The sequence below is a fragment of the Macaca mulatta genome, chromosome 8 (genome assembly GCF_049350105.2).
Source record: "Macaca mulatta isolate MMU2019108-1 chromosome 8, T2T-MMU8v2.0, whole genome shotgun sequence".
Taxonomy (NCBI): domain Eukaryota; kingdom Metazoa; phylum Chordata; class Mammalia; order Primates; family Cercopithecidae; genus Macaca; species Macaca mulatta.
The window spans coordinates 150,982,528-151,462,826 of NC_133413.1; the positions used below are offsets into that span (position 1 = coordinate 150,982,528).

General features: G+C 42.8%; 2 protein-coding genes, 7 long non-coding RNA genes and 1 other non-coding gene across 59 annotated transcripts; 4 read left to right on the plus strand and 6 right to left on the minus strand.

Annotated features, from left to right (window-relative positions):
• Window positions 1–1,647: 1,647 nt before the first annotated feature.
• PTK2 (protein tyrosine kinase 2) lies at window positions 1,648–358,966 on the minus strand. 50 transcript variants are annotated; one of them, XM_077944088.1, is made up of 35 exons: window positions 358,927–358,966; window positions 321,810–321,900; window positions 317,334–317,425; window positions 312,113–312,170; window positions 287,057–287,145; window positions 247,686–247,912; window positions 236,705–236,871; window positions 220,390–220,477; window positions 203,136–203,215; window positions 202,791–202,853; window positions 187,833–187,887; window positions 176,406–176,546; window positions 175,803–175,880; window positions 160,775–160,882; window positions 157,785–157,902; window positions 146,959–146,989; window positions 143,113–143,165; window positions 116,505–116,561; window positions 113,445–113,542; window positions 104,239–104,323; window positions 98,578–98,678; window positions 86,828–86,943; window positions 85,730–85,830; window positions 81,549–81,638; window positions 77,792–77,996; window positions 59,820–59,931; window positions 49,168–49,254; window positions 45,201–45,338; window positions 43,524–43,655; window positions 28,983–29,045; window positions 18,332–18,371; window positions 16,827–16,933; window positions 11,458–11,613; window positions 8,158–8,238; window positions 1,648–2,929 (listed from the first exon to the last, which is right to left on the minus strand). In XM_077944088.1, exons 6-35 carry the CDS (start codon window positions 247,878–247,880, stop codon window positions 2,717–2,719), a joined length of 3,159 nt encoding a protein of 1,052 aa, XP_077800214.1. In that variant the 5' UTR covers window positions 247,881–247,912; window positions 287,057–287,145; window positions 312,113–312,170; window positions 317,334–317,425; window positions 321,810–321,900; window positions 358,927–358,966; the 3' UTR covers window positions 1,648–2,716. The 50 variants fall into 50 exon arrangements, 48 of the variants coding, with proteins under 48 accessions (XP_077800214.1, XP_077800208.1, XP_077800209.1 ...); XM_077944082.1 differs by lacking the exon at window positions 321,810–321,900; XM_077944083.1 differs by lacking the exon at window positions 312,113–312,170.
• LOC144330872 (uncharacterized) lies at window positions 37,734–40,262 on the plus strand. The gene is made up of 2 exons (XR_013397462.1): window positions 37,734–38,107; window positions 39,366–40,262. It is a non-coding gene; the product is annotated as an uncharacterized LOC144330872 (long non-coding RNA).
• LOC144330866 (uncharacterized) lies at window positions 38,145–39,372 on the minus strand. Its single transcript, XR_013397456.1, has 2 exons — window positions 38,517–39,372; window positions 38,145–38,187 (listed from the first exon to the last, which is right to left on the minus strand). It is a non-coding gene; the product is annotated as an uncharacterized LOC144330866 (long non-coding RNA).
• On the plus strand, window positions 44,840–51,865 carry LOC144330862 (uncharacterized). Its single transcript, XR_013397452.1, has 4 exons — window positions 44,840–45,030; window positions 46,506–47,048; window positions 47,369–50,322; window positions 50,772–51,865. It is a non-coding gene; the product is annotated as an uncharacterized LOC144330862 (long non-coding RNA).
• On the minus strand, window positions 62,990–68,640 carry LOC144330868 (uncharacterized). Its single transcript, XR_013397458.1, has 2 exons — window positions 65,837–68,640; window positions 62,990–63,295 (listed from the first exon to the last, which is right to left on the minus strand). It is a non-coding gene; the product is annotated as an uncharacterized LOC144330868 (long non-coding RNA).
• MIR151 (microRNA mir-151) lies at window positions 75,112–75,201 on the minus strand. The gene has a single exon (NR_032423.1). It is a non-coding gene; the product is annotated as a microRNA mir-151 (primary transcript).
• Window positions 88,909–92,676, minus strand: LOC144330863 (uncharacterized). Its single transcript, XR_013397453.1, has 2 exons — window positions 90,217–92,676; window positions 88,909–89,886 (listed from the first exon to the last, which is right to left on the minus strand). It is a non-coding gene; the product is annotated as an uncharacterized LOC144330863 (long non-coding RNA).
• On the plus strand, window positions 230,723–236,109 carry LOC144330870 (uncharacterized). The gene is made up of 2 exons (XR_013397460.1): window positions 230,723–234,558; window positions 235,779–236,109. It is a non-coding gene; the product is annotated as an uncharacterized LOC144330870 (long non-coding RNA).
• LOC144330858 (uncharacterized) lies at window positions 342,921–361,343 on the plus strand. The gene is made up of 3 exons (XM_077944126.1): window positions 342,921–343,007; window positions 356,033–359,257; window positions 361,110–361,343. Exons 2-3 carry the CDS (start codon window positions 358,560–358,562, stop codon window positions 361,117–361,119), a joined length of 708 nt encoding a protein of 235 aa, XP_077800252.1. The 5' UTR covers window positions 342,921–343,007; window positions 356,033–358,559; the 3' UTR covers window positions 361,120–361,343.
• Window positions 361,344–464,205: 102,862 nt separating this feature from the next.
• Window positions 464,206–466,786, minus strand: LOC144330877 (uncharacterized). The gene is made up of 3 exons (XR_013397472.1): window positions 466,540–466,786; window positions 465,710–465,825; window positions 464,206–465,350 (listed from the first exon to the last, which is right to left on the minus strand). It is a non-coding gene; the product is annotated as an uncharacterized LOC144330877 (long non-coding RNA).
• Window positions 466,787–480,299: the final 13,513 nt, after the last annotated feature.

The window sequence follows — 480,299 nt, forward strand, 5'->3', positions numbered from 1 at the left end:
CTTGTCACTAACTGGACGTATACATTTGAAAAAAATTGAGCTGTTTATTCAATGGCTCTTATTGTATGCAAGTTAAATCCTACTCAAGTTGATAAAAGCAAAGCAGGGTGGTAACTGCCCTTCTAGGGGAGCAGTGCGGGAGGGAGCCAGGACCTCCGGGGTGATGTTACTATTCTCTGACCCTGCGTGTAGTTACAAGAGGGCACTCGTTTGGGAAAAGTTCAGTAAGCTCTACATTTATGCACCCTTTTCTCTATCTACTTATTAATAATGTAAAATAAAAAAATAGGAGAAAAATGATGAGATTGTGAACACTTCTCCCAGCTAACTTGGACAGGTTTTCAGGTGCTGCCATGTATGGTTTGTCTCATTAGGCAGCTGTTATTGAGGTAGTATACTGAAGCTGAGTAATTTGAACACTTTCACTTTCAAATGAACTTTTCTCTGGGTCTTTATAATTGAAATTCTCCATTTTGTTTTGTAATGGAAGTCACCTCATGGTCCTGATAGCCCTTCAGGCCACTAAGTTCACAGGATGTGAACTGCCTCTGCTCAACTCTGGTGGCTGTGCTTGACCTCTGACCTCTGGCCCATGCGCTGATGTTGAGAGATGTGGAGAGATGTTGATCTCTCCACCTGCTCTAAAAACCAAAATTTTCTTTGGTTTATAGGAAGATGTGAAACTTACCGACAATTCTAGGTGTTCCTAAGTGAGACCATGAGGCAAAATGTATTAATGTATTAACTGCAGGTAAACTCTTATCTGAAACAGTGGTTCTCAACTTGGAGTGGTTCTGTCCCTCCTTCCCCTGGGAACCTTTGGCAATGTCTGCGGACAGTTTGGTTGTCACGGCTTGGTGGGAGTGCTACTGGTTTCTAGTGGGTGAAGGCCACAGATGCTCCTAAACCTCTGAGAGTATAGACTGGACAGGTCAAACATCGATGTCCCTGACAAGGTATGTAGAGCACTTTACCATTTACACCGGACTTAGCTCACTCTCATAATCACCACTTTAAACATGAGGAAATGGAAATGTAAGAGACCCAAGAATGCCAAAAATTAGAAAAAACTCACAAGGATGACATTCCCTTGACATTTGCTTCAGATGAAGTTAACTGTCACAGATCCAAAGATGAAGCTGCTTTTGCACCCAAGAGTATTTACCCGGACAAAATTCTCTCAAATCCCTCCCTTTGGAGTCTCTGAGTCCCTAGTACTGGAGATCCCAGTTCTATTTGCTCCCTGCTCTGTGGCTCACGGAGATTCTAGCAAGACTAGGGTGGGCCTGGGAGATGCTAACAATTTCCTTGACAAGTGAATTATGCTTTGAGTCCGAGTTATGGAATACTGAGACCCTGCAAAGGAGAAGGTTCTTTCATTGAAGACCATTGCTACTTCCATCCTGAGCTCTGCATTTAATAGGTGACAATGGAATGAAAAGGTTAACTTATGCCAGGCTACCCTTCTGTGGTAACATCTTTGACTTGTTTAGAATATTAAACAAAAAAAAAAGGGGGAAACTAATTAGTGAGAGGCTTCCTGATAATTATTGGGAGCTCTCTTGTATGTTATCTTATCTGACTAGTCACCTGAAAATAAAGCCATCTGAAGAAATAGAACCAAAAGAAAGGATATTACAACAAGACTTTACTGGTAACACCTTTTTAATAGGTCAAAGTAACTGTACAGTTCATTATATTCTTCCTGAGAATAATTTATATCCCCCAACAAACTAAAGGGAGGGTATATTTTTTTCAAAATTAACAGAATGGATGGTGTAACTGGACATCAAAAGAAAACCAAATTCCTGTTTTGCTTCATTCTCTCCTGGGAAGACAGATACAAGGAAGGGTTAGTTAACTCCAGTGGCTGTAAAATAGTCAACATGGCTTTAATCTTTCTTTATAAATTATATAAAAATGGAAAAAGGGGATGGTTCTGGAACTTCTCCTCAATGCAGTTTGGAGGTGCTCTGGTACAAAGCATTTCTGCTTCCAAGAGAAATAACATTGCTACAAAAAACTGGCACATTATTCTGTGAAAAAAGACAAGAGTTTTTAGTTGTGTTCTACAGCTAGTTCCCGACCCAATGCTTCACATATCCACACGAAAGTAAAAGGCAGGTAAGACAAAAAGGGCTGTAGTTTTTTCTGAAATAACTCAAGTCTTCAAAATATAGCTTTTATATTCTTTCTTTGTAAAGTGGGATTAGCATATTGCAACTGAAGGGTGTTCTAACAAACAAAAATTCCAGTCTGGATAATAATTCTATGGTAGACAAAAGAATTCTCAGCCTCTTGGGTTTCCCGGAATTCTTTGCTTCATGCTCTCCTCTTCCACTATGCAGCTAAGGTAGTTTAGGAATTAAGATGTCACCCCCTGGCCATCCCCATTAGAACGTATCTTAATGTGAACATAAACTGTTCTTCATGATGCTTAAAAGCTCATGTACAATTTTCATTCCTAGAAAAATGCCACATTTTGGATCCTGGACATTTCTGAATATCATGATTGAAAAAAAACAAAACAAAAAATGAACCCAAATCAAAGTGTGACTAAACTTATATGAGAAAGATTTTCAACCAGATGGTCATTCAAAAAAGTTGGAGCTGTTAAGTGCTGGCGACCGAGGACAGAGGGTTAATTCCTCGCTGCTGGTGGAAGGCTAGAGAACATCTTCAAAAGAGGGTAGCAAGACGTGCTCCCAGGGGAGGCTCAGTGTGGTCTCGTCTGCCCAAGCATTTTCAGTCTTGCTTGGTCAATGACATCGAGTAAGTTTTTGGCATCCACAGCCAGGGCGTGAGCAGCAGTCAGCATTTGCTTTTTGTACTCTTGCTGGAGACTGGTCATGACATACTGCTGGGCCAGTTTCATCTTGTTGATGAGCTCACCCAGGTCAGAGTTCAATAGTTTCTGTGCCATCTCAATCTGAAAGACAAGAGATAGTTCAGGAGAACTGTTTCCAGTGATCTTTTTTTTCTTTTTTAGAGAGATGTTCTTACTATGTTGTCCAAGCTTGCCTCAAACTCCTGGGCTCAAGCAATCTTCCTGCCTCAGCCTTTCCATTAACTGGGAACACAGGCACATGCCACCGAGCCCTGCACCAATGAACTTTTCAGGGAATTTTTATGAGCCTTTCTTTCAGTGCCTCCATGAGAAGAAAACTTTATTTCCTGCAAATAAATCTTTCTTAGAAGCAATAGGACGTAAAAATCAATCTTTAAAATTTTTTTTTCTTATTTTAACTTCCCACACTACATTTATGCATTTTAAAAAATTTTTTACTTAATTTAGAAATTCAGCTATTATAGTGTGCCTGTGTGTGCATGCCCATTCACACATGCAGATCCAGCATCTTGTTCCTTCCATTCAAAGCCTTCCCTGACACCATGACTAACTTAGTCTCCATTTGTGCTCACTGTTTAGACTTTATTAATCTCAATGACTGGCCGGGCTTTTGTTTCATAATAGAACCACAGAATCTGACAGAACCTCAGAGATCATCTATTCCAAACACTCTGACATCAGAGAGTGGACAACTGAGATACAGAAAGATGTGCTGAAGGCCACACAGCTCGTTAGTCTCCAAGCCAGCATAAAACCCTCTGTCCTGACTTCCGGTCTTGTGCTTTCTACTATGCCAACTCTATCTCAAGACGTTCCTTGGCTATACAAAAAATGGTTTAAGGATGGTGGCAGGGCACAGTGGCTCACTCCTATAAAATCTCAGCACTTTGGGCGGCTGAGGTGGGCAGATGGCTTGAGCTCAAAAGTTTGAGGCCAGCCTGGGCAACATGGTGACACCCCATCTCTACAAAAAAATACAAAAAGTTAGCTGAGTATGGTGGTGTGCACCTGTATTCCCAGCTACTCAAGAGGCTGAGATGGGAGGACGGCTTGAGCCTGGAAGACGGAGGTTGCAGTGAGCCAAGATGGTGCCATTGCACTCCAGCCTGGGTGACAGAGCCAAACCGTTATGTGCACATGCATACACACACACACACACACACACACACACACACACACACACAATGCTGTCCTACAGGGTTAGAATGCTTTGCATGGGAAAGTCTAATGATCCTTCTTATCTGTTTCTTCAACCAATGGTGATTTATCCATTTGCTCTTTTATCAATTATGGAGCACCTATTATGTACAAGACACTTGGTGTTGTGGTCACAAGAAGGAAGACCTGTTTTTACTTGCAGTCTAGAGTGGGAAAAGCATACACAGGACCCTATAAAACACTGGAATAAATCACATAGTAGAAAAGCACGCAGATAAGAAGCAACGCATTCTGCATCAGAGAGGGTCAGAAAGACTTCACAGAGAGAATTTGTCTGAATTTGGCCTATACTGTAAAAGCAGGCTGGCTTCAACTGTGAAAGCCACACCAAGTTGATCTTTATTTGGCAGGACTTGGCAAGAGGGTAAGAGATTTTTAGGAAGGAGAATGACAAAATCTAGAGAGAGATTCTAGAAAGATGGCTCTTGGCAGCAATGTGGAGGCTGAATGGAAGGGAAGGGGAAGAGACAAGAGGCAGATAAACCATCTAAGGGGCCATCTTCGGAGGAGAGGTGATGGATGTGCGGGTGAAGGGACCAACCTGAGACCTGATGAGAGATGGAAGGTGTGTGGTCACTTGCATGTGTGTAGGGGATGGGGAACTGCTGGGAGCAGATGTGCAAAAGCATGGTGTTGTCACTTGACTGTGGAAGCAAACAACGAAAGCAGACCATTCTTGCCAATGGCAGACAGTTGGAGATCAAAGCTCAGGGAGGGGTTCCACAAAATCAACACAGATTTGGGAGACGTCAAATATTTTAATCTATGAGAATGAGAAGAACTACCAAAGTGAAAAAGTATTTTTTAATAAAACAAGTGGTAGCACTTTGGGAGATGATCACACTCAAGGGTGGCAGGGAACAAAAGCCTGAGCAGAGGTCTTAGCAGGAGAGAAGTAAGGAAGCTCTGGGCCAGAGCAGGGAGTCTCAAGGGGGAGTTAGGACTGAGGGGAAAGCAGGGGCTCTGGCAATTAGGAGACCTTGAAGGGCCGTTACAGCAGAGAGATTTCCAAACAGCTGGAGCACTGGAATGCTCTGAGCGGGCGCTGAGTGCAGCTGCCACGTGAGGAGCTGGCCCCATTAGGGATGGGCTGCTCTTTCAGGAAATACAATGGGGACAGGAGGAGGCATGAGGACATGGAAAGGCAGATGCAGGATCAAAGACAGGTTCCTCTTCTTTTCAAAAATAATTTAAGGCCAGGTGTGGTGGCTCACGCCTGTAACACCAGCACTTTGGGAGGCTGAGGTAGGAGGATAGCTTGAAGCAGGAATTTGAGATCAGCTTGGGCAACACAGTAACACTCTGTTTCTACAAAAAAATAAAGAATCAGCTGGGCGTGGTGGTATACAACTGTAATCCCAGCTACTTGGGAGGCTGAGGCAGGAAGATCACTTGAGCTCAGGAGTTGGAGGTTATAGTGAGCTGTGATGGAGTCATTGCATTACAGCCTGGGTGACAGAGTGAGACCCTGTCTAAAAAAAAAATTAATAATTAAAAAAATAATGTATACAGGAAAGCAATCTGTGTATTGGAATCACGGGAGATGGAAAGATTACTTTTGACTTTATCAACTAGAGTAGGTGTTGACAAATAGTCCTGCTAAAACATCCACTTGGTAGGACACCATTTTCTTGCCTCTGGTATATGGAACTTCTCCGCTTTGGGGCAAAATTGAGGCTTGTCATGGAAAGCCAGAGGCCCGGTGAAGCAGATAAGACAGAGAACACCACTTGGTTGGGATGTGAAGGCACCAGTCAGAGGCCTTTTCAGAAACATGTTAAAGGGTTTATGCATATAAATCGATGCCATTTACAAAGGAATCACCAACAGGAGTTGTGTCCAACCATCCTTCAGAAGTCTATGTCCAGTTCGTCAACTGGAACATCCCCTGGACATCGTATGTCTCTGGGTATGATGTTGAGAAGAATTCAGCATTATTTATGTTGTATTCCTGATTGGAGATGCAAAACCTCAATCTCACTAGGAAGAAACAAATGTTTACAGAATATCCCTCAATCCAACTTTAAGAATACTCTATAAAATAACTGAGCCTATATTTGTCAAAAATGTCAATGTCATGAAAGATAAAAAAAAAAAGGCTGAGGAGCCATTTCAGATGACAGGCTGATGAAGAAAGCAACACGAGCCAAATGTGATCCTGGCCTGGCTCTCGCAGGTGAGGGGAAAGTGCTACAGAGACAACCGACGACCCTGGAACATGCCCTGCAGAGTGGCACAGTGCATTGCATCATGTTAAAGTTCCAGAATGTGGTGATTGTGTGGTGGTTATGTAGGACAATGGCGTTGTTACGACAAATATAAATGGAAATCTTAAAGGGGAAGAGGGCATTAGATACACAGCCATTCTCAAGCTGCTGGACAGCAGGAAGTGATGTGTGTACACACACAGACAATGGAGCAGGGATGACAATGTGCTGACACGTTAAAAGGCTGTGAAACTAAAAGGAAAGTTGGGAATTCTCTGTATTAATCTTTTAACTTTCTTATAAATCTGAAATGGTTTCAAAATAAAAAGGACAAACAAAAAGTGTGTGCTGTGCTGAAGGACTGCCTATGCTGCCCTAGAAACGAGAACAACAGGCAGCTGGAGTCAGCAGGAGCAAGGCTGAAGCCTGCAGATCCTGGACTCTGTAGTGGGGATGCATCCCACCTGCGTTTGTCAATCCCAACCACAGAGTGTACATCCTAGGCTCAAAGACACTACAACAAATGCAGGTGCTTCCTTTCATTTGTTAGTCATATAATTGAAACAAAATTGCCAAAAGGTAGCAAAAATGATAATTGTTGCTGGGCTACGGTATTTTGGATCAACTTTTATTCCTTAAAACATTTTCTTTTTGAGACAGGGTTTTATTCTGTCACCCTGGATGGAGTATGATGGCTTGATCCTAGCTTACTGCAGTCTGAAACTCCTGGGCTCAAGCGATCATCCCGCTTCAGCCTCCTGAGTAGTTACTGCACAGAGCTAATTTAAAAAAATTTTTTGTAGAGACAGTCTCACTTTGTTGCCCAGGCTGGTCATAAACTGGCTTTCAGCCATCCTCGTCTTGGCCACCCAAAGTGTTGGGATTATAGGGGTGGGCCACCACACTCAGGCCTTAAGAAGCTTCTTAAAGACATTTATTAATTTAAAAGGATTTTTTTTTTTTTTTTTGTCAGATGGAATCTCACTCTGTTGCCAGGCTGGAGTGCAGTGGCACGATCGTGGCTCACTGCAACCTCTGCCTCCCGGGTTCAAGTGATTCTCCTGTCTCAGCCTCCAGAGTAGCTGGGACTACAGGCGTGTGCCACCATGCCCAGCTACCTTTTGTATTTTTAGTAGAGATGGAGTTTCATCATATTGGCCAGAATGGTCTCGATCTCTTGACTTCGTGATCTGCCTGCCTCAGCCTCCCAAAGTGCTGAGATTATAGGCGTGAGCCACTGAGCCTGGCCTGGAATTTTTTAAGACAATAATTTTATTTATTAATTTTTTGGTAGAGATAGGGTCTCACTATGTTGTCTTGAAATCCAGGCCTCAAGCCATCCTCCTGCCTTGGCCTTCCAAAGTGCTGGGATTACAGCCGTGAGCTACCATGCCTGGCCTAAAATAAATTTTTTATATTACTACTTGAAATGGAAAACCAGGATCATTTGCAAGCTCAACTATTTTTACGGAGAATTCGAGGAGGCAGACCATGCACAATACCTGCCCCATTCATATCAGCATTCCTCTACCTCTGAGGTTAACGGCACCAGCAGCAGTTTCCCATGTGCCTTCCTCGTCCACTGCTCAGAGCCACTTGTATCTCGGGTGAGGACCGCGCACAGTGGCTCTGCAGTGGACTAGCAGCAGGAAGACCCAGAATCTGGAACTTGAGCGGCCACTGCTCCACACCACCCCTATGCCCTAGAATGAACAGCCCAGTCCTGGCTGGGGCCAGTGTTAGAGGGAAGGTCATCGCTTGTAGGGCAGTCGATGTATCTGTCGGCCACAGACTGAGGAGCTGCCTTCAGCACCACAGACATCCCTGAATGTGTCCCTACCCAGTGCTGTCACAGAGGGCTGCAAGGGAAAGATTGTGCCCTACCTCTCGGTGGGTGCTGGCTGGTAGGAGGGGAATGGTCTCATCCACAGTGGCCAATAACGTCCTCAGGGCCAAGCCGACTTCCTAACAGACAAGAATCACAACCAATATTAGAACACACACAAAGGATTTTTATGCCTTTCAGTTATATATATTTTAATTTGCTTTCCACAAGTTTCAAGGCAAATTTCTGTATTTCTTTTTCTCAGTGCTAAGCCCTATCTTGTAAGTTATGAAGCTCCTTTTTCTCCCAAAAGATTTAGATCTGACTATTCATTGCTCTAATACCCTAACGAGCGGGTTGAAGAACAGAAGTTCATGTAAGAAAAGTCACACAGATGCTGAGGGTGGAAAGCAGGATTTTTTTTTCTCATCTACTGCTTCCAAGCAGATTATACCACCCTCCTGGCTCCAACATGCCAACCCTGCCAACACAGGTTAGGATAAATAGTAACACCTTTCCCCAAGTGTGTTCACTGAATGTGTTCTCACCCAGGTACATTCAAACACTTCATGAGGCTGGCAAGAGATGACACTACTGCCCCGGATGCAAGGGGGCAGCCTTGCTTTGGACCCCATTCTGAATCTCAGGCTTCATCTATTATGTACACTGGGCAGAAACACTGCTCCCTGCCACTTCCGAGTTGTAGCAAAAACAGTCTAACTATGATTTAAAACAAATAATTTTAAACTCCAAATTTTTATTACCGTCATCCTTATGGGGATCAAATAATATAATGACTAAGACATCAAATTACATGTAATATGAATAAAACCAGCAAGAAAATGACAGTTACTTATAATTGGATCAACATACAAAAACAATGTCATTTGGCTGAAGGAATATGGTTAAAAAAGTAGTGTCTATAAAATCACCATATAAAATCTTAAAATGTACAAAATTCTGAATGGTTTCATCTACTGCTGAGTTGTTTAAACTTGGCTGTGGGTTCATGCAAGTTCATCCTTAAGAACTTTGGTTAAAACTATTATGTGATACACTTCAGAAAAATGAACCAGAATGGATTAACTGTGCTTTCCATGAAACATTACAACTTTCAAGCAGCTTTTTCCATATTGATGGTTTATAAGAAGCTGTTGCAAAGATTGCTAATAGGTATACTAAAAAACAGTTGTAGCGGCCAGGCACAGTGGCTCATGCCTGTAATCCCAGCACTTTGGGAGGCCAAGGCAGGCAGATCACCTGAGGTCTGGAGTTTGAGACCAGCTTGGCCAACGGGGTGAAATCCCGTCTCTACTAAAAATATAAAAATAAGCCAGGTGTGGTGGCACATGCCTGTAGTCCCAGCTACTCGGGAGGCTGAGGCAGGAGAATCGCTTGAACCTCGGAGGCAGGGGTTGCAGTGAACCGAGATCGTGCCACTGCACTCCAGCCTGGAAGCCTGGGTGACAGAATGAGACTCCATCTCAAACAAAACAAAAAACCCAAAAACAACAGGATTCTATAACTCAACAGCAAAATACAGTATGATTTAAAAAACAGGCCAAAAAAAGAAAAAACTTGACATTTTTCCGAAAAAGATACACAAATGCTCAAAAAGCAAACAGATGTTCAAGACCTGTATGCAAATCAAAGCCACACTTAAATACACTTCACATCCATTAGGATGACAATTAGTTTTTAAAACACACACACAAAACCCCAAGCTTCAAAATAACCTTCCAGAAAATAACAAGTTTTGGTGAGAATATGGAGAAACTGGAACCCTTGTGCACTGTTGGTGGGAATGTAAGATGGTGCAGCTGCTGTGAAAAACAGAATGGTGGCTCCTCAAAAAATTACAAATAGAATTATCAGTGATCCAGCAATTCTGAGTATACACTCAAAAGAAGTGAAAGCAGGGTCTCAAAAAGATATCTGTACATCCATGTTCACAGCAGCACTCTTCATGGCAACTGAAAGGTGGAAGCAACCCCAGTACCCTGTGAGGCTGAGTAAATAAACCACATGTGGCGTGAACACACAGTGGAGTATTACTCTGCCTTAAAAAGGAAGAAAATTCTGACACATGCTACAACACAGAAGAACTCTGAGATACTACGCTGAGTGAAATAAATCAGTCACAAAAAGACAAAGACAGTATGATTCCACTTACAAGCGGTACCTAGGGTAGTCAATTCATTGAGACAGAAAGTAGGACAGCGGTTGCCAGGGGCTGGGGGAGGGAAAAGAGGAGTGTTCTTTCAAGTGTACAGAGTTTCGGTTTTGCAAGGAAAGGGTTATAGAAGTGGATGGTGCTGAGGGTGGCACAACATTGTGAATGTACCTAATGCCTCTGAAATGTACACTTAAAAATGGTTAAGATGGTAGTTTATGTTATGTGTATTTTACTAGAATGAAAAAAAGTATGTTCGAGTATGTTTCAGAAATACTGGCTTACAGCAAAGTTTGACCACACTCTCTGAACTGGAGGACACACCTCTGTGCACCCAACATGCCAGTCTGTACTCCTTAATAGGAGCCATTGCTGACCTTCCTTGAACCCACTGTCCTTTTTTTTTTTTTTTAAAGATGGGGTTTCACCATGTTGGCCAGGCTGGTCTTGAACTCCTGACCTCAAGTGATCTGCCTGCCTCGGCCTCCCAAAGCGCTGGGATTAAGGGCATGAGCCACTGCACCCAGTCTTTTTCACGGAACACCTGCCACTGTCTCCTAGGATCCCACTCCATTGAACACAATTTGGAAAACATTAGTTTACTGGCATGGTATTTTTATTTATTTTTACTCTTTTTAAAAGAAAATTCAATGAACACCCACATACCCAACCCTCAGCTTAAGAAGAAGAACACAGATAAATCCTCCCAATGTACCTTTCTTCAGTTGGCTCCTCCTTAGAGGTGTGGGATCTGAATTTGATAATGATCATTCCTCTACTTGTCTTTCATTCTAACAACGTAACCACATCTCCCTAAGTCTTACACAGGATTATTTTGCATGTTTTTCAAGTTTACATAAATGGCATCATACTGTAAGCATACTTTTGCAGCTTTCTCTTTCACTGCAGACTTTATGTATGAGCAATAATTATTAAAAGAGTGTACTGCTTCAAGACACTCCCATCCTAGTGTTTACTGACAGACGAAAATAAGATAGGAACAGCATTCCAGAATAACTGCGGTTCTCACTGACATTGTCTCTGTGTGGAGCCTTCGTGAAGACCTTCTAAAGCATCCATTCTGACTTTGGTGGGGTGGAGGTCCCTAGAGACATCTATCAGCTGGCACCACAGCTTCCAGGAAACAAGAACATTTTTGCCAGTACACAATGTGACTGTGTTTTACCTTCACCATAGGGACATACTCCTCTGGTGGGGCTGGCTGGATTTTACTGGACATCTCGATGACAGCTTTCACCAGGCCCGTCACATTCTCGTACACCTTATCATTTGACCGGTCCAGGTTGGCAGTAGGAGGGGGGCTGATTTCCTGGGGCTGAAGCTGACAACACAGAAGCCAGTCATTTTTCTGCTCTCCAGCAGATGGCGTGAGATCACCACAATCAAGCTAGAGAGGGTCTTTACAAGAGATGAAAACAGATTGCAGAAGGTCATTGATTTTCTTGTGTGTACGGGATATAGTTCAGATTGAGAATGACAGTAAAGTAATTCCTCCAAGTGATAAATTAGGCAATATTTTTTTCTAACTTTGAGCTCAGTTAAAGGAAATGAGATGGAATCATATATATTATACTAAAAACCCCAGATTCTTTCAGAGACGTGATTCAACGTCCCCTCACCCCAAAATCATTTACCACAAGATAATAATCCATCTGAGGATTTACTGAATTTTAGACAAAATTACTTCTTTGGCTAAAGAGTTAAATATTCTACATGAAGACTGTAAGGATTTCCACTTAGTTTGAATTCTGCAGTGAAAACGGTATGGCTCAGCTTAGCTGCCCTCAGCGGCCTAAAGGAAACATGTTCTTTCTACAATTATAAAAAGCTGACACATGAATGCACTTTAAGGGGATAGCATCTGTTTGCAGGTCATGACTGAAGTCAAAGCAGTAGTAGTGTCACTAGGAGCCTCCCTGTCAGAGACCCTGGTTTCAGCCAGCTCTGTGCTGACTGCTGGAAAGCACCTGGGCCTACGCTTATAAAGCCTCAGCTCTCTCACCTGGGCAATTGTGATGAGGAAAGATGAGGCCAAAGATGTAACAATGTCCACCTAGGGCCTGGGCACAGAAGAGACATCAAGAAATGTTACTGAGATAACTTGAGCACTGATGGTGGAATAACATGAGGGCCTTTGGGAAATCCTCAGCAGTATTTAAAAATTCCAACTGGTTAGAATTATAGCAGGAATAAAATGGTATATATATACACTTTTTAAAGGAGACTAACTTGTAGCATATATAGTTCAATCATGAACCTGCTGCCAGTGCTCAGTCTAAATATAAGTTCCCATTTCTAAACCTTTGGGTGCTTTTGCCCAAGTAATCTGGAACAGATTAATTCTTGGTTGTTCCAAAGTCTGGGTATGAGATAGAAAAGCACAAGAATAATTCATTTACTGCAAAGATGTGCATGTCTCATTCTTTAGCATATATAAACACTGCTTTTGGCATCTGTCAGTCATGAGAGGTGACAAACCAGGCCGAAGTGCCCTCCTACTTGGGCTTCCTGCTTTCCAGTCCAAAGTTACATGCAGAGCCAGGTGTGATAGAGAGAGCTGGACAGACACACAAAGACACAATGTGCTTACCCTCCATGGCTATTGTCGAACGGAAGGTGAGGAAAAGTTAAAGGAATTTATCAGAGAAAGGGAAAAAAGAAAAACAATATTAATAAAGGCATCAGACAAATCCCCCATAAAAACACATGAGCAGAACAAAAAGGAGCTAGTTTCCAAGCCTGCCCACCAGCTCTCACTCACTGTTGCCAGGGTGTGGCTACTGTGCCACCTGCTCACTGCCCCAGCACACTGCACAGAGAGGTCTGCCATGCACCATGCTCAGTTACAAAACAAATGCAGGGAACATGCAAAGCCTGAGGAACAATCCAGCAGCAGTGCAAGATCAACAGAATGAGGGCTCTTCAAAAAGAAAGGAGGAGGAGGACATATGGTTTTAATTACTGAAAACTGCCCATCTGAATTCTCAGAGATTCAGGAGAAACTAAAGCAGCCTCAATTCCTGAGCCCAGCCCCCCAATATCCGTGAGATCCACTTCATCATCTAGCCATAATGCTATCATAAAGATTCCTGACTTGGGGCTGCATTTAAAGATATCAGGCCCAGCCTGGCCAGTGTGCATGCACTACCATGACTGTTCTTTTAGGATGGATTCAATGACCTCTACCAAGCAGACAATGAAGAAACAGGTGTATATTTCACATTGTTTAAAAATCTACTTAGGCTGGGTGCGGTGGCTCACGCCTGTAATCCCAGCACTTTGGGAGGCCAAGGCGGGCAGATCACAAGGTCAGGAGATCGAGACCATCCTGGCTAACACGGTGAAACCCTGTCTCTACTAAAAATACAAAAAAAAAAAAAAAAAAAAAAATTAGCCGGGCGTGGTGGTGGGTGCCTGTAGTCCCAGCTACTTGGGAGGCTGAGGCAGGAGAATGGCGTGAACCTGGGAGGTGGAGCTTGCAGTGAGCCGAGATTGCACCACTGCACTCTAGCCTGGGTGACAAAGCAAGACTCTGTCTCGGTGGGGGGGGAGGGGGGGAAATCTTTACTTAATATATTTTAAGTACACATTATTTTCAAGATTTCAATTTGCTTCATACCCTACATTAAGGGTATTCCTAATTATATTCATTATGTTATTCCAGCTATGAAACATAAGCATATGTCAGAATTCTAAGGTGGTACCTGATCTACCTCTAAAGTTGATTTTTCATTGTAATACAAGCCATTTTGAAAGTCTGTTCTTTTGGCTTATGAAAATAAGAAGTAATTCATTAATCTCATTTTGTCCCCTTTTCTTTTTTTAAAGAGATAGGGTCTCACTATGCTGCGCATGCCAGATTCAAACTCCTGGGCTGAAGTGATCCTCCTTCCTCAGCTTCCCGAGTAGTTGGGACTATAGGGGTCTGCCATCATGTCTGGCACCTTTTTTGAAATTTACTGAAAGAAGCCAATATTGGGAAGGGTGTGTCCTTCCTCAATTTTCCCTGGAGAAGACAGTGTGTCTTTAACAGAACTGTCAGGAGGCATCCTAGGGATTGGAGGCCTGGTGAACTGGGGAAGTTCCTGATTCCCAGGTACTTACAAGCCCCTGGCATGAACTCTGAGCACCAACCCTAAGGGCAGAGGCATCCCTAGCCCAGCTGGTACTTTCACTATGGCCACAGAGAGCAGGCTAGTTTGTGCCAGTGGCTGCCCATTCACCCTCTGGTCACCTCCTCAATGAACACTGGCAAACGTGTGCCCTCTAAGCTGCAGGCTATCACTCTGGGCCTGGAGATGACATTTTCTCTTACCCTGGACTAACTTTCTGATGACTCTGAGAAGACAACAATGTATCCACATCTAACTAAGCTTAGCTTTGGAGGCCAGTGCCTTTGAGTCAAGTACGTGCTCAGCCAAGCCTGCGGCCAAGCACAGCTCAGCTATGTGGAGGCTGTGTAACCTTGAACAAACTGCTTAATCTCTGTGAGCCTTGGTCATTTGAGAAATGATACCACTACCAATCCTGTGAGGTTGACATGAGAACTGATAATACATGAAAAAGGACTGCCACAGAACTTGGTGAAGGGAAGCCATTCAATAAACGGTGGTTACTGGTAAAGCAAAGTTTATCTTAACCTGATGTGATATTTTTCAGATTTTAAGATGTCTTCCGCTATAAGATGAATTTTTTTTTTTTTTTGAGACGGAGTCTCGCTCTGCCGCCCAGGCTGGAGTGCAGAGGCGTGATCTTGGCTCACTGCAAGCTCCGCCTCCCGGGTTCACGCCATTCTCCTGCCTCAGCCTCCCGAGTAGCTGGGACTACAGGTGCCCGCCACCTCGCCCGGCTAGTTTTTTTGTATTTTTTAGTAGAGACGGGGTTTCACTGTGTCAGCCAGGATGGTCTCGATCTCCTGACCTCGTGATCCGCCCGTCTCGGTCTCCCAAAGTGCTGGGATTACAGGCTTGAGCCACCGCGCCCGGCCTTTTTTTTTTTTTTTTTTTTTTTTTTTAACCTCGAGATGGAGTCTTGCTCTGTCGCCCAGGCTGGAGTGCAATGGCATGATCTCGGCTCACTGTAACCTCCGCCTCCTGGGTTCAAGTGATTCTCCTGCCTCAGCCACCTGAGTAGCTGGGATTACAGGCGTGCGCCACCACACCCAGCTAATTTTTTTGTATTTTTAGTAGAGACGGGGTTTCACCATGTTGGCCAGGCTGGTCTCGAACTCCTGACCTCGTGATCTGCCACCTGTCTTGGCCTCCCAAAATGCTGGGATTACAGGCGTGAGCCACTGTGCCCAGCCCAAGATGCAACATTTTTTAATGAACCACTAAGAAAGAAAAAAAAAATCCTGCCAATTAAACCAAAACACCATCCCAATTTTAGAGATATTAAAATGTGAATAAAAGGTATATAAGAATTGAGGAATAGGGTCTGTTTTGAGAGGTAATTTGTTTTTTTTTTTTTTTTTTTTTGAGACGGAGTCTCGCTCTGTCGCCCAGGCTGGAGTGCAGTGGCGCGATCTCGGCTCACTGCAAGCTCCACCTCCCGGGTTCACGCCATTCTCCTGCCTCAGCCTCCCGAGTAGCTGGGACTACAGGCGCCCACAACCGCGCCCGGCTAATTTTTTGTATTTTTAGTAGAGACGGGGTTTCACCGTGGTCTCGATCTCCTGACCTTGTGATCCGCCCGCCTCGGCCTCCCAAAGTGCTGGGATTACAGGCGTGAGCCACCGCGCCCGGCCAAGAATTGAGGAATAGGGTCTGTTTTGAGAGGTAATTTGTTATCTTAAGTGGAAAGTAAGAAGAACCCATCTCCTTACAGGACCCAGGTTAGAAAAGAAGAGCCTCCTCCGTCAGATCTCTCAGGGAGGAGGGCTGCTGCTCTAATGGCTCCAGCACTCGGTGAGGGCTGGTGGGGACCCAGGAGAGTCACAGGCACCAACAGCCCCAGCTGGCACCCCTTGGGGCAGGCTGCACCTGACTTCTGACTGCCAAACTCAGAAGCTTATGGTTGTTTGTGCGTGAGTCAAACACTCCCCTTGGTTTGAGGATGGCTCTACTCAGCATACACTGCTTTTACAAATCCAATTCTAACTCTAAATGGAAAATAAGTAAGTCTTCCATGAAGCCACACTTACAAATTTGGAGCCTACGAAAGTCCTCACTTACCCCAAGCATCCTGGTTTAATTAATTTTTAAAACCAGAAACAATCTCGGCACTTTACTCTAAAGAAAACATTCTGTCTGATTAGAGGAAGATGTATGTAGAAAATCAGAATCTGACTGAGTTCCTAAAATCTATTACACTGAGAGGAAAATGGAAAAGAAAATATTTGCATAAAGCTTTTCCCTGACTCTCAGAGGGGTTCAGAACCAGACCAATTGAGTACTGCGTCTCACTGCAGTTCCACTCTGCACTGTTCTATTTTCAGCACCAACTCCATTCTATGACATGAACACCGTCAACTGAAAACTAGGGGACACCACAAATCCTGCAAGCAGAAGGTGCTGCACAGGCTCAGATGCCCACCTTGACACCCTCGTTGTAGCTGTCAGCAGGGCTGCTGAGGCTGGCAAGGCTTCCCAGGTGACCGGGAGCTCCAGGGCGAGGCGGTTTCTTTGGTGGAGCTGCAGGATCTGGTGAGAGAGAACAATTGCCATTAAGTCATGTGTGTTAAGAAAGAGTAACTGCTGGGGGCAGTGGCTCACGCCTGTAATCTCAGCACTTTGAGAGGCCGAAGCGGGCAGATCACCTGAGGTCGGGAGTTTGAGATCAGCCTGACCAACACGGAGAAACCCCATCTCTAGTAAAAATACAAAATTAGCCAGGTGTGGTGGTGCATGCCTGTAACCCCAGCTATTCAGGAGGTTGAGGCAGGAGAATCACTTGAACCTGGGAGGTGGAGGTTGCGGTGAGCCAACATAGCACCACTGTACTCCAGCCTAGGCAACAAGAGCAAAGCTCTGTCTCAAAAAAATAAAAAACAGGCCGGGCGCGGTGGCTCAAGCCTGTAATCCCAGCACTTTGGGAGGCCGAGACAGGCGGATCACGAGGTCAGGAGATCAAGACCATCCTGGCTAACATGGTGAAACCCCATCTCTACTAAAAAATACAAAAAACTAGCCGGGCGAGGTGGCGGGCGCCTGTAGTCCCAGCTACTCGGGAGGCTGAGGCAGGAGAATGGCGAAAACCCGGGAGGCGGAGCTTGCAGTGAGCTGAGATCCGGCCACTGCACTCCAGCCTGGGCGACAAAGCCAGACTCTGTCTCAAAAAAAAAAAAAAAAAAAAAAAAAAATAAATAAATAAAAAACAGAGAAAGAAGGTTGGGCACTGTGGCTCACATCTGTAATCCTAGTACTTTGGGAGGCTGAGGTGGTCGGATGCCTGACCTCAGGAGTTCAAGACCAGCCTGGGCAACACAGTGAAACCCCATCTCTACAAAAAATTAAAAAAAAAAAAAAAAAGAAAAGAAAAGAAAAGAAAATTTAGCCAGGCATGGTGGTGTGCACCACACCTCAGCTACTTGGGAGGCTGAGGCAGGAGAATTGCTTGAACCCAGGAGGTGGAGGTTGCAGTGAGCTGAGATTGCACCCGCCACCATACTGCAGCCTGGGTGACAGAGTAAGACTCTGTCTCCAAAAAAAAAAAAAAAAGGAAAGAGAAAGAAACCACTCCTAAATAAATGCCTACTGCTGTTCTTACAAAATACTCTAATCTTGCATTCTAAGGAGGCATTTCTTTTCTTTTTTCTTTTTTTTGAGACCAAGTGTTGCTCTGTCACCCAGGCTGGAGTGCAGTGGCATGAGCTCGGCTCACTGCAACCCTAAGGAGGTATTTCTGATGCATTATACCAACAAATTCTTTTTCCCAATACTCTAGTAATGAGCTGAATGTGGTAAACATCGTACTTGCTGTGGTCTGTAGAGGCAAAATTAATCATGAGGGTATTCCAAAGCTACGACACCATATACATTCAAAACCTGCTTTCATCAAATTAAACTAACTTCTTTCCGCCCAATTCTTTTCTTCTTTACCTGGTTTACCCACAGGCTGATATATATGTTGGTTTCCAATCTGTGGGAAAAGAAAAGTTCAGTCAATGCACTGGTATATACAATTGGGTAATGACCTTTCTCTCCCACCCTGTCTATCTACCTCCTTGAACTTCTAGGCTAGATTCTGGGGTATCAAAATGAACAAGACAGGGTGCTGCATAAGATCTCAGTTGGGGTGGGGGATCAGGCAAATAAGCAAATGATGCCAGTAGGATGTGCGGAAAGGGCTGTGAGAGAAGCAAGCATGGGACACTCTGGAACCACAAATACGGTGGTCATAACCCATTTAAAATGTTCTTACACGGCTGAGAATGTAAATTAGTGCAAATTCTATGGAAAATGAACTGGAAGAACTCAAAATAGAACTACTTATCAAGTAACTCAAAATAGAACTACTATTCGATCCAGCAATCCCATGACTGCGTATACGCCAAAGGAAAACAAATCATTGTATCAAAAAGATACCTGCACTGCTATATTTATCACTGCACCACTCCCAATATCCAAGATACGGAATCAACCTAAGTATCCATCAATGAATGTCTGGATAAAAAAAAATGTGGTATATGTATACAATAGAATACTATTTAGCCATAAAAAAGAATACAATCGGCTCAGCACAGTGGCTCATGCCTGTAATCCCAGCACTTTGGGAGGTCAAAACAGGCAATAACCTTAGGTCAGGAGTTCAAGACCAGCCTGGACGACATGGCAAAACCCTGTCTCTATTAAAAACAGAAAAATTAGCTGGGCATGGTGGTACATGCGTGTAATCTCAGTTACCTGGGAGGCTGAGGCAGGAGAATTGCTTGAACCCAGGAGGCAGAGGTTGCAGTGAGCCGAGATCACGCCACTGCACTCCAGCCTAGGCAACAGAGCAAGACTCTGTCTCAAAATAAGTAAATAAATAAATAAATTCCTGTCTTTTGCAGCAGTGGGGATGGATGCAGTAATGTGTAGGCCATTATCTTAGGTGAAACAACTTACAAACAGAAAATCAAATCAGGCATGTTCTCATAAGTGGGAGCTAAATACTGCGTACACATGTACCTAAGAATGTGGAATAGTCACTGGGGACTTGGAAGAGTTGTGGGCAGGGGGGGACAGCGTTAAGACATTACTTAATGGGGCCAGGCGCGGTGGCTCATGCCTATAATCCCAGCACTTTGGGAGGCCGAGGCGGACGGATCATGAGGTCAGGAGATCGAGACCATCCTGGCTAACATGGTGAAACCCCGTCTCTACTAAGAAAAAAAAAAAAAAAAAAAATTCGGGCAGCATGGTGATATGCCTGTAATCCTAACTACTTGGGAGGCTGAGGCAGGAGAATTGCTTGAACCTTGGGGGGGTGGAAGTTGCAGTGAGCCGAGATTGCGCCAGTGTACTCCAGCCTGGGCAACAGAGGGAGACTCCATCTCAAAAAAAAAAAAAAAAAAAAAAAAAGAAATTACTTAATGGGTATAATGTACACTATTTGGGTGATGGTTATACAAAAAGCCCAGACTTCACCACTATGCAATATATCCATGACAAAAAACTGCACTTATACCCCTTAAATTTATACAAATAAAAAAATTTTGAAATGTTCTTATATGGATGTCTCCAGTTTACCTCTATAGGGTTTAAAATCCCAGGACTTCCCAGTGTCTGCATCTTCTCCTGCCTGGCCTCCCAACTATGCTTATCACAAAAACGGGTACAACCAGAACAATGATGGAAAGGGGCTTGGTAGCACTGGGTGTGTAGATTCCCATGGGCCTACACTGTCATCATCCCCAAAGCACTGTGTGTGTCAGGACCTGTTGCTATACCTCCATCAGTTCCAGGCCAAGCCAGAGAAGCCAAACCACAGCCCAGAACTTCTGTTCCAGGCACACGATAAAGTTTCACTTAACACCAGTTCTCCTTCAAGTTGTCATACCTGAAACTGCACTTGAAATAGTCTTTCTGAGGCTAACTACCTGGAAAGAAATCTTTTTGGAATTATGTTCTACTTCTGAAAAGAAAGACTTTTCTCGCTTACTTTAGAATAATGAACTGGCTAATAGATCTAACTCAAGGTGCTTTACTTTCTACTGAAAAGAGATCCACTTCTTCACAATACAAGGGCTATAAAAATAGCACACAAAATTAAAATTGTTCCTCCCTCACACGATCAAGTTGTTTTCAACATGTCATTTAACACCTCTGATTTTAAAGACTTGGAAAAAGTCTCGGAGCGTGAAGGTATGAAGAATGATACCATATCAACTTATTTTTGTGTAGCACTTTCTCCTTTACAGATCATTTTCATATCATTCACTTGTTCAATGAACAGTTATTGAACACCTGCTTTGTTCGAGGCACTGTTCGAGGTATAAAACAAAGATCCTGCCTGGGAAGCAAACAGCTAACAATGCAGTGGAGGGAGACAGATAATAAACAATGAATATGTATTAGTATATTCTGTGTTCTGTTAGGAGAAGCTGTATCCCACAAAGAAAGGAGATGGCTGGGATAGAAGGAGAGGAGCTACAAGTTTTTTGGTATTTATTTACTGATTGACTGAGTGAGTGACGGAGTCTTACTGTCGCCCAGGCTGGAGTGCAGTGGCACAATCTTGGCTCACTGCAACCTCTGCCTCCCAGGTTCAAGTGATTCTCCTGCCTTAGCCTCCCAAGTAGCTGGGATTACAAACGCCCACCATAATGCCTGGCTAATTTTTTGCATTTTTGGTAAAAATGGGGTTTCACCATGTTGGCCAGGCTGGTCTTGAACTCCTGAGCTCAAGTGATCCGCCCACCTGGGCCTCCCAAAGTGTTGAGATTACGGGCGTGAGCCACTGCTCCTGGCCCTTTTGTTTTTCTGAGACAGGGTATTACTCTGTCACCTAGGTTGCAGTGCTGTGATCTCAGTTCACTGCAGACTCAACTTCCTGAGCTCAAGTGATCCTCCTGCCTCAGCCTCTTGAGTAGCTGACAGCTGGGACCACAGGTGCACGCCACCACACCTGGCTAGTTTTTATATTTTTTGTAGAGACAAAGTTTTGCCATGTTACCCAGGCTGGTCTCAAGCTCTTGAGCTCAAGCGATCCACCCACCTTGGCCTCCCCAAGTACTGGGATTACAGGCCTGAGCCACTACCCCAGACCAAAGCTGCAGTTTTAAGTAGGAAGGTCAGGCCTTCTAAGAAAGTGATCCCTGAAAGGGAACACTTGTAGCAACCTGGGAGAAGAGTAGCTTGGAGACAGAGGAGTCCCAGCAGGGCACATCGAATGTGTGATGAACAGCGAGGTGGTCAGGGTAGATAGAGAGGCGTGAGGTCAGGGAATGGTGGAAACGGGTCAATACTTAACAAGAGATAGTGTCTATTGGCTGTGTTGTACTCACCGCTTCAGGCAATAAAACCCATGCCCTTTTAAATTTAAAAAAATTTTAAATTTATGTGGCGCCTGTCCCCAGCCAGCAAGCTCACGGCCAGCTGAGTGCTCTCCATGTTTTTTTTGTTTATTTGTTTGAGCTAGAGTCTTGCTCTGTTGCCCAGGCTGGAGTGCAGTGGTACAATCTTGGCTCACTGCAACCTCTGCCTCCCAGGTTCAAGTGATTCTCCTGCCTCAGCCTCCCAAGTAGCTGGGATTATAGGTGTGTGCCACCATGCATGGCTAATTTTTTGTATTTTTAGTAGAGACAGGGCTTCACTATGTGGGCCAGGCTGGTCTTGAACTCCTGACCTCAGGTGGTCTGCTCGCCTCGGCCTCCCAAAGTATTGTGATTATAGGTGTGAGCTACCGCGTCTGGCCCCATGCTCATTTTAAAAGGTTTAAAAATACAAAGAACTTTCTGGTTGATACTTGGGTAACAAGAAAGTTTGATGAACTAGAAAATCCTATTCTCAGAACATCCTGGAGTAATCTAGCCAATGTGTGGTCACGTACAACCTGCTCGGGTACTCAGGTACAGTAAAGGAGAGACCCTGCTTCAGAAGTCTGACAGGATGAGTGTGTGGAGCTAGGCCTCGTGCAAGGTTCTGTGTGGACCCAGCTGTTTACTTTGGAAAAGTTGCAGAGCTGCTAGGGGCTTTGGTTTTTCCATTTGTAAACTGAGGCTAATAACACTTACCTAATAAGACAACTAGGCTGTCATCACAAAATGAACATGCTGTCAACCTGTGTGTTAAAGTCTAAATAAATTTTTACTTTTTATGCACACTGATGGGATCAATTTTCCACTAGTCAGTTATTAATGTTTACTAACTAGTTCACATCCATTTACAGTCTACATGGCTTTCTAGTCAAAGGGTTCTCCCTGAAGCCGTGGCACATTTCTAAAAGTGTTAAAAGCTGGAGCATTTCACAAATAGGGCCAAAACCAAATTATCATCTTTAGGAAAGCACAAAAGGGGAAAAAAACCAGAAATGGTCATAGCATGTTAACAGTCCCCAGGAAGGCAGTCAGTGAAGTCTGTTGAGAAAGGCTGGCTATATGTGCATAAATGGGGGCACTTAGGCAAGTTTTCTTTGAGTCCTGGTCTACTCATTTGTGAAATGTGGATGACGACAGTACCCGATGTGTCAAGAGTGATGCAACACAGCACCTCGCAGTACTAAGCCAGGTCGTCAGTTAGCACTAAGCACTCTTACTATTACCTCCACCTGGCACAAAGCAAACTGAGATCTTAGGTGGGCCCACCGTGTGTCATCTGATTGTCTTAGAAGTTCTTTTTTTCTTTTTTAAAGACAGAGTTTTGCTCTTCTGGCTCAGGCTGGAGTGCAATGGCACAATCTTGGCTCACTGCAACCTACGCCTCCCGGGTTCAAGCGATTCTCCTGCCGCAGTCTTCTGAGTAGCTGAGATTACAGGTACCTGCTACCAAGCCTGAATAATTTTTTTGTATTTTTAGTACAGATGGGGTTTCACCATGTTGGTCAGGCTAGTCTCGAACTCCTGACCTCAGGTGATCCACCTGCCTCGGCCTTCCAAAGTGCTGGGATTACAGGCGTGAGCCATTGCTCCTGGCCACAAGTTCTTATTAATAAAGCATTTCTGCATAGTCCTTCTATCCAGGTTTGATTAATTAACAAATTCACATTTTTTTCTGAGTACCTTCTATGGGCCACACACTGGAACACAAAGAATTTTCCTTATCTAACAAATTTCCTATTAGCAATGTTCTAAATAGCTAGTATCTTGAATAGGACTTATTTTCACACCAAGACCAACTGCTTGTTATGCATCTGTCTCTTCAACACAAGGAAGGAGCTCAGTGTATGGGAATGTTAAATGGCTGATAATGAAACCTCCTTGCTCATGAACTAAAGAATGTCGGCCAGTGCGCCCGACTGGGTGCTATTTTATATAGAAAAAATGTTTGCAAGATGTTAAGGTAAGTGTTGACAGTTGCATACACACACATGTGACTAGAAGTCAACTCAGTAGTTTCACCCTTATTAGGGTAAAACTTTAACTCCATAACTCTGCTACCTCACAGGCACAGCAAATGTTTAAGGAAATCTGCATTTAACTTAGACATTTGCTGATGGAAATTTGGCGTTGGTTTGTTCAAATTAGTAAGGTTAAGAAGACTAGGTTAAATATAATTGGAATAATCATAAGCTAGCTCTTTAAAGAGAATTTCAGGCATTCTCCCCCTGCAACATCCAGAAGAAAAAAAATCTTGCTTGAACAAGTTTTCTGTGACTCCGGAGACTTTTATAACCATATAGTAAAAGTATAAAAATTTAGCAAATGGGCCAGGTGGATCACTTGAAGTCAGGAGTTTGAGAACAGCTGGCCAACATTGTGAAACCCTGTCTCTACTAAAAATTCAAAAATTAGCTGGGCGTGGTGGTGCATGCCTGTAGTTCCAGCTACTCGGGAGGCTGAGGTACAAGAATCACTTGAACCTGGGAGTCGGAGGTTATGGTGAGTCAAGACCACCCTACTGCACTCCAGCTCTGGGTGACAGAGCGAGACTCCGTCTCAAAACAAAAACGAAAACAACAACAACAAGAAATTTAGCAAATGACAGCTTGTGTTAACAACAGCTAATATGTGTATATATTTCTTCACTCGATCTTAGCCAAAAGGCTGAGAAATGACGTACATATTTCTTTAGGTCACAGAGAGTCTGGCTTATTACTAAAAGGTGCTCCTCTCTAACTCATTCTAGGAGGCCAGAATCATTCTGAGTCCCAAACCTGGCAGAAACAACAAAAGAAGAACACTTTAGGTTAACGTCCCTGATGATTAAACAACAGAATACGCATTCTTCTCATCTGCACATGATACATACTCTAAAATAAACCACACAATTGGTTATAAAACAACTATAGGCCGGGCGCGGTGGCTCACGCCTGTAATCCCAGCACTTTGGGAGGCCGAGGCGGGCGGATCACAAGGTCAGGAGATCGAGACCACGGTGAAACCCCGTCTCTACTAAAAAAAAAATACAAAAAATTAGCCGGGCGCGGTTGTGGGCGCCTGTAGTCCCAGCTACTCGGGAGGCTGAGGCAGGAGAATGGCGTGAACCCGGGAGGCGGAGCTTGCAGTGAGCTGAGATCCGGCCACTGCACTCCAGCCTGGGCGACAGAGCGAGACTCCGTCTCAAAAAAAAAAACAAAAAAAACAAAAAAAAACCCAAAAAAAACAACTGTATAGCAAATTAAAAACAAACCCAAAATCACACCAACCACACTCTAGGACCACAGCACAATAAAAATAGAAATCAGTACTAAGAAGATTGTTCAAAACCATTCGATTACATGGAAATTAAACAACCTGCTCCTGAATGACTTCCGGGTAAGGCAGAAATCAAGCAATTCTTTGAAACTAATAAGTACAAAGATACAACATACTAGAATCTCTTGAACAAAGCTAAGGCAGTGTTAAGAGGAAGGTTTATCGTGCTAAACATCTACACCAAAAAGTTAGAAAGATCTCAAATTAATAACCTGACATTGCACCTTGAGGAACTAGAAAAACAAGAGCAAAACAACCCCAAAGCTAGCAGAAAACAAGAAATACCCAAAATCAGAGCTGAACTAAATGAAACTGAGACATGAAAAAACATACAAAAGATAAATGAAACCAGAAATTGGTTACTTGAAAGAATATATAAGAATGACAGACCACTAGCTAGACTAATTAAAAAAAGAGAGAAGATCCAAATAAATACAATCAGAAATGACAAAGGGGACATTACCACCAACCCCACAGAAAAATACATATAACTATCATAGAACATTATGAACACCTCTATGCACATAAACTAGAAAATGTAGAAGATATGGATGAATTCCTGGACACATACACATTCCTAAGACTGAGCCAGGAAGAAATCAAATCCCTGAACAGACCAATAATGAGCTCTGAAATTGAATCAGTAATAGACAGCCTACCAACCACCAAAAGCCCAGGACCAGACAGTTTCACAGTTGAATTCTAACAGATGTACAAAGATGAGCTAGTAGCACTCTCACTAAAACCATTCCAAAAAATTGAGGAGGAGGTACTCCTCTCTAACTCATTCTAGGAGGCCAGTATCATTTTGAGTCCCAAACCTGGCAGAAACAACAAAAAAAGAAAATTTCAGGCCAATATCCCTGATGAACATAGATACAAAATTCCTCAACATAATACTGGCAAAACGAATCCAGCAGCAGCACAACAAAAAGCTAATTCACCACAAACAAGTAGGCTTTACCCCTGGGATGCAAGGTTGGTTCAACATATGAAAATCAATTAAACGTGATTCATCACATAAACAGAACTAAAAACAAAAACCACAGGATTATTTCAATAGATGCAAAAAAAAAAAGCTTCCAATAAAATTCAACCTCATTTTATGTTAAAAACCCTCAAAAAACTAGGTAATGAAGGAACACAACCCAACATAACTCAAAATAATAAGAGCCATCTACGACAAACTCACAGCCAACATCTTATTGAATGAATGGGCAAAGGCTGGAAGCATTCCCCTGGAGAACTGAAATAAGACCAGGATGCCCACTCTCATCATATCTATTCAACATTAGTACCGGAAGTCCTAGGCAGAGCAATCAGGCAAGACAAAGAAATAAAAGGGATCCAAATAGGAAAAGAAGAGGTCAAACTTCTGTGTGTGCAGATGATATGATTTTATATACAGAAAACTCCATAGTCTTGGCCCAAAAGCTCTTAGATCTGATAAACCAGCAGTCCCCCATCATTTCGGCACCAGGGACAGGTTTCGTGGAAGACAATTTTTCCACGGATTCAGGGGATGGGGTGGGGGATGGTTTTGGGATGAAACTGTTTCATCTCAGATCATCAGGCATTAGAGTCTCATAAGGAGTGTGCAATCTAGATCTCTCGCAAGCGCAGTTCACAATTGGGTTCACATGCCCATAAGAATCTAATGCTGTCACTAACCTGACAGGAGGAAGAGCTCAGGCATTAATGCTGGCTAGCCCACCACTCACCTCCTGCTGTGTGGCCCAATTCCTAACAGAATATGGACCAATACCGGTCTGTGACCCAGGAAGATGGGGACCCCTGTGATAAACAACTTCAGCAAAGTTTCAGGGTACAAAATCAATGTACAAAAATCAGTAGCATTTCTCTACACCAACAACATCAGTTGAGTGCTAAATCAAGAATGCAATCCCATTTACAACAGCCACACACACAAAATACCCAGGAATATAGCTAACCAGGGAGGTGAAAGATCTCTACAATAAAGAATTAAAAACACTGCTGAAAGAAATCAGACATGACACAAACAAATGGAAAAACAATCCATGCTCATGGATAGGAAGAATAGATACCATTATAATGGTCATACCGCCTAAAGTGCTTTACAGATTCAATGTTGTGCCTATCAAACTACCAATGACATGCTTTACAGAATTAGAAAAAGCTATTCTAAAATTCATATGGAACCAAAAAAAAAAAAAAAAAAAAAAGCCTGAAGAGCCAAAGCAATCCTAAGCAAAAAGAACAAAGCTGAAGACATCACATTACATTACATGACTTCAAACTATACTACAAGGCTATAGTAATCAAAACATCATAGTTCTGGTACAAAAACAGACATACAGACCAACAGAACAAAATAGCCTAGAAATAAAGCTTCATACCTACAACCATCTGATCCTTGACAATGCTGGCAAAGACAAGCAATGGGGAAAGGACTCCCTATTCAATAAATGGTGCTGGGACAAGAAGCTAGCCATATGCCAAAGAATAAAACTGGGTCCCTTCCTTACACCATATACAAAAATCAACTCAAGATGAATTAAAGACTTAAATGTAAAACCTAAAACTATAAAAACCCTCGAAGAAAACCTAGGAAATACCATTCTGGACATAGGCCCTTGCAAAGATTTCATGATGAGGACAGCAAAAGCAATCATAACAAACAAAAAATTACAAATAGGACCTAATTAAACTAAAGAGCCTCTTTACAGCAAAAGGAACTATCAACAGAATAAACAACCCACAGAATGGGAGAAAATATTTGCAAGCTATGCATCTGACAAAGGTCTAACATCAAGCATCTATAAGGAACTTAAAGCAAATTAACAAGAAAACCAAACAACCCCATTAAAAAGTGGGCAAAGGACATGAACACACACTTTTCAAAAGACGACATAAACATGGCCAACAAGCATATGAAAAAATGCCCAATATCACTAATCGTTAGAGAAATGCAAATCAAAACCACAATGAGATGCCATCTGACGCCAGTCAGAATGTCTATTATTAAAAAGTCAAAAAATTAATAGTTGCGAGGTTGTGGAGAAACAGGAACACTTAGACACCGCTGGTGGGAATGTAAATTACTTCAGTCACTGTGGAAAGCAGTTTGGCGATGTCTCAGAACTTGAAACATAAGTAGCATTTGACCCAGCAATCTCTGTACTGGGTACACACCCAAAGGAATATAAATCTTTCTACCATAAAGACACATGCATGCTTATATTCATCACAGTACTGTTCACAATAACAAGGTCACAGAATCAACCTAAATATCCATCAATGATAGACTGGATAAAGAAAACGTGGTATGTATACACTATGGAATACTATGTAGCCACAAAAAGAATGAGATCATTTCATCTGCAGCAACATGGGTGGAAGCTAGAGGTAATTATCATTATCTTAAGTGAACTAACACAGGAACAGAAAACCAATACCACACGTTCTCATTTATAAATGGGAGCTAAACACTCAGTACACATGGACACAATGAAGGGAACAACAGACTCCGGGGCCTACTTGAGGGTGGAGGGTGGGAGGAGGGTGAGGATCAAAACACCACCTATGAGGTATTATGCTTATCACCTGGGTGCCAAATGATCTGTATACCAAGCCCTTGCACCAGCAACATGCGATCTACTTATATAACAAATCTGTACATGTACCCCTGAAATGAAAATAAAAGTTAAATGAAAAAGCCTTTATCAATAATAGTGCAGACAACTTCTGTATCTGAATAAAAATTCTAGGCTGTACATCACAGATTTTCAGAATCTTAAAATGTTAACTTTATTTATAGAATATTCTGTTCCCTATTACAACTATTAGTCAATTTGGAAATCTTATGACATAAACATTGATGGTCCACGCACAGGAGAACTGGAAATCAAATCCTGCTGAAAACTCAGGCTTACCGGACCCTGAAGACTTCCATCCTCCCTGTCAATACTGCCTCGAGAGAGTCTCACATCAGGTTTCTGAAGAAATTAAAACAAAATCAAAACAATTTCATTTTTGATTTGAAAATTATTGACAGATTCTGTATTAAATTCCTTCCTTTATAACACAATTGTTCTCATAGTGGAAAGTTCCCCAATTTCAAAAGAATTCCAGTGATGATGAATGAAGGCTGGCTGCCTTGGGAAGAACCGCATTCCTCTCCACACACGCACACCTTACAGACTGGCACCTGCACTGGCCCACCCAGTGCTGGAGAACCTACACTTCACTTCTACTCCAAGTAGCACAGCAGGCTTTCTTCTTCACTGAGACCTGCAACCCCAGGATAAAAATACCAGGCATTACTTGCGGCTTTCTGACAGAATATGGCTCATACGGATTTGGCTGTCTTGCCAAAGCAGCAAATGAATTCAATTACAAGACTGCTTTCCCACACTGCATCTAGAATATAGCAACCAAACAGATAAATCTAGATTTCATGTAAATAATAGTACAGAAATTTCACCAGTATCAGAATAAACGAAGTAGGCTACATGTCTTTATGGTGAAGGAACAGGGCAGAAAGGCTTTTCCTCAAAACAACCCCGTGCCCTGCAGCATGGGTTCCGTTGAGCCTTCAGCCACAGTGGCCACATACTTCTGCCTGGAACACTTCTGTTTACTCTTCAAGGCTCAGCCAGATACCCTTTCTGGGCAGCATGTTTCCTAATTCAAGCAGAGCTGGTCGCTTCTTAGCCTGTGCCTTACAGATATCTCTCTACATTGGCACATATCATGCACAATTACTTCCCTCATTAGAGATGGAGCATCTTGATGTCTTACTTGTCTGTGTATCTCCTATTCCCTACACCTGAACCTGTCACTGAGCACACCATCTGCAACCACTTGTTGGGTAGGGGATCGAGACATAAGCTTCACCTTTCCCTTCTTTTCCAATTCCAGTGCTGTAGCCCAAACCCCTTTCATTGTACCAGTTCCTCCTAGGCTTTCTGCCTGTCTTAACTATCTCTAATGAAAGCAGGGGTCAGTGGTGGGTGCCAGGGTGTAGTAGGAAGTTGGTAAAGGACACAGCCACCATTAAGATAAGAGTGATCCTCTGATGGCTCAGAGGTAAACAGACTTTCCAGGACAGGGGCCCTGCAGTGTCCTTTGCCTTCTTCCTCCCTTCCCCCTTTCTTTCCCTCTCAGGCACAGTGCCTGCAGGTAGTTGGCTAAGGTCTGAGAACAGCTCCTACCAGGAAGTGGGTAAAGGAGCTCCTGATGGCTAATCACTAAAAGGGGGCTCTGGCTGATTGCTGTTAACAGTCCTCAGGGATTCCATGTGGGAAAAGGTGAAACTTGCGTGTTGTCCCTGAATTTAGGGCAGACTTTGGCTCACTTATGGAAAAACATTCTAATAATCAGAGGCATCCTGAAACAGAATAGACAGACTTGACAACAGTAGCAGAGAGTAAGCAAAGAGGGCAAAAGTCACAACTTACTTGTTACCTGTTCATTCAACAGAATTACAAAACAGCTCATGTATATCAGCCCCATATCCCTAGTGCCCGGCACAGTTTCCAGCTGGTGCGCACTCAACACATCAATGTTGACTGAATTAACCTCTATGCTAATATATAAAAAAAAGATGTTCTCTTTAATGTAAAAATATTCATTTAAAAACAATAGCTAAATATAGGTGGAAAATGACCTAAATCCTCAAATGCAGTGTTGGGTGTGGTGGTGTGTGCCTGCAATTTCACCTATTTGGGAGGCTGAGGTGGGAGGACCCCTTGAGGCCAGGATATCAAGACCTGCCTGGGTGACATAGTGAGAACTCGTCTCTACAAAGAAAAAAATTTTAAAAATTAGCTGGGCATGATGGTGTGTGCCTGAGTCCCAGCTACTGGAGAGGCTGAGGTGGGGGGATGGTTTCAGCCCAGGAGTCTGAGGCTGTAGTGAGCTACCATTGTGCCATGGCACTACACCCTGGGTGACTAAGCAAGACTTCGCTCTGTTAGAACTCTGTCAATGAGTAAACCAGAAAAGTTTAGAATAAGTATTTCCAAACTCTGACAAGCATAACTTAAAACATTGTACGGTGTTTATATGTACTATAATATCAAGGAACAATAATTTAAAAAATGAATTCTTACTGCAGATGTGATATATATAACTAATGCCCACACAGGGGAAGTCAAACCCAGAGGCATGCAGTTGGCGACTATGGCAGAAAGTATGCTGTGTCTTACCAGAGAGGCCTATCCCATTAGTTGTGGACAGCTGTGGTTGGGTGTGAAAGAGCTCCAGAGAAAACTGAGAGGTAGGTAGTTCCTGACTTCCAGCATAGAATCTTCTCTGACAGGTAAGATAGACATGAATAGACAGAAAGGAAACCAGGCAAACACACGTAATATTTCAACCATTGATTCCAACTGGCAACTGAAGGGGAACTCGCTGGGGCGGTCCTATTCCATGGAGTAGAACTCACAGATTCTATTCCATGGAATGTTGAGGTTCTGCTACTGTCTGAATGAAGAGGCAGCTTTCTGGGGCCTAAACATCCCAGATATACTTAAGAAAAATATTCCAAAACACAATGGACTTTGAGAAAAAGTACCTGAGAAGACGAGACTTCAGGTTGACAATTCACAGAACATTACTCAACGTAAATATCAAGGTCAGGAAAGATTTCGGGAAGACCAAGGAACTGTTCAAGCTTAAAGGAAACTCAAGAGATATGATAACTAAATACATCTCACGATCCACGACTTTTTTCTAGAAAGGACATTCTGTGGACAACTGGTAAAACATGAAGAGTCTGTTGATTAGCTAACAGTATTGTATTATTGCTAATTTCCCAACATTGGTAACTCGGCTGTGGTTATTTAAGAGAACATCCTTACTTTTAGGAAATTCACATTGAACTATTTTAAAAAGTAGGATATCTGGTATTTACTTCCAAATGGTTCAGAAAAAATGGTATGTACAAATATGCAAAGCAAATGAGGTCAAATGTTAACAACTGGAGACTCCAGGTAAAGGGAATGTGAGAATTCTTTGTACCATTCTTGCAACTTTTAAAATGTCTGAAACTATCCTTTCCTCTTTTGCCCATTTACTTGAGGGACAAGCTGGGAGCTGGGTCTGCTTAGGGGTTTTGTTGAAGGGCTCTAAACAGAGAGTGGAGGTGATTAGGTTTGACTCTCTTGTAGCAGGAAGGACAACAATTTTTATTTTATTTTATTATTTATTTTATTTTATTTTATTTTTTGAGACAGAGTCTCGTTCTGTCGCCCAGCCTGGAGTGCAGTGGCCGGATCTCAGCTCACTGCAAGCTCCGCCTCCCGGGTTCACGCCATTCTCCTGCCTCAGCCTCCCAAGTAGCTGGGACTACAGGCGCCCCCAACCTTGCCTGGCTAGTTTTTTGTATTTTTTAGTAGAGACAGGGTTTCACCGTGTTAGCCAGGATGGTCTCGATCTCCTGACCTCATGATCCACCCGTCTCGGCCTCCCAAAGTGCTGGGATTACAGGCTTGAGCCACTGCGCCCGGCCTATTTATTCATTTTTTTGAGTCTCCCTCTGTCGCCCAGGCTGGAGTGCAGTGGCACGATCTCAGCTCACTGAAAGCTCCGCCTCCCAGGTTCATGCCATTCTCCTGCCTCAGCCTCCCGAGTAGCTGGGACTACAGGTGCCCGCCACCACGCCCGGCTAATTTTTTGTATTTTTAGTAGAGACAGGGTTTCACCGTGTTAGCCAGGATGGTCTCGATCACCTGACCTCATGATCCACCCGCCTTGGCCTCCCAAAGTGCTAGGATTACAGATGTGAGCCACCATGCCCGGCCAACAGTTTCTATTTTTAAGAGACAGGGCCTTGATCTGCTGCCCAGGTCAGAGTGCAGTGGCTATTCACAGGCACAATCATAGTGCATTACAGCCTCGAACTCCTGGCCTCAAGCAATCATCCACCTCAGTTTCTGGAGTAGCTGGGACTACAAATGCATGCCACCATGCCCAGTTAGAGCTACAGTCTAAGAAAACAAAAGACCCACCAGGCCCAAGTTATGATGTGGTCATTTAATAGTTACAGGATTTTGGTTATTTTAAAATATCGTATATACCCTCATTTGTCAATAATCTAACGAAACATGCACTTACTGTAGAAAAATTAAGATACTGCGAAAATAGATGAAAAAATTACAAATCACTCAACCTTACCATTTGGAAATAATTGTCATTAGTTATTATGGAGTAATTAAAATGTAAAAGTAATTATCATTAGTTAATACTGTGGTGTAAATGTATGTTTACAAACATGGAACCACATTATATGATTCTGCAGCCTTCACATAACATTTACACAGGGCAAGCTGACAAAACAATGCTTAAGGCTGCACAATGTTCCACTGCATGACTATCATCATAAAATAGACAATGGTAGTAAAGGGTGTGGGCTGTGGCACCAGGTGGCCTGGGTTCAAATCAGGCTCCAGTATTTACAAGCTGTGTGACCTGGGCCTCAATTTCTTCATCTCTAAAATGGAACAGTAACTGTAACCAACACATAGGATTGTTAGGAGGATGAAATGAGTTAACATTTGCAAAGTACTAAGTTGGTGCCACATAAGAGTTAAAATAAACAGTTCTTTTATTGTTGGACATTAGGGTCATTTTCAAAATCCTTTATAAATAGGTTGTAGATGAACACCTTTGTATACAAATCTTTGACTAAGTCCCTGATTGTTTCCCTGGGACAGATTTTTTTCCTTTTTCTTTTAGAGATGGGGGGGCGTCTCACTATGTTATCCAGGCTGGTCTTAAACTCCTGTGCTCAAGTGATCTTCCTGTCTCGGCCACTGTGCCTGGCTCTGGAGCAGATTTCTAAGAAAGGAATTCCTAAGTCAAAGAGTTGGAACATTTGAAAAATCTTGGTATAAGTTTCCAAATTGCTCAAGGCTGTCCTGATTCTCATCTACGTCAGTAATGTGTGATGGCATTTCTCTCACTGCGCCCTAGCACCACTGTGCTGTCATCTTAGAACTCTCAACCAATTCATAAAGAAGATACTCAAATATATTGTTGTGACTTGTTCCTCTCCTCCTCCCTTTCCCCAAATAGTTGAACATTTCTGTTTCTTATTATGAGATGCAAAGTTCCATGAAGACAGAGGCTATGAAGCTGTCTGCTTCACCGCTGCATCTCTGTTACCTGGTAGAACACGCGACAAACAGGTGGAGGAAATGAACGCTCTGTGCATTTTTCTAGCGAACTGATTGTCCATGCCCCTTTGGACAAGGCATATAACCTGTCTAGGCCCAGTTCCTCACCTGTAAAATAGGTAGAATAATACCTACCTCAATCAGTCATTATCAGAACTGAAGAAGTGCCTGGCAGCATTGTGCACATAGATGTGTAGTAACTATTTGCTGAAGGAATGCTTCAATTAATATCCAAGGCACATGAGATATGTTATAGACGAGGAACTTGACTTAGAAAGATTTAGTTGCTTGGGGTAACACAGCTCTTCAACAGTGGAGGTGGGCTTCAATCAGTCAACAGATGTAAGTACCTTCTATAGGCAGGAAATATTTACTGTTTTACTTAAACAAAAAATGCAACTCATTTATATTTTTGCCTATAGAGTAAGCTATTATGTTTCATGTGTTTACATGAATTAATCTGTTTTTATTTCTATATAAATTTCATGAAATGACTTTCTTTAATGTGTAATTCCCTAATGTGGTATTTTCCTGAAGACAGGATTTTAATTTTAAAATGAGAAAGGCTTATCCATTTAAAATCAAATCTACTTGTGTTCTGTGAATGAAATAAATACTTGAGCTTTTTTTTTCATACAGCACACATGGCCTCCTGAATGAAAGATGAGGGCCCACTGGGAACTGAAGAGCGATACAGCCAGAGACAGTCAATCAGAAAGAATGGATTCTCAGCCAGGTGCGGTGCCTCATGCCTGTAATCCCAGCACTATGGGAGGCTGAGGTGGGCAGATCACCTGAGGTCAGGAGTTCAAGACCAGCCTGGCCAACATGGTGAAACCCCGTCTCTACTCAAAATACAAAAATTAGCTGGACATGGTGGTGCACACCTGTAGTCCCAGCTACTCGGCTGGCTGAGGCAGGAGAATTGCTTGAACCCGGGAGGCGGAGGTTGCAGTGTGCCAAGATCACGCCATCACACTCCAGCCTGGGGGACAAGAGCGAGACTTCATCTCAAAACAAACAAACAAAAACAAACCAAAAAAACACTTCCGTTTAGCTACAGTCTCTACTCTCATGTGGGTGGGTATGGCTCTGGAAAACTTCAAATTTAAGGTTTATAGCTCAGTCTTTTCTCTTTTCACTATACTGTATTGCTTTCAAATCTGGAATCTGGTATGAGGGCAAAAATAGGAGAGCTGTGGCCCTGCTGCATAGCACATGCAGGGACAGCAGCCTGGCTTCAGAGAGACAGCCTTGTGCCACTGCTTTCTAGTTCCCTGTCTTGGCATTCATCTTTCATTCAGACTGACTGGATCTGCTATGTGAGGGAAAAATGCTCACATATTTCTTTCTCAAAACACAAAGTAGGCTTTATATAGACAGGGCTTTCTCATTTAAAATTAAAATCCTGTTTTAAGCATAGTACCACATTAGAAAATTATTGTGCACACAGTAATAAAAAGAAGCAAGTTGCAAAGTTACTCTATTTTTAAGCAATGCCCAATAGGAAAGAAAGCTCTGTCAACCAACTGAGGTTCTAACTAAGGTTGCCAGCACTCTCTGGCACTCACTTTGTAAGACAGCTTTTAGAGTATATTTGCAGGCACAGAACTATTTCAGAAAGGACAGTATCTGACGTGGGAACAAGAGAAGGGAGTGTGGGACCAGCCGTGGTGACTCATGCCTGTAATCCCAACATTTTGTGAAGCCACGGTGGGAGAATCGCTTGAGCCCAGAAGTTTGAGACCAGCACGGACAACAAAGTGAGACCCTATCTCTATAAAAAAAACTAACAAAATTAGCCAGGCTTGGTGGCGTATGCCTGTAGTCGCAGCTACTCTGGAAGGAGGCTGAGGCAGGAGGATGACTTGAGCCCAGGAGGTTAGGGATGCAGTGAACTAGGATTGTGCCACTGCACTCCAGTCAGGGCCACAGAGTGAGACTTTGTCTCAATTAAAAAAAAAAAAAAAAAAAGGAGAGCTAGGTATAGCACAGAGTATCTTCTGTGGGGCCACCTGACCTTGAGCAAGAGCATCTGGGCTGCTACGATAAAACACATTCTGTGCAGAGTTGTTGAGATAATGCAGAGATCCAGAGGAGGGACTCCTGACCCACTGAAGTACTCAAAAAGTAAGAGATGTGACTAGCAGTAGCAACCATAAAAAATGATGTGATGATGTGATCTCTGAAAGCAGAAGGAATTCAAAAGACATCGGTTTTGATCTAAAATTTGGGTAATACTAAAGCAAGTTAATTTTTTAAATAAGAACAGAACTTATCTAACACGGTGCAGAGCTGACCTTACTGAAGTAAATGGCAGGACCAGAGCAGTAGGTCTGGGTGGGTCTGGGAATGAACCAGTTTATGAAGATGAAAACAGCAGGTAAGCATCTTTTTTTTTTTTTTTTAAGGCGGAGTCTCGCTCTGTCACCCAGGCTGGAGTGCAGTGGCGTGATCTCGTCTTACTGCAAGCTCCGTCTCCTGGGTTCATGCCATTCTCCTGCCTCAGCCTCCCAAGTAGCTGGGACTACAGGCGCCTGCCACCATGCCTGGCTAATTTTTTGTATTTTTTAGTAGAGACAGGGTTTCACCATGTTAGCCAGAATGGTCTCCATCTCCTGACCTCGTGATCCGCCCGCCTGGGCCTCCCTAAGTGCTAGGATTACAGGCGTGAGCCACCGTGCCCGGCCCGGTAAGCATCTTTAGACATTTTTATAGCAATCTGAAACAGTAATTTTTGGGCCGTCAAAAAAGTCTGGCTTATATTTTTATGTCTTTCTAGTCAATGATTTTGAAATTTTATTTTACAAGAGTATTGGTCTGCAACGGTTTAGAAAGATACAAACTGGCCCTTCCATGCAGTTTGAGAAGCCCTGTACTGGAAGCTTCCTTGGCCTAAGAGGACAGAAAGACTTATGACACACAGCTTCAACAATGACCTGATTAACCTAAAAGTAGGTGCAGTGGTCTGGCCTGGTGGCTACAAGGACACAGACCAATAGCTCTGGGTCTAGCTCATGCCAAAGGCCAAGGCACAGAATCAAGCTTGTAAATAGCAGATACCATGGAAACCAACAGTAATTTTTACACATACACAGCATAAAAAGGACCACAATGAGATACAATTATCATTGTTAGAGTCCCTTCACCAAATGAAGGACCATAAAGCATGTGTGTGCATACCTAGACACCTAGCTGCCACCATCACCACTCGACAGTGTCACAAGCGCTTCTACATCCGACACACACTACCTTCCAACTGACAGATGGTCAGGGTAGTCCTCACACTACACCTGCACCAGGCGTTATTCCCAGTTTGCCAAGCTTTCCATGCGGCTGTCTAAAAATCTGAATCTCTAGCCCAGACCACCTCCTGGGGGCTCTATGCCTGATATCCAGCCACCTCCTCTGCATTCCCATTTGCATATCCCAAATGTCCAAACCTGGCATCATCATGTTTCCCTGACATGGACTCCTCATTCTGAATTTTATTTCATTTTGTAGCACAATGTTACTTTTGGTGACACTAATGCTATGATTTCTGTCCTGGATTCTTCCTTCCTCTTGACCTCCTATACCAATTCACCAATCTTGTCCCTTTTAAGTCTGTTTTCTCTGCTCCTTCCCACTTTGCCTCTTCCAGCTTAGATCCTGCTGTCATTTATTTGAATGACCACTCAACTTCCTAATGGATCTCTGCATTTCCTATCTTGCCCTCTGAGCCATCAGTCACCAAGGCAAGGCTAAAGTGGTTTTTTTTTTTTTTGAGACAGAGTCTCACTCTGTCACCCAGGCTGGAGTGTAGTGGAACAATCTCAGCTCACTGCAACCTCTGCCTCTTGGGTTCAAGCAATTCTCCTGCTGCAGGCTCCTGAGTAGCTGGGATTACAGGACAGCACCACCACACCTGGCTAATTTTTGTATTTTTAGTACAGATGGGGTTTGGTCATGTTGGTCTCTAACTCCTGACCTCAGATGATCCACCCGCCTCGGCCTCCCAAAGTGCTGGGACTACAGGCACGAGCCACGGTGCCCGACCCTAAGGTGATCTTTCTGAGATGACATCTGCTTCAAATCTTAAAAAACACTGCCAGGCCTAACATCAGAGAGTGACCTTGGGACCACGTCTCAAAAATCAACTGGGGTGCTTCTTATCACTCTAGGTCCTTGGCCTTTCCAGATCCACTGCAATTCTCTAGTCCTGGGGAACTGAACTTTAAAAGGTCCCCCATGACTTTTATGTCTATTACATTTTAATTTATTCATTTGTAAAATAATTATATCTACTTCCCCAGGGTTCATGCATTACTTGTTTTTAGATGAAAAATAGTGACACAAACGCTATGATTCCTGCCCCAGATTCTTCCTTCCTCCCTCTTGACCTCTAACATTTAGATGCTTAACACTGTATGGCGGTACATTCATTCGCTTAATAAATACTGCTTGAGCCTTATTACTGCTGAACAAACGGTACTATAGGAGCTGGGGGAGAGTGCTGAATAAATAAAGTTCTCATTTTTGTGATGCTTACACTTTAGTGGAGGAGACAGGAAAACAAGTGAGACATTGTCACACAGTGAGAAACATTAGGAGAAAAATGAAGCAGGATGAAGACAGTTAAGTCACAGCTGCTGCCATTAAGGAACTTATGTTTTATTAGAGAAAGGGTGAGAGTGAGCATGTGTGAGAGTACAGGGGGTTGGGGGAGAGAACGCAGGACTGCACATCATAATACAGAAGTTCATTCAAGCTTCACGCTTGGCACTCAGTAAGGTTCTCTGGCACCTTGTGGGTAGAGGCCAGAGATGTTGCTAAGAACTCCTACTATTCATAGGACAGTCTCCTACAACAAAGAATTACCCAGTCCCAAATGTCAACAATGCCCAGGCTGAGAAACCCTGGTGTAGGTAATGTGTCATCCTTGAGGTGACACAAAAAGAAGACATGGTCCATGGTCTCTGCACTCATGAGGTGCTCAGTCTAGTAAGGAAAACAAGCAAAGATAAAAATACAATACCAACTTACGAGCATTAAGAAAGATGCTTGTTCTAGCCTGGCTAACATGATAAAATTCTACCAAAAACAAAAATTAGCTGGGCGTGGTGGTGCGTGACTGTAGTCCCAGCTACTTGGGAGGCTGAGGTGGGAGGACAGATTAAGCCCAGGAGGTCAAGGTTGGAATGAGCCGTGATTGTGCCACTGCACTGCACTCTACCCTGGGTGACAGTGTGAGACCCTGTTTTGGGGAAAAAAAAAAAAGGAAAGGTACTTGAGTGGGAAATTGCCTCGATGCCATCATGGCCTCCAAGTTTAGCACCAGGCAAGCTATCTCAGAAGTTACCCAACAGACAGGTTTAGGACCAAATGAAGATGCTCCAATTACATGGTTATTAAGGTAAAAATAAAACCCAAAACACATAGTAAGAAATATTTTCCATTTCCCCACAAACATGCTCTGCTTTGGTCACATCCAGATACAGGAAGTTCTTATAATACAGTTTGTGTGTGTGCATTTTTTTTTTTTTTTTAAACAGAGTCTCACTCTGTTGCCCAGGTTAGAGTGCAGTGGCATGATCTTGGCTTACTGCAACCTCCGCCTCCCGGGTTCAAACGATTCTCCTGCCTCAGCCTCCCAAGTAGGCGGGATTATAGGCATGCCAATTTTGTATTTTTAGTACAGACGGGGTTTCACCATGTCGGCCAGGCCAGTCTTGAACTCCTGACCTCAGATGATCCACCTGCCTCAGCCTCCCAAAGTGCTGGAGTTACAGGCGTGAATCACTGTGCCCAGCCACAACAGTCTTTTTTTCTTTTGTGTATCATTCATATATATTTCTGTTCCTTTGTATGTCTTGTAATTTTTTGTTAGAGATTAGACATTTTATATAATATACTGTAGGAATTCTGGGTACTTGATCCTCCTCCCTTTAGGGCTTTTTTTTTTTTTTTTTTTTTTTTTTTTTTTTTTTTTTTTTTTTTTTTTTGCCACAGGGTCTTGCTAAGCCCAGGCTACTCTCAAACTCCTAGACTCAAGCGATCTCCCTGCCTCAACCTGTCGAGCAGCTGAGATTATTCACTGTGCCTGGCTGGAATATAGCCTTTTGACCCCATGTCATTACCCACACTCTTCACTCTTCCTGGAATGTATTTCCCTAGCCTGTCTGCCCTAAAAATTCCAATTTCTCCTTTAAGCCTTGGCTCAAATGCTATCCACACTCTGCTGCCTCCCCCAATACCCCTAGTGATACACAGGGTCCTCTTCTGCTCTTCCTGATGTTCTTCTTTGTCAGAGCAATAGAACAGCAGTAGCATTTCACAACATTTGGTAGCAAACCCTTTGTCCAAATGCAGTCATATATGGGACTGAAATACAAGAACTCTAGCTCGGAGAATTTATAACATCTACCTTTAAAAATACAAATCAATGCTGCCTGGTAAAAGAGGCTATCTGGACAAAAAATAGTTTTGAAATGTAGGGCTAGAGAACATATGTTCTTAGAATAGATATAATATCCAAATTAATTCACTCAGATTAGTGGTAGTAAATAATAACATTTTTTTTTTCCCTTTTTTCCAGAGTCTTACTCTGTCACCCAGGCTGGAGTGCAGCGGTACAATCTCAGCTCACTGCAACCACTTCTTCCTGGGTTCAAGCAATTCTCATGCCTCAACCTCCTGAATAGCTGGGACTACAGGTGTGTACCACCATGCCTGGCTAATTTTTGTTTTTTTGAGTTTTGCTCTGTCACCCAGGCTGGAGTGCCATCTTGGCTCACTGCAGCCTCTGCCTCCTAGGTTCAAGCAATTCTTCTGCCTCAGCCTCCTGAGTAGCTGGGATTACAGGCACGCATCACCACACCTGGCTAATTTTTGTATTTTTAGTAGAGACGGGGTTTTGCCATGTTGGCCAGGCTGGTCTCGAACTTCTGACCTCAAGTAGTCAGCCCGCCTCAGCCTCCCGAAGTGCTGGGATTACAGGCATGAGTCACTGCACCTTTTTTTCTTTTTTTTTTCAGTAGAGACAGGGTTTCACCATATTGGCTAGGCTGATCTCGAACTCCCGGCCTCAAGTGATCTGTCCACCTTGGCCTCCCAAAGTGCTGGGATGAATTACAGGTGTGATCCACCGTGCCAGGCTAAAAATAACAATTTTTTTTCCCATCTGCCTTACAATCTCAAGATTTGCTTTAATTCAGAAGGAAAGTTTTATCCTATGCTTTCAAAATTCTAAATTGGTTAAATTTAACACAAAGTTAGTGTCAGTGAATGTTTAATGATGCAAAGCATGAGAGACCAGGTAAAGTTACTGGCTCTAAATTATGAATCCTGGCTTCTTTCGGCCACAATATGATTGAGGCAACTACAGGAAGACTGAAATAGCTATTCCGGGTTCAAGGAGAGTGGGGAATAGGTTCTCACAGTCCTTAGTTCTGAGGCTGAGGGCACAGAATTGCTTGGCAGCAGGGACCATGAGTCTAAAAGGACCTTTGTGTCAAGTAACATACAGAGATTGCTCTGTCCCACCACTTCCTCTCTGTCCCCAAGGGACTTCTGAAGTGGTTTTCAATAAGGGTTGCCTGAAGGAAGACATTTCCCATGCATATGTCCAGACACATCCGGAAGGAGGTTCACATCAGCCATAAATGCCAGGAAGGCAAATCTTAGCTGTCTTGTTACACAGCCTGCAGTAGCAAGATGCAATAGTTTATATGTAAGCTGACATGGAAGCAGGAGTTGTTTCTGGGTAAACAATGCGGTAATGAAAAACCAAACAAATGCTCATAGCTCTGAGCCCAAAATGACACTACTAAAATTTTAGAGAAATTTATCCCTAAAAGATAATTATAAAAGCAAATAATCCATTATCGCAAGCTTTTTCTTTCTTTTTTCTTTTCCTGTAAGAGACCGTCTTGCTCTGTGGCACAGAGGCTCTCTAGGTCTCTCTCTCCTGTTCTGTTAAAATGAAGATAATAAAAGGACAAGTCCACATTCCTCTATCCTCATTTCTAAAACCTAAAAAGTTCTGAAAATGTTAAGTGTGCTTTTCTATGTTTGAAACAAACTAATATGGTAGTAAAACCTGAACAGATGAAGCATCTTATAATCTTTATTTAACTGTTAATGTGATTATTTGCATTTTGCTATAGAAATACTGGTGGTTTTAACTCTGGCATGTTGTTAGAGTCTTAAATAATGTATAATGTTCAGCATATTACACTAACTTTTTAGTATTTAAAAAATACTGAATTATGAAACACACATGGCCCTTATGGGTTTTGGATACAGGGATTTTGGATCTGTTAGAGGGCAGTGCCACAATCATAGCTTACTGCAATCTAGAACTCCTGGACTCAGTCTTAGCCTCTCAAGTATCTGGGACCATAGGTGTAAGCCACAATGCCCGGCTAATTTTTTTTATTTTTTGTAGAGACAGGGTCTTGCTGTGTTGCCTAGGCTGGTCTTGAACCCCTGGGCTCAAGTGATCCTCTTGCCTTGGTCTCCCAAAGCACTGGGATTATAGGCATTAACCACCACATCCAGCCATATTAATGCAAGTAGGTTTTTTTTTTTTTTTTTTTTGAGATGGAGTTTCGCTTGTTGCCCAGGCTGGAATACAATGGCATGATCTCGGCTCACTGAAACCTCTGCCTACTGGTTCAAGCAATTCTTCTGCCTCAGCCTCCCAAGTAGCTGGGATTACAGGCATGCGCCTGGCTACTTTTTGTATTTTTAGTAGAGACTGGGTTTCACCATGTTGGCCAGGCTGGTCTCGAGCTCCTGACCTCAGGTGATCTGCTTGCCTCAGCCTCCCAAATAGGCCACCGTGCCCGGCCCATTGCAAGTTTTTTTTTTTTTTTTTTTTTTTTTTTGAGACGGAGTCTCGCTCTGTCGCCCAGGCTGGAGTGCAGTGGCTGGATCTCGGCTCACTGCAAGCTCCGCCCCCTGGGTTTACGCCATTCTCCTGCCTCAGCCTCCCGAGTAGCTGGGACTACAGGCGCCCGCCACCTTGCCCGGCTGGTTTTTTGTATTTTTTTTTAGTAGAGATGGGGTTTTACTGTGTTAGCCAGGATGGTCTTGATCTCCTGACCTCGTGATCCGCCCGTCTCGGCCTCCCAAAATGCTGGGATTACAGGCTTGAGCCACTGTGCCCGGCCCCGGCCTATTGCAAGTTTTAAGGAGTAGTTGTAAAACTAACTCTCCTGCTTTGAAACATAACATTTTGCAATAATTTGCAATATAGTAGACTCTAACATGGCTTAAAAAGTCAAAGAAGCCTTTCAGAAACACAATTACCAGAAATCTTTCCTCTTTTTCCAGCCAGCGCTGATCTTCTTCCATTTCCTGTTGCTGTCGGATTAGCCGCTCTTCCATCAGGTGGGTTGGCAACACTTGCCCAATCCCTCGCAGGTCCAATGCTGTAGAGTCCTGGAAGAAGGGTTGAAAACAGCATGTCCAGTCTCTTAAGTCTATTCCTATGTTCTTATATTGTTTTATGCGTCTTTCAAGAAAAGATAAGCAGAACAGCAAGTATGGTAGAAACAGGATCTCTCATACCGTGCTTGTGGGAGTAACTTTTCTGCAGGGTGCAATTTAATGTGCATCAAGCATCTTTAACAAGTATACAACCCTTTAGCTCACAGATTCACTTGTAGGGGTCTATTTTAAAGAAATAACACAAAATATGTGCAAAGAATACATTGTTACTTATAGTAAAAAAGTAGAAACAATCTAGAATAGAAGGCTGAAATATGATACATATTATAGAGTATTAAATATTAAATAAAAGAACATAAGTAGCAGACAACTATAGATGCTCTTTTATTCAAATAAGTAATTTTTTTTTCTTTTTAATGAGATGGGGTCTTGCTATGTTGCCCAGGCTGGCATTGAACTCCTAGGCTCAAGTTATCTTACCACCTCAGCCCCTTGAGTAGATGCAACTATGGGTGTGTGTCACTGTACCCAGCTCAAATAAATTTTTAAACTGTAAGAGTAGTTCTTGGTTTTACCAGGAAAATTCAGTAAAAATTAACATGATCCAAAGAACTGAATGCTCTGTCTTCCTGTTTCTTCGTTGGCCTCATGCATATGCTGATTATATTCCACTGAGGGCTTTGCCTTTCAAATATATGGACTAAAGATTTTAGTATTTCTCCCTGGGTTCTTTTAGTTAAAAAAGTTCATGAAACCAGAAAGTATTTGAGTAGATGGAGTATCCTGATCTTTGAATTAAGTCATTAAAATATGGCCGGGCATGGTGGCTCAAGCCTGCAATCCCAGCACTTTGGGAGGCTGAGGCGGGTGGATCACTTGAAGTCAGGGGTTCAAGACCAGCCTGGCCAACATGGTGAAACTCTGCCTCTACTAAAAAATACAAAAATGAGCTGGGCGTGGTGGCTTGCGCTTGTAATCCAAGCTGCTCGGGAGGCTGAGGCAGAATTGTTTGAATCTGCCTCAAACAACTGGGAGGCAGAGGTTGCAGTAAGCCGAGATCGTACAATGCATTCCAGCCTGGGAGACAGAGTGAGCCTCTATCTCAAAAAAAAAAAAAAAAGTCATTAAAATCAATAAATCTTAGGATTTAGAAATAAAAGGTGTCTTAGGCCATGCTTTGTTACTTTTTTTTTTTTTTTTTTTTGAGACAGGTTCTTGTTCTGTTGCCCAGGCTGGAGTGCAGTGGCACGATCTCAGCTCACTGCAGTCTCAACTTCCTAGGCTCAAATGATCCTCTCACCCCAGCATCCCGAGTAGCTAGGACTGCAGGCATATACCACCATACGTGACTAATTTTCTATTTTTTGTAGAGACAGGGTCTCGTTATGTTGCCCAGACTGGTTTCAAACTCTTGGGCTCAAGCAATCCTCCTACTTTAGCCTCCCAAAAGTGCTGGGATTACAGGTGTAAGCCACCATGCCCAGCTTTGCCATCCTTTATAAGTTAACAAACTGAAGCCCAAGACACCCGATTTACCTCCACATTGGGCTGCCACATTGCTATCTCCTGAGGTCTATGATTCCATGAATCTGTTTGGTCCAAAAGAGATGCCTGACCTGGATAGATGCTGCCAGCCATGGCTGTGATTCCATGTGAACCAGGGTAGCCAGAAACCTGTGAATGAGTAAGGAGGCAAGGTAATGTTCAACTATAACATCTGCACAGTTCTGCTTCATACACAAAGGAAACTAAAATTACAGAGAATATTGTGGTAGGCATAATTATGGCCCCTCAAAGATACCCATGTTCTAATCCCTTGAACATGTGAATATGTTTCCTTACATGGTGAAAGAGACTTTGCAAATGTGGTTGTAAGTCAAGGACCTTGGGATGGGAGGGTATCCAGGATATCTGAGTGAGTCCAGTGTAATTACAAGGGTCCTTAAAAGTGCAAGAGGGAAGTGTAAGAGGAGGGAGGGACATGGGACCACTGAAGAAGGGTCAGAGTTAGTTAATACTGCTGGCTCTGGGCCGGGCACAGTGGCTCAAGTCTATAATCCCAGCACTTTGGGAGGCCGAGGTGGACGGATCACAAGGTCAGGAGATGAGACCATCCTGGCTAACACGGTGAACCCCATCTCTACTAAAAAATACAAAAAATTAGCCGGGCGCGGTGGCGGGCGCCTGTAGTCCCAGCTAATCGGGAGGCTGAGGCAGGAGAATGGTGTGAACCCGGGGGGAGGAGCTTGCAGTGAGCCGAGATCGCGCCACTGCACTCCAGCCTGGGTGACAGAGCGAGACTCTTGTCTCAAAAAAACAAAAAAACGAAACAAAACAAAAAAACCCAAAAAACTTCTGGCTTCAGAACACGGAGTAAGGGGACCGTGAGCCAAGGCATGTGGGTGGCCTATAGAAGCTGATAAGGCAAGGAAATGGACTCTCAGCTAAAGTCTCAAGAAAGGACATTTGTTATGGCTGCATTAGAGAGCTAGTGCAAGTATATACTAGAAAATAAGAAATTGTTTCTTTGGAATTTCACATTTACTAAAATAATGAGGGCAGGCCATCCTTGGATGCAAAAGCAACAGGAAGCCACAAAAATGGCTGTGCCACACTCTGCTCTAGAAACCCCCTTTCCTGCCCAACCAACCACTATCCCCTAACAATAACAACAACAAAACACACACACACAAAACCCCTCAACTGTTTGTCCTCTAATGACCTGAGAGCTGATGGTAGGATAAGTCGTACCTTTAAATTCTAACAATGATGACTAAGGCAGAGAGAAGACATTCGGTTGGACATAGAGAAAAATTTCAAGGCAGAGGGAAAATAAGACAGGTTTCTTTATATGGTTCCTTCTCTCAATCAAGAGAAAGACAGAGAACAGAATCAGTATTGGTCTCCACACCTCATTAGGCTAGTGCTGCATGGTGGGTGTTGTCAGTTAATTTTTTAGTGAGATAAAGCACAGCCAAAACTGTATTTCCAAATATCAACACACCCTTCAACAAAGGTTTTGTGCATTTATTTGGTCTCTAGGCATTAATTTATACCAAAACTCCATATGGACAATATAAAATTAATGAATTTTCAAGTGAGACATATAGTTAGTTCTCACAGTTTATTTGAATGAAAATATCTTAATAATAAAAACTGCTACTAAATGCAAAATGCTATATCAAGATTTTTGGTGAAAAGGGACATATTATTGCCAGACAACATTTAGGAATTTTCACAAGGAGGTTTAAAATAGTCTAAGGCAGTTTTCTACATAATAGTAACCATGTAGAAGGATCACTTTAGGCTAAAAATGAAGTAACTTCAGGAAATGTCTCATAGTTGGTCTCATTTACAAGAGAGGAAAATTTAGGCTTGGGAAAGGTTTTTTTTTTTTTTTTTTTTTTTTTTTTGAGACAGAGTCTCGCTCTGTCGCCCAGGCTGGAGTGCAGTGGCCGGATCTCAGCTCACTGCAAGCTCCGCCTCCCGGGTTTACGCCATTCTCCTGCCTCAGCCTCCCGAGTAGCTGGGACTACAGGCGCCCGCCACCTCGCCCGGCTAGTTTTTTGTATTTTTTTAGTAGAGACGAGGTTTCACCGTGTTAACCAGGATGGTCTCGATCTTCTGACCTCGTGATCCGCCCGTCTCGGCCTCCCAAAGTGCTGGGATTACAGGCTTGAGCCACCGCGCCCGGCCCGGGAAAGGTTAATCACACATTAGTTCAATGAAAAAAATCAATGTTTTACTTAATTCTCTATTTACTCACTTTTACACGCTGTTCTAAGCCCTTAAAATAGAGACAAGTCCTCACTCTCAGGGGCTTCCACTGCACTGGTGACAGACAGCCACTAACAAACACATATGAGAGTTTCAAATCTTGACAGTGCCACAGACCAGGCCTGCTGGGACACAAAGAGAACTGTCTCTCTGCTAACAGCTTGTCTCATTAAGCAGGTGCTGTCATGTTTTCTCAAAACAATGCTCGTATTCAATTCCCACTCAGGGCCAGTTCACTTTCCATACCAGCCAGGCACAGACTCTGGGGCCCATCTGCTTGTTTGCCAGAGCTCAGGGTCTCTCAGCAATCATAGAGGTGGGGTTTCTTTCTTTAGGCCACCTGTGTACTTCCCATTGCTCTGACCCTTGTGCTGGGTCAGGGTTTTGGCTTCTTCACTTATGGAACTGGTAGTAATCTAAACTGACAAAGGGCCCTGTGAGCTCCTTCCATGAGAAAAAAGAGTACTTTATTTGTCTTCATATTCCCAGTGCCTAGAATAGTGCCAGGCAGAGTAGATGAACATTCAGTGCAACCCTGCTGAACGAACAGACAGGTGCCCAAGAAAAATGATTCACTCCTCTTCTGCCAGGCAAGCGGCCATCTCAGAACAGTGTCTCCCAAAACATAGGTCTGACTGAGTCATCTACCTCAGAACCTACTGAGGTTGCTTGCTAACGATAAGCTATTCTTGGGCTCCAGAATTAATACATTAGAATCTGGAGGCTAAAGAGGCTGAAATTTGCTGTTCTAAACTACCACTGACCTATCTTTTCTAATAAGAAAGTGCTTACATTCTCCCTTATTACTGACAGTTAAGTACCAAAGTTAAGATTTTTTGCCCATTTTGACCCAAGAGGCCTTAATTTAAACCATGCTTTCAACAACTCTGTGAAGGAGGTAGGAAAGGTTAAGTACCGACACCCTCAATAGGACTCTGACTTCTACAGACATTACAATGAGTTAAAAAAAGATAAGGCCTAAAAAGCACACTCTATATGATCTATTTATATAAAATTCTAGAACAAGCAGAAATCTCTGATACTAGAAGTGAGAAGAGTGGTTGCTCCTGGGGCAGGAGTTGCCTGATGGGAAGGTGCACAAAGGAACTGCCGGGGTCACAGACACGCTCTATATCCTGAAGTGAGGATGGGATGCACTGGGGTATGCATCTGTCGGAACAAAGACCTGTGCGCATTGTAAGGTATACCTCAGTAAAAGTTAATAACTTTTTCTCGAAACAAATGAATTGTTTACTTTGTTTCAGGCCCTTTTCATTCAAGGATAATTTTTTCTAATTTGCACAGGGTATCTGTCTATAAATCTAACACTTTTCACACTTGTCCATATGGTATTTCATCTGGGTTCTGTTAATTTTGAATTTTATTCTTGCCTTCCATAAAAACTGTCCAGTTCAGTACTCCCTCTGCAGAGTGTGTGCCCACTGGCTTCACCTTGCCTTTTACCATAGCGAGTGGATGAAAACGTGCCTAAGAATGGCAGCAGGTCCTGGCCCTGTCCACTTGAAGAAGGCGTGAAAAGCAAACGCCCTCTGTGTGGGGTATTGAGACAACATCAGTCAATGATTAGGGTAACCACTTTCCCAGCTTTCTATCGGCCAAATCATACTCATAAGTACACAAATAAAAACATGCACAATGTACCTCTCTATCCCAAAAGTGCTAAATAATCAAGTAACACAGTTTATACCCGTAATGACTGGCATACCTGGTAATGATTGGTTTGTACCATGTGCTGTGGGCTGGGATAAAATCCTTCGCTGGACCTCGGACTAGGATAACCCGGTCTGCTGGGCTGTAAAATCAACAGAGCATCATATGAATGAACCTCTGGATTTTGACAAACCTGTACTTTATGAATAGAGAAAGACATTTTCCTAATAGAGCTTAGTTGAGAAGAATGATAAAAAGATGCTAAGACATTTCAATGCGGAAAGAACACTCTTTTCAACAAATGATCCTGTGGCAAGTGGACAGCTACCCGTGAAAAAGTTTGACCTCTTCCTCCCAATACACACAAAAATTAACTCGAAATGGATTACATGTCTAAATGTAAAAGTTAAAAACTCTAAGATTCTTAGAAGAAAACTTAAATCTTGGGCAGGGCACGGTAGCTTACGCCTGTCATCCTAGCACTTTGGGAGGCCAAGGTGGGCAGATTGTTTGAGGTCAGGAGTTGAAAACCAATCAGGCCAGTCTGATGGGAATGTAAAATGGTGTAGTCACTATGGAAGACAGTATGGCTATTCCTGAAAAACTAAATAGAGAACTAGCATATGATCCAGCAATTCTACTTTCAGGTATATGTAACAGAGAAATGAAAGTATATATCCACAAAAAAACATGTGCATCAGCTACTCAGGAGGCTGAAGTGGGAGGGTCGCTTGAGCCGAGGAATTAAGAGGCCAGCCTGGGCAACATAGCAAGACTGTATCTTTGAAAAAAACAAATAAGTAAACACAAACATGTATATGAATGTTCTTAACAGTATTATTCACAGTAGCTAAAAATGGGGAACAGTCCATGTCCGTCAACTGATATAAATGGATAAACAAAATGCTGTATACCTATGAAAGGGATATTATTTGTAATTAAAGGGAATAAAGTACTGACACGTGCTACGACTTAGATGAACTTTCGAAACATTCTAAGTGAAAAAAGTCAGTCACAAAGAACATACGATTTCTTTAATGAAATACCTAGACTAGGAAAGATTAATACAGACAGCAAGTATATAAGTGATTGCCAGCGGTCGGAAGGAGGAGGAAATGGGGGATGACTGCTAATGGGTGCAGGATTTCATTTTAGAACATTTCATAAAAATGTTCTAGGCTGGGCGCTATGGCTCACGCCTGTAATCCCAGCACTTTGGGAGGCCGAGGTGGGATGATCACTTGAGCCCAGGAGTTTGAGACCAGCCTGGGCAACACAGTAAGACCCCGTCTCTACTAAAAACAGTAGTCCTAAAACTGGTTGTGGTGATGGTTGCACAACTCTGAATATACTAAAAAACACTGAATTGTACAATTTATTTATTTAGAGTCTCACTCTACCATACAGGCTGGAGTGCAGTGTACAATCCCGGCTTACTGCAACCACTGCCTCCCGAGTTTGAGCAATTCTCATGCCCCAGCTTCTCAAGTAGCTGGGATTACAGGCATGCGGCACCTCACCAGGCTAATTTTTGTATTTACAGTAGAGACAGGGTTTTGCCATGTTGGCCAGGCTGGTCTTGAACTCCTGGCCTTAAGTGATCTGCTTGCCTCAGCCTCCCAAAGTGCTGGGATTACAGGAGTGAGCCACTGTGCCCAGCCGAACTGTACACTTTCAGTGGATAAACCGTATGGTATGTAAATTGTATCTTAATAAAGCTATTGAAGTATCATTAATAACAAAACGGGATACTGAATATTCTGAGCCCGAGGGAACCAAATGCTCTCTGTCCAGCAGTCCAGGACCTGGAGAGAAGGCACTTGTGTTCTATTGTTTGCCTACTTCCTGGTTGTGTTACTATGGTCAAGTGATGAAACTGACTGGCTTCTAGATCCTCATCCATAAGATGGGGGTGAGCTAGAGGATCTCTAAAGTCACTTCCAGGTCTTAAATTCTCACTTTGTTTCTGGGATAAATGAATTCAAAGTTCATAGTGAAAGAACAATTTAGTCTGAAACAGAAGTCTCGAAGAAATCAATAAAGTCTTTTAAAACTTGGAGGATTTAACAAGGTGGAAACCCATTACTGTCTAGCCAAATTAAGTCCAGAATAAAATGAAATGGATTTAAGTCCCATCACTTTTAGGAAAGAAAACTCTTTAGTGCCTGTCTCTCTCCCACAGTGCTGGGTGAACACGTGCTTTGCTCTAGTTAGGTCCAGAGTATGTTTTGGTCTCTAAATCAGTCTCACGTTCCCCTCAGTTTTGCTTATACTGTCCCCTCTGCCTGGAATGTCTCCTCCCTCCATCTGTAGAATACTTCTGATCCTTTCAGTCTTTTAGATGTTACTTTTTTCACAGAACAGCTCCTGCTTTTGCCAGCCTAACATAAACATATGTCCTCTGTTCTCCTAAGGAGGCCTTTTTCAAACTCTACCCTGGGTCGCAGGTACTTTGCACTTGCTCTACCCCTGCTATTATGAGCTGCTAAATTCCTGAGGGCGAAAAATCCTTCCTTTTCGCTTAGCCCTGTCATGTTTCAAGCAGTGTTCCAGATAGAGTCTGCTCTAAACTTAACTAAATAACAACATGAATTCCCCCAAAGACACCCCAAACAGGAAAAGGGTATAAAGAGAGCATTCTAGGCTTTTCTCTACTCTGTGTGCTATGGTGGCAATTTCCAAAGGGTGTTCTACGACATGGTTGTGTTGAATTAAAAGAGGCAAAAAAAAAAAAAAAAAAAAAAAAAAGAGTTTGGCTACCTTTGTACTTGTTTTAAAGATATGTGTTAATATACAAGCATTAATAATGGTTGCAGGGGAAAGGGTTTCCTGAATCAAATGCTCTTGGAGTCCAAGAACGGAATGAGGCAGAGCCGGGGACTGGAACAATAAACAGAGCTGACAGCTGCACAGTGATGCACTCTTGATAAATTCAGGCAAAAAAAAAAAAAAAAAAAAAGGTGCAATTTACTGTGTATTCTGTGTGTACTGAACTACCTACTTTACATACAATTTGATAATCTTGATCACGACATTGCTATGAAGCAATATTATAATCCCTATTTTACAGAGTCTCAGATAAATTGGGCAATCTAAATAGGGGCATATAGGTGGTAGTGGTAGAACTGCGTGACTCCAAAATCTGCTGTGCCATGATGCTATTCTAAAAGCGTACTTCTGACTCACCAAATAAAAAGGAATATACAAAATAAATAGATCAGAGAATGGCAAAACCAATGTAAACTATCTCACAGTGATGCAAAGACTTAACTGGGTAGCAAATGATAACACAAGGTTCCATTTCAAAATAAAAATAAAAGGTAAAAAGTTGAAAATATGTTTTATGATAGACAAAATATTTGCACAAAGGACACCACAAAATCAAATGTTGCTAACCAACAGCCATGGAGAGCACAACTGTATTGGTAAAACAGCTCTACTTCTGTTCTCTACAAATTGGAGGTTAGCATGGTGGTCAAGAGGGCAGGCTTTGAGCCAGACTGTCAGTGTTCACAGTAGGGTGCTTCAGCTCTCTATGCCTCCCTACTGTCAATGACAAAAGGAGTACAATAACCAGCTCCCGTGGTGGGCGGATTACCTGAGGTCAGGAGTTTGAGACCAGCCTGGTCAACATGGTGAAACCTTGTCTTTACTAAAAATACAAAAACATTAGCCAGGTGTTGTGGCGCACGCCTGTAATCCCAGCTACTTGGGAGGCTGAGGCGTGAGAATAGCTTGAACCCGGGAGGCAGAGGTTGCAGTGAGCTGAGATCACACCATGGCACTCCAGCCTGGAGAGTGAGAGTCTCCATCTCAAAAAACAGAACAAGCCAACAACAACAACAAAAATAAGTATACTGGAAGAGGTATGTAGGTTATATGCAATACTGTGCTATCTTATATAAGGAATTTATGCATCTGTGGATTTTAATCTCCATCCCTTGCAGATATCAAGGGAGAACTGTATTAGTGAGGGTGCTTTCCATGATCGCACAATTGGCATTAAGGTAGAGGTCAGCAAGTGAGATTTCTGGCAGTGAGGGGACAGGCCTGAACAACAGGATTTGTTTCATATCCCACAGGACTTCTTTTTCTGTTTTGAGACAGTCATGCTCTGTTGCCTAGGCTGGAGAGCAGTGGCATGATCTCGGCTCACTGCAACCTCTGCCTCCTGAGTTTGAGTGATTCTCATGCCTCAGATTCCCAAGTAGCTGGGATTACATGCATGCGCAATCACACCCAGCTAATTTTTGTATTTTTATTTTTTGAGATGGAGTCTCGTTCTGTCACCCAGGCTACAGTGCAGTGGTGTGATCTCGGCTCGCTGCAACTTCTGCCTCCTGAGTTTAAGCAATTCTCGTGCCTTAGCCTCCTGAATAGCTGGGATTACATGTGCACACCACCACGCCTGGATAATTTTTGTATTTTTAGTAGAGATGGTGTTTCGCCATGTTGCCCAGGCTGGTCTCAAATTACTGGCCTCAAGTGATCAGCTCATCTTGGCTGCCCAAAGTGCTGGGGTTACAGGCATGAGCCACCATGCCTGGTCCCCGCAGGACTTTCTGCTGTTTCTCTCAACTTTATGTAAGTAAAACAACAGCAACAATAAAATCCCTGTTGCTTGAATACAGAATGAATTCTGCTTTATATATTTTGTATAGTTTGTATAGATATTCTGTATAGTTTATGAGGAACTGAACTTTCCAGAACAGCAACTACCGTGTATACTGATGGGCAATTTTATTATGTTTCATTTAAAATTTACCAAGATTTTCTTACCATTCTAGAAAATGACATCACCAAGACTAATGCAATTCCTATCAGTTATAGCTGTGGGGGTCTGCTCTGTCACTGCTGTATTCATGGTGAGTCCACAAACAGGTGTAAGGATCTGGCTATGCCACCATGTCTCCCAATGTCATTCGACCTGAGTGCTTTATACATGCATGCATAACGTTATAAAAAATGACTTTCTTTTTAATTTCTCCTGTATAGTTGGGTCTCCAAACACTAGTATTCTTCCACTGATATTCTGAAATTGGTAAGTCATTCTATTACCTATGTATTTTATTTCAGGATTAGTAAATGGGACATTATAAAATCATTTTTTATATAAATGCTGTGCTGGGTTTGATTAGGGTTGAGAACAATGTTCTGAGGCAGTTATTCTCAAACATTTCATCATTTTCAGGACCCCTATACAGTCTCAAAAATTACTGAGGACTCTAAAGAGTTTTTATTTGGAATATAACTACCAACACTCATACTGTTAGAAATTAAAACAGATACTAAAAAGTATTTATTAATTCACTTAAGAATAAGCTCATCACATACTAAAAAAACCACCTTTTCAAAACCAAACAAACCAAACTGAGAAGAACACATGTACATCTACATTTACGTAAATTCGCTTTAATGTTAGGCTTAACAGAAGGCAGCAGGTTCTCATATGTTTCTGCAGTCTTACGATACTCTCTTTTGTTGCAATACATGAGGGGGAAAAAGTAAACTCATAGAGCTGTACAACTGGAAAAGGGAGGAGTATTTCCGTAGATTTTGAGCACAATTGTGGTACTGTTTTTTGATTTGACACCAAAATGCAAGTGACAGCTTCTTAAAGGTGAGTTGCAATGTGGAATTTACAATGGTATCATCTGTTACATTAAAATCCATAGAATTAAGGGAGAAAAAAAAGGGAAAAAAAATCCATTACTTTTTCTTGTAGTTTCAATGGAACTTATACTCATGTGTGATTTTTAACATCCTGTGTAGGTCATTTGAAAGATACTGATTTACTGAGCTGCACAGATCCTCCCAATGTTAACACATTTCAGTAAACAACATACATTTTTAAAATAACACATGTTAATATCATCCTGAGCTTACTATAACAGTCTAAGAATTTAGAAAGCTGTCAAGATCACAGTGTAAGTTTTTCAAAACTCTAATTTTTGCTTGAAAACAAAAATTTTATCACTGGTAACAAATAGTTGTTTTCCTCAATGTCACAGCCTCACTTCTTTCTCTTTTGAGAAAATGTCTACCAAATATCCAACTCTGAACAGTATGTCTGCCAGCTGTTCTTTCAAGTAAAGCTGGCCTTCCATGAAAAAAAAGTGTTTAGTCCAGCTTGCAACTCAACTGTATAGTGCTTTTCTCAAGACAAGACATCGTGTCTAGGTGTGCAGCAGCAGGGCTAACATGCCCCTCCTGGGTCTTCATGTCAGATATTTTTCACAGATTCATCAAGGCCTTTCTTCTGTAAAATGGCATTTTTTTTGTGTGTGAGCACAGGGGTGAAGAACACAGTGATGTCTAGTACAACTTCATGCCACTGTCCTGATTTGTGCTAAGGTGTCAGCAGTTCTATTAGTGGAAAAGGCAAATAACATTTTGTTTTTTTTTTTGAGACAGTCTCGCTCTGTTTCCCAGGCTGGAGTGCAGTGGCGCGATCTCAGCTCAGTGCAACCTCTGCCTCCTGGGTTCAAGTGATTCTTGTGCCTCAGCCTCCTGGGTATCTGGGACTACAAGTGCGGGCACCACCATGCTTGGCTAATTTTTGTATTTTTAGTTGAAACCGGGTGTCGCCATGTTGGCCAGGCTGGTCTCGAACTCTTGGCCTCAAGCGATCCACCCGCCTCAGGCAAATAACAAAACATTATCAGATGAGTTCTGATGTCACGGACCTTTGAAATGGTCATGGGGACCTACAGAGGTCCAAGAACTACACTTTGAGAATGGCTGTTCTAAGATACCTTCATCCTGAGGCTCTCCATTGATCCAGTGGGAATCTGCAGGAAAGCAACAGGCACAGATGAAAATGAGCATTTAATGCGCTACTCCCATGCAGGGCTTGTCTCAGGGAAAGTTCTCTAAAGATGATTATTATATGAAAAAATTGGTATTAAGCATGATGAAGCGATCCATACATATTCTTAATAATTGGCTTTGTGGTTATAATGCTCTTACTATTAACCAAGTATAAGTAAGCTTTAAAAAAAAATTGAAAAATTTTTAATTTTTTTTTGAGACAAGGCCTTGCTCTGTTGCCCAGGCTAGAATGCAGAGGGGCAAACATGGCTCTCCACGCAGCCTAGACCTCCTGGGCTCAAGTGATCCTCCTGCCTCAGCCCACTGAGTAGCTAGGATCACAGGCACATGCCACTAAATTTGGCTAATTTTTAAATTTTTTTGTAAAGATAAGAGTCTCATCCTGTTGCCCAGGCTGGTCTCAAATTCCTGGGCTCAACTGATCCTCCTACCTCAGTCTCCCAAAGCACTGCAATTATAGGTGTGAGTCACCACACCCGGCCTGTATGTAAGTAAACTTAATTTTGAATCTTGATTGGGAAAGAGAAAGACTTTTCACCTATAAAACTTATACAAGTTTTCACTTATAAAACTAATTAAGCTACATTAAAATTTTTCTATATTAGTATTAACAACAGAAAATTTATCTACAGAAGCCTGAGATCCTATCTAAATTTCAGAAATCTAAGTGGCTCTAGAGGCTGAGGCAAGGGATTGTTTAAGCCCAGCAGCTCAAGAGAGCTTGGGCAACATAGTGAGACCCCATCTTATTTTAAAAAAAGAAAGGAAGGTAGAAATAAAAAAAAAATCTAAGTAAGACAGCTGGGCGTGGTGGCTCACACCTGAAACTCCAGCACTTTGGGAGGCTGAGGTGGGCGGATCACCTGAGGTCAGGAGTTTGAGACCAGCCTGGCTAACATGGTGAAACCCTGACTGCACTAAAAACACAAAAATTAGCCAAGCATGGTGGCAGGTGCCTATAATCCCAGCTACTCAGGAGCCTGAGGCAGGAGAATTGCTTGAACCCAGGAGGCATAGGTTGCAATGAGCCGAGATAGCACCCCTGAACTCTAGCCTGGGCGATAGAGCAAGGCTCTGTCTCCAAAAAAATAAAAATAAAAATAAAAAAATAAATCTAAGACTTACTTATTCTAATATATTACAAGCAGAATTATGAAAACTCACCAGAATCTAACGAATTCTCACTTTACAAAGTACAGGAAGTGAGGAAATAGTGGCCTACCAAATTGGAAATCACAGACTCATATCAGATGTGCCAAATACTGTGACCATAAAAGCAGAATTTGATTCTAAAGATGAACACTGAGAAGGTAAAAACTGCATACAGGACTTGATTCTGACTGGCATGAAAGTTCAACAATTAACATACTAGTATTTGTTAATAATCATCAAGCATCTGTGTATCTATGCTATTTTAGATGATTTTCTAGCCATTAAAAGTTTTTTTTTTTTTTTTTTTTTTTTGAGACAGAGTCTGACTTTATCGGCCAAACTGGAGTGCAATGGCGTGATCTTGGCTCACTGCAACTTCTGTCTCCCCGTTTCAAGCAATTATCTTGCCTCAGTCTCCTGAGTAGCTGGGATTATAGGTGCCCGCCACCACGGCTGGCTGATTTTTGGATATTAATAGAGACGGGGTTTCACCATGTTGGCCAGGCTGGTCTTAAATTCTTGACCTCAGGTGACCCGCCCGCCTCGGCCTCCCAAAGTGCTGGGATTACAGGGGTGAGCCACCATGCCCGGTCACCATTAAAACTTTTAATCTGGGGGTTGCCAAATATTTTCTTTAAAGGTCAAAGAGTAAATATTTTAAATTGTGTAGGCTATACTGTCTCTGTCACAACTGCTCATTTACACCTGTGTAGGGTGAAAGCAGCTGTGTATAATACACAAATAAATGGGTGTGTTCCAATAAAACTGTGTTTCAATAAAACTTTAATTAACAAAAACACAGCGGGCTATAGTTTCCTTATCTGTTTAACAAATAAACCTTTGTGTAGAGTGCAACAATGTGCTTATAGAAAAGAATCTCAAAATATGTATTTTGAAAATACCTTAAAAAAAAAGAAGTGTTAAGGATATTTAAATATTTAAGCCAAACTAGTCTTTGTACTCTAAAACCAAAAAAGAAGTTGAGAAGCCTCATCACCGCTGCCCATGAACCTAATTTAGAAAATCAGTCATATTAAGCTCATTAAAAATCCAGCAGATTGGGATATAGACATATGTGTAGCTGAAGAGTTGATTTAATCCTGTGAGTTTTAGGGAAGTGTTGCATTCTTTGGTGCTCATTACCAAATACTTATGTTCCTTTGCACTTGTGTACTAAATAAAGTGCTGGACAGTGAATTATCTTCTAACATCCCCACCCAAGAGGTAGGGAATACAAATAGTCATTTTGCAAATGAGGAATGTGAGATCTGGAGTAGGTAGGTGACCTGCTCAGTCATCAGACTGTAAATAGCAGACCCCTATGTGAATGAATCCACTTGACTTCAAGGCCTGAGAAGTTAATGATAAGATTCTCCCAACTCTCAGTACTGGACTATTCTGCAGTAGTAAACAAATTTAAAAATAGGCAAACTTGTAAACAGAACATGGAGGGCCTCAGATGCTGGGATGTGGGGTACATGTTTGTTTTTTCCTGTGGGTAACTAAGGATTTCCTGTTGTTGTTAAGCTGGGAATGACAGAGAAACATCAGGTGTTCCCACTGCCTCGTTCAATGTAACACCCATCAGACAGGTATGTGTTTCTTCTCTGGGCCTCGGTCCTTCTCTCTGTAGAAGGGGCTGGTCTGAGGCACCCTCTGTCTCTAAACATCTGCATAATTGTGTTAATCACATTTTCACTTTCAATGTATGTTTAATGTTACAGAGTTCAAAATGACGACCAAGAAAATAAAAGTTTTCAGCCTTCAAGATAAAAAAAATTGGTATATTTAAACAGTACTTTGTCTTATCAAATTTCTGAATACTTTTCATAAAAAAAAATGAATTATCAAAGTTTCTTAATATATTTTTTAACTAATCAAATATCAAATGGTGGTAGTTAATAACTACTAACTACAAAAAATCCTATTATCTATTAACTTTCGAGAAAAAGAACAGAATTGGAGTATTCATGGCAAGTAACCCAGTGTGTGAAAATAGCATCCTATCAAAAGCCAATGGTATATAAAGACTTATTAATCTAGGGAAAGTGTCACTCTGTCTAAAACCCCCAGCCATGGCATGGCCCAGCAGCTGTAAAAGGGCCGGGCTGACCTCTCTGAGGCAGGAGAGGGCACCAGTAAAGGATATGAACATAAGTGGGCAAGTAGGGTCTAAGGATGCTGCTGGAAGATCTTATTAAGGAAACAAAAGCAACTGCAATGTGCTCTCTTTCCCAACAAACAACCCAGCCACCAGCTACGAAAAGAAAAAGGCAAAAAATGTGCAGAGTTCTCAACAAAACCAAACAAAGGAATATGGTCAGGTGGAAACAGACTCATTTTTAAATAAAGCAAAATGCAAAGCATCTGTGACCTAGTTTAGTATTTTAATCCAGACTTGATCATTAGGGAGATCTCTGACAACCAACAAAGGAAAAACCTCCTCCAAGTTAGGGCAGCATAGGAAAAGCATTTTAAGATGACATCTAATCCAACTGCTCATGGCTTCAAAGAACCCCTACTTGAAATACAAATGAGGAAAGTGAGTGCACATGAGGGTAATAAGAGAAGACAAGCAAAAAGGAAACAATTAGTTGGTGTTACAACTATTACTCTTAGAATAACCTGATATTTGATTTTCTCCTCATAGAAAACAGTTGCCTAATTGTAAATCTCAAAAGTTAGTAAAAGCAACCCCAGAGTTGGGGTGAGGACTGTAGCTACCTTGGGTGGCGCTTCATCAGACCCTCCGGAGTCCCAGGACACTGTGGCCTGTCTTCTGGACTCCATCCTCATGCGTTCTTCTTGCTGAGCCTTCTCTTCCTCCAGGATTGTGCTAGAGAGACAACACATTGTCTTAGGGGAGCTGACAACCCAGAGTTAGCACACACGAGACCCCACCCTGAGTTATCTAAGGAACACCAGTTGGCTAACAGTACATGATAACAATAAAGAAAGGATCCTAGACACAGGGGAAAGAAGGATCAGGTTTCTAAATCTTCACGAAATGATTCTAGAATAGCCTTGGTCCAAATGGGCAAGTCCATTTAAAGCACAGCCATAGGTAAGAAAAAGACAGCTGGTAAGAAAAAGAAGTTGCAGAAAATGAAGGACGGGCCAAGATGAAATGTTTGCAAGCCAAAGTTGATCTTGAGCAGAACAGAATTCCTCTGAGAAATCCCACGCAGCACTTTTATCAAGCATATACATGTCTGAGGACAGATTCTTTTCACACATAATGTGATCACACCAGCACTTACGTGATCAATTAGCAATCTGGCCAATAATCTCCCTAAATTGCTCAATACAATCTTCCTATCGTTCAGCTTAACCGGTGCTTTATCTGATCAGGAAAATAAGCAAAAACGCGACAGTATTTACAAGTGCTTCTGAAAATACTCCTTGCTTTAAGCTGGACACCCCATAGTTGGTAACACTGCTACTTACCACTGCTTGACTACTCAGAAGCTATCTGAAGTCCCATATAATGCTGCAGCCGCTGGAGCCTCTGCAGCGACTGCTAGGCAGCTTCTTCATCTTGGCTGTTTGCCATCACATAAACCCCTCAGAATGCAGCCAAAGCGAGACTTTGCTAGTTTCCCATTCCATGCAGATGCCCCAGGGCTCAGCAGGCAGCAGTTTGAAACCCTTGTCTTAACTGTGGCAAACAGCTCTTCCTACATTCCTACAACTCTAGAGTTCTAATAATGACACTCATTCAAAGTTTCTAGGCTCCTGGTAGATAGTATGCAGTAAACAACCACCCAGAAATTACTCAGGAAAGAGTGACATCAGTGCACCAGACTTTCTAATCTGGGAATTTGCTGTTTAAAAAGACATTCCTGCTTGGCTGGAGGCTAAGAGTGTGCTGTTTCTCACACAACTCAACTTACACAGTCACCTTCTGAGTCAGGAAAAGAGACAAAATTCATTTCATAACTGCCCCAAGTCAGCAAACCATCACTACAGATGGTAAGACTTTTTTCATCCCCCAAACAAAAGGGAATGTCTGCCTCAAGAAATGATCATATCAGGGCCACGTGTGGTGGCTCACGTCTGTAATCCCAGAACTTTGGGAGGCCGAGGTGGGCAGATCACGACGTCAGGAGTTCAAGACCAGCCTGGCCAAAATAGTGAAACACCGTCTCTACTAAAAATACAAAAATGAGCTGGGTGTGGTGGTGCATGCCTGTAGTTCCAGCCACTCAGGAGGCTGAGGCAGGAGAATCGCCTGAACCTGGGAGGCGGAGGTTGTGGTGAGCCGAGATCGCGCCACTGCACTCCAGCCTGGGCAACAGAATAAGACTCCACCTCAAAAAAAAAAAAAAAAAAAAAAAAAAAAAAAAAAAAATCACATAAGCATTTTACATAAAAAGCTTTTAGTCAAAAGTCCCACTCCATTCTCAAGATATGGTTTTGGTTTCTTTCTTGCTCCAGTTAGATGATCGTGGCTCAGCAAAACCACAAAACTTTTCACAGTATTTAAGAACTGTGCAGCAGCCTTGACAGGCAAGATGCTCATTGGGTGCCAGCACTGTTGGGAACCTGGTCCCATGTGCCAGGCCCAGGGGACTCCTGGTGAGTGGTGCAGGGAAGTTTGGGGACAGGTCTGGGGAAGGAGCACAGGGGTCCTGAGAGGGCCACTCTCTCTGCCCTGCCCCTCTGATCAGAAGAACGCTCCCCTCAGCTGCTGGGAGGATTAAGGGAGATCATGGCTGTGAGAGCATCTGCTATAAGCATTACTTGTCATCAGTGGGCATTTCTAATGGCATTTACTTGAGGGCTGCTCATTCAGCAAGTATTTGCTAACTTTGCTAATTTGCTCTGTGCAAGAGGCACGTGACAAGGTCTTTGAGGTGCTTTGTCTAAGAGAAAAGAAATACTCAAAACCTTGAAACAGGGTCAGGCAAGTTGGCTTATGCCTGTAATCCCAGCATTCTGGGAGGCTGAGGTGGGAGGATCATTTGAGTATGGGAGGTGGAGGCTGCAGTCAGTCAAAATAGCACCACTGCACTCCAGTCTGGGTGACAGAGCGAGACTTGTCTCCAAAATAAATAAATAAATGAATACATACATACATACAATAACAACAACAACAAAACACACTGAAACAGGACATGAGTGTTGTGACTGAGCAGTAGAGAAGAGCTTGGCCTGGTGCGTTCTAGCTGCAGAACTCAGTGGGAGAGGGCACTGCCCCAGGCACTGGGGGTGGTTAGGGAGGAAGAGTCCCAGCGTCTCAGCAGGTTACAGTTACAGACTCACACCAAGCACATAATGTTTGTGTACTTTTGGTCATGTAACGAGCATTACATGTCCAAAGTATAGCAATGGTTTCTGTCCATTTCTTATGTGAAAACAAACACCTTTATATTTCAATTTTCCTTATATATTTTAATTTATGACTTAAACACCTTTTGTTATACTTTGAATGAAACAGTGCCTGCACATAGCTGACACTTAAATATTTGCTAAATGAACAAATACTGTATATGGATAAAATACATGCATTATCATTACCTATTAGATGTTTAACTAAGCTGAGTAAATTCAGGGATCATTAGTGGTTAAAAAAAAAAAAACTGAATGGGAAAACAATAAGGCTCAATCAAACTCAAGGAGTTTGAGTCACACGGAGATCAGGTTTAAATTCTGCCACAGACAGACCATGGACAACTCTGTCCCTCCAAGCCTCATCCACAAAATGGGGTGCCTCCCTAACTACCTATCTTGAAGGGTTGTTGTGAAGAAGATCTAAATGAAAATTAGGCAGCTTATGTGACGAGCTCTGAAATGCAAGAGACTTTTAAAAATCGAAAGAACTATTAGAAATTCCCCATCAGATAATAACCTGTGTAGCTAATGGCTACCATTCCCACAAAGAGCTATGAGTCTTTTTCTTTTCTTTCTTTTTTGTTTTTGGGGCGGAGTCTTGCTCTGTTGAATGGGCTGAAGTGCAGTGGCGCGATTTCAGCTCACTGCAACCTCTACCTGCCAGGTTCAAGCAATTCTCCTGCCTCAGTCTCCCAAGTAGCTGGTACTACAGGTGCACGTGCCACCATGCCTGGCTAATTTTTTGTATTTTTAGTAGAGATGGGATTTTACCATGTTGGCCAGGCTGGTCTTGAACCCCTGACCTCAAGTGATCCGCCTGCCTTGGCCTTCCAAAGTGCTGGGATTACAGACATGAGCCACCACGCCTGGCCTCCTACCTTTATTTATTTATTTGTTTATTTTTTATTTTTTAAAAAAGAGATGGAGTGATACTATGTTGCTCAGGCTGGTCCTGAACTCCTGGGCTCCAGAGAAGCTGGGATTACAGGCTTACACTATACGCCTGTGCAAATATTTCAAATGAGTTAAAATCCAAGTTGAGCTTGAAATACAAAGGAGCAACCATGTCTTTTTATAAATTCATCAAATCACCTATGAAGTGTTAGCAATACAACTATTAAGACTGGCCATCAATCAAACCAACAGATCAACAATATGCCTGCTAAAGCAGTCACTGATATACAACGCCTTTGAACTTGACAAATGTAAAGACGTTACAACTATAAGGAATAGGAGTTGATACTTTGGTATGAGCTAATATAGCTTCACCCAGTCCTGAACATTTACCAATGAAAACGTGGGAAGCTATATCTTAACTTTCTAGATTGTAAAACACCAGTAAATCCATACCTCAAAAGGCTGCTAATGGAGTTAAAAATACGTATTTTTTTTCAGAGCTGGGGCACGTGCACACATGGTGGGAACTACCATTGCTTTTAAAAGTGAAGTGATTAATCTCGCTTCACTTCCCTTTTTCCTCACCTATAGCCCTTCTTCCTTTAAGTCCTGGCAAGTTCTCTGAACTCATTATGCTCTCCCATGCCTCTTTATGTTGTGTCTCTTGCCTGGAACACTTTTCTCTTCTTTCTCTGGCCAACTCTTACTTGTATTTCAAGTGTCAAATAGCAGTTCCTCCAGAAAAATCTTCCCTGAAGCTCCCTCCTCCCTTTAGGCTAAGTTACATTACTCTCCTTACTCTTTTCCAAAGAAACTAGTGCCTAACTTGCTCTTAACTCTTGCCAAAAGACATTGTAAATATCTGTTTGTTTGACTTTTGCTCCCATTAGGCCAAGAGTTGTTACCCGAAGGCCCACTTTCAAATGCTCAGAATTAGCACTGACCCTGAAGCATAATATGAATTAATAAATGACAGGTAAATGGATGAATAAAGCCCTATCAGTGGAGCAGGTCTACTGACTAGTCAAGAAGAGCACATTATCAAGCTTCCTGTTCTTTTCAAATTTAGTTTTATTTTTATAGAGACAGGGTTTCGCTATTATTGCCCAGGCTGGTCTCAAACTCCCGGGCTCAAGTGATCCTCCTGCCTCGGCCTCCCAAAGTGCTGGGATTATAGGTGTGAGCCACTGTGCCTGGCCAATTTCTTTTTTCTTTTTTTGAGACAGGGTCTAACTCTGTAGCCCAGACTGGAGTTCAGCGGCACGATCACTCCTGAACTCAAGTAATCCTCCCACCTCAGCTCTCTGAGTAGCTGGGACTACAGGTACATCACCAGGCCTGGCGGATTCTTTTTTATTTTTTGTAACAATTAAATAATAAATAAAAATCTCACTGTGTTGCCTAGGCTAGTCTTGAACTCCTGGACTGGAGTGATCTTCCCACCTCAGCCTCTCAAAGTATTGGGATTACAGATGTAAGCCACCATGCCTAGCCCCTGTTCTCTCAACTGGCCCCTGTTCTCTCAACAGGAAAGGACCTGCAGGCAGCTTTCCTCAAGATGGTCACTGGGAGCAGCGGACCAGAGACCAGGAACAAAGAACGCCTAGCTGGCCTGAGAGAGAAGCACATCTCTGGTTGGTGGTTTTACGGTGCCCTGCTCTCTGTCTCCTGACCCTTAAACATCACACCTTCAGTTAGAGTTCCTAAAAGTTTTAAACAGGTAAAAAGTCCGTAAAAATCAAGAAAAAAAAAAATTGGGAAAAACAAGTGTGTTTCTTCTACTCCTTCAAATAATTAAAATACAGGCAAGCTGAGAGAAGGGTAAGTGGGACATATTCTTTAAGGCAACGGGAACTCCGTTTTCAAAGGGTTCTCATCAGGCAATGTTATTTCACACAGATTGTTTTGTGAAATGGGCCACTCTGGTCTTAAGGCTACTTACTGTTTTCCCCAAGAATCTCTAAAAGGGTCCCGTGAAGTCCCTTGCCACAAGAAGACCCTCTCAGGCTCCATCTGCCCTGATATATCCTACCCACACACACTTCCCCTATTCTCTGACCCACTGAATTTATTGTCTGAATGTTTCATTTCAGCCCTTAATCACATATTGCCATGTTGTGGGATTTAGCTTGTAAGCTCCCTACAGTTGTCAGACATGAATCTAATTTCTTTTGTAAGCTAAGTATCACTTGCATATTACAGACACTTCTATATTCTTTTTTTTTTTTTTTTTGAGACGGAGTCTCGCTCTGTCGCCCAGGCTGGAGTGCAGTGGCCGGATCTCAGCTCACTGCAAGCTCCGCCTCCCGGGTTCGGGCCATTCTCCTGTCTCAGCCTCCTGAGTAGCTGGGACTACAGGCGCCCACCACCTCGCCCGGCTAGTGTTTTGTATTTTTTTTTTTTAGTAGAGACGGGGTTTCACCGTGTTAACCAGGATGGTCTCGATCTCCTGACCTAGTGATCCGCCCGTCTCGGCCTCCCAAAGTGCTGGGATTACAGGCTTGAGCCACCGCGCCCGGCCTATATTTCTTTAATTAAACATCCCAGACTTGTTCCTCAAAGAACATAATGACAACTGGGAAACAAGTTCCTTCAATCTCACTAGTTCATTCTCATACCCAAAATAGCATGTCAAAATGCTTCTGAGAAACCATAATTTGCTGCTCAGAGGAACCAAGAATATAAATAACTCATAAAAAATATCTGTTTTTACAATGGGAAGACTAGTCCATAGATGGAGTAAGAGGGCACAAGGAGACAGTACTGAACTTTTCTCTTTACAGCTGCTGAAGAATCCAGAGTAACAAACTAGAATGTGCAGAGTATCAAGGAGGTCAAATTGAAGCATATTTTCCCAAACTATAAATATTTTTAGTAGCAATACATTCCATCTGAAAGCTCTTAGCTGCCTAATGTGAACTGGCAACAAATGAGCCTTCATGTTTTTTCCCAGAATGGTGGTTTCCAAGTCTCAAACTTGCAAATAGATGGAACAATGAAAGCTGAGACTTGTCATTTAACAAACATTAGCACAACGATAATTACACTTTGTTGATCCACGTGCACCACTAAGGAACAGAATCCTGAAGAGGGGAAAGGAGTGCTTTATTTAGTGTTAGTTTTATTTTTTACTTCTCTTACTTTAAAATAAAATCATTGAAGTGATCAATTCACAGTAAAAGGACATAAAAACAGGTGGTCTGATTTTCTTCTTCTGGCCTGCAACACTCCCTATACAACTTGATGGTGAGCAAGAAAGCGGTCCTTCATTTCCAGTATGGAGCTAAGACACAAAAGTACAGCTCCAATAAAGACAATTTTCAGAAGTAGAAAAGGCCAATTGATTCTAAGTGTTTGAGTTCTTCAAGCTGTCCCAGAAGAAGCAACGGATAGATATCGAAGCTGCTTCTCTGGTGAGTTATGCAATCCCAGAGGAGATCTTGCCTACTTGAACCTGTTTTCTCATTTATAAGTAAAAATCACAGTCTACCCTATCTATTGTTAGAATGGAGAAATAACATATGTATTAATGAAAAATTAGTAAACTTCTAAGTAAATGTTAATTAGCTCTGTACTTTTACCTGCCTTATTTACCACTAGGAAAGAACTGTGCTTTTGTCTTCATTTCTGTACTATTTTCCCTGAGACTGACTGTACTACTAATTTTTCTCTTTGCAAATACAAAACATTTCTCCTTTTAAATGTAATAAATACTTTTTGCTTTATTAAATGCAGGAAGAAAAACTTATTTAAAAAGATTGAATTTTGATACTTAAACAAAGGAATCACGTAAAACAAAGGATCTGTTTTACGATCCTGATCATAAAATTTGCTTTGGACATAAAATCAGTCTGGGTTTGCAATTATTTAAGTTAATCTGGAAAACACCCAGAGAAAGAGCAGCAATAAATTTGAAGGAAAAAAAGTCAAGCGGGAACTGGCTTGTTTTGGCAAGTTCACGGGAATACCGGTTTTGAAACATGATCTCTTATAATTAGCCAAAGCTGCCTCACTACAAAGGAATGGAATTGACCTTTTAAAACCAAACCAAACCAAACCAAACCAAACTAAACCCTACCATCTTTGCAGAAAACAAGTCTGAGGCTTGAGATGAAGCTAGGGATGGTATACCTGGAAGTAGCTGACCTAGTGGCTAAAGGTCATGATCACAGCATTGCTGCTTATGCCTCTGCTCTTTTTCTCTTTTCTCATAAGCAGTAGTGCTGGAGATTATGGCCTTTAGTCACCAGTGGTAGACTGGAAATTCAGTTTCATGGATATATTGAAATCACATTTCTCTCTTATTGTTTCTCCAACTGCAGTAAATAAAGCCTTTGTTTGGTTATTGTGCTACATCGATCTCAAAATTATTTTTAAAAAACCCTGATATCCGCTAAGATTGTTTTATTTTTTTCTATTTTTTGAATTGGGATTGTGGTCTGTCACCCAGGCTGGAGTGCAGTGGCTCGATCATGGCTCACTGCAGCCTCGGCCTCTTGGACTCACGTGATCCTCCCATCTCAGTCTCCTGAGCTGCTGAGATTACAGGCATGAGCCTCCGCAAATGTTACTTTAAAATGCTGACATCTTTTTCTGTTTCTGCTATGTGTGAGTAGCTCTTATTTGACCAACCTTTTGCAGATAGGAACTATATACTCTGGATGTAAGAAACAACTATGACAGCATGGGAGAGCAACCACAGGCAGCCAGATTCTGGAGGGAGCTGTCATGAGAAGGAAGAGAATGGCACTGGGTGGGTCCCCACTTTCTAATGGCCGTTAGTGAGAAGGCAGGCGCCAGTGTTATTGGATTGAACAACCAGAGAAATGAGTTTGGAGCAACCACAGCTAGCATAAAGGTAACCGGAAAAAAGGGAAGGGAGAAATCCCAGAATGAAGACAGCCAGGGAAGAAGTGCTTCAAATTCTGAGTATATATTCTAAATAAATCTCTGCTGATCCTAGAAGCATGCACACACAGTGCAGACTCCAAGCTGCCTAGCTAAGGCTAAAATAATTGAACAGAGATTTGCACTGCTGCTCACAGTGGAAAGAAGTTCTGCTACCTACCCATCAGCCACAATGTCTAGGATATAATCTAACACTTCTTGATATACAAAAAAACATAAAAATGTGACCCATTCTCAAGAGAAAAAAAAATTTAAAGGAGACTGATTCTACAGATGACTCAGATGTTGAAATTAGCAAGGATTTAAAAGAAGCTATTATATTCAACAGCATAAAAGAAAATTTATTCATAATGAATTACAGGAAATGTCAGCAGAGAAATACAAAAAAAAAAAAAAAAAAAAAAGAGCCAGACAGAAATTCTATTACCAAAAAATACAGTATATGAAATAAAATCTCCATTGGATGAAGTGATCAGTAGATAGGGATGATAGAAAAGGAGTTAGGGTACCTGAAGGTGAGTGAATAAAAATGATCCAATCTGAAGCAGGGAAGGTCAGGAATGGGGAGAGGAGGAAGAGCAAGGGAAAGAGAAGGTGACAATGAGAGCTTCTGGGACTTGGCCTGAAGGACACCATCAGAAGTCTTAACACACATGCAACTGGAATCTCAGAAGAAGAGAAGGAAAACAGAACAGAAAAATATATCTGAAGAAATAATGATCTAAGTTTTTCTAAATTTTATAAAGGATATGTTTATAGATTCAACCTTTTGAATCAGCAAATCCTAAACACAATTGACATTAAGAAAACCACACCCAAGCACATCCTACTTAAACTGTTGAAAAATCAAAGAAAGAAAATCATGGAAGCTGCCAGAGAAAAATGACACACTGCATACAAAGTAACAATTGTATGACCAGTGACTTCTCATTAAACATAACAGGGCAGAAGACAGTAAAAGAACATCTTTAAGGTGCTGGGGAAAAAAAAAATTACAACTCTGTTAACCTGAAATTCCTATCAACAAAGTTAAGTTCAGCTCATTTTTAGATAATATGCAACTAATAGAATTCACCACCAACTGATGTGCACCATAAGAAATGCTAAAAAAATTCTTCATCTGATGGGAAACCAAATGGAAATAAGTTCTTCAAGAAGAATGGAGCACTGTACGAAGTTAAATATAGAAGAGTTTCCTTACTTTCTTTAAAATGGTATTCAAGACAAAAATCATAATCATTTGTGAGGTTAATGGCATATGTGAATGTAACATACATGACAACTTCAGCATAATGGACCAAGGTAGCGGTGGTAAATGGACATTCCTGCTGGCAAAGTTTCTACATTTTATATGAAGTACAATGATTAACTCTAAGTAAACTATGAAAAGTTAAGATGTATAGTGTAATTTCCAGAGCAAGCACTAAAAACATAATACAAAAGGTATTGCTAAAATGCAAGTCTGAGAAAAAATTAAGGCAGAGAAAGAGAGGTAGATGTTAAGTTATTGGTTTCAAAGTGCCAAATTGTGCACTTTGGCAAATTGTGCAAAGACAGTACTGCGATAGAGATGTGTGGGTGAGACCCAATGAGGGGTAAGAATTATTGTTAGATATGAAGCAGCTAAGATATAATTTTCAGTAGAAACAATTTACATTTTACATTAAATTCCTATTAAATTCAGATTTGCAGTTTGCTTTTTATCACTGGAAGGACTGAGGGCCAAAACAGAACACAAACTCCTAAAGTTCACACTTTGTGAGCATTTTAACTGTACATAGCTATAATCGTGAAACAGATTACTCTTCTAGATAATATCTAGACCCAACAGCATAGCAATGCAAAAAAAAAAAAAATACTGGTATAATGACTAAAGAGGAATTGAGACACCACCTTTGAAAGGAATTTTGGAAGCAAATACAAAATCACTTAAAAAAAACACACAGTAGTACAAGCAATTTCATGTCATTAATCAAACCTAGGACTTCTAATTTAAAATTCACGTTGTGGGATAAGTGAAGAATCCAAAACAGGTTAAACATGTTTAAGATGCTGTTCACAGATTAATACTTTAAAATTCATGTGTCTATAATACATCTATAAAACATCAAAAAGATGTGCTTGATATTTTGATACCAAGTATCTTGGTATTCTTATTATCTGAATAATAAGAATAGCTAACACTCACTCAAAACTCATAAGAACCCTAGAAAGTAGCTACTGAGTAGAAAGAGTACTACACTTTTTAGAAAAGTAGAGAAAGAAGGCTGGGCACGGTGGCTCATGCCTGTAATTCCAGCACTTTTGGAGGCCCAGGAGGGTGGATCACTTCAGGTCAGGAGTTCAGGACCAGCCTGGCCAACACGGCGAAACCCTGTCTCTACTAAAAATACAAAAAAAATTAGCCCAGCACAGTGGTGCACGCCTGTAATCTCAGCTACTTGGGAGGGTGAGGCAAGAGAATTGCTTGAACCAGGGGAAGCGGAGGTTGCAGTGAGCAGAGATTGCACCACAGCACTCCAGCCTGGATGATAGTGCGAGACTCCGTCTCAAAAAAAAAAAAAAAAAAAAAAAAGAAAAGCTAAAGATGTTTCCCAAGGACGGTAAAGTGGTGGGGTCAGGATTCAAAGTGAGATCTGTCATTCCAAAGCTCATAATTCTGCACAATTCTGTTACTGGTTACCTTAAAATTAAATACAAATAACTATATATTTTTAAGGATGTCTAATTATAACTGATAACTCTTCTGTACTCTAAGATTGCCAGGTCCCTTCTGGATTTTCAAGGAAAGCTTTGTTGTTACTACTACCTACTTCTAAATTAGCTAACACAGTGCGTGTGCTTACCATGAGCAATGGACATGGATTATTTATTTATTTATCTGTTTGTTTGAGACAGAGTCTCGCTTTTGTTGCCCAGGCTGGAGTGCAGTGGCACGATCTCGGCTCACTGCAACCTCTGCCTCCTGAGTTCATGCGATTCTCCTGCCTCAGCCTCCTGAGTAGCTGGGATTCACAGGCATCTGCCACCATGCCTGGCTATTTTTTTGTATTTTTAGTAGAGACGGGGTTTCACCATGTTGGCCAGGCTGGTCTTGAACTCCTGACCTCAGGCCTCGGCCTCCCAAAGTGCTGGGATTACAAGTGTGAGCCACTGAGACTGGCCAGATTATTTAATCTTGAGAATATGGGTAGTATATTTGTGATCTTGCTCTTACAAGGGAGGCTTAGTAACTTGCCAAAGGCCACACAATCTTTTAAACATTCTTTGAAAAATTTTACACGCACACATGCCCATTTACTCTCAAGGTGTTGCTATAATAGCTTGAACTGGCAGTCTCACAGATCAACTGAAATAGTTTGTGTTCCTTAGATGCCTTGCAACTTCACTTAGGTATGATACTGAGAAGTGATATGAAAAAAAAGTAAGAAAATCTGTCTGCACCCATGCTGAGCTAAGCTATAGCCCTGACCAAACATTCTCCCAAAGGCTGGTTTTGTTTGATAAAGTTAAGAAGCAAAACATGACAGCACATGGTTAAGACAAATAACTAGAAATCAAAAACCAAAAGAAACATACACACACAAAATCAAAAACAAAAACCCCCAAACAAAAACCTCCAACACCCCCCAGCTGGAGTGAAAGCTCTGTATATAAGCAGTTCCCAGCAGGCTCTCTGGATGACACTGTGCCATGGTTTGGCTCTGATCTACTTGAAGTCAACTCTAGGTGACTTGTTCAAAACTTCCAAACCTGCTCCCCAATGTATGTGAAATTATTGTGTTCCACAGCAGCAAAATACAACACACTCAAAATATGCCAATAAAACAAGTAACACCAGTAAGAAAATACTTTGAAAGTACACAAGGAAGCCCTGTCCCCCTCAAAGCCTGTGGGTAGGGCCTCTGTGCATCTGCTAATGATGCTGCCATTCCCTTTAAGGACTTCGGTTGATACTCAAACAATGTAAGAAAATCAGCTGCAGGAATTCTCTGTAATAGTATTTTTTTTTTCTTTTTCCTTTTTAACTAACCAATATTAACAACCTGCTCACCAGTCCAAATCATAAAATAGCAGGCACACTTAATGACTTCTAGCCAATAAACATCAAGGCAGTCAGTAAAGCATGACAGCTCATAGCTCAAGCTCTGGACTCAGGTGAATTCCAGCTCTGTGTCCTTCTGTCAGGTGCCTAACCACACAGTTTCAGTCTCCTCATCATCATAAACTGACGATGAAGATACTACCTCTATGTCCCAGGACTGTGAGGATTAAGGTGAAATAGTGTATAAAAGTTCATGGCACAATGCCTGCCAACAGAAATTGTTCTATAACTACTAGCTATTTCAATGTTATAACTAGAAGAGCTAACTGTAGAGGATGGAGACTTGCTATCAATGCACATGGTACTGGTTCTAAAAATATTCCTAAAGAGCTCAATGATGGAAGACCAGTTCAAAATCAGGGACTGTTTTCCAAGGTGATACTTACAAGACTGGTGTTCTTTAGAACATAAAGCATCAGGTAAATCTGTTTACGTACCACTTACTATATCATCTAATTTACAGAGCAATATTCTTGAGAGCCCCAAATTAGAAGTATACAAATTTTCACCAACAGTGGAATGAACTATAGTATATTCACAAATGGAACACTATACAACAATGAGAATTGAGTATAACTACATGAATAATATGGATTAATCCCACAAACTGTTGAGTAAAATAAATTATATATATATGAAGTAAGTACTGACTGATACCATTTACATCATGTTCAAAAACAAGCAGAACCAATCTATAGTCAAGATAGAGGTTACCCGTGGAGGGTGAACAGTGATTGGAAAGGGGCATGTGGAAGATTTCTGGGATGCTGGTAGTACTTTCATTTTGGATGCTGGTGACACACTGTATCCAACTGGTGGAAATCCAGTAAACTGTCACTTCTTGGTGTGTTTATTAAACACCAATAAAAAGTTTTAAAATATACAAAAATCATAACACAAAATTTTAAAGTGATAATTTTGTTTACTGCCCTAATTTGCCTAAAATATATTTAAGAATTTTAATATTAACCTAAAATATTTTTCTAATCTGAGATAAAGCTGATGTTCTTTTTTAAAATAGTGGTACCAACACCTTAGTCAAGAAGAGTACTGTTGGGACATATTATTTTTGAACATACCTGCAAAAAGGCAAATACTAAAGCTGTTTATTATGGTTTCCCTGTCATAGTACCTCACAAAGAATTAACTGAATTAATCAGCAGTTAAATGCCTTTTTTTTTTTTTTGAGACAAAGTCTAGCTCTTGTCTCCCAGGCTGGAGTGCAATGGCGCGATCTCAGCTCACTGCAACCTCCGCCTCCCAGGTTCAAGCGATTCTCTTGCCTCAGCCTCTTGAGTAGCTGGGATCACAGGTACCTGCCACCACGCCCGGCTAATTTTTGTATTTTTAGTAGAGACAGGGTTTCACCATGTTGGCCAGGCTTGTCTCCAACTCCTGACCTCAGGTGATCCGCCCGCCTTGGCCTCCCAAAGTGCTGGGATTACAGGAGTGAGCCACTGCGCCCAGGCAAAAAATACTTAGTGCGCTCACTCAAAAAATACTTAGTGCGCTCTTATAACCTGACAGTCATAAAGCACAAAAATGCTAAAGTATGCATTATAAGAAAATTTCAGTATTGATCAATTAAAGGTATTCCTATTGAGGAATTTTTTATACTTGATAACAGACCACTTGTAGGTTAATCTCATTCTACTTCTCAATGAATTAATACCTATGAATAAACAGGATGTAGGAAGGACAGGTTTCTTGAGTCATAGACATCACCTCATCAAAGTATGACCAAGGTGATTTTCCTATGAGTTTGCCCAAAAGGTTCCATACCAAAAATCACTTCTCAACTAATATAGTCAAAAACAAATATACAAGGCTGGGCATGGTGGCTCATGCCTGCAATCTCAGCACTTTGAAAGGCCAAGGTGGGCAGACTGCTTGAGCTCAGAAGTTTGAGACCAGCCTGGGCAACATGGCGAAACCCCATCTCTACCAAAAATACAGAAAATTAGCTGGGTGTGGTGGTGTGGTGTGCATGCCTGTAGTCTGAGCTACTCGGGAGCTAAGGTGGGGGAATCACTTGAGCATGGGAGGTGGAGGCTGCAGGCAGCGGAGATGGTGCCACTGCACTCCAGCCTGGACAACAGAGGAGATCCCGCCTCAACAAAATAAAATACACACACACACACTCCAGTTAAAGATAAGGGGAATCCCACAGTAATTTTAGTCTACTTGCAAATATTCTTTTGAGCTAGGGAAGGAGAATTCTTTCGAGGTCAAGAAGAAGAATGGGATTTGGGAAACATTTTTAACTACCATGGTTTTTAACTACCAAAGGGCTATCCAAACTTATTTTTTGTTAAAATCCTGGAAATAATAAAAATTTTGAAAAAATTAGTAACCTATTTAGTTATTGTGATATACTGTTATATGTAAATGTTCAAGTAAGCAATTATATTATATAGTTACATTTTATAATATAAAATGGTGGCCTATTTGGTAGCCCAATTATATATGTTCAAAATGCAAAGTTAAACACCATTTCTAAAACAGAACAACGCAGAATGAATGAATGCTGAATTACCTGTGCTAGTAGTATATAAGAAGATATCCATAAATTATACTACAGGTACATATTTAAAGTAATTATATGTAGTTCTAAAAATATGTATTAGATACTTTTTGGAGATAATTTACCTCAGTGGAGCATTCCTTAATGTTAAGAATCACTCATATGTTCTAAGCCTTGAACTCAGTGCCTGGGTGACCCTTTCTGTATCTAGCTAGCTAGGTTCCTGGCCTGGAGGTTCAGGCAACACCGAGGTGAGTATGACCATCCCTGTCCTCAAGGAGCTTCAGTCTAGTAGGGGATGAGACATACTAGACTGTGAGCTCCTCGAGGGCAGGAAAAGTGTTTTAGTCATCTTTGCCCCAGTGACTAGCACCAGGTTCAGCTACTGTAGGTGCTCAACAGTGTTTATCAAACTGAATTGAACACGGGTTGCAGCCATCTACGGCAGCATAGGGTAAGCCTGATAAGAACAAAGAGCTTTGGAGACTCAGAGGGTGGAGGCTAGTCAGCTGTGAAGTCACAGAAGACCCAGTGCATGAAAGAAGCCGAGAAAGATGGGTAGGATCTCCCCAAGTGAAGGAGGAGGCATTCTGGGCTGAGAGGAGGGTTAGTTTAGCTACCATGTGTGAAAGGGATGGGAAGACAATCTCAGGCCATAATGTAATGAGGCCTAAATGTTACCGTGGAAGCCTTTAACCAAACATGAAAGGTGACAAAACCCCACTGAAAGTTGTTTTGACCAGAGGAGTTATTTTTCCAGTGACAGTTCAGGAAGACTGACTAAGCTGGTCATGCCAGACAGATGGGAGAAGAGCGCGGGATGGAGGATGGGGGGTGTGCACAAGGAGTGAAGCATGACTCCAAGATGGTGACGAAGATAAAGGCACTATTCCAACCTGGAGGAAGTGAGGAGGAAGGGCTGGCTTAGAGGAGAATGTAACAGCTTTGCTTTCTGGATAAACATGATGCCCAGCCAGCAATTTAAAATGTAAGTTTGGGACTTGAGAAAAGGGCAGGACCAGAACTACAGACAGAGAGAGGTGAGAAGCAAAGCCGTGTGAATGGGTCAGACATCCAGGAAGAGTAATGAGAGAAAATGGGAGAAAGTAAGAGGCTGAGAACAGAGATTCAGTTAATACTCATAGTAATGGTGGAGAGATGGCAAGTCAGTGAGGTAGAAAGAGATGCCAGGAAGGTAGGGTGATAGAATTGGTATCAGAGAGGAACAATGTCAAGGATAGAAACTGTCAAATCCTGAGGAAGGATCAAGGAGGAACAAATAGGAGCAAAACATGCAATAAAGCATGTCCAAAAACCAGCTGTAAAAGTGAGAGAATAGGCAGTTAAGTTATATGAGAATTAATTAAGGAACTGAAGATTTTTGGCTAGAAGAAGCTAAGAGGAGGTAAGGAAGCTGTTTAGAATTACCCTGAAGGCCTATCGTGTGAAAGGCAGAGTAGGGTTGTTCTATGAGGCCTTGAAAAGTAGAACCAGGCCAGCGCGTGAGAGTTATGGGGACGGAGACCAAGAGTGTGGCTGGTCTTTCTGATGTGGTGCTCACTGTATTGTAATAACCGGTGATACCTCGGTCTCCTCCACCAGACTTTAAACTCTCTGGGGGCAGGGATTGGGTCTTGTTCACTGTTGAACCCAAAGAACCTAGCTTAGAATAACAAAGGTGCTTAGCAAACATTTTCAGACTGGATGAATCCTTTGTGCTTCTATCTATGGGTCTTAATTCTTCTTTGAAATATTCTCCTTAAAAGGAATCCTGTCTAGCAGGTTGAACAGCTTGAACATGTGGAGAGAAGGCTGGGCTAGATGGTGAAAGCCTGGACGCTGTAGTTGATGATTTTTAGGAAAAAGACTAAAATACAGCATGAAAAACAAACCCATAAACACTCACGTAAAATCGAGGAAGTCCCCAAGTATGAAAACAGGTAACACAGCACACATTGAACCATGGTATTGTTTATATAATAAAGCTTCTCATGCCTATGTGTTATATTACAATATCTTGTTTATTACAGTATTAAGTCTCATTCTAGACTCCAATTCAATTCAATTCAACAAATGTTTATTAAGCACTTATATGGTGCCAGATCCTATGCTTGGCACTGTGGCTACAGAAATCAGTAAGACACAATGATGCCCGTCAAGAGCTCTGAGTATAGCTGGGGACACAGACAAGCAAACAAGAACCTCTCCAGGCCAGGCAACAGGGTAGAGTATGCACATGCTTCTCTGAGGGATTCAGCACACTAATGTCCCTGCGTGCTTCCTCCAGGGGTTTAACAGTACCTGGCACAAAGTAGGAGCCACAAAATGGCACCTGAACAAGCAATGGATGTTTTAAATATAAAAACAGAAGTATTCAAAAGGTGCCAAAGGAATAACTATCTTTTTCGGGGCAAGGCTGATTAGGAAGGCCTCCTGAAGCAGGTAACATCTGAGCTGGGTTCTGAAAACTGAATAAAAGTTTACAGGTGGCAAAGGTCAGGAAAGGGATTTCTGGGAGTGAAGACAGCATGTGAAAAGGCAGTGAGCTGTGTTAGGAGAATTATAAGTAGGTATTGCTGGATCATAAAGTGTGAGGGAGATAGAGATAGAGGGTTGTGTTAGATGAGATGAGTGAGGTAACTAGGGACTATGTTATTATGGATCTTGCAAGCCATGCTAAGTCAGAAGCTAGGGGAGAGAGATTTGACCATAATTGGAGCTTTATTAAAATTTTAAAGATATAATTTACTTAAGACTCTAGCAAGGTAAAAAGAAATGCAAATCAATTTTAGAAGTAATTGCATTTGAATGAAAAATAGTTCGGCCTTAGACATACTGATATAATGACCTTAAAATGCTATTACTGCAAGGAGGAGAAGCAGCATAATCTGCCCCCACCCCCAGGCCCTCTCTCCCGCCAACTCCTACCTGAGCTGAGCTTTAAGTTCAGTAAACCTGGGCCGCCTGCTGGGGTCATAGGCCCAGCATTTCGTCATAAGGCTGTAGAGGGTAGGAGGACAATTTGGAGGCATTGGTAATCTTTCCCCATTTTCAATTCGACCGATTACATCATTGTTCTTCACTCCTTGAAAAGGCTTCACACCATGCATCAGTATCTCCCACATACACACACCTGTCAAGTGGGAATGAAAACACAACAGTGAGCTCAGTATGAAAAGTGTAACTCCCAGGTTCCAAGAAAATCATTTTTCTAGGCACTAGAGTACCAGCTGGGAGGTAATGGGCAAGTTATCTACCAAAGCAGCATTATATTCACTCTAGTATAAAATAAGAATAACCTAATGATTTAATATGATGTAAATAATGAAATGTTAAATTATTATCAAGGAAAATGCTATAATTTTTCTCAGTTTATTTCTCTAGAAAAACACTAGTAGAAAATTGCCCACTAGCTACAGTGGTACTTCGTGGCTTAATGAACTAGTTCAGGAAACGCTGAATTTTAATCTGCCCCACTTCAGTCTCACCTGTTTATAATTAGAGCAGCTGACCTGAGGTCCAATAAAGAAAATACTAGTGTAAGTCTTATGCTTTTGGAAAACTAAGATTCCTTAAAAAGTTTCCCTTAACAAGGTTGGCCTCTTCTTATCTAGAGTGCATAAAGGCGTCATTATCTGGTTGATTCATGGACTGGTCACTGTTTTCCCCCAGGAAAGATGTGAACTTCTTTGGGCTTCAAGTCATCTTGTCTATAAATGCCACAGTGTGACCGCAAAAAGTTTACTTGCATTCTACCCTTGGGAAATCCAATACTTTCTCAGTATCTTCTGAACAATCCTTAAAAATTCACCTTTAGGATGGGATAAAGAAAATGTAGTACATACATGCCATGTAATACTATGCAGACATAAAAGAATGAAACCATGGCCTTTGCAGCACCACAGAAACAACTGAAAGTCATGTATCCGAAGTGAATTAATACAGAAACAGAAAGCCAAACACTGCATGTTCTCACTTATAAGAGGGAGCTAAACACTGGATACATATGGACATGAAGATGGAAACAACAGACACCGGGGAATAAAAGAGCAGGGGGGGAACGAGGTGGGTAATGGTTGAAAAACTACCCATTGGGTACTATGTTCACTATTTGGGTGATAGGTTCCACTGAAGCCCAAACCTTAGGACTGTGCAACATATCCATGTAACAAACCTGCACATGGACCCTCTGAATCTAAAATTTTTAAAAAAAATTAAAAATTCACCTTTAAAACAAACAAGAAACCTAAAACTGGCAATGAACATACAATGCCAATGGAAAGCAAATGGAGAGAACTGGTGGTGTAAAGGGCGGATGTTTTCTCCTAGTGCCTTATCATCACTGCTCTGCACTTGGTTATTCTGGGCTTCTTGCTACCTGTGGAACACACCAAAAACATCCCTTTACCTTCCTCACAAGCTCTCTTCTTTATAGGTACATTTGTAATGTAGTTCTTTATAATGCTTTTCCACTGGGAAAAGTTTCTGTCATTTCAAATCTACTTCTATCACAAAACAATGTACAACTGATGCCTTGAAGAAAGGAACTGTGAGTTTATTTTTGCATCTTTAGAACCTAGAGTGAAATCTGCCTCAAAGGAAGCAAGGCATATTACCATCTTGATGTGAATTAGATTCTGAACTTAGCCAAGAATCCAAGAATTTCAATGTAAAGAGTACCTAACAAACATAATGCCTTAGTACTGCTTTTCTCACAAGAAGTTACAACAATATCATCAGTAGTAGCAACACTGGGTATCACTTCTGGAGAACTTAATGTGTTCCTGGCACACTTCTTAGACATTTTACAAATACATATATTTTTGAGACAAAGTCTCCATCACAGCTCACTGCAGCCTCCACTTTCCAGGTTCAAGTGATGCTCCCACCTCAGCCTCCTGAGTAGCTGAAACTATCGGCACACGCAACCCAAACCAGCTAATTTTTTTATTTTTTGTAGAGATGGGGTCTTGCTATGTTGCCTAGGCTGGTCTTGAACTCCTGGGTTAAAAGTGATCCTTCCTCCTTGGCCTCCCAAAGTACTAGAATTACAGGCATGAGCCACCACGCCCAGCCTCATATCTTACCTTTAATCCTCACAATAACCTTATGTTTCTTTAAATACTGCATTATATCACATTTGACAAAAATCACATCCACTGATTATAGGAAACATCATTAGTTTATATGACCAAAAAAGGGAGAATAATGTTGAAAACTAAAGTGTGATACAATTCTTTCTTCCCTCTTAGAATTTTTATTTTATTCTTACCAAAAGAGCTCTTTCAAAGTCATTCAGACACTACAGTAACAATATTAACAAAACAAAGTCCACATGAGTGAAAGCAAGTATAATTACATTAAAAAATGCCTCCAATTACTACCGACTGTAAAATGCCACTGATTTTAAGATACACTCCAGTTCTAGAAATGTTAACATGTAAAAAAACAGGCATCTTAGAAGTTTTGAAACATGAAATTTCTCTGAAAAGGTAAGTTACTTGCTCTGTGGATTACACAGCTAATAATCAAGGCCTTGGGATTTGAACCACATCAATTGGACTTCAGAGCTTTTTCTAATCATGTCATGCCATATCCTGTTCTATTTGAAAGTTCCTTCCTTCACCTAGTTATCTATTGGGACATTAAATGATGATTAAGAGTCAACAGTAAGTAAACAGAAGAAAAAAACATAAGAACACATACTTGATCAGTTATTTTTATTTATAAGAGGAAAAAAGTACATAATCTTAACAGGTCATCTCCTCCAAAGTAGTTTTTAATTTAGCAGAGATAACATGTCCACAAGTCTATTCACAGAATCAACATGAGTGTTATGACAAAGAGAGAAAGTGTAGGAAATGTACAGAAAGGAAGAGGAAGGCTTCAAGGACATTTAAGGTGGACCTTGAGGGTTAGGTAGGATTTCAACTGGAAGAAGAAGGTATAAGGATAAGGCATTCTGGGTAGAAGGAATAACACCAAGAAAAATGAAGAGTGGGGTCGAGGGAAGAGCCATTCATGTTAAAAATAGTGAGTAATTTTAAAATTTGGATAAAGTATTTTAAATAAGTAGCAAAGAATAAATGAGAGCCACACTTTTACACCAGCTAGAAGGAATTTCAATAACCACAGAGCAGGAGAATGATGACCTTACAGCAGGTGAGGAAGAACAAATGAGATTATCAAAAAAGCAGAAGCTACAGAAAACAAAGGATCAAATTTCCAAGTCTTGAGATAGGTTAGGAAGGAGCTTGGACCCCAGAATAAAGAGACAAGGTAGAATTTTAGATACTCAGGGTTGGAGGGGTCAGGTGTTTACTGTTTAATGTCATTCATATGAAAAGAATGAATTAGACGGCTAAGGGAGAGAGAGAAAAGAAAGAAGGAAATGAGCAAAATATCCCCCTGGGAGGAAAGAAGAGACAGCAAAGGGGAACAGAAAGGAAGAGTGATGGAAGGAGCTGGGCAATCAGAACTGTGGACCCTTATGGAAGCTGTGCCCAGAAGCTGATGCACAGTAGATGCCAGGCTATTTATTGTCAAATTAATCAAAAGAAGTCTGATGAGGAGATGATCAGGTTAGGGAAGGCAAATCAACCTACATATTTCAAAGAGAGATTTTTTTTTGTATAACATATGAAATATAATTTTTAAATAATAGAAAACTTTTAAGAATACTCACCAAACATCCATACGTCACTAGCTGAGGTAAAACGTCGAAAATTGATTGACTCTGGAGCCATCCATTTAATAGGCAATTTTCCTTTGGAAGCTAGAAGATTAATTTTAGAAAATAAATTTTCCTTGTTATCTGCTTAAGAATCTAACAGAGCAAGCTGAGATTTTCAGTATCAAAGGAAAAAGCTTTAACTATTTGACCCCTTGAATCTTCCATTTCTTTGGGAGAACTACTTTTCATTTCCTTTATGTTTTGAGGTCACTTAGGGGTGAGGAATGGTTAGATGGTAGATAAATAAAATACTAATGTCCTTTTCTCTATAGAGAGGCAAAGAATAGGGAGGGAGAGCAAACCCCAGTTTACCAGGGGTTTAGGTGCAGGTATTAGGTGCAACTCCATTATGTAAGATTCCACAATTTACAGAAGAGATACTTATCTGTAGCTTAGAATGCTTGCTATACACATATCCTGCTAATAATAAATAATATATAGTCGATCCTCACTGGTGGTAGTTAATGTTATATAAAGTTGTTGCAAACACAGAACCACTGCTCTCAGGAGAAATATGTACACATATATTCGTATCTCACATAGATTACAATCTTAACTCATCAAACAACTCATTCTGGTAGGTTATATTTCCTTTAGAAAAGGACGCTCAGATGTGTTAAGTGACTTGCCCAAGACTGCCCCACTAACAGGTACCAGAGTTGGGATTCAAACCTCTCCAAGCACCAGAGCCTGAGCTGCTGGCTCTGCCCTGTGCCATTCCCTCCCAGCCCTGACCCTGTCTTCCCACCTCTGGCTGCGACAGAAGGGAGAGACTGCGGCCTTGCTGAACCTCAGCTGCATATTTCGGTATTAGGGAATACTCAATTTTTTTGTTGCTCTGTGCATGTCCTCAAATGACTATGAAAGCACCTTGAGTATTGATTTTGGGAATTACAAACATATGTTAGCCACTAGGTGAATGCACCAACGCAGACTCCACAAATAATCAGGCATGTGAGGAGCAGGAAGGGGCAATGGGTTGAGAATGACTTCTCTAGGGAAGCCTGAAATCAGCTCCCTTTTCAGACCTAAACGTTTTCTTTGTGCCACAAAGGCAAGTCACTCAAAACCTTAGTAAACATTTCCTCAACTGCTGAGTTCTCAAGATGAACAATCCCGAGTCCTTTTCTTCAAAGAATTCTCATTCTAAAAGGCAGACAGAAGTATACTCAAATTTGGTACGAGGTGTAACAGAGATAGTGAATGCATGCCAAGTGTCCTGAAAGTGGAGACGAAACAGTGACTGAAAGGATGACCAGGGAAGGCTGCAGGGAGAGGAGTAAGAGCAGAAGGGGTTGGTTAAGGGAGCAGGGCACAGGAATACCACTCTGATTCAGAAAAGCATGGAGCATGAGCAGCTGGGCTCTGCCAGCATGTCAAGGGTCTGGACTTTCCTCTGTAAGCAATGAGTTGCCTCTGAAGACTATTAGAATTCCTAGAAAGAGGAGTATTTTGAAGAATCTCTATTTGGAGTTTGCACTTATTTCTATAGCCTAATGGAATGTATACTTATTAACCTTTCTGAGAAAATATTTGTGTGAATTTGTCAACTGCCTGTTCAAAATGCTGTTCGAATGATACGAAAATCTGGACATCATACTACTTGGAATTTAGCTCTTTATTGGAATTCTAGGACTTGGGACAGTTAAGATCAAAGCTGGATATAAAATGTATTTAAAAATAGTGAAAAGCTGACTTTGTCTTTTTTAAGTTAAATGACTAAATAACTATAATGAATAAACAACTGATCTTCTTTTCATATATCAAAGGATCATTTAAAAACAGTGACAGGTAGCTGGGCACAATGGCTCATGCCTGTAATCCCAGCACTTTGGGAGGCCAAGGTGGGAAGATCACTTGAGCCCATGAGTTCAAGACTAACCTAGGCAACAAAGTGAGACCATATCTCTACAAAAAAATAAAAAAATTGGCTGGGCATGGTGGCATGTGCCTGTGGTCCCAACTACTCAGGAGAATGACTTGAGCCCAGGAGGTTGAGGCTGCAGTGACTTGTGCTCATGCCACTGCACTCCAGCCTGGGTGACTGAACAAGACCCTGTCATAAAAAAATTTTAATTTAAAAAATTAATTTAAAAAATTAGGCCGGGTGCAGTGGCTCACGTCTGTAATTCCAGCACTTTGGGAGGCCAAGGTGGGCGGATCACGAGGTCAGGAGATCAAGACCATCCTAGCTAACACGGTGAACCCCCATCTCTACTAAAAATACAAAAAATTAGCCAGGTGTGGTGGTGGGCGTCTGTAGTCCCAGCTACTCGGGAGGCTGAGGCAGAAGAATGGCGTGAACCCAGGAGGTGGAGCTTGCAGTGAGCCCAGCCAGCGCCACTGCACTCCAGACTGGGCGACAGAGCGAGATTCTGTCTCAAAATAAAATAAAAATTTAAAATGAATTTTAAAAATCAAAGTGACAGGCAATAATATACAGACGATATATGGAAAGAAAATAGTTATGAGATTAAAATAAGAGACTAGCTTTGCATGTAAAAATCTGGGTTCATTTTGTTGCAATATAAAAATCAAATACCCTAAGAAACTGGCCTTTGTAAAATGGTAGTCATAATTAGCAGTATTAATAGCACAATATGGATTTATCTAAACCTTAAAGTTCTAGGAATATGAAAACATTATTCAGAAAAATATTATTTCAGTAATAATTTGAAGAACCAATTCAATGTGATTCCAAGATTGGCAAAATTAAAGACAACTGACATAAGCTAGATTTCAGTTAAAAAAACTAATGGAGGCTGGGCCTGATGGTTCATGCCTGTAATCCCAGCACTTTGTGAGGTGGAGGCAGGAGAATAGTTTCAGCCCAGGAGTTTGATCAAAGACCAGCCTAGGCAACATGGCAAAACCCCATCTCTACAAAAAATTAGCCAGGCATGGTGACGCATGCCTGCAGTACCAGCAATTTGGGAGGCTAAGGTGGGTGGGCTTCTTGAGCTCAGGAGGTCAAAGCTGTAGTGAGCAATGTTTGCGCCATCGCACTCCAGCCTGAGTAACAATGCGAGACCCTGTCTCAAAACAAGCAAACAAACAAAAATCCCACCAAACTAATGGATCCAAGGTGCTGAAGTTTGCAGCCTGCGTATCTTTAAGTCAGATCCCCTTCACTGAGGCAATCGATACAACCAGCTGCATCTGGTGTAAGATGATGGCGTGTCTACTGATTGAAAGACATTTGAGCTGATTTGAATTTCTGGCTATTACAGATACAACTGCAATGAACATTTGAGTATGGTTTTGTGTACAAATTTTCATTTCTTCAGAAGAAATGTCCAGACATGCAATTCCTGGGTCATATAATACTTGTATGCTTAATTTTTAAAGAATTTGCCAAACTCTCTTCCAGAATGCCTCTACCATTTTACATTCCCAGCAGCAATTTAGTTTCTCTGCATCTTCGCCAGCATATTCTTTAACAACTGACAGGTATGTACTGTAATCTCATTGTGTTCTGAATTTGCATTTTCCTAATGGACACAGATGTGGAACATCTACATCTTCACATGCTTATGTGCAATCCATATATCCTCTTCACTAAAATGTCCCTTCCTATTTTTTTGCCAATTTCTAAGTGCATTCTTTGTGTCATTTTTTTACTACGTTTTAAGAGTTCCTTTTATATTCTAGATAATAGTTTTGTCAGATATGTGGCTGGCACACATCTTCTCCTACTCTGCAGCTCCTCTTTTCATCCTTTTAACGGGGTCTTTGGCAGAACAAAAATTTATAATTTTTATGAGGTTCAGTTTATCAACTTTTTCCTTTTATGAATCCTTGTTTCTGGTGTCAAGTCTAAGGATCCCTGGCCTAGGCCTAGATGCCAAATATTTACTCTTATGTTTTTTTCTAAAAGTTTAATATTTTGTAATTGAGTCCATAATCCACTCTGAGTTAATCTGAAATGGGATTCAGAGGTTTAAATTGAGGTATATTTTTTGCCTAAGGATGTCCAACTGCTCCAGCACCATTACTGAGACGACTGTTGCTTCCTCCATTTAGTTAACTTTATATCTCTGTCAAAGATCAGGTGAACGTATTAGAACATACTGTTTTTAGAAATACATTAAAGATTCCAAGCCTATTTCTTAGGTACTGCCCTGATTTCTTACCTTTGTAGTAAGTACTATCTTCCATATATCGGGATAATCCAAAGTCTCCTAATTTTACACAATCATTTGAGGACACCAGAACATTCCGAGCAGCAATGTCCCTGATAAAGAATTTCAGACAGTAAGACTTAAAATAAGAAAAACAAACCTATAAGCTCGTAGATAAAGACATACCAATAGGCACTTTGAAAGACAGCTTATATACAATGCAAGCAGATTATATGATATTATAGGATATATACAATAATCTCATATATACCCACACACAAAATTTATTTCATATATATTCTTTTTGCCAGATATTTACCCATTAATAAATGATTATTTTGAATGATGGCAAAGTATATTCTAAAATAATGAAAATCCTTATTACTGTTCATAAAACCATATTACCAATTGCATTAACTGATAGACAGTGATATATAACTGGGGCCTATAACACTGCCATTCCTGAAGGGATATCATTAGATAAAAGTTGCCTTCTGAAAACTTTTAAATGATTTTGCTGATGGAGTTGATTTTTTCAGAGCCTTAGTTTTTGTTTTTTTTTTTTTTGGATGAAGTTTGTTTTAATGCCGGATAACAAAACACCAATTCTAATATGATACTTGGCAAACAAATTTTAAGGGTCTTTACTTGCATTCAAACAGAGACTCAGGCTATAAACAGAAATTCCACAGAATGCTAACAGATGTCACTCATAAGGCTGTGTTGTCCCAGGAAGTTCCAGGACAATATTCGTTTCAGAGACCACTTCCACATGTTCACTGCTCTGCTGCCAAGTACAGGTTCTCTATAGCGTTTGTGTAAGGAATAAGTGACCTGAAAGTATCACAATGTTTAAACTCCACGTGTGTAAAAATCCTGTAACTGTGTATTAACAAGCCCTGGCATCTCACTCTGACAGGACATAATGCAGCATGACTTGCTATTAATTGTGTACAATAGATTCCAATGATATACAGAATACAATTTTGTAGAATTGGTACAAAATGGTACCAAAGGGATCCCTGGGTCCAAAGACGGTCCAAATAGGTCCCTGTTTCTTGATCACTACTTTTCAGAAGGGAACTTAACAGATTTATGACTGTATCTTACCTGTGTACAAATCTTTTGCTCTCTAGATATGCAAGAGCTGTACTAAGCTGATAGGCATACAGGATCAAAGATGCTAGATCCAAACTGTATTTCCTTACTTGCAAAAACGACCTCAGCTTTTGGAACAATGGCCAAAAGAAAAAAGAAAGAAAGAATTAGTGACAGTGAATTGAAATCAAAAGCAAAAAGGTACATTCAACAATAATGCCGTTTTCAATGCATTTTTAATAATATTAGAATGGCTTCAAGTCTCTTCTAACAAAGCATAATAAGTGAAACATTTAAACTCTGGATTCAGATTATTTTTTACTTGAAATCCTATCATGAAATTAAAATCTTTTTGACTACAGACAAATTTCTTAAAAAATATAGAAAGATATGCTTCAAGGGAATGAATAAAAGCACAGTACAAATTATTGCTAAATAATAATAACTGGAAGAAAAACGATCTAGTTACTATCCAAACAAGGCTAATACAGTCAGTTATCTCCACTTCAAACTTTACTGTAGCTCTGGGAAGATACGAGGATAATGTAATGAGGAGAAAGCAGAGACAAGAAGGAATCTTCTCTCTTATTTCCTTCCCCATGAGGTCCTGGATGCAGAAGAGTCATGTTGGGTATTTATCACACTGCACTTACTTGTTTGTGCTACCACTGACACCATTAATAGAGGTAAATGCTAACATGGCAAAGAAAGGCATACACATTCAATACCTAATTCTAAATAATCGATGAGAGAAATATTTAGCCATATTTTTTGAGCCAGAAGAATTAGCAAACTCTCCAAAAGCAAAAGCAGAAAAATACTGTGAACAAGAAATTATAATCAGCACTCTATTTGATTTGGAAATGTAGGGTGGAGGAGGAAGAGATGTTCAGCTGATGAAATCACACGGTGCTTCCCCCGCCCCCCCTGCCCAGTGTTTGATTCAGCAGGCCTGGGGTGGGGCACAAGAACTTGTTTAATGAGTTTCCAAGTGTTGGTGATGCACTGATTTGTTTCTGTATTCTGGAGAAAGTGAGAGAGCTGTTCACTCGATTACTCACAGTTTTTTTTTAAATTACACTTTAAGTTCTAGGGTACACGTGCACAACATATGTATGTATATACATACTGTTACATATGTATACATGTGCCATGTTGGTGTGCTGCACCCATTAACTCGTCATTTACACTAGGTATATCTCCTAATGCTATCCCTCCCCCCAACCCCACCCAATGACAGGCCCCAGTGTGTGATGCTCCCCACCCTGTGTCCAAGTGTTCTCATTGTTCAATTCCCATCTATGAGTGAGAACATGTGGTGTTTGGTTTTCTGTTCTTGTGATAGTTTGCTGAGAATGATGGTTTCCAGCTGCATCCGTGTCTCTACAAAGGACATGAACTCGTCATTTTTTAGGGTTGCATAGTATTCCATGGCATATATGTGCCACATTTTCTTAATCCAGTCTGCCATTGATGGACATTTGGGTTGGTTCCAAGTCTTTGCTATTGTGAATAGTGCCACAATAAACATACGTGTGCATGTGTCTTTATAGCAGCATGATTTATAATCCTTTGGGTGTATACCCAGTAATGGGATGGCTGGGTCAAATGCTATTTCTAGTTCTAGATCCTTGAGGAATCGCCACACTGTCTTCCACGATGGTCGAACTAGTTTACAGTTCCACCAACAGTGCAAAAGTGTTCCTATTTCTCCACATCCTCTCCAGCACCTGTTGTTTCCTGACTTTTTAATGATCGCCATTTTAACTGGTATGAGATGGTATCTCACTGTGGTTTTGATCTGCATTTCTCTGATGGTGAGTGATGATGAGCATTTTTTCATGTGTCTGTTGGCTGCATAAATGTCTTCTTTTGAGAAGTGTCTGTTCATATCCTTTGTCCACTTTTTGATGGGGTTTTTTTTCTTGTAAATTTGTTTGAGTTCTTTGTAGGTTCTGGATATTAGCCCTTTGTCAGATGAGTAGATTGCAAAAATGTTCTCCCATTCTGTAGGATGCCTGCACTCTGATGGTAGTTTCTTCTGCTGTGCAGAAGCTCTTTAGTTTAATTAGATCCCATTTGTCTATTTTGGCTTTTGTTGCTGTTGCTTTTGGTGTTTTAGACATGAAGTCCTTGCCCATGCCTATGTCCTGAATGGTATTGCCTAGGTTTTCTTCTAGGGTTTTTATGATTTTAGGTCTAACATTTAAATCTCTAATCCATCTTGAATTAATTTTCGTATAAGGTATAAGGAAGGGATCCAGTTTTAGCTTTCTACATATGGCTAGCTAGTTTTCCCAGCACCATTTATTAAAAGTGAATCCTTTGCCCATTTCTTGTTTTTGTCAGGTTTGTCAAAGATCAGATGGTTGTAGATGTGTGGTGTTATTTTTGAGGGCTCTGTTCTGTTCCATTGGTCTTTATCTCTGTTTTGGTACCAGTACCATGCTGTTTTGGTTACTGTAGCCTTGTAGTATAGTTTGAAGTCAGGTAGCATGATGCCTCCAGCTTTCTTTTGGCTTAGGATTGTCTTGCCAGTGCGGGCTCTTTTTTGCTTCCATATGAACTTTAAAGCAGTTTTTTCCAATTCTATGAAGAAAGTCATTGGTAGCTTAATGGGGATGGCATTGAATCTATAAATTACCTTGGGTAGTATGGCCATTTTCACGATACTGATTCTTCCTATCCATAAGCATGGAATGTTCTTCCATTTGTTTGTTTCCTCTTTTATTTCACTGAGCAGTGGTTTGTAGTTCTCCTTGAAGAGGTCCTTCACATCCCTTGTAAGTTGGATTCCTACGTATTTTATTCTATTTGAAGCAACTGTGAATGGGAGTTCACTCATGATTTGGTTCTCTGTTATTGGTGTATAAGAATGCTTGTAATTTTGGCACATTGATTTTGTATTCTGAGACTTTGCTGAAGTTGCTTATCAGCTTAAGGATTTTTGGGCTGAGACGATGGGGTTTTCTAAATATACAATCATATCATCATTTTTAAAAGAGTACGGCTGGGTGCGGTGGCTCACATCTGTAATCCCAGCACTTTCGGAGGCCAAGGCAGGAGGATCACTGGAGGTCAGGGGTTCGAGACCAGCCTGGCCAACATGGTGAAACCCTGTCTCCACTAAAAATACAAAAGTTAGCTGGGCATGGTGGCACATGCCTGTAGTCCCAGATACTCAGGAGGCTAAGGCAAGAGAAGTGCTTGAACCTGGGAGGCGGAGGTTTTAATGGGCCAAGATCATGCCATTGCACTCCAGCCCGGGTGACAGAGCCAGACTCTGTCTCAAAATAAAAGAAAAAAAAGAAAAAAGAAATGGTGATTTAAATGAGTTGGTTTAAAAGGTATTACCAGCCAGGTAATCCCAACACTTTGTGAGGCCAAGGCAGGAGAATCACTTGAGCCTAGGAGCTCAAGACCAGCCTAGGCAACATAGTGAAACCCCATCTCTATAAATAATTAAAAAATTAGCCGGGCATGGTGGCATGCACCTGTAGTCCCAGCAACTCAGGAAGTTGAGGGGGGAGGATTGCTTGAGCCCAGGAGGTCAAGGCTGCAGTGAGCTGTGATTATGCTACTACACTCCAGCCTGGGCAACAGAAGGAGAACTTGTCTCTCAAAGAAAAGATGCTACAAAGTGAATTCCCAAAAAGATTAAGGAAATGTTTAGATTTACCTAAATTTAGCATTAATTTACCCAAACTCCATTAAGATTGCTTCATCCTCAGATCAATGGGCTAGTTTTGTAGGCAATGGCACCAGAGAGGAAACAAAATAAAACAAAAACATTTGGCCATCTGCTGCTACCAGTCCTGATAAAGTACTTGGCTGGGAAAGATATTGCTGCCAGTACTGCATAAGGGGATGCTTTGGGAATTTAATGATGAAGATATTTATACCCACATTCTTGGAACCAAAACCTAATGACATACATCCTGTCAGGCTTCTGAGCCCAAGCTAAGCCATCATGTCCCCAGTGACCTGCACATATACATCCAGATGGCCTGAAGCAACTGAAGATCCACAAAAGAAGTGAAAATAGCCTTAACTGATGACATTCCACCATTGTGATTTGTTTCTTCCCCACCCTAACTGATCAATGTACTTTGTAATCTCCTCCACCCTTAAAAAGGTTCTTCAAAATCTCCCCCACCCTTAAGAAGGTTCTTTGTAATTCTCCCCACCCTTGAGAATATACTTTGTGAGATCCACCCCCGGTCCCCAAAACATTGCTCTTAACTCCACCACCTATCCCAAAACCTGTAAGAACTAATGATAATCCCACCACTCTTTGCTGACTCTCTTTTTGGACTCAGCCCGCCTGCACCCAGGTGAAATAAACAGCCTTGTTGCTCACACAAAGCCTGTTTGGTGGTCTCTTCACACGTACATGTGAGACATTTGGTGCCGAAACCCAGGACAGCGGGACTCCTTCGGGAGACCAGTCCCCTGTCCTCACCCTCACTCCGTGAAAAGATCCACCTACAACCTCGGGTCCTCTGACCAACCAGCCCAAGGAACACTTCACTGATTTTAAACTGGGGAAAGCGGCCTCTTTTTACTCTCTTCTCCAACCTCTCTCACTATCCCTCAACCTCTTTCTCCTTTCAATCTTGGTGCTACCCTTCAATATCTCCCTTCTCTGAATTTCAATTCCTTTCATTTTCTGGTAGAGAGAAAGAAGACACATTTTATCTGTGGGCCCAAAAGTCCGGTGCCGATCACGAACTCGAGAAGGCACCCTTCCCTTGGTGTTTAATCATTGCGGGGATGCCTCTCTGATTATTCACTCACGTTCCATTGGTGTCTGATCTCCGTGGGGACGTTTGCCTTGGTCATTCACCCACATTCCCTTGGTGGCAAGTCAATTGCGGGGACCCCTGCTTTGGCTGCTCACCCACGTTGCAGCCCAGGGCTGCTCCCCACCCCTTCTCTCCGTGTCTCTACCCTTCTCTTTAAACTTGCCTCCTTCACTATGGGCAACCTTCTACCTTCCAGTCCCCCTTCTTCTCCCTTAACCTGTGTTCTCAAGAACTTAAAACCTTTTCAACTCTTGCCTGACCTAAAATCTAGTGTCTTATTTTCTTCTGCAACACCGCTTGGCCCCAGTACGAACTCAACAATTGTTATAAGTGGCCAGAAAATGGCACTTTTGATTTCTCCATCCCACGAGACCTAGATAACTTTTATCAAAAAATGGCAAATGGTCTGAGGTTCCTGACGTCCAGGCATTCTTTTACACTTTGGTCCCTCCCTAGTCTCTGCTCCCAATGCGACTTGTCCCAAATCTTTTTTCTCTCCTGTCTGTTCCTTTAGTCTCCACCCCAAGCTCTGAGTCCTATGAATCCTTTTCTACAGACTCATCTGACCTCTCCCCTCCTCCCCAGGCTGCTCCTCACCAGGCCAAGCCAGGCCCCAATTCTTCCTCAGCCTCTGCTCTCCCACCCTATAATCCTTCTATCACCTCCCCTCCTCACACCTGGTCCGGTTTACAGTTTCGTTCCGTGACTAGCCCTCCCCCACCTGCCCAACAATTTCCTCTTACAGAGGTGGCTGGAGCTGAAGGCACAGTTAGGGTACATGTGCTTTTCTATCGGACCTTTCCCTAATCAGCCAGTGTTTAGGCTCTTTCTCATCAGACCCCACTAAATATATACAGGAAATCCGATATCTAACTCTGTCCTACAATTTAACCTGGAGTGACTTAAATGTCATCCTAACTTCTACCCTCTCCCCAGATGAATGGGAAAGAGTTTTCTTCTCTAGCCAAATCTCACGCTGATAACCACTGACTTCATGAGCCAGACCTGCAGGAAGGCATTAGAACTATCTAATGGAACTATCAGGTCAATTCCCCAGGTATAGCTAGGTGAGATTATATGTTTTCCTGCCTACTTGAAGGGCTTAAAAAGGCAGCTTATAAAGCTGTTAATTATGACAAACTTAAAGAAACTATCCAAGGTAAAGAACCCAGCCCAGTTCATGGCCCGTTTAGCAGCAAGTCTTAGACGTTTCACTGCCCTAGACCCAGAGGGGCTAGAAGGCCACCTTATTCTTAATATGTATTTTATCACCCAGTGAACTCCCAACATTAGAAAAAGCTCCAAAACTTAAATTCTGGCCCTCAAACCCCACAACAGGACTTAATTAACCTCACCTTCAAGGTGTACAATAATAGAGAAAAGTTGCAATTACTTGCCTCTGCTGTGAGAGAAACCCCAGCCGTATCTCCAGCACACAAAAACTTCAAAACGCCTAAGCCACAGCAGTCAGGCGTTCCTTCAGGACTTCCTCCCCCAGGATCTTGCAAGTGCCGGAAATCTGGCCTCTGGGCCAAGGAATGCCCGCAGCCCGGGATTCCTCCTAAGCTGTGTCCCATCTGTGCGGGACGCCACTGGAGATTGGACTGTCCAACTGGCCCAAGGCTCTGTCTCCTTCTAAGATCTTCTCGCCTTAGTGGCTGAAGACTGACGCTTCCTGATAGCCTCAGAAGCCTCCTGGACCATCACTGACACGGAGCTTCTTCGGATAACTCTCACAGTGGGAGGTAAATCCGTCCCCTTCTTAATCAGTACAGAGGCTACCTACTCCACATTACCCTCTTTTCAAGGGTCTGTTTCCTTTGCCTCCATAACTGTTGTGGATACTAATGCCCAGGCTTCTAAACCCCTTAAAACTCCCCAACTCTGGTGCCAACTTGGACGATATTCTTTTATGCACGCCTTTTTAGTTATCCCCACCTGCCCAGCTCCCTTATTAGGTCGAGACATTTTTACTAAATTATCTGCTTCCCTGACTATTATTCCTGGGCTATAGACACACCTCGATGCCGCCTTTTGCCCCAGTTCAAAGCCTCCTTCACATCCTCTCCTTGTATCTTCCCACCTTAAACCACAAGTATAGGACGCCTCTACTCCCTCCTTGGCGACGGATCATGTACCCCTTACCATCCCATTAAAATCTAATCACCCTTACCCCACTCAATGCCAATATCCCATTCCACAGCAAGATTTAAAAGGATTAAAGCCTGTTATCACTCGCCTGTTACAGCACAGCCTTTTAAAGCCTGTAAACTTTCCTTATAATTCCCCCATTTTACCTGTCCAAAAACCAGACAAGCCTTACAGGTTAGTTCAGGATCTGCACCTTATCAAAAAAATTGTCTTGCCTATCCACCCTGTGGTGACAAAACCATATACTCTCCTATCCTCAATACCTCCCTCCACAACCCCTCCACAACCCAGTATTCTGTTCTGGATCTCAAACATGCTTTCTTTACTATTCCTTGCACTATTCTTTACTATTCTTTACTATTCCTTCATCCCAGCCTCTCTTTGCTTTCACTTGGACTGACCCTGACACCCATCAGGTTCAGCAAATTACCTGGGCTGTACTGCTGCAAGGCTTCAAGGACAGCCCCCAATACTTCAGTCAAGACCAAATTTCTTCCTCATCCATTACCTATCTCAACATAATTCTGCATGAAAATACACGTGTTCTCCCTGCTGATTGTGTCCGGCTAATCTCCCAAACCCCAACCCCTTCTAAAAACAACTACTCCTTTCCTTCCTGGGCACGGTAGGATACTTTTGCCTTTAGATACCTGCTTTTGCCATCCTAACAAAACCATTATATAAACTCACAAAACCAAACCTAGCTGACCCCACAGATCCTAAATCCTTTTGCTACTCCTCTTTCTGTTCCTTAAAAACAGCCCTAGAAGCTGCCCGCACACTAGCTCTCCCTAACTCATCCCAACCCTTTTCATTACACACAGCCAAAGTGCAGGGCTGTGTGGTCGGAGTTCTTACACAAGAGACAGGACCGCGCCCTGTAGGCTTTCTGTCTAAACGACTTGACCTTACTGTTTTAGCCTAGCCCTCATGTCTGTGTGTGGTGGCTGCTGCTGCCCTAATACTTTTAGAGGCCCTCAAAATCACAAACTATGCTCAACTCACTCTCTACAGTTCTTATAACCTGCAAAATCTATTTTCTTCCTCCCACCTGACACATATACTTTCTGCTCTCCAGCTCCTTCAGCTGTATTCACTCTTTGTTGAGTCTCCCACAGTTACCACTGTTTCTGGCCCGGACTTCAATCCAGCCTCCCACATTATTCCTGATACCACACCTGACCCCCACGACTGTATCTCTCTGATCCACCTGACATTCACTCCATTTCCTTCTTTCCTGTTCCTCCTTCTTTCCTGATCACACTTGGTTTATTTATGGCAGTTCCACCAGGCCTAATTGCCACATACCAGCAAAGGCAGGCTATGCTATAGTATCTTCCACATCTATCATTGAAATTACCTCTTTGCCCCACTCCACTACCTCTCAGCCCCGCTCCACTACCTCTCAGCAAGCTGAACTCATTGTCTTAACTTGAGCCCTCACTCTTGCAAAGGAATTACACGTCAATATTTATACTGACTCTAAACGTGTCTTCCATATCCTGCACCACCATGCTGTTATATGGGCTGAAAGAGGTTTCCTCACTACACAAGGGTCCTCCATCATTAATGCCTCTTTAATAAAAACTCTTCTCAAGGCCGCTTTACTTCCAAAGGAAGCTGGAGTCTTACACTGCAAGGGCCATCAAAAGGCATCAGATCCCATCGCTCAGGGCAACGCTTATGCTGATAAGGTAGCTAAAAAAGCAGCTGCATTCCAACTCCTATCCCTTACAGCAGTTTTTCTCCTCATCTGGTCACTCCCACCTACTCCACCACTGAAACTTCCACCTATCAATCTCATCCCACACAAGGCAAATGGTTCTTGGATCAAGGAAAATATCTCCTTCCAGCCTCACAGGCCCATTCTATTCTGTTGTCATTTCATAAGCTCTTCCATGTAGGTTATAAGCCGCTAGCCCATCTCTTAGCACCTCTCAATTCCTTGCAATCGTGGAAACTTATCCTCAAGGAAATCACTTCTCAGTGTTCCATCTGCTATTCTACTACCACCCCTCAGGGATTTTTCATGCCCCCTCCCTTTCCTACACACCAAGCTTGGGGATTTGCCCCTGCCCAGGACTGGCAAATTGACTTTACTCACATGCCCTGAGTCAGGAAACTAAAATACCTCTTGGTCTGGGTAGACACTTTCACTGGATAGGTAGAGGCCTTTCCCACAGGGTCTGAGAAGGCCACTGCGGTCATTTCCTCCCTTCTGACAGACATAATTCCTCGGTTTGGCCTTCCCACCTCAGTTTCTCAGGCTCTTGGTATTTAGTGGCTCCTGGTTTTACCTCAAATCACCACCCTTAAGTCTCTCTTGAAGTGGACAGAAAGAAGATCTTCAGTGGCAAGGGACCCTCCAATACTCCCACCCTGATGAAGTTCTATTCTTTACTTTTATACTCACTCTTATTCTCATTCCTATTCTTATGCCACTCTCTACCTCTCCCTAGTTACCTCCAACATACTATTAATCTCACCCACTCTCCTCACTGCCTCCAATCCTTCTCTAGCAAAGAATTGTTGGCTATGCGTTTCCCTTTCTTCCTGTTTTTACAGTCATCCCCACTCTACAGGCCGACTGGGCTACCTCTCCCGTCTCCCTGCACCTCAGAACCTCCTTTAAAAGTCCTCATCTTTACCCGCCTGAGGAACTTCTTTACTTTCTAGACAGTTTTGGTGAGAACTCCCCAGACATTTCACACCAACAAGCTGCCACACTTCTCTGCATCTACCTATGGCACCTTTCTCCTTATGTCAATTCCACGCCCCCCATATTTGGACCCCTAACCACACAAACAACTATCCCCGTTGCCACTCCTTTATGCATCTCCCGACAACAGCCTCCTGGAATCCCTTTAGGCAACCTTCCACTGTCCAAATGTTCCTTTTTATCTCCAGAACCCAGCCACACACATTACCAAACAGATGGGAGCGTTCCAACTTTGCATTACAGATAAGCCCTCTATCATTACTGACAAACTCAAAAACACTGGCAGTCACTATTGTTTAGGAAGACACTTACCCTGCATCTCACTCCATCCTTGGTTACCCTCCCCCTGCTCGTCTGAATCTCCTCCTAGCCCCTCCTCTTGCTTGCTTATCCCCAGCCCCATGAATGGCAGTGAAAGGTTACTTGTAGACACTATGCGCTTTCTTGTACACCATGAGAACTGAACCCCTCCCTCTACACAGTTGCACCATCAGTCCCCATTACAACCTCTAACGGCTGCTGCCCTTGCTGGAGCTCTAGGATTTTGAGTGCAGGACTCCTCTGTCAGGACACCCTCTCACCGTTTCACTTTACATTTCCAGTTCTGCCTGGCACAAGGTCTCTTCTCTTTATGTGGCTCTTCCACCTACATGTGCCTACCTGCCAACTGGACAGGCACATGTACTTTAGTCTTCCTTACCCCAAAATCCAGTTTGCAGAAGGGAACGAACAATTGCCTGTCCCCTCGTGATATCAACACAACAAAAAAGAGTCATCCCACTAATCCCTTTACTTGTGGGTCTAGGACTTTCTGCCTCCACTATTGCACTCGGAACTGGAATAGCAGGCATCTCAACCGCTGCCACAACATTCCACAGCCCCTCTAATGACTTCTCTGCTAGCGTTACAGATATCTCACAAACTTTGTTCTTCAAGCCCAGGTTGACTCTTTAGCTGCAGTTGTCCTCCAGAACCGCTGAGGCCTTGATTTACTCACTGCTGAAAAAGGAGGACTTTGTAAAATGAAGAGTGTTATTTTTACCTAAATCAATTTGGCCTTGCATATGACAACATAGAAAAACTCAAGGATAGAGCCCAAAAACTCGCCAATCAAGCAAACAATAACGTTGAACTCCCTTGGACACTCTCTAATTGGATGTCCTGGGTGCTCCGAATTCTTAGTCCTTTAATACCTATTTTTCTCCTTCTTTTATTCGGACCTTGTGTCTTTCGTTTAGTTTCTCAATTCATACAAAACCTCATCGAGGCCATCACCAATAATTCTACACGACAAACGCTCCTTCTAACAACCCCACAATGTCACCCCTTACCCCAAAATCTTTCTTCAGTTGAATCTCTCCCACTGTAGGTTCCCACGCTGCCCCTAATTCCACTCGAAGCAGCCCTGAGAAACATCGCCCATTATCTCTCCATACCACCCCCAAAAATTTTCACCGCCCCAACACTTTACCACTGTTCTATTTTCTTATTAATATATGAAAACAGGAATGTCAGGCCTCTGAGCCCAAGCTAAGCCATCATATCCCCAGTGACCTGCACATATATATCCAGATGGCCTGAAGCAACTGAAGATCCACAAAAGAAGTGAAAATAGCCTTAACTGATGACATTCCACCATTGTGATTTGTTTCTTCCCCACCCTAACTGATCAATGTACTTTGTAATCTCCTCCACCCTTAAGAAGGTTCTTTAAAATCTCCACCACCCTTAAGAAGGTTCTTTGTAATTCTCCCCACCCTTGAGAATGTACTTTGTGAGATCCACCCCCGGTCCCCAAAACATTGCTCTTAACTCCACCACCTATCCCCAAACCTGTAAGAACTAATGATAATCCCACCACCCTTTGCTGACTCTCTTTTTGGACTCAGCCCGCCTGCACCCAGGTGAAATAAACAGCCTTGTTGCTCACACAAAGCCTGTTTGGTGGTCTCTTCACACACACACGAGACACATCCTAAATCAGAACTCTCCTGAAAATCCAAGATATAAACTGTTTATATTTCCCTTTCTTAAGCAAAAGATATCAAACACTGAGTCCAGAAGGTAAGGTTTGGGGATCACAGTACCTCTCCAAGTGTGCACAGCTCCATGATTATCCAGACAGGATTCTCTGTGATGACTCCAATCAGCTTCACAATATGAGGATGGTCAAACTGACGCATTGTTACTAGGGAAAAAAGTTCTCCATAGTTATTCTTTTTTTTTTTAGATGGAGTCTCGCTCTGTCATCAGGCTGGAGTGCAGTGGCTCAATCTTGGCTCATTGCAACCTCTGCCTCCTGGGTTCAAGTGATTCTCCTGCCTCAGCCTCCTGAGTAGCTGGGACTACAGGCGCCCGCTACCATGCCCAGCTAATTTTTTGTATTTTTAGTAGAGATGGGGTTTCACCATGTTGGCCAGGATGGTCTCGATCTCTTGACCTCGTGATCCACCCACCTTGGCCTCCCAAAGTGCTGTGATTACAGGCATGAGCCACCGCGCCCGGCCTAGTTATACTTCTGAAAACTCTTTTCAGCTTTCCTGAATACTAATTCAATTAATACATAAGGCTGGCAATAGGGGAACTTTAAACTCAACTCCACAGGTCAGTTCAGCTCACAAATGGGCATAAATTGGCACAAAAAGGTATGTCCTACTATTGAGGTGTAAGATAACCACTGTTAAGAAAAACCCTTCTTTCCTTCTGCATATATGGCAGGGGGGAAGAAGAAGAATGAAGGAAGGGGAGGAGGAGGATGAGGAGGGGGAGGAGGAGGAGGAAGAGGAGGGGGAGAGGAGGAGGAGGAGGAATAGGAGGGGGAAGAGGAGGAATAGGAGGGGGAAGAGGAGGAATAGGAGGGGGAAGAGGAGGAGGAGGGGGAGGAGGAGGAGGAAGAGGAATAGGAGGGGGAAGAGGAGGAGGAGGAGGGGGAAGAGGAGAAGGAGGAAGAGGAGGGGGAAGAGGAGGAGGAAGAAGAAGAGGAGGAAGAGGGGGAAGAGGAGAAGGGGGAAGAGAAGGAGGAAGAGGAGGGGGAAAGGGAGGTGGAAGAGGTGGAGGAGGAAGAGGAGGGGGAAGAGGAGGAGGAGGAAGGGGAGGGGGAGGAAGAGAAGGGGAGGGGAAGAGAAGGAAGGGAAGGAGAAGGGAGGGAAGGAGGAGGAAGGGGAGGAGAAGGAAGGAGAAGAGAAAGAAGAGGGAAAGAAGGAAGGGGAGGAAGAGGAAAGGGAGGAAAAGGAAGGGGAGGAAAAGGAAGGGGAGGAGAAAGAAGGGGAGAAGAAGGAAGGGGAGAAGGAGGAAGGGGAGAAAGAGGAAGGGGAGGAGGATGATGGGGAGGAAGGAAGGAGGAGGAGGAAGAGGAGGAGAAGAAAGAAGAAGAGGACCATTTCTTTTTTCCTATGGACAGATCTGACCTTGGGCTAGATTCCTAGGTTTTCCTCTAGAAATCTGATAAGTAGGAGTGTGTAATTCATTTAGTAAGCAACCATCTTTACAGTAAAAATCACTCTTGACTGGTAAATTGCTGGGGGAGGAAGTGAAATGGGACTAAAAATACCTGGTGGAAAGCTGTAGCTAGAAGCTGCCCTGAGTGTGGAGACTATGGTAACTGGGTGTGTTCCTTGCAAGATCCTGGAAGCACAACCCATGGGGCACTCACGAAAGATTTCTATCTTGGACATAAATTGTTCCTGCATCCACCACTGTGGTCTTGTCCTCTTAAATTTAAATGGTTGCTTTCAGGGCCCTAAAAAAGATTTTCCGCTGGGCATGGTGGCTCACGCCTGTAATCCCAGCACTTTGGCAGGCCAAGGTGGGCGGATCACCTGAGGTCAGGAGTTTGAGACCGGCCTGGCCAACATGGTGAAACCCCATTTTTACTAAAAATACAAAATTAGCTGGGTGTGGTGGTGTGCGCCTGTAGCCCCAGCTACTCAGGAGGCTGAGGCAGGAGACTCACTTGAGCCTGGGAGGTAGATATTGCAGTGAGCCGGGATTGTGCCACTGCATTCCATCCAGCCTGGGCGATAGACTGAGACTCCGTCTTAAAAAAAAAAAAAAAGTTTCCAGGACAGCCGTGAGGACTTTCACATGAGAGAAATGCCAGCTGCTGCCTTTCTGGCATACTTTGTTTATGTAGTACTCTCAGGAGTGTCTGATGCCAAATGTGGCCTATGGCAGTAACATGAGTTTGACTGCCTAATTGAGCCAAGATGACCAAGAGGGCACTGCATAGAGACATACACATCTGTGTGTGGACATGTATGTTAAGGTGTATGCATTTATAATTTCTAATGTCAGGGCTAAGGTTACTTGCACAGTATCCTAGGATTAGTAAGACAGGACAGAATTCACAGAACTACAGGATCTCAAAACTGGAAGTGATTTTGAAGGTGACGTGGTCCAGTGGGTCCAAAAACACCTGATTTCACGACTATAAAAATGGGGAAAAATAATTCTGATGCCAAGCAAGGAAATTAGAATAACAGAAGTAATTTTAAAAATATGATCAACATGTAATATTGCCAACATGTTACAGAGCAGCTGGTATTGATCATTGTGAGGAATGATCAATTTGAAATGGGCAAAGACTTTGAAATGGGCAAAACAATATTAGTGGGTGTTCTATCTAGCTCACTTATGTGTTTTACAAGTTTTCCCTCATATTCCAAGAACAGGACCTGGCAGTTTTTTTCAACAAACACCACCAACAAAAACCCATATAATGTAAACACCCAGCATATAATCCAAAACATATAATTAAATCTCACCTTGACACATTCAGTTCATTGCTTATACCGTGATATTTCTGGATAAACATTCAGGCACCCAGCATATTTACTACAACTCTACTTTCAATTTAATATAAGTAACTATTTAACATTTGGTTTTACATTATTCTCACATATAATTATCAAGCCTTTCATATTTCCTCAGAAGTAATTATTAGAAATACAAACCAGCACAAGGCTAAGAGAGTCTTGTGGCCACTAGGAAACTCTATCCAAACTGAACTAAAAATCAACACATAGAATAGTTTACCTTATTATATACCAATCTGGGGCAGAAAGCTAAGGCCCAGGGGCTGCCATCTGCTTTTGTAAATAAAGTTTTACTGGAACATATTCTTGTTCATTCTTTTCTGTCCTGTCTATGGATGTACAATGACAGAGCTGAATACTTGGGACAGAGGCTGCATGATCTGCAGAACCTAAAATATGTACTACATGGCCCTTTAAAGAAAAAATTTAACTATTCCTGATCGAGGCCATATTTTATCTCTTATACATAGCCTGGTAAAGCCCTACAGAAGTTTAGATACAGTGCATCTATCATATTTCCCTGAAATAACTGCTGAGTAACCCTCTCGAAGACAAAAACATTAGCCCGACTTGATTACTCCTATAAAACGATGTAACTGATTTTTGTAATGACAATTCCAAAGTCCTACAAAATCACAACACAGTAATTGTTCAGAATTTTAGGAAGAGATAACCAATTTTTAAAATTTGCATTTTTGAAAATATAAAATGCACAAGAATACCAGCAAAGGTAAGGCAGACATGGTGTTGGGTGATGATGACTGATATGGTCTGTTTTCTTGGCCTAGGTGCTATGTAGAAATGAACTAGTCAAGACAGAAGTCACTGGCCAGGCCTTCTCTTGTATCTTAAGTCAAAGATTCAGGAATAGGATTAAGGATGTACTGAGACTTAATTAATGTAGTCACCACATGGCTTACTCTATGAATTACAATTTATTGGACTGTTAGGTGGTAAATATTTACAACAGAAAGCAGAAGGCATTCATTTGATGCACACATAATGAAGGACACCAGAATGACAAACATCTACCAGGTGTTCTCTAGGTGTCAAGCACTGTACAGGGCACTGAGTATGGAGTGGTGAGCAAAACAAACATGGTCTTTGTCCCCAGGGAGCTTAAGGCCTTAGAGGACGAGAGGAAGAGACAGACAATAATCATTTGTAAACAATGTAGCTTTAATTAGGAATCATTAGGAAGAAAAATATCGTAGTCTTGTGTGACAAAAAATACTAAGGGAAGACTTTAAATATGGTGGTCAGAAAAAGGTTCTCTATTGGAGGTAATGTTTAAGCTGGGGCCTGAAGCATGACAAGAGGCAAACCACAGGAAAGGAGGAAGAGGAAAATCACCGCTTGAGGGCAGTTAAGGAAGAGGTTGATGTGTACAAGATCCTTGCTCTTGAAGAGCTTACATTTGGGAAAGAAGACCTATTCATGCAGAGCTCACTCAAGCTAGCTTCTTCAGAGGAGGCACAAACCAAGAGTCAGAGGAATGGAGGTGGAGAAAATTATTTTTAAGGGCTGGGCACAGTGGCTCATGCCTGTAATCCCAGCTCCCTGGGAGGCTGATGCAGGCAGAGCCTAGAACTTTAGAACATCCTGGGAAACAGCAAAAACCCATCTCTCCAAAAAAAAAAAAAAAAAAAAAAAATTAGCTGGATATGGTGGCGTGCATCTGTAGTGCCAGGTATCTGCAGCCCTGAGATGAGAGGATCCCTTGAGTCCAGAAGGTGACACAGCGAGACCCGAGAGAGACCCTGCCTCAAAAAAAAAAGTTAACTGTTTCTAGCTAAAGTTACCTGGGAAGCCATCAGAAGAGTCCTTTGCTGAGGTCTCTTCTTGCATGAAGTTTTCTCTTGTTTTGTTTTTTGGAGACAGGGTCTCATTCAGTCACTTAGGCTGGAGTGCAATGGCGCGATCTTAGCTCACTGCGACACGGGTCTCCCAGGCTCAAGTGATCTTCCCATCTCAGCTTCCTAAGCAGCTGGGACTACAGGCATGTGCCAACATGCCCAGCTAATTTTTTTAATTTTTAAATTTTTTCATAGAGACGGGGTTTCACCATGTTGCCCAGGCTGGTCTCAAACTCCTGGGCTCAAGTAATCCTCTCACCTTGGCCTCCCAAAGTACTTATTACAGGCGTGAGCCACCGCACCTGGCCTCTTTTTGGGAGATTTGTTCTTTTTCTTTCTTTCTTTTTTTTTTTTTTTTGAGGCAGAGTTTGCTCTATTGCCCAAGCTGGAGTGCAGTGTCACTATCTCGCCTCACTGCAACCTCCCTCTCTGGGGTTCAAGCTATTCTCCTGCCTCAGTCTCCTGAGTAGCTGGGACTACAGGTGCATGCCACCACGCACGGCTAATTTTTTGTAATTTTAGTAAAGACCGTTTCACCATGTTGGCCAGGCTGGTCTCGAACTTCTAACCTCAGATGATCTTCCTGCCTTGGCCTCCCAAAGTGCTGGGATTACAGGCGTGAGCCACCGCACCTGGCCTGGGTGATTTGTTCTGATTTTGTAGCAGGACAAGGGGAATGGTCATAGAGCCCTATTCCTTCACTAGTCTATGAGCTCCATCAGGGCAGGGACTGCGTGTGTCATGCTCACCTCTACATTCCCAGAGTCTGGGCAGCATCAAGATTAGGATCGCTTATATATCTGCACCAATTCCAGTGCAAAGATGTGTAATGGCATAAGTACCAAAGTATAAAGGAAATGTACATCAATCTACCTTTATACATAAAACATGATGGTTTACCTGGAAAAATCTGTAGATAGGTGCTTATACAAATTTAGACATTAATTTGCAAGGCAAAATAATAAACATAGTTGTCTCCTAAAAGTCAAAACATCATTTTTCTTATTTCTTTAGACACAGTTTGGATTTCACAGATAGAAAATCAAATGGAGTTCCACAGAAATTTCTAGAAACTTACAGGCTTCTTGAAGAAATTTCTCTCTCACGCTGTCCGAAGTACAGTTTTTACATGTTTTAATTGCAACCGCCAAAGCTGGATTCTCCTGTGTTAGGGAAATTATAGAATCACACACACATGCAAAAAGGTTTGCTATATTAATCGATTCATGAAAAGCTGTCTGTTTTGCAACTATGTGGGTTATGGACCAGACAGAATCAGAAAGGCAAAATCTCAAGAATGAGAGGAATACTTAAAAACACTCAGTATAAAATCCCCTGAGAAAAACGGTCATGCATGTGAAACATTACAGCAATTCATTTATTCATTCATCTACAAACATGCATTGAAGATACACCATGTGGCTGGTACTATTATAAGTGCTTGGGATACACTGGTGAATAGCAGAGGCAGCAGTCCCTGTACCTGTCAAGCTTACACTCCAGTGAGGAACACAGAGAATAAATAAGGAATTAATTACATAGTATGTTAGAAGGTAACTGCGTTACAGAAAAGGGAGAGAGCAGATCAGGATATGGAGACAGGGATGGAGGCTGCTGTATGAGGTGCACCTCACTGAGCAGATGAGACAAGAGCAAAAAACTGAAGGAGGGAGGAGAGGGAGCTGGCTAAGGAACAGCAGGGAATAGTGCATAGTGTGCTTAAGGGACATGAGCAAGCCAGTGAGGCTGGCACAGAGGGTGGAAGGTAGGAGGGTGAAGATAACAGAGTCAGAGAGGAACAAAGGGGCCAGACCACACAGGGTCTTCAAGGCCAATAGAAAGATGTGGCTTTTACTCAAGTGAAATGGAGAGCGAAGGTAGGGTTTGGACATTGGAGTACCATGGCCTGACCCAAAATTTTGAAGGACCATTCTGCTGTGGTACTGAGAAATGGCTGCAGAGAGGCAAGTTCAGAGATACAGGGAGTTCTATGGGTGGCTACCAGAGTACCCCAGGTGACAGGTGATGGTGGCTTGGACAAACATGCTAGCAGTGGAGGTGGAGAGAAGGGCTGAGATTCTGGCTATACTCTGAAGCTAGGGCAAAGGTGGTTCATGATGCAGGTGTGAGAGAGTCAACTTCAGGTTTTTGACCAGAAAAACTGACAAGATGGAAGGGGAAGATCAGAAGCTCGGCTTGGGATGTAATAAGCTTGAGATGTCAGTAAGACAGCCAAGTCACACAGGTGAAGTGACCAGTAGGATACTGCCACTGGTGTTCAAGAGAGAAATCTGAACTGGACATAGAAATCCAGAAGTAGCCTAGCTCATCTGACTGGACGAAATCACCAAGAGAGATGAGAGAGGTCCAAGAACTGTGCTTTGAACCTCTTCAACATGAAGAGGTCAGGGAGAAGAGCGGAAAATGTCAAAGGAGACTGAGAAGGGATGACCAGGAAGGTAGGAGACAAACCAAGAAAATGTGTTGCTCTGAAAGCCAAAAAGTCATTATGTACATTTATTACTGTCTTTAACACCATTTTATATATTATAATTATACATAACACAGAGATAATATTGTCATTTACATAACTACTGTCTATTCTCCATCACTAAAATGTAAGTTTCAAGACAGCAAGTAACTTGCCTGTCCTCTGTGTCAAAAAATCCCCATTAGTATAGCTGATGCATATTATATGCTCAGTAAAGAATTGTAGAATTAATGTTATTAATATCTTTCTTTTAAATGCAGATGTTCATTAATATGTTAGATGTGTCATATTTTAAAAATACCTTAAATTGTGTTTTGTTTAACAAATTAGCTGTCGCATATTTTCAAAATACTTTAAGTACCTTTATTTATTTTAGACTTCACACTAGTTGTATACTATATGTTTCCAGGAAATAAAACATTTTCAAACAAGAGAAATTTGAATGGTAAGAGAACTGCCTCATCGGCTCAGGGACTGCAGTCCCTTTCTTCACCTCTGGAGGAGGCATGCCCATGTGCCAGATGCCTCAAGGAAGGGGTTCAGGTGGTAATGGTGACATGGCCCTTGGAGGACAGAGTAGTTGGCTCACACAGAATGTGAACAAGAGCTCAGAATATCTATCTACTAAATGTTTGAGTTTACAACCTTAGAATCAGTAACCATATCTGTGCTAAAATATAACCACTTTGCTTTGAATGAGTTAGTCTTGTCTTCCTTAATTAGACTATATACTTCTTTAGGACCATGACCATGAATTCTTTTTCCAGCTAAATATGGGGCTGGCGGCAAGTAACAGGTATACGAGAAAATCGTACGGTTGGTATACTGTATAATTGACAGAAAATGCCCATTCTATAGATGATCAGAGCAACAAAATCTTCCATAAGACCATAAAACCATCATCAATCCTGTCAACTAATCAAATACTCAGTAAATATGGTGCTTTATTAAGACAGTCTAAGGAAATGCAAACAAAATACTGCTCTTTAAAGACCTAGGGTTTCAAATGAATGCTAAGCATAAGATTTCATAGCTGGCAAATACACAAAATGCCACATACGAGCAGATCAAGAGGCTCAGCCATCAGTTTGGTGAATGGGACATGCGGCTAGCAGCCGCTAAAGCGGACAGCAGAGGTATGGGGAATGCTCAACTGTCAGAAGGGCCAGTTACAGAGATCAGACTGCTGGAGAACGGGTCAGTTCAAAGTAAGTAAGACCAGAACATGTGCAAAGGCTTTTTTCTAAAAACTAAAAAGTTACTAATCTGTAATTACTCGAAATAGATTTTTAAAATCTTCTGTAAAATACAGGCAATATTTAAGGAAGAGAGAAGTTTTTCATTGTTCAATGAAAATAGCACCCTGTGACCACTATGCCTAGACAAGAGATCCATGATTAGGCTCTGAATTAATAACAACTAGTAGACATTTAAAATATCTTAACAAATAAATCTAGAAAAAAGCTATTCTAGAATGAATTAAGAGAAAATTAGATTTAATAATGAATTTTAAGGCTGGGAATAATGATGAGAGAATGTGCAAGTGATCAGCAGGTGCCTGAAGAAAAGAAAATACAAGCCTGATAACCTTGCCTAATAAAGAAAAAAATATGTGCCAATCAGATAAACTTCATGTTTACTGACTCTCAGAATGAAGGTCAAAATTCTTACCCTCAAGGTTCACACAGCCCCACACATGCCCCCTGGTGGCTCTCCTAGCCTCCAAAAGGTTTCCTTTTGCCTTCCCCTTGTTTCCTATCCCTCTACTCTGCCGTCACACGGGCCTCCTGGTGGTGTCCTGTCCTGCCCTGCCTCATGGCCTTGGCACTGGCTGTTCCTTCTGCCTAGAACAGGCTTCCCCATGAGAATGCTCATGCTCCACTCTCTGTCTTACTGCAAAGCTCTGCTAACACATCTTGTCAGAATGTCTTTCTGACCATCCCATGTGGAACAGCATCTTGACCTCCCCTTGTCCATGCATTGTTTTTCTCAGACCCTCTTGGGATTTAGTGTATGTCTTTTTTGCCTGTCAACTTGTGCCTCAGGTAGAATTAAGTTATATCCCCCCTGCACCATCTAGAAACAGTAGCTGTCACAGAGCAGACAATGGTTACAAAATTGCTGAAATAATTAACTGAATCTTAAAGTACCCAATGGTAGGTCCTTGCCCATGAAATTTATGCCAAGTTACATTTTGACCAGTTATCAAGAATGCTTGATAAAATATTATTTGATTTTATAGAATACTAAAGAGTATGTTCTAGAAAAAGGATTTAAAATAGAAACTTACAGAAATGAACAGATTGCTTTGCACTATAAAATTAGACTCCCACATTAAAAACAAAACAAACATATACAATATACACAAGAAAGATATTTAACAGGCCGGGCATGGTGGCTCACATCTGTAATCCCAGCACACTGGGAGGCCGAGGCAGGTGGGTCACTTGAAGTCAGGAGTTCGAGACCAGCCTAGCAACATGGTGAAACCCCGTCTCTACTAAAAATACAAAAACTAGCTGGGTGTGATGGTGTGTGCCTGTAATACCAGCTACTCGGGAGGCTGAGGCAGGAGAATCACTTGAACCTGGGAGGCGGAGGTTGTAGTGATCAGAGATCACACCACTGCACTCCAGTCTGGGCAACAGCACAAGGCTCCGTCTCAAAAAAAAAAAAAAAAAAAGAAAAGAAAAAGAAAAAGATATTTAACAAAATGTGAATCCTCAGGGACTGGAATTCATTCAACAAACATTCAGTAAACATTAGATTATCGGCCGAGCGCGGTGGGTCACCTGAGGTCGGGAGTTCAAGACCAGCCTGAAGAACATGAAGAAACCCCATCTCTACTAAAAATACAAAACTAGCCCAGTGTGGTGGTGTATGCCTGTAATCCCAGCTACTTGGGAGGCTGAGGCAGGAGAATCGCTTGAACTCGGGAGGCAGAGGTTGCAGTGAGCTGAAATTGCACCACTGCACTCTAGCCTGGGCAACAAGAGCGAAACTCCGTCTCAAAACAAAACAAAACAAAACAAGGCTGGGCGTGGTAGCTCACGCCTGTAATCGCAGCACTTTGGGTGGATCACAAGGTCAAGAGATCGAGACCATCCTGGCTAACCTGTTGAAACCTCGTCTCTACTAAAAATACAAAAAATTAGCTGGGCGTGGTGGTGGGCACCTGTAGTCCCAGCTACTCAGGAGGCTGAGGCAGGAGAATGGCATGAACCTGGGAGGCAGAGCTTGCAGTGAGCCGTGATCGCGTCACTGCACTCCAGCCTGGGCGATAGAGCGAGACTCTGTCTCAAATAAATAAATAAATAAATAAATAAATAAATAAATAAATAAATAAATTTAGATTATGGCTATTTTAAAAAATCATCTTGTATTTTCACAACTAAAATGGATTACATATTTTAAAAGTGAATGAAATAAAGTCCACTTATCCTGCTATCAGCTGTGTGTAAGTCATGGTACTCTGGGAACTTTAGAATGCTTACCTATCAGGAATTGTAGAGATTATAGGAAGCTCAGAGATAATTTAGTTAAATTCCAGTAATGCAGTCACCTTATCTCCCCCCTTCTCAAACTGAGGCAGAGCCAGATCTAAATTTGTTTGTTGTTGTTTTTCCCACTAAATTTGGATCCATTGCTCCTTCTACTCCACTTTGCCTCTAAGTGCAGAGTTAAGAGAATGTGGAATATAGATAATACCCCATAGTTTAAAAAAATTGAAGGAGTAAAAACAGCTAAAATATATAATAAATCATACAATTTGATATAAGAACAAGAGTAAAGGCTTTCAAAACTGAACTTTAAAACACTGAACTAATTTGGTTAGTTTATTGGTGGCAATTATCTGTTACTTCTGATAAAAACCTTTTATAACTTTTGGGTTATAAAAGTAATGCTCAGAGCATCACTACTACACATGTAAAAGACACTTAAAAATGGGTAAACATGGAGTTACTGAGGAAAAAAATGGCGATTTGTAGTTTCCAAGCAGGAGTATAAAATGAGTTAATTTTCCCTGTTATTGTAACTTTATTAGAGCCATCTCTGTTCACCTGCTACTATTCTAGTTCAAAGACAGTTTCTTGAGCAAGCATGTCTGTCATGTGCCACAAAGTAACATTTTGGTCAATGATGGACCACATATACCACAGTGGTCTCATAAGAGTATAAAAAAGCTGAAAAATTCCTACTGCCTAGTGACATCATAGAAATCAAATTTCTTATGTGATCATGGTGATGCTGGTGTAAACAAACTTACTGTACTGCCAGTCATACAATAGTACATAAATTATGTATAGTGATTAATACATGATGATAATAAACGACTATGTTACAGGTTTGTGTATTTACTATACTTTTTCTTTTTCTCTAATATACTACACTTTTAATTGTTATCTTAGAGTGTACTCCTACTTATTTATTTTTTAGAGGCAGAGTCTCACTCTCTTGTCCAGGCTGGAGTGCAGTGGTGTGAACAAGACTTACTGCAGCCTTGACCTCCTGGACTCAAGTGATCTTCCCTCAGCCTCCCAAGTCGCTGAGACTACAGGTGTGAGCCACAAGGCCAGGTTAATTTTCAAATTTTTGTTTGAGACAGGGTCTTACTAAGTTGCCCAGGCTGGTCTTGAACTCCCGGGTTTGAGTCATCTTCCTGCCTCAGTCTTCAAAGTGCTGAGATTACAGTCATGAGCCACCACACCAGCCCCTTCTACTTATAAAACAAAACAAAACAAGAAGTAGTTAACTGTAAAACAGCCTCAAGCAGGGCCTTTTGCAGGTATCCAGAAGGAGGTGTTGCTACCCTAGGAGATGACATCTCCATGCACATTACTGCCGCTGAGGATCTTCTGGTGGGACAAGGTGTGGAGGCTGAAGACAGTGATGGGGATGATCTCGGCTCTGTGTAGGCCTAGCCTACTGTATGTGTTTGTATCTTAGTTAAGAAAAAAGTTTAAAAAATTTAAATAGAAAAAAGCTTAAAAGGTTCATGATGTAAAAAGGTTACAATAAGCTAAGGTTAATTTAATAAGAGTTTTTAAGATAAATTTAATGTAGCCAAAGTGTAGTGTTTATAGCCTATAGTAGTGTACAGTAATAATCTAGGCCTTCACATTCACTCACCAACTCACCCAGAGTAACTCCTAGTCCTGCAAGCTCCAATCATGGTAAGTGCCCTATATGAGTGTACCATTATTTTATACTTTATACCGTATTTTTACAGTATTTTCTATATTTAGATATACGAATACCACATGCTACAACTGCCCACAGTATTCAGTACAGTAACATGCCGTACAAGTTTGTAGCCTAGGAGCAACAGGCTATATTATATAGCCTAGACGTGTAGTAGGCTAGACCATCTAAGTGTGCATAAGTATACAATGTAATGTTTGCACAATCATGAAATCGCCTAAAGATGCATTTGTCAGAAAGTATCCCCATCATTACACATGGCACATGACTGTACTATTAGTCTAAAATGTTATTTAAAAAATCACCAATCTAATTTAAAAAGACATGCAATAACAAATGTTGGTGAAGATGTGGAGATTTGCACTCTTATACACTGCTGCTAGTAATATAAAATGGTACAGCTGTGTTGGAAATCATTTTGGCAGTTCATCGAAAAGTTAAACATTCCAGCCTGGGCAACATCATGGGACCCTGTCTCTAAAAAAAAATAAAATTAGCTGGGAATGATGGCACATACTTGTAGTCCCAGCTACTTGGTAGGTGGGAGGACCACTTGAGTCTGGGAGGTTGAGGCTGCAGAAAGCCATGCTTGTACCACTGTACTCCCTTGGTGACAGAGTAAGACCCTGTCCTAAAAAAAAAAAAAAGAAAGGAAGAAAAAGTTGGCTGGCTCAGTGGCTCATGCCTGCAATCCAGAAGTTGGAGACTAGCTTGGGAAATGTAGAGAGACGCTGTCTCTACAAAAAAAAATTAAATTAGCTATGTGTGGTGGCGCTTGCCTGTAGTCCTAGTTACAAGGGATGATAACTTGAGTCCAGAAACTTGAGGCCACGGTGAGCCATGATGGCGTCACTGCACTTCAGCCTGACTGACAGAGCAAGATCCTGTCTGTCTCTCTGTCTATCTCTCTCACACACACACATACACACACACAGAGAGTTAAACAATAGTTACCATATGATGAAGCAATTCCACTGACAGGCATATACAAAAGAGAACTAAAAACATATATCCAGGGCCAGGCACGATGGCTCACACCTGTAATCCCAGCACTTTGGGAGGCCGAGGCAGGCGGATCATGGGGCCAAGAGATCGAGACCATCCTGCCCAACATGGTGAAACCCCATCTCTACTAAAAATACAAAAATTAGCTGGGCGTGGTGGTGCATGCCTGTAGTCCCAACTGCTCAGGAGGCTGAGGCAGGAGAATCATTTGAACCCAGAAGGCGGAGGTTGCAGTGAGCCGAGAACACACCACTTCATTCAGCCTGGCGACAGAGCAAGACTCCGCCTCACCAAAAAAAAATATATATATATATTATATATATAATACATATAATATATTTTACATATATTATATATATTACATATATTATATATATATTTCCACGGAAAAACTCATATATGAATGTTCACAGAAACATTTCAATAGACAAAAAGTAGAAACAACCAAAATATTCATCAACTGATGAATGGATAAACAAAAGGTGGTATATATCTATACAAAAGAGTATTATTTGGCAATAAAAAGGAATGAAGTACTGACAAATACTGCAACACGGATGAACCTTAAAAACATTATGCTGAGTGAAAGAAGCCAATAATAAAAAACCCATAGTTTCATTTATACAAAATGTCCAGAATATACAAATCTATAGAGACAGAAAGTGGATGAGTGGCTGCCAGAGGCTGGGGAAGGGCGGAATGGGAATTAACTACTAACGGGTATAAAGTTTCTGAGGTGAAGAAAATGTTCCAATTGACTGTGGTGATAGCTGCACAACTTTGTGAATACACTGAAAAGCACTGAATTGTATACTTTAAAAGAGTGAACTTCATAGTAAGCAAATGATACCTCCATCAAGCTATTATTAAAGCAATCTTTTTTTTTCTTTTTTTTTGGGACGGAGTCTCGCTCCGTCACCCAGGCTGGAGTGCAGTGGCGCCATCTCCACTCACTGCAAGCTCCGCCACCTCCCGGGTTAATGCCATTCTCCTGCCTCAGCCTCCCTAGAAGCTGGGACTACAGGCGCCCGCCACTGCTCCCGGCTATTTTTTTTCTATTTTCAGTGGAGACTGGGTTTCACTGTGTTTGCCAGGATGGTCTCGATCTCCTGACCTCGTGATCCGCCCGCCTCAGCCTCCCAAAGTGCTGGGATTACAGGCATGAACCACCGCGTCCAGCCTAAAGCAATCTTTTTTAAAATTTATTGATCTCTTTTGGAGGGTAAACTGAGGCAAATCAACGTTCCTTTCTCAAAAATGCGGGTAAACTAGGTATACTGACTGTTTCTGACTCTCGTCTGATTTGCTAATTCCATCCAAAGAACAGTCACCTATAAAAACTATTACCAATGACAAAGGCTGAAAGAGTAAAATGAATAAAAAGCCCAGCCTTGTAGGAGCTATTGTTGCCACTTTTTGGTTTCTGACTATGCCAAGTATAAGTTGACATTTATGAAGAGCTTTATAAAAGACACCTGTAAATATTAATACCTAGAAGAACTAAGGACTCATAAAGACAAACAAAAGCAATTTAAACTTAAATAGTCAAAATTAATCTAGTTGTTTGGTAGTCTTAAAAGACTTACTGGACTCATATAAACGCCTTGATGTACATCTCCAAATTGGCCTTCTCCAATACATCGTCCAAGTTCTATTCTTTCTCTTTGAATCTCATAATCCCTGGCTGTAAAACAATTCACATATTAATACTTAAGTAAAATATTCCAAACGTAGAACTAACACTTGACATATTTCTTGATCATCCATAGTAAAAGTTTCATCTGTGGCACATCAATCTATGAAAATGCTTTAAACAGAGTGGAATTCTCTTAAACGATATTTTCACAGGAATTCACGTAATTAGTTATGGTATTAGAAACTACTGAAACAATGAGTTCTACTAAAGGTAGATATTTTTCATGTAGTTCCTAGGAGTTTTTAAATTTCTGATTTATTTTATATCTATTTGATAGTTTTCTAAATAATTGCTCCACTATTAAATTATATGCTTAATTATTAAGAACTATTAGTTTAGGTATTAATATATGAAGGCTATAAAAGCACAGTTATTTAAAGCAATTATTTTACAAATAACTACAGTTTGTAAATATGGAAGCAACATAAAATTATGTCATAAGTAAACTTTATGTTTTGAAAGTTTAAGAGTTTTCCACTTCATGATAATCCTAGCTCTATATTACTCATGGAGCTAAAAGAGTTTAAAGAGGTAGTTTCTTCAAACGAATTCAAAATTAGATGACTCAAAATCAAGGTAGGACATATCAACATTATAAATCATAAATACTTTATACTTTTGAGACAATGTGCCTCAAATTAATGTATTGTTATTGTAATTTATACCAAATAGATTATTCAGTAGGTTTTTGAGGCACATGGAAAGAAAATGCCCATTAGGAATGTAACAGATTCAATTATAACCCATTTAGCTACTTTGTATTTTGATTTATTTCAGGTAAGAAACTCATCTCTATAGGTTATCGCATATATGTTCCAGCAGTGTAATCACCAATGAAATACACCAAGAGCCAAATATTTTTACATGTTCTCCCTGGTTTATCAAATTATAAATACAGAACATTCAACCCAAAATTTAGATAGTTATTTCCCTCTTTAAAATCACTTTAGCTAGTAGTTCCATTGATTTAACAGTATGAGTAAACCAATGACAAATAGTTTAAAAATAAGTTAACCAAAAACTGAAACATCCCATATCACTCCATAGGTTGCAATTGCAAGCAAATGCAGTTAATTTAAAGGAATCCTGTTACCTTCATCTATTCCATAGCTTTCTGTATTGCAATTAAGAGAGAAAAAAATTGAAGACCTTGCTTAGAAATAACTAATAGCAATTAGGTTAACAACACAAACTTGAAGAGAATATTTCAATAATAATTTTAAAAATATTTTAAGCACAAATATGAATTTAAAAGAACTAAATACAAGTAAAAACTAAGTATCTTCAAGTTAACTCAATGTTAGTTAAACAATGCTTTAAAGTTCCTATAACTTATTTTTGTGGGGTATGGATGAAATCCATGTTGGACATTTACTGCTCAAGTATAAATAATAAATATAAAAATAAAAACTGGAGTACCTGCAGGAATGTACAAGTGACTATATGGCTAATCAAAAAAGTAAACAAGTGCTTTGATATTTTTTTTTCTTTCTTTTTTTTTTTTTTCTGAGACAGGGTCTCACTCTGTTGCTCAGGCCAAGTGCAGTGGTGCAATCAGGGCTCACTGCAGCCTCGACCTCACAGGCTCAAGCAATCCTCACACCTCAGCCTCCCGAGTAGCTGAAACAACAAGCACGTGCTACCACGTCCGCCTAATTTATTTTGTTTTTGGTAGAGACAGTATCTTGTTATGTTATCCAGGCTGGTAACGTACTCTTAGACTCAAATACTTCTCCTGCCTCTGTCTCCCAAAGTGCTGAGATTACAGATGTCAGTCACCATGCCAAAAAGTTAAACCTAAGTTTAAACAATTTTTCAAACTGATACTGGCAATCAAAATGTACACACAAGTTTCAGCTCTGGCCTCTTTCGAATAACTCTCTAGTCAAGAAGCTCTTGAAAGGGGACATGGGTCCACAGGGCACAATGCACACTTGAAAGGCAACACTGGGTTGTTTCTCTTCATTCTGGTAATGCTTCTTCAATGTATACAGAACACTCAAATAAGAATATTTACAAGAATATTTATACAACAGAATAAGGCACCTATAACATTTATTTTACAAATATATATAGCTCTACTAAAATCAGGACATTCAGATTTTGAATTAACTACTAAGACTTCTGAAGACTCTTTAAAAGGCAGGTTTAATTTTTTTTTTTAAACTCAAGCCAGTACTGTGTGGAACATTAAAAAAAAAAAAAAAGAAAAGAAAATTAAAAAATAATTTTTTTTATGCAAATGAAATTTCAAGAGCTTATCTAATTCAAGATCTGGAGACTACATACTCCAACATGAGACCTGGGGCTTCAAGACTTTCCTTAATCAACAAGTTGCATATCACAGAGAGAAGCAGAATCTTGACATTTCCAAGCTGTATGAAGGTCCTTTAAGAGTTCTGTTTCTCTCCCCACACTTCCCATCCCTGAGGTGTACAGACTGACGATGGTTAGAAGCTATTTGTATTGGTTAGTCAATGGCAACAAAGAATAAACAATTTCAAGGGGGAAACTGCAAATCTTTGAATATATGTGTGTAAATGTATGGGTATACGTGTGTGTATGTATGTGTATTATACATATATGTGTGTGTATATATATTGTGTGTGTATACATACACACATTCACATATATACTTAACCAATAATACTAATTTTCTACAGACAGAAAATACCCTAATCAATAAAGCTTCTATTACGATAGAGTCAGAAAACAAGATTACAAAAATCCTGTAACTAAAAATTATTACAGACATTTGAGTTTTAGGCTTCTGACCTTTGAGTGGGCATATGTAAGTAACATAGAATGGTAAAGGTTGAAAAGAATATTTCTGTTCAGCACCCAAGAAGTATTAAAAATGGCTCTAAAAAGAGAGTAAGTATCAGTAACTTTTAAATGCAAGGAGGTACCTGTCAAGTCTGAGCAAGAACAAAATCAGAAGTTTACTTACTTGAGGGCATGGTGTAAGTATCTTCTTCATCTATAATCTCAGCATAATCATCTGTTTCTGCAGGAAAAGAAACAAATATGTTGAAAGAGGATAAACAACTGACCTCCTGGTATTTCATATAATTAAAACAGGCAAAGTGATCTGCTTAAATCCTCCACCATGCTGAAATATTCTTAAAACACTATTACTCAAATTTTGCTCACACATGAGTCATTTATGGAAATAAAAGTGACATCATTGTCCAATACGTTATAATACACAGACTTGTTTATCGGAGAGCAAACAGGGCTAACACAGAAAGCCCTTGTAAAAAAAAGAAAGACATGAAACAACTATGTATATGCTTCAAATTAACCAAGCTACCAACCGCAAAGCTCTTCCTCAACTACACCAAATACATGTTTAAAACTACAGTTGTCTACTGGGCTTTCTCCAAGTAAGACCGGTATCTCCAAAACACAGTATCTGATTTTATTAACAATTAGACTTGACAGCATAATCTGAATGGAACCTTTAGAAAATAAATGGCAGCCTAATTTTTGAGATTAACTGTGCTAATTCATTCCATTTGCTCAGGGTTGAGAAATGCAACAGGAATTTGTTTCCTAACTTTCAAACTCAGATATTTTAGGCATTAATGTCAAAAGGGTAGATCTAAAAAGAAAAAAAGGAGAATAAGCAGCATATTAAAATGAAGTTTTCTGAGATCATGTCAAGAAGTTCCAAGGTATCTATCTACTCTTTTTGGGTAATACAACAACTTAAAAGTCCACCACTGTATTAATGGGAAATTTCAAAATACCCATCTGAAGAAAACAGTCATTCATGTGGGTAACAACTATACTGAAAAATCACTTCAGCCTTGTCTTTTTTCTTTTTCTGGAAAAAGGAAAATCTTTAGCTGCTCCATGTATAAGGATTTTAACTGCTGGGCCATTCTTGTGAGTCAGTAAAGCAGGGACAGTATTTTGTGATGCATCATTTCCAAGGAGCTCTATTTTGATATTTTGACCTAGCATCCTTGTTTAACACCAGAGAAACTAAAAGCTATAAGTTCTTTCTTCTGTGCTGCCTTATTACTGCATTCAGATATTAAAGGTATAGAATTCAAAGAAAATAGGCCGGGCGCGGTGGCTCAAGCCTGTAATCCCAGCACTTTGGGAGGCCGAGACGGGCGGATCACGAGGTCAGGAGATCGAGACCATCCTGGCTAACACGGTGAAACCCCGTCTCTACTAAAAAATACAAAAAACTAGCCGGGCGTGGTGGCGGGTGCCTGTAGTCCCAGCTACTCGGGAGGCTGAGGCAGGAGAATGGCGTCAACCCGGGAGGCGGAGCTTGCAGTGAGCTGAGATCCGGCCACTGCACTCCAGCCTGAACGGCAGAGCAAGACTCCGTCTCAAAAAAAAAAAAAAAAAAAAAAAAAAAAGAATTCAAAGAAAATAGAGAATATATATGGTTTACAGTCACTGGGAATCAATCATTCCACATCTATGGTAATGACTGAGATCAAATCTACAAGTGGAAGAATTCACTTCTTATTATATAATCATCATTAAAAGTGATTACAGCAAAAAAAAAGTTGGGGAAGCAGAATATAACACCAATAAATCAATTCTCTTTAAGACAGTTATTATTTGTAAACTATTCCTAAGTCCTATATGACAGGCAGACAATCTATATTATTCTTTTACATTTATAAGAATACTCAAAGTTTTAATAGACTCCAAATCATACATTCTTTTATTTCTGTATTTCTCCCTCTTAATCTGTTTTCAGCAAACACTAAGAACAGTAAATTGGCATCTGTAGGCCTATAGCTCTGCTTCTGTGTAAGATGGCTTATCAAAAGACCCTGTGAAAGAAAATTTGGGGATGGAAGGAAGCTGCTAACATACTTGCAACAAAAAGGACTAAGCGAGGGAGGAATCTACTCTAACAGCTAAGGCAACAGAAGCCACACAAATGGCCATTCACAATCATTTCTCTTTTGATTCCACAGTTTAACATGCTCAATTTTGTGATGCTCTCCTCAGAAAATGAATGAAACTAAAGCTGCCTTTCTACACAACAGCCCTGGCACCCTCACTGCTTCCTTTCATATAAAGCATGTGCTTTTAGAAGTAAAGCACATGAGTTGGCTCTGCTGCAGCAGGATTTTGGGAGAAAGAGCCACTCAAACTCTGCACCTCTGCTTCCCTTCCCAAGGCTGCCCTGTAACCCAAACTGCTGAAGAGTCTCTACAACTCTGCACGTAGCTCATGGCGTTACTAAGCAAATGTTTTGCACTTGTCACCACAAGTACCACAGCTTCATATGGCTGAAAAGGTTCATTAAAAGCCTGTTCAGAAACCCAAGTCTCTCAGGTGACAGGTTGTAAAATGCCTTAATGAAGAAGGGTATAAAGCTGCTGCTAACACCAGTGGCAGTGACCTCCAACTGAGGGCTTTACCATGCACCAAAGCTTATGTTGGCCTAGAGCCAATTCTGGGTTTAGCCACCTATTCAGAGATCTCTCCTCAAACTAATTTGCCCCCATCTCATTGTTCTTAATCATGTTCCCTGGCTCATTTTCCTCATTACCTAAAACAAACTGATATAATTTTGTTTCCTGTGAATTGTATGCCCACCTCTCCAGAATGGAACAGACACCAGAGTGGAACCTTCATGTATCTTGCTCAACACTGTGTCCTCAGCAGCTAAAGCAGTGCCTAGCACAGAGAAGGTCTCTCAAGAAACACATGCTAAACCAAAAGAATGAATGCAGTGCAGCAATCAGTAAAGGAACACTGTACCTCTAGGAAACTGAGGCAAAGGATTTAATCTGTGTGAGGCAGCACAGAAGTGAATGGCAGAGCTGCAAAACATGTGACAAAATACACAAGCCCATTTGGGGAAAAATGCTTGCGCTTTGGAAAGTCACTTCACCTGGCAATACTTCAGCTGTGCCCTCGTGGGTAAAACAGCATCATCCACCTTGTAGGGTTGTTATGAGGATTACAGGAGACACAACAGAAAGTGGAGATGTGCCCTGCACATAACAGATCATCAAGCAACAGTAGCTCTTCTTCTTGTTTTGCTGCTTCTGAAGGCTGTCTGAAAAGGACCTGGCAGTTGAGGATCTAGGATTCCCATGTGCTGATACTCTCAGCCAGTCTTTTTGGTTTGACAGCAGTCCTTCAGGGACTGTCTCATTTTATAAAATCCTCAGTAGAGATACCAACCTCTAAAATAATTGTGAAGGAGTAAAAATAAATAGGCTAATATGTATCAGGCGAGCACACATTGTTGAAAATATCATGTTGCATATATTTCAGTTAATTCATACAATCACAACAGAAAATCTGTAAATTTCGTTTTTTTTTTTGTTTGTTTGTTTTTTAGTTGTATGAATTGTATATAAAATCTTTGTGGATGTATCAAAGCTGTCTGGGAATTACTTATATTTGGGGTGCAGGTGTGTGTACTATGAGGTAATGTGAATAGAGAATTCATGGAGTAAAATCAGCAATGTTGCAGGTACATGATCTGCAAAAGTTTATAACCTTCTATATATGAGTTTTCAAATTGTAATACCTGGTGTATATTTCTAAGAATTCTTTTTTTGTTGTTTTTGAAGACAGGGTCTTGCTCTGTCGCCTAGGGTGGAGTACAGTGGTGCAATCTTGACTCACTGCAGCCTTTACCTCCTGGGCTCAAGTGATCCTCCCAAATAGCTGGGACTACAGGCATGCACCGCCATGCCTGCTAATTTTTTATATGTTTTGTAGAGATGGGGTTTGTCATGTTGCCCATGCTGGTCTCGAACTCCTGGGTTCAAGTGTAATCCCAGAATGCTGAGAATATAGGCAGGAGCACTTCACCCAGCCTTCCCAAGAATTCTTGACATTGATGTGGTTGTATTTTGCTTTTCTTTCCTGGCTTTTAGGATTGTGAGATAGTATTACATTGATATAATAGGTATTTTTACATACTCAAGGGCCCTAAAAAATTGGAGTCCAGCCTGAAACTTCTGGGCCCTCCACATGTTAGTGTAACATAGTTTAAGGAAAGTAGAAAAATTACCCCCCAAGGTTTAATTCAAAAAGTAAGGAAAATAAGAAGAAAAAAGGAAACAGGTTCAAAGGCCTGGGCACAAATGAAGCTAGATCTGCATTCTATATTTAATAATGACATTGACTACTAATCATATTATTGGGAGCTTACCATATACTAGATTCTGTTGTAAATAATTACATATATTGTCATTTAATCCTCAGCAAAATTCTTTGAGGTTGTACTATGATCACCATCCCTATTTCACAGGCAAAAAACTGTAGCATACAAAAACAGTTGGGCCACATTTGGTCCATGGGCCTTACTGACCAAGAATAAGTGACTAGCCTTACAGCTCAGCTTATTCACCTGTAAAATGGGTTAAATACACTTGCCCTGGCTAATTCATACTATTGAGAAATTCATAGGTGGGGAAAATACACGAAAATGTTTGCAGACATTTATCTAAAATTTGATGCTTACAGAGTAATCCTCACAACAACCACTTGAGACCTTTCCCAGATGAAGACCACCCAAGAGATAAAGCAATTTGCTCGTAATCCCTTAGCTAGTCAGTTGCTGACTGGATGGGGCAGTGGAAAAAGGGCAAGGCTGGAGCCTAAGACCTGACCACTTGCCTCTAGCAGCCTTAGAGTCCCTCTTAATCCTTTGATTATCACTTTCCTCACCTGCAAAACAGTGAGGACAATACCCAGTGATACTCTGAATGACTGCTGTGAGAATGAGAAATCAAGTCAGTAAAGTGTCATGTGCAGAAAGCTCTTGATGAATTGCAGCTGCTAATTTATTATCACAGAATCAGTCTAAAAATGAAGCTCAAATCTCTGACTTCAAATCCTGTAAAGAACATGCACTTTTAAGACCTTTTACTGAAATTGCTTAGCTCGTTATACTCAAGTTATCAATATCTCTATCCTATTACAAAAATGAACATAGGTGAAATCATCAGTAAAAGCATTCTTTCATTTAATCAGGAGGAAAAAAACACAATTCCTTCTTTTCTTTCTTTTTCTTCTTTTTTTTTTTTTTGAGACAGAGTCTTGCTCTGTCGCCCAGGCTGGGGTGCAGTGGCACGATCTTGGCTCACTGCAAGCTCCACCTCCTGGGTTCACGCCATTCTCCTGCCTCAGTCTCCTGAGTAGCTGGGACTACAGGCACTTCCCACCACGCCCGGCTAATTTTTTGTGTTTGTAGCAGAGACGGGGTTTCACCATGTTGGTCAGGCTGGTCTCGAACTCCTGACCTCAGGTGATCTGCCCACCTCGGCCTCCCAAAGTGCTGGGATTACAGGCATGAGCCACCACACCCGGCCACAATTCCTTCTTAATTTTACTTTATAAAATCTTACTCTTTTAGTATAAAGGAGTTTAGTTTCATGCAAGCAGTATATCAAGTAGATGGGAAACGTAAGACATAGTATGTGATTTTAAACTTTTAAATTTCTACCTTAAGTGCTATCAACCGTTTGAAAAACCAGTTATCATTATTGCTGTTATTTCCCTAATTCTGTTAGTTTCTGTGAGTCTTTAAAATCATTTTTCATTCTTTCCTTTCTACTATCTCATTCTCAAACTAAGAATTATCATGTAGATACTATACTTGTGAAACAGAGTGTATGGGCCTCTACCATTTATGGCTTTCAAGTGTTACTAATTTTGCTTTTGACATTTTTTAAGAACTCTCAGAAAAGTTTTAATAATGAAATCTAGAAAATTTACTAGGAATACATACAACTCAAATTTACCACTAAAATGTGATTAAGAAATTGATAGTTATCCTTTCCATGCCAAAGCCCTAAGCAATTTTTAAAATATCATTTTTGCATACCATTTTGTACTTGGTTCTGTTTGATCAAAAGCACATTTTGCCTTTCATTAAATACTAAACTATATTTATTTCCATAAATAATTATCATCGCAATAACACAAATGTGAAAATAAATATTACCGTCCCCACTAATTTCATCTGCAGATCCAGGTGGCATGCAAAGAAAGGGAAGTAGGGAACAGAGGGAGGGAGACATAGGAAGGAGAAGAGGGAAGAGAGGGAAAAACACTATTAAAATGACAAGTAAACCAAAGTGTAAGAAAAATAAAAAAAATTACCCCCCAGGGTTTAATTGAAAAGATAAAGAAGGATTGTAGTGGTAGTATGTTTACTTGAATCTGAGGGCATAATGCCAAGTTTAAAGCTGTCAATGTATTACACGAAGTTACACAGCTAAAGTATTAGAGTGTAAACTGGATTCTGCCACACTAAGCAAAGTTAATTTGACTGCCTCTTACAATTAAATTTTAAAAATGGTTTCTACCTTCCTCAAAGGGAACTTGTGTCCCCTCAGATAAAAATGCAAATAAGCTAGTTATTAATCTGTATGTTTAGTTATAAGAAGGGAATAACCCCTTAGCAAGCCCATTCCAATGAGCCAGTGGGATTTAAATATTACAAGGTAGGCCGGGCGCGGTGGCTCAAGCCTGTAATCCCAGCACTTTGGGAGGCCGAGACGGGCGGATCACGAGGTCAGGAGATCGAGACCATCCTGGCTAACACGGTGAAACCCCGTCTCTACTAAAAAATACAAAAAAAACTAGCCAGGCGAGGTGGCGGGCGCCTGTAGTCCCAGCTACTCGGGAGGCTGAGGCAGGAGAATGGCGTCAACCCAGGAGGCGGAGCTTGCAGTGAGCCGAGATCGGGCCACTGCACTCCAGTATGGGCAAGAAGTGCCAGACTCCGCCTCAAAAAAAAAAAAAAAAAAAAAAAAAAATTACAAGGTAGACACAGGCCAAGCCCACTACTATAAACTGTGGGGAGTGCGGTACTTGAAGCTCTGCTGACAACAAAGGTTACCATTTAAGTTTGCACGGAAGAAATTTTGTTTTGAATAGTTTGGAGAAATTACTGTTTCAATTATTGTAAACAATCTTTGCTTTTCTAGAAAATGCTCCAAATGGTATAGCTGTCTCTACTATGCAGCAGCCCTAAGTATCTGTCCCCAAAGCATGAAAAGCAGACAACTAGGGAGTCACTATGACCATTCTCCTTCATTCAGTTGCATGCTATATTAGGAAATCCATAATGCAAAAAGTGTGATCCTGCTGACCTCTGTGGGAAAACACTCAAACAGCACAAATGAAACTGAGAAACAACTTCTTGCCCTGTCATGCATTTAAAAACCAGCAAACAGGCAAACAAAAAATCTTCTCTTCACGAGAGTAACCCAAAGATGGTCAGACATAAAACCTTGCCCCCACCCCAACCCCGTTATTGCTTCTGAACAATGAACAGCACATACACTAATATTCGATAAAGCTACGATCTGTTCAGGATAATCTATAAGCATCAAGTTAGAGTTAGTTTCTCTGGAGTGCTCTGGTTAATAGGAGAGCCTGTGCAAATATGAGTGCAGTACCCGTAGAAGGAGGATCATGGGAACAGAAGACCAAAGGGAGAAAGCGCCTAGCTTTCTTAACTTTATGTTGGCAGTGACTGACTCCTTTATAAAGAGGCAAGAGGGGAAAGAGAAAAATAGAAACAAATTATTTCAATACAAAAGACAACTTTTGTTACATTTAAAGGCTTATCTATAAAAACAGATACAAAATTGCAATGCTTTTATTTTGACCATTGGCATGCCTTATTTCCTACTATGATTGACTTGAGTTTTAAAAAACATACTAATATTTTAAAATTTAATTTCCTGTAGATTAGCACTTGATACAGAAACAAGACTTAAGACTCTCCCAGCTCTGTAGAGCCAGCCAATTGAACATTCAGATATTTTTCCAAATGACAACATTTAAAGGAAAAAACAAAGATCAATAAATAATTCAAGACTCTTGTGAATACATTCAACCATAAAGAAAAAAAATAGCAGAAAAATAGCAGTTCTTCATTTGTGAAAGTTTTATGAACAACTTTCCCCAAATTATTATCAAAGACACTCACAGCTCTTGAGTTATATACTTTACATAAATTACCTTAACATAAAAACCAGTGATGAGGATCTTTGAAAACATAAATTGCAAAACCTCTACTAGCAATATTGATTCATTTGCTCACTCATTCACGTACTCAAAGCTCATTTTAGAGTCAAAAAGCTGGATCAATAAGACACATCTCAGCTCTCCAGAAGCATATAGCAAAATGAGAAAACAAGCAGCAATTGCAGTATGGTAATAGCAATAGTGGACAAGTGTGAAAGTGAAGTCAAAGCCAGGGACGCAGGAATGTAGCCCTTTAAGACTCAGCAGTCATTAACATATGACAGACACAGGTAACATCAACATTTAACTGCATACTCACAGGGTATCATAAAGAAAGATCAGAAGTATGGACCCAAGAATAAGGGTCAGGACTGTTTGCCCCACCAAGATGGTAACAATCTTATTGACATTGCCAACATATTAGGAACAGAAATGAGAACAGAAATGTACGCTTCAGTAATATTTTTCAAACGGCATGCTTTGATCCTATTAACATTTTTTGTTTGTTTGTTTGTTTTTGAGAAGAAGTCTCGCTCTTGTCCCCCAAGCTGGAGTGGAATGGCACAATCTCAGCTCACTACAACCTCTGCCTCCGGGTTCAAGGGATTCTCCTGCCTCAGCCTCCCGAGTAGCTGGGATTACAGGCACCTGCCACCACGCCCAGCTAATTTTTTTTTTTTTTTAGTAGAGTTGGAGTTTCACCATGTTGGCCAGGCTGGATTCAAACTCCTGACCTCAGGTGATCTGCCCACCTTGGCCTCCCAAAGTATTGTGATTACAGGCATGAGCCACTGCACCCGGCTGATCCCATTAACATTTACTGACAATTTCATCTTATTGCTTGATTTGAAAAGCTACATTTACACACACTAAATTTCTGGAGTTTGTATATGATGGCCCTAGAGTAAAGTATAAACTGGTCTCTCAGTTAAGAAGATGGGCCTGCCAGCCTGTGTAACATAGCAAGACCCTGTCTCTACAAAAAAATTCAAAAATTAGCCAGGTGTGGTGTTGTGCACCTGTGGCCCCAGCTATTGAGGAGGCTGAGTTGGCAGGATTGCTGGAGCTAGGAGGTAGAGCCTGGACCACAGATGCAGAGCCTCTGAACTCCAGCCTGGCAACAGAGGGAGACCTTGTCTCGCCAAAATGGGCCTGACAACTGGATACACTGTTTGATGCGGGATGGGATTTTGGACTAGAGGCTGGGAAAGGGAAAGATCAGGAAGCAATAGCGATACGGGACATTATTGGGATGAAATAATTTGGACTGTGGATAAGAGCATTTCTTCAGTATTAAATTTCCTGATTTTGATAATTATACTCTGATCATATAAGATGACATCTTTGGTCTTAAACACACACTGAAATGTTTATAAGGGGCACCATGTCTGTAACTTGCTTTCACATGATTCAAGGAAAAAAACTAACAACAACAAAAAAACCTATAGAGTGATAAAGCAAGTGAGCCAAAACATAAACATAGTGAACTGGAGGAAAGAACATAAGAGACATCACATTACTATTCTTACAACCATTCTCAAGGGTAAAGTTACAGAAAAATAAAAGATACATGGAACGCTAGCTCTGGAGCCAGACAGTTTGGATTCAAATACTGGCTCAATTACTCATTCTGACCTTGGATACATTGCTCAACTTCTGTTCCTTGGTTCTCTCATTTGTAGAATGGGGTCATAATGGAAGCTACCTCCAGTAAGGAGGTTGGGAAAGGATTCCATGGGATTCTCTGGGCACCTAGAACAGAGTAATCACTCCACAAGTGTTGGCTCTTCTTATTTTCCTACTGTTCATTTCTAAACTGGACTGAATATTCTTTATACTAACTGAAAAAGTGAATTTTCTAAAAAAGTACAACTCTTTTTGAGTAATACCAAGAATATTACCACACATCATAAAAACAAAAACAAAAAGGATTAGGACTTTTATTGTATTCAAGATAATCCCTTTAATTATTGAATACCTGCCATAAACTAGGCATACCATGTAGGTGCTGGAGCTAGAGGAGTGAACAAAACAGACACCTAAACTTACGTCCTAGTAAGGGAGAAGGAAGATAAAATAAGTAAATTATATGGGATGTCAACATGTAAGTGCTAGTGAAAAACCAGCAGAAGAAGGAGTATTTTCAGGTGGGGCTATCATTTTAAATATGGTGATTACGGAGGAAGTCATCTGCAAAGACTTCAGGAGGAGAGGGAAAGGACCATGCACACATCAGGGGAGGCCAGTGCAGCAGACACACAGGCCTTGGCTCTGCAGAGGTCAGTGTGAGCACATGCTGAGGAGCAGCAGGGAAGTCAGGTGAGGCGGATGAAGAGTTGGGAGTGGGAAGGGGGAGGTGGCACTGAGACACACTCAGTGAGGTATCAGAGTGTCTAAGACCTCTTAGCTCATGGTAAGGGCACTGGCTTTTATTCTGAATGATGTCAAGAGTCATTCAGAATATTAATATTTCCCTTTAAAGGAAAAGAGAGAGTTCCTACATTGTTTCGCAAATTCCAGGAATGTGAAGATAATGGGTAAGGCCGCTAGTCAAGAAAAAAATGCTTTTCAACAATTGCTCCGGGCCTGGGTGCAGGATAGGGGTGAGGAGGGCATGACTGAAGTCCTGCACTCCTGCCTCTCTGGGCCTGATAAATTTTGCAGACCTCACATACCTCAGGCTGCTCTGAGCAACTTTTCCTTTCTCACCAGTCCAACTTTTTTTTTTTTTTTTTTTTTTTTGAGACGGAGTCTCGCTCTGTCTCCCAGGCTGGAGTGCAGTGGCGTGATCTCGGCTCACTGCAAGCTCCGCCTCCCGGGTTCACGCCATTCTCCCGCCTCAGCCTCTCAAGTAGCTGGGACTACAGGTGCCCGCCACCACGCCCAGCTAGTTTTTTGTATTTTTAGTAGAGACGGGGTTTCATCATGTTAGCCAGGACAGTCTCGATCTCCTGACCTCGTGATCCACCCGCCTCGGCCTCCCAAAGTGCTGGGATTACAGGCTTGAGCCACCGCGCCCGGCCTACCAGTCCAACTTTCTATGTGATTACGCTGGTTCATATTTACCTCAGTCTCAACTAGCTTACTGCAATCCTACCTATTCCCTTTTAGAAGGCTCACAGGAAGCCTTTGAAAAATGACAGACGATGTCACTCTTCTCATTCTCTGTTCTTTTTTGTACTGAGTTACTTGTTCTCTTTGGCTTTTGGGGTACAGGGATTACTCCATACTGTGAGGGAGAACTTGACCTTTGTATGTGTGGCAACATGTGATCAATTGGCAAGTCACCAGCAAAAGCGGCAGTTTTGGAGTGGCTAACAGTGGTCACAGTGAATGGTTATAACTGCAGAGGGCTACTTATTTCTCTACACATTTAGATAAGAAAAGCAAAATTTGAACACTTGGAGGCTAAGGAAACACTCACCACCAAGGGGTAAGACTCCTATGGCAGATGGCAGAATGGGCTGATTGGTGTTGGGTCACCCATTAGCATCGCAGGAATGTCTCTGCAGCATGGAACACTGTGGAACATTATGTAGCCTGGTCCTAATGTCAGAGGCATCTGAACCAGAGCAACTCCATCTTGAATAGGGGCTGCTCGGTAAAATAAGACTGAGACCTACCGGGCTGCGTTCTCAGGAGGTCAGGAATTCTAAGTCACAGGATAAGACAGGAGGTTGATAGAAGATACAAGTCATAATAAAGACCTTGCTGATAAAACAGCTTGTGGTAAAGATGCTGGCCAAAACCCACCAAAACCAAGATGGTGACAAAAGTGACCTCTGGTCATCCTCACTGCTTACAATATGCTAATTATAATGCATTAGCATGCTAAAGACACTCCTACCAGTGCCATGACAGTTTACAAATGCCATGGCAAGGTCAGGAAGTTACTCTGTATGGTCTAAAAAGGGAAGGAACCCTCAGTGTTGGGAATTGCCCACCTCTTTCCCAGAAAACTCATGAATAATCCACCCCATGTTTAGCATATAATCAAGAAGTAACTATAAGTATCCTTAGTCCAGCAGCCCACACTGCTGCTCTGCTTACGGAGTAGCCATTCTTTTATTCCTTTGCTTTCTTAATAAACTTGCTTTCATTTTATCCTATGGATTTGCCTCAAATTCTTTCTTGAGCCAGATCCAAGAACCCTCTCTTGGGGTCTGCATAGGAACCCCTCTCAGTAAACACCATGGTATTTCCCTCTTTTGGGGGAACCAGGATTCAATGTAAAAGTGGGAACCAGGCATGGTGGCTCATGCCTGTAATCCCAGCACTTGGGGAGGCAGAGGTGGGCAGATCACCTGAGCTCTGGAGTTGGAGACCAGCCTGGGAAACACGGCAAAATACTGTCTTTACAAACAATACAAAAGCTAGTCAAGTGTGGTGGTGTGTGCTTGTAGTTCGCAGCTACTTGGGAGGGTGAGGTGTGAGGTATGTTTGACCCCGGGATATGGAGGTTGCAGTGAGCCAAGATCATGCCACTGCGCTCCAGTATGGACAACAGAGCAAGACCCTGCCTTAAAACAGGGCACAAATATACATATGTAACAAACCTGCACGTTATGCACATGTACCCTAGAACTTAAAGTATAATAATAATAATAAATAAAAAAGTAAAAAAAAAAAAAAAAAAAAAGACCATTAGAAAAAAAAAAAAGGGGGGGGGGTCCTTGATTTTTTTTTAAGACAAGGTTTTGCTATGTTGCCCATGCTAGTCTCTAACTCCTGGGCTTAAGGAATCCGACTGCCTCAGCTTCCCAAAGTGCTGGGATTATAGGTGTGAGTCACCATACTAGGCCCTTGATTTTTACGCTGGGCCTTCCAGTTATGCCTGCTTTTCAAATATTTAAATATTAGGCCCTGAAAACTGCAAATGCTTTATTTGCCCAATTCATTAAAGGGCTCCAACTTGAAGTCAGTAATCTAATTAAAAACAAGCTAAGTTGAAAAGAACACCTATCAAAATAAATCAGTCTCCAAAATACAACTTTCTGACATTTAGCTGCCTGTTTTGAAATCCTCTGTCAAAGAAATTTACACCTATAAAGGAAATTACTGTTTTTAAGGGCATCTTCCCCACTGCACCTAAACCACTAAAACATTATCTTCATGTTCCTGGAATCTGTGATATAAAGAACAATGGACAATCAATAGTTTATTATTATTATCATTGAGAGTCTTGCTGTGTCCATCCAGGCTGGAGTGCAGTGGCGTGATCTTGGCTTCCAGGTTCAAGCAAATCTTGAACCTTGAACCTTGAACCTCCGCCTTCCAGGTTCAAGCAAATCTTGTGCCTAAGTCTCCTGAGTACCTGGGATTACAGGCATTCGCCACCACACCCGGCTAATTTTTGTATTTTTAATAGAGACAGGTTTCACCATGTTGGCCAGGCTGGTCTGGAACCTCCGACCTCAGGCGATCCGCCTGCCTCAGCCTCCCAAAGAGCTGGCAATACAGGTGTAAGCCACCACACCTGGCCAATACTTATATTATTTTAATGCAAATTCTTGGTAAACAATTTAAGAACTGTCTGTTCTTTTTTCCTTTATAAATCCACTTGTAATTGCCACTAATCAGAGTACATATACAGGGCAACTTCAATCTATGACTCGGTCTTCTAAATATATTCCCAGTGTAAACCTTAAAGGAAAAAGCTTATGCAAAATTAATATAAGTACAGAGTTTATTTCCAGGAACAATTTGGATTTGTCAATAGATTGGATACGGGAGAAGAAAACAGAGAATAGCATCAAGAATAACCCCAAGGATGATCTGATCGGCCAGAAGGAAAGTAGTGCCATTTAGTGAGTGGAGAAGGGGAGAGAAGCAGGCTTGGTGTGAATATCAGTTCATTTCGAGTATATTAACTCTGAAATGCTTATGAGACACCAGATTCCACACTGGTGAGAACGTAGTGGCCACAGGGGTCTGGAGTTCAAGAAAGAAGTCTGAAAAACTAAGATAACAATCTGAGAGTCACCAGCATAATTAAGTCATGAAACACAATGAGATCCCCAAAGGGGTGACTGTGGCTGACACAAAGTGTCAGAAGAACTGAGTCCTGGGATCCTCAGGCGTGAAGTGTTGAATAACAAGGAGTGAGGCAGGAAGAATATGGTATTCTGGAAGCAAAAGCACAGCAATTTCAATAAGGAGCAACACTGAATCACAATAACTCACATAAAGAGTTCTTCTATCATAAGGGGACCAGTGATGTCAGAAGGGGGCTACTAAGGTGGGGAAATCAGAGTGGGTGATGTGCAAATGAAACCAGAGCTAACCTGATTAAGCCTGCCAAACTTAACCTACCTTGTTTGCTGTATGAGGCCGTTATTGTATTGCTATGAAGAAATACTGGAGACTGGGTAATTTATAAAGAAAAAAGGTTTTCATCGGCTCACAGTTCTGCCAGCTTTATGTAAAGCATGGTGCTGACATCTTTTCGGTTTCTGGGGAGGCCTCAGGAAGCTTACAATCATGGCAGAAGGTGAAGAGGGAGCAGGCACATCACACAGCAAAAGCAAGAGCAAGGGGTGGGGTGGGGAAGAGCCACATACTTTAAAGGACCAGTTCTAATGTGAACTCAGAACCAGAGATCACGCATCACCAAAGGAATGGCCCAAGCCATTCATAAGGGATCTGCCTCATGATTCAAGCACCATCCACCAGGCCCCACCTCCAAAACTGGAGATTACATTTCAACATGAGATTTGGGCAGGAATAAATATCCAAATAATATCAGTTGCTTTTAGTCACTTAAGATTTAGAAACTCCCACTAGCAAGTCAAATAGCCAGACAATCCATAACTAAACTCCCACTAGCTTCCTGTAGGTCACTGCAGTAATGGGTGCTTTAAGTTGTTTTTCAGAAAGCAGAGGGCAGCTCTTGCCCAGCTCAAGCAGCTTGAGGCCACTGATCCTTCAAACGGGCTTATGCCAATGCAGGAGAGATGACCATATGACATCAGAGCTGCAAACTCTTCCCTCAGATCATGGTAATGCTACCATTTTCTGAACATGCCTTCTATGAAGAGTCAGGAAGCCTATGTGTGTGCAGATCACTTATTAACTCACTTTTCCTTATACCCACTCACTTTTTCCCATGCCTTCAACTGCCCTGCTCCTTTATCCCATAAATATCCCTAAAACTTCATCTTTGGGGAGGCATATTTGACATCTGTTCTCTCATCTCTCACATGGCATTGCAGCCTTGGGAATAAGATCTTTTCCCTTTGGCAAAACCTGTTGCCACAATGATTGGCTTGCTGCACATAGGGAAAAAATCTAACAGTAGTAGAGCAGGGAAAATTCCTGACCAGGTAACAAGTGATAGAAGGTAGACTGGTAACAAGTTAGACTTAATTGGGCTGGGCCTGGTGGCTCATGCCTGTAATCCCAGCACTTTGGGAGGTTGAGGCACACAGACCACTTGAGGCCAGGAGTTTGACACCAGCTAACATGGAGAAATACTGTCTCTACCAAAAATACAAAAATTAACCAAGTGTCTGTAGTTTTAGCTACTCAGAGCTAAGGCACAAGAATTGCTTGAACCCAGGAAGCGGAGATTGCAGTAAGCCAAGATCGTAGATCGTACCACTGCACTCCAGCCTGGGTGACAGAGAGAGGTTCTGTCTCCAAAAAAAAAAAAAAAGTAGTAGATCTAATTGTGCTATTCACTTTAAGGTTCAGTTGTGCTACAGCAGACATGGGACAGAACAAGCTGGCTTTATTGGCAGTGTTTCTGCCAAGTGGGTTAAAAACAAACAAAACAGTAGGGCAGAGATGATGAGGACGTATGCCAGGGAAGGATACAATTATCAATCAGGGGTTTTAGGCTTGTTAAGAAACCAGAGAAGACACAAAAGTGTGATGTAGACAGCAGAATGGGGATGGGATCAAGGAACAAGCTAGAAAAATTGGAGGTGGTGGTCAGAGAGGGCTTTCTTAAAATTGAAATTATAGGAAAGTCATAGTTGTAGATAAAGTGTAGGCCCTACAGGAACGAGAATAGCATACAGCACCATTGGAAGAATGGAGAGAAGAGGTGCTGGGGATAGACACAGTGGGTCACACCTGTAATCCCAGCACTTTGGGAGGCCAAGGCAGGGAGATCACCTGAGGTCAGGAGTTTGAGACCAGCCTGGCCAACACTGTGAAACACCGTCTCTACTAAAAATACAAAAAATTAGCTGAGTGTGGTGGCGCACACCTGCAATCCCAGCTACTCGGAGGGCTGAGGCAGGAGAATCGCTCGAAACCCGGAGGCAGAGGTTGCAGTGAGCCAAGATTATGCCACTGCACTCCAGCCTGGGCGACGGAGTGAGACTTCATCTCCAAAAAAAAAAAAAAAAAAAAAGACAACATGCTGGAAGAACTGCCTACCATGATTACTGAAATCCTTCCAAACTACGATGGGGGAATGCTGGAGAAGTGACAGTGAACTGGGTGCTCAGAACTTTGAGGAACATAGGATAGCCTTGTTCTGATATGTGAGATTCAAAGCTGGTGTTTTTGAGGGAGAAGAGTCTGAAAGGGGCAATGAAAATCAAGGGATATTTACCTCATCTCCAGTGCTAGTGCTACCATGGTTCTCAGACATCATCAGTAGGGCTACAGAGGCACCAAGGGTATCAGTGACCTCCAGAGTTTTAGTTAGAGGAAGGTGACAAAGAAGAATATATAGAGAAGCCCCAGAAGACACAGGTGTAGTGTTTTAGAAGTTGGGGGAAATCAAGCAATGAAGACAAAACAGGGGGTATGCAGAGGGTATGTGAGCAACAAGGGAGTCTGGGGCTTCCGGAGGAACAGGTACGAATGGGATAAAGAGCACAATGAGAATAGTTCAACTGGATTAGCATTTTCCTTTTTATTTCTAGTTACATAAGTAAGGCGATATTCTCCTTTGACCATACCTCTCAATTCTGTTCTTCTCCTTGGGCATGAGGGTGTGGTGCTGACAAAGCTGCACACTACCTGAGCTCTGCGTTCCAGGAAACAGGTTTCCCAGTAATCATCCAACCTGGGGTGGTCACGGGGGAACCTCCTATCCCAACACGTGAAAAACACACAAATTCATACTGACATTTTAAAAAGAAAATCTCAAAGAATGACATCTGACTAGCAAGGTAAAATTTATTACTTTAAAAACTGGTAAATAAAGGAAAAGAAAAAGGCAGTTTTCCTGTCTTCCCAGAAGAAGCCTGTTACCGAGCGTAATGAAGCAGCTGGTGAGGGAAAGCTGTCTCTAGAAGCATTCCAGCTAAACAAAGGGAGAAGAAATGGCAGGATTCACAGGGTGCCATTTTGTGGCCTCTGATGAAACCTAAGCATTAATGTCAATAGCTGCTAAAACTATTAGGTGAAATGCTCATGGGGACGTTCCCATGTATGGATCAGAGAATGATGGGACCTAAACCCATTGATTAGTCTTCACATCACAAAGAACAACCAGATGTACATCACCTATGAAGTTTTCTTGGCGGTGGGGTGGGGGAGCAGGGCGGGGCGGAAATCAAGCCCAAGCTGGATCAAACTTCTCTAGATTCTAACAAGCAGCTTATGGGAAATAAAGGGGCCAGAAAAGAATAGGTTAAACAAAACAGCATCATAGAGATGTAATCAGCCTAATCCAGAACGAGACTAGGAAAACGGACACAATTTCTTCAACAGATTAATTGCAACTAGTTAACAAACAATCAACAAGGTCTAGCTGACACATACAGGAGATGCTGCAAGCAAATTCACAAAGTACTTCTTGTCTGACTCTTGTTTAGATGAAACCACATATGAAAATGGGACAATAAGGGACATTTGAACACTGACTGGATAGCTGATAATGTTTTGTAAAAAAAAAAAGAGTCTCATCTTTTAGGAATAGTTATAGGTGAAATATGCCTTAGATTCGTTTTAGAATAACCAGTAGGGATTATGTGTGTATGTAAGCGGATGGAGGCAGAGGTGAAATAAAATTGGCCAGAAGATTTTAGTTGCTGAATCTGGGTGATGATGATATGAAAAATCATGATACAATTCTATTCTCTCTTTTCTGTATATGTTTGAAATTTTCCATAAAAAGTTTTAAAAACTCAAAATTCAAAAGCACAGTAGGCACTTAATATTTGTTCATTTCCATGGTCTCCTCTTTGTAAAGGTATCAAAAATATTTTGTCTTGACTCATGCAGTTTGATTTTAATCCACAATTATTGTATAGCTATAAGCTACAAACTGGGTGGGGGAAGACTTGAGGTCAAATTCTAGAATTTATATTTTAAACTTTCAAGCATTCCCTTTAAAATTATTTTCTTCAAAGAAAAAAAAACTAGGCCTTTTGATGATAGCAATATTTATTTTATATTTGGTAAGATGATGATACTTGGGCTTCTTGTGTTTTAGTAACACATTTTTTAAAAAAGACTGAGAAGCTTAATTATTGTTAATAAGTTTCGCCAGAGGATCAAGATGGTTCATGAGCCAAGTATACCCAACACTGCCAACTGTGAAGCATTTATTTTATAAAGACAAAAATACATTTTTGTTTATAATACTCTCATATATTTCTTTCTCCTTTATAGTGTGGAGGCTGCTTGGGAGAAGATGGGAATAATCTCTTCTGGAAACAAAATTTTAAGACTGAGCTGGATTTCTGTGGGCTGGAACAAGTTTATAAAAACAAAAATCCACTTTAGATTTTTGTTGTACTCATTATTGCTCAGCTTTTCATTTAGCCTTTTTAAAAATTTGAAAGTGCCTCAGGCTACCCCTTGCCAGGGAGGTCTGTGAGTTTCTGTCTGCACTGTCTGCACTGACTGCAGCTGAGACAAGAAGTTCAACTCAAGGGTGAAGGAGTGGTTCTGGGTCCTTTTTCAAGATACTACTTAACAACATACGATGTTGATATTTCAAAACCTACATGACTTCCAAGTATTCTTCTCAACTGCTTTAGAACCCATAGAAGAAAGGGTATGACTAAGAAGAACACCCAAATCTCAGTAGTGGCATAGGGAGTTCAAATGATGTAATGGTGGGAGAGGGAAGGCTATAGGAAAGAAGGTAGCACAGCTGGGCTATTTTGATTATTCACTTCCTTATTCATGCACAACACAATCAGCCAGTCTGTCTGTATGAAGTCAGTGACAACTGTACACTTCTCAATGGTTTGGAGTCTCTCCTAATACCAGACTGACTACAAAACACTATTCATGACTGTTGAAACTAGAATAATTTCCAGTGAGCCAGGTACTAGGAATAGGTCAATAACATTCAACACCTAGTACTTTGTGCACATAAAAATTATTAGAAGAATTAATTTGATTACATTATGTCACAAATCATATAATTCACAAAAATGAATTTATCTTTTAAAATTTAGTTGTTTTTTTTGGGGGGGAGGGGGCAGGGTCTCTCTTTGTCACCCAGGATGGAGTACAGTGGGGTGATCTTAGCTCAATGCAACCTCCAAATCCCAGGGTCAAGGGATCCTCCTACCTCAGTCTTCTGAGTAGCTTGGACTATGGGCACACGCCACCACGCCTGGCTACATTTCTTGCAGAGACAGGGTTTCACCATGTTGCCCAGGCTGGTCTCAAACTCTTGGGCTCTGCCTGCCTTGGCCTCCCAAAGTGCTAGGACTACAGGCGTGAGGCACTGTGCCTGGCCTAAATTTAGTTTTACTTTTTAATTTTTTCAGTGTCCCTTGGATTTGGTGGGGAAAAAAATGAACTACTTATATAACAGGTGATAGTGCTCTAAAATTAAGGCAAAGTTTTTTTTTCTTTTCTTTCCCCTTTTAATTCCTAAAGGCTAGCATTTAAATCAAGCTTTCAGCAACAGAGGCTACCTTGGTAACCCACAGCATTATCAAAATTGAAACTAGAGTGTAAAACTAGACAGAAGAACCTTTTTCAAACTTGAATACAGGGCACATTTCTGAATTTTAATGAAAGAGTTGGAACTGAGTCAGTACTATCCTATTCCTAATAAATGGGGGGAAAAGAACCTTAATCAAATCACACTCAAACTCTTCCAAAGTATTATTCCCTTCCACACATTTATATCATCAAGCTTTAGAAATGAGCCAACATAGGCTAGGTGCGGTGGCTCACACCTGTAATTCCAGTATTTTCAGAGGCAGAGGCAGGCGGATCGCTTGAGCCCAGCCCAGGCAACATAGGGACACCCTGTCTCTACAAAAAAATATATAAAAATTCACCAGGCATGGTGGTGCACACCGGTAGTCCCAGCTACTTGGGAAGCCAAGGCAGGAGGATTGCTTGAGCCCGGGAGGTTGAGGCTGCAGTGAGCTGAGATCAAGCCACTGCATTCCAGCCTAGGTGACAGAGGGAGACCGTGTCTCCAAAAAAAAAAAAAAAAAAAAGAAATAAAAAAAAGAAATAAATGAGTCAATATGGTCTAATGTAAAGAGAACAAACCTTGTAGTCCAAGATCAAGATTTCCAGCAGGCTATTACTCACTAGGTGTGTGAACTTGGCCAAACCACTTCGGCTCTGAGTGTCTTAATTTCATGTGTAAGGTGAAAATATTACGAAGACTCTCATGAGGTTTAAACAAAATGACACTTGTGGATGGGCCAGGCATGATCTCTAAGCCACATGCATATGTAAATAACTACCTGTATTTATAAGTGGCATAGTCATGAATAGGTAACAAACCTAGTATATCAGAGACCACACAGAAAGATAAAATGCAGTAATTATTATAGATGATACCACCTTACATTTTATAGAACTTTACAGTTTACAAACCACCTTTGCATATACAAGTGAGCTGTTTTAGAATCTGTAATGAAGCAGCTTAATACAAAATACAAATAACATTTATTTCATTAGATGTTTTAATAGTTCAGAATAATTTCCAGTCACTAACCTGGAAAACCTAAAAGTAATCTTAAATAAAGGAAATTATGCTGCATGATAAACAACTGAACCAAAATAATCTGTTAGAAAATTAAAAATTTATTTAAATTGCAACAAATACTGAAAAAGTATCACAAAGGGCCAGGCGTGGTGGCTCAAGACTGTAATTTTAATTCTAGCACTTTGGGAGGCTGAGGTGGGTGGATCACCTGAGGTCAAGAGTTCAAGACCAGCCTGGCCAACATGGTGAAACCCTATCTCTACTAAAAATACAAAAACTGGCTGGGCATGGTGGTGCACAACTGTAGTCCCAGCTACCTGAGAGGCTGAGGCAGAAGAATTGCTTGAACGTGGGAGGCGGAGGTTGCAGTGAGCCAAGATCATGCCACTGCATTCCAGCCTGGGCAACAGAATGGGGGAAAAAAAAAGTATCACAAAGTAGTATAATTGTCCTTTAGCATGAAGGGTTTAGAGACAATCAAATCAAGCATTTGAAAAAGATCACTACATTGGTTTACATGACAGAGATACAGATGAGAAAACGTGTATTATCTCCAGTCCCACACGTGTAATCCAAATACGTAACAAGAGCCATGTGCATAATGCAATGGTACTACCATCATGTGTTATCTTGTACTTCTGGTCATAATTAAGGTTTTACTGCTTGATCAAGGGCTTGGTTATTTTAGAAAAGAAAAAAAAAAAACCCAAACACAATAATCAACCAAACAAAAACCCCAAGTTTATATCTTCAAAATATTTAAAATACAGCTTTACTCACTGATTTGGAACTATCTGATTTCCAGGGTAATTTTAACCCACACTACCACTGTTTAAGCACCCCCTCCCCGTAGATGCCACATCTCCTCTTTCAGCATACTTTATGAAAGACTGCAGCACTCGAATTTCAGATATGTTCTAAGTTGTACCTGAGCTCCACAATAAGCACAAGTTTCTTTATAACTTAATAATTAGGCTAAAAAAAAAGACCTCTTTAGGTTCTCAGAAGAATATAGGCAGGAAAACATGTTGTTCTGTTCGATATTTTTGTAAATCTCTGTTAATCTTACACTTATTTTTATAGAGAAATACTGTGTGAATTTCAAAGATACACTGTTCATATATTCAACATCAACTGTCATTGCAATCTTACTGAAGGTGATCCAATAACTACCTTTATTTTGCAATGAATAATGAAAAAGTACCTGGTATCTTCTCTCTGGAATGTAAGGATATTACTTTATTTGCCATCAAGAGAGATCCACTAAGAGCTGCAAACCGTCCTAAAGTTATCTAGACTCTCACTTTTTCTGTTGGTTATCCTCTCCTCCCTTGCCCAACATCTCCTAGGAAAGAATCTAGAACTATTTACAATGATTCCTAGGAAAAAAATCTAGAACAATTTACAGTGACAAGCTTACAGGTAACCCCTTGAGAGCCCCAGTGACATTGCTCCAAACATTCCTGCCTTTCTGCTGTCTGTTCCCACTACCCAGAATGCATTCCTCTAAGTCCCAGCATACCTCCATACCTTATGGAGTTAATGGATTTATTTAAAAACAATTATAAAACTAATATCCCAGACAATAAAGAGATAAACAGAACATGTCTTTACATGCAATGGGTTCATGGTTTTATGGACAAGATGGTTTCTAAAACACAATGACATCCATTTTAGGACTATGCATGAGAGAGAAATGTATAGTGCTCTGAGGAGGAAGAGTCCAGATCTTCTTAAAGTAGTCAGGAAAGGTTTCTATGAGGTACTGACATGTGAACTCAGGCTTGGGTCAGGTAAGAACTCTTTGGTTGTGAAGAAAAACGGGAGAGCCAGACAAATCCCACAAAGACTCTCCACCTTCATCGACACTTGGGAGTGTAACAGTAGTTCATCAGTACAGGGGAGTACACTCTCAAATTGCTCATGACAGGCAGTAGAGCCTAGAGGGTAATAATGACCTGAGTTCCAATCCTAGTGCCATCATTTTCAAGCTGTGTGACACTGAACAAGTTTGCTTACCTTTCTGAATTTAATTCTTTGTATCTGTGAAATGGAGAGACAATAAAGACCTTGCAAGGCCACTGTGGGATTAAATAATATTTAGCATTTATGAAGGGCTTTACAATCCCACAAGAGTTAATACATATACAGGTTTATTGTCACACAGATCACAATTTTAAACAGCTTTCCTGTTGCTCTCAATTTACCTGCTTTATTTTAATTTACTATCTATGGCTTGACTCTTTCACAAGAACGTAAACTCCATAAAGGGAGGGACGTGGCTTTGTGTTCTAGTAAACTCCAGTATCTAGAATTCTGTGCCTGGCATGCTGCAGGCACTCAAGAACTACCTGTTGGCTCGATTAATGTAAAAGTGAGGTCTCATCAATCCCTTAGGGCTTGTTAGGGGTTAAATGAGCTATCGTATGACAGAAAAACAAGTAATTGTAGCTGGCATATAGTTGATTGCAGCCTCACCCTACTATCCTAGACACTGAACAGGCTCACTGTGGAGAAGCACATGCAGAATATCACAAGGATCCAGGAGCAGTAGGGCCTCTGCCATGGTGTGTCAGCACTACATCCCACATAGTACAGTGTTTCCAGGTAGGCAGGTAAGAAATAACCCTGGGATTTAGTAATATTACTGTTTTTCTAGGTATTGGCTTAACAAAGATGTCCCTAGAAATGTCAATTACCAGCTTTGGGGCTAAATGCAATGCACTGGTTCCTGGCCAGCTAGGCTGGTCAGTTTTTACATTTTATAGTTTTTGTGGAAGATAGAAACATAACACACCATTGAATGTCAGGATGATGGAAGGAAAGAAGGAAGGGAGAAAGGAAGGGAGGGAGGGCCGGAATACAAGAAAAGAAATATGCCACACTTGTTTGGTTTCCACGTAAGTGAGCAAGTAGTAGGTAGAATGACTAAGGACAAACGAGAGACTGAACAATTAATGCTATGTCATTAAATATCCACTGGACACCAATTATTCTTTGCTTGGATTTTAAATCACCTAAGTGACAGTCATATATAGAAGTATTACTAACTCTGAAAGTGAAAATATTTTTACATGTAATGATGAAAAGAGCAAGTCTGGATGGAATAGTTCAAGCAGAACAACAGAGATAAGGAGGTTGGGAGAGGCACAGCCACCAACTTTTTTTGGCTAAAGAACAATGTAGATGAGGAGGCGAGGGAGGACTGGAAAGGTGGGTGGTGGGCAGATAATGAAAGGTCTTGGAGGGCTAAGCTGAGGAGCCCAAACTTCATCTGATGGATACTAAATTATTACTAAAAGTTTCTGACCAGAGAACTGCCTATTTAAATCAACATGGTAGCAATCTAAGAACTAACATGGAGAAGGTACTGAAGTATGAACTCCTAGTTAAGGAATACCTAGGAAGAAACAATGAAAGCAGGATCACAAGTAATTCAGGTGGGTGTTAAAGCCAGACATTAGAGTTTGAATAATGACTCCAGATTTTAGCAACTGTGTAACCTTGGGCAAATTATTTAACCTCTCTGGGACATAGTCTCCTCAGCTATACAATAAGAAAAACTATCTTATAGATTTGTTGTAAGGACTAATGAGATGATACATATACAAGAACACAGAACATAAACCTGAGCCTGGAACACAGTATCTACAAAAGTACTCATAAAATGCCAGCTAACTTTATTCTTAATGGGGTTCTGAAATAGGATGAAAACACTGAGATCATAAAGTGGGGGTTGGCTGGAAGAAGTAAAATCCAAAAGTTTGGTGGTGACCAGCTGCTAAAAGACACATCTGAGGTTTAAACCTTGAAAGGAGAGTATTGATTAAAAGAGATTAGTAAAATAGGAGGGAAAAGATTTGAAGGTACTGCTGGGGCCTATTTTATTACATTTCATTACTTTGTTACCCAAAGACAGATGCCAGAAATAGTCCTTATTAACATAATGGGACATTTCCCTTCTCTCTTGATCAAGTCTGGGGAGACTGTGGAGACAGTGTGTGGCAAGCACCAAAAGGGAAGTCCCCAGGGCTCATCCCAAAAGCTGCTTTACAGTTTGGCAAGAAGATGGACCAAAGGGCCTGTGAGTTATTCAAAGCCCTGCTCAAATCTCACCTACTCTACAGAACATCCTGCAGAACATCCTTTGACGCCCAGCAGCTGCTCCCTCCTATGACTGTAGCATGTGTGGTGGTCTCTCTCTCTCCAACTAGATTACAAACTCCATGAGGGCCTGGCAAGTTCGCCAACTCTCTGTACCCACCACAGACTCAACAAATGCAAACACTGAGTGTTGTTTAGTGCCCCAGTGTTACTACTGGAAACTAGGGCTACTCCATGAAGTCACAACTAGGCTTATAAGGATGATTAACTGTTACCTGAGAACATACTGGCAACCCCGAAGCTGTCCCTAAGACCAGCTCTAGCACTCCAACCTTCTACTTAATGAGGAAGTGAGCAATGATTTCTCAAGCAGTAGGACTTCGGCAGTATCACACATCATTCACCTTTATTGAGTATCTTTGCCAAGTGTGCAAATACAAGCAAGAATACTTCTTGAGGAAGGGCTTATGGGACATTTGTGCACAATTAAAAAGAAAAACAAACAAGGAAGCCAGGCCCAGTGGCTCACACCTATAATTCCAGCACTTTGGGAGGCCAAGGCAGGTGCATCATCTGAGATCAGGAGTTTGAGACCAGCCTGGCCAATATGGTGAAACCCTGTGTCTACTAAAAATACAAAAGTTAGCAGGGTGTGGTGGTGGGTGCCTGTAATCCCAGTTACTTGGGAGGCTGAGGCAGGGGAATTGCTTGAACCTGGGAGGCGGAGGTTGCAGTGAGCTGAGATCGCGTCACTGCACTCCAGCCTGGGCGACAGAGTGAGACTCTGTCTCAAAAAAAACTGATTCAAAATAAACAGGAATTGGGTCTTTTCTAAGTGAGATGCTAAAGTTAAAAGGAAACTATTATTTCAGAAATGTAACATATATGTATGCACATACATAAGAACAAATTATATATGTGCGTATACGGTTATGTATGTATATATGTGCATATACAGATGTATATATTTGCATATGTATTTTAAGATATCAAATGGGCCCACAGAAGATGCTTTCTCATCCTCCCCCTTTCCTTTATTTCCCACATTTTTAAATGGGGAAAAAGGCATATCTATTTTGAAACATACCAAGGAAAGTACAACACAATCGCACCAGCAAATAGTTAAGATAATGCTCATGCCAGTATCTTAACTATATTTTTAAAAAAGCAATATTCAAACAGCATATTAATTGTGAAATACAAAAATTGTTTTAAAATATCTCATATTTCCTGAACTTCAAAAAATAAATATGCAAAGTATATTCTACTGAATTGCAAAGATAAATTATAATGGCAACTTCATTCTGGATATGATTAACATGATATTATTAAAACCCAAAAATAATTTGGAATTCTATATAACTTGCTGAGTGATCTGGTATTTTACCTATGTCCCATCTAAAAAAATAAAATCTATGAGCCATACTGAAAACTATTTAATGATGGTAAAATTATGCAAATTTAGATAGCCAGAATGCTTATTTTCATAAGCTATTCTAGAATGAAGCAATTATACCAAAAATAGACATCTATGATCATCTTACTCCATGACAGTGCTTTTCGAGGTCTGCTACCTAGAGCCCCTTACCTGACACAGAGACGGCGTGTGTCCGCATGCCTTGCTTTTCGCTGTTGGCCAACCTGTGACAGACAAGAGCAAAGCTGTAAGCCCTGCAATTTCCCCAGGACCCCACCACTCGGCCTCATCAAGTAGGGAACTGCCTTGGATGAGGAAGACAAAATTTAGACAGGTGATTTCTTTAAAAATTGGATTCTATTAAAATAGCCAGGCTGCTTTAATGCTTTAAAGATCAGAAATTAAAATACACAACTGAAGGAATGTTGAACTGTTGTGAGAAAGATACTCTTGACAATAATTTAAAACAATGCAATACAATTTAATCTGGTATGAATAGGTTAAATAAAAATGTAAATGTAAATGCTACACAGTAAAGGATTGCCCCAAAGTTATAAGAGAAAAACCATACACCTGGAAGTGAATTTTGCTCTCTAAAACATAACATGAAATACTATAGTATGACTGGTCCTTCTTAAACTTACGGCATGTAAAAAATTATCAAGAAATATATTAATATGTACTATTACTTACATACTTAAAAAAGTAATCTCACTGTATCTTGCTACTTGCTTCATGAAATGGTTTAATGCTAGTTTTACATATTTACCCACAAAAAATAAAATTTTGGCCAAAAGTCTTTCTGCCATTTAAAAAATGCAAGTACAGTTAGTAAAACACAAAACACAGGGAAAAAAGGAACCACACAGTCTTTAGATGTCAAAGTTACCTGGTCTTTTTATAAAAGCAAACCTTTTCCAGATGAAATACTGACACTTAAAACAATATAGGTTGAATATCTCTTATTCAAAATGCTTGGAACTAGATAGAGTGTTTCAAATTTCAGATGTTTTGGATTTTGGAATGTCTGCATATACATAATGAGGAACCTAGGGGATAGGACCCAAGTCTAAACATGAAATCTGTTTATGTTTCATATACACCTTATACATGTAACCTGAAAGTAATTCCATACAATATTTTAAATAACTTTGTGCACAAAACAAAGATTTGACTGCAACCTGTTACACATGAGGTCAGGTGAGGAAGTTTCAACTTGCTGCAACATGTTGGTCTCAAAAAGTTTCAAATTTTGGAGCATTTTGAACTTTGAAGTTCCAGATTAGAAATGCTCAACTTGTACATCGTTTTGAAGCACTATAACTATTTAATGTGAAACTGTATAATCTCTATAATAATCACGGCAAACAGCCATAGACTTGTGTTCGTTTTACAGAATTCTCCAAATATTTGAAATTTTATATCTTTAGTATAAAAATTTAATCAAAATTGTTTTCTAACAACTCATTACTTTCTCTTCCATTGCAGCTACATGATTTATCACAACTTACCTTTGAACTATATTGGGCAGTCAGAGGACACACATTTTAAATCAACAAATTACATCATTTCCTTCCTTGTTCTGTTGCCAAAACACTGGGGTTTTCCTTTGTCCGCATCACAATCATGTATGCTGTCGCTAAGCAACTTTATCACGACAGCTTGGATTTCAGCACTTATCTGATCAATAGCAATAATGGTGTCCTGATGCTTTAAGATTTGTGGAAATTCCACTCTTGTAAAGTTTGCTTCATTTATTTAGTTTCCTGTATCTGTTAACACTTCTAATGTACTACCTTCCTCACTCACTTTCATACCTATGTTCATGATTCCTCTATATGTGTGTGTGTCTGTAAGAAATGGGGTGGAGTTTTATGAAGTCACCCAGACTAAAATGTGGTTGCTATTCACAGGCATGATCACAGTACACCACAGCCTCAAATTCCCGGGCTTCAGTGATCCTCCTGCCTCAGCCTCAGAACCACAGGAACACACCACATTGACCAGCTTTGATTTTAATCCCAAAATTATCCCTTAACTTCCCACAACTAAAGGTACACTAAATAAACATTAGTTCCTGCCCTGGTATGACCCCAAATGAACCTCTATCAGACACTGCTGATGCTGTAGAGTGCACTGTCCAAAGCTAGAGGTGCACCAGCCACTTGCAGACCCTGCCTGCGCGAGGCCCATAGTACTGCATATGACCTTGGCTGTCAGCAACTTGCCAGGTTGCCCGGGGAGGGCAGACAGGTTAAAAGGCCATGTTTAGGACTCTGGCAATTAATAACTAGAAACGATCATAGGAAAACATGATGGGGATGCTCTCCTGGCTTGTGGGTGGGTCAATGAGGTTTCTACAGGAAGTGATGTAGAATGAGACTTAGAAGATGAGTAGGGCTTAGCAAGGAAAAGCGGGTTGGAAGAAGAGTGAATCATGCAAAGACAAAATACTGGCAAAGACCTTCAGGGAAAAGAAAGGATGTTTGCTCCTGGAATTAAAAAAAAAGTTCAGTGTACCTGAGGAATAGTATGAGGAGTAACAAAAACCAAGGCTAAAGTGAGCAGGGAACAATCACACGGGCTCCTGAAAGCTAGGTTAAGAATACTGCAAAGTATCCTAAGAGCGAGAGTAGGTCATCTAAGATATTTAATTAGGAAAGCTTCCTCAAGCTGTAGCACAGAGCACGGATAGGCTAAGGAGCAACACTGGACAGAGACTGATTTAGCAGAAGTACACAGAAAAGAGTTAATGTAGCAGGACTGTGACTGACTTTACACGATTGTCCCTTGCCTGGTATCTGGGAACTCGGATTTTCACGGAGTTGCCACCATCCCCTGACAGGTATGGTACACTATGCCTAAAATGTTTGTACAAAAAATGTGGTTTATGCTGAACTCTTGCTTTCCCTCTGGGAGTCTGGAGTTTGGATGCATGCCAGGCAGAGTGTGCACGTATAAAGAACCCCCAGTAAAAACCCTGGGCACCAAGTCTCTATCGAGCTTTCTCAGTAGGCAACATTTCACACAGGTCGTCATAATCCATTGCTGGGGAATTCAGAGTGTCCTTTGGCCTCCATTGGGAAGGGACCCTTGGAAGCTTGTGTCTGGTTTTCCCTGGACTTCACCCCATGCGCCTTCATCCTTTGCTGATTCTGCTTTGTATCTATCTGCTGTAATACATCATAGCTGAGTCTTGTGACTCCTAGATCTTGGGGACCCCCAACACAGGAGTGTACTTGGGTAGCCCAGATAGCTAAACACAGGGGAGACACAGTGGGAAGGTGGTGAAGCAGATGGATCCATTTAGAACATGGAACTGGAGGAAATAGTAATGGACTGGCTACGGAGAACAAGGAGAGGGACAGAACAAAGCTCAGGCCTTACCCTCTCTATTCCAGTGGTCTCTTAGGCTCACTGTTCCTCTTTAGTGTCTTGGAAAGTGCAAACATCTCTGCAAGCACTTACCACACAGCTATAACTGTGTGTTTACCTGTGTATCTGATTGCCTAGATTTTAGCACTCATATCTTAGTCCCCAGTTCCTAGCAAATTGGCTGAGAATATAAAATTATATAAGTTATTTTGGTATTACTATTTGATTCTTTTAATTTTGTAGATCAACACACCTACTATGAAATTCAGGAAATAAACAAGAAAATTAACATAAATCATTTCTTTTAATTTTCATACTTGTAAAATAGCCAGAATGCCACATATTTTCAGGTTCTTGTAAAGATTAGCAATAACATATGAAGCAAATGTTTAACAACAGGCTCTCGACATTATGATTATTCTTTAGCTCTCCCATAGAACTTAAAGGAAAAATTGAAACTTTTTGATTAAGCCTAAATACTTAATAAAATTTAAAACTGACTTGATTTCTTTCTAGAATTGTTTCCTAGTTCCTTGATCATGTATATTGAATTTAATTTTTTTAGGAAAATGAATAAAGCATGGAAATTTCCTTAAACTTCCCAACAAAACAAAATAACAGTAAAAAAAAAGCAGTACTTACTTTGGTATTGATGGCAAAGCCCGTTCACCTTCTGCGGGGAAAAAGACAAGAGATGTATAAGGCTCTTTTCACTCCTTTTGAAAAGATGGTGCCTAGATTCAGGGAAGAAGGATGAGGCCTATGTTGGTATTCCAGCAATGACCCTTTAAAGAAAGTTGCTACACTGTCTACCTTAGGTTCTCATGGTTTTATTTTCAATATTTATAACAAACATACACTGACTATTAGATACAATTGTTTAAAGGGTACTTGTTGCAGGAAGTCAGGGACCCCGAACGGAGGGACCAGCTGAAGCCGCGGCAGAAGAACATAAATTGTGAAGATTTCACGGACATTTATTAGTTCCCCAAATTAATACTTTTATAATTTCTTATGCCTGTATTTACTGCAGTCTCTGAACATAAATTGTGAAGATTTTGTGGACACTTATCACTTCCCCAATCAATACCCTTATGATTTCCTATGCCTATCTTTACTTTAATCTCTTAATCCCTTCAGTCATCTTCTTCGTAAGCTGAGGAGGATGAATGTAGCCTCAGGACCCTGTGAGGATTGTGTCAACTGCACAAATTGTTTGTAGAGCATGTGCGTTTGAACAATATGAAATCTGGGCATCTTAAAAAAAGAACAGGTTAACAGCGATGTTCAGGGAACAAGAGAGGTAACTTTGAACTGGCCGGAACACAGCCATATTTCTCCTCTTTCAAAAGCAAATAGGAGAAATATCGCTGAATTCTTTTTCTCAGCAAGGAACATCCCTGAGAAACAGAATGTGCCCTGAGGGTAGGCCTATGAACGACCCCCTAAAGGCGTGCCATCTTTTATGGTCGAAGCTAAAGGGATGAAATAAGCCCCCATCTCCTGTAGCTGAAGGGATGAAACAAGCCCCGGTCTCCTGTACCACTCCCAGGCTTATTAGGACAAGGAAAATTCCCACCTAATAAATTTTGGTCAGGCAGGTTGTCTGCTCTCAAACCCTGTTTCCTGATAAGAGAAACTATTCCAATCAATAGAAAAAGAGGGAATCCTCCCTAACTCATTTTATGAGGCCAACATCATCCTGATACCAAAGCCTGGCAGAGACACAACAAAAAAAGAGAATTTTAGACCAATATCCCTGATGAACATCGATGCAAAAATCCTCAATAAAATACTGGCAAACTGGATCCAGCAGCACATCAAAAAGCTTATCCACCATGATCAAGTGGGCTTCATCCCTGGGACGCAAGGCTGGTTCAACATACGCAAATCAATAAACGTAATCCAGCATATAAACAGAACCAAAGACAAAAACCACATGATTATCTCAATAGATGCAGAAAAGGCCTTTGACAAAATTCAACAGCCCTTCATGCTAAAAACGCTCAATAAATTCGGTATTGATGGAACGTATCTCAAAATCATAAGAGCTATTTATGACAAACCCACAGCCAATATCATACTGAATGGGCAAAAACTGGAAGCATTCCCTTTGAAAACTGGCACAAGACAGGGATGCCCTCTCTCACCACTCCTATTCAACATAGTGTTGGAAGTTCTGGCTAGGGCAATCAGGCAAGAGAAAGAAATAAAGAGTATTCAGTTAGGAAAAGAAGTCGTCAAATTGTCCCTGTTTGCAGATGACATGATTGTATATTTAGAAAACCCCATTGTCTCAGCCCAAAATCTCCTTAAGCTGATAAGAAACTTCAGCAGGATACAAAATAAATGTGCAAAAAGTCTCAGGATACAAAATAAATGTGCAAAAATCACAAGCATTCTTATACACCAGTAACAGACAAACAGAGAGCCAAATCATGAATGAACTTCCATTCACAATTGCTTCAAAGAGAATAAAATGCCAAGGAATCCAACTTACAAGGGATGTGAAGGACCTCTTCAAGGAGAACTACAAACCACTGCTCAGTGAAATAAAAGAGGACACAAACAAATGGAAGAACATACCATGCTCATGGATAGGAAGAATCAATATCGTGAAAATGGCCATACTGCCCAAGGTAATTTATAGATTCAATGCCATCCCCATCAAGCTACCAATGAGTTTCTTCACAGAATTGGAAAAAACTGCTTTAAAGTTCATATGGAAGCAAAAAAGAGCCCGCATTGCCAAGACAATCCTAAGTCAAAAGAACAAAGCTGGAGGTATCACACTACCTGACTTCAAACTATGCTACAAGGCTACAGTAACCAAAACAGCATGGTACTAGTACCAAAACAGAGATATAGACCAATGGAACAGAACAGAGCCCTCAGAAATAATACCACACATCTACAGCCACCTGATCTTTGACAAACCTGACAAAAACAAGAAATGGGGAAAGGATTCCCTATTTAATAAATGGTGCTGGGAAAATTGGCTAGCCATAAGTAGAAAGTTGAAACTGGATCCTTTCCTTACTCCTTATATGAAAATTAATTCAAGACAGATTAGAGATTTAAATGTTAGACCTAATACCATAAAAACCCTAGAAGAAAACCTAGGTAATATCATTCAGGACACAGGCATGGACAAAGACTTCATGTCTAAAACACCAAAAGCAATGGCAACAAAAGCCAAAATTGACAAACAGGATCTAATTAAACTAAAGAGCTTCTGCACAGCAAAAGAAACTACCATCAGAGCAAACAGGCAACTACAGAATGGGAGAAAATTTTTGCAATCTACTCATCTGACAAAGGGCTAATATCTAGAACCTACAAAGAACTCAAACAAATTTACAAGAAAAAAACAAACAACCCCATCAAAAAGTGGGCAAAGGATATGAACAGACATTTCTCAAAAGAAGTCATTCATACAGCCAACAGACACATGAAAAAATGCTCATCATCACTGGCCATCAGAGAAATGCCAATCAAAACCACAATGAGATACCATCTCACACCAGTTAGAATGGCAATCATTAAACAGGAAACAACAGGTGCTGGAGAGGATGTGGAGAAATAGGAACACTTTTACACTGTTGGTGGGATTGTAAACTAGTTCAACCATTGTGGAAAACAGTATGGCGATTCCTCAAGGATCTAGAACTAGAAGTACCATATGACCCAGCCATCCCATTACTGGGTATATACCCAAAGGATTATAAATCATGCTGCTATAAAGACACATGCACACGTATGTTTATTGCGGCACTATTCACAATAGCAAAGACTTGGAATCAACCCAAATGTCCATCAGTGACAGACTGGATTAAGAAAACGTGCACATATACACCATGGAATACTCTGCAGCCATAAAAAAGGATGAATTTGTGTCCTTTGTAGGGACATGGATGTAGCTGGAAACCATCATTCTCAGCAAACTATCGCAAGAACAGAAAACCAAACACCGCATGTTCTCACTCATAGGTGGGAACTGAACAATGAGATCACTTGGACTCGGGAAGGGAAACATCACACACCGGGGCCTATCACGGGGAGGGGGGAGGGGGGAGGGATGGCATTGGGAGTTATATCTGATGTAAATGACGAGTTGATGGGTGCAGCACACCAACATGGCACAAGTATACATATGTAACAAACCTGCATGTTATGCACATGTACCCTAGAACTTAAAGTATAATAATAATTAAAAAAAAGATGTTATCAATGACATTGTGTGCCCGAAACTTCATTAGCAATTTTAATTTCGCCCCATCCTGTGGTCCTGTGATCTCGCCCTGCCTCCATTTGCTTTGTGATATTTTATTACCTTGTGAAGTATGTGATCTCTGTGACCCACATCCTATTCGTGCACTCCCTCCCCTTTTGAAAATCGCTAATAAAAAGTTGCTGGTTTTATGCTCAGGGAACATCACAGAATCTGCCGACATGTGACATCCAGCTTTAAATTTCTCTCTCTTGTGCTCTTTCCCTTTATTTCTCAAACTAGCCAAGACACTTAGGAAATAGAAAAGAACCCAGGTTAACCATCGGGAGTGGGTTCTCCCGATACATACGGCCTAATCCTAATAAAGAACTAAGATGCTAAGTTGGTAAAAGACTTCGTTCGCAGGAAACTAAAAGATGAAGGGTTTCTTAAGATTAGTCAACACTCCTTGTCAAAGGACCAGGCATTTTGCATTTTGATAAAACTACTCACTAGTAACAACAGACAAACCTGTGCAGGAAGCACAGAGAAACAGAAGGAAAACAATTCCACAGGTGTGTGTGGCTGTCAATGGAATGAATGTATAAAAGAAGTCAAGTCTCGGAGCTGTCACCCAAAGGAGCCGTGCACGTGGCTGGCTGGAAGGTGAGCCAGGCAGCTATCTACAGAGTTCAGGGTGAGCTCCCTTTTTGCTGAGCAGGACACAGTGACTGGCTCATGCTGGCCTGACCACAGTGAAGCTGAGGACTTTGTTCAATGGTGAGGGAGACTCTTTCTTTCCTGCAGCCTTAATTTGGCAAACCAGGAAACATGGAGCCCTCCCTGGTTTAACCTCTTTAATTTGAATTAATGTAACAGCCCCCTAACCGGTCCTCTCTTCCAATCCATCTGAGCTAAATGATTTCAGAATAAACTTCCCAAATTACAAATTCATCAACCAAGCAAGTTATTATGCTTAACATTTTAGTGTCTCTCAAAAACTTTCAGGATGAGATTTAAACACCCCAGCTTAATTTACGAGGCACTGCTTCACTTCTCTCAGCACACAAACATTGCTCTGCCTGTCATCTTTGCCTTGTGTCTGTAGAGTGGCATGGGAGGCTGAGGAGGCACCCACCTACCACTCACCACTCTCGTGCCCTTCTAGGCAGCTCCTTGGTGACACCTCTTGTGTAGTCACACTTGCTGTCCACAGTTCCTCTCCTTGCATTTGCCCTTGAATTCATTCTAATCAGTTCCCTCCACCCCCATACACGGAAAATACTCTTTCAGCATCTCCAATGACATCTGCCTTGCTAAATCCAATTGTTCACTTACAGTTAGCAATTAACACAGCTCATCACTCTGTCCTTCTGAGAGCTTCCCACCCTGGGCCTCCTGAACCTTGTACTATATTCTCATGGTTTTCTTCTGTCCTCTCAGGGCACCTCTTCTTCGTCTTCTTTATTGGTTCCTCCTTATCTCCCTGGCCTGAAGATTACCCAGTGCTCACACCTGTACCTCTTAACCTCACTTCCTTGGTAACCTCATCCAGTTTCAAAGCGTCAAATACCACCCACACTTTGCAGCCCCCAAACGCATACCTCTAGCTTGGACCTCTCGCCTGACCTGAACTTCTCCATCTGGTTGTCTACCTGACACCTCCCTCTGGATGTCTGAAGGTTGCTGGGACTTGCCGATATTCAGAACTGAGTCCTGGTGGGTGCACCTGCATACTACCCATTGTTCACGTGGAGCCAGCAGTCATCACAGGGCCTCGCTGCTCCCCAATCCATACCCAGTGTAGCAAATGCGAGGCTTTACTATCCAACTCTATCCAAAGTCCTCTTACTTGTCACTGTCATTCCAGAACCCCTGACCCAAATATCACTTGCCTACATCATGGTAATAGGCTCCTGATTGGTCCCTCTACTTTATCTGTACCCAGGCCGACCTACCATGGTCTATTCTCAGCACGGCAGCCAGAGTACTTATTCTAGAACATAAACCAGATCACATTAACTCCTCTCTTCACACCCTCCAATGGCTTCCCAAATCACTGCGTACAAGCCAAAGCCCTTACAATGCCTTTACATCCTGACCAACCACCAGCCCTGGGATCACCCCCCTAGGCATTCTAGTGACCTGGGTCTCTGCTGTTCCAGGTATGCTTCCTAGCACTCCCCAGCCTTTAATAGGGAATAGCCAGATATCCTTGTAGGTTCTGTTTTCCATCCCTTCAGGTGCGACTCTCTCAGTGGGACCTTCCCTGACAACCTTATTTAAAATTGTATCCCTTACGTTCTTCCCTGTCTTATTTTTCTCGATACAGCTCAACACCATTTGATATATTATATGCTACAGTATTTATTTTCTCTATTAATTTACTCTGTTTATTGCATGTACGTCCTCACCTACAAAAAATTTCCATGCATGCAAAACCTTGTCTATTTTGTTTGCTGCTACAACCTCTATCCTAGAACTGTGCCTGGAAAATGGGAGGAGCTCAACAACTACATGTTGAAAGCATGCAGTGTTTGGTCTGGCCAATCTGGCTTTTCGGTATTACTCGTCACTATTCCCTGATTCTATACTGCTGCACATTGTATTCCCCTGAACATACCACACATGCCTTGAAAGGTGCTCTTCCTTCATTCGGGTAGAAACATTCCTCAATATTTCAAAGCTCAATTCAAGTTCTATTTCCTGCAGGGAGCCCTTCCTGGAATACCTCAGTCTGCACTGAGTGGCATCCTCTATGTTTCTGCTGCATCCACAGAGTATTTGCCACATATCATACTTCTCCACAGACTATTCAACCTGCCTAAGGTTACGGTAAGACTTAAGCTGCCCAATGGCATCCCTAATACCTAGCGGAGTATCTGGCACTTGGGAGACTCTCCAACCACTGTTTGGTAAAGAAAGAAAAAAATCAGCCTAGGACCCCATGTTACTCTTTCTGAAAAACTGTTTAATTCTTCTAATTTGCAGAGATGGTTGTGAGGCTTAATGCTGTATATATACACAACTCACTGCACATCATAGGAATTCAAGCCAAACTGCAAGCCATCACTTGTTGACATTTTGAACATCTATTTCAAGCAAAATAACCAAGTCACACCAGGAAGACCAAATTCAGAGTAACTGAAAAGACCTGATAAGTTTATTATCCCATGAACATGACCACCACTCACCACCAGCACCACCACCTTACTCATACCCAAACTGTTAATAATATAGCCTTTCAAATGACACATTAGTGTGATTTCTGTTTGCACGCTGTTGAAATTTCTATTTCCTGAAAGAAAAAAGAATCCATTATTATATTTTTGGCTAATAGGAGACTTCCTAAGTAGCCGGGCGTGGGTAGAAAGGCAGGTATAAAGAAGGAGATAAGCAACAGAAGGATTCTGAGAGAATATTTTTATAAAGAGAATAATGGAATACAGAAAAATGGCAACAGACACCATCAGTAGAAGCAGCATTTAAGAAAACCCTAAGGACTCACTACCTAAAATGTCTAATTCTGGGAGTTAATGTTTTTGTTCAAATGTACTTCCATTCTTCTTAGAAGTCTTCATTAACTGAAACTGGTGACTTAACTTACCAGACTTTTTAATGCTTATAAATACAAAAGTTTGGAGACATACACACACATTTACATGTAGGTTTTTAATACATTAATAGAGCTATTTTTTAAACAGCTGCGTAGTATTACAACATGTATGCATACTCCCTCATTTATTAATTTTTGCTCATTTTTTGCTATTATAAACAATGCAATAGTGAATATCCTCCTCAGGTCAGTGGTTTGCATGACTGATTTCCAAGAGGCAGACAAATGGGCAGAGTACTCCTAAACTGTCTTCTGAAAATGTACCAATTTACAATGACACAGGCATGAGAGTGTATTCTCCAGAAGTCTTGCCAGTGGTGGTTATCAGGTTTCTTTAGTCAACGTAGTAAATATAAAATGAAATATATCACTGTATCCATATATTCACTGAACATTTGTGTGTCCATTCCTCTAAAAGGTAACCCATTTTTATACTAGCTTGTCTTTTACTGAATGACCTGGAAGAATACTTGAAAATGAGAAATTTTAATTACTTGTTATATGTGTCATAGATATCTTCCCCTGTCATCATAGCTTTAAAAATGTTACCTTGTACTAAACGAATTGTTTTAATTATGTAATTGTGCTCACTTCAGCAGCACATAAGTGTTTTAATTATGTAATTAAATATAACAATTTTATTTTTATATCTTTCAGAATTTGTCATGCTTAGAAGCATTCACTCCCTCCCTTGAAATGTACAGTATTCACCATCATTCTATACATAGAAAACCTACTTAAAATTATGTAATTACAACTCTATATTACACAATTCACTTTCCTCTGAAAAAATATTACTACAGAATTTTACTAACACTGCAAAATTGATTGTAAACTTTCTTTCAGGTAAGGTGTAGATTAGATAATGTCCTACAGTAAGGGCCAAGGTTATGCAGACTGTGGTGGAATGTAGTCCAGGACAATTTGGCTTGTGGCTCTTACTATGGTCTCCCCAGTAAAATCACCTTTTATTTTTATTTTTTTTTAATTAACTTATTTTTTTTTAGATACAGTGTGCCCAGGATGGTCTCAGATACCTGGCCTCAGGGATTCTCCTGTGCAGCTGGAATTACAGACATGAGCCACTATGACAAGGTAACATCCCTTTTAAAAAGCACTTTATAAATCCAAAGTAACTACGGTAGATCAAAGAACTAACAAAATGCATCTGGGCACACCCAGTTCACATGTAGAATGTACTGATCACTTATTACTGTCATGCTATGTTATGCATATACACGTATACATGTATAAGTAGTTTATGATCTAGAGAAGACAGATGGGCATATATAATTATTATGTAAAGCATGTTTCCAGGAAAATGGTACATTAGAGTTGTAGAAACATGTTTAACATTTGAATTCTTAAAAAATCTCAATTAAAAGATGCACATGTGCTGTGTCAACATGTATTTCTAACTACAACCCACTAAAGATGTTTGATGTTTGCCTTTAATATTATTTTAACTAGGCAATATATCTTCACCTTAGGGATCTACGATGAAATAGTTATATAATACATAAACATGCTATGATTGAGAATAAGAAAATTATCAAGTTTAATAATTCATTTTATAAAGACAATATAAAATTGGAAACAACCAATACCCTATCTAGTTTTTCATGACAAGTATTTTCATTAATGCTCTTTTCATATGAACAAATAGCTTAAAAAGCATCACATTTCATGTTTTGAAATCAAAATGTTTCTCCCTAGAGATCAAAAAAAGCTAGCTAATAGCGAAATCAATATAGGAAGATGTTTACGTTTTAAACATGGAAGGCTCATTTAATGCCTGACATACCAATGTTATTTTTAAATGTGTATTTCAAGGACCTTTTGGTAAACTGAAGATAAAAGATAAAAAATTATTTACTAAAAAGGAAATGGTCAATCTATCACATTTAACATTTTTCCTAAATTGCTATCTTTATGTAAAGAAATTATCTGAAAACATTTAAATAATATTTATAAGGCATATACTCCTGTTTAAAGTATAAAGTGTGACACTGGAAGAAGAAAATGTCAAAAATAAAAATAAAAAATAAAGCACAAAGTGAAAAATCAAGACCTATAGCTGCAAAGGCTTTAACTGAGAGTAACTTTAGAGATTTCTGAAAGCAACTTCATTCCTCTGTTTTATACAAAGAAAAGTTAGGAAAAATATACGAATAGGCCTTACTGGTGCGATCACTGTGGGAAAAACACTTTTTTCTCTAGAAAAAGCCACGTCCTGGAATCACACAGATTTATGTTTACTCAGCGAAGGCTCATGGCTTCAGCTGCTGTTTTCAGGGCACAGCGCCATCACTTACGTCTTTTGAGATATATAAATAAAGGGTCCAATGACTCCTCTCTACAAAACACACAACACACACATATACCTCCCATGCAAACACCATCCCTTTCTCAAACTGCTTTGTAAACAGAGTACTTCCCTGCTGGGCAAGGCTGGATCCTCTGCATTTCTATCTGCTTCACTTGGGCTTTGGCCTTTTCTCTATCCTCATCACTGTTTAATACAATTCCGCTGACTTGAACACACACCACACTGCACTTCAGGATTTTTTTTTCCCTCTACAATCATCCTAGTCACTGAGGTGAGTGCTAGAAAGGGTCTTGGCAATAAGGACAAAACCCACATTCAGAGTCCCCACTTCCACAGTGTGAGCTCCTTTACAGTTACTCTTTGGGATGTGTCTAACAACCCTACAAAGTAGGTATCATTCTTTTACAGATGAGGTATCTCAAAGTCTAGGTTAATACAGTGTCAAGATCAGACTAAACTAGTAGCAACAACAGGAACAACAATATAACTAAAATCTATGAGCATCAAGTGTGCTAGGCATAGTTCCAAGCCTATAAACAAATAAGTCCTTTATCCTCCTAATACCATAGAAGACAGTTACTGTTCTTCATGTTTGACAGATAACAGAACTGAGGCACAGAAAAGTAATTTATAGATGGTGTCACAGAGGACTCATGATTTGAACTTAAGTCCCATAATTTCCAAATTCAGTCTTTTCCTGCTTCACATTATGTATGCTATTATCCTGCTGGGAATATTTTCATTTGATTCTTTCAGAAATCCAAATCCTCAAAAGCATTCCTCATTATATGCTTGCAGAAACTCCGCACCGTTTTCATAGTGATGTTTCTAGGATATTTATTCATTCTAATCTTTGATTTTTTAAAGATTCATGACTTAGAATGTATTTTATTCTTCAAATGGTCTAAGCTTTTGAGATATATAAGAAAAAATAGAGAGGATACTTTATTTACAGTGAGTTACAAGGGATTCCTTTTTTTAAAACCAGAATTTTATTTAAACCCAAAAGTTTAAAAATACTAATGTATTTAAAAATAGTAATGGTAATTTAGAAAATCCTCTAAGTAGGTAGCTCAAAACACATACAATGTTTTTTTTTAAGGCTCTATTCAAACCCAGCTCCCAGCTTGTGGAAGGTGTGAAATGGATCACCATCCCTAGAAAAGTAAGTACTCAGATTATACTGAGTTGAATTATTCATTTGGTTTTCATTTTTACAGTTACCTAAAAGAGGATAAACAGGCTGTTAGAGGCAAGCTCAGCTAAATATTTGGTAGAAATGTAATTGGGAATGCTCAGAAACAGCACCTCACCTTTCTGGGGTCTGATGATAAATGACTGCGAGGCTCCATTCACCAGCCGGCAATACCCATCTATCAGGTCAGCCATATTCTCCGCAATGGTTAGGGATGGTGCCGTCACTGTCAGAGGCTAAAGGAGAATAGACCAAGAAAACAGACTTTATTGTTCTTCCCTGTAAGCAAAGGGCAGCTGTGCTATGACATCAGACATCTCTATACACTTGAAAACAGAGAAGAGTGGGAATGAAACAAGATTTGTCATAAGATTTGAGAAAGGAAATCTGATATTTAAGGACATTATTCCTAGAATATGTGACAAACGCAAACCCAGATGAAAACAGAAAAATCTTTTAAACTGGGGCTCTAGAATAAATATAGATGAAAAAATATTTTCCTTCAGAATGTCTGGCCCCTCTGGCATACTCCAGTTAAGGGAAGAATTTAGACAATCAGCAAGTTAAAGTATGACTTCTATCAGAAACTCATGTGGACTAAATTTTTTATCAACCATCCATCATAATTTCTAATGTAAAAGAAAATTAGTATTTGTTTAATCTCCAGAATCAACAAGAGTTCCTAGAGCCCCTCAGATGTCACCAAACTCACAGAAACACAGGGCAGAAGAGTGATGAGGCATCCGCCTAAGTGAGGAGTGCTGCAAATAAAGCCACCCAGAGAACTGGCCATAACAGACCAAAGAATCCTGGTGTGCTGATGGAAAGAGCTGAGCTTCAAAAAACATGCTTTACACACCAGCACAACCATGTGTGCCACCAGACTGTCCAGATCCTTTCACACATGAGTGTATTTTCTCCATCTTGCAGAAAGAACCACATTAGGCAGCATTTGCCAAATGGCTCTTTCTCATGCCACTTGTTTTAAATCACTGTTGCCTGTTAAGAATATAGGCTTTGGATCCAGACTGTTTGGGTATGAACCCCATCTCTGTCAATTACTTGATGTGACCAACCTCTTATGCCCCAGTTTCCTCAACTACAGAATGGGGTTAACCAAAGTATACCAAAGTATCTACTTCCTTGGTTGTGAGAATGACACAGCTTCTCTTGGCTTCTGCATAAAGAACCACGGGTAGCATGTGCCCAGTATCAGGTACTGCTGCTGTTATAATTATTATAATCATATAATAATTATTATTATAATCACGTAATAATTATTTCTACCCAGAGAATACCATGGACAACACAGTGTGGAAATTAACTCAGTTTACAGTATATATACAGTCAATGCACCACATAACAACGTTCTGGTCAATGATGGTCCACATATACAATGGTGGTTCCATAAGATTTATATAATGGAGCTAAGAATTCCTGTTGCCGGGTATGCCATAGCCATCCTGAAGTTGTAATGCTCATGTTTGTGGTGAAGCTGCTGTAAAAAAAATCTACTGTGCTGCCAGTCTTATAAAAGTACAGCACATACAACTATGGACAGCACATAATACTGGATAATGACTATGTTACTGGTTTATGTATTTACTGTTTTTTTTTTTAAATAGAGTGTATTTTTACTTATTTTTTTTTAAAAAAGTTAATTGTAAAACAGTCTCGCGCAGGGCTTCTAGGCAGTATTCCAGAAGGCAGCACTGATCTCATAGGAGGTGACAGCTTCATGGGTTACTGCCCTTGAAGACCTCCCAGTGGGACAAGATGTGGAGGTAGAAGATGGTGATATAGATATTCCTGACCTTATGTAGGCTTAGGCTAGTGTGTATGTTTGTGTCTTACTTTTTAACAAAAATTTTAAAAAGTAAAAAATACAGAAAATCATTTTAAAACTAGAAAAAAGCTTACACAATAAGTATGTAAAAAAAGAAAATATTTTTGTACAGCTGTACAATATATTTAAAACTAATTGTTGTAGTCAAAAAAGCTGAAAAAAATCAGTTTATAAAATATAAAAGTTACAGTAAGCTAATATTTACTACTAAAGAAAAAGGTTTTAAAAATAAATTGAAGTATATGGTGTATACTTCATATATAGTATGTAAAGTGTTTATAGTCTACAGTAGTGCACAGTAATGTCGTAGATCTTCACATTCACCCTCCATTCACTCACTGACTCACCCACAGCAGCTTCCAATCCTGCAAGCACACTCATGGTAAGGGCTCTATACAGGTATACCATTTTTTATCTTTTATACTGTATTTTTACTGTGCCTTTTCTATGTTTACATATATTTAGAGATACAAATACCACTGTGTTACAATTCCCTGAATTATTCAGTATAATAATATGCTATACAGGTTTGTAGCTTAGGGGCAACAGGCTATATTGTATAGCCTAGGTGTATAGCAGGCTACAACCATCTTAGGTTTGTGTAAGAACAGTCTCTGATGTTTGCATAACAAAGAAATCAGGGAATTAGGTATTTCTCTGAATGTATCTGTTGTTAAGCAAAACATGACTGTACATATAATTTCAAGAAGTTAATTTCCTTGGTACTTGATGATAATCCTTTTTTTTTTTTTGAGACACAGTCTTGCTCTGTCACCCAGGGTGGAGTGCAGTTGTGCCATCTTGGCTCACTGCAACCTCTGCCTCCAGGGTTCAAGAGATTCTTGTGCCTCAGCCTCGCAAGTAGCTGGGATTACACGTGTGCACCACCATGCCTGGTTTATCTTTGTATTTTTAATAGAGACAGGGTTTCACCATGTGTCCCCTCGCCTCTAGTGAACAGCCCTCCCTAGCCTCCCAAAGTGCTGGGATTACAGGTGTGGGCCATGGTACCTGGCCTGATTATAATCTTTAATCATCATTATCTTTACAATAATGTTCTTGAATGATTTTTAAATCTGTCTCCTGTCCTATTCTTGGGGATATTTAATCATTATTATTTGTAATGTAACCCTTTCAATATGTAAGAAAGTTGTGATTCTGATGATCCATGAAAACTTCATCCTTTTCATAAAGAAGTCAATAGTTCTAAAACACCACTATGTTACCATTTTCCCTTAATGATGAATGTAACAGTTCCTTACCTCGGGTGCACCTGCTATTTTTAGTTGTAGCATTCCTTTTCTGTCCTTATCTTCACTGTTTGAATACTGAATGGTCTGCACTTGAGTGAAGTCAGCAAGATGTGTGGGCTATAAAAAGGAAAGGTAAAATCTTTAGACTACGGATAAAAAACTCATTTCACGGAGTCTGTAAATGTTCTGTGAAATCCTTGTTGTCCTGAAAACATCCTCCCTAAGACTGAAGGTCTGGGGAAAAAACCAGATTCTCCATGCTGCCCCAGGGGAGCAGCCATGAGACTGTCTCCTGCACTTCAAGGTCAGGTCCAGGTCTGCTCTCTGTGATGTGCTGAGGAGACCCATATGTGAGTCAGATGAGTGAGAGTGCAGTTACCACCGAGAGAGAACAGAAGATAAAGGAAGGAGGGAAGCTGAAGCAACCTTTGGCCTGACTCGTTTGCCAGCCTGGGAGGAAACATACGAAATTCTTAGAGAGAACATTCTGCTCCCATTCCCAAAGAAAGAGGATCTGGGATTACTCTCCATGCACCCTGGGCTACAGTAAGTTCTAAAACTTGCTGGAGTTCTGTAGCTAGGGAGACAGTAGGTATCTAAAGGGCCCTTCCCAATACAGAATAACCTCTTAAGACATGCCAGGAGAGTCTATGGTCATTTTCCTAAATAGTATAAACTTTTGCTTCTTTTTTTTTCTTTTCCTTCTATTACTGCTGCACAAATTAATAAACACTCTCCTTCTTAAAAAGAAAAAAAATAAAGTTGGGAGCAATGGCTCACATCTATAATCCCAGTACTTTGAGGGGCTGAGGTGGGATGATCCCTTGAGGCCAGGAGTTCAAGCAGCCTGGGCAAAATAGTGAGACCCTTTCTCTACCAGAAAAAAAAAAAAATTAGCTAGGCATGGTGGTCTGTGCCTGTAGACCCAGCTACTTAGGAGGCTGAGTCTGCACCAGTGCACTCTAGCTTGGACAACTCAGTGAGACCCTTCCTCAAAAAAATACATATAGAAGATACATGTATCTTCCACCCTTCTAGCATCTCATGAGGATGATCATTTTGCATGTGAAGATTTCTATACATTTCTTCAAAACAGTTTGCTTGCTTAAGGCCACTCTGACAGCTAATACCCCTTCTCATTTCATGGAGAACAGACGATGCCACTACAACTGAGTTGGAATTGTTCAAAAAAAGATTCACACTGAGCTGCCCTTCCCAGCAAAGCATCTTCCTGCACTGTTTGTAGGGACGTATGTTTTGCGGGGCTCCTGTCTTCCCCCAGGAGGCCACAGGCAGTACTCCATTCTCTGGGCCTAGGCTTCTCCACAGCATGTCCCACAGTCCCTCTGCATATTCTTCCCGCTTATCCTCTGGGACATCCTGCCCTTTTGGGGTTTCTTCCATCTCATTGGTCTCTCTTTCCCAGTTCTTTTTATTGGCTTCTCTCCTACTCAATCTATAAATGTGAAAGGGCTGCACAGCTCTGTGCTGGGTGGGCCCTGTTATTCCCCCTAGTTGTGCCATGGCAAACGAATACCATACAGTCCTGGCGCATTAAGTACCATCTCCAGCCCTGACATCTCCCTGGAACTCAGACTCACGCATCCAACTCCCTATGTCATATTACCACATGGGTGTCTGCGAGAGATTACTAACAACATAGTCAAAAGGGTACTCTCTCAAAACATGTTCTTCCTCCAGGCTTCCTGACTTCAATAAAAAGCATCACATTTGGCCGGGCGCAGTGGCTCACGCCTGTAATCCCAGCACTTTGGTAGGATGAGGCGAGCGGATCATGAGGTCGGGAGATTGAGACCATCCTGGTCAACACGGTGAAACCCCGTCTCTACTAAAAATACAAAAATTAGCTGGGCGTGGTGGCATGTGCCTGTAATCACAGCTACTCGGCAGGCTGAGGCAGGAGAAACACTTGAACCACGGAGTTGGAGACTGCAGTGAGCCGAGATCATGCCACTACACTCCAGCCTGGATAAAGCAAAACTGTGTCTCAAAAAAAATAAATTAAAAAAAAAAAAAAAAGGATCATATTCAACCAGATCCTGAGCCAAAAAATAAAAACAAAAATAAAGGCATTCTCACTGATTCTTCTCCCTTTCCCCATTATCCAATCTCTCCACAAGTCCCTGGCAACTTCAGCTCCAAACATCCAGAATCCATGTGTTTATTATTTCCCATCTTCACAGTTGTCACTATGGTCCAGGCCACCATATGATATTCTGCTTAGAGTCCTGCCATTTTTCCTAACTGGTTTCCCTTCATCCATGCTACAATATAATGTCCCTACCTGGAAGCCAGATCATATCACTCCCCTGCTTAAAAAGGTACAATACAAAGCATCATAACTTACATGATTTACACAGCATGACTTCTATCAGCAAACTGTCTACATGATTTGACCCCTGCCTGCCTCTCTGACCTAACTTACTGTTATGATCTTGTCTTGATGATATGTGCTCTAGTTTCGTTGGGGTAGAACCATTTCAGGGGTGGACTGTTTTTAGTTGACCAAATAATAAGGAATATGAAAGATAACCAAGGGTGCTAGATGTCACGTGAAGCATGGGTAATTCCTGCACAATAAAAAATTGTACTGTATCCTCAATGGCTTTCAAATATCCTGGTGTGTATTTATGTCAGTGCAAAATTTGACTCTAGAAACAAAGTCTGTTTAAAACCACAAAGTATGCTCTGCATTGAATTTTCCAGCAACGCAAGTTACGTGTAACGCAAGGGAATCCTATATTATGCTGTTTTTGAAGTTTTATTAAGAGTCGCTCACCGTTTTGGAGAATGACACCACCAAGGGTAAGACTTGCTATAGTTATTTTGGTCAGTGACACAATGCACCTGTATCAGTTTGCATCTGTAGCTACTGCATGCACGTATGTAACAGAAGATGTCAGAGGCTCCTTCCAACAGACTGAGAGCTGAACATCATTATGTTGGTGGTGACACATGAAATGAGGAATACTATCTCAATTAGTCCTTGTTATTGCTATCACATAATTTAAGAAAAAATTCGAAGGCATAGTAAGACATCTAGATTATGGAAATTACATTTTTTAAAATTGTTTTTCTGCCTCATTCTGGCATTATTCCCCAAGGTCAGCCACATTAATTTTCCCTATCACTTTCCTATCCCACTTGTATGGAGTGACTTCTGATTGCCCTCCCTCAAATTAAAAGTCATTACTAAGTGGGTGCATCTGACTATAGTGCCTTCCAATGTATTGTGCTGAACTTTTAGATACTGATAAAGAGATTTTAAAAAATTATTTGAGTAGGGGAATAACATGCTCTGTAATTTTAATTTCAGGATAGCAAAAGATAATTTAAAACATGTTATAAAGAGAACAGGGTTAACAGGGGCTGGCAGTGCCCACCTACTCTAAATCAAACACTCAGATACTCTCTCTCATACCACCCTACTATAGCCCTTTAGCACATCACATTATTTATATTGCTTATTTTCTTTCTTATATCCTATTTTATAACTAGAAGGAAAGCCCCATGAGGATGGGAGTATCATGTCCACCTTGTCCACCACCAGATTACACGGAAGCAGGGCCATGCCTGGCATGTAAGTGAATGAAGTATGAGAAGTTATTAGGTGCGAGACTGTGTTCCAAATATCAGAAATACGGCAGCAAACAATGATAACTTGAATCCAGACTTGAAACAAATATTGCACAAGTAAACCATTACAACTGTGATAAGGACTATAACAAAGCAATACACGGTGCTGTATAAAAATATCTAATTTTTTTTTTTTTTTTGAGACGGAGTCTCGCTGTGTCTCCCAGGCTGGAGTGCAGTGGCGTAATCTCGGCTCACTGCAAGCTCCGCCTCCCGGGTTCACGCCATTCTCCCGCCTCAGCCTCCCAAGTAGCTGAGACTACAGGCGCCCGCCACCACGCCCGGCTAGTTTTTTGTATTTTTAGTAGAGACGGGGTTTCACCATGCTAGCCAGGATAGTCTCGATCTCCTGACCTCGTGATCCACCCGCCTCGGCCTCCCAAAGTGCTGGGATTACAGGCTTGAGCCACCGCGCCCGGCCAAAAAATATCTAATTTACTGGGAAGGAGAGAAGGGAGGAAATAGAGCCTCAGAAAAAGTTTCACTGCAAAAAAGAGAATAAGACTTGGGCAACACAAGCTTAAGACCAGGTATATTACATAAAGGTACAACACTGCACCACCAGAATCTAGCCTACCACTTAGCACAAGGCAGCTGTACACAATATATATGCAAAATGACTAAGGTAACACTCAAGATAGGCATGTAAATGGTCATTACAAGGGCAAAAAGAGAGGGAAAGGGCACTTGAGGATGTGCTGTTCAATTGGTGGCAGGAAGCCACACACAGCTATGGAGTACCCAGTGGTATGTGGCTCCTCCAGGCTGAGATACGCTGGCAGGGTACAATGCATGCCAGATTTCAAAAACTTGGAATGATAAAAATAAGATAAAGTCTCGGGAATTCTTATACTGATTATATGTTGAAATAATGATATATTGGATATACTGGATCAAATAAAATATATTAAAATTAATTTCACCTGTCTTTTTACCTTTTTAAATGTGGTTACTAGAAAAATTTAAATTACCTATGAGGCTTGCATCATGCTGCTGTTAGACAGCACTGAGAAGTCAAGTAAAGTAGATAAGGACTCAGAAGTACCCAGTGGGTTTATCTACAGGAGGATCACTGTTATCCTTGGCAAGGCATTGGTGGATGGATGATGGTGGAATAATGGCAGTAGGCAGGAAAGGTCTGGTTGAAGCAGGTTGAAGAGATAGTGGGAAGAATTGTAGGCAATGCAGTTAGATAATCTGTCAAGAAGTTTTGCAATAAATGACAGGAGACCAGGGAGAGAGAGGGACACAGGGCTAAAAGAGGGCATTTTAGGACAAGAGAAACTATACATTTTTCTATGCTGACAGAAATGTCTGCTGCTACAGGAAAGAGTGGGCAGAATTGAAGAATTACCATGAACAGGTAAGATGGGATAGAAGCCATTACCTAGCAAAGGGTTGGTCTCATTCAGGAACATGAAGTTCACCCATGGGAGGCAGAAAAAAACGAGGAGGAGGAGGAGTATGGCAGGGAAATGTGAGAAGTGCAGTGTATGGAATCTTCTGGGGGATCTATCCTGATTGCTCCAATCTTGCTTTCTTCTACTTTATGTAACAAATACTTCTTATTTCATAGGCACAGAGGTCCTGATAAACTCAAATGGAAAACATATATATTTTCAAGGAACATTTACAAAAATCATACGCTTGGCCATAAAGAAGATCTTAACAAATGTGAAACAGTTAACATTTAAAAATCATATTACCTGCTTATAAGCCAATATGAAATTTTTGGCTCATAATATGCTCATAGAAATAAAAATGAGATAAAACCCCAGGGCTACTTGAAAATTAATATTCTTCTAAATAATGCTATAATGAAAAAGAGAAATAAAAATAAAATTTTTGTTGTTGTTTTTTTTTTGAGATGGAGTCTCGCTCTGTCATCCAGCCTGGAGAGAAGCAGTGAGTGCAGTCTCTGCTCACTGCAGCCTTCGCCTCGCACGTTCAAGCGATTCTCCTGCCTCAGTGTCCTGAAGTAGCTGGGACTATAGGCGCCACCACGCCTGGCTAATTTTTGTATTTTTAGTAGAGACGGGGTTTCACCATGTTGGCCAGGCTGGTCTCAGACTTCTGACCTCAAGTGATATGACTGCCTCGGCTTCCCAAAGTGCTGGGATTACAGGTGTGAGCCACTGTGCCTGGCCAAAGATAAAATTTCAAATACAGTGAAAAGAAGAATACCACATACCTAGAAAGGTAAGACACATTCAAAGTTGTGCAAGAAGAAAATGGCCTCCAATGTAAACAAGAATACATTTTAAAGATGCACTTAAAGGGAAGAGCACAATAAAAGGACAAAAATAATGAAGATACTATAAAAACATAATTAATGAAGAAAAATACTGAAATCAATGAAAATGAATAGTACTGCTGCAATAAATCACTAAACTTGTCCTTCAAAAATCAATTAGAGAACAGATATAGACCTTTACAAGTCTGAAAAAGAGCCAAATCAAAAGAGCTTAGGCATGAAACAGGAATATAGAGACAAAGTTACTGGAAAGATTTTAAGAGAACTATGAGAGGCAACTCTATGGCAGCGAGATGAAAATGTAGAGAAATGGATAATATGCTAAATTACCAAAGCTGACACAAGTGGAAAATCTGGATAGATCTATTACTATTAGGCCAGGCACAGTGGTTCACGCGTCATCTCAGCACTTTGGGAGAATGGGGTGGGCAGATTACTTGAGCCCACCAGCTTGGGCAACATGGCAAAACTCCCTCTCTACAAAAAAATACAAAAATTAGCCGGGTGTGATGGTGTGTACCTGTAGTCCCAGCTACTTGGGAGACTGAGGCAGGAGAACTGCTTGAGCCCAGGAGGCAGAGGTTGCAGTAACCCATGATCGTGTCACTGCATTCCAGCCTGGGTGACAAGGTGAGACCCTGTCTCAAAAAAGATCTATTACTATTGAAGTGATTAAAAAGATAAACACCTACCATTTAAAAAGGCATCATGTTGTTACATAGATCAATTCTACCTAATCTTTAAAAAACATGCAATTCCAATTTGAATTAAAATATTTCAGGCCATTAAAAACCACCAGAGAGAGGGAAGGCACCGAGAGTGGATGAAGGAAAGACACAGATGCTTGGCTGAAGGGGAGGAAGCTGGGAACCCTGCAAGAGGCTACGGTGCACCAAGACTCATTTCTGGCCCACAATTACCCTGGGGGAATGGGTGAGTGGAACTGGCAAGGAGCAACCTGCTGTCACTACGGGCCTCTTAAATCCCAGCATGGGGCCCCTCAACTACTACGGACACTTGAGGTCGCTGGGAGAGCTGCTTAGAGAAGTGGTAGGGATAGCAGCCAGCTGAGGTGGAGACCAGAGGGTTTGGTGCAGGAGCGTCTGTAGTGGAACACGGCCAGGGAAGCCCTGACTTGCTCTCATAAGAGACTTTAGTCCTAGGGGAACTGTTGGACCTGAACTCTGCAAGGTGAGCTTACCTATCAGAAGAGGGTTAGTCCGACCTGAGCACCCTTGGGCTTCTGGCTTCTCTTAGGGCCCCAGCCTGAACATGCCGGCTTGCAGGGTAGTCTTGGGTGCCCTGGGGGCCCACATCATAGCTCCTGCAGTGGCTGACCAGCAGAGGGCTCCAGCGGGGCAGCCCCCATTGCCACACACCAGCCCACCCGCTCCCTCCCTACACTGCAAATTCCTCTAGCCCACAGCAATCCCTAACAGAGTTTTGCTGGCACCTGTGTGTGTAGGCAGGTATTGCCTGCCATGCCTCACCAGTATATGTGTGCACGCAACCCCCAAACTTACCTATGCCTGATTGCCACCTCAGTTGGAGCCTTGGCAGGCACAGAGCAAAAGAGCCCTGTCCCCACTGCCAGCACCCCACGTTTATGTCAACATTACCCCAAGAGTGAAAGCAGGCACAGAGAACAGCAGATTCTCCTCTACCCTGAGCAAACGCCCATGCTTACAGCACACAGAGTGCACACACAGACCTGGACCTGCCAGCAACCCAACCCTGTGCTATCACCACCACCAGCACCAATGCTGCACAGTTGCCAACAGGCACCCCCCTACCCAAACCATGCTGCTACTGCCACTGTAGTGAATGCCCGAATGGAGACAGGAACCCCAGTACCCACTAGCAACCTGCCTGGCTGATGAGCGTGGACCCCACTGTGCTGCCACTACTGCTGGCACATGGGAACAAGGACGGATCCTATGCCACCACACTGTGAAATGCTTTGGCTGACACCACCCATTGGAGTGTAGTGACCAGTGGTCTGGGAGCACCCCCACCACCCTGCAAGCACAGTGGATTCCTAACCTCCGGGAGCCAGAGAACAAAGTTGGAGCCCAATACCAGTCTCCTAGAATTAGAGCACACAGTCCAGGAGTTGGGAGCTGCGCATTGGCCCTCCAAAATATTCCAAAAATGAAGCCAGTCAGCTGAGTCTACCTTACCACAATCAAACCCTCAAGGTCATCAAATAGGATAAACAAACAAAGAAACAAACAAAATCCAAAGGTCAGCAACTTCAAAGGTTGAAGAAACATCAGGCCACAGGATGGAAAGAACCACTGCAAGAACTCTAACAACTCAAAAAGCCAGAGTGCCTTCTTTTCTCTAAATGACCACACCACCTCTCGAGCAAGGGTTCTGAACTGGGCTAAGATGGCTGAAATGACAGAAATACACTTCAGAATATAGATAGGAATGAAGATCATTGACATGTAGGAGTACATTGAAACCCAATACAAGGAAGCTAAGAATCACAGTAAAACAATACGGGAGCTGAGAGAAAAAATAACCAGAATAGAAAAGAACATAATCAACCTGATGGACCTGAAAAGCACACCACAAAGATTTCATAATGCAACCATAAAGTATTAATAGCATAACAGACCAAGCTTAGGACAGAATTTCAGAGCTTGAAAACTGTCTTTCTAAAATAGGACAGTCAGAAAATAGAGCAAAAAGAATGAAAAGGAATGAAGAAAGCCTCTGTGAAATATGGGATTATGTAAAGAGACCAAATCTATGTCTCACTGGTGTCCTTGAAAGAGCTAGGCAGAGTGTAAGCAACTAAGAAAACATATATCAGGACATGATCCATGAAAACTTCCAACCTAGCGAGAGAGGTCAACATTCAAATTCAGGAAAGGCAGAGTAAGATATTCCAAGAGAAGATCATTCCCAAGACACATCATCATGAAATTCTTCAAGGTGAAAATGAAAGAAAAAATGTTAAAGGAAACTAGAAGGGCCAGGTCAGCTGCAAAGGAAGGCCCATCAGATAAACAGCAGACCTCTCAGTAGAAACTCTACAAGCCAGAAGAGACTGGGGGCCAACATTCAACATTCTGGAAGAAATTCCAACCCAAAATGTTGTAATTCCAGCCAAACTAGGCTTCATAAAGAAAGGAGATATAAGATCCTTTTCAGACAAGCAAATGCTGAAGAAATCTGTTACCATGAGACCTGCCTTACAAGAGCTCCTGAAAAGAGCACTAAATATGGAAAGGAAAGACCGTTACCAACCATTACAAAAACACACTGAAGTACACAGACCAGTGACACTATAAAGCAACCACACAAACAAGTCTGCCCAATAACCAGCTAATACCATGATGGCAGGATCAAATCCACACATATCAATACTAACCTTGAATGTTAATGGACTAAATGCCCCCATTAAAAGACACAGAACTGGATAAAGAACCAAGATTCATTGGTATGCTGTCTTCAAAATACCTATCTCACATGCAATGACACACACAGGCTCAAAATAAAGGAATGGAGAAAAATCTATCATTCAAATGGAAAGTAGAAAAAAACAGGGGTTACAATCTTAATTTCAGACAAAGCAGACTTTAAACCAACACAGATAAAAAAGACAAAGAAGGGCAGTACATAATGGTAAAGGGTTCAATTCAACAAGAAGACCTAACTATCCTAAATATATAAAAAACCAAACAGCAGCACTCATAATAATAAACCAAATTCTTAGAGACTTTCAAAGAGACTGAGACTCCTAGGCAATAATAGTGGGAGACTTCAACACCCCACTGACAATATTACGTAGATCACTGAGACAGGAAATTAACAAACATATTCATGATTTGAATTCAACATTGGATCAAATGGACCTGATAGACATCTACAGAACTCTCCACCCCAAAGCAATAAAATACGTATTCATCTCATCACCATATGGCACATACTCTAACATCAATTATATAATTGAACACGAAACACTGCTCAGCAAATGCAAAAGAACTGAAATCATAACAACCATTCTCTCAGAGCACAGCACAAATTAGAAATCAAGACTAAGAAATTTGCTCAAAACCACACCATTACGTGGAAATTGAATAACCTGCTCCCGAATGACTTTTGAGTAAATAATGACATTAAGGCAGAAATCAAGAAGTTCTTTGAAATGAATGAGAACCAAGACACAATGTACCAGAATCTCTGGGACACAGGTAAGGCAGTGTGAAGAGGTAAACTTGGAGTACTCAGCAAATGCAAAAGAACTGAAATCATAATAAACATTCTCTCAGAGCACAGCACAGCCAAATTAGAAATCAAGACTAAGAAATTTGCTCAAAACCACACAATTACACGGAGATTGAACAACCTGCTCCCAAATGACTTTTGGGTAAATAATAAAATTAAGGCAGAAATCAAGAAGTGACTTGAAATGAATGAGAACCAAGAGACAATGTACCAGAATCTCTGGGACACAGGTAAGGCAGTGTTAACAGGTAAATCTATAGCACTAAATGCTCACATCAAAAAGTTAGATCTCAGTTTAACAACATCACAAAAAAAGAACTAGAGAACCAAGAGCAAATCAAACCCAAAACTAGAAGAAGACAAGAACTAACCAAAATCAGGATGAACTGAAGGAGAGTGAGATGGGAAAAACCATTCCTGCCTGTTGCTAAACCAAAACGAGTCCAAGAGTTGTTTTTTTTTTAAAAAATTAACAAAATAGACTGCTACCTAGATTAATAGAGAAGACGTAAGTAAACACAACTAGAAATGATAAAGGGGATATTACCATCAATCCCACAGAAATACAAATAACTATCAGAGAATATCAGGAAGACCTCTAGGCACATAAACTAGAAAATCTAGAAGCTATGGATAAATTCCTGGACATATAAACCCTCCCAAGACTGAGCCAGGAAGAAACTGAATCCCTGAACAGATCAATAATGAGCTGTGAAGTCGAATCAATAATAAATAGCCTACCAACCCAGTAAAGCCCAGCACCACATGGATTCACAGCTGAATTCTAAAGATGAGCTGGTACCATTCTTACCAAAACTATTCCAATAAACCGAAAAGGAGGGACTCCTCTATAACTCATTCTATGAGGCCAGAATTATTCTGATACCAAAACCTGGCAGAGACACAACAAAAATAGAAAACGTCAGGCCAACATCACTGATGAACATAGATGCAAAAATCCTCAACAAAATACTAGCAAACCAAACCTAGCAGTGGCACATCAAAAAGCTAATCCACCATGATCAAGTAGGCTTTATTTCTGGGATGCAAGGTTGGGTCAACATACACAAATCAATAAATGTGATTCATCACATAAACAGAACTAAAAACAAAAACCACAGGATCATCTTGACTGATGCAGAAAAGGTTTTCAACAAAATTAAACATCCCTTCATGTTAAAATACCTCAATGAACTAGGCATTGAAGGAACGTACCTGACAATAATACATAAAATAATAAGACAGTGTGGCAATTCCTCAACACCTAAAAACAGAAGTATCATTCAACCCAGCAATCTCATTACTGGGTATATACCCAAAGGAATATACATTGTTCTTTTATAAAGACACATATATATGTATATTCAATGCAGCATTATTTACAAAAGCCAAGACACGGAATCAACCCAAATGCCCATCAATGGTAGACTGGATAAAGAAAATGTGGTACATGCACACCATGGAATATTATGCAGCCAAAAAAAAAAAAAAAAAAAGAATGAGATCATGTCCTTTGCAGGAACATGGATGGACCTGGAGGCCATTATCTTTAGCAAAATAACACAGGAATAGAAAACTAAATACTGCATCTTTTAGCTCCCACTTATAAGGGAAGCTAAAAGATGAGAACACAAGGACACACAGAGGGCACAACAGACACTGGGGCCTACCAGAGGGTGGAGGCTAAGAGGAGGGAGGGGATTGGGAAAAATAACTCATCGGTACTAGGATTAATACCTGGGTTTGGACAAAATAATCTGCACGATAAACTGTGTGACACGAGGTTACCTATATAACAAACCTGCACATGAACCCCTGAGCTTAAAAAGTTTAAAAAAAAATCACCAAAAGATTCCAATTCACCTAATGAAATTAATATAACTGTAACACCATGTCTTACAAAGCTAACATAAAAAAGTCTAGATTAATCTCACAAATAGTTGTAAAAATTCTACAAATATAACTCAATATTTTACAAGAATATTGTATATTATTAATTGGCTCAATATTACCATAACTATTAATATAATCTACTATAATAATAAATTAAAAGAGAAAAAAAGGATCATATCAATAGACGCTAAAAGGGTCTTCGATTAAATTCAGGAGCTACTCATGAAGAAAACTCTAAGCAAAAGATCAAAATATTAAAGACATGTTATTAAAACTCAACAACAAAAACAATCCCAAATAATGACACACTTTTTTTTTTTTTTTTTTTTTTTTTGAGACGGAGTCTCGCTGTGTCTCCCAGGCTGGAGTGCAGTGGCGTGATCTCGGCTCACTGCAAGCTCCGCCTCCCAGGTTCACGCCATTCTCCCGCCTCAGCCTCCCAAGTAGCTGAGACTACAGGCGCCCGCCACCACGCCCGGCTAGTTTTTTTTTTTTTGTATTTTTAGTAGAGACGGGGTTTCACCATGTTAGCCAGGATAGTCTCGATCTCCTGACCTCGTGATCCACCCGCCTCGGCCTCCCAAAGTGCTGGGATTACAGGCTTGAGCCACCGCGCCCGGCCAATGACACACTTTTAATTGATAAATTAAAATCTAAAACAAAATAGGAATATTGTCTACTTCCCTGTTATTAAACATGATCTTTGAGCTCCTTGTGACTAAGGAAAAAATTGTGTAAGGTGAAAGGTAAAATTATTCTTTTGTTGATTATATTATTATATACTTATAAAATCCAAAACTCTAATAAAAAACCTATTTAATTAATAATAAGGTTGCAGACTATATGACATACAATCACCAAGAATATCCTTCTATGCTCACAATATAAATTTTAAATTGTAAGTGGCAAAAAAACACCCAAAAAGTCATTCAAAATAAGGCCCTAAACTGTGAAATACTTATGAATTTGTTTAATATGGAAAACCTATATGAAAAAGATTGAGATCTTATTGAAGGGTATAAAAGAAGTCCTGAAACATAGTATCAAACAAACCTCACTTTCACAAAATTTCACAAAAATGTATTCTGTTTTCCTCTGTGAATATCCAGCTGACACAGCAGCATTTAATGAGATTTAATCAGTGATGGTAGAAGTCAGGACAGTGGTCATCCTTAGGGTGTGGGACAAAGCAGGCTGGTCTGTTTAAAGTCAACAGCCAACACAAGATTTGGGGGAAAAAAATCATAAAAAAAGATAACAGGAAAACACACTGACTTCCCTGATGTGTGAAGAGATTTACTAATTTAAAAGGACAATTGTGTTGGTAAAAAAGGCAAAGTATATGATATGAGCAGTTAATTCACAGAGGTGAGAAGAGAAATGGCCAAGACACGAAAACACGTTTAAAGTTAGTAGGTCCTTGCTTTACATCTAAGTGAGCAAAAAAGTTACAAGAAAAACTTTACACCTATTAAAATGGAAAAATTAAAAGAGCTATTAGAACTGCTATCCAATGAGTGTGAAAATAGTACTCCCATATACTGCCAGTGACAATATGAGGTTTTCTAGCTTTTCTGAAAAAGCAATCCAACAGCTTCTTTTAAAATTACAACTATTTGAATGAACCCTGCACTTCCATCCTCGGACATCTCTTCCATAAGGAGAAAAAGCAGCAGCACATAGATACATATAAACGAGTATTTATTATGTCATTGTCTTGGGGCAGAAATCTAAAAGCAAAGTAATTGCCCTTCACAGAATCCCAACTGGCCCCCAGAGAGGAAGGGGCAAAGAAAGGGGGGGGGGGTTTGAAAAATTTCTACCAGGTTCACAGAGTGAAATAACCAAGTAGGACAGTGTGCCTGATGATGACCCCCTTTCTGAATAACAAAACAGGAATATGGGGGAAAACATAGAAGATTACTAAGTCACTTACATGTTAAGCATGGGCAGGGGGTGGGGGGTTACAGAGAAGGCTGAAGAGAAAAGAAGAGAGAAATGGTAGAGGCAGGAGGTGAGCAGAGTGAGAATGGAAACCAGAGTACACTTGGAAAAAAGCAGGTGAGACATGGTTTGGCACAATTATATATGTATAGAAAATTATATGTACAGGTCAAGGTATGAATAAATTAAGTAAAAAGTTCAAATCACTAAACTATGTAAGTGGAAAAGAACTGTTACTAGTGCAAGGCCTGAGAACCCCCTAGAATCATGTTCCTTGAACACTCATCTAAATGGGAGTATGCCCTTCTCAGTACGCCCACCCTTACACTGTTCTACTTTTCATCTCAGTACTTATTGTTGTATGACACAGATGTATTCCATATTTATTTTGTGTACTCGACTATAAGCTATATAAGACAAAGGACTTCTCTCTGTTTTGCTCCTTATTGTATCTCAAACCTCTAGACTGCCTGGCACCAAGCAGGTTCTCAGTAATACTTGTTGGAAGAATGAGAAGGATCACACAGGAAATGGTCAGCCCTTCTGCTAGGAAAGTAACAAAAGAAGTGAGGTCTGGGGTAGAAGTGTGAGTTTCCATCTGATGGACATTTTTTCCTCAAGGTAAATAAGGCTAATAAGGCTTTCAAGAGAATTGTGAATGTATAATATTTTTTTCCTGGAAATAACCTGAAAAGGCTGTTTCAGAGGATAAGATGTCAGTACAAATATACCCAAATCATATACAGAACTTAATTTTAAAAATTAGCATTTAAAACTTCTCCAGATAAACAGTAACAACCCCATTCAGGTCTCACTAACACATGTAAGATTTGTATGATTCCTTTCCTTCCAAAACTAAGTAATTCCGAGGTATTTCAACAGCGTCTAGACTTTATCTTACTTGTGCTCCACTCTGTTGAATAATAAATGCAGTGCAATAGGAAAATTTAATTGTAAAATGATCTTTTCCAAAAGAATGCCCCATTTCCTTAATTTGATTCTTCTTTGTCTAAAGCCAAGTTCCCGAAAGGTCAGAGCAGACTTACTTACATTGCAGCCCTTGTCCGTTAGGTAACTGATCCCTTCTTCTGGGCCGATTGCCAATTCCACTGAAATAATCCAGCTTGACTTTTGAAGGTGAAGCAAGTGAGAACAGAGGTGGCAGAAGGAAAAAAGAAATACTTTAGATAAAGAGCCGTGGATATGTTAAAGGACCAAAGCAGGGGCTGGTTTGGTTTGCTATTAATCTATCTAACCAAATAAGATAAAATATTTAAGTATCTATAATTGACCCAGGATCTGTTAAGCCTATACAAAGATGTACTGTGCTTATTTCAACATGCCTGATGCCAAGAGTTTCTCTGGGATGATTATCTAAATAGGTAAACTAGCCCTTAGATAACAATTAACAAATCACAGGGATAAAATTTTAAAAATCTAATTATGAAAATAGGCATGCTGTTTTTAAAAAGGTGATTTTATTCTCACATTATTTTCTTTTTCTATTTTTCACATGGTAAAATGACAAAATATCATTTCATTGAAAAAATGGGACAAGTTAGCATTTTTTTCATCAGAAATTTAGATATACAGTAAGAGATAAGAAAAAGTAAAATCAAACTAGCCCACTATTTCCCACATTTCCATACTTACACCAAGAGCACACTTGAAGCATTCCTTATCAAATCTGTAGACTGGAGACAGGATCTCAAAGAATTTCAGAATACTTTCTTCTCTATTAAGGTTGGCGAATTGTCTAAATGTTTGTTGGATCAGTTTTCTTAGTGTTTTGGCCTGCATGACAAAATTACCAAAAATCTTGAAAAACTCAGCAATGAGTAAAGACCAAAACAACAATAGTAAGATTTCTCTCCTACCAACTACATACTAACACCTACAATCATATTACTGCCAAAAAGTATACTTGTCAAATAACCATAAATGTATTTATCAGAGCTTTATTTCTTTTAATTGTGGCAAAATGCATATAACACAAAATTTACCATTTTAACCATTTTTACCTGTAAAGTTCATGTACAGAGTTTTATTTCTTAAACAGAAGTTTGTCCTATATGTGCACATGACTCAGAAAAGACCAGGCAAAAGGTATAAAGGTACTCGCACATTCCACTGTTAGGAGGGAAAAAACTATATCTTTCTGAAGGACAGCACAAATCAAAAACTTTTAAAAAACCACAATGCTTGATCCAGAAAATAAAATTCCAGAACATTATTTTTGAGATACATGCAAAGATTCAGGAACAAAGAGATTCACTGCAGAACTGTTTACAGTAATATAGAGCCTGGTTACGTAAATTATGGTGTATCTATCTTCTCAACCAATATTCTATGCAGCCTCAAGAACTGTTTTGGAGAACTAATTTACTGGCATTAAAACTCATATCACATTGTTACATGAAAAAAGATGACAAAAAAGTCAGCGTAGAGTACAGATGCCTTTAAAAGGCAAGAGCACACGTGTGGGTCCTGGTGAGCACACAGCAATGTATCCACGAATGACTTAGAGCAACGATGCTTTCGCTTTTATCGTGAAGTAAGATGATAGGTGGTCTTCTGGTCCTTTTTTGCTTATTTGAGTTTTCTACTTATACACATGGAAATCTGCATAGTGGAGGAAAATGCTTTCCAAGCAGCAAGCCCCTAGTCCTTGGTGTGTGAAGCAGCCTGAGGAGGCCATGGATAAAGGGAACATGATGAGGTGTAAGGAAGAGGGGCAAGAGAATGCAGGTCATGGTAACAACTTGACTTTGACCCCGAGGAGTTGCCAAGTCCTCAGGAGACTTTGAGCAGAGGAGTGACATTATCTGACTTAGGTTTTTTTTTTTTGGATATAGGGTCTCACTCTGTCCCCCAGACTGGAGTGCAGTGGCGTGATCTCGGCTCACTGCAACCTCTGCCTCCCAGGCTCAAGCGATTCTCCTACCCCAGCCTCCTTGAGTAGCTGGGATTACAGGTATGCACCACCACACCCGGCTAATTTTTTATTTTTAGTAGAGACAGGGTTTCATCCGGTTGGTAAGGCTGGTCTTGAACTCCTGACCCCAAGTGATCCACCTGCCTTGGCCTCCCAAAGTGCTGGGATTACAGGCATGAGCCACCGCGCCCGGCCTGAATGAGGTTTTAACAGGGATACTCTGGCCACTGTGTTATGAACAGTATGAAAGGAGCAGGAGAAACCAAGTCGGAGCAGCCCAAATAATACAGGCAGGAGGAGACAGTTGGCACAAGTACAGAACCAGAAAGAGGGTGAGAAGTAGTCAGATCCTAGCTTTCTTTTTTTTTTTTTTTTTTTTTAAGAGTAACTAGACTCCAATGGATTTATTTTAAACACAGAACCAACAGGATATGCTGATAGTTAATAGCTGCCATTAAACTGAAATGACAAAAATTGTGAGAGGAACGGGTTGGTGGGTGAAGGTCAGAAAGAATGCCAGAAGAATACAAGAAATCTAAGTGGAGCTGTCAAGCACGCCAGTAAGGGCCCAGTGGAGTTCGAGGGGAGGTCCTGGCTGGCCTAGCAGACAGGGAAGATGGATTAGGTAACCTGCTAATCTCAGTGGGTCAGGGAGATGGGGAGCAGTCAGGGGTCCAGGTTGAAGTGTGGCTGCTAAGTCAGGTACACGGTGAACTAGGAGGGCATGGCGTACTTTGGTGGGTCATGGAGGTGACAGCCTGTCTGTAGTGGCTTGAAGGTCCTAGTGGGATCCAAGGATTACTGGATCTGGGATACTACAGAAAGCGAGCTGGAAAGACAGGAGCTGTGGTCAGAGAAGGATACACACAATTAGGGAGGGGGTTCGATTACTGGAAATGAGTAAGACCAGAGTGAGAGGCTGAGGTAAGGTAGTGGACAAGATTCCTGAAGACAGGAATTCAATGAGCCAAGAGAGTGGGACATGGGAGGATTACCTAAGGCATGTGACTTTTATTTTAAAAAGTTCGCTCTGCTCTTGCACACAGAGGGTTGGGGGAGTGTGCAGGAGTGAAAGCAGAAAGACCACTCAGGTCACTGTAACAGACCAAGAAGAACCACTAGTGGCATGGACCCCAACGTAGTGGTGAACGAGAGAAAAGGGCACTTCTGGGACATTTGGATATTATATGCAAGACAACCAGAAAGTGAAGAATACAGGAAAACTAGAGTTTTAGATAGAACAAATAGGCAAACATAAGAGGCAGGCGTGGTAAAAAAAATAAAGTCATGTTAATCCTGTACACGTGTTTGATCGTAAAGTCTTCCAACATGAACCATCAAGGAGACATTTGGATATAAGTTTGGAGCTCAGGAGAGGGCAGCACTGTTGGTAGAAATTTCAGAGCGACCAACTGAAGTATTTAAATACACAGGACGGATGTCACCTGCAAATAAAATGAAGACAAAAGAGAAGGCCAAAGCCAAGTAAGCTGACCAACAGTTGGTTTTAACCAGGGCTGAGGTTTTGACAGGTGAGTATGACAGAGTGGAATAAGAGAATTATAGCTGTTTTGAAAAGGATTAACGACAGCTTCACAGAACTTAAACTGAAGAGCAATAAAATGGGTTCAAGGTTAGCAAGGCTTGACTATAAAATGTATCACACAGAGAGTAAGTTGGTCAGCCTCAGGTGCTCTATAAACAAAAGTCTGAGAAGCATATTTTTGGTTTGACTCCAGGCTTTCCAAACATTCTCTGCTTATGATCACTTATGTAGGACAGACTCTACAGCAGAGCATGCAGATTGGACATGGAGATTTGAGTACTGCTTGTAGCTACCTATGAGATGTTTTTCTCCTTATAAACTAACAATATAGTAGCCTGGGAGTTTGCTGAATATAAAGCAGTCTCTAAGAAGCAGGCCCGCTACACTTTGGACCCAGAACAAATCCACTAAGGAAATTCTAGTCTGTGCTTGGCACTTGGCATACACTGCATAATCAGAACAGGTATTCAATAAATTCAGAGTGCAGCTGGAAAAAGAGCATTCTGGTCTTCATTCATGGCTACAGGAGGAACAGTATAATTCTGTGCATATAGTGCTATTAGGCACTGATTAAAACACACACACACCCCCCAAAAAAATGATGCCAGAAAAGACATCTGTAGGCCCTTCTGTGAAAATAAACAAAGTCTTCACAATGACCCTTGCAAGGAAGATACTATTTTTCATATATTACTGAGCAAACAGAGACTCTGAAACATTAGGTACCAACCAATGACGGGGTAGAAGAATCGTGATTCTAATCCAGAACTGCTTGATTTCTTTTTACTTGCTATGTGACCAATTCAAACACCTCCTTTTCTAAGATGCTCTGCTTGATAGAAGAAACCAGGAACAAACAACCACCACATCCCTATGGGTCTCATACTGTTTTGAATGTATTTTTAGACATGGCACTTATGTAAGATCCACATTGGTGAGAAGGGAGCATGCGCTGCCTTGTTACCCCAAAGAAAAGAGTGTAGCCCGCAGCTAAAACTCGATGTTGTGCTTTACAACGAATAATTATATGTCTCTGCCATAACAACTTGGATTCTGGCAAACTCTCAGATAATATGAATGAATAAAATCTGGTTCTATCCTGTGATAAATTAGATTTCACTTTCTAGTAAGTAAGTGGGAAGATAGTTCAGACTTCTTTAGTTTCAAACTTCTATCACAGAACATGCTGCCTCAATGTACAAATGCTCTGAGTGTAAGAAATGTCTCCTATCTACAAGTATTAATAGAAAATAAGTCCAGTAAAAGCCCTGGAATATCATAAATCTCTTTAAGTGTATGATACAATAAATTGGAATATGGTAGCGGTTGCAAGGAACAGTTGTCAACTGAGCACAGGGACCAGAACACAATGACAAAACATTTCTATTAACATTAACCAAATGTTGGTATATTCATTCATGACTCTAAGAGGAATATTTCAACTCAGGTAAATACTGAGATGCATTGATCAAAAACTATATAAAATAGATCCAGAAAAAAAGTCAATTCTCTGCTTTGGAACTAATTCTCAACCAGCTGCTGGTTTATATACAAACTATTGGCAATAATATTATATACTGACATCTGCTCATTTGTTCAATGCTTTTTAAAATTAACCTAAAATATTCTATGAAGCCGAGGAAATGGAATCTGCTCTTGAGCTTCAAATGCTCATATATATATGTATACATACTTGCCTACCTGACAGTTCCACAGGCATCTAAAACCTACCACTAAGAGCACTGAGATTCCAGCTGTGGTGGCTTATTGGCCCTACCTAATTGGACCCTAACATATACTACATCTGACTTAGTTCCAACTCTATCACTCTGAACTTACTCTTTCCTATACCCCTTCCCTTTGACCTCCATAGTCTCAAGGCACTTCTATTTCACCACTCACACAGCTGAATGCATCATTGGCAGTCTCACCCAATTCAGATTCTGCTTCAATATTCTGTCTCTTGACTAGTAGCAGTAGAGAGCACTTATGTGTACGGGGCAGAAATCTGAGGCCAGGCCCTGTACTTTCTTCTTCCTCCTCTCACATTAGACCAGTAGCTAAGTCCTGTTCGACTTTACACCCATAACATTCTTCAAATGTAACCCAACAACTCTCTACCCTCTGTCTCCTTTAAATTCAAGCCTTCCTTGTTTCTCTTGGCAACAGCATCTCCTGATGACTAAGAAACTTAAAAGAAGTTGTGTGTTGTTCTTCTACGACAGGGATTGAAGCCATCAACCCTATGCTAAATAAAGTGAGTCAATTTGGTTTGGTCCTCATTTTCTCATCCCAAACTCTTAGACATGCAATGTGTGTGGTGGTAAAGAACTCAACTGCTCTCTCCGATAATTTAACCTGCTGGAAAATTTGCAAGTAACTGGGGCAAATGTGTTTGAAAGTAATAACTATGCAATGTTAAGAGACAGACAGTCTGGACTCTAATTTTACTGTATTTGTCTCATTCAGCTGAATGTGGGAAAACGTGCTGCTTTTTCTGTAGGCAGTGTTACCTTGCTAATCCTACACATTAACAAGCTGGGAACCAAGAAGTGAGAGCAACATACAACACAACAAACCAATAAAGCTCAAGCAACTGGAGAAAGGAAAACGATATCATTCATAGTTAGTTTCCTATGGACACAGAAACAACTCTCTCGTTCTCCGCCAACAAAAATTGTTGGCACTTTTGGCAGGAATATACCCAAGTTCTTATGGTCTGTACTTAAATGTGACTGCCAAGGAGGACTATGAGTTCTAAACCTATAGCGTTCAGTGCTGGACAGAAACTAGAAAATCTTTGCTGTCTGAAAGAAACTCCAAAATTAGTTTTTATGAGAAGGATATCTTAGAACGCATTAGTTCCTTCCTAATTACTCAGTGAGGAAAAAAATTCCACAAAATCTAACTGCATAGAATCTCTGGATATTAATCAATACACTTGCAGAACCTGTATAAGTAAACAAGACTGTTCTGCATTTCATTTCAAGTTTCAACACATGCTTGTGTTACCTGGATTTTGGAAACAAGGCATCTATCTATGCACACTAGTTTATTTTAAACCAATTTATGTATAATGATAAATTTACTAAGAATGTGATACGTTTTCAAAATGAAGTGGTATTACTAGGATGAAACATAAGAAACTGCTGCTATTCATCCATGTTGAGCTATAAAAATAATTTCCTATTAGTCAACCTAATGATTATCAGATGCTGATAGATTCCTAGGGCTTCCCAGATGCCAAGGGTGTAAGGCAATGCCAAGGAAAATCTGCAATAAGGGAGTTTTTAAGGAATAACTTATCAACCCAAACACCAAATGCTAAGTGCATGAAGAGAGCTTCTTCTTACTCCTATCTACAGGGCCCACATCAGATGATAAGATCTGTAAGCAGGAGCCAGGTTTCACTCCCTCCCAGCATCCCCAACTCAGGTCCTGGCACACCGTAGATACCAGGAATTCACTGCTGAATACCGTACCAAGCTACGCATTTCTGTGCTTGGCGAAAATGTTAAGCTTAAAATAGTCACCTGCTCATCCTAGAAATGAAAATAATGACTATTTTCTCCAAGAATAAAATCATGTGTTCCTGGTAGTATTCTAGGAAACCACATTATTACTTGAGAATCAGATACTAAAAAAACTGATAACTATTGATCTCTTAACATTTCTAATTCTGAAATTAGGTTTCTACTGTGAATTACATTGCAATAAATTAAAATTTGCCTATTTTGACTTGCTGCCTAATTTAAGCTCAGAGTAGAGCTGCAATGCCAGAATGGGAAGCACCCTTGGTACCCACTGGTAGGACAACATTCGCTGAACTACAGAAGTGATTCCAATTTCACTAGTTTGTCCACTGATGTCCTTTCACTGCTCCACATTCCACACTGCATTTACATATCTTGTCTCCTCAGCCTCCTCCAGCTGTTACAGCTTCTGGGTCTTATCTTTCATGACATTGATATTTTTCAAGAGTAATCATCAGAATTCTGTAGAATGTCCCTTAATTTGGGTTTGACAGTTTTACTGGTACAGTGATTTTTCAAATGTGTCTTTAAAACTACTAACATCAATGAGATAGAAATTAAAATACTTGCAAATTATTCTTAGTAATTGAGGCACATATATCCCAGATTCCATTTTTGGCATAAAACACAGCTAATCCAAGTTTCACTAAAGATAATAAAGCAATCTTTCAACAATTCAATGTGAATGTTATTATAAATAATCCTCTACAAATATAAATAGAAAGGGGAAAAAAGCAGATAAAACAAAATAATTACCGGGGAAACAAATGTAGCCTGTGTATGGAAAAGCCAATGTTAACTGACCTAGCCATTCTATAGAGCTATTTCAGAAGAAACATGAAACTGGTGTGAATTTCTAGTTAGCTGAAGTTTCACTGGCAGTAGCTTTGAAGAAGGAACTATCTAGACACCATCTAATTTGTATTATAGTTGTTACCCCCATGGGCATATATTGGTACCATATTCCATAGAAGTTTCATGGCAATCAGTACAATGTTCAAAGAATTTATGTCAAATGTGAAAAAAATCTTGGGCTAAGGATATGAATTTCTAAGCCAAATACACATTTTTGGGTACACAAAATTACACTGATTCCCTTATTAAAAAGGGCATGTAAGAAACCAGTTCTAAGAACCTTATTTATGAGCCACTCCATGAATCTGATGAATCCCTAGCTAACAGTAGCTAAAAATTAATTCTATTTACATCAAAATCAGCAACAATTGAATTGCTCAAAAAGCACATCTGTTATTTTTCTGGCCTGGGTGTGATGGCTCACATTTGCAGTCCCAGCACTCTGGGAGGTGGAGATGGGTGGCTTAAGCTCAGGACTTCGAGACTGGCCAGGGCAACATGGTAAAACCATGTTTCTACAGAAAAAAAAAAAAAAATTAGCTGGGCATGGTGATCCATGCCTGTAATCCCAGCTACTCAGGTGGCTGAGGCAGGAGAATTGCTTGAACCTGAGTGGCTGAGGCTGCAGCGGGCCAAGATCGTGCCATTGCACTCCAGCCTGGGCAATGGAGTGAGACCCTGTCTCTTTAAAAAAAAAAAAAAGTTTTCTCAAGTCCCCCTAGTCATCCTTCCCTCCCATTCTTACAGAAGCCATTCCATCCAGGCCCTGATCACTGCACATCTCATCTTCCTTAATCACCTCTCAACTCTTTTCAGTTCTGGTCTTTTTGCTTTCAATCTGTGCTCCATGTTGCTGTCGGTTTTATATTCTAAAATCCAAAAAGAGATCATACTGCACACTCCACACACCCTGCAGTGAGTCCCCAATCCCCCTCAACTCCTATCTGAGCATTTAAACCCACATCAAGTGACAGCCCACAATCATCACATATTGACTCTACTCAGCCAAAACCCCGTCCTGTCTGACCTCTGTTTCCTAGAGAGCCTAGAAACAGAGAGGGCTCACTGTTTCTAGGGTGTTAGCCCTCTCTGGCTATCAGGGCTCACTGTTTCTAGGAAGTGAGCCCTCTCTGGCTACCAGGAGTCACCTGATAGCTAGACACAGCTCAAGATGGCAGAAAAAAAAAGCACCTGGGAGTCAGCAGCAAAGGCCAGGGCAATGGAAGCCTAAAGGAGAGCCTGGAAACATATTCTAAGATACCTGCACAAATCCCCTGCAGAGGAGGCGTTTTCTTTAGGAGGGTTAGGATGGAGAGCAGTAGAGAAGGCATACCCAAGGAAAGAAACTTTCTAGCTTTTCAATTCTACTATCTTCTACAGAGTCTTACTTAATCCTGTCTTCACGCCTTTTGTTCACATTGTACTCAGTGTCCAGAAAGGGTCTCCCTTGATTTTACTCATCATATTGCTGTTATTCATTCATTAAGTAGGATTTACCAAAAGTTACTACATGCCAGGCACTATGTCAAACAAAGGGTGTAGAGTGGAGATGGCAACAGATATTGTTTTTGCCCTCAAGAATCTTAAAATAGAGTGGAGGAAGGCAGATAAAATACAATCAAGTAACAAACGATATAATTAAAAATTGAGGCCAGGCACGGTGGCTCACGCCTGTAATCCCAGCAGTTTGGGAGGCCGAGGTGGGCTGATCACTTGAGATCAGGTGTTCGAGACCAGCCCAACCACCTCATCTCTACTAAAAACACAAAAATTAGCCAGGCATGGTGGCGGACACCTGTAGTCCCAGCTGCTTGGGAGACTGAGGCAGGAGAACTGCTTGAACCCGGGAAGAGGAGGTTGCAGCGAGTTGAGATCGCACGATTGCACTCCAGCCTGGGTGATGGAGGGAGACTCTGTCTCCAAAAAAAAAAAAAAAAAAAAAAAGGAGAGAGAAAAGTAGAATTAAAAGTTAAGATACTAAACTAAACAGGGTCCCAAGATAGAAGAGAGTATTTACCATGAAAAGAGCAGGAGAGGGACCACTGAAGCAGAGGTTCAGAAGGAGTAGTCATGGAGGAGACAGGGCCAGTCCTCTATCGAACCTCTCTGGGCATCTGTCTCACTCTGGCTACACTCACACCATGGCACTGGTCACCTGTGACCTGTACCTGTGGTTCCCTGTTTTGAGCATGGGGATCCTTTAAAAATCGAGAATGTACTGGACTCCTAAATGACAACAGTGAAACTTTTCCTAATTGTTTATACTCATACAAATTTAAGGAGACCTTGCAATAATTCTGAGGCCACCCAGTGCTTCGTAACTGAAAACCACTGACCAATACTACTAATGTGATATAACCATCAATAGCACTTTGGGTAGGGTACTCTTCTATCCAATAACAATGTAAATTCACTAAGACTGTAGCTTACACTTGTTTGAATGTCTCCACTATCCTCCTCACTGCAACACCCAGCAGGTTTATGCACAGCAGCATCCCTTCCACTTACGGGTCTTCTCATGCCTTCTCGGCTCCCACACCAAAAACATTCCAGGTCAAACTGAATCTCCCATTCTCCCAACTCCAACAGTATGGGTCACCCACACCTAGTAACTCTCCCAAAGGACATAATTCTGTCATTCTCCCTCATTCCCCTTCCACTGTGCCAAACTTCATTTAAAACTCTTTGTTCTCTTTCAAATCTGACTCAACCCACTCATGCCAATGGTCTGTGGGCTACCTGTAGACTGGGACAGTGTCTAGATCTGTAGTCCTAGCCTCAACCACACTAAATTGAGTGTGCTCTGTTCCCTAACAACTTACTGTAGTATTTCACTAATAGATCAGGAAACTTGAAGGAACACTGAAAAAGTTGAGTAGCGTCACTAGAAAAAGAGCCTGATATAAAGAGTATATTTTTCCTGTACTATTCTTAAATGCATGTCTTATTGCATTTGTAGAATGCTTTGTATTTTAAAGTCAACACTTTTATGTTTTTTCCTATGAGATTATCAAGAAGCTATGTGAGAGAGGAAGGGATACTGTTACTTTCTGGAGTCAGGGAACCAGTGACTAATCCTTACAGTCCTATTCTGGATGGGTTTGACAGAGAGCAAGACCCAGATATCTGAATACAGAGCTTTTGTCACAGATTGCATCTGATACATTATACCAACACTCTGACCCAACGATAATCAACATGACATTGACAGTTGTCTCTTTTGGTCTAAGATTTAATCTTCATATTAATCTCATGTGTTAGAAATGGATTTTATCCCCATTTTACAGATGTGTATACTGAAATACCAAAAAATGAAGCAATTTATCCAAAGTTAGCTATATTTTCTCATAACGTATGTCTTCTCCTGCTTGGGCTTCAGTTGATGGCATGCAGAATATGATCTCTGAAATAATAAAAAGTAAGAGCAGTAACATCCACTGTTGCTATGTGACAGGTACTGTGGTTAAGTAATATATTTACTAATCTGTTAAATATTCACATCAACCCTACAAAATACTATTTTCTTCACTGTAGAAATAAGAAACCAGACCCCAGACCCTGAGGCTAGAAAACGGCAGAGCTCATCTAAGCCAGACTCTGTCTTAACCCTAAAGTTTGTGTCCCCTGCTGCGCTTGAAAATCTTGATGTGTGCTCTGGATTAGCTGGGGAAATCACAGTTCAGAGTCCTCCCACCTCACTCCAAGGTGCTCTGCACGCTGGATATGGGAAGGACAAGAACCGAGGCTCTGCCAAAGCTACTAATATGGGGAAGCATCCAAAGAGTTAAAACAAAAGACACACCTTCAAAATGCACTAACACGCACGCATGTGCGTGCACATACACACACACACACACACACAATACTAATGATTCCACCATCACAATTATTTTACATATTGCTCATTTTCTTCTGCATGTCAAAATATTTGAACCTACAGAGACCTAGATGACAGGAATAACTGTGCACGTAACTTTTTTAGTTTTATGCTTAGCAGAGTATCAAATACAATCAAGAAGTAAAACCACGTTTTATGGGAGAAAGCTATACTAAAAACCTATGTGACTAGAATAAATGTCAGTTTTTTAAATCATATATTTTACATGGAAGGAAGGAAACTACACTTTACTTTCCCAAAAGCAATTTATCACTGTGGAGAAGGTCTTGGCACAATTTTGTTATTTTATTATGATAAAGGAGACTCTAATTACCTTGACAGAATCCAGTAAACTCTTAGGAAAAAATCGCTTTAAACCAACATCTTTTCTGAAATATAAAAATAAGCGTATTAACAAATAACACCACCAAATCAATTAATATAATGACAAACTTGCAAGAACATAAAAACACTGTAAATTATTTAACGTTCCATATATTATTTAGGAAGGAAACAAGTATAATAATGCTTTAATTTACCAGTATATTCACAGGAAGGATGGGACAAATCATTTTCTAGATATGTACAGAAAACACAAATACAAGTTGATTTAAATAGAAATCCTTTTGGTTTTTCCTTTTACCCTTATTATTGAAAACTCTTCTAAAATATTCCCTCTTTGTAAATCATAATGTATTTTAAAAACTGTCCTTTTTCAGATATTGCTTGAAGGTTATAAACATCAGTTCCAAATGGGTAATACTGTATTTGTAGAGAAAATAGCTAGACTGATTAGTAAATGATTCAGGATATACCTTACAAGTTACAGAAATAAATCCCTTAGGTTTATCCTAAAAGTTGACTATATTTAAAAATAGACTTTTTTGATCAAGGGACTCATTCGCTTATCTCAGTTTCACATTAGGGGGAGAAAAAAAAACAGATAAATTTACGTGATTTGCCCTAGGTAAAAAAGGTTAATTTATGGAAATCACAGCAATGTTCTTTAAGTCAGGCAACAAAATTAAATTATTATCAAGAACCACAACGCTCTGGCCAAGAAAATAGGTTAGAAAGAACAGCTGATTCTTTTCCTAGTACTTTGGTTACTAACTTACTCAGATGTTTTGGCCACTAGGTGTCACTCGTGTGCTAGTAATACAAAATAATGCCTCTGACGACATTAAGGAATGTCAGGAGACACATAAAAGGATCAAGGAGAAAAGGGAAATACAGGTTTCTTTTCAGAATCACATAATATATCACATATAACAAACTGAATATAAAGTACCAAGAAACAGGGATGACTTCCTCATCCATAACTGTAAGTTGGCTGGCGTTATAAACAAAACTATAGACATCATGTCATGATACTATAATTCAAACATTTTAAATCCCTTGTTCTATAATCCGACTGCTAGTAGTACCTAAACCAATGAATTCCTTCTCTGCTAAATCCAAAACTGGTCTCAGTTCTCATTCTTTCTTATTCTGCTATTACTATGTTCATTACATCCTAAAATTATCTCAGCTTCTATGATATACTACTTTCTGGTTTTACCCATCAGTTAATTCATACAACTACTGATTTTACATTTCTGTCTCTAGCCACTTTTGTTTGTAACTTCCCTTCCTTACCTTTACAGAACTATCATTATCTATTTTGACAGTTGGATATGAAGGGGGAAAAGTATCCACACAAGTTCTTCCTTTTCATTTTGCCTCCTAAAAACACAGCGTCTTTGCATTTTAAGGATTTTGATGCCAATCATTACTGGGAAGTAGCAAAATTAGTACACAAAAGACACACTCTGGAATCTACAAGGTGGTATTCTTGATCATTTCTGCCTCTATCTACATTTTCAAGCCACTATTCCATAACAGCAAGCACTGATTTTCATATCAAAGAGGTTTTCTTTTTTTGAGACCGAGTCTTGCTTTGTCACCCAGGCTAGAGTGCAGTGGCCCAATCTCAGCTCACTGCAACCTCTGCCTCCCAGGCTTCGAGCAATTCTCGTGCCTCAGTCTCCCAAGTAGCTGGGATTACAGGCCTGCACCACCACACCCGGCTATTTCTTGTAATTTTAGTAGATACAGGGTCTCACCATGTTGGCCAGGCTGGTCTCAAACTTCTGACCTCAAGTGATCTGCCTGCTTCAGCCTCCTAAAGCGCTGGGATTACAGGCATGAGCTACTGCGCCCGGCCTCAGAGAGTTCTTAATTTGAATCCTGGCTCTGCCATAGGATGGACTTGCTGTTAACACCTGTGAGCCTCCGGTTACTTGTAAAGTGGGGATGTGAACTACTACCACACAGTGGTGCTGAGGTTTAAGTAAACTGTTTATGAAGTTCCTGGAACGTGAAGGGGGTAGTTTCTGTTCTGCCATAGAAGAATGCCTTAGAAAGCACTGCTGTCTGGACAGCTTCTGGTCTACATGCCCTGTGTGCCTCACTGTTTAATGCAGAAGGAGGCATGGCCTGACCTGAGGTTTGTTGGTGGACAGTAGAGGTCGTGAGAAGTCGTGAGATTCAGGGGCTACTGTGGACAGAGGCAACAGGGATGAGTGACTGGACATGAGGTGTGAGGGAATGCTGAAGCTATGCACCGAGAACGGGAAGGTGGGTGGGCATCAACAGTTCTATTTTAGACATGTGAGGCTGGGCGAGGTATACATACATGCCCTTCTAGTAGGGATTTCAAGAAGGCAACTGGCCATGTCAGTATTTGGTTGAGGGAAAGACCAAGGCAGGGAATATCCTCTCCCCGACTGTGTGGCTGTCAACTGCTATTAGTCAACCCAGTTACACATCTATTTTTCTCAGAGCCAGGCAGAAATAAAAAACTTACCATATTCATTGCTGTCACAAATAAGAAAATTAAAGATAAACCAAAAAGTGTTGTATGATTCAAGAAAAATGAAAGGAAGCATATATTTTTTGAAAATAAAGACGAATACTAGGTATTGCTTTTACTTCAAAGGTGAAGACAACTCCATTTAAAAAAAAACACCTGAAGGCCAATAATTAGCATATATACAGTATAGATTTTCTTAAACTTATTTTGAGTAATAATGAATTTGTAACATTTGTCCATATGTTAGAACTTTATTGACACCTGGCAGTTGAGAAAATAAAAATGAGGCTCAAGCACACAAGGTCATGGTAAAAAGTCTGCAACACTGCCTTTAACACATTTTAATTTAATCTAGAAGTCAAACTACTTCAGGTTTTGTGATAGAGGACTCTGAGCACACCTAACGCACTATGTTAAAAGATTTTAGGGAAAGCCTATTATAGATATCTAAATTTAAAGCCTTAGGAAACCAAGCAGGGACTTGTAGGCTGTCCCATTTTTAATATGAGGTCGCCTCTCTCCACGATCTGTGTGTCTGGGACTGGTTTACAACGTGCACTCTAATAAGCAGTAGTTTTGCCTCAAGTGGCATAAAAACCTTCTTTGAGCCCAAACTCTATACAACTGTCCTGTATGTGAATAAAACAACAAATACAACTTATACATCATAAACAAAACATAATTACTAACCTTTATCATATAATAATTCCTGACTATATTAACTGTCAAAGGATATGTCCTAAATGCATTTAAACTCATGTAATAAAAAACTAGCTCACATGAAGCTTTTAGAATACTGCCAAACCCCAGTTCCCAAAGCCAAGCATCAGTTTATTAGATTCCCACATCAGTTCAGAGAAAACTCTTGAACCCATACACAGATGACAAGACACTAACATTAGGTTAGAACTGTGTTGCCCAATATGCAACCACTAGTGATATGTAGCTATTTATACTTAAATTAGTTGAATTAAATTAAAAATTATGTTCCCAACTGCAATGCTCAGCACATTTCAAGTGATGAGCAGTCCCATGGGGCTAGAGGCCACCAAACTCAGTGGGGCACCCACAGAACAGTTCCATTGTTGCAGAAAGCTGCAATGGGTGGGGCTGCGACAGAGCAATGAATCTAGGACTTCGGGCACCCTCATTCTCTAGGGCTTGCTGCTGTGGGCCCAAAGGCTCCTCAGTAAGGGCAGAGACGGGTGAAATGCATGAGTACTGGGGATAGGTGCAGAGCTACCACAGGCACAACCACACAAGGTTCCTGCCTTGCTCAGAAAGACTGGGGAAAGGAGGTATAGAGGGGTGAGGAGAGAGCTCTACCATGACAACGCAGAAGGCAGCAGATCTTACAGGAGACAGCTGTACGTTAAACAAGAAGCCTTTCATTGGGATTGCCTGTATATACATAGCAGAGGGCTTCTAAGTATTACCTTTCCTACTTCTCTCTCAGAACTAACAAAAACAGTTTCTATGATCTATTCACTAAGATTCAAATCATTTAGATTTGAAGCTACAAAGACTAGAGAGGCTGTATTTGTTTACTTCCTCACGGAGACTGTATGACATACTAGGCACCATAACAGATCATGGGGTAGAAAAATCACTAATATGTTTCCTTTTCTTAAGTGAGATAATTACATAAACAACTAACTACCACACAGTGTGAAAGGTACTATAAGAGTTTAAAACCAATGCACTTAGCCATCGAGATTTAAGGTTTTTGTGGCCAATTTTAACCAGAACTCTCTTCATGTTTAACTGACCTCTATCCTTTAAGTGAAAGATTTAGAACACTGCTGACTGATGTGGTCTTCGTTCTCTTTTGCTAAACCTCAAAATCCCATTCATTACTCCACTGATTCCTGTTGCCATTTAGCATTTTTGGAAAATCCCTAGAGAGCTCTGCCCTCCCACATCCCTGCATGATGACTGTACACCTCCTCGTATTCCTCCTTTCACACCATAGTGGCCATCCAGAATCGTTCAGGAAAAGAGGCTGTGTAGGAGGGCCCCTCCCCACCTGCACCAGCTGACTGCCATCAGCATTCCCCACTCACTGAGATGAATCCTCTACAGTGCCCGTCTAGTCCCAGCCTGTGGTCTTATCCTACACGTGTGTATTCACATCTACAAATTCGTAACACAGCTGGCTTTCAGAAGCCTCCGATGGGAATCAACTGTCTTTACATATTAAAAAGAAACTAACCTTATTATAAGCAAATTCTTATGTCAAAGATAAATTTCTCTTCTGGCAGTATTTCTGAGAAGATTCTTGTCTGGCGACCTTGTTTAATATTTTGTGAAAACAATTCCTCAAATACTTAAAACCTAGGCAAAAATGCAGCCAAAACTAACTTCAAATATAACTTAAACAGGCATTTCCATGTAGTAACTCTATCTTACCCTTTCTCCAAAACTGTCAGAATTGAGTATATTTAATTCAGAAATAGTATGGTGGTACTTTCACCTCTAAATTATACTCAAGCCTCTTAACAATAGACAAACGCTAAAATTATCTAACTGCAATGGAGATTGCTGTTTCTTAATGACATTCTTCCCTTCATCCTGGGGATGAAGTTGTCTTTTGGTCAGGTACAGTGCTGCCTTCCCCAGTCTCTTCTGTAGCAAGGTCTGGCTATGTGACTATGTTTTCTCCTATGTTCCTCTAAGGGAAAGTACTAAACAGCAGGTTCATAAATAATGTCACTATTATTTAATGTTGTTTCATTATAATGTAGATGAGAAAAAAAAATCGATTCCCAGCTGGGTCACTATATGGAGTGTGCATGTTCTCCCTGTGTCTGTGTGGGGTTTCTATGGTTACTCCAGTTTCCTCCCACATCCCAAAGATATGCATGTTAGGGGAACTGGTATCTGAACTGTCCTAGGATGAGTGAGTATAGGGAGGGAGGAGAGAGTATTCCCTGTGACAAGAATGGCATCCTGTTCAGGGCTGGCTTCTGCCCTGCATCCTGAGCTGCTGGGATAGACAGCCACCCATGACCTTGAACTGGAATAACTGGGTAAATAATTATGTCTTCTTTTTAATCAGACTTTTAAAAATGTATGCTTACATTTATTCCAATGTTTAATACTAGAAGTGTTTTGGATCTCTACTTAGAAGCTGGGGATGTTTTTGTGACCAGAAGGTAGCTGCTTTCTCTCCTCCTCACCTCTTATTTACAAAAGATGTAAATAAAAGTATTGTCTGTTTTACACTCCAGTTGTTCCCTGTTGTGTGAGCCCACAGGAAGTAACGTACCAGGGACAGGGGCTGGGGGACTTCACTGTCTTCTCCTTTGCCTACAAAAAAGGTACCTTGGTTCTTCCTAGATTGGAAAGACATGAAAAAGAAAGACTAATGAACTCTTTAGCTGGTTTAAAGAAAAAACCCTTAAGTTTCTAGATAGTATTTGTCTCACTCTCAGAAACTGTGCCTTAGCGGTAGCAGTACTAGTATAACTCAAAATAGTTATTTATGGCTGGGCATGGTGACTCACACCTGTAATCCCAGCACTTTGGGAGGTCAACGCGGGTGGATCACTAGAGGTCAGGCATTCGAGACCAGCCTGGCCAAAATGATGAAAGCCTATCTCTACTAAAAATATAAAAATAAGCTGGGGATGGTGGTGCACACCTGTAATCCCTGCTACTTGGGTGGCTGAGGCAGGAGAATCACTTGAACCTGGGAGTTGGAGGTTGCACTGAGCTGAGATCATGCCACTGCACTCTAGCCTGGGCAACAGAGCGAGAGACTCTGTCTCAAAACAAACAGAAACAAAAAAAGTTATTTATTAATACAGTAAAGCAGCCAGGCGTGGTGGCTCACGCCTATAATCCTAGCACTTTAAGGAGCCCGAGGTGGGCTGATCACTTGAGGTCAGGAGTTCAAAATCAGCCTGGCCAACATAGTAAAACCCCGTCTCTACTAAAAATACAAAAAAAAAATCAGCCAGGCATGATGGCGGGCACCTGTAATCCCAGTTATTTGGGAGGCTAAGGCAGGAGAATCGCGTGAACCTGGGAGGAGGTTGCAGCGAGCCGAGGTTGCACCACTGCACTCCAGTCTGGGCAATATAGCAAGGCTCCGTCTCAAAAAAAAAAAAAAAAAAATACAGTAAAGCTGAAAGGGTATTCTGCATTAGGCTGTAAACAACTGAGTTTGACTTTAAAATTCCTGCCGGAATCTAATAAATTATGTGGAACATTTCATGAGTTTTCTTATTAGAAAGGAAAAAGAGAACCATGAAAAGAACTAATAAGAAACAAGTAGTATTCTGCATTCATGTATACTTCCTTTCTGTACTGAAGAAATACATAAATTTCTAAATGGCTCCAAGTTACTAGCCAAAACCAATAGGAAAAAGCAATGCCAATGCTCTCCTTGAGGTATGGGGGCCGCTAGGGTCCCCAGTTGCTCCTGTGATAGAACAGCCATGGTGTATGCATGCAAGTCCCTGCACATCCTCTCAGCCAGGCCACTCCTAAAGCACTGGCATCAGCCTTTACAATGGCCGCAATGGAAGACAGGACCAAATGCAATGTTGTTAAGTATCTTTATTATATAAAATATAAATAGGTTAATGTTTTTGCTGGTATGCTATTATTGGGCCAGGTGTGGTGGCTCATACCTATAATCTCAGCACATTGGGAGGCCAAAGTAGGAAGACTGCTTGACCAGCATCCGTTAAGCTACTGTTCAAGAACAAGGGTGAAATTTTTAAGAGAGAGAGATTTAAAAACAGAATTTTATCATCAGAAACTACATATTAAAAATTTCTAGGCCGGGTGCGGTGGCTCACACTTGTAATCCCAGCACTTTGGGAGGCTGAGGCGGGCGGATCACAAGATCAGGAGATCGAGACCATCCTGGCTAACACAGTGAAACCCCGTCTTTACTAAAAACACAACAAATTAGCCAGGCATGGAGGTGGGCACCTGTAGTCCCAGCTACTCAGGAGGCTGAGGCAGAAGAATGGCATGAACCCAGAAGGCGGAGCTTGCAGTGAGCTGAGATCGTGCCACTGCACTCCAGCTTGGAAGACAGAGTGAGACTCCGTCTCAAAATACAAAATAAACAAACAAACAAAAAAACACTTCAAAGTAAAAGAAAAAGGGAAACTGATGTTGGAAAGATAGATTGAGCTACAATGAAGAATGTTTAGGCAATAGGGAGATAAACATGCAGGTTTCTAGGATGCCCCCAGTGCACGCGCGCACACACACACACACACACACACACACACACAGCACGACATGCAGAAGGGAAACTTTTTGGCTTTCTGGACCGACGGTACCTGCAAGGTGGGGACGATGAACCCGGCACTTGGGCACTGAGATTGGACCTGAGGGAGTCGGAAGTGGTATCATTTCCTGGCTCTTGTCAGAAGCCGCAACAGTGGAAATTAAGCCCCCTGGAATTCAGCTTGCTCAGTCTAGGGCCACTAGCCTCTGATTCAAACCACTTTGGTGGCCTGAGTGAGAGTCAGAGTAACAGCAGATTGAGACATCCCAGTACCTCAAGGTTATTGTCAAATACAGAACAGAAAACAGCTATGCATAAAAAACATGAAGAAATAAATGGTGCAAACACCACAGATGTGCATAGCAGAGGTTACCAAGCATGAAGATTACATCATATGAAATGGAACGTCTAGAAATGAAAAATGTAAGTGGTAGAATGAAATAAATGAACAACGTATGGCATAAAGATACTACTGAAGAGAATTAAAGAATTAGACGACAAATCCAAGGAAAAATCCCCCCCAAAAAAGAGGATCCAGAGAGACAGAGATAGAAAATACAAAAAATGTAAGAGATAGCAAAGATCAGAAATGCATCTATTGATTATTAAAGAGACAGTGGCATATATTTTCCAGATGAAAAATATGAATCTACAGAATTGAGAAGTATGCCTTATTCCAACTGGATTTATAAAAAGAAATCGAAGCACAAGACATGAATAAAACTAGAAAAGATGAAAAGTAGGAAAAGGACCTTAAAAGAAAAAGCAACCACAAAGAAATGTCAATAGACATTTCTAGTCATAACAGAATATCTTTACAGTGTTGAGGAAAAAAAACTCAATGATCTGAACAATATATTTGGAACAAAAGGAAAAGCATACCAGAAAGGTGGTCTGAGATACAAACATGGTTATTTTAAACAAGGTCTTGCTCTGTTGCCCAGGCTGGAGTGCAGTGGCATGATCACAGCTCACTGCAGCCACAACAACCTGAGCTCAAGCAATCCTCCAGCCTCAGCCTCCCAACTAGGTGGGACCACAGCTGCGTGCCACTGCACCTGGCTAGTTTTTAAAATTATTTGTAGAGATGAGGTCTTGCAACATTATGTTATCCATGCTGGTCAACACATCTTCCCACCTTGGCCTCCCAGTGTGCTGGGATTATAGGTATGAGCTACTGCACCTGGCCCAATAAAGGATGTTTAAGAAATAAAATAATACACATGCAGGGAAAGCCAAAAATAATAACTGTATAAAATAATAATAATGTCTAATATTTGGAGTTTCAATTTTGAAAAGATACAACTAAAATAACAGGAAAAAATGATGTGTAAGTTGGAAGAAGATGGGGAGACTTAAGGTGTTTCATGGTCCTTGCTTTAAGACAGGGTTAGATAAGTTTAAAATCTGGAGTTGGTTAATATAGAAGGTTAAATGTAAGGGTAACTAATGAAAGAGTAGAGATGTTTATAAATTTCAAAGTAATTACAGAAGAAAATGTGGACTAAGAATACCAACTAAGAAATAAACAGCACATGCAGTCACACACAATTCATTTCTAGGACACTGGAAACAGACAATAAAAGCGAGTCCAATATATCACGCATCCTAAGAAATACAAATGTACTTAACCTATCAGTTCAAAGACATACTTAGCAAACTGGATTTAAGAAATCCAGCACTATGACATTTTTAAAAGACACACCTAAAAAGTATAAGGACACACAAAAGTTGAAAGTGAAAAAATGGTAATGTATAAACCAGGTCAAGGCTAACCAAAGAAGGCAAAACAGATTTCAGAACAACAACAACAACAACAAAAAATTATCAGGCATAGAGAAGATCACTACATAATGATGCAAGATTCAATTTACCAAAAACGCATATTGTTTGGATGTTTAAATAAAAGAGCCTCAAAATACAAAGGAAAAATAAATAGACTTATAGGAAGAAACTGGCAAAGTCATTATCACAGATGGGTATGTTAACAAGCTTGAATAGGAAATGCATTTTTTAAGTCACACTAAAACATTTATAACAACTGATCACACAGAGCAAATACAACAAAATGTTAATAACTGTAGCATTCTGGTGCTAGACACATAGATGCTGACTGAACAAGTCTCTCAACTTTTTTGTATTTTTGAAACTTTTTCATGATAAAACACTAGGGGATCTTATTCTAGGGTCCACAAAGGAAGGCTCCACAAAAGCTGAGAGGCTCTTGTCACACAGACCATGCTATCTGAGCATAATGCCATTAAGTCAAAAGTTTATTTAAAAAGAAAATATTTTTAAAATCCACACATTTGAAAATATAAAAACAGAATGAATGCACAAAAGTTTCAAAACAAACATTTAACAATCTTAACTTCTGGAATGCCTTTGTAAAAATAGGATCTTAAAACTCAAAAACCAAAATGAAAATACCATTTTACTACATTAAAGAAAGACAAACTTCTGTATGATGAGAGCCATATACACATAGTTGAAAGAAAATGACGAGCTAGGAAAGAAAATACAGAACTAACATTACAAGATAGTGTTAACATGACAAAGACTGCTTAAGATCAATAAAGAAAAAATAAACATATTAGAAAAGCTTATTTAAAATACAGTTAATTTACAAAAAAACTTAAAAATGGCCATATATGCAAAGAGGTTTAATATTACCAGTAATCAAACTAATATAAAGCAAGTTATCATCTGTTGCCTATCATATAGGCAAAAATGAACAAAAAATGGCACCATGCCTTACACTATTATTAACCTGAACTGAATGTCAACTATTATGTGGCTGTTTAAATGTAGTATTGTATACTCATGGGTGGACTATATACTAATGTATATTTCTATTTAGTCACATGGAAAGATGTATTAAACAAAGTTGAATAAAAAGGCAAGATGCATATAGGATCATTCCACTTATATTAAAACTATGCATTGAATGCGCACACAATTGTCGAAACAGAGAGCTATAAGGATATTTACTAAAACTATGATGATGGTTATCAGTAAGAGGAGTTGAAAAAATTTTCTTATTTGACAGTGTAGTTTCAATGTTTCTCTAACTAGAATGTATTATTACCTTTGAAAACAAATAAATTAAAAATCATTTAAAAAGGGCTCAAAATTAAACCAACAGATGAACAATAACATTGTTTTCTATCATTTTTTTTTTCTTAATGCTCTTTAAAGAAACTCTACAGTTTGGTTTTCATCCTGACTGACAATCAGTATCTCCCATGGATAATAATCATAATTATAGTCCGCATTTATTCAGTGTTGGGTACAATATGTATTAAGCTCTTGACATAAATTATCTCACTCCTTACGACACTCCTATATATGTATCACCAATATCCCCATTTTACACGTTTGGAAACAGACACCAAGAGCTTACTAATAAAACCTGGCAAATAAAATAGTCAAGGTGTAATAAGGACTTGAACCCAGATATTCTGCATTAAGAAGTCACTCAACTAATCTACTTATAAGGAGACAGGGTGCTGAATTCACACAAGTTGTATAATTGCAAAGAATCACTAACATGGAACAAAAGCACAGGAATTTAGAAAGAGGGGAGAGCAAAATAAGCACAATAATATCCTAGAACTACAAGAAACTCAAGATTCCTCTTTCTTTTAACTGTCATATTTACTTACTTTAAATATCGCACATATAAATTAACTAAGATGAAACAGCCATATCAAAACAACAGATAATTCAACTTTCCATGCAGTCCTCTAAGAAGGATCTAATTTACAAACTCATGCTGTCTAGTTCTTCTGTTTCAAGCAATAATAATCACAAGCCCTTACTTATGTATAGCAATTCTCCCATCCAAGTACAAACCAGGCCCGACCCTGCTTAGCTTCCGAGATCAGATGAGATCGGGCACGTTCAGGGTGGTATGGCCGTAGACATGTATAGCAATTCTCATATTCTCCATTTCACTGACCCCTGACAAAAACTATGTAACGTTTTGAAAGCACTGGTTAAAGCCCTAATTTGTCCTCTTCTATTCGTCTCTTCTCTGATCATCTGAAGTTCTGTAATTTCTAGAAATAAGCCCAATTTACACCAACTTCAGTGCAAAATTTGACTTTCATTTCAAACAGATCTTGAACTTAAAATTCTTCTCTCCAAACGTACCACTCAGAAATTCACCTTGACAGATAATCTGCTTTTCTTTAACTGTTTTGGCAATTAAAAACATGTCAATGTATTATTCGTGGAAATTTCTTTCAAGTATCTCTCTTCCTGTATCCTTTTGACAGTATGTCTGGCTGTCTTCATTCCTTTGTACACCTCTGGTTCTCACACAGACTCTATCTCTCAGTTACTATTTCATTTTCCTGTCTTGGCCTCACATAGAGATAGGTAGAATACAAATCACATCATTCTTTTTCCCCGGTCACTACACTAGGGTAGGCTTCCACAGCGACCCTGAAAGATGATCACATGTGTTCCTGGAGTCCTCTCCCTATATGTAACTCAGTCAGGCCACTGAACTAGCACTCTTCTCTTGACTTCACATAACTATTTGCCATCTATTGTACCTTTTTAGATCATCTCTAACTACTTGCTTAATTCTCCCATCAGGATTTTCTTTTTAGATAGGCCTTTTATTTTACAATAGTTTTAGATTTACAAAAGAGTTACAAAGAGAGTATCCTGTATAGTCCACACCCAGGTCCCCCTACTATTGATATCTTGCATTACTTTGGTAAATTTGTCACAAATAATAAACCCAGTATGAATATATTATGATTAACAAACTCTGTACTCAGATTTCATCAGTTTTTTCCCTATCCTTTTTCTGTTCCAAGATCTTATTGAGGACACCACATTACATGTAATCATCATGTTTCTTTAGGCAACTCCTGGATATGTGAGTTTCTCTGACTTCCACTGTTTCCTTCATCACCTTGACAATTTTGAGGAGTACTGGTTAGGTACTTTGTAAAATGTGCCTAAAGAGGGATTTGTTTGATGTTTTTTCTCATGATTAGACTCAGGTTATGGGGTTTTGTTATGAGGAAGGCTACAGAGGTAAAGTGTCTTTCTCCACACATTACATCATGGTTGCACACTATCAACACTACTGATCACTGGTTATGCTGACTTTGACCACCTGGCTGAAGTCATGCCTGTCAGGTTTCTTCACTGTAAAGTTACTTTTTCCCCACACTTCCTTTCCTTATTATACTCTTTAGAAACAAGTCACTAAATGTAGCTCATACGTTAGAGATGAGTTTTATGCCCTACCTCCTTTGAGAGAGGGAATCTACATAAATTTTTTGGAATTTTTCTGTAGAGGAAATTTGTCACTGCTCCTTTAAATATTTATTGATTCAAGTATTTATATTACTATGGATTCATGGGTATTCATACTTTGGGTTATAATCTAATACTATGTAACTTAATTTGTTGCTCAAATTGTTCCAGCTTTTGTCACTGGGAACTTTTTCCACTGGCTCCTTCATCCTCTGACACGGCCCCATCGTTTTGCTTTTTGAGCACTTCCTTCTTTCTGGCACTACAAGCAGCTCTAGGGCTCACCCTTGTATTTTTTCTCCTCTCCCTCGAACTGCATTTTTCCAAGGAGCTCTGGTTCCTTCCACTGAAGAATGGTACTAGAAACCAAGATCTAAGCACAGAGTACCATAAGAGATGATTTTTAATGCTGCTGGTATTTGTGATTTCATAACAGTGAAATAAACGAACAGTGATCTTTCCTTTTTCATTTTAAAAAACATGAATGTTCCCTTAGAACTAAAAATCAATATGCTCCAAGTAACTTGTTTTCTTTCTCCTCAAGCACACTGCTTTTCTGTGACTGGTATCCATAGTGGCCCATGAGAGAAAACCAAGAGACTCCTTGGGTTCCTCCCTGTCCTTGATTCAAATATAATCAGGCTCCAGTCACACAGACTCTGCCTCTCCTAGCCCAGGTCTCCATGGCCACTGCTTCCTTCTGTCTCACAGCCTCATCATTCTCATATGGACAAGAAAGGTGCAGCAGCTTCCTGACTCACTGCTTCCATCTTTAAACTTCTTTAATAAAATTCTAATCTCACAAATATGGAATTCTAACTTGCGAATCTCATCATATAATTGTCCTGCTTGAAATGATGAGTTAGCGATGCTCAAAGGCTAAGTCCAGACTCTTTGAAGAATGTACTAGAGAGGTAACGACCTGGTCCCTGTATACACGTCCCTATCTCCCTCATAAGAATGCTATTCTATCTACTCACAACCAACTTAGAGTTTCCTAACCTTTGCCTGATGGTCCATGTTTCTATGCCTTTGCAAATGTTGATTTATCCTCTTGACTGGCTTCCTGGGTCCCATGCAACAAACCCCACATACCTACACTTTGTGAACCACTCATTCTTTAAGACTTAGGTTAAATAACATCTCCATGTGAAAACACCTCACACATCAAGCACCATTCTCCTGCAAACACCCAGCTGATACTTCCACTTTCATTTCTAGCACATTAGGTTATAATTTTGCTTACTTGTCTGAGAGTCTTCCTTTTAGTGAAATGCTTCCTGGGGGTTAAAATTTTGTTTAATTTCCGAATCTCCGGCACTTAGCTACAAAGGACTCAATGTTCAATTATCTTTTGCTGAATTAATTATGAAAAAGATGAAGTATAGGGCTTCTAGTCTCCCACAACGTAAACTCCAGATTGGGTTAATTTAATACAATCTAATATAACAGTCTAATGCACAAATTAATTTCATTATTGGAAAAATTTCTAGTTATTCTAGATTTTTCTGATACATGAGCAGTGAGTAACTTCCGTATCTCCGTTTGTGAAAAACAATCTGTAGTAACTTATACAGAGACTACAAACATTAATTTATAAGCAATTTATAGGCAGCTGTAGAATTCAATATAAATTAGAAAAAATATCACCTTGCTATGATTAACTCTACACAGACAAAATGTGTACGTTAACAGGCCATATACAATATTAGCTTTAAGACATCTATCAACAAATCTAAATGTTTACTAACACAATTAATGTCATCAAGGATTCTGTTCTTTTCCTCTTCCAGACATAAAATTTTAGAAATAGTAGTGTTTCAGAATCAGTATTTAATTTTAAGATAAACTACAAACTAATTTAGTTCCGCATATTTGCAGGTATAGCTTATAAGTATAATACTTACTCTAATACTTCATAGTTAGACTTCTTTTCTAGGGCATTGCCCCGCATCTCCCAGTATGATCGCCTAAAATCAGGGAAGAGGGAAGATATACATTTACATGTATATATAAGGAAAGGTTATGTTGTTAAATGATAAAAACTGGGGGAGAGGCAGCTGAATAATAAATAAAATCAATGGCAACAACTGCAATTATCTTTGCACCAAACCAACAGTTCATAATTTACTCAAATTTTATTCAGTATTTCACTGATAATCATTATGAAGAAAAGGAAAATACCTGCAAAATATTCAAAAATAATTTAAAAATTGATAAATAAAGGCCTCAATGTATAGTTACCATCTTACCGTATTTCTAGACAACCCAACTTCAAAGCAATTTCCTGGTCCACTTGATCAGCTATCTCTAACATATAATCGCTCTTCACCTACAACAAAAGGAATAGGATAAACAACACTGTTTTAAAAGAAAAATATTAGATATATGCATTCAATAAATGTTTCCTGAGTACCTTTCATATAGTTTACATTGTGTCAGTAATTATGCCTGATGTTAAAGATATAAACATGAGTTATACCAAAAAATATTAAAGAAATAAAACGGTCTCCTATTAAGAAAAGCTCATATAATCTATGACCACTTAAATGGGACATTAAGAAACAGTGAATAGAGTCTGAATCATAATAACCTTCAGCTGCTCCACACCCTTCCCATGCTGTCAAAAGTGAAAACCAGAAGGGAAATTTCCATTTCTACAAAAATTTGCAGATGTATTTTCTGACCTCAAACTACAGTTCCAGCAGCATATTTTGGACTCCAATGAAAAGGCAAAGGATTTACATACTTCAAATCCATTTAAATGTGCAGCTGAGGTGTTTCCATCTAACCATCAATTTTAAGTGATTAATCTGCAAAGTAATACAAGCTTAAAGTCTAAAGCAAAGACAAGAATCTAATGGAATTCTTGAAATGCCTTCTAAACAATGAATAAACTCAATTTTAAAAGCTGATAAGAGTGATATCAATACTTGCAAGTAATTGTCACTGTGAACACATTTTCAAAGATGAAATGTGTACCATTTCCTTGTAGATTAGCCTGAAGAGATTAAAATCTGCAATTTATTTTGATAAGCGCACCCATTTTGAACCTCACATGAAATGTTACCCCCCTTCCTCCAAGAAGCATCCCATTCTCTTCAGCAGCACACCTGTGTTACTAGAAAACTACACTCTATTATGAACTTTATCAACACAAAAATTTGTGCAAATTTGTCTTCTCTCTTGTTCTGTACTTTCATAATACCCTCCATTTTGCCTCGTTCCTCAAAGTCTAAAATATTTACTCTGACCCTTTACACAAAAAGTATCTTGACTTCTGCCCTAAAAAAATGTTCAAACATCCCTTTCTTCAACAACTGCCTACTAGCCTGCTAGCTCATTTGTTCAAAGAGTTCCATCCCCAGTTAACTCACCTCTCACTCCATACCAATCTTTGTCTACTTCATACTGGATGGTTCCTCATTATGACCGTCTCTTGCAAAGACAACCAGCTCCCCTGTCTCCTATTATCCCTCTGTTTGAATTGCTTGGTAAACCCAAGCCATGTTGAACCTACCCACTCATCCTCTTCAGGCTTAGATGAGCAGCTGGAGAAATCATAGTACAAACTCCACTTTCAACTCATGAAGACAAATCTCAAATGGCCAGTTAAAACTATCTGGAAATTGAACAATGCTTGCCTAGGAAGCTCTACAATTCACTGATTTCATACGTCCTCCAGTAAGCCTGCCATATCTCTGTTACAGAGAAGATAAAAGACATCAGATGGGCATACTCTCTGTAACCTACCAGGAATTCATAACTTAATATGCATTTAAAAAGTATGAACATTTACTCATTATTTTCTCTTAAAGTAGGAGAAACATTCCCTCAGCTAGCAGTAGACAACTATGTGCTATTACTGATTTAAGGAATATTCTGTCTCAAAACCTTCCTTTATTTTCTGCATTAGCATCTAAGTCTGTGTGCTCAATAAATATTTATTGAATGAATGAGTAAACAAATGAGTGAACAGTCATCAAACTGGAGGGTGGGTACATAAATGTTATTTTCCATATGTATTTTCCATCCTTTACAAGGAACAACAGTTTCTACTACTTCCACATAGCGGGCACTCAAGACTGATCAACTGCAACTGAATTAATCCAGTCAGTTAAGTAAAAAGCTTTAGGTCTAGAACGATTTGTTTAACTTCAATTGGCTCTTGTTTCTACAAAACAAAAAATAAGTCTCAATCTAAAGCCTGTTTTGCATCATAACTAGGTTTATTATCGAGCACAAAAATAAAGGCGCAAGAATTAAACCAAGACAGGTATTTAGATAGGCAGAAAAATACCACAGCTACTCTGATGGAAACATTCAGTGGCTTTTAGTTGTCCGATGCAGATTTCAGAGGAACTACTGCAGACCACCAATTACATGTTGAGGAAAATGCACCATTATGAAATTCAATTAATCTTGAAGATTAATTGCCACAATTTTTAAACACTATTCACAGGTAGGAAAAATAATCAAATGCTATATTTCATCATCAAAATGAAATTTGTATTGTAAAAATGAAAAAAGGGGAAATTATAATTTAATAATCTTCATTTTAAAAATCTCATTTATGAGAATGATTTCAAAGTTCTGAGACTTGTTTTCCTGTAGTTTTAATCTCGATTATCAGAACTGTATGATCACAGACTGAATCTATTTGTGGCCCGACGTGATCAAAGTATTCTGCAAAGAGTATAGATCTGAAATAGAATAAGGCATCACCACAGACCCGCATCCTCCCCTCAAGCCCCAAAGCAGCTTCCCCTCTGCCGCCGGAGAGAAAGCAAACTCTGTTCAGTGTCTCAATGCTCCCTGTTATCTAGGCTCTAGAGAGTGTTCTCTCAAGCCACTGAGCGAGGTCACATCCTGAGGCTGGGCTTCAAGACTCAGAATTATGTACACACTTGGTTCATTTCCCTTATAAAACACTTCTTGACTACCTCTCTTTCACTAACTCCCAGCAGAACTGCTATCATTTGTGAAACCAAATTTATCAAGCATTTAAGTTTCTATACAGTATATATACCTAGCACCATGTCAAGCAGATTTACATGTAATAACTCATTTAATCATCAGACCATCACTGTGAGATGGGTACTATTATCATCCCCATTTTACAGCCTCAGAAAAAGCCTGAAAGAATTATCAAAATGATAGCAGTAGATAATAATCCTACTTAAGGAGTATCCACCAGGGACCAGTTACTACGCTAAGCATTTTACATATATTTCTGATCTTTACAATAATTCTTCAAGGTAGAGTTTATTAGTCCTATTATATATAAAGATCAGAAAACTTAACTTTGTGTTAAGCAAGTATTAAAGTCAGGATTCAAAATCCAGATCTATCAACCCCTAAAACTCCAGCTTTAGTTTGTACCTACAACTTGTGAACCCTTCCACAGTGCAGTTATTCTCTATTAGAATGAAGATTAACAAGCAGGAACCACCTCTCATTTACCCTTGCATCCCGAGTATCAACCACAACAGATTCACATGCATCGCGCATCTCCTAAGATGCTGGAACACTGTCACTGTGTTGTATTCTCTTTTTCTATTGTGGATTATATCCAGGTCCAGGAAAATTTGCAAGATTCTTCCAAAAGAAGACTTCTGAAAGTTGATTTTTAAAAATCAATTTGTTGGCTGGGCGCAGTGGCTCACGCCTGCAATGCCAGCACTTTGGGAGGCCGAGACGGGCAAATCACCTGAGGTCAGGAGTTTGAGACCAGCCTGGCCAACATGGTGAAGCCCCGCCTCTACTAAAAATACAAAAAATCAGCTGGGCATGGTGACAGATGCCTATGATCCCAGCTACTCGGGAGGCTACGGCAGGAGAATCACTTGAACCCAGGAGGCAGAGGTTGCAGTGAGCTGAGATCGTGCCACTGCACTCCAGCCTGAGGGCCAAGAGCAAGACTTTGTCTCAAAAAAAAAAACAAACAAAAAAAAAACTAGGATGGGCCAGGCGCAGTGGCTCACGCCTGTAATCCTAGTATTTTGGGAGGATGAGGTGGGCGGATCATGAGGTCAGGAGATCGAGACCACCCTGGCTAACACAGTGAAATCACGTCTCTACTTTAAAAAAAAAAAAAAAAAAATATATATATATATATATATATATATATATATATATATATTTATTAGCTGGGCCTGGTGACAGGCGCCTCCCAGCTACTCAGGAGGCTGAGGCTGGAGAATGGTGTGAACCCGGGAGGCGGAGCTTGCAGTGAGCCTAGATCGCATCAAAAAAGAAAAAGAAGAAAAAAAAAAACTAGGATGGATTTGGACTTCTTTCTTTGTGCAAGTATTGTATGTGTATTAAGGAGTTCCTTCATCTCACTCTGTAATAGAATGAAGCACAGGTTTTAACATAAAAACTGTTCACATTTTCTAATAGAAAATATTGATGCTAAATTATTCCATAATGTATTGCATATGTCAACTCAATGCTTTGGCTACCACATGAGATTTTGTCTTATTTTGGTCTCTTTTGAATATTCTAACAGCTACACAAATTTATCAATTGGACTCAGAATTCCTTGGTAGCACCGAAAGAGGACAGGGCAGAGGGCAGACAAAGGTAAAACTGACTAGGCTTACTTACTAGCTGGGTGAACAAAAGCAAGTAATTTTACTCTCAGAGCCTAGTTGACTTGAGTTTTTGTCAGATTCGGTGAAGTATTTTATATACAGATGGAACTCAATGGCAGCTCCAAATTAATCCTAATTTAATTTTTCTTCTTTCATACCTAAGCTATAAAAAGATACAAATGAACAATTATGCTATCTTAATGAGTTATATACGTTTAAACAATTCAATGTCATTTAACATAGTATTTAACAGTTATGCATTCATTAATTTATCAAATGTTTACAAAATGACTATCATGTGCCAGGATATTGTAGTGAATAAAACATACATGGAACTTACACAAAGGTAATGGTAAATTTTAATTTAAAAATAATTACTTTGAATGTTCTATTGAGGATAGACCATAAAGTTATATGATAACAAGTGTTTCCATTATCTCTCTTTGTTGTCCATTTATAATGGTTAAGTAACCCCAAATTTTATCAGAAGTAAATGAAGGGGCCAGGCATGATGGCTCACACCTACAATCCCAGTACTTTGGGAGGCCAAGGCAGGTGGATCACCTGAGTTTAGGAGTTCGAGACCAGGCTGGTTAACATGGTGAAACCATCTCTCTACTACAAATACAAAAATTAGGCAGGCATGGTGGTGTGCACCTTTAGACCTAGCTACACAGGAGGCTGAGGAAGGAGAATCGTTTGAACCCAGGAGGCAGAGGTTGCAGTGAGCCGAGATCGTGCCACTGCTCTCCAGTATGGGCGACAGAGTGAGACCTTATCTCAAAAAAAAAAAAAAAAAAGTAGTAAATGAAGAATCCAATTGCACAGCAATCTTTTAAAAGAAAATTTGATGTTGAGTGTGTGTGTGCCCATGTGTACTTGGGTGGGAGCACATGCACAAATACAATCTGATTTCTCAAACTTCAAAAATTTCCTTTATTTCTTGGACTTTTTTCATGACATCTTCTAACAAATCTCATCTAAAAGTTTGGAATATCAGGGCATTAGGATTAAAAGTCAATTTTCAATATTAAATTACTGAAGATAATAAATTGAGTACCTAAAACCCATGCCCTACTGTGTTGTGGATACAGTGGTGAAGAAGACAGACTTCTTATTTGCTCTCACTGAATGCACACCCTGTTGGTAGGTACCACAGATTAACAACAGTTAAGTATAATGTATAAACAACAGATCAGTGGTTGCTAGAGTTAGGGATGGGATAGCATGTGACTAATAACGCAACAGGGATTTTGTGTTCACAGGATAGTTCTGCATTTTGATTATGATGATTACATACATTTGCACCTGTGATGAAACCGCACAGAATTACACACAAACACACACATTTGAGTGTGTGTAAACATCAGTGAAATCTAAATTAGGTTTGCGGTCTAGTTAACAGTATTCTGCCAATATCAATTTCCTTATTCCTATATTGGATTAGATCATGACTGAAGTGGTAATTACCGGACTGTATACAAATGTCAAAACTTACTAAACTGCATACTTAAATTGATTATTTTATTGTATGCAAATTATACCTCAATAAAACAAATTTTGTATTTTTAAATGTGTATTATGTTATATGAGAAATGTACGGGTACTATGCACAAGTAAATGGTGCTTTACACGGAAAGCACCATTTAAATTAAGAGCTGAAGACTGAGCAGAAGTAACTTAATTCCAGGAAAGAAAAGGCAAATTACGCAGGAAAATGTTAACTCAGCGGCAGGTCTGGGATGCTCAAATCCTGTTTATTCCCAAGAAAGGTATATTTTCAGGACTGGACCTTAGTCTCTTAAAAACTAAACCCCTGAAATGTTCTGTCTGATAAGAGCACTTTTGCATACCTGAAGACAGCCAAAATTTGACCACCAACTGGTGAAAAAACTGGCCACCAATTTGAACCAGATAATTTATGCACACAGTTTTGATGGTAAACACCTGTTTTCTCTCTAGGGTCTGGAATGTGAATAAATGAGGTCAGTCACGTAGGCGGTTGTATGCCTATGAGACTGACCTCCAACACACACCTTAAACACTCAAGTTCAGGCCAGAGTCTCTGCTTGGCAAACTTTTGCATATGACGTCACACTTTTTAAAAATTATTATTATACTTTAAGTTCTAGGGTACATGTGCACAACGTGCAGGTTTGTTACATATGTATACATCTGCCATTTTGGTGTGTTGCACCCATTAACTCATCATTTACATTAGGTATATCTCCTAATGCTATCCCTCCCCCCTCCCCCCATCCCATGACAGGCCCAGTGTGTGATGTTCCCCTTCCTGTGTCCAAGTGTTCTCACTGTTCAATTCCCACCTATGAGTGAGAACATGCGGAGTTTGGTTTTCTGTCCTTGCGATAGTTTGCTCAGGATGATGGTTTCCAGTTTCACAAAGGACATGAACTCGTCCTTTTTTATGGTTGCATAGTATTCCATGGTGTATATGTGCCACATTTTCTCAATCCAGTCTATCACTAATGAACATCCGGGTTGGTTCCAAGTCTTTGCTATTGTGAATAGTGCCACAATAAACACACGTGTGTATGAATGTTACACTCTTTATTAACCATGAGTGCTTCTCCTTCAATTACCAAAAATACACAAGAGTGAAAAGGGGAGAAGAAATGTACACAATTAAATCTTCAAAGTACAGAAAATAAACCTTCTAATAAGAGAGTTAGACCTATATTACATTTTAGCTTGTCTGGAAAAGGACAGCTGATAATTCCCATCCTGAGAATGCCAGGCTTAACTAAGGCTTAAACTAAGATTTCCCTCTTAGACCTGCAATTTCAAAATGTTTCTTAACTGACAGTTTTAAGGCCAAGAAAATAGAGAGAAGGAAGTCAATTTCTAATGATACAATTATCTGAAAACTTGTAAAAATAAAAAAGAAAACTGGAATAAAAATAAAAGGAAGTTGACCAATAAGAAGTAAGTACGCCCCGGCACCTCACAAGATTCTATAGTTAAGTTTAGATTCTATATTATAGAGTTAAGTTGCAGTTCTAGACTCAGTATTCTCTTCAACTTCCTACTGAAACTCCTTTTGTCAAGGAAACCACTGATTATTTAATGTCATTTAAAAGCTAATGGGTGGACATATTCATTCTAAGTCTTAAGTCCGGTAGGTGTAAACAATGACAAACTCACATCAAGCTCAGGCATCTGAAGAGCTGAACGTTTCAACAGTGCTAAAAGATTTCTATACAAGTTCAGCATCCTCAATGCAGACTAATATGACTTCTTGACTAAACATGGACACTGGTCTTCAAACTAACAGCCACCGCCATTTGCAAAAAGTTGCCAATGAAATACTTATAACTTTAACAAATCAAAGTTGAGAGAGAAAAAATAAATGTTATATGGCAAAGAAAAAATTTGATTCCAGGGTAAAACAAACTTTTCCTGCTTTCTCATGAGTCATTAGCTTTATTGTCAAACTCATTTTTATAAATTCCTGCTCTACAGTGAATAGTGTTAATAACAAGATTCTAGTTTATTTTTAGAGCATGCTGATTACTATATTTCAGAATATTCACAAATAGGTCAAAGTATTTAGTGAGTCATTGAAATTTCCACATTGGTAGTCACATTTAGGCCATCTTTTAATGCAACTATGTGCATCCTTAATAATTATGTCCAACCAGTAATATAACACTCAAACACTTGTCAGTGTTTTCCTCATGACCCCTCCCAAAATGGACTTGGATGAATTTTCAGAAAGAGAAATAATAAAATTAGGGTATTTTATTGTAATCTATCTATTTCCCTCCCTCTCTTCTTTTCATGGGATAGGAGTGGTGGTAGAAATAATTTAAACATAATAATTTTATTTCTGCCCTGGCTAAACCAAATATATACATATATGTATGTATTAAATATATGTATTTTTAGAAACTGAGTCTTGCTCTGTCACCCAGGCTGGAGTACAGTGGCACAACCATGGCTCACTGCAGCCCAAACTCAAGCACAAGTGGTTCTTCAGCCTCAGCTTCCCAAAGGGCTAAGATTACAGGCATGAGCCACCGTGTCTGGCCCCATTAAAAATATTGATTCATCTGCATAGAAATTAAAACAGAGAACACTAAGGAGTGTGTTCAGTATGTGCCAGACATTTCTAAGTGCTTTGATATGCTGTTTCACTGAAGATTCACAACAATCCCCTCTGCCCATTTTCCAGACTTTAAAAAAAAAAAAAAAAAGGGCCGGGTGCGGAGGCTCACACCTGTAATCCCAGCACTTTGGGAGGCCAAGGTGGGTGAAATCATGAGGTCAGGAGATCAAGACCATCCTGGCCAACATGGTGAAACCCTGTCTCTACGAAAAATACAAAAAATTAGCCAGACATGGTGGTGGGCGCCTGAAGTCCCAGCTACTCAGGAGGCTGAGGCAGGAGAATCACTGAACCCGTGAGGCAGAGGTTGCAGTGAGTGGAGATCGCACCACTGCACGCCAGACTGGGCAACAGAGCAAGACTTTGTCTCAAAAAAACAAAAAAAGAAAACCTAAGATCAGTTAAGAAAATGAACAGACAAGCTACAGACTCAGAGAAAATATTAGCAAAACATAACATTGTGACAAAGGGCTAGTATCCAAGGCATATGAAAAGTCCTACATTTTAAAATCATAGAGACAGAAAGTAGAATGGTGGTTGCTAGGGGCTGCAAGGAGGGCAAATGGGGAAATATTGTCTATAGACTTTCAGTTTTATAAAATGAAAAGAGTTACAGAGAAGGATGGTGGGGATGGTTGTGCTACATTATGAATGTATGTAGCACCGCTGAACTGCACACTTAAAAATGGTTAAGATGGAAAATTTTATGATGGTTAAGTACGTGTTCTACCACAATTTTAAAAAAATTGGGAAGAAAAAGTGCACAATTTAACAATACAAATTGGGCAAAAAGGTTTAACCATATTTTCAAAAAAGGAGACCTACTAACATTCAATATGCACATGGAAGAATAAACAACACAAACAACGATTAGCTGGTACTCAGAGAAGTGAATATAAAATCACCACATGATTCAACCACATACCCACCCAGTCAAAAGGCTAAAACAAAACACTGACAACATCAAACGCGGGATAGAATGTAGAGCAACCAGAACTCTCATACATTACTGGAGGGAATATAAAATCATACAACCGTGAAGGATCAAAGGGTAGATACAAATTTCATCTAACATTAAAGTCCCAGCCCATGTTCACAAAAATGCTTGCCAAAGAATGTTCCTAGTCATCTCATTAATAGTTTAAAAAAAAAAAAAAGGGAAACAGTCCAGATGTTCATCAACAGAAGAATGGATAAATACATTACAATATACTTACATAATAGAATACTACTCAACAATAAAAAAATTACTGAAATCTCAAAAACATCATGAGAAAACAAACTTCACATAAAAGAATGTGCACTATAAAATCTGTTTATAAGAAATTCTAAAACAGGCAAAACTAAACTACGGTGGGAAAAACAGAAGAGCAATGGTTGCTTCCCATGACTGCGGGCAAGGAATGACTGGGAAGGGTCAGTGGGAAACTTTCCGGGGTGATGGTCATATTCTACATTCCATAGGGATTCAGATTATTCTGGTGAATGTATCTGTGAAAACTCAGTAAATGTATACTTAATATTTATGTATTTAACTGTGTATAAATCAAAACAAAAACCGTAATTGAATACTGAATTCTAGGTTAATGATACTTATGTTGAAGTGTGCTGACACTTGAAACTTACTTCGAAATGTACGAAAATTTAAAATGGATTAATGGCTAAAGGGATGGAGAGATAAAAACCGTTATGTGATAAAAGACACATAACAAACATGAATAGTAGAATCTAAGTGGTTGGTATGCTGGTGTTCATTATAAAATTCTTTTAACACAGCAGTACATCTGAAGTTTCATAATACAATGTCGTAGAAAAAATAAAACTTTGAGGTACAGAGAAATAATTTCCCCACAGTTAAATGTAAGCAATTGATCAGAGTGATCACACTCAGTCATGAAGCTTGTTGACGCCAGTAAGTCTCCACATAGTAACCTTTACCTTCTTATATACTATTAGCAGAACAGTGAGAACGACGTTTTTTGCAACCTGGATCTGAACTCTGTCATCCCTTTGCACTTAACTTTCTCTGGCTTCTCAGTGTCTTCACTATCAAGGTCAGATGACTGAAAAGGGCATCTCAAGCCACCCCTTACTGTCTCATCTGTTACCCTGCCCTCCAGCCACACTGGCTTTTTATCAGCTCCTTGAATCTCCAAGCTCCCTTCTACAAGGGGCCTTTGTATGAATCCAAGTGTGATAAGGCCATTAAGCATCATAACAATTCAATGACTTAGGATTCCAACAGCATTGCTAAAGGGACCTGCTATATAAACCAGGATCAGATTCTGGATGCATTATAACAATTATTCTTACATTACTGAGGTCACAAGAAGGTAAAGGAAAATGGGGCAGAGTGATGAAATAGGAATAAATACAAGCTAAGATCCTGGTAGAAGCCATGGGCTGTAAGATATGGGAACAGTGGACTCTCAGCTGGCTGAGGACTGACCACTGCTCCTTACTTTCCCAAAGTGAGAGAGCTTATCTTAAGATTCATGTAGTAAGGCGACATCTTCAAAATCTACTCAAAGGGTCTCCATTTGGTAGTAACTTCTGTTTCCCAGCAAGCAAATACAAACCTTTAGAGGAAAGAATCTCCAAACTAGGCCCTAAAGATTTCCACATGTGAAGTTCAACAAAACAAGAGTTCAGAACTCACACACAAGGAAAAAAGTCACTGTGAAAGCCACCAACAACAAATGTGAAGAGCCCAAGGACTTCAAATGCTATAATTCATATTCAGAATAGACATTCATTATATATGGAATGGTAAAAGAAATATTAATAAAAGGCAGAGAGATTAGCAAATAATAAGGGCCATACAAAGTGGCCTGGCAATTTAAAAAAATTTTTTTAATCATAAGCAAAAAAATCAATAAATGCACCAAACACAAAACTGGTCACGGTTGAGGAAAGCTGGTAATCTGACAGACTAGACTGATCTGAATTATGTATCCTTTAGAAAGACAAGAAATTAAAAACATGAACAAGCAGCTAACACACATGGAGAGACTGAGGAGTTCTAACATAGATCTAAACCAAAATCCCAGAAGAAACAACAAAAACTGAGAAAAGGTCATATCGGAATAGACAACATCTAAGACATTTCCAGAATTGATGAAAACGACCCTAGAGGTACAGGTAGCATGACACAGATCAAGCAAGGGAAGAAAAATAAAAAAAGAAAAAAAAAAAAAGAAAGAAAATCCACGACTCGTTTGTAATGAAGCTGCAAAAACCAAAGAGAAATAAGGATCTTCAAGCCATCCAGAGAGAAAAGACAGGTCACCTACACAGAAAGACAAAATGAGAGCTGAGTTCTCAACAGCAAATAAACAATTAAAGACAGTAGGAAATAACCATCAAAATGCTGACAGAAAATGCCTACCCTGATTTGTGTACCCAGCAATACTATTTTTCAAGCAGGGAAAAAAAAAGAATATTAGAAAGATAGATCTAAACAGCACAATTTATAATCTTGAATGGCTATTTATTGAGCCTGTGCCAAACAATTAGAGAAGACACATTCCACTCAAGCAAAACTGGAACCTTAACAATATCTAAATATGTGTAAGATGATGAAACAAGTCCATACAGAACTTAAACAATTAGTATCAAATGAGCCACAGTCTCTAACTACAATGCAAAATTATTTTCAAAATGAGCTAAAGAGATAAATTATTAAATCCATGGATGATCACTTTTCCATTTATACCAACAAGGTATACTGAATGTCCTGACCAACCTCCTAGCTGAAAGCAACTAAAAATGCTGAACAAATTAATTTTTTTTAATCTTCTTGAATGCTTACATGAGCTAGGAAACAAAACAAAACAAAAGATACTCAAGTAATGACAGGAATACAGAAGTGTATGGGAGAACTTAAGGTCAGCTTTTACCTTAAGGGTAGAACTGAAGAATAAAAACATGTTGTAAAAGCATGACAACTGGCAAACAAAAGCAAGCATGGGAAGGATAAAAACAAAATTCAGGGTAACAGTACCCTGAGTGGAGTGAAAGGGCAGTGTGTACAGTGAGGTGGGCTACAGGAACATGGGACAGGGAAGTATCAGGATGTTCTTTTCATCTGAGCAGTAGGGTCACGGGTATTCACTATATCACCAATTATCACACCTTATAAAAAGAATATATATATATATATATTAGATATTATAGAATCTACAGAATTAAAAAGTATCAATATCATCAAATTCTGAGCCCCCAAAAAAGCATTGATTTAGCCTAGAATTCAGTGGAAGTATGTTATGTACATATGTAACCATCTTAAATGTTTGCATCAAATATTAAAGACTTTAAAGGTCAGAGAATGCATATCATCACATTTTGAGACCATTATAAAGTGATTAATTTATCTCATACTTCAGTGAAGGTTCTTACACACAATACTTACATAATGTTTCAGCTGCATTCTCAGATAAATATACTCTGGCTATAGAAAGCTGATGAGGACAATTACTGATTTATCTGCGCCCCATTTGCACGTGTGTTTAAATAGCAGAAAACTCTGGATTCCAAACTGATTTTGTAACTTTGGAATTAAACCCTTTCCCAAGTTTGGTGCTGCCTGTGTAGGACAATATATGGGTCACTCATAATAGTTCTGGAATTGCCAAGCATGTGGTAGGGCAGATTCTGCATTGAGGCTTTACCAGAAGTCAAATATTTAATTACTTACCAAACCAGCAATAAAAACTCATACTATATTCAGAACTTTCTTGCCAGATCAGGGTAAAACTTAAAAATATGCTTTTTTTCCACACAAATGAAAATTATACATGTTATACACATGGCCTGTTTTAAACAACAGCATTTAATGCTGTTAATACCTTCCACATCTATGAACAGTTGTACCTCCCTGTTAATGAGGGATACATAAATTTGAAACTCAGTACATTTAACCTGTTGAAAGACATCTGCAACACCTCTAATTTCTTTCTTGTTACTGTAATATGCCTATAAGCATCCTTGTATATGTACGCATACATGTGTAAATCTTACTATTTCTTTTGAATAAATTCATAAAAGTAGAATTATTAGGTCCAATCATAGGAAACTGCCAAGGTTTCAACTGTTTTTCACTTACAGTAAAGATGGCAGTCAATAGGGTCACCCAACAAACTGGAGGGCATGAACATATTCAAGGCTTTTGGTATACTGCCAATTCATTAATTTTGACAAATCATAGTATTTTGTTGTTGTTGCTGAGACAGGGTCTTGCGTGGGCCACCGCACCCAGTCAATCATAGTATTTTCTTTCTTCCTCCCTTCCCTTTTTATGATTTTGGTACCACCTTTAACTCCCTCCAATTACCATTACTTGAGCCTGAAACACTGGCATGGAAAAACGACGACATTGCCAGACACCAATGGGAAAGGAAAGTGACCATGACTATACTTTCTTTTAAAATTTATGTACTTGATAAACTATTATAAAAGGATACACAAAATGAAAGTGATTATTAGAATACAGAAAATTTAAGTAATGTTTTAGAAGTATTTTTTGAACTTTCTAAAAATGTGCCATGCCAAGCATGGTGGCTCATGCCTGTACTCCCAGCACTTTGGGAGGCCAGGGCAGAAGGACTGCTTGAGGACAGGAATTTGAGACCAGCTTGGGTAACATAGCAATACTCCCATCTCTACAAAAAATTTTTTAAAAATTAGCAAGGCATCATGGCATGCACCTATAGTCCCAACTACTCAGGAGGCTGAGGCAGGGGGATTGCTTGAGCCCAGAAGTTCAAGGCTGCAGTGAGGTATAATCATGCCACTGCACTCCAGACTGGGCAACAGAGCAAGACGCTGTCTCTATAAAAATAAAATAAAATTTAAAAACATATTAAAATGTACTCGATAACAGATTTTTAAAAATTAAAAAGACAAAAAGAGAAACTGTAGAAATGAATGACAGCAAAGAGTGGGGTGGAGGAGCTGAAAGGTTCTACAGAGTACACATAGGAAGGAAAAAGGAAAGCTATGTACCATCCCATAATGTGCAGCTCACACTTGTATGGTGACATGCAAATGGCAAATGCTGAATCCTCTAAGTCTGCTACTGTCTACAGACTGAAATTCAAAATGTCGCTGGGCAATTATATGGCAGACAATTTTATCTCATTTAATGAACATAATAGTCCTATAGGATAGTTATTCCATTTCTATATTTTAACATATAAAACAATTAAGCAGAAAGAGACTCAGAGGTACCTAAAATCACAGAGCTATTATACACAGAACAAGCACATGACTGCATATTCCTTTAAGCAAAATTTCATTAACACTTAACTATACTTAGTGAATGTCTTGATCAGAATTTTTTTTAGACCACTCTGACTGGATGGCAGTATCAAGGACAGACTGAATTTTTAAAAGGTTCATTACACTTAGCTTTCTCTTGGGTTTTATAAAAACCGCTGAACTGAATTCTATAGACTACCATAAGATATATCCTATTAGTAAAATAAAATCTGGGATACACTGGTATGTGCAGTACTCACTTTATCATATAGGAAAGTCTTCCAACAAAGAAAAAGTAGGACAACCTAGTAACAGTGTGAACAAGGAACAAAAAAGTTGCAGACTTTTAGGTTAGCCTAGAAATTATAAAAAGGAGTCACTTAGTCCTGTATTATGCATTCCAGAAATCAGTGTTACTAAAGTACCCATGTATGTCCTTGGTGGGTACAATTTTTTTCCAAGAAATAATACCAATAGTGACACAGATCACATACCAAAAGAAAAATGCTAAATAAATGAGAGTTATTTAAACTCTCATTATCTCCTTAGGCAAAATATGAAGTTCAACAGACTGCTAAAGGATGAGATGTAACAGTACATCAGAACCAGTCTGTAAGCTGAACATTATTTTTGCAATGAGTAGGCTTCCAATAAGCTCAGCTGGAATCTGAAAATGCCTTCTTAATCTTCCCATTTTACCAACTTAAATTCCTCTCTTATTCAACTCTGTATTATCGTAAACCTTCAAAACTTGTCACCAATCCCTTACCTCAGGGGTCCCCAAACCCTGGGCCATGGATCAGTACCAGTTAGTAGCTTATTAGGAACCAGGCCACACAGCAGGAGGTGAGCTGTGGGCAAGCAAGCATTACCGCCTGAGCTCTGCCTCCTGTCAGATCAGCAGTGGCATTAGATTTTCACAGGAGCACAAACCCTGTTGTGAACTGCACATGCGAGGGATCTAGGTTGCGCATTCCTTATGAGAACCTAATGCCTGATGATCTGAGGTCGAACAGTTTCATCCCAAAATCATTCCCCTACACTCCATCCCCCTACACTCCAACCCCCAACACCCTGTGGCTCTGGTCTGTAGAAAAACTGTCCTCAAAACTGGTCGCAGGTGCCAAAAAGGTGTTAGGTAAAGCAGCAGTCCCCAACCTATCTCCTATGTGACGACTTCTTCACAGACAAGATGAAAACAGACACAACCCTGCAAACAGCTGGAAACTTCCTTAGCTTCTACTCTCTCAGCTTGAACCTTTTAAGTGGTAACACCTATCATTACCTCACACAGAAAAATATAGAACAACTTACCTTCTTACCTCCTTCTTTTGAATCTAATTCACCATTGCTCTTTCACGGCAGTAAGTGCCTAGACTTACATAATAAGCCTTTTTCTTCCTTATTTTCACATCCTGTTTTAGTTCAATCTCTGGGTCCTATCAAATCCATCCACTAAATTTGCGTATTATAATATACTTTCACTTTTATCTAATTTCTTGCCAGAATGATTGAAGAGCCTCTAAACATGCTTGCAATCCTTTAAAAATTTAATATATCCCTGATACTGCCATCTAATCACAGTGGTCTCAAAAACAACTCTGGTTAAGGCATTCACTAACTAAGGTTTTTAAATGGCTCCCAATATCTGCAGGAGAAAACCTAAACCCCTGTTTACACGATGTTTGTGGTCCCTCTCTCACCAAAATGTTATGAACTATTTTAGCTAAGACTGCACCACATTCTCTCTCTCCCCTCCGTGTTCTTGTCTAGAAAACACAACTCTTCTTTATTCTACAAAGTCGGAGACTACTCAAATGATGCTTTTCAGTGGAGCCATCTCAATACCAAATCTATACTAGGTCAGCAGACTCTTCTATGCACAGTCACATCATTCGTGCTTACTAACAGCAAAGGATCAAACATAAAGTCACTGTTTACAGGAATCCTCCACTAGACAGAAGAATTTAAAGGTGTGGATTATGCGATTTATTTCTGCATTTCAGGTCCGGAATAGTTAGTTAATAAATATTTTTATTAAAGCAAAAAAAATTACCAAGTACATTTAATGACAAAATTATATGTACAAATGTCTTTTTGACGTTTATTAACATTTTTGGCCTTTTACCTTACATATATTTATTGTCTATCTGATGCCTTACGGGGTAAAAAGCAAAGCAAATCAATTTTATATGGGTATAGTCGGCTCTGCAACAATCTCTACCTATGACAAATTTGTTGATATTCAGGCATAATAATAGTATTTAAAGCTCAAGAAATGATTGTAGACTTACTGTCTCCATATAATAGAAGTTATCTTTTAAGATTTACTCAAGTATACAAAAGCTCACAAAGAACAAAAAAATTAATAAATCCATACTAGTTAAAATATTCTTATTGCCATTCAGCAACAAATTTCTATTCCTCCAAATGTTAGCTTTAATCAAATTTGAAAATAAAAATACGTAATAAATAGGATTCAAAGAAACAAACAAAAAAGTATATTAAAGCAGCCTCTAATACCTGTTGATAGAAGAAATTCAAAGTTGGCTTATCTTCAGTAAACTGGTTTAGAAATCCTTTTGGCAAATAACGAATTCTCAATTCATATCTAAAAATAATTCACAAAACAGAACAATTAGAAATTAGTCATTTTCTCAATTTATAGTCTACAATTACAATATTATTTTGAGTATAGCATTCCTAATTACTCTGAAAGATGATTTTAAATATACGCTATAATCAATTAATCTTTAAATGTAATTTTTAAACATTTTAGCACGAAAAAAGAGCACGTATCATAGATGTGCTACAGCTCAGTGATTCAAGGAAACAGAGCACAGGACTTCTGGGCCTTAAGAGGCCTCTTAAGGCCCAGAAGTCCTTCCAACCCCATGGGTCATTCTCCACCACTGCTCAGGGGAAGAACTGCCCTGACTTCTAACATCTTCCACGACTTCCCATGTCTAAATTTTTACCAGTGGATTGCACAGTATGTACTCTTACTTGCTCAGAAAGCTAAGCTTTAAGAATGGATAAAACAAACCAACATCACCAGAATGCTCTTTATCTTTCTCATTCTCTCTTTATGTGTATGTGTGGCTCTACCCATATGAACACTCTAAATGTCTTCTGGCAAACATATGTACACAATTCGGTTGCATATATACCTAGGAGCACTGGATAACAAATACATCCATTAGCTTTAGCAGATATTATCAAACAGCATGCCAAAGAGTTTGTAACAAGTCAAACTTCCACCAACACCATGGGGATGTTCCAGTTCCTCTATATCCTTTTCTCCACTTGGCATTTTCTAACTTTTTTGTTTTACTCACTCTGATTGGCATACTGTAATAGTACATGGTGATTTTAATTGGCATTTCTTTGGTAAAAGTAATGAAAGTGAGTATTTTCACATACTTTTTGGTCATTTTGAATATCCCCTTTTGTGAAGTACCTGTTGAGTTTTTTATTTTTTCTGCCCAGGCTGGTCTTGAACTCCTGGTCTCAAGGGATCCTTCCACCTTGGCCTCCCAAAGTGCTGGGATTACAGGCGTGAGCCTCCACCCTTGGCCATGTTCAAGTTTTTGTCCTTGTTTTCCTACTAAATGGCCTACCTTTTCTCCTTCACCACCTACTGATTTGTAAGTGTTCTTTATATAGTCTAGATTTGAAGCCTTTACCTCCTATTGATTTGCAGGTGTTCTTTATATATTTTAGATTTGAGGCCTTTGTTAGACACAGTGAATATCCTCTCCCATTCTGTAGCTTAATGGTATTGTTTTTTTAACCACTCAACAAAACTTCAATGCAATCTTTTGAGGAAGCAAAGTTTGCTACACATATACAAGTTCTGCTAAGACTTATAAATGTCCACTTTATTAAAATACAAAATTGCCAAACAATTCGGTTCCATTTCACTTTTACTCTCAGAAAGAGTTCAATAACTTACTGTAGATATTCTACACTGGGTTATTATACAAGTATAACAGATTTCATTTATTTTCAACTTAGGATTTACCAGGCACATAACTACTTTATGTGCACTATTTCTCTCTCTTTTTTTGAGACAGGGTCTGGCTCTGTTGACCAGGCTGCAGTGCAGTGGCACAATCTCAGCTCACTGCAACCTCTGCCTCCCCGGGCTCAAGTGATCCTCCCACCTCAACCTCCTGAGTAGCTGGGGCTACATGCACATGCCACCATGCCTGGCTAATTTTTGTATTTTTTGTAGAGCTGGGGTTTTGCCATGTTGCCCAGGCTGGTCTTGAACACCTGCGTTCAACAAATCCACCTGCCTCAGCCTCCCAAAGTGCTGGGATGACAAGCGTGTGAGCCACCACATCTGGCCTGTGCACTATTTCTCTTAATCAATTTAATAATCAGAGAAGAAAGGTATAATTATTCGCATTCTGCAGACTAAAAAAATGCTCAGCAAAAAATTATTAGTTCCAGGGTTATCAGTCATTGATTCAAACAGGTCCAAGGAGGCTCCCATTTTATTTATTTTTTTGGTGGCGGGAAGTTCCCATATTAAAGACAAGGAAACTGAGGTTCAAAATGAAACAATGGGCAGCCTGGCTCCAAATCCAGCATTCTGATGCTGCTGATGATTATCAACTAACATTTTCTGAATATTTAGGGTATGACAGGAATTGTGATAAGCATTTCACACAGAAGATTTCTTTTTAGAGAAGCACAAGGAACATAGGCTCTAGATAAAGATCACCTACGGGGGGCCATGTCACTTATTCACTGTCAGCTATCACTTCTCTGCGCCTCAATTTCCTTATAAGGATGTTACAAGTAAATGAGTCAGTAGACACAAAACACCCAGAACAGTCACTGGCATATCATAATAAATGGTTTCTAAGGTTTATCATTAGTAATAACTCGATAACTGTTTATTCCAGCACAGATCATGTCTCACATAGAGTTGGAGGTGCTGGAAATTCAACAGTGAATAACAGGCAAAGTGCTAGGTCTCAAAAAGTCTGCATTTTTGTGGCAGAAGTCAGACAGCAAATACACAAATATATGTGAGATGGCAGTCAACGTCATAAAAAATATCAAAGTAAGGGGAATAACAAATGATTAAGTATTTTTTTATAAAGGATAGTCAATGATGGACACTCTGATATGATATCTGAGCAAAGATCTAAACAAAGGAGATGAGGAAGGGCGTTATACAGTTATGTGCAGAGAAAAAGTGTTCTAATCAGGTGGAACAGACTATGTAAAGGCCCTGCTGCTGGAGGATGCTTGGGAAGACAAGTGTAGCTGGGACAGCCTGCATGAGGGCAGTGAGTAGAAATGAAGCTTCACACAGACCCTTACAAGTCATGATAGCAGGGTTCTTTCTCAATGAGAAAGGAAGTCAAGGGCATGCTGTGCACAGAGAAGTGACATCACAGGATTTTCATTTTTCATGATTAGGGTATATACCATGCAGAACAGACAATGGGGACCAAAGGAAGAAGTAGGGAGACTAGGAGGAGACAGCAAGATTCTGGGTGAGAAATAATAGCAGGTTAATATTCACCTTATGCTCACAGATTGGCAAGACAATTTTAGGGAATTACATAATCTTCCCTAGATCCCACAGCTATTTAGAGGTAGGCATGGGATTCCTCTCCAGCAAGAACATGAATATTTAAAGGCACAATGAAACGAGGAGAAGGCACCTATGTCTTAAAAACAGAAAGGAACTTAACTCAAGCCTGCTTATGTGAAGTTAGACAAGGCCTTTAGATCATGTTAAGAATTTTGATGGGAGCTAAACGACAAGAACACATCCACATAAAGCAGGAAATAAGACACTGGGGACTAACAAGAGTGGTAGATGGGGAGGAGGGAGAGGATCAGAAAAAATACCTGGTTGATGAAATAATCTGTAAACCAAACCCCTGTGACATGCAGTTTACCTATGTAACAAATCTGCCCATGTACCCTTGAACCTAAAATGAAAGTTAAAAAGAACTTTGTTCCCTGCTTCAACACACTACAGTCTAGCAAATTTCACACAAAACCCTACTGAAACTTTCCTCAGTCCTTAAACTGCAATGTCTGACACCATGTTCTCGTGCCCCACTAGAGCTGACATCCCTACTCTACTCTCTTACACAAAACTCATCATTTTCTTTACACGTCTGTTTGCCATTTTAAGAGTCTAGTTGCATCCTGACACATACTTCCACTTCTCTGCTATATGCCTCTCCATGGATTCCCAACAGCAGCTAAATACTATGCCCTAAATAAAATCATTCTTCTGTTCCTACTCTTAGGCAGTATGTTCTTATTCATGCCATTGTCATCTAGCTTCCTCAGTCTTACCACCAAATATGAGCACTAAGACACCCAAAAGTAACCAACTGAGGATAAGGAGGAAGACAGTATGTTTTTGAAAAGCTGAGTTAGATTAAGAATATGATAGTCCTGATACTGAGAAGGGTTAGCTAGCTAGTCTGTCTTTAGTGAAGTAAACAAAGCATTAACTTCACACAACACAGATGCCCTCATAAAAAAAACTGTGGTGTGAACAGTCTGTTCTTACAATAGACTTCCAATTTTTTTTAAAAAAGGGAAGAATGGAAAGAGAAATTTATCATTTAGCAACAATTATAGTAATAATCACTGCAAGACAGAATCATCAATGAATGCTAAGATTAGTGGGTGAAAATGAGAAACAGAATGTTGCAGTATCGACGTATCTTCCCAGAAGATATTTCTTAATTATAAAGGGGAAACAGTAACCTTGTAGTGGAGAAACCTGGCTTCCATTATATTAACCAAATGATCCAAGTTAGAACCACCTGTAAATTGAGTTGTGTCATCATTATGGACTTCCTGATACAATGCAACGAGAAAGGTAGGACATCTTGACTGTGGCAGTTTTGCCAAACACGCATAACCTTGATCATAAAAAACAATATCAAACTCAAATTGAAGAACACAATACAAATAACCAGTGAGTATTCTTCAAAAATGTAAAGGTCATAATGACACAAATTAAGGAATTGTCTCAGATTAGAGAAGACTTAAGGAGACATGACCATAATGTGGTGTTCTGAATTGGTCCTGAACCAGAAAAGGAACGGTAAGTGGAATAATTGGGAAATGTGAAAAAGTCATATAGATTTGTTACTAGGACTGCATCAATGTTAATCTCCTGGTTTTACTAGCTTTATTATATAAGATTTTAATATTTAAGGAAACTGGCTTAAGGGTACATAGGATTTCTGTGTACTATTTTGCAACTTTTGATATTATATTGAGAATTTTTAAATTCCCACAAATACAAGACTGACCCTTTTGTAGCTGTGGTGACAAACACCGCCCCCCCCAACACACACACACACACGCACACACACACACACACACACACACAAAACCAGTTTTAAATCAGCTTGGTCAATAAATTCCAGTTGTACAGCCACAGACCAACTCGAAACTAATTTTAAAGCACCTTTAATCAATCAACTGATAACTTGCCTCAACGAACATGCATCTACAGGTCAACTGATTGGCAGCTCCTTCTTTAATTCAGCCAAACAGGAACTAACTCTAAAGAACATGCTTCTAAAGATGAACAGTCTAACTTGTGTAACCATGTGTCTAAAATTGATGCCAACACATTCCCACCTCTGAAAGTTGGCCAGCTTCTCAATTTCATACTTCCAAAAACCTTGTATAGTATCAGTAGTGTGTTCTCCTCAGGGAGACTGACTGATCAGCACAGCTTTCCCTTAACAGCATAATGAAGCCACTTTTTTCCGATTTAGATAATGAATGATCATGATGTCAGATTTGGACAATACGTAAGTAGTAAAACTTTTTTTTAAAGCAAAAAAATGATTATGACAAAAATCAGGATATCAGTTACCTCCAGAAGCAAAGAATAGAGAATGAAATTGGGAATGGGCACACCTCTAATTTAATGGGCTACAATTCATTTCATACAAAGATAATAAGTATGTTGCTGATAGGAAACACATAAACAAAGAGGGGGCACTATGTACTGTTAACAGAAAGTATAGATGAATATATTATAATCATGAACTTACATGTACTTAACAACATAGCCTTAAAATCATAAAGAATCACAAGACAGAATTACTAAAAAAAAAAAAGTACATCAACAATTACAGTTGAATAGTTTCTTCTGAGATGAGCATGTAGCAAAATATATGTGTATAATATATACATTGAATACATTAAATGTCACTTTTCAAGCAAAGTATGAACAATATAATCTTCAAATAATATGACAATAAGCTTGAAAAAATGTACACAAACACACTCACCCTCTTTATAATAAGAGAACATACCTTTTTTTCAGAAGGAATGAAAATATCAACTAAGTACTAAGGCACAAAGAATCATCTCAACATAGTTAAAAAAGAGTCAACACCATAAAATTGTTATTCTTCCTATAATGCAACAAAATAAATCCATAACCAATAATCTTTTGTTTTATAAGCACATATGGTAGAAACCTAAACAACACACTTAATCCACCCCTTGGTTTCTTCCTAAAATCTTGAAACAAATATCAAAACACTGATTGATAATAAAACACTATCTAACAAAGTTGTGAGACACAGACAAAACTAAAATGACCATTTATAGTAAAATACATTTACTGGTAAACATGAATGAACGAAAACAAGTGAGCTAAGTGTTCAATTTAGAAATAAGTGGTAAACAGAAATAATAAAATATAACCTTCATAATAGGAATATATTATAGAGTAAGAATTAACTTAGTAAAGCTGACACAAAGGCTTTGCAGAGAAGACATTAGAAGGCATCCGAGACAAAGGACACAGATGTTACAGACAAAATCCAGATGAGGGGAACCTGTAGGACAAGTAACACAGCTTCCTTCACAAACTGCAAGTAAAGGGGAGAACTGAATGAAGATGCTATAGACTACAAAAGACTGAAAAGACAAAGGGCACAACTAATTTGGATCCTAATTCAAATAATTTATCTTTAAAAATTTTGTCATGATATTTAATAAACAACTCAAACTTTGAATACTGATGGGATAGTTTATGAAATTAAGAATAATTTTTGGAGATTTTTAAACAATTTTTGGTTATATTTTAGAGCAGTAGTTCTGAACCTTGAGATTCTGCCCCCTTCCTGTTTCCCCTAGGAGACAACTGGCAGTAACTGGACATACTTTTGCTTATTACAACTAAAGAGGGTGGGGTGGTGGGCTCCTATCATTTAGTGGGTAGAAGCCATACAACATATATATACAAAAGCTCCCCACAACATAGAATTATCTGGCCAAAATTTTAATCCATGATTAAAATTTAAAAAACAACAAAGAAAAGCATGTTGTCATGTTATGGACAGACCATTTTGAAGTCTAAACTATTTCCATGAATTTATAACTTTGTCACCAAAAAGGAGTGGATGCACTGCTCATAAAAAATCTGAAAACAAAAATTTCTAACATTTCAAGATTTCTCCACTAAATAAAAAAATCTGATGTTAAAATATGAAAATATGTTTCAAAATCAATTATATTGAAAGGAATGATCATGGAATATGGAAATTCACTGACCAAATTTCAACAAGGGTTTACATAATTGGTGACTGGTAATGAAAAATCAGTATCATGATAAAGCACACACAGACAGTGGTATCCCTTCTATTTAATTATGCATATCTTTGTCAAGAATACTTTTTGCTATGACAACCATTAAAAGCAATAACAAAATAAATAAAACCTGAAATAAGACCTTTGAATCAGAAGTGGGGCATGGTGGCTCATGCCTGTAATCTCAGCACTTTAGGAGACAAAGGCAGGAGGAGTGCTTGAGCCCAGGAGTTTGAGATCAGCCTGGGCAACATAACAAGACCTTGTCTCTACTAAAAATAACATAACATAACATAACATAACATAACATAACATAACATAACATAACATAACATAACATAAATAACATAACATCAGCCGACCGTGATGGCATGTGCCTATGATCCCAGCTACTTAGGAGGCTGGGGTGGGAGGATGGCTTGAGCCAACGAGGTTAAGGCTGCAGTGAGTCATGATTGCACCACTGCACTCCAGGTTGGATGACAAAGACAGACCCTGTCTCCCCTCTCCTCTGCCAAAAAAAGACCTTTGAATTAGTGTAGTCAAAACTATAAACACTGATCCCAGTGGCTAAGGCAGAAAGACCATATGAGGCCAGGAGTTGGAGTCCAGCCTGGGCAACACAATGAGACTTGTCTGTACAAAAAAATTATTTTAAAAATTAGTTGAGTGTGATGGCAAACACCTCTAGTCCTAGGTAACTGGGAGGCTGAGGAAGGAGGACTACTTGAACCCAGGAATTCAAGGCTACAGCGAGCTATGATGGTACCACTGCACTCCAGCCTGTGTAACAGGGCAAGACCTTGTCTCAAAACAACTATTTAACCAAGACTTTCTTTAAAAAATAAACCATACTAGGCCGAGGGCAGTGGCTCACACCTATCATCCCAGCACTTTGGGAGGCCAAGGCGGGCAGATCACGAGGTCAGGAGATCAAGACCATCCTGGCCAACATGGTGAAACCCCATCTCTACTAAAATACAAAAAAATTAGCCAGGTGTGGTGGTGTGAGGCTGTAGTCCCAGCTACTCAGTGATGCTATCTCAGATCACTGCAACTTCCACCTCCCAGGTTCAAGTGATTCTCCTGCCTCAGCCCCTCTAAGTAGCTGGGATTACAGGCGTGCACCACCACGCCTGGCTAATTTTTGTGTTTTTGGTACTGATGGGGTTTCACCATGTTGGCCAGGCTGGTCTTGAACTCCTGGTCTCAAGTGATCCACCTGCCTCAGCCTTCCAAAGTGCTGGGATTACAGGTGTGAGCCACCGCGCGTGGCCCACTGCATGCTTTTAAATTTTCTACTTTTATATATATTTTACAGCCTACATTATACAATCAATATGTTGACCATAAGTAAATAAATAAAAAATTGATTAAAGATGAGAGACAACATAAGGCTGATAGGGAGACTTAACAATGTAAAACATGCAATATCTCCCCATGTTATCTCAAAATTTTAACTCAATTCCATTTGCAGTACTTTCGAGGAGGAGAGAACTCTTGGAGAAATAATAATTCACTAAAAACTAGGAACTTGGGGAAAGAAAAGAATTCAGAGAGGAGCCTTGCCATGATGCTACAAAGCCATGAGAAGATGAAAACAGAGAGGAAGGTAAGTGGGAGAGAAGAGAATCAGAAAACAGGAAGACACTGGAGGAGACAGAACAGGGGAAGAATTCAACTGTATAACCCAGGATTAAATTGTAATACTGGTGGGCAGGGCTTCCTCTTTCATTTTCTTATATATTGCTATGGCAACCCAGTACTGTACCAAATGCAGGCGGAAGGGAGGGAGAGCGAGCGAGTTAAGGTGAAGAATGTAAGATTTCAAAGGAAAGCAGGCATGCTGAATCAGTTGTTTTCAAAGGAAAGTATTCACCTTGGTATTGTCAGTATCTGGCACAGAAGCATTCAGTAAATGTTTAATAATAAATCAGTAAATTTGGTTTCTCAAATGCCAAAAAAGGCTTCTCTTAGATTTGGTCCTCAAATCCCTGAATTCGACATCTGAAAGGAATAGTGATATCCAATTAACTCAGTCAGAAGCCAAAGAGATCACTCTATGTAGGTGATTTCAGACAATCAATATAATTTAAATTATAATTCACTTAATTATTTGAGTGAAAAACTTTACAGTTTAAATCTGTTGGAAATCTCCCAAAGTTTCATATCTTTTACTGTATTATAAACTAGATCTGGTAGCATAATTTAAACAGTTTTGCCTGACTCAAGCTCTTAACAAATACTACCTACTTAACTAGGCTCTCCCAGCATCCCAGAAATAGGTAAGCTCCCACCTGCCCCTGGACTGACTGGGAAAGCGCTGGGGACAGGCTGGGGCACACATGCACACTTCAGGAGTGATTTTCAAACGCAGCCTCAGACCCTAATGGTCAACACAAGTTCCCCTGGAGCCTGTGTGGGGATTGGGAAGAGCTGGCGGCTACCCCAGCCACGGCTCTGGGCCTTCCAGTGACTTCTGAAGGAATTTACCATTCCCTTATTTATATGTTCTATGTGGTCTTAACCAACATGTGTTCCCAACAATCTCGTTAGGTGTTTTCACTTTTACTTTATAAAAAGTGTGTCATGCTGTACGTCATATTCCAGGACTTTTTTAAATTGAGGTAAAACTCACATAAAATATTAACCATTTTAAGATGTGAAAGAAAATCAGTGGTATTTAGCGTACTCACAAAGTTGTGCTAGGACTTATTTTGTCACATGATGTTATACAGCTAAGCTTCATTCATATTGTTACTCGTACCTGTAGTTCATTAATTTTGACTTGTGTGACATTCTACTACCATGTGAATAATCCCCAAGTGACTTAACTGTCACTGCTTATGCCATGAACATTATTGCAGTTGTAGCCTAGTATAGAAAGTAGAGCTAGAGTCTCTGAAAGAACTTGAAGGAGAACTGCAGGATGGTTGGGCATGTAATCACTTGACATTCAAGAGGATGCCAAGCTGGATTCCCAGGTGGTTTCACCAATTTATTAAAACATTCTCCCTAGCAGTGCAGGTGAAAGACTGTCAGGTCCACAGCCTCTCCAGCTATAGAGAGTGTCAGACAGTTGACTTCTCGCCAACTGGAGGCAGAGTTTCACTGAGCTATTGATTTGAATTTCCCTGATCAATAATGAAGCTGACAGTGCCTTCTATGTTAACTGGCCAAACTTATTTTTTCTTTTATGAAAATACCTTCATGTCTCTTGCCTATCTATTATTGAGGTGTCTGTTTGTTTTTGTTTTTTTTTTTTGTTTGTTTGTTTGTTTTTGGAGATGGAGTCTTGCTCTGTCGCCCAGGCTGGAGTGCAGCGGCACGATCTTGGCTCACTGCAAGCTCTGCCTCCCAGGTTCAAGCAATTCTCCTGCCTCAGCTTCCCCAGTAGCTGGGATTACAGGCGTCTGCCATGATGCCCAGTAATTTTTGTATTTTTAGTAGAGACGGGGTTTCACCCTGTTAGTCAGGCTGATCTCGAACTCTTGACCTCAGGTGATTCACCCATCTTGGCCTCCCAAAGTGCTGGGATAACAGGCATGAGCCACAGGGCCCCGTCAGCAATTTTTTATTGATCAGAACTCTTTAACACCACCCTTTGTTGACTGCATGTGTTACAAATACCTTCTCCCACTTTGCAACTTGTTCTTGTACTTTGAAAATGTATCTTTTGCAGAATGTCTTAATCTTAGTACAGTAAAATTTGCCATTCTTTCTTTTTATAGTGAACATTTTGGAGCTCTTAAGAAAATCTTCCTAACCCAGGGCCAGAGACACATTCAATTACACTTCCCACAAAACATGTTTTTTTAAAGTTTTGCATGTGATGTTTGTACATCTCATAGATTTGTGTATTGAGGTAGGATCCAATTTTGTTGTTCTTCTTCCTACATGGATAGCCATTTATCAATCCAGCCCTTCCTTTCAACCAGTAACATGTCATGACAGAGCTCTCTAAGGTCATCCTGCCTGAGACAGTTATGACCAAATATGTGTGCAGCAAGCTAGTTTACCAAGCTGTTTAAAGAGTGAAGACCAAGTGAACAAGTCTATATTTCAGGTTTATTCAACAGTATGAATAGAATCTACAGCAGATAGCACAAAAGAAGAAGCTATGTCCAAAAATGTCATGGAAATCAAAATTTATACCCCATTATATTGCTGAGTCCTGGAACTTTCATTTGACTGTTGAGATCTTACTCCTCAGAAATAAAGCCAGAACTGCAGCTGCCTTCACATACCCACCTATGAACTTAGATGTCTGCAGGTGACAGAAAAAAAATTTGTCATGTTCAGCTTCTTGTACTTACGTATCTAATACAGGAGTAGAGAAGAAACAGCTAAGTGTTTGGATTCAATTTCTACTATACCACCCATTTAAGCCATATATCTCCAGGAAAAGTTATTAAGCCTTTCCAAACTAAGGCTTTCTCACAAGTAAAATGGCAAAAAGAGAGTACCTACATAAGACTATCATAACAGAAATTAATTCTGATGTACTACATCAAATGTCTGACACACAGTAAACAACATGTGTTAATATGGTAATACTGTTATTAACTTACGCTAATATTGTTTGGTTCCTAGTTGAAAACAAGTTTCTATACCATCACATTACTTTGCGTCTGGGCTTCTTTTACACATGCATTATCAGTATATTATTTATTCAGTTTTTATTCAAATATTGTTTATTGGGTGCCTATAGTATACCAGACATGACTAGAACCAGGAATAGAGGAGTGAAGAAAACAAAGTCCCTGAGAAAGAAAGATAGACAACACATATATAATATCAGTCTTCAGAAGTCTGTAAAAAATTAACACACTATATGAGCTGATGAAAAATCACAAGGAGCTTCAGGTAGGCAGTGGGCTCTTTAGGTAGCCAGTAGGAGACCACAGGGAAGCAGTGACATTCAGGCACATTCCTGGAATGAGGAGGTCCAAGCCATGCCTGGAAAAGGCAGAACATACTCAGCAGAGTCACATCAAGTTCAAAGGCCCCAATAAGAAATCCAGGGGGCTAGAGTTGAATACGTGAAAAGTTGTAAAAGATAAAGGAAAAAAGGGAGGTGAGACAAAGAAAGCCTTAATTAAGATGAAGGGCTATATTATTCAACAACTAAAAAGTCTGGCAATAGAGAAGAAACCATCACATCAGATCCCAACTTGAGTATTTATGGAAAGAACTCTAAAATATATTAAAGAATTTAATGGAAGGAAAACTGAAATAAAAGGGACCAATGTCACCAGAGTGGAGGAGGAAGAGGAAGAGCAGAAGGAGATAAGGACTGTGAGGTCATCAGAAACCCCAGAGTATGCTCTGAGTGTGATGAGAAACTACTGGAAGTTTCTGAGCCCAAATGATTTACAAATAGAATTGGATGGCTTACATTCTAAAAAATACATCAGCAAATCCCATCAGCTCCCACCTTAAAAACACAACCCTGTACAACTGTTTCTCACCACTTCTATTATTATTCCCCTACTGCACCATCTTTTAGGATTTTTGCCTGAGTTATTGCACTAATTTATCAGTTTCCCACCTCCATCCAATCAAATGTATGATATAATGCCCAAGGCAGGTGTAGGGAGAACAAAAGAGAAGAAAAGAGGTTACTGGAGCACCCCAACATTTAAAAGCCAAACAGTTCAGAAAGACTATGAATGGTCAATGAAGGAAAACCAAAGCAGTTTGGTATCCAGGAAGCTAAGTGAGGAATATTTATTAAATTTTTGGTGATAATAGCTTGTATTGTAATTGCCTTCTACATGCCTAATGATGCTTTAAAAGATGTTTACAATTTTTTTCACATGATATTAACAGGGTATAATCCTTTTCCCCCTGGTTACTATTTGTCTGATATACTTTGTTCCCTTTCTGCTTATATTTTATGTGTGAGTTCTTCAAATTCAGTTACTATTTTATTTCATGGAGCCAATGCATATTTAGATCTACCCAATTTTTTCCATCTCGCATCCGAGACCCTCCCCTTCAGAGATGACTTTCGTTTTTCCTAAAGTGTTTTTGTCAGAGGTTCCTTTGGTGGCAAATCCTCTGAGGAAAATGTCTGTATCTCACCCTGTTCTTGAATGGCAATTTAACTGGGCAAACAAATACAGGTTGCCAGCTACTTTCCCCACCACTTTGAACATATTATCCCACTATTTTCTTGGCATCTATTATTGTTGTTGAAAAGTCTGAATTTTTCTCTGGGTGTCATCCTGTTGTGTTCTCTGGTACAACAATATTTTACTATTAATACAATCTGCCAAAGCATCAGTTTAGTTTTATTGACTCTGTTTGGGATTTTATGTTAATCCTGTATTTGAAGGCTCATGTCATTCATTGATTATAAAATATTCTCAACCATTATCTCTTAGGATTATCTCCTCTCTTCCCCATTCTTTTTTATTCTTCTTGAGTTTCTATTAGGAATGGGTTGACCTTCTTACTCTTTATGTTACATCAACTTACATTCACATTTTCCATCTTTTCATCTCTGTGGTATGTTCTGGGAAATTTTTTGTCTTGTTTACTAATTTTTCAGCTATGTTTAATCTGCTATTTTATCTATCCTATGATTTCTGGAACTTCTATTTGGACTATCCAAATTCTCTTGGTTATTTTTGATAGTCTCCTGCTCCTTACTGACACTTAAATTCCTCCCCTTTGAAATATACAGAACCATCAGTATTAACCCTCATAACTCTTGAAAATACCTCATCAGTTTATCTGTCACATTTTCTTCTGTCATCATCTCTACCTACTATGCATGTAACTTTCACTAATTTTTTTTTTTTTTTTTGAGACGGAGTTTTACTCTGTCATCCAGACTGGAGTGCAATGGCATGATCTCAGCTCGCTGCAACCTCCACCTCCCAGGTTCAAGTGATTCTCCTGCCTCAGCCTCCAATGTAGCTGGGATTACAGGCACCCATCACCATCGCTGGCTAATCTGTGTATTTTTAGTAGAGACAGGGTTTCACCCATGTTGGCCAGGCTGGTCTTGAACTCCTGAACTCAAGTGATTTGCCTGCCTCGGCCTTTCAAAGTGCTGGGATTGCAGATGTGAGCCACCATGCCCGGCCAACTTTCACTAATCTTAAAAGCCTAGCTACATTTTCAGAGTGTTTAAGACAACATTTTTCCTATATTGAGATAGGCAATCTAATTTTAAAAACCTGTACTATGAATCCAGACAGCTAAATTCAAATCAAAAGCTGTGTCACAAACTACGTAACTAAAAGTTTATCAATTTTGTTTTCATGTGTAAAATAAGAACAACGATAGTCTCTAACTCATAGGGTTTGGGAACAGTAAAATGAAATGTATATTTAAGTTTTCTGGTGTAAGAAGCAGACAGATGGCAGAGTCCCTGGCTCAGCCACTCATGATGACAAGGCATCAATGTCATCATCATCATTAGTATTATTATGAGGAGCGATATCTTGATCATCCTTTAATCTAGTAGGGTCAATCTATGAGAACTTCTATATAACCCCATCTAAATTTTTCTTCCTTTTGAGGATTCAAGACCCAGTCAGTAAAGCAGTGCCTATTCAATTTTACTTGAAACAAAGTAAATAAATTGGCTTAAAAGAACAACAACAATCTACTAAGAGATTTAGATTCAATGGCCATTTTATTGAGCACTAAGGACTTCATTATGACAAAGTCGGCATCTGACATGTCCATATAAACCAAGATAATATAATTGTGTTAAATAAGTACCTTGACACAGGAGGATCACCTTAGTAAAGGAGTTCAAGACCAGCCCAAGCAACACAGCAAGATGCCCATCTCAAAAAACAAAACAAAACAAAAACCCTGCAGGTATTTTAATCTAACTTTTACATATCCTTTGTTTTGGAATGCTTACTTGCTTAAACAGACTAAATAGCTGGAGGTCAAATCTTCTCTAGCCATTGATGTGAACCAACCAAACTATATTCTCAAGGAGTATTTTGTTAACTCGGTACCAGCTATCTGACAAATTTGAAAATACAACTGTATTTCTTTGATGAACTCTGTAACTGGGGTAGGGTGTTATTCAACATAAGATTTATTCAGGCTGGGCATGGTGGCTCACACCTGTAATCCCAACACTTCGGGAGGCCAAGGTGGGCAGACTGTTTGAGCCCAGGAGTTTGAGACCTGTCTGGGCAACATGCTGAAACCCCATCTCTGCAAAAAATGCGAAAATTAGCTGGGCGTAGTGGTGTGTGCCTACAGTCCCACCTACCCAAGAAGCTGAAGTGGGAGAATCGCTTGAGCCCAAGAGGCTGCAGTGAGCCATGTTCATGTCACCGTACTGCAGACTGGGTGACAGGGCGAGACTCTGTCTCAAAAAACAAAAATTATTCACCTAAACATGCTTTTTCTTTTAAAATGTCTACCCTAATTAATCTAGATCCTTCAAAGTTACTGACCCTTTGAATGCACTCTTCAATCTACAATTGTCTTTATTTCTGTAGCATTACCTATAAAAATTAGAGCCCTAGTAAAAGAAGCCCATTTTTACAAGTTACACCTCTCTCAAATGTATTTTAGATGTACAATTTCCTACTAACAACTTGAGTTGCTTAATAGTAAAAAAAAAAAAAAAAAAAAAAAAAAAAAAAATTATTAGGGAGAACCAGAAAAAGAACAATTATAGGGAATTCTTTTAATTTGCCCTGAAATAATTTTATTTTCCTTAACATTTCAACAGGAGTCACTAAGACATTACTTCCTAATTTTAACATTGCATGTGAATATCAAATATACACTTACTCTTTGTAGGAGTGCTCTAGATTACACGGCATAGTGAAACAAGCTATGTAGCCCATTAATAAGGTATTTAGGTGTGATAGCAACTCCTGCTCCATAAAAGGATGACAAGGGATGAAAACATAAATATATATATATATATAGGATTTGAGTTTTACTGGGAGCAAAGGTTGAAACAAAGTAGCACTGTGAGAAATCAGCTAGCAAAAGACCATCACAGAAGCCTGAAATCGGATGGCTCAAAGTATAGTTAATAATATCCAAAAGCTAGACTAGAGGTCTAGAAGAGATCACTGGTTAATAATTACTAACCAATTTTATTTATACCAGAGATGTAATGACAAGCAGTGTGGAAATTAAACATATACATTTGTTATCTTGTGCATGTTTTTAAAAAGCAAAAGAAATCAAGTGTGCATCACACCAAAGCAGGTTTGTATCTTACTTCCACTCCTCTGGTGGGTGGGCAAGCTCATACTTCTCCCTCACACTGGAGACGCCCATATCCACGTGAAGCCAGTGAACCTCCTCTGACCGCAGGTGACTGAGGCGGAATCCATAGCAGGCCACATGCTTTACTTTGTGACTGTCCACTATCTTCTGAATGATGCCCTAAAACATACCCCCCACAAGAATGACTGTTATAAACTGAAAAAAAAAAAAAAAAAAAAAACAAACTATATGCTAAAAAGTAATGCAATATTCATTTCTTTTAGTCAATTATCAGAAATCTTTGGTATGAGAATATCAAGTTAAATGACTTAGGAATCTTTGTTTCTGAAATAGTATTTTCAAGAACAAGGAGAAGTTTTAGAAAAGAAAACATAAAGAGATTATCTCCTTTCGTCATTAATAAGGCATGTAAACTTAAAAATACATTTCTGCAATTCCACTATCATCATCCCCCAAACCTATCAAAGCACACCAGTTATCTTTCAGTTACTACTTTCTAAGGTCCAGACCCAAGGAAGGGGTTATACTTTCTAGAACAGGGAGATCATACTGTTCAAGACCAGGCTGCAACATTCATAATCATTTTTTTAAAAAACATACATTCAGGAACACACACTTAAGGCTATGTTTCTGGTGACACTGGAGATACATGAAAAGTTCTTTGAATTAGGGCTTAATCAGTTTATTACTTGCTCTTTAAAAATATTCCCAAATCTAATGCTTCTAACATGTGTTCCCTTGAGTTCAGAGGAGAAGGTCACCTTTGAATGAGGTCATCAGGGAATGTTCCTTAGAGATGGTGAAATTTCTCCTGGAGCAATGGACAGGTTAAGTGTTAGAACTGACTCTTGCCCTGTACCTACCTAGGTATGAGGGCCATGGGAGAATATGTTGTTAAGTGGGCAGCATGTATAGAAGACTCATTTGGGAACATGACAGAACCATCTGCTGCCCTTTACATGAGGGTATGCAAATCACAACCAACTGTGACCTCAATCTTTTAGGTGATAAGACAAGTATTTTTTTAAATGATGCTGATATTAAAATGAAAATGTCCATGAAAGAAAATAATCACTAGTTTTTAGAATTGCAATTAATTGAAGTTATAATAAAACTTGTAAGACATACATAAAAGTTCCTGCACTCACCAAGTATTGCTTTATTACAGCACAATGCTGCTGATCATAATAAAGGATATTATCCCCAGTCTTCTCCATAATCTAAGACAAATCGTAACATGTACCATATACAAAAACTGTCCAAAACCCAGTATATGCACACCGGGGACGTGTGCTGCTGTGCTGGGCTCCCGATACTGGCACCTGGTATGTGGCAGACCTCCCAGGGCACTGAGTGAATGAAGTGGTAGAGTCAATCTCTCTTTCAGACAACTCAATCCCAGGTACAAAGTTGTTTATCAAGCACAGGAAGTGGCAGAGAGAGGGACAAAGGAAGGGAGTAAACATGGTATCAAGAGAGAAAGCATGAACAACAGACCAGGCTGGAAGAGTCAAAGACAGGTTCATAAAGATGATTAATTCTCATCAGGACAGGAAGGATGCTTACAGCCTACATACTCCTATGTGGAACTGACAGAAGCATAAAATGTTCTTCCTGGCTTTTTGATCCAAGGCCCAGAATTCATGACAGGGCCACTGTAAATGATAGTACCCTACCTACACAAGGATGTCCAGCCGAGGGCAGAGAGTCCACATTCTAGTCTTTAAACCTTGTACTCTGGGGTGGGGAACTTGCCTAGAGAAAGGAGCACCTTTTAACAATTCTCTCAGAAGTGACTTCTGCAGCTTCTTGACAACACACAAATCCCTGAACTATAAAGGATGGAAGCTAGCACCTCTGCGAAATTCCCACAAAAGCTCCTGGTTCCCTGTCCAGCTCTGCCAGGTCAACACCTAGTACACACCAACACTAGTTACCCTTGGTAAAGCACAGGTCAGTAAGTCTCCTTGCTCCACAACTCACTACTACTACCAATTCAAGAGGCAGCTCTCTCTTGTTAGAGCTGCGATCAATGTCTACACTGGTCTCTAGACATCTGCCTCAGGTCACTTGGTCTATCATTCCATAAACTGATGTTGAATATAAGGCAGTGAGGAACACAAATCATTTCTTATAATTGTCACCATTCACATCCTAAGAAAAAGCCCAGCTTCTCTGGTTGCCTTCTGTAGTGACCCCATGAAAAAGTCACTTCATCTCCTCTGAACTCACAGCACACATATAGGAGACCTGCAGCAAACCAGTCTCAAAGAGGCTTAGCCCAGAACCGTGGTATTTGTTAGGGAAAGGCAGGTTTCTGTCTTGGAGTTTTATGGAACAGAGAGAATCTTATTACATTCACTTGATCATGCTGCCTGAAGAGACAGAGTGACTTCAAGTGTGGATTTGAGTAACACTGCCTTTGCATACAGTAGTACCTCATGAGTAAACCAGCTTTCAATTTTCACTCTCCATGGAATAGTGAAAAGCAATAAACACAGAGATATTACCTTCTGTTTCATTTTTTGCTTTCTCATTATGCATCCATATTGCACTCTGTACTACTGCTCATTCTCTAGCACGCTTATAAATTTCTCTGGGTAACGGCAAACATTACAAATATACAAAGTGCTTAAATATGTGGTGCTAAATGTATATACTCAGTAACTTAAGTAATTTTGAGAACTAAATATCTGGTCTGGATAACTCAACAAATAATTCTGAAAACTATGTATTTAGTGAGGAATGTATACTCAACCAACTCTACAGCGCTGCCATATGGAAGTGCCCCATTTTCACATCACACACGCATACATTTAGAATAAAAATGACTGTCTCTAAAAAGATAATAGGACACGGGTGTTTAAAATGCCACTAAAGGTACCAGAATTAAATTTAAATTTCTCATTGTGGCTTTGAAGACACATCTATATGGTCCTATGAAATACAAAACAACAGTTGGCTACTCTGAAACCTGTCTCTCATATCCCAAGTGTCAAAAATACACAACTTTTCTGATTAAATTCTCATATAGACATTCATGGTAAAAGGATTCTTTTTAAGGTTAAAATAAAAGAAGCCAGTGTTTACATCATGCCTGTATCTTATCAGAAACATAACATTAAATGTGCAAGGTCATTTTACTACTGATGAATAAAGATTTCCTTGTTCTGAGGGAGAAAGGAAGGTGTAAATGAAAATACTGCTATGAACATTCTTCTAGCTGTCATCAAAAGTATTTATGACCACTGCATAGAAACAGGCAAAATTTCCTTTAACTGAAACATTTTGATAAGTACAACCAAACTTCCTGCCCATCAACAAAACTATACCAATTATACTTGATGCATAATGTTACAAAGTATCATTTATCTCACATTAATAATGAGTAAAATTAATCTTAGGATGATCAATTTGATGACCAAAAAAACTCCCACAGGTATTTTACTGTTGTTATGATGGTTTAATTTCCCTGATTATTCACTAGTGAGATGAGGCCATAGTTTTGTTCATTTCTGAAAGTTTTTATTATTTTGCTTGGTTCCATTTAGCCACTTACCTTTGAGATAGTACTTTCAAACAAATGACCTTCACCACTGTTCGAAATAGGTTACATGACTCTTTCCTCCATGTTCATTCTTTCATGAATGTTCATTCATTTATTCATGAACACCTGAAGTGCCCACTACATGCATGATGCTAGTGACACAATAACGGTTAAGATGCAATCCTGACCCTCAGATGTCTTAGAGTCTCACAGGACAAAGACATGACAATGAATATGTGCAAATGAATATTAAGTGGTTTGTGGGGAAAAGGGGACAAAAAGGGATATTTTATATTTTTAGCTATAGCCTCACACTTAATTTTCAGATTTATTACTAGAAGAGATATTTGAAGCAACACACATTGATGACACTGTTCATCTCCTTACTGCTTCCTAAGAATTACCAAATATAATCATCATTACTGATTCTTCCATAGTATAGTGTTTCTTTTTCTCATTGTGTTTCTCTTTCAGATACTCTTCAGCTTTAGAAAACCAAGGGATTCCTATCATTCTTCTTGGAGGCTTTCATCACTGGGTTATCAAAAAACAAGATCCAGAAATTCAAATCCTGTTCTCCAACACCTAGTACATTTCCTCCTCTTGGTCCAGTACTAAACTAGGAGTCCTTCTAAAAGTCTTCTAAGACAAAGAATGCACTTTTTTATCTTGATGGTCCACGGTCACTGTATTAGTTCCCTATTACCTCCGTAATAAATCACCACAAATTTGGGGGCTTAAAACACAACAAGTGCATTACCTTTTAGTTTTGTAAATCACAAGCACGAAATGGGTCTCACTGGCCTAAAATAAGGATGTCAGCAGGGACGTGCTGTTTTCTGGAGGCTCTTAGCTTGCCTTTTCCAGCTTCTACAGGGCACCTGCACTCCTTGGCTCATGGTCTTCTCCTTCCATCAATGTTGCATCTGATCCTTCTTTCATATTCACCTCCCACTGACCACAGTAATAAAAGGCCCACTGCAGTGAAGGACTCATCATCTCCCCACCTTCAGGTCTGTAGCCTTAATCACGCCTACAAAGTACCTCTGGCCACGTAAGAGGACATCTGCACAGGTTCTGGGGATTAGGATGCAGGCATCTTTAGGAGCCAACATTCTACCTATGGGAAATCACTACCTCAATCACTATATCTAAGGATTTTGAAATCAAAATGTTTCTCTTTCTCATGCTCTATTAGCTTAGGTTCTTCTCCTTAACACAGCTTTTATGCTTTTTCTTAAAGCTTTCCTTTCTAGCTTTCTTCCTAGATGATACTTTCCATCCTGTAAAGGAAGAGTTTAATTTTCTAAGACCTTCATAGTCCTTTCTAGAATCAAAACTATTTGAATTCATAATAATCAATGTTTAACTGATTTTTATTAATAATCAATTAATTGTTTTTAAATGTTTTTAAATACACATTCACTGCTCCTCTATCAGAGAGAACAGCTTACACTTCTAAACATGAAGTGTGCAGTGACGACACCTAACAATAAACACTGAAGACCACTGGACTGCTCTGAAAAGTCCTCCAGGCACCTCCCTACGGCCGAACTCAGGGAAAATTCCCTGAAGAATTCCCTTCCCCTACAGATACCAGTTGTTTATAGCACAGTTTGTTCTTGCAGAATCCCAAATCACTGAAAATTTTCCCATTACCATCAGAATGATGATTTTAAATTGAACACAATGTTACTTCCCATTGCTAGTCTTCTCACTACCAGCTTGGTAACAGTAATTAGTATTAATCCAACCCAACACACCTATATTTTAGCAAACTACATGAACTGATTTTTTTCCATTTACAATTATTACAGATTCAGATTTACCAACCATTCCCTACTAGCTCATGAGTAGTACTGAAACCTGTGGCTATGCTATATATTTAGAAAAATTCGATGTACCAATCAGAAAAGTTTTAAGGGGTTTTGAATGTGATAAGAATACTGTCCAAGAACTCAATGGTGGTACAATCTTAAGCACCATCATATGGTATTTGCCCAATACTTGCCTGGTGTATGGGCATAAAATTATTTGTTCTCATCCCTGTAATGTCTTTTTAAAAAGTAAGCTAGGTACAAAGATTTGATAGAGATATCAGTAAAGTGGGGTTTCGCTTTGAATAGGCATAATCTTTGGCTATTAAATCAATATATTTGTGGTTGTCAATTAAGGCTTTCTACTTCTGCGGCCAATTCTCCTAACATATTTCTGTCAGAAATATTCCATTTCGCCTTGGATGCCATATAGTCATTCAACAAAAGTACCTATACCTACTGAGCACTTGGTGTTTGCCTGCTAGACATTGTTGAAGACGTTGGCAATAATACCATGAAGTACAAAGATCCCTGATGTCACAGAACTTGAGAAGTTGGGGAAGAAAACAGCTAATAAATGAGCAAACAAATCAAGTACAAGACAATGTCAATAATAATGATCTGAAGAAAATAAAACAATGACAGAAGAACAGAAATGGTGAGCCATAAAGGAGCATTCTTAGACTGGGATGTCCCTGGAGGCAGAATTAGTAAGGGCAGAGTGAGAACAAGCAAGCAGCCAGATCCTGTAGGTCCTTGTAGGCCACAAAAGGAATCTGGCTTTTAGTCTGGAAGAAATGGGGAGCTCTTGGGGGGTTTTAAGCAAATCACTGATTCAGTGATTGGCATGTTAGACAAACAGAAAACAAAGAAAAAGTGAGTGACTACGACAGAAGATGACAGGGCACGATGGGATGGGGTAGAGGAGATGGGTGAGACTCTCGAAGGATCATGTTGACTAAATGACACCAGGTTCTGAGTGGAGGAGTGAAGTACTCCGGCTTTTATCTCTCCAGGATCATTCTGGCTGCTGGGTTATCAACAGACTAAGGAGAGCAAGTAGGGAAACAAGATGTCAGTTAGGATACCATGCCATAATGTATGGAAGAGACATTTTAAGGCAGCTACTGGAGAGGAGCTCAAAGAAAGGGGTAGCAGTGGAGGCGATATGAAATGGGTAGGTTCTGGATATATTTGTGAAGATAATGTGGACAGGATTAGCTAATGTATTGGATATGGCTTGAGAGCAAAAGAGGAATAAAGGATGATTGCAAATGGATCTAAGTGACTAAAAGATGAGGTAACCCTTTGACAGGAGCACTGGGTGGTTATTTTGTAGCAAGAAGTTTAAAGACAGAGAAGTGAGGTACAAATGCTGGGGAAAGGGAAGACATAGAAATGTGTGGACTTATTCAAGTGCTGCAGTTCATGAAAGTGGAGGAGGTTTGAAATGGTTGTCTAGGAGAGAACAAGATGGAGGGATACAGCTTGACAGCTGGGTAGCACTAAGGTTGCAAATCTAGAATGAGACCAATCACAGGATGGCGACAGATGGAGAATAGGCAGAAAGTTGGATTAAATCATGGTGGTAGATTCAAGAGACTACGGGGACATTAAGAGAGGTACAAGACAGCATACAAGGCAGCAAGTATGACAATGGACCACTGTCTCTTGCATCCTGTTACAGTATCTTCTTCTGGGCTCACTTTTTTCCATGCAGAATTATATCATCTAATTGTTTCAAAGACAGCCCATGCTATTAGCTTTCTATGTCACTACTTCTCTGCAGATACCTTCATTTCACATTATCTTGATTCACAGTTTATCAGATATAGACTTCTAAGGTACACGTTATTTTCCCTGAGTCCTTTGAAGATACTGTTCCAATATCTTCTTGCATCCAGCACTGCTGATGAAAAGTCTGGTGTAAATGTCATTCTTTCTCCTAAATAGGCGATTTCTCCAGTAGAATTTGGAATTTTATGTCATTATTTTTCTGAATTATCACTGCCATGTTTCTAGATGACTGGTCTTATTCAACACTGTATAGCCTGGGTTTCTCTTGGCTGTTCTAGATTGACCCCACGCTTATCTCTAGGGCTGCCCGAAGCACGGTACTGACACTTGGCCAAAGCTATGGCCAAGATAAGTGATGTTTGTGATCATGGGATCCTGAGCTGTTTAAGGGGCAGAATATACCAGCTTGTCAGTGCGATTTTGTAATAATAACTGGACTGACAAGGTGCATCTGATTTTGGCAGCGCCTGGGGAGGTCCACAGGTTGAGCTTGGCTATGTAGATGGAGATGCTTGTGTGACCCTCTCACAGATCCCTACCACTTCCTCATACCAAGGTGCTTTACACATAAGCCAGTAATGGTTTCACATCTACAGAAAAATCATGTCCAAGGCCAAGAAGCCTGGACCCAAGATCTCCAGATCACTTCAATGAGTATCATTTTACTACTGTCGCTGTAATGGACATTGCCTATAAACAGTGAAATCTTGTGAATCTTTTCAACAACCAAACATTAATTAACATACAATTAGCACACACAACTGTAAAAGCACTAATACTTATTAAGTGAAGCACGAGAAAGCCTCTACAATGAAATGTTACAAAAATCCATTCTTGGTGAAAACAAATCTTTAAACTCCTCAAAAGGTTTTAGTTTTTCTGATCCAAGCAGTCTTTCTGAGAATTTGCTTTCTATAGAGCTCAACTATCCAGCAGAAATATAATGCAAGCCACATAAGTAATTTTAAAATGTCTAGTAGCCACAGTAAAAAATAAACAGGTGAATTCAATTTCAGTAATATAGTTAACCTACTATATCAAAAGTATTACCATTCAACATGTAATCATAACACATTGATGAGATATTTTATTCTGTTTTCTTACTCTTTGAAATGTGGTATATATTTTTATACTATAGCACATGTCAATTCAGACTAGCCACATTCAAGTGCTCAACAGCTGCACATGGCTACGATAATGGACAATGTAGCTATGAGTTTAAGACTGAATCGAATTATTCACTACCTGAATAACAAGAAGCTATATCATTTCAGAAAAGTTGTGTGGCATGCCCTTTGATGCTATTCAGTGGTCAGTTTCTTTCTGACAAGTAATTATACTTAGATTCTTTACTAATCTAATTCTTCAATCTAAATCCTACAATCCCCACTTCCTGTTCTAAGGTCATCAGGCCTTCAAATGCTGTCATGTTTCTTCCATTTTTCTCTTTCCTGACAATACTCTGTAACCACAATGTTCCTTTGTCTGATACCTCTTATGTTCTTCAGATGTGCAAATCCACTCATTAATTTACAATTACGATATTGCATTTTCAAATGTTATAGCATTAAAGCATTCAATGGAAGTGGGTTATGAATAACATCCAATCTTCCATTACAGTGACTCAGTATCATGAGAACCTCATGCTATCCCAGGAAAGGCTATGGTGAATTCAATGCCAACTGTGATTTTTCTGCCTCAATCTGAAAATCATTGACTGATGATTTGCCAATTACTGTGAAATAAAACACCTTGTTTGTGGTCACATACATTTGATCAGATTGATACTCACGAGTTTGATGAGTTCTGATAACTTACGCATTTGCATCTGATGTAAATTTTTCTTCACAATATGAATGTATGACTAGGAAGTTTTTAACACTGGCTACAGGCTGACATGCCTGCATTGACACTGGCTCTATGGTAGTAATCCCCTTACATGAAGAAAGTTTGATACTAAAACCATGGCACATTTGTTACACTCTTTCCTAGGTGAGTTTTCTGATGTAAGTCTTGAACATTTTTTCTAAATGTCTTGTCAAATTCATAATCTTCGAAAGGTTTGCCTCCTGTATGAATGCTCTGAAGTTTATTAGGGCTGATACAATGGTTTTATTGAAGAGTTTCCTCATTCATTGTATCTGAAATCTACAAAGACTAGAATATACACTAAAAGCCTTACATCAAGTTACATCAAGATTTCTTTCCAGTATGAATTATCTGAAAAACCTTACGGAAGGACCCTCATTTCAGGCCTTTCCACTAAATGACAGTGTTTATAAAGTTAAAAGTAAAACACAGAAGCAGAAAAAAACAGAAAAAGCAAAAAAGCTAACCAACTTCATAAAGAGTTTGTAAAAAAAGAGGCTATCATATTTTTAATAATCCATTTGAAATGGTTCGCTAATATTAAAATTTAGAGGTAACAAAAAATTATGTAAAATTTATAGATAAGACTTTAGCCTTAAATCCCTTTTCTTTTCTTTTCTTTTTTTTTTTTTTTTTTTTTTGAGACAGAGTCTCGCTTTGTTGCCCAGGCTAGAGTGCAGTGGCGCGATCTCAGCTCACTGCAACCTCTGCCTCCTGGGTTCAAGTGTTTCTCCTGTCTCAGCCTCCTGAGTAGTTGGGACTATAGGCATGTGCCACCACAACTGGCTAATTTTTGTATTTTTTGTAGAGATGGGGTTTCACCATGTTGGCCAGGCTGGTCTCGAACTCCTGACCTCAAGTGACCTGCCCACCTTGGCCTCCCAAAGTACTGGAATTACAGACATGGACCACTGTGCCCGACCTTTTAGCCTTAAATCTAAATTCTACCAATCCCTTTGCTTTGGTTAAAAATAATAAGGGCATGTAAGTTAGAGAGTAGTAAATTAATTAATTCAGCTACTGTAAAAAGAAAAAAGAAGAAAAAGAAAAAAGAAAGAAAGAAAATAAAAAAGACGTATCTAAACTTCCTTGTCACGGAAACTTCTACTCCTTAAAGATGAATAGAGACTAGGTGGAGAGGGGAAGAAAGAGGAGGTATTTAACACTTCACCTAAGCAAATACTGAACATTTAAATACTGAACTCAGCTTTCTGAAATCACAGTGCTACCTTCTCATTCCCCACTTTCAGGGAGATGTAGTTACCTTTGCCTAGCATGCTCTTCTCCCATAATTCTGTATCACTATCTTTACTCGCTTCCCAGACCCAAAGGCAATACTTTCCAGTACTAACTTCTACATTTAAAAGGTATTATTCCTCCCAGCTTCCACAACAGCTCCCGTGAGGCATTTCTGCCTGTACCATAGTCACATTCATGATGTCTCTCCCTCCACAGGCTCGAAGCTGTAAGATCAAGGACTTCACAGGGACCTTTCGCATCTTCAGAGCCTAGCACAGTGTCTGACACACAGCGTATGTTCAAGAGCTTTAAAAGAAATTATCCTATCTGAAATCATGCAAATACCTTCAAAATTACACTTTCTAGAAAAGTAGTTTGTTTCTTGAGTTATTAGAGGCTATTTTAGTTGCACTGTTTCCTAGTACTCACCCAAGAGTTAAAAAAAAGAAACCTACGAGGGAAAAACAAGTCAATGGCATTTTATGACTAAAATATGATTCAGTCACTATTTTTCTAAGAAACTTTACAACAATTAGAACTCTGGTCAGTCACATATTAACTAATAAATCTTAAAAATAACGTTTCTGTAATATGAAAAGTCCCTGATAAGTTAAATGAAAATTATTACACTATCTTTCTTCATACACGCCATTAAATTTTAACCTAAATAAACATTAAAGATGTCTCATGGAAAACGTACTTACCCTGACATCAGTAGCATCTCCATGCCTGATAATACTGGCCCAGGTGGTTGGCTCACTATTGCTTTCAAAATAATGAAAGACCTTTAATACTCGCTCCATCGCACCAGGAGAACGTTCCATACCAGTACCCAGGTGAGTCTTAGTACTCGAATTTGGTGTGTGATTCAAGTTGGGGTCAAGGTAAGCAGCTGCCATTATTTTGCTAGATGCTAGGTATCTGTCATATTCTGTTAAGAGAACAAAATAATTTTTGGTGTATAATACTTGAAATCTACCAATTACAATGTGATATGTTGATGTTTATACGAAATGTCCTATACTCTCTCAAGTTATATGCAGAAGGAGCCTGAGGAGAATAGAGACCTAACCCACTAAAATAATCGCTATCTCTCCCCACACCCAGAGTAGGACCTGATTTACAGAATAAATATTTGTTAAACAAATTATTAAAAGGCCAGGACTCCAATTTCAGCTGTGTCAAAAAGTATCTACAAACAATATAACACCCCCATCCCCACCCCTTTTATTATCATAGCCTTTATATTTGTTGGAAAATCTCATAGCAAAGCCAAATTTGTGAATTTGCTGCCTACTTTTGAAAACTTTTACCTAAGAGAAAAGTTCTTTCTTCGTATAATACAAATTCAATGAATGTCATTACATATACTACACACTGGTGATTAACAACACTATAATTAAAATAAGGTCCCTGGCTTAACCAACTCACTGTTAACAGGAGAATCAGACAGAGAGCAACTGAAAACAAAATGAAAAAAGCATGCACAATTACATTTTTTAAGTGTGATAAAGAGCTTCTATTTGAGTGTGAAGAAATAGCCTGCACAAGCCTGAACACCCACTGAGAAAAACGAAAATCCAGATTAAAAATCTTTTTAACCCAAACAATGTTTGAAGGGCTCAAGACGAAGACATTCTGAGGCAACCAAGACAATGAGTGACACAGATGAAGACGGGAAATGATACTTAACAACTGGCTGCTTTTTCCCACAGGGCATTTGCCAATTCTGAGCCCTTCAGAGCTTGAAGGGCCAGGAAAAGTCTACTAATGGGAGAGAAACCAGCAGAGCTTTTGGCAGCAAGAGATCAAATCTTGGATTCTGGTGAGAAGGAAGGGTGGAGACTGTGTCAAACACTCTGCGGGTTGTCTCCTGAAGACAGTTACTGAATCCTGAACCTGAGCTGAGAAGGAGCCTCTCAAAACAGTGAAAGCATTTAGAAAACAGGAGTAAGACCTCAGGAATAAACCAGAATAATATCAGGACATTCCCAGGCTTGCAATGAGAACAGCTGGGTGCAGAAGCAAAGGGAACTTTGTAAACCTGGAGTACAATACCTGCTCAGATCCATCATGGCAGGCCAGGTATGGCTGCTCATGCCTGTAATCCCAGCCCTTTGGAAGGCTGAGGCGGGAAGACTGCGTGAACCCAGGAGTTTGAGACCAGCCTGGGCAACATGACAAGACCTTGTCTCTACTAAAAAATACAAAAATTAGCTTGGGCATGGTAGTGTGTTCCTGTAGTCCCAGCTACTCAGGAGGCTAAGGTGGGAGGACAGCTTGAGCCCAGGAGGTTGAGGCTATAGTGAGCTCTGACTACATTGCTGCACGTCAGCCTGGACCACAGAGTAAGACTGTCTCAAAACAAACACACACACAAACACAAAACCACAGATCCAGCCAGGCACAGATGCTCATGCCTATAATCCCAACACTTTGGGAGGCTGAGGAAGGCAGACTGCTTGAGCTCAAAAGTTCAAGACCAACCTAGCCACCTTGGCAAAACCCCATCTCTACAAAAAAATACAATAAAGAGCCAGGAGTTGTGGCGCAAGCCTGGGTCCCAGCTACTTGGGAGGCTGAGGTGGGAGGATCACTTGAACCCAGTAGGGGAACGCTACAATGAGCCGAGATCGTGCCACTGCTCTCCAGCCTGGGGGACAGAGCCAGACCCTGTCAGCTCCCCACTATCTGCCCAGCAAAGAAAAGGGCCAACCCTCTGTTGGTATCAAACAAAGCACAAATAACATCTTTTCATCCAAATCACTTTCCAATTAGTTAAAAAAAAAAATGATATGACAGCACAGTAAAAGGAAAACCATAAACCAAGTCAAAAGATGCCAAAAACACAAAAGAAAAACACATGTACCATGTATCACAGAAATAAGCTAATACCCTATATATATACAGAAATTCTTTTAAAATGAGGGGAGAAATGATAGAAAAGAATGCAAAAGACAATCCAATTAATTAAAAAGATATACCAAGTGTAGGCAAGGATGTGAAGAAACTGGCACCTTCCTACATTGCTGGAAGAGTATAAAATGGTGCAACTGCTATGAAAATAGTTTGGCAGCTCCTCAAAAGGTTAAACACGGAGTTACCATGTGAACCTACCATTCCATTTCTAGGTAGACATACGCCCAAAAGAACTGAAAATGTATGTCCAAATAAAAACTCACGGCTGGGCATACTGGCTCATGCCTGTAATCCCAGCACTTTGGGAGACTCAGGCAGGTAGATTGCTTGAGCTCAGGAGTTCAAGACCAGCCTGGGCAACATGGCAAAACCCCATCTCTACAAAAACCACAAAAATTAACTGGGCATGGTGGCATGTGCCTGTAGTCCCAGCTACTTGGGAGGCCGAGGCTTGCTTGAGCCCAGGAGGTCGAGGCTGCAGTGAGCTGTAATCATGCCACTGCACTCCAGCTTAGGTGACAGAGAGAGACCCTGAGATAAAACAAAATGAAACACCCTCACATGTGAATGTTCACAGCAGCATTACCCACAACACTGAAAAGTGAAAATAACCCAAATATCCACATCTTTCACTGGATAAACAGATTAACAAAATGTGGTATACCCAACAATGAAATATTGTTCAGCAAAAAAAGAAATGAAGCACTGATACATGCTACAGCACGGAGCAACCTTGAGAACATTATACTACAAAGGAATCAGACATGAAAGATCACAAATTGTGATTCCACTTATATGAAGGAATACACAAATCTATAGAGAAGAAAGATTACCAGCTGCCAGTGGCTAGGGGTAGGGCAGAGTTGGGAATGACTGCTAATAGGTAAGGAGTTTCTTTTGGGGATGAGAGAAATGGTTTGAATTTTGATCATGGTGATGGTTGAATATACTAAAAAACACTCAATTGTACACTTTGAAGTTGTTAAAATGGTAAATTTTATGTTATGGGAATTTTACCTCTGTGAAAATACAAATACATAAACAACTGTCGATTTTTTAAAAAGGTCACAGCAGTACCCTGTCCGCTGGTAAGGATGCGGGGAAACAGGAACTCTCATACACTACTCATGGGAATGTGAATTTTCTATCATATGGATAAAGAGGAATTTGACAATAACAAAACTACATGTGCCTTCTGATCCAGCAATTCCACTTCTAGAAATTTATGAAAAGATACACTGTTACAAACTAAACATTTGTGTGCTCCCAAAATTAGTAAGTTGAGACCATACTCCCCAATGTGATGCTATTACAAGGTAGGGTCTTTTGGAGGCAATGTGGACTAGATGAGGTCATAATGGTGAGGCCCTCATGAATGGGATTAGTGTCCTTGTGAAAGTCCAAGAGCATGCTTCCTGTCTCTGCTCTCCAGAGATATGCCTGAGCATCTAAGTCCACAGTCTGAAACCCGAAAAAAAGGGCCCTCACCAGAACTCCACCATACTGTCACTCTTATCTAGGACTTCCAGCCTCTAGACCAGTGAGAAATAAGTTTCTGTTGTTTATAAGCCACCCAGTTTATGTATTTTGTTATAATCATCCCAAGTGAAGAGATATGTTTAACAACAACATGAAAATACATATGCATAAGGTTATTCACTGCAGCCTTGCAAAGTATTAGGGAACACCTAAATGCCCATTCATGGGAGACTAATGGAATAAACTATGGTACATTCCCATAATGGAGTACTATGAATCTGTTGGGGGCGGGGGGAAAGGAAAGAAGAGCCCTATAATTGACTAAGTATGATTTCCAGGATTTATTAAGTTAAAAACCCAAAGTGCAAATCACAGCCACAGCATACCTTTTGAATAAAATGGGGAAAATAGGAAAATACAAATGTGTCTGCTCATATGTGCAAAATAACTCCATAAAGTAGAAATGGGAGTCCAGTGAGATTGGTTACACATGGGAGAGGTGTGACCAAGATGGAAAGTGCAGGAATGGGGTGGCACTTCTGAGTATACATGAATACACCCTTATAACTTTTGGTACCCTATAGAAGATCTGAAGAGCACGATGAACAAATCTGATCTAACTGACACTATACCTAATAGGATAATACATAATCTTTGCAAGTACACAAGAAATATTTTCTAAAGTTGCCCATATGCTGAGTGAAAGAGCAAGATTCAATAAATATCAAGGGACTAAAATTATTCAAAGTATATTCTGTGTCTAGCATTAGGCTAGACAACAATTACAAAATAACTAGAAAATGTTCCATTGTCAGGAAATTAAGCAGTGTATTTCAAGTAACCCTTTAAGTCAAAAAGAGACTCAAAAGTATTTTGAATTAAATAATGCACTGAAAAGAAATATCAAAACTGTGAAAGTAGACAGAGCTATGCTTAGAGTAAAATCTATATGTTTGGCAGGACACAGGGAATCATGCCTGTAATCCCAGCACTTTTGGAGGCTGAGATGGGAGGACAGCTTGAGGCCAGAAGTTCAAGACCTGCCTGGGCAACACAGTGAGATCCCTACAAAATAATTTTAAAATTAGCTGGGCATGGTGGTGTGTGCCTATAGTCCCAGCTCCTTGGGAGGCTGAGGCAGGAGGACTGCTTAAGCCCCAGAGCTTAAGTTATGACTGTATCACTGCACTCCAGCCTGAGCAACAGAGCACAACCCTGTCTCCTTTAAAAAAAAAAAAAAAAATTACATATTTAAATTCATGTATTAGAAGTGATAGTTGAGTATCTCTAAGAATATACATCTGTGAAGGGAGGATGGTTAATTTACAGAAAAAGAGAATGCATAACATCTAGTATCTGGTAGCACAACTAGGGATTACAGCCAACAAAAATGTACATTTAAAAATAACTAAGAGTATAATTAGAATGTTTGTAACACCAAAAAAATGAGAAATGTTTGAGGTGATGGATACCCCATTTAGCCTGATGTGATTATGATGCACTGTATGCCTATATGAACACATCTCATGTACCCCATAAATTTATATATATACCCACTATGTACCAATGAAAATTTTTTAATTAAAAGAAGAATGCATATTTAAAAGGACAACTTAAAAGCAAAACAAAATCAAAAGTTACTCTTCTAAAAAACAAAACTGATACACCTCTCGAAAGACTGATCAAAGATAAAATGAGTCAGGAGAAACTAGCAACATCAATAATGGAGAAGATAATAAGAGGTAAGAGATAATGAGTAATACAATAAGGGATTATTAATAACTTTATGCCAATGAATTTGAAAATTTAGATAAGCACAATTCCTTGCAAAACACAACATAGCAAAATGAAACAATATAAAATGAAACTAGACTGTTCTATTTAAAATAGTCCATCTAAAATCCTCCCCACAAAGGAACATTTTAATTCTTTCAACAAATTAAGAAATGTTAATCTTACACAAATTCTTCCAGAAAACAGATACAGAACATTTCCCAACTTGTTTTATGACACCTGCAGAACAGTGATATCAAAACTTGACAGAACAGGATGAGAAATGATATAAGTCTACCTTTCTTATAAACACAGATGCAAAAATCTTAACAATTTGCATACTTAATCCAGCAATATTTTAAAGGAATAACATGTCATGACCAAAAGTTTACTCTAGGAATAAAAGAAAGGTATTCATTCAAAAAGCAATCAGTGTAATTTACCACATTTTCAGAAAGAACAGCCAGTTACCTTGATACATGCAGAAAACACATATGATAAAGTTTACCAACCACTCATGATAAAAACTCGTAGCAAACTAGAAATAGGATGAGATTTCGTACATCTGATGAAGAGTATCTATATGAAATGTAAATACTAGTGGGAAAAAATTTCCCCTCCTCAAACTGGAAATAAGACATGGATGCCCACTGTTACCACTTGCGTACAGCATTGTTCTAGTACGAAAAAAATTTCCCCTCCCCAAACTGGAAATAAGACATGGATGCCCACCATTACCACTTGCGTACAGCATTGTTTTAGAAGTCACTGCCAAGTACCATAGCTGCCCCACACCCCCAGAAAAAGGGTGGGGTAGTAAAACATAAAGGTTAGGAAAGAACAAATAAAACTATCATTTATCTTCAAAAACTAGGCCAAAACATTTTTTACAAGATAAACCTCTGTTGCAATGTTACCAGAATGAAGCAGTTTTCCACTATAGAATGTGATTTTGCTCCTATCCTTTCAGAACTTAGCAAAAGAAAAAATAAAAATAAAAAAAGAATGCTATTTTGTTTTACACTTTAATGTTTTATCTGCTTGTCAAAATCTGATCTGTGCTATAAATTCTCAAATAGGCAATATATTTGCCATCAGGCCTTCTTCAACTCTCTCCGGGAAGGTCTGTGCCTCATGCTGTTATCCTCCCAAGTACCCTGTTGGTGGCATTCACATGTCTTCATGTTTGTCTTTTTGTTGGTCTTGAGGGTTCTGAGATCCTGGCATCTGGGTCACCTCTTTGGGCACTCATCACGGGTTGGTCAGTTCAAAAAAATGGCCTCAACTACAGAATGACAAGTTTCAAGAGTTGCTTTCTGCTACAATGACTATTCTGTTTCTACCAATTAACAGACTTCCCTGTGTTGGTTGTGTGGTTCTGTATTTGTTTCTGATCCTTGGCTAAAGTTGAACAGCTGGGGCTGCCAATTCTTTGTCTGTCTCTAAATGAAGAACGTCTTTCACCCCCTCACCATGGAAAGGTAATCTTTTCACAGGGCTTTGTTATCGTAGCCCTTCTGTTTCTGTGACCAATTACATTTTTTAAAACTTTTCAAGATTAATTATTCACAGAGATCTGCCACTTTTGCACACTACAGAATATCTTTTTCAATAAATTATCAAAGCAGAAATGAAAAGATTTTAAAACCAAAAACTGTTTTTACATGGCTTAGACCAGTCCTTCTCATCTGTGATGAAGAACCAGTTTTAATTTCCAACCTATCACAGACCAATTCTTTTGTAAAATACAATGAAAAGGAATTTCTAGAAAAATGAAGTTTTTTTTAAAAAAAGACATACCTAAGCCAAACACAAAATTTCCGTCATTAGAATTTCGACATAAAATCACTATCAAATTGCCGTAAGGTGTCTAGATGCTTACACCAAATTTCCTTATCTTGTCCTAAGCTGTTAACAGTTCCAGCACCAATACTAGTCTGCTGACTGCACTTTACTGAGTCCTAGCTCAGCCAGGCTGCCCAGTTTAAATCACTGTAGGCAAGAGACCAAATGCGGACTGGAATGGGAGAGAAGATGGAATGTCAATAATTGCTGCTCAGCTGTCTACAACTTTAGTTCTCCCTTTAATTAACATAGGAAACATATCAAGGGTTCTCAGTGCCTAACTCTTTCTTCTTCTCTTGAAGAAATAGGGCAGTTCCGAGTCCAGATGTGAAGAAACAAGTGTTAATAAACTCTGGAGTTAAGTTCCAAGGCTCAACCCACAACCTGATGTAATGCTACATAAAGCAGCACATACAAAAAAGGGGGAAAAAATGCAACGAACATAATAAACACCCTACTCTTTACTCCAGAATTACCTCATTTATAATTACTGTACATGTTAAGATCCCACCAAGAGAACCACCTCATTATGCTTTAAGTACACTTACCCTTTAATAAAACTTGAGATGTTTGCTGAAGCTGTAAAGGGAGGGAGGGTGTCAAAAAGACGAGTAGCTTGCTGTTAGAATAAGTGAGAATAAGCAAAGGAAAGCAAATTGAGACAGCTAAATTAAAAGAAATTATGACCTAACTTGAAGAGCTTTAAGAATCTGGGTAATATTTCTAGTTAAAGTGACTCCTTAAACTAAACTGGTATAAAAGTTATCTTCTCAATCATTTTGGTCTTTTCTATAACACTTGATTTTATTTTCTCATAAAAAGCTAACCTAAATTTTCTAAATTAATTTTACTAGACAAAGCAGCTAACATTAAATTACTTAATGTTTAATATGCCCTTTTTCCAATGTGACTTTGATACACTTTCTGTTAATACATGGAATCTGTATTTCCTCCCCTTGAATCTAGGTGGGCTTCTGACTCTGGCTAAGGGACTTTCTAGGCCAGGAAATAAAAGACAATTACCAAAAGAAAAATAAACCAAAAAGAGTTAACCAAGATTCCCTTGGTTTTCTTGAAACTCAGCCACTATACCCATTATTGCAGAAATACAAAGACTCTTAAAGAGACTACGATGAACAATATTTGCTAACAAATTAGAAAAGCTGGAAGAAACTGATAAATTCTTGGACACATACAACCTATCAAGATTGAACCATGAAGAAACAGAAAGCCTCAATAAGCCAATTAATGAGTCAATGATACAAGGTGTAATAGAGAGTCTCCCATCAAAGAAAAGCCCACAACCTGATGGCTTCACTGATGAATTTTACAAAAAGTATTTTAAGAAGTAATACCAATTCTACTGCAAACTCTTCTACTCAAAAATATTGAAGAGGGGAGAATATTTCCAAAATCATTTTACAAGGGCTGTATTACCTTGATAACAAAACCAGACAAGGATGCAACAAAAAAAGAAAACTACAGGCCAACATCACTGATGAACGTAAACACAAATATCCTCAATGAAATACTAGCAAACTGAATTAAACAACACATTCAAAAGATCAATTACCATGATCAAGTAGGATTCATCCCAGGGATGCAAAGAGAGTTCAACATATACAAATCAATAAATGTGATATATCACATTAACAGAACAAAGGAGAAAAAACCATACGGTCTCATCTCAATAGATGAAGAAAAAGCATTTGATAAAATTCAACATCCCTTCATGATAAAAATTCCCAAAAAACAGGGTATAGAATAAACGTATCTCAAAATAATAGAAGGCCATATACGACAAATTCACAAACTAACATCAAGCTGAGGGAAAAAGCGAAGGCCTTTCCTCTGTGATCTGAAACAATACAAGGATGCCCACTCTCACCACTTTTATTCAACACAGTACTGAAAGTCCCGACCAGAGCAATTAGGCAAGAGAAATAAAGGATATCTAAATTGACAAGGAAGATGTCAAATTAGTCTTGTTGACAGATGACACGATCTTATACTTAGAAAAACCTAAAGACTTCACCAAAAAGCTTTTAGAACTGATAAATTCAGTAAAGTAGCAGGATGCAAAATCAACATACGAAAATAAGTAGCATTTATATACACCAACAACGAACAATGTATAAAATAAATCAAGAAAGCAATCACATTTACAACAGCTACAAAAAATATCAAATACCTAGGAGTCAATTTAACCAAAGAAGTAAATTATCTATATAAGGAAAACTATAAAACATTGGTGAAAGAAATTGAAGAGGGGCTCGGTATGGTGGCTCATGCCTTAATCCCAGCACTTTGGTAGGTCAAGGCAGGCGCATCACTAGAGGCCAGGAGTTCACAACCAGCCTAGCCAACATGGTGAAACCCCAACTCTACTAAAATTACAAAAATTTGCCAGGCATGGTGTCACATGCCTGTAATCCCAGCTACTTGAGAAGCTGAGCCACGAGAATAGCTTGAACCCGGGAGGTGGGGGTTGCAATGAGCCGAGATTGTGCCACTGAATTCCAGCCTGGGTGATGAAGTGAGACTGTCTCAAAAAGAGAAAAGAAGAGAAAGAAACTGAAGAGGACACACACAAAAAAATTGAAAAATATTTCATGTTCATGGATTGGAAGAAATAATATTGTTAAAATGGCAACAATACCCAAAGCAATTTACAGATTCAATGCTATCCCTATAAAAATACCAATGACATTCTTCACAGAAACAGGAAAAAAAAAAAATCCTAAAATTTACATGGAACCACAAAAGACCCTGAATAGCCAAAGCAATCCTGAGCAAAAAGAACACAGCTGGAGACATTACACTACCTGACTTCAAAAGTTACAATAAGCTATAGTAACCAAATCAGCATGGTACTGGCATAAAAACACATAGAGCAATGAAACTCTGGAGATCTCAAATATAAATCCATACATTTACAACCAATTCATTTTTGAGAAAGCCTCCGAGTTCATGTAATGGGGAAATGATAGTTCCTTTAATACCTGGTGCCGAGAAAACTGGATAACTGTATGCAGGACAATGAAATTACATCTCTCTCTCTCTCACCATACACAAAATAGCAAATCCACATGGAATTAAAGACTCAACTCTAAGACCTGAAACTATGGAATTACTATAAGAAAATACTGGGGAAACACTTCTGGACACTGATCTCGACAAGAATTTTTCAATATAAGACCTCAAAAATACAGACAACTAAAGCAAAAATAAAGACAAATGGCATTACATCAAGATAAAAAGCCTCTGCACAGCAAAAGACACAATTAACAAAGCAAAAAGGCAACAAACAGAATGGGAGAAAGTATTTGCAACTACCCATCTGACAATGGATTAATAACCAGAATCTATGAAGAGCTCAGAAAACTCAATAGAAGGAACTGAAGGTTACATTGAACTAAAATCATGCTCAATGAACTCCAGCTTGGGCAAGAAAGCGAGATGTGGCTTTTTAAAAAAAAATACTTTTAAGTTCTGGGATACAGGTGCAGAACGTGCAGGTTTGTTATATAGGTATACACATGTCATGGTGGTTTGCTGCACCCATCAACCCGTCGTCTACATTAGGAATATTTCTCGTAACGCTATCCCTCCCCTACCTGCGCCGACCCCGTGACAGGCCCTGGGTGTGTGATGTTCCCCTCCCTGTGTCCATGTGTTGTCACTGTTCATCCCCCACTTTATGAGTGGTTTTCTGTTCCTGTGTTAGTTTGCTGAGAATGATGGTTTCCAGCTTTATCCATGTCCCTGCAAAGGACATGAACTCATCCTTTTTTATGGCTACATAGTATTCCATGGTGTATATGTGCCACTTTTTTTTTTTTTTTTTTTTTTGAGATGGGAGTCTTGCTCTGTCACCCAGTCTGGAGTACAACGGCACAATCTTGGCTCACTGCAGTCTCTGGCCCCCGGGTTCCAGTGATTCTCCTGCCTCAGCCTCCTGGGTACCTGGGATTACAGGCGCACACCACCACGCATGGCTAATTTTTGTATTTTTAGTAGAGATGGGGTTTTGCCATGTTGGTCAGGGCTGGTCTTGAACTCCTGACCTCAGGCGATCCACCCGCCTCAGCCTCCCAAGGTACTTGGATTACAGGCGTGAGCCACCGCCCGGCCACCACATTTTCTTTATCCAGTCTATCATTGATGGGCACTTGGGTTGGTTCCAAGTCTTTGCTATTGCGAACAGTGCTGCAATAAACATACGTGTGCATGTGTCTTTATAGAGTGATTTATAATCCTTTGGGTATATACCCAATAATGGGATTGCTGGGTCAAATGGTATTTCTGGTTCTAGATCCTTGAGGAATTGCTACACTGTCTTCCACAATGGTTGAATTAATTTACACTCCCACCAACAGTGTAAACGCGTTCCTATTTCTCCACATCCTCTCCAGCTTCTGTTGTTTCCTGAATTTTTAATGATCGCCATTCTAACTGGTGTGAGATGGTATTTCATTGCAGTTTTGAACTGCATGTCTCTAATGACCAGTGATGATGAGCTTTTTTTCATATGTTTATTGGCCACATAAATGTCTTCTTGAGAAGTGTCTGTTCATATCCTTCACCCACTTTTTGATGGGATTGTTTTTTTCTTGTAAATTAAAGTTCTTTGAAGATTTTGGATATTAGTCCTTTGTCAGATGGACAGATTATAAACATTTTCTCCTGTTCTGTAGGTTGCCTGTTCCCTCTGATGATAGCTTTTTTGGTTTGTTTTTGCCATGCAGAAGCTCTTAGTTTAATTAGACGCCATCTGTCAATCTGGCTTTTGTTGCCATTGCTTTTGGTGTTTTAGTCATGAAGTTTTTGCCCATGCCTATGTCCTGAATGGTATTGCCTAGGTTTTCTTCTAGGGTTTTTATGGTTTTAGGTCTTACATTTATGTCTTTAATCCATCTTGATTTAATTTTTGTATAAGATGTAAGGAAGGGATCCAGTTTCAATTTTCTACATATGTCTAGCCAGTTTTCCCAACACCATTTATTAAATAGGGAAATCTTTCCCCCATTGCTTGTTTTTGTCAGGTTTGTCGAAGATCAGACGATTGTAGATGTATGGTGTTATTTCTGAGGCCTCTGTTCCACTGGTCTATCTGTTTTGGTACCAGTACCATGATATCTGTTTTGGTACCACTACCATACTATGTGGTATACTGTAGCCTTGTAGTATAGTTTGAAGTCAGGTGGCATGATGCCTCCAGCTTTGTTCTTTTTGCTTAGGATTGTCTTAGCTATGCAGGCTCTTTTTTGGTTCCATATGAAATTTAAAATAGGTTTTTCTAATTCTGTGAAGAAAGTCAATGGGAGCTTGATGGGGATAGCATCTAATCTATAAATTACTATGGGCCGTATGGCCATTTTCACGATATTGATTCTTCCTATCCATGAACATGGAATGTTTTTCCATTTGTTTGTATCCTCTCTTATTTCCTTGAGCAGCGGTTTGTAGTTCTCCTTGAAGAGGTTCTTCACATCCCTTGTAAGTTGGATTCCTAGGTATTTTATTCTCTTTGTAGCAATTGTGAATGGGAGTTCACTCATGATTTGGCTGTTTGTCTATTATCGGTGTATAGGAATGCTTGTAATTTTTGCACACTGAGTTTGTATCCTGAGACTTTGCTGAAGTTGCTTATCAGCTTAAGGAGATTTTGGGTTGAGATGATGGGGTTTTTAAAATACACAATCATGTCATCTGCAGAGACAATCTGACTTCCTCTCTTCCTATCTGAATACCCTTTCTTTCTTTCTCTAGCCTGACTGCCCTGGCCAGAACTTCCAATACTTTGTTGAATATGAGTGGTGAGAGAGGGCATCCTTGTTTTGTGCCGGTTTTCAAAGGGGATGCATCCAGCTTTTGCCCATTCAGTGACATTAGCCGTGGGTTTGTCATAAATAGCTCTTATTATTTTGAGATATGTCCCATCAATAACTAGTTTATTGAGAGTTTTGGCATGAAGGGGTCTTGAATTTTATTGAAGGCATTTTCTGCATCTATTGAGATAATCGTGGTTTTTGCCATTGGTTCTGCTTATGTTATGGATTATGTTTATTGATTTGCGTATGCTGAACAAGTCTTGCATCCCAGGGATGAAGCTGACTTGATCATGGTGGATAAGCTTTTTGATGTGCTGCTGGATTCAGTTTGCCAGCATTTTATTGAGGATTTTCGCACTGATGTTCATCGAGGAAATTTTCTTTTTTTCTTGTGTGTCTGCCAGGTTTGGGTATCAGGATGATACTGGCCTCATAAAATGAGTTAGGGAAGAGTCCCTCTTTTTCCATTGTTTGGAATAGTTTCAAAAGGAATTGTACCAGCTCCTCTTTGTACCTCTGGTAGAATTCAGCTGTGAATCTGTCTGGTCCTGGGCTTTTTTTTTGGTTGGTAGGCTACTAATTACTGCCTCAATTTCAGAACTTGTTATTGGTCTATTCAGGAATTCAACTTCATCTTGGGAGGGTGTGTGTGTCCAGGAATTTATCCATTTCTTCTAGGTTTTCCAGTTTATTTGTATACAAGTGTTTATAGTATTCTCTGATGGTAGTTTGTATTTCTATGGGATCAGTGGTGATATCCCCTTTATCATTTTTTATTGTGTCTCTTTGATTTTCTCTCTTTTCTTGTTTATTCATCTGGCTAGCAGTCTATCTTGTTAATCTTTTCAAAAAACCAGCTCCTGGATTCACTGATTTTTGAAGGGTTTTTTGTGCCTCTATCTCCTTCAGTTCTGCTCTAATCTTAGTTATTTCTTGTCTTCTGCTAGCTTTTGAATTTGTATGCTCTTCCTTCTCTAGTTCTTTTAATTGTCATGTTAGTGTGTCAATTTTAGATCTTTCCTGCTTTCTCCTATGGACATTTAGTGCTATAAATTTCCCTCTGAACACTGCTTTAGCTGTGTCCCAGATTAACCTTAAATGTAAATGGGCTAAATGTCTCAATTAAAAGACACAGACTGGCAAACTGGATAAAGAGTCAAGACTCATTGGTGTGCTGTATTTGGGAGACCCATCTCACGTGCAAAGACACACACAGGCTCAAAATAAAGGGATGGAGGAATATTTACCAAGCAAATGGAAAGCAAAAAAAAAAAAAAAAAAAGCAGAGGTTGCAATCCTAGTCTCTAATAAAACAGACTTTAAACCAACAAAGATCAAAAAAGACAAAGAAGGGCATTACACAATGGTAAAGAGATCAATGCAACAAGAAGAGCTAGCTATCCTAAATATATATGCACCCAATACAGGAACACCCAGATTCATAAAGCTCTTAGAGACCTACAAAGAGATTTAGACTTCCACATAATAATAGCGGGAGACCTTAACACCCCACTGTCAATATAAGACAAAATCAACAAGACAGAAGATCAACAAGGACATTCAGGACTTGAACTCAGCTCTGGACCAAGTGGACCTAATAGACATCTACAGAACTCTCCACCCCAGATTAACAGAATACACATTCTTCTCAGCACCATATCACACTTACTCTAAAACTGACTACATAATTGGAAGTAAAACACTCCTCAGCAAATGCAAAAGAATGGAAATCATACCAAAGAGTCTCTCAGACCACAGTGCAATCAAATTAGAACTCAGAATTAAGAAACTCACTCAAAACCTCACAACTACATGGAAACTGAACAACCTGCTCTTCCTGAACGACTACTGGGTAAATAAGAAATGAAGACAGAAATAAGTAAGTTATTTGAAACCAATGAGAATGAAGACACAACATACCAGATCCTGTCTCTAAAAAAACCCTCAAAATTACAAATAATCCTGTTTTAAAAATGGGCACAAGATCTGAACAGACATTTCTCACTAGAAGACATACAAAAGGCCAACAGGTATATATGGAAAAAATGCTCAACACCACTATCATCAGGAAAATACAAATTAAAATCACAATGAGATACCAACTCACCTCAGTTATAATACCTATTACAAAAAAGACAAAAAATAACAAGTGCTGGCAAGGATGCAGAGAAAGAGGAACGCTTACACACTCTGTTGGTAGGAATGTAAAGCTGTATAGCCATTATGTAAAACAGTGTGGAAGTCTCTCAAAAAATCAAAAATAAAATATACGATCCAGCACTCCCAATACTGAATACATATTCAAAAGAAAGGAAATCAGTATATTGAAATGGTATCTGCATCCCCATTCTTATTACAGCACTATTCACAACAGCCAAGATATGGAATCCACATGGACAATGTGGTATATATACACAATGGAATATTATTCAGCAACAGAAGAACGAAATCTTGTCAGCTACAGCAACATGAATGGAACCAGAGGTCATTACCTTAAGTGAAATAGGCCAGGTACAAAAAGACAAATATGGCATGTTCTCATTCACAGTTAGGAGCTTAAAAAAAGTGAATCCCATGGAAGTATAGAGTAGAGTGGTGGTTACCAGAGGCTGGGAAGGGAAAGGGTACAGGGGATAAAGAGAAGTAGGTTAAGGAGTACAAAAATATAGTTAGAAGGAATAAGTTCTAGTATTGGTTAGTACAGCAAGAAAATCAGTTAATAATTTATTGTATATTTTAAAATGAGAATTGTAATGTTCCCAACACAAAGGAAAGAAAAATGTTTGAGGTGATATCCTAATTACCCTGATTTGATCATCACATATTGTATTCAGGTATCACATATACCTCAAAAATAAGTACAATATTTACATACCAATAACAAGTAAATCAGTGAAATGAGTTACTTGACACAATGTCTTAAGAAACTCACATTTATTAAGATTGAAGCCTATACTAAGAATACCAGTGAAGACCCAACAAGCAGATCTCACTGTTTCTACTATTTCCGGTACTATGAAGACAGTTGCTCAATCCGATTTACCGAACGAAGAAGACACAATCGGATATTCCAACTGGTCCTAGCGAAAAAATTTATATTAGACATTCCAACACATGCTTGCTTTATCTTGTGCTGGTTCAATCTACTAACCTGTTGAATAACCACTCTGGTCCTTTCTGCCCTCTTCTCTGAGTCAGTATCCCTTACTTAAATGTTTAGGACCAGAAGAGTTTCAGATTTATTTTTCAGATTTTGGAATATTTGCATTATACTCACTGGTTGAGCATCCCAAATCAGAAAATACAAAATCTGCAATGCTCCAACAAGTTTCCTTTGAACATCATATTGGCGCTCAAAAAAGCTGAGTATTTGGGAGCATATCGAATTTCAGATTTTCAGATTAGGGATACTCAACCTGTACCATCTTCCCCGGCCCTGTATAATTTGCCTTCCCCAACAATCATAGAAATTGACAATCCGTCCAACTGCCTTTTTTAAAAAACAAAACAACAACAACAAAAAACAAATTAAAGGGTTTGTGGCAACCCTGCATCAAGCAAGTCTATGGGCATCATTTTTCCAACAGCACATGCCCACTTTACTAAATGTGTTACATCTTGGTAATGCTCACAATTATTTCAAACTTTTTCATTATTATTATTTTTGTGATGCTGATTCATGATATTTGATATTTCTATTATAACTGTCTTGGGGTGCCACAAGTGGCACCCATGTAAGATAGCGAACTTAGTTGATACGTGTGTGTATTCTAACTGCTCCACCAACCCGCTGCTGCCTCATCTCTCCCCATTCTCCTAAGGCCTCCCTATTTCCAGACACAACAATACTGAAATTAAGCCAACTAATAACCCTACAACGGCCTGTTAAGTGTTCAAGTGAAACAAACACTCCCATACCTCTCACTTTAAATCAAAAGCCAGAAATGATTAAGCCTAGAGAAGAAAGCATGTCGAAAGCTGAAAGAAGCCAAAAGCTAGGCTTCTTGTGCCAAAAAGCCTCGTTGTGAATGCAAAGGAAAAGTTACTGAAGGAAATACAAATTTTACTCCACTGAATACACAAATGATAAGAAAGCAGAACAGCCTTATTGTCAACACTGAGGTTTTGGTGGTCTGGATAGATCAAACAGTAACAACATTCCCTTACCAAAGACTAATCCAGAGCAAGCCCATCTTCAATTCTATAAATTGAGGTAAGGAAGCTACAGAAAAAAAAGTCTGAAGCTAGCAGAGGTTGGTTCATAAGGTTGAAGGAAAAAAGCCATCTCCATAGCATAGAAGTGCAAGATGAAGCAGCAAGTGCCGGTGGAGAAGCCATACCAAGTTGTCCAAAAGACCTAGCTAAGATCACTGATTAATGTGGCTACACTAAATGACACAATGAAGAAGAAATTAGAAGATGCCATCTAGGACTTTGACAGCTAGAGGTGAAGTCAATGCTTGCCTTCAAAGCTTCAGAGGACAGGCTGACTCTCACTAGGGGCTAATGTAGCTGGTGATTTTAAGTTGAAGCCAACACTTATTTCCCATTCTGAAAATCCTAGGGCCCTTAAGAATGATGCTAAATCCACTCTGCCTGTGCTTTATAAATGGAAGAATAAAGCCTGGATGACAGCGCATCTGTTTATAGTATGGTTTACTGAATATTTTAAGCCCACTGTCGAGACCTACTGCTCAGAAGAAAAGATTTCTTTAAAAATATTACTTCTCATTTACAATACTCCTGTCATCCAAAAGCTAAGAGGAAGATGTACCAGAAGATGAGTGTTTTCCTGCCTGCCTAATACAATGCCCACTCTGCAGCTGATATGGTTTGGCTGTGTCCCCACCCAAATCTCAACAGGAATTGTAATCCCCATGTTTTGAGGGTGGGAACTGGTAGGAGGTAACTGGATCATGGGGGCAGTTCCCCCATGCTGTTCTTGTGATAGTGCGGGAGTTCTCACGAGACCTGATGGTTTTAAAAACGGCACTTTTTCCTGCACTCTCACCTCTCTCCTGCTGCCATGTAAGACATGCCATGCTTTCCCTTCACCTTTCACCATGATTGTAAGTTTCCTGAGACTTTCCCAGCCATGCAGAACTGTTGAGTCAATTAAACCTCTTTCCTTTTAAATTACCCAGTCTCAGTTTCTATATAGCAGTGTGAGAATGGACTAATACAGCAGACTGTGGATCAAGGAGTCATTTGGACTTCAAGTCTTATTATTTAAGAAATACATTTTGTAAGGATATAGCTGCCATAGATAGTGATTCCTCTGAAGGATCTGGGCAAAGTAGCTTGAAAACCTTCTGGAAAGGATTCACCATTCTAGATGACATTAACAACATTCGTGATTCATGGGAGGAGGTTAAAATAGCAACATGGGCTGGGCGCGGTGACTCATGCCTGTAATCCCAGCACTTTGGGAGGCCGAGGTGGGCGGATCGCGAGGTCAGGAGTTCAAGACTAGCCTGGCCAACATAGTGAAACCCCATCTCTACTAAAACAACAACAACAACAACAAAATTAGCCGGGTGTGGTGGTGGGCACCTGTAGTCCTAACTACTTGGGAGGCTGAGGCAGGAGAATCGCTTGAACCTGGGAGGAGGCAGTTGCAGTGAGCCAAGATTGCGCCACTGCCCTCCAGCGTGGGCAACACAGCAAGACTCTGTCTCAAAAAAAAAAAAAAAAAAAAAAGGCAACATAAACAGGAGTTTGAAAGAAGTTGATTCTAACCATCACAGATGACTTTGAGGGGTTTAAGACTTTATTGGAGGAAGTAATTGTAGATGCGGTAGAAATAGCAGAAAACTAGAATTAGAAGGGGGGCCTAAAGATATGGCTGAATTTCGGCAATCTCATGATAAAACTTGAACAGATAAGGAGGTTCTTCCTTATGAATGCATGAAGAAAGTGGTTTCTTGAGAAGGAATCTACCAGTGATGAAGATGCTGTGAACATTGTTGAAATGACAGTAAATGATTTCGAATATTACATAAACCTAGTTGATAAAGAAATGGCAGGGTTTTAGAGGACTGACTCCAATTTTAAAGAAGTTCTACCATGGGTAAAATACTACCAAACATCATTGTGATATACAGATTCGATCAATGCAGTGAATTTCACTCTTGTCTTATTTTAAGAAATTGCCAAGCCACCCCAACCCTCAGCAACCACCACCTTGGTCCACATCAAGGCAAGACCCACCACCAGCAAAAGATTGACTCACTGAAGGCTCAGATGATGAGTAGCCTTTTTTTTTTTTGGTTTTAACAATAAAGTATTTGTAAATTACGGCATTACTTTTTTTAAAAAAGAAAGAATGGTATTGCACACTTAATATTTGCTCTACTGCAGTGGTGTGGATTCAAAAGCACAATTATCTCGGAGGTATACTTGTACCTAGAACACAGAACTCAACCCAGGGCAGTCTAGCTCCATCAACCTCGCTTCAGCTCAACTAAGCCCTGTTGCATCTGGGCCTACTGGGTTTCTCAATTCTCCTGAAAACCCTGTTACTAGAGGTCCATATTGCTGTGTGGCAACACACAGATGAGTTGCAGCAACTTCCCATCATCACAGTACTCAGCCAAAAGCGAGCTGCAACTTACTATTGCAAAGCCATCTGGCTTCATTTATTCATGCCTTTCATGAATGTGCCACACCTCCCGCAGATTACATTCTAAAAATATTTATTGAGCCCCCTACTATACTAGGCTAGGTACTGCAAGAAGTGTGCCCATATAGAAGGTAAATTAATTTAAAATACATATATATAATCCCACTCTAAAAGTTTTTAGCCTGGTAAGGAAACAGACAAACACATATACAAAATTAGTTACAAATGTAACAAATATTATTAAAAAAACAATTGTAATAGGCATTATAAAGAAAAATATCAAAATTGTTACATAATTATTACAATACATTATGCCCGCACTGATGCTAGAAAGAACGGAGGAGGAGTAGAGGGCCTGTGAGGAAGTCAGAGAGGCAGCTAAAGGGGTTCCACGATTTGGGAACCTTCAAACCAGAAACCCTTATCCTTTGGCTTGGGGAAATGTTCTTACATAATTTCTTTGAGGCTGTTTTATCCTTTTTTTTCTTTCTCAGTTATAATTACAAACTATTTTCAACTCTTATTATTTGTACGCTAGACCTTCTGGATTCATCATCCTATTTTCTTTTCTCTTAAATTTGTCCTTTCTTTCCATGTTCTGGGAGATATCTTTGACATTACTTTCCAATGTTTCTACAGAGTTTATTTGTGCTTTCTTAAATTGTCTTATTCTTTGGACATAATATTTTCTTTTCTTGAGACAGGGTCTCACTCTACTGCCCAGATTGGAGTGCAGTGGTGCAATCATGGCTCACTGCAGCCCTGACCTCCCAGGCTCAAGCGATCCTCCCACTTCAGCCTCCTGAGTAGCTGAGACTACATGTGTGCATCACCATGCCCCACTAATTTTTGTATTTTTTGGTAGAGACGGGGCTTTGCCACATTGCCCAGGCTTGTCTCGAACTCCTGGGTTCAAGCAATCCACCCACCTCAGCCTCCCAAAATGCTAGGATTACAGGTGTGAGCAACCGCGCCCAGATGGGAGTACTTTTGAAGACTCCTACTTGTCTTTCCTGGGTGCAAATCTCTCAGCTCTCTGGAGATACTAATATTTTTCTTTTAGCTTCCTTCTGCTTGCTGTTTCATCTTGTTGCCCACAAGTTGTTTTTTTCTGTTTGTTTTGGTCTCACATTTTGAAAACAGAGGCTGTCTTTAAATATCTGGCTGTCCATCCTTGGCTTAAAGCCCTGAATGTGAGCACAATGTGCTGGTGGTTGGGCTAAGCAGAGAAGTAGCCTGTATTATTAGTCTGTTCTCACGCTGCTGATAAAGACGTACCTGAGACTGGGAAGAAAAAGAGGTTTAATGGATTTACAGTTCCACAAGGCTGGGGAGGCCTCCCAGTCACGCCGGAAGGCAAGGAGGAGCAAGTCCCAACTTACATGGATGGCAGGCAAAGACAGTGCTTTTGCAGGACAACTCCTCTTTATAAAGCCATCAGATCTTGTGAGACTTACTCACTACCACAGAAACAGGACGAAAAAGACTTGCCCCATGATTCATTTACCTCCTACCAGGTTCCTCCCACAACATGTGGGAATTCAAGATAAGACTTGGGTGGAGACACAGCCAAACCATATCACAGCCCTCAGAAGCGGCCAATTCTCCTGATGTCCAAAGTGAGCCCTTTGCTAAGACCAGTTTCCAAAGAAAAGAACCTTTCAGTCTCTTGCCAGGATTCCAGAGGCCAAGGAGAGAGAAAACATGCCAAATCTCACTTAATTCTCAATTTTGAGTATAAGAATGCATTCAACATACTATGTTTTACCAGAAATTTTCCATAGTAAAATATGTGAAACTGGGCCGGGCACGGTGGCTTACGTCTGTAATCCCAGCACTTTGGGATGTCAGGGGTTTGAGACCAGCCTGGCCAACATGGTGAAACCCTGTCTCTACTAAAAAGCAAAAATTATCTGGGTTTGGTGGCATGTGCCTGTAATCCCAGCTACTTGGGAGGCTGAGGCAGGAGAATCACTGGAACCCAGGAGGAAGGGAGGGGGGAGGGGAGGGGGGAGAGGAGGAGGGAGGCGAGGGAGGAAGGCGAGGGGGGAGGTGAGGGGGGCAAGGGGGAAGGGGAGGGGGGAGGGGAGGAAGGAGAACCTCTATATGCAGACAACCCACAGTAAGGAAAATAGATAATTTATTACAACAGCATTTCAACTCTTAAGGCTTTGATGACTTTAAGTGGTTAAGTATATCCCTCAGAATTTCAAGACGAAATTATCTCTACCTTGAGCCATTATGTACTTTCCATGAGCAAGACCCTACAGATTACAGGACAGCTAAAACTTCACCTAAATCCCCAAAATAAAATTTTGAAGAAGCAAGCCCAATCTAATATTTGAGCCTACAACTGAAGACGGTAGAAATTTTACAGAACTAGCACGTATCAAGAAAAGCTTTATAGGTGGTGACGTCTGAATAAGATCTTGAAGGGCAGCGGTACCTGTCATACAAGGACTGTGCTTAGCCCTCACAACTATACAACTCTTAAGTCACCACAAGTTCCATATCTGTAAAGTGGGAGTTGAAATAATAAAGTGTTTACCAAGATACATGAAACAAAGTTAGCATTCAACAGACAATAATAGTTGTTAAAGAAGGATGAACTTAATTTTCTAAGGCCAAGAAAAGGGGAATTCAAAGTAGGAATATGCTTCAAACAGAAATCTACTGAGACCCTCCCATGGAATCATTAACTAGTCCTAATCAACATCTTTCCTGTTACCCCTCACATCTTTATAAATGGTTGTCAAAAAAGGAAACAAAAGATGACTATTCTTACTATGGTAACATCTGGTATATTTGAAACGTATTCATAATCCAATAACCAAATTAGGCACAAATGTTCCTTTAAAAATTTCTCCTAAAGCTTGTCCTATTAAAAAAAAAATATGGTTTTTTTTCTAAACTGAAAATCTACCATGAGTATACAACTCTATTATGAAGTTACATAAAAGTTAAAATAAGAATATACAATAGTCAGGATTTGTTACTGTCTCATTGATTCTGCCAATTCTACAAAACAGTAAGATTTTCACAGTCAAAAAACAGTATTAACATATGATACTCTAACAGTATTTTGTTTCTTAGAAAAATAAAAGAGTAGGGGAGGTAACAAAACAGACCTTGAAGGAAATACAACACTCTAGCATCACCCACAGAACATCTCCCTCCCTGGTTAACAAGGTCCTGGATTTTTCCCTTGCCTTTTTTTTTTTAACATCAAAGACTACACACATCTCTCAACATAATATTTTTTGGCCAATATAAATTTATATCTTTAAAACTTCATATATAATTTTAAACAAAAGTATGTATGGAAAAGTTTCAAGTTACAATCCAAGTAAATTTTGTAGGACTTAACTTGTAGAGTCTCATAATCACAGTTTGAAAAGGAGGCCAAAAATCAGAAAATTAAGGGACTCCAACACTTGAAAGTGACTGCTATAAGAAGTTTTTCTTCTACAGATACTCTAATACTTCCTATAATCCCAAACAGAGGAATTAAGAATACAGCCAATGGGAATGCAAACGAAGTTCTTGTTTCCCATTTTCCTACTCTAATTCATCAACCACTGAAAGAACATCATCCAGAATCTTCCCAGCTCTATAGTCACACGAAGTGACTGGACATCTCAGTAACTTCTTGGCCTGAATTGCCCCATTCTCTCCAAAACCATCTGCCCCATTCCCTGACCAATTACAAGGAATGCTTCAAGCTCTTCACCTCCTTCCTCAACTTTCTAAAGGCCTCAAATCTCATTTCATAATTATAGGAAATTGGTTTGTTTGAGACAGGGTCTTGCTCTGTCGCCCAGGCTGGAGTGCAGTGGTGTGATTACGGCTCACCACAGCCTCAACCTCCTTGACTCAAGCAATTCTCCCACCTCAGACTTCCAAGTAGCTGGAACTACAAGTGTCACACCACTATGTCCAGCTAATTTTTTTTTTTTGTATTTTTTGTAGAGCCGGAGTCTTGCCATATTGCTCAGGCTGGTCTCAAACTCTTGAGCTCAAGCAATCCACCCACCTCATCCTCCCAAAGCACTGGGATTACAGATATGAGCCACAGCACCCAGTGCTTTTTTATTGTAGGTTTTTGTCTGCCTTTTTTTTCTGGCAATTTTATTTCATGCTGTATTGCTTTATCATACATTGTAATATTTAGTGAACAGCAGGCACATTTTCCACATACAAACAACTGTTAACCATATTGTCTGGTAATCAGGAAACAATGTTTTAAATACTTTTCAATCTTACATTTTAGATTTTGTTCACATCTAGTCTTTACAGTTTTTTTAGAAACTGGTTTAATGTTTTCTGCTGATGTATATAATTTTCCCTTTGCAAAATAGAAAAATGCTTGATTTTCAGAAATGCAATGTTAAGTGTGAGACACATAGTCTGATTTTAATAGTATAATTTATAAAATACACAAATCTTAAAGTGAACAGCTCAATGACTTTTAAAATACACATATATACATACGTGTGTACATTTATCTCCACCCTTATGACTACCACCCTAGACCGAGATACAGAATATTTCCATCAATGTTTTATTTTCATGTTCCTTTCTAATTAATACTACCCCACCGAAAGTGCTACTATTACTATCACTATAATGTTTTTCTTAAACTTTACATAATTAATCATATAAATAAACATAAAAAGGGAACATTTTCCAACTTATTTTATTAGAACACCAGTACCTTGATATGAAAACTTGATAAAATGATTACAAGGAAAAAAATTACAAACAGATATCCCTCATAAACATAGGTACAAATAATCTGCACAAATTATTATCAAATCTAGCTATATAAAAATAGAATAGGCCAGGCGTGGTGGCTCATGCCTATAACACAAGCACTTTGGGAGCCTGAGGCAGGAGGCTCTTTTGAGGCAAGAAGTTCAAGAACAGCCTGGGCAACAAAACAAGACCTCGGCTCTAGAAAAATTACTAAAATTTAAAAATTAGGCAGGTGTGATGGCATGCACCTATAGTCCCAGCTACTCAGGAGGCTGAGGCAGGAGGACTGCTTGAGCCCAGGAGTTCAAGGACATAGTGAGCTATGATCATGACACTGCATTCTAGCCTGGACAACAGAGTAACACTCTGTCTCTATAAAAGAAAAAAAACAAAAAATCAGGATAATACATCATGATCAAGTGGGGTTTATCTCAGCAACACAGATTGTTTTAACATTAAAAACGAATTCATAGTTAGTACAGTGGCTCGTGCCTATAATCCCAGGTACTCAGGAGGCTGAGGCAGCAGGACTTCTTGAGCCCAGGAGCTTGAGATCAGCCTGGGCAACATATTAACAGCAAGACCTCATTTCTCAAAAAATAAAGATAAATACAAATTTTAAACACCACAATTCATCACATTATAAAAATTAAAACAGAAAAATTCATACGAGCAACTGGATACAGAAAAAGCATTAGACAAAAATCAACAACCTCTCATAATAATAATAAAAAAAAGAAAAAAACCTCTCAGAAACCTAAGAATTAAAAGCAATCTTTTTCAATTTGAAAAAAGGTATCTGCCAGGCACAGAGGCTCACCCCTGTAATCCCAGTGCTTTGGGAGGCCGAGGCAGGCGGATCACAACGTCAGGAGTTTGAGACCAGCCTGGCCAATATGGTGAAACTCTGTCTCTACTAAAAAATACAAAAATCAGCCGGGCTTGGTGGCATGCGCCTGTAGTCCCAGCTACTCGGGAGGCTAAGGCAGAGGAACAGCTTGAACCTGGGAGGCGGAGGTTGCAGTGAGCCAAGATCACACCACTGCACTCCAGCCTGGGCGACACAGCAAGACTCCGTCTCAAAAAGAAAGAAAAAGGATATCCACAAAAACAAAACAGACAAAACTAAAGTTAACATACTTAACACTGAACATGTTCTCCCTCAGGGGGAAAAAAAGGAAAATCTGTCTCCTCTCATCATTTCTCAATACTATAATAGAGGTCCTGGTCAAGGCAAAGACACAGATGAAGATATAAAAGTCAGAAAACAAAACGGTTTTTATTTGCCAATAACACATTCAGATTTATTTTGATTTTCTATACTCAAATCACTAGAACTAATAAGTGAATTTATAATAAGGCTACAAGATAAACTAATAAGACGATCAATTTCTATACACTAGGCCAAGAATTGTAAAATTAAACTTTTTTTTTTTCCCACAGAGTCTCACTCTGTTGCCCAGGCTGGAGTGCAGTGGTGCAATCTTTGCTCACTGCAACCTCAACCTCCCAGGTTCAAGTGATTTTTGTGCCTCAGCCTCCTGAGTAGCTGCGTCTGCAAGTACATGCCGCCTCACCCAGCTAATTTTGTATTTTTAGTAAAGACAGGGTTTCACCATGTTGGCCAGGCTGGTCTCGAACTCCTGGCCTTACGCGATCTGCCCACCTCAGCCTCCCAAAGTGCTGGGATTACAGACATGAGCCGCTGAGCCCGGCCAGAAAACTAAACTTAAAAGCCAAAAATTATTATTTACAATATCATCAAAAACCACCAAGACCGCCACATTAAGATCTATTACACATTGCTTAGAAAAATTAAACAAGACTTAAATAACTGGGGCCGGGCGCGGTAGCTCAAGCCTATAATCCCAGCACTTTGGGAGGCCGAGACGGGCAGGTCACGAGGTCAGGGGATCGAGACCATCCTGGCTAACAAGGTGAAACCCTGTCTCTACTGAAAAATACAAAAAACTAGCCGGGCGAGGTGGCGGGCGCCTGTAGTCCCAGATACTCGGGAGGCTGAGGCAGGAGAATGGCGTAAACCCGGGAGGCGAAGCTTGCAGTGAGCCGAGATTCAGTCACTGCACTCCAGCCTGGGCGACAGAGCGAGACTCCGTCTCAAAAAAAAAAAAAAAGACTTAAATAACTGGATATACAATGTCCATTACTGTATTGTTCAATATTGTTCGTAAGTCAATTCTCCCAAATCAATCCATAGATTCAACACAGCCCCAATTTTTGAAAAAGGGAAATATATTAGTTCAACTTATAAACTGCTGAGACTTCCTATCCACAAGCCTACAAATTCAACTGAACACTGTATCAGTAACAAAAAAATTAACCAAAATCTATGAGAATAAGAACATGGAAAATCAACCAAAAATATCACCAAATGAACCAAAGATTTCATTATTGTTTTAGTCAAAGAAAAAATTTACTAATCATTGGTTTCATTCCAACATCAAACTTCTATAAAACACTTAAAACATGACTCATTTTATACAATTTTTAAGAAAGAAAGGTATAATATAAAATAGGCCGGGCGCGGTGGCTCACGCCTGTTATCCCAGCATTTTGGGAGGCCAAGGCGGGTGGATCATGAGGTCAGGAGATCAAGACCATCCTGGCTAACACGGTGAAACCCCATCTCTGCTAAAAATACAAAAAATTAGCCGGGCGAGGTGGCGGGCGCCTGTAGTCCCAGCTACTCAGGAGACTGAGACAGGAGAATGGCGTGAACCTGGGAGGCGGAGCTTGCAGTGAGCCGAGATCGCGCCACTGCACTTCAGCCTGGGCGTCGAGCAAGACTCCATCTCAAAAAAAAAAAAAAAACAAAACAAAAAGAAAATAAATGTATTTTACTTTTTTAGGTAAAGAAGTTAATATACACCTAAATCCAATTCTAAAATTATGTGAGCTACGAATCAGTGACATTATAAAAATGTATACAAATAATGTTCAAATGCAAAATTAAAATATTCAGGGATAACTGTTTTAAAGTTAGATTTTTCTCTAACTGAACACTGTTAAAAAAAAACACACACAGAAAACCATTGGATTTACAATAAATTCCTTGTGGTTTAAACAATTATAGATTAATCTGAAATCAAAGATTTGTCAACCCTTTACAAAAATCAGAGTCACTAACCCTTAAAGCACTAGAAAGACCAAGTTTTGGGTGTTTTTTTAAAAAATGTTTTATTTTAGGTTCGGGGTACACGTGAAGGTTTGTTATAAAGGTAAACTTCTATCATGAGGGTTTGTTGTACAGATTATTTCACCATCCAGGTATTAAGACTAGTACCCAAGAGTTATTTATTTATTTATTTTTTGCTTCTCTCCTTCCTCCCTCTGCCCTCAAGTAAATCCCAGTGTCTGTTGTTCCCTTCTTTGTAGAACAAGTGTTTTTTAATTTCCACAAAAATCTCCATCACTCTCTCATTTGCTTCTAATGACTGAAACCTCTGTTGCTCCCAGAAGACAAGATTTAATTCATTCATCCATTTAAAATAAGAGTCTACCAGCCAGGCGCGGTGGCTCACATCTATAATTCCAGCACTTTGAGAGGCCAAGGTGGGTGGATCACCTGAGGTTGGGAGTTTGAGACCAGCCTGACCAACATGGAGAAACCTTATCTCTACTAAAAATACAAAATTAGCCAGGCATGGTGATGAAAGCCTGTAATCCCAGCTACTCGGGAGGCTGAGGCAGGAGAATTGCTTGAACCCAGGAGGCGGAGGTTGCATTGAGCCGAAATCGCGCCACTGCACTCCAGCCTGGGCAACAAGAGCAAAACTCCGTCTCCAAAAAAAAAAAAAAAGTCTACTATGTCTTAGGCAGTGGAAAAGCAGCAATGAGGAGGACAGAAAGGCTTCCCTTGTCTCATAGGGTGCACATTTCACTAACGGACAGCAGCTAAACCAAAGAAGTAAATAAATAAACCATTAGGTATGTTAGATAGTGGTTAAGAGCAAATAGAAAGACAAGACAGAGAACCAGGGATGGGGTACAGTGACGGCAGGAGGATGAGTCCATTTTAAATAGTGGATCGGGCTGGGTGTGGTGGCACGCACCTGTAATCCCAGATTTTGTGAGGCCGAGGTGGGAGGATTGCTTGAGCCTAGGAATTTGAGACCAGCCCGGATGACAGAGCGAGACCATGCCACATACACACATAGGTACATACATACATATAGGGTGATCAAAGGAGGACACACTTTAGGGTTCCCATATAACTTACTGCCCAAACCAGGACACTCAGAAGGTTGGGAGTGGGAATGCTAAACACAAGGAACACCGGGTCAATAAGCATAATATGGGACATGTTGTTATTCTCCTTCACAGAGAGGGTCATATTTGAGTAAAAACCCCACATCCAGGCTGGGCACAGTGGCTCGTGTCTGTAATCCCAGCACTTTGGGAGGCCAAGGCAGGCAGATCACCTGAGGTCAGGAGGTCGAGACGAGCCTAGCCAACATGATAAAACCCATCTCTACCAAAACAAAAAACAAAAAAAGTTTGCAGGGTGTGGTGGTGGATGCCCGTAATCCCAGCTACTCAGGAGGCTGAGTCAGGAGAATCACTTGAATCTGGGAGGCGGAGGTTGCAGGGAGTCGAGATCACGCCACTGCACTCCAGCCTGGTGACAAGAGCAAAACTTGGTCTCAAAACACAAAAAAGAAACCTATCCACTGACAGCTCTAAAATTATATACAAAGAGGAAAAAACTGGGCAAAACCAGCAGTCTCTTCCCCAAATACTAATAATGAGGACCAGAAAAGAATATGAGATAAAGTTTAATACCCACTGCCTTATGTTTGTGGATGAGTTGATGTTACGAATATTCAAAATAGAAATGAAAAGGGAGAGTTCACCAGTCTTTCTGTTAAGACATCTGTTGAGAGAACCAGAATGAGGCATGTGTTTCCCACAGGAGGATATTTAAAGGCCAATTCACTCCTCTCATGGAGCTATTTTTAAGGAATGTGGATTAGAATAGATCGGCAAACTGTGGCTTGTTTCTAGCAGGCCTCACTTTTAACCTATGCCTGTGTCTCTGGTTAAACCACCACCTCGTAGGCACGAAGAATTGGAGAGATAGCCATAACCCCGTATCCACTCTGTTCTGGCCACAATGCCATTCTCCCCAGCAAGAGCCTTTGCTCTACCCATGCAATCGACTTGGAACTTTCTTTTCCAAAGTATCCACTTGGCTAACTCCCATATTTCCTGCAAGTCTTCAATAAAATGCACGTTTTCAGTGCAGTCTACACCTAGATATTCTATATAATAAGACTGTCATCTGACCTCACCTTCACCGTAACATTTAACACCTTCTATCACACTAACCAATTTATTTATTTATTATTTTTGTCATTCACTGTTTCCCCTCACTTGGAAGAATAACTACATGAAGGAGTAGGTATCTCTGACTCACTGGCATATGCCAAGTACACTGGGCTTGGCACATACTTGGTGTTCATTAAATATCTGTGGAATGAACGAATGAATGAATGAATGAATGAATGAATAGAACGAAAACATCTGAGAGTAGATGACACAGTACATATATCAAAATGCAAAAATTACATGAAATAGACAATTCCATTATGATCCTACCATTTTTCTATTTGGGTGTGTATGGCATAGTGATTAAGAATACAGGCACTACAGTTAGATTCCCACTGTTCAGAATCTTGTTCTGCCTTTTATATTAGCTGAGCAACAATTGTCAAGTTATTTAATCTCTCAGTACCTCAATTATCTCATCTGTAAAATGAGGATAATGATATTTCCCATCTCAGACAGCTTACAAACATTTGTGAGAATGGGACAACATGTATGTTTTTTGTGCATGTTTAATGCTCAGAACACAGCATGGCATGTAGTATTTCTGAATAAGTTTTAGCTATTAAGAAACACAGCTGTCTTTTAAAATGCCATGATTTGAGGTAAAGCAGAAAGAAACTGTAAAATTGGCCAGGCACGGTGGCTCACACCTATAATCCTAGTACTTTGGGAGGCCAAGGCGGGTGGATCACTTGAGGTCAGGAGTTCGAGACCAGCCTGGCCAACATGGTGAAACCCCGTCTCTACTGAAAATACAACAATTAGCCAGGTGTGGTGGTGTACGTTTGTAATCCCAGCTACTTGGGAGGCTGAGGCAGGAGAATTGCTTGAACCAGCCTGGGCGACAGAGCAAGACTCTGCCATGAAAGAAAAGAAAGAAAAGAAAAGAAAAAAGAGAAGAGAAGAGAAGAGAAGAGGGAAAGAAACTGCAAAAAATTCAGTGAGATATTAAAATAAATCTATAGGAATTAACAACAGCTCAAGACCAAAGCATCATTAGCCACCCACTATGGGCAGAGTGCTATGTTAAACCCGGGGTATACACTTTTACTCTAAGAGAAAAAAGAGAACACAAACTCAACGAAATTAGAATGGCCAAAAGTTTGATATGGAATATTTATTTCTGACAGTTCAATGATCCTAAAACTAGATTTACCTACAAAACACTGTATTAATCACAAGATTTTAGCTCTGAAAGAGCCTTTTAAAATCAAATCTAACCCTATATAGAATTTATTCATTCATTAAAGTAATAATCGTTTATGTCAACTATTTGTCAAGAAGAAAAAAAACTGACACTATCTCTGTGAAGTTTACGTCTAATAGAAGACAGAAATCCAAAAAAGTATGTAACGACAAATCACAGTAAGTGTTATACAATACCAGAAGAAAAGGATATAGGAGGGAACATTAGAGAAAACTTGGTTTAGACCGAGAGGAATGAGAGCACCGGAGTGAGATTCCCACGGTAATTTTTGCATTTTAATGTCAGTACCATGCATTCTACTCTGAGGTATTTTTCTTTGCACACTAGTCATTGATTCATTCAACAAATATTTCACAAACACCTAGTATGTGCCAAGCATATGGCAGTGAGTAAAAGATGAAGACACTTACTTCCTCATGGAGCTCATTTAAGCTGAGACCTAAAAGGTTAAGTAGGAGCTGGCTAGTCAGAGAAATGCAGAGATGATGGCTCTAGGAAAATACAACAGAAGGTATAAAGGCCTGAGAGGAAGAGTTTGGGGTGTCTGAGGCACTGAAAAGACAAAATAATTGTGCTATTAATGAGCAACAGGACAAAGGCCCAAACCTGGAGAAATCAAGAGATCAGATCAGGATTTAACAACCAAATCTCTGAAACTCTTTAGTCCTTCCCAGCCTTTCAAAAACATGAAATAAATAATGTAAAAACTGATATAATCAAATAACTCCCCAAACAGGACTTTCTGCACTTGATAGTCTTGCAACCTAAAATAACACTGTGAACATTTACATTTAATTCAATATTCTGAATCAAAACTGTCTTTAAACCTAGAAAATCATGATGTAGTTGAACCCATGTTAAAACAAAGTCCTTTTTAATACTTTAAAATATAATCTTCCTTGGATGGGACCTAAGGTGGATTCTTTACACCAAATTCAACTGCACAATGAGCTTGGTTCAAACGCCCCAGAATGCTTTAAGGATACCTTAAAGGTTTCAGTTCAAGGGATACAAATATAGTCTGCTCTATTATTTTTAGCTTGTCCTGGTATTTTATGTGTCTTCTTAAATTGGGACACTGCTGTGCTTTTTGAGGTTAATGTGACTGATAAAATCAAACATGTGGTTTAGAATGTCTAACTGCAGATAGAGATTTGTGTATTATTTGGATTTGAGCTTTTTACTGTGTCTTTATCTACAAGTTGTAGCTTTTATACTTGAATATAACCAATTCAGCCAATTCCTATATACCAACATCTTTGTCCTTATCACACAAAGTTAACCAGCATAAAAACAAGGTTTCCTGCCTTCCTGTCCTGGTACAAGAGTAACATGAGGGGAGAGAGAGGAAGTTTACTAAGATAGTTACACACTGGGCAATCACAATGGAAGCAGTGTCTGCAGCACCAAGAAGGGACAGGACAACAGCTCCTAGGTTTTGTCAGAACCTCCTCTGAACAACTCAAAAGCAAAACCATGAGGAGATGGCTTGCTGCGGCCCTACACAGGAAACTGATTCTGACCCCTGACACGATCCCTACCTTTTCCCATCTTTTATATGTGTGAGCTCTGTTCTCTCTTACCCAACCCTAACCTCTATCATAATGCATATTTCAGTTAAAAATAGTTTTATTCATTTGTTCTAACAGCCAGCAAACTTAATTGAAAAATAAGTTGTTTCCATCAATCGCTTTGGGGTGAGTAAAAACACTATAATCTCTTTTCTTCCAAAGTTCACAGTTTTAAAGTCACACTGAATAAAAAGAAATCCAGTAGCTGATAATTTAATATCCCACTGGTACTGGATATGTAGATCTTGAATCCAAGAAGGAAATCAGAGTCTTATTGTTAATCATCAGTGCTAACACAATGTTATCATACAATGGAGGTGGCAATATGCAAACGAACTCCAGCAAATCCAGGAAAAGATCAAAATTTTCAACAAGTATAGAATTCTTTGGCTATGAACACTATTGGTCACACTCATTTATGCTATACATTTCTGATGCTGAGAAACTAAAATTTTAAAAAGTTCCCATTCCCAAAACTCTTTAAAATCCAAGAGTGTGAATTTAACTCAGCAAAATATTTACTCTGAGTATCTAATTACACAAACAAGTGAACAAAGTGAATACTAAAATAGTTCTTATATCGCATGTTTTGTAAATGTTTAAAAGCCTAGGAAAGAATCAATAGATGACAGCAACAACTAAATAAAAACCATTTTAATGGTGAAACTGTAATTTGGTGCTAACACACCAATATCCCAGTGGTACCAAAATTTTTACCCCAAAAACTAAAATGAATCAGTTTATACCTCTACTTATAAAACCGCAACCTTTTACAACAGTGCAGCTTCCTCCTTTTAAAAATTTTTCCTAAGTGGAGTCACATTATATTTAAATATATTTGAAATAATAATAAAAAATATTTTTATTATATTCTTCATTAAGAACTTTATTTCCTAACTTATACATTCTCTACTACTGTAAGCAAAACAGCTGATCTGCTTGTAGTCAAGCACAAATTACATAGCATTAACTTCTCAATATGTTTCCCAAATACTGTCTTGAATGTTACCATGAAAATGCTGTATTTTATATTTACATTTTTATGTGAATAAAAACCCTAAAAACATTAAGAAAGAAAAAACTGTTTATGCATGGTATTCCTAAGCCCACCTTACAATAATATGGAGTTTCAAACTGAATATACAATCTTTACAGTGAGTAAAGAAAACTAATTTTTAAAGTAAAAAATACATGTTACTCTTTTTTCCTACAACCCTGTTTAAGTTAAAATTCCTTTTTTCCTTAAAAACTTCCAGATTACAGAATACATACAGATGTCTTAAATTGAAAGAAAAAATAAAACTATTAAGAGACATGGGACAGAACATTAAAAGATAGCTTAATGCACTTAAAATTCGTTTCCATAAAAAATATTTTCATTTACTATATGAAAAGCTATCTAATTGGTTTCATGTAATAGCTGTAAACCCATACCAAATCAATTTCCATTTTTCCTCAAAGTTTTAACCGTAAATATATTGAAATAAATTCTGAAAAACATTTATCTACCTTTTCGGTGCAAAAGCATGAATTTTAACAAAACTGAACGTATTTTTAAGTTATTTATACCTTTAGCCCAACACACTGGAAATGGACTACAGCCGCTTTTCTCCATATAGATGGCACCTGCTGGTTTCAGGGCCTCTTGGCCTGCCAGTTCCAACAACATACACCCAATCCTATAAGATCAAGCCAGGAGTCCGCACACAAAGTCCCAGTTCCTCGCTGTGATAGTATTTGCTTCGATCCACAAGCAAGACTAAGGTTCCCCTGTGTGCTCCTTTTTTCAGAGCTTGAAGCAAAATTTGGAAGGTGTTCCTTCTGTAATATTTTCCAGCAGCTTGAAGAATGCCTCTCAGTTACAGAATCTTCTCATGCTTCCGCAATCTGAAACACAGACCATCCTGGCTAGATTAAGCTACTGAACAGAATGAAACCAGCTAGTAATGTGACCCCACGGGTCTGTATTCCTAGATTCATTCAGGGAAGGAGAAAGAGGGAGGGAAAAGAGGGAGGAGAAAAAGAAGGCCAGTAGCCAGTAACTTATTAATATGCTAATCTCACCCTTCTATTCAATTCATCCAGCAGTCTTCTGTTTACAAAACTGACAACCGATTCTAAAATCGAGTAAGCTGCAAATCAAGTCTGACCCAGATCATGTCTGTAGGTGGCTTCTCAAACCATTTTTGTTTTCAAAGTCATGCCTTTGTCATTTTACTAACCTAATTCTTTATGACCTTAGAGTTAAAATAATTACTTTGATGAAATAAAAATCCTTTGTGGAAAAAAAATCCTGATCTATCTATGTCTCTATGTCCATAGGTACCCAAATATTTTCGTGGTAAAATATTTTTCCTGGTTGGTACGCTCATAGTAAGTGTATAAATTTTTAAAACTCTCTCGAAAACAGAAAATCAAGAATTTGAGGTAGCCACATTCTTTAAAATTAGCTTAGGGAATATTGAGGGATCCAAGAGGCATGATTTCCTTTCTTAGTTTCAAAACATAAGCGAGTAATAAACTCATACTAAAGAAGACAGACAGAAAAACAACCTTACAATCTGTACTAGCAACTTTTTAAAATGCAGAGCTACTTAGTTTTTCCATTCAAACTGTGAGATAGTCAAGATCATCTCAAAAACTTAGCTATCTAAACACATTCCACTTTAGCAGTAAGATAATTAGTAACTAGGCTCCTGGTGCCTTTGTTCTCTGAACATACATAAGACACACTGAGACTCTACAGTTCTAGCTTTCCCAAATGTGGGTAATTTTGTTAGTAGTACACTTGTATAAACCAATCAAAAATCAAGTATTTTACTGAACAGTGAAAATGACCGAGGCTTTGTTTATGAAGTCACTAACTTCTGAAAAGAATAGCTTAACAAAGCCTGAGGAGAACAAGTGGCTTATTTGTGTCCAGTGATGCCCCAGGACAGTTGTTTCATTTCTAACATGCTACTTTTGATGATGGCTTTGTCTCTAGGTTTACTTCCAGGCTCCTAATAGTAGCCAGAGTTCAAGTAACCTCTTCTATGCTCCACTGAAAACACATCACTCACCAGCGTGAACTATGACCCCAGGGAACACTGGGAAGAAAGGGGCTCCAGAAAAACGCAAGCAAGCTAGAAAAAGAACAGAGGAAATAAGCAACTAGATAAACTAGAATACATGAAAAACAATCCCCAGCCTCCACCATTACTAAGAGACCAAGACTGTAAAGGACCACTGCCATGATGGGAAGGATAAGAGCACATTCACCAGCAAGCATATCTGACCCACTCCTGTGAGAACAGACTGGAATTTAATCTGAGCCATCGACTAACAGACTGTACAAATAATCCAAGCACACTGAGTCCACCTTGCAATTTATGGCTGTCAAAAGTTACAAAATAAAAGCTACCTTCATTAGCAACCTACAATTATATTCTACACACAAAGTACTGATTACATGTAATTTTCCCATCTTTTAAGCAAATGTGGTATTAAAATTCTTTTAAAAATGAGAGCACTAAGACTAAAGACAGGGTCATAGACTGGGAAGAGGCACAGGAGTTAGCAAGCCCACTCGCTCATCTACGATGCCAGGGTCTTCACACCACAGCACACCACCCCACCACAGGAAGGATTTTTTAGTCAGACTGAACACCTGCCACAGGACCAGGTGAGCAGGAGAGAGAGTGGTATAAGCACAGGGTGGTAGTGACTGGAGCTAATACAGTCGCAGTGACAGAGAGGACAAGAGAACAAGTGATGGAGAGAATGAGGGAGAGGGATAAACCTGGTTTCTGTGACTTTAAAGTGATCAGTAGATGGGCACTTTTTCTCCTACCACTGTAACTACTTCATAATTTATTTCAATAATCTACCAAGCCCACTCGCTCATCTAAGATGCCAGGGTCTTCATACCACAGCACACCATCCCACCGTAGAAAGGATTTTTTAGTCAGACTGATGAGCTGCCACAGGACCAGCTGAGCAGGAGAGAGAGTCATATAAGCACAGGGTGGTGGTGACTGGAGCTAATGCAGTTGCAGTGACAGACAGGACGAGAGGACAAACAAGAAAAGTGAATATAGAGAATGAGGGAGAGGGATGAACCTGGTTTCTGTGACTTTAAAGTGACCAGTAGATGGGGGTTTTCTCTCCTATCCCTGCAACTACTTCATAATTTATTTCAATATCCAAATATCATCTCCTAATGTGCAAGATCTTGAGAGTATGGGAAGATGTTAAGATATGAAAGAGCATAAATTACCCAGGTCAGAGACCAAGGAGACTAAGTAAAGACCAGATTGAAACAGCAGCTATGGAAATGTTAGGAACCAACTCATGCCACAGAGAAGAACTGAAGAGGATACAGGTGATACTGCTAGCAATAACTTATACCTTTTATCGAGCAACTATAGTTATATATAAAAAACTGCATTTAATCCATAACACAATCTCAGTGAAGCAGCTACTTCCCTGTTTTCACAGAAGACAAAAATGAAGTTCAGAGAGGCCAAGCAACTTGCCCAAGGTCAAAGAGCTGCAAAATGAGGCAAGTACTGGCTACTTTGGTGATACAGTGTTTATTATTTTCTTCCTGACAAATTATGCTTTTAAATTCCTAATCCAGTGACATCGTGAACAGAAACAGACTACAGATAATGGCAATGTAAGTGAAAAAGGGTAAGCAGTCCTCTATATTCCCTTATTTATGAATTCTACATACTAATATAAAAGCCAACCACTTATTTAAAAGTTGCGTGACCTTTACATGAAACTCTTTTAGTACTGGCATATTTTACAGCAATTCTGGTAAATCCTACTTGAAAGGTAAACTCTTGTCTTTACCTTCTAGATATAATCAGAATACATGTATTTCTCACCACATCTCCTGGCCTTACCCCGGTCCAGGCTGCCTGGATTATAGCCATAGGCCTCCTACTTGGTCTCTCTGCTCCAGCTCTCACCGCCCTACACTCTATTCACAACTCTTCTGAGTTGTGCACTGATCCTTCCAAAACATCAATCACACAATTTTACTCCTTTGCTTAAAACTCACCAACAGTTCCCCAACTTTCCCAGGTTCAGCACCTATATACTTAGCACAGTCCGCAAGGTCGTGCGTGATATGGCTCCCCTCTATCGCCAAGGATCCACTAGTTTCCTTGGCACGAACCACACTGACCTCCTTGCCACTCCCTGCCCACGTCAGGGACTCTGCACTGATGTCCCTCTATGTGGGACACTCTTGCCCCCGCGTTATCCACATGGCTTGCTCCCTTCCCCCTGCCACATCTATGCTCAAATGTCGCCTACTCAACGAGGCCTATCCAGACCACCCTGTCTGAAACTGCATGGCCCATCTGCTCTCCCTGCTTCACTTTATTCCCACAGCACTTACAACTTTCTAAAACACCTCATGATTTACTTAAACATTCAGTTTATTGCCTGGCTGCCCCTACTACAATGCAAGCTCCGTGACGGAAATTCTGTCTGTCCTATACATATTGTCTCCAGGGCCTTACTAAAATGGTAAGATGTGTAGGCCATATTCCACCGACCCGCCTATCACCCCTAAGTAATGAGAAGATGGCAAAGAGAATTTTTCTTTTCAAGGCTATGGTCACAGAGAAGGTATACGTATGTCCGGACATCAGTGACAGTATGGCGTGCCTCCATCCCGGGCACTGCTTCACTTCCAGATCTCAGTACAGTACAAAGGCTTGGTACCTACTTATTGAATGAATAAGTGAACTAAACATTATGAAAACTTTGCTTTCTCAAGAATATGAGAAAAGAAAAACGGACATAAAGTCTAGGAAAATCACGTAGACTGCCTCTTCCCACCCCACATAAAAAAAAAAAAAATCACGTAATTTTGTACTGATACTCCTATTAAAACTTTCACCACAAATTTTAATAGAGCACAAATGAAAATAGTGTGTGAGATTACATAAAATCATCAGGGTTGCAAACAATGTTATACGCAAGATCAGTAAGCATAAGAGAGAACTCTAAACCCCTTCATATGATGTACAATTTTGTCCAATCTGACTTACCTACAAAACCATGACCATATATGAGAAGGTCCCTAGGAATGAACTATTAGGAAATGAACTACTTGTAAATGTCACCAAAAGCAGTTCACAAAATACCAGCCTAACTTTCACATTTCTCATATAATTGTCATAAGTTTGTCTCTCTTAAGGAATACCAAACACCATGGCAGCACTACTTGGCAAAGTAAAGCACTGATAAATGCTTTTATGCCAATCGACAGGAGGAATGTAAAAAAAAATTATTATTCATATCATACATGTATACTTCTAAATATATCATCTTTCACCTCTTTTATGTTTGCATCAATCAGGGAGTTACAGATTTAAATAACTTCGACAGTTTTACAACATGGTTCCTCCAATTAGCACTTGATAATTACAATATATCCTAACTTTAGAATGTCAGGTATCTTATACTGCGCTCATTTCCAGTAAGATTACTAATTACCATTCCTGTCATTTTGTCTTGCTGTTTCCACCACGAAAACAATTTTTCAAAAATTTTAGTCTATCAACAAAAATTATGACTCGGTTAAGACCAAAGAAATATTAGTCATAATAAATCTAATCACCTTCCAAAGACAAACAACAGGAAATACCAACAAATTCCAAAAGGTGACAGTATTGGCATTATTCACTTTCTTTGCAAAGTTTCTTAACAATTACTATACCTCCCTTCCGTTATTCTTGAGGAGCTCTGGGGAAACTGCAGAAGGCACTGAATTTGTAACTGGAAGATGCAAAGGAACCCCAGTTCTGCCTGTGAGACAAAGAAAATCATTTCAACATCCTGAACTTCAGTTTCTTCATCAGTAAAATGAGGAGAGCAACAATACCTATCACTTATTGAGTACTACGTGCCAGTCACAAAATAGCATAATAGCAACGCTAATAATAATGAAAATAGAATTTTAACATGATGATACCAAGTGAATGCTAACTCTGTACCAAGCCTTCTTCCAATAACTTTAAAAATGTTGACTCACCTACCTATCACAACAAACTACCCATGGGGTAGATACTGTTATCCCCATTTTACAAATGAAGAAATCAAAGCACAGAGAGACCAGGTAACTTAAATTCACAATGTCACAGAACTTTTGAGTTGCAAAGCTGGAAATCAAACTCATGCAGTCTAGCTACAGAGTCCACGTACTTCACCAATTTGCTGCAGTGCTTTCCACCTATTTTCTCAATTAATACTTTTAACAACCAACAACATAGATGATATTACAATCCACGTATGACACATGAACAAACTGAGGAACAGATAAATTAAGTAACATACCTAATATTACAACTAATTGATCAGTTGCAGAGCTGGGATATGCATCAGGCACTTGGACACCAGTCAGATGACACAGTTAAACCACCACCTATAGTATCACCTACCTCCAGATGCTATAAAGGTTTCCAGAGAAGAGTCTGGAAACAAGCCTACAAAGGGCAAATGAATCACAGTAAGGACCAACGGGACAAAGAAAGGAAGAGAAGAAAAACAGCAAAGAATATGGGATAGATTAAGCTGCTCTTATCCCCATGCAACATCCTAATTCACCAAATCGTGAGGCTCATGTGATAGCCCTCTGGTGTCAGTAATCCTGCCCCAATACAAATTCAGATAAAAGTCATCACACTACCTGCTAGACATGTAGCTGGTACTTGACAGATGTATCAAAATCACCAGAAAATAACTATAACCACTAAATTAAGCAACAGTGAAATACAAAAAATAGATGGGAAAATGCAACTCTTACCATGAAAACCTTATTTAATATTTCTGTCAATTGGGTAAGACAATAAAATGTGTATTCTCAAGTACCTCTAAAATTAATGGCATAAAAACTATTTCATTATCTAAAAAGGCAAAAACAACAAAACCCTGACCTTATTAATCTAAGCAATATTTTCACGGACTCTAATTAATGATAATTTCTTATTTTTGTTTTGCCATACAGACAGAGATCAAAGCTCAATTCCAGATTTAGAAACTGTTGAGAGGTTAACTGCTGTAATTGCTTTCTTTTAAAGGCTCCTGAAATCTGTAAGAAGACGTTGCATTCGTTTTTCAGATGCAGTGGTAGAAGCATGACAACACAGGACAGAATAAGAAGCTCACCAAAATTTTCAATCTATCCATACATGTTATAAAACAGAGGGTTTTTTTTTTTTTTTTGCTTATACTGACCATAATAATGCAAATATCAAAAGGCAATCCAGTAGTTACTTAACACTAACGTTGTCCAAAAGAAACATAGAACTTTTATTTTATGGAAAATGCATATACACACATGCAACTTATTTAATCACCATCAATTTTTTTTACCCTATAAATGCAATTTATCCACAGTTTGACTGCTCACCTTATTTAACAAATAGCAACAGTATCAAGCAATTGTATCTTTCCAAGTTAGGTTAACTTTCCAAGCTAACTGAAGCAAAGAAAAACACTGATAAGGCTGTAAAGGTTCTGGGTTATTCGTCAGAAATTGGGCTTTGCAGTCACAGACATATTAATACTGGCCTGGGGGTCTGATGGTGTCAGGAGGACCCCTTGTGGTAAATGTAAATCCCTTCTACAACCTGCATTTCTCAGCTAAAAGTGAAAAATCAACAATATACATTTTAAATTTATCCCTCATGACAGCCTGAAAAAGCTAACCATTACTACAGACTCCATACTCTGTATCAGGCCAGGCGCAGTGGCTCACACCTATAATCCCAGCACTTTGGGAGGCCGAGGCAGGTGGTTGACCTGAGATCAGGAGTTCAACACCACCCCAACATGGTGAAACTCCATCTGTACTAAATACAAAAAATCAGCCGGGCGTGGTGGCGCATGCTTGTAATCCCAGCTACTTGGGAGGATGAGGCAGGAGAATCGCTTGAACCTGGGAGGTGGAGGTTGCAATGAGCTGAGATTGTCCAGTCTGGGCAACAAGAGCAAAACTCCATCTCAAAAAGGAAAAAAAAAAAAGTGTATATATGTGGATATATCAGTAGCATCTAGTGTGGATCTATCCCTCATCATATCTATATTCCAAGCAACAGACATAAATAAGCTTTTCTTCTTTCCAAACGGAGCTACACAGTAGTTAGCTTTTTTGGTCAATTTCCCTCCCATATGCTTTTGGTTTTGTCATGCTGGTATGAATGGATGCTATTCCAGCTGACCAAGAGATTTCAGGAGTCACTTTTCTAATTCTATCTAAAAATGTGTATCATTAAGAAACGTTAAAACCAACCTAACACCCATTATAATAGCTGCTACATTTTTTAAAAATAGAAAATAAGGTTTGACAAGGATATGAAGAAATCGAAACCCTTGTGTATTGTTGATGGGAAGGTAAAATGGTACAACTGCTATGGAAAACAACATGGAGGCTCCTAAAAATACTGAAACTAGAACCACCATAAAGATTCGGTAATCCCACTTCTGGGTATAATCCAAGGAATTAAAAGCAGGGTTTGGAAGAGATATTCAAACACCCATATTCATAGTAGCATTATTCACAATAGCCAAAAGGTAGAAGTAACCCAGGTGTTTGTCCACAAATGAATAAAAAGTATGTGGTATATAAATTCAATGAAATATTATTCAGCCTTAAAAAGGAAAGAAATTCTAACACATGCTGAACCTTGAAGACATTATGTTAAGTGAAATAAGCCAGTCACAAAAGAATAAATAACATATGATTCCACTTATATAACATACCTAACACAGTAAAACTTACGGAAGTAGGTAGTAGAATAGTGGTTTCCAGGAGATGGGGCTGGAAGGAGAGAAGCTGCTTTATAGGCATAGAGTTTCACATTTTCAAGATGAAAAAAATTCTAGAGATCTGTTTCACAAAAATGTAATATACTTAATACTACTGGAACAGTAGAGTTAAAAACTGGTAAATGTCAAATTTCAAATTTTTTAAAATTCATTTTTATCACAATTTTTTAACTTAAAAAATGTTAAAATCATTTTTAAAGAGTAAATCTCATTTATATTTTATAACAAATCTGCAAATATAATTATGTTTACTTTTATAAAAGAGAAAAGCTTTGAGAGCTTAAAAACAAGTCTAAAGTGAGAGAGACAGGAAAAAGAGACAACAACCAATCACTGACTAAGAGCTTAATATTGTTCCAGCCCTGTATAAGGTGGCTTTATGTGTATGTGTTTTAAAATGTGCTCCCCTAATAAACTTGGAAGTAATTACTAATATCATTATTTTCAAGAAAAAGAAAACTGAGGCTCACATACACAAGGACTTGTGACACAATTAGACTGTAAAAGTAAAATGTCAAAGCCACATGCAACTCTGAAGCCCAAATCATCTCCATCACCCTAAATTTAAAGGTCCATTCAGTTTATTTCAAGTATCTTAAAACTCAGACTCAGCCACATAGTATTAGATGTGTGACCCTGGCACTTTTTTTTAACTTTCTCTCTATTGCTTAGTTTCTTGTCAGTTAAAGTTTAAAATGGTATGTATTTTTCACAATTATGATAATTAAATATTATAAGCATAAAGGGCTTTGACAGCACCCATAATAAAGGCTCCATGTCACTGTAAGTGCATCATTACTGTCTGCCTCTTCTGTGCATAGGCAATAAATTAAGCAGTAGGGATCCCAAAATAATTGGAACAGAGTCCTATCCCATAAGGAGTTCACAGACCATCAGAAGACAAGCACACAAATCAGAGTACCCAGAAGTCTAACTTCTGGGAGATTGGTCTAACAAACCTCCAATAAATCTTCTCTAAGTTTGAAGGCAGTTTGAGGCTTATAATAGGTTTATTTGTAATACTGAAACACTGTTAACAGCCTACATGCTTGATAGAAGGGGAGTGAATAAATAAACCTCGGAACATCAAAATGAATGACTATTTTTAAATGGTGTGTCTGAAAATTTTTCACTGACCCTGGAAAATATTCATTAACAACAACAACAACAATGAAAATGTATCAAAAGAGGCAGCTCCCATTCCTAAATTGCAAAGATTTCAAGAGAAATAGATATTTGAAAACTCCTTTTTCTTCTGTCCTATGTTCCACTGCACCACACTCTTGCTGATCTCTCTTTACTTCTCATTATTTTGGGTTTTTGTAGCTTCTTAAGGCAAAAACATAGATAATTGACAATTTTTTCCTTTTAGTTATATAAGCACTTAAAGTTATAAAGTTCCCTCTTAAGTACTCTTTCAAGCTGCATGATAAAGACTGATGTTATATTTTTACTATTGTTTCAAATAACTTTCTAATTTTGAAACATTTTCTAATTTCTCTTTTGATTTTAGACTCATGTATTATTTAGAAAGGTATTTCATTTCTAAGTACTAAGGACTTTACTGGATATTGTTTCTTTAATATATTTGCTTTTTACGTTCATTTATTCTTTTGATCAGAAAATACACCTGCATGATATATTTGCTATGAGTTTAACTGGAAAAAAAGAAAATACAGGCCAGGAGCAGTGACTCACATCTGTAATCCCAGCACTCTGAGAGGCTGAGGTGGCGGATCTAGGCCAGAAGTTCAAGACCAACCTGAGTAACATGGTCAAAGCCCCATCTCTACTAAAAATACAAAAATTAGCAGGGTGTGGTGGCGCACACCTGTAACTCCAGCAACTCAGGAGGCTGAGGCACAAAAATTGCTTGAACCCAGAAGGCGAAGGTTGCAGTGAGCCAAGATCGCACCACTGCACTCCAGCCTGGGCAGCAGCGCGAGACTCTGTCTCAAAAAAAAAGAAAATAAAATACAATTATTAAATACATGGTACAAAATTCAAATGGATATGCAATGAACCATAAACATCACCTCCCACTTCACCCTATTTTCTTTCCATCACATTCTCTCTAGATAGAATCACTGTTCCTAATTGTTTGTGTAATCTTCTAGAGGTGTTCCATGCATATACAAGAACACACATATGCAGATACAGTTTCTTTTGTATTACACCAATATAATGCATTTTACATACTCTTCTATACCTTCTTAAAACTTACTTTAAAATGTATCTTCAGCCTAGGCAACAAGATGAAACCCCATCTCTATAAAAAATACAAAACAATTAGCTGGGCGTGGTGGTGCCTGCCTATAGTCCCAGCTGTTCAGGAGGCTGAGGTGGGAGGACTGCTTGAGACGGAGGAGGCTGAGGCTGCAGTGAGCCATGATTGTGCCACCGCACACCAGCCTAGGTGACAGAACAAGACCTCATGGTTTTTTTTAAAAAATTAAAAAATTGAAAGTATCTTGCTCATTATAGATTTTTTTGCATAAATTTTTGATTGTTAAAAATACTGTAGGCCACGCACAATGACTCATGCCTGTAATCCCAGCACTTTGGGAGGCCAAGGCAGGAGGATCACTTGAGCCCAGGAGTTCGAGACCAGCCTAGGCAACATAGTGAGACCCCATCTCTACAAAAAAAATTTAAAATAGCTGGTTGTGGTGGCACACACCTATAGTCCCAGCTTGGGAGGCCGAGGGGGAGGACTGCTTGAGCCCAGAAGGTGGAGGTTGTAACGAGCTGTGATTGGGCCACTGCACGCCAGCCTGGGCAACAGAGTGAGACCCAGTCTCAAAAAAAAAAAAAAAAAAAGCTGCATTAAATTATTATTCATCTTAATTACTGAGGTTTTTGGTGACTCTTTAGATAGTATGTCAAGACAAATGCCTCAGCCTAGTCCTGGCACTGTCCAAAGATCCACTTCCACATTCTACTCTTTCCCACTGACCCCATTCTCCTCAATCACATGACTCTCAGAGGTTTGTGAAACTAGAAACGTTTCTGCTCAATGCATGTTAAATATGATCACTCAATTTTTAAAGTTCCACTCTAAGAATAAAGATATTTTCTTTTTTTTTCTTTTCTTGAGATAAAGTCTGTTGTCCAGTTTGGAGTGCAGTAGTGCGATCTCAGCTCACTGCAACCACCACCTCCCAGGTTCAAGCAAATTCTCACGTCTCAGTCTCCCAAGTAGCTGGGATTACAGGCACCCACCACCAAGCCAAGCTTATTTTTGTATTTTTTAGTAGAGATAGGGTTTCACCATGGTGACCAGGCCGGTCTCGAACTACTGACCTCTAGTGATCCGCCTGCCTCAGCCTCCCAAAGTGCTGGGATTACAGACATGAGCCACCATTTCTTTTTTCAAGGACCAGAACTACAGTAAGCAAAACTGTCAAAGTCATATCTACTTTAATTGAAACAATTACAATGTAATTTTTACACTGGACCAGTAAGCTCTTGAATTCATAAAATGTCTGAACTTTAAAGGAAACAAGCCATGTAAGAACTTGTTAGCAAAATTATGGATATTTGCATCATGCATGATACAGCAGAAATAATGTATTCATTCACTCTTTTTCTGTCCAAGGATCCTGACTAACAGCAGCAGAAACTAAAATCAGCTGCCTCATCAGGGCACAACAGAAGACAAACGAGATGGGGGTTTGTATATAGCTAACTCACTAAGAGTCCTCCTTCCCCTGCCTTTTTGAGATGGAGTCTTGCTCTGTCGCCTAGGCTAGAGAGCAGTGGCGCCATTTCGGCTCACTGCAACCTCCACCTCCTGGGTTCAAGTGATTCTCCTGTCTTAGCCTCCCAAGTAGCTGGGATTACAGATGTGTGCCATCACGCCCAGCTAATTTTGTATTTTTAGTAGAGATGGGTTTTCGCCATGTTGGCCAGGCTGGTCTTGAACTCCTGACCTCCGGTGATCTGCCCACCTCAGTCTTACAAAGTGCTGGGATTATAGGTGTGAGCCACCCCACATGGTCCCCTGACTTTTTAAAACCAGGATCTCTAACAACAGTAATCAAAAAAAAAAAAAAAGAATTGAGATTTCTAAATCCAAGACAGATGCAACAGCTGGCAATAGAAGAGCATTTCCTTTAGAAAAAATAGAAAAACTGCATAAAATATAAAAAATAATCTCTTTGAAGACAGTAAGAACAGGAGGGGCTAAAAAACTTCAAAACCACAGAAGTTCAGCTGATGTTCTGCAGTTACGTTTACCTTTAGTATATATTTACCAATTCTGAGAAGAAGAAGGAGGTGGAGAATCTAGCCTGTGCATTCACAGAAAACTGCTGCCAGAAGACAGAAAAATCAGGCAAGGTTTTGGCAGGCTAAATCCTAGAGCATTAGTATTCTTACTGTATAAAGGTGTATTAATTGTCAAATATTACTCAGCAATAAAAAGGAATGAAGTACTGATACATGCTACAACATGGATGAACCTTGAAAACATTATGCCAAGTGTTAGAAGCCACAAAAGACCACATACAGCATGATTCCTTTTATACAAAATGTCCAGAATAGGCAAATCTATAAGAAAGTAGATTAGTGGTTTCCTTGGACTAAAGATAAGGAATAAAGAGTGATTGTTGGTGGGTATGGGGTTTCCTTTTGGGGTGATAGAAATTTCTAAAATTGATGGTGGTGATTGTGGTCATTGTATAATATGTGAATTATATGTCAATTAAAAAAAAACAAAACACAAAGCCTCTAAAAGGCAGTGAGTAGAGATTTTCAAGTCTTACAAGACAAAGATTAAAGTTCCACACAAGAAGATAAGGAAAAGGAACCAATAAATATAAAATAAATGACATAGAGCTAAAGGACAAAAAAATACCTTTAACAAATAAAAGCCACCAGTTGGTATTCAGAAACAATAAATTCTAGAAGATCAACCAAGAAAGAAAAAGAAATACAAATAAATAACTAAAATTCCTAAAGGAACTATAAACATTACAGAAATCATGAATCTAACAAATCATTGCTCTAAAATCTTGTTTACAATTATAAGAAATTAAAAATAAACCCTTGGCTTTCCCCCCAAAACCTAATCCTGAAACAGATTTTCCCAAATCAGTAAATAGCATTGGGGTCAGTGTCATGTGCCTGTAGTCCCAGGTACTCGGGAGGCTGAGGCAGGAAGATAGCTTAAGGACAGGAGTCTGAGGCTGTCAGCATGCCATGATCACGCCTGTGAATAGCCACTGCACTCTAGCATCCTGGGCAACATAAGAAGACTTTGTCTCTAAAAGCTAAAATTAAAAAAAAAAGTTTTTGAAAGTAGCAACTCCATTCTCCCAGCTGCTAATGAAAATACCTTGACATCATCCTTGATTCCTTTTCTTTAGAACACAACCATCCCAACAAGTCTCTTAAAATTTACATCACGCCTCTGCTCAAGATCCTCCAGTGGCTTCCCATCTGACTCAGAACAAATGCACAAGACCTTACAATGGCCCAGAACGCTCTAAGAGATCTAAACCACCCATGAGAAATAACACCTCCCCAATGTTTCTGCTACACGGCCTCAAAGTTTTAAACAAGTAATGTTTATCAAGTTATATTCTGCTAAGCCTCTGCTATGATAGTGATGAAATTTTCTGACCATCTGTTATTATAGACTGACTCCTATTTTCTGCATATAAAGTTCACTTCTGAAAACAACTCTCTATTGATCTCTCACAAGATGTTTTCTGTAGGGAAAAGAAAGAGCTCAAAATGGAGTTAGATATTAGACTGTTACTGTGTTTACATAGAAAAAGAAGACATTAAAAACTCCATTTTGATCTTTCCTTTCCCTACACTTTTCTACCAATTTTTGATAATTACTTGTACTTGCTACCCTCAAGCCAAATGCTGAGTGTCTTGAACAAAATTTCACCTTTTCTTAGCAACAATCACCATCCCCTTTCCCAACGTTTTATAGTTTTAATTTGCTCAATGTTTAAAATAAGTTACCTGTAAGAATGGAAATTCTTGTTTCCTGGAGTTAAGACACAATTTTATTCAAATGCAGTTTCTCAACTTATAGTGTGACCTTCAACAAGGCATTCTCATCTCTGTAAGTACTATTTGTAGAAAGGGCATAAACTACATACAAGGACTTTTCTAAGAGTAAAACATCAGGCATTTACGTGACAGCCTGTAAAACTTGACAATTCCTATAAGGGAACTATGCAGGGATACCTGTCCAGCATCATTTATTTACTTAGCCAACTTCTACAGAACCATGAATCTGAGTCATTCAAATAGTAGGGGGGTACAATTACCTTGCACCTCTTTTCCACCACCACACAACCCCAACACTGACCTACTGAAGTACGCTAGTCCCTTGATACCAGTCAGTAGAGGAAGAATAAGAAGAATTTTCCCCAAGACGAACTTGTGGTGCAGAAAGAAGAAAGTAGAGGGAAGCAGCGTATCACATCTGAAACCAACCCAACCCCTGGGATTCCAAATTACTTAAAATGATATGTGCTTTTTCTAATATGAGGTGTGCTTCTGCCATTTGCAACCCAAAATTTCTTGACTAATAAAATCCATAAACTGAGTCCTACAAACTAGCAACGTTCCCAATCACCCAAAAACCACCCTAAAAGGATTATTCTTCCATTAATTCTGCTAAGAATTATTTAGTGAGCACCTACTATATGCCAAACATTGTTCTAGATACCATAAATACATCAATGTGTGTCAAAGACAGGGATATATGCATGTAAAATGTGCTGATAAACATTTAACAACCAGCTCTGCAGGGACTGAAAGGGAGAAGCCCCAATTTGTGGTATCTGCTGATTTCTGTGTATCTCTTGGTATACATGTGCACATATTTCTGTTTCATATGCACATGGGAATGGAACCACTAGATCACAGAATGTGGACATGTTTAATGTTTAGTAGGTACTGACAAACTATTGCCCAAAGTAGGTGTACAAATTCATGCTCCCATCAATAGTGTATGAGAGTTCCCATTGCTCTCTAATAGTCAAAAGCAAAAGTGAAACAAACAGACTTGAACTCCTGGGCTCAGCTGATCCTCTTTCCTCAGCTTCCTGAACAGCTGAGACTATGGGTGTACGCCACCACACTAAGCTAATTTTTTAAAAAAAATTTGTAGAGATGAGTTCTTGCTTTGTTGCCCAGGCTGATCTTAAACTCCTGGCTTCAAGTGATCCTCCTGCATCAGCCTCCAAAAGTACGGGGATTACAGGTGTGAGCCATCAATGACTGCTAAAGACACTGGAGGGAAGAATCATGACACCATCTGAACTAATGATTAATTTTACTGTCCCAAAAAGGAGGATGTGAAGCCAACAGCAAGTATTACTACCCCCTAAAACTGAACCTCAGTCTAACTGAACCTCTAAAAGCCAGCTACCAAGAAACTGTGATTGTATTTCTTAAAAAGTTCTTATCTGTTAGGGATATATACTGAACTCACATGGGTAAAATTATATGATTATATGATGTCTACGATTAGTTTTAAAATACTCGCAGCAAAAAGAAAAGTCTGGAACAGGCAACAGAATGTTACAACTGGGGCTCATTATCCTATTCTCTTTTATAAATATTTTTTAATTTCCACAGTAAAATGATTAAAACATAAAAAATAAAACTGAAGGAAAATCCACCACACAAATCCATTTTTCTAATAGCCAATTCGTGTAAAGAATCAGTACTGCAATTACAACATTAACAAGTGACACATGATGTTAAGTAAGTTGTCAATCAGAGGTTAAAAGTATTATCACAATAGTTAAATGTGTATAGCTAATTAGAACTGAGAGCATTAAAGAAAGGGGGAGATAAGAACAACTTTTCAACAACATATAAATGTTTATTTTATATCTATTAGTCAAACTGTCCATAAATGATAGAACCAAACAGAAGGAAAAAAGCTACTTTATACCCATGAAACATCCCAGGGCCCCAGAGCATATTACAGCAGGAACTACTGTGGAAAGGAAAAAATGACTCATATTAACAACTCAAGAAGGAATCAAGAATCAGGATTACAATTTACTGAAGGCAAGCACCCCAGGTCCAGAGGTAAGCACCTATGCCTCAGAGTGACTTTCCTGACAGATTCTTACAGAGCACAAATAACACCTAGGCTGAGATGTATCCATGGTTCTCTGGCCTCAGGACCCATCAACTGCAGACAGGTCCTCCCAGAAGAAAGTTATTAAGACCTCGCCTGATTATAAATGGGTTTATCCTATACTAGAGACAAGGGAAGACTGGGAGGGGTTCAAAGCTGAATCCAATGCCAAACTGGCTTGCAAAGACCTCTATCTGAGATTCACTCTATTATTTGAAACCAACAAAATGAAAGGTTTTTCCTAATGCGCTGTTCATGTTATCTTAATGCTCAGTACGTCCTCATCTTTTTTTTTTTTTTTTTTGAGGAGTCTCGCTCTATTGCTCAAGCTGAAGTGCAGTGGTGTGATCTCGGTTCACTACAAGCTCTGCCTCCCGGATTCACCCCATTCTCCTGCCTCAGCCTCCCGAGTAGCTGGGACTACAGGTGTCCACCACCATGCCTGGCTAATTTTTTGTATTTTTAGTAGAGACAGGGTTTCACCGTGTTAGCCAGGATGGTCCCAATCTCCTGACTTTGTGATCTGCCTGTCTCGGCCCTCCCAAAGTGCTGGGATTACAGGCGTGAGCCACCACACCTGACCTGTCCTCAGCTTTTAAGAGTAGATCAGAGCCTAGGCAACCAAGTGAAACCCCATCTCTTCAAAAAGAAAATTTTTAAAAATCAGCCAGGCATGGTGGCACGCACCTGTAGTCCTGGTTACTCAGGAGGCTGAGACAGGAGGTTTGCTTGGCTACAAGTGAGCTATGATAGTGCTACTGCCCTCCAACCTGAGCTAGAGTAAAACTCTGGTCTCTAAAATTAAAAAAAATTAAGTAGGTCAGAACCTTATAGTTTTGTGAATTCAATCTTTTTAACTAATAAAATCAATTGTGGGAAAACGAGAAGCAGGATCAATTTTTATACATCTTTATCACCTAAAGAGGTCAAGAGAAGACAAACATGTACTGTATACATAAATCAACATCATCCTAAATTCTTAGCAATGTCTTGAGCACTCACGAAGTCTACAACGAAGTATAAGGTAAAACAGAGGAAGAGGGGCCACTATAATAAAAGACACCTCAACTAAAAGCAAAAAGAACAACTTGTTGGGCCCACTTTCTACTCAGGATGCAAATGTGGGGGCCTTCCTGATGCACTGCACCCGACCAATGCTGTTATGTTTCAGGGGCATCTTTAGTTGACCTAAAAAAAAAAAAAGAGATCAGATCTTGATCTGTCTCAGAAACAATCTGTAACCAATTCAAAAACTGGATCTCCTTAACCTTCACACCTCCACCAGCAAATTAAAGAGCTATCTCCGAATGTATCACAGCACACATCACATCAGACACTTTGGTTGCTATGATTTTTAAGCATGGCAAAGTTACAACTACATAAAATTTTAAACTTAAGTCCCACAACAGTTTTAAATATAAAAATTACCATTATCTGCAGCTCCTCAGTCCAACAGGACAAAGATATTCTACAGAACAACATCTGGTTTTTTAACTTTCTAGGAAGATAACCTTTTAGAGAAAAATACTGCTTTCAGTTAATTACATAAAGCTACTTTAATGACTACTGTTCTTTTGGGATATGGCCTTTCCATGCATCTTAATAGTTAATAGTTTATTCACAAACAGGAAAACTACACATCAAAAACAGATGTAAAGATAACTAACAGCAACAACTAAAAGCATTTGATTTCTGATCCTAGACAAATAAGATTTATATTAATGTAATACGGAAACATGGATCTCCTGTTGTACAGGTGTCATTAAAATATACACCTAATTTGCATATTTTAAAGACCATCCATTTTTTAAAATAAGTGATGGAGGGCAAGAAACCACAAAATATATGTTAAAGAATTTAAATTTTCTTTTTATACTCATTATTGCGTACTTTTATACTTACTTCATGGGGAAATTATAATTTACTTCAGCTGTGGTTTTAAGTATTTCCACACCTGATTTTCTGAAAATAAAGTTATGCCATGAATTTGTCTATATAAAATGGACTTAAATATGAGAGAATGAAAGTTTATTTTTATGCTATAAGTATATATAAAGCCTGGACATAATTACAGGTGGCTTAAAGTATACTCTAAATGGCACCCTTGAATTACTACCTAAGAACCACCTTTGACTACAGGAATGTGCTAGTATGTATCTCCCAAGTTTAAGGAAATCAAATGTCATCTTTAAGTAAAAAATAAAAATATAAAAAACACCAAAAAACAGAAATCTGATTTAATCTAACAAAAATTGGAAAGAAAACGAAAATACTGGCATTACTACATACAGGGTTTAATGTAACCACATATTCCTAGTCCCAAAATATATCAAATAAATTTACATATTTTTAATGTGACCACAAAAACACAAGACAATTTACTACAATGTTATCTTTCCATATAAAATATGATTCAGTGGGACATAGTGGCAGGGCTGCACATCTGTAGTCCCAGCTACTTGGGAAGCTGAGGCAGGAGGATCACCAGAGTCCAGGAGTTCGAGTCCAGCCCAGGCAACAAAGCAACACCCCATCTCTTACAAACAAAACAAAAAGAACATGACCGAAATTATTTCTTCTGCTGAAAACAATACTTAGTACAATCTCGTTTTTTGTATCCTCAAACTTAATTGATCTCTACATTATTCTAACAGTTATCTAAGAAGACAACACAACCTCCTCTTCACATCTAACACAATTCACAGCACTAAATCTAGAGTATCTTTGTCTCCCCTCATGCAAAGAGAGACGATGCAAATAGAAGGCACCCATCACTAAGTCCACTAGTGTAGGGCTGTCCTGTTCCCTGTGCTTTCATTCTATGTCCTGACCAAATATCAGAATCCTTTGACCACTCTGTGACCCAGCCACGTACAGGTTTTCCCTAGCAGGCTTGAACTCAGTATGGAGCCTTGAACATTCCCAGGCATTGATAAAGGTATCTAAGTTGCTGCACAAAACACTGAAAGAAACCAGCCCTGGACCTGAGACAAATTCCTCAAACTCTCATAAAAACTCCACACATTAATCCCCTTGCTGCATACACATCTAGAGAGAACACCGCCCCACTCCTTTTTGCTGTCTGTCACGAGGATTGTCGCAATCCTCCATAAGTTTCCCCAATAAATGCTCTAGACTGATCACCCTGGTGTTTAGTACTTCTTTATTTGGAATCCCAACCAGCCCCATCTCAGGATAGTCTGGAGCACTCCCTTGTGGGAAGTGCCCTACCACTGCTTTGGGGGCAACTCCAGCCTCAGCTCAGTGGTACAAAACAAAGAGCTTCAGCTGAGGAAACAACTCTGCGCCACCCTTTGGGTAAATGTCTGGCAGCAGCCACAGTATGTCCTAAAATAAAAACAGCCATCATGATTACTATACAAATGCCATGCAAACATTTGACCAAGCTTTGTTATCCTCTTCTTCTCAATAAAATCCACTTACAAACTGACTCTGTTTTCATAATCAAAATATTTTAGCTAGGTGCAGTGGTGCATGCCTGTAACGTCAACTACTCAGGAGGCTAAGGCGGGAGGATCGCTTGAGCCCAAGAGTTCAAATCCAGCCTAGGCAATATAGTAAGACCCCATTCTCAGTACTTTTTTTAAAAAAAGAATATTTTTGCATAAAAAGTCACACCCTGCTTTCCTTCCCTCTTCCATCTTCTTACGTGAATAAAAAGTAGGGTTGGGGAAGAAAAGGAAAGGGCTAGGGGCAAACAAAGGATACATCTTCAACAGTCTGAACAATCTTCCAGATGTATGCACAGTAAACTTTATTGTGTAATGAATAAAAGTATATCCTAACCTTTAAATCCAAAGACTTATTCTAAACATTTAAAGCCAGATTCGAAAAAAGCTATACATTTTTAAATGTTTACTAATTCAAAATTTTTCATTCAGGAAATTGCAGAAGAATGACAAGCATACATAAGTGATCCAAGTTTTCCGAAATCTATCACTGCTATTGATATGTGTACTATACAAGTTCAGCTCTATATACTGCAAGTTCAGCTCTAACAATGATCAAGTCTCATCTGCCCCCACTCCATCAAAAGATGACAGATTTAGGATCCAGTTTCCACACAAGTCCAACAGGTAGCCTTCATCAACCCCACAGGTCCAGAATAAAATTATCATTTGGGGTTGCACAAATCTTCCCGAGTCAAATCTTACATACCATTCTGGCCATGTGGCCTAGAAGTCACACCTAGTCCCTCATTCTAGGTCATGTTGTCACCTATGTCATACATATACCCAAACACCATTATTCTACCAGGATTTTTTAATTTCAAAGCTGTTGTCACTAGGAGATAAAAACTAGGTAGTATGTACACATTTATTCACTTTATGGTGAATCACTTTGTAAAAGTTTTATATAATGAAAAATTATTTTGATATTTGTCCTACTCTAGCATTAACTATTTATTAGTGATAATCTCGATGTCACAAATTAAGAAAGATATCTTTTAAAGGGGAGAGACTGAGTTACTAAAATTTACACCAAAAACTAGGGGAGGTGCCAAAAACAACTCCAAATCACCAAGCAACAATCTGAAAGATGAGTGGGGAAAAATAACAAGAGAACAGAGTAGAGCATGGGGCCTGGGCCACTGAAGGCACTCAACTGTGTCCTGAATGAAAGAATAAATCCACTTACTTTTCTTCTATTCACATTTACTCATCACTAGCTCCAGCTATACTTACTGTTCACACTGACATATCCTAACATATCCCTGATAGGATGGGCAAGTAATAAACACAGACTTTTGCTTGAAGAAGTTGGGATTAACAGTTATGTTTATGATGAAAAATACAACATCCTGTATACCAGGAAAGAAATGCTACTTTGCATTTGGGAGGCCGAGGCAGGTGGATCACCTGAGGTCAGGAGTTTGAGACCAACCTGGCCAAAATAGTGAAACAAAAAAATTGGCCAGGTGTGGATGGCGCTACCTGGGAGACTCAGGCAGGAGACTCAGGCAGGCCTGAACCTGGGAGGCAGAGCTTGCAGTGAGATGAGATAGCACCACTGCACTCCAGTCTGGGTGACAGAGCGAGATTCTGTCTCAAAAAAAAAAAAAAAAAAGACTAAAGAGTCATGACTATATATTACAAGTGATTCCAGATAGGATCCTGTATCAAGGTAAAGAACTGCTATAAGGGACATTACTTGCCAAAATATGACCATGGTCTACAGCCATGCCACCCAATCTCAAAAGCTAAGCAGTGTGGGGTCTGGTTAGTAGTTATTGGGATTGGGAGGCTGCCTGAAAACACTAGGTGCTGTAGGCTTAAAATAAAATTGTTTAATATGAAGATAGCCAGGCACAGTGGCTCATGCCTGTAATCCCAGCAGTTTGGGAGGAGAAGGCAGGCAGATCACCTGAGGTCAGGAGTTCAAGACAAGGCTGGACAACATGGTAAAACCCCACCTCTACTAAAAATACAAAAATTAGCCAGGCATGTTGGTGAGTACCTGTAATTCCAGCTACTTGGGAGGCTGAGGCAGGAGAGTTGCTTGAACCCAGGAGGCAGTGGTTGCAGTGAGCTGAGACCACACCATTGCATTCCAGCCTGGGCAACAAGAGCGAAACTCCATCTCAAAAAAAATTTTTTTAATAAAAAAAATAAATTCAACATGTATAATACAACAATCACACACATAAATTCAAGTGAAATGAACATAACATGAACAGCTATCCTAAGTTCATGCAATGACAAGTGAACCATGAATGACTGCCACCTGGGCTACACCAACTGGAACTGTCACCAATTCTAAAAAGCATACCAGCACACTTTTAAGCCTTCAAAACCAAGGTTAAGTTAATGAAGGCATTCCCAGAGAAAAACACAAGGACGGAGTGAGACAGTAAAATACAAAAAGCAGAACAATCAGTAATCTCCCTCCTGTTCCGAAACACCAATTGTCAAAGAAGCTACCAGTAGATACTGTGTGATCAACACATAAATAGTACTCTGCAGAGGCTGTAATAAACAGGTCTCATCTTCTGCAGACAGCAAGGCACGCCTCAAGACACAGAAGAGCATATGCATTAAATAAACAAAAAACAACTCAAGGAAGTCCTACTGTAATGCACCTCATTCTATCACTGATTCTGTTAGTGCCACATATTATAGCATATCCTGAAGATCATAAAATGATGAGCTCATCATTTAAAATAAACTGATTTTTAAATGAAAATTAGAACACACAACTTTCTACTTTGATTCCATTCCTACTCAGTGTCGTGGCTTTTTAATCAAGAGTTTATTGGGAAAAAAAATGCTAATTGGCCGCTCCACAGGACATCAACAAGTACCACAAAGTAGTAATGAGCAACCTTTTTTTTTTTTTTTTTGGAAGACAGGGTCCCACTTTTGTCCCCTAGGCTGAGGTGCAGTGGCATGATCTCAGCTCAATGCAGCCTTGACCCCTCAGGCTCAGGTGATCCTCCCACCTCAGTCTCCCAAATACCCGGGACTACAGGCATGCACCACCATGCCCAGCTAACTTTTGGGTTTTTTTTTTTTTTGGCAAGACAGGGTTTTGCCATGTTAGCCAGGCTAGTCTTGAACTCTTGAGGTCCAGTGATCCACGAGCCCTGGCCTCCCAAAGTGCTGGGATTACAGGTATGAACTACCACCCCAACTTCATGAGTACTTTTAAGAAACTTAATTTATAATTGTAACAAAGCCTTAAGATCAATGAAACTAACTTTTATTATTTACTGCATATATTCTTTTTTTTTTTTTTTTTTAATTGAGAGAAGGACTTGCTCTGTTGCCCAGGCTGGAGTGCAGTAGGGTGAACATAGCTCACTGCAGCCTGACCACCCCCAGGCTCAAGCAATTCTCCCACCTCAGCCTCCTGAGTACCACAGGCATGTGCCACCACACCTGGCTAATTTTAAAATTTTTGGTAGAGATGAGGTGCTGCCATGTTGTTCAAACTCCTGGGCTCAAGCAATTCTCCCACCTCAGCCTCCCAAAGGGTTGGGAGTACAGGCATGAACCTCTGCACCTAGGCTTACTGTGTACGTTCTTAATTCTAGCAGTTTAAAACATAAATGTATCCTATCATTATAGCTCATTAACTAAAAGATGGAGCTGAAGACTGCAGAGTTTCATCAATATAAGAAATGGCATTTTTATTTATAAAGCTGATAAAACTATTTTTCTCCAGAGTTACAAGAACTTGAGCAACAAATAGTAAAATAACTTTTAAACATCTTTTATTTCTGCTAATTATATGACCTTTATAATATACAGTCTCATACAAAGACAAATATAAAGCCTTTAGGCCACAAAAATATCAGATTACATAAATGAACCAAGGACTCCAAGATTGTGTTTTCAAAAGCAGTGTCTACACTGAAATCTACTTCACTTAAACTCTGGTGATACCTAATCCAGACAAATAGATGTTGATCCAACTGAAAAGAAAATGCAAGCTTTAATGAGTGTGTGTATGTGTGTGTGTGCATATATGTGTGCAAGAGTAGATGGATAATATCTGTTTGCATGTAAGTCAAATTTTTCTTCTCTTTTTAAAGTTTTATTTCTTGAGGCATAACTTGCACAGTAAAAACATTAGGTGGATGGTGATAAGGACTGGATCTGTTTCCCAGCCAAATCTCATGTTGAAATGTAGTCCCCAGTGTTGGAAGTGGGGCCTGGTAGGAGGTGTTTGGATCATGGGGGTGTATTCCTCATGAATGGCTTAGTGCCATTCCCTTGGTGATAAGTGAGTTCACGTGAGATCTGGTTGTTTAAAAGTGTATGACACCTCCCACTCTCTCTCTTGTTCTCTCTCGCCATGTGATGCATCTGCTCCCACTTCACCTTCCATCCTGAGTAAAAGCTCTCTGATGCCTCCCTGGAAGCCGGTGCCATGTTTCCTGTACAGCCTGCAGAACAGTGAGCTGATTAAACCTCTCTTCTTTACAAATAACCCAGTCTTGGGTATTTCTTTATACCAACGCAAGAACAGCCTAATACAAATGGGTCTGTGTAACCACCATCATGCTGAAGATACAGACTACTTCCATCACCCCAAGAAGTGCTCCCATGCTCTTTTGTACTCAATTCTCTCTTCGGCCCCAGGCAACCACTGATTTTATTTCTGTTCTTACAGATTTGTCTTTACCAAAATGTTATATAAATGAAATCACAGTCATATGGAGTTTTGTGCTTTCACTTAGTAGACTGCTTTGAAGATTTGCCCATTTTGTTAGGTGCGTCAGCAGTTAGTTCCTTTTTTATTGCTGCACAGGATTCCACTGTATAGGTGTACCAAAATCTGTTTATCCATTTATCAACTGATGGATATTTGAGCTGTCTCCAGTGATTACAAATAAAGCTGTTATAAACGTTCACAGAGAGGTCATTGTAAGAAAATGTTTTCATTTCTATTGAGTAAATATTTAGAAGTAGGACTGCTGGGTTGGGTGACAAGTCTATGTTCAACTTCATAAGAAAGTGCCAAACTAATTTCTTTAGCAATCGTAACATTTTGCACTTCCAACAGCAAAGCAGGAGAGTACTAACTGTCTCACATTCTTGTCATGTGGCACTGTCATCTTCTTTTTGTTTTTTAACATCAGCCATTCTAATAGGGTTGCAATGATATCTCATGTGTTTGTAATTTACATTTCCTAATGACTACTGATGTGGAACATCTTTTTGTGTGCTTACTCTCATTCATATGAAATGGATGAAACATCTGTTCAAATCTTTTGGCCACTCTTTCATTGAAATTTTTATTGAGACACCTATCCTTTTTAATCAGACAGTTTATCAAGGAAAAAATGCTAAAGTGTTTGTATATTTTGTTAAGCCACTTGGAATTAATGAGTACTGGGTAAAAATCTAAACTGCCTACTTGCCACCCCAACTCACAACACTATGATATGCAAAGATGGATTGAAAGAAAAAAACACTCATCCCCGTCTCTTCCTTTCTCTGAAGGTAAGATCCTACGCAAAGTTGCCTGCCCACATTCAGAATCAGGAAATCAAAATTTTCCCTGTTTTTACAAGTATTTTATGAAACTACACTCTTCCCTCAGTATGAGCCAGCAACACAGATGATTAAGACATTTGCAAGGCTTTGCAGAAATACCGCATTTTAATACGACTGATACATTTTAAAAGGAAGTACTATACTAGAGGGGAAAGGGTCACTGGCAATTCAGTAGGTGGCACTATTCTTCTCTCTGTTAAATGTATGACTCCCAACTGTGCACTGTGGTTAAGCTTAAGGGCTAAGCTTTACTGTAAGGAAATGGAGAACTTGATATTGCCACAAGGAATCTTGGACTGTTTTCTTAACTTTTCTAAGCCCAGTTTCTCATCTGTAAAATGAGAATAGTAACCAAAACCTTACTGAGTTGCTGTAAAGAATTAAGATTTGAATTAACACAATGACTGACACATGAGAGCTATTATGATTTAGGACTATTTCTTTCAGCCACGACTCCTGAATCACAAATGTAAATAAAGATGAGAAAGATGTGCTCTTCACAAAACTGAGTAAAAAGCCAAAGCTTCAGACGGCAAGTCATATCTGTATACAGTGTACCCACTGAATATAAGGGCCTGATCATCCATGAGAAGTCCCATGCATTTACACAAAAAGTACCCTAGAGTTTGCAATCATGAAGACCACTTATGAACCTTATCTCTTAGCATTTTGCCTCAGCATCTCAAACTGAGCAATGCTTCTTTTAGAAAGGAACTAATCTCTTGGTTTTTCAGTATCTCATTATTGATGGCTTAATTTTCTCTATATAGCTATGCCATACAAACGAAAGTTGAGTTTACATGCCTCAATGACATTTTTCCAACTTCTCTGCTTGCCCTCTCCCCAGTTTGGCCAAACACGGAGCAGCTTCTTAAATTTCCTGTTGTCATTCACCTTGTTCTTGCCTGAAAGCTGAAGTGGTACTACAGCATTCATTCCTGCACTGATGAATTGGCTTGGATAGCTAGATGCCAAGATTATTAAGTTTTTGTAACCAATGTATAAAGATTTTTCTGTAAATCAATACATAAAATCAACAGCTTAAGGTTATCACTTGAATTCAAGTGTTCCTGATACACCCTATGTTCAGATTTTAGGACATTAATAATTTACCATCAAGGCCGGACACTGGCTCATGCCTATAATCCCAGCACTCTGGGATGCCAAGGCAGGAGGATCGCTTGAGCCCAGGAGTTTGAGATTAGCCTGGGCAGCATAGTGAGCGCCTTCCTCCACAAAAAATTTTAAAAATTAGCCAGGCGCAGTCGTTCACGCCTGTGGTCTCAGCTCCTTGGGAGGTTGAAGCAGGAGGACCATCTGAACCCAGGAGCTCAAGCTTACAGTAAGCTATGAACATGCCATTCACTGTACTACAGCCTGGTTGACAAAATGAGATCTTTATTTCTCAAAAAAATGAAACAAAAAATATATTGGTGTTTAACATTCTGATTATCACAATTCCCATTTAAACTTTTTTAAAGCTCTTCAGGGCCTGATTGTCACAATTCCCATTTAAACTTTTTTTAAAGCTCTTCAGGGCAAAGCCAATAAGTTAATAAACACATAATCTAACAAGGTAACACAAAACAGGCTTTTCAAGTCACCAAAAAATAACAGATCACTTCCATCTCCATGTGTTTTTTTTTTTTTGGCACCATTTTTACTACCTAGAATGACCTTCCTCAACTACAGTTTCTCCTTAATACGCTTCCCCAGGAAGAAATCATCTCCATTCCTCCTCTGTCCTTCCCATCAATTTTTCCAATCAGTATTTTCTACTTACCTGTCTTACCTGTTCTCACCTTATTTTTGCTAGTACCACAGGTTTCTCCACCCTGGTACCATTTATAGCAGGTCTAGAAAGCAACCTCTCTAGACTGAAGCAGGGAAAAGGAGAAGGAAAGCTCCAGGAGGGGTTTGTCTCAGGGGTGAAGACAAAATGAATACACTTGACTGCATGGAAATGAATTGAGAGGCTTTACTTACAGAGCTGTCAGAGTGGGAAATCTTAGCCAGACCTAAGAATATTAAGCAAACTGGCCGGGCGCGGTGGCTCAAGCCTGTAATCCCAGCACTTTGGGAGGCCGAGACAGGCGGATCACGAGGTCAGGAGATCGAGACCATCCTGGATAACACGGTGAAACCCTGTCTCTACCAAAAAATACAAAAACTAGCCGGGCGAGGTGACGGGCGCCTGTAGTCCCAGCTACTCGGGAGGCTGACGCAGGAGAATGGCGTAAACCTGGGAGGCGGAGTTTGCAGTGAGCTGAGATCCGGTCACTGCACCCCAGCCTGGGCGACAGAGTGAGACTCCGCCTCAAAAAAAAAAAAAAAAAAAAAAAAGAATATTAAGCAAACAAGAGGGACAACTGCAATTTTCAGTCCAAGAAAACAAGAAAAACAAAGCTGAATAAGAAATGTAACCACACTACTTTAATTGGCTCAATACTGAGTTATATTTAAAAGTCAAAATAATTAAAAACGAAAATACGGATCTAAACAAAAACTGTTCTAGAACTACATGAGGAAGATGGGGGAGAGGAAAGACCACGTAAGAGAGAGAAAATCCCTACCTACCATGATAGGAGTTCAGCATATAATGTTTCCTAAAATTAATGGAGCACACAAATACTATTAGGAAACAAGGATGTAAATGCTAAAATCAACACCTAAAACAGATTATTTCCATAGCTTCTGGGAAGCAGATGGAAGACCGGACAGGAGCCTGCGGTTTCCTGCATGAATACACCCATCTCCTTTGTATTTAGCTCAAAGCTCACTTTTGCAATGAGGCTTATTAAGACTACCCTATTCAGACCTCAAATTCACTGACACTATGGCGTTACTTTTTTCTCATCCCATGTCCCACCTTCCAGTACATCGCATGATGTACTTATTTGCCTTTTTTTTTTTATTATCTGCTTCCCTACACTATACAGACTCTGTTTGGTCTACTGATACACCTATCTAAAGCAATTAGAACCATGCCAAGCACTTAGTAGAAGCTCAACAAACATTTCCTGAATTGTAAAGTCATAGTTTAAACCAATCCTTTACCAATATTACCAACTCCCACCGTCCTTCCAATAAACAAGCCTGGAAAAAAATCCATTTCATGATTCAATACAAATATAAGGACAACTTATACCAGACTATATACCTGGACTGCTAGGGGCTAGCACCAGACAAAAACGCCATTAACTAAACAAATAGGTACATTCTAATTTAACTGTCACCAATCTCAGTTGAACCACAACACTCCTAGGCAAGCCTTCTCCATCCCTGCTTGGCTCTCTCCTCTTCTTCACTACCCCTATTTCAAACCTCCTCCACTATCATCAAATCAACCCCAGCACTGCTTTTTCTACTCATTCTTAGGAGATGACTTCAAATCCTACTTTAGAGAAATAAAGAAGCATTATAAAAGAACTACCTCAACTGTCCCCACATCACCTTGCTACAAACAATGTCTCAATAAATGAGGAAACTGAGGAAAAGAAAAATAAAATGTTTTGACCAAAGTTCCACAGCTAAAAGTGGCAGCACCAAAGTGTGAACTCGGGCTCATCTAACTCTAAAACTAGCCATACAGCAAACCAACATATCACTCTACCTCTTAAAACCCTCACCTTACAGATCAACATGCCAACCCACCTCCTAAAATCCTCAGTGGTTTCAAGTTCAAGGTGGTGGAGTAATGAGTTCTATTCCTGTGAAGACTTCAGTGAAACTGAAGTATTCAAGTTTTTTTTTTTTTTTTTTTTAAAGGTAAATAAGAGGAAGGGAAGAGCCACCAAAAGAGGAGAATTCAACAAATATCTAGCTATTAAAGAGGAGCTACATGCACAGTGATGTGTAAAACAGAGACAAAACTCAAGTGAATCTTGATGAGGCTTTGGGCCTGGCCATGAGGTATTGGTGAGGGCTGATGCTAATAGCCTGGGGTGAAAACAGAGGGTTTAACTGACTAGTTGTGCCCAGGCTAACTCAGCATTTACCCTCAGACCAAAAAAAAATTTTTTTTTTTTAATTTTTAAAAAATCCCAAGGGGCTATTTCTCTAGAAAATAAAGCAAAGGTTTCTGGTATAGGTGTTAACATCCTTACAGTAAAACTCTACTTTATTTTGTTATTTAGGGGCCCACAGACTAAAAGCATTCTGAAGCAAAGTACTTCAGTTCTGAATTCCCATCAAGGGCTAAATCTAACTCAGAAAAGTGGCTAGTCCTGCTTCCCTATACACTTACAGACAATAAAGGATCATCAGACATACAGGGAATACCACCGTCATGAAAAGAAATAAGTACCAGAGAAAACAAAGAGAAAAACCGACCTTGAAAGAAAGCTAAGCTGGGAAAGCTCAAGAAAACTTCACATTAAAAATAATAAACTAGTTTTAGAGTTCAACCCATGAGCAGTACCCAGAACACTTGGAGTTGCAGATAAAATGCAAACGTAAAAATCCCAAAATAAAAGGAATAACAAAAACATAAAATACGAGGCAGAACAGGCAGACATGCTGGAATTGGGGGGGAGAGTCAATATTTAGGGCAATACTATCTTTATCTTAAAAAGGAATCAAGATATTGACATAAATCAATAAACCAAGCAAAAGACAGACATTGTTAAAACTACAATAGAAGAATTCTAAAAGAAAAATACACATATAAACTGTTTAACAATAAGTAATGCAGGAAGAGATATGGGGAATAACATAAATAAGCTAAACCTTTATATCCCAAATCAGAAAATCAACAGGTCATTCAAAACAGAGAAGTCACAAATGATAAAGTTTAACATACAATACAGTCAGCCATCCATGTCAGTGGGTTCCACATCCAGATTCAACCAACCATGGATCTAAAATATTTGAGGAAAAACAAAACCAATGGTTACATCTATACTAAGCATGTACTGACGTTTTTCTTGTCATTATCCCCCAAATAATACAGTATAACAACTATTTGCAAAGGATTTACACTGTATTTCGCATTATAAGCCATCTAGAGATGATTTAAAGTACAGTTGACCCTTGAACAACATGGATTTGAATGGTGCAGGTCCACGTATAGAGGGATTTTTTTCAATAATAGTTATACTGAGTGTGCCTGCCTCTCCTGCCTCCCCTTCCACCTCTGCCATCGAGACAGCAAGACCAATCCCTCTTCTTCCTCCTCCTCCTCAGCCTACTACTCAACATGAAGACAATGAGAATGAAGATCTTTATGACAATCCACTTCCGTTTGATGAATAAGTAATTTTATCTTCCTTATGATTTTAATATTTTTTTCTCTAGTTTATTGTAAAAATACAGTATGTAATACATATAACATACAAAACGTGTTAATCGACTGTTTATATTCTCAATAAGGCTTCCAGTCTACCGTACTGATGGCAGCAGAAGCCAATCTGGAGGGGCTGCTGCCAAGACACAGGCTGCAGTAGGGCCAGCAAGAGCTGGGAACAGGTGGGAATCCCAATCCCCTACTGAGTTGGTAGAGGGGAGCCCCGCATTCCCAGGTACAGCTGCAGCCTCCTAGCCTCGGCTCCAGACCTGGGCATCCCTGCGTTCTTAGGGGTCCAGGAAGCCCCCCTGCCCTCACAGGCTCCTGGCCTCTCCCCAGCCCACTCCAGGGCAGAGCAAAGTTGTGGCTGAGCCTGAGTCTGTCACAACCTGGCCAAGTGTGAGCACACTCGAGGCAGTGCTGACATACCAGCCCCCTGCCGCCTTGGCCCACTCCAGACTTTGGGCACCGACAAGCATGGGAGGGAGGCCAAGAGGGAGTTGAGAGTGGCTCAGTGTAGGCCTGCAGGCACACCTCGTTACAAACAGCCTAGGTGCCATGGATGGCATGCTGATGGTGGGAGAAGGCAGAAAGGCTTCTGGGTAGAAAGGGGCAGGTCCCCCGTGAAATTCCACCTTCAAGCCAGGGGGCCTTGAAGCCTTGAAGCCCAGGGTCCAGGCCACCAGTTCTGGGTGGAGTCCGTGGCCTGGAGTAAGAACTTCCAGAGCTTTTTACGGGCCCGCCCACGGCACTTCCTCCCTTCTCAGCCCCTAAAAGCCCAAGACTCAGCCAGACTCACAGAGATGTTAGGACTACCAGCTGCAGGAAGGAACTACCCACTTTGGGTCCCTTCAACTCACCAGGATGACCTGCCTGTGGAAAGGAGCTACCCACTGCGAGTCTCCTCTCTGCTGAGATCTGGACACTCATTGGGATGACCTGCCTGTGGAAAGGAGCTACCCACTTCGGGTCTCCTGAGGGCTGTTCTGCTGCTCAGTAAAGCCCCTCTCCACCTTGCTCACCCTCCAGTTTTCCGTGTACCTCATTCTTCCTGGACACCGGATAAGAACTCGGGACCTGCCGAACGGAGGAACTGAAAGAGCTATAACACAAACAGCACTGAAACATGGCCTCCTGCTTGCCATGTTGTGAGCAACGAGCAGAAGAGAACCCCCAAGCCAGGGCTATGACACCCTCTTTGGGGCTTTGCAGTTCCTGACATCTCCACTCTTCTGGTGCCACCTTGTTCCCCTCATCCAGATGCAGGTTCCCACAGCAGAAGCTTAATGCAGGACATCTGGTCCAGCTGTAGCCTTGCACAGAACCAGCACCTGTGCCAGTGCCTGGAGCTGTCCACCCTGCTACAGCAGCCGGGTGTGCAAGGTGGCTGGACCACATGCTCACACACCCACACATCCCTCACAACTCCACACCTGGCTCGCCCTTGGCAGGTGTGGGATCCAGGCTTGTAGTGTGAGCCAAGCACAGCATGCCAAGCCGAGTGGGCGGAACAAGCCCAGTGGGCATGGGCAGTACTCAGGCAGAAGGTGCCACCGGCCAACGTGATTTCTGGCTGGTGAAGCGACACCCCAAGGATCCTGTGACACTATTAGTAGTTAAGTTTTGGGGAGTCAAAAGTTATACACAAATTTTCAACTGCAAAGGAGATGGGCACTCCTCACCCCGCACTGTTCAGGGGCAACTGTATATGAGAGGACATGCATAGGTTATATGCAAATATTACACCATTTTATGTAAGAGACAGGCTCCACAGATTTTGGTATCTTGGGGGAATCCTGGAACCATTCCCCACAGATATGGAGGGACCACTACATATTAGGAGGTACCTAATAATATAAATAATAAAAAAAGTATTTTTTTGAGTCAACACTCCCAATCTATCTCAGCTGTGCTCATCTGCCCACATGCTATAAAAGATGCTTTTATTCACAAATACGGGATTTTGCAGAAGGGGCTCAGGGAGGCCTTCCTTTCTGTCCACCACCTTCCCATACCACATTAACCCTGAAAATTATCTCCATATATATCCCAGCAACTCAATTCCTCCCAGACTTTCCTTTGCTTGCCTAGAATTCTGGTTCTAAAACACCTCCTTCCCAAATTTCTGTCTTCCAATGTGTCACTTAAAATCAAGGCAAGGACCAAGAACCAAATCTGCCAAAGCTAGCTGCTTCGGAACCAGACCTGTACTGCAGGAGCTCAAATGGCCCAAGGGACTTATGACGGGGAACTCTGAAATAAGGGACCTATATCTCAGCATTACATCATGAAATTCAATGGACTGGAAGTCAGACTTACACATATGGCCTGACCATCTGTCCAGAATTTGTGGGGGAAGGGGGAATTACAGGAACACTGGCTATTTTCCTGGGTTTACATATTTTCAAGTGATTTTAAAAAGACAAATGAGGATGGGTAGATGTTGTCCTATAGCTAAAAAGTTCCAATAAGGCCAGGAATGGTGGCTTATGCCTATAATCCCAGCACTCTGGAAGGCTGAGGTGGGAGAATCACTTGAAGCCAGGAGTTTGAGAACAGCTTGGGAAACAAAGGAAGACTCATCTCTACAAAAAATTTTTCGAATATGTGCCTATATTCCCAGCTACCTGGGAGACTGAAATGGGCGAATCATTTAAGCCCAGGAGTTCAGAAGCTGCAGTGAGCTATGCTCACACCACTGCACTCCAGCTTGGGTGATGGAGCAATACTCTATCTGTAAAGAAAAATTTTTTTAAAAAACACTTTTTTTCTTAAAGTTCCAATGAGCCAATAAGCTGGCTCTTGGGTCACAAAGAACTGGTTTGTCATCTCAGCTCTCTTTAGGCTTTCGTTTTCCAGCACATTACACTAAGAATATTAAGTTTTGTATTTCTGCTATGAAACTGTCTTGTGCTATACCAAGAGGAAATATTTTTACAGCTAATGCTGCTGAGAAGTTACATTTGGTATTCTTTCTTTTGCTCAGATCTACTAAGAAAAGAGAACTTATTTTGTGACAAGCATTAAACAGTCCTAATTCAGCATTTAGTGAAAGTTAACTGCCGGTTAAGCAGAGATGAAATAACAAAAACTGCCTTCACACACGGACTCGCACCCAAATAAACAGAATGCACTGTTATAGGAAGAAAGGTACAATATGGACGGGGGGAGGGAAATAGGAGGACACAAACAGAGCGGCTGTGACCTTCTCACACTGTGACATAATCACATGTGACACAGCACAAGGGACAGAGTAGGCTCCTCTCCCTTAGCCCATGAAGGACAGGGGGACACAGGACCAAGACTTCTAGGCCTTGCAAAGAAATGGAAACTGTATGACATAACTTCCCTTCGCTAATACCTAGAAATAGATTTGGGAGAGAAAAGAGAACAAAGAAAGACGTGCACTGACACTCATGTGGAAATTAAAAAATAATCCTAGGTCCGTACTCCAAAAACACTTGCGAAAGTCAAATTCAATACAGCTATAAATTATCATGAATTCTGACTCCATGAAGTCCAAGTTCATGAGATATTTACTGTAACAACATAAAACAAAATGTCTACAAAAGAGATTTATAAATATTCTATGAACATATCTGTCCTCAATTTACCACCAGACTTAGAAGAAAGAGCAATCTTTGGAAACAAGACAAAGTAGGATTACCCTCAATTGTATGATTTCTAAACTGTGAAACATGCACCAAGATCTACAAGTTACAAACTGACAAATTACAAGTAATATAATCTCTCTAGAGCTCGGTTTTCTGCTCATTAAAATGAGAAAAATGGCACCAAATAATCATTGCTAACAATTTTGAGTGAACACCTTACGCATATCTCACAGCATCTTCGTTAATAACCCCATAAGGGAGATTCTGTAACAACCCCCTTTGTCAGATTTTTTTTTGGTTTTTGCTTTTTGTTTTTATGTCTTTTTCAGAGAGACAAGGTCTTGTTGTTATCCAGGCTGGTCTCAAATTTTTTTTTTTTTTTGGAGACAGTCTTGCTCTAGATGGAGTGCAGTGGCACGATCTCGGCTCACTGTAACCTCCACCTCCTCCTATGGAGGTTCAAGGAATTCTCCTGCCTCAGTCTCCCAAGTAGCTGCGATTACAACAGCTGGTGCAACACCATGTCTGGCTAATTTTTGTATGTTTAGCAGAGATGGGGTTTCGCCATGTTGGCCAGGCTGGTCTCGAACTCCTGACCTCAAGTGATCCACCTGCCTCAGACCCTCAAAGTGCTGCAATTACAGGCGTGAAACACCGCACCCAACCACTTGGTCTCAAACTCCTGAACTCAAGTGATCCTCCTGTCTCAGCCTCCCAGAGTGCCGGGATTATAAGCATGAGCCACTGTGTCCAGCCCTAACTTAGTAACCTCTAACCTCTCTGTAGTTTGGTTTATGCGAATGTGAAATAGGGAAGAACAGTAAACCTTACTTATAAAGTTATTGTGAGGATTCAATTAGTAATTGTAACTTAGAGTGTTTATAATGTACCAGACACTATTCTAAGCACGTTATTATTAACCATTATTATACTACCTCAGAAAAAAATATATAAAGTATCTACACATAATAGGCACTAAACGATTTCTATTTCTTCCCTAACCCACTCTGCAGAATCAACTACCTTTTGTTTATTTCCATTGTACGACAAAGAGACACTAAGGCGAAAGAAAAAACAAAACCAAAAATCTCAAGACACAAGTATAGCAAGAGAATTATACTCACAGTTCAGAAGGCCACAATAACTCTGAAGAAATCAAATGACAATTTAAAAAACAATTCTAATTTCTCTTTCCTCTTTCCATTGCAAAGAGAACCTGAAAGACAAGAGATATATATATATACACATAATAATATATTTATATATAAGATACATATAAAACCACCATTATTTCACTAGTTTTTTTCAAGGTTTTATTGTACTGTCCACCTTACAATCAGCTTCTTCACTGCTTACCATACATACTGTACTGGACCTTGAATGAAGAATAACAAATTTGGAAAAGCCCTGTCTTCAAATCCATATTTTAGTTGAAGGAAATATACATGAAATAACTAAGAACCATTAAAACATCAACAGGCATAATTAACCTGACATAAAGTTAGCTAACAAATTCAGAGGAAGATGGCAAACAGAAATATACATATCTATTTCACTTCCACTAAAATTATACAAGAGATAGATACAGTTTGGCTGTGTCCCCACTCAAATCTTGAATCGTAGCTCCCATAATTCCCATGTGTTGTGGGAGGGACCTGGTGGGAGGTAACTGAATCATGGGGGCAGGTCTTTCCCACGCTCTTCTCATGATAGCGAGTAAGTCTCACAAGATCTGAGGGTTTTATAAAGGGGAGTTCCCCTGCACACACTCTCTCTTGCCTGCTGCCGTGTGTAAGACACATCTTGCTTCCCCTTCACTTTCTGCCATGATTGTAAGGCCTCCCCAGCCGTGTGGGACTGTGAATTCAATTAAACCTCTTTGCTTTATAAATTACCCAGTCCCAAGTATGTCTTTATTAGCAGTATGAGAACAAACTAATACAGACATATTAAAAAGATAAATTTAAAAAGCAAACCCACGGGCCAGGGAGAAATGAAAGAAAAAGTAACAGAATTTTTGAAGCTACAAGAAAAGCCTCTAACACCGAAGACAGAAACCAAACAAACAAGAAAACAGAAAAACTTGGAGGAAACAAACTATAAAAGACTGGAAGCACAGCAAATGACTCAGCAGGCCCAATGCAGCCAGACCAAGCCAGCAGCCAAAAACACTAAGAACCAATTCCATTTCCACAGCCATGTCGGGAGAAGGTTCAGAACTGGCAGCACTAAATGCAGACAGAACAAGGGGTAAAGAAGGAGGAGGCAAAAAGGATGGTGGAGGTTGGGTGAAGACTATCTACGATGCAGCTAAAGTCTCAACACCACGCCTTCATGGGACTCCCCAACCATGACAGAAGACTGGGGGCTCTCTGGAAAAGGAGAGCATCCTTAGACAAAAGCCACCCTGCCCAACTGGACAAAACAGAGGTCGATCTAGTCACTGAACACACATTTCAGCTCCTCCACCACCCTCTATGCACTCTCCTGCCAAACTTCAGAGAGTCAGGTCTTTACCCTGCAGGAACCTGATAAGTCTAAGAAGAAAGATCTAAAGATACCAACACTGGGGATTTCCCAACAAATGGGCCATCCAGAATATCCTGATGCAAAAGTCAGAGTCAAAAGGCTGAACTCACTTACTAAAGCTTCCGAAGAATTTTTTTGATTCACCACAAGGAAATGAATACCAGACATGTGAGAAATTTCTGTAACACAACAGATAGAGAACACGGGAGGGCGGGGAAGAGGGGAAGGAAAAAAAAGCCACTTGGGGGAAACAACACATTACTCATGTGTTTTAGTGAAGCTGGGGAAAACAGACCTACTATGCTGCCAGTCGTTTAAAAGTATAGCACATACGATTACGTACAGTACATAACACTTGATAAACAACTATGCTACTGACATTTATTTACTGTGCACTTTTAATTATCACTGTAGAGTACACGACTTCTACTTATTTAAAAACAACAACAACAACTGTAAAACGGCTCAGGCAGGTCCTTCGGGAGGTATTCCAGAAGGCACTGTTAACCTAGGAGATGACAGTTCCATATGTGTTATTGCCCCTAAAGACTTTCCAGTGGGACAAGATACGAAGGTGGAAGATGTTGATATTGATGATCCTGACCTTGTGTGGGTCTACCCTAATGTGTGTATTTGTGTCTTCATTTTAACAAAAAAGTTTAAAAACGATAAATTAGGCCAGGCACTGTGGCTCACACCTGTAATCCTAGCACTTTGGGAGGCTGAGGTGGGCAGATCACCTGAGGTCAGAAGTTCAAGGCCAGCCTGACCAACATGGAGAAACCCTGTCTCTACCACAAACATAAAATTAGCCAGGCATGGTGACACATGCCTGTAGTCCCTGCTACTCCGGAGGCTGAGGCAGGAGAATCGCTTGAACCCAGAAGGTGGAGGTTGCAGTGAGCCGAGATCATGCCATTGCACTCCAGCCTAGGCAACAAGAGCAAAACTCCATCTCAAAAACAAACAAATAAATGATAAATTAAAATTTTTTAAAAATACAGAAAAGCTCATAGAATATGGATATAAAGAAAATAGTGGCTAGGTGCAGTGCCTCGCTCCTATAATCCCGGCACTTTGGGAGGCCGAGGCAGGTGGAATGCTTGAGTCTAGAAGTTTGAGACTAGCCTGGGCAACATGGTGAAACCCTATCTCTACAGAAAAAAATAGAAAAAATTAGCTGGGCATGGTGGCACACACATGCAGTCCCAGCTACTTGGGAGGCTGAGGTGGGAGGATCACTTGAGCCTGGGAAGGGGAGGTTGCAGTGAGCTGAGATAGTGAGCAAGACCCTGTATTAAAAGAAATATATATACATATATAATTGTATTGCCATACAATGTGTCTCTGTTGTAAGCTAAGTATTATTACAAAAGAGTCAAAAGTTTAGAAACATTTAAAAGTTTATGAAGTTACAGTAAGCTACCGTTATTACTAAAGAAAAATATTTTTATAAACAGTGTAGCTGAAGTGTACAGTGTTTATAAAATCTACAGTAGTGTACAGTGATAATCTAGGCCTTCACATTCACTCACCACGCACTCACTGACTCACCCAGAGCAGCTTTCAGTCCTGCAAGCTCCATTCCATTCATGCATGTAAGAGCCCTATAGGAGGCATATTTTTTAATCTTTTTTATCATATCCTTATTGTACCTTTTCTATGTTTAGATACACACATACTTACCACTGTGTTACAACTGCCTACAATATTCAGTACAGTAACATGCTGTACAGTTTTGCAGTCTAGGAGCAATAGGCTATACCTTATAGCCCAGGCATGCAGTAGGCTACCATCTAAATTTGCTGAGTACACTCCATGACGTTAGTACAACAATGAAATCACCTAATGCATTTCCTGTCGTTAAGTAACTCATATATAAAAATCAAAAACAGAATTACAAAACGAAAAAGACAAATCCACAGTGATAGATTTTATTTCATCTATCACTCATGAAATAGCAGTTCAAAGTCTCTTGTCCATCCTGCTAATGAGTGAACTACCTTTTTCTTGACATGTTACGTATTTTTTATGTAAACTCTGTTAGAACTAAGATTTACCAATATCTTCTCCCACTCTGTAATTTGCCTTTCACTCTCCTAATAATTTTTTGTTTTTGAGATAATGTCTGTAGGCCAGAGTACAGTGGTGTGATCATGCCTCACTGCAGCATCAACCTCCTGGGCTCAAGCAATCCTCCTGCTGTGGCATCCCAAAGTTCTAGGATTACAAAAGCCACGCAAAGCCTAATAATGTCTTTTGAGGAATATGATGTCTTAACTTTAATGTAGCACAATTCATCGATTTTTCTTTTATGGTTGCTTTTTGTGTCCAGAGATAATAAGATGTTATCCATCATTATCCTCTAAAACTATGCTCTCCAACATAGTACCCACTGGCCACATGCTAAGGAGCACTTGAAAGTAGGCCAAACTGAGATGTAAGTGTAAAACACACATTGAATTGCTAAAACTATGGTATCCTCACCCCCCAAAATAAAATATACTAATAATTTTTAAATTACTCGCAAATTAAAATGTCTTTGAGCATTACTGGGTTAAATACAAAGTATTATTAATTTATTTGTTTTTCCTGTTTAACTTTGGCTTCTAGAAAAATTTAAAATCACATGTGGCTCACAATATATTTCTATTAAATGCCGTTATACCAGTTTTATTTAATCTTTTCATATCTATAAATCCACTTGAAATTTTTTATTGTGTGAAGCAAATTATTATTTTTCCCTATACGGATACTCAAATGACCCAGCACCATTTACCAAAAAAGTATCTCTTCCCTGTTGCTCTACAGTGTCAATTTGTCACAGATCAATTGTCACAAAAGAATATATACCGTATAATTCTATTCCTATAAAGTTTAAAACTATACAAAAGTTAATCCTAATGTTTAGAGACACTTAATATGGAGTAAAATTATTTTTTTAATGGAAATGACTGTCACAGAAGATGATGGGAAAGGGAATAAAAGGCTGGCAATCATTTTTTACCTGAATGTGGTTACACACATACATATTTTTTAAACAAAAGTAGGCCAGGAACGGTGGCTCACACCTGTAATCCCAGCACTTTGGGAGGCCGAGGCAGGTGGATCACGAGGTCAGGAGATTGAGACTATCCTGGCTAACACGGTGAAACTCCGTCTCTACTGGAAAAAAAAAAAAAAAAAATTAGCCGGGCGTGGTGGCGGGCGCCTGTAGTCCCGTCTACTCGGGAGGCTGAGGCGAGAGAATGGCTTGAACCCGGGAGGCGGAGCTTGCAGTGAGCGGAGATCGCACCACTGCACTCCAGCCTGGGCAACTGAGGCAGACTCTGCCCAAAAAAAAAAAAAAACCCACAGAATGTCCACCCTCCTTTGTAACATTCTCACTCATGGCAATCCTACAAACTTCCTGGCCCTTGTAGGTCCCCCCACCCAACCTACCTAGGCTTCCTCTGCTTGCCCTTTAAGTACTCTCCTGGGGACCCTATTCTTTGTGTTAAGTATATTCCCTTTGCAGTGCAAAAGCAGCCATAGACAATATATAAACAATTTGAATGCATCCCAATAAATACATATTTACAAAAGCAGATTTGGCCCATGTGCTATAGTTTCCTGAGCCCTATAACAGACCACTGATACTAATATGCATGAACCTTAAGGCCTTGCCTCTCCCTCTAATACAGCCTATATATGTTCTTCGTCCTATAAAAATATATACCCTATAACAACGAACACCTTATAATAGCACCTTCTCTTAACTAATTCTTTCCACGAGCTATACTCTGTGCTAAGAGTCTTAGGAGTACTCAGTCCTCAAAACAACCTCTCAAGGAATTATTCCTGTTACACATTTCCAGAAGTTCAGATTTAGAAGGTTATCTAATTTTCCAAAGTCACATAATAATAAAAAGCCAAACTAAGAATCAAATTCAGGTGTCTCGCCCCAGAAATCCTGTCCTTAACCATGACGAGTTACCTAATCTAACGCTTTCACCTCACTGATCTCTCACCCCTAAAATCCCTGCTCTCCAATCCCATGGCCATCCATTTAGTTCAAGTTACGGTGTTGCAAAAAACAAAAGCAAAACAAAACCTCCTAACTGATCTACTTTCTTTATTATAGTGCCCCCTTCAATTCAGCTTCTTCACCAGTACCTACCTGAGTGACGTTTCCTAAAACAAATTATGTGAACCACTCAAAAGTCTTCAATAGCTCTCATTACTTTCAGGGATATTAGAAATTCTTTGCTTTGCAAAGCAATTTTCCAACTGTGTTCCCTTATTCTGCTGACATTTATCTGGGGCATCAAAGCATACCTTCTAAGCCTTTACCTTTTCCTCCTCGCAATATTTCTCACCATTCCATTCCAACTAGAATATTCCAGGGGGAACAGGGAAGAGGAGAAATTGACGGGGGTTGGGGGTTAGGGGGTTAAGAGCAAGAAGGAGAGAGAAAGAACAGAACCAAACCACTAGCTTCCTATCTCATTTTCCATCACTTGCTCATTCCCTTTCTATGGTAGGGTCATCCTGAAAAACCTCAACTTCCCTTAATGTGCCATGCTATTTCTTACAAATAAGCCTTTTCTTATGCCAGTCCTTCTGCCTGCAAGGTTCTTCCCTTCCCCGACCCAGCTTACTCCTAATCATCCTTCAAAGTTCAGTTCAAGTGTAACCAAAAACCTGCCTTCCATGGCCCTATTCCCACCCAAGATTGATGTGGATGCACTACCCTACGCATGAATGTTTCTACCACAGGATTCAGTCCACTGAACCATAATCAGTAATTTACCTGTTTTTTAAGAGACAGGGTCTCGCTCTATCTTTCAGGCTGGAGCGCAGTGAGGAGAGCCTAGCTCACTGTAACCTCAGACACCTGAGCTCAAGCAATCCTCCCACCTGAGCCTCCCTCAGCCACACCATCACGCCCAGCTATTTTTTTTTTTCCTGCAAAATAGGGTCTCACTCTCATCTAGGCTGGATTGCAGCGGTGCAATCATAGCTCACTGCAGCCTCAACCTCCGAGGCTCATGTGATCCTCCTCCATCAGTCTCCCAAGCAGTTGGGACCACAGGTGGGCACCACCCTCCGCCCCAGTTAATTATTATTATTATTTTTTCTGGTAGAGACGGGAGTCTTGCTATATTGCCCGGGCTGGTCTCAAACTCCTGGACTCAAGCGATCCACCTGCCTTGGCCTCTCCCCGCCTCCCAAAGTGCTAGGATCCCACAGGCATGTGCCACTGAGACTATTTCTCATTTAACTATCACTTTTCAGAACCATGTATAATGCTAGCAACAGTATATGCAAATACAAAAGTTTTTTCATTTATTAATGTACAGAGATCTACTATACATTCCTGGCATCATTTCAGGAAAAAAAAAAATTCAAAAACACTCAGACCTTGCTTGCCCTTTAATGAGTTTCAACTACATATTCTTTACTCCCAAGAAAACAAGTATTTATCCTATATCCTCTTTCTCTCCAAAAGACAGAATGTTCACCAATGGCTTTACAAAATTTTGATGGTCCTGCTATCATGAATGGATATGGAACCTAAAACCTAATAATCCTTTTTTGACATTGCATGCACCGTGTAATATGAAGAGTGTCGGCCTGGGCATTAGGAAACCTGATTTCTACTGTTTAGGAAAAAACACTATTACTATTAACAAAATCCAAACTCTTTATTATGACCCTCACTGGTCAAGCCAAGTCTAACTTTCTAGTCTAATGTCTCTCAGCACTGCCTCCTATGAATCCTACACTCTGGCAAAACTAAACCATTGTCAGTTTACAGAGCAACTTGTACTTTCTCTCACATCTCTATGCCATCTGCTGCTCCTTCCACCTAGATCTCTTCCCATGGCTAAACTGGATGTACATGTGGTGGGAGCTGCTTTGTCTCCCCCCAGATTAGATGCCCCTCTCCTGCACTCCACAGCATTTCTTCACTCAATATAGGTTATTAAGTGACAGACACAAGCCAAGCATTGCACAAGGTACTGGACACACACGGTACCAGCGACATGACCACTACCCCAAAGGAATCTTGTGGTGAAGCTTACTAGAATGGTCATTAAAATTTTGCCTTCTTTATCAGTCTCTTCCTCCTCCAAGTAAACAACACTATTCTAGGCCAGGCATGGTGGCTCACACCTGTAATTCCAGCACTTTGGGAGGCTAGGGCAGGTGGATCACCTGAGGTCAGGAGTTCGAGACCAGTCTGGCCAACATGGCAAAACCCTGTCTCTACTAAAACTACAAAAATTAGCCAGGCATGGTGGCACACACCTATAATCCCAGCTACTCGGGAGGCTGAGACAGGAGAATCACTCGAATCCAGCAGGCGGGGGTTGCAGTGAGCCAAGAACACGCCATTGAACTCCAGCCTGTGTGACAGAGCAAGACTCCATCTCAAAAAGAAAAAGATTCTTGGGACAGTGACAATCTCTTTCAGCTCTGCAGCCTCAGGATCTACACACCAGGTAAAAACTTAAGCACTATTAATTAAAACCAAAGTAAAGGTCTAAAAAGCTCCAGTTGGTTGCAGTTGGAAGCATTTCTTTCCATGCACTCTGCCTTTCCTGCCTCCTTTCTATCAGGAGTGTAAATCTAAAAAACATCACTTGTTGAATTACTCTGACATTCTTGGAAGTGGCTTTCTTCTCTTCATTAAATGCAAAGACAAACCATCCCAGTTACTCCCCACATCTGCTTTTTGTTCATCATTGTATACCCAACAGTATGCACCATTATCTAAAACAGCATCTAGAGCACATGATTATCGATAAACATTTATATGATGCATGAATGACTTAATGAATAAATGAATGGATACACTAGCACTGAGTACCTTAGTCACATTCTGATAATCGCTTTTTGCTTTATGTTTTATTCTATGTAGTTTAAGGAGAATTTAAGCAAGTTACAAGCCTCCATTCTACCAACACTAGGCTTACTGCCCACTTGCTGTTTTAGCAACAGGCAACTTAATGCATGTTCAAGCCTAACTCTCCTCAATCCTAACTCTCCTTATTCCATGATTTAATCCATCTTTACTAAGAATAGAAATCTATTTGTAACTATGAAACTGATAAAATATAAGCATAAAAATTGGAACTAGTTCAAATAGAGTATAAAGTAGCTATTTCTCAAATTATAAAATTAAAAGTCTTAAATTCTTTTTCTCCAGATGAATAAAGAAAAATTAAAGTTGGCTTATTATACAATTATATATATGTTTATCTTCACATTCTCAACTCTAAAGATATTTTAAGATGGATATTCCCTACCCTTTGTGCATGAATGAGTGTATTTTAAGATAGGTATAAATAGATGCTTGGGCTGCTCTGAACCCTGTTCCCTTTCTAACCTGCAAACCAAAATTTTCCATACCACACTAAATCTGTGCTTCATTATCACGTAGAATATTTCCTTTCACCACCTAGCTTTCAATGTTCTCATTTCAATGCACAATCCAACTTGGCCAGCCTTCTATCATTCATTTCTCACTACCGCCAAATAACAATCCTGATCATAACAATGGCAGCTTCCTGTGTGTGGAGTGTCTATGTTAGCTCATTACTCCTCACAGCCCTAACTGGTTGCTGTAATTGTTTTCCACTTTACATACAAGGAAAGAGACTTAAAGAAATTACTAAGTTTTCCAGGGTCACACAGCAAAGGAGGGAGAGATCAGGGATTCAAACGCTGGTTTATCAGCCCTCAAAATCATGCTGCTATTCTTGCTTCCTAAATTAACCACATAATATTGTTAAAACAATAAACATGATCTGGGCTTTCCAAAGCAAGCATGACAGAAAGTTCTTACCACAGCTAAGTAATGTTCAATATGACATATTGACAAATTATAAGTTATCTGGCTGGAATTAAACAAGCAGGATGAGCCCCTGGAAAAGAAAATGTCTGTTTGACGCTAAGTGCTAAACAAGGCTCAAACCCAGTATTTCTTTCTTTGTTTTTTGTTTTGTTTTGTTTGTTTTGGAGACAGAGTCTCTCTCTGTTACCCAGGCTGGAAGGCAGCGGTGCAATTTCAGCTCACTGCAACCTCCACCTCCCAGGTTCAAGCAATCCTCCTGCCTCAACCTCCCGAGTGGCTAGGATTACAGGGGCCTGCCACCACGCCCAGCTAATTTTGTATTTTTAGTAGAGACAGGGTTTCACCATGTTGGCCAGGCTGGTCTCCAACTCCTGACTTCGTGATCTGCCCGCCTCGGCCTCCCAAAGTGCTGGGATTACAGACGTAAGCCACCATGCCCGGCCTAAACCCAACATTTCTTAAGCTATTTCCTAACAATTTAACTCATCTATGAAGCTCCCCAATGTTCAAAATACACAACCACTTTATACCAATTTTCCCTTCTTCTAAACTCAGTCTGTCAACAGTTCCTGCACTTAACACAAGCTGCAACCAATATTCTGAAAGAACACAGGCCAGAAGTAACCTTCTGAAAAACCAAAATGTATCAAGAATGTGAATATGTTATGAAAATCACCCGAGCAAACAAAAGCTTCTTTTATGCTTCAAAATAATTTTCTAGCCAAAAGTATTCTAATACTAGACTGGCACTGCTCAAAGGTGGGAATACTGTGTCTCATTCACTATCTCTGCACTGGTGTTTAGTACAGCGTTTGCCATCTAATTGGTACTAAGTTACTGACTAAACCAATACCCTAAAAGAAAAGAGGCTATAAAATTACTGAATTTTGAAAAACCAGTATTAACAGTAATAACTTGCCCATTTTGGATGCATAGCAAATGACGAATATAAACTGTTTTACAGTTTTCAGATCAATATAAATCAGGGAATGATGAAGATTAGCCCTTCAATTCCCACAGCAGAAATAACTACATTGTTACAAACTGTACTTATGAACATCAAGTTGATCCTGCCCTAAAAAACAAATCAGTTTTAATTATTTATATGACTAGCCAAGCACTAAGAACTATATATCACATTTACAAAAGAATTACAATTTACAATAATCTCTACTTAACAGATGAGAAAAAACAGATTTAGAGAGGTTAAGGAGCTTGGTCATCATCATACAGGGAGCAAAGATCAGATATGAATGCAAAGAAAAAATCTGTCTATAGCTTGTGCTCTTCACCACTGTTCTACTCTGCACTGTAAAAATTATCCCCACAAAATTATATTATGTGAAAGGCTTAAAATGTCAAAGAGATATTATTCTACTTAAACTAATCAATAGGCATAGTCAATACATTCAACACAAGACAACTCATCCATCATACTTGAGAGAACTAATGGCTATCATGGTACATGATAAGGGCCATGTTGTCTACCTGAGAAAGACACCAAAAGAAACTCTATGGGAACAGATACCAAAAAAAGGATCTATCTATACACCAAATTCAAGAAATAATTCAAGCAGCAATTCCTATGGGGACTGAGAGAGATAACTGATCAGGGACACAAAATCATTTGAGCATCCTGGCCCAGCTGAAACTGGTGACCATTACCAGAGTAACAGAAGCAGTTTGCAAAGTGAACAGCTTCAGGTTTAGATAAGGAAAAACAAGCACACTGCACCCTGTCACTCCTCTCGAAAGCAACTAGAAAGCCTGAACAGAATAACTGCAGAAGCTATTTGAAGACTCTGAAAAGTAAACAGTAGCAGGTGGATGAGGGAGGAATAGAATTCAAACCACCACCAAATCAGCATATTTAAACAAGACCCACAGTCTCCTCCTAACATAATATCCAAAAAGTGGGGGATACAATCCAAACTCACTCTGCATAGGAGGAACCAGGAATATCTCAATTCCCATGGAAAAAGAAAATCAAGACAAGCCAATACTGAGATGACACAAAGGTCAGAATTATTTCACGAAGACTTTAAAACAGCTATTATACAAATAATCCTATAAACAAGCACACACACAATATACTTGCTATCACTAATTATCTTCCCTTTATCGCACCTCTCCACCAAAACTTCTCTATCCAAGATTAACAATGACCTCAATACTGCTAAATCCAATGGTCAATACTTAGATATTACTTCCTCTGTCAGCTGCAACTGACAGGTAATTATTCCTGCTTCCCTTCTCTTGGTTTCCAGGACACCATCTTCTCCTGGTTTTCTTCTTACCTCACAGGTGGTTTCCTTCCAGTCTCTACAGCTGTTCTTCCTCTTCCTGCAAACTTGTTAATTCTAGAGTTCCCCCAAGACTCTGTCCTTTCTCTTATTTATGCTCACCTCCTAGGCAAGCTCACTTTAAAAGCTAGCTTTATGCTAACTCTAGCTCAGATTTCTTCCAAAATCCCAACTTGAAAATCCAGTTGCCTGGTTGTTGTGCTGGACTGTTGTCAATTCTGCATCATTACCACCACCTTCTATATTCACCTGTGTGACATAGGGAAGCCAGAACTACATTTCCCAGAAACCCCAAGCTGCTACAACTCAGGGTTAGAGTCAACTAATAAGAGCAACTCGTGCAAGACTGGTAAGATGGAAGAGAACACTACCCTCTGGAGGCAGTTGCAGGTTGATGTGCTGGGAGAAAAAAATAACTCACCTACTTCAGAAACTAAGACCAAGATAGGGCAGCTCCTACTAGGAATTTCCAGCAGCTTCGGAGACAGACTCCAAGAACCATCCACTTCAACCACTGTAGCAGAGGCTTCAATTCTGAGACCACTGCCCATCTCAGATGAGCTCCTGGGAAGCACACACTGTAAACAGCTGCTTCCTTGACCTTCAATTCTCCAACCCTTCCAACAGTAGTGAAGGACTATAATTCTGTGTATTTAAAAAAGTGTCTAGAGCAGCTTCTCTTTTCCTGACCAAATCCTGATGGATACACTATGCTGGGGACCAGCTTCTAAATCCTTAGAGAAGAGAAACATCAATTAAGTGAATAAAAATGTCCAAGAGACATTTCAAAGCTCAGATATTGATCTTTCCCCTCCAAACCTTCTTTACACACTCTTCTCTATCTCAGTTCTTGACAACTCCCTCCTTCCAGCTGTCCAGGCCAAAAAACAATGGATGTCATCCTTGTCTCTTTTATTCCTCACACTCCACGTTCAACCTTGTCAGCAAATAATGTCAGCTCTTCCAGGCAAATCTGCCCAGAAACTGTCCACTTTGCTCCACATCCTCCACCACCACCACGACTTGTGCCATCATCACCATTCACTCAAATGAACTCAATGGCCACCTGACAGGTACCCTGCTTCTAACCTTGCTGCTCTAATGCCTATCCTCAACATTGTAGATGAAGTCAACCTCAATCAGATGTCATCACTTCTCTGCTCAAAACCGTAAATGACCCTCCATCTTATGTGAATAACTTAACCATGTTAAGTTGTCTGACTACAACAGACAAACATGTCTGACTACAACAGACAAAGAAATATGTCATAAAAACAAAAAACAAAAAAAACTTGCTTAAGACTATAAGCTTTTCAGTAAGAACAGTTGCTCAGAGTTGAGGATATGGAGAACAACATCAATGTCAGTCAAAAACAAGGCAAATAATTTTTTAATGATTTTCCTTGGTTGTTGACATTGCTCAACTATTTATTCAAGGAGTCAATCCCAAGCTTGAAGTAACAAAAAAATTAGTCTCTAAGAACAGTGGGTGTGGAACTACAAGAAAGAATATTTTCAAAGTTGAACACTAATTTAGTACAACCTGAAGTGGAATGTGCTAAGATGCATGACAACTGGTGATAGTAAAAATATATAGGGAGCAGAAAAATGATTTGCTGCACAAATTTACAAAAATTATGAAAGTGTTACGGTTATTCATCAACAAGTACTACGTAGAAAGTATTTAAATCTGTCAGGTGTTATTGGACCAGTAGCATCCACAATGAACTTCATTAGCTCTTGTAGACTTAACCACTCTCAGTTTCTTGAGTTTGTCAGAAATAGAAACTGAGTATCTTGACTTGTCCTACCACACAGCAGTTAAACGGACAGTGGTAGGTTTTATTGTAACTTTATGACCTCAGAGTCAAGACTCAAATTTTTCTAAAAGAACCTCCTTCAGTTAACACTGTTACCAAACGCTGAATAGCTCTGCAATCAATTTCTTCTACAGACTTGATGTTTCTTAATGGATTCAACCTAAGTTTACAAAGGAAAACAGTAACTTATATGAGGAACTTATACTGCAGTGAAGTCATTTCAATGACAGCTAACATTTGAATCACAAGTTGCACTAAAATTTAGCTTCTTTATGTACTTCTTATATGTCAAAAGTTAAAACAAAAAGCAAAATTTCAATACTGTGCAAATTTGCAGCGGATATATTTTCTGGGTTCAAACTATATTCCAGTAGCATTTTTCAAACTCTGATGCAAGTACAAAGAAAATTTACATATTTCAAAATCCATTTAACTGTGCAACTGAGGTGCTTCCATCTAACCACCAATAGGAAGTGATTAATCTGTAATGCGATGACATGCTAGAAGGCAATTATCAAGGAGAATCTATAGAATTCTATAAATGCCTTCTAAGCAACGAATATGCTCCTGAACTGCTATCAGTATTTGGATGTATCCTGTCAGGACTAAGACATTTTCAAAGATAAAATATGCAAAATCTCCTTGCAGATTAGCATTAAGAGATGAACACTTGTAATTGATGTTGATAATAGTAAACACTAAGTTCAAACTCTAATTTAGCCAAACTTGTCCACCTCCTCCCCTAAAAAAGAAAAAGGCCGTGTGCGGTGGCTCACGCCTGTAATCCCAGCACTTTGGGAGGCCAAGGCGGGCGGAGCACGAGGTCAGGAGATCGAGACCATCCCGGCTAACACAGTGAAACCCCGTCTCTACTAAAAAATACAAAAAAATTAGCCGGGCATGGTGGCGGGCGCCTGTAATCCCAGCTACTCGGGAGGCTGAGGCAGGAGAATGGCGTGAACCTGGGAGGCAGAGCTTGCAGTGAGCAGAGATCGCGCCACTGCACTCCAGCCTGGGTGACAGGGCGAGACTCCGTCTCAAAAAAAAAAAGAAAGAAAAAGAAATCCATTCCTCTCATTAGACCTGTATTTTTTTTTTTAATTATGCTCAATTATTGTTATTTTTTTAGATGGGTCTCATTCTGTCGCCCAGGCTGGAGTACAGTGGCATGATCTCGGCTCACTGCAACCTCCATCTCCCGGGTTCAAGTCATTCACCTGCCTCAGCCTCCCGAGTAGCTGCAACTACAGGCGTATGCCACCACGCTTGGCTAGTTTCTGTATTTGTAGTAGAAATGGGGTTTCACCATGTTGGCCAGGCTGGTCTTAAACTCCTGACCTCAAGTGATCTGCCTCTGTCGGCCTCCCAAAGCACCGGGATTACAGGCATGAGCCACTGCACCCAGCCTCAATTACTTTTTTATATTTTGAATTCTGTCAATGAAAATTTGTGGAAATTTGTTTTCTCTCATTATTTAAATACCTACATACTATTCTTGTTTTGCCTATTCGTCTGCAAAACCTAAAATATTCACTACCTGCCCCTTTACAAAAAAGTTCGCCAATCCTTGTTTGAGTCAACTAGATTCCCAGGTCTTCTGCACACAGGTAGACACGTTTTGTCCAGCTCTAACTTTCTCAGTTGCTTTTCCTTTTAAACTAAGTCTGCCATTTTACATTTATTGCTGACAATTTTCACCCTATGGATTTTACCACTTCATTACCACCTGTCAAAATATTTTAAAAATCTAAAATTCTAAAAATGAGCTATCTCCCAGTGTAACTCCTGTTCTTTATTCAAATTCCTGATAGAAATGTTAGAACAGATGTCAAGTATGACACACTTCTGGAGACATCCTCACCTGTGTGTAGAAATTCTGATTTTTCAGTTTCGTGTTACTGTATGTGGTTGCAACATATCTTCTATCTAAGAGCAATAATAATTTCTTAAACTCCCTAGTAATGACAGAAATAATAATTTGCTTTGCTAGGGCTTATGCAGTAAAGGATTAACCACCTTGCTCAAATAAAAGTTCGGCCCTTTGCCCAGATCCTGGGAGGTAATCTTTAAGCTCTTGGAAGCTCTTGTCTGATAAGGCTGTCTTTGTTTACCTGGGGACCCTGAGCCACAGGAAACACCAAGCTTGACCTTTGGATGGGGCTGGAGAGTAAGCTCACCTACGATTCTCCATCAAATGGTCATTTGACTTTTCTGGATTATTTACTCATCTCTAAAGTAAATGCTTTGGATCCTAAGTTTAGATATATCCCAAAAATTCTAGATTACTTAAAGCAAAGAGTAAAAGGGGCACACACACACACACACACACACACACACACACACCCCAGCAGAAAAGTTTGCTTTCCAATAAAATGGTCAAAAAGGCAAACTCACAGGATAGATGATTCAAAGACATCAACTTTTTGCCAACCACATAATCAGCCACGTACTGTTAAAAATTAACCCACATGGCCGGGCGCGGTGGCTCAAGCCTGTAATCCCAGCACTTTGGGAGGCCGAGACGGGCGGATCACGAGGTCAGGAGATCGAGACCATCCTGGCTAACACGGTGAAACCCCGTCTCTACTAAAAAATACAAAAAACTAGCCGGGCGCGGTGGCGGGCGCCTGTAGTCCCAACTACTCGGGAGGCTGAGGCAGGAGAATGGCGTGAACCCGGGAGGCGGAGCTTGCAGTGAGCTGAGATCCGGCCACTGCACTCCAGCCTGGGCGGCAGAGCGAGACTCCGTCTCAAAAAAAAAAAAAAAAAAAAAAAAAAATTAACCCACATGTTGACAACATGCACTTAAACTAAGTTATTTCTGCTACCTGATTTCTCAGGGCAATTCCTTAGGATCTAATACTATTTTTTCCAAACAGAAAACAAAACTTGCCACCGAAACTTTGCCATGACCTAGGCAAAGTAGATTCAAAGCTTTTTCCCTGCCTTGGGATTACAATTATCCCCAGCCTGAATTCTGAGAGTGGTATCTTAATCAGTCTAGGTTTTCACTTTTGACTTCTATGCCACTGCTAGATTCCATCATTTCTTGTATCTTTGCCCCATCACACTTTGCCTTTAATAGAAGTCACAATTTTTCTCAACAGGAAAGGAGAAACTTTCTTAGAGATTGCCCCATTTCCACTCTCTCCTCTCTTAAGTTCTCTCTGCTCCCTATGGAGCAGCTTCTCAAGTTCATCAAATCTCTGCAGGGACTGCTATTATCTGTAGTCTGTAATCCCTAAATTACATGTAATAATGCTGACATCAAATATGAACCAATCCAGTGCAGACTCCAGAACACGACATGAATCTGCCTGATGCTATTTCAACAACTGCTCACCAGCCGCACTGCTTCTCCTGCTGTGCTCAACTCAGGGCTCACCATGACAGCACAATTTAGGGATTGTCTTACAACTCACTATTCACACATTTCTAATCCAACTGAAGAAACTACACTCATTTATGGTACTGGTATATCCTACCTAAAAGTGACACCATCTCTCATAGCCACATGAATACTAAGATATGCTAATACTCTACAAACTTTAGCTTTCTCTAATGTTCATAGCATGTTGAAGCACTCCATGCCTGTCAGTCTCCGGCTGGCTTTCCGTGTACCAAAAATGTGTCTTGTTTTGTCTTTCGGAAAGGAGGAGAAACTGGGGAAAAACATTCCAATTGCTGGTTGATACAGTTCAACTTAGAAAACAGTTCCATGTGTTTGCATTTTACTCGGCAGTTTGAGATGTATTACATTTAAAGTAAAAATCCTGTGATTGGGATGATGCTTTGCCCTTGCCAACACAAACCCTGAGAGTACACCAGATGTGTACAATCTAACAGAAAGTGGTTCCTCCTTTTGGCTGGACTCCTTTCTGATAATATGATGAAAGCTCTAGAATTCTCTCCCCAGGGAAAAACAGCTCACATACATACATAATTCTGCTTAGAATTTCAGGGGTTCATGGACCTAGGAGACAACGTTCCCTCCTCAAAGCAATCACTAATATATTCCAGAAAAAAAAATTAAGAGCAAAAAGAGCTTCATGAACTCATCACCAAAGAAGAAATCTGGAAGCCATCCTGGAATTACGCTGGATTCCTTCTCTCTCAGCCTTGCCATTTCACTTAGTCACACCTGTAGATTAACTCAAAAACAGGGTTCAAATCAATCCCTACTCTCCATTTCCTCAGTTGTGCCCTTAAGTCCTTCATTTATTTGTACAATATAATTAAAAGAACATATAGTCTATTATTAAATAGACTGTGTGTTACTAAATTCAACCTCTGAACTTTATCCCTCTCACTTTACTAAATAACAGCAGGTGAGACATTTCCTTAATGACAAAGGTTGGGTGACTTTTCCCCTTCTAATGTGGATTACTACCTTCCTTACTGACCCTTGTGCCTCTAGTCCAGCCATCCTCCTACCATCCAAATCTGTTCTCACTGTGCTAGGACATAAAAAATTTATGTCAGAATCAAGTGCAAACTGCTTTGATCCTGCCCAGTATCAACTGCATCTCCTTCTCTACCCAACCCAACCTATTTCTCCAGATGTGATAAAAATATTCAGTTCCACGAAACCCCAGCCTCTCACACCTCCATGCCTTTGCACATGAGTGGAATGCCCTTCTCATCTTCCACTGAACAACATTTTACAAAGAGGTCACCACATCTAGTCAACAGCCAGTTTTTATATGGTTCCTGGACTAAGAATGATTTTTACATTACTAAAGCACTGGGGGGGGGGGGGAAGGGGAAGAAAGGAAGAAAAAACGAGAGGATATGCGATAGGCTGTATGTGTATATGTGGCCCCCAAAGACTGAAGTTTCTACTCTCTGGCCTTTAACGGGAAGTCTGCTGACCCCTGAGGCTGGGCATCGCGAGGGACTTACCCTCTAGATTGCCAGAGCACACTAAGACACAACTGCACACATCATGCTGCATGCCACAGAACTATATCAGTCTCACTCCCCCTCAAGTCTATACCTTCAGGGTTTAATACCGTACCATGCACAAAACAGTATTTTTTAAATGGCAAACAAATGAATTAACTGAATGAACCAGCTCAAGAACTGGTTAAACACACAAATGGAAAGGACCTGTGCCTTTAATAGTAAAACACTACTTACGTCTGTTAAAAATACTATTAATAACATTAGCACCTTACATTTGTATACCACTCTACACAGTAACTGCACATATAACCTCAAAGGCTAAGACCATAAAAACTATACTTCATAAATAAAGACACTGAAAAGCACAGAAACTAACTTACCAAGTCACATGACTAAAGGCAGAGCCAATATTTGAAGTTGGGTCTTGTTTCTTAGATAAAATGCGTTTTCTCTTAAATAGACTACACAACCACAACACCTAGACACTTACACAATACCTCTCTACACAAACCACAATACCTAGACACTTCAAGTACTAATGCCTGAGATTGAGGAGACAGATAAAATTTAATTTCTGACCCACTATTTAACTCTGATAATTTTCAAGTTAATGCTACTTTCTGGGGAGAAAAAAATGAAATGGACACCCAAAATAAACACTAGGCTAAAAGTACCCAGCATAACCACAAGCTAAAAATCTTCTTTCTTCCTTAACAATCAGTCCTTGAGAGAGCAACACAAAATTAAACAGCTTAATTAACAAATGCCACTGAAAAGAAAGCAGCTGCAGTCACAGCAAGAACCCCTTGCCTGTCAGCTAAGCTAAAACAAACTGGCAGTTGAGGCAGTCACTTGTCTTTAAGCTTCAGTTTGGGTAGAACAGAATCCAAAAGTTGACAATGTACATTAACACCCCAACTTCAACCAGAAAACACACAAGTGTTTCCAGAGGCAGAAAATAAACAGAAACTCTATTAACTGTTTTAAAAGCCTAATAATCTGTTAGTCTACTTTTTTTTTCATAACTAAGGTATAAATTAGGCATAGCTGGAGTTTAAGTGACTAGGTATCTAAAAGTTTCTGAGTTGACACCAACATTTTAGCCAAAGTCAATTACAATATAGGTCTATTTAAGACAACACTAATTTCAAAGAATTGGTACCATACAGAACACATTTTCTGACTATAATCCAATTCTAGAAATGTCACAAGATACACTGAAAAAAAGTTCATTTGTTTGTGATTTATCAAACACTTTAAAATAAATCATGAATCATCAAAGATGATTTTAGAATTTAGAATTCTAAATGTAAATTTAGAATTTACAAAATATGTCTAAATATTAATCTTTATTAAATAGAACAATAAATGCTTTATGGGCCAGGTGTGGTGGCTCATGCCTGTAATTCCAGCACTTTGGGAGGCCAAAGCGGGAAGTTTGCTCAAGCCCAGGAGCTAGAGACCAACTTTGGCAACATAGTGGGACCCTGTCTCTAAAGAAAATTTAAAAATTAGCCAGGTGTGGTGATGTGCACACCTGCTAGTCCCAGAAACTCAGAAGGCTGAAGCAGGAGGATCGTTTGAACCTGGGAGGTCAAGTCTGCAGTGAGCAGGCTGGGCGCGGTGGCTCAAGCCTGTAATCCCAGCACTTTGGGAGGCCAAGGTGGGTGGATCACAAGGTCAGGAGATTGAGACCATCCTGGCCAACATGATGAAACCCTGTCTCTACTAAAAATACAAAAAAAACAGCTGGGCGTGGTGGCGCATGCCTGTAGTCCCAGCTACTCAGGAGGCTGAGGCAGGAGAATCGCTTGCACCCAGGAAGCGGAGGCTGCAGTGGGCCAAGATAGAACCACTCCCCTCAAGCCTAGGCGACAAAGCGAGACTCTGTCCAAAAAAAAAGACTGCAGTTAGCTGTGCTGGTCCAACTGGACTCCAGCCTAGGTGACAGAATGAGACTCTGTCTCAAAATAATAATAATAAATGCTTTATGAACTAACTAAAAATACTTCACATCAAAACTTAACCCTTGGATAAAGAGAGAATAAACAAATCAAAACAATAAAAAGTACTAATCATAAAGGAAAAAAGAAATAAAGCTTATGATATTAAAATTAAGAACTTTAGTTCCAAAACACCTCACAGGTAAAAAAACAAACCACAAACTGGAAGAAAATATTCACAACACATAATGATAAAGGATTGCAATCCACACATAGAACAGCTACAAGTCAATTAAAAAAAAAAAAAAGGCCAGAAACTTAATAGGTCCTTCACAGAAGACAAAACAGATAGCAAATATATTAAAAGTGGCTCAACATCATTACTAATAAGGGAAGTTCAAATTAAAGCCACAAAAAGATATGACACAACCTCCAAAATGACAAAACTGAAAAAGTCAGACAAAATAAACTACAGACAAGGATGTGGAACAACAGGAGTGATACGGTTTGGCTGTGTCCCCACCCAAATCTCATCTTGAATTGTAGCTCCCACAATTCCTATGTTTGTGGCAGGGACCGGTGGGAGGTAACTGAATCATAAGGCGGGCTCTTTCCCATGATGTTCTCGTGATAGTGAGTAAGTTTCAAGAGATCTGATGGTTTTAAAAGGGGGAGTTCCCTTATACAAGCTCTCTTGACTGCTGCCATCCATGTACGATGTGACTTTGCTCCTCCTTGCCTTCTACCATGATTGTGGGGCCTCCCCAGCCATGTGGAATATAAGTCAATTAAATCTCTTTCCTTTCTAAATTACCCAGTCTCAGATATGTCTTTATCAGTAGCGTGAAAACAAACTAATACAAGGAGCCATTATATTAGTGGTGATATAAATTGGTATAACTACTTTGGGAAGCAATTTGGCTAACTAGCCAGGTTGAAGACTGGTCAGCCCTATAACCCAGCAATCACACTCCTAGATACATAGACCATGCACATCCATGTCTATGAGCAACAAGAGTGTTCACATGTGTGGCAGTATTTGCACTACTAAGAGACTGCAAACAATCCAAACGCCCATCAATTGTAGGCCAGATTACACAACAGTGAAAATGAATGAAAACTAACATACAGCACCTAAGTTTTAAAATCAGAGTACTAGATGGGAGGAAAAAAGAAAATCAAGTCATATAAAGACATATAGCATGATACCCTTAGTATAAAGTTTGGCTGGGTGCAGTGGCTCCCAGCACTTTGGGAGACCAGGCAGGCAGATCATGAGGTCAGGAGATCAACACCATCCTGGCTAACACGGTGAAACTCTGTCTCTACTAAAAATATAAAAAATTAGCCGGGCGTGGTGGCGGGCGCCTGTAGTCCCAGCTACTCGGGAGGCTGAGGCGGGAGAATGGCGTGAATCCGGGAGGCAGAGGTTGCAGGGAGCCGAGATCGTGCCACTGCACTCCAGCCTGTGTGACAGAGCGAGACTCCGTCTCAAAAAAATAAATAAATAAATAAAATAAAGTTCAAAACAGACGAAACGTGAATAAATGGTAAAAACAGGTATTTGTCCTTCAAGTCGCCTGCTTGGGAGTCTTCCAAGTCTACTTTTCCTCTTTCCAGCTCTAAAGCTTTTTTTTTTTTTTTTTGAGATGGAGTCTCACACTGTCACCCAGGTTGGTGTACAGTGGCGTGATCTCGGCTCACTGCAATCTCCGCCTCCCAGGTTCAAGCGATTCTCCTGCCTCTGCCTCCCGGGTAGCCAGGATTATAGGCACCCACCACCGCCGCCAGCTAATTTTTTTTTTTTTTTTTTGTATCTTTAGTATAGATGGGGTTTCACTATGTTGGCCAGGCTGGTCTCAAACTCTTGACCTCGTGATCTGCCCACCTTGGCCTCCCAAAGTGCTGGGATCATAGGCATGAGCCACCGCACCCAGTCTCTAAAACTTTTCAATGAACTTCCACTCCTGCTCTGGAAAAAAAAAAAAAGAAAGAAAAGAAAAAGAAATGGTAAAAAACAGTATCATTCAATGACCACTGTTTTAAATGTCAGGGATTCAACAGGGAACAGAGAAACATTTGCCCTTATAGACTTTATGTCACTGCCAAGAGAGAAAGAAACTAGAAAGTAAAATACAAACAGTAACAGATGGTGAAAAGGGCTTGAAGAGAAACGAGGTACTGAGCACAGCGAGGGAGGATGTCTTCAGGAGGGGTGACATAAGGCTTCACTTACAGAGTGGCACCAGTGTGAGGGGTGGGAGTGGGATAGGACAGAACCTGTGGGGCAGGAGGGAAGGGGATGTGATCAGGGAACACACGTGGGCCTTTCAAGGGCATGGGAAAATCCCACTGTTGAAGCTGGGCAGGAGGTACCTAGGAGTTTGCTTTGTTATCACCCTCTACACGAGAACAGCAAACTATGACCCACAGGCCAATGTGGCTCCACTTGTTTTTGTACAACCTGTGAGCTAAAAATGGTTTTTACATTGTATATGGTTAAAGAAATTAAAACAATAATGTTTCATAGCATGTGAAAATTATAGAAAATTCCCATTTCAGTGTCTAGAAATACAGTTTTACTAGACACAGCCAGCTTATTCCTTTACATACAGCCCATGGATGCTGTAGCACTGTACAACAGAGCTGAGTACTTGTGAGACGTCACAGGTGGCCCACAAAACCTAGCATGTTTACTGTCTAGCCCTTCACAAAGAAAGTTTGCTGGCCCCTGACCTAGGGCATAATTAGGGACTTAACCAAGGCTGACTTGGGTGTCCTTCCTCCAGGTTCTCAGAGCTCAGAGCATTCTTCATCTCTACCTTATATTTTACACATATTATTTTGTATCTCTTCAGTTTAATCATTTTTGGAAAAAGACTAGCATATTTTGATAAATCTTGCTCTATTAAAGCTCCATGCTTCACCACCAACTCAGTTAAAAAAAATAAATAAACAAAAAAAAAAAAAACAATGACTCAGTTAAAAACAGACAGGTACTGCTATCAGGAACATTAAACCAATATAGCAAAGCACAGCAAGCTACAGTTTATTTTGACTCAAGTACAGTTTTAAGAAAAGAACCTTCCAACTAAAGGCTCCAAGTCTGTGGAGAGTCCCCACTGCCTTGCCTAGCTCACTGGATCATTAAGATACACATTGGATCATTAAGACAGATATGCACTGGATCATTAAGATAGATATGGGGGCCGGGCGCAGAGGCTCACGCCTGTAATCCCAACACTTTGGGAGGCCAAGGCAGGTGGATCACAAGGTCAGGAGTTCGAGACCAGCCTGAGCAACATGGTGAAATCCCGTCTCTACTAAAAATACAGAAATTAGCCAGACATGGTGGCTGGTGCCTGTAATTCCAGCTACTCAGGAGACTGAGGCAAGAGAATCGCTTGAACCTGGGAGGAGGAGGTTGCGGTGAGCCAAGATGGCGCCACTGCACTCCAGCCTGGGCGACAAAGCAAGAGTCAATCTCAAAAACAAAAAAAAAAAAGATAGATACAGGACAGTCAGCTGCATCACCCACTCACAGAAGAACCTTAGAAAAGCTGCAGAGCTATATTCAATTCCTTCCTTATCTTCTTTAAAGAAATGCATCATGAATTATGTCACATTTTACCAAGAGTTGTCCAATGTTAGCATATGTTTTCTTTTTTTTTTTTCTTTCTGAGGCGGAGTCTCGCCCTGTCGCCCAGGCTGGAGTGCAGTAGCCGGATCTCAGCTCACTGCAGGCTCCGCCTCCCAGGTTCACGCCATTCTCCTGTCTCAGCCTCCTGAGTAGCTGGGACTACAGGCACCCGCCACCACGCCCAGCTAATTTTTTGCATTTTTAGTAGAGACGGGGTTTCACTGTGTTAGCCAGGATGGTCTCGATCTCCTGACCTCGTGATCTGCCCGCCTCAGCCTCCCAAAGTGCTGGGATTACAGGCGTGAGCCACCGCACCCGGCCAGCATACGTTTTCAAAAGCAAGTGCCTTCACAACTTTTAAGTATGAACCAGTACCTTTAAGAAGTTAACAATACTTATTAAATAATGACGATGGTTGAAAGTGGTAATGAATAAACAGGGAATTCACTACAACATTGTTTCTGTATATGTTTGAAAACTTCCACAAGGCTTTCAAATTGAAGCTTTGTATTTTAATTTTAGTTATTAAATACGCATTTAACAGAAAAGTCACAGAATTCTCATTTGAAAGAATTCTATCTTTCAAAATCCTTAGTACAAAATATAGTTTTCCATCATCCTTACTAGTGGCAACTAAAAAAACAAACAAACAGATGCTTATTTTAAAATCTAGGCCGGGCACAGTGGCTCACGCCTGCAATCCCAGCATTCTGGGAGGCCAAGGCAGGCAGATCACCTGAGGTCAGGAGTTCAAGACCAGCCTGGCCAACAGAGCGAAACCCTGTCTCTACTAAAAATGCAAAAATGAGCCACGCATGGTGGCAGGTGCCTGTAATCCCAGCTACTCGGGAGGCTGAGACAGAAGAATCACTTGAACCCAGGAGTTGGAGGTTGCAGTGAGCTGACATCACACCACTGCTGCACTTCAGCCTGGGCAACAGGGTGAGACTCTGTTTCAAAAAAAACTTTGCTAAGGCTTTCATCAATGATCTGAGAAAGTAAAAAGACATTCACCTAAAGGAATACTATGTAGTTGTATTATCTTAAAGTTTTCCAAGTCCTTGTTGAAGCCCCAGTACAAACACCTACTTCTCTAATTTAATGTGTAAGAAAAGCATTATAACTGGTAAACTTGTACATGTGCCTGCCAGTCTTTATGAAGATGGATGGTGTATTCCTCCAGTACAAGAAGGCTGGTTCATCACTCTCCTAGAGGGAGGGAAGTGAAGGAAGGAGGGAGGGAGGGAGGGAGGGAGGGAGGGAGGGGGGAAGGGGGAGGGAGGGGGAAGGGGGGGGGGAGGGGGGAAGGGGGGGAGGGGGGGAGGGGGGGAGGGAGGGGGGGGAGGGAGGGAAGGAGGGAGGGAGGGAGGAAGGAAGGTTGGTTGGTTGGTTTAGGCTCTTGTACAGAGCCTAAACCACAGCTTAACTTACTGACTTACCTGAACCCTTCCTCCTTCTAGAGTAATAGACAATAAGGCAATGACTCCACTCAACATCCCCGGAGTTCCTTGAAATGTGCCCAGGAACTACCAAGCATGAATCTAGTACACGGTTAAGTTGGCAGAAAGGGACAGCTGGGACTACCTCAGGCATGTCCTCTGACCCTAACAACTGTGGACACATACTCAAAAGATTGGTACTCTGTGAGCTAGAACAAGAGATCCCAATAAAACCATAACAACATTACATTACCAGTTAATAGGAAATACTGTGTGAATGGACAGAATAGCCTGACGTAGCTTTTCCTTTTATATCTTCTTTTTTTATTTTTTTATTTTTGTGAGATGGGGGTTTCAGTCTGTCACTCAGGCTGGAGTGCAATGGCATGATCATAACTCACTGCTGCCTCAACCTCCTGGGCTCAAGTAATCCTCCCACCTCAGCCTCCTGAGTACCTGGGACTACAGGCATGCACCGCTATGCTCAACTAATTTTGTTAAATTTCTGTAGGGACAAGGTCTCACAATGTTCCCCAGGGTAGTCTCAAACTCCTGCACTCAACTGATCCTCCTGCCCAGGCCTCCTGAAGTGCTGGAATTATAGGCATTGAGTCACTGTGCCCGGCCTCATGACATTTTTTTAAATCTGTGGTTTCAGCTACCTCTCTTGATACTAGAAATCAAATTTAAGATGCTTCAAACCAATCTCCACATGGTTCTCACCAACATCCAGGCTTTTGCCCATGCTTTCTTCTCCCTAGAACCTTTTCCCCCATCCTTCCCCTCTCCACTTGGCTAATTCCTATTGTTCTCTCAAGAGTGGGTGCTGTGACACCCCTGCCAGAACCCCATAGTGCCCTGCAACTTTGCACAGCACTATGACTGCCTATGGGCAGGGACGGCAGGGCAGGTGCAGTGGGAGACACTGGGTCTAAGACACAGATCAACATATAATAAATGCTTTCACAAAATTTCTCAGTTAAAACTGACAGATATTTGTAAGTTAAAATATCAATACTTAATAGTTATCTACTCAGTGTGCCACAGATTCAAATTTCATCACCTAAACCAGTCTAAGAATTTACATTGTACCTTAGGGATAGATTTCACAGAAGTCTATTAAAAGAGCGCAATCATCTGTCTAGCTACATAGATTCCAAAAAATTCAAACTTCAAACAGCAAGGATAACCACATTAGCGGTTTTCAAATGCAGATCCACATACCAGTGCAAGTCCCTGATGAGGTTTTCATAGTTGAGCCATATCTATCCACTAGAACTTTCTGCAATGATGAAAATGTTCTATACCAGCGCTGCCCAATGTGGTAGCCACTAGCCACATATGGCTAATGAGCACTTAAAGTGGGACTAGCATAACTGAGGAATGGGCCTTTCAACTTTGCTTAACTGTAATTAATTTCAATTTAATTGGCCATTTGTAGCTAGTGGTTACCATATCAGACATCAGGTTCAGGTCTAGACTCCGGAGTGAAATAAAAAAAACGTGTCTTGGCTTCTTAATTTCAGGCAATGTCATTTGGTCCAACACTCCTCCTGAAAAAGACTAAAAGAAAATATGGACAGACTATTTTTCTAATCTTAAAAGCAACCAGAATCTGACAAGACAATAAATAACAGGCAAAAATTAAAGGGAAACCAGGAAGCCAAAGAGATAAGCACAGAAACCACCTCTGCCCTCAGGGCACTTGCTAATTCTGAAAAGTCTCAACTTTCATTTTTATGACAGTGCAGAGAGGGGAGACAGGAATAAAAGACTGGGTCCTCCAAAGCATATAACCCAAAACCCTACTACAATAAGCAAGAACCCAAAAGGCTACACACCTCCAGAGAATAAACCGGTAATGAACCAACTATCCAGCAGAACTAGATCTATGAGGGGTCCAAACAATCTCAAGCCTTGAATTTAGTTTAAGGAGATCCCAGACTGGCTGACACAAAAACAAGTGTTCTCTGGAGGAAGCGACCTTCATTCCAGGCCTCAAAAGAATCCTACAAATCATCTGCATCCAAATCTTATACCATAAACAAAAATTAAATCATAAACCTAAATGTAAAATCTAAAACCTCTAGGAGAAAAAAAATCAGAAAAACCTTTGTGGTCTAGGATTAAGCAACTCTTAAATGTAACACATACACAAAAACACAACCCATAAAGCAACAAACTCATAAATGGGACAGTATCAAAATGTATAACTTATGCTTTTCAAGGCACTGTTAAGAAAATGAAAAAGCCACCCATAACCTGGGAGAAAAGTATAGTATGTATCTGATAAACAATTTGTATCCAGAATATATAGAGAACCCTCAAAACCCAAAAAAATGGAGGAAAAAAAGTCTTTTTTTTTTTTTTTTTTTTTTTTTTTTTTCAATTTTCTAAGATAGAGTCTCACTCTGTCGCCCAGGCTGGAGTGCAGTGGTGGGATCTTGGCTGATTGCAACCTCCACCACCCAGGTTCAAGCAATTCTCCTGTCTCAGCCTCCTGAGTAGCTGGGATTACAAGCGTCCGCCACCATGCCCAGCTAATTTTTGTATTTTTAGTAGAGATGAGGTTTCGTCATGTTGGCCAGGCTGGTCTCCAACTCTTGACCTCAAGTGATCCACCCGCCTTTGCCTCCCAAAAGTGCTGGGATTATAGGCATGAGCCACAGTGCCCAACTAACAACTTTAAAATGCACAAAAGATTTAAACACTTCTTCAGAGATATACGGATGGCAAATAACCATACAAGAAGATGCTCAACACTATCAGTCATTTGGGAAACGCAAATTAAAACCACAATGAAATTCCATTACACAACGAATTAAAATGGCTACAATGTACAAGACTGACAATATCAAGTGTTGCCCTAATGATGTAGAGCAACCAGAACTCTCATCCACTGCTGGTGGGAATGCAAAATGGTACAACTCTAGAAGACAGTTTGGCACTTTAAGAATTTCAACAGGCCAGGTGATGTGGCTCACTCCTATAACCCCAGCAGTTTAGAATGCCAAGACTGGAGGATTGCTTGAACACGGGAGTTTGACACCAGCCTGCGAAACACGACTAGATCTCGTCTCTACAAAAATTTTTTCTTAATTAGCCATGTGTGATGGTGAGTGCCTGTAGATCCAGCTACTCCAGTGACTGAGGTCAGAGGATCACTTGAGCCTGGGAGGCTGAGGCTGCAGTGAGCCATGACTACACCACTGCACTCCAGCCTGGACAACAGAGTGAGACCCTGTCTCCAAAAAAAAAAAGTTAAACATACACCTACCATATGATACAGCCATTCCAGTCCTAGTCCAACCATTCCCAAGAGATACAAAAGTCTACACCCATACAAAGCCTTGTACAAAAATATTCAGAGATCTGTAACAATCCAATTCTCCACAAATAGATGTAGACCGTCAATGTAATCCCAAACAACATCTGGAAGAATTATTTTAGAAGTTGACAAGTAATTCTAAAACATGTATCGATCTGCAAAATGTCAAGAACAGCCAAGGTACTCTTGAAGAAGAGCCAAGTAGGAAGGGTTCCACAACGCGATAAGACTTATTATAAAGCTAAAATAATTTAGACAGCTTAGTGTTTGTGGAATCAAAGAATCCAAAAACACAAAAGTCTAAAAGACACACACATGGCCAGGCACAGTAGCTCACGCCTGTAATCCCAGCACTTTCGGACCAAGTCAGGCAGATCACAAGGTCAGGAGATCGAGACTCTCCTGGCTAACACAGTAAAACTCCGCCTCTACTGAAAATACAAAAAATAGCAGGGCGTGGTGGTGGGCGCCCGTAGTCCCAGCTGTTCGGGAGGCTGAGGCAGGAGAAGGGCGTGAACCCGGGAGGCAGAGGGTGCAGTGAGCCGAGATCGCGCCACTGCAATCCAACCTGGGAGACACAGCGAGACTCCGTCTCAAAAAAAAAAAGACACACACGTATATGGACAAGTGATTTACAACAAAAGTGGCATTGCAGAAGCAGGGAAAAAGATACTCTTTTCAATAAATGGTGTTGGGATAACTAGATGTACACATACTAAAATGAAATTGATTTAATCCCTTCCTTATACTATACACCAAAATCAATCCCAAATGAATTATAAAGATGAAATGCAAAATTATTAAACATTTAGAAAATAACAGAGGAATTAGTTCACAGTCTCAGGGTAGGGGAAGACAAAAAAAAGTAGGAACTGGCCGGGCGCGGTGGCTCAAGCCTGTAATCCCAGCACTTTGGGAGGCCGAGACGGGCGGAACACGAGGTCAGGAGATCGAGACCATCCTGGCTAACACAGTGAAACCCCGTCTCTACTAAAAAATATAAAAAAATAGCCGGGCAAGGTGGCGGGCGCCTGTAGTCCCAGCTACTCGGGAGGCTGAGGCAGGAGAATGGCGCAAACCCGGGAGGCGGAGCTTGCAGTGAGCTGAGATCCAGCCACTGCACTCCAGCCTGGGCGACAGAGCCAGACTCCGTCTCAAAAAAAAAAAAAAAAAAAGTAGGAACTATAAAGGAAAAGACTGATAAACTGGACTATATTAAACTTAACTTCTATCAAAAAAAACACCATTGAGGCTCTGCACAGTGGCTCACATTTGTAATCCCAATACTTTGGCAAGTGAAGGCGGGAGGACTGGTTGAGCTCAGGAGTTTGAGACTAGCCTGGACAACATAGGAAAACCCTATCTCTTAAAAAAAAAAAAAATTTAAAAAATTAGCAAGCAGGGTGATATATGCGTATTCCCAGCTACTCAGGAGGCTGAGGGAGGAGGACTGCTTGAGCCCAAGAGTTGGAGTTGGCAGTGAGCTATGACTGCACCACTGCACACCAGCCTGGGAAACAAAGCAAGACCCTATCTCAAAGAAACAAACAAACAAACAAACAAACAAAAACTACTGAGAGTCAGTGAAACCGCATGCCACAAAGTAGGAGATAGTGGCAAGATGTATAAACCAACAAAGGACTTGGATTCTGAATATATACAGAGGCTACAAATTAATGAATTAAAAAAAAAAACAAAAACAGAAGACCTAATAGAAAAATACAGGCACTTGGCAAAACAGTAAATCCAAATGGCCCGCAAATTTATTTTAGAAAGTGCAATCTCGGCCAGGCACGGTGGCTCACACCTGTAATCCAAGCACTTCAGGAGGCTGAGGCGGGCAGATCACCTAAGGTTGGGAGTTCAAGACCAACCTGACCAACATAGAGAAACTTCATCTCTATTAAAAATACAAAATTAGCTGCATATGATGGTGCATGCCCATAATCCCAGCTACTCGGGAGGCTAAGGCAGGAGAATCGCTTGAACCCAGGAGGCAGAGGTTGCGGTAGGCCAACATTGCACCAGTGCACTCCAGCCTGGGCAACAAGAGCAAAACTCTGTCTCAAAAAAAAAAAAAGTGCAACCTCATTATAATCAGAAAAAAGCTATTTAAAACCACAAGGTGATACACTACAGAAACCACCAAAAGGGGTGCAAAAGGGAGACGGGTTATAAAAGCAGAGAAGAGGAAACTGTGCTGAGAAAATGGTCAATGATTGGAGCCTAACCTTTTAGTGACAAGCAACACAAGAATCATTTATTTACTAACATTTCCTGAAAAGCTACTATAGGCCAGGCACTCTTAAAAGTACAATGGTCATCGCAGAATATAACTGACTATAAGTTATAAGTTTCACTCTCCTTGACCAATTTTTTTTTTTTTTTTTTTTGAGACAGGGTCTCCCTCTGTCACCCAGGTTGGAGTGCAGTGGTGTGATCATGGCTCACTGTAGACCTGACCTCCTGGGCACAAGCAATCCTCCCACCTCATCCTCCTAAACAGCTGGGACTATAGGCATGCACCACCATACCTGGCTAATTATTATTATCATATTCTTTGGGAGAGACAAGATTTCACCATGTTGACCAGGCTAGTCTCAAACTCCTGGGCTCAAGTGATCCTCCTGCCCTGGCCTCCCAAAGTGCTGGGGTTACCGGCGTGAGTCAACATGCCAGGCCAACAAATTGTTTCAAGAAGAAATTGTTCCAGGTCAATTTTCCCACCATCTCATTTCTATTATTTTTGCTTTCATTGAGCTGCACAGTTGAAAGATCATAGTAGGAAATTCATGTGGAAATATCCTTCTCGTTGTTTTTAGATTACATTAATTTTGCTCATCCCTACTTTTCTTCTCTAACTTGTTAACTTTCATATACTTAAATACCCTTTACAACACAGACTATACAACAAAGTCATTTTAGTCTTTCTAATTGACTCCCTTCAGACATTTGATCTTTTCTGAAATGCTTTACAAGGCTTTCATGTATCTAAATTCCTCAACTATCAACACGCTGAAAATCCATAGAATAGATGGGAGACTCTTTTTCATTCCTTACATTATTTACTGACCACCTATAATGGTATTATGATCAAGCTGTGTGGGACTCAAAGATACCTAACAGATAATACAGAAGCCTCATCTCTGAGCTCACAACATTCTGTCTGCCAAGTTATGTGTCTAATTCTGCATAAGATATAACAGATTTAAGGGACATCACCAACTTCATCGTTGTGGACTGCTTAATTTTTATTTAAGCTTTTCTTAGGAGAAAAGGGCAAAAGGTAAAAGAATGTATTAAATTTAGGCAATAATTCAATACCAGGAATAAAAATCAATTCACATAATACAGCTTCATTAATTACCCCAAGTCTTGGCAATCACCCTGACTCTATTATGTTAGCCAATTTTTTAGCACCAAAACAAAACCACCAGGGAGCTTATGCCTTAAGCACCAACATGTACACACACTCTACTGACATTTGCCAAAAGCCACAAGTCCAGGAGCCATACAAACTGCTATTTCAATGTAAAATTGTTCATTCAAATTCCAAAGCAAGATTTAAAATAATTAATCAGTCTCAGCATAAAACATTCAAAATCTTAACAAAAGCAGTTGTGAGATCTTCCCAAGATTCTGAAAATCCTAAAAAACACATTTAGATTCCTGAAGTGAGGGCAATCTCCTTAGCAAATCTAAGTGGCCAAGAAGATACCATACACATACCTCAAATTAAGACTAATTTTTGCCTCCTATGACTTGCATTTCTTTCAAAATATCCTAAAGCAGCGGTTCACAAACGTTAACATGCATCAAAGCACCAAGACAGCAAGTTTACAAAGCTTGCGAAGCCAGGCATGGTGGCTCATGCCTGTAACCCCAATACTTCAGAAGGCCAAAGCAGGAGGACTGCTCGAGCCCAGGAGTTCAAGACCAGCCCTGGTAACATGGTAACATGGTCTCTACAAAATATGCAAAAATTAGCCAGGCGTAGTGGCATGCACCTGTAGCCCCAGCTACTCAGGAGGATCACCTGAACCCGGGAGGTCGAAGCAGCAGTGAGCGGTGATCACGCCACTACACTCCAGCAAGACCCAGTCTCAAAGAAAAGCAAAAAAAATTTAAAATGAAACAAAATAGGCCATGCACAGTGGCTCATGCCTGTAGTCTCAGCACTTTGGGAGGCAGAGGCGGGCAGATCACCTGAGGTCAAGAGTTTGAGACCAGCCTGGCCAACATGGTGAAACACCATCTCTACTAAAAATACAAAAATTAGCCTAGTGTGGTGGTGTGCGCCCGTAATCCCAGCTACTCAGGAGGCTGAGGCAGGAGAATTGCTTGAACCCGAGAGGCAGAGGTTGCAGTGAGCCAAGATTGCACCACTGCCCTCCAGCCTGGGCAACAGAGTGAGACTTCATCTCGGAAAAAAAAAAAAAAATTAGCTGGGCGTGGTGGCATACTCCCGCAGTCCCAGTTACTCAGAAGGCAGAGGCAGAATTGCTTGAACCCTAGAGGTAGAGGTTGCAGTGAGCTGAGATCGCGCCACTGCACTCCAGCCTGCGGCACAGAGAGAGAATCCGTCTCAAAAACAAAACAAAATCAAAAAGCGTGCTGAACACCACCCTTAGCGTTTGATTCAAGAGGCCAGAGGTGGGGCCTCAGCACTTGCATTTCTAGCAAGTTTCTAGATGACAGTGATGCTACAAATGCTGTCACTACTCTGAAAACCACTGAAAGCCCCTGGAGCTTACTGGAATGTGTGCATGAACAGTGTGAATGAGTTACCCCCTCACACTATAGCAAGACTATAGAGGAACTCACTGAAAGGCAAACTGCAAAATCTCAGGGACAGATTCTGTACCCAAATGTTGACTTCCATTACCGGAGTGAATGTATTTTGAACTGTCACTTTCAAAATGTTTTATCTCAACAGCAGCACAGCAGCAAAAGACTCTGAACAAGGTCAAGGATGAGCGGCACAGTGCATAATTCACACACTTCAATATTAGGAAGATGTTTGTTCTTTTAAATGGTTTAGGGGCATAATGTTAAACCTTTGTAAAGCATCCAATTAATCCAGTTGATTAGCAAAAGATACATTAGAGCTTCTGGACAAGTAATCAAAACTTCCATCATTTTGTGTCACCTCAAACAACTTACTATGTCTTCAGAACTTAGGATGAGTCCGAATCAATTCCTACAAGATCGATTTCCAGAAAAAAAAGTTTCAAAATTATGAAAGAGCAGAGCAGTATTTTTTTCCTGGCCCAAGTCTGATAGTAGTAATTTAAAATACGGTAGACAAAGGTAAAAAAGATAACCCCAAGTTCTTCCCTGGTATCAAGTCCTATGTGAGTCTGAGCTCAGGTGAGCGGCTGGCCTCTGCCTCCCAAAGTGCTGGAATTACAGGCATGCACCACCGTGCCTTACCCCTATGTAATCTTTAAGTGAGGTTCTTTACCAGGGCAAACAAAATAGTAGACACCTGACTGACGCAAGTAACAGTTCTCCAATAATCATTAATACACCTGCGTTCTTTCATTTACTCAGTCAATAAATATTACTGTGTAAGACACTGGTGATTCAATCATGTATAAAACAAAGTTTATGCCCTCGTGGAGCTTACATTCTCACAAGACAACACACATTTCACTACAAAATATGTAACACATAAAACTGCTAAGCTCTTTCATCGGACCAGCAAAGACAAACATAGAGTGTTTTGGTCAAGAGAGACATAGACACAACAAGCACCTACAGTTCACAGCAGAATCCAATCCCAAAATGCAGGAATTTTAATAAGGAATATGAGGGCAAAAAAGAGACCCTAGGCACACATAACCCACAAACGTGACTCTTTTTTTTTTTTTTTTTTTTTTTTGAGACAGAGTCTCACTATGTCGCCCAGGCTGGAGTGCAATGGTGCAATCTCAGCTCACTGAAGCCTCGACCTCCCAGACTCAAGTGATCCTCCCACCTCAGTTTCCCAAGTAGCTGGGACTACAGGCACACGCCACCACACTCATCTAATTTTTGCATCTCTTGTAGAGACCAAGTTGTGCCATGTTGCCCAGGCTGGTCACAAACTTCTGGGCTCAAGCGATCTGTCCACCTCGGCTCCCCAAAGTGCTGGGATTACAGGTGTAAGCTACCACACCCCACCCAAATGTATGATTTTTGTCATTTATCTGTTTCTGAAAAAAAATGAATTTATAGTAAAAAAAAAAAAATGTATATCAGTAAGATTTAGGTAGATTTCAATTAAATAAAATTCAATTAAGGATTGTAAGGAAATACTTTCATGTTCTTAAAAACATGTAAACTTTGTAGTGATGCTACTAGTGTTTTTCTGAGGCTTCCAACTGCTAAGGGGGAGGAGAGTGCCACTAAAGCAAAAACATCAACTTCCTTCTTTTGTCTACAAACCGTTTCATTAGAGTATTTGCGCAAATCAGGCTATAATTAACAGCATTTACTAAAAAGTTTTTACAAACTTAAGATTTGCAGCAACCCTGCATCGAGCAAGTCTATCAGCGCCATTTATTCAACAGCATGTGCTCACTTTGTGTCTCTGTGCTACATTTTGGTAATTCTCACAATATTTCAAACTTTATTATTACATCTGTTATGGTGATCTGTAAACAGTGATCTCTTTTTATTTTTAGAGGCAGGGTCTCACTGTTGCCCAGGCTGATCTTGAACTCCCAGCCTCAAGCAATCCTCCCAAAACACTGGATTACAGGTGTGAGCCACTGCACCTGGCCTATGATCAGTGGTCTTCGATCTTACTACTGTAGTTGTTTTGAGGGGACCATGACCTGTACCCACATGAGATCCACATTTACTCTATAAACATGTGCATTTCCACTATTCCACTTACTTGGCCTGTCTCTTCTGCTCTCCTCCCTCTCCTGTGGCCTGCTATTCCCTGAGATACAAGAATACTGCAATTAGAACAATTAGCAACTCTATAACGGGCCAAGGCGGGAGGATCATGGGAGGTCGAGAGTTCAAGACCAACCTGACCAATGTGGAGAAACCCCATCTCTCCTAAAAATACAAAATTAGCCTGGTGTGGTGGTACATGCCTGTAATCCCAGTTACTCAGGAGGCTGAGTCAGGAGAATCGCTTGAACCAGGAGGCAAAAGTTGTGGTGAGCTGAGATCTCGCCATTGCACTCCATCCTGGGCAACAAGAGTGAAACTCCGTCTCAAAAAAAAAAAAAAAAAAAAAGGCCGGGCACGTGGCTCACTCCTATAATCCCAGCACTTTGGGAGGCCGAGGCAGGTGGACCACAAGATCAGGAGATCAAGACCATCCTGGCCAACATGATGATGAAAGCCTGCCTCAACTAAAAACACAAAAAATTAGCCAGGCGTGGCAGCACATGCCTGTAGTCCCAGCTACTCCAGAGGCTGAGGCAGGCGAATCGCTTGAACCTGGGAGGCAGAAGCTACAGTGAGCCGAGATCACACCACTGCACTCTAACCTGGCAACAGAGCAAGACCCTGTCTAAAAAAAAAAAAAAAAAAAAAAAAAGGAACTCTATAACAGCTTCAAAGTGTTCAAGTGAAAGGAAGAGTCCCACCTATCTCACTTTAAATCAAAAGCTAGAAATTATTACGCTTAGTGAGAAGAAATGTCAAAAATCAAGATAGGGCCGGGTGCAGCGGTGATGCCTGTAATCCTAGCACTTTGGGAGGACAAGGCAGGCAGATTGCCTGAGCTCAGGAGTTCGAGAATGGCCTGGGCAACACGGCGAAACCCCGTCTCTACTAAAAAAACAAAGAAAAAAAAAATAGCCAGCCATGGTGGTGCATGCCTGTAGTCCCAGCTACTCAGGAGGCAGAGGTTGCAGTGAGCCAAGATCGCACCACTGCACTCCAGCCTGGGGGACAGAGCAAGACTCTGTCTCAAAACAAATAAAAATAAATAAATAAATAAATAAATAACATAAAATAAACAAGATAGGCCAAAAGTGAGGCCTCTTGTGCCAAACAGCCAAGTTGTGAATGCAAAGGAAAAGTTATTGAAGGGAATTAAAAGTGGTACTTCAGTGAACACACAAATGACAAGAGTGTAAAACAGCCCTGGCCAGGCGCAGTGGTTCACACCTGTAATCCCAGCTACTCAGGAGGCTGAGACCCCAGAGTCACTTCAACCCGTGAGGCGGAGGCTGCAGTGAGCCAAGATCACGCCACTGCACTGCAGTCCAGTCTGGGTGACAGAGTGAGACTGTGTCTCAAAAAAAAAAATTTTTTTTTAAAGGTGAAGAAAACAGCCTTATTGTTGGTATAGAGAAAGTTTTAGTGGTCCAGATAGATCAAGCCAGCCATAACATTCCCTTGACCCAAAGCCTAATTCAGAGAAAGTTCCTATTCAATTCTGTAAATTGACATGCGGAAGCTACAGAAGAAAAGCTGGAAGCTAGCAGAGGTTGGTTCATGAGGTTGAAGGAAAAAAGCCATCTCCACAGCATAAAATTGCAAGATGAAGCAGCAAGTGCTGGTGGAGAATCTGCAGCAAGTTATCTAGAAGATCTAGCTAAGATCACTGATGAAGGTGGCTACACTAAACAACACATTTTAAATGAAGAAAGAAACCACCTTCTATTGGAAGATGCCATCTAAGACTTTCATAGCCAGAGAGATGAAGCCAATGTCTGGCTTTAAAGCTTCAGAGGACAGGCTGACTCTCGTTAGGGGCTAAGGCAGCTGGTGATTTCAAGTTAAAGCCAATGTTAGCTTCCCATTCTGAAAATCCCAGGGTCCTTAAGAACAATGTTAATTCTACTCTGCCTCTGCGCTACAAATGGAATAACAAAGCCTGGATGACAGCACATCTGTTTACAGCATGGTTTACTGAATATTTTAAGCCCACTGTTGAGATCTACTGCTCAGAAAAATTCCTATCAAAATATTACGGTTCATTGGCAAAGTACCTGTTGCCCAAGAGCTCTGAGAGAGATGGACAAGGAGAGGAATAAGGTTTTCATGCTTGTTAACACCACATCCATTCTGCAGCCCATAGATTAGGAAGTCACTTTGACTTTTAAGTCTTAAAAGAAATATGTTTCATAACGGTAGAGCTGCCATAGATAGTGATTCCTCTGATGGATCTGGGTAAGTACATCGAAAACATCCTGGAAAGGATTCACCATTCTAGATGCCATTAACATTCGTGATACATGGGAGGAGGTGAAAACAGCATTATGAACAGGAGTTTGGAAGACCTTGCTTCCAACTGTCATGGATAACTCTGAGGGATTCGCGTTTTCAGTAGAGAAAGTAAATGCAAATATGGTAGAAACAGCAAGAGAACTAGAATTAGAAGTGGAACCTGAAGATGTGACTGAATTGCTGCAATCTCATAATAAAACTTGAACGGATAAGGAGTTCCTTCTTAGGGATGAGGAAAGAAAGTGGTTTCCTGAAATGGAATCTACCCCTGGTGAAGATACTGTGAACACTGTTGAAATGACAACAAAGGATCTAGAATATTGCATACACTTATTGATAAAGCAATGGCAGTGTTTGGGAGTACTGAGTTCAATTTTGAAAGAAGTTCTGCTGTGGATAAAATGCTTTCAAATAGCATCACATACTCCGGAGAAATCTTTAATGAAAGGAAGAGTCAATTGATGTGGCAAACCTAATTGTTATCTTAAGAAACTGCCAGACATTTCAGTCTCCAGCAACCACCACCCTGATTTGTCAGCAGCCATCACCATTGAGGGAAGACCATCCACCAGCAAAAAGATGATGATTTGCTGAAGGCTCAGATGACCGATAGTATTTAAGTAGGTCATGTACATTAGCTGGGCACAGTGACTCACGCCTGCAATCCCAGCACTTTGGGAGGCCGAGGTAGGAGGATCACTTGAGCCCAGGAGTTCAAGACCAACTTGTGCAACATAGGGAGACCCCATCTCTACAAAAAATGTAAAAATCAGCTGGGAGTAGTGGTGTGCATGTATAGTGCCAGCTACTCAGGAGGCTGAGGTGGGAGGATCACTTGAGCCCAGGAGGTCCACGTTGCAGTGAGCTATGACTGCACCACTGCACTCCAGCCTGGGTGACAGAACAAGACCTTGTCTCAAAAAAAAGAACTGTACATTGCTTTTTTAGACATGTTACTGCACACTTACTACAGTATAGTGTAAACAAAAGTTTTATATGCACTGGGAAATCAATGTGTGTGACTCATTTTATTGCAGTGGTCTAGAAACAAACCAAGATATGCCTGTACTACAGGAACTAAACTTTTCTCAGATGTTTTTCACTAGCAAAAAAGAAAAATTCACTTCAAATATGATAAAAATAGTATAACTTTTAATGTTACTGAAATTTAAAACAAGAATTGATCGAGGTCTAAATCAACATCAGTTTAGAATACCTAAACTGAAAATGTTAAATTTAAAAACTAAAATTTTATATTAACACTTTGAAATGCATCTTTTGTAACTCTTAAGATAATTTTAATTATTTTCTAAAAATTAAGACATCACAAAATACAAAGGGAAAAAGGTTTCCATAACCTTTAGAGATATGAACTAAGATCCTACCTTTCTAACTCAAATCAACGTTCAGGAAAGGACAGTTTTCAAAATTATTTTTTACATTATAGAATACAATATAAATAATTTCCTCTACAGGACCCAATCTTTTTTTTTTTAAGGAGGGTAGCTTTAACAATAGGATTTTCTTAGACGATTTCTCCAACTCCCTAAAAGAACACACATCTGACTAGCTGGAGAACATGGTTTTGAGGACTGAGAGAGTAAGTTATGTAATTTCCATCAAGAAACATGGTGCTTTTCAAAAAACATTTTAGTATAAAACGTTTTAATGATCCTCACTGCCTCCTCACAATTTCACTGCTGGATTCATGGAACTTCACTCCTAATCTAACATTATTCACTTTCAGTGGGCTTCCAGCCTCAAAGAATAAGGCTTTTTAGGTCCTGTCTCCTCTCAGAGTTTGCCCCAGTATTCTTTGCCCCAAATCGTAAACACGGAGTTTTGATTTCCATGTCTTTATTTACCCAATGACTTGCTTCTTGATGCACCACCACTTAATGATGTTATGTGTCCTCCTAATCAGCGTCTACACTGAAGTCTTAGGTGATTGTGGGCTCCCTTAAAAGGAAACATGTGTTTTAAATAATCTTTGCCTGTGTTCATTATTAAACTAGATTATTTGATAGTGACCTGAAATTTTTTAAAGGAAAACGTTATAATATTGACTTTGATGTCTCTGCACTTTAATAAACAAGAAGGTTCAAAGTGATGGTAGGTTCAGCCTATTTTTCCCCTCCAAGGACAACCACAAATACAAAACACAAAGATACTGGGACAAAAACATCCTTAAAATGTTCCTTGTTTGAATGTCATAGGGCTTTTCCAATTAACTGACTAGTATAACTGCATGAAAATATTACCTATACTGTACCCCAACAAAAATACGTTGAATGCTATTTACTTTTATGTGTCTTTTAACTACATCCGTGTGCTTGCATCCGACTGTTCAGAAGTTTTCAAACATGGGACAGAGTGCTCAACTCTCGAAGACATCATTTTCATTACCCGTTTCCCAAATAAAATTTAAGGTTGAGGCTCTGGTATTTCATTTCATATAGTAGTGGTCTGTTTTTCCGGCCATGAAAACGTTTATATTCTAAGTAAAAATCCCAGCGATGGTTAAGTCTTAAATAAATACAAATCTCCAAACTCTTGCACTGCCTTCAGCTTTCAGCTTGAATGTATAACCAGTTCCCATAATTACTACAATATTACTATTATCTTAGTCTCATTGCCAAAATCCCAGCTGCAGGCTAACTATACAAGAATGAGACACTGTTGAAATGACTCGGGGGGGGGGGGGGGGAACTTTACCCTCACTGATTTTAGCTACAAAATCCTGCAATTAAATGAAACCAATTCACACACACACACACCACCTTCTAAGAAAGAACAGGATGCCGCTACACAAGGAACCCAGACAGAAATTCGGCTAACAGTTGCGCCTAAGCCACCGCGGCAGAGTCGGGGGCTGGGGGCGGAGAAGAGGAGGAAACTTGGGAGGCACAAAGACTCCAGTGAGGACTCCAGTGAGGGCTCCAGGGCTCCCGCCAAGAAACCCACGGGGCTCTATCAAACTTGAGGGTTTGCGTTCGGGCACACGGCGGGCTTGGAGCTCCGGCACCGGCAGGCCGCTCGGAGCCCACCCTTGGCTGCTCGCGGGGCCGCGCCCGGAGCCCGGTCGGGCCGTCGCGAGCCTCCCTCTCGCGTCCGGCCGAACCCTGCCGGCGTCCCCGCGATTTCCCTCTTCCTCCTCCTGCCTCTCCCCTTTTGTTTTTCAGGCATTCGGTCCGTCCTCCGCCTCTGGCAGCCCTGCGCGCCCCCCGAGCCCCGGCCGCCTCCTCTTCCTCAGGCCCCTCGGCCTCTCCGCAAGTCCGGCCTTTTCGAAAGTCGCCCCCCCATCCTCCTCACGTCCCCCGGACTCCCCACGTCCCGCAGCCTTTCTGTCTTCCCCGAACCTCTTGGCCTCCCCGCGCGCCCCCGGAATCCCCGACCTCCTCGAGCCCCCGCCTCCCCATGTCCCTCAGCCGCCCAGTTTTCCCCAAGCCTCCCGACCACCCAGCGCCCCAAGCTCCCGCCTCCCAGCGCGCGCCCCCTGACCTCCTTAAGCCTCTGAGCCTCTCGGAGCCTCTCGGCCTCCGCGGGCGCCCCAACCTCCTCACGGTCACCGGCCTCCCCTCCTCCCAGAACTGGGACCGGGGGCGCGGGAGGGGCCGGTCTCCGCTGCATCCGCCCCGGGACTGGCTGGGCGGCCCCGCTCTGCCCCTCCGCCCTCAGGGCCGCGGCCCAGCCCACGACCGCTGCACCGAAGAAGCCCGCCCAGCCCCCGGCCCGCGCCCCGCGCCCCGCACCCCGCGCCCCGCACCCCGCACCCCGCACTCACTCGGATCGCGGCTGGGCGCCGTGAGGCTAAGGCAGACGACGACGGGGCGGCGCCGGGCGACGGCAACCGCGCTACCTCCCACGCCTCACGCCGCGGGCGCACAGCGGTCCCGGCCCGGCGGCGGCGGCTGCGGCGGCGCGGGCTCGCGCCCTCGGGGCCGTGCTGCGTCGGCGCGGGCCCGCGCGCGTGCGCGGCAGCCGGCTGAGGCGCGCGCCCTCCCTCGGCAGCGCACGCCCGGCCCCGTCTCCGTCAGAAGTTTCCGCCTCTCGAGGGGACTGGGCATGCGCGCCGCTGCCCGCGCATGCCCAGCGCGCAGTCAGGCTCCACTCCGGTAATTTGCTCTGTGGTGACCAGGCCGGAGTTTCGGGGTGGCTGGAGGCCGCGCGCGGGCGTGGCGGCCGGACGGGGAAAGCCCTGGTCTCGGGGGTGGCCGGGGTCGCCCCGCCGAGCGGACATCCTGGGGTCCCACCTGCCGCGCTCTCAGCCAGCGGGATTACACGGACTTCGGGAAAGCCCTGCCTGTCCCCTTCCCTGCCCCCAAATCCCTAAGGGGTTCCCTCTGGAGAACCTCCCTCCTGAGCTGCCCTGCCGCCCCGCCCCCAGAGTTGGGCACCCGCTGCGGACCCCGGGCCTTGCAGTGCACTCTCCAGGCACCACACCGACCCTAACGAGCGGTTCCTGGGCCCTTTTTGCAGATAAGGAAACTGAGGCTCAGAGATTCTTTTCATGGCATTATAGCTAAGTTAGGCTGGGCCATGATTTGATTTTGGAAGATGAAAAATCATGAAAGGGACTTAGAAGTCCACTGGAGGTAAACAGGTTACCTAAATGAATGCCAGCAGGGAACGAGCCCCGCAGTCCCTCCTGAGGCCTACAGACCTGAGCCGGACTCCTCCAGGCGAAGGAGGGAAGGCTCGCCCCGACACCCACCCGGGCTTCCGCGGTGTGAGCCAGTTTGTCAGCGAGGAGCTGGTTGGTTATGACTGGAACGTGCCGTAGGTGGGGTGGGGGAAATAGCAAAAGGCGAGGTTGGAGGGATTGAAAAATGCAGACGGCTGCGCGGGGCCTTGCTTAGGTGCCTAGAGTTTATACTTTAGGCAACAGAGAGCCTTTGGAGGGCTTTAAGCAGGAAGTGATAACTGATTTGTGTTACTTAAAAAAAAAAGTCACTCTGGCAACCTTGCGGTCGGAAATGAAACCAGAAGAACCCTCAAGGCTGCAACTTTCATTTTTATGGTGTCATTTTGATGCTAACCGCAAGCCAGGAGGCAGGACAGACAGGCACGGGAGGCCTTTTTGAAAGGTGAACACCCTGAAGCCCAGAGAGGTGACACACGTCTTTACATTAGGAGCTATAAATCAAGTAAAAATCAAGTAAAAAAGCTTTTGCTTATCAAGATTTTACCATATTTAAATGTTTTGGGGTTTTTTGTTCTTTAATGAGATGTATTAAGGTTGGTGTTTTTCTGGGTTTTGTTACTTTTTACTACATATAAACTTGTAAGGAATTGCCTCTCCATGCCAGCCTCAGGCCTCTGTGCGTGCTGTTTGCTCTGTCTGGAACTTCTTGCTCCTCACTTCGTTCAAGATCCTGCTTTTATGTCACCTCATTGATACCAGCCGACCACTCTGTATATAATAGGAACCACCCATTGCCCTGCCATCCTCTCACACACAGTCCACACTTAGTCTGTTCTGTTGTTCTCCAAAGCACCTATTGTTCACCATGGCCCAACACTGTGTTCTTGTTTATTTCTTGATTGTCTGTCTCTCCACTAGAATCTTAGATTCATTAGAGCAAGGGCTTTGTTTTGTTCACTAATAGGTCCTGGCACACAATAAGTATTTGTCCAGTGAATGAACGAAGCTTTGGGTGATGTGAAGTGAGAGCTTATTATTACAAGGATAAGAAGAGCATGGGAATTAAAAGAAGGGAGTGGAGGCACAAAGGGACTGCATTAAGGATAACTTTGGGGGAAGGGGCTGCACTTAGCATGGTAGACTAAAAATGGCCATCAATTATTTGACACTTTTCCCAAGAAGAGGTGGAATTTATTCACCCCTTGAATGTGGATGGATCTTGTAACTTGCTTTGACCAATAGGATGTGTCACAAGTGACACTGTACAAATTCCAAGCCTAGGCCTCAAGAAGCCATGCTGCTTTCACTTTCCCCCTCTTCAGCCCAAGCTAGCCTCATGAGGAGGCCGTGTGGAAGAGAACTGAGCACCCTGGCCAGCAAGCTGCCACCTCCAGACATGTGAGTGAGCTGTGCTAGACCTCCCAGCCCCTGTGAAGCATTCAGCCCACTGCAGCTACATAAGACCTGGAGAGACTGATGGAGGAACTGCCCAGCTGAACCCAGCCCAAATCGCCAAACCACGGAATTGTGAGCCAATAAAATACATGTGGTTTTAAGCCTTTAGGTTTTAAGGTAGTGTGTTACACAATATTGTTTCCTGGACTCTGCCACGATACATTTGAAACTGACGTTCTTGAAGGGCAGCTTTGATTATTATTATGCTGAATAAAAGAAGAAAATCAGAAAAGGGTGGGAAGAAGTGATGCAAAGGAGAAGGGCAGACAGAGATACAAACGGGAAAAGGGACAAACCTAGGAAACAGTGGCTTGTCTTACCTCTTGGGCATACTTTGTGGTGTCTAAGAACTCAGGCTGAGGAGTAAGATGAACATTGGCACAGACCCAGGCTCAAGTTTAACCATTCACCAATAAACCTATGAAGGTTGTATAATGTCTCTGAGCCTCAATTTCTCATCTGTAAAATGGAGACTCTAAAGGATGTACATTAAAATTAGGTTGTAGAGAGGCCAGGCGTGGTGGCTCACGCCTGTAATTGCAGCACTTTGGGAGGCCAGGGCGGGCAGATCGTGAGCTCAGGAGATCGAGACCATCCTGGCTAACACAGGAAAACCCCGTCTCTACTAAAAGTACAAAAAAATTAGCCAGGTGTGGTGGTGGGCATCTGTAGTCCCGGCTACTCAGGAGGCTGAGGCAGGAGAATGGTGTGAACCCAGGAGGCGGAGCTTGCAGTGAGCGGAGATGGTGCCACTACACTCCATACTGGGCGACAGAGCGAGACTCCATCTCAAAAAAAAAAAATTAGGTTGTAGAGGAAACAAACCATTCTCATAAAACAGCAGGGTGCTTAGCATATATAGGTGTTATTGATTGACTATAGCATTGCTTTATGGATTACTAATAATTTGCATGATGATGGAGGGGGTATTCAAAGGACCACCAGAGCACAGAGTCAAGGAAGGCTGACTTCTCTCAGTCTCTGTGGGTCAGAACCTGTATACACTGTCTCTAGACCTCATAGCAACCCTGTGATGTAGATGCTATTATCAGCACCTCCATTTTATAAATTTGAAAACTACTGCTCAGATGGCCAGGCGCAGTGGCTCACGCCTATAATCCCAGCACTTTGGGAGGCCAAGGCGGGCAGATTACTTGAGGTCAGGAGTTCGATACCAGCCTGGCTAACCACAGTGAAACCCTGTCTCTACTAAAAATACAAAAATTAGCTGGGCATGGTGGCAAATGCCTGTAATCCCAGCTACTTGGGAGGCTGAGGCAGGAGAATTGCTTGAACCAGGGAGGCAGAGGTTGCAGTGAGCTGAGGTTCGCCCGTTGCACTCCAGCCTGGGCAAAGAAGCAAGACTCCATCTCAAAAAAAAAAAAAAGAAAGAAAAGAGAACTACTGAGAACTACTGCTCAGAAAAAAAAAAAAAAAAAAAGGCAGCAGCAGCAGCAATGAGTCAGATAGCAGGGCTGGAACTCAAGGCTGCATCTGTCCAACTGCAAAGCCTGTGCTCCTTCCTCTCCCCAGCACAGTCTCTGATGCACTCATACCCTCATACAAAAAAACAAAGCAGAGAACACAATTTGGCTTCTCCCCTTCCTGCACTGCGCCAGATGGGCTGAGCGCTGACCTTGCGTGGGAAGCTTTCAGGAAGAGCTTCCTGTGTCTTGGCAGAGCAGCTGCGCTGAGCCTGGGAGCAGTTCCCCCTTGAAAAGCCCCCCACCTCCCTGGTCGGCTAAGGGCTCCCTCCCAGGAGGGGCTCACTCACGCTGGAGAAGCAGAAACACACACTAAGGCCAGGGGTGGATGCACAGTCATGGGGGCGTGGAAGCTGATATCACAGAAGAGACGCTGAAGCCCAGGTTCCTGCCCACATCACAGCTGACCACCCTGCAGATCTGTCTGGAGAAGCTGTAACGAGAGAAAGTGAGACCCAGGGGACAGGTGCCTGGGGTACTTTTCAATCCAGTTAAATGTGCCCCTGAGAGCTATGGGCCTCTCACATCACCACGGCATGCTGGGCCTCAAGAATCTGGAGAGTGGTGGAATGGAGAAAGGGTCTGACAGACCTGACCTCCAATCCCAGCTCCCTCACGTGACAACCCCATGGCCCCAAGCAGGCTGCTCAACCTCCCGGAGTCTCAGCTTCCTCCTCTGTAAAATGGGGAGAGTGGAAGAGCAGAAGGCAGGGGCAGAGGATGCCCCTAGGGAAGACATCTAGAAGGAAAGCAGGCGTAGAGGAGGGGGCTGAAGACAGATTCCCACCTCCAAATTCTGTCCCGTATAAAGTCAAATGGGCCCTTGCCCTCTGCTGAGGCCACAGTCACCACTTGCAGCTTGCCCAGGAGTGAGCAAAACAAATCCGTGGTCGCTATTCAGGAACATTCTGGGCTCACAGAATAATTAGGCTATGCAGGGTTGTTGGTTTTTTTTTTTTTTTTTTTTTTTTTGAGACTGAGTCTCATTCTATTGCCCAGGCTGGTATGCAATGGTGCAATCTTGGCTCACTGCAATCTCTGCCTCTTAGGTTCAAGTGATTCTCATGCCTCAGCCTCTGGAGTAGCAGGGATTATAGGTGCCCGCCACCATGCCCGGCTAATTTTTGTATTTTTAATAGAGACAGGGTTTCACTATGTTGGCCAGGCTGGTCTCGAACTCCTGACCTGAAATAATCCTCCCGTCTTGGCCTCCCAAAGTGCTGGGATTACAGGCGTGAGCCACCATGCCTGGCCTCTATGCAGGTTTTACTACAAGTTGAAATTTCACTTTCCACAGACACGTCACATAGGAATGCAGAGATAGGGGGAAGAGGGGTCCCGCAGGGGTGCCCATCTCCTGCGGGGAGGTGGGAACAACTCTTCCTAGGTTGAAGAGCATCCCAGCCCCTCCTGCTCACATAGATTGCGCCCAGTTTACCCCACCAGGGTGTTCCAGGACCCTGTGGCGCAAGAGGCACTAACAGGGCCTCTTCAAGGTCTCACCCATACTCAGTGCCCCCAAGTTCCCCTGAGTGGAAGTGAGCAAGCCCTGTCGGGAGGCTGAGTGCCTAGAGCAGGACCTCACTGTAGGGGTCTGTCCCAGGGATACTGCTCCTTGGCCTGGGCCCCAAGCCCACTCCCACCCCCAAACCCCCTCCTCCAAAATACTGCATGTGAAGGAAAATCCTCCCTTCTGCAAGGCTCAGCAGGTCCAGGCCAGGAACAATCCCCCACCTGCCTGACCTGAGATACCCCTTCGGTCTGGACCTGGTAGCAAAGGCTCCAATCACAGTTCATCTAGAGCTAATGAGTGCTCTGTACCTGCTACTGTCCCTACAACAGCCTTTAGAGGGAAAAAATGTTCACATTTTCTGGGGAATTCTGCCTCAAATCATTTATTATCTCATTTACTTTTCACGACTGCCTTAGATAAGTATTACTAAGCATGTTTTACAGATGGGTAAATTGAGTCCAGAAGGTGATGACTATCCAGCTCCAGTCTACCCAGCAAGTAAGGAACAGAGCCAGGATTCAAACCCAGCTTGTCTGGCTCTGAAATGGTGCTCACAGCACCACAGCACCTGCTGGGATTACAGGCTTGTGTCTTCATGCCTGCCCTGAAGGCGACTAGAAAGAGTCTAGGTGAGGAGGTGAGGCCTACATGGCTTCTCCCTGCATTAAGTTCTTCACTTTATAAAGACCATGCAGTTGCAGGGATGCCATCAGACCAGTTCTAGTCATGGAACTGATAAAATTCCCTTTCTTTCTTTTCTTTTTTTCTTTTTTCTTTCTTTCTTTCTTTCTTTTTTTCTTTTCTTTTTTTTTTTTTTTTTTTTTGAGAGAGAGTCTTGCTCTGTTGCCCGGACTGGAGTACAGTGGCACAATCTTAGCCCATTGCAACCTCTGCCTCCCGGTTTCAAGTGATTCTCATGCCTCCTCAGCCTTCCAAGTAGCTGGGATTACAGGCATTCATAACCATGCCCAGCTAATTTTTGTACTGTTTTAGTAGAGATGGGGTCTCACCATGTTGTCCAGGCTGGTCTCGAACTCCTAACTTTAGGTGATCCACCCGCCTCTGCCTCCCAAAGTGCCAGGATTACAGGTGTGAGCCACCATGCCCAGCCTAAAATTCCCTTTCTTGATCTTTTTCATTGTTTTGGTTAGTATTAATTCCTCATTAAAGAAATGTCCTCTCTGCAAATCTTGCAAATCTTGTTGGAATTATGTTCAACAGGAGGCTTCCATTGTTTCAGTTTGTAAAATTTAAACAGACTGCCACTTAGAAGAGTTCCCGTTTCTTTCTTCTTCTCAGCTTTGTTTTTTGTTTGTTTGTTTGTTGTTTTGGTTTTTTTTTTTTTTTTTCCTGAGCTCCATTTTTGTATTTTCGGGGTTGTTTGTTTGTCTGTTTGTTTTGGAGATGGGATCTCACTTTGTCATCCAGGCTGGAGTGCAGTGGCACAATCTCAGCTCACTGCAACCTCTGCCTCCAGGGCTCAAGTGATCCTCCCACCTCAGCCTCCCGAGTAGCTGGGGCTACAGATGCGTGTTTGTATCTTTTGTAGAGATAGGGTTTTGCCATGTTGCCCAGGCTGGTCTCGAACTCTTGAGCTCAAGCCATCGTCTCGCCTCAGCCTCTCCAAGTGGTGGGATTACAGGTGTGAGCCACCGGACCCCACCTAACTTGTGCTAATTCTCAATGATCTAAAGCAATGCTTCTCAAACTGTCTGTAGTATGGAGCAGGTTTTTTTTTTTTTTTTTTTTTAAATGTTTTGTGGACTCATACTTTTGTAAAATGTAATTTAAAAATTAGAAATGAAGAATGTAAAAAGTAAAGACAGGCCAGGTGCAGTGACTCATGCCTGTAATCCCAGAACTTTGGGAGGCCAAGGTGGGTGTATCACCTGAGGTCAGGAGTTTGAGACCAGCCTGGACAACATGACGAAATCCCGTCTCTACCAAAAATACAAAAATTAGCTTGGCGTGGTGGCATACACCTATAGTCTCAGCTACTCAGGAGGCTGAGGCACGAGAATCACTTGAACCTGGAAGGCAGAGGTTGCAGTGAGGCAGGATCACACCACTGCACTCCAGCCTGGGCGACGGAGTGAGACCCTGTCTCAAATATGTACATACATACATACATACATACATACATACATACATACATAGTAAAGACATACAAGACACAAGCCTCAATTTTTTTTTTGAGACAGGGTCTTGCTCTGTTGCCCAGGCTCCAATGCAGTGGTATGATCATGGCTCACTGCAGCCTTGACCTCCTGGGCTCAAGCAGTCCTCCTGCCCTGGCCTCCGGATTAGCTGGAACACAGGCATGTGCCATCACACTCAGCCAATTTGTTTGTTTGTTTTTTGTGGAGATGGGGTCTTGCTGTGTTGCCCAGGCTAGTCTCAAACTCCTGGGCTCAAGTGATCCTCCCACTTCAGCCTCCCAAAGTGCTGGGATTTCAGGCATGAGCCAATTTTTGTTATTAGAGTCAAAACAACTGTGTCAAATTGCTTTGAAAGTTTCTAAAATTCTTAATTTCTGTACTTATCCTGCTATGAGTTGATAACAGTGTGCAGAGCAGCTGCAGTTCCATGCAACAAACTGTGGGCAGCATTAATTCAAAAGATTAACAAGGCCAGGCACTGTGGCTCATGCCTGAAATCCTAGCACTTTGGGAGGCCAAGGCAGGCAGATCACCTGAAGTTGGGAGTTCGAGACCAGCCTGACCAACATGGAGAAACCCCATCTCTACTAAAAATACAAAATTAGCTGGACGTGATGGTGCATGCTTGTAATCCCAGATACTTGGGAGGCTGAGTCAGGAGAATCATTTGAATCCTGGAGGCGGAGATCACACCATTGCACTCCAGCCTGGGCAACAAGAGGGAAGCTCCGTGTCAAAATAATAAATAAATAAATAAATAAATAAATGATTAACAAAAGAAGACTTGGGCCAGGTGCAGTGGCTCACGCCTGTAATCTCCAGCAATTTGGGAGGTCGAGGAGGGCGGATCGATTGAGCTCGGAAGTTCCAGACCAGTCTGGGCAACATGGCAAAACCCTATCTCTACAAAAAATACAAAAATTAGCATGGCATAGTGGCACATGCCTGTAGTCTCAGCTACTTGGGGGGCTGAGATGGGAGAATCACTTGAGCCCAGGAGGTTGAGGCTGCAGTGAGCAAAGATTGTGCCACCACACTCCAGCCTGGACAACAAAGTGAGGCCCTATCTCAAAAACAAAGTTAAAAACATAAAATACTAAAAAGACTTGATTCTGTTCAAAATGTACATATTTGAATATGCTTTCACCAGAATAGAATATATAAGGGCAATGTGAACAATAAAAAATTAATATTTTCATATATATTTACAAAGCAACTATTTGTTTCTATGGCTGTATTTCTATTCCAAATCTTCTATTAAATGAAAAGTTAAGTACAAACTATAATTAATTAATATCAAACATTAATTTTATATCAAATATATTAATTTGATATCAAAATATATTAATTTTATATCAAATTTAAATACAGTTGAAATTTTTAAATTTAATGTCAAAATTATAATTAAATCTTGCTTAAATTTTAACAAATTTATTTGCATTCTCATATTTAATATTTTTCTAGTCAGCAATATCAAGAATTGGTGTCATTCTTCACATGTTACTTCTACCTGTATATAATATATACAACTTTTGCATATACAGTATGCAAATCCAAAGACAATGGTTGAATGTTTCAAAATATCCTTCAACTGCTGTGTTCAACTGATGCGAATATCATGCTAAATGAGATAATGGTGATGGTTACATAACTCTATACTACAAATCATTGAATCATACATTTTTACAAAAAAAAAAGGAACTGACTCACTCTTGGAACTTCAGAGTCAGAGTCAGGCTGACTGAGGCATATCTGCTGAGAACTTTCACTCCATCTCTCAGCCTTACATTCAAGTCTCACACAGCTCTCCCCCTGTGATGATAAAATGCCCCCACCCACAGTTTCTATCCTGTCCCTTCAACGACCCATGTAGAAAAGCCTGCGCCTTTTCCAGCAGCTGAAGCCAAAGTCTCCTTTGCTTTGATTGGCCGGGCTCAGGCTCTACACCTAGCCCGAAACTGGAGGTAGAGTCAACCCAAACCACAGGGACATGAAGTGGGAGGGGGCTTTTTGCCAGTAGAAAGAGAAGGGATACTGGAGATCCCCTCCTCGCCTCCTTGTTCTGGTACTAGAACCCCGCTTTTCCCTCAGGAACACGCCTCACCTACATTTCATGGGCCCTGTAGGGTTGCTAAGGGTTGGCCCAACTTGAGATGTTGGCAAGTATGGTACCCAGCTTTCTGGGCCGTTGACTCTCTCCCAGAAATGCCACTCTGGAGTCTCAGAGAGAAAAGGCAACCAGAACTGAGGCATTTCCATAAGAGCGCTCCCAAGCTCCCACATGAGCACCGGTGTGGCTCCTGCAGAGCTGGCCCGGCTGCCTGCCTGCTGTCCCTCAGTGCTAGGACTGTGCCTTGTCCTCCCCTTTCTGGTTACCTTGAAATCGGCCAGAGTTGACCTCTATTGCTAACAAATGACCCTGACTGATAGAGACACCTACCCGTAGAGTTGCTGAAGATCATTGACTGAGATAAATATTGTACAACAGTTAAAATGAAAAAAAAAATAAAAAAGGATCATTGGCAACATATCTGAGGTTATGGGCCCCCCAATTAATAATAGATATTGTTGTTGTTTCTCTCCCAAGTGTCTTGAGAACATTATTTTTTCTTTTTAATAGACCTTTTTAGAAAAGATTTAGATGTGCACAAAAATCAAGATGATGGTACAGAGATCCCATATACTCCACACCAGTTTCCCCTATTATTAACATCTTGCATTAGTAAAATACATTTGTTACAATTAATTAACAAATATTGATACATTATTATTAACAAAAGTCCATAATTAATTCATATTTCCTTCATTTTTACCGAATGTATTTCAGTAGGATCCCATCCAGGATCCCATCCCGGACACCATATAACATTCAATCATCATGTCTCCTAAGTCTCTTCTTGGCTTTGACCATTTCTCAGAATTTTCTTGTTTTATTTATTTATTTAAGAGATGAGGCCGGGCACAGTGGTTCACACCTGTAATCCCGGCACTTTGGGAGGCCAAGGCAGGTGAATCACCTGAGGTCAGGAGTTCGAGACCAGCCTGGTCAACATGGTGAAACCCCGTCTCTACTAAAAATACAAAAATTAGCCGGGCATGGTGGCACATGCCTGTAATTCCAGCTACTCGGAAGGCTGAGGCAGGAGAATCGCTTGAACCTGGGAGGCGGAGGTTGCAGTGAGTCGAGATCTCGCCACCACATTCCATCCTGGGCACGAATGAGACTCTGTCTCAAAAAAAAAAAGAGAGAGAGAGAGAGAGAGAGATGAGGTCTTGCTATGTTGCTTAGGCTAGCTTTTCTTTCTTTCTTTCTTTCTTTCTTTCTTTCTTTCTTTCTTTCTTTCTTTCTTTCTTTCTTTTTTTTTTTGAGACAGTCTCACTCTGTCACCCAGGCTAGAGTGCAGTGATGTGATCTCGGCTCACTGTAACCTCCGCCTCCTGGGTTCAAGCGATTCTCATGCCTCAGCCTCCTGAGTAGCTACAGGTATGCACCACCACGCCCAGCTAATTTTTGTATTTTTAGCAGAGACAGGGTTTCACCATGTTAGGCTGGTCTGGAACTCCTGACCTCAGGTGATCTGCCTGCTTCAGCCTCCCAAAGTGTTGGGATTACTGGTGTGAGCCACTGCACGTGGCCTAGGCTAGCCTTGAAATTCTGGGCTCAAGAGATCCACCCACTTCAGCCTCTCAAGTAGCTAGGACTACAGGTGCATGCCACTGCACCCAGCAGAATTTTCTTGTTTTTTTGACAGTGTTGAGGACTACTGGTTGGATGTTATTGTAGGATGAGCCACCATTGGAATCTGTCTGATTTTTTCCATTGACAAGCCTGGAATTATAGGTTATCAGGAGGAGGACCACAGAGGTGAATGCCATTGTTCTCATATCTTATCGAGGGCACATACTATCGGCCTGAATTGTGACTGTTGTTGTTGACCTTTTTCACTGGCTAAGTAGTGTCTGTCAGTTTTCTCCAACTTATAGTAACCCTCCCCACCCTCCCTTGAAAACTCTACACTTTGGGAAGAAGCCACTATATGCACCCATACTTCAGCCATACCTCAAGAATGAAGAGTGATGCTCCCCCACCATGAGGGTGGGGTATCCACATAAATAATTGGGATTCTTCTGCATAAGAGATTTGTCTCCTCCCGTATTTGTTATTTTATTCAGTCATTTATATCAGTAGGGATGGATATTTATTTATTTTGCTTTGAGTAATAATCCATTACTTTATTTATTCTGTTGCTTTTAGGGACAATGTTAATGTCCCAAACACCTTCAAGTCTCACATCATGCATTCAGAATCAGACTGGTGTTTGGAATGGATGAGGGACAGCAGTGCCTTATGGCAGGAAATGAGCCCTGGTGACGCACAGAAATCTCTTCCATGTGTGAAAACAGCCAGGTAGGCAGCAGGCCTGGGCAAGAGATTGATGGATCTAGTTATAACACTTGAGATCACCTCGCATGTCTATAATGTTCATTCCCTCGTTCAAGCCACATGCGTTGAGCCCCAGGACTCGCTGCACAGCATGCTAAACACCAGGTTGCTCACAGTCTGGTAGAGAACAGACAAGTAAACAGGTAATTATGACACAGAGCCATCCAAGCCATGTTGCTGCACAGGTGATGTTTGCATCGAGTGTTAAAAGTAGACAAGGTCAGGAAAGGACATCCGTGGCAGAAGGCACAGCATGTGCAGAGACACAGGAGTGTGAGATGACATGTCCTTTGGGGAGGACGGCAGGCTCGGCTGGGTCATTAACAAGGCAGGCCAGACTTGGCCAGCCAGAATGTGGGGCTTGAGATTGTGGAGGAGAGAACAAATGGAATGTGAGTTAGTAAGGCTGCTACCTACAGAAACCAACCCAAGAAGAGGTTTACTGGAAGGTCTATCAGTAGGATTAGCTTCAGCTGTGGTTAAAAGTCCCAGCTACAACAGGGAAAATATAGGGGTTAATTCTGTTACACAAAACCCAGAGGCAGAAAGAAGAGAACTGATCTGGAGACTCCATAAGTGTATCAGAGCCCCAGACTCTATGTTTTTGCTCCACCAAGCATGACTTCCATTCTCAAGATCATCTCAAGATCTAGGATAGCTGCTAGAGCTCCGGCCATTGCTTCCACGTTCCATGCAGCAGGAAGGAAGAAGGGGGAGTAGCCAAATGGCACTTTCCCAAAGGCTCCACCTTATGCTCTTGTATACACTCCTTAAGCAGGAACCCACTCACACGGCCACACCAGCTTTAAAGGAGGATGGGAAATGAAGTCTTTTAGCCAGAAAATCACAAATTGGAAAAAAAAATATATTAGAATGAAATTGAGGAAGCACCCAGGAGGATCTGCCACAGAAGGATTCCGGGGGGACTCAGTGAGTCAAAGGGAAACTGAGGAGCAGGAGATTGGGGGCTTTCTAGAAGAACACCTGCCCTGCCACATATACCACCTGGAATCTAGTCTTTTTTTTTTTTTTTTTTTTTTTTTTTGAGACCAAGGCTCACTCTGTCACCCAGCCTGGAGTGCAGTGGTGCGATCTCAGCTCACTGCAACCTCCACCTCCCAGGTTCAAGTGATTCTCCTGCCTCAGCCTCCTGAGTAGCAGGGACTACAGGCACGTGCCACCTCCGCCTCTCAGGTTCAAGCGATTCTCCTGCTTCAGCCTCCTGAGTAGCAGGGACTACAGGCATGCGCCACCACCCCCAGCTAATTTTTGTATTTTTAGTAGAGATGGCGTTTCATCATGTTGGTCAGGCTGGTCTCGAATTCCTGACCTCAAGTGATCTGCCTGCCTCAGCCTCCCAAAGTGCTGAGATTAAAGGCATGAGTCACCACACCCGGCCAGGAATCTATTCTTGCAGTGATCTTATCTTCCCATCACTGCTCAAGATTGAAACTTCCACCTAGGTGCCTTCAATCGGCTGGTGTAGTTCCGTGCCCTGGCTGCCAGGGGGAGAGAGCAGGAGAATCCTTGTTGGGTTTCTATAGTGGGAGGAAGAGTCCTGTCCACTCCCTGGGAGTCTCATACTGGTGGAAGAGCGTTGGTGTAAGGCAGCCACAAGAAACAAGCATCCCCCATGGATCCACACTTTAGTTCATTTTATAGAAATTCTTCATCTCTGAAAGGTCTAGAACCTTCCAGACTGAGCTCATGCTCCATCTTACTGTGGTTCCTCTTGCATTTTCTTCCACCGTCGTTCCCCTCTTCTCTCTTTTCCTCTCACCTCATAGCCGGTGAGATGATGTCAGAGCTGGAGAAAAGGGATGGACATACATTGAGCTCTTGCTGTGTACCGCTCTCCACACCAGGTACTCTGCATGAAGCGGTGAGTGTCGGAGCTAGCTATGCTGACTCATGAGAGCTGATGGTTAAACATAGACATTTTAAAACAATAAATTCTATTAAAAACAAAGGTGGCCAGGCGTGGTGGCTCATGCCTGTAATCCTAGCACTTTGGGAGGCTGAGGCGGGTGGATCACTTGAGGTCAGGAGTTTGAAACCAGCCTGGCTAACATGGTGAAACCCCGTCTCTACCAAAAATACAAAAATTACCCAGCTACTCGGGAGGCTGAGGCAGGAGAATGGCGTGAACCCAGGAGGTGGAGCTCGCAGTGAGCCGAGATCGCACCACTGCACTCCAGCCTGGGCAATAGAGCAAGACTCTGTCTCAAAAAAAAAAAAAAAAATTAGCTGGGCATCGTGGCAGGTGCCTGTAATCACAGCTACTTGGGAGGCTGAGGCAGAAGAATCTCTTGAACCCGGGAGGCAGAGGTTGCAGTGAGCCGAGGTCGCACCACTGCATTCCAGCCTGGGCCTAGGCAACGGAGAGAGACCCTGTCTCAAAAAAAAAAAAAAAAAAAGAAAGAAAGAAAGTAAAAGATATTTACAACTCGGCACTCCCTAATTGCTTTACTACATAGTACTTTTCTTTTTTTTTTGAGACAGAGTCTCGCTCTGTTGCCTGGGCTGGAGTGCAGTGGCCGGATCTCAGCTCACTGCAAGCTCTGCCTCCCGGGTTTACGCCATTCTCCTGTCTCGGCCTCCCGAGTAGCTGGGACTACAGGCGCCTGCCACCTCACCCAGTAGTTTTTTGTATTTTTTATTAGAGACGGGGTTTCACTGTGTTAGCCAGGATGGTCTCGATCTCCTGACCTCGTGATCCGCCCGTCTCGGCCTCCCAAAGTGCTGGGATTACAGGTTTGAGCCACCACGCCCGGCCAAGTACCTATGCTTTTGTCTATTGTTATCTATATGGTGGGAATAAAACTGTGTAAATGAGCTACCATGCCTCCTTCTTCCCAACTCTGCATTCAGTAACGTCACATTGATAGCCTAAAATTGGTCATGGTGGAAACATTTACACTACGGAAACTGACAAACACCATAAATCGGGATCCTCCCCACCAAGAGCCTGTTGTTAATTTACAAGCATACCATTGTCTGTCTACATGCTATCTCATTTGATAAGATGATACTGTCATGATTTGGAAACAAATAAGACAGGGCCATTTAAAACAAAGCTCCATTTTAGACCAGCAAAATGAAATTCATTCTAAGCACCGATTAATTCTGTGCCTACTTTTTGTTTCCTCTGATATGAATCTCAACTATCATGACTACAGTCTTTGAGCACCTGTTAGATCTCAGGCATGTGAGTTCATATTCTCTCGTTGTCACTTACATATTAGATGTTATTATTTCATTTTGTAGATAAGAAAACTGAGGCACAGCAAGGTTAAGAGACTGCCTAGGGTCAAACCTTTTGTCCCCTGCCCTAGGGCCTCTTGTCTGGCTTGGTGTGTACCTGCCTCTTTCTAACATGAAACAAGCCAGACGCTAGCAATTATGTCATCTGGCCTGTTGTCACTTTAAATTACAATTGGTCTTCATCTCTACTTCTGCTTCTTCTGAAATGTCATTTTTTCTTTAGCTTGAGCAATTTTCCTTTTCATCTTCTCCAGCTTTATGCTATTGCATTTAACTGTGACGGTGATTAAGCCCTTTTCTTGAAAGTTATCTAGCCAAAGCAAGCAGTCGTTTATAACCTTCACCAGATAATTAACATGTGTGACAACCCACAGGCACTGCACATACTTTAGCGGCCGGGCTGGGAGAAGTTCACAAGCACCAGAGCCACCAATAAATGACAGGGGAAAAGTCTGCGCCCACTCCCCTGAACACCCTAACACTCTAGACGCATCGCCTCGTTCCCACAGCATCCTTGTTGTATTAGGCCATTCTTACATTGCTATAGAGATACCAATTCTGCAGGCTGTAAGGAAGCAGAGCGGCTTCTGCTTCTGCAGAGGCCTCAGGAAACTTACAGTCAGGGCAGATGGCAAAGGGGAAGCAGACCGTCCTACAAGCCTGGAGCAGGAGCAAGGGTTGGGGGAGGTGCTACACACCTTTAAACAACTAGATCTCCTGAGAACTCAATCAGGAGACAGTACTGGGGGATGGTGCTAAGCCATTAGAAACCACCCCCATGATCTAGTCACCTCCCACCAGGCCCCACCTCCAGCATTGGGGATTACATTTCAACATGAGATTTGGGTGGGGACACAGATCCAAACCATATCACTTGTCAACAGTGTTGGTAACCAGCATGGTCACCCAAAGGGGGAGACTGAATGAAGCAAGGAAAGTGACTCAATTGTAGCATCCAGCAAATAAAGACCAGAGCCGTGTGGGCACTGGAGTTCTAGGCAGAATCCAACTAAGAGTGGAGATGATCTCCAGCTGGATCTGGCATCCCTGCGGTTTTCCGCAGGCAGGCCTGAAACCATCAGGGATTGCTCCTTAGCTCGGGTCCCTCTATCCTGTCCCCATGCTCCCATTACCAAGTTGGAGCTGACTCAACCCTCATTCAGCAGCAGCCCACGTGGGTGCCAGTGCCCACTCCCCTGGCCCCCAAGGCCCTTCTGAATCTGGCCTCTACCCACTGCTTTAGCCTCCTCCCCCAACCCCCATAAACTCTCAGCTCCACCCCTCAAAGTCGTCTCCCACCCCTCTCAGCTTCTCTGCCTCTGCTCAAGCTGCTCCTGCTGCAGCAAAGGCCCTTGGCCCATTCCTAGGCCTGGCCTGCCCTCCTCACCCATCTTTCTCAACTCTGCTCAGTTGTCACTTCCTCCAGGAAGCCCCCAGCTCAGGTTCCCCAGTCTGGGTTCAATGCTGTGCTCTATGCTTCCAAACAGTCCCCATGTCTGGCTCTGCCATCCTTTGTTTTAATTATTCTCTTGCCCCCTCCCAACCCCCAGGCTCTAACCTGGGCGTTCCTAAAGGCAGGGAATGTTTTTATCTTTCTTAACTCTGTCATTTGTACCTAGCATGACATGCCAGGCACCACCCCCCAAACTCTGCAGATGGTATCTAGTCTTTCTTACAGTGTTTCTAACCAGTGTGATCACAGTAATTTGGAAACAGAGGCATAGCAAGGTAAATGACTCACTTGTGGCATTCAGCAAATCAGCACAGAGTCACGTGAGGAACGCAGGAGATCTGGGCAGAACCCGGCTAAGAATGTAGATTACCACATACTGAATTCAGCCTTTGTTGAGTGACTGGCACAATCTCAACTCACTGCAACCTTCGCCTCCCAGGTTCAAGCGATTCTCACGTCTCAGCCTCCTGAGTAACTTAGGCTACTGATGCCCCCACCACACCCAGCTAATTTTTTTGTGTGTGTGTGTGTGTACTTTTTAGTAGAAACAGGGTTTCACTATGTTGGCCAGGCTGGTATCAAACTCCTGGTCTCGAGTGATCCTCCCACCTCAGCCTCCCAAATTGCTGGGATTACAGGCGTGAGTCACCGCACCCAGCTGTTTTGTACTTTTTGACTTGCCTAACCTGTAAACTCCTTAGGATAAGAAGGACTTAAGCTCTCTAAAATTGAGACTTGTTTGCAGCCCAGAACCACCTCCACCAGGGGCCTAGTAATGCTGGGTTTGCCATGGTTGGTAATTGCCATCTCTACCTGGAAAAAACCCAGGTGACTCAGTGGGGTGGAAATGCAATCTATGCCTCAGAGACAGGAAAAACAGCAGCTCTCTGGTTTTTGGTGAAAAGCCAATGCAGGTTTTTCTTTGCCTTGGAGAAAAGAATACAAGAATACAGAGTCGGGAGTCATAAGCTAGTTTGCCCTCTTCAGCCTCACTTTCCTGGTCTGTCAACTATGAATTCACAAAAGGGTGACATTTAGCCTGTGACAAGCCATTAGCAGTCCCCACCCACAGCTGTCTCCATGGGCAAGGATGAAGCCTTGTTTGCACACGAAGTGCAAAGCTGGCAGTGGGTGCTCAGTAAATAAATCACTTTGCCTGTTTTAAAACAACGCTTTGGGAAAATTCCTCACCTCCAATAGAGTGACTTATAGTAGCCGGCAGATTTTGAAGACAAACAAATTGCAAGGCACTTGGTGTTACAAACCAGCTGAGATTTCATATAGGTGAGACCAGAGCCCCAGATCATTCTGTGAGAAGCAGGCCTGGCCAAGGCGCCCTTGACAAGGGCGTTAGGATCAAAGGATGCTGAGTCAGGATCATGGCAGGCACAAGGTGCCAGTGAATGAGGGGTTGTAAGGCAAGAATTTGATCTCAAACCCAGCCAGAACACTGCGTACTCATCACCCTTGGGATCCTCCTTTGGTGGGAGTGGGTGGCCTGTCCTGAAATGTATGGATTCATTTGTATTTCTCAAGAGAACGTAGGATTTGAGAGCTGGAAGGGATGTGTCAGCCTGTATTCCCTTTCTGTTCACGGATATGCCAAGTCGAGGTTTCTTGTTCAAATAAACATAGCTGTTTGCCTTAAAGGGTTGGGAGGCAGAAAGCATGCCCAGCTGTGGACACCGCCCTCCAGGTCATCCCTGAAGATGCCTGATTTCTGGTACACAGACAGCACCTACTGCAGCCTGCTGTCTCCCTCCAATTAAGTCCAGGTACAAGTATTCACTGAGCACCTACTAAGTGCTGAGTGCTAGGCCAGGTGCCCTGGAAGAGCAAAGAAGCAGAGGTCACTTAGGCTCCAGTAGAGCATTCACCAGGTGCCAGCAGAGCCCGGAGCCCTGTGCAGACCACAGTGTGCGCTTCAGAGGTCAGGACTGAGGAGGTGCCCGCCTTTGAGAGGCAGGGAGTGATGAGGGCGTGGCCCCAGGCCCAGCTTTTCTCCCCTCCTTCTGGGCTTCCTGTACTTCTGATGATTCTCACGCAGTCTCCTTGGTCACCCTGCCCTGATGGCCCCCAAATCTGAACCTTGGGCCACATCTCTGCCCAGAGTTCCAGACCCAGAGGTCTAGCTGGCGTATCAAGCTCAACATGCTCAGCATACCCCAAACAGAAGCTCCCCTCTTCCACCAGGCTGTTACTACTCCTGGAACCTCTACCCCGACCCAGACCCTCCCCCAGCTCTTCTCTCTGCCCCCATTCCCTTCTTCCAACTGGCTACCAGTCCCTGTCCATTCTGCCTCCTCAATCTTTTCTAGCCCATCCCCCTGTGATCTCCTTCTTTATCGGTGCTGTTCTAGGTCAGGCTTTCTTCCCTTCGGTTGGGTGTTACGGTAATAGTTTCCCACACTGGCTTCTTGCTCCCCACAAGCCGTGCTCCAAGAGCACAAACTCCTGTTCAGACCCTCGGCGGCTCCTCATCACCTCCGAAAAGGTGAAGAAGCCAGGCCCACCAGGCAGAGGCCACCCACGCAGGGCTGCCCTAGTTCCTGGGCTACCTGAAGCCTGGTCCTTGGCCCTCCCTGTCACTGTGAGAGCTGACCTCTCTGCATCTGTCCAATGCATCCCTTTTGAGCTACAGCCAGCCAGAGTTTGTTTATGTTACTTGCACCCAAATCACATGACTGATCCCTCCTCTCAGGCCTTCCCCGTGCTGACCCGACTGCTCAGCGTGCCTGCTCTAAGCCTGTCCACCTGTAAGTCACGGCGTCTCCCTGAGAGATTCCAGAGGTCGTTACTCTCTGTTCCTGCTCTCTCTGGTACTCCTCTCAGTACAGCGACAGTCACACCATGTTGCGTCTGGGTCTCAGAGGCAGAACCTGGGAGCCTGGGTCTGCGGGGCTCAGTGGTAGGGACTCTGTCTCTCTCGTCTGCCACACCCCCTTAGGAGCACGTGTGTAGCCCCATGAGGACACCGGCTCCCCAGCCGCTACCGGGACACATTTAAGAGAAGAGGCGGGGGGTGTGCACCACCACCTTCACCACGTTGTGTCTCGATCCTGAACAGAGTGTCAATGCCCAGAGCATTTTCTCTTCCAAAGGAAAGAGACAGTATTCACTACCTATTACCAAACTCTGCTTTCTCTTCTCAGAACAATTGTGAATCTGCACTTTACTCAGCTGGACAGGGTTAGGTCAGGTGGGAGAGAGCACATGCCTTAGAACTCCAGGCAGCTGGCAGGATGCCATGGCTCACGCCTGGAATCCCAGCACTGTGGGAGGCTGAGGCCGGTCAATCACCTGAGGTCAGGAGTTTGAGACCAGCCTGGCCAACATGGCGAAACCCCGTCTCGACTAAAAATACAAAAATTAGCCGGGTGTGGTGGCACATGCCTGTAATCCCAGTTACTCGAGAGGCTGAGGCAGGAGAATCGCTTGAACCCAGGATTGGGAGGGCCTGGGCGACAGAGTGAGACTCCGTCTTGAGAGAAAAAAAAAAAAAAGAAAGAACTCCAGACAGCCATCTTAACTCTGCTGTTTCCTCGTGTGTGATATTGGGCAAGTCACTTAACTTTTGTGTGTCTTGATGGCTTTATCTTAAGAATGAGAAGGGTGATGCTTCCTGGTAAACTGTTACGAAGAGCAACAAGACCCATGTGTGCGATGCACAGCAGGTGTTTCATTCATGGCTATCATTAGTGTCCTCCGTAGATGGGAAGGCTCCCCCACTGTTCTCAAGCCCCCAAGTCTGAGAGAAGGGGAGGATTGCTCTGGCCTCTCCTGTGCCCTCTTTTTGGGGGAGGAGCTTGTCTGATCTGGGAATCCTGAGACTGGGTGTGCTCGGCCCCACCAGCTCTTTCCCTTACCAGCCTGCCCTGTCCTCTGGTTGCTAGCCTTGGTGGAGGGTGAGGGGGACACAGGGAGCTTCCAGAACAGTCCCCAGCAAGCCCACAGCAGGAGGCATGCTGAATTCTTATGGGAGTGTATGAGGGTGGCTGTGAGTCAAGTCTTCTCAAATTCAGCCCTAACGGTGATAAAGCTGATCTTCAGATCTCCGATTTCCTTCTCATTTGGTCCAGAATTCAAAAAGTAAATAGGAAAGTGTCAATTATCTAGCAAACGCTTGTGTAACACTCATATGTGCCAGGCCCCATTGCAATTGCTTTACCAGTCTTAATCCATTTAAACTTACCAACAACCCTATGAGGTAGTTACTACTATTACTTCCATTTTACAGATGAGAACACTGAGGCCCAGATTGGGGTAATTGGCCCAGAAGCCCACAGCTGTGATAGATGCAGAGCCAGGTTTGGAACCCAGGTAACCCAGCTCCAAAGTCCCTGTCTTTCCCACTGCTGCAGCCCTCCCGTGGTCCCTGTCAGTGCATTCTGTAACACTTACTCTATCCACCAAGCATGCCGGCCTGCAAAATATATTAGTGTTGTATTCCTATTTTAAGACAAAACAATGGCTGGGAGGAAATAGATAAGGAGTTTGTGCTTCCTGGAGCTCTGGGGTTCGCCTGGCCCTCCCAACAGTGCAGATCAGGGTGACTACCAGCAGGACGGGTAAGGCCTGAGAGGCCGCAGGGAGTGTGGGGGCGGCTCCATACTGGTCAGCCCTCCTGGAGGCAGAAATTACTAACTGGACATCAAAATACATGAGCCACTGCGAAGAAATCTAATAAGCACAGGGAAACATACCAAAAGAGGAAAGGGGGAAATGTAGCTACAAACCAAAGACAGGGAGGCAAAGGCTGAGCAGGGGGCCCGGGACTGCTGCCTGCCTTCCAGGAAAGTGCGTTGGAGAGCAGTCTTAGGCACTTGGAGATGTGCTAGCTATTCAGAAGCCAGTGCTCATTTTGCTCTTGAATAATTAATGTAAATTCAGGGAACGGGTACATATGGCAGGGGGGAAAATGGCAGCAGCCCAGCCAGGAAGGAAGCTGGATCGGCCTTACAAATGCGGAGATGGGGGAAGGGCTGGGTAGGAGCACAGCTTTTCAGGTCTGACAGCTCAGGGTGTGGCCCAGCTCAGCCTCTCTCCAGCTGTGTCGCCTTGAAGCTCTGAACTGGTTTCTCCATCTGCGGAGGGCGCCTGTGGGCACGTGAACAGCTCTCTGTTGAGATTCCTGTCAGTGTGAAGGGTGCAGTTGGGGACCTGGTGTGTGGGGTGGGATGGCATCAGGCTGATGGGGTAGGGAATAAGCAAAGTATTTCTGGCCGGGCGTGGTGGCTCACGCCTGTCATCTCAGCACTTTGGGAGGCCAAGGCGAGCAGATCACTGGAGGTCAGGAGTTCGAGACCAGTCTGGCCAACATGGTGAAACCCCATCTCTACTAAAAATAAAAAAATTATTTGGGCGTGGTGGCGGGTGTCTGTAATCCCAGCTACTTGGGAGGCTGACGCATGAGAATCGCTTGAACCCAGGAGGTAGAGGTTGCAGTGAGCCAAGATCACACCACTGTACTCTCGCCTGGGCAACAGAGCGAGACTCCCTCTCAGGAAAAAAAAAAAAGAAGAAGTATTTCTGACAAGGGCCTGGACTTCTTGGTTGTTCTCTTGGGGCCATTATGGCCCAAGCAAATGCTGGCTGCCCAGAATGTCCTAGACAAGCCCTCCTGGAGACTGTTGTGAGCGCTGCTGGAGACTGGCTGGGGCCTGACCCACAGCTGCCATCCTGACGGATGGGCAGGGCCACATCTGCGGGAAGCGGGCGAGCAGGCCCAGGCTGCCATGTCTGGCAGATGGAGCAGAGTGTGCCTGTAGGACTGGCTTCCGGAGCATGTGACCACTACAGTCACAGAGGGCCTCATGTTCAGAAGGGGGACCTATGATTGGGGGTTAATGCTCTGCAGTCACCAACTTGAAATTCTTAATAATTGTATCCTTGAATCTGTGTTGTGTAAGCGAAGTCTGATAAGAAAATGGAGCACACACTGGGGCTTGGAGCCTCAGCTCACACATGGCCCCGCCCCTGTCCCGTCCCTGTCTCCCTGTGTTAGTCCTGATTCTCTGGGCACACCCAGCTCATTCTTCCTATGCTCACCCCTAGTGGTGGCAACACTGCCTTCCACAGTGTCTGGGGCTGCCTCCCACACCGCAGTGGCTGTCCCCATCCTTGGCTGGCAGCAGCATGGCACCTACCTCTGAGCCAGGTACCAAATATGTCTGGGTACAGAGGGTGCATCTTTTGGGGGTTGCCCTCCACCATGGGTTGGGGTGATGGCCATGCAAGGGGAGATAGTTTCCATTTTTCCCCTTTCCCCCTCCTGCCGGAGTGTCACACTTCCTTTTTATTTTGAGACACTCTGTCTCCCAGACTGGACTGCAGTGGCGTGATCTCAGCTCACTGAATCCACCTCCTGGATTCAAGCAATTCTCCTGCCTCAGCCACCTGAGTACCTGGGATTACAGGCACCCACCACCACACCCAGCTAATTTTTGTATTTTTAGTAGAGACAGGGTTTTGCCATGTTGGCCAGGCTGGTCTTGAACTCTTGATCTCAAGTGATCTGCCTGCCTCAGCCTCCCAAAGTGCTGGGATTACAGGTGTGAGCCACTGCGCCCAGCCAAGGAGTGCCACATTTTTGCTTTGCACTGAGTTCCACAAATTTTGTAGCTGGCGCCATGTGACTGAGACAATATTGAGAAGCCGCTGCTTCTCAATATTGAGTACTCAATAGAATACTAAACTCTGCTCAGTACTGTCCCCAGCAGAAGGGGAGAGCACTCTTGTGGCCTCTTGCTTCTCCATGGCGCAACAGTTTGGCATAGAGATGGTGTAGCTCAAACGACTAACATTCTCAACCTCTGCTTAGAGCCACCATCCACTGACCTCTGCATGCAGGAGGACATTTCCTAGGGGATATGGCAACTGTGCCGAATCTTCCAGAAGGAGCAGGGCTGGGCCAGGGCTGGAAAAGTCTCCCTAGGCTGGAGGGAAAACATTTGCTAACATGGAACTGTTTTGATATTGGTAGAATCCTGGCGTTGGACAGGCCAAGTGTGGAGGCTTCGTGGCAGGGAAGGCCACTGAGGACTCTGGAGAGGACAGGTTTAGACTACCTTGCACGCAAGCTGCAAAAGTTTAGATCTTATCTTTTGGCTAGTTCTCAAACCTTATCAGGTGGCCTGAAATGGAGGCCAAAATCACTTGCTTGAAGCAAGATATTCCTTGAAATGTTATAACACTTCCTTACAATATATGTGAATTGTATGGTAAAAGAATTGTTTTATGTTATTATAAAAATATGGGCCAGGTGTGATGGCTCGTGCCAGTGCTTTGGGAGGTTGACATGGGCGGATTGCTTGAGCCCAGGAGTTTGAGGCTGCAGTGAGCTATAATTGTGCCATTGTATTCCAGCCTGGATGACAGAGTTCCTGTCCCTAAACACACACACACACACACACACACACACACACACTCCAAAAGGTATGGAGGGCTGGACTGATACTGATGGTCCAGGGAAGATGTTTTCCCTTCCTCTAGAAAATGTTTCCTCCCAACACTGTTCTAGTAGGAGAAGCTCAGAGCAAGGTAGAAAAGGGGTGCTGAATGAATGATTGATACAGTTAATAGCTAACAGAATAATGTGATCAGTAGATATTTTTCAAATGTGTACAAAGATGTATAAGATGCAGCCCTTTGGCCGGGCGCGGTGGCTCAAGCCTGTAATCCCAGCACTTTGGGAGACCGAGATGGGCGGATCACGAGGTAAGGAGATCAAGACCATCCTGGCCAACACGGTGAAACCCTGTCTCTAGTAAAAAAGAAAATACAAAAAAACTAGCTGGGCGAGGTGGCGGGTGCCTGTAGTCCCAGCTACTCGGGAGGCTGAGGCGGGAGAATGGCGTAAACCCAGGAGGCGGAACTTACAGTGAGCCGAGATCCGGCCACTGCACTCCAGCCTGGGTGACAGAGCGAGACTCCGTCTCAAAAAAAAAAAAAAAAGATGCAGCCCCTTCCTTGAAGAAGCTGATATTCTAGTATAGGAACAATTCTACATAAGCTAATTGTATGTTTCCCATTGCTGCTGTAATGAATTACCACAAACTCAGAGGCTTGAAACAACTCACATTCCTTGTCTTACAGTTCTAGAGGCCGGAAGTCCAATGTGGGTCTCATGGGCTAAAATCAAGGTGTTGTCAGGGCTGTGTTCCTTCCAGAGGTTCCAGGGGAGAATCTGTTGCCTTGCTTTCCCCGGCTCCTAGAGGTTGCCCGCATTCCTTGGCTCCTTCTTCCACCTTCAAAATGAATCACTCCAACCTCTGCATGTCATTGCACCTCCTTTTCTCACTCTGACCTTCTTGCCTCCCTCTTGGAAGAACCCTTTTGAGGCTGGGAGCAGTGGCTCACACCTGTAATTTCAGTACTTCGGGAGGCCGAGGTGGATGGATCACCTGAGGTCAGGAGTTCCAGACCAGCCTGGCCAACATGGTAAACCTTGTCTCTACTAAAAATACAAAATAATTAGCCTGGTGTGGTGATGGGCACCTGTAGTCCTGGCTACTCGGGAGGCTGAGGCATGAGAATTGAACCCAGGTGGCGGAGGTTCCAGTGAGCCAAGATTGCACCACCGCACTCCAGCCTGGGCGACAGAGTGAGACTCTGTCTCAATAAAAAACAAAATCCAGGCTGGGCGCGGTGGCTCACGCCTGTAATCCCAGCACTTTGGGAGGCCGAGGTGGGTGGATCATGAGGTCAGGAGATCAAGACCATCCTGGCTAACATGGTGAAACCCCGTCTCTACTAAAACTACAAAAAAAAATTAGCTGGGTGTGGTGGCGGGCCCCTGTAGTCCCAGCTACTCCGGAGGCTGAGGCAGGAGAATGGGGTGAACCTGGGAAGCGGAGCTTGCAGTGAGCCGAGATCGTGCCACTGCACTCCAGCCTGGGCGACAGAGAGAGACTCCATCTCAAAAAAAAAAAAAAAAGAAAGAAATCAAAAAACCCTTTTGGTTATATTGGGCCCACTAGATATTCCAGGGTGATATTCCCATCTCAAGATCCATAATTTAATCACATCTTCAAAGTCCCTTTTGCCACGTAAGGACACATATTCACAGGGCAGAAGGATTAGTGTGCGGACATCTGTAGGGGACCATTACACACAAATGATTACAAGTCAAAGTGTCATGAGATACTCCCAAGGAAGCAGGACAAAGGGATTTAGTGGCCCTAAGAAGGGAAAGGTGCCATTTGACTGTGGTGGTCTGGGAGGATCCCACTGAGGAGGTGGCATCAGAGCTGGGATAGCAGAGCAGGAGTGCACTCCAGGCAGAAGGCGGCAAATGAGCAAAGGTGCTGAGAGGCTGAGCAGGCAAGGGGTGCTTGTGGGAGATCGAGGTGTTGATTGGAAGCATCAGGCAGGTTAGAGGGGATGTACCAGATACATCCATGGTGCTGCCCGCATATGCCTTCCCTTCCAAGGGAAACTATCTTAGGTGCTCCTCAAGCAGATGGCCCCAGACCCCACCAAAGTGGAGTGAGCAGCTCACTCTCAGAGACGAGCTCTGAGGGTGGTCATGCTGTCGACCTCCTGCACCTGAGAAGCTGCCCAGGCCAGGACAATTGGCCAGCTGATCTGTCTCATTCACTGGGATGGGGAGATGCAGAAAGAATCCAGAGTTGGTGGTGGGAGCTGGAGCTAAAAGGAAACACAGAAAGCAAGCCCTGAAGCAGCAGGAGCCAGGACGGCCATGGGAGAGATAAAGTTATGAGTAAGCGAGAGGAAACCCTGAGTAAGCAGGAGGTGTTGGAAACCCAATTCTGAGTAAGCCTAAGCTCCGAGCTGGCTGATGGGAGCAGGAGCTCTCGGGGGAGATGGAGAGACACTGAGTCACCACAAGACACTGAATCAAAGAAGGCCTGCTGACCACAGTGGGCAAGACAGCCCAGAATGAGCCAGGCCCAGGGGCTCTACCATGCTTCCTGTCCTTTCCAGGAGTCTCCTAGCTGCCCCGTGTCCCAGTCCTGGCCCTGATCCTGGCAACACAGGGGACCCAATAAGCACCTCTATCCTACAAATAATTCTAATTTCATTTGAATTTAATGTTATTATTGTTATTATTTTTAGAGACAAGGTCTCACTATATTGCCCAGGCTGGTCTTGAACTCCTGGACTCAAGCTATCCTCCTGCCTCAGCCTCCTGAAGTGCTGGGATTGCAGGTGTGAACCACTGTGCCCGGCCTTGAAAAATTCTTTGTGTTTGTTTATTTATTTATTTTAGACACTCTGTCACCAAGGCTGGAGTGCAGTGGCACCGTCTCGGCCCACTGCAACCTCCGCCTCCTGAGTTCAAGCAATTCTCCTGCCTTGGCCTCCCGAGTAGCTAGGACTACAGGCATGTGCCACCGTGCCCGGCTAATTTTTTGTATTTTTAGTAGAGATGGGGTTTCACCATGTTAGCCAGTCTGGTCTCGATCTCCTGATTTCGTGATCTGCCCGCCTCAGCTTCCAAAGTGCTGGGATTACAGGCGTGAGCCACCGCGCCCAGCCTGTGTTTTATGTTTTTGTTACCCAAATTCACAGTGCAAAGCGCATGGGTTCTGCAATCATTCAAATACACTTTCAAGTTCTGGCTCATTCCCTTGTTGGTCATGGGACCCAGGCAAGTAACTTAATCTCACTGAGCTTCATTTTTTAAATTTTTAGACGGAGTCTAGCTCTGTTGCTCAAGCTGGAATGCAGTGGCCCAATCTCAGTTCACTACAACCTCCGCCTCCCAGATTCAAGAGATTCTCCTGCCTCAGCCTCCGGAGCATCTGGGACTACAGGCGCCCACCACCATGGCCAGATAGTTTTTGTATTTTTAGTAGAGACGGGGTTTCACCATATTGGCCAGGCTGGTCTTGAACTCCTGACCTTGTGATCCGCCCGCCTTGGCCTCCCGAAGTGCTGGGATTACAGGCGTGAGCCACCCCGCCCAGCCACTGAGCTTCATTTGTAAGAGGAAGATTATATCCATCGCATAGTTCAGCTGAAACTGCTGGTTTCTCTCCCAGGGTCCATTCTCCCCTTCTTCATTACCAACAGATCCTAATTTTGTGTGGGATGGCAATGTGCCCACCTGACGTGCTCCTCCAAAATCTCTTTGCGGCTAGTGGTGCCTGTGGACATTGTTCTTATTTATCAGATGAAGCTGGGGTTGGAGATGGAGTTGTCATCTTGTGACCTTGAAGCAACCAGCATGATAACAAAAGCCAGCACACCACAGAAGGCAGAGTGGAAAGGCAGTAAGAATCTGGGTCTGGTCTCTCACAAGGTTGTTGAGTCACTACACCAGTCCTGGAACGCTGATCTCTGGAGAACTTGTTAGGTGAGAAATGATCTCCTCTTGGTTAAGCCAGAGGGTTGGGTTTTCTGTTATCTGCAGCCAAATGCATGTTACTATAAGGTTCTTAAGAGGATTACATGAAATAAAGATGATGCCTAATAGAAACTCATTACATGATTGCTATTAATATTTGATGATGAGGTCATTCAAGCATTCATTGCTTTCCCTTCATTTAAACACTTCCCAGCACTTTGCATGGAACCCTGCATGTAGAAGGGCCATAACTATGATCTCTGAGAAACAAATAAATGAATTCTGAGACCAGGAAGAGACTTTTACACATTCGATCTGAATCAGGATATAAATGCTTGTCTTTTAGAGCTGAAAAGTAAAAACGTGGAGTTAATGTTTTCCTTGTAAATTAAATGGCAGCTCCAATGACCTGTGTAGTCATCTGCGTCATGTGGAGGCAACAAGAACAAGGAGGCATGAGTGGTTGATGGAAAGTGCTTCCTTCCTTCATGTCAGATGTCACAGTTACACTTCACTGGTGGTCTTGTTGGGTTTGATTTACACACAGATAAATATGCAAGCTCAGCAGTAAAGGGCCTTCAGCCAAGATTTTCTGTTCTGTATTTAAAAAGAAAGCTCCAGGCTGGCACGGTGGCTCATGCCTCTAATCCCAGCACTTTGGGAGGCCGAGATGAGTGGATCACCTGAAGTCAGGAGTTCGAGGCCAGCCTGGCCAACATGGTGAAACCCTCTCTCTACTAAAAAAAAAAATTAGCTGGGCATGGTGGTGTGCACCTGTAATCCCACCTACTTGGGAGGCTAAGGCAGGAGAATTGTTTGAACCCGGGAGGTTCAAAAGAAAGTTCCAGGGTCAGGCTCCTCAGATTCCCCTCAAAGCCAGGGCAAGCTGCTCATGTCATGAGACAGCCAAGCACCTGTGAGTCTGTCGTGGTGGGGCCGAGGATTGCCCGGGAGCTGCTCTGTCCCTTCTGCAGGTCACCCCTGCTGCCCCGGGCATCCCCCAGTGTCTCTGTGGTGACGCCACCACCAAGGCTTGCTGCCCTGAGCTGCCGCCCCTCTCCCTGCCTCACAGCCCATGGCCCAGGGATACAAGGTCCAGATAGGGCAGCGCATCAAGGAGCCAAGTGACCTCGCTGTCTGCGGGCTGCAGTTTCTAGAACCGAGCACAACATTGAGGAAACCAGATTGCAAAGCCCAGCAGGCTGTTCAAGTAAGTCAGCCATCTGCGGCCTCGATCTGAGCACCCGTGGAGTAGAGGCAGTCCCCGAGCAGCCTGCACGTGGCGGCAGCGGACTTCATCTGCCTCACGGGCACTTTGTCTCGGAAGCTGAAGGGCACAGCTCAGGCCAGACACTGTCCCGCCCCTGCAGTCTCACGTGTCTTCTATGTTTCTGGGTATGTGCCCTGCCTCCAGCACTGGATCCATGATTCCTTGAAGGTGGGAATCTTGTCTTGTTCATTCTTGTCTCCTGGTGGCATTATTTGTTGGGATGGGGAGTGAGAAGAAAACTTGTGAATTGCATGAATTTGTAAATCGGATGGATGTGGAGTGTGATCTTGACTCTCAGTGATGCCAGGGTTGAATGAGATGACACAGGCGAAGGAATGAGCATAGCAGCTGGTACACAGAGGGCATGGAAGAAATGGGTGCACCTATAACCATGAGAATTTATTTCTTCCTGGTGCCTGGCTTTAACTGAGACACTCCTATCCAGTACAGACAACTCCATCCTGGACCCTCTCTTCCTTCCTTGCCCCACCCTTCCTGCCACCTCATCTCCCCTTTTCTGGAATTTTCCACTCCGCACCCAATCCTTGGATCTGAGCAGACACCTCCACCCTCTCCTCCCCGGCATGGTTTTTGTACTTTTTATTTTCCATTATCAATTTCTGGGAAGCTGGTCCTCTGCTTGGAACCCCATCCCACTTTCAAAGCTTTTCTTTAGCCAGCAGGTGAGTGGTGCTGCTTGGGGCGATGGAGTTTTGCTCCCTGCATGAGGCATCCGGGTTGCATGTTAAAGTGCAGCTTCCTGGATCCCAGCCCTAGTTTGAGCACCCCCAGTGTAAACAGACCAGCTTCTATAGATTTGGGGTTCTGTCTACAGAATGCGCCAGCTCTCCAGGGTCCAGGCAGCCGAGCGTTGACATGAGACATGGCCAGAACCTGAGCTCCAAAGTCTGGGCAGTGGAGAAGCGTGAGAGGGGAACAGGAGCAGGCACAGTCAGGCATCAAGTTACACATTTGCTGGGCATATAATGAGGAGGCAATGGGGATGGTGACCTTGGACCTGAGATCTGAATGGCAAGGATCAGATCTCAGGAATAACAGACTGTCTGATGGTCTGTTACTGGGATCTACTGTCAAGAACAAGATCAGGATTTGTCATAATCCATTTTATGTGGCTATAACAGAATACCACAGACTGCATAATTTATAAAGGAAAGAAATTTATTTCTCAGTTTTGGAGGCTGGGAAATAGAGTATCAAAGTGCTGGCATCTGTCAAGGGCATTTTTGTATCATCCCATGGTGGAAGGCGAGAGGGTGAGAAAGAACAGGAGATGGAACTCACAGCCTCAAGTCCTTTCAGATTTGGCACTGATCCGTTAATGAGAATGGAGCCCTGGTAACCGAAACACCTCCCATGAGGCCCCACCTCCCAAAACTGTTGCCTCGAGGATTAAGTTTCCAACACAGGCTTTTGGGGGGACACATTCAGACCATAGCAGGATTCTAGACGAGTCTCTTTTCAACTGACACAGCGTGATGGTTTTAACCAACTAACCATCAAAGAGCTGATCCCTAGAAATGGAGTCTCCTTGGAAAGGAGTCTGTGGCTGAGGACTTCTGTGGTATTGTCTGCCCCTCCTCAGGGTGCTGAGAAGTGCCTTTCCAGGCCCTGTACCTCGTTTATTCCAGTATTAAGGGCACTGGCTTTGAGGAAAGGAGACCATGGGTTCCAATGCTGCTGGTCACTTATTCCTTCAGAATCCATTAACAAATGCTGGCTTCTCTGTGTGCCATACACTTATTTAGGTTCTTGGGAAACAGGCAAACCTCTGTCCTCACTGGGCTTTTGTTCTATTAGGAGAGACAGGCAACAAACAAGTAACAGATCATAGCTCTGAGTGACATGAAGAAAATGTAGTGGGTCCGAGGGATCTGTACTTGTGCATTTCACATGGGGTGACCTCTCTGAGGAGGTGACATTGGACCTGAGATCTGAATGACAAGGAGAAGCCCTCCTGTGGAAACCTGAACAAATAGCCTTCCAGAAAGAAACTGCCCGTGCAAAGGCCCTGAGGAGGAAATGAACCTGCCAAATATGAGGGACAGCAGAAGGAAGCTCCACCGGGGCGGAGGGCCATGAGGGAAGCCAGATGAAAGAATCAAGGAGAGCTCAGAAGTGGAGTTCAGATCATGAGGTGCTCTGTAGGCCAAAAAGGGAGCTCAGATTCCATTTTGAGGGTGACTGGAGGCCACCGAAGGGTTTTGAACAGTGGAATGATGTAATTTATGTTTTAAAAATGTGACCTAGGCTGTCGAATGGGGAGCTGGCTGATGCAGGGGAGGGGGCAGGCATAAAGCCAGTAGAAGGCCCTCCATCTGACATCCCCTGCCTGACTGGCCTGTGCTGCTGAGACCCCAGCAGGCCTTGCAGTCACCCCTGTCCATATTTGCACCGTGCCTTAATCCATCCCTTCTGGTTTAGAGATGACAGAGGCACCCCTTCCTCTTCCCCAGCTGCTATTAACACAGGGTGTGAGAGCCCAGAACGACTCCTTCCCACGCTCCTTTATTCTCTCTGCAGACGGTCTTCCCACCACCTTGTTCCGAGGCTCTGGGTGAGTGTTCCAGAAGCTGACGAGATGCAGGATCGTCTCCCTCACACACACAAATGCCATGGCAACGGCAACTCCGTGACAACAGCAAAGGAAGCCAGACTGGAATTTGCCAACCCAGAGAGTCGACCATCTGTGAGGCTAAACCCTCCAAATGTTGCCCCTTCTAAGTGCTCATCTCAACCAGGCTTTTGTACATAGCAGAGGCGACATTTAAGTGACATAAGAATAAACAGTGGGCACATGTGAAATCCCTTTAAAGTGTGCATTTTTCTGCCCCAATGTGACTGAGGTGATGAGACAATGAAGAAAAAAGGGGGACTAGGTTTGGGTGAGTGGGCATAGTAGATTTCAGTAATAGGAAATTTAGACCGTCCATAGGGGAGTTCTCCATAGAAAAAAAAGGCCCAGTTAGTTTATATCTATGCTTCCATTTTCAAGTCCAACAATCTTTTAGAAGTTTACTTTCCTCAAGGCAAAACGTTGTGTATATATATATTTTTTGCTTTTTTGGAGACAGGGTCTTCCCCCGTCACCCAGGCTGAAGTGCAGTGGTGCAAACATGGCTCACTGCAGCCTCGACCTCCTGGGCTCAAGCCATCCTCCTGCCTCAGCCTCCCTAGTAGCTGGGACTATAGGCGTGCACTATCATGCCCAGCTAATTTTTAATTTTTGGTAGAGACAGGGTTTTGGCATGTTGCCCAATCTCAAACTCCTGAGCTCAAGCCATCCTCCTGCTTTTGTATCCCAAACTTGTGGGATTATAGGCATGATCTACTACATCCGGCCAAAGATCTGTGAATAGTTCCATCAAAGGCCCTGGTAAATTTAACCCTCTGGGTCTTGAGTTTCCACAGGTCTCCTTTGGTTCTAATAATAACAGTGATAACATCTGGCAGGAACTGTGCCAAGTCCTTCTTATGTATTTTCTCATTTACTCTTTGTAACGAACTTAGGAGGAGGGACCACGATGACAGTTGGCTCCCTCCATAGCTGCGGGGATCTGTGGGTTGGGTTCTACCAACTGTGGATTGAAAACATTTGGGGGAAAAAAATCCACAATGAAAAATAACAATACAACAATAAAAATAATACACAATTTCGGCCGGGCGCGGTGGCTCAAGCCTGTAATCCCAGCACTTTGGGAGGCCGAGGCGGGTGGATCACGAGGTCAGGAGATTGAGACTATCCTGGCTAACGTGGTGAAACCCCGTCTCTACTAAAAATACAAAAAACTAGCCGGGCGTGGTGGCGGGCGCCTGTAGTCTCAGCTACTTGGGAGGCTGAGGCGGGAGAATGGCGTGAACCCGGGAGGCGGAGCTTGCAGTGAGCCGAGATCATGCACTGCACTCCAGCCTGGGAGACACAGCGAGACTCCGTCTCAAAAAAAAAAAAAAAAAAAAAATACACAATTTCAAAATACAGTGTAACAATTGTTTACATAGCATTTTCATTATATTAGGTATTTGTAAGTACTCTAGAGATGATTTAAAGTATCTGGGAGAATGTGTGTAGGTTGTATGCAAATAATACTCCAATTTATGTAAGCAACTTGAACATCCTTGGATTTTAGTACCTGTGGGGGTCCTGGAATCAATCCCCCCACAGATATCGAAGGATAACTGTACCTTTTTTTTTTTTTTTTTTTGAGATGGAGTCACGCTGTGCTGCCCAGGCTGGAGTGCAGTGGCACGGGCTCGGCTGACGGCAAGCTCCGCCTTCCGGGTTCACGCCATTCTCCTGTCTCAGCCTCCTGAGTAGCTGGGACTACAGGCGCCCGCCACCTCGCCTGGCTAGTTTTTTGTATTTTTAGTAGAGACGGGATTTCACCATGTTAGCCAGGATGGCCTTGATCTCCTGACCTCGTGATCCTCCTGCCTTGGCCTCCCAAAGTGCTGGGATTACAGGCGTGAGCCACCGCGCCCGGCCTATACCTTGTTTTTAAAGAAAGTTGAGAAAACATGCACCAGCTTGGACCTTGCTGGAGGCCGGGCAGAGGCAGCTGGGAAGGATTGTTTTCTTTTACTTGCTGCCTAAATGCTTGGAAGCCTTGGGTGACCCTGGGAACAAGTGAGAGTAAGGCTCAGGTGCAGGCGGAGGCTGGGGGGGTTGTGGGAAGGCCACCCTCAAGGGCAGGTCGAGGGACTTCGCGGAGAGCCCTGTTTGAAGAGGCCAGGGTTGAGCACAGGAAGAGCCGTTTTGGAAAGCAAGGCTGGTGGATTTGGCTGAGGGTGTGTGGAACTTGACGGGACAGAGAGGACTGAGCTGGTGGATACACACAGGAGCCAGGCGCTCAGGAGAGGCCAGGCTGGATGGGCACGCCCAGGAGCCATCAGTCAGAGACGACAACGGCATTTTTGGCTCGAGTCTACAGGTACTTCTCTGGGGCCTGCCCTGCTCCCTCAGGCCACTTCTGCCCCTGCCCTGTGTCCCTAAGACATGCTCATCTCTGTGCCTGGCAGGTCTGGGCTCCTTCCTGCCTCCCTGCTTGATCAGGAGCTCCTATAGGTCACAGACCATGCCCAGCTCATCTTAGAGACCTCAGCTCCTGACCAGGGCCATCCAGGCCAGCGTGTGTGGGTCCCAACTTCCTCCTAAACCCAGGAACTCCTCAGCTTTCTGCTCACTCCACGGCATCACATCAGTAGCAAGTCGTCGCAATTCTTCCTCCCTGTCGTGAATTGAATTATGTCATCCCAAAAGATCTGTTGAACTTCAGCTCCCAGTAACTGTGAATAGAACCTTATTTGGAAATAGGGTCTTTGTAGATGCAATCACGTTAGGCTCAATTAGGGGGGCATAAACTTTTCTGACTGTCTTTATAAGAAGAGGTACAAGAGACCGACAGGAACACCACATTGGAGGCAGAGATTGGAGGGGGGCAGCTGAAAGCCAAGGAACACTGAAGATTGACACCAGAAGCCGGAAGAGGCAGAAAGGTTCTGCCCTTAGAGCCTGGCCCTGCAACACCTTGATTTCAGACTTCAGTCTCCAGAACCGTAAAACAATACATTTCTGCTGTTTTCAGCCCCCACGGTGTAAGGTGCTTTGTTACGGCAGCCACAGGAAACCCGCACGCTCCGTGAGGCCCTCTTACCCGTCTCTCCTCCTGCCCTCGCTCCCCACTGCCTGGCCCTGGCCTTCCCTGCTCTTCCCTTTCCATCCAGCAGTCCTGGTGCCACAGGAGGGCTGAGTCACAGTGAGTGCCCAAGTGCCCTGCGCTGTCCCATACCTTTGCCCCTGCTGTTCCCCTGCCTGAGCTGCCCTCCCTCTTGTCTGACGGTGACTCCTACGCATCCTTCAAAATTCAGGTCACCTCCATGGTAGGGCGGTCCTGACTTCCAGGTTGAGGCAACCATTCCCATCACAGTTCTTCCTTTCAGCTCTCCTCTTGCCTCCGGCTCCTCCTGGCAGAGCCAGTTTAATTGCTTCTTATTTATGCCCCCTTTCCCCTGCCTCTAAGCATGAGTCTCTTGAGAGTAGAGAGTATATCCTGTGGCAGAGACTCAGTCATGGAGGTTGGCTGGCTGTGTAGAGGGCTACATGAACGGCTGCATAAAAAAACTGGTTGGCTGGATGGTCAGATAACAGAAAACCTGAGAAAACATCAACACAATTGGCTCTGCATGTGCAATATGCTCTTGTGGCCCTGGTGTTAGCAGGGAGGGATCTAGGGTTCGTGGCACCTGATGCTGATACAATTGAGGGGCGTCCCCTTCAAGAAAAAACTACAAAAGCAGGTACAGGGCTTTAGAGGGGGCACAGAAGCGTAAGCTTTATCAGCATCCCGGCAAATTCACCTTTGCTGTTCGCTTTGCTGGGCACACCCCCATGTCCCGTCCTTGAGCTCCTGCTGTGCTCACCCACTTCCTCCTTGCCTGACCGCAGACCGCAGGCGGCACTTTCGCTGAGATTGCTTCCCCTTGAGGTCTGCAGGTCTCAGGCCGGGAGAGCCTCAGCTGTCTCAGGAGCACAGGCTGAAACTTCATCAGCCCCCAGACCAGCCGTGGTGAGCGCCGCCTTTAGAGCATGTTTGCCTTCCCGCTTCCCACATGCTGCCCCTGTGGCCGTGGCCGGCCAAGCTCCATTGCATGGGGGTGCCAAGGAGACCTGCGTTTCCGTCACCTGCTTGCAGGCTTGCAGGACCCTGGAAGGGCTGTTGTGGTATATTTGTTTTCAAAGCTCCTGTAACAAATGACCACCAACAGGGTGTCTTCAAACAACACAAATTTATTCTTCCAGTTCCGGAGGCCAAATGTCCAGGTGCTGGCAGGGCCGCTGCCTCCAAAGGCTCTGGGGCAGGATCCTCCCCGCTTCTTCCTGCTTCTGGCGGCTCCTGGCATTCCTTGGCTTGTCCTGCCTCCACCGTCACATGGCTTTCCCTCTCTGTCTTCCCACTTCTTATATGGATGCCAATCATTGGATTTAAGGCTTACCCTAAAGCCAGGATGATGTCAGCTCAAGATCCTTCACTTGCATCTGCAAAGACCTTTTTCCAAATAAGGTCACATTTACAGGAACCAAGCGGTTAGGACTTGAACAGATCTCCTAGGGGACACAACTCAGACTGTTACACACGGGGACAATGATCGGACCCCACCTCACCTGGGAGGACAGCTGGCTGCTCTGCAACTGCAGGGATGGGAGGGCCAGCCCTGCCCCAGGGAGGGCCCTACAGGGAGCCCACCCACCACTCCACAGCTCCCGTGCTCAGTGCTCAGGACCATCTGTCCCCCTTTTTTTTTTTTTGAGAGTCTTGCTCTGTTGCTCACCTCGCAGGTTTAAAAGATTCTCATGCCTTAGCTTCCTGATTGGCTGTGACTACAGGCGTGCACCATCACGCCTGGCTAACTTTCGTATTTTTTTGTAGAGATGGGGTTTTGCCGTGATGACCAGGCTAGTCTCGAACTCCTGACCTCCAGTGATCCACTCACCTTGGCCTCCTAAAGTGCTGGGATTCCAGGAGTGACCCACCGACCAAACCCAGTCAGTTGGTTCTCTTCTGCCTGCAGCAAGACCAAGAGCTCCTGGGGACAGGCGTGTCTTCCACCCCAGCTTCCCCCCCGCTCCTGGGGACAGGTGCGTCTTCCACCGCAGCTTCACCCCTGCTTGTGGAGCCTCCACCGCTTGCCCCTCTGCTTCCAGCCCTCATGTTCCCCTCCCTCCCTCTGACTGGTCCCGACCAAGTAGTTCTCAGTCCTCCCCCCTTCTCCCTGTTTCCCCTGCACTCCTCTTCATGGTCTCCCCCTTGGCCTGGCTCCAAGCTCCAAGCAGAGTGACAGGAAAGGGGTTGGGAAGGCGCCCTTTCCTGAGGCCCCTCACAATGGAGATGAGCTCTGGGCCGGGACTTCACCAGAGTCTCCTCCTCTGTCTGTGCACTTGGCAGTTCATCTTTCTGGAAAAGACCCCTACACACACACACACACACACACACACACACACACACACACACAGAAACCCACTCACCTGCTGGTTCTGCCTTCTTGCCCTATTCCTGGCTTGGTTACCACCTGCCCTAGCCTGTCACTCCAGATCTCAGCCCCTATTTGGGTCCTGCAGAACACTTGTTACTGCCATAGGGACACCTCTGCCCCCTCCTCGGGTTTCCATGGAGGCAGGCTGATTCCACTGGGTGGGGGCAGAACAGCACTGGTCCCTCCCCATCACTCCCTGGGGAGAGGGCTCCTGCGGAGTCCGGGAGGCCCAGCCTGCCTGTGGCCCTTGGGATGGCTCCCCATGGCCAGCTCTCCCCTACTGGGCACCACCCGTGTTTGGCCCTGCTCGGCCCCTTCCCGGGATGCTTGTGTTTAATTCAGGAGGAAGGAGCAAGAGCCCATCTGGTTCTGAGTCAGAACAACTCCAGCAGCTTCTCATTTCCAGCACGGAGCTGACATTTCAGCCTTTACCACCTGCTGATTCTGTTTCCTAATTAATTCTAATTGCAGAGGTGAGGGGGTGAGATGAATCAACACCCTCAACAACCCCACACTTGGGATTCATGGTGTTTTATTTTTATTTGCCTCTGTTTATTTTGTTGGTTTTCCCCAGGAGGACAGTGAGGGCAAGCCTGGGTCTGGTCTTGCGATTCTATCCTCAGTGCCTAGATGCCCAATGAACATTGAATTCATCATTGTCCCCCTTTTACAGAGAGGGCTGTAGGTCACACAGAGGGTACACAGGGAGCCGGGGTTTAAAGGAGTGTTTTCATGACCCTAATGCCCTGGCCGCTGACCTCCAGGCTCAGAGCCCAACTCATGTAGAATATGCCAGGCCCTTAGTGGCCTGTGGGCTGGCTTTGTGCCCCTGACCAGGGACATGAGTATCCAGAGCTCACTTCCCCGCTGCTGTCCTCCTCTCCAGCGCTTTCTTGGCTTGCTCCTGCAGGAAGCCCTCCCTCAGGTATCATTTCCCACAGAGGAAATCTCCTTTGTCCCTGGAAGTGCAAATCTGGCTGTGAGAGTGACAGGCCTCTTGGGGGCTATTGTTTGGCACTTCCTTCTTGGCAGTGGGCCTCGGGCTCCTGAGCCCCTGTGCTGCCTGGCTGTCCAGGGTCCGAGTGCTCCCAGAGGCCCCCCAGACTGGAAGAGTCAGTCAGCCAGTTAGATAACTATGACTTGGTTCCTGCCTTCAAGGAGATAAGAGCCTGATGAAAGACCTCAAGCCAAAACCATCCAGAACCAACCAGAATCCCAGCCAAGCCCTTCCCAAATTCCTCACCCACAGGGATTGTGAAAAATAATAAAACAATTATAGTTGTTGTTTTAACTGTGGTAAAATATGCGTAACATAAAACTTACCATCTTCATCATTTTTAGGTGTACATTTCAGTAGCATTAAGTACATTCCTGTTGTTATGCACACATCGCCACCATCCATTTCCAGAATGATTTCATCTTCCCAAACTGAAACTCTGTCCCCCCATTAAACACTGACTCCCCTTCCTTCCTCTCCACAGTCCCTGGCACCCACCGTTCTGCTTTCTGTCTCCATGAATGTGACTCTCCAGGCACCTCACATAAGTGGACTCATATAGCATCTGTCCTTTCCTAGCTGGCTTAATTCAAAAGCATAATGTCCTCAAGGTTCATTCATGTGGTAGCGTGGACAGAATTTTCACACTTTTTAAGGCTGAATCATGTTTTGTTTTATATATTCTACATTTCATTGGCTGGACGCAGTGGCTCACGCCTGTAATCCCAGCACTTTGGGAGGCGGAGGCGGGTGGATCAAGCGGTCAGGAGTTCGAGACCAGACTGACCAACATAGTGAAACCCCGTCTCTACTAAAAATACAAAAATTAGCCAGGTGTGGTGGCAGGCACCTATAATCCCAGCTACTCGGGAGGCTGAGGCGGGAGAATGGTGTGAACCAGGGAGGCGGAGGTTGCAGTGAGCCGAGACCGCGCCACTGTACTCCAGCCTGGGCAACAGAGCGAGACTCTGTCTCAACAACAACAACAACAACAAAATATGTTTTGTTGATCTGTTCGTCTGTAGATGGAAACCTGGGTTGCTCCTGCCTTTGCGCTATTGTGAATTATGCTGCCATGAACATGGGTGTGCAAATATCTGTGAGAGTCCCTTTTTCAGTTTTGTGGGATATGAACCGAGAAGGGGGGCTGCTGGATCATATGGTAGTTCTATTTTGAGTTTTTGAGGAACCACCATACTGTTTTCCACAGCGGCTGCACCACCTGCCATTCCCTGCAACGGTGCACAAAGATTCTAATTTCTTTCTCTTTTTTGAGACAGGGTCTTGCTCTGTCAGCCAGGCTGAAGTACAGTGGTGCAATCACAGCTAACTGCAGCCTCGACCTCCCGGGCTCAAGTAGTCCTCTCAGCTCAGCCTCCTGAGTAGCTGAGACCACAGGCGTGCATCACTACAACCAGCTATCTTTTTTGTATTTTTAGTAGAGATGGGATCTCACCGTGTTGCCTAGGCTGGTCTTGAACTCCTGAGCTCAAGGGATCTGCCCACCTCAGCTTCCCAAGGTTCTGGAATTACAGGCATGAGCCACTTGGCCTGGCAGAGATTCCAATTTCCCTACATCCTTGCCAGCACTCGCTTTTCTCCTCTGATAGTAGCTTTCCTAATGGGCGTGAGGTGGCATCTCACTGTGGATTTGGTTTGCATTTCCCTGATAACTAATGATGCTGAACATCTTTTCATGTGCTTTTAGGCCACTCACACATCTTCTTTGGAGAAATGTCCTAACCAATATGAGGTCTCATCCCAGCACTTAGGACTTGCCCTAGATTCTCCTGGCTTTGCCCTTGGGACATGATCTGTGCTCGGCTTGGTCGGGGCCCCACAGCCCGTCCTTCTTTCCTCCAATGCACCCCAACCCAACGGGGCTCCTGGCCAGGAAAAAACACGGTCCTCCCTGCTCCTGCCATCTAGCTGGCTCCACCCAGATCCCTCATATCCTCTCTGAGCCTGGAGTTTTGCCCCAAGGTTGCCCCCTTGCCATCCCCTAAAGAGTACTTGTTTCTTGTCTCATCCCTGATGGGTGGAACCCCACACTGGTACAGCAGTGAATTAGGAGACAGTCCCCAGTTGGAGTCTGGCAGACTCAGGCTTGCCTCTTGGTCTTGCTACTTCCCAGCCATGTGGCTTATCCAGGTCACTTCTTCCCTCTTAGTCCCATTTTCTCTTTTTTATTGGGAGTAATAGGAGCACCCAGGTGTCCTCTGTGCATTTGCTGTTGGAAAATTCAGACCCAAATTGGAACTGGACCCTAGAGCACAGCACCTGTTGTTTGTTCTGCAACAGTCAAGGAGGGCAGAGGCCCCAAGATGGAGATGTTGGATTTCCTGCTAATGAGCAGGTCGGGGCATGGGAGGAACAAAGTGGATGTGGAGAGAGGCGGGACCTGACTCCTACTCACCCTGGCAAGGTGCGTGGTGCTGAGTTACATGCCCTGAGGAGCAACTGTGGTCTGTGTGGGGCCTCATGCTAACCCTCGTTGTTAAAGGGCACGAGCCCAACCCTGTAGTATGGCTATAGCCCTGGGGATGACCTTCTTTGCCCACCTCCAACCCCATTCACAAGAAGCTGCTGCCAGGCTGGATATGCAGAATCACACCTCTGGGCGAGGGTGGCACCCGACCATGTGGTGGGTGTGTGGCAGAGCATTGGCAGGTGAAACCCAGGCCCACAAAAAGGCTGCTCTGAGCTTCTCCTCTCTCTAAACAGGAGGCAAGAAGGAGGGCAAGTGAGAGAGACAGAGGAAGGCAGGGAGGAAGGGAAGAGAGAGAGAAACAGAGAAAGAGAGAGAGAGAGAGAGAGAGAGAGAGATAGGATGGCCTTCTTGCTGATCTGGGAGGCTCCAGTAAGAGAGTAATTTTAATATTTAAAATCGACATTATTTGTATCTTAAGCCAGTAAAGTTGGTCACACCTATTTAAAATAAGCAAATGCCTCAAAGGGTAGCCTCCCGAGTAGCTGGGATTACAGTGCAGCAATTGAATGAAATTATTTTTTGTTTTCATTTTTTGTTTTTTTTGAGACAGAGTCTTGCTCTGTCGCCCAGGCTGGAGTGCAGTGGCGTGATCTTGGCTCACTGCAAACTCCGCTTCCCGGGTTCACGCCATTCTCCTGCCTCAGCCTCCCAAGTAGCTGGGACTACAGTCGCCCACAACCGCGCCCGGCTGATTTTTTTGTATTTTTAGTAGAGACAGGGTTTCACTGTGTTAGCCACGATGGTCTTGATCTCCTGACCTTGTGATCCACCTGCCTCAGCCTCCCAAAGGGCTGGGATTGCAGGCGTGAGCCACCACGCCCGGCCTGAAATTCTTGAAATTATCCAATACAGTGCATGGCCCAAGGAGGGTGCCCAGCAGATGTTTGTCTCTTTTCTATTCCTTCCCTAGTCTGTGCTCCCTGAGCCGAGCCCAGGGCCTGACACCCAGTAGGAGGTCAGGCAATGTCTGTTGAATGAATGAGCAACCTGGATACTGTTTCTGAACCACGAGGGAGAGAGGCCTGGGACCCTCTGACCCTGGGCTCAGTGCCCTGGTTGCCTGCCTTGAGCCAGCCCTGAGCCAGGCTGGGTTTTCTTGCCCCTGCCAGGCCCAGGTGCAGGCCTGGAGCGGGGCCCTCTGCTTGCTGCAGGCACTGGGATGGGCCAGGCTATCTTTCTCCAAACCTCCAGTTAGACAGCCTTGGTTGGAAGGGTTTTTGTTTTGTTTTGTTTTGAGACTGGGTCTTGCTCTGACTCCCAGGCTGGAGTGCAGTGGCTTGATCTCAGCTCACTGCAACCTCCTCCTCCCAGGTTCAAGCAATTCTCTTGCTTCAGCCTCCTGAGTAGCTGGGATTACAGACACCCACCACCATGCCTGCTAATTTTTGTATTTTTAGTAGAGACGGGGTTTTGCCATGTTGGCCAGGCTGGTCTCCAACTCTTGACCTCGTAATCCAGCCTCCCAAAGTGCTGGGATTACAGGCGTGAGCCACCGCGCCTGGCTGAAAGGTTTTTTTTATGTCCAGCTCTCTCACTTGTGAAGCCATCTAAAGGCCTCCCCTGTGTCTCAGTGTGAGGGAGCAGGGACTCCACATGCCAAAATATACAGTGATGACACCACATTTGGTCCAAAGAAAACAACATATAGAAGTCCAACTAGTTCTCAAATCAGCACCATGTCATCAAGCATGAACCATCTTGTGGGTAAGGTTGGTTTGGGTGGCCTCCAAGGGAAGTTCAAGTTGCTTTGGCTTAAGAGATTTGTCCATGCCTGTGTGTATGGTTTGTGTGTGTGTATCGGGTGTGTGTGTGTGTGTTGCTATTTGTGGTCCTAAGTGAATGACAAGGCTCTGATTCAGCAACCCTTACTAGACACGGACGTTGATGATAATTTCCATTTTGTACAGTGCAGCTTTTCTGTCTCCAAATCTTATTCATATGGATGAACTCATCTGAACATTGCAACACCCAGGAGATGAATGATTGTAGTTTTATAGATGGAGAAACAGCAGCTTACACAGGTAACTCAGCATCACAGAGCTGGGACATGGTGGCCAGGACGTGAACCCCGGCTCCATGAGTGGTGCCTCTGTTCTCTCTTCAACGTTGCACAAAGTCATCTTGCCAGGCACTAGGCTAAGACGAACGTGGGATGCCTGGGCAAGTGAGATGGGCCTGCCCCAGGAAGCTTACATTTGATTGTGAGTGAAGGACAGGAGAATCTAATGATGTGGAGTCACAGTGTACATGAACTGCGATGATGACATAACTCACCCCATGTGATAAGAACACAGAGCACCAGATAAATCTGGCAGGGGAATCCAGGAAGGCTTACTGGGGGAGGTGTCCTGAGACGGAGTCTCGCTCTGTCGCCCAGGCTGGAGTGCAGTGGCACCATCTCCACTCACTACAAGCTCCGCCTCCCAGGTTCAAGCCATTCTCCTGCCTCAGCCTCCCGTATAGCTGGGACTACAGGCGCCCGCCACCATGCCCGGCTAATTTTTGTATTTTTTTAGTAGAGACGGGGTTTCACTGTGTTAGCCAGGATGACCTCGATCTCCTGACCTCATGATCCGCCCGCGTCGGCCTCCCAAAGTGCTGGGATTACAGGTGTGAGCCACAGCGCCTGGCTGCCAATTAGGATTTCAGTCAGCGACATATGCCAGCAACTATCCATAGCGGCTTGCCCATTAGAGACTTACTGTTCTCACAAAGCAAGAAGCCTGGAAGGAGGCAGTCCAGGGCTGCAGTAGCCACTCAAGAAGGCTGTGAAGGGTGCAGCTCCTTCCAGCTTCCCGCTCTACCCTCTGTAGAGTATGGTGTTTGTCCTCACGCTGCAATATGGCAGCTGTATTTCTAGGCTTTGGGTTTATAGCCAAAGGAGGGAAGGAGGGAAGGGTGAGGGTTGAAAAGCAAAAAGTCAGCCAAGCTCACATTGTCTGAGTTGGTAGACTTTTGAGCTAGGCCCCAAGGTCACTCCTCACTGCAAAAGAGATTTTTGACCTGAGCATGGCAGAACAAAGTCAGAGCTCTGTTAGTAAGGCAGCGGGGGCATGGATATTGGGAGGGCACTGGCAGGGTCTGCCTCATCTTTTTCGCTGGGTAGGAACCCAGCAGGCAACAGGTGCAGGGAGAGCCTGCAGCGAGGCAGTGGGTGGGGAAGTGAGGACTCCATGGAAACAGGAGGTAGTTCACTCTGGTCAGAGGGATGTAACATTTCTGTGTATGGTTGTGGGTGCATACATGTCCACCTGCACATACACATGTGCACACACAACACGTGGGTCATGTATGCACACACATCTGTGTGCGTACACATAGGCGTATGAGGGTGTGCATGCATGCATGTGTGTGTTGCCATGAGGGGGTGGTGATTATAATGGGGGATAAATAATGAGCTTGATCATGAAGGCCTTAAGAAGCTCAGATCGTGGCCAGGCGAAGTGGCTCACACCTGTAATCCCAGCACTTTGGGAGGCCGAGGTGGGTGGATCACCTGAGGTTGGGAGTTCACGACCAGACTGACCAACATGGAGAAACCCCATCTCTACTAAAAATACAAAATTAGCCGGCCGTGGTGGCACATGCCTGTAATCCCAGGTACTTGCGAGACTGAAACAGGAGAATCACCTGAATCTGGGATGCAGAGGTTGTGGTGAACCAAGATTGTGTCGCTGCACTCCAGCCTAGGCAACAAGAGCAAAACTCTGTCTAAAAAAACAAAATGAAACAAAACAAAACAACAACAACAACAAACCTCAGTTTGTAATCCCAGAACTTTGGGAAGCCAAGGTCGGTAGATTGCTTGAGTTCAGGAGTTTGAGACCAGACTGGGCACCATAATGAAACCTCATCTCTACCAAAATACAAAAAAAATAGCCTGGCATGGTAGCATGCGCCTGTGGTCCCAGATACTCAGGAGGTTAAGGCAGGAGGATCACTTGAGCCTAGGAGGCGGAGGTTATAGTGAGCTGAGATCATGCCACTGTATTCCAGCTTGGGCACCAGAGTGAGAGGCCTTGTCTCAAAGAAAAAAAAGCAGCAGCAGCTCAGATTGATTCCATGTTGAGTGCCCCTGACCACACTGAGAAGCGGCTTGGTGAGATCCCAGTGGCAGTGTGGTGGAGACTGAGGGGCAGGAGCTGGCAGCAAAGAGATCAGTGAGAGGGCTGTTAGCAGTGGTAGTCAGAGCCACAAACCAAGAGCTGACTTTTTCAGAAATGCAGCCCCGGGTAGGAGAACTTCAGAACCTTTTCTGCAGGCGTGCTAGGAGGTAGCCAAACCTAGTGGCCGTGCCCATGGGCTCGAAGTCAGGCTGCCTAGGTCCAACCCAGCTCTACCAGTTTATACGTGGCCAGTCATGATGCTCTCCGGGCCTCATTCTCCTACGTGTAACTCAGACAGAATCATTTTGCCAACATCCAGGAGATGCCAATGAGATTACTTGAGGAGAGTGAGTGACAAAGTGTTGAGTACATGTTACCTACGACCATGGTATTGCAGATGCAGAAGGCCCCGTTGTCCCCAGGCAGCACATCCACGGTGTCCTCTAAAGGCGCTCCCTGCCTGTGTCTGTGCAGGTCCACGTGTAGTCTGGACGTACAGGCACAAGCTTGCCCACTGTCCCTCTTGCACGTGAGGCTAGTGAGCCCCTTAAGCCTGGGCATTCCTGAGTAGCTTTGTCGAAGCTGGAGCAGTCAGCGGGTGCCGGCCAGGACATCCTGAGACGTGTCCAAGAGTCATTCATAAGGATCTAAAAGGCTGGCATGGTTCCCTCAGTTACTCAATGCCCTCTCTGCCCTGATGCTTGCTTCCTTTTGCTCTCAGGAGCCTGTGGTCTTCAGGGACTGGGGGAGTTGGTGCTGAGTAAAGCCCCGAGTTGGCCTTCACTCAGCTTGCATTTGCTCACAGCTCCTGCCTGCCCTGAGGCTGCCAGTGTTCGGAAGGGAGGCTGACTGGTAGAAGAGCAATGGCAGTTAGCGGAAGGTGTGTTATAGTGAGGGACGCTGTGTGGAGCTGCAGGTGCAGACCGGGGTGCCACCCAGACTTGAGATGAGAAGAGCCTTCCTGGTGGCAGCAATGTCCATACCAAGGGAAGGAAACTCAGTCCCTGTCCTTGAGGCATTGACGTGCAGTCGGGTGCACAGGCATTTACAACAATGTGTCGTAATTTCTGCTGCCAGCTATGCTGGAGTAGCGCATAGTAAGCCAACGCAGAAGACAACTACGAAGGCTGGAAACACTGCAAAATAAAATCAATCGGTGGCTCACGCTTGTAATCCCAGCACTTTGGGAGGCCGAGGCGGGTGTATCACCTGAGGTCAGGAGTTCAAGACCAGCCTGGCCAACATGGTGAAACCCTGTCTCTACTAAAAATACAAAAAATTAGCCGGGTGTCATGGCAAACACCTATAATCCCAGCTACTCAAGAGACTGAGGCAGGAGAATCACTTGAACTAGGGAAGCAGAGGTTGTAGTGAGCTGAGATCGTACCACTGCACTTCAGCCTGGGCAACAAGGCGAGACTCCATCTCAAAAAAGAAAGAAAGAAAGAAAAACCAATTGGAGAGCTTTGTAGCATACATTGCAATTGTGGGGGTCAAGACCCTAGAAAGACGGGAACATGATAAAGTCAGACAGACCTTCTCCATCGCTTTCCACCTCAGGGTGTGCTCCAACCTGAAGCATTGCAGCTTCTGCAGCTTCCCAGAGCTGGAGAGACAACCACTGGCGTTCATGGCTACCAAGGCTCCTGGGGTTGAAGAACTCTGACCAAAGGAGACTAAAGAGGAGAGAGTAGGCTGGGTGAGGTGGCTCACACCTGTAATCCCAGCACTTAGGGAGGCCGAGGCGGGAGGATCACCTGAGGTCAGGAGTTCGAGACCAGCCTGGCCAACATAGTGAAACCCTGTCTCTACTAAAAATACAAAAATTAGGTGGGTGTGGTGGCGGGCACATGTAATCCCAGCTACTTGGGAGGCTGATGCAGAGAATTGCTTGAACCCGAGAGGCGGAGGTTGCAGTGAGCTGAGATCATGCCACTGTACTCCAGCCTGGGTGACAGAACGAGACTCCGTCTCAAAAAAAAAAAAAAGGAGGAGAGAGCCTGGCATCCTATGCAGCTATTGCCCTCATGATGTTTGCTGAATCCTGAGCTGCTCACAGGGAAGAGGCCAAAAAAGCCCCCGAAAAAGTGGTTGCTGAGAGAATAAGCTGAAGTTTCAGCAGTCTCAAGATGCCATGGGGAAAAAATGGAAGTTCAGAGCTATCGAAGGAAGATCGGCCTGTAAACAGCCCTGGTTTTCTTTGGAGACTCCTGTAAACACTGCGTCTCAAACGGCTGCTCCAGCCCAGGCTTCTTGTTTCACAAGAAAGATGAATCCTTCATGGTTAAGCCACTAGGATGGGTTGCTATACATGTAGCAGACTAAAATCCTAACTGGCACAAAGGCCAGTTTATGGGTGCCTCCTCCAGTAAGCCTTCCTGGATTCCCCTGCCAGATTTAATCTTGTGATCTGTGTTCTTATCACACTTGCTTGGTTCTCTTATCATCATGGTGAACATACATTGTGCCTCCAAATCATGAGGTATGTGTCCAACCTCAAAATAAACATAAACTATGCTCTAGGATTAAGGCCAATCCTCACAAAGTCTGAAATTCAGCCTCAGTTTCTCTCATTTCCTAGTTTGTACCAAGTAATCTCTCCTAACTCTAACTGCCAGCCAGAAGAAAATTAAACCATTTCTGTGGGAAGATGAAATCCTCCAGAGCTTCTGTGATTTTTTTAAACACAGAATCTGGTGTTCAATAGAAAATTACCAGGCAAAGGCCGGGCGCGGTGGCTCACGCCTGTAATCCCAGCACTTTCGGAGGCTGGGGCGGGTGGATCATGAGACCAGGAGTTTAAGACCAGCCTGGCCAAGATGGTGAAACCCCGTCTGTACTAAAAATACAAAAATTAGCCAGGCGTGATGGCAGACTCCTGCAATCACAGCTACTCGGGAGGCTGAGGCAGAGAATTGCTTGAACCCTGGAGATGGAGGTTGCAGTGAGCCCAGATCACGCCACTGCATTCCAGTGTGGGTGACAGAGTGAGACTCCGTCTCAATAAAAAAAAAAAAAGAAAAGAAAAATATTACCAGGTATATAATCAAATAAAGCCAATGAAAGAAAAGCAAGAGGAAAAAACCAAACCAAACCCCGACAATGAAAACAAACCCACAAGTGATATAATATTGGATTTGAAAATACTGTGATTAATGTTTAACATATAGATATCAAGATGGAGAGTTTTCAAAAACTAGAACTTATAAAAAGAACCAAGTAGGCCAGACACGATGGCTCACGCCTGTAATCCCAGCACTTTGGGAGGCCGACACAGGCAGATACCTGAGGTCAGGAGTTCGAGACCAGCCTGGCCAACATGGAGAAACCTCATCTCCACTAAAAGTACAAAAATTAGCTGGGTGTGGTGGTGGGCACCTGCAATCCGAGCTACTCAGGAGGCTGAGGCAGGAGAATCACTTGAACCCGGGAGGCAGAGGTTGCAGTGAGCCGAGATCGTGCCACTGCACTCCAGCCTGGGCGACAAGAGCAAGACTCTGTCTCAAAATAAAAAAAAAGGACTAAAAAGTAGTTGTAGAACTAAAAAATATAACAACTAAAACCAACAGCTCAACAGCTCAATATAGGATTTAACAACAGATTAGGCACAGTAGAAAAGAGGATTAATGAACTAGAATTTAGGTGAGCAGGAAATGTTCACACTGAAGCATGGGAAGAATAAATAGGATGAAAAATATAGACAAAAACATGAGGGAAATATGAAGCATTGTGAAAAAATTTAACATATGTCAATTACAGTCCCAGAAGCCAGAAGAAAGGGAGAGAATAAGCCAGAACCAATATTTGAAGAAATAATGGCTGTAGCTGGCCATGGTGGCTCATGCCTGTAATCCCAGGACTTTGGGAGGCTGAGGCAGGAGGATTGCTTGAAGCCAGGAGTTCAAGACAAGCCTGGACAACAAGGCTCTTTTTTAAGAGACTTTGCCCCTATTAATTCTTTCTTTTTTTTTAAATTAACTAGGTACAGTGGCATGTGCCTGTAGTTCCATAGTCCCAGCTACTTTGGAGGCCGTAGTCAGAAGATCACTTGAGTCCAGGAGTCCCAGGCTGCAGTGAGCTATGATGGTGCCACTGTACACCAGACTGGGCGACAGAGTGAGACTCTGTCTCTAAAAGAAAGAAACAGGCCGGGCGCGGTGGCTCAAGCCTGTAATCCCAGCACTTTGGGAGGCCGAGATGGGCGGATCACGAGGTCAGGAGATCAAGACCATCCTGGCTAACATGGTGAAACCCCGTCTCTAATAAAAAATACAAAAAACTAGCCGGGCGACGTGGCGGGTGCCTGTAGTCCCAGCTACTCGGGAGGCTGAGGCAGGAGAATGGCATGAACCCGGGAGGCGGAGCTTGCAGTGAGCCGAGATCCGGCCACTGCACTCCAGCCTGGGCGACAGAGCGAGACTCCGTCTCAAACAGGGTGGATAAAAAGAAGGTCACAGTGAGGCATGTCATTGCCAAACTAGTGAAAAATGAAGTCAAAGAGAAAGTCTTCAAAACAGCTAGCGAAAAAGATTTTATGTGAAGCAATAATAGAACCAAGAGCTGACTTCTCAGAAGAGATCATGGAGATTGGAAAATAATGGTAGGGTGTCTTCAAAGTGCTGAAAGAAAGCCACTGCCATAGCCTGGACAATATAGCAAGACCCCATCTCTCTAAACAACAACAACAACAACAACAGCAACAACAGAAGGATGGGTGTGGTGGTACATACCTGCAGTCCCAGCTACTTGGGAGGCTGAGGCAGGGAGACAGATTGAGCCCAGGAGTTTGAGGCTGCACTAAGCTATGATCATGCCACTGCACTCCCACCTGGGTGACAGAGTGAGACCCCATCTCTTAAAAAGAAAACCACTGCAAATCTAGAATTCTAAGCTCAGCTAAAATACAGTTGAAAATGAACATGAAATAAGGATATTTTTAGATAAACCAAAGCTGTCAGGATTTGTCATCAGCAGGTCCACACTAGAAGAAACACTAAAGATAGTTCATCAGGCAGAAGGAAAATTATCCCAGATGAAGGTAGTAATGCTAAAAGAAATAGTGTCCAAAAAAGTAAATATATAGATAAAACTAAGTGAATATTAACTGTTTCTAACAATGACAGTAACATGGGATTTAAAACATACATAGAATAAAAAGAATTAACAACGGTACAAAACTTAGGAAAGAGGTTTATGGAATTAAATTTCAACATTCTTATATTATCTGGGAAGTGATAAATGCTTTTATTTATTTATTTTTTTTTTTTGAGGAGGAGTCTTCACTCTGTCGCCCAGGCTGGAGTGCAGTGGCACCATCTCGGCTCACTGCAAGCTCCGCCTCCCAGGTTTGCGCCATTCTCCTGCCTCAGCCTCCCGAGTAGCTGGGACTACAGGCGCCCGCCACCGCGCCCGGCTAATTTTTTGTATTTTAGTAGAGACGGGGTTTCACCGTGTTAGCCAGGATGGTCTCGATCTCCTGACCTCGTGATCCGCCCGCCTTGGCCTCCCAAAGTGCAGGGATTACAGGCGTGAGCCACCGCGCCCGGCCGATAAATGCTTTTAAAAAGTTATGGTAATGTCTTAAAACTCAAGGCGCATGTTGTAACTCGTAGAGTAACCATTAAAAGATAAATAATAGGATGCATAACTAATAATCTGATAAAGGGAGAAATAGAATAACAAAAGATGTTTAAATAACCAAGTAAAAGGGCAAGACAGGGGAAAAAAGGAATGTAGAGGACAGGCACGGTGGCTCACGCCTGTAATCCCAGCACTTCGGGAGGCCGAGGCGGGCAGATCACGAGGTCAGGAGATCCAGACCATCCTTGCTAACACGGTGAAGCCGTCTTTACTAAAAATACAAAAGATTAGCCAGTGTGGTGGCATGCGCCTGTGGTCCCAGCTACTCCAGAGGCTGAGACAGGAAAATCACTCGAACCTGGAAGGTGGAGATGGCAGTAAGCCGAGATCGCACCACTGCATTCCAGCCTGGGCGACAGAGCGAGACTCGATAAGACAAATAGAAAACAAACAATAATATGGTAAATTTAAACCCACATATATCAGTAATTGCATTAAATGTAAATGCACCAGTAAAAAGACAAAGATTGCCAGGCTTTTTTATTTTTTTGAGATGGAGTCTCAATCTGTCACCCAGGCTGGAGTGCAGTGGTGCTATCTGGGCTCACTGCAACCTCTGCCTCCTGGGTTCAAGCGATTCTCCTGCCTCAGCCTCCCAAGTAGCTGGGATTACAGATGCATGCCACCACGCCCAGCTATTTTCTTTTATTTTTAGTAGAGACAGGGTTTTGCCATGTTGACCAGGTTTTTCTCAAACTCCTGACCTCATGTGATCCACATGCCTCGGCCTCCCAAAGTGCTGGAATTACCGGCGTGAGCCACCGTGCCCGGCCTGCCAGGATGGTTTAAAAAAAAAACAAAACACCACCACCCAACTATTTGCTATTTTCAAGAGATGCATCTGAAGTATAAGGATACAGAAAAATTGAAAGTAAAAGGATGAATAAAATATACCATGCATGCAAACATACACACACATACATATGTGCATATATGCATGTGCACACACACACAGAGAAAGAAGAAAGAAAGGAGGGAACTGGTATAAACTATTATCAGACAAAATTGACCTTAGGAGATAAAGAGGGATATTTCAAAAGAATAAAATGGTCATTCTAACAGTAAGATATAAAACCCCAAATTTGCATTCACCTGATAACACAGCCTCAAAAGATATAAAGCAAACACTGACAGCCTAATAGGTTAAGGACTATAATACAGAACAGAGGACTAGGAACGTGAATGGAGGCTTCACTGAGGAGGAGCTATTTGAGCTGGCTTGCTATGGACTGAATGTGTGGACCCCCAAAATTCTTATGTTGAAATCCTAATCCCAATGTGATGATTTTTAGAAGGTGCGGCCTTTAGAAGAGGGTAGAGCTTTCATGAATGGGATTAGTGTCCTTACAAGAAGAGACACAGGAGAGAGGATCCTGGCACCTGCCACCTTCGCACTAGGAAGTAGGCTCCCACCAGACGCTGGATCCACTGGCACCTTGATCTTGGACTTCCAGCCTCCAGAACTGAGAGAAATAAATCACTGTGGTTTAAGCCACCCAGTCTATGGTATTTTTGTTATAGCAGCCCCAGGGGACTAAGACATGGGTCTTCAAGAATGTCTAGGCATTTTCCAGGTGAAAATGGCAACAGGAATAATAAGAACTGCTATTTCCTGATTTATTTACCTACACCATTTCATGCACATCTCAAAACAATCCTGCAATATGGGCACCATTAAGTCCCCAGCAGATAAATGATACTGAGGCCAAAAGAGGCGAAGAAGTTTCATTCATATGATGAAGCCAGGGAGTGATAGAGCCAGGATGTGAACTGAGATCTATCCACTTCCGAAGCCGAGGTGTTTTGCCTTTGGCCATTCTGCCTCTGTGCAGACGCATCGCGTTTGTTTGTTGTATCACGGGTTTGACTTGTGTCTGAAGCATTTATTTGAGGAAGACAAAGAGTTGAGAGCCATGATTATGTTATGAATTATAATGTTTCCAAGTTAAAAAGAAAACATTGTTAGATGGTATAACAACAAAAGCATGTGTTATCAATGAGAACTCACAAATCTGTAACAGGTGGCTTCACTGAAAGTCTTAGCGGAGACACCAGCAAAGCATGTATGTCCCAGAATAGATACTGATATGCTTACTGTCATCTAATGGCAACGTATGATAATTGCAGGGAAAATGTACAAGAAAAGAGAAAATAAAGCTTTAGAATGTAGTAATCAAAAACCTAAAGCCATAAAATGACAGTGAACACTGGAACCTGACATCAAGTTGTTTAATAAATATTTGTTGAATGAATAATTCATCGCCAAGCTGTTATGTCAGCTGCTTTTGTTTCACAATCTCCATGATTTGTTTTTCCCCTTATTTTAAAAGTAAAATTGTTTTTTCCTGCTTTTAGAAATGTTAAAAAGACCAACAACAACAAAAAAAGTAAAAATAAGAAATAGCAATCATCCATCGTTTCAATATTTCCGGAATCAATTCTCGTCAACGGTCTTAATATGTTTTCTTCTAGTAGTTCTCCATAAGAAAAGTAATCAGAATTTGTTGCTTTAAAAAATTATATATATATATATATTTTTTTTTAAATTAATTAATTAAATTTTTTTTTTTTTTTTTTGAGACAGAGTCTCGTTCTGTCACCCAGGCTGGAGTGCAGTGGCACAATCTCAGCTCACTGAAAGCTTTGCCTCCTGGGTTCATGTCAATCTCCTGCCTCAGCCTCCCAAGTAGCTGGGACTACAGGCGCCTGCTGCCACGCCTGGCTAATTTTTTTTTTTTTTTTTGTATTTTTAGTAGAGATGGGGTTTCACTGTGTTAGCCAGGATGGTCTCGATCTCCTGACCTCGTGATCCATCCGCCTCAGCCTCCCAAAGTGCTGGGATTACAGGCATGAGCCACTGTGCCTGGCCATAATTTTTTAACTCAAGCCAAAACTAGTTCATAAAAATTAAAATTTTCAAAAATAAAAGTGATACCTATTCATTACATATAATGAAATCAAAACATACTGAAAATTCCAAAGTTAGAAGTAAAAAAAATCCCAAATCCCACCAGCCAGAGATAACCATTGATATTTGGTGAACATTATGTTGGACAACGCTATCTGCAAATACACAAACAGGATGGATGAAGGAACAGATGGGCAGAGATACTTTTACAAAACCAGAAGGATCAGATTTTGGATACTTTTTTTTTTTTTTTGAGATAGAGCCTCGCTCTGTTGCCCAGGGTGGAGTGCAGTGGTGAGATCTTGGCTCACCGCAAGCTCCACTTCCCAGGTTCAAGTGATTCTCCTGCCTTAGCCTCCCGAGTAGCTGGGACTACAGGTGCACACCACCACACCAGACTAGTTTTTGCATTTTCAGTAGAGACAGTGTTTTACCATGTTGGCCAGGATGGTCTTGAAATCCTGACCTCAGGTGATTCACCCACTCCTGCCTCCCAAAGTGCTGGGATTACAGGCCTGAGCCACTGTGCCCTGCCATATTTTGGATACTATTTTAAATTTATTTTACTGGATACTATTTTAAATTTATTTACTTGGATTTAACAGAAGGAAGTAAAAGGGAAGTCAATGGAGTTGTTGTATTCACATAAATATTTCTTCTATATGAGACATAGTGTCCCAAAAACATTCCTTTAAGTTTAAGAAAAGAAACTGTGAAAACGTTAACAGGTTGAAATCATTATGATTTTTTTCGAGGATGTATTTCTATTTTGATTTGTATAGACTGACTTCTTACTGTGAAAGCTGAGTTAACTGGCCCTGCCACACGGGTGTGAACATATAGTTCTTAAGATAATGAAATCCTGGCTGGGCGCGGTGGCTCATGCCTGTAATCCCAGCACTTTGGGAGGCCAAGGTGGGTGAATTACGAGGTCAGGAGTTCGAGACCAGCCTGGCCAACATGGTGAAACTCCATCTCTACTAAAAATACAAAAAAAAAAAAAAAAAAAAAAATTTAGCTAGGTGTGGTGGTGTGTGCCTATAATCCCAGCTACTTAGGAGGCAGGAGGCTGAGGCAGGAGAATCGATTGAACCTGGGAGACGGAGGTTTCAGTGAGCCGAGATTGCACCATTGCACTCCACTCCAGCCCTGGCGACAGAGTGAGACTCTGTCTCAAAAAAAAAAAAAAAAAAAGAAAAAAGATAATGAAATCCTTCCATGCCAATACCAATTGGTGAAGAGTGGCTGCTGGGCCCCTCTCCCTTGGGGTCCCCCTCTGTTCTGGTTACCCTGAGTGCACTGCCAAGACCATCCCAGACCCTATTTCTTGGGGCGAATGGGACTCTGGACTCTTCTGCCAGCCCCCCACCTTCCACATTCCCCTTCCACCAAGGTAGCCCAGGTTTCACCTGTTTTGATGCTGGGTGTCCATATAAGGCATTGTTTGTAGAATGTATTCAGGCACCAACCGGGTTAGAAGGCTTGAAAGCTGCTGCTCCAGCTGGCCCTCAGGGCCCTGCAGCTTGCCCAGCCCTCAAATATCAGAGAATGGAGCCCTTGCTGCCCTTTCTGCCTGAGCACCCACAGCTCATTAAGAAGTAGAAGCACATGTCTGCGATCACTGTGTAATTACCTTGCTTCCTAATTGGTAGCAGACAAGACCAGCAGGTGTGGAAAACCCCCGGTGAGCTGGCTCTAGTAGGTTGAGGCAGACGGTGCCTGGACTGTGGGAAGGGAGTGGGCTTCTCTCTGGCCCCAGTTCTGTGCCCTGCCCTGTGCCCAGAGCCCCACACTCAGGATCTTCACTGATTCCTTGAGTGGGGTGGTCCTCCCCTCAACTGAGGCCGAAAAGTATGTGTCTGCCCAAGACCCCACCTGTCAGTGGGGCGGCCTGGATGTGAACCTGGGGCTGCCTCATGCCAAGACTTTGCTGTTCCTGCCCAGGCCACACAGAGGGAAGGAAAGGCGTAGGCAGGGGTGGAAGCCGGGGCCTCAGGGTGCACCTTCATGCTGCCTTTGGAGACAGACACCCTGAAACAGGACTCAGCACTTTTGCATCCCCGCCCGTGCAGCAGGGCCAGGCACAGGAAGGTATGTTGAGTGGATGAGTAAGCGGGGGTGGGGATGGGGGGCAGGGAGAATGAGTCCCCCACTGGCGCTCCAGAGAGCTGGCTATGTGGTCCGAAGCGGAGTGTCTTGGAGTCCGATGACCTGGGTTTAAGTCCCAGCTCTGTCCCTCATCCCTGCGGCCTCAGGCAGCTCACTGTTGTGAGCCTCAGTTTACTCTTCTGAAGATATAGCTGCTTACCATCTCATGGTAGGGCAGTCAGGGGGTGCTCCGAGGACCCCAACGGGGACTCTACCAGTGGCGATGTTCATTACTTGGTGAGCCTGGAAATACCAAGCAGGGCTTCTGTTTACCCTTCTGCTCCCACAGCTCACTGTGTGCATGTGATGTGTGTTGGCGTAGGAAGGGGGTCTCCAACTGTGCCCCCGACGGGGTCAGGGACGTCGGCTATGCTTTGAGTGTGGAAGTGGGAGAGGCCTCAGGTCAGGACTCAACCCGAGAAGCAGACCCCACAGAATGTGTATCCAAATATGCACGCGCTTGGTGGTGGGGGCAGCCTGCGGTCCCCAGATAACTGCCGTCCTGAGTCTCGCCGGAGCTCTGGGTCCACAGGACCGGTAGGCGGGGAGGGACGAGGGAGGACACATGGGTGAGAGAGAGAACAAGCCGGAACCACAGGTGTGAGCTGGAGCCGGCGGTGTAGGCTGAAACTCGTGTCTGCCAGTGCCCTGGGTGGTGCGGGCGCCCTGCCTGACTGAGCCTGGCCTCTGTCACACAGTTAAACACACCTGGCACAAGAATGGGACAAAGGAAATGTGGGCCAGTTGTGGCCTGCTACTGCCTCACGCCAGGGATGCGGCACGCAGATCAATAGCAACACGTGTGAGCGACAAACTGCTGCTGCCACTTTCACCTCCTCCTTCCAAATCTCCCACGGGAGCGGCTCCTGGGGCCCCTCCTAGCCAGAAATGTGCAAGGACCAGGGAGCTCATGAGGTGAGCTGCTCCCCACAGGAGGAGACCCCCGTCCTGCAGCCACTCAGCAAAAGGTGTTCTGAAGCAATACTTCTAGGGACAGTGACCTGGGGTCATTAGTGGCTCCTTTGAGCTGCCCTGTGGGAGGGCCAAGGGCTCAGTGCTGGGCACAAGGACCTTTGACTCAGTCACCTGTCCCTGCCTTGTCCCCAGCCAGGCATTGGGGGTCCCCGCCGTGTTCACATGCACCATATTGCCAAGCCCACCCCCTTCTCTCTGCCCCACAGCCCTACCCGAGACCAGTCCCACCCTAGCTCAGCCCCAGGGTGGCCCTCCAGGACTGGCGCACTGTGTCCTCACAGCAAGGCTACAGCTGGACCCTGTCACTTCCTGCTTTTCCAGTTCTAGCGGTCCCAGCTGCAGCAGTGGACACCCTCTGCCATCAAAATCTGCTGGGGAGCTTTGCCAGCGTGTAGTGTCAGCCCTACCCTGGCCTACTGGATCAGAACCCAAAACTAAAAGCCCTGCCTCAGCAAGCAAGTTCAAAGTCATTGGCCCAAAGGAAAAATTCCAAGTCGTTTGTTGGTCATCTAGGTACCTTGAGACTTTGGGTTGCGTCCTCATCTCCAGCCTGATCCCTTGCCCCCAATCCCAGACCCCACAACCCATGTTCCATTTGCCCTAAACTTCTCCTGATGCCTGGGTCACCCCCACATTTTTGCTCACAGTCTCCTTGCTGTCCAGAACATCTCCCCAGCTCCTTTCCTTGTGGCAAACTCCTATTCATGTTCCAAGGCACTACTCAAAGGTCACTTCCTCTGTGCAGCCCTCCCAGATTGCTCCCACAGCCACACTCCCACCTCACATTCATTTTCAGTGCTTTCCACTTTGTTTTGTGCTGTGTGGTTCTCATGCCTGACTCCCTACTAGACTGGCAACTTTTCGAGGGCAGGGGCCTGACTCCCTGTATAGTACCCAGAGCAAGGTCTGGCACAGAGTAGTGATGGAGTGAATGAGCAAATGAATAAATAACGAACCTGCACCTTTGGGTGCGTGGCCTAGCCAGTAGGAGGTGCAGACTGGTTAAGGGCTAGTGGAAGACAGAATCACTGGTCGTTGCCACACCTGCCCTCGAGGGCCAAAGGCTCCAGGGAAGGTGGAGGCCTTGGGTAGTCAGATGTTAATTTTCTTTTTATTAAAAAAAAAATGTAATCCGTGCTCTTGGTAAAAATCCAAATCGTTATGGAATTGTGCAAAGTAAAAGCTGCCAGTTCTCTGCTCCCCGCCCACAGTCCCCTTCTGTTTCAGAGGTAACCTCTGCCGGGAAGACTGGTTTTTAGTGGAAAGTTTTGGGAACCTGACAGGTCTGACCGGTTTCTCCCACCACTGGAGCTGGGGCCACCACCGGGAGCTCTCAGTGACCTGTGGCTGAGATCTTATGTGCCCTTCAGCCCCAGGCCCCTCTCAGAGCCGCCTGTGCCCCCTTCCTCTGTGCCCGGGTGGCCAGCACCAGTCAGGTCGGCTCCACAGCAGCGGTGTCTGACTGTTGCCAGTGACTTCACCTCCCTGACCTACAGTCTCTTCATTAGTCTCTTACTGGTTACTCTTCAGCCTTGCTGCCAGGGTGGTCATGAGGGCTAACTGAGGAACGGGCTGTGCATACACAGCTCAGGACCTTGGTAACTATTCCTGCTTCGTTCCCTCTTCCACCTCAAGCCCACCCTGTGATGTAGGCTTTGAGGTGGGCCTTCTCGTGTGGAGTCCTGGAGAGGTCCGGGTGAATGCATGCCTCAGAAAAGCCGCCTGAGCCTGCAGAGAGCCTGGCGTTCATTCATTCACTCCACACATTCCCCAAGCACCCACTCTGGACCCTTGGAGAACAGAGCTGAGTGAGCTGGGACCCCCAGGAAGCAGCCCGTCATTGGTCAGGAACCTGCTGGGCTGCAAAGGGCTGAGACCTGTGCCAGGAGCTGTGGGTGCAGTGGTGAGCAGGACCAGCACGCCTGGGATCTGTGTGAATGTGGGAGGATTACTGGGGAGACTTGTATCTCGTCAGCTCCCTCTCTCTCCCGCTTCCTTCCTCACATCCCAGTGAGAGCGTCAGGCCTGCCAACCACCCCAGGGTACAACAAGAAAACGGCTGTGCTGGAGGTGGGGGCGGAGCCTCCGGGAAGGTTTCCCAGTGGACGTGAAGCTGGAGCTGGGACCCGAAGGAAGAGGAAGGACATTCTGGTTGAGGGAACTGCATGTGGGAAGGCACAGAGCCAGGAAAGAACCTGCCTGCTCTGGGAACCACCCGTGGTTTATCGTTGGAGGGTGGTGAGGGGTCTGGAGACATTAGCCCAGGAAGTCAGGGCTCCCCCGCCCGGCTGCTGCGTGGCTGATTTGGGAGGAAGTGGCCCTGGACCTCAGGCTGCACAAAAGGAGGCTTTGACATTGGTTGGGAGAAGGGAAGTCAGGAGGGAGGAAGGAGCTGGTGTGTATTTTTGGATGTAGCTCAGGAATCTGCTCCTCCCTCCAGCACCATGGCAACAGGCCTCTGAGAACTGCTGATCTGACGGTGGGGGCGGGCTGGGGGTGGAGGGCAGCTCTGTGGCCCTGGGCGAGTCGATTCCCCTCTCTCAGCTTCAGTTTGGGCATCTATTTTGTGGGGATGGCCATACGGATGGGGCGGTGGCTGGGAGGAGTCCCAAGGGGCCAGACCCCGAGTGGTTAGCTCCTCGGAAACATTTTTAGGGGGAGGGAGGGGGCTGCAGGAGCATACTGGATGGCCCTGAGTCTGGAAGGTTTGGCAAGGCCATCAGGAGTCCTGGAGTGTAAGTGGCCCCTCAGAGTCAGCATGCGCCTCTCAGGACTGGGCCTGCCTTGGTGGCCCCTCTGCACTCAGTTTCCAGCCAGGAGCCCACGTGGGCGGCAGGACGGCAGCTGGGTCTGGCAGTCCCTGAAGCTGGAGGGCTGGGCGGCAGGTCCTCACAGTTGCCCCTGCACAAGCACACCCCCAAAGCAGCAGGGCTTTTGCTGTTTCTAGAACTCCACCGGAGCAGGAAATGAGGGAATGAGCCTCATATTTGTTTCCCAGGGCTGCCATTAAGAAACTGCCACTAACTGGCTTAAAACAACAGAATTTATCTCTCGCAGCCCTGGATGCTGGAAATCTGAGATCAAGGTGCTGGCAGAGCCACGCCCCCTCTGAAGGCTCTGGGGGAAGCTTCTTTGCCTCTTCCAGCTCCTGGCGGCTCCGCGCACGGCTGGGCCTGTGGCTGCCTCCCTCTGGTCTCTGCCGCGGTCTGCACATGGCCTCCCCTGCGTGTTTCTGTGTCCTTGCTGCTGCTTAGAAGCACACCAGCCATTGGATCAAGACCCACTGTCATCCAGCATGGCTGCATCTTAACTCATGACGCCTACAAAATCTCCATTTCCAAATAAGGTCCCATTCCGGGGTCCTGAGTGGACATGGGGGGGACACCATCAGCCCATCCTGAGGCCTTCTTGGGCAGCCTCAGGGGGAAGCCGGGCCAGCCTTAAGTGAAACTGGAGGGTTCCAAGGATCCTACAAAGGGGCCCTGACCCAGTCTGTGGGCAGCAGGGGACAGAGTGGATGTGGAACTTGCAGGCAGGGACAGACAGAAGGATGCACAGGACTCACCCCCACCACCAGAGGTCTGTGTGTGGAGATGACAGAGAGCAGCGTCCCTCCCACTGCCCGTTACCCATGGAGCATGGAAAATCCTGGTCAAGGCAGCAGCCTGGGCTGTGAAATCGAACCTGGGGGTCCCAGGCGTCAGCGTTTGTGCAGCTCTCGGTGGTTCCAAAGTCAGTCAAGACCTCGGTTCTGGGCCGCCAGGGGCTCTGGAGTCAGACACCTCGTGTCTAAGTCTCCACCAGTTACTGACCGAGCGACCTCAGCAGTGCGTTCACCGCTCCAAGTGTCCCTGTCCCCTGTGGATGGCATCATTGCCTCCCTTATGGAGATCAGAAGAAGCAAACAGGAACCTTGGCTCCGTGCCTGTCACGAGGGAAGTGCTTGATAGATGGTGCCCTTCTGCGCCAAGTAGAGGGAAAACAGAGGGCCTAATTTAAACTGCAGGCCTAGGAAGGCCTGTGGATTTCAGGGAAGTTGGGAGGGGCCCCGGCACTGGTCTGCAAGCCAGCTGGGCAGGGCAGGGTGGGCCTGGTGCATACACCTGGGGCTACACAGCAGGGCCTCATGCTTCTTTTTTGGACCCACTTGACGGATGGGGAGACTGAGTTCAGCGAGGCCAAGCAGCTTGCCAGGGTCCCCCAGCTGATACACAGCAAATGGATTTAAACCCACCTGACCGCAATTCCAAGCACTGTTTTCTTGGGTCAATCCTTGGGGGCTCAAAGGGTGATTCTGACCTGTGATGGCTCCATTTTATGCAGAATATTTTGTTTTATTTTTTAATTTGCCTGTTTTCCCTAATATTCCCAGTCATTTTCCTCCCAGGGATCCTCACTCACAAGTGGACCCTGACGGCCTCGGTGGCTCAGAGTTCACAATTGGCTAAGGGTAACGTAAGGCCTTCCAGGTTACAAGGGTGAAAGTTATTTTCCACCATTTATTCACTTTACATAACATGCACCTATTGAGCACCTGCTGTATACTGGGAACCATGTGAAACACCAGGTTTACAGAGGTGGATGAGGCACTGTTCCTGCCTCCACAGTCTCAACCCATCAGGAGACGCAGGCCCTTTGACACACACTGGTGAGAAAATGACAGAGGGGGTCTGTTCAAGATGCAGGCAAGTCGGATGGGTGGGGTGGAAATGTCCACTGCCCTGGAGGGTGGGGAGGGGACAGAGGTGTCATTTATGGTGGATGTCAAGGAGTTTGGTTCAGAACAAGAGCAAAGGTGTGTGCCCCAGGATGTAGGACAGCACGTGGGAAGACAAGGTGAGGCAGACGCTGCTTTGGGGACTATCAGGGGTGCCAAGTGGTTGGTGTTGGGGGAGTTGAGAAGTGGAGGTGGAGGCCAGGACGGGACAGGGGCTGGGTGAAAGGCTGGTGCAGACAGGCAGAGGGAGGCGTGGCAGGGCAGTGATGGGAGGAGGAGGGCTGCTGGGGTAAGGCGTAGCCTCAGTACTTCTGTGGGTCTGGCTGCTTCCCAGGAGCTGACTAGACCCTCACAGCCAAGTTCACGGTCCTTTGCAGTCTGACCTTAACCCACCTGCCCAGCCCGATCCCTCTCCAGCCGCCGCTCACACCTTCCAGCTGAGAACATCTTCCCAGCTGTGAAATTGTCACCTCTGTGCACACCTGTGCACCTCTGCACCTGCTTGTCCCCTCACTCCCTGGGGCATGCCCACCCATGCATCAGTTGAAGCCCAAATGTGCCATCATCTGAGAAACATTCCTAGTGTCCCCACAAAAAGAGGCTGGTGCCGCCGCCTCAGCCACTGCAGCCTGGACATCTTCTATTCATTCATGCTGTCGCCACACTGCACCGCCATGCTCACGTATGTGGGTTTCCTCTTCCCTGCTGTTGAGTGTAGCCTTCTTAATGATCTCTATATATCACTAGCCCCCAGGAACAAGGTCCGCAACACAGTAGCTGCTCAGGGCTTTTGATGAAAGAAGGAATGAGATTGCTGGCAAGGTAGGTGGGGGGATGGTGGGATGGATGGAGAGAGCTGATGGAGAGAGGATGGAAGGATGCGTGGTGATAATGGATAGTTGGATGGGGAAGTGGAGGGATCCTGGATCTCTGGCTGGGTGGATAAGTGAATAGGTGGGTGAATAGGCAGGTAGGGAGGTGATGGATAGGTGAATAGGTAGATAGACAGATGGGCGAGGGAATCTATGTGGATAGATAGGTAGAGGAGGAATGGTGAATACATAGGTAGGCAGACGAGTGAATGGGTGGCTCGATAGGTGGGTAGGTGAGTGGTAGATGGATAAAGGAGTGGGTGGGTAAGTTGTACTTGTTGAATCAATTTACATCTGGGTAACACAGTAAGAATAAAGGATTACGACGAAAGACAAAAGTTGCTGGATTAGATTTCATGGGGGAGTAGGTGGATGGATAATGGGTGGGAGAGGAAAAATGATAGGCTGGTGGGCTCGGTCATGATTCCCCAAAGGGGGATGCAGCAGGTCCAGTTCCGGCTGGTTCCAAGGGACCAACTCAGGTAGATGGTACAGGTGCTGATCATAATCCCAAAAGACACAATCCCGATGCCGTGATCCCAAACGCTGAAACCCTAACAGGTCAAAATCTCCAAAGTCTAAATCCCCCAAATCACAATTCCAAGAGATTAAAATCTTGAATGTTGAAATCTTGAAAGCCAAATTCCGAGGAAAGGATTAGTGTGTTTTCGGTTGTACACAAGATAGTTGCACTGTATTTGCTGCATCAAGTCAGGCGAGCTAGTACCTTGTTGTTCTCTTTATTTGGAAATAGTATGGTTTCAGGAGGCGCCTATGGGTGCTGAGCTGACAATGGGTGGATTTATGGACTTAATTTTAGGTGCTGACTTGACTGAATTAAGGAATTTGGGCGTGGGCCGGGTACGGTGGCGCATGCCTGTGATCCCAGCACTTCGGGAGGCTGAAGTGGGCAAATCACTGGAGTTTAGGAGTTTGGGACCAGCCTAGACAACATGGTGAAACCCCATCTCTAAAAAAAAAATACAAAAATTAGCCTGGCATGATGGTGCACACCTACGGTCCTAGCTACTTGAGAGGCTGAGGGGGAAGGATCATTTGAGCCTAGGAGGTCAAGGTTGCAGTGAGCTGGGATCGTGCTACTGTCTGGGCAACAGAGTAAGACCCTGTCTCAAAAGAAAAAAAAATTGGGGTGTTTCTGTGAAGGTTCTTCCAGAAGCGGTTGGTAAGTGAGTCTAGGTGGATTAGGTGGGGAAGCTCTCCCCTCGCTGTTGGTGGGCACCATTTAATTGGCCAGGGGCCTGAGAGAACAAAGTAAGAAGGCAAATTGGTCTCTGTTTGTTTGAGACGGAGTCTCACTCTGTCGCCCAGGCTGGAGTGCAGTGGCATGATCTTGGTGCTCTGTGACCTTTTTCCCAGGTTCAAGCAATTCTCCTGCCTCAGCCTCAGCCTCCTGAGTAGCTGGGATTACAGGCGCCCGCCACCATGCCCAGCTAAATTTTGTATTTTTTTTTTTTTTTTTTTTTTTTTTAGTAGAAACAGGATTTTGCCATATTAGCCAGACTGGTCTTGAACTCCTGACCTCAAGTGATTCTCCCGCCTCAACCTCCCAAAGTGCTGGGATTACAGGTGTGAACCACTGTGCCTGGCCTGAATTGGTCTCTTTCTGAGAGCTGGGACTTCTCTTCTGCTACCTTGACATTAGAAATTTGACTCCATGAAGCTGCATTATCACATGCTGACTGTGTGTGTAAGCATTGGACAAGTATGGAAAAACATCGAAACTTCCTCAGTAAATGAATAGGCGCTCTTTTTATATGACTGTATTTGTGAAAGACAAAATGTCTTCAGAGCTCGGCTCTTTGGGTGACTGCCTGTGCTGTGATGACCCATCATGGTTTTTAAATTTTTTCTTTTTATTTTTTTGAGACAGAGTCTCACTCTGTCCCCCAGGCTGGAGTGCAATGACGTGATCTTGCTCACTACAACCTCTGCCTCCTGGGTTCAAGCGAATCTCCTGCCTCAGCCTCACGAGAAGCTGAGATTACAGGTGCCCGCCGCCATGCCCAGCTAATTTTTGTATTTTGGTAGAGACGGGGTTTCACCATGTTGGTCAGGCTGGTCTCGAACTCCTGACCTCAGATGATCTGCCTGCCTCAGCCTCCCAAAGTGTTGGCATTACAGGTGTGAGCCACCGCGCCTGGCCCCATCATGGTTTTTGATTGATCTTGTCAAAGACTTAGGTTGTCCATCGGGGTATTTCAGATGACCACAGTTGTAAAGCTGGGTGCACACAATTACCAGCTGTGGTTAATTTCTAGCCACAGTGCTGTGTGCTTATACATTTCACTTTTTGTCTGCTCATAACTGTCATACCCTCCTGATTGTTGTTAGTGTACCTATTTATACTTGGAAATATATGTATGTCATTTTTGCCTGTTTCCTTGTGTAAAATGGCCTATGAAGTGTTCTGTCATGTTTTAATGTTTCTCATGTAAATCTCCTGTTAAAAATGTAAATAATTTTTTAAAATGACTTTGAAAAATTATTTTCTTCCAGATTTATATTTCCAGGATTTTTGATCTTTTAGGATTGTGATTTTGTGAATTTTAGATTTTAGAGATTTTACTCTGTTAGGATTTTAACATTTGGAATTATAGTGTTTGGGATTGTGTCTTTTGGGATTATGGCCAGAACCCAGATGGGACTTGAGTGGGGACCATATGACAAGGCAAGGAAAGGTGGGACCAGAATCCAGCCCTGGGAAATGTGTGGCAAACAGGGCCTGGCTGGCCGACTGGGGCACAGGGTGCAAGGGAGGTCCCATCAGACCCCTGCCAACCTGCAGTGGCATCCATCTCTATGTGGACAGGGTCTCCAAGCCACTCGCCTCAGCTTGCTGGCATCCTAGCCCCAGCCTGCCAGGATTCCCTGCTCCCTGCCTGGCATCTATCTACCATCTTCTATCAACCTGGGTTTTTTGTTTGTTGGTTGGTTTTGTTTTTTGTTTTTTGTTTGTTTGTTTTGTTTTTTGTTTTGAGACAGAATCTCGTTCTGTTACTCAAGCTGGAGTGCAGTGGTGTGATCTCGGCTCACTGCAACCTTCACCTCTTGGGTTCAAGGGATTCTTCTGCCTTAGCTTCCTGAGTAGCTGAGATTACAGGCATGTGCCACTGCACCCAGCTAACTTTTGTATTTTTAGTAGAGACAGTGTTTCACTATGTTGGCCAGGCTGGTCTCAAACTCCTAACCTCAAGTGATCCTCCTGCCTTGGCCTCCCAAAGTGCTAGGATTATAGGCATGAGCCACCGCACTTGGCCCATCAACCTGGTTTTGAACTTTCTGCCTGAGCCTTGAACTTGACCCATCTGGGTTGCTAACTTGGAGCAGGTGTCCTCAGACTTCATGCCAGTCCCCTCCCCAGGCTTCCAACAGGCTACTTAGCTGGGCCCATCCCTGGCCTAGTCAGGTCCCCACCGGCTGGGGAGAGATAGCAGGCCCAGCACGTGTGGACTATGAGGGTTAATCGTAGGCATCGACAGGACTGGACTGAGGAGTATCTAGAGAATTGGTGAGGTGTGGTTCCTGGATGTGTCTGTGCAGCTGCTTCCAGAGGAGACTGACTAGGGAAGACCCGTCCCCAGTGAGTGTAGGCACCATCCAGTTGACTGGAGGCCCAGATAGCCTAAAAAAGGAGACAAAGAGTGAATTCCTCTCTCCCTCCTGGGGCTGAGACTCTCTCCTGTGCCCTTGGACATCAGAATTCCAGGCTCTAAGACTTGTACCAGTGGTTCCACGAGTTCTCAGGCCTTTGGTCTTGGACTGAGAGTTACAGCATTGGCGTCTTGTGTTCTGAGCCTTTCAGACTTGAACTGAATTCTGCTGCCGGCAGAGTTCTCCAGCTTGTGGAAGGAACTGTGGTGGGACTTCTCAGCCTCCATGATGGAGTGTGCCTACTCCCCTCAAAAATCCCTCTCATATCTCTCTATATCTCCATCCATCCATCCATCTATCCATTAATCAATGGATCAATCAATCATCAATCCATCCATCCATCTACCCATCTATCCATTCATCTATCCATCTGTCCATCCATCCATCCATCCGTCCGTCCATCCATCCATCCACCCACCCACCCACCCATCCATTAATCAATGAATCAATCAATCATCTATCCATCCATCCAGCTACCCATCTACCCATTCATGTATCCATCTGTCCATCTGTGTGTCCATCTATCCATCCATCTGTCCATGCATCCACCCATCCATCCATCCATCTATACATGCATCAATCTACCCATCCATTCATCTATCCATCTGTCTGTCTGTCTTTCCATCCATCTTTCCATCCATTCATCCATCCATCTCCTATTGCTCTGTCTCTGAAGACCCCTGACTAATATTGGGATAACTGCTATCTCCCAGATATGCCATGCCCCAACTGCTCCTACTTCTAGACTTCAAACATCCAAAGAGCTCAATGCCTGATCTTTACTTTTGCTCTCTTTTCTTTTCTTCTTTTGTATTTTAAACACAAAAGGGACTTGCACCTGTGGATTTGTAGCTTAGGAAGACAAAAACCAGCTGGTGTTAGCCTCTTGTCTCCCCATCCACAGGGAGGAGGGGGAAGTACTCGGACCCGGAGTGGGGCAGGCAGGACAGAGGGAAGTTCTGAGAGCTCCTCACCAGCTCGGGAGGGAGGCAGAGCTGTGTGCCTGCCTCAGGTGTCTGGCAGGTGGCAGATGACCCTCAGGATGTGGCCCCTGGCACCTGGTTCCTCACTGTGGCCAGGATCCTGCAAGGGTGACTGGGCCCAGCCCAGGAGCTGAGGAACTGCGGGTTCCCACGTGGGGACAGCTGGACCCTGAGGGGTGACTGGGGGAAACAGGGGTCCTGGAATGACTGCACTGAACTTCCCACCAGCCTTGTAGAGGAGGCTTTCAGAAGTTGGACATTTCCTTTACCCCATATTGTTGAGAAGAATTCATTATCAGCACATGTTGAGTATAAATAAAATCAGAACAATGGATGTGCTTTGTCACAGAAGTGGATTTGGAAAAACCTTGTCTCCAACAGCCTGGGCTGCAGCCTCTCGGGTCTTTTGCTGACACCCTGCAGGGAAGGGCCAAGTCAGGGTTGGGGGGTCCTTTCTCTCAGGGCATTAGGGGTTCCAGGGCTCCTGGCTATGCTGAGAGCTCCTGAGGGCTTGGCCTGTTGGACCTGGAGATGGGAGACCTCTGACTGACCTCTGTGTCCCTGGGGGAGGAGGGGTAGGGCATCCCCCACCACTTCATTGGGCAAGAGTCCGCTGTAGCCTGGATTAAGGGGGGTGTTCAGAGAGAGAGGCCCAGGCGTGCCCAGAACTCTGGGTGCCCTAGGTTGGGCTCTGGGCCGCTGTGTGTTCCTTCCTGGGGAACGGGATGGGGGGGCACATAAACCTGTGGAGGTAACTGTGGATGCTGCTGTCCTAAGTGCTTTACAAGAATTATCTCGCACTTAACCCTTGCAGCTACCCTCTGAGGAGGCCGCTGTCTGGGTCTGTGCTGCTATAACCAAATGCCACAGCCTGGGTGATTCATAAACAATAGAAACTTATTTCTTACAGTCCTGGAGGCTGGGATGCCCAGAATCATGGTGCCGGCAGGTTTGTGTCTGGTGAGGACTGTTTTCTCTGCTTCGAGATGGAACCCTGTTGCTGCATCCTTTCTAGGAAGATGAACACTGTTCTCTTATGGTGGAACAGAAGGGAAAAAGGCATGAACGGCTCCCTTGTGCCTCTCCTATAAGGTCACTAATCCCATTCTTCAGGGCTCCACCCTCATGACCTAATCACCTCTCAAAGGCCTGTTAGTGCTATGGCATTGCTGGTTATGTTGCAACATGAGAATTTGGGCGCACACATTCAGACCATAGCAGGCACCATTAGTAAGCCCATCTTACAGATCAGGAAACCAGAACACAGAGAGGTTCAGCAATTTGTCTGAGGTCACACAGCCAGGATTGTGTGTGGGTCCCAGCTCCTCTGGCAGTGCTGGTTTTGGGTACTTTATTTCACCTCTTTCTGCTTGTCTTCTCAACTCTTACATGCAATGACCACGATACAGCTGTTATTACTTTCGTTGTCCCGGGGAGACCCGTGTGTCCATGGCGTCCACATGGCAGATGCTGTGCCCAGGCCGTGGATTCTGGATAGGCTCAGGTCTATGACTTTATCTGCCACTCTCTCTTCCCGTGGTCCCCGTGCCCCCAGTCCCCAAGGGCAGTAAGCTCCTTTTTTTCCCTTTTTTTTTTTTTTTTTCTGAGGCAGGGTCTTACTCTGTCACCCAGGCTGAAGTGCAGTGACGTGATCAAGGTTCACTGCAACCTTGACCTCTCCAAGCTCAGGTGATCCTCCCACCTCAGCCTCCCAAGTAGCTAGGACTACAGGTGCACAGTACCATACCAAGCAAAGTTTTACACATGTATATATTTTTGTAGAGACAGGGTCTTGCTATGCTGGTCTTGAACTCCAGGACTCAAGTGATCTGCACACCTCGGCCTCCCAAAGTGCTGGGATTATAGGCATAAGCCACCATGACCGGGCGACTTCCCTCATAATCACATTTATGATTGCATTTAGGGCCCATCCAGATACTCCAGGGTAATCTCCCCATCTCAGGGTCCCTAACTTAATCCCATCTGCAAAGCATTTTGCTGTCTGAAGTAACCTCCACAGGTTTCAGGGATTAGGACCTGGGTATCTCTGGGGGCCAAGATATCCAGTATGACTATTTATTGTTATCTATTATTCAGCTCACTGCAGTGTACACATGGCCACGGGACCACCACTCTTTTGTCTATGGCTGCCATCTGTGAAGAGCAGCAGCACTTTTTCCACTGAGCCTCAATATACAGCCTCAGAAGCCTTGCCATCGTTGTTGCTGTTTGAGATGGGGTCTCACTATGTTGCCCAGGCTAGTCTCCAACTCCTGGGCTCAGGTAATCCTCCTGCCTCAACCACCCACCCCCCGCCCTGAGTAGCTGGGACTACAGGCATGCACCACCATACCTGGCTAAATTTTTAAAAACTATTTTGTAGAGACAGTCCCACTATGCTGCCCAGGCTGGTCTCAAACACCTGGCCTCAAGCAATCCTCCTGCCTCAGCCCCACAAAGTGCTGAGACACCTTGCCTGGCCAGAATGTTTCTTAACTTCCAAGTTGTTAGACTGTTGGTCATCTTTTTTTTTTTTTTTTTTAATTCCTAATGTTGTTGGACTGTGATCGGAGAAATGTTCTGTAAAATCTCTGCTTTTTAAAATCTGGCAAAGTTTTTGTTTTGGTCAAGTATATAAGAGATGTTTGCAGCTAATCGATAGATACAAGAACAGTTCCTCACTAAACAGTGTCATGATTCTATCAGTCAATTCCTTCATCTCCTTCTTGTCTTTTTTGTCTGTTTAATTCTGCAGATGTGTTAAAATGCCTTCTGTAATTTCTCTCGTTTTCTTGCCTTGATGATGGAAATCAGTTTCCACATCTAGGGTCTGGCCAGGAGGCCAACCCAGCCCAGTGCCTTCTCCGCTACTGGAGCCTGCAACACATTGAAACCTAGGACTTCCACATGCTGGACCCCCAGCCTATGTGCCCGAGCAGGAAGCCAGGAGCTGGATGGAGGCCTCATCAGGAAGGAGTCAGGCCACATTGTTCCTTAATGCTCTGCTGCCATCAGCCCTTCTGTGTTTGAGAGCTTTCAGAAAGAGCTGACTGGCAGGGTGCAGTGGTCAGGACTTCCAGACCAGCCTGGCCAACATGGCAAAACCCCATCTCTACTAAAAATACAAAAATTAGCTGGGCATGGTGGCGCACACCTGTAATTCCAGCTACTTGAGAGGCTGAGGCAGGATGGTGACTGGCGGGGAAGCCCTCGGGCAGCTAGGTGCACACACAGTCACCCATGCCCCTCTGAGGACCCATTTCACAGGCCACACTACTGTAGTACAGAGAGGGTGAGTGACTTCCCAAAGGACACACAGCAGGAAAGGCACAGGGCTAAAAACAGCCCTGCCTGCCTGCAGCCCGCGTGTCCTTTCACAGTGACCTCTGGGCCCCTGCGGGTGCTGGCTCCACACTGAGATTGCTTGCTCTCATCCCCTTCACCCTCCCGCCCTGCCTTCCCTGACACCAAGGCTCTCCCCCGCTTCTGCAGCCTACCTGGCCCCAGCTGGCACGTGAGGCTGCCTCAGCCCCAGGAAAGGGCGTGGTGGTAATGGTGTAACAAACTGTGTCTCTGTCCTGATCATAAGAGATTCAGATTCAGAAAGATTAGAGTCAGAGCAGGCCTCTTCCTGGGCCCAGTAAGGGGGCCCCCTTACTCTGACATCTGGGCGTGTACTGTCTGTCCCCTCCTTCCCACCAGGCTGTGACCTTGGCAAGGGTCGTGTTGTACTGGGGCAGTGGCTTTGTGCAGAGAACTCCTGGCCTTCCCCGGCCATCTGCTTGTGGCTTGGATTACAAAGTACCATTATTTATTCTTTGTCTGGCTTCTTCCTGCCTGCCTGCCTTCCCCCGTGGATTAGGGTATGTGTGTGTGTGTGTGTGTGTGTGTGTGTGTGTGTGTGTGTGTGTGTGTGCGCGCGCGCGCACACATATGCTTTACCTTGAGAATAAAATTGATTCAGCCTTCTGCAAACTTCCCAAGTGACTTCCTGCATCAAGTTGAGAAACGGAGCTGGGCCGGGTGCCGACTGATCCCAGCTCCCTGACGGGATCCCTGCTCCCCCGAAGCCTGAGGGTCCAGGCTGGACAACACTGAACCCCAAAGCCTTCATCTGGTCATGAACCCCCAGCTCCTGCCTGCAGCCCCAGCGGGTTAGGCCAGGCAGGGAGGGGCAGGACACATGCCAGCTGGGGAGGCCCATTAGCAGGGTGCAGGTGCCAGGTGGGCACTCGGCCCCCTTGAAAAGCCTTAGTGCATGGAGACTGAGCTGACGTGCAGCTTCTGCAGGGCACTCCGAGCTGGCATGCATGTTGGCGGCAGTGTAGCCCATCTGGGAGAGAGTGGGTGGGGTACAGGCCAGGCAGGTGGGGGACTGGGATCCCCAGAGAGGACTCAGATGTGGGGGCTCCCACAGGAACACAATCCAGGGCCTTTTGTTTCAACTCCTCCGAGCTACTGCGTGCCGGGGACACAGAGGTGGATGGGGGCTGTCCCTGTCCTCAAGAGTCCACCCTCAAGTGTAGCCACTGATAAATGACGGGCCACTCCCCACACAGCCATTCTGTGCTGTGTTCGGTGCTTTCCCTGCGCTGGAATCCTGCAAGGCGGAGACTCTGTCCACTTTTGCATGAGGAAACATGTTTCACAGAACTTGACTATTTTGCCCAGGGTCATATTCATGATAAGGGTTCTAGTATTGATTGTGTAACAAACTCAGCCACTTAAAGCATTTCATAAATCATTTTGTTTTCTTCCCAAACCTGCAGATTGGGTAGGATTTGGCGAGGACAGTGTGGCTGTGCTCTGTGGCATCTGCTGGGGCAGCTCCATGAGCCGAGGTAGCCGCCTCGGAGTGGGGCCGCACCCTTGGTCCGCTGGCTGGAGCCGGCTGTGTGCTGGGAGCTCTCTGTGGGCTGGAGGCGCCTTCCCGGGTTTCCTCACACTGCAGCAGCTGAATTCTAAGAGCAAGTAGCCTAGAGACAGGAACTGTCCTTCTCTCCAAGCCCAGGTCCAGAAGTACATCACTGCTGCCATATCTTGTTGGCCGAGCAGACACAGGGCCTGCCTCTCAATGAAAGGATACTAAAGAATGTGTATCTACCATAGCGATAGAGCCAGGACTTGAACCTAGATCTTCAGGATGCCTCCAAGCCCTCCTGCACTGGGTCTTCGGGAAGACACGTGGGCTCATGCTGGGAAACGTGTGCCTCGGCCTGACGTGTCCAGCTGTCTGGGCCATCACACAGACCTTTGTGTAAACGAAGGGAAGTCCATATTTGGGAAGCAGGTGTCTGCGAGGCCAGGACCGCCGGGGTCTGCTGGCTGCAGAGGTCTGACGTGTCTCCTTCCTTCCGGGAGCTGTGTATCCCTGCCCCATCCAGATGGTTCCCAGGGACCCCATGCTGCTGCCTGACTGTCCCCCGGCACAGACTAATGGTCTGGGATGGGTAGCTGCCTGAGAGGGGCCCCTGACTTCCTTCCCTGGGACTTTTACACAAGGCTTGGGAGCTGTCAGGGGCCACACTTACTACCCGTGGAGAAAGGTCACCCGCAGGAGAGAGGAAGGAGGCCATGAAGTGGAGAGGAGCACACAGGAGAGCCAGACGGGAGTCCCACAGCTCTCCCAGCCCTAGTTCCAGCATCCTCCAGGCCAGCTGCATGGCAGGCCTTGGGTCCTCCCACCGCATAGCCCTTTGTGGGTTTCTGTCGCTGGCCACTGAGAAAGGCCGGGCTGAGGAGGCTGGCCCCAGCAGCCTGGAGTCCTGACCTTCTGGGACTGCCCATGGAGATGGCACTGGCCTCTTCACAGGCCTTCCTGCTGCATCAGGCCTGTTTCCACCGCACTGCCTCAGAGAAAGTTCGAGATGCACACCCAACCCCGTGGCTCCCCTGTGTTCAGACCACCAGCGGCTCCCGTGATCTGGCCCCTGCCGGCCTCACCACCCTCCTTGCTCCTTCTTGGCCAGCATCTTGGAGCTCTGCTGGGGGCCTGTGGGCAGAGGGGCACTGGCTCTAACGCCACCTGGAATTCAGCCCGGCCTTCGCCCCGGGGAGGGTCGACTGTGCCCCCTGCTGGCCGGCACTAGTTACTGCGGGAGGGGCTCCAGGGCCCGGCAGGGATGCCTCCAGGGTCCCCATTGCACAGAAGCAGCAGGCCCTCGAGCTTGCCAGGCCACTGGGCTGGAAAGGAGCAGAGCCAGGATTTGGAATTGGGACCGTCTGACCAGCCGGTGTGCTTTCCAACACAGCGGGGCCTCCATTTTCACTAACCCTGGAGGCCCTCTGTCCTCTTCCTCCTGCCACACACACTTAGAAAACAGCCTTGATTCACAAACCTTGGCTAAGCATAAATTCAGGCTGAGGCTGACCCAGAGCTGCCAGAAGCTCCTGGGCGGGACGGGTATGGCCAGAGATCCATGAGGTGCTATCCTGCCCCCAGGGGTCACATTCTGGGGAACAAGTCAGTGCAAAAGTTACTCAACAAATACTTATTGAATGAATACATACATGAGCAAATAAATAAACTCACTGACCGGACAAAGCCATCAAACTTTTGGCCAATTGGCAAACTCTTACTCATCCTTCAAAACCCCTTTCCTTCCAGGAAGGAAGCATCTTTGGAAACCCTTCAAGAAGGTCACCTAGCATATTTCACATTAGGGCAGAATGTGATACATTTTATATTCGGGTACAGGGTGCTTTGGGATGCTGGGGGCAGGAGCAGACTCTTGCAGAGGTGGTATGGCAATGGGAGGGGGAGGGGGAGGAGGAAGGAGGACGCCTGGGGAAGGCTTCCTGGAGGAAGAGAAGGCTTTTGACATGGACCTGGAAGAATGGGGCAGTATTGGGACAGGGGAAGGTGAATGGCAGTGGCATTGTGGTGGGAACAGGTCAGTGAATTTGTCTCCCAGGGCTGCATGACCAAGCACCACAAGCTGGGCGGCTTAGAACACCAGGAGTTTATTCTCTCGTGGTTCTGGAGGCTGGAAGTCTGAAATCCAGGTGTGGGCAGGGCCATGCTCTCTCTGAAGGCTCAAGGGGAGGGTATTTCCCTGCCTCTTCCTAGTTTCTGGTGGTTGCCAACCATACATGGCCTTCCTTGGCTCTGTAGCCACCACTCCAATCTCTGCCTCCATCCTTGCCTGGCCTTCTCCTGCCTTTCTCTTTCCAAACTTCCCTCTTCTTATAAGGACCCCAGCCACTGGGTTTGGGGCCCACCCTAATCCAGCATGGCCTCTTCTTAACTGAATGATGTCTGCAAAGACCCTGTTTCCCAGTAAGGTCCCATCCACAGGCACTGGGGCTTCAGACTTGAGCATATCTTTTTGGGGCCACAATTCCATCTACAACAGTAAAGGCGTGGAAGTTGGGGAGACATTCACATTTGGGAAGCTGGTGAGTGCAGAGGCTGGAGACGTAAGTGGGGTGGTCACTGAGGGTCCCAAAGGTCCCAGGACCTGCATCCTGTGTCAGGGATGTGAGCGGGGAGGGGGTGGGGGTCAGCTAGGAGGCTGGAGAGGTCTTACAGCACTCCACGGCCCCAGGGTTGAGCCTGGATTGGGGGCAGCCTTCTTGTGAGACAGTCTCTTGCCTCATCTGCCTTAACCCCCCAGAGCTGGCGATGTTACTGGCTCCAGGTCACAGAGGGGGAACCCATGTTTACAAAGTGAAGCCGCAGCTCCAGGGGCACAGGTGTTAGTGGAGTGCTGAGATTTGAGCCCAGCTCCAGCCGTCCTCACAGTCTACAGCTGAATTAAACCCTCCTCCCAAGACTGGTTTTGTTTATTGGTTTGTTTTGGAAGAGTTTTATTGAGACAGAATTCATATACTATCCAATTCTCCCATTTAAAGTGTACAGTGATTTTTAGTATATTCACAGATTTGTGCAACCATCACCATGATCAATTTTAGAACATTTTCTTTTCTTTTTTTTTTGAGATGGAGTTTCAGTCTCGTTACCAGGCTGGAGTGCAATGGTGCGATCTTGGCTCACTTCAACCTCAGCCTCCCGAGTTCAAGTGATTCTCCTGTCTCAGCCTCCCAATTAGCTGCGATTACAGGTGCCCCCTACCACATCCGGCTGATTTTCATATTTTTAGTAGAGACAGGGTTTCAGACGGGGTTTCACTGTGTTGGCAAGGCTGGTCTTGAACTCCTGACCTCAGGTGATCTGCCCGGCCTGGCCTCCCAAAGCACTGGGATTACAGGTGTGAGCCACCACACCTGGCCAGGACATTTTCATCACCTCAAAAAAAAAAAAAAAACAAAAAACAGCAGTCACCTCCCAATTTCCCCATCACCCTCAACCCTAAACGACCACGGATCTATTTTCTGTCACTATGACTTGCCTTCTCTGGACCACTTCATGTAAATGGAATCATGCAAAGTACGCCCTTTGTGTCTGGTTTCTTTCACTCAGCATGTTTCCAGGTCCATCCACTGGAGGCTGCATACCGTGTGCCAGTACTTCATTCCTCCCTATTGCCAGAGAGTGCTCCCTTATGTGGAGAGTCCACATTTTATTTATCTATTCATGAGTTGATGGGCATTTGGGCTGTTCCTACACTTTGGCTGTTATGAATAATGCTGCTGTGGGCATCTGTGTATATGTGTGTTGTGTTGACATGTTTTTAATTCTCTTAGGCCTATGTGTGGAATTTCTAGGTCATATGAAAACCCCACGTTTGACTAAGGAACTTGCCAGACTGTTTTCCAAAGTGGCCGTGCCGTTTCACCTTCCCACCAGCAGGCCCGAGGGTTCCGATTCCTCCATCCCCTCTGTGACACTTGTCATTGTTTTTGAGTAAGCGGCCTAGTGGGTGTGAGCAGTGTTATCGACTGAATTGTGTTCCCCAAAATTCATGTGTTGAAGCCCTAGCCCCAAAAGCGACTGTATTTGGAGACAGGGCCTTAAGGGGGTAATTAAAGGTAAATGAGGTCAGGAGGTTGGGGCCCTAATCCGAGAGAACTGGCATCCTTAGAAGAGGAGGAAGAGATGCCAGATTTTTCTCTCTTTTATCATGTGAGGACACTATGAGAAGGCAGCTGTCTGTAGCCAGGAAGAGAGGCTGTGTGAGAAACCAACCCTGACGGGACCTTGATCTTGGGATTGCCAGACTCTAGAACAGTAAGAAAATAAATTTCTGTTGTTTAAGCCACCCTGTGGCCTAAACAGACTGAAACAAGTGGACTCTCATTTTAGTTTTGGTTGCCTTTCTCTGATGGCCAATAATGTTGAACGTCTTTTCGTGTGCGGTTGCTGTGTGTGTATCTTCTTTGAAGAAATCAATGTCTTTTTCGATCCTTTGCCCATTTTTGAATTGGATTGTTAGCCTTTTTATTTTTAGGTGGTAAGAGCTCTTCATATGTTCTGGATTCACATCCTTTCTCGGATGTATGATTTGCAAATATTCTTTCCCATTCTGTGGCTTGTCTTTTCACTTCTCAATGAGTTCTTTGAAGAGCAATAGTTTTTACTTTTAATGAAAGCCACCTATCTTATCTATTTTTCCCCTCTTGTTGCCTGTGCTTTTGATGTCATAGCTAAGAAACCATTCCTAATCCAAGGTCATGATGAATTCTATTTATTTATTTTTACTTATTTTTTTTTTTAATTTTTGAGATGGAGTTTTGTTCTTGTCACCCAGGCTAGAGTGCAATGGTACGATCTCGGCTCACTGCAACCTCTGCCTCCTGGGTTCAAGTGATTCTCCTGCCCTCGCCTCCTGAGTAGCTGGGATTACAGGCATGCACCACCACACCCGGCTAATTTTATGTTTTTAGTAGAGACAGGGTTTCTCTATGTTGGTCAGGCTGGTCTTGAACTCCTGACCTCAGGTGATCCGCCTGCCTTGGCCTCCCAAAGTGTTGGGATTACAGGCATAAGCCACCACATCCGGCTACCTTTATTATTTTTTAAATCAAGAATGGGGTCTTGGCTGGGCGCGATGGCTTTTGCCTGTAATCCCAGCACTTTGGGAGGCCAAGGCCGGTGGATCACCTGAGGTCAGGAGTTGGAGAGCAGCCTGGCCAACATGGCGAAAACCTGTCTCCTCTGAAAATACAAAAATTAGCCAGGCATGGTGGCAGGTGCCTATAATCCCAGCTACTCAGGAAGCTGAGGCAGGAGAATTGCTTGAGCCCAGGAGTCAAGGGTTGCAGTGAGGCGAGATCATGCCACTGCACTACAGCCTGGGTGACAGAGTGAGACTCTGTCTCAAAACTAGAAAATTTTGAAAAAGAGAATGGGCTCTTGCTACATTGCCCAGGCTGGTCTTGAACTCCTGGGCTCAAACTATCCTCCTGCCTCTGCCTCCCTAGGTGCTAGGATATAGGCGTGAGCCACCATGCGCCGTGTCTGACCGGTGATGATTTATTTACTCCCGTATTTTCTTTTAACAATTTTATAGTTTTAGCTCTTATGTTTAGGTCTTTGATCTACTTTTAGCAAATTTTTGTATATGGTTGTTTAAAATAACCTTTCAAACTGTGCTTTTCTTCTGCTCACACCAAAACAATAATAATCAGCACAAAGACTTCTTTGACCTCAAAATATGTGAGGATTTCTGCTCCCCGGTAAGCAAGCAATCAATTCCAGCTGGGGGTCCTCTTCTTCGGTTCTGACACTACCTGGAAACAGCATCAGATCCCAAAGGTTGGGGGCTCAGTCTCCAAAACTCCCCCCTGCTCCAGACACTAGTCACAAGCCTGGGCCTCGGGAACTTCTGACGGACCAGTTTCTATTTGGGTTACTCACAACCCCCTCTTTGGGTTTGCTTAACTTGCTGGAGCTGCTCACAGAACTCAGGGAAACATTCACTTACAGTTACTGGTTTGTTATAAAGGAAACTGCAAAGGATACAGATGAAGAGACGCTCTGGCCGGGCGTGGTGGCTCCTGCCTGGAATCCCAGCATTTTGGGAGGCTGAGACGGGAGGATCACTTGAGGCCAGGAGTTTGATACCAACCTGGGCAATATCGCAATACCCCATATCTACAAAAATTAAAAAATTAGCCTGATGTGGTGATGTCCACCTGTAGTTCCAGCTACTCTGGAGGCTGAAGTGAGAGGATTGCTTGATCCCAGGAGTTCGAGGCTACAGTGAGCTGTGGTCACACCACTGCATTCCAGCCTAGACAATAGAGCCTGTCTCAAAAACAAAAACAAAAACAAAAAAAGAAAAAAGAAAAGAAAGAAAGAAAAAAGATTCCTCAAGTAAGGCATGGGGAAGAGGTGAGGGGCTTCCACACCCTCCCTGGGTGCACCACCCTCCAGGGACCTGTTCAGCCATCTGGAAGCCCTGAACCCATCCTTGTGGGTTTTTATAGAGGCTTCTTTACATAGGCATGATCAACAACCATGTAGAAATGTGACTGGACAAAAAGAACATGATCGGAACCCAGCAAGGCCTGTCTGTTCTGACCTTTCTTGGCTCCTCCGTGTAGCATTCCTTCCTCCAGAGTATGGGGCGGGACCTTTTCTGGAATGAGTGTGTGTGTGTGTGTGTGTGTGTGTGTGTGTGTGTGTGTGTTTAGACGGAGTCTCGCTCTGTTCCCCAGGCTGGCTCACTGCAAGCTCCGCCTCCCGGGTTCACACCATTCTCCTTCCTCAGCCTCCCCAGGAGCTGGGACTACAGGCGCCTGCCACCACATCCGGCTAATTTTTTTTGGTATTTTTTAGTAGAGACAGGGTTTCACTGTATTAGCCAGGATAGTCTCGATCTCCTGACCTCGTGATCCACCTGCCTTGGCCTCCCAAAGTGCTGGGATTACAGGCATGAGTTGCTGTGCCCGGCCTGTTTTTTTTTGTTGTTGTTTTTCTGAGATGGAGTCTCACTCTGTCGCCCAGGCTGGAGTATGATGGTGCGATCTTGGCTCACTGCAACCTCTGCCTCCTGGGTCAAGCAATTCTCCTGCCTCAGCCTCCTGAGTAGCTGGGAATACAGGCACCTGCCACCATGCCTGGCTACGTTTTGTATTTTAGTAGAGACAGGGTTTCAGCATATTGGCCAGGCTGCTGTCGAACTCCTGAGCTCAGGTGATCTATCTGCCTCGGCCTCCCAAAGTGCTGGGATTACAGGCATGAGCCACCGTGCCTGGCTGAATGAGCGTCTTTTGGCCCACAATCTGGTTAGAGTCCTGTCTGGGCATATAAAAGGAAAACAGAAGAAGGTCAGAGAGATTTTGCTTTCTGCAGCCTGCTCCTGAGGCCTAAAGTGCCCCAACATTATAACAAAAGATTATAGCAAGGGCTATGGGGGTTACAAGCCAGGAACCATGGAGGAAATCCCGTATATCGGTTTCACAGTGGTATAAGGGAGCAGTGCAACTTCATCCATTTATATGTGGATATTTAGCTGTCCCAGCACCATTTGTTAAAAAGACCATTTCTCCCCACCCCCAACTGAATTGTCTTGACACCCTGTCAAAAATCAACTGACCATAATTGTGAGGGCTTATTCTAGACTTTCAATTCTATTCCATTCATCTATCTTTATGCTAGTACCACACAATCTTAATTACTGTAGCTTTGTAGTATGTTTTGAAATGAAGAAGTGTGTTGGCCGGGCGCGGTGGCTCAAGCCTGTAATCCCAGCACTTTGGGAGGCCGAGACGGGTGGATCACGAGGTCAGGAGATCGAGACCATCCTGGCTAACACGGTGAAACCCTGTCTCTACTAAGAAATACAAAAAACTAGCCGGGCGAGGTGGCGGGCGCCTGTAGTCCCAGCTACTTGGGAGGCTGAGGCTGGAGAATGGCGTGAACCCGGGAGGCGGAGCTTGCAGTGAGCTGAGATCCGGCCACTGCACTCCAGCCTGGGCTACAGAGTGAGACTCTGTCTCAAAAAAAAAAAAAAAAAAAAAAAAAAAAAGAAATGAAGAAGTGTGGCTTCTCCAATTTTATTCTTTCTTCAGGATTGTTTTGGCTATTCTGGTTCCCTTGAATTTCTGTATGAACTTTAGTTTCAGCTTGTCAGTTTCTGCCAAGAAGTCAGGGGAGGTTTTGATAGATTTTGACTGTGCAGAATCCATGTATCGATTTGTTGAGTATTGCCATTGTAACACTAGTAAGCCTTCTGATCCACGAATGTGGCAAGATTGGCTTTTAATGTGATTATATTTTTTGAGTAGGTAAAAGTTATCTGTTGTGCAGAGTTAAAAAGAGTACGGAAGAGTGACTTGCCCAGCTTCCCAGGTCCTCCCCAGAGGCAGCCGCTGGTGCCAGACTCCCGGTGTCTCCAGCGACAGTTTGTGCATAGGCAAGTCCCGTATGCATTCTCCGTACTGAGCCCCAGTTGTGCACCTGTGCACACAGACTGTGTGGGCGGGTGTGCATCCTTCCCCTGACCTGGGTGTGCTTCCTCTAGAGGGCTGGAACCTGAAGCTTTTATTTGAAGGACTGATCTTGGGCTACCAGATTCTGCTTTGTCTATACATGCAGAGTCAGAAGTAGCTGGGAATTCAGATCTCCCAGGGCAGCCCTCAGCCAACCACTAGCAGTGGGAGTAAGGAAAGCCCTGCTGCCACAAGCTCACCCTGCAGAGTCCCCTACAGGGTCAGGCTAAGCTCCCTCCTGAAGCTTCGGCTGAGACCACGGCCTGCTGGGCATCCTCTCCTCCCCAGAGAGGCTGGCCTCCGGAGAGGTGTGTTCAAGGGAGGGGAGGCTGGGACCGGCCCGGCCTCTTCCCCGGGCCCGCTAGGGGGCGCGCGCCCTCTCCGCGAAGTTCCCTGCTGCTGGGAAGGCGAGCCGGAGCCCGGACTTCAGAGCCGGAGCCCGGACTTCAGAGCCGGAGCCCGGACTTCAGAGCCGGAGCCAGGCACTGAGCTTCCTCCTGCGGACTCTGAGGCACGGGAGAGAAGGGACCTCGTGTTCGCAGTGCCCTCCTTGCACTGTCCCTGCTAGTGACAGGAAGCTCTTCTCGTGGGCCCGGCTGTGTCTCCTCCTCGCCTTCACCTGCCGCTTGGACCTGCAGTGCCCTCCCCAGCCTGATCCCCACCTGGAGCCCCTCGGTGTCCTGTCCCAGGCCACGCTGAAGGTGGGCGGGGCGCGCTGCGGGGGACCGGCTGAATGAATGAATGAGCCCACACAGGAATGGCCGTGGACACCACCAGGGGTCTTTCTGCGGGAAGTGCAGTGACACCAGTGGTCCTCCTGCGCCCCGGGAGCGCCCGGACTCAGGGCCTGAGGGGCTCAGCGCCGGCTCCTCCCATTCCCTTCCTTCCTCCTGACTTGCCCTGCTGCCTTAAGTTTGGTAATTAATGTCACTCTAAGTAAAGGAAAAACAAGCAGTCGAGTCATTGGCATGAATCGTTCGGCTCATCATTTCGTGGTGTGATGCCGTCTTAGGCGCAAGGCGTTTCACTTGTGCACTGATGCGCCACAATGACACGCGTGTAGTGCACAATTCCTACAGGCACGTGTATTTCGATCTTACCGAAATACATACAATGGGAATAAATACAATGGGAAGGCTGCACAAATCTAAACCCGCTGTCACCTTTGGGGCTCGTGCATTCTGCCAACACCCCACAGGAGCCCGGATCTCAGACGTCCCAGGCACCTCGGCCCCACCAGAATCCTGTGCTCACGGGACACGGTGAACGCTGCATGTGGACAGGGCGGCAAGGACCCGGACACTTGGATTACGCAGGTCTCCTCTGCTCACACAACCTGACGCTGTCCCATTGGATTTCACTTACAAAACACAAGTTTAAAGATAAAATAATCTGTTTCACGATATGGATAAGTTAAAAAAGAAAAATTGTTGATCATTCCTTGATGGTGACAGCAGAACATTAAACCAACGTGGGGCTCTTTGAGTGAAGCTCTGGGTGATGCCACGTGCTCCGGGTCTGTGACACTGACCTTGTCAATGTCTGGAGGAAGAAATTAAACATGCGCCTAGATGGGAGGGGCTGGAACCTCCCGGGGTGGATCCCAGGGGAGGAATCAGGAGAGGGGTACGATTGTGGGGGTCCCTGATGTGCAGATCCAGTGAATGCAGACGTGTTGTTGGGTGTGAGTGAAACGCAGCACAGACCTCTTTCAGAGAAGTGGTGAGTGTCTGGACTTGAAGTGGGACCCTTGCCAGCTCCGCCATTAGCAAGCTCTAAGGAGGTGACAGGTGACTTAAACTCACACCCAGCCACTCACCCATCCTTCATTCTCCAGTTCACCCACCCACCCACCCGTCTACCTCTTGACGCATCCATCCAACAAGTATTTTTTGAAGTCTACTAGGAGCCAGACACTGTGGGGACCATGTTGTAAACTAGATCTCTGCCCTAAGTCCTTTCAGTAAGATGAAGATGAGTTATTTATCAAGATCATATTTGCGGCGAGGCACAGTAGAGGAAGCTGCTGGAGGAAGTGCAGGTCCCCACAAGGGAGGGTGGGGCTGGGGCCAGAGGATCCTCTGAGCATAGTCACTCCTCTCAAGGGGCTTGAGAGATGGGTACTACTGACCCCATGTTACAGAGGGGCGAGGTGTCTGCAGCCCAGCAGCAGGGCTGTGGCGCTCAGTGATGAGTGGGGCGGGACCCAGCCAAGTCAGGTGCAGCCACTGTGGGTTCTGAGATTGTGGGCAGCAAACCGGCATAAGCAGAGTCTTGCTCAACCCTGTGAGCAGCAGGGCAGGGAAAGGGAAGGAAAGAGGCCTTCCAGACACACAGTGCTGCTGAGCCGGCAGCAGCCACTTCTCACAACCGCCGGGGGTGTGTGCCAGCACCCCATTTTACAGGTGGGAAAATGGGGGCTCCAGGAAGTGAGGTGAGCAGCCCAGGCTCTGGAGCCCTCACACCCTCACGGCCCCCACCCCCACCTCCGTGGCTGACTCCCCCTGCACAGGGGGCACCTTCACCCTGCCTTTCTTCCTGAATATGATTGGTCACCCAGGAACGTGATAGCCATGGAGGAAATGAGAAGAGGAAAGAAAGCCCCAGCCCAGCCCTTGGCGCCAGTGGTTCCTGGGACACATCCACATCGTGGCCATGTGCGGACGCGATGTTGGTCACTGTGACTGTGAGGGAGTCACAGGGCTGCTTCTGGCCAAAAGCCCCTTCATGTCCCTGTGGCTACCCCAGCTGTGTGGTTATTTCAATGTTTTGAAATAACTGTTTTTTCTCATATTAGAAGTTATATAGAGTGTAGTTATTACAAAGCCATTTAAAAATGAGAAAAAGGAAAAAAAAGTCACCCAGAACCTCCCTGCCTCCTGGCAGCATAAGTCCTTTCCATCATACCTTCTTATTTGTCCATTTCCTTATTCATTCAGCATGTATGTATCAGGCACCTGCTGTGTGCCAGGCACTGGGGGGCTGTGCGGAACAGCGGTAGCAAAACAAACCCATACAAAGATGGAGGGACCTGGGACCTGAGGTTCCATCTACTCACCCGATTCGACAATGCGCCACAGTGCGGCTGTCTACACGGGTGGTGTCTACGCTCAACACAGTGCTCCGGGCACCTCTTCCATGTGTCTTATTTATGCTGGGGGTGAGGGAGGATGTCTCCACATTGCAAATCTCCTCTCGTCAACTCTGTGCAGGTGCAACCCCATATCCTATCAGGAGCAGACACCCAGCTGCTAGGGCAAGTCTCTGGCATGGCCACCTGTGAGCTCACAGTCCCTCTCTGGGCCCCAGTGCCCCATACTGGGGCCTTCCCATCTTTGCCTGTGCGAGGAGCACTGTTTCTCGAGCCCACCCCTGCCTCTGCAGCCCAGTGCCTTCTATAGAACACCGGGCCTGCCTCTTCTGGCAGACAGCCCCAGCTCTCTGTCCAGCCCCAGCAGGGGAGAATGTGGGCAGAGCAGCCAACTCTGTGCACAAAGCTCCCCTGGACATTGGAGGGCAGGAGTGACAGGACTGGGCCTGCCAGGCCCAGACAGGGTGAAAAGAGGTCCGGAAAGGGGGCATGAGGTTGTGCGGCAGCAGGAGGCGGGATGGTGTGTGCTTCACAGCCCGATGGCTCCCGATCCCCAGGGCAACTTTCCAAGGGAGGCCTGCGCTCCTTCAGTTCATAGCTGCAGAGGCAGAGGTGGGATTTGAACGTGTCCCCAGCAATATGGTTCCTTCCCCCGGTCCTTCCTCAGAACTCAGTGCATTGTCTGCCTCGTTGTCTAGGAGAATGAATGAATGAATGAATGAATGAATGAGCCATCTCTGCATCCATCTGCTTTGTAAGGCTTCTAGCCGTGTGTGCCCTTGTGTGTGCTACCTCCCTTCTCCAGGTCTGAAGTGGGTGGGCGTGGGCATAGGGAGCCTGGTTTCTGTGGCCCTGGTCACATCACATAATGGAGACATGGAGCCTACTTCAAGTGCCCGGGAGAGACCCCTCCAGAGAGCAATCCACCCACAAGACTGAAGAGATGGTGACCAACCTCCCCCAAGGCCCACACAGACACACACATACAGATATACACACAGACAGACACACACACAGACATACACAGAGACACACACAGATATACACACAGACACACACACAGATATATATACACAGATACACAGATATACACACAGATACACACACAGATATACACACAGACACACACACAGATATATATACACAGATACACAGATATACACACAGATACACACACAGATATACACACAGATATATACACAGACACACACACAGATATACACACAGACACACACACATATATACACACATATATATACACAGACACACACACAGATATATATACAGACACACACACAGATATACACACAGACACACACACAGATATATATACAGATACACACACAGATATACACACAGATATATACACAGACACACACACAGATATATACACAGACACACACACAGATATACACACAGACACACACACAGATATACACACAGATCTATACACAGACACACAGAGAGATATACACACAGACACACACACAGATATATACACAGATACACACACAGATATACACACAGATAGATATACACACAGATACACACAGAGACACACACAGATATACACACAGACACACACACAGATATACACACAGATAGATATACACACAGACACACACACAGATATATACACAGATACACACACAGATATACACACAGATATACACACAGATACACACAGACACACACACAGATATACACACAGATAGATATACACACAGACATACACACAGATATATACACAGATACACACACAGATACACACACAGATATACACACAGATAGATATACACACAGACATACACACAGATATATACACAGATACACACACAGATACACACACAGATATACACACAGATAGATATACACACAGACATACACAGACACACACAGAGATATACACAGAGACACACACAGATATACACACAGACACACACACAGATATACACACAGACACACACAGATACACACACAGATATACACACAGACACACACACAGATATATACACAGAGACACACACAGATATACACACAGACACACACACAGATATACACACAGACACACACAGATACACACACAGATATACACACAGACACACACACAGATCTATACACAGATACACACACAGATATACACACAGATACACACACAGATATATACACAGATACACACACAGATATACACACAGATACACACACAGATATATACACACAGATATATACACACAGATAGATATACACACAGATATACACAGAGACACACACAGATATACACACAGACACACACAGATATATACACAGACACACACAGATATACACACAGACACACACACAGATATATACACAGAGACACACACAGATATACACACAGATAGATATACACACAGACATACACAGATATACACACAGACACACACAGATATACACACAGACAGACACACACAGATATATACACAGAGACACACACAGATATACACACAGATAGATATACACACAGATATACACACAGACATACACAGATATACACACAGACATACACAGATATACACACAGACACACACAGATATACACACAGACAGACACACACAGATATATACACAGAGACACACACAGATATACACACAGATACACACACAGATATACACACGGACACACACACAGATATACACACAGACACACACACAGATATATATACAGAGACACACACAGATATACACACAGACACACACACAGATATATACACAGAGACACACACAGATATACACACAGACACACACAGATATATACACAGATATACACAGACACACACACAGATATACACACAGACACACACAGATATACACACAGATATACACACAGACACACAGAGATATACACACAGACACACACACAGATATATACACAGATACACACACAGATATATACACAGACACACACACAGATATACACACAGATACACACAGACACACACACAGATATACACACAGATAGATATACACACAGACACACACACAGATATATACACAGATACACACACAGATATATACACAGACACACACACAGATATACACACAGATACACACAGACACACACACAGATATACACACAGATAGATATACACACAGACATACACACAGATATATACACAGATACACACACAGATATACACACAGATATACACACAGATATACACAGACACACACACAGATATACACACAGATATACACACAGATATACACAGACACACACACAGATATACACACAGAAAGATATACACACAGACATACACACAGATATATACACAGATACACACACAGATACACACACAGATATACACACAGATAGATATACACACAGACACACACACAGATATATACACAGATACACAGATATACACACAGATAGATATACACACAGACATACACACAGATATATACACAGATACACACACAGATACACACACAGATATACACACAGACATACACAGACACACACAGAGATATACACAGAGACACACACAGATATACACACAGACACACACACAGATATATACACAGATACACACACAGATATACACACAGACACACACACAGATATACACAGATATACACACACAGATATACACACAGACATACACAGATATACACACAGACACACACAGATATACACACAGACACATACACAGATAAACACACAGACACACACACAGATATATACACAGATACACACACAGATAGATATACACACAGATATACACACAGATATACACACATAGCCACACATGTACCCCCTCACAAACACACATATGCATACATGCAGACAGACAAACATGCACACAACCTACACATACACACATACAGTACACACATGCACATGCATGCACACAGGTACATGCAGTTATGCACATGTACACCCATACACATGCACACACACATGCCTATACACACAGATACACACGCCTATACACACAGATGCATGCATGGACACACACGTGCACACAGAGACACACATGCGCTTCTCTCCTGCTACTGCTTTCCTTGTCTGCTCTGCACTCCCACATCTGATCCCCTCCCCATTTCATGTATTTAACACGGACTCTGGCTGCAGACTTCCTGGGTTCACTCTTGTGTCTTGGCCTCCCTATCTGCAAAGTGGAGACAGCAACATATCTATGTCATGGGTGCTGTGACAATTAAGTGACATAAACAAAACACTTAGAACAATACCTGGCACTGTGTCAATTTAGCTGTGTTCTCCATGTCACCCCTTACTTGGTGTCTGACTCCCTCGCTAGAATGCCACCTCCACGAGGCCAGCTTGCCAGCTTGCTCTCTGCCGCCCTCTTCACCCAGAACAGTGCCTGACATACACAGGCGCACAGCCGGAATCGGCGAATGAATGAGTGACTTCTGGCAGCCGCTGCACTTGCATTCTGAGTGGGAGGGGCCTAGGTGCCTCGGGACCCCTCCCCTCCAAAGTAGCAGGAAATCAAACCCGGCTCAGGCCAGGAGAGTGGACAGCTAGGGCTCCGGCCAGGCCAGGCCCTGGGGAACCAGTTTGAGAAGCTCCTCCTCTTCTGGGCACATGTGGGGTGGATGGGCCGGGAGGGTCTGCTCTGCGGCCGGGGATGCACCCTTCTCTCCTGGAGACACTCCAAAGCTGAGCCACATAGCCCTTGCTCAGGCCTCAGTTCCACCCCCTGGCTCCATGAGAGGCCCAGGCCTCCCTCCCGGACATGTGCCCTCCCTGGGGATTAGCCAGACACCTTCTTGCAGCCTCAGGGCCTTGGTGGCCTGCCCAGACCAGCCAGGAGCCAGGCTGGGGCCAACTTAGCACTCAGCATGGCTCATGATGGGTGGGTGGTGGGCTGGGCTCAGGCCTCAGAGAATCCCCGGCTCAGACCCCAACGTCCCCACGTTCTTGCTGGATGACTGGGCAAGCTCCTTGGCTTTCTGACCAGTCAAACACAGTGTGCTTATTCTTCTGTTCACATAACTTGGGATTTCCAGTTCGGCAAACATTGATTAGCTCCCGCCCCGTACCCGATGCTGCATGTGGCTTTAGGGCTGAATGTGATGTGGGCCGTGGCCAGCTTGTTCCTAGCTATCTGGCTTATTCTCAGTTCCTCTGGGGCCTCCTCTTGTCCTGGGAGTCTGTCCTAGTCCAGGCTGTGGTTGGCATGAAGCTGGGGCCTCTGACCCTGCATGTTGACGCCTGCTCGGGTGGCCCCAGCTCCGTCTGTCTCTGGGCATCTCACCACACAGGAAATGGCTGTGGGCCCTGTGTCTAACAGACAGGCCCCTGTGGCTCTGCCCAAAGCTGCACTCTTGGGCCCCGGGAGACATGCGCTCTGCCGCTCTAGACGTGTCTGCCTGGGAGGCTGCCTCGGGCTGGAGTGAAGGTGAAGGAAAGGGCGTTCCAGTCCCCCCAAATTTTTCTGAGCTTCTATCATTCCCACCCCAGCCTGGAAAGGGACTTGGCCTGAAGCGAGGTGGGACCGGCTCTGTGTCGGTCCTTGGATCGCCCTCCCTGCAGGCTTGGGTGGCAGGCAGGGCACGGCCAGAGCCTGGGTTTCTGCTGCAGCCTCGATTTCAGCCCCTCTGTTCTTCGTGGGTGGCAGAATCGCTCTGCCACCCCTTTCCTGGGCCACTCACCCCAGATGGGGGAAGGGTTGCGGGTAGCAGGAAGTCCGGGGGAAACCCACAGTGGTTCACATCTCAAGATCCTCAGCCCACTCACAGCAACAGCACAGATGTGACCAGAAGACAAGAGGAAGATAGAGACAAGGGTGTGCTCCCAGGGAACCTTGCCTGCCACTCTAGGGCTGGGTGTGTTGAGACCTGGGGGCTCTGGCTGCCCTGTGGATGTCGGATGAGGGTGAGGTAGACCCACAGACTCAGGCAGTGGTTGGACAATGAGGTGTGTGGCTGCAGGAGCACCTGGCTAGGGGGCTGGCCTGGGTGTTGGAGGCTGTGGCCTGCTCTGCCGAGAGACTAAGGTGCCTTCCCTGAGCCAGGGGCAGCAGGAGGTGACGTCTAGGAACAGTGAGGTTCCAAGTTAGGCAGTGAAGAAACATTTGACGAGACTAACATCTCTTTCCATGAGATGACCCTAGGAAAGGAACAGAATAACTACAAACATCCATACCTCAGAAAACTTCCCTAAAACAAAAATATTTGGAACTACATATTGAAAGAGTACACCATATATTTGAGAATATAGACCCAGGGTAACTAATACCAAAACATGTTCTAGTAAAATTACCAATCTTTAAAAAACAAAAAAAATCCTTGAGTACAGGTTAAAAGAGTGAGGGACTTATACTAAAATGAAAATTAGATCATCGTCCGACTTTTCAACCAAAACATGTTCTACCAGAAGAAAAAGGAGAAACATACTGTACTTAAAATACTCAAGAAAAAATGTGAGCCAAGCACAATGCACCCAGCAAAACAGACTTTCGAGTATAAAAGGCACAAACAAAAAGCAGCCCCAAAGGACTCAGGAAATAATGTTCTCAAGGCCTGAGGGGCCCAAGGACCCTATCAGAGAATGACCTTCAGGCAACAAAGAGAGTCCTTAACAGAAGCACTAGATAAAGAACCAAGGCTAAATGAAGGTTAAAAAGGAGAGTATAATGTCTTGGGTAGTGACTACTTGGGGCCAGTGTCACTGGAGGTAAAGGAATTTACCAAGACGTCGTAGGTAAAGAAAGGCAGATTTATTGAAGTATGAAAGGTAGGACGCAGTGGCTCACACCTGTAATCCTAGCACTTTAGGAGCCCGAGGTGGGCAGATTACGTGAGTTTAGGAGTTCGAGACCAGCCTGGGCAAAATGGTGAAACCCTGTCTCTACTAAAAATACAAAAAGTTAGCCAAGTATGGTGGTGCGTGCCTGTAGTCTCAGCTACTTAGGAGGCTGAGGCAGAAGAATCACTTGAACCTGGGAGGTAGATGTTGCAGTGAGCTGAGATCACACCATTGTGCTCCAGCCTGGGGGACAGTGAGACTCTGTCTCCAAAAATAAATAAATAAATAAAGTATGAAAATACGTTGCAAGGGTGCAATGGGCAGATCAGCAAGAGAGGAGCTGATGGCCAGGAGACAAAGGCTTGCTGAGGATTTCATAGGATGGTGCCTGAGCTGTGTGCTGGAGTGGGCCACGTGAAGTATCGCTAACACCAAGGTTGTAGGGAGCTAACTTGCGTTTTTCTATCAGCCAAAGGTCTGGTGATAAGTTGGATGTGGGAAGGTTGTGAACTATTTGTGCAGGAGGACCAAGAAGAAAGGCAGACTTATAGCTTATTTGACTTTTTTTTTTTTTTTTTTTTTTTTTTTGCCAGCCTCACTCCTTTCCCCTTGTTAGGACTGTACATTTTACATGTGATGGCTACATTCTCTGACCATGTAGATATAGATGGGATATGAAAACTGGATGGAGAATGGGGAGAGCATATGAGAACAATGTAATTGTTTTCAGTAATCTTGGTAGAGTATTGGTAGCAGTAGTGTTATTAGTAGCAGTAGTGGTGTTTGTTATTAGGATTTTACTATTGTTATTCCAAGACTGTTGAGTACAGAAAGTGGAGAAGAGCACATAAACAACTATGAGAGACAGTGTACATTAATTTTCCTGAGAGGCAGAGTTCTAAGTGTGGAATAAAGGAGACAGCAAATGTAATATAGAAGAGTTTAAGTCAAAACTCTAGTCCTGAATTCTAATTGGAAATATTAGTTTGAACTCATGAGGCCCTTTATGTTTTACAAAAAATGTTGGTATATTTCCTAGCTCTGTCTACTGTAAAGGTCTTAAGGCGGGGATGGGGGGGGGTGTGTCGGAAACAACCCAGTAGCAATGAGCATCCCTAGAATCCACACTGTGGTCTTGAAATACAAACTCCTATAGCAAGAAACCAGGGCTTTTGGAGCAATGGCTGATTCCAGGTCTGGAGCAGGAAATCTGCAAGGTGAGTGGGGCCATCCTGACACATTGCACAGCACGAAACCGTCAAAGACAGCAGGGTTACCTCCAAGGCTTCCGCAGCCAACTTAAGAGGTATCCACTAGGCAAGGATGGGACCATTTGAGCTTGGAAAAGGATAGTCATTGCCATTGATTGAAGCTTTCAAATGTTTGTTTATTTATGTATTTATTTTGAGACAGAGTCTTGCTCTGTCACCCAAACTGGAGTCCAGTGGCACGATCTTGGCTCACTGCAACCTCTGCCTCCTGGATTCAAGCAATTCTCCTGCCTCAGCCTCCCAAGCAGCTGGGATTACAGGTACGCACCACCAGGCCCAGTAAATTTTTTTTTGTATTTTTAGTAGAGACAAAGTTTCACCATTTTGGCCAGGCTAGTCCTGAATCCTGACCTCAGGTGATCTGCCCGCCTCAGCCTCCCACAGGTGGGAGCCACCCGCCCGGCCTCAAATATGTTTAAATTCATGTGTTTGTAGTGTTATTAAACAAGAAAACTTTGATTGTTCCATGATGGAAGATGAGAGGGAACTAAGTCATTCTCTCAAAACTGGTAAAGAAGATAAGATGCATTCCTTTTTTCTCTTTTTTGAGACGGAGTTTTGTTCTGTCACCCAGACTGGAGTACAGTGGCACAATCTCAGCTCACTGCAACCTCCACCTCCCCAGTTCAAGTGATCCTCCTGCCTCAGCCTCCTGAGTAGCTGAGACTATAGGTGCATGCCATCACACCTGGCTAATTTTTGTATTTTTAGTAAAGATGGAGTTTCACCATACTGGCCAGGCTGGTCTTGAACTCCTGACCTTAGGTGATTCACCTGCCTTGGCCTCCTAAAGGGTTGGGATTACAGGCGTGAGCCACCACGGCTGGCCCAGCCCCATTTCTTATTTGAACTGTGCCACTGGGTAGCCAGCAGCAGATGAGAAGAAACATCTCTTTCTAAAAGGTTGCCACAGAATAACTAAAACAGGAACATTAGAGTCAGAATTGCATCATTTTGCAGCCCCCGATGAATTAATGGGCCTGGGCCTGAAGCATCAGGAGCTACTGATGTCACCAGGGGAGAGACAAGCTGGCCTTCCCATGCCCTGCAGTGGGAACACAAGACAACCTTTGGACTCGCCCAAGGGACTGAATAGGAGCCTGACGGAGCTTCTAGACCCAGCTGCCAATTTGCAGAGAATGTAGAGGACAGAGGAGGGTGTCAAACAGCAGAGTGAGCCTGAAGCAACACAGTGCAGGCTGCAGGAAACAGGGCGAGGAAAAGACAAGGAGGGAGGCACGCCTGCAGGTGACAAGAGCTTATCAAAAGGCACATGGAAAATGTCTACAAGGCTGGGCGCGGTGGCTCATGCCTGTAATCCCAGCACTTTGGGAGGCCAACGCGGGTGGATCAGTTGAGGTCAGGAGTTTATGACCAGCCTGACCAACATGGTGAAACCCCGTCTCTACTAAAAATACAAAAATTATCCAGGTGTGGTGGTGTGCACCTGTAATCCTAGCTACTTGGGAGGCTGAGGCAGGAGAATTGCTTGAACTCGGGAGGTGGAGGTTGCAGTGAGCTAAGATTGCATCACTGCACTTCAGCCTGGGCAACAAAGTGAGACTCAGTCTCAAAAAAAAAAAAAAAAAAGATGTCTACAAGGTCAAGATTAAACTACATTATCTAGAGAAGGATGGTTGGGTTGGGTGATAAGCCTGTAAACCAAAACCCACAACGAGGCTATTTCCCTAAAAGTTAGGACGGTGGTTGCTTAGCAGCAGACAGGGCTGTTATTGTACCTCGGGGGAGTCAGGGGCAACAAAGGTCTCTTTCTTGGCCTGGAAAGTGGTTCAAAGGAATTCACTTTATGATAATTCACTAAGGTGCACGCGTATTTTGTATGTTTCTCTGAGGCTGTGTAAGAAGGTGAGAAATGAGAGCGATTTTGAAATGGTAGATGCTCCTCGCGTTGTAGGAGAGCGTTGCTGCTACCACAAATACAAAGAATATCAGAAAACCAGTGGAGGCGCTAATGACGCACGGGGGACCAGGGATATCTTCCTGGAGGAGGTGGAATTGGAGCAGGGCTTTGGAGAGTGGACGGGATTTGGTGTAGACCAGGGTTTCACAACCCTGACACTGATATTTGGGGCTCATTCTCTGGTGAGGGGCTGTTCCATGCACTGCATGGTGCTGAGCAGCCTCCCTGGCGCATCGGATGCCAGTGGCACCCCCACCCCCAACGGTTGTGACAATCAAAAGCGTTTCGAGAAATTGCCAAATATTCCCTGGGAACAAAATTTCCCCCAGTTGATTTTTTTTTTTTTTGAGATGGAGTCTCACTCTTGCCCAGGCTGGAGTGCAGTGGTGTGATCTCAGCTCACTGCAACCTCTGCAAGGAGTTCTCCTGATTCAGCCACCCGGGTAGCTGGGATTACAAGCCCCTGCCACCATGACCAGCTAATTTTTGTATTTTTAGTAGAGATGGAGTTTCACCATGTTGGCCAGGCTGCTTTTGAACTCCTGACCTCAGTGATCAGCCTGCCTCGGCTTCCCAAAGTGTTGGGATTATAGGCGTGAGCCACAGTGCCCGGCCCAAAATTTCCTCCAGTTGAGAACTGCTGGATCAGAGAACCACACACAGATTAGAAATGGAGAAAAGCCCGAAACTTCCTGGAGGTGTCTGAGCTTTTGCAGATGCTCCCCTCCTGCCCTCAGGTGTTAGGTCTGTGAGAGGCCAGTGTGGCCACTGCCCGGGGGCCTCACAGGAGTCTGCTTCCTGCCCAGCGTTGACCTGGGTCTCACAGCCTGACCTCCGGCCTTCCTCTAGACCTGCCTGCTGTCTCAGCTGGAGCTCATTCTCTCGAGAGGCCCTGTGACCCTGGCTGTAGCCAGAGCTAGGATGCAGGATGGTCAAAGGCCTCATGGTGTCTGACCACGTGATCACACCCTCCCCCAGACCGAGGAGGAACCTGGGGCCAGCAGGGAAGTGCGCTGCCCACAGTCACACGGAGGACAGAAGCAGCCCCTCCCGACCCCAGGCTGCCACTCAGCCCAGCCAGCTGCGTCTGACAGTGGCGAAGCTGCAGTGTCAGCACCGGGAGGGCCCACAGAGCCCCATGCGCAGGCCCTTATTTCACTCATGGGGAGACTGAGGCCCTGGGGTGGGGGTTCCAGGCTAGTTACGGACAAAAGAGCCAGACCAGAGCTCAGATGTCCTGACTCTCAGGATAGACGGGACCTCATCTGAGCATGTCATTATTAAGCCCCCGCATTGTCCTAAGAGCTTTCTCTCATGTGTCCTCTCTGAGCACCTGCAGATATGCCACTCCACAGAGTTCTGTAAAACCCCACAAGGTGCATTCCAGGTAGGGGCAGAGGCCAGAGGGGTGGGTGACATGGTCAGCCTGCATCCCAGGGCACCCTGGACAGAGTGAACCAGGCGACGGGCTCGGGGTACGTAGCGGAACAGCTACGTACAGCCTGGGAACTGCCACTCTTATGACCCACAAGGGTGCCCTTGTGGGTCATGAGAGTGGCCATTTGAAGAGAGACCATTTGAAGACTGACCAAAGGGAGGCCCCACTGCTCCAGACCTGGAAGCCCCATGTTCCCAGGGCCCTGAGTTCCTCTGTAAGTCCCAGGAGCAGGAGGAGGGACAGGGAAGGTTGAGCTCCCACTCCCACCCAGCTTCACTTGGATTTGCCAAAACTTTCTTTGAAACAAAGAATTCTATTGTTTAAGACACAGTTCTCAAGCCAGGCACTGGGGCTGGAACCTGTGCCTTCTGGGATCCCTGCCCTCTTGGAGGACCCCCAGCCCTGGCTGCAGCCATCCCCCCTTCCACTGCACCAAGGGACGCCCCGTGGGATGTGCTGGCCACTGAGGGCTGACCTCTGTGCCGCCGTTGCCAAGGGCGACTGGACCAAAGTGCTTGAGAGCACCATGGGCTCCAGAGGAGCAGCTCTTGCTTCTGGGGGAGCAGCCAAAGCCTGCTCTGCACTGCTCTGCAGAGACCTCTGAGCCAGCCAGGCGCTCCCAGGGGACGGGTGGGCCGCCAGCCTGCAGGTTATGCACAAAGCAAGGAAGTATGACGCCACCAGAGGGAGGTAAACAGAAGGACGCTTCCTCTTTCGCTTCCACAGGGCTCTTGCCTGATCCAGAAGGTTCTCAAACGATAGAAACATTTCCCTCCCAGCCTGTACAGGGGCTCAGGTAGTGCTTCTGATGTTACCCCCCTTGTCGGGGAGGAAAGGGAATTTTGTTGCTGTTGTTATTTTTGAGACGGAGTCTCACTGTGTCGCCCAGGCTGGAATGCAATGGCGTGATCTTGGCTCATTGCAGCCTTGGCCTCCCGGGTTCAAGAGCCTCACCTGACTCTGCCTCCAGAGTAGCTGGGATTACAGGTGTCTGCCATCATGCCCTTTGTATTTTTTGTAGAGAAGGGGTTTCACCATGTTGGCCAGGCTGGTCTCAAACTCCTGAGCTCAAGTGATCCACCTACCCCGGCCTCCCAAAGTGCTGGGATTACAGGCGTGAGCCCCCATGCCTGGCAGAAATGCTGTTTTTCATTGATACATAAAACCTACACCTTCTCATAGGTATGTGTGATATTCTCCCACATGCACAGTACGTGTGATGTGATGATCATGTCATGGTATTTGGGGTGTCCATCATCTCCAGGAGGTACCATTTTTTTTTTTGGAGCTGGAGTCTCGCTCTGTTACCCAGGCTGCAGTGCAGTGGTGCCATCTCAACAGCTCACTGCAACCTCTGTCTCCCAGGTTCAAGCCATTCTCCTGCCTCAGCCTCCTGAGTAGCTGGGGCTACAGATATGTGCCACGACATCAGGCTAATTTTTGTCGTCTTAGTAGAGATGGGGTTTCACCATGTTGGCCAGGCTGGTCTCAAACTCCTGACCTCAAGTGATCCACCCGCCTCAGCATCTCAAAGTGCTGGGATTACAGGCGTGAGCCACTGGTGCCCAGCATTGAGTATGCATCATTTGTATGTGTTGAGTACACTTCAAGTCCTCTCTTCTAGTTATTGTAAAATATACAGTAGTTGTTAACTAGAGTCACCCTACTCTGTTATCCAACGTCAGAACTTTTTCCTCCTATCTAACCCTATGTTTGTACCGTTAGCCACCCTCTCTTCATTCTCCCATCCTCCCTTCCCTTCTCAGGCTCTGTTAACCACCATTCTACTCTCTACCTCCATGAGATACACTTCTTTTTGCTCCCATGTGTGAGTGAGAATGTGCCATATTTGTCCTTCTGTGCCTGTCTTATTCCACTTAACACGATGACCTCCAGTTCCATCCACATTGCTGCAAATGACAGGATTTTATTCTTATTTTACGGCTGGATGGTATTCCATTGTGTAAATAGACCGCCCTTTCTTTATCCATTCATCTGTTGATGGCTCTCCGGTTGAGTCCGTATCTTTGCTATTGTGAATAGTGCTGCCGTTAGTGTTGATGGGGGTGCAAACATCCCTTTAACAGATGGATTTCCTTTCCTTTAAATACCTAGTAGTGGGACTGCTGGATGGCGTGTAGTTCTACTTTCAGTTTTTTGAGAAATCGCCTTACTGTTTTCCATAATGGCTGTACTAATTTATGTTCCCACCAACCAGGGGATGAGTCCCTTTTTCTTCACATCCTTGCCACTGTTATTTTTTGCCTTTTTAATAACAGCCATTCGGGCTGGGGTGAGATGATATCACATTGCAGTTTTGATTTTCATTTCCCTGATGATAGTGATGCTGAGCATTTTTTTTATACACCTGTTGGCCATTGTGTGTCTTCTTTTGAGAGATGTCTGTCTATTTAGATCCTTTGCTCATTTTTTAATGGAATTGTTTTAAAAACAAACAAAACAGGTGCGAGGACACTGTTAGAATCCCAGAGGTGAGCTGGGGGTGTCTCGATGGCTGACAGCAGCCCAGCCCTACCCCACCCACTTTACAGATGAGAAAACTGAGTCCCGGAGGGCTTAAATGTTTAAATGTTTAGCAGGTGGTTGGTTGACATTGTGAACAGACAGGTTCTGGCACTGCAGCTTTAGGGGAGCCAGAAAGTTCTGCTTACTCCCAAATTGTTTCTCACCGTCCCATTGCTGAGAACATTTCCTTCACTAGCTTCTTCTCCTTTGGGGTGGCTGGGACAGGACAGGAAGGACCCCAGAGTCAGGAGGCCTTCTGTTCCGGCCTGGCTACTGACTCGGGCAAGCCGTGTTACCTCCCTGACCTCAGCCTCCTCCCCTAGAAAATGGGATGATGAAACCTACCACCAGAGCCGCTGTGAGAATTAATAAGACAGCATCTGAAATTCAAAACCAAATGGGTTTTTTCCTACTCTCAGACACATCATTTGCCACTCAGCACGGAATACTTCATCAAAATGTGTGTGGGGATTTCTGTCCACCAGCAAGCAATTCTTTTCCTCAGCTGACACCAACGGGTGTCCTCTCATTTAATTCAATTCCGACGCCATCCACCTGGAGGGCTGAGTCTCACACGATGGCCCCCACTTCCGATGCCAGTCGCGAGCCTTAGGTGTGGCCTGTGTTTCTGACTGACCTGCCATGAATCAGGGTTCCCACGACCCCCTCCTCGGGTTTAATGACTTGCTGGAGTGGCTCACAGGACTCAGGGACGCACTGACCAGCGTTTACCCATTTATGACACAGGCTGTGACGAAGGTGCGGATGCACAGCAGGTGGAGGAGACGCGTTGGGCAGGCACGGGGAGGGGCGCGGAGCTCCCAGGCCCTCCCAGCGGCACCCCCAGGCACCTGCATGTGTTCAGCTATCTGAGGGCTCCCTGAACCCTGTCCTTTTGAGGTTTTGAGGGGCTTCCTTAAATAGGCATGCCTGATTACGTCATTGGCCATTAGTGATCGACACAGCCTTCAGCTTCCACTTCACTCCCCAGAGAAGCGGGGGTGGGGTTGAAAGACCCAACTGTCTACTCCAGGGATGCCCAATCTTTTGGCTTCCCCAGGCCACACTGAAAGAAGAATTGTCTTGGGCACACATAAAATACACTCACGTGAATGATAGTTTATGAGCTAAAAAAAAAAAAAATCACAAAAGAAATCTCATAATGTTTTAAGAAAGTTTAAGAATTTACTTTGCTGGATTTCCTTTGTGTTGGGTTGCATTCAAAGCTGTCCTGAGCCATGAGTTGGACAAGCTTGGTTGCTTCTTTTTTTTTTTCTGAGATGGAGTCTCGCTCTGTCACCCAGGCTGGAGTGCAGTGCTGCGATCTCGGTTCACTGCTACCTCTGGCTCCCAGGTTCAAGCGATTCTCCTGCCTCAGCCTCCTGAGTTCCTGGGATTACAGGCACGCTCCACCACCCACAGCTAATTGTTGTATTTTTAATAGAAAGGGGGTTTCACCCTGTTGGCCAGGCTGGTCTCCAACTCCTGATCTCAGGTGATCAACCCTCAACCAGCGCCCCATCCTGAAGTGATCCAGGAGTCCCAAGGCATCAGCCATCTCAAAAGCACACAAAAGGCATTCTTAGAGCTCTGAGATTACCAGGGTTTCAGGAGTTGTATGCCAGGAACCAGGGGTAGAGACCCTTATTTCTTATATCCCAAGATCGCACTGTATATGTAAATAGCTCAGCTTGGAGCCTGGCCCATAGTAGGTGCTTAATGTCAAATTTTATAAGATGGAGATAAGAGTTATACCTTCCACAGCCATTAGAATTAGAGTAGACGACATATAATAGAAAACCTCAAACAATAGTGGTTTAAGCAACGTAAAAGCTGATTTCTCTCACATTAAAAAATCTGGAACTGGCCGGGCGCGGTGGCTCAAGCCTGTAATCCCAGCACTTTGGGAGGCCGAGATGGGCGGATCACGAGATCAGGAGATCGAGACCATCCTGGCTAACCCGGTGAAACCCCGTCTCTACTAAAAAATACAAAAAACTAGCCGGGCGAGGTGGTGGCCGCCTGTAGTCCCAGCTACTCAGAAGGCTGAGGCAGGAGAATGGCGTAAACCTGGGAGGCGGAGCTTGCAGTGAGGTGAAATCCGGCCACTGTACTCCAGCCTGGGCGACAGAGCGAGACTCCGTCTCAAGAAAAAAAAAAAATCTGGAACTACATAATTTATGGCTAGTAGAGCTCCATGGTCACCAGAGACCCAGGCACCTTCTCTTTTTCTATTCTGCCATCCTTATCACCTTGTGGTACAGATAGGCTGCTGAAGATCCAGCCATCACATCTCAACTCCAGGGAGCAGGAAAGAAAAGAAGGAAGAGAGTCGTGCACAAGAACTTTCCTGGAGGCATCACCAGGGGCAGCTTGCTCGTTCCTATTTTCAAGGGAGGCTGGCAAATGTCATTTGTTTCGCTGGGCATGTTGCCATCCCCAGTAATAGAAGGATTCTGTTCGCAGAGATGAAGGGGAGCGTGGATACTGGCATGAGACCAGGAGTGTCTGGCGGACCCTCCTCACAGAGTGGCTTGGGAATGAATCATTGCCAACAAGGTGTTTATTCACTGGAATCATGTTTTAGAAAGGGGAAAAAACCATGATCTGGATATTGGAGAGGAAATTAAATTAAAATAGATTTGACAAAATGACTGTAACAAAATTATTTGTAAGTAGCCCAGAACAATGTCTGGGTGAGGGTTTTGGAGCCCCGGCCCAGTTCCACGACTGTGGGCTCTCACAGCTTGTTTCCCGGCCTGTTCAGTGGAGGCCATGAAGAAGCAAGAACGACGGATGTCCCCGCCCCAACGCCCCCTTGACATTTATGATCCCCTCTTGTGCCACCCTCGTGGTTCTGCCTGAGGGCTGTGTCTGGCCAGAGGAACGCTCTCCAGCAGCCCCTGGAGGACAGTGCACGTGCCAGGGAGCTGTGCCCAGGAACCGCTCTTCATGTGGCCCTGGGTCACGGAGGATAAGCACCCCAGCTCCCTCACTCCTTGTGGGGGCCAGCTCAGAGGCCAGCTCTGCAGCATCTGCCCGAGAGCCCCAGCGGACAGAGGCCAGCTGCTCACGGGAGAGCTCTGCTCACGAACCAGGGAGACTAGCCGTCTTGGCTTGTCTAGGAGGGTCTCAGTTTTATCATCCAAAGTCCCACGTCCCAGAAAACTCTCTGGTCTGGGCAAAGCAGGCAGGTGGTCACTGTACCATGAACGCGCCCCTGTGGCTTCCCCCTTCTCTGTGCCCTTCCCCACTGCCCTCCCACTGCTCCCGGGGTCACTTCCCAAATAAACAGCTTGCATCTGGGATCCTGTCTCACAGTGGGCTTCCGGGGAACCCAGGCTAAGATGGGCAACCTCTGCCTTGCCCATCACAGGGTTTTTATGAGGGTCAAGTGAGCTTATAACAAGTCTGCACGTACATGATAAAGAATGAAGCACTATTGGCCTGGCATGGTGTCTTACGCCTGTAACGCCAGCGATTTGGAGGCTGAGGCGCCGGATCACCTCAGGTCAAGATTTCAAGACCAGCCTGGCCAGCATGGTGAAACCCTGTCTCTACTAAAAATACAAAAATTAACTGGGCATGGTGGCAGACGCCTATAGTCTCAGCTACTTGGGAGGCTGAGGCATGAGAATTGCTTGAACCTGGGAGGCAGAGGTTGCAGTGACCGGAGATTACACCACTGCACTCCAGCCTGGGCGACAGAGTGACACTTCATCTCAAATAATAATAATAATAATAATAATAATAATAATAATAATAATATTAATAAAGCACTACAGCATGCCTATTGGGATTTTCATGACTATCAGAGCTGTCCCCATGAATAGGACTCAAAACAGGTGATTTCACAGGGGAGATGAGTGAAAGAGTGAGATGGAGCAAAGCTATTTCTGGGGAGACCCACGCCTGGTTGGGGGAGCTGGGCATCCAAGGGCAGCGCATGGGGACAGTGCCTGGGGTGCTAGGATGGAACACTCACGGCCGTGTTGCTCTGATGACCCATCTGTATCCCTGTGAATGACCGCATCGGGGTGAAACTGGGTTCAGGGCCCACTTTTCCACATCCAGCTCTTTGGTGCACAGGTTTTCCGGCGGGCCAGGGGTAGCGTCCTTACCCCAGAGCCACTGATGGATTCCCGTGCCTTTCGTTCACTCCCTGACCACACTCACTGTTAGGTGATGGGACAGCTTCCAGTTCTCGCAGTCACCACGACCCTGGCTGCAAACATTTTGGGGCAGTAGCTCAGCCCCTGCTGTGAAGCTGGAGGAACCAGGTTTTGGACCAGGGCAGGCTGTGTCCCTTCCCTGGGCCTCAGTGTTTTCATCTGAGAAATGGGGATGGTTCTCCCCACTCTGAGGGTTGCTGCGAGGGCTGCTCGAGATTAGTCCTGCTGGTGCAGGCTCTGATGCTAAAGGTTCCTCCTGCCTTCTTTGCCATGCTTTTCCTGGGACATGTTCACCAGCCAGACCCCTTCAGTGCTCCCGGTAGGTGCAGGAGTTAGGGCCAGGGAGGGAGAAAGAACAGCGGCCTGGAGCAAAGCTGGCAGCCCTCTCCAAGTTCAGCGCTCAGTGGGCAGAGCTGGCTCAGACTTCCTCCTGGTGCCACTGCTCCTCCCGAACAGGCACTAGGCTGGCAGAACTCACGGGGCGAGGCTCCCCCAACCCCTTGCTGGGCGCAACTTGGAGGTGGCAGCCGGTTTCTCGTGCAGATCTCCTTAAGTTGTGAGTGACAGAAATGAACATCAGCAAGATCATCCCTGGGGACCCTCTGAGGACCCCTTGGGTGCTTTAGGGGTTTCTACCCCTCACTGGTTGAGGCTGCCCTTGGGGGCCTGAGGCCCTGGGCACTGGTGCTGCCGGGGGCTGGGCTGAGCCAGCTTCTGAGATGCCGAGACTCGGTGCTGGGGTGGCCGAGACTCGGTGCTGGGGTGCTTAGTGGTGTGCCAGGAGCTGCCCTGCAGCGCAAGTGGCTCAGAGGTGGCCAAGAGCACCCCTGGCAGGATCTCACCTGTGTCTGCACAGCTGCCGGGCCGTCACTGCTGAGTGGCAGAGTTCTCCTCCGGGCTTGGGTCCACATGCCCTTTGGGTGGTAAGGTGCTGCACTCCCAGCATGTCCCAGCCCACCCTGTCCTCATGTCATCCCCCTCCAGGCCAGCCGTTTGCAGGCCCCCAAGTAAACCAGGCTTGCCCGCCCACATGCCTCTGCCAGGCACCTAGAGGGCCCTCAACCTGACCCTCTTCCGTGGACACCACCTCCCCCTTGGAGACCTAGAGAAGCATATGCCCGCTCAGGGCAGTGCCGCCCTCCTCCCCATCAGGCTGGGCCCCTGCAGTGTCCAGAGCCTGCTCATGTCTGGGCCCCCAGTGCCTCCCCTGAGGCCTGACAGGCGCTCCCTGAAAGTATTTGCCAATTGGTCAGTGCCTCCCAAACCTTCACAGGAGCACGCCTCCCCTGGGCATCATTAATGCAATGCAGCGGGGCCTCAGGGAGGCCGGAGACCCGGGTGAGATGGAGGCTGCTGGGCCGCTCCGGACTGTGTTTTGGGGAATGAGCTTTCTTCTGAAGCTGCCTCTCTATTTTCTTGTTTGTGTTTTTTGGTTTGTTTGTTTTGTTGTTGTTGTTAAGACAGGGTCTCGCTCCGTCACCCAGGCTGGAGAGCAGGGTGCCATCACAGCCTGCTGTAGCCTGGACCTCTCAGGTTCAATTGATTCTCCCAGCTCAGCATCCTGAGTAGCTGGAACTATAGGTATGTGCCACCATGCCTGGCTAATTTTTGTAGTTTCTTTTCTCCTTTTTTTGTAGAGACAGGGTTTCTATAAAGCCAGTTGCCCAGACTGGTCTTGAACTCCTGGGCTCAGTAATCCTCCCAACTTGGCCTCCCAAAGTGCTAGGATTACAGGCATGAACCACCGTGCCTGTCCCCCTCTCTCTACTCTCATCGCCTGGAAAACTCCTATTCACCCTTCAAGACCCCAGCCAAACAGTGACTCCTCCGTGAAGTCTTTCCCAATCTTGCTTCCTCCCTCTCCCGCCTAACCTGGCCAAGGCTGTTTTCAGTGCAGCATAAGAGAATCAAATGCTTTCAAGTACATAGGGTGACACTGCGTGACTTGGAGCTTGTTCACCATTGAGTTGGGCTTGTGTTCACTGTGCCAAGGGTCACCTGTTCCTGATTTTCAGGAGGCTCTGCACTGTCTTCCTGAGTCCTACTGGCGCCTCCCCTGGGCTGGTCCTGGGGATGGGGATGAAAGACAGCTCCAACCTCAGCGAGCACGTGGCGGTGGATCTGGACCCAAGGCCCAGCAAGAGAGGGGCTGGAACACAGGTGCCCGGCCTCTCCACTGAGTCCCTCTGGGTGCTGGTGCTTGGTACTCTCTCAGGCTGTTGTGAGGCCCCAGGGTCCTGACCCGGGGAGCGTGGCCATGGCAGTGGAGGCCTCTTGGCACAGTGGCCCTGACTCCTTGTGGCTGTGCAACCTCCCCACTTCCTGCAGAGCCTCTGGAGCGAAGTGCCAATAACAGCAGGATCCACCCCCAGGGCTCCATGGCAGGTGCTGCCCAGATTGGGTAACAGCCCCCTTGCAGGCCCTGCTGTGTTGAGGACGGTCCCCGTGGAGGTTTCTAGTGTTCCCAATTCCCTGCAAGGTTGGCCTCTTTCTGCCCATTATTCAGGTGAGGCTGTGGAGGCTGGAAAGGTGCCCAGCCTAGGGTGACACACAGCCCCCCTGTGAGCCAAGTCAGCCTGGCCCTGAGCCTGCCCATGCCCACCTCCACCCCACTCCGGACCCCTCATCTGCAGCCCCAGGGGCCTTGGGAGGTTGACCTTTGTTGGGGCTCAGAAAACAACACCCCAAAATGAGGGACTCAGAAGCAGCCTCAAAAGCAAAAGTTGGCTGAGTGTGGTGGCTCACGCCTGTTATCCCAGCATTTTAGGAGGCTGAGGTGGAAGAATCACTTGAGGTCAGGAGTTGGAGCCCAGCCTGGGCAACATAGTGAGACCCCCATCTCTACAAAAGATGAAAATAAAATAAATGAGCCAGGCACCGTGGTGTGCCTGGAGTCCCAGCTACTTGGAAGGCTGAGGTGGGAAGATTGCTGGAGCCCAGGAGGTCGAGGCTGCAGTGAACCCTGATCGCACCACTGCACTCCAGCCTGGGTGACAGAGCGAGATCCTGTCTCAAAAGAAAAAAAAGCAGAAGTGTTTCTCTGACCTTCTCCTGCCCTCCTGTCTCAGACCCTTTCTCCCACAAAGGCTAACCAGAGACTAGACTCCCTCTTCCCCAAGGCAGGTCCTGGAAGCCAGAACCCCTTTCTCCCAAAGGCAGCCGTAAAACCTAAAAATATGACGCAAACTTTCTCTCTGACTTTCTGTGTAAAAACTGGCCCTAAAGAAACGATCTGACTACTTCATTTGACTGCGGGTCCTAAGACCCCTGTTGTAGAGAGGGTCCTGCCCCGCATCCTTCTGGGAAGAATCCCGACAGAGAGGCCCTGCTGGGTTTCCCTGCTGTCTATTCACATTAGATCAGCCCTTTCATCCAATCCTGTTTCCACACACTGTCCATACTCTGTTGAACCTAAAGCTGCAGGCGGGACGAGTGGGTGGCTGGAGGTGCCCGAAGGGCCCTGGCCCCCAGCAGTGGCTCCTCCCCTTGAGCAGCAGCTCTTCTCCTCCTTTGCTCCCAGCACAGCTTCCCAGGGGTATCCTGGGCCAGATCCCAGAGAGACGGAGCCCACCTTGATGAGCCAGGACACCCAGCACAGGTTACAGGGACCGCTGTCAGACACCACCCTTGGTCCAATCAGCTGTGATCACAGCTGCAGGAGTGAGGGGGTGTGGGAGGAGCAGGGTCTCCCCAAACAGGTCCAGTGTAGCCTGCAGGAGTCAGGGTGTGAGCTCTTGAGGAGGGATAAGGGGGAGCTGGGACCCCCAAGATGGATCTAGCACAGCCCTTCCTCTTGGGACGTGCCCTGCTAAACAGCCTCTCAGACTGGAGGGTGTGTCCACACAACCACAGCAGGGGAGGTTGGGTGGAACCTGGGGTTCTGCATTCTTGACTGGCTTGGGTTGATGAGACGCTGCTGGTCCTCAGACCTCACTTTGAGAAGCGAGGCCTTACAGCACCACTCAGAGTTTTTTTTTTTAAAGGAAAACTCAGTTCACATAACAAAATTCACCATTAACCATTTTGATGTACACAGTTCAGTAGCACTTACTGCACTCACTAACTTCTACCGCCACCTCTGTCCAGTTCCAAGACAGCTCCATCACCCCAGAAGGGGACCCCAAGCCCGCCAGCAGTCACCTCTCATTCCTCCCTCCCCCTAGCTCCTGGCAACCCCCAATCTACTTTCTCTCTCTTTGCTCTGCCTATTCTGGACATCTCATATAAATGGAATCATACAAGGTGCGGGCATTTGTGGCTGGCTTCTTTCTCTGGGCACGGTGTTTTCCAGGTTCACCCGCGTTGTAGCATGAGTCAGCCCTTCATTCCTTCACATGGCTGACTACAACTCCACTGTATGGAGATACCCGATTTGATGTGTTCATTTATCTGTTGATGGAAACTTGGGTAGTTTCCACATCGTGGCCGTCATCAATAATGCCGCTATGAACGTTCATGTACAAGTATCTGAAGACCAGTTTCAGCTCTTTTGAGTGTGCGTGACGCCTGCAGCTCTTTTGGGTGTGAGAGATGCCTACAGCTCTTTAGGGTGTGTGATGCCTGCAGCTCTTTTGGGGGTGTGATGCCTGCAGCTCTTTTGGGGGTGTGATGCCTGCAGCTCTTTTGGGGGTGTGATGCCTGCAGCTCTTTTGGGGGTGTGATGCCTGCAGCTCTTTTGGGGGTGTGATGCCTGCAGCTCTTTTGGGGGTGTGATGCCTGCAGCTCTTTTGGGGGTGTGAGGTCCCTGCTGTGGGACTGCTGGGACTGATGGCAACCCTGTGTTTCATCCGTTGAGGAACTAACAGTCAGTTTTGAAAACCATGAATCTGCTCACACCTCCCATGTTTCATGAACGTAGATTCCACACCTCTGTTTGGTAGCAGCATCGTGCTCATCATGTGGATGTGGCCGCTGGCACAGCTCGTCCACCACAGCACCTTCTTGTGCCTGGTCGGTTGTTTTTTAGGGTAAATTCCAACCGTGAAGGTGTAAGGACAAGGTCAAGCCACTTGTATTACATCACGCCATCCCTCGGGAGGCTACTAGGGCCCTCCCCTACTGGAATCCATCAGGTCCCGTTCCTCACATTCTCCACCTTCTTTTTTCATCCTTGTCCATGTCATAGCAGGAGACACATGGCCTCTGGAGATACGAATATGAAATCAGCCTCTAAAAATGCTGACATGCACTTCTCTGCACAAATCTGGGTCATACATGGTGTTAATGATAAATTCTCTGGGTGCTGGGATTACAGGCGATTGCTGTTTGTTTTGCCAATTGTTTATATGTATTTTCTATTTTTTCTACAATGAATGTGTATGACTTGGGTAATAAAAATAAGTTTTGGCTGGGTGCGGTGGCTCATGACTGTAATCACAACACTGGGAGGCTGAGGCAGGAGGATTGTTTGAGCCCAGGAGTTCAAGACCAGCCTGGGTAACATACTGAGACCTTGTCTCTACAAAGAATAGAAAAAATTAGCTGGGTGTGGTGATGCTCACCTGTAGTCTCAGCTAATTGGGAGGCTGAGGCAGGAGGATCACTTGAGCTGGGGGAGTCGAGGCTGCAGTGGGCTGCAATGGCATCGCTGCGTTCCAGCCGTCCTGGGCGACAGATACTGTTTTAAAAAAAGGTTTTAAACAATGAAGTGGGGCTGTGCTTGGGGCCTCTCCTCACGGGAACCCATTAGAGGACAGAGTTGATCCTGCCAGTCCATCTGCCCACCTTGGGTGGGTTTTGGGGGCACAAACCCATCCTTGCCATTGGCTGTGAGGCAAGAAGGTAGCAGTGCTGGGAACATGGGCTGTTGGGGACTGTAAAATTCCTCCAGCTCACCGCAACCTCCACCTTCCTGGTTCAAGCAATTCTCCTGCCTCAGGCTCCCCAGTAGCTGGGACTACAGGTGTCTGCCACCATGCCCGGCTAATTTTTGTATTTTTAGCAGAGACAGGATTTCACCATATTGGCCAGGCCACTGCGCCCGGCCATGTTTACCACTTTTAAGTGTGCAGTTCAGTGGCATTAAGCACATTCATAACATTGTACGACCATCACCACCATCATCTCCAGAACGACTTTATCTTCCCACACTGAAACTCCATCCCACGAAACACTGGCTCCCCATTTCCCTCCCCCAGGCCCCAGCGCCCACCACGCTCCTCGCTGTCTATCTTCCCAGGCTGAAATTCCATCCCATGAAACACTGGCTCCCCATTCCCCTCCCCCAGGCCCCAGCACCCACCACGCTCCTCACTGTCTATCTTCCCACGCTGAAACTCCACCCCACGAAACACTGGCTCCCCATTCCCCTCCCCCAGGCCCCGGCACCCACCACGCTTCTCTCTGTCTCTAGGGACTCAGGTGAGTGGAATCCCACGGCATCTACTCTTTCCTGACTGGTTTCTTTCACGGAGCGCCGTGTCCTCAGGCTTCGGTCCTGTGGCAGCACGTATCAGAATTTCCTTCCTCTTTGAGGCTAATGCAAAAATTAGCCAGCATGGTGGTGTGCTCCTGCGGTCCCTGCTACTTGGGGGGCTGAGGTGGGAGGACTGCTTGTGCTCAGGAGGTTGAGGCTGCAGTGAGCCGTGATCCTACCACTGCACTCCAGCCTGGGCCACAGAGCAGGACCCTGTCTCAAAAAAAAACCCAAAAAACAAAAACTGGCCAGGTGCAGTGGCTCATGCCTGTAATCCCAGCACTTTGGGAAGCTGAGATGGGTGGATCACCTGAGGTCAGGAATTCGAGGCCAGCCCGGCCAACATGGCGAAACCCCATTTCTACTAAAAATATAAAAAATAGCCAGGCGTGGTGGCGAGCGCCTGTAATCCCAGCTACTCAGGAAGCTGAGGCAGGACAATCGCTTGAACCCCCAGGAGGCGGAGGTTGCAGTGAGCTGAGATCGCGCCACTGCACTCCAGCCTGGGTGACAGAGCAAGACTCCGTCTCAAAAACAAAATCTTTAGAATAAAAAAAGATGTAATTGCTTATCAACAGCACCAAGTTCCTGAGCTATTAGGCCCTGCATCAGCTTTGTTGTCCTGATGCTGTTCTTGCGATGGCCCCACAGGCCACGCAGGCCACGTGTCCATCTCTCATTCCAGCCAAGATGCATGCAGGAGCCCCTGGAGACGTTCTGGTCAGGGTGGGGAAATCTGTAGGGTTGGGTTGAGGGGGAATCCCGTGGCTCGTCTTGAGGATTTGAGGGGATTCCTTCAGCCTTCATCCCAGGAATTCTCACGAGCCCCCATTCCACTCCTGGGGCTGATCCAGGCTCTGCGGATACAGCCGTGAGCAAGGGACCCACACTCCTGCTTCTGCTCTGAGTGAGGCAGGACCATCACATGTTGAGAACAGAAGGAGGGCAGGGGCAGAATTAAATGAAAATTTGCTTTTGTCATGGGAGGGGTGCATATGTGAGGTAAGAATGATCCACCAGCTCTGCCCTTCATTTGCAAAATGTCTTTAAAGAGAAAGGGGGGCTGGGCACAGTGGCTCATGCCTATAATCCCAGCACTTTGGGAGGCAGAGGTGGGCAGACCACTTGAGATCAGGAGTTTGGGACCAGCCTGGCCAACATGGTGAAACCCCGTCTCCAGTAAAAACAAAAACAAAAAAGTAGCCAGGCACAGTGGTGGGTGCCTGGAATCCCAGCTACTGGGGAGGCTGAGGCAAGAGAATCCCTTGAACACAGGAGGTGGAGGTTACAGTGAGCTGAGTTTGCACCACAGCACTGCAGCTTGGGCGACAGAGGGAGACTCTGTCTCAAAAAAAAAAAAAAAAAAAAAAGAAAGAAAAAGAGAAAGTAGGAGCCGTATGTTCATTCATGTGTTCACTTAATCATTCATTCATTCACTCATGCGAGACCATCACCCTGGGCCCTGAACCTGCTTCTCAAGTGGGCCACACCTGAACACATTCTACGGAGACTGCCAGGCTGTTGGGGGCTATGTGTAGGGTCTGGGAGGACGGGCCAGTGGGTACGCAGAATACGGTGGGGGCACCCAGCTTTGGGGTCCTTCGGGATTTCAGTGGATTGGCTGCTAAAAGCAAGCCCTTCCTGAGGGCCCCAGGCTGCTCCCCCGTTGGTTCTGCCTCTGAACCAGGAAGAGGCTGCCACCTGGCTCTGCTACGGTGACCGACCTTCCCAGTTTGTCTGGGACTGAGCGATTTCCTGGGAACCAGAGCTGTTAGTGCTAGATCTGGGACAGTCCCGGGGAAACCAGGATGCTGGCCACTCCAGCTTCTGCCCACACAGCCTCCCCCACGGGAAGACTTCCTGAGCCCCTCCTCCCACAGCGTGGCTCCAACGACCTTGTGTTCTGGGGCTGTCATTGGGGAATTCTTTTGGGACAGACTGTTTCTGGGGTGTTCTGGGACTGTCGTTGGGGAATTCTTTTGGGAAGGACGGTTTCTGTGGTGTTCTGAGGGTGTCGTTGGGGAATTCTGTTGGGACGGACTGTATCTGCGGCGTTTTGGGGCTGTCCTTGGGGAATTCTGTTGGGATGGACTGTTTCTGCACCTGTTTGTTGGACAAGCAGTTAAGCCCCTCATAGGTAGAGACCCTGCCTTGTCCATCCCTGTGCCTCCAGGGTCTAGCCCCATGCCTGCAAGGTTGCCATTCCTGGACCCGAATTTGACATCCTGTTCTGAGTTGCAGCAGTTGTTCTGTAGTTACAAAGCAGTGTGTGCACGGGGTGAGGGCACCAGCAAGGGAACGCCTGCACAGGTGAGTCAGGAGGAGGCACTGCATGGAGCAGGTGGGGAAGGAGCAGAAGAGCACCTGGGCAAAGGCAAGGAAGGGCTAGAAGGGCTGGAGAATTAGATGTAGCCAAGATTATCTTGGGTGGGGGTTGGGAATGTGCAGAGGGGCTGGCAGGGATCTCGATGGAACATGTTGCCCTGTGGAGGGCCTTGAATCTGCCACGGGACTGCAGCATGTCTTGAGGGCACTGGGAGCCACTGGAGAATCCTAAGCAGGGTAGGTGCCTGACAATCCTCGTGCTTCGCCAGGAGAGGGAAACTGGGAGGCATTGCCAGATGCAGGGACCAGGGCAGAGGAGAGTGCGGAGGCCGAGGGGGTCAGGTGGCACCTCCAGCCTTCTTCCGGGCTAGGGCTGCGCTGAGAGCTGCTTCCTGGAAGAGGAGAGATCAGTAGGGCCTGGGCCCCTAGGCCAGCATGTGGCTGCCTGGCCAGGAAACTGCTACCAGAGGAGCATGGCCAGCTCCCTGTGGCTACAAATGTCAGCTCAGCGGGGGAGCTAGGGTCCAGCCAAGACCCTAGCAGGGTCCAAAGGGGGCTCCACCAGGCCAGGCTGGGGAGGAGGGCTGCCTGGGGTGGTCTCCCATAGCCATGACTAGGAGGCAGACGGGGGCTCTGCCCAAGAGGCCAGGGCTACAAAGATGCTCTAAGACTGGACTGTGGCGGCAAGTGCAGGGGGCGAGGCCTCAGGGCAGAGCACCAGTGCTTCTTTCTGCTGCACACGGCAGGGCACCAGGCCTCACCAGGGATGTGGACAAGGGGGCTGGACTCCCAGCTGCAGACCTGCTGCGGACTGAGCAGGACTTCTTCTGAAGCAGGACTAACGGGAGTCTGGAGGCGATGGGAGAAGCCTGTTCGGAGTCCCCAGGACAAAGCGGGCCCCTAGTGAGGGTGACCTGCTGGCTAGCTGGGACCCCCCAGTTCTCTCTGTGTCAAGTGGGCATGCTTGCTTTTCCCTCTTGAAGTATGGGGAGGATTAAATGATGGAAAATGTGTAGATGGTTCCAAAACCCAATGAGTACGGCTATGGTCAATACGCAGAGGCCTCTCCATAAACCAGGGTTAAAGAGCTCTGCGGAGTTTTGCAGACTGTGAGGAAGCCACGTGCTTTCCCAGCATGCATCCTTTATGTTTCTCTGGGTGTTTGTCTCCAATTAGAATGATCAATTACACACTTGCCAGGTATTTCAACTATGAGCTAGTTGGGAAGATTAAAACCGGATGTTGACACAGCAAAAGCAGGTGCTTAGCTCTTGTGATAAGGTAGCAAAAACCAGAGTGAGAAGGCAACGCTTTCGGGAAAACTAAACAGGGGACTCAGTATCTATCACCAAACTGCGGCCAGCGTGGTGAGGTGACAGGAACAGCCTTTCTGACCAGCTTGGAGGTTAAAAAGACTTGCGGAGTGATTGGGTCATGAGAAGCACATGGTTTATTTCAGTAAACCTTCTTTTACATAAACAAGTTTTAGTCTAAAGAAAGATTTCACATTAAGGGAAAGCAGAATTACAGATTGACTCGGCACTTCATTTACATGTCTTTAAAAAGTGGTTAATAAAAATAGTCCCCTTTGTAAGGGGCTATTGTAAGAAAATGATTGTAAGAAAACCCCATCGTAATTGTAAGATGATTGTAAGAAAAACCCCATAGTAAATACAAAACCATAGAAGCTCTTTTTGTAAATCCTCCTCCAATGTCTGGGTTTGGGGAACCTTGCTTCTCTGTCAGTCATGGTGGAATGCCAGCCTCTCTGAGAAGAAAACACCAACGCCCATGCTTAGCAAGCCCCAAGACCCGCTTCTAAAACCTGCACCCTCGTTGGCCTTGGAGTGTAGCCTGGAGCAGGTCACCTGGCCCCTTGGGAGGACCCAGAAGGCAGGACCCTGACTGACGTGTCTCCGCATCCCTGACTTACAGGCACTCGGTTAATGTGAGGTGAGGTGCCTTCCAGACTCCTTTTCAAGAGACTCATTACAAGTGGACTAGCGCTGTCCAAAAGAAATAGAATCCGTTGAAATCCTGTCATTTGCAACAACATGGGTGGAACTGGAGGTTAATACGTTAAGTGAAATAAGCCAGGCGCAGAAAGACAAATTTTGCATGTTCTCACTCATATGTGGGAGCTAAAAATGAAAACAACTGAACGCACGGAGACAGAGAGTAGAAGGACGGTTACCGGAGGCTGGGAAGGGTTGCAGGACGGGGATGGTTAATGGGTGCAAAAATATCTTTAGAATAAATAAGATCTCGTATTTGATAGCACAACAGGGTGAAGACAGTCAACAATAATTTACTGTATATTTAAAAATAGCTAAAAGAGTGGAACTGGAATGTTACTAACACAAAGAAATGACGTGTGCTTGAGGTGACGGATACCCCAATTGCCCTCATGTGGTCATTATGTGTCACATGCCTGTGTCACATATACATATATAAGTACAGGTACTCATAATGATCAGAAATAAAATTGTTTTAAAAAAATAGAATTCGAGCCACAGATGTAATTTTAGAAACCACATTTTAAAAAGTAAAAAGAGGCCAGGCGCGGTGGCTCACACCTATAATCCCAGCACTTTGCGAGGCCAAGGCAGGCGGATCACTTGAGCTCAGGAGTTCGTGACCAGCCTGGCCAACAAGGTGAAACCCCATCTGTACTAAAAACACAAAAATTAGCTGGGTGTGGTGGTGACCACCTGTAGTCCCAGCTACTTGGGAGGCTGAGGCAGGAGAATCACTTGAACCTGGGAGGCAGAGATGGCAGTGAGCCAAGATCGCACCACTGCACTCCAGCCTGGGCGACAGAGTGTGACTCCGTCTCAAAAAAAAAAGAAGCTGGTGAAATTAATTTTCCTATGATATTTTACTAATCACTGTATTGAAAGTATTATCATGTCAACATGTGATCAATCTATAAATGAATAACCAGGTATTTTCTATTCTTTTTCCTGCCAAGTCCTTGACATCATGTGTATTTCACACCCACAGCACAGCTCCATTGGGACACACCCTGTGTGGCTGATTTCCCGTGTGGGCAGCACAGGACTAGAGTAATCCAGAACCCTGTGCCCAGAGGCTCTTCCATCAGGGTGGAGGGTGGCGCTGTGGTGACTGGGAGCAGGAGGGTGCCAAGCCTGTGGCAGTGGGGATGGGAGAGGGAGCAAAGGGCAGCAGCAGGCCCCGGCACTCAGACCAGGGGTTGGAGAGGAAAGCAGAGTGGAGAGACCCCCGCCATCTCCCAAGCTCTGGGAGGGCAGGACCGTGAGCGTGAGTCCACAGGGAGGCACCGGGGTTGTGAGAGCCTCACCTGCACCCTGCACCTGGCTGGGTGGGGCTCCTTTCCTGGACCTGGCCCCTGACCCCGGGGCCTTGCTGCTTTTCTTTGCTTTCTGGAACCTGATGCAGGTCCTGGCCGCTGCTGAATGAACATATGGCTCTGCTGAGGTTCATGCAGCAACAACACAATAGCAGGACACATTTGAGTTCATTTGCTCACTCACTCGTTTCTTGAAACAATGCTTTGAATACAGACGATGCACTGAGCCCAGACTTCCCAGCGATGGGCATGTGGGGGGCAGGGGGGTCGAGTGCAAAGCGAAGGTGAGTGGGCCAGGCTTCCCCTCAGGCTGGGGGAGGGGAGGCATGCCTGCCTCTCCTGGTGGTGGCTGGAAATCCTCGGTGTCCCTTGGTTTGTGCATGTTCCCACTTTCGGCCTTCGTCTCCCCTGTGTGTGCCTCTGGCTGGCTTCTCTTATAAGGAGCCATTGGATCTGAGGCCCACCCTATTCCAGGATGACCTCATCTTCACTCAGCTCATTACATCGCAGAGACCTTATTTCCAAATAAGGTCGCATTCGGGGTTTCTGGGTAGACTTGGACATTGGGGCACTTCACTCCCTTCCAGCTTCCGAGGGCCCTCCCAGCCCCCAGCTCCATCCCCAGGTTATCCCACAGGTGCCTGTCATTCAGCTCCTGCCTGTTTAATCGTGTCTCAGTGTTGGCTTCCCAAGGCGCTGGGCTGATGCAGGGATGTAGTGCGGTCAGGCCTGAGAGGCAGGGGCTCATCTTCGGTGGGGACAGGGAAGACTGGACCAGTGCCCAGCATCCAGCAGTGGCATGAGGAGGCCGGGCTGACCCAGGTGTCTGGCTCCGTCAGCCAGGGTGGCAGCTGTGGTTGCTGAGGTGCGACCTCTTTCTGCGGGGAGCGGGTTTTGGGAAGGAGATGGGTCTGGGCTTAGGATGCTGAGCCCCAGGAGGGGGTGAAGTCCTCAGGGCTCAGGGGGCACTGTGGGAGGTGGTCTAGCCCCTGACCTTATTGTCCCCCGCCACACTGCTGGCTGGCATAGAGATGTGGTTCCCCAATCTAGCACTGGGGTAGGGGACAGCATGAAGCTGAGGGGGTGCCCTGGCCCCAGCTTACAGGCATGGCCCAGGAGGGTGGGGTGTTCACTGGGAAGGCACTAGTTCCACTGTCAATAGAATCTGTGCTGATGATGCTGACCTGAGACCCCAGGACGACCAGTCAGTCCAGTGGGCAAGGTGGGCAGGAGAGGAGCAGAGGAGGGGTGAGGGCCGTGGGGGACAGCTGGAGGTAGAGGCTGAGCAGCGGGGTTTGGGAGGAGAGCTGCCGAGCCACCTGCAGGTTCCTGGGACCCTCTCTTCTGGGGGAGTTGGAGCGAGTGGAAGAAGGTGGGAATGGGGAGTGGAGGAGCCTGTGGCATCCCCACCTGCAGGGGAGAAGGTTCCCAGCCTGGGTGTCAGTGCAGTCACCAGTGTGGGCCCAGAGAACACGGGCTCCTCACCCCTCTCCTCTGGGTCTGATTCCCTAGCGGGAGTGGGAGAGCTCCTGAAACAAACTGCGGCCCGGAGCCCACAGGTGCGAAAACCTGGGGCCCAAGGCCTTTGCTGTTTTTAAACAAATCCACCCTTAGCCAACTCTCCCCACCAGGATTTTCCACATGATTTGATGGGATGGGGCCTGCCGCCTCCTCCCTCTGCCTGGGGAAGGGTTCCTAGATGCGTGGGGGAGGACGTGCGGCTCCTTCCTTTTCCTGGTGGCGCCGTGAAGATCTGTGTGTGTACTTCTTGGAAAGATTCCAGGTGCTTGAAAAGGACGTCTCAGTGGGTCAAGGGTGAGTGGGGACTCAGAGGTGACGCATGTTCAGGAAAGCCCCCCTTGCCTGGCACCCCCTACCACGGAGCCACAGACTGTGCTATCTCCCTCTCTCTGTCTCCCTCTCTCTCCCCAACTCTTTCCTTCTTCCTATCTCCCTCTCCCTCTCTGTCTGTCCCTCTTTCTCTCTTTCACACACACACACACACATCCCTGGGTGATGGCTGTCGGTGGCTCCGCCCATGGTCGGATGGGAGAGGAGTGACAGGGCTGGGTGGTGGCTGGCCTCCAGGCCTCTGCCCTGCCTTTACCTGGGGGCCTGCTGCCTTTGAGTTCAGCCTGAGCCAGGCCCAGGGGTCAGGGGGGTGCCTGTGGTCAAGGCCTGTGGTGCCTGGTTGGCCCCCAACCTCACCACCTGCTAGCTGGGCCAGCACCTCCAGGAGGTCATGCCCTGCCCTGTGGGGTGGGTGGCAGACACCCGTCCTGGGCTGTTGGGAAAAAGTGTGCCCTGCTGGGGACTGGCCTGCACGGGCCCCTGGAGGCTGGGGGATTTGGGAGCCCTCAGAAGGTGTGGCCCCTGCTCTTGGGAAGGCATTTTTCCTGCCCAAGGCAGAGGGGATGTGGCGTTTGCAGCCTGGCCCTGTGGGCTCTGTCTGAGTTCCTGAGCCCCATCTGGGCATTGGATGACCGGGAGCCCCTGTGTCCTCTCCAAGCCTCCTAGCTACACACTGCACTCAGGACCCAGCAGAAGCCTCTGCCTGGGTGCAGTGGGACAGGGAAGCCACCGGTCTGCCCCCGCATCTACGCCACTGGGGCCCCACTGGGGTGTTCACAAAGCGCTGTGAGAATGAATCGGAGGAAGCGGCTTTGAACTTTCGCTGGGCCCAGAGGAGTTAGAGTTGACTGAGTTTGGCCAGACGGTTTTAAATCCCTTCTAATTATAAGATTCCAGCATGGGAGGTCTTGTCGACCACCAAGCAAACTTTATTTATTTATTTATTTATGTATTTTATTTATTTATTTTTTTTTTTTGAGGCTGAGTCTCGCTCTGTCACCAGGCTGGAGTGCAGTGGCATGATCTTGGCTCATTGCAACCTCCGCCTCCCGGGTTCAAATGGTTCCCCTTCCTCAGTCTCCTGAGTAGCTGGGACTACAGGCACGGGCCACCTCACCCGGCTAATTTTTTTCTGTAGTTTAGTAGAGACGGGGTTTCACCATGTTGGCCAGGGTGGTGTCCATCTCCTGACCTCGTGATCCGCCCGCTCCCAAAGTGCTGGGATGACAGGTGTGAGCCACCGTGCCTGGCCCCAAGCAAACTTTAGAACCACCTGCAGCAGGGGCAACGGGGTAGGGTGGGCAGGACCTATTTGGGGGACAGGAGTGGAAGTCCAGCCTGGGAAGGCTCTGGCCCCATGTGGAGAAGCAGTTCCTCCCCGGAGTGCCTGGCGCCTGGACTTTGGCGTTGGACCTTCCCAGGCGTACACCTCTGCTCCCCCGCTCACCACTGCATGCTCCTGGCCATGTGGCTGACCTGGCTGAGCCTCAGGTGCCTGATATGTGAAATGGGGTGATAGGGTTTATAGGGTTGCTGAGAAGATCGGTAAGAGAATGTGCACACACGCGGAACGCCTCCAGCTTCAGGTGACCAGCAGCCATCGTCACCACCACTAGGGTGGCCCCTTGCCATGTCTGCCCTTGCCCTGCCTTGCAGAGAACCAGTGGGTCTTGACCGGGGGAAAGCCTGAGGCTGGGGGAGCAGGGGGTGCCTGGCAGTCACTGAGCGCCACCCAACAGTAGGCCCTGCCCATCATCCTGTTCTGCACGACAGTCCCTTGAGGTGTGCGCGGCGACCTCCCTACCCTACAGCCAGCGAAGGGTGGAGCGGGGCTTGCACCCAGGCCTTTCTGCCTCCAGTGACAGTGCCCTTCCCACAAGGACCTCATGAGAAGTGCCCATGTGTGGGGGCTTGGCGGTGGCTCTGGAGTGGGGACAAGGGAGGGGTCAGGTTGGCTCCTAGTTGGAGGCCCAAGGGCAGGGCTGTGGAGAGGCATGAAGGACACGGGTTTGCCCCCCACATGGTCATGGTCAGGAGCAACATGAGGAGGCTCTGAGAGGTGTGGGGGGCAGCACAGCCTGGATGGAGGAAGTAGGGGGGCAGGTGAGAGAGGGCTTCCTGGAGGAGTTGGTATCTGAGTCGATGAAAGGCAAGTTGGAGTTGGCCACGGAGGACGAGGGGGCAGGGCATCCAGGGCAGCAGGCCGCAGGTGCAGAGTGCCTTTCAATAACCTTGGGAGGTCCAGCTTCCCTCCTGGGCCCTGGGTGAGTGGCGTTCACACCTAACTTCCCCCTTTCTGCCTATTTACTGTCAGTTGTCTATTTTTGTTTGCCTTGATTCCCAGTCCGGATGGGTTAAGATAGTTCTCACACCTGTCCCCTTCCTCCCTGACCAAGCACATAGCGGCAGCCAGACCACAGCTTCCTGTCTTTCTTCATACCCAGGAGGAAGAGAATGTCGCAAGTGAGTGTGGCTGCTCAGCCGTGCAGCTCTGAGCTGCCAGCAGGAGCAACAGGTTCCCGACGTCCTTCCTCAGCCCTGGCTTCCTAGAATTTCCTTTTTTTTTTAGACTGAGTCTCGCTCTGTTGCCCAGGCTGGAGTGCAGTGGTATAGTCTTGGCTCACTGCAACCTCTGCCTCCCGGGTTCAAGTGATTCTCCTGCCTCAGCCTCCTGAGTAGCTGGGATTACAGGCGTCTGCCACCACGCCTGGCTAGTTTTTGTATTTTTAGTAGAGATGGGGTTTTACCATGTTGGCCATGTTGGTCTTGAACTCGTGACCTCAGGTGATCCGCCTGCCTCAGGCTCCCAAAGTGCTGGATTACAGGCATGAGCCAACATGCCCGGCCGAATTTTCTTCAATGGCTCCTTAGGGGCTATTCAGAGCAGGCATTGCCTAGAGTGGAAGGCCCTTCTCACCGTCAGGCCTCCAGGCTGTGGGGCAACAAAGGAAGCCAGGGAACACGCCCCTTTCCCATCTTTTTATCGTTCTTCCTCAGTCCGGCATTTTCTAGATTTAGGCAGTTTTCTTGGGGATTGGAGTCTAAGACAGTTGCTTGATATCTGCAGTTGGGCAATTGTTTTAGACACAGTAGAATTCCAAAAAGAGATGAGACCACTGATGTTTTTTTTTTCCTGATAAAATATCTCATATTTATAAAGAATATATCTAATCACTATAACATGAACAGCTCTGTCCCACCAGCTGAAGGAACAGGGTGCCACCAAGATGGCCCCAGGGACCCCCAGGGAGTACAGCACCCTGCACGTGGTGTGCACCCTGCGGTGATCCTCTGTGTGGTTTTCTTACTTACCTGTGCTTTGTCTGCTCCTGGACTTTGTGAAGTGGTATCACAGTGTGTGCTGTACTCCATGTGGGGTTAGCGAATCTCTGCTGACTGGCAGCCCATTGCATAGGTTGGCCATGATCAGTGGGCAGTGGAATTTAACCTTTATGCTTTTATTCGTCAAATACTCATGGTACTTCTGTCACTGTGTGTGTCAGCCACAGGGCCAGGTGATGGGAACATTCGTCCACAGGGTTCAGCAAGGGGCCCAGGGTTACCCAGCCTGTAGGTGCTGAGCCAGGTCCAGGTCAGTGCAGGTCTGAACTCACCACGTGTGTTCAGCCCCACTGTGTGCCAGCACTGGTAGGCACCACGGGAACCAGCACAGAGTAGGCACACAGTAAGTGCTTATGGAGGGGAGCCCATTGTTTTCCTCATTCAGGAGGAAGTGTCATTACTTTTGTTTCACAAATGACAAAATACAGCATTAGCCCAGCAGCGGTGTCTGGCTGCACATCCGAGTCACCTGGGGACGCCGCTGGATCCTCCGCTGCCCACACCCCAGCCCCCTAGATGTTCTGAGCGGTTGAGGGCAGGGCCTGGCCATAGGGGTTTGTCCAAATTTTCCGCATGGGTCTTACTGGTGGCCAGTGTTGAGAGCTGCCATTGCACCCTCCAAAGCCCTGCGAGACTGAGCTCAGAACTTGCACTGTCTACATGAACTCAGCAGGTAGAGGTTGCACCATCTAACGTGAGCCAGACAGTTACGTGTTTGACAACACGTGTCTTCCTCTTAGTTATTCATATTTTATTTTATTTTATTTTATTTATTTATTTATTTTTGAGACGGAGTCTCGTTCTGTCGCCCAGGCTGGAGTGCAGTGGCCGGACCTTGGCTCACTGCAAGCTCCGCCTCCCGGGTTTACGCCATTCTCCTGCCTCAGCCTCCAAGCTGCTGGGACTACAGGCGCCCGCCACCTCGCCCGGCTAGTTTTTTGTGTTTTTTAGTAGAGGCGGGGTTTCACCGTGTTCGCCAGGATGGTCTCGATCTCCTGACCTTGTGATCCACCTGTCTCGGCCTCCCAAAGTGCTGGGATTACAGGCTTGAGCCACCGCGCCCGGCCTAGTTATTCATATTTTAAAGGGAAACCAACTTTTCATAAATGGGTTGATAGCTGATTAGGACAGGAGGGGGCTGCCTGAGCAAGCCAGGGGCATTTGATGAGGCGGCCCACCTGTGGCATGGTTAACGGTGATGTTCACAGCACCTGTGCTGTTTGCTGGGACCCCATCACGTGACCGTTCTCACTGTGGATGGTGAAGGGCTTGTTCCCTGGTGTCTATTCCCCAGAGTCTGTATCACCATCCCCATTGTATCTGCGTTCTGGCTTTGTCTACAATTCTCCCTCCCTTTCCCAGTACGAGAGAAGGGAGAAAGGCTCAGGCCTAAACATGACAGCACACAGTTGCTAAACACACACACTACACACATGCACATACACAGATGCACACACCGCTTTCAGGATGGCCCATTTAGATGTCCACAGTTCTGCAAGGTCAACCTGTCCCAAACCAACCCCCTGGGGGCTCCTCCACACCCCGCCTCCCCCTGCCCCTGCCAGCCTGGTGCTCCTGGGCTCTCCCCACACGAGTGAGGACCTGCTCTGTGCAACTCTGGGGACACAGCAGGAGCATCTCAGCTGTAGGCCCTGCCCTCAGCGAGTAGACAGGCCCATGGGAGGACAGGCCCACAAGCCACTGGAGTACGGTGGGGTCAAAGCTGCAGTGGTGGAACAGGAGCCGAATCTCACCTGTGGAGTTTGAGAATTGAGACGTGGATGGCCCCTGGCCCCCTTTCCACCGCCACCCCATCCCAGTGCTCCTGAGTTGCCTCCTGCCCGTCTTCCTGCTGCTCCCCTCCCGGCCTGTCTGGATCCTCTGCCCTCGCCTGGAGACTGCAGTATTCATGTTCACTTTCCTGCCTCTCCCTGCAGCTGGGGTCCCCTTTCTCAAATACCAGTCTGGAACCATTTCTAACTTGGTCAAAGTCCTAATAGCCTCCTACTACCCCAGGACAGACGCCAGCCCACTGGCCCTCTCCACTGCTCCCCTCGGTGTGTACAGAGCACCTGCCATGCACTGGGCACTGCTTCAGGGACTGGGCAGCACAACAAGCATGAAACAGGCACTTCTCGGCAGCATCCAAGCGTTGGTGCGGCGGCCTCTGCACACACAGTGCTGTTCCTGCAGCCTTGCCTCTGCCGGTGCTGTTCCCGCTGCTGAGCCTGCCTTGCCCTCTATGCCTTTGTTTCCCCAGAAAATGCCTCTTCCCCTTTCATGGTTGATTTTCTGTGTTCTCCTCTCACCTGAATCTCCCGCTTGGTCAGGGGTCCTGCTTCTCCATTTCCAGGGCAACCTCTGCTTCCCTCTCTCCACTGAACACACATTTTCCGCACTGTGAGCTCTTTGTCGAGTGGGGAGGTCTATAGTTTTAGTTTATTCTTCTGTGTTCTTAGCCATTATCATAGGACCAAGCATATAGCAGGTGGTCAATAAACATCGCAAAAGAAACGGGGAAACCAAAGTTCGGGAGGTTAAGGGACTTCCGAGGTCACAGGGCTAGTGAGAGCAGGGGTTGGATTTGGAAGTGTTTGCATGTGACTTGCACTACGGCAGTAGAGTGTCCCCATCATGTCGCTGTTGGAGACAGCTGCTCACTCAGACTTGTGTTTTTCTTTGCTTACAGAGACGTGATTATGCTTTCCCAGAAAAGTTGAAGCTTAGCGTGTATCATTGCATGCAGATCCAGCTAACCCCACTTCAAAGTTTATGTGAGGAATACATAATCCAATTGTTTGAACTCCAGTTGTAACAAGGTAGAGTG

Bases quoted from the DNA above. Each gene is read 5' to 3' on its own strand.
- PTK2 (XM_077944073.1), bottom strand. From the start codon at position 247,880: ATGGCAGCTGCTTACCTTGACCCCAACTTGAATCACACACCAAATTCG. The intron at 220,478-236,704 runs GTAAGATACAAA...AATTATTTTTAG, and splicing joins CACCCACCAGAGGAGTGGAA to ATATGAATTGAGAATTCGTT. The intron at 157,903-160,774 runs GTAAGGAACTGT...ATTCTCCTTTAG, and splicing joins AAATAGCAGGTGCACCCGAG to CCTCTGACAGTGACGGCACC.
- LOC144330858 (XM_077944126.1), top strand. From the start codon at position 358,560: ATGTCCCTCAGCCGCCCAGTTTTCCCCAAGCCTCCCGACCACCCAGCG.